Below are 542898 nucleotides of genomic sequence, written 5' to 3'. Positions count from 1 at the left end.
TACTGTACAATACAAGATTCACTTGTTTACTTACTGTTCAAGTTCTTTAGTAAATTGTAAATGCCATTTTGTATTGCATTTCAATTTAATTGAATGAGATGTGCGTAGAATGGATCAGATGCAATACGAATAATATTCACTTTATGAAAGTTTGTAAAACTGTTACTGTGAGAAAATGAGCAAACAAATGGGCAGAAATTGTAATAGCTGGGCTTTGGTTCTAGAGCAGGAAACACATACAGTTCACATTTACCCTCACTGTCTATACAATTTGTACCGCCATCCGCCTTGAGACCAGCAGCTCCTTATAAAAACTGTAATTACCACCAGAGGGCGCAACTTGATTGGAAAGATAGAATATCGCTCCTGTTTTGGAATTCACTATTCAGCTCAATTTAATTCAAATCATCCATCCATTTCCCAACCCACTTATCCTACTGGGGCACAGGGGGTCTAGAGCCTATACCGGAACAAATTCCACCCACATGTAACCCAGATGGAGACTTGAACCCAAGTTCCAGAGATGAGAGGCAACAGTGCTAACCACTTCACCACCATGTAATTCAAATCAGTTCAATTCAATTTATTTTTGTATAGCGCATTTTCACGACGGACAAACTCCCTCATAGGAAGAAAGACTCAAAGGGAAGAGTCCAAAGAAAGTCTAGCCCATTTCATCTGAATCACTTAATGATAAAATTTGACTTTTACTGTCCATGAGTAGATTCCTATGTGAGGGGTTCCTCCTCATTACGATGCCTCTGCTTGAACATCAATTTGTGTTTTTTCGGCCTTTCAGCCATTTATATTCCTATTACACTAATTGTGAGAATGCTACAAACCCCCTCCCCCCCAAAAAAAAGACACATACGAATCCGTCACGAAGCAGGGAACGCAGGCTTATGCAATGACACCAAGACACACCATTTATTCAAACACAGGGTAAATTCACAGGGTAGTTTAACTTTTATCTGCCCACATGCAGTCTCTGCATGGTATCATATATGCATAAGAACCCAAAAAATCAAATAAGACAAAAAGTCCAATGGACATTAGCGCTTAGTAGCATTAGCGCTAGCAGGTTTTCTCCCCAGAGCACAGAGAAGAGCACTGATATTTGTGATGGCAGCACTGCTGTCAAGGTGCTTGTACAGCTCATTCCGGACCTCCTGCAGCTTCTTCACGTTCTCCTTGTTGGACCGAGGCAGCGTGGCCTGAATGCAGAGGGGCAGGCCGGACCTGCAGGTCGGACGGCAGCGGCCTACACGGTATACATGTATCAAAGTGCTTTGCAGAATCTAAATATTCTACATGTATTGAAATGCTATTGAAAAGATCAGAGGCTAAATCAAGCTTCCCTGGGGCTTGACTCTGTTTTTTTTTCTTTTTTGAAAGAATACTGGACATTCCAGCTCAGGGCATTGTAGTGCGATGCCTTGGCCTGAAGATAGGTGGCGATCTGTGTGACTTGCTGCCCAGCGCAGGAGAAAATAGACAGCCCATCAGAGGCCGAGACACCATGACACGATTTAGTAACTATGGCCAAAAGAGGCTGCACCATCGTGGACGTGCCCCTGCGGACTCACCTTGGAGATTTTGACCGTCGAGACTGTGTGATGGGATACTTCACCATGTCCCATTGAAACCTTGATATGTAGGTTACCAAATCCGCTGGAATGAGAAGAGGTCACATTAAAACTGCACTCATTAACCTTACCTGAAAGTCCCTCGTTACACCAACGTGAAACTGAAAGTGAAACAATTAACACATATATACTGTATCAATTAGATTAAAATATTTGATCTAGTTAGTAAAATAAGTTTGTACTGGTTTAAATACTAATTTCAGACCCATGATCCCAACACAATCCCTTGTAGCCAAGAAGCCTGAGGATCTCCACTACTCTGTGGATGGTCACGCTCACCTCTACTGGTAAGCAGGTTCTCCTGGACGTTGTCCCAACAAGGCAATGTACTGGGCAACCTTCCTCACCACACTGCAGACAGATCAGCGTCGTCAGCACACAAGTACAGAGATACGTACTCAAAACCCACAATCAGCCCAGGACAAATGACGATGCTCTAAATGCACATGATGCTTCTTGAGAACATCTGCAGTGAAGTGTCATATACCACTGACAGTATGGAGCAGTGATGACTGTGTCCCTAGATAAAGTGAAAATGGATCAATCTGACTCGAAATCAAACTGCCGTGTTGGACAGTTAAGCCCCGAGGCCGCTTGCCCCCCCCCCTTGGAGACATACGCTCTAAATCACGACCTAGCGGGTGGATTGACACCAGCGTTTCACAAGTGACCTCTCAACGAAAGAGCCAGCTCATCCAAACCTCATCCAAACATCCAACAGGCCACCCGAGACATATAGGGATCTCTGGGTACACAGCAGCATCTCTCAAAAGGATTATTAATAAAATCATTATTAATATCAGTTAGTATTGCAATATTTTTTTTGTTTTATGTCATGGATACAGGCTTCCATTGTCAAGGTCGGTCCTACACGTGGTGTTCCTTTCTGGCCCACAGAGGGTCAGAGCCCAGCCTCATCCTTTGGTTTTATTTTTCTTTTTTGTTCAGCATTGTCTTCCATGTCTTTGCTTTGTATTCCTGTTTTTGGTTTTCCCTGTTCATGCCTTGTTTGATTATGTTCTGCTTGTACTTTATAGTCTTTTCCTGGTGCCGTTAGCCTTCTGTGTTTGTTCCCTACTTCCTGCTCTTGTCAACTGTGATTTATTCCACCTGTGGCTTGTTGTTTTGCTCCTTTTTCAATTGGATGATTTTTTCTGATGGTCCACACCTGCCCTTTGTTAGTCCTCTTTATCTGTGTATTTAACTGCCTGCTTTTGTGCAGTTCCCCAGTCCTTATAGTTTGTTTCTGTGTGTAGAGACTGTGGTATCTTAGCAGCTAACCAGCAGACCGCATGGCCTAATGGATAAGGTTTCTCACTTTGGATCAGTAGGTTGTGGGTTCAAGTCCCTTTGTGGTCATGTATTTTGAGCAGTGGTGGTCTAATGGTTAGGGAAGTGCACTTGTAATTTAAAGATTGCTGGTTTGAATCCCTGACCAGCAAAGTACCACTGAGGTACTTTGCCTGAGCAAGTACTGCTCCGTAGATGGTGAATTGCCTGCCCCGTGCTATGTCACGATGTCACATATGGGTTAAATGCAGAGGACATATTTTGTTGTTGTGGTGTGTGAGCAATGATTTTCTAATTCTAGTTTTGTTCCCTGTTTTTGTTTAGTCCCCTAATGATGTTTCTTTATGGTGTCTTTTAGTTTATTTTTCCTGTTTTTGTCTTTAACTCCTCGTGATCTTTTTCATGGTTTGCCGCTTTGTTTCCAGATTTTCTTTAATAAAACCCTTTCCATAGCCGTGCCCAGCCATAACATCCATAGATTACTGGCTTTGCCTTAGAGAAATGGTGCCTTTCTCCAGTTTTCGATTAATGTCTGCTTATACATCTTGTATCACGTACTGGGAAATTACCATCAGCTCTTGCCAGGCTGGTAGCAGTTTCAGGTTAATGACTCTTGTACTATCGTGTGTGTGTGTGTGTGTGTGTGTGTATATATATATAAACTTTTGATCGGGACTGTATATACAGACACACATACTACTGCTCAAAAGTTTGGGGTCTGTTAATGTTTTCCTTGAAAACATACATGAAATGGGTTTGAATATGAAATATAGCTAAATGCATATGAAATAGTCATTGACAGAATCATTTTTTAAATTAAAATATTTGTGTCCTTTAAACTTTGCTTTCATCAAAGAGTCCTCCATTTGCAGCAATTACAGCCATATAGACCCTGGATGTTCTACATGTCAGTTTGCTGAGGTAATCTGATGAGATGCTTCTGGAAGCATGTCCCACAGGTTGGATTGGCTCGTTAGCACTTCTTACATACCATTCTGTCAAGCTGCTCCCATAACAGCTCAATGGAGCTGAGATCCGGTGACTCTGCTGGTCTCTCCATTATACACAGGAAACCAGCTGGCTGCTTCTTCCCTAAGTAGTACTTGCATAGTTTGGAGCTGTGTTTGGGTCAATGTCCCGTTGTAGGACCAAATTGGCTGCACATAAACGGCTTCCACAGAGTAGGGCATAGCACGGCAAAATGGAGTGACAGCCTTCCTTCTTTAAAATCCCTTTGACCCAGTACAAATCTCCCACTTTGCCATCACCAATGCAACCCCAGACTCTCATTTTCCCTCCACCATGCTTGACAGATCCTGATTGTCATCCAGCATCTTTTCATTTGATCAGAAAATAATAAAATCCTCCAACAACGACAACACTATGCCAGATAGTTTCTGGTTATGACTAGATTAAGTGTGAATGTGTTATTCCACACACAGTCATTAACATGTGAGATCATGGACAGTCCTCTCATTAAGAAGAGAGACTTAAGATTATTCTTTACGGTCAAGAATGTAAGTGTTGCATTGCAGGGCCACGCCTGATAGGCTTTATGATAATGATGCAGATAATCATAAAAATACTAGATAGCTCCATAAAATAGGAATCCTATTTTGGCACGTTGCTCCTGGCTTAAACGCCTACCTAACGTAAGCTACTAGCAGCGTTGGGGTCTGTGCAGGGAGAGCGTTAACTGACTGGTTTATGGGATAGCAAACATAAAACACTGCACAATTGCAATAATGCACTCAGTAATTGAAATAAGTCAAATGTACATTAATAAATGGGTTGTCTTGCAGGCCGGGAACTGCTTAGTGTGTTAACTGCATTTCAGGTTCAGTAAAGTGGCCAGAAGTTCAGCAGGGACAATGAGGAGGATCATGAATATAAAATGAGGAGGTATAAATAATTGCGCCTGTCTTTCACAGACATCAGCAGTCCCACATTTTATACAGACCACAGCAGGCCTATCGTGGGCAGGAGAGCAACAAGTGGTGAAGATCATACAGGACACAAGCGGTTATTTTTTTAGTTAGGTTATACTTAGTTGTTAAACTTCACCCTAAATAGTGTTACTCTTATTTTAAATTATGCAATCATTATTATTTTAAAACTATTTCAAAGTCTTTCTTATATCGCATCCTTTGCCGATGTAACCATGCATGTTTGCCCATTATGATGTCGTGCGATACATCATGCACCCCTCCCTCCCCATATTAAACTCCGCCGGGGCAAATTTATCCCACCCCCACAATGTCAAGCTCTTTCCAACACCACTGTATGTGGCATACTTAACACCGTTCTCTGCATGTGATGAATGTATGCGTTGGCATGGATTTTGTGTGAGCGCTCCCTCGGTGTTAATGATGCCTAGCGGAATCCTTGACAGCATATATGTTTGTAATGTGCTATTTGCATGTGCTATTTGCAATGTGCTATTTGCATGTGCTATTTGCTTCACTAGTGCGTCGCTTTGGATGAACGCATCTGCTAAATATGTAACATCTATCTATGATGATTTTATAAGTTACTCAGTGTTGAATTAGACAAACAGATTTTGTTAATCCCAAGTGGGAAATTTTGGCACCATAGCAGCGCTTATTAGAATAGTGTATGAGTGCAAGAACAGTACAGGGAGGTCATTTGGAGAGTAAAAGTCCATGTCCTCCGGAAGTCTCTCCTGGGAACAAATCCTACATGGGAACAAAGCAAAGAATCACTAAAAAATCTTGCAGCAGCCTAGTGGTGTTTGACTTAGTACACTTAGGAGTACAGGTGCCTGGGGCAACCCATAAACATGCAACTGAAGACTACCACCTAGTGGATATAGAAGCGAACACAACAATTTTAGTTTCTACACGGCCCACTATTTTCAATGGCTCTCATCTTACAGTATTACAGAAGCACGCTCAAATCTAATTACTCACCTGAGTAGATACCAAATATATACTGAAATTCCTTTGGCATTAATTACGATAATATTTTTATCTTTGAAAATATGGACAGTATATAAAAATGGGTATTCGATGCTTAATTTCCTGACAAGGTTTTCAAGACCAATGATCATATTTTGCAAAGCATTTCTTTTATATCTGTTCAGTGCCATTTACTGTGGCAATATCTTTGGTTGTAAATAGTAAGATTAGATCGAGCAAGTCAGTGAAGTTAGCTGGCCAGAACATATAGAAAGCCTCAGAGTGAGCGGAGAGTGAGCACACACTAAAGCTGTGGCTTTAATGAGCAGACCTCATGCAGCATTGGCTGAACTCCGCCCATCAGGAAGCCATCTTAGGCAGAGGTAAAGAAACAGTGCTTATTCTGTAAAGCTTAAAAAAGCAATTTTTTCAGTTATTTCTTAATTTGTTCTTGCTATTGTATGCAAGTTCTATGCATGTATAATTAACTGCACACTTGCTGACAAAAAAAGAAAATAAAGAAATGAAATTCAAATTTACAATACTGAATACTCATGCTTATGCATAGGGTGGCTATTGGTAAACTGGGACAATATTTGAAATTTTACTTACTCTCTCACTTTAAAAGTATGATCCTGGTTACAAATATTAAAACGTGCAAGAATTATTGAAAGCTCAAGAACTGAGCTTAAGTTACTCGAGTACAGTGATATAAATGGGTGTGTGGCTCGGTAGGCTAAGCCTTTGTGCCTGTGATCAGAAGGTTGCTGGTTTGAGCCCCAGCCTTGGTAGAATATTCACATGTCAATGGACCCGTGAGCAAGGCCTTTAACCCCCAGCTGCATGGGCCCAATAGGTGACCACCTTTCACTGTGATCCCAGGCTTGCTCTTGTCTGGATGTGTCTCTTAGAGATCAGGATGGGGTAAGCAAAAGCAGAACTTCCCCAAAGGGATCAATACAGTATTATTCTATTCTAGATATAGTGTATCAGTGTTCCAGTTCACCCTTTGTCCTACTTAACCAATATTCACCCCGAATAATATTGCAACTTTGGGCCTTTGAAGAGACAAATTAGGAGAACAGTGTGACTTTCCGCACAGCTTTTCATGCTTATTGTCTAGTGGGGGGGCTGTTTATCAGGTGCTGCCAGCATTCAGCCCTTGGCCAAAGCTGTCAGTGTGAGCAGCGTGATCAGGCAGCAGCCAGCCATGGGGAGCAGGAGGCTGCCTTACTCAGTGACTGCTGTGCTGCAGCTGCTCTCTAAACCCATTTCACTTCCATCCATCCATCCATCTCCTGTAACTACTTATCAGTTATCTGAAGATTAAATAAGTTGATGCTGGGGGATTGCCATTTCTCCTGTTAAAAGCACTGTCTAAACTGAGGTTTAAGCTGGTAGCTCGTGGGAGTTCAACTTACTCATAAATGTTCTGAGGGCAGATGGAAAGATGATTGGTTCAGAGAGATAACCAATCAGATTGCAGAGGAAGTGGGTCCAAACAAGAAGCCTGCATCTGATTGGTTGGTCTCACCTCCTCTAGTTGCTTGGACCCACCTCCTCTACAGTGTGATTGAATATCTCCTTGAACCAATCATTTGTTTGTTCTGCCCTCAGAACATTTTTGTGTAAGAAAAACTCTCACGAGCAAGCTGGTGGCCCTCTGCTTCCAAACATGAGGCTGTAGATTAGTTTCAAAGACGTAGATTACTAAAACTGATCTCATTCTATTTTTTCTCTCCATATTGAACAGTACAACTTAAGAATTGATTTAAGAATTTTTACTCGCAAGTTTTGGCATCTGCCAAAATTTGGACTGGGATGTTTTTGTAATTATTATACAAACATACAAATTATACAAATTTGTATACAAATTAAAATCCTCTCATTTACAGAAGGATAGATAGATAGATAGATAGATAGATAGATAGATAGATAGATAGATAGATTCTCTGTAGTCTGGACATCGAAAATATTTATTTTGATATCTGAAATAAATATTTCACGTAATATAGGCCTCCATTACTGCGGATAATGAAAACTTCCTTATATAAGAGCAATCAACGCCAGATTCTCATTCTTTTATACAGCGCAAAAGTTAAAATATTACACAGATTATACACATAATTTATAACTGCGCAACATCTTTAAAAACTTTGCCCTATTTTATGAACGATGAGAAATGGGGGGATCTAAAACCACATGTAAATGATTACTGCGAGTCATAACTGTGTGGTTTATAGTCATGTTTAATTAGTTAAATATGACAAAGTCATACACACATTTGAGCCTTAATGCAACAGTACTATCTACCACGGATTCCTTTGATTGTCTTTATCTCTTTGGTCCAGTCACTTTCGCCGAGACATCTTTTTCCGTGATCGCTTACTAGCCAATCAGCGTCGAGCTTCTATCTGCACGAACGAGCACTCATCGGAGTGAACGGCAGCACTAAGATGGCGGAGTGTGGCTGAGGGGGCAGCACATTAATTCCCTGCTTTTCGCGTTTTAGTCGAAATATACGGATCCGCGCCGCATTGTAGGAGGGTGAAAACGACCGAAAGGTCGTAGTTGGAGCATATTTGGCTCGATTAGAGCAGAAGTCATGACGTCTATCCACTTCGTGGTTCACCCGTTGCCTGGGACGGAGGAGCAGCTGAATGACAGGTATGTGTTGCGGGAAAGCGCCGTGAGGCGCTCTGCTGCGGGGTGTGGTAACCCACTCCAGCGCCGGTCGCTCTGTTAGCTCTGGTGGCTGTGTTCACACCAACCCGACCCGGGCGGGGCGCGACGCCGAGGCCCGGTGGGGGGGGGGGAGCCGTTAGAGAGAGCGGCCGAGGCGGACAATGCGGTTTGGGGGATGGGGAGCTAAAGCGAGGGAAGCACCGCGGGGCCAGCCCAGGACGCGGGCCCGAACGGAACGCCGACAGCCTCCCCTGCGCTTGGTCAGGGCTATTCCGCCGAAATACGGCTGCTGTCGCACGTCCAGCCCGCCCGGGCTTCGGCCGAAAGAAAACGGGTCAGGCACTCGTTAGCCGGCTGAGGCCTTTAGCTGTGGCGCTCGGGGACCGGAAAAAGCCGAATTCGCTCCGAGAGATGCGGTAAACAAGGTCACTCAAGTAGGGGCTCTGCCGGCGGGTCGAGCTACCCTTCGGTGCTGCTTTGTTCGCGTTTGACACTGGCTGGGTGGCTGGCCGCGTTTGGATGGGCTGATCGGCCTGTCGCCATGGTGAACCCCCCTCTCAAAGCTCCATTTAGCGCATGGACGTCGGCTGGGGGTGTTCATGTCGGTAGTGATTTATGATACGCGCGTCCCTCGACACTGACGCATTTTACGGCGTTTTACTTCGTTTACGCAGCGTTTTTTGTCTTTAGGGTGTTTCAAGAGTGTGGGTAACAAGTGAAACGTCAGGACTAGCCGTGCCTTTTAATCCGGTCGCCCTCGTTGCCTTCACATAGATCGTGCTCCGGGTTTGAAATGGTACAGCAGAGGTCCATTGACGGGGATTTAAACAGGGGCTGAGCCCGAGCGCCAGAATGTGGCCACAAAGCTGAGTTCAGGCGAAACAGCGCGGGTTGGAATGGGTCAGCTGCATCCCTGTCTCTGCGCGTAGTTGGAAAAATAGTGTGCTACAAAAGTACGAGATGGATGCCCGGTAACAGTTGTTTTGATTACGTGTGGCAGGTGAATATGAACCGCCTTTTCATTTGCTTCCATTGTCACCAAGTGAAATAATTTATGTTCTGCATAGTTTGGTAGGTTTGTGTGTAAATGGATGACTTGTGGTTCTCTTATATTGCCTGTCACTCCGAGGGGATTCTTAAATAGAATAGCTTTGCATCGTGGCCCTGCCGAGCCTGTCACTGCCTCGATTGAATTGAAACGTTCCTAGAATAAGCAGGCATGAACCCAAAGACCTAAATAGCACTGTTTAGGTGATGTTGCTGAATGGAGTTTGGCCTTATTGTGTAAATTCTCTGATTTTGCTGCAGGGATGATTTTTATTCATGGTCTGTTTACCTTTCATAAGTCATTCATGCTATTTGTTAGGTGACAACTGGCCTGTAAGGAAGTGAAATTCAGTTGTTTGGCAGCAGGTTATAGAGTGTGTTATGCTTTGGTGTGGCTCTGTCCCCAGAGGTCCAGTGTTCTCAATTGGCACTGTAAGGGTTCCCCCTTTCTCACTGGTACCAGGCACTGTGTTTCTGTAAGGCCGCTGGTCGCTTAGCGTCAGCGAAACCTAATTTATCTCCTACTGCACACAGAGCAGTATCCCTGCAGGGCTGAGCAGTATGCTTTCATCCACACACCCGCAGTCGGTCATTTGTCCACAGCTGTAGATTCTTCTGTTGTTCAGGAAAATTGATCTGAACTTCAGCCAACACGGCTCAAGTGTGTGGTCTGTAAGTTTGCTGTCTAGCTTTGAAAGGAAACTCCCTTTAAAAGCAGTGTATTCTGATTTTTACTTTTGCTCCACACGCACAGCTGGGTACTGATGACAATCTCCAGCCGTGATTTTTAGATGTTAGTCATATTTGTCCTTAACCCTATTCCTTCTTTGTATTTGTTGCATTTGCTGTCAGATAACATCAGATTAAATAGGATAGTGAAAAGCAACATATGGCATCAAATATTCACCCAAAGTCCATATATCTCCGTACCCGTCTCGGGCCCAGTGTCCCTGGATTGTGGGCCTTTCCCTATGGGCTGCTTGTGCTCAGAACAGGGTCATCGTGTGTATGAAGACTGGAGTAAGTGCTAATCTCTTTATCTTTGATATGGAGACGGGGCAGCTGCTACCTCATGGTGGCCTCTTAAGTAACTTCTCTGATGTGGCCCCATAATGGTGTTGACAGCGTCGTTGTTGAAGCAGGCAGTATCAAGGCAGACACCGCTGATGCAAAATATAGCATAGGCTATCTTCTGTGCCCTGTATGAGAGTTCTGCTGATCTTTCCCTCATGCATGACCTATGTAGGTTTCTCCACATCATTTTCAGTCCCTTTTGAAACTAATTATAAATACATTAACTTTAGAAGTATGCCTAAAGACAATGGGTAATTTGACGAAAAGGTGAAGGTTAAAAATGACCCAACCTCCTGACTAAGCAGGGGTTGTTAACTAGAGATTGACTGATATGGGGTTTTCAATGGCCACTGCCTTTTTTGTTGTTGGTGGTGGGGGTGATAGCCAATATTGGGCTGATTTTTATTTTAGGTATCAGTGTTCCAAAAACAACAAATGAATAACATCTGCTTAACCTTAAATATTGACTTGACATTAATGACACAGAAAGACTCTGAATGTTAATTACACTGTAAACAAGACATGCGGCAAGTAATAAAATAAAACAACGATTTACCCACATCTCTTTGGCTTTTCATGATTTAGTTTCTGACAAAAGTAACAAAACACTGTTTCCAGATTGAGATCATTTCGGCTGTGTGGCAGTGTTTATCGTCAAGTAAAACTGATGTAAGCGGGAAGAATTAAGAAGAATTTGCCACGTAGGTTCCCTACTGTAGGTGCTGATAAACCACACTACAACTCTGACAACGTGAGTGCTCCGCCAGTCATGTGCGGCCGTCACTATCTCGGCAATGTAGTCTAATTAATTGGTAGATGCCGATTGCCATAAAATGCTTAAAAATCAAGCCTTTTTTTCTCTCTGGCTGGTCGATTGGTCAACCTGTAGTGTTAACATGACTGGCGGGCAGTAGGATACTTGCTCAGTGTTTGACTTTTTTTCCCAAAGCATCAGATTTGTATTCTGGTTATTCCACATTAAGGTCATAAAGGTCATTCTCATGCACTGTATTGCTTAAAACTTGTCCTGGTTAAGGTACTTTAACTCTGGTGAGTTTCACAGCCACTACTCTTAAGGTGTCTCTATTCTTGGGTAGAAATGTTGAACATACCATTCACTGGGGAAGGGTCCTCTCTTTCTTTGAATGTGTGAAATGGATCACTTTGGTCTTCCTCACCAGTGGGTGTATTTGGTGCGCCAGCTCTTTGTGTAGAAAATATCCCTTAGGTTGACCTTAACACCAGTTACTCTGTTGGAAACGGCTGCACATACTGTGGATTTGTGAAGATGCAGAAGCTCCTTTCTGCAAAAGTCACAGGCTTCGTGTTGCTGTATAGGGATTGTGATCTATCAGCTCACCACAGAGTTGCTGGAGACTAAATGCGAACACTGGAATGGCAGTGAACTTGGCAACCCAAATGCATCACTGCTAAATCACTGCTAAATGAGACGGTGGTGTTGAGAAAGTGAAATGGGGCGGCCTGTTCTTGTACAATTTATAGAAATATCCCCAAAATACTGTTAGCTGTGAGCTAGGCTTTAGCATATAAGAAGCAGGCGATGCAGCTGTGGCCCACATTACCTAGCTAGGTTCAGTGAGCAGTGCTGTTGCCTAGCAGCCACTCCTGTCCTGCTTAACAACTGCTACCCCCTCAAGCAAGGTGATTGCTAATCTGCTTACTGCTGTGTTTTCATTAATGTGCCATTAAAACGAAGTTAACAATTAGTTTTTGACTAGGACCACTGCTCTTGGCCAGTAGATGTATTTCTGATCATAAGTTTTATATGCTTTCAATTCCGTTTCCTTTAACACTTGTCAAACTTCATAAGCTTCTTTGTCCAGATGGCGGACAAGCCTAGACCTACACAGGGATCTGAGAGACCAACACTAAACCACAGACCTTTCGAATAATGTTGCTTATTCAGAGCAGAAGCTTTTCCACTATGTTGCAACTTTTGAAGTTCAGTGTGTGTGTGTGTGTGTGTGAGAGAGAGCTCTGAGCATGCGTCTTAATGTTGGAAGTACAGTAATTACACATAAAATTAATGAAATTGTCAGTCAGTATCTTAACCATAGGGATCAAAATGTCAGTTATGAAGCTGTTATGAGCTCAGAGCTGCATTAGTTTTTACGTTGGCTATATCGCATTTACAGCTGTGGTCGCAGTACTGACACGCACATTTGGTTGAAACATCCTCTCAGTTTCTTTCTGGTTTGGTTTGAGCTGAGAGAACCAGCAGTAGGTCTATTCCCAGAAACCTCTATGACTTTAACACATAATCTCTGTACTTTTATATGAAGCATTTATAAATGGATTTGTTACTTCCTCTCAGGGAACAGGCTGTGGTTTAACCTCTTAGTGTTGCATATCAAACTTGAGGCTATTTAGAAGTGTTTACTGGATAAGTGACCTGTTAGATTTGGCTAATAACAAAAGTAGATGGGTAAATTCATCACAACTTGCTATTCAGTATATGGATTTTGCCTGTTCCTCATGTTCTCTGGGTTCTTTGGTTTCCTTCCATGTATGTCCAGTGATGGACTGGCATCCCATCTAGGATGTACCCTGTGCTGCCTGTAACAGCCTCCAGGCCACCTTGTAACCCTGACCAGGATGAGCAGTTATAAGAGCGATGGGTACATTCATTAAGGTGGGCAAGTGTGGTACATGCCAAACCGTGGCCCATAAATTGCAATGCTGGATTTTGTTAATGAAGTGTAGAGTCAAGGCAGAAAGGGATCATCCAACCAGAGACTGGTGTGTTTTGACATCCCTTCATTCACTCACTCTCAGTACAGAAGGTTGGAAGACCAGAGCATCTGGTGCAAGCCCGGCAGAACATCCCCCCAGTCCTCCCCATCTCGACCTGTGCTCATGACTGGTGCCCGGAGGCAGCTCAGCACTGAGCAGTAATTGGAACAGATTAAAGCAATCCAGAACGGGGTCACATTCTCATTTCAGTGGGAGAGTGACCTGAAAGTTATAGCTGAAGTGCTTCCACTGCGAAAGTCGGCATCCTCTAGAGGCCCAGCCAGAGTCAGAACTTCAATCTGGCCAGATTTGTGCAGGGCTTATGGGTTGTTGTCCACCCCTGGTCAGCAGTGAACGTGTCTGCTGTGACAGTTTGACTTTGAGGCGTTTGTAAGAATGGGCGAGATTCCCACTGCTGAGCAAATCCACTGCTGGCCTGTAAAAAAGAATTACGCAGCTGGAGCTCCTGCCAAGGCACTGGCATTCGAGTGGAGCGGAGGTGGTAAGCAGCTTTGTTTCCGCTTGCCCTTACTGACACAGAGTGTTGGATGGGAGGGAGATGAGGCTTCCTATATATATAGGGGATTAATAGTATGTCACCGTTTCTTACAGAGATGGTTCAGACTAAGTAGGAAGTTGCTTGTCTTTTCCTCTAGTTTGACCATGCGACTCGGTTTGTATCTTTAGTTAAGTAATGTACTGTACATGATACATTTGTGACTGGTGGCTTAAGGGGCGAAACTCTGCGGTGATGCAGGTCCAGCTACCTCATCGCTGTGTGGCTTGCGTGTCATGTTGTGTGTAGTAATTGAGTTCCTCAGCTTCTCTTTTTTGTCTTTGACAGACTGCGGGAGGTGTCAGAGAAACTCAACAAGTACAACTACAGCAGGTGAGCCGAGCCGAGCCGCTCTGTTCCGGCCAGGGCCCCCGCATGTGAAGATGCTAACGTGTGTCCTCTCTTCCGCAGTCACCCCCCACTGAATGTGCTGGAACAGGCCACCATCAAGCAGTGCGTGGTGGGCCCGAGCCATGCAGCATTCCTCCTGGAGGTAAGTGGGCTCCGCTAACGCCCAAAGTCACGCACATTTCAGCTTGTTACTGCTGACTTATTGGTAACAGCAGTGATATTTCCATGGAATCTCTGGGTGCTTTTCTAGTGGCTTCACAGGGTCTGTGGGGGGGGAGGTGTTGATGAATGTACTTTTTGTAGGATGGCCGAGCTTGTAGGATTGGATTTGCAGTACAGCCAGATCGCCTGGAGCTGGGAAAACCGGACACCAGTGATGGGTGAGGACATGGACCCCTGCCTTGCATGTACACAAAGAGAAATCGTGCAAATCCTTCTGTGTATTCTAATAAGCTCCAGATATGTCGATTTATGAGGTGTGTGTGTGTGCGTGCATGTGTGCACACCCCCCCATCCAAATAAATATCGTTACCTTTAGTGTGCCAGCGCTCTGTGGTCTGTGACAGTTGCCTGGCGTCTGACTCATTATCCCTTTTTAAGAGGGTCATGCTGTGCGACAGACTGTATCCTGTCACTCAATCCGGTGATGTCCCCTGATGGAGGATGTAATGTGGCATTTGAGTGTGGGATTCCTGACCTACCAGCATAATCGTGGGCGAGCCTTTAGGTCTCCTGCCTATGAGCTTCCCTTTATGGGCAATCTTAAGCTCTGTGAGGACCAATTAGGAGCAGGAATTAGAGCAGAATGCAACAGGTGCAACAAGTAATGATCCAAGTCTGTACAGTTAGACGTTCAACTCCTCTGTTTATACGGCAATAATGCATTAATGTGTTTTGGCCTTAAAGACCAGGGGAGCCTTGCTGGTGTGTGTCTGACACGTCCTGCTCCGATAGGAGGCCTGACATGCGGGTCGCACCTGCAGATCAGTCTTACGAGGGTGCAGCTCTCTCTCGCTCCCTCTGGCCTGGCTTATGTGCTTATTATTTACTCGATTATTTCGGAATGGTTAGAGATGCGTCGGCACGCTTTCCCGGCAGCATGGACTGTTACGCAAAAGCAGGGAGGTCTATCTCCCCAAACGCCGTAGCTACTGAGACCTCAATGTCTCTCTGCAGTCCTGAGGGTGTTGCCTGAGCGAGTCTCCATGCCCCCCCAATTCATGCCAAGCTGCTCAGTGACATTTTGGGGGATTATAGGCTTGTAACTCATTTCCCATCTTTTATTTTCAGTTCAAAGCTGAGCAGTGGTTCAGGGACAGGAAGGAGCCCCAGGCCTGGCAGGACTAGTGATCCGCCCTGGTTCCTCTCTGGCTCTGACACACTGGGCAGACTGGCAGGCAACACCCTTGGGTAAGTTTTGGCAGGCCTGTGGCTAACAGCCTGAGCTGACAGCAGGCACATTCAGGTTTGGGGGGTCAGTGGTGTTGGTGTTGGACAGTCTTGACGCCGCTTGAATGCAAAGGACGGCCCCCTGTGGTCTGAGGGGGCTGGCAGTCCCCACCTGCCGACCTGTGTCTCACCTCTGGGCTTCGTCGCGACAGGAGCCGCTGGAGTTCTGGGGTGAATGGTGCAGCCACAGCAAGCGGAGGTGGGGCCGGGGGTGGCAGCAGCGGTGGCACTGGAGGTGGAGGAGGAGGAGGGGGCAGCAGCTCTGGCCGGTCGTCAGCGGCAGCGCGGGACTCCCGCAGGCAGACCAGGGTGATCCGCACGGGAAGGGAGCGCGGCTCCGGACTCCTGGGCAGCCAGCCGCAGCCTGTCATTCCAGCCTCCGTCATCCCGGATGAGCTCATCACCCAGGTCAACCCCAGCATCCTTGAGTGCTCCCCGGCATCCCTGGGCTTTCCTCCCCTCTCTCCAGAACCTGATGAGTTTTTGCTCTTACCTTCTACTTCCTCTAGGCCCAGGTAGTTCTCCAGGGGAAGTCCAGAAGCGTCATCATCCGGGAGCTCCAGCGTACGAACTTAGACGTGAACCTGGCTGTCAACAACTTGCTGAGCAGAGACGATGAAGATGGCGATGATGGCGATGACACTGCCAGCGAATCCTACTTACCAGGAGGTGTGTGAGCAGCTGACTGGGTTGAGCAGCCGGCCCCTTGGGTTCAGGTCACTGTGGTCTTCCTGTTTTATCATGTCGTGCTCTTCACTACAGCTCCTCTAGGTCTCATTCTCGGGTAGTCAGAGCAGCGCGTCGTTCAGCCGCTTGACAATGCATGCCTCTTCCCAGACACTTGTTTGAAATGTTTTCCTGTGTGATGGTCCCAGAAGACCTGATGTCCCTGCTGGACGCAGACATCCACTCAGCCCACCCCAGCGTCATCATCGATGCCGACGCCATGTTCTCTGAGGACATCAGCTACTTCGGATACCCCTCCTTCCGGCGCTCCTCGCTGTCCCGGCTGGGCTCCTCGCGAGGTACGTCGTGCTCCGGGGCCTCTGTGCATGGATTGAGCTTCTACTTCCTTACACTGAAGCAAACCGGAGAGCTTACAGCTCAGTTTAAGTCACAACTGTCGTTTTACCGGTGTGCTTGTGGAAGGTGCATAGACCTGTTTTATTTTGGGTGACTATACATTAGCCTGTTTGTAAAATGCTTGCCCTCGTGAGGCAACGCCTTAAGCCACACTGCTGGCTGCTGTGACCTCCATAAAGATGAGGGGCCACACGGTAGGTACAAGCTGCCTTCGGTGTGCTGGACATGATTGGCTGAGGTGAAGTAACATGCATGGGCAGGGTCCCAACCTGCAGTGAGCCCTCTGAGAAAGGCCCGCCAGGCACCACAGACCCCTCCCGCATTTCTGAGACTGGGACAGATTTTTACTTTATTTTTTTTTTTGCTGTCTTCTGATGCCCCAAATTGGTCTCTGCATGCCCGAACCTCGCAGTACCCCGTAATGCCGCAGTTCACCGTTACCTTTCACATCTTTATCTGTTGCAGTCTTTCATTATTCTGAAGGGTCTTTCCCAGAGAGTGGCTTATTTTTATCCCACTGGTGTGACCCCATTGCATACCAGTTCTCCTTCTTCCCTTAGAGCGAGACTCGGAGCTGTTGCGTGAGCGTGAGTCTGTGTTGAGGTTGCGTGAGCGGAGGTGGCTCGATGGCGCCTCTTTTGATACGGAGCGAGGCTCCACCAGCAGGGAGGGCGAGCCCGGCCTGGACAAGAAGAGCATCCCCTTGCAGAGCCCCGTCTCCCTGGGGGAAGACCTCCAGTGGTGGCCTGACAAGGTCAGCTCTTTGCACGTCTGTCTTGTCAGTTATATGCATTGTATCCATTGTCCTCATTGCTGTTATTGTGTCTGTTTTCAGTCTTGTCCCGTGTTTGTGTTTTTGTGATATTTCTACGCCTCCCTGAAGTGGATTTATTGTGTATAAGTCTTAGGCAGGTTATCCCTGCTCTGAGTTGACTGTAGTGGAACCTCACATTGTGTTTATCCTTCCTGTCCTCTCTCACTTTGCAGGACGGCACTCGGTTCGTCAGCATCGGCGCTCTGTACTCTGAGCTCATAGCGCTCAGCTCAAAAGGAGAGCTCTACCAGTGGCGATGGAGTGAACCTGAGCCCTACCGCAATCCACAGGTACTTTGGTCGTAAGCGCTGAGCCATTTAGGAACCTGGTTCATTGACCTGATGTAACAGAGGCTTTAGTGGAGCTGCAACAGATCCAGAGGGTGCAGCTGCTATGTATCTGAGGGTGCATCTGATCTTCTCTGACCTGCAGAACCCAGCAATTCACCATCCTCGCTCCACCTCCTTGGGCCTCGCCAACGAGAAGATCACTCTCTTGTCGGCCAACAGCATCAGGGCCACTGTGGCGACGGAAAGCAATAAGGTCTGTACCTCCCCTGCCATGTGTCAGCCTGCTTGTCAGCCCATTCCACCTGAATGAGATGTTAGTGCTGTTTTTGCTGTATATTCAGGTGGCCACCTGGGTGGACGAGACACTGAGCACGGTGGCGTCGAAGCTGGAGCACAGCGCGCAGGCCTTCCCCGAGCTGCTGGGCGAGCGCGTCATCTCCCTGCACTGCTGCGCCCTGTACACCTGCGCCCAGCTTGAGAGCTGCCTCTACTGGTGGTGAGTGCTCCTCTCTGGCTCCAGGCCGTGGGTCTCGGGACTGGGCCTTGTGGCACTCCCGACGCTAACGGCTAATCGCTACGCTTTTGTATCCCCAGGGGTGTCGTGCCTTTTAATCAAAGGAAGAAAATGCTTGAAAAGGCCAGAGCCAAGAATAAGAAGCCAAAGTCCAGCACCGGCATCTCCTCCATCCCCAACATCACGGTGGGAACTCAGGTGAGGTGACGGGGGGGCTTTTCAGTCCGAGGGCAGGCACAGTATGCTCAGCCTGATGTCTGATCCATGTTTGACTGGACCTCCTGCTCTCCAGGTGTGCCTGAGGAACAACCCCCTGTACCACGCGGGCGCCGTGGCCTTCTCCGTCAGCACGGGGGTCCCCAAGGTGGGCGTGCTCATGGAGTCTGTGTGGAACATGAACGACAGCTGCAGGTTCCAGCTGCGTTCTCCGGAGAGCCTCAAGAACATGGAAAAGACAAGCAAGAGCCAGGAAACTAAGTAAGAAGGCAGCCAGCGATCCATCCGCCCACCAAGCATATCGGTTGACCATGGGTGTGGGCCCTGATCTCTATCTTCGCTCATAGGACAGAGAGCAAGCAGGAGTGTGTAAAGACCGAGATGGGCCCCCCACCTTCGCCAGCCTCCACCTGCAGCGATGCGTCCTCCATCGCCAGCAGTGCCTCGCTCCCTTACAGTATGTCCTCAGTGGGCTGGGCAGGGCCGCCCACCCCACCCCACCGCCCTCACACGAGTGGGGGCCACTCCCTCCCATGTCCCTGCTTTGCCAGCAGGCTTGCGGGTGCTGGGGGCGTGGCCAGCTTGTAAACGTGTAAACATGACCAGTCCCTTAATCTCAGTATCTCTCTCTCTCCCAAGTTGTGTGTTACTGTTCACTAACCATGTGCCATGTGTCACAGAGCGACGGCGCTCCACCCCCGCCCCCAAAGAGGAGGAGAAAGTCAACGAGGAGCCTTGGCCTCTTAGAGAAGTGGTTTTTGTAGAGGATGTTAAAAACGTCCCTGTTGGAAAGGTGTGTGAGACGCTCTGTGGCTCGCGGCCGGCCGGGACAGCGGCAGCATCGATCGCTATCCACTCATTTTCTTTGATTTTTTTGTAAAGACTTCATTCCCGATTCGGAGGGCTAGCAGAGTACGACGTAGCCGAATATTTTAAGTGTACTTTAGCTATGTTACTGTTAAAATTTGAAATGGATTAGACTCGTGGTACATCCTGAAACGACCGGTTGCTTTTTCAGTCGTGTTCGTAAAGAGCTTTGTCTCTGAGATTATAAAGATGTGTATACCATGCTTTATGCTGTCTGCTCTTCTCTCTGTCCTGTCGTCACTGTGTGACGTGCTGTTTCGATGACCCAACATTTGCACCAGCTCTCCTCTTTTGAACTCAAGGTGCTAAAAGTCGATGGTGCGTATGTTGCTGTGAAATTTCCAGGGACGTCGAGCAGTGTGGGCAGCCAGAGCGCAGCTCCCTCTGACTCTGACCCGTCCTCACTGCTGCAGGACTGTAGGCTGCTCCGAATAGACGAGCTACAGGTACGCAAGCCGCCCACTAGAGATCTTTGCCCCGAAGCCTTGTCCTGACAGCTTACATCCTGCTCCTTGTCCCTGCAGGTAGTAAAAACTGGTGGAACTCCAAAAGTTCCTGATTGCTTTCAGCGCACACCTAAAAAACTATGTATACCTGATAAAGCTGAAATCTTGGCGGTCAACGTCGACTCCAAAGGTGCCACGCTCACTTTTCTGCATGCATTACCTTCTGAGAGGGTTCCCTCTTGATGATAGCGGTGCTGACTGTCATTTCCCCCCCCCACAGGAGTCCATGCAGTGCTCAAAACGGGCAGCTGGGTGCGCTACTGTGTGTTTGACCTGGCCACAGGCAAGGCAGAGCAGGAAAATAACTTCCCCACCAGCAGCCTGGCCTTTCTGGGGCAGAACGAGCGAAATGTGGCCATCTTCACGGCGGGACAGGTGAGCCCCATTGTTGCCATCTGCTGGCCGCGCCTATGGTGTCCACATAGTGGCTTTATGCTGTGATGTCGTGTTTCCTAGGAGGCCCCTGTCATCCTGCGTGATGGCAATGGGACGATTTACCCCCTGGCCAAAGACTGCATGGGGGGGATACGGGACCCAGACTGGCTGGATCTGCCCCCCATCTCCAGCCTTGGCATGGGGGTCCACTCCCTCACCAACATTCCCACAAACTCCACCATCAAGAAGAAGGCCGCTGTTGTTATCCTAGCGGTAGAGGTAAGTCTTGGAGGAATTTAAGTTTTGTGACTTCATTTTGCCCGAAAGTGAATACTTACAAATCCTAGCCCTCCCCACAGAGGCAGGCTCTGATGCAGCACGTCCTCCGCTGCGACTATGAAGCATGCCGTCAATACCTGGCCAGCCTGGAGCAGGCACTGTTACTGGAGCAGGGCCCCCCGGCCCTGGGCGCCGTGTTGGAGCACCGCTGTGACGGCAACCGCAACGTGCTGCACGCCTGCGTCTCCGCCTGCTTCCCCGTTAGCAACAAAGAGACCAAGGAGGAGGAGGGTGAGTAGTGTCACGGGTATAGGCTCAGGAGAACATCTGAAGGTCTCGGAGGGAGCAGCGTTTCTCGCTTTAGGCCACCCGCAATTGGTGCTGTAATGCATGCCTGATGTGGAGTCGCATCCCCTGTGAGATGGGCATGGCCGTCCATGACTGCTGCCTGAGTCCCTGTGACTTGGCCTCCCCTGTCTTTCAGAAGCGGAGCGCTCCGAGAGAAACACCTTCGCCGAGAGGCTGTCGGCGGTGGAGGCCATAGCCAACGCCATCTCGGTGGTCTCCAGCAACAGCTCCGGGAACAGGACGGGCTCATCCAGCAGCCGGGGGTGAGCGGCATTTTCGGAGAATGCCTCTGCCGTAGCTGGGGTACTGTAGCATGGCGTGAGGCACCATTGGCAGGGCTGGTGTGTGACTCAAGCGTGCCCCACTACCCCTCCCCCCAGGCTGCGGCTGCGTGAAATGATGCGGCGCTCCCTCCGAGCAGCCGGACTGGGCCGCCACGAGTCGGGCCCGTCTTCCAGCGAGCACCAGGACCCGGTGTCCCCACCCATCGCCCCTCCCAGCTGGGTACCGGACCCCCCTCCAATGGATCCAGGTGGGTGTGGCTGTCATCCCTCAAAGCCCTGCCCCCATGCCCTTTCTGCAGGGCACTGACCTGCCATGTTCTCATCCATGATAGATGGGGATATTGATTTCATCTTGGCACCGGCTGTAGGGTCGATCACGACCACTGCTTCCAGTACCGGTCAGGGGCCAAGCACGTCCACCATACCAGGTGAGCGCAGCGGTACCCTCTGGGGGGGCAGGCCCTCTTTACTGGCTCACTGTTGGACTCTTACTTTGCTGTTTTAAATAAAGCTCATTTTCTCTGTATTTTATAATGGGTGCACAATCTTATCTAGAAAGGGTCTTTCTATATGTGGGTTTTCACTGCAACCCCATAATTAAATTACTGATTAGAGGACTGATTGGCTGAGGAGTCCTCACACCTGGGTTTGAACAGCTGACCTAAAGGTTATCCCAAAAACCTGCATACACAGCGGCCCTTTGCGGATAAGATGGCCTAACCCTGCTTGATAATGTTAGCATGCAGGGTTGGTGGGGTGAGTAGCCAGTTGACCTTAGACCCCTGGGGTTTTTTTCCTCCTTACTTAGGAGCTAGCAGTACCTCTCCTGTATTGTCTTTCCTTTCTTCCTTTCCCTCTCCTCAGTCTCATGCATCATTTTGTATAAATGATATAGGAATCGATTTCCACACACTCTTGTTAAATGCCTTGGGGCAAGTCTCTGCCTCGAAGAAATGAATTGAATTTAATGTACTGTCACACGGTGCGTTTGCAGGACCCTCCTCCGAGCCCTCCATGGTGGACTCCAAGGACCGGAAGAGCAACGCCCACCTGATCCTGAAGCTGATGTGCAACAGCGTGGTGTTGCATCCGTACCTCCGCGAGCTGCTGTCAGCCAAGTAGGGGCCGCGGCCGTGGGAAGGGGCTCCCTGTAGCTGTGCTTATCTGCCCTCCATGCTTACGCTGGTGCTTTGACAGGGATGCCCGGGGCATGACCCCCTTCATGCTGGCTGTCAGTGGGAGGGCTTATCCAGCTGCCATCACCGTCCTGGAAGCAGCGCAGAAGATAGCCAAAGGTGAGAGGGCCGGTTCCCTACAGTGTCCACAAGGGGGCCTTGCACTCCTCTCGTACGCTCTGACTGCACAGCTCTCTGTGTGCTACAGGTGACCCCAGCCCTGGTGACAAGGAGGATGCGGACTCCGTGTTCATGGAAATGATCTGCCCGCCCGGTACCAACCCGGACGACTCCCCGCTCTACGTGCTCTGCTGCAATGACACATGCAGCTTCACCTGGACGGGGGCAGAGCACATCAACCAGGTATGTGAATCCAGCCCCACCCCCCCCCCCCCCCCCATGGCCCTTGTGACTCTTATGTCCGGTGGCTGATATCTATCTCTCTCTCAGGATATTTTTGAGTGCCGGACATGTGGCTTGCTGGAGAGTCTCTGCTGCTGCACCGAATGTGCCAGGGTCTGCCACAAGGGACACGACTGCAAGTCAGTTCAGCTCACCAACACCGGGTGGCGTAGCGGTTGAGGGACATGAGGGCTAGGGTGTTTGTAAAGTGTCCCATTTCCTTCCAGGCTCAAGAGGACCTCCCCCACTGCCTACTGTGACTGCTGGGAGAAGTGCAAGTGTAAGACCCTGATCGCGGGCCAGAAGTCTGCCCGATTGGACCTGCTCTACCGGCTGCTCACCACCACCAATCTGGTCACTATGCCCAACAGCAGGCGAGTGCCGGGCTGCGTCCGCATTGCGGCTTGTCCTACGTGATATTTACGTCAGATACATGCCTGGAGTGGGGCTCATGTCTGTACCGGTCCGTGCCACAGGGGGGAGCACATCCTGCTGTTCCTAGTCCAGACCGTCGCCAGGCAGAGCGTGGAACACTGTCAGTACCGTCCCCCGCGCATCAGGGAGGACAGGAACCGCAAGGCGGCGAGCGCTGAAGGTGCGTTGGGTAGGGGGGGGTTTGTTGGAGAATGACGGGCAGGGTGCGAGGCCACGGTTTTAAAGCACGGAGAGGGACGCTGATCCACGGGCCCTGTGCCATTCAGATTCGGACATGCCAGACCACGACCTGGAGCCCCCGCGCTTCTCACAGCTGGCCCTGGAGCGCGTCCTGCAGGACTGGAACGCCCTGCGCTCCATGGTGCTCTTCGGCTCCCAGGACAGCAAAGACCCGTGAGTACTGCAGCGCCGATTCAGCCCGGCCTGGTTGGCATGTCCAGGCGCTGAGCCCCTGCCCTCCCGTCCCTCCAGGCTGAGTGCCAGCAGCAGAGTGGGTCACCTCCTGCCCGAGGAGCAGGTCTACCTCAACCAGCAGAGCGGCACCATCCGGCTCGACTGCTTCACGCACTGCCTCATCGTGAAGTGTGCCCCGGACATCACGCTCAGCCGGGTACCGTCCCCTTCTGCCGGGCTCTCATCCCTCCCCCAGGCTGCTCCTGCCGCTGACCCCTCTCTCTCTCTCCCCTCACGTAGTTCATCGACACTCTGCTGGGTACCCTGGTGAAAGAACTGCAGAATAAATACACCCCGGGCCGGAGGGAGGAGGCCATCGACGTCACCATGCGGTTCCTGCGCTCGGTGGCTCGGGTCTTCGTCATCCTCAGTGTCGAAATGGCCTCGTCCAAGAAAAAAAAGTAGGTGCCACAGTCCCATGGCGCTTGTACGACCCTGTCTCACAGCTGGGGGCCCCCGCCTGTTGGAGCTCAATGTTCCCTGACACCCTCCTCCTCCCTCCCTCTCTCCCCGTCAGCAACTTCATCCCCCAGCCGATTGGAAAGTGCCGGCGCGTCTTCCAGGCCCTGCTGCCCTACGCCGTGGAGGAGCTGTGCAACGTGGCCGAGTCGCTCATCGTGCCAGTGCGCATGGGCGTGGCCCGGCCCACCGCGCCCTTCACCCTGGCCAGCACCAGCATTGACGCCGTGCAGGGCAGCGAAGAACTCTTCTCGGTGGAGCCGCTGCCACCACGGCCCTCACCGGACCAGCCCAGCAGGTACGGGGCGGCCCGGGGCGCGCGGCGGGCCACGATCCGGGGGACGCCGCCGGCTCACGCCCGTCTGTGCCGCAGCTCCGGTCAGCCGGCGTCCTCCTACATGATCCGCAACCCGCAGCCCCGCCGCAGCAGTCAGTCCCAGCCGGCAAGGGGCCGCGAGGAGGAGCACGACGACATGGTCTCGGCGGACGTGGAGGAGGTGCGTTGAGACCCCTTCGCTTACACCCCGCCCCGGCCTGCGGTGTGGATGGATGCTGTCATGCTGTGCTGTGTTCCTGTGCCAGGTGGAAGTGGTGGAGGGCGTGGCTGGGGAGGAGGATCACCATGATGACCAGGAGGAGCAGGGTGACGAGAACGCGGAGGTGGAGGGGCAGCAGGACGAGCACGACGAGGATGGTGAGGGCAGCCGCCTGACGACACCATTTGGGCACTGGTGGCTTGCTGCTGACACATGCTGATGGCGTCCTGCTCCCCCCCCCCAGGCAGTGACATGGAGCTGGACCTGTTGGCGGCCGCTGAGACTGAGAGCGACAGCGAGAGCAACCACAGCAACCAGGACAATGCCAGCGGGCGCCGAAGTGTCGTCACAGCTGCCACTGCGGGCTCAGAAGCAGGTACCCACCTAGTGTCCCAGTGATATGCAGCACATCCATGGACTCCCTTGTGTGGCTCTTCAAATGGCCTAGTTTGGGGGGGGGGGGGGGGGTCTCTCTTTTGGAAGGGACTCTTTCAATGCATGCAACTGATCACGCCCTTTCTGTGCCCCCACCGCCCTCAGTCTCAGCATGCTCTGTGGTCGATTCTCTTCAGCAACCGAACCTCAGCTCTGATTATAGGGGCAGTTCACCCCAAAACTGAAGAATACAGCATGTGTTACCGTGTTAATTGTACAATCATGTAGGCTGGAGGGTTCTTTCCCAAACAGCAGCCTGTCATCCTGGCGTACATGTGTGTGCGTGTGAAAGCTGCGATCCGGCTGCACGGCCACGGGAGGAGCGAGGCGTCGGAGCCCCAGGCCCGGCCCCCCTCCCCCCTGCCGCCGTGCCTGCCTCCCACACTGAACGCTGTCTGTTTTGAACCCCTCCTCCCTCCCTCCCGAAGGTGCCAGCAGTGTTCCTGCCTTCTTTTCAGAGGACGACTCGCAGTCCAATGACTCCAGCGACTCCGACAGCAGCAGCAGCCAGAGCGACGACGTGGACCAGGAGACGTACCTGGTGGATGAGCCGCTGGAACGTACCACGGGCGCCGCCCACGCCAACGGCGCTGCCCAGGCCCCGCGCTCCATGCAGTGGGCCGTGCGTAACGCGCCCAGCCAACGTACCACCGCCAACGCCCCCTCCGGCTCCTCCACTCCCGCAGGTGAGACCTCCTCCATCCCCGCGTCCCGGCTTGGTGGGTTCTCCTTGGTGTCACTAATGGGCTGACCCTGTTCCCACAGCAAGCTCCACTGGCCTTATCTACATCGACCCGTCGAACCTGCGCCGCAGCGGAGCCATCAGCACGAGTGCAGCGGCTGCCGCTGCCTTGGAGGCCGGCAGCTCCAGCAGCTACCTGACGTCGGCCAGCAGCCTGGCCAGGGCCTACAGCATCGTGATCCGGCAGATCTCTGACCTCATGGGACTCGTCCCAAAGTACAACCAGCTGGTCTACTCCCAGTACCCTGCTGCCGTCAAGCTCACCTTCCAGGACGCCGTCCATCTGCAGGTGCGTCAGGCTCTGTCCCTGGTCGGTCTGTTCTGCCAGGTTGTGTGGTGCCCCCACTCCATCAACCATACCTGTCACCTTGCAGAGCTATGTGGAAGAAAAACTGATTCCCACCTGGAACTGGATGGTGTCCATAATGGATTCGACGGAGGCACAGCTGCGTTACGGTTCGGCACTGGCCTCCGCCGGCGACCCAGGCCACCCCAGCCACCCACTGCACGCCTCACAGCACGCCGGCCGCCGGGAGCGTGTCACGGCTCGTGAAGAGGCCAGCATCCGGGCGCTGGAGGGCCGCAGGTGAGGAGGGGAGGAAGCCAGGCAGACTATAGTGCCTGGAGAACCTGCCGAAGGGGCCTCAGGCGTCTTTACAGGCCTGTTCGCTGCAAATATAAGTGGTGCAGTCATGGGTTAGGGTCCCATGGTTAGCGGAGTAATCATGTCACCCATAACTCCCGCTACTCCAGGAGCGCTGGTTCACCCTGCACTTTCCTCACTGGCATGTCATTTTGTACAGAAGCATCTTTTAAATAACGTGTGTGCCTGTTGCAGACGCACTGCCTCTCTGCTGAGTGCACGCCAGGGCATGATGTCGGCGAGGGGTGACTTCCTGAACTACGCCCTCTCTCTGATGCGCTCACACAACGACGAGCACTCGGACGTGCTGCCCGTCCTGGACGTCTGCTCGCTCAAGCACGTCGCATACGTCTTCCAGGCCCTCATTTACTGGATCAAGGCCATGAACCAGCAGACTACCCTGGACACCACGCAGCTGGACAGAAAGAGGTGAGACCCAAGCAAGCATTTTTTCCTACATGAACCACACCTTCCAGTGTGCTTTGAGGACATGGTGCCGATTTTGTGTTCTCTACAAATCACCTGTTCTTTCAGGACCCGTGAGATTCTGGAGCTGGGCCTGGACAATGAAGACTCTGAGCATGAGAACGATGAGGACACTAATCAGAGTGAGTTTCCACTGCGGTCATCATCCACCAAACGTTAAACCTTATGCCTGCAGCTCTGGCTCTAACTCTCCGTCTTCACAGGCTCCACCATCCATGAGAAGGATGACGACCCCCTGTCTGCAGAAACGGGTCAGAACCATCCCTTCTTCCGCCGCTCTGACTCTATGACCTTCCTGGGCTGCATTCCTCCAAATCCTTTTGAGGTGCCACTGGCTGAGGCCATCCCATTGGCGGACCAGCCCCACCTGTTACAGGTACGGATCCTGCCTCCTGAACCTTGTCTGACATGTCCAGCAAGGCCATACACCTCGTGGTACATTAAGTGAAATAGTGCACTGAGCTGTCGGGACCGGTGTTCATACAGCCAAATGCCAGGAAGGAGGATCTGTTTGGGAGGCCAAGCCAGGGCCTCTACTCGTCCACATACAGCACCAGCAAAGGCCTGATGGACATCAGCCTAGACCGCAGCTGCCTGGAGGTAAGAGCTGAATACTGAGGCACCAAGTCGGCTTCATCGCACGGTGCCACTGTTAGCTCACGTGTTGCTATGCTCACACTGCCACTGCACCTCGCCTTGGTAGTGGTGAGGCTGAATGTTGGCGTACAGGTGCCTTGACAGCGTACCGGCACTCCCCGTGGCTCTTCTGCAGGTCCTGCCCACGAAGATGTCGTACTCGGCCAACATGAGGAACGTGATGAACATGCAGGCTCGGCAGAAAGCTGGCGAGCAGCAAGCCCCTCCCGAGGACCACCTGGCACCCCCCAAGCCCGGGCCGTCCGCCCACGACCTGGCAGCCCAGCTGAAGAGCAGCCTGCTTGCGGAAATCGGCCTGACGGAGAGTGAGGGTCCACCTCTCACCTCTTTCAGGTATGCTGGCCCTTTATCTTTGCAGAGAAAGCCGGTCCTTCCATTTTGATTGTGTCACTAACAGCCAACCCTCCCGTTGCAGGCCGCGCTGCAGCTTCATGGGCATGGTCATCTCCCACGACATGCTACTAGGCCGCTGGCGTCTGTCCCTGGAGCTCTTTGGACGCGTCTTCATGGAGGACGTGGGCGCAGAGCCCGGATCGGTGAGTCGCAGACGCGTGGCGTCTCCGCTGCCAAGGCGGTCAGCAGAGAGCCTTCTGTCCGCACCGGCCACCCTGTGAAAGCATGCTTCCCTGCAGATCCTCACGGAGCTGGGGGGTTTCGAGGTCAAGGAGTCCAAGTTCCGCCGGGAGATGGAGAAGCTGCGCAACCAGCAGTCCCGTGACCTGGCATTGGAGGTGGACCGTGACCGTGAGCAGCTCATCCAGCAGACCATGCGGCAGCTGAACGCGCACTTCGGCCGGCGTTGTGCCGCCACACCCATGGCCGTGCACCGCGTCAAGGTCACCTTCAAGGACGAGCCCGGCGAGGGCAGCGGCGTGGCCAGGAGCTTCTACACGGCCGTGGCCCAGGCTGTCCTGTCCAGCGAGAAGCTGCCCAGCCTGGACTGTGTGCAAAGTGTCAGCAAGGGCATGCAGGCCAGCAGTGCGTCAATCTCCGTCACTCGTCTGCATAGGGGGGTGTGCATTTGTCGTGCCGAGCCACGTCTAAGACTGTGTGTTTATTGCCTCAGATCTGATGCAGAGGCTTCGGAACCGGGACCGAGAGAGAGAGCGCCGCAGCGGTGGACTGAGGGCTGGTTCCCGCCGGGACCGGGACAGGTGAGGGTGCCGACCACTGGCCTGTTGCACTCGCCTCTTCCATTTCGTGAAGACGCTCCAGCGTGACTGTGTCTCCTTCAGGGACTCGAGGAGGCAGCTGTCTGTTGATACGAGGCCCTTCAGACCGGCATCGGAGGGGAATCCCAGCGATGAGCCCGACCCGCTGCCGGCCCACAGGCAGGCTCTAGGGGAGAGGCTGTACCCCCGGGTCCACGCCATGCAGCCGGTACTTATGGCCTGAGAGAGGATCTGGCTTCTCCTGCCCATTGGAGTCTGTCACCTGGCCATTTTTACACGCTGACCTCTGTTCCTCTCCTGCAGGCTTTCGCCAGTAAGATCACGGGAATGCTGCTTGAGCTTTCTCCAGCCCAGCTGCTGCTGCTCCTGGCCAGTGAGGACTCGCTGAGGGCACGGGTGGAGGAAGCCATGGAGCTCATCATTGCACATGGACGGTACGGCCTGCAGCCCTGTCTTCTCCTCGCCTGGCCCTCTTACTATATTGCCCCCACCCTCACTCACGGTCTCCTCCTCTTCAGGGAAAATGGGGCAGACAGCATTCTGGACCTCGGCCTGCTGGACACGTCAGACAAGGCTCAGGTAGGAGTCACTCCTACGTGACTCGCCAGGTGGGACATCCTCCCGTCTGCCCGTCTGTGCTCACCCTCTGCTCGGCTCTCAGCCACAGGACAACCGCAAGCTGCATGGATCCAGCCGTAGTGTGGTGGACATGGAGTTGGATGACACAGATGACAGTGATGACAACACTCCGCTCTTCTACCAACCCGGCAAGAGGGGGTTCTACTCCCCCAGGCCTGGCAAGAACACGGAGGCCCGGCTGAACTGCTTCCGCAACATCGGAAGGTACGGCTGCTCCAGGGTTTGCTGGCGCCGGTGGAAGAGTGTTTTTGTATAACTGTGGTAAGATGGCTGTTCTTTTTCTTTCCCCAGAATACTTGGTTTGTGCCTCCTGCAGAATGAGCTGTGTCCGATAACCCTGAACAGACATGTCATCAAAGTGCTGCTAGGGAGAAAGGTGAGCAGGACCCCTCTGGAGAAGTGGGCGGGGCATGGGGCGGGAGCCACTCTGAAGTGGGCGGGGCATTGGGGCGGGAGCTGCTCAGGAGAAAAGTCGCCACGACAGCACCCTTGACATTGGCTCTCTGAACAGGTGAACTGGCACGACTTCGCCTTCTTTGACCCGGTGATGTACGAGAGCTTACGGCAGCTCATTCTGCACTCTCAGACGGGAGAGGCGCAGGCAGTGTTTGCTGCCATGGACCTGGCCTTCGCCATCGACCTCTGCAAGGAGGAGGGTTCTGGCCAGGTACACAGCGTGCATGTGTGAGAGTGCCTGGGGCCTGCAGGCCTTCCGTAGACACTGGGTGAAGACCAGAAGCTTATTTTGTGTGCAGCATGACTTGGGTTTCATTAAGAACAATGTGGTTTGTGTGGTCCTGAGGCAAGCCTGATGGACTGATGCTTTGTTTCAGGTGGAGCTCCTATCCGGTGGTGTAAACGTGCCGGTGACTCCACAGAATGTGTATGAATACGTGAGGAAATATGCCGAACACCGCATGCTGGTGGTGGCTGAGCAGCCGCTGCATGTGAGTATGGCCCTCCGGGTCAGACTGGCACTTCCAGGTTTTAGTTCTGTGGGTGTGGTTAGAGGGTCACTTGCTCGGCACCTACATTGCATCCTCTTATGGTTCATCTCTGAAGCAACGCTCCTTAAAGGACTGTTACTCTGGTCTGGCTCACAGGCGATGAGGAAGGGACTGCTGGACGTGCTGCCCAAGAATGCCCTGGAGGACCTGACAGCAGAGGACTTCAGGCTCCTCGTGAACGGCTGTGGAGAAGTCAACGTGCAGATGCTGATCAGCTTCACTTCTTTTAACGACGAGTCAGGTGCAGCATTCGTGCGGCTTCCGGCTGAGATCCTAGGGCATACCTCTGAGCACTGCTGTTAACATGCCGGCATCCTCTTCATCTCCGCAGGAGAGAATGCAGAGAAGCTTCTGCAGTTTAAACGTTGGTTCTGGTCCATTGTGGAGAAGATGAGCATGACAGAGAGACAAGACCTGGTATGGGTTCCTTCTGGGTTTGAAAGCATCACATGGAACCCATTTCCCCCAAACATGTTATGTATACCGGTGGCAGTGTGTCATTATCCCCCTCATCACCCTCTAGGTGTACTTCTGGACTTCCAGTCCGTCCCTGCCGGCCAGCGAGGAAGGCTTTCAGCCGATGCCCTCCATAACCATCCGGCCCCCAGACGACCAGCACCTGCCCACCGCCAACACGTGCATCTCACGCCTCTACGTGCCGCTGTATTCTTCCAAACAGATCCTCAAACAGAAACTGCTCCTGGCCATCAAGACAAAGAACTTCGGATTTGTGTAGAAGTTAACGAGCGCCTTCTCTACGGTTGTGTAATATTACTAGTTCCATTTTTGTAGAATTATTTTTTATTTGTCTATACTATTTTATGATATTTGAAATGCTGTCATCCCTGACGGTAACTCTTATTTTGCGTTGTTTTATTTCTGAAGAAATGTACATTCCTCCATTGAGTGTGTAAAGTTGAAGCCCACAGCACAGCCCGCTTAAACTCTTCCCCTTCATTTTGCCCTATAGGATGAACCCCAGCCAAAGACGACAGCAGACATCTTTAAAATAACATTTCACTGTGATTATGGTTTAATTTTCCCCACCCTAAAAAGAAATACTTAATCTCACTCAACGTTCACTGCTGCCTTTGTGAAAAGTCTGTTTTTCTTGTATAGGGGGAGTAGGGAATTTAAAAATAAACTTGACAATGCAAAATATTTAAATGTCTCGATGTATTGAAAAATCAATGGTGGGAAAACCACTGCTGTTTGGAAATCCCTTCCCATGGAATGAGCTGCTGAACCACATCTGGTCATCAGACTCACTTTCCATTTTCAAGAAACACCTCAAGACCCATCTCTTCCTCTTCCAATTCCTCCACTAGCCTGATGCCTCTTTGCATTCCCTGAATGTTCTTATGTGGTACTTCTGATGACTGAATAGTCTCATTAGGTTCTTGCTTTGTTGGATGACATGTAGCTTTTGCTCCGATACTGCTTCCACTTTTACCTGGACATTCACTGGAAGCTCAGCCTAGCTGCACTTATGCTTAGTCATCTCCTTGACAGCATGTGTTAGAAATGTGCTATTTGCCTCGCTTGTAGGTTGCTTTGGACAAAAGCATCTGCTAAACAAAAATAAATGTAAATATTCACAGTAAGTTAGTTTAACCAAGGATGTTAGGTCAGGTTGAGGAGCATGCACTAATGCAGCACGTTGTCACACAAATAAACACCTTGGGATCCTGATTGGCAGCCTCCCAGGCCAACACGTGGTCTAGTCCCGCCCTCCGGAAATGACCGTCTATCTGCCACAGCCAAGTGTTATGTGGGTGTCCCTTTGGCCTGGCCTAGCCGATCGGGTCCTCAGCAATGAGGATCCTGTGAGCCGGATCACCCTCAGGGAAATGCGCCACATGGCCGTAGTGCCTTAACTGAAGCTCCCTCACAATACAGGTAATGTGCCTCATTTGGGACTCCTCTAGCAACCGCTCGTTCTACACAAAGTCAAACCAGCAGTACCCAAGGATTCTCTGAAGAGAGACCGTACCAAAGGAGTCCATTCTTTGTGTCAGACCACTGGATAGCGTCCATGTCTTGCAGTCAGATTGCAAGACAGGGAGCACCAGGACACTAAAGACTTGGAACTTCATCCTCTTGCCGTGATAACAAAAGTGCCACACACCCCTTTCCAGTGACCTCTTGACCCCCCATGCTCTCCCAATCCATCTACTGACTTCATATGAAGACTCACCAGAGACAGGAATGTCGCTGCTGAGGTAAGTGAACCTCTTGAAGTCAAAATTCTCTCTGCAAACAGACTGCTGATGGCCTGTGTCCAGAAGGTCATTAAAGGCCTGAACCAAGGATGTGTTTGTTGGATGTGTTAATTGTCCTATTCGTAGTAAATCTCTATTCATGACTAATTGTACAAATGTTGGATGACTACGTTACTTGAATGGTATATATGTTATTTTCAGTAGTGCCAATCAACATAAGTGACCACCAGTCAATTTCACTTTCTCAAACTCTTTTGGCAGGGCCGCCCTAAAGCGGATATATATGTCCTGATTGCCCCAGCCATTCACACACATAGATCCCACTAGCTTGTATCTCAGTGAGAGGGATGTGTCTGTTTTCTTGCACACAGTTTATCAAAATCTTTGGATGCTACAAGCCTCTGAATTTTAAATATTTCTAATAGTTATAAGTTCCAAGTATATGTGTTCTCATCTCGAATGCCCCACAGTTCTCCGCTTTTTCCCTCATGTACGCCTTCCTTTAATTCCTTCGCGCCTCACAGTTTGAATACATTTGTCCTTAGAAGTACTTGCGCCCTCTGCAGTCCTAGCACAGAACAGCTAAGCAATGGTGCGGGGGGATGTCGCCGTTGAAGCTCACCTAGGGCTCTAGACTTCGACTGGCACTACATATCAAACTAAAATGTCGCTGCAGACATCTTTCTGTTACCTTTAGATGTCTTTTTATTTGCGTGCGTTTACGCGCTTAACGTATTTCCATATGAATGCGCAACATACGTACATTCTACGTATTTACGTACGCATGCGCACCTTACTTGAGTAATGTTTTTTTTTTTTTTGCGCTTGCGTGTTTGTACGCCTGCGTCCTTTTAAAAATACTTAACGCTCTCTTACTCAACCTCCCGGAAGCGGGGTGCAGATGGCAGTGGGGTTCGGCGGTTGCCGGGGTCACTGTCCTCCGCTCTCGCTATGGATTCCCAGAACTTAGCGTCGCAATCTCAGGTGAAAACCGGGGAGGGAGTCGCTCGGTCGTTTGTGGGACCAAGCTTATGGGAGAGAGACATCGCGGCCGTGGGAACCCGGCGTTCAGGGGGCACTGCGTCCATCCGGACGGTAACCCGCCGGGTCCGCGTTAGCAGCTCGACCTCCGCAAACCTTTCGGGCACAATAACGTAATACTGAATTCAGGAAGGAAAGGTGTTTATCTGGCAATATTTCATAGTCAAGTGGGAGAATTAACTTACGTATGTATAGGGCTTCAGAGGTGATGTTGATTTTCTTTTTGCATAACATAAATAGCCTTGCACCTGTTTTGGTATTAAATTTAAGATATCGAGGTATATTCCGATATTCTTAAGTTCGTTAAAAATGGTGTACCTTACGTTCACGTTTTAAAATATACTATTTAAATTTTCTAGTTATATTACAAATCTTATTTTCCTCTTAGGCAAATAATAGTAAATGTGAACGTTATAATTTGAATGTTTTTTCTTGAAAAATCACTTTCATTTTATGTTCGAGAAATTATCGATGTGGACATGTATAAAAAGTTGTGGTTTAACTGGTGGTCAGAATTTCTTATGTACCTCATGATGCGGCCTTTTCATTAAAAAAAAGAAGGAGAAAAAAAAAGTTTTACATTTATGCACTTAACCAGGAGGACTCGACATAGTGGTTTGACGATATGTATGAAAGGAGTTTTATGGGTAAATTTGCTGAGTGGACCTCTGTGAGGATACAGGGGCATCAGGCATGACTTTGGACTCCCTATGATGTTGCAGAACGGTTTCCAGGGGAACACAGAGGCAGAAGACGAGCCGCTGTTGAGGAATAACCCTCGGCGCTTTGTCATCTTCCCAATTCAGTACCCTGACATCTGGAAAATGTACAAGCAAGCCCAGGCCTCCTTCTGGACCGTTGAAGAGGTCTTTCATATCCTTCATGCTTTACTCCCCTCATTCTGCTTTCCCGCTTTTAATCTTTAACTTAGTCTGTCTAGTATTGAACTTATGTGTTCAATAACATGTTTAACGTTATTTATCGGTTGTGTTTAGTGGTGCACCGATGTGGAAATTTTGGCCGATACCGATAACCGGCTAACCTTTGAGCTTCTGCCGTATGCAGTTCCAGAAGCAGGTGCTTGTTGAAGGTATCTTATCACCTAAGACCGAGACCAAAACTGTGTCCTCTCGCTCTGCACAGGTGGACCTTTCCAAGGACCTGGCTCACTGGGACAGACTGAAGCCTGACGAGAAACACTTCATATCCCACATCTTGGCTTTCTTTGCAGCCAGTGATGGCATTGTCAACGAAAACTTGGTGAGTCTGCCCTGGGTGGTTTGTGGGGGAGTGTGCTGCTGACGGCCAATCAGAGTAGCTGGTGGAGAAATGCCCGTCTGTGTTTTAGCAGCAGACCACAAGTGCTTAGTCTGTAAGATTCTGACTGAACTGATCAATATATATATACAATATATTGATTGGGAAGTGTGGTTAGGGGTGTGAGGTGGTGTTTGTCCATGCTGCCAAACCAAACAGTTTGTGGTTCCCTATGTCGCGGGGTGTGAGGTGGTGTTTGTCCATGCTGCCAAACCAAACAGTCTGTGGTTCCCTATGTCGCAGTGACCCCTGTGTTCACCTCCTCCTCCTCCTCCTCTTCAGGTACAACGGTTCAGTCAGGAGGTGCAGATCCCAGAGGCCCGGTCATTCTATGGATTCCAGATCCTCATTGAGAACGTGCATTCAGAGATGTACAGCATGTTGATAAACACCTACATCAGAGACCTGAAGGAGAGGTTGGTGATGACATCGCTACTCTCTATCTCTGCGTGTTACAGTGTTCTTATGACCAGAGGTCACGGTAGTGCTTAAAGGACTGCACTCGTAACTGCAGGTTAGCCGGTTCATGTCCCGAATAGATCTGATGTCTCTCTGTAAAAAAAAATGCTTAAGCTGGTGCTTTCAGTCAAGTCAATGGATGTTATGTGATCTGTGTAGCTCTCTAGATAACAATGTCGATGACCCTGTGTAATCATAACAACATTCACCTCTTTAATGGCTGAACTAGCCACAGATAATCAATGCTCATTCCGGGTGTCCTGCAGAAGTTGCATGTGACGAGTTTAATTCACACTCCTAATCATGTACGGTTGAGCCTGACCATTTGGTACCCCCCCCCCCCCCCCCCACAGAGATTTCCTGTTTAATGCCATCCACACCATGCCCTGTGTGAAACGAAAGGCTGACTGGGCGCTGCAGTGGGTCTCCGATGCCTCATCCACCTTCGGTCTGGTTCACTCTCCCCTTTTCTGTCAAGCACGTTCTGCTCTGTTCAGTGGTCCTCTGGTGCTGACCCACATCCTCTTCGTTTTCAGGAGAGCGCATCGTAGCTTTTGCCGCGGTAGAGGGCATCTTCTTCTCTGGCTCCTTTGCGGCCATCTACTGGCTGAAGAAGAGGGGCCTCATGCCAGGGCTCACGTACTCCAACGAGCTCATCAGCCGGGACGAGGTGAGCCGGGCGGGTGGGACTGAGCTCCGTGTGGGAACATCTTCACATCGTCTCCACTTCGTGGCCAGCGTGTGGCTCGGTGGGTTAGGACACTGAGTGGAAGGACATCAGTTCAGGTCCTTGGGTTGTCAGCTTGATGTCACCATTGGACCCTTGAAGGCCCTTAAACTCCATTGCTGCAGGGACAGGCTGATCTTGCTTTCTCACTTGTATGTCGCTTTAGATGAAAGTCTCTGTTAAATAAGTTAATATATTATACATCCTCCCGTTTCTCCAGGGCCTGCACTGCAACTTCGCATGCCTCCTGTGCAGCTACCTGCAGAAGAAACCGTCAGAAGATCGAGTAAGAGATATCATCTGCGAAGCCGTCAAGATAGAGCAGGTCAGGAGAGCACTGAGCAGGAAGCCGCCGCCATCGTAACGGTCCAAACTTACCGGTGGGGCGGGAACCCAGCTTGGCGTGACACGTGCCGCTGTCACTGCTCCAAGAGCAACACCTGGACAGTCGCTCTGAATAAAAAGGCGTCGTTACTGCAGCTGAATGTCGCTTTGGAGAAAAGCATCTTGTAAAAAAAAAAAAATGTCACCCGTGTCTTTCAGGAGTTCCTGACAGAGGCCCTCCCCGTTAAGCTGATCGGGATGAACTGCTCGCTGATGAAGCAGTACATCGAGTTCGTCGCTGACCGCCTGCTCACAGACCTCAAATTATCCAAGGTTGGTGAACTCTGCTATCGGTCAGATGCATCTGCTCTCCCGTGGTGTCGTTGTACTCAGTGGCTGATCCCTTTACCAGGTGTTCCATGCGGAAAACCCCTTCGACTTCATGGAGTCCATCTCGCTGGAAGGGAAAACCAACTTCTTTGAAAAGCGGGTTGCAGAGTACCAGAGACTGGGTGTCATGTCAAACACCATGGACTGTGAATTCACGCTGGATGCGGACTTTTAACGTTTCCCGCCCCCGCCCCTGCCCAATACTTTTAATTTATTATGCTCAGACTTAAGATGTTTTATGAAGTTATTCTGACATTATTGGAACTCTAAGGTAAACCAAATGACATTGAAAAGCCAGTCAGTGTGTTTTATATTAGAAGAGAGCCAACTCTGTGGCTAGGGTGCCATGGAGGGGTGGGGGGGCAGGCAGGCAGGCCTCAGGCTGAGCAGAAGCCTCTTGACGGCTCCCATGGTAATAAGCTACTTCAGCATTTCTCTGGAAATTTGCATCATGGTACATTTTCAAAAAAATTTACCCTGAAAGCAAACTGTCCCCTTGTGGTTTTTTTTTCCATCTTTGACACGTACATTATGACATGTGACAGCTGCCGTTGTTTGCCGCCGAGTCCGTTAAAGTAATGGATAATTCTCTCTCAACACATGTCCAGGAATCTGATGTTTGTGTACGAGAGCATTCACATGAGTGTGTGTGTGGGAGAGAGAAACGGCATACTGATCTGCATAGCTTTCACATGAGTTTGTGTGTGTGTGAGAGAGAGATGGTATACTGTTCTGCACTTCGTGTGTTTAGGAATATATCTTGTGTATTTTAGGTGTGTTCCTTAAGTGTGGGTTCTTTCTGGTGCTTTCTATGCAATTTTTATTGCATTTGTTTACCGTGTAAAATTACAAACATCTTCATGGGGAAATGCTGTTTTGTTCTGCCATACACCTGTATGAAACAAAAGATAAAGGATCTCATTTCACATAGGTCATTGAAAGTCAGCGGTTCAAGTGGGGATTCTAAATTGCTTAAATTCACCTGTCTATGAGTACTCATGTCCGAGAAGAGTCACTGGAAGAACATGCCCAAGCAAGCAGCGACGTGGCTGGATAAACACTGCAGTGTTATTAACGGGTGGATGGTTACAGGGATGGAGCTGGCCTCACTTCTCATACAGTACACTAGTTTTTATATGACCATGTTTTCCTTGCTTCCCTGGCGTGATTTTTGTCCCTCCTGGGGTGCCGTAATTCTAGTATCCCAGCTGTTTGCAAACAGATCACAATGTCTTTATAAAGTCTCGATACCGTTTGCATGTTGACAATCGCTGAAGTGAGTAGGACTGTCGTCAAGCCACAGAAAGATGAGGCATCTGCACTTTCTGTTACATTCTTTGCCTCAGGTTCATAAACATTCAGTTCTTACAAACACCTGCACAGGAAAAGCGTCTCACCTGCCTCTGGCCAGTTTGTTAATTATAAGACGGCATCTGGGAAGGAAATCGCACCACAGACCATGGGCAGGATCTGCGCCCAAATACTTCACAGACCGTTAAACGGTCACCCAAAGGAAATGACTACATGCATCTTGAATGGGAGCATTTCTGTTGTTTTCAGAAATGTCTCACCCACTGTTGACACAAGGAGGAACCATTCAGTTTGCATTATAAAGCCTGTGCAGTGGTGTACCAGGATTATGCTGGGCCTGTCGTCTAGAGGCTGCTGGATCAAGACCTTCCTTTTCTAGGATGTTGTGACTCATTCTTTCTAGGGGGTTGGTGTGTGGTGTGGTGTTGATGGACTAATTTCACCACAGGGCCCTTCTGCATATACCCTTCATGACTAAGCTTGTTCTCCTGGAGAGAGGAAAAGAAAAATTCTTGATGGTGATTCATAAAGTATGCTTAGTATGTGTAGCGTAAACTATTACTATAAAGCATCCATCCATTATTTGCAACTACTTGTCCTATTTAGGGTCATGGGAGTCTGCATCCCATCGGTGCCATATATCTGCCTTCCACTCCTGACCAGCGTCGTTACCACCTGTCGAGCAGCAAGTGTGTGTTGACAATGCAAGTAAGTTGGGATACCTGTGGCCAGTACTACGAAGCGGGGTTACTGGCTTATCGGGGTAACTTGTCGGATTTAAGGTACCACAGTTTAAATGGACTTCATATTTGTTCACTTACATTTTGCCCAGACTTACCCCGATAAGCCAGTAACCCCGCTTCGTAGTACAGGCCCCTGGTGAGCAGGGAATATGAATGTATGGCTTACCGTTTACTTAATTTACTTCGATTATGGAGCAGAGATAAATGTTTTAAACCCTCTGATACTTTGCCCCTCTCTAGTGCAGATGAACTCAAAAACAGCAGCTTCTCAATGTTTGATGTCTAAAAGCTGTCAAGCTGGGGGGTGTTCCACAAAGCAAGATTTCTTGCTTAGCTGGATAACTTGCCGGATTTAAGGTGGTCTGGGCTAAATGTAAGTGAACAAAGATAAAGTCCATTTAGCCCAGACTACCTTAAATCCAACACGTTATCCGACTAAGCAAGAAATCCTGTTTTGTGGAATATCCCCCTGGCCACCAGGCTGAATCATCACATCCTGTAGGACCCCTGCCCACCCAAAGTCTTAAAACAGACAAGTTAATTCACATCTGTCCTTTGTTTATTAGAAACTGAGGTAACAATCTGTCTAAATTTAGAGCTATTGCTGTAGAATAAAACATTCTAAAATATGATGAGTTACACACATATACATGGTACAATATACAATAAATGTATTTGGACAGTCAGGAAAAGGGGCTGTTACTTCTCTACCTGCTGCTGATCTGGTTGGCTCCTGATGATGTCAGAGTCACGTGCAGGACGCAAGAGTGACATGTAAGCTGAGCACTCAGCGGAGAGGAGTTGGCAGAAGCACATGAGTCATCTTACACAACTTCACACATGGCAAAAAACTAACAGGGCATGCAGGAGAACACAAATACAGAGGTCTGCTGTCACCTACATTTACTGTCTCACAATTTTCTGGCCCTCCGGAGGGCACTGATAGATTTAACAGGCGAGATTTACAACAGCAGTCTCTCAGATACGTCAGTGGTGAAACGAGGACACAGATGCAGTACTGTGAAAAATATAAAATTAATAGGTTGTACAGGAGTGGTTCTCAAACTATTTAAACGGTTCGGAAGGTTGGAAAATATTAGGTTCTCCGCATGACTGATCGTTTAAATAAAACGATACCTCTGCTTACCAGTAGGGGGAAGTCGCGTACCACCAGTGGCAGCAGAATCAGAATCTGGTTTATTTGTTCAGGTACGTTCGCACATACAGGGAATTTCTGTCTGGTTGTCAAATGCTCATATAAATACAGCAGACATATGCACTAAGATCAGACAAGACATTTGTGAAATACAATCCAGTTGTTATATATAGTTTAATAGTTCTTATAGTTTAAGAACAAAGTCTGTAATGTTGGAAGCCAGCTAAACATTAAACAGCAACAACATGAAGTCTGGACTGGTAGATGCAGTGAAAATGACAACTGAAGACGTCTCCCTCGTAGAAACACCACAAGAGAACTGAGGTTCTGACGGGATGCTCACCAGGGTCGATGATCGCCAGCGTATGATCTCCACTGTAGTGATGAACACCAGTCTTTGCCAACATGGCATAGTACTCAATTTCTGATTTCCTGAAAAGGATGACATAACACCACCAGGTCAGCTCTCCTGCTCAGTGATATATCAAGGTGTTGCCGCTGTATGAGGTGTTACACATACCCATCAGAAAGACATGCAATCAAAATCACGATTCAATACCATATAGCAGGGTTATTCAAATCACGGTCCTCGAGGTCCGAGCACTGCTGGTTTTCCAGCCTTCCTTTACCTGTGAGCCAGGTGTGAAGCTTCTGACCAATCAGAATCAGTAATTATTAAACTAACTACCTGGGAGAACTGAAAACAAGGCCTGGATTTGGAATCGAGGTCCAGATTTTAAGTACCCTGGTATAAAGTGATAGTTTGAGGCCTAATCTCAGAAAGATGTGGGCCATGTTCCTCCATGTTAGCCATGGTTTGGTCACTTTCCCCACTTTTGCAACACAATTTGCTCGGGCTGAAACGCAGCAGCTACCTCAGTGCCAGGCAGTTGTTGGCCAGAATGACCAGCTTGGCTTTACCCTGACGGATCATCTTCAGCGTCTGTTTGTATCCCAGCACATATTTTCCGTTCTTCATCACCAGCTGGAGCCTGGAGTTGATGGACTCCAGAGACTTTTTCTGCATGACAGAGACAGTACATCACCCGGGGGTGGGGGGGGCGTGTGGGGGGAGGCTCACACCGTGCAACTGTCAGACAGGACACCAGATGACAAGAGGCCAGCGGATCTCAAACTGCACGGACACTTCAGTGACATTCTGTTCTGCAAATGTTCTGTAAACTCCCATTCTGATGCGCTGCTGAAGCTGGCTGGATAGCATGGGGTGGGGGGGGGGGTGGCTGCAGGGGCTCTCCCCGCACTTCACTCACCGTCTTCTTCGCTGGCACCATGGCTCCGGTTCAGTATTTTCTGCCCCCCCCCCCTCCAAAACACAAAACATCCACGACCATCAGAAGAACAGGAAAATAATTATGATGATGATGATGATGATGATGATGATGATGATGATGATGATTTCACGTCTTCACCACGTCCCCGTGACCCTGATCAGGTTCAGTGGTTGGATGATGGATGGATGTTTGCATCTTGTGCTAAGCACACAAGTGCTAACTATTTGTTATGTAATTCGATCCTGCAGGTGGCGCTGTTTCTAGCGCTAATGTGCCCATTTCAAGTTAAGATTAGATTTGTCATGTATAGCCGTAAAAAGTATAGTTGGCCTATTTCTAGACTGTGCACAAAAAATACAACGTATATAGCGATCTAAAAATACTTTATATGACCATATACACATGGTAAGTTTTGACAAATTAGAGATAAGTGTGTACAACTCAAAAAATGTTTTAAAATTAACCTGTACACAGCACTGTGGGACTGAAAACCGCCCAAAGGTACCACCGTTGCAAATGAATGGCTATATTTTTTATCCAGGGCGAATTTTAATAAGATATGTGGCCAAAGTCTTAGTATTCCAAAAGCCGTCATAATTATAATATGACACAGGGCAAGGACTCGTAACTTTGAGGTTGTCCAACTTAAAAAAAAACGACTTGTCCTGTCTATCATGTGAGTGCAGGGTTGCACATCTGCGACGTTTGAAACTATGATTAACATTTAAAAATGTTTGGACAGGATCCTGCACACATGGTCTGGATGGGCGAACGCTCCTCGGCAAAGGCTGGCTCCGGCACGCATGCTCCTGGACTGGTCCTCCTCAGCACCAACATCAGCATGAACATCAGCATAACCCGGACATCCTCACGGTCTCTCATTCACACCGTGCCGACGTTCCTCCGTAGCCCAGGGCGCCAGTCATGCGTAAAGACGCGTTTGGCGATATAAAGGCGTTAAGTGACTTCAAACAGTCACTCTGAACTTCATGCCACGGGAGTTATCGATATTTATGTTTTTTTATAAATACTTCGGGCTTTTAATTGTTCGTTTTGATTTTTCTTTCATATTCCCAGTCAGGATGGGATGTTCAAGCAGTACTCAGACTATAGCAAGAGAGAGGAGCAGATCAAGAGCGAAGCCGGAGACCAACGGAGCGAGTGTCGCTGGTGAGTCAAAATGCAGCTACATCCACTTTGTCAAAGCCCAGACAATACGGAATAGGATTTACAGAATCTTGTGCTTTGAGTACGACGTCTGTTTATTCCCGAAGGCATTGAGTTTAAGTTTTTACTTTTGCCAGATTAGTTGAAATCGTATTATCTACGTGTCTCCCGGGGAAACTTCAAGTCGGTGGTATTTTGAAACCGCAAACTTTCTTAGGGAAATCCAAGGAACAATTCAGATATTTAATACTTCAATTCCCGTGCCATCTAAAACCAAAGGATGCATGTATTTTATTATTAAAGAGTATTATTGTCGTATAGTCATTGTAGCTCTTCATCGATCTCTTTTATTAACGCCACTGGGACGCTTTTGGCAGCGCGGATCTCATACTGTGAAATTACCATACAGCATATGTTTACTCTGTGTTTGTCTCAACTTGATTTATCGATCTTAAAACTTTACATTTGAAACTACACTTTGCCAATTAAGCAAACCCCTTTAAAGTAATTTTAACTACCCGTGAAATTTAAATTGAGGAATGCCATTTATTTCTTAAATGCTAGTGGATAATAAATGTTATATATTATTAAAGGCAGAACGTGTGCGGCCTGATGCTTGCTTGTAAAAGACACACTCGCATTGTTTACCTGGCCCGTTTTGCGGGTCTTTCTTAGTTCTCAGACGATTTGTTTGTGTGACTGTACACAGGATTATGTGACATCTTTAATTTCAGGGAGAACCGAAGGTGGCCGCTTTGCTTCGGTCGCGTGCCCTTGCTACTTTCGGTGTACCGTTGCTAAACGACGGGGTTCAAGCTTTCATGATGTGCTTGTCACTAAACGTCCGCGTTTAAACCACACTTGACACGTAGACCCATGTTCTTTATTTAAGCTGCAGTGCGCTGCCTCTGGTTTACTTTTTAACACTGGTTGTCTGACAGTCTAGGTGATGTCTGGAAACATTAACGTGTACAGACTTGTCAGACGTTAATAAGTAACAGGTGTTTTTCTAGTGGCCTATAAAGTTATTCAGAGGATGAAGTGTCTCCCGTTTCCTTTCCTCTTCTATGTTATTGATAATTCGTCTTATCGGTCTTTTACATTCCTGACTCTGATAGGTCAGTTCATCTGTTTTGGTCACGTGGTACCTTGCTTATCTGATAGGATGATATTTTGTGGGCTACTTCATTTAGCACAGTGCCTGTAACTGGGCCCGCTGCCTTTCCTATGCGGTTCTTTCAGACTATTCACCAAACCGGTACCTTTCCCAGGTGGCTCTTTTATACAGTTACGCCAAACTAAACTGATGCTCAGTTGAGTGGGGCTCACTAGAGATTTATGAAAAGGGCGGCTAAGCCATTACTAGGGGGACTGATTTTAGTGAAACTGAATGAGAACACAGTAACACAACCCTAGGAATGCTCCTGCTGGTGCTATTATTGCTCAGTAGAAGTTCCAGCACCATTGTTTGGTCTCATAAGCCTCAGTACTGCTCCAGGATTTGTGCACAGAGGGGATGTTATTAAGCACACATGGCCGAGTCCAGCTTACAGTTAGACTCCTCCTGAGTTCCTCTATTATTGCCACCTAAAACATGTGGCACTCAAATGAGACAACATATGGTATTGGACTGAACTTAGACACTTCCCTGTCTCAGGACGATTTGCTGTATAGTTTTGTGGTGTATCTGTCACCCTCTCATTTGACAGATGCCCGCAGCGAAAATAGGAGCATCACTGAAGATACTGAGACCATCCCCGACCCGGGCCATCTGCACGCTGACGAGGCTCCTGCGCAAGGCCGCGATCAGGCTGCCGGCACAGAGGAGGAGACGGTGGCTGTTAAAGATCCTAATCAACAGGGATGCAGTGAACCACATTCCCTGGAGGAGGAAGCCTTAGATGAGGCCCTAGATGGGGGTAGGGTGAGCTCAGCCTGCAGCGCTGCCCCAGCTGAGTCACCGGAAGACCGGGGTATACCCATCATGCCGGTCCCCTCTTCCTGTCCCATTCATTCTCTCATGCACATATCCCACCATCCTATTCGAAGTAAATCTCATTCGAGAGATAAGCAGAACCTAAAGCTGAAATTTAACAGCAATAACATAGAACTGAGTAACATCTGAATCTGACACGATGCTCTTTCATTAGTAAGATTTGAGGCACTGCCATAGTTAATAGGAAGAGCTCATAATCAAACTCTATTACCACACTGATACTTAAAGTTATCTGAAAACATCTATACTGGATTTAGTATTAATTTAATACAACCCCTGCTATGACCCGTAAATGGGCCCAGTGATCCCCACTGTGTAAGGTATTGTACTGTATCTACCATGTAACCAGAAGCTGGGTGAGGTATCATTGGTGACTGATCCCTGCTTCATCTGTACACTCCCACTAGCTTGTTTTACCAAGAGGTATTCAGTGAGCAACATGCATTCAGGGGCTGAGGATGCATGACTGTGGGCCGCAACTCAGTGCTGAGTATAGCTGAGTATAGCTGAGTATAGCATAGCTGAGCATATGGCAGGAGTCGTTACCTAAATCTGAGGTGGGCAACTTCTGCCAGACGCTGAATGGCTCTTTCCTCCATTATGAGGACGCAGCCTCTGAGCGTCTCTGCAGCCTTTGTCCATCTTTCTGTGCATCCCTGCATTTTATTCAAATTTCTAGTGCCTGAGAGAACTGTGCTTGTCTGGAAAAAGAGGTCAGAACATTTAATATATCCCAGCACCTGGATGTTTCCTAAATGGTGCTTTAAGAGTCTGATTGGCATAAAATAACAACTTACAATGAAGCAGGTTCTATTACATCAGTTTAATTTGTTCAAAGTACCACTTATCGAAACCTCCTAATAGTAAAAGGATCTGCACAACAGAGTTGACATTTCCCTGCATGCACTGCTTCTGTTTGTGCTGCGTCATTAATACCTTCAGTGTCTGGGTGGCCAGATCATCCATGTCAGGGAGATTCTCTCCACGAAGCAGGATTCTTGCTTCCCCCAGGCACCAAAGTTTTGAGATGAAATATAAGAACTGAAAGATACTGTTTAGGACTAATGCAGCCTCACCCTAATCGAAACGCTAACTAACCAGCACTTGCTGTTTCCATGTGGTCTCTTCCTCCTCTCCGAATCAGAGGGGGCGGCTGAGTCGGTCCCAAATGAGCACAGCGATGCCACGGCCCCCAGCCACGAGGAAGCCCAGGGTGAGCAGTGCCTAAGCTTTAAAACCCACTTACCCGTTAACAGGTAAATATGGCTGCTAAAAACAGCAAACATAAATACGACTTTCAGCTGGTTAGTTCCGCTTTTTACTTTTTCAGCTCCCAGTGAAAATGAGTGAATCCGTCTATTCCTGTTCATGAAAATGGAGAAGTTTCCACAAACCCAAGCGAGAGGATGCAGGACAGATGCATGCTCTGGACTCATTTCCACTTTCCTGTTGCCAAGAATTAAGCAGCTAAGCGGTGGGAGCTTGGACTCTCGGACACGGTGCCTTTTGTGTAAATACTCCCTTTGTACATAGTGTAATAACACTGTAAAAACAGGTGACTTCAGAATGCTTTCAATGCTTAAAGCTGAGGCAGTAAATCAATGTGTGTATTATTCTGCTGTGATGCAGCAAGGTTTCTATGAACAGAGATTTAAAGAGCAGGAGGGTATTCCATGAAGGAGGATTTCTTGCTTAGCCAGATAACTTCTTAAATCTAAGGTAGTCTGGGTGAAATGGACTTTATTTTCGTTCCCTTGCATTTAGCCCAGACTACCTTAAATCCGACAAGTTATCCGGCTAAGCAAGAAATCTTGCTTCGTGGAACAGCCCTCAGATCTGTTATGTTAATGTTGTTGTATAAATAATCTATAACACTGTTTCCCAATCCAGTCCTCAGGGACTCACAGTCAGTCCACATTTTTGCTCCCTCCCAGCTCCTGGAGCAAAAATATGGACTGTCTGTGTGTCCCTAAGGACCAGATTGGGAAACACTGATCTATAACAGTCTGAAGATGCTCTTATTTTGAGCCCATGTACAATATTATATAAGTAATGTCGATCAATGCAATAAACACAGTTCAGGTGAGAAGTAATGAGTACATGTTGACACGCTGGTAGCTGCTTCAGGCTTCTGAATGAAGTTCATGTCAATGGCTAGATACAAGCGGGCTGCCGCCTGAGAAGTTGCATCACAATACCGCATTACATCAGTGTGGTCATGAGCCTGAACACGAAGAATGAGCAGAAACAAGTTTGTGATAAGCAGTTTATCAGCCTGTCCACCTCAGATCCTTACATTTCACTCAGAATGGGATCCTTTGGCACATGGGCCTCGCATTCAGAGACCAGTGTGTCACGGAACATCAGTGATGGGCCCCAAAACTGCAACGGCTTCAACCTCCACAAGTCCCCCCTTAGCAGAGAGAGAGAGATGTGACGTGATGTGATGTTGGAATGAATTCATAGCCCATCTCTGCAGGAAATGCGACAGTTTGAGAGGCGCTTACTCTGGGTAGGCCAGCGACCTGGTAGGCTGCTCTAGCCGGGAAGTTGCTGGTAAAAACTGAGAGGGGGGGGACACAACAGTTTTTTACTGGGTCCAGTTATACAGATGCACAAAGTCTTATAGTGCTAATTCATGTGTCAGACTGCTTGCATGCTGTGTGGCTGTGTGTGTGTGTAAGGCCATGGAAAGTTCCCTGTGAGGGGAGGTGGGGCCTGCAGACATTGTCTAGGGGAGCTCGGGTTGCACTGGGCTTCGCAGTGTCCCGTTTCCCTCGGCTACCAGGATACGGTTGCGTATTCAGTTATGTTTGGCAGGGGCCGGGGGGGGGGCTGTCTGCCCAAACAAATGTGCATAGAAGTGTAGTTCATTTTAGACCAGACATCTCATGAATCTCCATAAAAATAAAGGATATAAAGGATTGTGTGTTTCTAGATGAACACCATTGACATGATTATTGTTTAAAAATAAAATGAAGATTCATTCGTTCTACTTGTGCAGTGTAAACTTGCAAGAAACCTTGACTATCATGGCACAGCATTGGATAATGTACCTCATGCCTCAGCCATTTCTGAGTTTTGTCACATTCAGACTGGTACAGCTGTGAGTAGATCAATTATTAGTATGTTTTATGTCGGGCGATCATGAACTATTTAAGTTTATACGTTACTCTTTTTCTTCATCTATATTTGTTCTCGGGGAAACGGTGCCACCCTCTGGACACTTACGGAAGTACAGGATAATTGCATAACAGTGGATTGTAAGTTGAACTGCAGTTGTTCATCAATCAATGACTTCCCAAATAGGCACTTTACTTACATTGTTTATAAACATCGTTCACAAGGTTGAAATCGGTTATGTCAGCCAAGAGCACCGTGGTTTTGACAACTAGAAAAGGAAAACACTTTTGAAAAAAAGACATGCAAAACTGGTTGAACATAATTTCATATTATGTAAACATAATCCATCCATCTTCATAACTGCTTATCCAGTAAGGCCCGAAGCCTATCTTACAAAGCGGGTGACAACCTGTATGTGATGAACTACAGACTGTTCAGGGCCACCAGTTCACCCAGTCCTTCATATACATGCACACAGACAGGTGTGGGGGAGTGAACCCGCAGCCTGGGAGGTCTAAGGCTATAGTGTTACCACTGAGCCAACACCACCCCCTTGTTTATATACTAAATATATAGTTATACCACAGTAAAATCTTCTATAGCCTAATTCAGGGGTGGTCAACCTTATTCAGGAAAGACTGCTGTGTATGGAGGCTTCCACTGCAACTCCCTAACTAGATTACTAATTAGAGGACTGATTGGCTGAAGTGTTCTCATACCTGGCTGCATACACACCGGCCCTTTGTGGGTAAGATTGGCCACCACTGAATTGGGCTATAGAAGATTTTACTGTGGTGTAAACTATATAGCAAGTATAGTGGGTAACTGAGATACAGACATTTCGGCCGTCTGCGGAATGTGAGTGTAGTGTCTCACCATTGTTGTATCTGCAACCCGCTGCTTTCAGAATCTCCCCCATGTTAGTCAGAGCCTGTGGGGGGAGAATGATGTCAGAGAGGGAGGGAGAGAAAGATCACAACATATGGCTAAGAGTGGGCAAAGGTGGGGGTGCAAGACAAACTAAAGGGTGTCATTTAAAGAGTCGAACAAAGGGAAGAGCAAAACAATATTGGTCCTGTTTATTTCTGCCTCTTTTTCTGACCTGCTCCGAAAAACAACGCAGAAACCTCACCTGCTTGGCCTGGGCCTGCACCCCTCCAGTCACCAGCTGTCCCGACGTGGGGTCCAATCCGAGCTGCCCTGAGACATATACAGTCCGGCCCACCACAACTGCCTGGCTGCACACAAGGCAAATAACCTGAGCAGCCAGAAGCAGGACCCATCGTCTAAGACAATGTTGGTCTTCCCTTTGCCCAATTTTATGGACACAGGGCCACTGTAAAGTCCCCCCCCCCCCAAATCTGCCAGGGTATCCATGCCCATACTACACTCCTAAACATTGGCCTAGCGCCATGAGGCAGAACAGAACAGCCCTTGGTTTTTAAATGTACCTTTACTGCTGCCATCTCTTGTTCTGAACTTGAAATTGCAGGATGATGTAATTTCTCAACGAGTTTTACCCAAAAGTTACAATAGAATTAATTGCAAATACTTCGTATCTTTTCCTCTTTCAGTAACCGGGTTCCGTTTCAGCCACCAGGTCCTTAAGCGAAATGGTCGCTAAGTGACACTGACTGTTCTTACGACTTAAATTCAGCATTCCATACTCAATTTATTTTATACTTGATAAAGTGGACATTTTAATATTTTCTTTTAAAAATGTCTTTAATTCTAATATTTTTTACCATAAAAATGCACTGTAATGATTTATTACCTTATATGTCTTTGCATGTCATAATGACAGTTAAAACGTAAACTTTAAGCTTTGGTTTGCACGATATTTTTCCTTTTTCCTTCTCATAGATTGCAAGGTAGCATTAAAACGCATTTCTCGATCGAACTACCTTTACAAAACGTTCTAGGCCTATTTTTGGATCCATATTCTCCAATTCTGATCGATTTCATTAATAATGGAGAAAACAGTAGTTATATATAGTCTTTTAACACTGAATTTTTTTTTAGCTCAACTTTTATATTTTCTTCTTTCTCCCACAACTTTTCGCGCTTCTTCCAGTTTGATAAAATCTTCATTCGTATAAGCTCTCCATCGGTGTAGGCTATGAATTTTTTTACATCTTCAGCGCCAATCTCTAAATCAAGGGATTTTGTGAGAATCAATTTTATCTTATTTCATCCAACTGTTCGTTTTGGTCAAATCCTTCAAAGTCACTTACAAGAACAGCGGAACACTTTAAACCCCTTTCCCAAATCCCTCGCATGAAGTCATGCTGCTCCAATGTTTTTGATACAACGGAGGATACTGCAGCCTTTCCAAAACCGGCGCAATGTTACCGTATTATCCTCCTTTGTGGCTATAGCTTTGGCAAACGTTGCATTTAAATAGTTCGCCTTGAATGGTGAGATAGCTCCCTGGTCCATAGACTGTAGGAAAGGGGTGGTGTTTCTGGTAGATAAACAACCTTTACATTTGGGTGGATACCGTCGAGATCCACAGGATGTTCAGGTGCATTGCCGATCGGAGCAGCATAATTTTTAAAACAAATTCCCTTTTGCAAACAATATTCCTTTACTTGGGGCATGCAACAATTCAAAACCAATCATCCAAGAGACTTGCATCGTCCAAGCCTTCCGACTGTATCGGTGATACACGGGCAGTGTGTTTGCTTATGATTTGAATGTACAGGGGTTTATCTGATTTGTAGATCAGAAATAGCTTCAGCTTGAATCCAGCGACATTTTCGCTCAATAGTAATGTCACTCTATCCTCAAATAGGCCTACTTGAAATCCAGACATTTATTGTTTTCTTTAGAATTATTAAAAAAGAGTACCAGTTTGTACTTTTGCTTGTCATTGAGGCACTGTTATTGCACTGGAGATTTTGCACTGTAAAAATCTGATTATGAAATTAAATAACTATGAAGTCTTGTTAATGATGAAAATTAGGCCTACTGACACTTTGCATTTCATCTGAACATTGATCAATATAACCCCCCCCCCTCTTTCTGAGAACCTGCCAGCGATCCCTCAGTTTAAAGTACAAGTCAAAACTCCGCAGGCTAACTAGTTTCATAACAGTTCAAAACACTCATAACTACCGTAAAATGGAAAGGAAATACTTCAAGAAGTTAGGGTGGTATCTCTCTAAATAAGGGCAAACAGAAAAGCAGCTTTATTTATCTATTTATTTGCTATCGCGACATACTTGATCAAACTTTACGAAGCAATTACATTTTAAAGAAAAAAAATCAAAACGAGTTATAAATGCTTGATGATGCCCTTATACCCACCTGTAGATGCCCTGCCTCACCGGCGCTTTGTCAGTGTAGGGAATCGACCGCTTAATTGACGCCATCGTGTTCAAACTACACGGCTTCAAAGCGGACGGATGAATGGGGTTTAACCCAGTTTAATTTTTTAAGATGTCATGTTAGCGACGACACGCCTCTCGTCAAACGACCGTATATGGAAAGTATCCACAGCCTATTGCTTCACTATATACTGGCCAGTCTGCACGCTAATCTGTTTGTATATAACAAAGAATAACATATACAGATTATGGTTTAAAATCATTACCATTTCCTTCAATTTCTCTCGCTTATTGCGTAAATATAGTATCTTTCCAGCCAAATGGATCCCATACACTAATGCTTTTAAATCGTTTTCAGATGTTTCCATCGTGTGTGGACGCCGTTTAAGAATTGGCCATGGATATAATGCTTATTTTGTACACAAAACTATAAAATCTATCGGCATTCAAAAACGGAACTGAGATCATAACCATAATAGCAGTCAAAATCCCTTATAAACTGAATTGCCTCCATTTTACTCTATAAAATGGCAAACGTCAGAAGTAACTGGTTAGAGGATAGACGACAGATAATGACCAATGTGGGATGCATGTGGTCACATTCTGCAGCCCAAGGACAGAGTGTTTTCAATGACAGAAGAAAATGAAGGTTTTGAGGTTGCAGCAAGGTTGGATTTCCTGTTAAAGATCAAAATTAAAAACAGAACCACAACACAATAAGCAATGCCCATAAAAATAATCAGTTATTAAAGTTAATGCAGATAATCAGTCCATCACCAAAATGGGGACAAAACCACAGACAGACCAACACAGAGCGCTACACACAAGAGCCAGTATTTCCAAGTTCAAAGTACTTACAATTCCTAGGAAGAAAACAGGAGCTCTGAGCAAAGAGCAGAAATATAGTGTTTAATGATTAAACCAGACTCACAGCTGGCTGCTCATAAAAGCCCACCCAATTCATGGTGCTGTCCTCCTCTTCCTCCTCGTGGTTCCCTCTCTGCTCAACAGCACTATGCATACTGTGTCCGAGCACAGTCCCGGGCTGGTACCTGTGTGACCTGAGGCTGTCAACACCATGGAGTGTGTCTTTAACTCATTTGAGTTGAAGTTACACAAATCCCCTTACATGGTTGCCTTTGGCTTCATTTACCCCCCCAAAAAATAATAAATTAATAAATTGTGCCCCTCCCCCCATCAAACTCCCTCCTAAGGCATTGTCTATTTTGCTGAGTTCAGGAATTTCCATTCAAGTGTCTTTAAAATAAATATAAGCTATACCCTTATATCAGGTATTTAAATATGGACTGTACTCCTAAACCACGTCTTTAAATATGCCCTATACCCCTACAACAGGGGTGGGCATTCTTATCCGCAAAGGGCCGGTGTGTATGCGGGTTTTCGCTGCAACTCCCTAATTATATTACTAATTAGAGGACTGATTGGCTGAGGAGTCCTCACACCTGGGTTTGAACAGCTGACCTACAGGTTATCCCAAAAACCTGCATACATACCGGCCCTTTGAGGATAAGATTGCCCACCCCTGCCCTACAGTATAGACAACAGTAACTACTTGTTGTTGTAATAGCGTTCCGACGTCTATGTACTAAATACCTAAATCAACCACACGTGTAACTGAGAAATACTGTAACTTTTCTGGCCAATCGCGATAGACCTTTAAAAACCAATCAAAAGACGTTTTATTACGACGCGGACCGTGATAACACGCATGCGCGGGGGCGTACAGAAAACGCATGAGCAACTGTGATAGCTAGAAGTGGTAAGTTTGTTATTTTAGCGGGTATGAGCTTTTAGCTGAAATATGCATTTTAAGATATTTAACGGCAGATGAAAGCGGCGATTTTGAAACGTAAAGGGATAGTTTGCTGGCGCAGTGTATTTTTCTCAAAGGACCATCGGTGTGTTACTGTTACTGAGTTGTTAGGGAATTTAAGACAGCAGACATTTGAACCACAACCATCGGTCCTTTCTAACGCTGATCTGATGCTCTTTTTACAGCACACATGGACTCTCAGAAAGATCTCCAGCCGCCCAAACAGCAGCCTATGATTTACATCTGTGGAGGTAATTTTTCCGCGATGATCTGCTCCGGTTAACTGTTATTAATAACGCTGTCTGTGACTTTCGTTAGCTTAAACCGTACTGCTTATGGGCCAAGCATTTCGCTATAAAACTCGGTATGTGCCGAGTAACAGGCTTCCCTTAAATGAATGACGCTTTTGCAGAGTGCCACACAGAAAATGAGATCAAGGCCCGGGATCCCATCAGGTGTAGAGAGTGTGGCTACAGGATCATGTACAAGAAGAGGACGAAACGCCGTATCCTTTCATGCAGCAAGGGCCACGATTACAATGCAGAAATGTGCTGATGGTTTGGTGTAAATGTGACACATTCGGTGTTTAAAAAATGCCTAATGACTACATCTGTGCTGCTGCATTTAATCGGTTAAAATATGAAGATCTGAATGTTGAAATTTGCATTCAAATCTGCTCATGTTTTCCTTAACTTCCTTTTCCAGTGGTTGTGTTTGATGCTCGATGAACTCAAGTTCTTCTCTTCCTGGTTTCACATCAGTTGTATGTTGTTCTGTCATGTAAATAACTTGGAAAGTGAAGAAAGGGCGTTTTACATGTGATGCTGTACATGTAGAGGCTTAAAGACTGGACTCTGGCAGCCACCGATGTTCTGCTCCTGACTGCGGGCTGAGCCGACAAGACGGACTGCAGAACACACTGGGAGGCCAGGAAGCGGTTCTGCAGCAGTTTATTCTGAATGCTTGTTTGCAATAAATGTTTTGATTTCATACGTTGTGGTACTTACAACAGCTTTACCACTCTATATTCAACTGTGCTGGACTACACTGGCAATTTATATGGGAAGCATCTTATTCAGCATAAGCAATTCAAATTTGAGTTTGTTGTGTTACTGGCATTTTTGATAACTGCCTTTACCTTGGCCTTCAGCAGATTCTGTAAAAGTCCATATGACGCAATACGAATGAGCAGGATATTTGACGGATGTAAGCTGAACAGTGATTTTTATTTTTTATTTTTTTTTATTAGGACCCACGAAAAACTAAGAATCCCATCCTTAAAGGGACAATTCACCCCAAAATGGAAAAAAAGATCTGTTTCAGAGCGGCGTTAGTGCTGTCTATTCATTTAGGTTGTTCTGCTGGGAGTCGCCTAGTTTTGTAGATAGTGGCCTTAGGAATGTCGGGCTTCTCACGGATATAATGAGACTGAATGGCATTCTTTGTGTGGTAATTACAGCGCCAGAAAAATACATTTGAGAAATTCAACAGTGATGTTTCTTACCAAACATCATGACCCGGTTATTTAAGAGAATCCACAGACTTTGAACTGAGCAGTTTAATGTACGAACTATTTGAACTCCACACGCCAATCGAATCGCTTCGCATAAGATATCACCACAGAATGAATGCCATTCAGTTCCATCATATTCGTCAGAATCCCCAGCAGAACAACCTAGAGGGATGGCACCAAACCCCCTCAAACACTTTTTTAGTTTTGGGTGAACTGTCCCTTTGACTGCTTGGTCAGATGAGCTTTATTGACATATTTCTAATGCAAACGTTGTGATGCCAAATATTTGTGGTCAGGCCAGCTTTGTTCTGTGGGACGCGTGGGGGGTGGGGGGGTTGCTGTGCTTATGGTGTTTCCGCACCACTGGAACTTTTTTTGGAACCATAACCTTTTTCTGGAACCGGGGACTTCTGTCGTGTTCACATCGCAGGAACTCGGCCCAGTTGTAGTTCCTTGGAGGCAGTTCCCAAACCCTTTTTAGCACGTATTGCAGACTAGGTACTTTGCGTTGGAACACCAACTGCTGGGGAGGCACTTACAGCCATAGCTTGCTGACTGGTTGGCCACAAACTCCGATGCTAACTTGGAAGTTACGCGGAACTGCAGAAAGAGAGCTCCTAATTATAGTGATATAGCACAGGGGCAGAAGAATGCAGCTACTAAAAACAAGTGTTAAACCAGTTCTAAATGTCATACCAGTAGCCATCAGTGTAAATGGAAACAATGCCCAAAATTTCAATTCATTTTTAATATTTTTCGATAAGCATTTACACGCTTTTAAAGCAAGGTAGCAAACAAATATACAAATACATTAAGGTGTCGTGCGGAGGTGAACAGTGATGCTGGCACTAGTGTTGAGTGAGCTTCACAGGCCAAACGGCGCAGTGGCTCCGCCCCACGAGGGGGATGCGTGTGTGTCGGCCGTCTCCAGAGCAGATGCTGAAACAACAGCATTTAAAAGCTGGTCCTGGGGGGCCCACAATCTTTGGTAGGAAGAACGAGTAAGTGAAGGAGAAGCTGACGTGAGCTGTGTGAAGAGCGATTAGCTTAGCTGTTTGTGGAAAGGCACCGTGAGTCACAGGAATCGCGTAAGGAAGCCGGACCGGCCCGAGACCCCCCCCCACCACCACCCTGCTCCCTCACTTCCTCCATTTGGCTCGTGGCAATCCGATCCTCACATCTGCAATGCTACTTCCCGGGTGGGGGACCCCCCCATCGTGCCTGGACCTGGCACCCGTGACCCCTTCGGAGGGTTACAGCAGCTATCCTTCAACCATCCCCAGCTGGTGGGACGTCTGGCAGGAATCTGAGAACCCTTACTCTGCGCTGAGGTGCGTGTGGGCATGCCCGATCATCACACGGCGGCACAGGCCGATGCACTCGCAACCTAGACTACAACTCTCAGACCTGAAAAGGTGTCCACATCCCATCACAGAAACAGCAGGGGGCACCCTAAGACAGCGCCTCCCCTGAACTAACCCTAGCCACATCGCCCGTACACATTCAGCGTTTCCTCTTTAGCGACTTTACTTGACAATCTTGACTGGAAAAAATAATAAAACAGCCAAAGAGCCCTGAGCCAAAGAGTCTGAAAGCTGCACTATGGGCCGGCGCCACAGCACTTAAGGCGTCTCGTTTTGCTCTGAATGCGCTTGATCGGGGGGCTCGCAGGCGCCCTCGGGGGATGGGGGAGCCCGTGGGGGGTCGAGCTCCACCTCGGGCGGCTCGGAGCAGCGGCTGCAGTGCGACTCGGCCACGGAGGGCAGGCTGCCGCTCAGGGAGGGCGAGTCGCACTCACTGGAGGTGCCACTGCGTTGGCTTAGCAACTGGGCCTCCATGTCCTCACACATCTCCCCAGCTTTCCTGCGCAGCCTGGCCTTGCTCTTCCTTCCAGAGGAGGAGGACGAGTCCCTGGCCCACCTGGGCACCCCCGGGCCACGCCACCCGCTGCCAGCCTCGTCCACGCCGCTCCCACCGCTGTGGTGACGCAGTTTGCCGGTTCTGCACTCGACATCCACCTGCACCTCCATGCCGTTACTATCCCTGTGGACAGGTAAGACGGGCACCAGTGAGCTGACAGGGTGGGACAGAGGGCCCGATGCGAGAGAGAGAGAGGGAGCTGACCTGTCAAGGGGCGCATAGGTGCTCAGGACGGAGCCTGCCATGGCCCTGGTACTGGCGCAGTCGCTGGGCGTCCCCAGGCTGACGGTGCCGGACTCCCCGCTCAGGCTGTGTCGCTCCTTCTGAACATCCGCTTGTACCTCCAGCCTGAAACAGACGCACATCGTCATACTTCCCACCTTGCTGGATGCCCCAGAACGGCCAAGGAACCCAGCTCACCTGACCATGGCGCTGCCCGACAGGCTGCCGGTGATGCTACCCCCTGCCAGAGCCGTGGTGCTGGCCGTCTCGCTCAGGTTGTCCCGTATGGCCCCCACACGGTCCATGTGGCTCCCGCTGACGCTCAGGCTGCCCGTCAGGCCGCCCACGCTGCCCTCGCCAATGCTGGGGTTGTTCCGCGCCTCCGCTGCTGAGGTGGAGTCTGTGGGACGGAGCGATGCCGGCTCAAAGGGGGCAGGCCGGCTGGGGTGGGGTGGGTGATTCGTGGCACCCGTAAAGACAAGAATACCTGCGGGCGCCGTTCCGTTTGCTGCATTCATATCGTTCTCGTCGTCGAACTCGATGCGCACGCCCCTGCCGCTACGGGCCGACACGCCGCAGCCGCCGCTGCGGCACAGCGAGATGGGCACCACCCCGTAGACGTAGGCCAGCATTATGGGCACCCCGATGCCTGCGGGGAAACACTGGACGCTCAGTGCTGGCCAGACGCAGCATGCACCAATCCCGCAGAGGCAAGGCGGGGACCTACCGACTGTGACTGCAGCCACCACGGGGGAGACTATGACAGACAATGTGACACCGCCTGCAATCACCAGGTTCCTCTTGTGCTTTGAGACGTCCTTCCCTTCATAGCGACTGTGAATCTGGGGGGGGGAGGGAGAGAGCAGTCATTCACACCCAGAGCGCTCAGTGGGAAGTCTGCACCCTGGTGTTACCCAGCATCCAGAACAGAGGATCACCAGGGAAGGGCAGCAAGAAGTCATACAAGACTCAGATCTGAACTGACGGGTTTAACCAGCTCCGAACACCCTGCAGCTGCCCCATTTTCCTGGGGGTGTACGTCATCCACATTCACATTTACCTAATGCTGTTATCCAAAGCAACTTACAGTAGTAACTACTGTTAATCATGTGTGCCTCCTGGGATTTGAACCCACAACCTTCATATTGTCAGGGCAATGCTCCACATGTTGAGCTAAAGGAGTATAGTTCTGCTTGAACTAGCCTCACTCCCACACATACAGGTAGGGTATTGAGCATGGACCCAACCTCCTCTTGATGTTCCCTTCCCATGTTACCATTTCACCCTTAGGACTCCCTAGCAGTGCAAGTTTGGCCCTGCTACTCCCCACCCCTTCCCTGCACATGTTTACCCAAGATGCTAGAGGTCCTACAAGCACATGACCCACCTTCCTCCCCACGTACACGGGGATGCCAATGATCATGGCAGGGACAGCGATGCCTGCAATGAGCGCGATGCCCACTGGGGCGCCCACCAGCGTGCCCAGCTGCCACAGGATCTTCTTCTTGCGGCTCCAGGGCTTCTTGCCCCAGAAGGTGCATCCAGATGGGCTGCAGGCACGAGAGACAACGTTGGTCTCACTACCTGACCGGTCTCTCCCTCCACAGCCATCTGAGTGAGCTCTCCCCTCCCCCCCCCCCACCTGAGATAGTGCAGGTCGGAGATCTCCTTCATGCACAGCCAGCAGAACTCACACCCACACACGGCGCAGGTCATGTGGTTGCAGCTACCATCATTCATCTTGATGATGTAGGCGGCACAACGAGGACAGGGCTTGATGTCGTCCGCTGTGGAGAGTTGTGTTCACTGAGCTCCTGAATACATATGCAGGCCCCGCCCCCAGTCACACAGCCCCGCCCTGACATACCGCCGGCCCTCTCCCATCCCCACGCTGACGTACCAATAGCCCCACTCTCCTGACTGTAGCTGAGGGAGGAGGAGCGCAGGCTCCGCAGTTGCAGGCTCTGTGCCCTCTGCTGGCGTGCCGCATCGCATGTCTGGTTCGGATGCCACAGCTGCTTGCAGTGGTAGCAGAACTCCGTCCCACAGCCCTCCCTGCCGCATGTGATTTTGGGGCAGCTGGCGCAGCCAAAGGCTATGACTGCATACCTGCACCGTGTGAAGAAATGGGTTGCGTCAGCAAGCAAGCAAGCACAGCAAGAGCCAACCCCAGAAGCCAGGTTCTATCAATTTCAAGTAGAACATATAATGGAACCAGGGTAACACAGGTAAGAAGCTGAACCCCAGCTACTTCGCAGTGAAGAGGTCGTAGAACTCTCATTTCAGTAGTTTGAGAATAAACACGAAATATCTATACATTATGCAGGATACGTGGTTTTCCTGTTTACCTTTGAACTATCAATTCCTGTAAACATACAGATGTATACAAAGGATAGAATGTTCTTTTAGGTACACAAGTCACTAAGAATCAAAGCCCAAGAAAACATCCATCAATCCTTCCCCAAACACTTATCCTGTACAGCAGGGGTCTCAAACTACTAGCCTGCAACATGTTTTTATTTTACTATTTAATCTCGCCCTCAAATCAATCTTTATTTTGTAGTAGGGATGAAATGGTTACTGGTTTAACGGTAAAATTCCCAACAGTTAATATTACAGTTACAATTTTAATTATCATTAAAACCGTGGCTGAAACTTGTCCAGCATGAAACAAAAGTAACTACAATCTCGCGAACATGAGAGCCCAGGCACAGCATGCTACGTGGGTTTGTTGTGTCAGTACGAACATGGTGTAAGGCAGCATTCTGTAGATTTTACAGCCTTCTAAGGGGACTAAGTCTGGTGTACACCCACTACTTTATAGCTAATGCCAGGTAAGTTAACTTTTAGCTCAATGCATGATGTTGGAACTTCGGTATGGAGTGTGTTTTGTGACAATATTCAAATAAATAAATGTCATATAAATAACTTAGGAACTGTTAATTTGTAATGGTTTTTTCCTAAATCAGGTTCTAACCCTAGTTGATATTTAGATAGGATTTGCAAATTAGGAAGTTTCTGTAATGTGTCTCTAGGAAGGAACCGAAAGATTTGGTTATAAATGAGAATTTAAACCACTAGGTGAGATCAATCTGAACATTGCGACTTAGTTTGCAATGTAACAAATCAGATGTTATGTTTCATTTAGAGCCCGCCCACTGAGTTTGAGGGGTGACTGACAGATCTTTTGAAGGGTTGCTGGTATCATTTAAATGGTCGTTCAAACAATAATTTAAATAATTGAAATGTTCATTTAAATAACTATTTAAATCATAAATTTTAATAATCATTTAAAATGACATTTATTCAATGAATAGTCACAAAACACCCAACCTTCGGAATTGGGGAAAACGTCATGGTTTGTCAGTCTAATTTGCTAATAGTCGCAAACTGGAGCATAAGTGTTACCTGTTCTGAACAAACACTATACATTGTAGTGGGAAAAAAAGCTACCACTTATTTTGAGGCATAGCCTCTGAGCTACATGAATGTCCATTTGCCCAATGAATTCTGTGTACATTTGTATTTAAATATTTTTGAAACGGAACAGTTTTTGAAATTAGACCAGTCTCCTTCCTTCTTCTCTGTGGATTTTCCACCGTAACTATGATGTGACAGCCTTATTTGTGTCTGAAGTTCAGTAAATAGTGGAAGTCTTAGGAGATGATATGGTTTTCATATGTTTATTATTTTAATGTTTCTGCAAACAAAACATACATAGTGCTGGTAATTGTATTCATGGGTTTCAGTATAGAACTTGGTGAAATGATTGCAGTTTGTATATCAGTACTTTCTGAACATTTTCAGCACATTTTAATACTTTACTGCGATACTGATAACCGTGAATTTTGCTCACTATAATAAGATATAATATGATATTAAAATTTCACATTTCATCTCTACTTTGTACTATTGTATTTTCCCTTAATTGATCAGAGGCCCATGTTTTTTAATAGATAAAATTTTTTAATTTCAAGCTGAAAAAGATGGGACTTTTTTGTTCAGCGATTTCTCATGTAGCCCTCTTGGGGGAGCAGCACATAGCCAGTGGCCCCCAGGTAATTTGAGTTTGAGGCTCCTGCTGTACAGGGCTATGGTGAGCTTGGAGCCTATCCCAGGAGAGACAGAGGGCACAAGGTAGAGGACATCCTGAATGCGATGCCAATTTATCATACAACACTTGCATGCACACAGACAAACAGACACACAGAGACAATAGACGTATTTACTGTGAGAGGACACTGGAACACCTGGAGAAAACTCATCCGACAAGGAAGAACATCACACACAACCCTGGTGGTGTAAGGCTATAGCACTACCCACTGAACCACTGCGCCAACTGCTAATAAACAGCATCATTATTACATTCAACATTAACCAGACACAAAGGTTGAGAAGAGAGCTGGAATTACAGCAAAGACTTCTGGGGAATATGGAGTTTCTCAGACTAGAGATGTTTCTCAATACCAAGAATGTAAAGATCGTATTTGTGGTCTTAGCAAGAGTGGTCTTGCAAACTTGGGGCACAATGAATCATGGGATTGCTCTTGTTTGGCAAGGATGCAACCAGTGTATCCTTGATATTTGGGGCGGGGTAAGAACGACATCCAGGGATTTTTACTGTCCTCTATAATTCTGTTCTTAGTATTGGAAGTGGTCAGGACAGACCACCAAACAGCATGCCAGAGAGGGGCAGCATGGGTAATGGCCTCTTTCCCACAGACTGGCCAAGGCAGGGGAGTTCAGACTTACCCGCAGTCTGGCGCAGGGCACCAGCGGCAGTCGGGGTCAGCCACCAACCAGCGCCGCAGCATGAACTCCTCATACTTCTCCATAAGGGCGCGGTCGGCCAAGATGGTGCGGATGTCGTGTGGGTTGAGGCGCTCGGCACACTCGGGGCAGCTGATGTTGATGCGGCTCTCTGAGATCTCGATGCGCAGATACTGGCGCAGGCAGTCGGCACAGGAGCGGTGGGGGCAGGTCATGATGTCGGGGAAGCAGTCCCGTGCATGTCGCAGCAGGCACAGCGGGCACTCCAGGAGCTCTCCGGGGGGAGGCTGCGGAGAGGAGCGCGACGAACACGACGACGAGGAGCCGGAGTTCCCCCTCGCCCTATCCATGCACATCTCAGAGCGGATGCTCTCCACGCTGGCGATGCCATCTACGCCAAGGTCGCGGGAGCGGCGCTTGGGCTCACGCCGGAAGAAGGAGCGCAGTGAGAGCCGGCGCTTCCGTGGGGCCTTCCTGACGGAGGCCAGGCTGACCGACGAGGTCGCCGAGTGCAGGTCGCGATCGGATCCCATTGACCGCTGCTGCAGGTTCATATCTCCGGGAGAGGGTGGGGTAAAGGGGGCAGGACTCCCACAGGAGATGGAGGCTGTTAAGACATTGTGACTTCCTACTGCCGGACCACGTCCTCATGCAGTCCAGTCAGGCATGGGCAGCAAACTCTGGATCCAGGAAGCTGAAGGAACCTCTGGAATCTGGGCGAGTGAGAAGAGGAAGAGAGAAAACAGCTTATTAACAAAGGGCCATTGTAACAGCTCTATGGGTGCCTTGGCTTCCAACTCACAGTCTGAGAACATAGTAAAATGTGGGAGAGGAGCAGGACTGATCTTTTACTGTAGAACAGTGAGCAGAGGCATTGCTTGGGCACTTTCCCCACATGCTATTTCTTGATATTAGGAGGTGGAATTTGACAGAATGTACTCCTTTATAAAGCTGTAAATGAACCGATCTACCAAGCAGACCTGCATACCATCTGCACAAAGACCCTGTTCATTAATAAGCATAAGTACACTTACATTTTATGCAGATCTCAGAAAGCTAATGAAATATTTTAGCAGGGGAAACTTCTACAACCTGCTCACAAGCTCCCACCATTACAAAATTGTGGGTAGTGGTGGTTTAATGGTTAGGGAAGTACACTTGTAATGAAAAGACTGCAGGTTCGAATCCCCGACCAGCAAGGCACCCTGAGCAAGGTACCCCCCCCAAGCACTGCTCCCCAGCTGCTGAATTAGCTGCCCCCTGCTATGTCACAATGTCACATATGGGTTACATGCAGAGGACACATTTTGTTGTGGTGTGTCAACAATGACCACTAAAAAAAATAGAGCTTTTTGAGTTTTTTCAGGACCATGCTAATACTTAAAGAGACCAGTGTTTGTGGCATGTGCATGTCCATAAAAAGCAGCCCATGCACAACCTGTGCAGTAGCAGTCCTAGTGTGAAGATATAGATGTCAAACAGGGAATAACAGGACACAGGGGGCAGCTGAAATGCAAACAAGCTGTCAAGACGTTGTCTGTGAAGACTAAGACACCATTAAGATCAGGGTAACCCTAATCCCGTCAAAGCTATTAAAGGAAACCATAAATGGATATGTTCAGAAAAGAAAAATGTTTGCATCTAATCACAATATGACACAAACTGTCTATGCAAGTGGACCCGGACTGGCCATTTGCTAAACGCCAAGCTTAGCAAAAGCTGACCCCAAGGCACCTGTGGTAATTACAGAGCCTATGTGCGAATCTCTCACCACAGTGGGAGTTTCCGAGAATGTCTGTGACCTCCCTGTACAAATGCCATCTCCCCGACTACACTGGAAAGGCCAATGAAACTCACAAGTGGAGGAAGATGGAAACATGACCACTTTATCTCACTATAAAGTGATTCAAGCCCAAGAACTGTAAGCTTTTGAATACACCCAGAAACAAAGATAATGATGACAAGCAAAAGGGCAGTAATGATTTACCAGGAAAATCTCACCAGACATATATACACACACACACGTTTTTATTCATATCTGCGTGGGGAGCAACCATTCATTTCTATGGGAAAAACCCTAATCCTAACAATGACAACCTACCCAGCCCTAACCTTGACCTTAAGTAACCAAAGAAAACACAAGACTTTTTACATTTTTAGTTTTTTTTATTGCAGTCACAGATTTTTTTTCCCCACAATGTCAAAATAACAGGTTTGTATCACATCTTGGGGAAATTTGGTCCCCACAATGTAATATATACATAATATAACCCACACACACACACACACAAAATACCAGCCTAAGTCCCTCAGCACAGGAGAAAGGGCCACCCCACTACAGGACCAATACACAGGCTTTCCTGTGAGAGTGACGTTCCACAGTTGTACTAATGGCATGCAGCCAGCACAGCACTGTGCTGCTGTTGGAACCAATGCTAAGCATCAGTAGCAACAGCATCATTTGTGTAAATATGTGAGTAACGTACAGAAATGCAGCAAGTATATTGAAATTAACCTATCAAAATCAGTCCCTTATTACTGAAATAAGACACTATACCACAAATTAGAGTCCTTAGTTACCAAATTACCATTGCAGAATGTGCAATCCTTGCCTACAGACTAATTTAGAGAATGAATACTCACTATCAATATTGCTGGTTTCCAAGGAGACTGACAGCTGCCCAGCGCCAGGATGAAACCTGACACAGTTTACTGATAAATTAATTATTTCCATCACTGAGCTGCAAAATGACCATGAGAAACTATCCCTGCCCATTTCTGCTAGGATACTGTATGGTGACAATCAGCACAGTTCAAACGCTGTTCAGCATCGCTCTCTCAACCACCTCTTCCCTGAAATACAAAACCAGGTTTCCATCACAAATCTTAAACACTGGCAGTTCATCATACATTACTTCCACTGATTATTGATTCAGACATTAGAGTCTCCGTCTGAAAACATTACAGCTCCGAGCACAAAGAACGCAATATGAAAACCACAGCATCAATTGTATCATGAGACTACAAAGAAGCAGAAGCGAAAAGTCCATTCAGCAAACCTTAAGCTGGAGGACATAATAAACAAGAATCAGTCAACAATACAGCAAGCAGCTGCCTCCTTCCTCAAGTGCACAGATGAGGAAATGATGTCAGAAGACAGGCATTCCACAGCCTCCACTGTGCATGTGTGTGTTGTGTGCGTGTGTGTGTGTGCGTGTGCGTGTGCGTGAGAGAAAGAGAGAGAATGAGAGCAGCTGTGTGCTGTCCACAAACAGCGCCAATCCCATGGGAAATTCACTTATCAACCACAGGAGCACGTGCTCCACTCTGGCTCCCAAGAGCTCCAGTGCCAGGCAAAGCCACAGCAGGGTTGACTCCAGGGACGGGGACACACTGTCCTCACACCAGGTCCCATTCAGGCCCCTTAACCACAGCAGCACGTCCTTGGCCTCAACCCTGTATGACACACAGCTGTACTCTGCACATTCTCCTCCAATACAATGAAATATTTACACAAGCTAAAAGAAAGCTAGTGGAAGGAGCAAAATGGTTAAAAAGAAAAGCACTACTCTTCTTATAAACGGCTGAATGTTGCACTGCTCTTTCCTGCTACACTTCATGTTTCAAGTACCAAGCACCAAGCAGAGCTTTAAAGATCAACAGGGAGCTCATATGGGCACAGGACCATCTGGCTGCCGTTCAAACATCTCATGAAGGTGTTGCCAAATGGACCCTCTGAGCTGCTGTGAGACACCCAACATGTGAGAAACCCAACCAAGCACACTTCTGGGTACATGACCAAGGAGAGAAAACATGAAACAGAAGTCGGGAAAAGAAACGGGACAATCTCACAAAACCTTTGTCTCTGGGTCTCACGCACCAGCATTAAAAATGTTCCAGCCACCAATTTTCAACATAAAAAGAATTGCAGGATTAACTAACAACAGACTACTGCAAGTGAAAAGTTTAATACCTCAACATATAGAAGCAATAGATAAATCTAGCTACCATTAAAAGAAATATTTTCAGATGAAATAATTATCCCTTCTGCTTTACAGATCAAGTCCATAAACAATGCCCTAGAACAAGAGGAGAAATGTACAAGCTAACACAAACAAAACCCTCTGAACAAATACAGCACAGTATATCAATAAATAAATTCTTTAGTATTTGTCTGGTGGTTGCATATTTAAGGTTTAAAAAGATGATAGGGAGAAGTGAAGAACAAAAACATCCCCAAACGGATTGACATTCACTTTTTCACTACAGGGAGTTCTGATTTTAATTTAATGATTATTTTATAGAAATGGTTAACTCCACATATGTGGTATTAAGGCAGCTCCAAGTTCTGACACATTCTAATAAGTAAATCCAGGCTTCCTTTCACACCTACTCCTATCCTATGCAGCTGCATCGTTAAGCCCAAACACCATGCAAGGTCACATCCTCCAGTACTGGGTTGATAACCACTTGCCTCTGGTCATTACCTTCCAAAAACAGCAAAGTTTCAAAGACTTTGTGTAGCTAGTGTGTGGGGAGAGGTGCCTGTGATGTGTATCCCACGATAGCGGCAGCCATATGCTAAACTTGTATAGCCAAAGTGATTCACAATAACTGGCAGATTTTTCCCCAGCTCCAAAGCTGAATATTTTTTACTGAGGCTGTTTGGTCGAAGAAGCCACAAACAACAGTACAACGGAATTGTTGGTGTGCTGTGACGAGCACAACCAGAGAAAACATGCCAGTGGCCAATTATAACTAAACCAACAGCAGGCTATCAGATTCAGCTTTAAGTCTCTGCAAACATCACAAACACGGTGAGAATATGATCTCAGATCTCTTGAAACAGCCATCGTGTCTCTTCCCACATTCACATGGGCCTGATTGCTAAGTCAGATGTGGCAGTGATACCTTTATTTTCCATTTAAAAATAGCCCTAAATCTGTGGTTATTTAATCAACCACCAGTCTTTCCATGGAAGAATAAATGGAAACAGAACTGAGCTTAATTTTGCAGAATCATCCCCAGCTAAAAAAAGACAGTTTCCAAACTAATTCAGCAACCAGAGCTTTGTAGAATTTTACAGAGAATCAAATTTTTCCAGTTATGCAAAACTCCTGACAGTACATTTACAGGAAATGGGATGGCAGTGCTGGCAAATGGCAATAACACAGAAAAAATATCCTAGCCATGTGATACACCTTTGTATTGAAACACTGGCATTAGTAATATGTAAACTCCTACGACTCCTCCTGAGAAAAGCACTAAACAGGATGAGTTTCACATACACTAAAAGCTAAAGTATAGGTCAGTCAGCTCAGTGTGCCATAAACCTAAACACATGAAGTGTTACAAATACTGCTGATGAATCCCAAGGCGATCAATAGGAATTGCTGTCACTCAATGCTTGTTTACTTAAAAGGTACTTTGAAAAATGAAGAGTTTACATTTCATTTCAGTGGGGCTGATTTTAAAATTAAAACTGAACTACTCACTGACAAGTTGAACATATATGACTTACCATGATAAGTGTATGCAGTGTCCAAGTGAAAATGAAATTCCCTCATCAAATAAAATTGCCATGGTAAGGCTGGAATCCAGTAATAACTGAATTAGCGCCGCGGCACTAAGTTTCCCAGGTAAAAACAACCAACCTATTATACACACAACATATAGATCACTGCTATTAAGGACCGCATTTCTACTGTAACGTTAATGCAACCTTAGGACATCTACTCGTAAAAGCACCAAACAAGACCGCAAATTCACAACCTCTCAACCTTTTGTTCATCAGAAAGAATGAGTTCAGCTCTGATTTTAAGTGCAGGGGTGTCCTGCTGGCTCAAAGACCAGTAAATCAGCTGGAGATTAAGACCTGGATAAACAAACCCTGCAGGGAATTACGATTACAAGTAAGTACAGGCACCATTATAATTCTGTTAAGCAGTTTACAGGCTAACAGCCTGGGTCTCCAGAAGGAATAACCACCAAGTGAGTCCGGTTCAACCACCTTTATTCACTCATGCTGTTTGGTGCCACAGCCCTTTCAACACAAAGGCAAATAAAGTTAAGCTGGAATGTTGTGTTTTGATGTTTGTGCACTTTTTAATTGCCTGAGTCAGCACTATAATATTGACTTACAACATACAAACAGCAAATGCAAAATGAAAATGCCACAAGCTGATGATGAATATCATTACTAAATGGAATGCTCAAAGATTTTTGTTCACCGACCTCCATGAGCAACGCTATGAACTGTCCGGGAACGTGCAATCATAACAGAGCAGATTCATATTCAATTAAAGCTATTTTCTCAAATAAAGATACAAAGTTTAACTGGAGAGAAAATTGTTCTTGATGACCACTAAAACAAAGAGAATGCAGGGTCTAGAAATGCCATCCTGTAGCTGCATCCAGCAAACCACTGAGCTCTGAGCAAAGAAACATGGAGAGAAGTAGCACTAGCTATAGATAAGATAAATGCTTTATTGTCATTGTAAGTACAATGAGATTTAGTTTGGAACACGCCAGCAGATGCACAGTATATTTACAATTAAATAGATTCGAGGCATAAATGGGAGAGTATATACAGTCACTATATATGTACAAGATATATATAGTGCTGGTAAGTACGTTCGCAGAGGTAGAGTTTTCAAGTGGACTAAATGCACATAAATAAGGAAAATGCACGTGGGGTTTTGCTTGAGAATGTTTGAGATCAGTGCTGCGAGTTCATAAGTGTGATGGATGTGGGGTAAAAACTGTTCCTCAGCCGGGATGTGCGTGCGTACATATAGGACACCATCACATGTACACCATCACTGTTCTCAGGGGTGCAATGCAGAGCAACACTGCAGCCAAATTTAAGGTCACACTGAAGAACAGGATAACACAGTTTTCCTGAAGCAGGGCACACTAATGTCCCACTAAAGCACCAAGACAACTTCTGGGGTTTGTGAGAACTTTAAAGTAATTTAAATTAACTGTGTCCTATATTTTCTACTTGATCATTTCAAATATGGAAAAAAAGCTTAATAAGAAACTATGCAGAGTCACTGGTGTTTCTGAGATCTTGCATCATTCAGCCTGAAAAGCTTAACAGCCTTGGGCCACCTCGAGGCCAGCAGGTACATGGTGCGTGCAGAACTTTAATCATTCTGCCAGGTCATTGGCAGGACTGAGGGCCAACGACAGCTCTATCAAGCCCAGCAGGGCCATATTAGTGGACAGACGACGCTTACAGACATGGGGTGACTGCACCCCATGACCAAATTAAAAAAGCAAAAGACCGAAGCCGGAACCCTCCCTCGGACCAAGCCGGTCTATACTCTAAGAGAGCGAGACGGCTTCCTCCGGGACTTCCTAGGCTATGCTGGGCTCAGCTCTACGTGACTATTTTCTATAAGGGCCAGTTAACTGTATTTTTTACTATAGTGTATTTTTCAGTCTGTGCCTTAATGCCGTGTCTTATACATTTATATTTCTTGCACTACGATCAACGAGATGGAAATATCATCTCAGTGTATGACCCATGGATCATACAGCTGAAGATGACAAAGATACTTCGACCTAATGGCAACTTATCCGCTGTCCAAACCAGACAACATCAGGTCAGAGTCATTATCATCCTTATCATCATCATCATCATCAATATTTACCGGAATTCCGACCCAGACCAGCCCCCCCGAGTTACCGCCACCCGTACCAGCAGCACACGAAACTCTACGAACCGGCAGGGCTTTTACCAGCCCGCCGGTGGGTGGCTTGGCACACACATGGCATCGGGACAGCCGGTCCCTCGGGGCTTCTGTTACGGAGGAGAGCTCGGTCTGAAACACCAGCCCCGCAGCCGCTCACACAGCACGAAGCGCACGGACTGTACAACCAGAAGCGCGACTAATGACACGCTTAACCAGCTAGTTAACTGTGCACACAAAAGTCAAGGCGGGTTGTACTCGCAAACTTGGACAGGGACCGCTCTGAAGTCCAGCCTGGACCGAGCGACCGTTACCGGACCGGGACTCAACCGCTAAACGAAAGGAAAGCTCGCGAGCGACCCACCGTTAGGGGGCAGAGGGACACAAAGCCCCGCCGACGAGCGCCGTCCGGTGAAATACGTGACGGAAAAGTCCTCACGTACAGCTCGTTTCTCTACAGTTTCACTTCGGGCTGCCGGAATCCCATCGCAGCTTGTAACCGCTCCCTCTAACCAAGCCTGGCCAACGTCCGCCTCCCCTCCTCCTCCACCTCCCTCTCCGCGCTCTTGCCCACAGTGCCACTCCCGATATTCTCGCGAGAAGACGCTGATTCTTTCATCGCTGGTGTTTGTCTTCTCGCGAGATCGGGACAGCCGGGGAGGAGGGGGGATTTAAATGTCATATGTGAGAAAAACGTCGCCGGCTTTCCATGTTCGGTGGCCAGCTGGTGGTGCTGTATTCGCTGCCGTTTGATCTACCCAATACACACTATTTTCATGTAAATGTTGCAGTTCCTGCCTCAACGCCAAATTAATGTTAGTGAGATTACAGTACAAATGTATCCTGAGAAAATACCGTCCCGACTATGACCTTTGCTTTGAGTGCATAAAAAATAAACAATGCAGTCCATTTTTTGCTTTACTGAGGAATTTTGATACTCTGAGCCCGTTCACCAGATGTGCTTAGCCTTCACAAACGCTTCCCAAACGGCTCTCATTTCGCTTTCAAGTTAGAAGTTTATATCATCCATGTTATAGTTTGTGATTAAGAGAAATTCTCAAACAAATAAAATTGATGACTAATTTAACAAAACACATTGATCTACCAGTTGTAGGGAGATAACCACATATTTGCAGTACAGGCACATGTGCGTAAAGTAAATAAGTACAACAGAGATAAGAAAACAAGTGCACAGTGACAACAAAAAACAGTTTAGTTCAGGGTGTTTCCTTGCCTTGTGCGGTCTGATTCTTGTGAACATAGAGTAAACAGATATGGGAAATAAATAAATGTTATTTTGGTTTGTGGTTCGAATGATATGTAAATATATGCTCTTCAAATCTCCTGCTGTATTCAGGAATGGCCTTCAATAAATAAAAAGTAATTTAATCCATGTGCCAAACCTATTTACTATGAGTTCACAGACATGTAAGAAATGTAGGTTAGCATGAGAGAAGAGCCTGAGAAGTTTGGCTTTGCATATTATCAGTGTAAAATGTAGCTGTGGGATGCTAAGGGTGACATTGCGTTTTAAGGATCTTCATTATTCTGGCGTAAGTTCTGTTTCAACATTTTCTTAGATGGGAACAGTCAGCCAAGACTGGTAAGTTGCTCTAATACAAAGCATTGCATTTAACAGCAGTGCTTCTGGAAATATGTTTGCCAGCATTTTTCGAAAAGGTATAATAAAATAGTGGAGAATCTTCCATTGTTTGAGGAAAGCAAGGATGTCTAAAACCACAGTTTCTTCTTGTCAAAATACTACAACTCGTGACATAACTAACGTTGTAAGTGACTGGAGCAGCTGAATAATTGAAGGATTACAGGCTGTTCTAGTGCATATTAGCAGGACCAGCTGGAGAAAAGCAAGTTTTTTTTTTTAGAAAAGCACTGACTGATGCGTGACTTTGTGCCAGTCACTCCAATCTGTGCTCTGTCGTCCATCTGGACTGAGCATTCTACTTGTGACACATGAGTAATATCTGCAAATATAGTCAGTTTTGTCTCAGTAGAAGAAAATATAATTTCATCAATAACTCTATAATAAACCCTTGTAATAATAAATCTGGTACCTCCAAGGAAAATTTTGGTGGTGCTGATCTGTTTTGACTGAGTCTGACCCAAAAACACAGCAGGATGCTCTCTGTCTCTGCAATGGTTTGGCTTCTGAGACCCCAGAATAATAATTATTCCCATTGACATGTATGACTGCTGTCTCCCAGCACAGCATCTGAGTGGCTGAAACCTGGCATAGAGCTGGTTTTCCACAGTTTCAAAGTCACATTTCCTCATTGTTTCATTGCTATTCAAATTCTCAAATGAGGAAAGATATCAAGTTTCAGTCTTACAGATAAATTGTCTCATTTTCCATGCATTCCATGCAAACAAGGAGCAAATAGGAGTCATAAACATAAATAAAACAATGGAAAAACTCCTACAGTGTAATTAACATTAGTCTGGGATTATTCTACAGCTTTGTTATTACAGTTAGGATCAGCATGCACTTTGGATGTGCAGTGAAGCATGCTCGCCTTTGTTGACCTTAAAACTGCTTATCATTAGAGTGTGTTGTCTTTATTCAATTTCTAGGCAACGGTCTGAAGGGTACAAAAATGATGTATATTGTCTCTTTTTACTCTGCACATCAGTGTGAGTTGACATCAGTGCGAGTCTGGGTTGAGTGATTTGTCACATCAAGGGTTAACATTTGTACTAAATACAGAGACACCTAAAACTACACAGAGCTTCTCCAAATCCCTTGTTCTGATTTTTGTATATATATTTTAAAACCAATATTGTCACCTTTTGTATTTCTGTAAGTGTTTCATCAGTGTCAACCTGGTCAGTGTGATTACAAGAATATAATCTAATTTAAAAGAGCAGTGGACCTGATAGAATATGAGAATAGTGACAGCATTCTCCAGTGAGCTTGCACTCACTGTCCAGTTAGACTGTTATCTGCCCAAATGGAAACTCAATTTACTCCTATTACCGCTATAGACGTCAGAAGCTGGAAGTAACAGCACTGATGGAACCATGAGCAGATCACATGACTGAGGAGATCACATGACTGTGGAGATCACATGACTGCAGAAGCATAATCCTGAGTGTCTAAGTCAACACACCACCTGTTTTCCGTCCCAGCATGACCTGTCAACAATGGTGACAACCAGCCAAAACAGCCGAATTGTGGCCAGTCCTCATGGATGCTCTAGCCCATTGTCTCTCAATCCAGTCCACAGGGACCTATGGCCGGTCCACGGTTTTCCCTCACAGCTCCCTGCCATACAGTCCACATTTTTGCTCAAAAAACATGGACTGTCTGGGGGATCCCAAAGGACCAGTTTGAGAAATAGTGCTCTAGCCACCAAGCCATACCCAGTGTTGATTGTAGAATTATCGCCATCTCCTGGTCAAATGTAGAAACGCACCCCTTACATGTCACCGATAATTTAGCCAAAATTAAACGTTACAAATATGTTAATTGCATAACATCTGGCACTGTAGATGATTTTCCTTCATCGGTCACTGGAGGGATCATTATTTTAGCATCCTCTCGTTCAGGATAAAGTCAAGGATGTCAGGGCTTGTGTATTCATGTATTTATGGGGGAAGACAAGGCAGGATGGTGGAGTCCTGATAAGTGCCTAAATGGGTTTCCCTCATGTGCGGGGACTGAGATACATCCCAGAGAAGAAGCACAGCAATCTGCTTCCTGGGCAGACATTCTGCTTGTCAAGTAACACAGGGGACAGTGCGGCTTAGTAGGGTCGTGTCTGGGATGCTGTGCCTGTCACTGTAACGTCACTGGCCCAAATCACAAATGAGACCAACATGGACTCTGTTAGCTTAGTACTTTCCTATTTCAAAGGACATCAAAAGATACATTTGGAAAGACGTTTCTCTTCTGGATCGCAGTGTAAATTCTCTGCTTGACCAGTTTTGATCCAGAGTGATGGATTTGCAGTCTGTCTATGAATACTTTCCTCCACCGTTTCAGATCAAACTTTTCTTCATGCCAACACCTCCATGCACAGTCAAGCAGTGGTTTAAAAACTCGGATAGAACAACAACAGGAGAGCGCAGCAGTAGCAGCTGAGCGACACGCTGGCTGGGGAATTCACCTTGAAGTTTAGGCCATTTAAAAGGCATCAGATTTTCTATAGTGAAGCCGGTACCAAGGAGGGAACGAAGATGAGCCGAACTGACCTGGGCACAGTCAGTCTACTGAAAACACCAGATAAATAAAACTAGACAGCCTGTGCAGAATTACTACCTGCTGGTACTGAGAACCAAGGACCACACACGCAGACACACACATATATATTATTTCATTTATTTGCTGCTTTTTTCAGAGAATCAGCATGCATGAAAAATATCAGCCAACCACATAATAAACATGCATGCAGAAAAAAAGCAAGCAGTCAAACGCAGAGACAACATGTGCACCAATCATAGAGCTCAGAGGTCCTGTAATAAACAGGCTGTGTGACAGGACATGGTGGAGGGGAGCTATATCATTACATACATGCATGTAGGTCACAGACTGCTGTGTGTCTCCACTGAAAAACTGAAGAAACAAGCAGGACTGCAGAAAGACAACAGCACAAGATCTCCAAATGAATGTTTAATGGACCACGTCTCATAAACAATCTGATAAATATACAATAAAAACAGGAAACAGACACGGCGACCACACAGTCGATGCTGTACAGGGATACTTGAGAAACTTTATGCTTTCAGTAAGGATGCGGTGCTCAGATGAAACCGGTGCAAGAACAACATGCTAAAGTTTCCCAAAACCTTAAGACAACAAAAACATGCAAAGAAAATCCAAGCATCCTCTGGAAGTCCCCACTGGGGTGTGGTCTGTGTAATTCCTGAAATATGCTGAGGATACAGGCCAGCTTGAACTGAGCTGGGGCCGATTATGGGACAGTGGGGGCCTCCGACACACCAGGACAGCCTTGGTGTTTGGAGAAAACTACACTGAGGATTAAGACACCAGATGGAGAGGCTGTTAGGGTAGGGTAGGGGTAGGATACTTCCCCTCCAAAACCCCTAGTTTGGGGAAGAGGGATTTTAGGGGTGGGTCGGAGATGAGCTGATGGCCAGATGCTTGAGGGGAGGGCTTCAGCTACTAGGATTGATGACAGACCGCTAGTTACAGAGTGAAAAAGTCTGGCACGCCTGGTGATGGACAAAGAGGGACGTAACCCCTGAACGTTGCTGCGTGTTGCCTGGCAGACTTCCTGCGCCAGGGCTCCCTAATGTGGCCGACAATGAGCCAAGCTTCAGACTCAGGACCCTGTCCATCACCTTGTCACAGCACCTCCTCCTGATTGGTGTCGAACACGCCCCCATGCTTTCTGATTGGTTCACATGTGCTGGCCCAGGGCCATTGACCCACTGGGACGGGAAGTGGGGAAGCAATGGCTCTTACTGAAGAGGAAATGGAACATCCTGCATGTGCTGAGTTCAAAGCAGTGGTAGAAGAGTTCGGAAAGAGTTCAGAAGGTCAAGGATATCACCTCACACTCTCATTCAGTCTTTATATCATGCTTCTTACCAGCTTCGTTTGGACGAGAGTGTGTACTTGAATATCGCTGGAATATTTTAAGTGTTTAAAAAAAAGTGTGATGATTAAGATTTTTGTCTTACTATCTGTGGTTCTGAGGCACAGAGATGCTGCTGCTATCCATAGACACATTTCTGGAATTTCTTCAAACCAGGGTTGTTCTGGGTACTTTGGGGATGGGTATTATACTCTCCTACAAAATTTTATGCAGAAAGATTCAAAGGCTGTCCACTGGGCATGAGCAGATCCCTCCTACCTCTGACCCTGACCGTGACAGCCACACAGACAGGCCAAGGATGAAAAGGTTTCCCATGACGATGAGATCCCGGTTATTGCTAACGCTGATCCAGCGGCAAACATAAAGCCACTGGATTTACATACGCAATAGGTCACTACGGCCAGCATCAAGGAACAGAGATGGGATCTTATCTAATGCCACTTCTGGTTTATGTCCTCAGAGGAGCAGGAGAGAACCAAAGAGTATCACAGAGCTAAAGATCCCCTCCCCCCACCTGACTGAGCTGTGCCCATAGGAACTCCAAGGCAGAAGAGCTCTGCAACACAATGCCATCAGAGGCAGAGCCTGCAAAGCTAAAATAACAGAACCGTGTCGGAGGATTTATTCTGTCTGTCTTCTAACACCAGCCAAGGCCCACATCATTTGGACCATGAGCAAGATGTCTAGCATGCATGCATATTTCACAACGAATAGTGCGGCAGCTCCAGCCCCCTCTGACTTCCCACAATCCCACAGACCAAGTTCTGCATTTGCTCAGCTGTCTGTAGCTAAGCAGCAGTGTTGCCAGGCAGCGCTCTCATGTAAATCTATCTTTTGGCAACTGTATTAGTTCCCACTGGGTAAAGAGTGACGGGACCATGCAGTGTACTGCCACCCATTTTGGGACCTCAGGACTTGTCTATCGCATCTTAACTAAAACAGAAAACATTACAGCTTTTATAATGAACCATTTCCCCTTATTTATCAAATGCATAACAAACTCTGCCAACAAACGTTAACCTTCGCAGGTCCAGACAGATCAATGCACACAGATAACATGGAGCAATGGCAGAAACGTGCTGCTTTTGTCACATGGATTAAAGGAGCCAATTAAGACATCCCGTACTGGCTCTGTCCCTGGAACAAAGGGTGACCAGCCAAAGCATTCCACAGTTCTGCTGGAAAACCGCAAACAGGGGTTCAATGTGAGCAGCTCAAAGCTGAAGTCCAGCCAGACAAAAGACTAGGGAGTGACACTTAATAAACAGCCACTGGTGTGTCAGACAGACTTGGGCAATTCACACAGGCTTGGTGTTGGTCACCTTTCCCATGGGAAAAAAAACACTCAATGTATTACAGGTCAAAACAAATCCTTACAAGGATGACACATGTTTAAATTGCTCAGTGTTTTTGCTCACCCGTCAGATAAACAGCAGTGCTAATGAAACATTTACTTACATTTCATTGATTTGCTTTTATTCAAAGTAGCATGCATTTTTTTGAGAACAGCACAATGGGGATTAGTAGTCTTGATCAGGGGCCTAACAGTGAAATCATTCTGCCCACCCTGGGATTTGAACCAGTGACCTTCCGATCGCAGGCACACTGGCTCTGGTTCTTAATGGCCCCACAATCCATGAGAGAAAGATAAAAGAATGAGACCTGGAGAACCTGGGGCCATTAGGGGCCCGTAGCTGCAGAAGGGTTTGGTGCTGATGGGCCTCCGGTCTGACAGCAGGATGCGCTGGACCCCGCCCTGCGCCTCAATGCGGAAGGCGTCCTGGGGATACGGGTGTGGCAGACATAGCAGAAGGGAGGGTCAGAGCGCGAGAGCAGATCCACCCTGCACACTTCTGACTGCTACACACCAAACACCGCAGGGAACCAGAGCTACTTCTCATGCTTATGCACAAGAGGGCCTCTACTTTCCACACACAAAGTACCTGCTGCTCCAAATTTGAGTGGGAAGGAGAGAGCAAAAACGTGGACTGGTGGCCCCTGAAGACTGGGCTGAGAAACCCTGCTGTACACCCAAGGAACAGATCTGCATATGTAAACTGCTCTGTTGTCCATTAAACAGACATTTTAATGATGCGTTATGGGTTACTTGTGTTAATTGTTAATGTTATCGTCACATAATAGCCCCCCCCCCCAGCCTGTGGTGCCTCGTTTCTGGGGCAGGGGGGTCGAGGAGCATCGTGGATCCACTGAGTTCGTCTCCACCGCCGGCGTGGTTTCGTACCGCTGCTCTGCCCCTCAGGCTCTGGCCCCTCCTCCCTGAGCACGGCGCGGTCGTCACACCTTTTACACCATTTATTGTATTTATTTATTGAACATATAACATATTATTGTGTTTTTGTTGTTTACATACTTCATGTCTTGGCTTGTTTTCATGTGCAGCGCTCAGGGCGTAGCTAACTCAGTCCCAGTATGCTGTTGGGGTGTGAGACCTCTCTGCCTGTGATCAGACAGTGTCTGTTTTGAGCTCCGGCCTCATCGCTGGTGGGCCGTTGTGCAAGACCCATACACCCCGAGATGTGAACAGCGGGTAAACGCTGGATAAGTGGTCTGAGTGTGTGTTCAGATCCCAGGCCAGGCTTCACTCTCCACTGTGTGCGTGGGTGTGTGTGTGTGTATATATGTGAAAATATCCATTCTGATGTACTGGTGCAAATGGCAAATATAGGTTCATTATGATAAAGCAATAAGGAATTCAATCTTAAAGCCAATGACACAAAGTAGAGGAGCTGCCTGCTTCCTCACCCCCACGTTAGAGCTCTTGATCCGGACAAAAACCTCTCCTGGTTTCAGTGCCATGATGCATGCATGCGTGGAAGTCCGCACTGTGCGCTGATTAGTACTTTTTTTTTTTTGAAAGGTGAGTTGCAGAAAGAAATCATTTACTGAAAGGAAGGTAATCCTCACATTTAGGTAACAACCACTGAAACTCTTCATTAGAAGTAAACTTCCACCACACAAGCCGCTTGCGATTGCTTGTGGGCTCCTCCGAAGCATTAGCAACCTTCGGATCCTTGCTATGGGGCAGGGGCGGGGGGGGGGGGGGGGGGCTTCTGCTGTGGGAAAACAGCAGCTGCCACAAACTGAGACGTTAACATGTGAAAGACATTGATGGCGGCCCAGTTGGAGCAGGATGAGACACGCCCCCGGCGGGAAGGAATAACATTCTGGGCTGGAAGAGGAAACGTAATCAACCCTGAAATAATTAACAGGTGAGGAACGAAGGCAGTCTTCATTACGACAAACTAAATGACCCCCCCCCCTCCTCATTTGCATTGAATGGGCTCATATATCCATCAGAAGGAACCCCAGTCACATGGAGAGTCAAACCCCCCCACCAGCCTAAACTGGGTGCGACCAAGGGCAGTTAAATGCCAGGGGAACCCAGCCCAAGACAGGGGGAAAAAAAAAAACTGATGTACCCCACCATTTGGCAAGTTTTATCAACAGCCCCCCCACACCATATTTTATAGCCAGCACCCTGATTAGCAGAATATTTGTTGCGTTGTCATAAATTCCCCCACCTTAATCTATGACCTTAAAAAAAAAAAACAATAAAAGTGCCCCCCCCCCCCCGCACCACGTCAGCCTGAAATCCCCAGAAGAATTAATCCGCAAGTGAGCCAGGGAGCCCCGTAGCTGTTAGAGGCAGGACCAGCACTCAGCGTTCAGTGTTTAAGAGTTTTATTAAAGCAAGCAAATGCAGTTCAGGTACATTTCACAAGTGGGAGCTGACAGCGAGCCGTCGTCCCAAGCACTCACACGGTAAAAGGGATAAAAACAAGGGAAGGAATGACGGAAGGAATGACAGCGCGGACGGACGGACGGACGGACCGGCGTAAACCCCGGGCTCTGCATGTCTGTTCTCACTACGTTTCTTTTTTTCTCGTCTTTTTTTTAGTAACAAGGTCCAGCTCCTTCTCTAGACCTGGCAATCAGCTGTTTCCTTTCCTTTTTTTTTTTTTTTAAAAAGTGTGTTTTTGTGTTTTTTCAATGTTTTCTGTGTTTTGTGTTTAATTCCCCCCCGGGTGAAACAAGCTTCAAGGTTCCCCATTCCTAAAAGAACAAAAAAAAAAAAAAAAAGAAGTTTTAGCCATCAGGGTCACCGTTAAACCATGTAAATAAAGCAGATGACCCCCCCCGAAAGGCCGCCGACGGGGCCCTGACCACACCATGGATGTCCCACCTCGGCTTAAACACTTGGAACACCGGCCGAGTTGGTCACGGTCTTCTGGGCGGCCTCTTTGGCCTGGTGGGCCTGCAGCACAGCGACAGCCTCATCCACCTGCAAGAGAGGAGCGTTCAGGCACGGCCGAGACGCCCCTCGCCATCGAGGACCCCGGCGACAGCAATGTACCCCCCCCCTACCTTGGAGCGCAGGGACTCCGGGGATTCGAGCATGTGCAGCAGCTCTGAATTGTCGATCTCCAGCAGCATGCCGGTGATCTTGCCGGCCAGGCTGGGATGCATGTTCTGGATGAGCGGAAAGAGCCGTTCACCTGGGAGAGGAGGGGGGCTTAGTCAGAGAGCAGTGCATTGTGGGATGGTGTTAGTAGTTACGGCGGACTGGGGGACTCACCCAGCATCTGCTTCTGCTCCTGCGGCGGAGCAGCGGCCAGCATGGAAGCTGTCAGGGGCTCCTGTCCCTGCACATGGACTGCAGGCTGCGGGGACACAGGGACACTGTCAGAGACCTGGCTTTGGGGCGGGGGTGGGGGGCGGGGGGGGCACCCACTCACCTGCTGCATAGCCACTTGTGGCTGCGTGCCCATGTGCTGCTGGGGGTTCCGCACTCCGGCCGCGTACTTGTACTGGGGCACGCTGCGCACGGGGGCGGCGGCGGCGGTAGCAGCCGCAGTGGGGGGGCGGGGGCCCATGGTCTGCGCGGCTGCGCAGTCAGAGGAGAGGGGGGGGAAGAGGTTATACTGAGCCAACGGTGCTGCAAATGAGACTCCCCTCGGGGGGGGGGGGGGGGTTCACTCACCAACACGCTGGGTGGACATCAGACGGGGCATCTGGGAGGCGGGCCGCACGGCGCTGAAGGCCTGGGGTCGGGGGGCCGAGGGCCGCATGGCGCCGGGCATGTTCTGGAAATCTGATGGGGCAAGAGGACAGCGGAGGTAAGCAGATGGGGGCCGGGTGGGAACGCGAAGTGCTGCCTGTGGTGGTGGTGGGGGGGGGGGGACTCACGCTGGGGGCGGACTCCCTGTGTGGTCCAGCGTGGGCTGGGCCTCAGCTGGGCTATCTGGCTGGTGGGGTAGTAGGCAGCTCTATTCTGAGTCTGAGGACAGAAGGCCAATCACCGTTCAATACTTGAGAGTAGTAACTGAGTACTACTTAAATAGTTATTTGTGTTGTCCGACACCTCTGACCTGAGGAATGGCAGCCATGAAGTAGCCCGAGGGCGGGGCCGGCTGGTAGGGATTGATGACGGGGTTGGGCACGGCACGGACGCTGGCCATCCTCTGCATGTACTGGTTGGTGAGGTGGGCCTGCCGTTCCTCCTTTCTCTGGGCCAGCGCCACGTACAGCGGCTTAGTGGCCACGATGCGGCCGTTCATCTCCGTCACTGCCTTGGTGGCCTCCTCAGGGGACGAGAAGCAGACGAAGCCGAAGCCTTTACTGCGGCCTCCCTCCATCATGACCTTTGGGGAGAAACGACAGACCTGTGGTCACGGGGGGGTGGGGGGAAATGCCACGCCCCACGCCCCGAGTGGCCGAAGCCTCACCTTAGCACTGGTAATGGTCCCAAAAGGTGAGAACTCCTTCCTGAGACGCTCGTCATCAATGCCGTCATCCAAGTTCTTCACGTAGAGGTTCACTCCCTGTCACAGAGGGCAGTCAGATGACAATCTGCAGACATCACTTTGACAGATGCTAACCTGGACATTAAACAGGCATCTAGACTGATTCATTTAGCGAAGCTGCATCAACTGCACGCAAAGAAAACATCAACACATAGGTGATTCCAGCATTCAAGCTCACAAAGGTACTTCAAAGAATTCATCAGTGTTTCATATGGGGCCAAGACTGAGGCAGGAATAGGACGGCCATATTGGTCCGTACGACAGCCGTTGGGATGGACGGAGGGTCACACCTGGTAGCGGGTCATGCGGTCTTGCTTCATCTGCTCAAACTTCCTCTTGAGCTCCGTCTGGCGCTCCACCTTCTTCTGGGCACGGCCCACGTAGATCAGCTTGCCGTTCAGCTCCTTCCCGTTCATCTCATCCACGGCCTGAAAGGTGTGAGCGGTCAGCAGCCGCGTGGCACCTTCACGCGCTTCCCTGTGCTCTAAACGATGACCTCACCTTCTGGGCATCCTCGTGCCTCTCGAAGCTCACAAAACCAAAGCCCCTGGATTTCCCGTTCTCATCAGTCATGACGCGGATACTCATGGCCGTTCCTAGAAAGGGTGCATATGGAAAACTTAGCACTTACTACACAAAAAGCGCTCAATGGCTGAAGATCTCATGAGAGATACACACACACACCGTATTTGCTGAAGACCTCCTTTAACTTCTCATCGTCCATGTCTTCGCCGAAGTTCTTGATGTAAACGTTGGTGAACTCCTTGGCACGAGCGCCAAGCTCCGCTTCACGCTCTTTGCGGGACTTGAAACGGCCCACGAATCTGCAGATTAACGAATATTTTTATACATGTCCTCTGAGAAGCACTCTGTTCATTTTCATGGGTCTAATAAAATCTGAGAAGCTCACCAAGAAACTGCAACATGCCTATAAATTTTCTAAGGAAAACACATGACAAGTTGAACATCCTGCACGAGTGACGTGCAGCTTACACTTTTCGGTCGTTCAGCAGCATGCCGTTCATCTTCTCGATGGCTCTTTCAGCAGCTTCCTGAGTCTCGAAGTGCACAAATCCATACCCCTTCGATCCGTTCTCATCACAAACCACCTTGGGGGAGATGTGCAGGTAAGCCACTCTAAACTGGCCACCACAGTTGTGTGACATCACAGTAGCACGTCATGAGATTCACGCACCACTAGCTCCACCGCGTACCTTGCAGGAGAGGATGTTGCCGAAGGCAGAGAAGGTGTCATAGAGGGCTTTGTTGTCAATGGACTTGTCGAGGTTCTTGATGAAGATGTTGCCGACTCCACTCTTCCTCAGGGACGGGTCACGCTGGGACCACATGATGCGGACGGGCCGGCCCTTGATCACGTCGAAGTTCATGGTGTCCAAAGCACGCTCGGCTAGCAAGAGAATATATGACGGTTACTCAAGCACAGGGACAGAAACCAGAGCATGGAGACCAACAATCGTTTCCTCTCACTAACCGACACCCCCCATGGACCACAGCTCATACACAACCTGGGGCTGCCATTCGGACTCAAGTGGCTGTGGGCAAAGGGGAGGGGGAGTTGGGGGGTGCTGGCACGTGACAGATATGGGACTCACACCAAAGTAGTGAGATGTCCAGAATCAGTGTTTATCACCACTCAAACCAACGCATTCGCACGGGCCCCCGAAACTGCCAACCTATTGGGCACAATCACTACACTGAGGGGGGCGGGGGCCCTGAAATGACTTTTTGAGTGAAGCTTCAGAAAAACAAACACGCCCCTGGAAATGTCGCCCGGATCACTTGCTGTACGTTACGAATAACTATCGCTGATTAAAAGGCCAACCTTCAGGCCGTATTCAGCCCGTTGCCGTATGCGAGCCCGAATGGGCCTTTATTTCCTCCAAACCACACGCAGACCCCCCAACCAGCCCCCGTGCCGCCTACAGACACACTAAGAGTCTCGTTAGCAAAGCGATCGGGCTAGTTTCGCCGTTTAAAGCCCACAGGCCTCCCGCAGGGCCATAACCATCCTGCGGCCGATGCGCCTAGACACGCCTTCGCGGTACCGGGGAGAAAGGCTTACCGTCGGCTGGCTGCTGAAAGTTGACGTAGGCGTAACCGAGCGAACGCCGGGTGATCATGTCCCGGCACACACGGATGGACAGGATAGCCCCGGCTGGGCTGAACTTCTCATAGAGCATGGCCTCGGTCACGTCCTGATGCAGATCGCCCACGTAGAGCGACGCCATCGGATAGCTGGGAGCGCTAGGGTTCATCTCGGAGCGCGCCACGGACGACCAGGAAGTAACGGGAACCGGTTCAAAGCCCGGAGAACGTTAAAGAGCAGCCCACGGAAAGCTCTAAGAGGAGCGGGAGTGAAGTCCAGCACAGGCCCCCGAGAAACGGACCCCGACCGGCCAACGTGATCCAAACACTGTGCGTATAAACACCCTCCGGACGCCCCCACCGGCTCCCCCGCTGCGCGGATTTCACTATAAAAACGAACAAAAAATATTTTTAAGAGTTTTTTTTCTAATTTTTAATTTTTTTTTTTTTTTTTTTGATTTTTTTAATAAGGTGTGCCGAGGCTAGCTCCGGAGCACACACTCACTCACACCGCACTAACAGCCGGGGTTTAGGGGAAGGATCGCAGAGCAGCGCACTGCTACATATACCCTCGCATACGTCACCGGAACGAAGGACCCCGCTTTATGACGGTAGGGGGGGAAGCGGAAGAGGCGTTCCTTCTGCTGTCATCGCCACAGCTACTGGCTAAAACGATTGAATTCTGAAATTTGGACCAATAACATTTGCGAACAAAACATTCGACTAACCATCAATCAAACAGCAGAAGACAGAGGAGTGGAGCCAACGAGGATGTCTTGGACCTGTAGAGGCTCGCGCTGGGGGCGTATGCGAATAACAGGGATAGAAATGCTGTTCATACACATTGTCGTCTACCATGTCCAAACCTGACGCATTATTACCATAATAATCTTATTTTTTAATTGCTAACCTAGCTGCCATGCTATAAGCGAAATTTAATAAACGTCTATTGCGGTTACATTCATTATTTCAAATTTACCTCGCGATTCTACACTATTTTATGCCTGTAGTCAGCGGTTACAGATAGACTATTTAATAGAGGCCCCACTATTAGAGAAGCAGAAAGTATCTAATGTGTGCCCCTCAGTAAAACCATCCCTTATTAACAGCAGATCTCATTGACAAACATAATAATGTGGGAAGCGCCCTTCAGGCCCGAAGTTGTTATTTTAATATCACATATAAAAAAAAACAATAGGTCATGTCTCTGTAAATAAAAAGTCCAACGGTGTCAATGTACTGATTTAACTTAAAGCACTTAGGTTGGCAGACAAAGTTTATGTAAGGCTTGCATAAGCAGAATGGTGTCCGACGAGAAATGTAAATCACGTGGTTGTGGGCCGGGCCTGGGAGTGAAGTGCGAGATTAGCATCTCTAACCGCGTGTGTATTGTCGCAATATTAGGGTTGCCAACTGTGGTCAGATGGCTGGAGTAAGATTTTCAATTCGAGACAAGTCTGCACACACATGCACACGCATTTACATGTTTTATTACCTTGTAAACAGTCTGTAAGGCCTGCAAACTACCCCAGGTTAACTTTATAATGCAACAATACAAATACGATGGAAGATTTTTGCGTGAGCGTGAGAGTCTGAAAGCGTGAGTATCACGCCAGATGCGTGACAAATGACAACCCTGTAATTTAGACGTGACTCCATGTCTGAATACCACTGGAACCAGTTTCCCGTCTATATGCGATAGCTTCTCGTGGGGGGCACACACAGATGCTGTCAAAATGTTTGTTAATAAAGTTCCCATGCGTCATGGTCGTATGCATTATACGCATTTAGGTAGCTTTGAAACATACAGTGGACAAGCGGGTAGAGAAAATGGATGGCTGTAATGCAAACTTAAAATGTAGGCGGTATCTTTAACTGCAGGGGGCAGTATTGACAAACATGCACAAAAACTAATATATTAACATTTATTGAAATAGCCACATATTTAATCATCTATTTCATTTGTAAAGAGCAACATACATGTTAGTTTAGCATTTTATAAGAAAGGGAAATGTTACACAAGTGGGTGTGGATAGTGTGGTTTGTTTGCAAAGCCGGTTAAGCCCCTGTACCTGGGAATTGTCACATATCCGTTGGGCCCTTAAGTGAGGCCCTAAGCCCAAAAAAATGCTCCAGGGGTGTCAGATAAAAGCTTTGCTGTAACTTGTGTGTCTCAGAGGAAAGCAAGATGGGATTTGAGAAACCTACCAATGTACATGCGTGTGGACTGCAAAGAATAAAAGGTTTAATGTAACAATAATAGCGTCAAACATATTAAAAGTGGAACACTTAAACTAAACATTTATATAGTGGTGACCTTAAAAGTTAGTGGTTTGTAGGTATAACATGAATGGGAAGAAGGTCTCCAGTAACTGATTTTGAAGCTAAACTCCAGTGCAATGGCAAGATAAGCATTTGCATCCTTGTTAATTTACCAGCACACAAGCTCTGAATTCAGTATCCCCTGAATTCAGCAAGTTTTTTCCCCCCCACCATGTCATACTTACAAGGACAACATACACATGTTGGTCTAAATCTTCGTTGCCTCAGTGAAGAGTCCAGTTAATGAAAGCAGGACACAAAATGTGTCAGATGTAAGTTCTGCCAAACTGCCCGGATAAAGACTGATGTTTTTAGGGATGAGTGTGTTTCGTGGGAGTGAGTGAACAGTGAACCTTGTTAGTGTAAAATGTGGTCGAAATCCAGACTTGTGGTGTAGGGAAGAGGAAGACAGCTCTTAGGCACAAATAGTGCTGGGGAGTAAATGACATCATGTGCCAGGAAGCACATGATGTCACTTAGGCTATTTGCAGAGAGCAGCATCACCCTGGTGACGTAGATGGGCTTCAGAGTTAGGCTGGGATTTTGTGTTTAGGGCACAAGGAGAGAGCTTCCTGACCTAGACTTAGCCCACGTTGGCTCACTCAGAGGGACTTTCAAAGTGGTAAAGAACCCAAATACCGTCCTGTATGTCACCCAGGGAACCATATTCAGGAAGCAGGGTGACATTGCCAGTGTGACCTCCAAGTTAATCCAGTTTAGTTTATGGTGGAAACAGGATCAGAGAAAGAAGCGGGTCTGCAGTTAGTGGCCCAGTTTTAGCACAGCTGAAATGATGAATTTAAAAACTGTAATTCACTGCAACATAAAGACCAACTCCCTAGTACATTCTGTAGACTATGGTTTGACAAGGGCTGATTCTCACTCACTCACTTCTCCATATGATTCTGCCCCAGGAGGGGGGGGGGGCAGATATCCCTCCTGCAAACATTCCTCAGCTGTTAGTCTCCTGTCTCCTAGGTTATACACAGTGCTGGGGGCAAGGAGCTGTTGACACACCCAGTTGCAATGAAGGGGTCATTTCCTAAGATTCCAGGCCAGATTTCTCTAGTGTCACACTCTCTTGAGATTAAACTGTCTTCTTGAATAGTGCTGCACTTGAAAAATTATGCAAAAAGGACAAGTTTAGTCAGCTTTTCTGACAGGAGAGTTCAGTGACTCATCCAATAAAAAAACACCTTCAAAGGATTAGCTTTTAAGTCCAGGTATATAAACTGCACAATGATGTAGGACCTGATTGGGATGATTAATAACGCTGTGCGTGTACGTACATGTGAGGTGCATGCAAGGTGTGCTGCAGCCTTTCTGCGTCCTTGGTGTTGACTGACTTGCTGTGACCCTCAGCAATGTTGTCTACTTGGCTGTAGCACACTGAGTCATGGCTGTGATTCACTGGGCAGGTGGAACACATCGGGACGACAGGCAGACTTTCACTGTGCTCACCACGTCCAAACCCAAAACTGTCCTTCAAAACCTTTCGTCAGCAAGACTTTAAAGATGCACTTCTCAAGCAATCTCTTTTGTTTTAAAAAAAAAAAGCCAAAATCCAAAATCATATGATTTGTACATTTTCATTTGCAGAATAGTATAAAAAGAAACTGCTCAATTTAGCTTTAGTTCTGGGGCTGACCTAAAAGGCAGACTATTGTATAACTCCCTGTTTTCACTGCACACTGTGGCCTTCTTACACATACTGTTAGTGGTAAAAACAAATCTGCCGGCTGCAAGCACAGTCACACATGTGAAGCTTCACTCACCATAACAAGGTAGAGCAGCACTATAGGGCAGTGTTTCCCAATCCGGTCCTCGGGGACCCACAGACAGTTCACGTTTTTGCAAGGGAGCAAAAATGTAGACAGACTGGCAGGGAGCAAAAACATGGACCGACTGTGGGTCCCCAAGGAACGGATTGGGAAAACACTGCTATAGAGGACCTGTCTCCTGTGCTACAATGACCTCTCCAGCTTAGCACATCCTGTTCACCAGAGCCACCCTGAAGTGGAGCAGAGCCACGTGAGGCAGGTGCAGCGATGTGTCTCGTGACTGTGGAAGGACTTTCACATAACCGTCTGCTCATGATGCCATTACATAAAGTCACCGTGTCCCCAGGGATGCGCGATGACACCAGAGCCGCCGGATCCTACATCACAGGAAGCTGACAGACATTTTTAAGTATTTTATTCCACTTACATGAAATGACATTTTCCCCTCCAAACAACAATTATACTTGGGTGAAATTTCCAAAGACATGAAAGATAGCCACCCCCGACAGCAAGGTCCCTCTCCTCCCATGAAATTCTCTTGGTCACATGCGACAGGCAAGTATCAAAATAGGAGATAAAGGAGAATGCGATAAAACCCTAGTAGGAAAGAGGAGTTGCTATTTCACTGCTCTGCCCGATACACATTAAGATGCAGCATCAAAGCCCATTGACTGCTTGCTTTGTTATTTTTTTTAATCTCGCAAATCGTTACACAAATCTTAAAAAGTCACTTAAGGGTCACCTAAGAAGAGCAGACTTCAATAAAATGGAATGTCATTTTTTTCCTGCCTACAGCGTCCATCTCACTCGATGCTCTTCCTGCCTGCTTCCTATTTCCAGGCTCAACCCCATACCCTGGTTGCACCACGACCCACCCACTGAACTACACATGCCAGACACTCAGAATGTTTCACCTATACGGAACGTACATATACAGTAAGCTAGCTATGCCTGCTGCCCCCCCCCCCCTCCCCGGCCAGCCCTACACCCCCCCCCCCTTTATAACCCCTCAAGTACGCACAGGCCCAGCACACCAACCACCCTGCACACACAGAAAGTCGAGACAGAGGCTGGTGAGAGTGTGAAAGAAAGAAGCAGGTCATGGAGGTGGTCTCAGTGCTGAAGATGAGCTGGGATGATTGACAGGTAGAGCGGATTGGAGAGCTGGTCGCCAATCAGTTGTCCCGACGTTCCTCGTTATCGTCGCCGTCCCCATGGGTGTCTGAGGTCCACAGCTGAGGGAACACAGAACATACCTTCAGACCTGCTTCAGGACCATAGTGCAGTCATAGCTCGTCTACTCCTGGAAGCAACACTCACTGTCAAGTTGTCCCTCAGCAGCTGCATGATCAGAGTGCTATCTTTATACGAATCCTCATTCAGCGTGTCGAGCTCTGCTATTGCCTCGTCGAAAGCCTGCAAAGAGAGGCATGGAAAGAGCATCAAACAGCTGCATTTGGGGAGACCTCAGAACGCCCACCTCCACATCACCCCCCTGCCGTACCGATTTGGCCAGCTGACAGGCTCGCTCAGGAGAGTTGAGGATCTCATAGTAGAAGACTGAGAAGTTGAGGGCCAGGCCCAAACGGATGGGGTGTGTGGGCTGCATCTCGCTCTTGCTGATGTCAAACGCTGCCTGATAGGCCTCCTGGGAGCTGCCGATGATGGCTGGCAGAAGAGAAACAAGGCAGCAAAACAAGTGACACATCTGCATCACAGAGCAGCTCCTCCTGGAAATGAGGTACTATACTGTTGTATCCAAATGACCTTTAAAAGGCACATTGAAATAGAGGCATTCCCATTGACTGCTGCCACAGCTCTCAGCAGCCAAGCTTACAGTGACAGCAACACAGGTCACTAAGAGTAGGGGAAAATGGTCTAATAGATTTGCTCAGAGAGCATGCAATAGAAAAGCACTGGTATACAGGCCGTGGTGTTTTTCATTCTCTTGGATAGAAAAATCACAGTATATGCAAGATCAAGAACTGCTGTGAAAATTAAACCTGAATCAAAAGTACTGACTTGCTGTGAACCAGCACATATCAAAACACCACTGCTGCACATGCTGGTTAGCCTGAAAACCCTCTTTGAAGAGAACCTATGACTCTCGTGTAGCATGCCAGACATTCCCAGCTGATTTCACTTCCTGTCTGCTAACCTATCACAGCCTGTTCTAGGGAAGACGCCACTTCTTTTTATACACAACACAGAATCTGCCCAGTCCCCCACAAAGAGCTGGTGAACAAAAATAGATCCTTTTCAAAGGCTAGAATGACCCACCTATGAGTGGACGAAACCTGAAGGTACTGCAATACAAACCGGCGTCAGGATTAATACAGGAGGCAGTGAAGAGGCCGTCAAAATAGACATGCTGGATACTCATCACGGGAGTAGAGGAAGAGTGAGAAAACAGGCCCAACTGCAGGGAACTGCCAGCTCTTCTTCAGGATAATAGAAGCAGCTCATGATATCAGTTAATGTGCTAACAAGCCATTGAAACTGTTAGAAAAACATTTGGTTTCATTTATTAATAGGATCCATATTCAAACAAGAGCAGACTATAAGCCATTGTAGCATGTCTAGCATGGACTGTGTATGAAAAGAAATTACGGCAGCCCCCCCCCCCCCATGGAATAGAAGCAGCCCCCCCGTCACCCAGTGACACCCAGCTACTACGGGCACTTCCGTTCACTGTTAATGTCAGGCCAGATTGCTCTGAGGAAAACGTGTGCCAGTGCACGCAGACAGAGCAGTGCATGTCAGAGTAGCCATATGGGTTCTCTGTGAGTCACCGGCTTCATACTCTTATCCAGTTCTGACTAAGGAAACACAGTGAAACAGAAGGGAAACGTGGGAATATGTATTCTGAAGCCTACAAATGTGGGAACACACACACACACACACACACATATCACGGTTATGTACCTGGAGCTTCTGTCCAGGGAGTCATGGTTTGTACCACAACCACATCAGGGTGTTTCAGCTGAAGAAATGCAAGTACCTCAACTTTGGACATCAGAGTGGAACTCCTCCAGGGACCAAAACACAACTGGGGGCCTATGACTGCTGTGGGCTTAGGTGCTCAAACATGGACAACAATATGCCCAGTGACATAAAAGTGAATGATAGCGATGAGCGACACAGACACAAAGGGCTGACAAGTTCACAGTGAAGTGAAACGCCGCCATTTTGGCTCTGCACGCCGCATGATTCCCCCCTTCTCCGCCACGTCCAACCAGCCGCAGCATGTTCCCTGGCTCTGGCCGTCGGGCTTGTGGGGACTTGTCCCATACACTCCAAGCTGGGAGAAGTGAGCCACTGGAAGGCTCACCAGCTCCCGCCTCCACTCCACCCACCATGTGTTGAAGCATCACGGCGACAGTCCCCTCCCATCTCCAGCCATGTCTCAGGGACCCACCACGATTCCGTAATCAACTCCCCCAGTTCATCACATTTTTGCAGCACAGATTTTAAAGACCCTGTGATTACATTTATGCTAAAGAAAAAAAAAAACATTTAAAAAAAATGAAATACTGAAGAAAAAAAAAATGAAGGACATTTTAATAATAAAACCTTTAACAGCCCACGATGTTCAGGGTTGTTAAGATGTGTCAAAAGCGCACTGAATTTGAGCTGAAAACAGCGAGGACAAAGACCATCAGATGCGGAGATACAGAGCCCCCAGGAGGGGGGGGAGGGGAGGGGACTTTTAGAGTAAACACTACAACAGCTGTGATACATAGCAGGAACTGGAAAACAAACGAGCTCTCAAAGTGACTTTACTATAACATTACCCTCCAACAACAAACAAACTCATCTTCACTCACCGGGTGGAAAACAGGTCCCCCCTCCCATCAACCAGGCCCAATTCAAACAGACGCCTCATCACTTACTGGATTTCTCTTCTCCCAAGGCCACCTCTGCTAAGTAGCGGAAATAATCTCCCTTCATTTTCAAGTAGAAGACTTTGCTCTCAGCAGGGCTTGCTGTGGGGATGAGATATTTGTCCAGGAGAACCTTAAACATAAATACAAGAATAATCAAACAGCTTTCCATCATTATTAAGCTCTTTAAGCACATTGTACAATGTATCATCACAATATGGCAACAGTAGGAATACCGATCCTGGTGTTATGCACTGATACTTGTGATGTATGCAAGTACAGAATAAGTGTCGCAGAGAATTCACACTATACCGTTGGAGCAATTCAGAAAAAAGTGCTCCGGCACCCCACCAGCCCCCACAGCCGTTCAGGGGAATGGGGGGAGGGGCTGGCACGTTGAACTTTTGCTGGATTTTTAATACCAGCTAAAGTTTGCTCCAGAAACAAAAGCAAGCTTCTGATCATGCCGTCCTTCACTGCCACCAACAACTCCAGTCCTCAACAGTTTAATGCAGTTTGAGTGCCAAGTATCTTTTGGTGTTTCAGTGAGTGTCAGCGAAACACATCTTGTATGCTCTAGTAGTGCAGCCATTAAGGATTAAGGGTTGAATGCATTCCAGCAGCTGATCGGAAGGTTTATACAAGCAGCGCAATCCTTAACACTGCCAGGTGCTTGGACTGCATGCCTGCCTCTAGTGGGGACAAAGACTGAGGCTCAGATAACACAGATGCACCAGCCGGAGCCCAGGAACATACAGTGTCCCACTTAACCCTGGAAGAAATGTACAGACTGGCAGAACTGGCTCCATAAAATGGATCAAACCAACACTGCCAACAAGTTTCTGTGTAAGTTGACCTTCATCCTGTGGTTTGCTGAATAGTCATATTTATACAACCACATTATATAGTGCAGAAGTCTGAGGGCCAGACCCGCTCCACAAACGTGCTAGAAGCCAAATGGCTTATTCCGTAAGTGTCTCCTGCCCTGCATTGCTACAGAAAGGCGACTTAGCATCAGATATCCGATTTCTTACACCAAGAGAATAAATGCAAACACTACAGGAACCACAGGATACCATTAAGTGTCATTTGCAACCGTTACATTCTTCCTAATTAAGAGAGACGTTTCAGAAAGCCATCAAAAACAAGGCTGCAAAAAGAAAGCACAAACCGTACATTCCAGACAGAGCTAGAGTGAATGACACAAGTTAAGGAGTAAAGAGTCTGCTTCATATATCTGATCATTTCTCCTTCCTTGATCATTATACAGCAATGCTAGTATATATTAACACTGGCTACCCCAAGGCAATGAGGATGGGTACAGATCTAGGGCCTGTATCACGAAACTGGATTTTTGGGTTAGCAAGAACTTGTCCGATTTAAGGAACTCTGGACTAAATGTAAGGGGACGAAGATAAAGTCTATTTAAAGTGGAGTACTTTAAATCCGACAAGTTATCTAGGTAAGCAACAAATCTTGCTTCGTGATACAGGCCCCTAGTCACAGAACACCCTCACGTACTTGAATGCCAACTTTGACCTGAATCTGAGAGCAGTTAATTTGGATATGTGGTCTAAACCTCCACCTGAGATCCATCAAAGATTTCCCACCTCTACCAAACAAGAGCAAACCACACCTCTGATTTACAAACCAGCCATACCCGTGTTGACTTGCTTTGGCATTGAGGCACTGTGGTATACCTGTGCTCACTGCTCACTGGCTGAACCATATGGAAGGTTCCTTTTATCGCTTGCCTGAACACGCTTCATCTATTGCAAATATGCAGGTTCATTATACAAGAAAGAGAGACAAGGTAGCATGTGCAATCACCCTCCAGTGACTGTGTGGAAACCAATCAAATCCACTGGAGTTTCTACTCCATCTTGTGTAGGGGGCAGCCTACTGCAAACATCATGTCGCCGTTAGTGAGGAGAAAAACGGGAATACGGCACATTCCCATTCAGAGAGATTTTTGCGGCAAATGGAAGGAAAGGTGCCTCACCAGGACGTCGTCGCAAATATCCTTGAGCTCCTTTTCAATCTTTTCCCGGTACTCCTTGGTCATCTGCTGCTTCTTCTCGTTGGACTCAGTCTTCTGCTCGATGCTGGAGACGACCCTCCAGGAAGAGCGACGAGCTCCCACCACGTTCTTGTAGGCCACAGAGAGTAGGTTGCGCTCCTCGTTGGACAGCTCGCCCCCCTGTTCTGTGACCGCCTTCATGGCGGCCGCCATATCGTCATAGCGCTCCGCCTGCTCTGCCAGTTTGGCCTTCTGCACCAGCTCGCTCTTGTCCATGGCTGCTCAGTACTGTGGCCACAATGAGATTGACAGTAGTTCCAATTACAATCTCTAACTGTCAGCTTTGAAGTGTGCTAACGGACATATGATCCCCGAATGAACAGCCGGCACTACCTGTCTGCTGGTATTTTCTATGCCAGTGTGAAACCAGCAGGTGAAGGAAAATGTGACTTAGATGAGACGACATGTAAATGAGCCCAAGCACCTTTCGTCCTGTTTTCCAGACACTGAACTAGATGATTCTTTCAGGTTTGTCTGAACACCGCTTCATGTAAGGTAAAATACACTGTGAATTCTACAAACTGACATAAACACGTACCCATTGAGCAAAATTTAAACGATTTGGTACTTAATGTTTTAACACACACTCATTTTCTCCAGGGCAAAGGTCTTTGAACTATTAATACAGTCATTAAACTGTCACAATATACATGAAATGGCACACGAGTATTAGACATAAGAAGCCTTAATAAAGCATTTACATTGTAAATGTCTTTCATTTAAAACGCAAGACTTAGATAAACCATATACCAACACGTCGTTCAAGTTTGTGTTCTCTCTTCAGATAAAAATGACCGGGTAGCCCAGATGGGACATGAATGATTAATAGATTTGACCAAAATTAAAATTAAACAACTTTCAGCCTCATATCTCACACATTTCAAAATCACGTTAGAGAACAAAATGAGCTACAAGGTAACAGTTGCTGTGAACTACAAAAGTGACTGAGCGATAAATTCCTTTTTTTGGACATTTAGAAAGCAAGAAATCCTCATGAAAATTTTTGAATACAGGTTAATCTTTATCGTCTGTTGGATGCAAAGATTACTGAAAACCTCCTGGATGTATCACATCAGAGGGAGGTTGGGGATTTAAAGCCATTCCTCAGAAAATGTTTGTCTGAGGTCTGGGGTCTCAAAAAACTTTAGTCTAAATCTGGGTCATTGTTCAACCAATAGGTTAAACTGGATGGACAGGTTTATTCAAGTTAGAATTTTTAATCCTTCATAATGTATTACACAGGAAAAAAAATAAATGAGAAAAAAAATGCTATGGAACAAGGATGGGCCCTTCGTCTTCCAATGTACTGATGTATCTATGCTTTAAGTAAATCTGGGGACTGCAGCTCAATCTGTTACTCATGGGAGGGGGGGGGGGGGGGTGATTACATGCTGAGTTCTGCAAAATTCCCCTCCTGCACCTGGAGTCCCCAGACAGACACGCTGCTCACTGTCACCTTGTCCCCTGCGAAGGGCCTTCAGTTTTTAACTAAAATACACCCAAATATTTCCTTAAGAGATTGTTTTAACACATTCAGCATTTTAGAACTGCATCTACTTCTTTTCCCTCAGTAGTCGTCACAGATTATACCTTTAACACAAAAGATGTCTCCCTTTTAGCTAAGTAAATCAAACAACTAGTAGAATAAAAGAACATTAGCAACTTCAAATTATTAGCTGTCCTGTTTTAAAGCACACAGCAAACATTGTCCTACCAGCTTTAACTTAAACTACAGTTTCACTGCACATGTACAATGACAATAAAGATTATTCTCCTAACCAGTTAGTCTGTAGCACCTTCATAAGGCAATACGCAGCACCGACAACTACAGCCACACACGCACTACAGTAAGCCAGTAACACTTCCCTACTTGCATCATGCAGAAGAGCCTCGAGGCATCACCAGTAATGTTAATCAGCAATGCCCCGCCATGTACAATCAATCCTTATTCTCCATCACGATCAGTCGCCCAGAGCAGTTTTAACCTGGCAATACGCACATCCGTCAGTCCTAAAATCCCGCCATGGCTGTCTAACCCACATGGACACAATGCGGGCGATACGTTTGCTGTCGCCAGATGTGTCAAACCGAAACTTATTTTTTTCTAAATTTACCCGTGGGATCGTGTACTCGTCGTAACAAAAAGAGGACTACGTGCGAAAATTAAGTTTAGTGCCAATACATTGTAACCCAAGATCACATTATAATCGAACTCGCCTAAAGGGTCTGGAAAACTACAAAATACACTTTATAAAATTGATTTCCCCCACCCCAATCCTAAAAGTGTTAAAGCAGAAATTCGGTGAGCTGGCAGCGTCTGTACCTGCGCGGCCTCGGCCACACCCAGAGCCTGGCGCTACCTGACCCAACCTGTAGGCGGGGGGCCGCGCCTTGTCACGCCGCCCGGGGCAGAGTCGCGCGTCGGCGTCCAGCCCAGAGCCGACTCCCCTCGTGCGGACAGCGTTTGAGAAGTTAATTCGCTTTATACGAGGTCATTTCTAAAGTGCCGCTGGCCGGCTACAGGCTCGCATACAGCTACCCAGCCGCCCAGTGACCGCAGGTCGGGGAAACCCGCTGAGGTTAAACTGGCTTCTCGGGAAAACCGCGGCACCGGTTGCGGAGGCCAGCGCACAGCCGCCCAGCACGGTTCGGCCCTGCCCATTCCGGCCACAGCTTACGTGCCGCCCTGCTACAGTTCGGGCGGCGGCCCGCTGTCTGTAAACGCCCTAAAAGAGGGTCTGTCACACCGCCCACCCGTGGCTACCCGACCCCTGGAACCACTGCACCTTTTAAGGGCTCGGGATGCTAATCGAGCCGTCCCTGAATACCAGCTCCAGCTGAGTCAGTCAGAGCCAATATCGGACCGACGCCCAGTCGAAACGTTCCATACGGGAAGGAATCTCAAAAGCGGGATAAACCGACACCGAACCGGTGGAACGAGGCAACGGCGGACTGACGGGCTGCGGCACAGCCGAGCCACCGCCGCACACCTACTGCTCTACACCGAGCTCACCGAGAGGAAGAGCAAGCGAGGTGAGACATTACAGGAGGAAGAGGAGGACGGGATGAAGATAAGGAGGACATGATGAAGAGGCGGCGGCGGCGGGGACGCGCCTGCAGGCGACACGGGACCGGACCGCGTCCTACCTGTGCGTGCTACGGCAGGACTCCTCGCGCTGGCCACACAGCTGACTCCGGCTCTGTCAGTCTAGCTCCGCGATCCACGGGGTTTCCCTCAGATCATCAGCCCGACGAGCAGGGGCAGGGCAAGGGACACTTACGTCAAGCGCTACCAAGGCAACCGCTGATTGACGTTCGGCGCGCTGAAAACGCGACCCGCGGCGCGCTTTTCCCTCCGCCCGCCTTTCATTCACTCTCATCATGTATTCCCCCATTCACTTCCTTTGTTTAGCGGTGCCCGTGGCCGGCCGAGCAGGAGCTCTGTTTCACTGACCATAGTCACTAACCCAGCAAAGAAAGTGGCGATAGAGTGAGAGCGGTTCATATGCAAAACCTTTCGGGAGTGGCTGGCACAACAAACCTTCCCAGCCTGGTCATACGCCCCCTGTGAAATCTGTGATCTTGTCCGCTGTACCTTAGAGATGGAAATCCCCTTTAAATATTTTTAGTTCTGGGTGGGGGCTCCCCTTTAAAAACGTATTGTTAATTAAATGAATTATATTTCATGTTCATTCGATTTTATTCCCATTCGGAGTCTTTCATGCGTCCGTACATCATTACGCCACGAGGTGGCGATGGTGGGTGGTAAACGAACTACGATCATTAATTCATTGAAAAAAGGACTCTGAATAATGCTGTTTTACTTCTGAGTGAAACAGAACCTCATGAACCTCTGCTGTTGGTATGTTGCAGTTTTCCCATACTTATATGGCCAGTAATTTCCAAAATGCACATTCCCCAGTAAAAAGTACAACAGAAATACAATTAAAGTAAGACTGAAGGCCCATGAAGGAAACCGGTTTCACTGGTTTTAAAGGCCAGCAATGTGGACTGTAAATCTGATCAGTGGATGCACAGTTTGTGCTACAGCGGTACTATTTTTGTCCTTTTGGAGTCTGATCCACAGGGAGATTTTATTTCATGTTTTCTGTGCAGACCTATGCTAACCAGCTTCAATTTGCAGAGCTGTTAATTGTGTCCTAACTGCTCTGATCTAAGTGCGGATATGTAAAGGTAATTAAATATATATGAACTTGCTGTTATTTAATGAGGAAAGGTCACTGAGGAAGGAAAGGTTTCCATTCCTGTTGGCCGGCAGCCAGGGCCTGTTTGCTCCAACTGACTGACACGCCTAAAGAAACTCTAAGCATTTGCCAAACTACACAAGTATTCTTCAGTTTCTGCTCAAAGATTTATCGTTATAAGAACACAAAAACTTGGACATGGATGATGACTTTAAGAGTTACATAGGAATCCAGGGTTATTGCGTGGTGATAGATGGTGAAGAGAATTAATACTGAACCAAAGAGGCCTGAACATATCCAAAATATTTTTTCTGTATCATTCATGTTTAAATATTGCCCTACAAAAGTGGAGAAAGAAATCTAGTTCCACATCCTAGGCAGCCAATCCAATCTCCTCCCTCTGCTGCCGCCATTCCAGCGACCACCCATAGTAACCTCCTCCAAAACTTAATTCAAATATGTAAAATCTTACTGTAATCTGTAAGACTTGGGCCCTGAACATTGCACTGTTTGCCCTGAAGTTACAGACTCATTAATGTTGCTCCCCAGGGGGGGGGGGGAAGAGCTCCATAATTTGCAATTCACTCATTTGTCCATCCAATCAGGCTTGCAGCCGGTGGAAAACTACTCAGGACGGTACAAAGCACGTGGCAGGACAGACACAGCAAACTTCAAATGTCACACACCATCTCACAAAGACATGGTGAGATATAGGTGAACGATTACCCTGCTCCAAGTCTTTGGGCCACGGGATGAATCTTGTGTAAAGTGGGAGGGAATAAACAAAGTGGAGGACAGGACTGCATGCAAAGCCACCCGGCGGTCCGTTTGAAATGCTGCTATTATCCAAAGAAGCTCCATTCTGCCGGATAAATTAAGGAACATCAGGCACTAGCTGCAGGATGAGGTTACACTATGAATTCTTATCTCACTTTTCATAGCATCTGGTATGATACTGTTTTTCACCCTTTTCAGTGTTTCAAGACCCAAAATGCTTCTGCAGGTATGTGCTCCTAAAGAACAGGTTAAACTGGTTAAACTGGTAGGAGGTAAACTGCTTGTTTCACAGCTTACAATAGCGGAGCTCAGGCTGATGCACGGGCAGCCCACTGGTGGTATTGATGGATATTAACAGGTATTGGTCGTTAAATTGGGGAAATGAGACTCTGCCAGAGGCTGAGAATGACACCGAGGCCAGGAAACAATGAAACTCATTATTATGAAATGATGCACGTTTTTTTCCTGAAGTGTGAGTCCCAGCTTATCAAGCAAGAAAACCTGCAAGACTGCACAATGTGCTAGATTTGCTCCCCTCACCTGGGGATTACCCTGGTGACTAGGGATTACCCTCCGGACTGGGAATGACCCTCCAGACTGACGATGAACCTCAGGCCAGGCAGTGCTCCTCCCATGGTAGCCCTGTAGGGAGCACTGACTGAAACGTCTGTGCCTTGCACTGTAGTACCAGGGAAGGACCCTCTGCTTTTGACTGATGGTCCATCGGAGGAGTCACATGCAGCTGCACGGGGCATATCCCATGCAGCACATTAAATAAGACAACAAAAACACAGTATCAATACTGAAAGTGCAAACGCGTAGAAACCAGCAGATATGGAAAGCGGCCAGTGGTTAGGTTACATAACAGCCTCTCCTAAGCTGAATCACCTTCCTCTCACACTGGGGTTATGTTTCAAAAAAGACCACTAGATGGCGATGTCACACCAGGGTCGGAGAAGGAGCACCATGAGTGTCTGGAGGGTAGAGCCGGGGGAGCATCGAAAGGAGGGTGTGTCGAAATGTTTTCTATTAGCTGAAAATGCTGTCAATAAGCATTATCTCAGAAATAGACCGGTTAGGCAATGACTATGATTAATAGACATCTGTAATTAAATACCTGTTTCATATTTCTTCATATAGCATAAGAAAGGGCTTTTCAAATCTGGACCTCGAATCCAAATCCAGGCCTTGTTTTCAGTTCCCCCAGGTAGTTAGTTTAATAATTACTGATTCTGATTGGTCAGAGGCTTCACACCTGGCTGACAGGTAAAGGAAGGCTGGAAAACCAGTAGTGCTCGGACCTCGATTTGAATAACCCTGGCGTAAGACATTTCCTGCACTTGTTTACACTTATTGCCATACTTCCAGAAAAGGAAAATACTTGCCTGGTTTCACCCACTTTGCTACACTCTATTCCTGTTGACACGCCCACAAACCTTTCAACATGCCGACTAACCTTTCGATACACCTGCTACTACACCCTGCAAAGACATATGCTTGGAGAAATGGAATAGTCTCCCTACTACTGTAGCACAAGCTAAAACCCTGGGTTCCTTTAAATCAGAGCTAGATAAGATTTTAACAACTCTGAGCTATTAGTTAAGTTCTCCCCAAACGAGCTTGATGGGCCGAATGGCCTCCTCTCACTTGTAAATTTCTTATGTTCTTATGAAGGAAGTTGGTTTAATTCACACATACACGCACTATGAGCAGTTAAAAGTCATTCCTTTACATGCAATCTGCACACACCAGGGTTGGAATTTGAACCCTGAACCCAGGAGATTTGAGGCTATTGTGCTCCTTGCTGTTCAGATGTAAGAGATTTAATTTAGAGGTGAACATTTTAAGCCCAATAGAGACAGTCCTTGACTGACGTAAGCATTCCATAAACAGAAGTCAAATGTTACTTTGTATTTACCTTCCCATACCATTCAAGACACTTTATAGCAAAAAGCACATATGCCAAAAATATACTAGCAATTAGTATATAAAAAGTACACACATTAAATAAAAGACGAAATAAAGTGCAAATTTACCTAAAGGCAAATATTGCCTATTTGCGTTGGCACTTCCATTAACTTTACGTACCACGGATATTTTTTAGTGAGATAGTATTTACTTAATTCTGCTTTATGTAAGTCGAGAGCTGCCTGTGCATCTTTCAGAATTGGTATATTTTCACAATTGACTGTCATCCATCCAGAGGCGCAGCTAGAAATTCTGGGCCGCCTGACAAAATGCCACCTTCGCCCCCCCCCCTCTCAGCTTGCCACTGTCACATTGAGCAGTAATGGGTCCCCTGTACAGAGAAACTTCTGCTCAAGTCAATTTACCTTACACTGTCCCAGACTTACACAAACACATACCCGGCATACACATTATTTATGAATAGTGCTCACACAAAGCATCTGAAGTATGTTAAGTGCAAGTTGTCATTGCCAGACAAGGTGGGCAGCTGTAGCTTTTAAGTTCTTGTGTGTCTTGTGCCATGAACACATCTATTCTAATTAATGCAGTATTTTAATCAAATTAATTTCATTGACTTGGCCTATGTCTTATTACCAAATTTAATATGTCTGACATTTACTAGAAAATTACCGGTATGTTAAATGTGTAATTTCTTAAATGTCTATGTTTGCAACAAATGCCTAGGCTAGGCTAGGTTAGCCTAGGGTAGATGAGGCTGGGGTAGGTTAGGGTAGATGAGGCTGAGGTAGGTTAGGGTAGATGAGGCTGGGGTAGGTTAGGGTAGATGAGGCTGGGGTAGGTTAGGGTAGATGAGGCTGGGATAGGTTTTGGGATAGTACATTTTGACTTATGTAAGGGTTGAGGAACGGTCAAAATATATTATTTGCTGAGCAAGAGGGAGGGTTTCCTTCAGCAGAATTTGCCGAGCGGGCCCCCGATGGTAAATTTTCGAGTGCTGGGCCCCTTGAATCTGACAGGGTATCTATATCCTTCGATGCCTCTGCTTCCATCCATCCATTAATTCAATATAGAGTCATCAATTCTTCTAACCAGTTATTGATCCATGCATGCACTTTCTAAACATTTAACCTATTCAGGGCCATAGATCCATGAATATATATCAATATATATTAAAATGCATATTTATAATGTTATTACTAATATCCTTTGGGAGATTTACATACATTTCAGGTATGTGTGGCACAGTTTACATAGATGTAGCTGATCCCAGTAGTGAAAAAGAACACAGTCGCTAAATCTGTGCAGAGAATGAGCACGCCCCCTACTGGCTTGGAGTGCAGCAGCTGCACACCACAGAGCAAAACAACCCAATTCACGGCAACGGCCCAATTTATCCACCACTCCTGCCAAACAATGGGTGTGTCAGATATTTCAACTTCGACGTAAAAATCAGTTATCATTTTTATAAGACACTTCTGGCGGGAATACATTCGTTGTTCTTTGTAACGGCTGTCACATGCATAATAGATAAAATATCGCGAAGACGTCATGGAAACCTCAATAGTTGCTCTACAATAACTTTTTTGTGTTTTTAAGCACGGCTTCTGTGGATGAGTGAAATCCATATTTTAATTTCAGGACATTTATAATATAGTTGTGCCAACAAGAGTCTTAAAGTAACAATATTTTCAAATAACAGAATGCACATTTTCACTTAGGTTATAATTTTATACATTCTTCAGAGTATTTCTTTATCATATTTCCTATGAAGGTTTATCATGGTGCACTCTGTAGGAGGGCAGCCACACACCTCGGAGTTCCTGCCTCTGGTATCGCATTTGGGATGGCATGATCATTTTACTAGAACATCACATGGTAGTGTGACACCACATCACGTCACGGACGACATGAAACAGCCTCCATCCCCACGGCACTTAAAAAGCTTCTCGACCAGCCTCAGCATGCAGCCGCCCCCCCGGAGCCATCCTGCAGGGACAGTTGGGTATTAGCTGACTGTTTACATACCAATCACCAGATAAGCGGCAAATCTTTCACATTACAACACTGCCTGATAATGTTTTAGGGCTTGCAAATCATGCTACTGATCATAAACAATGTAAGATACTAAGAGAAGCTGGAGCAAAACGGAGGAGATTTGCCATCGTGGTAGTGAGGTAACACCCTCTTCAGGGTGACCCTCCCTGGGCTCAGAATGGTAGCTGCGTCACCTGCTTAATCACAGCACAGCAACAGCCAGTCAAGCCGAACAAATAAATACACAATATAAACAAAAACAACTATCGTTTGCTGTCACATATTTGAGTATAATTCTGAAAAATGGAAGAACAACGTAAATGTAAACAAAACCGTACCTGATCCGGCGGACTTTACTAGTCTTATCCAAAGGACCGCAGTTTGGGGGGCGGTGAGTCGCCTTGCCCAAGGGAGAGGGGACCGTATTCACCAATATCCCTAGTGTCTTGAACACAGTGCCTGCTCCATGCTACTCATTTTACAAAGCCGATCTCCCTTTACAAGGTCAAACTGTCCATCCTCAAAATCAGGACTATTAAACTTTCGCCAGCCCATCAAAGCATTTATTAGACCAGCTATAGTTGAAAATTCACACTTTAAATGTGGAAATGTCTCTACAGTGCCTATTTAAAAGCAAGTTTTTGTGACCAGCTGGTAGGTGCCCGGTGCCCCCCACTGTAGGCCTTGGTCCCTCACTACTGCGATAACCTTTGACCTCTGAGTAAAGTAAGCCACACCCTGCATTCTTAAGACCTACCTCTTACTTAATGACACCATTCACTCGGGAACAATGACTCAAAATGTCTTGAGGAAAGTCACACCCACCTAATCTGCGGACTCGCTTTCCCGAGAGGTGTCTCGTTCACCGTGGAGGTTTCTGAAAGTCAGGTCCCAACGGTAACCATCTCTGCACCTACATATTTCAAATGACAGAAACTGATAGTGAATATAGCTGCAGGATATGGGCTGTTTTCCATGGCTGTTTGCTGTACATAGACAGTTTGTAACTGACAAAAAATTCCAGAACATTCTGGAAAAAGAAGGCAGTCCGTGCCTCTCCATTCAGGCTGTTTTGTAAGAGCCAGTAAAACCAGTAAGGCTACAGGGCACTTGAGGCACTTAATTTGTTTTCATCATCCAACAGGTCAGTCCAAAATCAACTCCGAGGCAATCTTCATTTTTCTGTTAGGGGAGGTATCTGTCTTCAAGATGGTTATTTTGTTTGGGGATGTAGGGAACCTGGAACCTCAGAGGAAGAGCAAAGGCCTTTCCTCCCTTTGACATGACATTAGAACAAGCCGTTCCTTTCTGTGACGCCTGATGTCATCTGTTTCGTTCTGCCCGCCGTCGCACATTCTTGTGAAACAGGTTGAAAAAGTCACGGGGACGCGGCCGACGGCTCGAGCAAACCGCAAACCGCAAACCGCACTCAGACCGGAGCCTCACGGGCCGCCAGAGTGCGGTCTGACCGTCATTCACAAGGACGCTCACTGCCGTAGGAACTGTACTGACTTGTGGAGCTGTCCCCTGTCCCCTCCTGAAGGCTACTCCAATGGAATGCAGGGGGGGGGGGGGGGTTATGTACCTCTCTGCCCGTTCCACAGTGCCTGCCTGAGCCCCCAGCGCTCACACTGAACGAGTGTTGCCAGCCAAACAGGTTGCTGTGCCCAGACACGTACCTTCCCTCATGACGTGTCGGGCCTGCGGCGCCCTCTTCAGGTTTCCGATGACGAGCGGCGGGGGACGGAGCGGCAGAACCTGAACGGATGTTGCGGGGAGCTTTGCTGTGCATTTTTATATCTATATCGATGAAGGTTCCTATATCACTGGGGAAACACATGCAGCCAAATCATCACCTTATAGCCAAGAAGTGAAGCAATGCTCAGGTTGCCGACAGGGGAAACTGACTCACCCTTAAGCCAAAAGGGGCCCCGTCCGATTCCTGCATGACATGTAGGGGGTGACAAAGACACAGGGAGAAGAGAGGCAGGAAGGGACAGTGCAAACAAACGGATACAGATGGAGCAGATCGATGGAAACGGAACTGAAAAAATAACGAAAAATCCATCCATCTATGCAGCTTCCAATTGCTTATCCAGTACCAATGGTGTAAATTTTGGTATGGGTGTCTCTACCAATTAATTTGGTTCAGGACTGATTTGGTGTTGAAACCAAACCTACGCCCTTGTTCGGTACCAGGCCTGCAGACGAAAAAACAAACATTTTATTTGGAAATTGAATATTGAAGTCTGATTTTTATAATGTAATTTCTACAAAAATCACTTTAGGTGACTGTGTTTCTCCCAATTTATAATCTAATAATCTAGCTGCACAGATGACAGAGTAATACAACAGTCAACACTGTGCACTTTGGCTGAAGCTCCCAAACTGTTTTGTTTTTCCCTTACGTGAAACTGCTCTGGTTTTCTTCGTACCACCTCCTTCAGTCATGCTAACGCACACTCCTGCATGTTAAGTTCATGCGAACGTTTCGCGAACCCCATAAAGACCTCACGACAAAGAAAAGCTTGCTTTCCCATGATTGGACTCACACGAGCCGTGTGACTGGCTGCGGGGGCATTTCCGTTAGGCGTTTGGCACAAACTGTCAACACCTACGCGTTCACACGGGAAAAGACCGCAGATCTACCGTCACTCTTCAATGACGCTCCACGGTTACATTTATCTATTTAGCGGACCGTGTTGAACTGACTTTCAGGTCATCACATACTTATATGCTAACCTGAAAAATGCATATTTGCTGTTATATCAAGCATGAGTGTATATAGCTATTGAGGACAGACACCATTCAGCATTTGGCAGTTTGTCCAAAACTGAAAAATGGAGTATAAAGACCTTTAATATTTAGTGCCTTAAGCAGCCCAACAAAAGACTTGGAGCTGAGAGTTATAGTCTCCTGTTTAACGCGGTAATGATCCGCACTCTGAAGGGCGCTAACGATCCGGCCGTTTGCCCCGAAAACATCCCAAAACCCCGTTTGTTTGTGAGAAGGAACCACCTAAAGTCCGTACCTGCAGGTAAGGCGGGTCTCACCAGCGCTCCCACAGCCAATCAGTACTGCCGGTTCAACCAGTTTCAGCCAATCAAAGTTCAGCCCGTCTTTCCTATTATCTTAATTAATGCTCTGTGAAAGAATCCTGAGTCTGTTCGCGATCCGCCGGCGGGGTGCATGGGCGCCTGACCGGGACATTTTGGGTTAGTGTCTGGGTGTCGGTACCGCACATAAAACTGTACATTTCTATGGGGTGGGCGGCAAAGCCGTGCGGCTCGGGCTCTTTGCAAAGACTGGTCTGAGCTTAAAAAGCGGTATTACCTGTATCCCGGCTTCGCTGCGGCATCTCTGCGACAGCAACAGCATCTGCACCGACTTGAAAGTCCAGTTTCAGGGCGAAAATTGGAGACAGAGCGAGATATGTCACAGGAGCCGGACAGGTGAGTGATGGCGCATGGTTCTGGTGTAGGTGTGTACTCCGCCCTGGCATCCGTTTGTATTATCCTGAATACTGCCAATTGTTGATTAATAACGATAAAATATAGACCGTAAAATGTTTACAATAAAATTATAAGCACAAAAAAGTTTTTACAAATGTATATTAGTGTCCCACAATCCTTTTTCTTTTACAGAGTTTATTACATTAATTCAGAGGCGATGCGGGGAAAATCTTGCAATTAGCAATGCGGCCAAATATCCGTATTCACCCGATATGCGATCCTGTATGTAGATTCGATTTTACTACGTTTGCTCCCCCGGTTATGGTGGGTGTACATTTGTAGGCTATTTAATTTATTTGGCAGTGGAAAAAAGCAGTTTTTAAGCTTTTAATTCTTAAGATCGAAGCTTGTTAATATTAAAACATTCCGATGTGAATGAAAGTGTGACTTCTGTCAAATAAACATAGCATTTTATAATATATTGCTTAATTGTCGTTGTTATTTAACCTACTTTGCTTTGTGAAATGAATTATTTCACAACATAAAGTATAGCTTTAATAAATTCTAGTTAGATAATGAGCTGTTTGGTAAACATTGTGTTTATTACCTGCTTAATTGGTTTGTCTTTCAGTGCTTGAAGCTTAAATTTTAAAAAATTAGATTAGGCTCATATTTCGACTCAGCGATCTGAAGGTAGTTTTTAACTTTCTTTGTTATTTTTCCTTTATTTTTTATTTCAAAAACACCTACTGTTTTTCAGTTACAGCTTCAGGATTTAGATGATGTATTGCACATCAACACGGCTTCAGACACACCCGTAAATACATCTCACACGCGTGTCATGTGTTTGTACTGAAATATGAGTGATTCAGTCATCTTTTACACATACTCGCGCCAGTCAGCAAACGCATGCGCGTTAATGCGTCTCAATATTTGGGTCTGTTTCGGCCAACACCAGCAAGGCACTGACAACTCGGACTTTCCAAAACCTGTCGTCTCGAGTTGGTTTGGGTCGTTTGTATGTGAGGCTCTGTAGGATTCTGGGAGAGGCCTTATCACAGGGGTCCATTTAGACTTTGATCTTCACCCCCGGCCATGTATCCTGCAGGTGCAGATTCTGTAATGCCCTGGGTGAGGGTCTAGGGGTAACTTTAACAGGCAGGGCTTATCCTTCATTCCGATTTACGTTAGCCGCAGTGAGAAGAAGAACAACTGTTACTTTAGGTGTAAGGAATGAGCAGCAGAAGCGTGTGGCTCTGTAAGATCTGAAAAGGGGTTGTTGATAGATGGAGAGAGCGGATCCCACAGCACATGGGAGATGATGTAAGGATCGGCGCACACGCAGACACGGAGAGATATCATGTTGTATGCACACTGGCGAGAGCGCTGCTCTACAGGTGTTGACTTCTGCTTCTCAAGTTCCCGCTGCCCCTTTTGATGGCCAAGCTGGGAAACGGCCGCAGAGGTAAACACGCCACGCCTGACAGGTCACATGGCACCCGCATGGCCCTGCTCGACCCGCATGGTAGATGTGAGCGCAAACAGACCCCCCCACTTTGCTGGCGGGGCGGCTCGCGGTCATTGGTGTGAGCGTGAGTCACAGATCTTGTCTCAGTTTCTTGGGGAACAGATAAATTTAAGTGAGTGTTTACGGTGTTTTGTTATGACCCCTCGATAAAGGTTGTACCATTTTTTTTTTAAGCACGTGAACTTATTACATGTACATGAACTTATTTAGCAGAGTTTCATCTATAACACGACTTACAAGATTACACAGCTCAAGCATACAGCTGTCAGCTAGATTCAAGAGCTTCCAAAGAGACAGTAGGAATAATCTTTACAGCTGTACTAAAAGGTGGCCGTACAGACATGGCGTATGCTACGCTAACACTCAATACATGGAAGCTTGGATTGTGTGTTGTTGGGCGGGGGGGGGGTTAGTGCACACTGGTGTAACCGGGTCTATCTGTTTCTCAGCAGGCGGCTGGTGGTGGTGGTCCCAAATGAGGTGTCCCTGCACCCACAGAGGATCTACACCAGCGAGGATGAGGCCTGGAAGACCTATCTGGAGAACCCGCTGACAGCTGCCACCAAAGCCATGATGAGCATCAATGGTGATGAGGACAGCGTGGCGGCCCTCGGCCTGCTCTACGACTACTATAAGGTGAGTGGTCGCTCTGGGGGCGGGGCAGCTGTCCGGGTAAAGTCACGTGACTCTGTAGACTGACAGAGCTCACACCTCGGACTGGTTTCGCTGAAGCAGTCTTGCTTTAGCATCTTTGCTAATGGCTAGCATAGCACTGGCCTTCCATGGGTTTTCCCGTTATCTCAGTCTGATGCGGCAGTTAATCGCTGTAGAAGCCCCTAAACCATCCATGATGTCGCGGTGACTGGAGCAATACAGAGCAGGTCAAGGTCATGGTGGGGCCTGCGGGCATAGGGTGCAAGACTGGGAGACACCCTACTGGTCCATCGTTGGATACACACACAAACTTATCTGCATTCTGCATTGTGTGCATGTGATTCCCAGGTTCCTAAGGATAAGCGGCTACTTTCCAACAGTAAAGGGGCTGAGTCCCCAGAAGAGCATGAGAAAAGGTTAGTGCTTCCAGGGTGTTTATCTGCAGAGACATATAACGTTAGTGAAAGGTGCGATAGGCGTTGCTATGGGAACGACATCCTGCCTTTCAGCGCTGTTGTGCGTCCCTCGCAGGAGCGGACTGGACGCTGGCACCAGCCACATGGCTTTGGACGCGCCCAACAATCGCGTCCAGGTGCTGAAGACGGTTCCCGTCAACCTGTCGCTGAACTCTGAGCACCCGGACGTGAAGCGAGACCCCTACGCGGGGAGCTCCGGCGGCGCCGCGCCCGGACCCCTGCTGAAGACCGAGCCGTACGCCCCCTACAGGCTGCCGGGGGAGGGGCATGCCCGTGGGTATGACGTCAGCCCCTTCAGCGTGTCACCTGGGTATCAGGGAGCGTACTGCAAAGGTGAGCAGAGAGGCAGCCCAGACAGCACCTACGAGCAGGAGCGCAAGGTGAGGGGCTGCCTGGGGCTCGCGGTGGGAAGCGGGGGAGACCTGAGCGCCCGATAGGGGTGTCGAGGGATGGGGGTTGGGATTCAGGCACAATGACACCCTACCATTTCAGGTTTCTGTGCCCGGCCAGACGTCTGAGATGTTGTGCGTTAGATGTTGACAAGGGCGTAGGAGAGAATTTGATATTGAGAAGGACACTTAATAATTTAAATGTAAAGTTCTGTTTTTTGGGGGAGGGGAGTGAATGAAGCCAAATTAAATATTGGGTAGTACACACTCCCCCCGTCGTCCTGGTTCCTATGCCCCTGGACGCTGACATTAAATGTTTCCTGGTCATGTGACCGCTTAATATCTCGTTGTGTATCTCGCTGGTTGCTCCTTGGTTCACACGGCGCTTGTTATGTTTGCAAACAGAAGTTCTGCCCGTCATCAGTCCTGGGTGCTGATGCTTTTGTCCACGACCAGTCAGGCATGTAAGTCAACCGTCCGCGACCCCGTTCTGCCTCGCGACATGGACGGGGCTTCCCATGATGCCGAGCACCTCCAAAGAGGCCCATTTGCTCCCACGCCGAATTAAACATTTGTGGAACGCACCTCCATTTCAGAGACACCTTCCAGTACGTGCTGGATGCCACTAAGTCACTGCGACAGAAGCAGCGAGAGGCGCCCATGACCTATTTGAACAAGGGCCAGTTTTATGCAGTGACCCTGAGCGAGACCAGTGCCAACAAGGGCCTGCGTCACCCTATCAGCAAAGTCAGGGTGAGTGGTGCATTGTGGGAAGGCCAGTGCTGTGCGGTGCATTGTGGGAAGGGCATGTCAAAGTCTAATGACCATTTCAGAATAAATACTAAATAAAACCAAGTTGAGTCTTAGTTCTGCGCAAAATGACAAATTGTTAAATTGTTAATTAAATCTGTAAGTTGGTTGCTTTCACACTGTTCCTGAACTTTCCACCTACACCCGGCAATTCAGTGGAAGCAGAGAGAGATTTCGGGCCCCCATGAGAGTATATTACACGGAGCCCCTAGCCATACCAATCCAGTACATTCCAAATGTTTTACAGTCCCCGTCGCTCAGGGGCCCTTGGAATAGTCTTTTTATGATGCTCCTGAGTAGAAGAAATTAGTGTCCAGAAGAGTGAGGCCAAATACACATTGAGATCGATGTCAGTGCAAACAGACTCGCCCACTCTGCCCACCCGTTGTGATGACCGTATTGTAACATTCCCCCCCCCCCCCCCCCAGAGCGTGATCATGGTGGTGTTCAGTCCAGAGAAGAACCGGGATGAACAGCTGAAATACTGGAAATACTGGCACAGCCGGCAGCACACGGCCAAGCAGCGGGTCCTGGACATCGGTAAGACTGCTGGGTCTGGTCAGTGAGACACGCTGGATCTCCAGTTGCTGGCTCGGTGATTAATGGGTGTGTGTGTGTGTGTGTGTGTGTGTGGAAGCCCTGATGTCACAGTGTGTAGTAAAGAGCCGCAATGCCTCTAGGCGTAACAGGCAGGTTGTGGTTATATGAATGGTTAAGCATCTCCGATATGCACCATGTAACCTGTAACAGGGAACTACTCAGTTCATTTCTCACAAAGCAGAAATCACTATTGCTCAATCCCTTATAGTACAACCATTTTGCCTGATCTGAGGTCTGTCTCTCTCCCAATGATCACATTTTATTGTCCCTTCTAACTGGGTGGGGGACTGGCGTCCTATTTTCCCATCCGTCTCTTTTATGATGTTGATAATGATGGTAGTAAACTGTTTAGTAATCAGCAGTGAGGCTTGTGCTCCTTTTATTGCACGAGAGCGGCTTTGATCAGTGGACGGTGCATTCAAGCCCCTGGCTGTGACTCTGCGGGGGGGGTGTGGCCTGTGCGGAGCTCACAGGTTTGTCGTCGTCGTCGTTGTTGCAGTTCACTGACAGTTCTATGGCTGACAGAAAAAAAAAAAAAACGAAAGGGCAGCATTCAGGGTGTTTGTTTACTGATAATCGGTATTCAAAGGCGGTGTTCGTGAGTCAGGAAAGTATCTCTGAGATATTCGGTGTCCGACAAGTTGCTACTCGTGTGTTGCACAGATGCAGGTGGATGTGTGGGAACATGCTGGGGGGGGGGGGTGACTTGTATGGACAGAAAGAGGAATTTCCCAGAGTCCTTTGAGGCGCCAGTGAACAGCAGGAGTTCTAGTTCTTCGTAGCTTTTGGGCTTCTAAAGTTGTTTTGAAATAACTTTATTTAACTGTCAGTTCCCTCTCTCCCATGTGGACTCCAGACCCATGCAGGCCAGAATAGTTCTAAATGCACTCATGAGATTTCCTTTCTGCTTAAAAACCGTGAGGAGATCGCCACTCTTTGTTAGAGATGTGGACATATCATCGCGGCCCTTTGCAGGATGCCTCTGGCCTGGCTACCTGCTGCACAGCTTCAAAGTGAATTTTCTCAGAGTGCCCCCCCCCTCCCCGTAAGAGGTTTATGCCTTGAGGCCTGAGGTCCCCCCCGTCGAATCGTCTCTGAGATGGACTGAGCCACACCTTTGCCTTATAGTGTGACACCTGTCTACTCTATGGGAATAGATGAAGTGTAATCATAGCAGGGGGGAGACAGCTGCGGAGCCAGGCCATACTGGGGTGACCCAGAGGTGCAGAGGGGCTCGTCTTTGTGACACGGACCCTTGGAAAGCATATGGCGGCACAAAGCGGCTCAGACAGGCCTGCAGGAAGTGAAACCCGACACTCCAGCATTGATTTGAATAGCAGTTGAGCCCTGATTACACCGAACGCCTCAGGACATGTCATAGGATCCAGGATTTGAATAGGGCTGTTTAACACAGACCGAGAGCCAGCGGCCCACCCCCTCACCCCCCCCACGAAACGCCAGCCTGGCTGCGTCCCGGCCACCATGGCTGACATCACTGTTCCCGGCCTGCTTGGTGCTGCCATGTTGGACGGGGCGTCAGATCACCCCGAAAAGACTACAATGCCAACAATGCCTCATCCCAGAAGAGTCACATGGTGCTGTAAAATGAAACGCATGGTGTTGTGGATCTTGCAGTCTAGTCGATGACATGTTGTTAAGCACATGTTCAAAATATAAACCGATTAAAACGCGAACGGCAGAATTAATTAGCGTAGCTGTTTAAAATTTGCAAGAATTCTGCTGAAGATTCATGCTATCGATTTTTAACAATAGACAGAAGAGAGAGGTTCATTCACAATTCATAAGAACATAAGAACTATACAAACGAGTAATTCAAACGAGTAATTCAAAATTCTGCATAGTGGATTGATTTTCACTCTCTTACCATACAGATGTTTTGAAGGAGTCCTGTTTGTTTACCAAAACGCATTATCTTTAAGAGATTACATGTGTCTATTGCTTTTATGGGAACTCTTATCTAAGTCAATCTTATCTAACTTGATCACAAGGCACAAGAGGTTTATTTGACTTTTAAAACCCTTTAGTAGCTGGCTGTTGTTTTGTTGGATGCCTAAAAATAACGTTCCCTGATACCCCTGATGTTCACGAAGCAGAATCCTATGCAAACTTCATAGCAGCTTCACTCCATCAGCAGCACGTTTTATTAAGAGAAGCCGCCTGTTCCTCTCTGCTCTTCACAGCTGACTACAAAGAGAGCTTCAACACCATCGGCAACATCGAGGAGATCGCCTACAACGCCGTGTCCTTCACCTGGGACGTGAACGAAGACGCAAAGGTGAAAAGCAGCTCTCTGCGCCCCTCCCATCACACGTGCCCTCGGAGGCGCGGGCGGGGGGGGGGGGGTTTCTTTGCATTTCACCCGCTTCTACATGTTTCACCTGTGTTTGATAAAAGGCCGTGAATGAGCCTGGGTTTGCACTGAGCCTCGTGGGATTGTCATGCATGATGGACGCCTTCGCAAGCAGCCAAGTGCTTTTTCAAATTCGTTTGCCATCGGATCGTTCGTTTCTGTTCTGTACACAAATATCTGAATGTAAGAGACTGGGCGGCGTGGGTGGGGAGACCTGTGGTGTCGGCACTGTTCCGAGCCCTGAGGGGGGTGTATGTGTGTGTGTGTGTGTGTGTGTGTGTGTGTGTTTGTGCTGCCCCCCAACCCCAGCGGGATGGGCGTCTGCCTCTCAGCGCTGCCCCAGGGCCAGGCAGCAGTGACCTGTGACCGGCACGAGGTCCCCCCCCCCCACAGCCTGTTTGTTTTGCGCTCAGCTCCTTGTCGGCGGGACGGAGCTCGGATTTCACCGGTGCCAGGTGGAGGGCCGGTGCGCTGGCTTGAGTGACCCGCCCCAGGCTTCAAGCCCGGTTCTGCCCCCGTGTCAAATGTCTCTTTGTCTGTATTGTCTGGGGTGGGGGACCTGAGAAATCCTCTGTCTCATTTCTGTGAGTAAATATTTGGTCACAGGCCGGGCTGCTTTCCTGGAGCTTTGCTTGAATTAACTGATCACATCCCCCCACCTTCCGCTCCCCGGGGTGGAGCCTTCAGTCCAATTAAAACAGATCTTCACTGTGGTGCTGAGCACCATGCTCTCCAAGCTAAATTACTGATCCAGTCTGACTCTATTCATATCTTAATAGTGATGTGTTTCTGCGCTGCTCTTCATTATAATAGACACATTTTATGTGTTGCTATGACTTTAAAGCGCAAAACTTAACCTAAGATTGAAATATTCCCGTTGATATTAGGCAGCTGAATCGGATGATCTGATCATAGCCTCTTCTGTCTGAAGCCACCGGTCATTTTCTGATAACCATCTGTGCGCTCAATAAGGCCTAAAGCTATGTGACAATTCCAAGGTGCACTTTAGCCCTGAAGACATGCTAGCCTGATCCGGAGCGGCGGTGAGCATGCACCAGTTTCCTGGAAAGCCATTGATCTGCGGAGCGGGAACGGCGGCGGGGGGGGGGCTCGCTGCGTTCCAGATGGAGATCAGAGTGTTTCACAGGGGCTTTAATCCAGTGCACTTCCGGGTATCCGGTTGTAAAACGTTGCCTCAAATGAAGCGAGAGGTGAACCCTTCTGTCAGAACGGACCAGCCTTTAAAATGAAGCATTTCTGCTCTTCATGGGTAGAGAGTCATTGCGACGTCTCCAGCTTATTGCAGTGGTAATAGTAACTCAGACTTCAGTGCACCTTACTTGCTACATGCAAAGCAACTGTTATGTTGTGGTTAGATAAACTAAGTTGGTAGCAAGCAGATTAAACCCCTCTGCAGGCTGTTTCAAACCGGCACACCTAACCTGCACCAGCTGACCGAATTCATCAACAAAAGCAAACAAAACTTCAAAGGGACTGTGCTGAGCCACTTACGCTCGTCCACAGACTGATGACTATCCTGTGCTGAGCCACTTATGCTCATCTGCAGACTATCCTGTACTGAGCCACTTACGGTCGTCCGCAGACTGCTGACTATCCTGTGCTGAGCCACTTACGGTCGTCCGCAGACTGCTGACTATCCTGTGCTCAGCCACTTACGCTCGTCCGCAGACTGCTGACTATCCTATGCTGAGTCACTTACGCTCGTCCGCAGACTGCTGACTATCCTGTGCTGAGCCACTTACGCTCATCTGCAGACTATCCTGTACTGAGCCACTTACGGTCGTCCGCAGACTGCTGACTATCCTGTGCTCAGCCACTTACGCTCGTCCGCAGACTGCTGACTATCCTGTGCTGAGCCACTTACGCTCGTCCGCAGACTGCTGACTATCCTGTGCTCAGCCACTTACGCTCGTCCGCAGACTGCTGACTATCCTGTGCTCAGCCACTTACGCTCGTCCGCAGACTGCTGACTATCCTGTGCTGAGCCACTTACGCTCGTCCACAGACTGCTGACTATCCTGTGCTGAGCCACTTACGGTCGTCCGCAGACTGCTGACTATCCTGTGCTCAGCCACTTACGCTCGTCCGCAGACTGCTGACTATCCTGTGCTCAGCCACTTACGCTCGTCCGCAGACTGCTGACTATCCTGTGCTCAGCCACTTACGCTCGTCCGCAGACTGCTGACTATCCTGCTGTCTGACTCTCTGAGACTTCATATCACACCAGGGGCTGGTCTGCTCTCTGATTCTCTGAGACTCTGTATCACACCAGGGGCTGGTCTGCTCTTTCATTCACCTGAGTGTTAGACTGAAGGGTGAAACTGTGAAGCTGCTGTTGATCTGTTAAAATCTCTGTGCCAATCTGGAGGAAACATGAACAAATGTTATGAATGAAAGAACAAACAAGAGCAAAGCCTGATGGCCCCAGTCTGAACTGTGGGAGGCCATGAGGTCGCAGTGTTTTGGGGCAGTTCCTTCAACAACACAGGTGGTTGATTATTCTGACTGGCCAGTGATGGGTATTGTGGGTAACAGAGGTTCTTAAGAGGCAGACTGGTAACTAAAATACTGTGGTCACATTTCAGGAGTGGAACTATTGTTCTCTAAAGAAAGGTGCTTAATCTGTTTCATTATGCATGCAGCTATATAATCGCTATAATCTGGTTAAATACGCAGCTCAGCTTAGGCAAGAATTAAACTGGAATGTAGTGCCTGAGTGAATTCTAACACAGAGATCTGTGTGAGTGGAAATTCTCATAGGCCAGTTTTATTGGTCGATCTGCTGGTTATTGACCAATCAGATAACCGTCCTCCCTCTGATTGACAGATCTTCATCACAGTTAACTGCCTGAGCACGGACTTCTCCTCCCAGAAGGGTGTGAAAGGACTTCCTCTGACGATCCAGATCGACACCTACAGCTATAACAATCACAGCAACAAGCCACTTCATCGAGCGTACACCCAGATCAAGGTCTTCTGTGACAAGGTCAGCGTGGGCTGTGAACACCTTAGATCCCATTCCAAATTCCCTGCTGAAGGCTTCACAGTAATTAGCAGACGTGATTCATTCACAGACCCAGAGGTGTCAAAGTGCACAGAGGTTACCACAGTGGAAGTTCTCCCCCTAGTGGTTAGATTGGAAAGTGTCAGAATATTTCATTATGAATCCCCAAATCAACATACACGTTAGGATAATGCACAGAGCATATTTCTACAAAGGACTGGAGCAGAGCTTTTGACAGACAGTTTGTTTCTGGTCCAAGGGCGCGGAGAGGAAGATCCGGGATGAGGAGAGGAAGCAGATCCGAAAGAAATCCAAAGGTGAGATGTGCGCTGGTGCAGGATGTGAAGCCAGATCCCCCCACTTCTCTGAAGACCAGCCTCACCTTCAAGGGATTCTAGGTCAACCTTCAAATGTTTGGGCTTAAGCCATCAGACCAAACAGTCTTCAGGAAGTAGCCAAAGGAGAAGCCATAGCTCAGGAGAGATTTGGCTGCGTGTTTCACATATCTGACCCACGTTGCTGTCACATTGCTAGGATGGGGGGTGCAGTGTTTCACCAAAGTTACCTCTTTGTGTTGCACTAATGTAGCTCCTTGTTGGTCACCAGGGAAAGACGGTGGGCCGGGAGCCCTACCACTGCCCAAGAAGGTGGACTGCACCTACTTCAAGACCATGACGGACCTGAACTCGCAGCCCGTCCTCTTCATTCCCGATGTTCACTTTGGAAACCTGCAGAGGGCAGGGCAGGTGAGTGTACTGGGATTTGGGGGGGTAAGAGGAGCTTGTAGACTGTCACACAAAAGCTAAACTGGAAAAAAAAAGTGCAAGCCAACAGTTGAAGACATGGAATCGGGAGAGACGTTGAGTGGAAGTAATGAGCGCGAGGTTTTGGGGATCATATATGACCAGATATGCCTGTGTGCTTTTTTTCTGACCCCAGATCTATGCCATCAACACTGAGGAGGTTGAGAAGGATGGGTAAGTGTTTAGATTCCAAAGAACGGAAATTGACAGTCCATCTCTGCAGTGAATAGAACAAATTCCAAACACCTTGTGGAGGCTCCTCCCCCAAATGTTTTGATACAGTTTGATTGGTTGTTATTGGGAGGTGAGATCGGTGACTGTTCTTATGATGTATTGGTGATGGTGTACTGGGCTCTCTTCTGTTGGCCTTTACAGAAGCATGGTGGTAAAGAGTATATTCAGACCATCTCAGGATGAATACAGTGCCTCCCCATCCAAGCAGATGAAGGGGGACCTACAGAAGAAAGGTGTGTCCAGGCAGCATGACTGAGCACCATGACACGGTTGTAAAATCTCAGCTATGATTATAGCCACTTAAACAGCACTTTTAGAAGCCCATAAAACTGCAGCATAAAAGAAAATCAGAGGATTGAACACAGGCCAGCTTTCAGCAGTGATTATACCTATCTGCTCAAATGACTGTGGTTATAGACACATGGATGTAGACAATGACTCTGAGAAGACAGACAGATCGCGTGGGCTGTCTGTAACGGAAATGCCGTCTCTCCATCCCCCAGTGCTCCTGTACGTGAGGAATGAGTCTGATGAAGTCTTCGATGCTTTAGTGTTGAAGTCCCCAACATTACAGGGTCTCATGGACGCGGTGAGTCTGTCTCTGCATTTGGACCATTTCTGGTGTCATTATTATCTGTGCACAGATGCGCATCATGAGGTCCAGAATATCTAGATTTGATCATGATGGAACCGGTGAACTAACAACAAAGTTTTTTGTTTTCCCTCAGATTTCAGAAAAATATGGCATTCCTATTGAGAGGATGGCTAAAGTCTACAAGAGAAACAAAAAAGGGTAAAGAATGGGGTTTATGCCAACAAAAGACAATTATGAGATCCAACTATGGATATGTGTCACCTTAATGTGTTTGTAGGCACATGACATGAATGGTTGCTAATGATAAGCTTACATCGTCTCTCTTTCAGGATTCTGGTCAACATGGATGACAACATTATCGAGCACTACTCCAATGAGGATACATTCATTCTGAGCATCGACCATCTAGCAGATGCCTACAAAGTCACACTAACAGAGATTTGAGTGGCTTTTGAGGGACTGCAGTGTCTTTTGTAGCATCTGGGTCCATTTGAATCGTGGAGGTCAGTGTGGAGAAAGGCCTGGAGCACACCGAAGCCAGCATCCCCCTTAGACCAGTTCTCTTACACACCTTTTCCAAATGGACCGATCTTGTAAATATGGTTTTGCCCGATAGTTTGTCACATTACTGTGGATTTTCTGAGTTCTGAAGACCTTGAGCCGGGTTCTGTAAGCCATCTCTTCAGAGGGAAAACAATGTTATTTTTGGTTTCTGGCATTGCCGTCATCCAACGAAACGCACTGTTGAGCATGAAGTGAGGAGGCTTGGTGTTGGCCGGGTCCAATCCAACCCCAAAAAGACAGCAGAGACCGTGCTGTGGTCTGACGTCACACTTGTATGTGCTACCAGAGGAACCATCGGTAAGCGAACAGAATTTTGAACGGGTCCAGAAGACTGGGCCAACTGGCCACAGTGCATTAAGAGCGCTTACAGGGGACAGCACTGTATCCATCGTCTGAGCCCTCAGGAACGCAGGTGACCCTCTGTCCTAGTGCAGTGTGCATCACTGAACAAAGACATTTAAAGGACAATCATGTTTTCTACTTCTCTGTGAAAAAATGGAGGCAAATATTCAGTGTGTTGCTGTTCTATTGCCTTTGGCGTGGTGGATATCTCCCTGCAGCAGCTGTCTTGGAGACCAATCACATCTCTGCAGATCACCTGACCTTCACAGAGAAGCGAAACCCAACTCAGCTTGCTAACAGTGATCTTATACTCATAGGGTTGGACTAAAGAGTACACACCACTTTTGTACTTTTTTAAGGTTTCTTTTTTAAAAGACGTATTTATTTTATTGGTAATATAAAATCTGTAAATATGATGGATATGTCTACATTTGATGGAGGTACCAAGCAGAGCTGTTACATGCAGAAAACTCCAGCAGTCATACTGGTGAGTTTCATTGTTAACTGTGATTAATAACAGGGATGAGCAGTTATTAACTGAAACTCCTGATTGGACTGCAGTGTGTGTGTGTGAGTATAAGAGAGTGAGTGAGTGAGTGTCTGTCTGTCTTATTTCCATCAAAATATCAGTGTGGAGAACAGGCCATCTGACCCAACCCACACAGACACTCAAACATCTCATTCTGGCCAAGATCACGTGAAAATGTACCTTCAAAAACCTTAGAAAACTGCAGCAGGCATACTGTTATATACTGGAAAGTTTACACTTTGCATATTAAATTTCTCACCATTTCACAAAAAAAAACAGAGTATGAAAATAAACACACTGCCTGGCATCTCCTTAAGGTCTGGTCTGGTGAGTGTGCATGACCCCTTTTCCCATGACCTTTTGCTCCTGTGGCCCCCAGACATGGTTGTGGTCGTCTGAATGTTTAATTTGTTCTGGTTATTTCATGCTGCCCTAAAAACGGCAGCTATGAAGGGAGATTTTTTGAAGAAAACGCGCAAGGTGAGTTTCTTTGGAAAACATGCAGGCTTTATTGAATCCCGTGGCTGTGGATGATTGGCAGGTGATGGACACCTCCGCTGGTGAACAGAAGGATTCGATTCAGATGGTAAAAACAAGTGAGACTAAATGAGTCCCCAGTGCAAACAGGCAGGCCAGTACAACACGTGTACTGGTGACATACAGTGATGAGCTGCAGATTTGAACCTAGGATCGCCATCCTGCCGTGACAATTGTCACTGAGAAATGCGCATCCCCTCACTTCATCAACACGCCTAACACAAGCGTCCATTTACAGAACACACTTTCAACCTGACATACAAGACAATCACTCACTCAAAACTAAAAAAAATGGCAGCTGGGTCACCTCCTTCTACTGTAAGATAAGATGCCTGTTTTCTGACGTCAGTATATTCATAAATAAACACAAGCATTTTTTCCTCCCCAGGAGCTCTGAAAAGTTACATAAACAGAAAAGAAGAACTTTTTTTGGTTTGTTTTTTTGCTTAAGACTTCTACTTTTAAAATGTCACATTACACTGCACTGATGATCAGTAAATTCCCACAAGCTTTCCCTCAGCCTGACTTTCAATCCCCACGTCTCAGAAATGCAACTGCCCAAAAAGGAAACAGTTCAGGGAATTAAAAAAAGGATATTCAGTAATAACCTTGGCGCGGTCTAACTGGCAGAGAAATGCCTATTTGTGAAGCCGCAGCACGCACACACGCCATCTGGTAAATTCTCCAGTACATGCCCCACGAAGCCTTAAAAAACAGAAGCAAAAAGACAGCTTTCACATCAGAAGGTCAGAGGTCATCCTAGTCTACAGTTCAGAGGTCAGAAGTCATCCTTGTCCACTGCCAGCGACGTCCAGTGATGAGTCCTAATATGTTTCTCATGCTGGAGGAAGCATGGTGTCGTTTTCCGAGTGTCCCTATGAGTTGTATTTTGGGGGGGGTTTCAAAGTTCGATTTACAAATTAACATCAATTTTCTTCTCAGAAGTCCAGCTGTTCAGGGAGGGAAATCCTCAGAGTGAACAGGGCCATAGTTGAGAGGTGGCACATGTGTGTGTCTGTGTGTTTGCATGAGCGATGCACATGTGTGTGTCTGTGTGTTTGCATGAGCGATGCACATGTGTGTGTCTGTGTGTTTGCATGAGCGATGCACATGTGTGTGTCTGTGTGTTTGCATGAGCGATGCACATGTGTGTGTCTGTGTGTTTGCATGAGCGATGCACATGTGTGCCTGATTGTCAGTTTTTCTGTGAGTTTGTATGCATACACACATGTAGCCCCCACCAGTACAGTTACACAACATGCATTTGTATAACTGACTGTGACGCTACGTGTTCAGATAAAATGACGCTTAAAAAGTACAAAAGGAACAAAATAAAAATAAATATGGTGAGGTGAAATGCTGGCTCAGCCCAGACTGGTGCTGCTGGGGTCACACTGCAGCAGACGCACGATGGAGGGGTCGTTCTTCGCTCCCTCCACAAACTCCGCTAAGGACAGCTTGCCTGGAGAAAACAGGCACACCAGTAATAACCTCAGAAGCAATTTCTTTGTCTCTGCTGCAGTTCCACTGTACCACCAGTAGGTGGCAGTATATCTACATGTACAGTCTTTCCTTGTTGATTATAAACCAACTCTCATGCAGCTCCACCCCTATGCTGGTTCATGATCCAGGCTTTCACACCTCCTTGATATTCCAGCATTGCAATGTCAGCTAGTAGCCTATGAACCGGCAGTCTGCCACTCACCATCACCATTGGTGTCCATCAGCTTGAAAATCTTATCTGTCCGCTTCTCTGGCGTGGCCTCGTCCTCAGGCATCTTCATCACCGAGGACACCATTTTGTAGATTGCCTGAAGGAGACAGTACGGCGGCACACGTTAGGTGGGCAGAGCACTGCATTATGGGTAAACTGCAGGAACGTCGTCCACAGGACATTGCGGGCAAGCGGACTGATGGCTGTGGGCGGATTCTTTTCTGCAGGCTGTCTGGCGTCCCTCCTGTCATTCCTCAGGTCAGCCCACAACAAGCAAGTGAGCAGGCAAACCTTGAGGTCGGTCCAAGGCCACAATTTATGGAACATATGACATGCAAATATGACGGGTGAGACAGATGCAAAGCTTCTCCGGCTGCAGTAATAACCAGCAGCCACAGCTGTGTTCTGATGCATGCCTCGCTAGCCACTCCGGGCCTGCGGCAGAACCCAGGCGGCTACACCACTGCCAAGTGTCACGGGTTTGTGCAGAGCAGAGACATGTGCTGTCAGGTTGACTGTAATCAGCCCATGAGGGTCATATGGACCCCCCCCTCAAGGCAGCTCTCTGTGGACTCGGCTGAACTAACCGCGTGTGCTGATCGCCATCAGCAGTCAGATTATTCGCTGGTGTGTTTAGCCTTTCAGCTTTCCGGACTTTGCGGAGCTGACTGGTGAGGCATTCAGAGAAGCAAGCGGGTTTATCTGCCAGTGTGAGCTTCCTTCTGAATCACACCAGGTTCCTCCTGAAGCCACACTCTGGAAGGTAAGGGGCTTCAACACACCCTTGCTTCGTGTTATTAAGGGCATCTTTTCCTTCCAAACTTCCATCTGATCTGGCAGGCATGTAATTTTATCAGCTAGCATCACTCAACAACCATCATCATCATCATCATCATTCTGACAATGATGGGCATGGCTAAGAAATCAAGCACCAATGACAGACACTGATGGGCACAGCTAGGGTTCAGACCTCAAAGTCACTCCCCCACAACCAGGGCTAAGCCTGTGGGTTACAAATGCATGTACCAGAAAACACAATCTTAACAATGACTGACTGACCATGTCTCTGCTCTACATTTACACGTGCTTGGCATCAAGCATGCAGGCATGCAAGGAGTGGGTACGGTACCAACCTGCACGATCTCCAGCATCTCGGCCTTGCTGATGTAGCCATTGCCATCCAGGTCATACATGCTGAAGGCCCACTTGAGCTTCTGCTCCAGCCTGCCACGTGACGTCACACTTAACGCGATGATGAACTCCCGGAAGTCTATCGTGCCATCACCGTTGGCGTCAAAGGTACGGAAGACGTGCTCGGCGAACTTGGAGGCATCGCCGTAGGGGAAGAAGTTCCCATAGATCTTCTTGAACTCATCCATGGAGAGTGCCCCACTGGGGCAGTCACGCAGGAAACCCTTGTACCACTCCTGGATCTCGTACTCGCTGAAGTCCGTGCTCTCCAGCAGGTCCTGCATCAGCTCCGGGCGGATCTTGCTGTTCTGTTTGCCCATGTCGCACAGTCAGTTTTGGCTGAAGGGCCTGGAGTAGGGAGAAGCTGGAGGGAAGAGAGCCTGGCTTAGTTTGCGAGACTATACCTAGCGTGACGCCGTTTTGCTCCACCGCAACACACCAGGTCCTGACAGCTTCATTTTCCACTCGGCTGCATCATATTTCCTCACACTCTCCCTCACATCTAGCACACTGATTTTTCACAGCTAGAGCCCCATCCCGAAGCTACAAGCAGGGCAGTTCATCCCGGATCAGCATGCATGCACATTAAAGTTCTCAGCCATCGCCCACAATGACCTGATTCCAAAAGGAGCTTCTAGTGCTAAGTGTGACACAGGAATTCACAGTTAGACCACCTGTGAAAGACAACCTGTGACTTCCCATTGAAAGGAGAGAATTTAAGCATCGGTAATAATTTCAGGGAAATTTTATCAGTTCTTGAATTGTTTAATGGGCACATTTTGTCTCTAGTGGCAAATATACAATGGCGAATAAGACAGTAAGACCTTCAGAGCCATCTGCTTTTCTGTCATTCTTTGTACCCTGAGAACTTAGGGCCGTACAAAGAACAGGGAATAGTTTAGGGCTATTGTACACTCCTTAGAGTACACTGTTTGCAGAAAGAGATAATGTTTCTAAGTTCAGATGATTGAAAATGTGAATAGAACAAGACCTTGGATGCAAGTCTACAGCTGTGATTAAGGCTGATCAAGCTGACGCACTGGGCGTGGGCTGGAGAACCCGCTGGGTCCTGGTCCCCCACGTCCGTCAGAGCCCAGAATATCCAGCATGATGCGCAAGAAGAGACAGCTGCTTGTGAAAGCCTTCCGGCTCCATCCCATCATGGAGGGTGTCATCAAGCATCCTTCTCAGTCCTCCGGATGCCTTGACGACTGAGCCCAGAGGGGGGTTGAACCCAGGACTGATTATAAAAAGCGGTGCCTTCAAGAGCCATAACTACTGTGAACTGTTTCACATAAAGATGCAATGACTGGAGGCTTTCCTTGAGCGCCAAGGAAACAGATAGTATCCGACTCGTGCTGCCTTTTTGTATTTGTTGGCCTAACCACAGCTCTGAAGTCGGGAGAAGGAGGAGCAGTTCACTTCATCCCAGTGGAGCAGAGTGATTATGGGTGGTGAGAATCCAGAATCTGAACACCGTGACCTCCAGTGCAGATTCACAAGCCCGGAAATAGAAATGCAGACAAAAGGTTTTTCTAAGAAATGTCAGGATTTTTTCCTGCTGGTTCTTTAAGGTGCTGTAAACATTTTTCTGACAACACTATAAATAAGAATTACACATCTGCATCCTCATTCCATAATTCATTTATTTTGCGTAGTGTTTCATACAGTCGTCATTGTACCCATGTTTCATTACATCAGAAAAAGGAAGAAAAATAAGTCATCATAATAAGAGACATTTCCTGTATGGAGAATATATCATGACTCCTGGCCTCTGAATGCTATTTTTTATTATAAATATATATTTTTTTGCTTTTGATGGGGATTAATAGGGTTTTTACAGGTAAAGTGTAAGAAATTTGATATTTAACTTCAAACCAAACATGTAAATAATGATTTTTACATACATCGTGACATTTAGAGCAACTTCTCAGCTACTGAAATTCCTAAATGTGGTACATTTGCGAACAGTTTTCACATCGTTTTCTACCATGTAATGTTTAACTGGCACTCTTTTAATAACATAATCTCGATGTGATTCCGAACTCACGCATACCACCTGCCCCATTTGTATCTCACACGTCTTCGCATGCGCTGCATTACACGTCTCAGCAAATTTTACCATGGTGCCCGATGTGTACCACTTCGTTTCACAACACTTTCATAACCCAAAAGTTAAAAGTCAACAGAATCATTAACCCAAGTGGTCAGTGACATGTTTCACAAAGCCGGATTTCTTGCTTAGCCAGATAACTTGTCAGATGAATGGTTTATCTCTAGGCATTTAACGTCTTGTTTGTTAATGTCATATCAGGCCTCTATATTTTTTTGTTTACAAAGCCTAAAAGGGAAATGCAATTTATGTTAAAATATTCAGTTCTTAAGTTGTGTTGTAATATTAAACTATGATTAGGCTAACTCTAATCTGATAGTGTTATAAAATGAACAGAAAAAGACAATTAAATCGTTAATCGCAATTAGTTGTATGATAATTGTCAACTAAAATTTCATGATTGTGACAGCCCTGCCTGTAAGATATAATCACCATAGGCAGTATAAAAAAAATAAAAAACCATGGTTTAACCATCACAAACAGTATAAGAGTGAAACCCCCAGTATGTAACCATTATAAATGGAGTAATGTGAGAGGCTTGTTTGATTATGGAGATTTACTCATGGTCCAAACATCAAAAGGAAACTGCATCTGTCCGTTTTATTAGCTACAGCAGTTCCTGAGCTCAGCTCAAATCCTGTCGTGGGGAAAGGGAGACTAGATACTTCTGGGAGGGGTGAAAAATTCATCCCACCTCTTCTGGTACACAATCTTTGATGGGATAATTAGCCAGTGACCAGTAAGCCTGCCACTGTGCTGATTATTGTGTCTGTGTAACACTCTAGGAAGAAGCAGTTACTGACATTAACTTCTTCAGCATGGCTTGTGTGGAACAGCTCGAGGAAGTGACTGGGTAGCTGGAAGACTGCAGATGAAATCCTTGCTTTGTTCACTTCACTGATTTGGCCCCGGCTTTTGGCTACATGCTAACATTTCTCCAAGCTGGCTGTTATCACAAGGATAAATTGTAAACATTATGCAGATAAAACATTGTTCATCATGGTTCTGTGTAATGTTTACACAGAGAGGCATTAAATGTATAGGGGGAACAATGATTCAAAACAAAGAGTTCCATTAGACATCGTGCCCTAACTTTTAATAGACAGGATTTTAATTAATTCAAATGGAATTTGGTACTCCGTTGTGCAGAACATGGGCCAAGAGAGACCACTGGAAGCCAGGTGAAACCATAAGTCGATGGAGACCAGGAGCAATTAGAGACTCCAGGAGCCTGCAGGAACCATGAGCCGGGGGAGTGCTGGAGCCATCAACAACTGCCAGAACCCAACAGGAACCATGAACCAGTGGAGACCAGGGGTGAATCTCAATACCAAGAACGCAAAGATACTTGAGGTCTTGGCAAGACCAATCTTGCAAACTTGCCTTCCAAGAATGAACTTGGGGCACTATGAATCATGGGATTAGTCTCGTTTGGTAAGGGTGCAACCGATCTATCCTCGATATTTGGGGCAGAAAAAGACCAGCATCCGGGGATTTTTAATGTCCTTGTGTACTTGTATTCTTAGTATTAGAACAGGTCTTCGGCAATGGAAGATGACATAAAACAGGGACATGGGAAAACAAGTACACATATTGAGATTCACCCCAGGAGCCATCAGGGACTGTCGGAAGCCAGAAAAAACCAAGAACAATAATAGAAGAATAATAGAGTAATAGCAGAATAATCCTGCAGAGACGTGCACAATGCATACTGTACAAAAAGCAACATATAATGGTAACTCTTCTAAATCCTGGACACAAATGGCCGGATTATTTTTATTTTACAAAATTTCACATGCATGCTTCTCTTGCATCTCACTTCTTCAGTGAACATCATTTTGTAAGTCCAAAGAAGTCGTATGGAACTTCGGGAACTGTCCAGCTGCATCCACACACATAGTGGAGTACACCACAGTATCTTGGGCTAATGGATTCCTGGGATACTCAAGGGCTTACAGCAGGTACTACTAAGCTAACAGTAGCCGGCTGGGAAGGAGGATTGGGGGCTGGGTTATTTCTAGACCCCCCCTAGGAACTGTCCATTCTCTTCAATTAACCCTAAGGCTCTTACTGAAATGACTCTCAAAGCGATGATGCTGTTACGTAAGAAAGCGAGGAGTTGCTACATATGACCCTCTTCAGTGGGCAGAAGACTGCAACACCACCTCAGGAGATGTTGGTAGGTCAGTCAAGAACAGCGGCAGACAGTCAAATCCATAAAGGCACTTCAGCAGTTGCCTAACTAACCCATTGCTCCCTTATAGTAACGAACTATATACTGTTTAAGTAACTCTACTGCAATTACTGGGACTGACATGAGGGCGTTCAGAGTGACAGAAGATGGTATCTGCTCCCTAAGCTTTTCAGGCCGAGCTGATCCCACATTTATCAGAAGCAATGCCCTTGATGAGAGATACCATGATGAAAAAGCAGCAGCAACTGAATGCAATTTATGCTGTAGCTTCTCCTTTGAGTCTCTGTGTTAGCAAAGATCAGACAGAACATAGCAGCAGATCATGTAACTGTATATACAGGCAACTTTATGCCAACAAACTGAAAATAGAGGTGCACCAATCCCACGTTTTCAGTGCAGATGCAATCCCGATACCTGAATAGCGGGTATCGGCAGATATGAATACCAATCCGATACCAAAACCCTTTTTAAACTAGTAAATACAAATGAAAAAAAAGAAGCCAAAACACCTTTGCTAATTAGGCTACTAAAAGATACATAATGTACTGTTCCACCTCATTTGTATATCATGTTTTAAACGTTTTTGAGACATTTGCAGTTCAATTTGAATATCTTCCAAGTGAGTGTACACTAGGGACAAATGCTTAAAATGCCCCGCAATGTTTCTCCCACTGCCAACAGCGTCACTTACACTTAATTGCGATAGCAGCCCCTCGTGTTTCACAAGCTGTAGTGAGTGTGCAAAGCAGCCCAAGCTAGCAACTCCCAAATCATCCATTGCTTTTTTCAGATTACACACAATTTCATGCGCTTTGTTTAGTGGGATTTTCCTTTTTTTTTTTTTTTAAAACTTTTTTTTTACTTTTTTAGTGGGATTTTCCACTAAACTCTACTCCCACCTCTCAAAACTTTGTTTTTACAAAGACAAGTTGCTGTTTCAAGTGTAATATACTTCTAGGTTGCAAACATGTCTGACATACCAAATAGATTGACTGACAACATTAGCGTTCAGCTTGATTGCCACGAAAACACATCTAAAATGTGGAAGAGCCGCCGTGCGATTGATTGTGATTTAATAAGAAACAAGCTCTCTTTTTACAGACTGCTGAAAGCTACTTAACCATGGAACGGTCACATATGGCCGATACTCAATCCAGCTAATTAGGTATGGATCGGTGTCAATACTGATCCCAAATATCGGATTGGTGCACCTCTCAGCGAAATGACTGGAAATAAATCTTTCATCATTAGCTTACAAGCATTGCAGGAAACCTGAATAAAAGAATACAAAAACCTTTAAAATTCAGCAGTACCTGCTAAACCTCCTTGCCTAGATAGTAAACATAAGATAGCTGGGTTATGAAATGACATTCTCTAACTTCACACAGCGAGGATGTGCATGACAAAGAAGGACATCAATGCCTTGTGTACATCAATGTTTACACCTTTCGCACTTGTTAGCCCTTTAGCTTCTCAGGCTAAGGGGTCAGATTCCAGCTGCCACCTGAAGGTGGACTTATGCTCCTGGATACAGGATCAGTAGTTCCATGGCCTTAATCTTTACCGCACCAAACTCTATAGCTCCAAATATGAGATCAGTGGCTGTGTGATGAAGGACCTCAAATGGACCTTTAAGGGTTTGTAATGAGCTGTTGCCAAAACAGTTTTTTTCTTGCCATTTCCTGCCTCTTATCTAACCCAGGGTCCTGATTATCCCAGATCTTGACAGAAGCCAGTAGCTGCTTCATAAAACATTCACATGTGTTCAAGGACACAATTCAACTGGCCACATGTTCGACATACAGCTACAAGCCTATCTGTTAGTGACAGGCCGCACCTCTCTGCCGTGCTTCCATTGGCCATCTCAAGACACCATAAAATCTCATGGGAAATGGCTTCTATTTTAAAGTCTCATAGGTTTCACAGAACAAATAAATCGAAGTGGTTTTTAAGCAAAATAAAAAGATAACACTTGATTGCTAATGCATGTAATGCTGTTCAGAGACATAAGCTGCACTGTTGCTGTGCTCATGTCTGAGGTCACATACAGTCAAATGAATGCGGCTGGTTCTCCAGCAGCCTGAAGCCACTCTGGGATGATGTAGAAGCAAATGAGGGAGTTCATGGGGGTGACATCAACAAACATCTGGACTGCCTAAATCAGTTTCCCAGTTAGCTCAGAAACAGACGACATAAGAATAATAATAATAATTATTATTATTATTATAGTAATTGATACTTTACTGATCCCCATGGGGAAATTCTCTTCTTGCCTCTGTCATCTTGCTCTCTGTAGGTGAGAGCAAACTGGCCATGAAGGGCAGACGCCGCTTGCTGTGCCCAGGGAGCTGGTGGTTAAGGGCCTTGCTCAGGGACCCGCACATTTGCCGAGGCTGGGCTCCAATCGGCGACCTTCTGATCACAGGTACTGAGGCTCAGCCCACTAGCCACACAATACCACACTACAAGCGGCAATGCTGACAGAGGGAGAACTGTTTGGTATGGTTCTTCTTTTAATGTTTATCTGTAGAAATGAACTCTGTTGTGTTTTATGTCCACCAACTAAGGAGAATTCCCACTGTGAATTTAATAATAATAATAAGAAGAAGAAGAAGAAGAAGAAGAATTGACCTCTCCCAGCCTCTACCCTCTGGCAGGAGACTTGGAGCCATCACAGCCAAAACCAGCAGATACGGGGACAGTTTCTGTTCCACTGCAGTGTCCCTCACCGACAGTGACTGGTCTGCTAACAACAGACACTTTGCACTTCAGTCAGCTGACATCCTATAACTCTTCCTTGCATCACCCCTGCTCACTAATATTCTCTATGTAATCTAATGTAATCTATCATCTCTCTATTGCACACCGTTCCGCTTCTGACTGACTATACAGTCTAGTGTGAAAAGTACATGTAAAATTTCATGTGTGCATCCTTGTAAATTGGCTTGAAATTGTCTTGCATATTGTATTTCCTTACCAGAGAACACCCGCAAAACTGATATTTTATATATATAATATAATACGTTATTATGTTATATTAATATACTTGGCAAATAAAGATCTGTGAGATTCTGATTAAGGATCCAACCACTGGAACCCTGGAAAGTGGGTGGGAGATAAACCAGCCCTCCGGACAAACAAGAACAAAAACATGAGGTTCGGTTTAGAATAGCGAGCCTCATGGCCACTCCGTACGGTCTGTGTTTTAAAGAGTCCCAGTGGAAAGATCTCCCGCTTCTATACACGCCTAGTCTTTCTGGTGCAGGACGCGGCGTGACTTCACGGCTCATTACCCTCAAATGGCTCACCGCCTCTCGCCGGCGTATCTCGCCGGCGCATCTCACAAAGCCGGTAATCTGGAGATCAGGGCGGGTGTGAAAATCCAGCAGCATCATCAACATCAACATCCACATCGACAACTGCAAGAGTCACCGCTTCGCGGAGCTTCCGGTAAGATCTGCACAGCACGCTCGGGCAAACTAGCAGGCTTTATCAGATGGCAATCAAACCATTCGCTGTACACAGAGTGCTCCTTTTGTTATTTACGCACTGGGCGGGCACGACACGCGCGTGCTGAGATCTGAGATCACGTTTTATGCCTTTGGTTTGAGTCACACGCGATCACTCCAGAGCCCTCGTCTGTCCCACTGGATCCTGCACATGAGACCACTTTTAGGACACGGTCTCTCTATTTCGTGCAACTGTAGGACAGAAGTCAGCTGAAAGGCTCGGCATGTTTTCAGAGATTGTATGTTGCCCCCCACCTCCCGAATAAAAAACAAAACACAATCCTCAGCCCCGCCCAGGGTCCAGTGCAGTTCTGAGTTCTCCAAAGTGACGAGTGAGCAGGGTGGACTTTCAGATCAGCTCATTCTGCGAGCATCCCTACTTCCTGTTTCCTCAAAACTGCTGGTCATTCGCTTCCCTTGTTTCTGTCTTTATACCAAGTTTGAACTTTCCTCTCAGTCGGATACCTCAGCTTATCTGGCAAAATACCTCAATGACAGGTCTCATGTTAATCAGACTCAAACATCACATAAGGAGGACGTGGACATCTTAAAGTAAAAATTACCATTCACTTTAAACAGTTAAATAAACACTAACCATTAAGCTCCCACTTTTGCTGCCCCAGAGTGCGCAGATAATGAAAAATGACACATGTCGCCCGGGAATACGGCGCTGAACTGGATGAACAACTTCGGCAAGAGGTTGGAGCAGACAAGCGGGCAGCTTCTCACGACCCTGCTCGGGGTGTCCTTCGGCCAGGCCTGCCCTGCTGCTCCGCGGCTGCCGACACCCGCCTGTTGCTTCTGCTTGGTCTCACGGATCACATCTAATGGAACTCCCTGCGTGTGACAGTCCGAGGGGCGGCAAAGACGAGCCTCCGGCGGCTCTCACACCTCAAACTCATACACGGCGCCCCCCATCTCAGCCTGGTGCTCTGGCATCGGCTCCAAAGTCACGTTAAAACAAAAGCGTCGAAGTCTGAAGCCTCACCGAGCAGCGGTGCACCGTCCGACCCCCCCGGTCCCCGGTCACAGCGGCAGCGCAGCGTCCGACCCCTGGTCCCCTGTCAGGGCACCAATTGCAATCTCTCCATAAAGAAGATTTAAACTCCTCACCTTACTTATTGACTTGACAGCCAGCCGCTAACAGTCCATAACCGAGCACTTTCCCCAGCAAGTAGTGGTGGGAGCTACTCGGGGCGGCGGGCGACGCGGAGAGAGTGCGGACGGAGACAACTGAGAAGAAGCGGTAGACCCAACTCCAAACTTCACCAGGTTCCCCGGAGCCTTCAGCTCGGCGCCAAGACCCGCCCCCTTGCGTCACGACGCTGCGTCACGTGGGCGGGGCTAGTCCGCGTTGCTCCGGCAACAAGGGCACCGTGCTGAAATGATTTTGACCGGTCACGTATCAGGCTTTTTGACAGAATCTGAGCTTAAAGACACAGCATTGTTGTTTGTATCATTCCTATATCGATAATGCGAACAAATGTACGATTTATAACTGACTAAAAAAAATAATACACAGATAACATACTTTTATTTGTACAAGTACATTGAAATTCTTTGATTTTTATATGTTTCATATACTTCAGTATGACACACAAAGATACAGGTGACCAAAGTCTGGGGTCAGAGCACAGGACCAGCCATTTATTTCAGAGTCAGGGCTTTGCTCAAGAGCCTAACAGACGCAAGACTCAAACCAAGACACGTGTCCTGCAATGCATGAACTGTAGACAGACGTCTCATCTCGCACTGGGAGACATGCGCTCTTTTAAAGGATTAGACAAACGAGATCCCATCGTTAGCTCTAATTTAGCTAACCACCTTCAGAAACCATTCTTTTCACTCCAAAGTCAGCTGAATGTCTAATTTACCAATGTAACTGATTTAACTTGAAAATGTTGTGCTTAATGCAAGGTCCCAGTTAGACTGTAGTTCTTCTGAAGCAGGGGTACCCAATCTTATCCGCAAAGGGTCGGTGTGTATGCAGGTTTTTGGGATAACTTGTAGGTCAGCTGTTCAAACCCAGGTGTGAGTATTCTTTCAGCCAATCAGTCCTCTAATTAGTAATCCAATTAGGGAGTTGCAGCGAAAACCCGCATACACACCGGCCCTTTGCGGATAAGATTGGGTACCCTTGTTCTGAAGGACAGGACACATGCACATAACAGGTCCCATAACAGGTTCCATAATAGATCCTATGACAGAAACAGAAACAAGTATGACAAGTGTTGTTCACGGCAGGTATTGTTATTTTTCATAACTGACCATAAATATAACAAGGCAAACAGGAAGCAGGCGAGCCATGTTGAGAATAATACAGGTGTATGAAGTAACATGACAGTAAAACATGGTGCTGACATTTTCATACAAGATAGAAAAATGGGAAACATACCAAAGCATATTAGTATCCACACACTGCCCATCTTCCTCGTCCTGTGAACATGGGGTGGCTTCCTGGTGTTTTGTTGGGCCTCATTTGAGTACCATGTGGTGGGGGAAAGGGGGCCACCATCGGGGGGCAAGGAAAGTGGCATGCTGAAAGTGGCGGGGTGACCGGCACAGCCATGGGGACCTCATCCAGTAGTGAAGCATTGCAGGATTGTAAAGGGACCTCAGCTTTGTGAAAGCCACCTCGGGTTATGGTTAGCATTTAGTATTAGCCTTTAGAGTTTGGCTTAGCATATAGGGCTAGCATTTAGAGTTTGGGTTAGCATATAGGGTTTGGGTTAGCATACAGGGTTAGCATTCAGGGTTTGGGTTAGCATACAGGGTTAGCATTTAGGGTTTGGGTTAACATACAGGGTTAGCATTTAGGGTTTGGGTTAGCATATAGGGTCAGCATTTAGGGTTTGTGTTAGCATATAGGGTTAGCATTTAGGGTTTGTGTTAACATATAGGGTTAGCATTTAGGGTTTGGGTTAGCATACAGGGTTAGCATTTAGGGTTTGGGTTAGCATACAGGGTTAGCATTTAGGGTTTGGGTTAGCATATAGGGTCAGAATTTAGGGTTTGTGTTAGCATATAGGGTTAGCATTTAGGGTTTGTGTTAACATATAGTGTTAGCATTTAGGGTTTGGGTTAGCATACAGGGTTAGCATTTAGGGTTTGGGTTAGCATACAGGGTTAGCATTTAGGGTTTGGGTTAACATACAGGGTTAGCATTTTTGGTTTGGATTAGCATACAGGGTTAGGCATTTAGGGTTTGGGTTAGCATACAGGGTTAGCATTTAGGGTTTGGGTTAGCATACAAGGTTAGCATTTAGGGTTTGGGTTAGCATACAGGGTTAGCATTTAGGGTTTGGGTTAGCATACAAGGTTAGCATTTAGGGTTTGGGTTAACATACAGGGTTAGCATTTAGGGTTTGGATTAGCATACAGGGTTAGCATTTAGGGTTTGGGTTAGCATACAAGGTTAGCATTTAGGGTTTGGGTTAACATACAGGGTTAGCATTTAGGGTTTGGGTTAGCATATAGGGTCAGCATTTAGGGTTTGTGTTAGCATATAGGGTTAGCATTTAGGGTTTGTGTTAACATATAGGGTTAGCATTTAGGGTTTGGGTTAGCATACAGGGTTAGCATTTAGGGTTTGGGTTAGCATACAGGGTTAGCATTTAGGGTTTGGGTTAGCATATAGGGTCAGAATTTAGGGTTTGTGTTAGCATATAGGGTTAGCATTTAGGGTTTGTGTTAACATATAGTGTTAGCATTTAGGGTTTGGGTTAGCATACAGGGTTAGCATTTAGGGTTTGGGTTAGCATACAGGGTTAGCATTTAGGGTTTGGGTTAACATACAGGGTTAGCATTTTTGGTTTGGATTAGCATACAGGGTTAGGCATTTAGGGTTTGGGTTAGCATACAGGGTTAGCATTTAGGGTTTGGGTTAGCATACAAGGTTAGCATTTAGGGTTTGGGTTAGCATACAGGGTTAGCATTTAGGGTTTGGGTTAGCATACAAGGTTAGCATTTAGGGTTTGGGTTAACATACAGGGTTAGCATTTTTGGTTTGGATTAGCATACAGGGTTAGCATTTAGGGTTTGGGTTAGCATACAAGGTTAGCATTTAGGGTTTGGGTTAACATACAGGGTTAGCATTTTTGGTTTGGATTAGCAGACAGGGTTAGCATTTAGGGTTTGGGTTAGCATACAAGGTTAGCATTTAGGGTTTGGGTTAACATACAGGGTTAGCATTTTTGGTTTGGATTAGCATACAGGGTTAGGCATTTAGGGTTTGGGTTAGCATACAGGGTTAGCATTTAGGGTTTGGGTTAGCATACAGGGTTAGCATTTAGGGTTTGGGTTAGCATACAAGGTTAGCATTTAGGGTTTGGGTTAGCATACAAGGTTAGCATTTAGTGTTTGGGTTAGCATACAAGGTTAGCATTTAGGGTTTGGGTTAGCATTTATGAGTCACAGAAGTTCTTCAGCTGTTTCAGCAATTTTAAGGCGAGGCCTGTAAACAAAGGCACAACTTTCATCTTGTGGCTTGGGGACTGAACACTTTATGACTCCAGCTGCCCAGCTCTCTTCAACTTGTTCAACTCCTGAACCCTTTTTAAATAAACTGCTCTGTGCCTGGTCTCCTATCATTAGATAATGACAGCTTTACTGAGGATAGTTACTGGCATGGTTAGGGCAAAGGACAGCTAAAGGATCTTACAGATTATCTATTATCTAACTGCTCTGCCTCCATGTGGTTGTCAGGAGGCTATTTCCGTCACAGGTTATGGGTCCCTGCTAGCTCTGTAGCTCCATAGCTCTGCGCCCTGATGTCTACATGGGGCTGCATGTCCTTCACCACACCCATGGAGCTGCTGTCTCCTCTCTGCTTCACAGCTGTTGAGTTCCAACTTCAAAGTGTACAGAATGTTCTAGGAAATGGGCTAAAGACACCGGGTGGCCCAATCAAAGAGAAAAAAGCCAAAATAGCAACATAATAGCAGTGAGAAATACGTCTGGAGTAAATTTAAAATGTGGTGAACTTAAGCTTTCAGGAGAAAGTTTATTCATGTTTTATTTTTGGAAGCAAGTCTTTGGTCAGCAGGCATGTTGGGCCCCTGAAGGTGAGTTACTGAGGAACCTTCTAACTTGTTCCACACGTCCATTACCATGGTAAAAAAGCATGCAGCTTTATCTACAGTGTCCACCCCAGGAGGAATCTCACATCTGGGGGTGCAAAGCTTTCTCCGTATTGCTGCCCTATAAAATTTAAATGAGAGAGTAATTCAGTGTTATATTTTGATAAGTGGCTTCAGACATTTGTGCCACGATAATGGAAGTCCTGCTGACTGGACAGGAAAATGGCATCCTGCCCACACAGCTCCGTCTGTCCTTTGCAGGTCCTGGACCCTTGCCTGCGACTCCACATAGAAAGAAATGATCAGTTTTCCTTGATCTCTGCGATGGCGGGAAAGCTGGCGTGGAAAGCAGGCCAGCAAGCCATCAGGCATCGTGCTGACCGCAGGAGAATGCGTCGTGGGTGGGGTAATCCTGAAGGATTAGAGCCCAAGCAGGTGGAGTTGCTCAGACCTGAAGCATGCTGGGAATCTTGGAGGAGGAGCCTGCACTTAGAAGGGAGCTGATAGGCCCTGGGATGAGTCAGTTAAAACTTAACACCCATCATCGGGGGTCACATGGCACACTCTGTGGGCTCACTTTACCGCAGAGAAGCTGAGCTGTTGTCTGTGTCAGTTTACATTAGACTCCAGCTGAAATCTTATACATACAGTCATCATCAAAAAATGCTCTGCTGGGTTGTTCCACAGTGGCTCAGTGGGTGGCGCTGTCGTGTCCTGCCACATGGGCTGGGGCTTTGAAAGCTGTCTGAGGATTTCCACCTGCCTTCCAAAGGCATGCAGGAGGATTAGCCCTCATCTCTGATTTACATCACCTAGTGTGCAGCCCTGTCTTTTGCTGCCTGGGATGAGCTTCAGCCCCCCCTGTGACCAACCCTGATCAGGATAAGAGGATGGATGGATGGATGGATGGATGATAAAATGGTCCTGGTAGGGCATGTACGTTTCCTCAGATCTGTAGTCTCTTTGACACTCAATTGACCTGAGAGCAAGTGAAATGCACAGGACTCATCTGTCCGGCTAGACAGATGAGCGAAGTGGCAGCAAAATAAACTGGGGAGCATCATCCTGCACTGCTTTCTCATTCAAGGGGGCTCTGTTCCAGCCTCCAGTGAGCGGCTCAATCACTGCTTTCTCATTCAAGGGGGCTCTGTTCCAGCCTCCAGTGAGCTGCTCAATCACTGCTTTCTCATTCAAGGGGGCTCTGCTCCAACCTCCAGTGTGCTGCTCAATCACTGCTTATTTTCATTTACTCGAGTCCAGACAGAACTGACTCTGAAATTCCACCACTGGACCTTTAGCCCAAAGTGCTTTGAAAATGTGATCAACCTGATGATTGAGAAGACCATTTTCCTTCATAAGAAATCCCCGTGTTTGCCCCCGAGCCCGGTGAGCGTGCTCGGATTAACGTGTCTCAGAGCGTGAATCGGTGTTTACAAGGATCAAAGATGTTCCCTCTCAGGGTGTGTGAGCAGGGCCATGCTAATGAGCCCCGATTAGCGCTGCTCGTGGACCAGCTAATGCCGGCTAAGGACTGCGGGAGCCCTGGGAGGTGAGGCTTGCTGGGCATGGTGTCACATGACCCTCATCATGCCGTTTCTGCCCTTCGACGCTGCAACAAGGTGTATGTTTCACCTGATCCTCAATGTGCAAGCAGCTGTGCAAATCAGACTTACTACAGCCATGAATCATGAGTCAAAAGCTCCTTAGTGACTTTTCTTATATGCTCAGACAGAGAAAAGTGCACCTGAGAGTTTTCACAAAGGCTGTTCGAAACCTTTATTGCCTTTGGCGGCGAGAGGCTTTGCCCTCAAGTGCAGGAGGACATTTCAATTAGATTTGCACACAGAGCAATCCTGCAAACAAGGTGTTATGCTGACACTGCCAGTTAGGGTGCTGAACATACCCAGGAAAGGGTGTGATGGTGAAGTTCTGAGCCCAGGACAGTGTCCAGTCGCTTCTTATCTTTCCCAGTACATGTCTGGATAAACAAGTAATTCACAGTTCTGCTTTCTGTGAGTCACTGGGGCTTGAAACCTACATCCCAGAGGGCCCAGTTCACACCCAGGTCGGGGTTGGGACTCGTATGAGTAGCTGAAGGATGCAGATGTTGAATTTTTGAGATACTGCAGTGGAATTCCTTCTACTTATGTAACACATCTTAGCAGAGCTTTTTTGTTGGATGTTATAAAATACTAAAACGTGAAGAGACGTATTGGACATGGCAACGAGTGAATAACTGGACAGCAAAAAGCAGACTTAGTCATGTGTTAACGAGTTTTAACAGCATGGGAAGACAAATGTTTGGTTTTCACATGACACCCTTTGCATAATGGAAGTCAAATTATATACTTAAAATTCTGAAACATTTTAAGTGAAAGCTACATTTTATTTTAAAATGACTCAGTAATTATAATGTACATTTATTGTCATGTTAGTTGTGATACTCAAAAAGTCTTTCTTGGTGTCTGCAGAATCAAACCGCGAATGACCTCTCAGTCAATGGCAAGTATCTGGAAACCCACTCTGAAAGTTTTCCAAACAAAACACTACGTAATCGTTATGTATTCTGGCTCGAAATGCATAAAATTGCACTAATTTCAGATGTTTGGCACGTGGAGGGCATTTTTATAGACGAGACACTAAACAATGTAAAAATTCAGACAAAACAAAATTTGCCCCGTCTATCTGAAAAGTGAATGTTATTTACAAGACACGATTAATTCATTCCCCCGTCTTCCCGAGCTTGTCGTACTTATAAGAATGCACTGAATTGTTTTTTCAACAGATTTATACATACGAAGGAAAATTCTTCGACGAATATCTTTTACAAACATGCATTAATTTTTAGACAAAGCGGTGCTAAGACTAAACACAGCATTGCGAAGCAATTTAACCTTAACCCGTCTAAACAGAGCGTAAGACAAACCTGACCACCAAATGCTCTTTGTGTCCAGCAGGTGGCAGCAGAACACTGCTTTCTATAACCTCAAAATATTGCTTTATTAAAAACGGTATTCTGTAAATGGCCAATTGTGGGCATGCATATATGTCTGTGTCTTACTACACTAACTAAAGTATTTTTGTCTTTGAAATTCACATAAAGGAACTGTTCCTATTTTCTGAAGAGCACAGTCAGTCACACTGTCTCATTGTGATACAGAGTCACCGAAATTAATGGCTGTGCTTCCAAAGTGCAGGGTGGAAAATTACTGTAGAACTGAAGCCTCCAAAACTGTACGATGACGGCCTAGTTTTTATCCTTTCAGCCTGACATCTGCCTCATTTTACAGCCTGAATTAGCCCAGGGCAAATTGCTGGCCATTATTTTTCACAAGGTGCCGGAGCGTTCTGCTCTGCAGTGAGGATGCGATAATGTTAGTCAGAGCCTTGCCACCTGCTTGCCACCTCTGCTGCCTATTCTAAGTGCGGAGCTCAGCTGTTAAACTATCATGCCACCAGGAACAGAGGAGAAGAGCGAGATTTGGCCTGGAAGCAGATGGCCAACATGTCCAGTGTTTCTCTACCTTTTTAGTAAGTTAGAACTCAGAGAGTGCAGTAGATTCAGTCAGCAGTTCACCACAAAATGGAAGGCGGGGAGGCAGAGTGTCAAAAACAGGAAAGATGAGGGGTTGAGTTGAAAATCATGAGTAATCTCACTGAATTGCTGTTCCTTTGCACTAAATCTACATTTTGAATAACAATTTATCATTTTGCATAATAAATATGACTGAAACAATATTTGCAAACTAACTGATTAAACATCCTCTATATGTACTTCAGGAGACAAGGCTTCATCCTGGCCAATCAGACCTCACGTTTTCCGGGAGAAGCTCTCTGATTCGCTGCAGTGCACTTAAGTACCCTCCCTAAATACCCAGGCCCGCCTCTCGCTCTACACAGTGAAGTGTCCCTGCTCCTCAGTCCTCTCGCTGTCCCACAACACGCTCATGACCACCTGAAGCCCTGCTCTGACCTGTAACCAGAGACAGGAGGGTTACTGTCCCTTTGCTCTTTTGTTGAATGTTCGTGCGGCCTGAGGTGATGCAGGTGCCTCATATCTGTTACACTTCCAGGTCCCGCGGTGGTACAGGGGAGATGTGAGGGACACCATGACCTGGCTGCCGGGCTCTGCGGCCTGTCGACCTCACACCAGCCCCTCACCCCCATCCTGACGTGACCCTGATCTTCAGCAGCCGGTGAAATCAGGGATCTTTCTGCAGCCTGATGTGGCCTTGTGGTCGAGGTGATGAAAATCCTTTGTTTCCCGAGCTGGTGGGGACCCTGTGCGTCTGTCAGGTGGCTGTTGTCCTCGTCCTTGTAGAAAAGGGTGGGGGGGGGGAGTCTTAGCTACGGACCCCCCCAGCTATTACTCCAGCTCCTGCCCGTCGTTCTGGCGGCCAGGCCCAACCAGCTGGCGGGGATATTACAGCCTAATTGCTGTGTACACAGAGGCGGGCACCTGGCCTGACTGTTTACACTGTGCCATGCACCTACACCTGAGGCCCAGGGGGGCTGGCGTGGGGCAGGGGTGTAATTTCAGCCTCTGGACGGCCTCAAGGGGTTATTGTGCAGATGAAGGAGGCCCAGATTCAGGCACCCACACCTGTGCCACAGAAAACACTGCTAATTAATCACCGCAGCAGAAGCTAAAGGAGAATAACAGCAGCATAAAGGGATTTACTCTCAAGCCACACAGCTACACATCAGAAGGAAAACCTCCAGGAATGTTAACCTGGAATCCTTTATTGTGGGACAAAGCGGCCTGCTTGTGTTTAATCATCAGCGGAAAGTGATACAGGGTCTCCAACCTAAAACCAGTAAGGCCACAAGGGCCAAGGAGCGTCACTGAGATGAGATCTATTTGCATCCTATGTTCAGTCTTCATTAGAAGGGTGGGGAATGAATGGAAGGAAGGATGTCATGGTCGAAAGACACTCTGCCGCTTTTGTCAAACTAACAGGAAGCATCTAAAGGGCAATTGGACCTGCCGCTATTCGATTATGAAACAGCTAAACAGACCAAACTCTGCCAGCTGATAAGCTCATGAGCGCCCCCTGCTGGATCGGGCAATGTACAGATTCCAGACAAAGAGTCACTTTTCACTCATGTGGAGGTTTCTACCATCAAGCTGTGAAAGAATGGCATACACAGAAAGAGAGTAAACTTGACAGAGAGAAAGAGGGAAATAGAGAGAGAGAGAGAAAACACTGTATAGGGAGAGAAAAAACACCACTGCAGTAGCATTCAATCTTAGGAAAAGATGTCAGGAAATACTATAAAATGACTTTTAAATCATGAAGGAAAATGGAACTGCAAGTAGAGAAGCATCATCATCAACCATTTATTAATTCACTCATTCATTAATTTTCCACCACTTATCTAGATTGAGTCGCATAAATTAATTCACTTCTTGTCCGCATTTCTGCAGACATCAGCGTTTTCCAGACCACCCGGCAAGAAAACCCTGAGATAATGACCTGGCCAATAACAGAGCAGCGAGGCCGCCCGTGGTCTCCCCGTGACTGCCCGCTTCACTCTCCGCCCCTGCAGCTCTGCCTGGGCGACCCTAACAGCCATCGTAGCTCACTGCACAGCACACTGACCAACTGCACAGATAATGAGTCCACGGACCGCAGTTTGGGGCCAGCCCTACAGGGGGCGCCGGCGAGTAGCGTTAGAGACGAATATGGGACTGGTTCTAAGGCTGGATGTGCAGCTGGGGCCTGACACGTGGAGTATGAACGCAGTGTTAAGGTTACAGGATAAAGAGAGCAAGCGGATTTGCCTTCATCAGGGACGCGTCATCTGATAGGTGCCAAGCCACCATCTGGAGACGGGAAGCAGAACTGACACCTGTAAGACGCCACCGAGAGAAACAGCGTGACCAGAAGGTAGAAGCAGGTAGACAAAGGTTGCGGTTTATGTCTGAACCATGACCGTGGACCAGAAAGACCCTCAGCAGCATCTAGCAGCCAGGTCCTGCAGATTTGTCCGTACAAGCTGACAGTAGCTGTGCTATGTCACTCCAGGTGCTGAATGTATTAATGTATCTATGTTTAGGCCCATCGTCTTCACAAAAACTGGGAAACACGCGAATTCCACGAGTGAATGCCTTAACAGGTAAAATACTGAAATGTGTCTGTCAATAATGCCCACCGTGTTGGTGCATTTCTGACTTTACAACTGGAAGTTCCTGATTCGTTCAATTATCAAACGTCTTCCTGCTGGTTCCGCTCCCCCTCATCTCCCACCCCAGCCAGTCAACACGCGACCAGAGAGCGAACAAAGCCGCTGATCTGTAGGGGGTTTCTCTGTAAAAGTAAGTCAAATGAGCGGCGTGGCGACAGCAAAGCCCCAGAGATTAGTTCATTAACACGGATCCTAACATGCTTACAGCCTTAAGCGAAAACCTCCTCACTTACACAGACAGAAGACTACAAATCATCTGCTAAAAATATCCCAAGAAAACCAAACTGTGTTCTTTATAAATCATCTTTACAGATCCTCTAGAGGACCCGGTAGCACCCGAAAGTACCAAACGTCCTCTCCTTATTAATATCATTTGATATGCGCACTGGATTCATGTTGGAGTAAGCAAAGTAGAGAGGGACCAGCTTGGGCCTTAATCAAGGCTTCCTGTAAAGATGAAAGCATGACGTGTTTACGCACACCGCGGACAGCATTCTGCAAAGTGCACTGTTTAGGTTAAGGAGTCATCTTCATCCTCCTCTTCATCATCATCATCATCATCATCATACTGCAAGGTTAACAGGCAGACGCTTCCCTCCGATGAGATACGGACACTTTTTAAACCTGTCCCCTTTCCATGAATATCGCTGCTTAAAATGAACACAAACATGACTAATAAACACACATATAACACCACAATGAAGACAACATGGTTTTATTTGCAAAATATAGCAGAGTAATGAACAGAAAAAATGGCACAATATAGAGTATGTGAGCTTAACACGGCTATCAAAACGACAGCAGTCAGTTGAACATGTATGTACCGTAACATAAACAATATTAACATGTCGACTATATACAACTCGCTGTTAGAACTCACGGCAAACGTCACAGTGTGAAATAGCAAAAAACAGAGAGTAAAAACCCTGTAAAAGACACACATCCCTCCCAAAAATACAGGGGACAAAGATGTGCAGTAAGAATTGGAAACTTTGGACCAGGTGACATTTAAAGCTGATAGTTTGACCTGCTCTGAGAAAGCAGGCGATGCTCTTAAGATGCGCTTTTTTGGGTTCGATTTTTTTTGGACGATCCGTACTGAGACGTAAAATGGCGGGAAACCCACGGCAGCCATAAGGTAGTCTACGTCTCACGAGGGAACACAGTGAGCCTCACCTGTTTTAAACAAGTCAGCGAACGGTGTCCTTCGATAAAGCTGTCAGCGTTAACTTCGTCTCTTAAAGGGATCCTTTGTTATCGGTTAAATGCCCATGAAATTATCCAGCACATATTCAAAGTGGAGTCCCCCCCCACCCCCCCCGGCCCCGCGACTTAGGTTTTGGTCATATGTTTGGCTTGAGTCAAACTCGTCATCTGGTTCCATTTTACTTGCCCAGACCACCAGGCCGCACTCTGTCACCAAGTCTCGTGACATCTCAAAACTCCCGATCAGCTTTCAGGACACCTGTGACAGAGGAACGATCACATATAAACAGCTGATATAGACCAAAGAAACCCCCTCCCCTTAAAAGCCCGACGGGCCACTCAGGACTAGTGACCCGGGGCAAGTGAGAAGGGCGCCATCTGCTGACCGGGGCCAGCAAATGACACCCAGATAAAGCCCACCTTAAGAAAGGGTGAACATTACAGAGCAAAGTCCGAGTATACACGCTGTCTATTAGGATCAAAGGTGAAAAACCTCGTGACTTTTTCAGCGTGATGTTTTTAAGCATTTGAATGCGGCCCTCACCATTCTGCCGCGCTTGGGGTACATGAAGCTGCCTCTTCCTGCTTCTGGGCTATGGATGCAGCCGGAAACTGAAAACAGTAACATGGGAACATTAGTCCGGGGAAAACGGACGGAGGAGAATTAACAAAAAGCGAGAGAACCCCAGGCAGCAGCGGCGGCGGCGCCCCCAACAAGCGCCAGGGCTCCGTGCACACAGGACCCTGTACGGCTCTCACCACCTTGCACACTCAAGCACAGAAATGGCGCTTTTAAATAAAAAAAAAATGTGGGAATGCAGAGGAAGCCTTAACTGCTTAACAACGTGAAAACCCATTTTCCCATCTCATAAAGACATTTCCCCCGCAGCCAAAGACGAGGATAGCCGGTTAGACGGACGGAGGGATGCAGATACTGCACCTGTAACCCCGGTGCAGAGGCTCACCTGCCCGAGGTTGAGCGCCGTCAGCGGGGTCCGTGGGGTCGCGGGGGTCCCCCGGCGTCGGCGCAGCATCGCCCGGTGCGTCTCCAGCGCGCTCTGCAGCTCCAGGATGTAGTCGATGACGTGCTGCAGGATCTCCACGCGGCTGAGCCTCCTGTCCGGCGGGATGGTGGGCACCAGGCGCCGCAGCCGGCTATAGCAGCCGCTCATGTTGCCGCGGAGCCGGTGCGTCGCGTCCCCCCAAGCCGGGGGCAGCGCGTCGCAGGCGGCGGAGACGCCAGGGGGCCGCGCCGGAGTCAATGCCTTCATCGTAAAGACTGGACCGGGTCCGGTAACGGAGAGCCAGCGAGATCTAATGACACACAGCCTGTATATAAATATAAATATACCATCCAGCCTGTGCCTTAATCCCAACAACCACCGCTATCCGGCTATAAAACACCCAGCGCGAAGCACGACTCCCTCACAGCGCCCCGCACGGCGTCAGGTGCCGCATTAATACGGAGGGAGGCGCCGCGGCTCAGTGAGGCGGGTCTCCGGTGGGCTGCCGCTGCGGAGGAGGTCCGTCCTCCCGCAACACCTCGCCCAGGGCATAAGCGTAAGGTAAGGGACCCCGGGCGAGGGTGCACAGGGAAATATCTCATTCTGATTCCTTACACACGGGCCAAGCAATCAAGTTATTTAGGGGTAATTTATTTAAATGTATGTATCTGTAATATAGAATACAGATTATTTATTGTACTGCCAGCGTCAGTCCATTGTCCACAGAGCAGCAAACGTTTTATTACAAAAACATAAATATTTCTTCAGATATAATTACCAGATTCAGATTCAAAATTCAGAGTAAATTATATGAAGAAATATGGAACTCTGCAGATGGGTTATTGTGGAGCATCTGTTTTTGTTTGCTGATTACTGTAATTCCTGTAAATGTCCTGGATGAATCAGGCTTGCTGGTGTTTGTCCATAGAATGTGGGTTTTAGCAAACAGCAATCCCCAGAACCATTATCCTAATCATCCTCTACAGATGATGTAAAACACAGCAACGAGACATTAAACTGACAGCATAAGCTGCCGGATGCATTTCAGGGGCCTGATTTTTGGGACGGAAAAGAGGACCGGTGTCTTCACTGCTTCCCCATTCCCCTTTCACCTTTTTCTCGCAAGGGGCCGAGCGTCAGGGCGGCCGCGACCTCATGACCCACTGGCCTTGAAAGGAGGAGCCTGACTGATCTTGAGATCTGACCTTCCAGTCCAGCCCTGAAGACAGTGAGCCTTGTCTCGCCATCTCTGTCCGTGATCAGAGGCAGCTGAGTGACCGGCTGATCAATAGTAGGGTGACCAGATAATCCACGTCATCCCGGACACCTTGAGCTAGGACAGCATTTGTAACCTACCGTTTCAATTAAAAGGACCTGGATTTCACTTGAGCACTGAGTTCTTGCTGTGTGCTGATTGGTCAGTCTCCTGTAATCATGCACGTGTCACTAATGTTAATGTGAAACAGCTGGATGAGTCTTTCAGTCAAGGAAACAAACCAAAGCACAAGAAGAGCTGAACTATTTAGCCGAGCACAGGAGCTTTTCAGTTTGAAAGTCATTTGTAAAACCCGAAGTAGCTCAAGGTGTCCGGGATGAAATGGATTATCTGGTCACCCCAGTCAATAGGGAGAGACACAATGTCTGAGACGAGCAAACAACCTGATGCTCAGTTTCTCCATCTGATGTCATTTGACCAAAGTCTGCTGAGAGTCACATTCTGTTCGCTGTCTTTAGACTCGTACTGCGCTGTTGTGACTGTCACTACAAACGACCCTCTTCTGGCAGGGGCTCTGATTCAGGGCGAGAGGCATCACAGCAGATTGTCTCTCGCCGTCTTGTTTTCTTGCTCCGATGATGTGTTTGTTAGCCTAAAGTAACTGATTAGTGGGATCAGCTGGCTCTCAGTAACCTGACTGACCACAGTAGGATGCATCTCATGCTGACTATGACGGCCATATCTTGCTGTGATATTAATTCCTCTGGACAGGCTGATTATATCACATATTAAGCAGAGCGTAAACATACCTGAGTACAGTCAGATCCAATTTGAGGTGTTCGCAGGCTGGGCTACCCTCAGCCTTCACACCAGGGCCTGGGCCGGCAGTACTTAGTAAAGATGGACACTCTTGGGCGAGGTTTGCTGGTCATGTGACACTCGGGGCATGCTGGTCATGTGACCTAGTCCCCACTGGAATGAACGGGGAGGAGAATCAGACTGCGCACCAGGACAAACTAGACTGTCCAGTGTAAATAATCTGCTTGTGTGTCTGGTCAATGCAGTAAACTGCGAGGTAGCACGAGATTTCACATCGGTCTGCCATCCTGCTCAGGTGGGGTCCTGAGGCACACAAAGAGGGGCGGAACCCCGCCTCTAGGGGCTGTCCGTCCCCCCGCCTGCCAGGGGCTCCCCATCAACACACCTTCATTCAGTGTAATTAATGGCAGTACTGTGGCAGATGGCCTGTTAGCAATTCAGCCAATCATGTCCCCCTTACCAGCGGGGGGCTGAGGGGGCATGGAACCCATCATGCTCCGAGGTGGAACGCATGCTGCTGGGCAACGGGGGTCCTGAACCAAGATACACTATATTAGTGCGTATGGCACCATTACACAGTGTGGCAGTGTGTTTGGCCTTTATTATGTTCCAAATTAAACCCATAACACTGGCAGCATCTCTGTCTCTCTATCTCTGTTCCCGTTTCCGATGTCATTATGTGACGACGGGTCATTTATTTCCCAGAAACTGGGGTTGAGATTTTTCCTTTTCCTGACCTTTAAGATAAAAACTCCATGCTGACAAATAGTCGCCCACATATTTAAAGTTAGAGTTCATCATCCTTTTCCCAAACTTCTTTTTTATAATCACTCAACCTGCCTCTGCATCTCTGTGCTTTTAGGATGGTAGGAGCAATCTCTGCACCTCAGGAATGGCCATCAAATTAGCTAATTACACCAGTACAATTAGAAGTAATTATGTGACAGGAAGATATGTTTAGTTAATTAGTTTTTCCATGCTTACAGCAAATAACTGTTCCAAATGTTCCCTGGTGATTAAATATTTCAGATGCTTATCTGTTTGTGATGAACGGCTCGCGTGCTGCTGTTTGGCTTCTCTGCCGGCTCCTTTGCGTGATGAGCTCCTGCTTCCCATAAACGTGCTTTCAGTCTCCCATCACGTCTCCCATCACAGGTAGGAATTCCTGGTAATCATGGGAAGACGAGCTGTGGTTTGTGCAGTTCTTACTTGAGCAGTTAGAGGACAGAAACCTTGAAGCGGAATTAAAATCCTGAGAGTAATCGGTGGTGTTTGAACCCTGAGGTGTCCTGAGAATGTGCATCATTCTCTAGTCATCATATGGCCAGGTTTGGGGGGGGGGGGGGGGGGGTCCTTGCCCCTCCTCCACCTGCCCCATCTACCCCTGCCCTGCTGTCCTTAGACCTGTTTACCCCGGCTGTCATATTAGCTGTTTATCTACCCTGCAGTGACTGACTTTAAGATGCAGTGTTGCACCTCTGTGGACCCAAGGTCAGCTGTCACTCCCAGCCCCCACCTCGCACCTCCCTACTTCACACCTGCTCCCCTTATCCAGGTCAAAGTTCTCCTGTGTATGGAGGCTCGATAGACTGAGCCACGTACACAGGCAGAGTCAGTCGTGCACACAGAATTTACCCTAGCACAGTGCTTCCCAATCCGGTCCTTGGGAACTCAGATACAGTCCACATTTTTGCTCCCTCCTAGCTCCCTACCGGAAGCAAAAATGTGGACTAACAATGAGCTCGGAGGGAGCAAAAACGTGGACCGGCAGTAGGTTTTCGAGGACCGGATTGGGAAACACTGGCTTAGCATATACCTGAGCACATATCCGAGCATATATCTGAGCATATAATCGAACATATACTCGTGTATTAGGCCAATATGCTCACCCTCAAATCCAAGCAGCTTGTGTTACACAAACACACATGCTGAAACTCCCCAGGGTGCCCCTATGCTAATAAGCTAATGTGAGCTAGATGCAGTGTTAATTGAGATGGTTACAGCCCCTGGAAGGCTGGCAGACGTTTCCATGGCGTCGTGAGGGAAGCCCATGCAGAGTGATGCTGGGCCGGACGCCAGGGCGGCTGGCTGGCTGCCCCGATCCCACAGGTGCTGGGGAGTCCCGGACGCTCATTTCCACATTAAAGCGTATTTCCAGGAGACGGAGGTTTCGGCCCCTTAAAGGCTCTGCAGTTCATCTGTGAGATGAGCAGGGCTGAGTCCTCAAACCCGGTGCCAATATGGCCCCGGTTCCTATACGATCAGTACCTACTGGATCACACCGCAACGCAGATTTCGGCGCCACTTAAATGCCTGAGCCGTCGATCGAAATATTTGCCCTCTAGTGCTCCGGCAACGGAATAATCACCGCACCCCACGTTCCTTCGCGAGATAATATTACACTTGCTCTGATGTTAGCATCATTAGCTAGTAGCTACCTAAAACACTGTTAAAATTCCTGAATCTAAATGGTCTACAATGTGACTGTATTTCATTCGAAAGGATTCGAACACGGGGGGAAATGCTTAAAAACATTTGAGTGTCAAATTTATTTTATATTTATATATTTAAGGTGTCAAGTTAATGTATTCAATTTGAAATTAAATTTGCAATAGATAGATAAAAGACCTTCGCTTTGTGTTATTTTTTGTCCAGTACCAGTGCAGGTACCATGTAGACACCAGCGCCGTTTTAAGTAGCGTTTCTGCACCAGTATCGGAAAAAACCCCAACGATACCCAGCCGTAGGATGAGCCTGTGATCACCATCACAACCTGAGTAATTGCACCCAGTTCACCACATTTCCCTCCCTTTTGTCTGTCTCTGCCGTCACGTCTGCCAGTTCCACGGCGTCGACCCCATCGTCCCATTCCTGTAACCCAGGTACCCAAACTAAAACCCGTCCCTGTACCTGTCACTGGGTCACCAAATCAGGCTTATCCATTTTAAACACCTGTCCATGCGCTACCTGCAGCCTGCACCACAACCAGCATATATGGGCGGCAGATACACATCATGTCATGTTACAATAAAAGGGGGGGGGGGCTTTAATGCGGGAATGAGCCAGGCAGCATTCGGCGCATTTCCGTGCACGCTGGCTGAGCGTGAATCCCAAACGAGTGTGTAATCATCAGGGACATTCTGATTCTCTCACGAAGACCTGTCAAGGTGTCCTGACCTTCTTAGCTGTCACAGTTCAATCAGAGTCTATTCAGATGCAAATTGCTGTGGAACAAAGACACACGATTCGTTTTTTTTTTTTTTTTTTTTTTTTAAATCTCTGAAGGAGATTTAAAATAATACTCCGCTCCCCCACCACTAAGCTGGGGAGGAAATCTCTGTCAGAAATTGGATGAAATGATGAATGTGGGTGCTGGAGGAGTGGGCGTGGCCACGCCAATCCTGTTTCACACTGTGGCTGTGCTGTGATTGGCTGGAGGCCGTGAGGCGTCACACTCTGACTGTCCCGTCGCTCAGGGATACGGTCCTTTATATCAGGGGGTTAAAGTGTCTGTTGGGAGACTGGGAAACACCCAGACATGCTTAAATCATAGAAAGGTGAGACCGTCGGCGCTGCATCGCGTGGATCAGGACCCAAGACGCACAGCCTGCTCAGTCCCGGAACCAGAGGTTCAGTCAGCAGTGATAAACACTGAGTCTCCTAGGTGGGAAAAGCAGTCAAAGCTCTGAGAACAGATGTGTCAAGATCCTGGCCTTGTGTGCAATGGAGAAAGGGAGGTTAACTCTACCCCAGGTTATGACCTCTAAGCACATTTCTTCTTACGCTCCAAATGTAACCATACATGCAAAACAAGCAAATAAACAATCAGCATGGAGATAAAAGCAGGAAGGTGGAGGCTGTGCGGTGCGGCTCCATCACTCCCGCCGCATCCGCGTGTGGGAGGGCTTGGTGTGTGAACCCAAGGTCATTCCGAGGGCAGTGCCAGCGGTATGAGAGCTTGCCGCTCCATCTGGTATAATTATCGAACCCGGAGCCCCAGCCTGTGGAGCTGCGTCCCAGAGTGGCCCTTGTTATAAATGAAAGAGCCCTTCTTCAGACATAGCTCTGCTCCTCATGGAAGGACATTAATAATTCAAGCAGTACACAGGCCACGGGGCGACCTGGTAATAAAGCTGTGTATGTTAATAAAGTGGGTTAATAAAGCTTATCTCCCTTCTAAGGGGCACTTTCTTCATGAGCGCCGTGCAGTTATTTTTTGACTAATACCACGGTCTGTTCCAGCACACAGGGGAGGATATTTATTAAACTGTTCGAATTATTTTGCTTGCTTGGACGGCCCAGTCCGGGGACATGGACTGGTGAGCTTCAGGCAGAGTCACTGAATTATACAGTGACAGCCAGTGTATCTGGAAGACAGCTCTGTGCTGGCTGACCTGGGGGGGGGGGGGGGGGGGTTGAGCTGACAGAGCCATTCCACCCCCTCCTTGGAGAGGGATTCCCAATCTCTGCAGCCCGTGGAAACCATGGCGCGTTGCCAGGTTACAAGAGCTCTCTCTCTCTGTCGGCAAGAAGACAAGAAGAGCACAGATTAATTATTTAGAGGCAGGTCGCATGCGCACTGCCAGCCATGCACTGGCTCCTCATCCCGGTCTCACTGGCTCCTCATCCCGGTCTCACTGGCTCATCATCCTCGTCTGATTGACTCCCTCTCCTAGTCTCCCTAGGTCATCATTCCAGTCTCACTGGCTCCTCATCCCGATCTCAATGGTTTCTCATCCCAGTTTCACTGATTCCTCATCCCCATCACTGGTCCTCACTGGTCCCTCATCCCGGTCCCATTGGCTCCACATCCTGGTCTCAGTGGCTTCTCATCCCAGTCTCACTGATTCCCCACCCCAGTCTCACTGGCTCACAGTCTCACCGGGGGTATCTATCTCTTTCTCATCACCCTGGGGTATCTATCTCCATCCCGTCACCCTGGGGTATCTATCTCCCTCCCATGATCGGGGGTATCTATCTCCATCCCGTCACCCTGGGGTATCTATCTCCCTCCTGTCATCTGGGGTATCTATCTCCATCCTGTCACCCTGGGGTGTCTATCTCCCTCTCTTCACCCTGGGGTATCTATCTCCCTCTCTTCACCCAAGGGTATCGATCTCCATCCCATCACTGGGGGTATCTGTCTTCAGTGTTCCTCATCTCATTGTCCCTCCTGATGTTGCTGCTCCAGCTGTCCAAGGCTCATCACACAGCAGGGGCTCTTTGTTCATCTTCACAGACCTTTTTTTGTGAAGCTCTGGGTCTTCATTTGCATACTTTTACATAAATATTAAAGATTTATGGAGGCCACCCCATGTGGAGTTTCACTGGCCTGTGTTGATAGACGTATGTACACACCGATGCTCTGCTGCTCTCCTGGGTCTAGCTGGCTGATGTCCTCCAGAATCTCGCTGGGTTTTGTGCAGCTTTTGGACAGGGTACATGGCGGCACGTTCCTCAAATATTTTCACTGTTGTGTTCATTCTCGCTCTTATCCTCAAGGGAATATGTATGTGTATACAAATACAAACTGAAAAGAGGAGACAGACACATGCGAAGGTGAAGGACGTTTCAATGTCAGCTGATGATCAACTGACCTGCATGTGGAGGTCAGGCCCGTGTCAGCCGGGGGAGAGGGATCAGAGCGTCTTTGTCTATCAGCTCAGTGGCTCGTGTCATTTTCAATGTGTCAGTGAAGGTCTTCATATGTCTGCACAAGTGTGGAGTATAGAAAGTAGACTGAACATCACCAGTGCGCAGTACAGACAGCAGACTGAACATCACCAGTGCGCAGTACAGACAGCAGACTGAACATCACCAGTGCGCAGTACCCGACAGCAGACTGAACATCACCAGTGCGCAGTACCCAACAGCAGACTGAACATCACCAGTGCGCAGTACAGACAGCAGACTGAACATCACCAGTGCGCAGTACCCGACAGCAGATTGAACATCACCAGTGCGCAGTACCCAACAGCAGACTGAACATCACCAGTGCGCAGTACCCGACAGCAGACTGAACATCACCAGTGCGCAGTACCCGACAGCAGACTGAACATCACCAGTGCGCAGTACCCGACAGCAGACTGAACAGCACAAGTGCGCAGTACAGACAGCAGACTGAACAGCACAAGTGTGATTCCCAACAGCGTTTTAGCTCAAGTGGCTTTTAATTACTGATTTTTCTGCCAAATGAGGAAATTACCAGCAGCTTTAACCAACCTGAAGACAACTGGGCTTCCATCCAGGAAGCCGTGCCAGGTAAACACACACACACACAGACACACACACAGACACACACACACAGACAGACACACACACACACACACATGCACACGTTCACACACAGACATACACACACACAGATATGCACACAGACACACACACAGTGTTTGCTGTTGTTCTTAGATAGCTGCACAGATAGCTTGTGTTGTGTAACAACCTGTGAGCTTTAACTTTAACTGGTAGCAACGAGACAAATAAACATCCAGTTCTGTTTTCATTTTCATCTCACCTGGCTGGAGACCCCAAGGTCAGATCTACCGTCTGCCATCACTGTGCGTGCAGATGCTGTAACACAGGAATAAAACCAGAGAAAACTCAGGCCCCAAAGTCATGTGCAGATCTCATCATCCATCAATCTCTCCACCCATCTGCCATCAGCTTATCCCGCTCACCGGTTTCCTCATATCAGCCATCCTCAGATCTGAGTTCTGTAGCAATATCTGCAGCATCAAAAACCAAACTTCTTCAGAGAATTTGACAAGGTCTTTGTGATTTAGACGAACATCTACATCACATTATTTCCTTGATGTTCTAATATTAATATTCCATCCTGGTATTTAATTTTCCCAGCAGGGAGGGGAGCAGCTTCTATCTTGCCTAGAATCTATTCCACCGTACCTCCTCATTCTGTAACGGTGAATCTCCCCAGGTCCGAGAAGCATGTCCCTGTCCAGGTATCTGAATGGCGGCTCCCTGTGCCCATTAACTCCACCTCTCAGCAGTACATCACTAATGATGCTTCTCTTCACACAGCGAGGTCCCCTGTTGAGAGGCCTGTAGGTGTTTGCTGCCTGACCTCTCCAGCGTGGCCCCCGGAACAATTTACTCCTGGGGGAGCCCATCACAGCCCTGGCTGGGGGGCCACAACCTGTCCACAGAGTGTATCCAGCTGAGGCACGTATGCCAGAGGCGATATCAGGCCAAGGAGGGAAGAGTATTCTTCATGTTCAGAGAACGTGAACCAAGAGTTATATACTGTGTACAGCAGAGGTGGAGATTTCAGGTCCAGTGAGTACAAATCCAGACCGGGATTTTGTTTCACCCAACCAGTTGAGTACTCTGTGACTGTGACTCTTTATACTCAACTGGTTGGTTGAAACAAAATCCCGGTCTGGATTTGTACTCTCTGCACCTGAAATCTCCACCTCTGCTGTGCAGTATATATAATCCTACATAGTCCTACAGGCTCCAACATATTTAACAGCATATTTTAAAACGTTTTAGAATACCTTATGTTTGACCTTACCAGACAGGTTCATGTATTGGATTTATAGGAATGTATTTCAATTACATGCTGCCACTATCCTTCCCCTGGACCACCGTTCCAGATAGCAAGCATTCATCACTGAAAACCTTAGTGGAGCGGCGGCCCCCAGTGCCACCACAGGGGGGCAGCATAGAGTCCCAGTTGGAAACCCTTACAGGAGTCCAGCCTTCTTCACTGATGCTGGATGTTTAAACCCCTCCCTTAGTAAAGAAAGGATGTTGGGGTCAATAAAGCCAACACAGCATCGACCCTTCTACATTGCAACTTTCCCCATCAGTTTCGATATAGCCGGGGTCAGCATAAGAAAATAAATGGGAATTTTTGGGGAGTTTTTCAAAAGCCGCAGATGGCACACAAAAAACGTAGCACCTCGTAAATGCATAAAATATATGTACAGTGCTGGTTGGAATATGTCACTCACGCGATATCTTGCAGTGACCTTGCAGTGATCTTTGTACCTTGTGTACCTCGTACCTTTTGGCTTTGCTCCTCTCCAGTTGTATGTTCACTTCAGTCATGGTTTATAACACAAAACACTAATATTACACTTCTTAAAATATTTTAATTTTATTGATAAAATTTAATTTTAATGATAAACTAGTTGTTATATGACAGAAGTGCCAATATTGGAGGCTCCAGGCAAATAGTGTTAAGCGTCCATCCATCCATCCCTCCCTGCATCCATCCATCCATCCACCCCTCCCTCCATCCATCCATCCATCATACTTATCCACAGCAGGATTGCAGTGTGTTATGCAACATTTACCTAAAAGACACCACCAGACAGAAATTAACTATACAGAAAACCAAATCAAAGTTTATTTATCAAAAGTACCAAAAATACGACGTACAGCAGTAGATGGACTCCATGAAATAAGTGTCCTGGCACTAAAGAAAAACACACATGCACGCATTTTCTAACACATAAGCACCTGTGGCTCTGAGGTTACAGCACCTGTATACTGCGTTACATGGAGATCAGTGGTTAGTTAACTAATTACACCTGAGTACACAGTGTAAGCAGCTAGGGCTAAATTCATGGCAAAACCTGGGTTACATATAAAAGTTCATAATTATTAAAAAATAAAAATGTGAAATCATACATTTTTAAAACACAAGCAGCAATAATGAGATTATACAAACAAAAATAAATACTAAAATTTTGCTTATCCAGGATAGAGTCAGTGCCAAAGCCAGAACAAATCGGGTGGGTCCAGGATTTTCATGGAGGGGCTTGTTTTTTTAAAGGTGTATGCCTTTATTAAAAAATAAAATTGAGTAAAAGACAGTGGACTTGGGGGGTGGGTTTTGGGTGCCACATTGGCTCATATGGGGAAGGGGGGTGGCCCACGAATGACCCCCCATGGCGCCGAGCCTGAATAGTGCTGATCAGTAACATGTAAAATCTGTGGTACTTTCCAGTAATGCTCCTGAATATTACAGAGGTAAAACAGACCCACCTGGTGGCCTATGATGGTTACTGCAAAAAAATGAATTAAACCTTAGTTTCATAATTTAGTCCGTTGGGATGGACAATACTACTCATTGTCTTTCCGGTTGGTGTCCCGATACCAGTACCTATACTGATATTCAGCGCTAGCATAAGCTTGTCAATCTGTTTCATATACTGCAATCAAAAGGGAAATATGTCATTAAAAGAAAAATAGTATAAAATGAGAATGAAAATAACAATAAAATAACAATAAAATTAACAATAAAAAACAATGACATCTGTAACTGTATTTACACAAGGCAGTGATTAGGAAGATTCAAAATGAGGAGTTATTCTATAATTGACTGAAAGGCCCCAATCTCTCGAATGCCCATTTCCATTCTCAGATGCTATTACTCAGTCAGTATCGGCTCTCTGTGAAATGTAACTGTGATGTCAGTCCTTATGAAGACTGAGGACAGGATGGTGGGAAACTCTGAAAGAGTCAGAGCACTTCAGGTCTTTCGGAGGTGTTTGAGAAACATGGTGAAACTGGAGCCCTCCAGTGGCCTCACTGAGAATAGGACATCCCTTCAAAATTAATGTAAGACAAAAACTTCTCTCCCCTATTCTTTACATGTCTGGGCTGTGGGGTATGGTGAAAGATGGATTTCTCACCAAAAAAGAACATCCAAGCACATATTTGCTGAAACACACATCCAATCACCTAGAACGATGTGGCAAAACTTGTTATGGTCTCATGAGACCAAGGTGGAACTTTCTGACCATAATTTTAAAAAGTGTTTGACGCAAAGGCAAAACAGCTCATCATGCCTAAGTAGGGTAACATCAATACGCGTTACCTAGGGGGTTGCAAATCATCAAGCTTCCTAAGAACAAGTACTGCCATTCAGCATCGTATCGTAATTCAGTCTCCAAATTTGACTTTTATCCTACCCTCTGTATAAGTGACCTTGTTGGGCACCTTGGAAAGACAATACCTGACCACCATAGTCCTCGCAAAGAGCTACTGGCAGATTGCTTTGACTTGTCGGTCTCAAAAGTGGACGACATTGGGTGCCATGGGGCCTTTCCGATTTTACCGTTCTTCCTTTTGACTTGCATGGTGCCACTGCCACCTTTCAGGAATTGTTGGACCAGGTTTCACATGGGTTAATTTTTGACTGTCTACCTAGATGATATTGACATTTAGACTGATATGTGGGGCAACACCTGCAGCATCTCCAGGGGGCAAACCTAATGTGCAAGTGTGATTTGGCCTGGACCGAGACAGAACACCTGGGCTTTATCCCAGGCAATGGGGTGTTAAGGCCCCATGTGAGGGAGGGCCAGGCTGCTGAGGAGGTGCCCTTTGCCACAGACACATAAAGGAGCTTAGATCCTTTTTTGCCATAGCTGACTGTTACAGCCCATTTATCCCAAGCTTCTCTGCCACACTCACAGTTTTAACAGACATGATGAGTTCAAGACGTCCAAGCCAGCTCCAGCGGCTTCATCAGCTACACGCTCTTCCCCCGGGAGCAGAGGCGACTCCAGGCTTCTCTCTCCGGGGGTGAGAGAGCCCAACCAGGCAGACAACACCTAACTGAGCAAAGAGAACGTCAAGGGAGGCGACCTCCAACTCTGTAATGGCGAGACACCAAGGGGGGAGGGGGGCAAAAAGTAAGAGGGGAAAAGGGAGAACCTGCACCCTCTGTGAGCTCATCCCCCCCCCATAACACCGTATGTGACGTTCCTAGCGGTAAGACACGGGAACACGGGTTTTAGTATCAAAAACAGTGGTTTTTATTTCAGTCAAAACTACAAAAAAGCAGAAACTAAACGCAAATCAATACAATTAAAGTCATTAAACACTCCTAACCGACCCCCCACCCCCCACTAACACATAAAGCACATGTAATACAGCTGCTGAGCCCCTCACACCCCCACAAGGGGTGGTCACTTACAAAACATTTAATGCAAATACTTCCAAACAATAAAATCTATTGACTACCATGAAGTAAATAAAGTAAAGCAAACCTATAATTATAAAAAGCAACACATCTATAAAGTTAAATTATCAAACAAACATTCCCACATCTTCGATGTTTCATCTTTTTGATCACCTGTGTTTTATCAGCTGGTTGCTCTCGGTGCTGGCGTACTTGGTACCTGGTGCCAGAGTGTGATGGGAGCGCTTCGCTATTCTTTTCTATATGTAATTTTTCATCTGTGTATTAGTTTTATGTTGATTGTTAATGCTTTTTATCATTTGTTAGGTAGGTAAATGGGTTTAAATAAGCAAATCATTTGGGGGTCTGTAACAGATTAAATTCATTTACATTATTTCTTATGGGGAAATTCGACTTGGACCTCGACCAAATCGCAACTCAACCAGCCTTCTGGAACAAGTTAAGTTTATAGAACTTAATTAGAAAGCCATCAAGTTCTGGAACTTTATTTTTTGCTGTATAAAGTTCCTTAGATGTTAATGGTGTATCCAGTTCATCTGCTTCATAACTATATTACTTAAGAAGGAATCGATTTGTATTGGACCTGGCTCCTTGTCAGTGGTAATATAATCTACTGTAAAACTCCTGGAATACATCATTTATATCTTAGGGTGATCGAATGGCCTCCCCTGCTGTGTTCCTTATGACTGGTATAATTGATTTTTTTTGTTTGTCTTGAGTTGACTTGCCAGATATTTTCCTGATTTGTTATTTTGTTGAAATATTGTAATCTTTGTATCAGAAATTGGGTTTTATTGTGTGTGATTGTCACGCCCCGCTCCGTCCGCTCCCGATGTGTGCCACGCCCACCTCGTTACCTCGTGTGATTCCCTGATTGTCTCTTACCTGTGATTCGTTACCCTTGGCCTGTGTCTTGTATTTAGTCCGTGTCTAAGTCAGTGTACCCCAGATCTGTCATTGTATTGTCCGTACCTGTCAGTCTGCGTGGAATAAACCCCGTTACCCTGACTTCCTGGCTGCTTTCGCCTGTTTCCCTGCTCGCCTTAAGCCCGAACGTGACAGAATGACAGATCTCCGTAGCAACACGACGCGGGAGACCGAGCACCACCGGCTCGGTCTCCTGCAAGACTTCGTGTTTTGGCGCTCCCAACCAAAAGTACTGGAGGATCCTGTAGCCCTGGAGCTGGCCACCCGGGGCGCGGACCTCCTCGCGGAAGAGCGCCCGCCCGGACAGCAGTACCCGCTCGAGCGGGCACGCAACCTCCTACGCCGTCTCAGCAAGCGTCTCACACGGCTGAGAGGAGAACGCGTCGCCCGGAGCCCGGGCGAAGCGATCGCGGAGGCTCCGCTTCCCCAGGTAAGCGGCAAGAAGCGGCGGAACAGAGTCAGAGTGCAGCAGGAGGAGGCTCCGTCGCTCTTCCTGGGGGCTTGCACTCTGCTCCCCGCCTGGGAGTTAGCCAGGGAGCATGAGGGCTCACCGCTCCCCTGGGATGACTTCGCCGCTACCCGCCTGCTCAGCGTCCACGGTGAGATGCCACCGCCGCGGGAGGCATATCCGTACCGGCCGGAACGCCTGCACGGAAAAGGGATCAGCCCGGTGAGAGACGCGATTCCCCGGGTCTCTAGAGCCGGTCTGCCCGCGGCTGCGCTGCCTGCTGCTGTCGCCGCCGATCTGCCCGCGGCACCGCCTGTCCTGCCTGACCCGCCTGTCCTGCCTGACAAGCCTGCCCAGACAGCGGCTGCACCTGCTGCTGCGGCCGCCGCTTTGCCTGCAGCTCTGCTCGAGGTGGCCGCGGTTGCGCCCCCTGCTGGCCGCGTGATGGCGGCGCCCGCCGAGGCGCCCCCTGCTGGCCGCGTGATGGCGGCGCCCGCCGGGGCGCCCCCTGCTGGCCGCGTGATGGCGGCGCCCGTCCTGCCGGCACCGGAACTGCCCGTCTCGCCCGTCCTGCCGGCACCTGAACTGCCCGTCTCGCCCGTCCTGCCGGCACATGAACTGCCCGTCTCGCCCGTCCTGCCGGCACCTGAACTGCCCGTCTCGCCTGTCCTGCCGGCACCTGAACTGCCCGTCTTGCCTGTCCTGCCGGCACCTGAACTGCCCGTCTTGCCTGTCCTGCCGGCACCTGAACTGCCTGTATCGCCGGCTCCTGTCCTGCCTGTCTCGCCGGTCCTGCCGGCGCCTGACCCTCCTGAGGTTGCCACGGTTGCGCCCCCTGCTGCCCGCGTGCTGGCGGCGCTCGCTGAGGCGCCCCCTGCGGGCCGCACGCCTGAGGGGCCTGCTCTACCTGCGGCACCTCCTGCTGGCCGCACCTCCAAGCCCGTCTTACCGGACCTGCCCGTCTCGCCTGTCCAGCCGGCCCAGCCCTGCTCGCCTGTCCAGCCGGCCGCCGTTCCTGTCCTGCCCGCGGCCCTGCCTGAGGCCACCGTTCCTGTCCTGCCCGTGGCCCCGCCTGAGGCCGCCGCTCTGGCTGTCCTGCCCGCGGCTCTGACTGCCCCGCCTGCGGCCACGCCCGCGGCTCTGACTGCCCCGCCTGCGGCCACGCCCGCGGCTCTGACTGGCCCGCCTGCGGCCACGCCCGCGGCTCTGACTGTCCCGCCTGCGGCCACGCCCGCGGCTCTGACTGCCCTGCCTGTTGCCTCTTTGAAGGCCTTGACTCCCTCACCCTTACCCCGGCAAAGCCGACGCCCCCCGGGACCCCGCCTGTCAGTGTCCCGTAAGGGCAGAGGACACAGGCGTCGGGTCCGGGTCCCGCCCTCCCTGCCCCCTGGCTCGCCCTCGCTCGCCTTGGCTGGGGCTCCGGGGCCGCCTGCGGTTCCTCCGGCTCGGGGTCGCCTCCGGGTCCCCCCCTGGATCCTCGGTGCCGGTCCTCGGTCCCGCCTCCGGCTCCATGTCGGTCGCCTCCGGGCCCCCCTGCTCCGGCTGTGCGTCGGACAGCGCCTTCGCCGGCTCCGGCTGCGCCTCCGCCTGCCGCGGCTTCCCCCTCCTGCCCGCCTGCACTGGTGTTCCCTCCTGCTCCCTCCGTGTCCCCTCCGTCACTCCCTCGTCCCGTTCCCTTGGCCCCTGGGTGGTCCCCTTCAGCTCCCTTCTCCCTCCCGCCTGCGGCCCCTCCGGCCGCTGCCCGTCGCCCGCCTGGGCTCCCTCGTGCTCCCCTTGTTCCTCCTCCCTTTCCGTTTGTCCCGCCTGTATCTGCTCCTCGTCCCTTTGTTCCTCCTCCGTTCACTCCTGGCCCTTTTGTTCCGCCGGTCTCCCCTTCTGTGTCTCCCTTCCAGGTCTGTCTGTCCGCTTTCCCTGTTCTTTGTCGGGTTCTGTCTTTCTTTTCGTCCCTGTTCCTGTTTTGTGTCTCGGTCTTGTTCCCTGTTTTTGGTTGATGTTTTGCTTTGTCTTCCAGGTCCTGTTCCCCGGTTTCGTCCCGTCCGTCGCCTCCTCTCGGGCGCGCCCGGTGTGCGCGCCTTTGGGGGGGGGTTATGTCACGCCCCGCTCCGTCCGCTCCCGATGTGTGCCACGCCCACCTCGTTACCTCGTGTGATTCCCTGATTGTCTCTTACCTGTGATTCGTTACCCTTGGCCTGTGTCTTGTATTTAGTCCGTGTCTAAGTCAATGTACCCCAGATCTGTCATTGTATTGTCCGTACCTGTCAGTCTGCGTGGAATAAACCCCGTTACCCTGACTTCCTGGCTGCTTTCGCCTGTTTCCCTGCTCGCCTTAAGCCCGAACGTGACAGTGATATTGTTCAGCTGTAATTTATTTCCTATCAGTTCCTTCTGGATCTAACCCTAACCCCAACCCTGGTATGATATAATTTTTCCTACTAACGGTACTTTGGCCATTTCCAAAAGTGATGTGGATGATATTCCAGGAGATTCGTTTATTTCCATGAAGAATGTGCTCTCTTTTTTAATGAATGTGTTGAAATTAGGGTCTATAAGCAAAGAAGAGTTAAATCTCCATCTAAGGATGGGTTGTTGTCACCAAGACCAAAATCACTTATGCATTGTTTTAATACTTCAGTGGAATGCCAGTTTCTAAAATTAACGGTGGAGGAAGATCTGCGGAATGGTAGAATTAATAACTGTATTGAAGTCACCTCCAGTCATTGTTGCAGAATTTGATAAGTTTGATAGTCAATCAAAAATGTATGAAAGAATGCATTGTGGCCAGTATTGGGTCCATATATGTCTGCAATAGTGTTATTATGATTAATGGTACTGCTGATAACAACATTGCCCCTCCAGGTCTGCCCGTCGGTGTTTGGCTTATCCACAGTTAATGCTGCTCGTCTTCCCTTCCCCCGGAATCATTCAGGATCGGAAGTAGTTCTTTCTTCTCTCTGGTATTTATTTAGGGAGCTGGTCACTGAGGCCGCAGTCAGTTCCTCTCAGTTCCCTTCCTTTACTTTTAAGGAATTCTTTTGTTTGTAATGCTCAGATTTTGCTACAATTGCTCTCAGTCTTCCATTATTAGTGTTTTTTGTTCTGATGCGATGAACTCGGTGAACTGTTATTTTATTTATAGTGTCCGGTGGTAGTTTTAGGCCTGACTGCATGAATTGTTTGACTGCATTTTCTGGGTTGTCGGGCCTTTGTTCAGGTATGCCGGAGAAATTCAAATCTCATATACGTCGACATTGTAAGTCCAGGATTCTCTCTTTCATTATTTTATTTTTGTTAATGAGATTGGTGACTTGCACAGATAAAGTTTTGACTTCATTTTAGTCCGTTGTTTTCTTTCAGAAGCCTTTCGCTTTAGGATTTGGGGGAATTCAAGACTGGATTTCAGGTCTTTGAAGTCTGTGTGCAGTAATTCCACACCTGAGATTGTTGCTCCTCCTCTGTTTCAGTAGACCAGTCTCACCTTGGATGTTTTTTGCTGGGTTTGTCTGCCATTACGCGCAGATTGTAAAAGGAGTCGTCAACAAAAGTAAAATTTTCCAGAGTTGAAGAAGTATATAATCTGATACTGACAGTGATGGTGAAAGTATGGAAGATATCCGGGAAGTTTTCCAGGGAAAAGTTACGAAGCAGCGTCTGGATCGTCGCCCATAATCACAAGCTCCCGGAAATTCATTTCGTAGTACACCCTTCAGGTGCTGAAGTAGCCAGACTAGCAGGCCTTCATATACCCTTAACAAGGGACATCCTGGGTTCAAATCCAGACTTGGGCACGCAGACATAAACAATGTAATGTTTGTACTCATGATTCCTGCTGTCCCAGTGCCTGCATGCCCACGTCACCCTGCCAATCCAAACATATATTAGCGTTTTTTAAAAATAGCATGACTGGTTGTTCTGTGAAGGTGTCTCACAGCAGTAGCAAATCAAAGACGATTATGTAGCTCATGTATACCTGCTGTGGCCTTGATCTTCTTAGATTCCATGTATAGAAACTCAGAAGACAGAGTGCAGAAAGCAAGACGAAAATGGCTGCAATCAGGCCTCCATAGTAGCCTCGGGTATCATCTGTAAAAAGAAGAGCTTATTCCTGCTATTTGAAACATGAACTTGAACATTAGTGTGCAAAAGGCTGCCCTCTGCTGGCTGATAGCATCACTTTATTTATTAGCCTGAGCCTAAATTGTTATACAAATGATTATTTAAATAAAACCTAATATCTGATAAGCAATATGAAATACAGTAATAATAAATACACTGTGTATTATTGTACAGTACTGTACTCTCACTCTCGTACCTAAACAAAACCTAATATCTGATTCCCAAATACCAACTTCCCAAAATCCTAAGTAAGCTCCTAGCTGCAGGATAACAGCTAAGCTGTTCTAACTTTCACTGTGCACCATGCAGTGTTTTAGCTATAGCTAAACTTATTTAACCCTTGTCGCATATTATTTTTCCATTGCCCTGTCATCTCTTGAGAATTACATTTAAAAAGCCAGTATACCTTTTGTTAAACAATGTACTTTATTATGAGTAAGGTCTTACTGGGCGTAATTTGTCAATTAAACTTTACCATAAGTATGTACAACAAAATCACGTATATATATATATATATATATATATATATATATATATATATATATATATATATATATATATATATATATATATATATATATGGTCAGGGGATGTCCACGGATTTGACTGTCCATGAAAGGTCTGATAATGTATCACTTGCAGATACTGGGAAATTAGAGCAGTAAAACGTGGCTACAATAGGCCTATATATAATTTTTTATCGTCGTGAGCATGGTTGTTATCTTAAGTTAGGAGAGTTTAAGATTTTGTGGCGTTAGGAAGCTTGTGTGATACTCTTTTCCTGTGTTAAGTTAGAATAGGACCAATGATTTACTGAACTGTTCATCTGTAAATCAGGCCCTAATCCTAGTTGCTTTGGTCACCAAACAGTTCTGCAAGATCTGCAAGCCAGGAAGTTTCTGTAATACGGCCTCAGGATGGAACAAACAAAACATGGTTATAGATGAAAATTCAATTGAATAGGTGAGATTGATCTATTGTGACTTATTTTGCAATGTAACCAATCAGATGTTAAGTTTTGTTTAGAGCCCGCCCACTGAGTTTGATGGGTGACTTTGACAGTTAAATTCAATGGTTGCTGGTATCATTTAAATTATAATTTGAATAATCATTTAAATTACATATTTATAAACAATAATTTAAATGATCATTTAAAATAATTAAAATTGTTTAACTGGCATGTTAATTTATTGAATATTATCATAACACCCTCCACACTTGCACTGATCCTTACCTGTATATACAAAGAGGGTCCCAGTAACTCGGCCAAACTGGTTTGATGCCTCACATGCATACAGGCCATTCAGTCCAGGGTCCCTCTTTAAAAACACCAGTCTGCCTCCCTCCGGTCTGAGTGAAGGACCGAGTACTTCACTGTCCACTCTAAGTAAAGAGGTGAAAAACAGTGTCAATACTACATTACCCAGAAACACACAGGCCAAACACATAAAGAACTGACTGCTAAACACCAAAGATGTTTTACATGAGTGTAGTACTGGGACCACATGATGATAATTTTCCAAGTTATGTAAAATCACGAAGTAACAGCCATAAGCGACCCATTATCTGAAAGCTTCAGTATTAGTTTTGTATAACAGACACACCGTTAAGTACCCACAGGATGGAAGGCTAATGCACGCTTGCTATAAAATGCCTTCTGAAGTGTGGCAGTATTCTGAGAAATCTGGGGACCAAAAATTATTTGCAAGCAATGTCAGAAGATCTAGCTGTGCAACCAAATTGCGGATGGATTAGCCATTCAAGGAGCCATTCTTCCCTCGCCGCCTTGCAAGAGTGTACAGAGGAAGTGCTGTGGCCAGATCCAGCTAAGCAAAGAGATCATGCTTGGGATTTATTTAATTCATGATTTTAGGGCTGCAACAACTAATCGATTAAATCGATTAGAATCGACTATTAAAGTAGTTGCCAACTAATTTAATAATCGATTAGTTGGGTCTACGTTATTATACACATAAGTACAGTGGCTACCCCTTAATTTGGGAGCAGTAAGCTAACTAAAGCAGCGGTGGCAGTATGGCCGACCGCCATAAAAGAAAAAGGAGACGGGAACCAATGCCGTGCCTTGAGTAGCTTACGTGATGAATTCTGGAAGAATTGGAAAAAAACGTTTGAAAGATGGCGGGGGCGGACACAGCAGTCTTGTTTTAATTCTGCCAGAAACGGTAGTATTTGACGGTAATTAGCTGACATTAGGTCGGAGAGACACTGATGTATAATGTGACGTTGTGGAATTTTTGGATTATTTTATGCAATTATTCAGATTAATTAACGCAAATACTTCGTTCAGTGGTATAGTGAAGGGTAAATGCACATAAACGCCGTTTAAGCACCTTTTAAATTTACAAAACAGCGTTTACTCACCTTCTGCTTCATTATAGAAATTTATAGTAATATCAAATGCTGTAGTACTCAGGACCAGTTTTTGAAGGTCTCGATCTTGTCTTTGAATCAGCCGTATTTGTACTCGTTCTTGTCATGGACTCAGGATTTTATTTCGAGACCAGCCAAGACCACAACTCTGAGAATATTCCTATTAATGAGCCGTTTACTACGGTGCCCCTAAGGGGACAAAGGAGGAGAAAAAAAAATGGCAGAAAAAAAGTCATGTTTTGCGTTATAACCCAAAACTTATACATTATAACCCAAAACCTTTGCGAAATAACCCAAAACCTTTGCATTATAACCCAAAACTTTTGCGTTATAACCCAAAACTTTTGCGTTATAAACCAAAACTTTTGCGTTATAACCCAAAACTTTTGCGTTATAACCCAAAACTTTTGCGATAAAACCCAAAACTTTTGCGATAAAACCCAAAACTTTTGCGATAAAACCCAAAACTTTGCGTTATACCTCAAAACTTTTGCGACATAAGGAAAACTGTTGTGACTTTGAACTGGAAATATGAGTAATCAGTTGTGGAAGTAAAATTGGACATTAGTAGGCCCAGGAGGGGAGGCATATTGGGTCTGTTATGTTTTAGGCCTTAGGCCAGAAGAGATTGTTTTGAATACTATGTGACCTCGCTTTGTGATAGCTGCCTGCAGTTGGCTCCGCAGAAGCTCGGACCTTGGAGAGGCAGACAGTGGAGCAAAGGGGGGGAGAAACCACTTGCAGGAAGAGACTCGAAGCCGCCCCAACTGGTGCACAAAGAGTTATAGCTTATTAAAGTAGTTGTAGTAGTCAGTATAATATGTTACGCAATTGATTGCATCATGTTAATCATACTTATGTTAATCATACTAATCATATGTTAACCATGTATTTTCAGCAATTCAGGGACAATATGTCAATGTGTTAATCATTAATCAATGGAACACCCAAACATTAACAGTGATTCAATGTCATATAATTAATATCTATATACATAACTCAAGTAGAGTCTAGAAGCCAAGGCTGTCTCCAGTAAATTGCGTATAATGGGTGGACTTTACCTTGCTATCAAGGTGAACCAATGGAGCAGGAGAATTGTGTTTGTTATACGTTTCAGCTTAGTTTGTTGGTGTTTCATGACCAGTCAGGACTTAGAAGTCCTGGGAGTTATGGTTTATCTACTGGTTGCTCTGTGTGCCGGGTGTGACTTGGTACCAAGTGCCAGAGTGTGATGGGAGCGCTTTGCTGAACTTGCTGGAATAAAAGAGATTTTCTTTACTCACCAAACTAAGAGGTCCAGACTTTTATTCTAAGTGCTTGATTTATCATTTTTCTACCACACAGTCAGTGTAAGGAACATAATTGATAGAAAAACACGGAGTGTTTAATCGAATTTTACTTTGATCTTGGTCTACAATATATGGACATTCAGTTTGTTCTCGGATCTAGGCATGATGTTCACATAAGTCTGAGGCAGATTAAGAGGATTTTATGTGAAAGGGGATTATTCCAACGGAAAAACTACTCTGACTTGGGTGATGTAATTAACTTTATTCGCGAGCAGCTTTTGCACTCTGGGCAGCTTCATGGTTATCGATGGATGTATGCAAAATGCAGAATAAATGGACTTCATTTGAGAAAAGAGTGTCACGCCCCGCTCCGTCCGATCCCGATGTGTGCCACGCCCCCCTCATTACCTCGTGTTCAGCCCTGATTGTTCTCACCTGTTGCCTGTTCCGTTTACCTAGTCCTGTGTATATTAGTCCGCGTCTCCCCATGTATGCCAGATCCGGCATTGTATTGTTACGTGTCGTCCCTTCCTGTCTGCCCTGGTCGTCATTAAAGACCCAGTTTACCCGAAGTCCTGGCTTGCTCTCGTCTGCTTCCCGGCTCGCCCATCTCCGAACGTGACAGAATGCCGGATCTCCGACACAGCACAACGCGGGAGACCGAGCACCACCGGCTCGGTCTCCTGCAAGACTTTGTGTTTTGGCGCTCCCAACCAAAAGTACTAGAGGATCCTGTAGCCCTGGAGCTGGCCACCCGGGGCGCGGACCTCCTCACGGAAGAGCGCCTGCCAGGACAGCAGTACCCGCTCGAGCGGGCACGCAAACTCCTGCGCTGTCTCAGCGAGCGTCTCACACGGCGGAGAGGCGAACGCGTCGCCCGGAGCCCGGGCGAAGCGATCGCGGTGGCTCCGCTTTCCAAGGTGAGTGGCAAGAAGAGGCGGAACAGAAACAGAGTGCAGCAGGAGGAGGCTCCGTCTCTGCTCTGCCTGCAGTCCCTACAGCTGCCCCCACTCTGGCTGCGGCACCCCCTGCTGGCCGCGTGATGGCGGCACCCGCCGCGGCGCCCCCTGCTGGCCGCGTGATGGCGGCACCCGCGACGGCACTCCCTGCTGGCCGCAGGACGGAGGTGCACGCCGAGGCACCCCCTGCTGGCCACATGACGAAGGGGCATGCCGAGGTGGCCCTTGCTAGCCATGTGACGGCGGCGCCCATCCTGCCGGCACCTGAACTACCTGTCTCGCCTGTCCTGCCGGCTCCTGAACTGCCTGTCTTGCCGGTCCTGCCGGCGCCTGAACTGCCTGAGGTGGCTGCGGTTGCGCCCCCTGCTGGCCGTGTGATGGCGGCGCCCGCTGTGGCGCTCCCTGCTGGTCGCACGCCTGCAGCTGCCTCCACTCTGCCTGAGGAGTCCGCCGAGGCGCCTCCTGCTGGCCAGACGCCCGCGGCCCCGTCAGAGGCCGCCTCTCCCGTCCTGCCCGCGGCCCTGCCTGAGGCCGCCTCTCCCGTCCTGCCCGCGGCCCTGCCTGAGGCCGACCTCTCCCGTTCTGCCTCTGGCTGCTCCGCCTGCGGCCACACCCACGGCTCCGGCTGCCCCGCCTACGGCCACGCCCGCGGCTCCGGCTGCCCCGCCTGCGGCCACGCCCGCGGCTCCGGCTGCCCCGCCTGCGGCCACGCCCGCGGCTCCGGCTGCCCCGCCTGCGGCCACGCCCGCGGCTCTGGCTGCCCCGCTTGTTGCCTCCCTCCTGACTCCCTCGCCCTTACCCCGGCAAGGCCAACGCCCCCCAGGACCCCGCCTCTCAGTGTCCAGCAAAGGACGGGGACATAGGCATCGGGCCCTGGGCCCGCCCCGCCCCGCCCCGCCCTGCCCCGCCCCGCCCCGCCCTGCCCCGCCCCACGGCTCGCCCGTTCGGCCCCTGGCTGTGGCTCGCTGGCTGTCTGCGGGTCCTCCGGCTCGGGGTCGGCGGTCCCCTCCGGGTCCCCCCCTGGATCCTCGGTGCCGGTCCTCGGTCCCGCCTCCGGGTCCATGTCGGCCGCCTCCGGGCCCCCCTGCTCCGGCTGGACGTCAGACGGCGCCTTCCCCGGCTTCGGCTGCGCCTCCGCCTGCCGCGGCTTCCCCCTCCTGCCTGCCTTCACTGGTGTTCCCTCCTGCTCCCTCCGTGTCCCCTCCGTCACTCCCTTGTCCCGTTCCCTTGACCCCTGGGTGGTCCCCTCCTGCTCCCTCCTCCCTCTCGTCTGCGGCCCCTCCGGCCGCTGCCCGTCGCCCGCCTGGGTTCCTTCGGGTTCCCCTTGTTCCTCCTCCCTTTTCGTTTGTCCCTCCTGTCTCTGCTCCTCTGCCCTCTGTGTCTCCTCTGTTCACTCCTGGCCCCTGCATGTCGCCTGTGGGTGTTCCCTCTGTGTCCCCCTTCTCTGTTTGCCTGTCTGCGTTTCCTGTTCTTTGTTGTGTCTTGTCGTTCTTCTGGTCCCTGTTCCTGTTTTGTTCCTCTGTCCTGTTTCCGGTCCCCGCCTTTGGTTGATGTTTTGCTTTTTGTCTTTCAGGTCCTGTTCCCTCGTCCCGTCCGTCGCCTCCTCTCGGGCGCGCCCGGTGTGCGCGCCTTTGGGGGGGGGGGGGGGTTATGTCACGTCCTGTCTGCCCTGGTCGTCATTAAATACCCAGTTTACCCGAAGTCCTGGCTTGCTCTCGTCTGCTTCCCGGCTCGCCCGTCTCCGAACGTGACAAAGAGGATGTGCGTTTGATTTATATTAATTATATTAATTTATTATAAACATGAAACAACAAAAAATGAACAAATGCGGAGAAGGCTTTTTCTCTGCAATAAATGTTTACTTTGTCTGTAATAAATGCAAACTCGCTTGCATGCTCTCTCCCCCTGTCACATATGTGTTATGTGTATCAACATTAAATAAAATTAGAGAATTATTTAATAATATTTTATAAAAAAAGACTGTTTTTAATGACATTGATTCAGCTGCTACAAAACTTTTTTGTACTCTTAATGTAGCATACATTTATTTTTTAATGTGATGTAGGAATTAATAGCTCAAATAAATTTTAATATTCTCCACCAATATGTTTGAATTAATTAAAGTTTAATTAATTATTATTTAATGCTGATTATTAATCAATTGTTATGCCGAATGGTCGGCTCCTCCAAACTCAATTGCGGTATCCCTGTGAGTCTGTTAATGTGAGACTTAAATGGGATTCACTAATTACCAGTATCGCTTAGTAACCTGGGTTAGAAGGCTCGTCCAGCGAGCTGCATCACCAGGTAATGTACACGATTGGTAGCGAAGCTCCCCTCACGGCCAATGAGAGAGAGTCTCGCGATGTTTCAGGCGAGTTTGAGGTTCAGAGCGTGTAGCAAGATCGCACAATGGCAGGAACTTATTATGAGACACACAATGACGGAGGCTAAAGTTGTGTAAAAGACATGCATTTATTCCTAGCTAACACTATAACTAACATAAGACAGACATTACACCTAACACAAACAACAAACACGAAATAACGGAATAAAACAAACAATGTAATTATGAAAATGCAATGACCGGATTTAAATGAGTAACCTGAAATGGGAAATACTGTTCTGCAAAGCAAGCATAGTTTGTGGAAACACGACCCTAAAGTCTTATAGCAGGTTAAACAGAACAGCTTAAGTTGTTAGAATGAAAGGAAGTTGGTTTACTTGGTTGAAGAGTGGGGGGGGGGTCTTGGCAGTTGATGGCAGAGCTGCTGAGCTGAGGGCACTCAGGAAGGCGCGGCGTTTGGAGCAGTGGAGTGGAGTCCCTTTAGATTCTCTCTCCTGGTGAAGCTTTGTCTTGGGTGCTGTTCTCTGTTCAGCTGGGCCTTCACCGGAGGGCTTCTTGTGGGTTTCTCTTCTCCCGGGCTGATGTTCTCCTTCGGGCGGATGGTTTTCTCTGCGCCGGCTGGCGGTTGTTCTGCTCTGCTGCTGGTTGTTCTCTGCTCCCCTTTGTTCTGAGGTGCTAGATTTTTATGGTCTAAAGTTCATGAATAGGGATGACCAGGAATTCGACTCCTGGCCCAATGGCTGGCCATCCATTTGGCGGGCTTTCAGAAGGGGGTCTGTATCAGTCCTTTTGTGATTTATGGCCCGCCTGATTCTACCTTTACTGATGATTTTCATTAAGCTGTTATAACTTTTGATACATCCACTTTTATGGTAATCACTGACCAGATTTGGAATCAGGGGTGATTAACAATCAGTTTGATACCAAACATGCCATACCAGCTTCACAGGTACATACCTCATACCATCTGCATTAATTGATTAAACAATTAATTATTGTATCTATGTGACTGATTCACATCAGTATAGGATACAGGTGTTTTGGGTTGCACCTCAACAGATGTTACACTTTGTGCGGATATTACATCAAATATTCATATTACAAATAGCACATCTTATCCATAGATAGGCGTGGCCGTTAGTTTGTGGTAATATCAATATAAGTTGCACATCTGGAAAGAACATAATTTGTTTGGTGTGGCTTATGCCAATTCATCTTCTCCAGAATGGATAAAATACACCTTAATTCAGTTCTTTTAACATAGCATGGTAGAAACAAAGAAACTTGGTGAGGTCCACCGAGATCAGATAAGGACCACAAAGGAATGTTGGAAGAGAAAGGGGGGGGTTTCTAACACAGAAGACTCTCTAAAAGTTAGGACACATACAAACATAACGTATCTGTATATTGAGACTAGTAGTCGTGAGTAAATCAATATACAGGGTATACAAAAGCCAAACTTAAATGAAACTTCCTTTAGGGTGTTTGTCTGTTGGGTGAGTGAAATGTAAGGCAGAGTGTATGTGGAGGGGGTTGGGTGCCAAGTCGAGGGACCCCTGTCCGTGAATTCCACTCTGCTTGTCTGTAGGTCCCTTAATCTTTGGGCAATAAAAGTTGGAGTGCTAGCCTCCCTGGTTATCTGTGTGTGTGTGTTTGTGTGTGTAACCCCCCTTTGGTGCCTCTCGTACCAGGCTCGGCCTTGTCTCAGGCCACCTGGAATTTAGGCCCTGTGATATGTGCATGTGTGATCCTACATATCCCCCCTTTCGGCTGATGATGGCATTGCCATCATTCAGGCGACGGAAGTTGAAACAGGATCACCACCATGCAACGAGGCATTGTTGACATCCCATTGTTTGGCACTCTGGGTGGCACAGTGACAGGATGGACAGGGAGGAGGCGCAGGGGCTGGCGCCTGACTTCTGGGACCGCGAGGAGTGGTGAATCCTATGTCGAACAGGGTGCCAACGGCTGCTGCAGCTCCCAGCAGGGTGCTCAGGAGCCTCTTGGGCCATCGATTGGACTCAGCTTGGGTCACGGTCGTTGGGTTACTGCTCCAACCTGTGGGTAGTGTCAGCGGCAGCATGATGCAGGGCATCCTGAGTCCATCTGACACCTGTCCCACTAGTTTGGGGTCTCTCGTGCAGGTAATGGGCTCGGTTGACATCGTCAGACGAATACTCTTTCTGTGTGGGTACAACAGTTGGTTGTCACGAGACCGGGCTGTCCCCGGAAGATGGTGCCAGGTGGAGGCCCAGGGAACGCCGTGTCAGACTGGAGCCTCAGCCTCCTAGGCAGAGTAATGCTAATAGCGGGGGCAGCATCATCCTAGTAATAGGGGGTAGAAAATAAAGACCAAATTAGGATTGAGGGGGTGAGTCGAGACTCTGAATGTTTTGCACACCGGTGCAAAAGGAAACAGGAGAAAGAAATAGTGGGCAACAATTCTCGGCCAGAGAACAATTGCAAAGAAACAAACGGGACAAAGAAAATTGCAAAACCGGATCCTCTTCAGTAATTTCCCGGGCACGCGTGAGCCACCCCAGGTCCTTACCAAAAACAACAACCAAAATAAAATGAAAAGCTATCAAAAGAAAGAAACAGATAAGTACAGCAAAAACTGAAATGGTCACCCAGATATCAGTAGTCAGGCCCACCACCTTAATCTACCCTATCTGTGACCATCCTTCCTCCCCTTTCTCTTTGGTCTTTCTTGTTGAGGTTTTGGAGGAGATTTCAGACTGAAAATATGTCTTTCTTTTGGTTGGAATGTGGTTTATTCCAAGCTGCTGGCTTCGTCTTGAGAAGACTGGTTGGTGGGTGTTTCAGGCTTTCTCTGGGCTTGGTGTTTCTTGATTTGATTCCGATGAACCCACTTGAGGCATGTTTCATGGGTGCCTTTGTTGGTTCGGATTCGGTAAGCCACAGGTGACAGTTTGTCCACGATCTCATGTGGTCCCGACCAGCGTGGTAGAAGCTTCCTGGAAAGTCTTTGTACTGAGTTTGGTTGCACAAACCTATAGTACCAGATTTTGTCTCCCACTTGGAGTTCATCTTGTGAGGTTTTCTGGTCATAGTAGGCTTTCCTGCCCTCTGCAGTTCTTTGCAGGTTTTGTTGGGCGAATGCAAAGGAAGCTCTCAAATGCTGGTGCAGGCTGTCCAGATATTGTTGTGTGGTGTAGGCTGTGATGAGATTGTTGTCACCAGGTTGGTAGAGCAGGTGGAGAGGGAGTGTCATTTGTCGTCCTATCATCAGTTTGAAGGGGGACACTCCTGTGGACTTGTGGGGTGTGGCTCTGATTGCCATGAGCACCAGAGGCAATTTCACATCCCAACCTTTCTGATTGGATGCCACATATTTCTTGAGCATACCGACGACGGTTCGGTTGGTCCGTTCTACTTGGCCGGATGCCATAGGATGGTGGCTGATGTGGAACTGGGCTTTGATCCCCAACAGTTTCCAAATGTCCTGCATCACTTCGGCTGTGAAGTGGGTGCCTCGGTCTGAGTTGACTTTCAGTGGGAGGCCAAACCTGGAAAACACATGGTTCGTGAGCAGATATGCCGTTGTCCGGGCTGTGTCGTCGGGTGCCGGGAGGCATTCTACCCACTTAGTGAACTGACAGGTGACTGTGAGGAAGTATTTGTTTCCGCGAGCTGATCTCGTCAGGGGTCCTACCCAGTCAATCTGTAGATCTGACCATGGGAAATTGATACCCCGTCGCTGCAGAGGTGCCTTGTAGGTTGTTTTGGCATTGCGGTGTCCTGCACAGGGTGCGTCGTGGGCGTACAGTAGCATGACCCCCCTTTGTGCCTGAGGGACCACGAGCTGTGGTGAAGTGTGGGCATCAGGGACATCAAGAGGTACGCCCTCGACGAGATGAAGAAAGAGTAAAGCCATCATCAGGTGATGGAGGTCAGGAAGGGATGCCTGATCAGTTGTGGAGATCGAGTTAGCCGAGAGGTCGCGGAGGTGATCGCAGACCTTATTGAACACAGCATCAGTGGGCTGGAGAGAGACGATGCCAGAGTTGGAGACCTGAAGGGAAAGTTCTAGCAGTGAGGCCTCTGGCATCGAGGTAGGTGCTTGGCTGTGGCTGCAGGTGACGACCTGGACAGCATGGGTGGGTGGGAGGGGACAGTCACCATGCAGTGCTCCTGCTTTAGCGAGTGCATCAGTGTGGTCATTGTACGTCTTGTCCAGTTCTGGGAGTCTGGAATGACCACAAACCTTCTTCCAGTAAATCTGCGTGTTTCGTGCGGTAATCAGAGCATCGCACGTATGGAGGAGGTCTTTGTGTTTGACCGGCTTGTTCCCTGATGTCTTGAAGCCATTTCGTGTCCAGTGAGGGAGATGGCACATGAAGCTGAGACGTGCATAGCTGAAGTCTTTGCAGATCAGCAGGTCCTTTACTTCACGTTCGGAGGCCATCTCCAGGGTGATTAAGATTGCTGCCAGCTCTGCGTACTGTGACGTGTGAGGACCAAGCTTGAGCTGTTGTGGTGGGACAGGGTCGTCATTGAGCCACAGAATGCCAGCTCCAGCTTTCAGGGTCCCCTGATGTTTGAATGAGCACCCATCTACATAAATGGTGATCATGTCTTGACAGACATTTTCCTCAAAGTAGTGGTGTCGCGATAGTTCCATTGGTGTGGACATGTCCACAATGTTGGGTGCTGCTGGTCCCTCCTGAGAATAGCTGTGGCAGCTGGGTGCCTGTACTGCGTCAGGCTGGGCAGTTATGGCATGGATTGTCAGGTGCTGGTCATCAGCAAGCTCCACGTGACATACAGTCTCTTTTGTCACTGGTGACTCTTCTACCTCCATGGTCATGACCACATCTGTGACTTCCATTCCTTGGAGCCACATGCACTTCCTGATCTTGGGGCAGAACGATCCCGGGGTAGGGTCCTGCCTGCACAGGAAGGAGTCATGATGCTGGTATGGGTCTCTTGTGTCAAGACACTGATCTCCAGCTGCATTCTCTCCATGGTGTGGAGTGAGGTCCGAGGAGACAGCCAGGGTTTGACATTCCCATGTGGCTGTGTCAGGTGTCCACAGTGGCAGCGGTTCTCTAACTTGAGCCCAAATTTTCTGACGTTGGAAGTCTAACAATGGCTCGAACCGGTTCAGCAAATCTTTCCCAATGAGGAATGGAATGGACTCAAGCTGGGAAATGTATACAGGGTGCATTACATTCATGGGGCCGATGGACAAATCGAGGGGGATCATGTGATCCATCCTGGTGCCCACTGGTGAATATGCCTGCACGTCCAAAGAGCATTTCCTCGGCTGGAGGGTTTTGTTCTTCTGGGCGGCTAGGTGCTGCACCTGGTAGAAGAGACTGGCTGACATGAGGGTGATGTCTGCTGCAGTGTCGATGAGGGCCTCGAGGGTGAGAACATCTTCCAGGGTGATTGAGAGGTAGAATTTCTTGGCTACCCCCCTTTCCATCAGGTCACCCAGAAGCTGTGGCACAGGGGCCTGGCCAGGAAATGGTGAGGCGTCGCCGCAGTCAGATTGGTGCTCTGAGTCAAGGCACACAACCAGGACAGTGCTGCCGGGCACCGGCGGGGGCTCATCCCCTTGATCAAGCTCTGTGTTGGTGACGGCAACATCAGGTGCTCTTACTGGGCATGAGTCAGTAGCACTTTCTAATTGAGGTGGGACTTCTTCAGTTGTTCCAATATGTCTGGTAGGGAAGGCCGATGACTGTTGAGTGTCATTTGGGGCTGACCTCTGAGGGAGTTTGTAGGCATTGTCTGGTGTGGGTTCAGGTGAGGGTTGTGGGGTCCTGCGTGATTTGTGCTTCCGTCCTAGTCATTTTGGATCTTTCTTCTGAAAGTCCTCTTGACCCTTGAGGGGATGCTGAGTAAAGAAATCACGCAGCAACTGTAGTAGATTAGACTCCTCTTCTTCCTTGGTTCGTCCAGGCCTCGAGTCTGGATCGTAACCTCTCCTTCTGTTTTGCCAGTTCCGTGGTTGATTCCGTCGGGAACTTGGGGGAGAGCTTAGCTTAGGAAACTGGTTTCCCTGTCGGTCTCTCCACTTGTTCCATGGCTCCATTGGTCTTAGCTTACCCTTGTTAGGATAGCGCCGTGTCTCCCACCAGTCTGGCTGAGTCTTTGACTGCTGTGGGGGCGCACCAGGGTAACGCTCACTGTGGCTTGCTGCTCTCCAACCTCGGTCATGGATTGGTGGTTGATGAGGAGGGTGGCCACCTTCCAACGCTAGGTTGGGATCTGTAGTGCTAAGGTTCAGCACTGCCGGAGCCTTGGTTGCCTTCTCAGCTGCTGCTCTTTGTTTGTGGTACGCCTTGATCGCCAGGTCTCGCAGTTGTTGACTTGTCATGGTGCGGGGACAAGCCATGAGCCCCAGGTAGTGGTTAATGGTTGGGTGGAGGTTCCGAAGGAAGAGAGCCTTGAAGTTCGCATCTTCTTCCATGTCTGGCTCATTTCTGGACCCAAAATATGCCCGACGAAGGCGATTGTAGTAGGCTTGGGGAGCTTCTTGTCTGCTCTGTTTAACATCAAAGGCGACGGCAATACCTTGTTCTGACTCAGGATCAGCAAACTCCCGAGTCAGTGCTTCGTGTAGCAGCATGGCATTGGCTTTGATTCGACTAGGTTGTCGATCCAAGAAGCTGCGGACCTCCAGGCTAGATGTGATCCTGATGAGGTAGACTCTGTCCTCATTGGTCACATTGTCCAGTCTTTGGAGGTGGAAGTCAATGTCTTGGAGGTAGGCATGAATGTCGTGGCCTCCTCTGGGATTCGGGGTGAACGTGTTGATATTCCGAGCTACTTTATCAAGCTCCTTTGTGGTAGCCCGGTGCTGGTGTAACGTTCGCTTTGGTAGGCCTGTTCCATCCGTGGTGTGTTCTCTGAGAGAGACCTTCCAGGCGATTGGTTCCTCAAGGTCCGGTGTTGGGCAAGGCGGTACCTTGTCCCAACGAGAGGTCCCTTGAGCGCGGTCTGAGTGCCTTGGGGGAGACAGCATTGTTGGAGAGGAAGTCGGTGCCATCACTGAATCGTTGGATGTTCCAAATTCTGACTTCACCTCATATGCTTGCTTCAGTCCCCGTCTCAGCTGGTCAATCTCTTCTGTGTTAGCCCAATGTTTCGTTCTGGCATCGGTGAGCTGTTCTTGGGAACTGATCAGTTGGTGATTCAGCTTGTGCAGGCGTCTCTGTGCCTCGTCCAGATGGTTTTCCAGGGCCAGGATCCGACCATCCTTTTTCTTGAGCTCCGCGTGGGCTCTGTCCAGCAGGGTGTCGGCCTGGTCCAGTCTGGCTTTGAGGTTTTCTCTGGTGGCTCTGGCTTGCTGTTCTTGCTGGTCAGCTTCAGCTCTGAGCTCTTCCAGGGCGTGTTGAAGCTTTTTGCTGGTGTGAGGCATTTCGCCTTCTTCTGTCTCCTCCTCCTCATGGGGTGGAGAGCTTCTCTTTTGGAGTTCTTGCTCCAGATTCCCAATGTGATGCTGGGCCTGGGCAGCATCTCTCTGTGTCTCTGCCAGTAGTCGTTGGGTGTTTTCCTCCTGCTGTTGGAGTGCTTGCACCCTTTGCTGGAGACGGGACGTTCCCTCTTCATTCATCTTCAGCCTGGCTAGTAGTTTGTGTGCGAGGGAGCCGAGTATTTTGGTTAGCTCTTTACTCCCGCATTTCTGAGTGGGTGGCATGTCCATAAGTTCGGCAATGTCGTCCTCAATTTGGTCAGCTTCTTTGGACCATGTGAGATTGACATGACCGGGCGGCAAGTTGGGAGTCACATCTTCAGACCAGACACCAAAATCTTTCCAGTGGTCCAGTGGGCTTTCCATGTGGGTCATTGTGACTCGGTCAACAGGAGGGTGGCCGCAGAAATCTGTTACTCAGGCTGGGTGTTGCCTAGGTGGGAGGCCTAACACCTAAATCTGGGCGAACCAATTAAACCAACAAAATAAAATGGAGTAGAACTGGGGCCTGTCAATGGGTAACTGGAAGGGTGTAGTGAACCACGGGAATAGTTACCCACGACAAAATAAACAAACAAAAATTGTTCCCTGGGAGAAGTTGTTGCAGGTTAGAACAGTGTGAGTTACTCTAGGGCCTGAGAGATGCCCTAGTGAGGGGGAAAGGATAAAGCCTTATCCTGGAAATTGCAGATCTGTGGCTGCTGACAGTGTCAGAAGACCACAGGAGAAGTTAGGAACAGGAAATGAGAAATAACAGCTTCAAACCAATGGGACTGCATTCAAACGTAGCTTGCTGTTGCAGATCAGATTACCCCTGGGTTGGGCTCTGTTGTACAACTCCGCTTTGACCAGAAGGGGGACCACTAGCAGGTTCTGCTTTATTTGTCCCTATATGAGGTGTTGCGGTGTTAAGCTAGTCATGCAGTTAGAAAGGCTTGAACGCTGTCAGGTGTCCCTCCTGAGTAGGGCACGTCCCACAAGCTCAATCCCAGCCAAGCAGGCCCAAGTCCAGCTCCCACTCCCCCGATCCCCAGCACTGTCAACTTGGAAGGGGATGTTCTGTACGCACAACTGAAACAACCCAGGTGGGGCTCAGCTTATCGGGCGCACTTTTGGCCCTGACTCGAACAAGAGACGGCGCAACGGCACTCGGGTGTCACCCAACCGATTGAGAGTCCAAGCTAGGGCTGTTCTCCTGAACTTCGCCCTAGACGAGGTCCTGCTCAAACTTGTAATGACCTCCCGAGATACCTGCCAACCTTGCCCTTAATGAGTCAGCGGGTGCAGCCCAGCTGGCGCGCTTTTGGGCGTCCAATTGCTGAGAACTTCCCTTCGGTTCTGACAAACTGTACGATCGTAAGCAGTGACAGCAGAGCCACAGGCAAAGCTCAACCAACAGAGAGCGAATGGTAAGCACCCAGCACAGGAAAAGCTCAACTGATCACGTCCAAAACCTCAATGCCTCCCTGATGTGTAACTGGTTTACTGTTATTAATAATGGTTGAACTTCTATGCAAGTCTCCTTGTTGGGGGAGAGAGAGTGAATGAAAGCATAAAATGAAATAAAACCTAAAATAAATCAAAAAGGTAAAACAGAAATCAAACCAAATTAATTGGTTCTTATTGTTTAATTGTAAACATCAATTAGTTATGCAGCAATAACCTAATTAGATGTTAATGTGTTGTGATCTAATCGATTTGGTCTGTGAAGTTGATTCCTGCTTTCAGGCAAGAACCTGTGTGTCCAATTATGTGTGTTGGTATTACCGGTGTTGACCACTAGAGACCCAACTCAGATGTTGTTACACTACTATGGCTGACCACTAGAGGCGCACTTTTGAAATGGAGTGGTAATTCTATGCCTGACCACTAGAGGCGCAATTTCGAAATGGAGTGGTAGTCCAATGCCTGACCACTAGAGGCGCAATTTCGAAATGGAGTGGTAGTTCAATGCCTGACCACTAGAGGCGCAATTTCGAAATGGAGTGGTAGTTCAATGCCTGACCACTCGAGGCGCAATTTCGAAATGGAGTGGTAGTTCAATGCCTGACCACTAGAGGCGCAATTTCGAAATGGAGTGGTAGTTCAATGCCTGACCACTAGAGGCGCAATTTCGAAATGGAGTGGTAGTCCAATGCCTGACCACTAGAGGCGCAATTTCGAAATGGAGTGGTAGTTCTATGCCTGACCACTAGAGGCTCAATGGGACGTTGCTCCCTTTGTGGGGGGGGGGGTCCCAGGTACGTGAGCCTAAGGGGTGGGGTCACTGGTGACCCAGGAGAAAAAAAACAAATGACGTCAGGCAGGCCTTCAGGGCTCTGACCTTTAAGTGGTTAGAGTGGCGTTCGCTGACTGCCCTCGTAACCAAGACGGTTGCTAGGCGATTGCCGACGCTAGATGAGTGACATACACTTTTAACGTATGCACACGCCGCTTGCGGCTAACTTCTGCGTCTTGCACAGTTTAAAACCCCTTAAAATAATTGCTGAAGCGAGACAGCGCTCGCGTTACGGCGACGGATCTAAATAGCGAGTGCACTATATCTCGTCGCAAATGGTGCTTAACCACAGCGGGTCTCAAGCACTGGAGACTCCCAAATTCTAAATAACACACACACTTGGCTCACAGCGCAAAGTGTTGTTAAACTTGCTTTGTCTAAAGCAGGCACACACATACGAGAAAGATCCTGATAGGTAGCTAAGCTATCGGTCTTATCTCAGGGAGTCCTAGCAACAGAATTCAGGTTAGATCCTCTTAACAAGAATTCCTGTTCGCTAATAGAAAGAGAGATCTCTGCCAGGATTTATAGAAACGGAGAAACTCGTCCGAATCGTCCTGGAAACAACGCGCTATACCTGAGAATCTCGTCAGATATAGGGTTTAAATTTACTGCAGTTTAAAACGAATGAAACCTAAAATAAAATAACCGAAAATAAAACAAAAGAAAATAACTACTAATAATAGAAATAAAAAATAATAAGCCCGTACAATCCCGCTTAAATGCCTTCAGACTGCCGTGAGTGCAATTAATCCTCAACTTTGCAACCTGTTCACAGTAGCGCTTATTCAACTGCACGTTCGGTCATAAAAAGTTTAAATTGTGTGCTCACAAAAAGTTTGAACCTTGTGCCCGCGTTCTTCCACCATTAATGTAGGAATCAATAGCTCAAATAAATTTTAATATTCTCCACCAATATGTTTGAATTAATTAAAGTTTAATTAATTATTATTTAATGCTGATTATTAATCAATTGTTATGCCGAATGGTCGGCTCCTCCAAACTCAATTGCGGTATCCCTGTGAGTCTGTTAATGTGAGACTTAAATGGGATTCACTAATTACCAGTATCGCTTAGTAACCTGGGTTAGAAGGCTCGTCCAGCGAGCTGCATCACCAGGTAATGTACACGATTGGTAGCGAAGCTCCCCTCACGGCCAATGAGAGAGAGTCTCGCGATGTTTCAGGCGAGTTTGAGGTTCAGAGCGTGTAGCAAGATCGCACAATGGCAGGAACTTATTATGAGACACACAATGACGGAGGCTAAAGTTGTGTAAAAGACATGCATTTATTCCTAGCTAACACTATAACTAACATAAGACAGACATTACACCTAACACAAACAACAAACACGAAATAACGGAATAAAACAAACAATGTAATTATGAAAATGCAATGACCGGATTTAAATGAGTAACCTGAAATGGGAAATACTGTTCTGCAAAGCAAGCATAGTTTGTGGAAACACGACCCTAAAGTCTTATAGCAGGTTAAACAGAACAGCTTAAGTTGTTAGAATGAAAGGAAGTTGGTTTACTTGGTTGAAGAGTGGGGGGGGGGTCTTGGCAGTTGATGGCAGAGCTGCTGAGCTGAGGGCACTCAGGAAGGCGCGGCGTTTGGAGCAGTGGAGTGGAGTCCCTTTAGATTCTCTCTCCTGGTGAAGCTTTGTCTTGGGTGCTGTTCTCTGTTCAGCTGGGCCTTCACCGGAGGGCTTCTTGTGGGTTTCTCTTCTCCCGGGCTGATGTTCTCCTTCGGGCGGATGGTTTTCTCTGCGCCGGCTGGCGGTTGTTCTGCTCTGCTGCTGGTTGTTCTCTGCTCCCCTTTGTTCTGAGGTGCTAGATTTTTATGGTCTAAAGTTCATGAATAGGGATGACCAGGAATTCGACTCCTGGCCCAATGGCTGGCCATCCATTTGGCGGGCTTTCAGAAGGGGGTCTGTATCAGTCCTTTTGTGATTTATGGCCCGCCTGATTCTACCTTTACTGATGATTTTCATTAAGCTGTTATAACTTTTGATACATCCACTTTTATGGTAATCACTGACCAGATTTGGAATCAGGGGTGATTAACAATCAGTTTGATACCAAACATGCCATACCAGCTTCACAGGTACATACCTCATACCATCTGCATTAATTGATTAAACAATTAATTATTGTATCTATGTGACTGATTCACATCAGTATAGGATACAGGTGTTTTGGGTTGCACCTCAACAGATGTTACACTTTGTGCGGATATTACATCAAATATTCATATTACAAATAGCACATCTTATCCATAGATAGGCGTGGCCGTTAGTTTGTGGTAATATCAATATAAGTTGCACATCTGGAAAGAACATAATTTGTTTGGTGTGGCTTATGCCAATTCATCTTCTCCAGAATGGATAAAATACACCTTAATTCAGTTCTTTTAACATAGCATGGTAGAAACAAAGAAACTTGGTGAGGTCCACCGAGATCAGATAAGGACCACAAAGGAATGTTGGAAGAGAAAGGGGGGGGTTTCTAACACAGAAGACTCTCTAAAAGTTAGGACACATACAAACATAACGTATCTGTATATTGAGACTAGTAGTCGTGAGTAAATCAATATACAGGGTATACAAAAGCCAAACTTAAATGAAACTTCCTTTAGGGTGTTTGTCTGTTGGGTGAGTGAAATGTAAGGCAGAGTGTATGTGGAGGGGGTTGGGTGCCAAGTCGAGGGACCCCTGTCCGTGAATTCCACTCTGCTTGTCTGTAGGTCCCTTAATCTTTGGGCAATAAAAGTTGGAGTGCTAGCCTCCCTGGTTATCTGTGTGTGTGTGTTTGTGTGTGTAACCCCCCTTTGGTGCCTCTCGTACCAGGCTCGGCCTTGTCTCAGGCCACCTGGAATTTAGGCCCTGTGATATGTGCATGTGTGATCCTACAGTGAGTTGCTGGAAACAACCTTTGTATGATGACAAAGTCTGGGTTATTAAGACATGCTGGAAATCAAATTGGTCCCCTCCTCCGATTAATTGGAAAAATAATCGACAGATTAATTGATCACCAAAATAATCGTTAGTTGTAGCCCGAAATGATTTCTTTGTCTCCACAAATGTCTTTGCTGTGTTCTGTTCTAATTTTCAGTGCAAAATGCAACCTTTGGAAATACATGGGTACTGACTGATTTTCAGTGTGGAGAGAAATAAATATTTTCCTCAGTGCTGCTCTTGTGTTTTTTGTTTGGTTAATATATTTATGTATTTTACTCTCACCTTATCTCTGGAAAACAATCAAACCCAGAGAAGAACAGAACAGTAGAACTATTTAATTGAAAAATCAATTTTAAATTGATTATCACCCCAGCCCTACAAGACTTCTTGGAGTTAAAATTTCCCTACAATTTAAATGTGATCAACAGTCATTTCTCGTAAGTGGCTAAATACACTGTAGTTAAATACATAAAAACACATCAATGCAGACTTAATGAACAGTTAAACAAAACCACAAAATAAACAAAATACATCTATACCAAATGCCTGCTACATATTAATGCAACAATTAATCTTAAAGTTGTACAGACCTGTTACACAAACATCCCACACAGATCTCACTGAACATTAAGTCCTAGAAGCTGTGAAATGACATATAAGGTAACATTCTACCTGCTCCAGGTGTATCTTGTAGGTGCAGGATTGGCATCTACATCACACTGGAAGACTGGAGCCTCAGATGATGTTCCATTTAGAGAGATATTCCCAGACTGCGGGGCATCTTGAAGGAACATTGGTCCACTTGGTCAAATGGATTTTAACACCATGGAGCAAAGAATCACCCTCTGCGTTAATTTATTTTAAATGATTACTGTCTATGTCTGAAGTACATTCCACTGTAAACAGTGACTGACTTGCAGTGGGTTTGGCCTCCCAGCAGTACTCACAGTGCACTGAGATCCTGTACGGCACATTCTCCTCATGCTCCAGGGCTGTATGGTTCACCACACACTGCACCTCTCGGCCATTCATGGACCTGGTGGAGGTCACCAGCAGGTAGCTCCTGACGGTTGTGGTGCCGTTGGGGTTCTGTGTCGCGTTATTCTGGATCTCAGTCGGGCCATCCAGCTGGTCTGTGCGCCATGACACCACTGCTGCTGGGCGTCCATTGGCAGCAATGCAGGTCGCTAAGATGCCACTCTCTCCTCCGACCACCAGGGGCGCCGCAGGTGTTACTGTCACTACAGGACGAACTGTCACACAGACTGAGTCAACGAAACATCCCACACAGTGTGTTCGGCAAAGAGCTGAACCGGAGGCATTCCTACATAAGAGTACCAAGAAAACTGGAAAAGGCAAGACCTTTGCCTGTGTTTCTGCTTACCTGTGCAGGATAAATACTGAACTAATACATGAAAAACAGCACAAAACAGACACTGATATAGGCCAAAGACAGGCTGATAAGCCTTATTTAATAAAATACTGGATTGTTTGTTCAGAGACATGACAAATGCAGCATGTGAATCTTCCCCGAAATTGTTCAATGCTGCCATTTGTTCCAAACTGCACTGTTTGTTACTGAAGCCTGGTTTAGCACAATCGAATCAGCTTATCGTGAGGATTTGCTGAAAAGCATACAAAAGCACCATAGCTCAGCTCTGAATAGGGATCCTAACCTGCCAGACAAATTAAACGAGTTTCATGCAAGGTCTGAAACAGCTATTCCACCAGCCACCCCCCTGCTCCCACTCCACTGCCACCCTTCTGCCTCTTGGAGGATGAGGTGAGAGCTGCATTCAAGAAGCTGATCTTCAGGAAAGCAGCAGGTCCAGACAGGATCAGCACTGCCTTGCTGAGCCTCAGTGTAGCTCTGTCAGCGCTCGCGGGGAGGGCGAGCAGGAAAGCAGGTGAGCGAAGCCAGAACTTCGGGTAAACTGGATTTATTAACCAAAGACGGACAAGCACGGACAATATTCTGACACCACAATGACAAGTCTGGGGAAGACTGACTCAGACGAGGACTAAATACAAAAGACGGGCTAGACATAACAGGACACAGGTGATCACGATCAGAGCTGAACACGAGGTAACGAGGTGGGTGTGGCACACATCAGGAGCGGACGGAGCGGGGTGTGACAAGCTCAGTTGACCCCAGTATTTTCCACCAGATCTAAATAGATTGGGTGGGTGGAGTTTGTTTGGATGCTATTTTGTTTTTTCCTTCATATTACATATTTCCTTCAAGCACAATCCAGGAAGCAGGTGGAAGTACACAAACATACAATGTATGTGACGGTTTCGTGATACAGTCCCCTGGTCATCTTTCTGTTTGCTGTTATCGTCATTATGCACAAATACCGTTTCTTTACATTTATTTTTTCCAAACTTCATTAAGCAGGGTGTTTCTTAGTAACAAAGACTAACTTACCATGAACTGTCAGCCGAGTTTCTGTCTGGTGCGGCCCGCTTGGAAACAGCGTGAAGATGCAGGTATACACGCCTTCATCATGCAGCGATACATTCAAAATCTGAATTGATCCAGTTTTCATGGTTAAATTCCCAATAAATCGGACCCGATTCCCTAATCCGTTGACATTTCTTACATCCCGGGGGGGTAAGATGACAAAGAAGTTGTGATTGTCAGGAATTCCTCGCGTCCTTTTTTGCCATGTTACCTGCTCCAGATCTTCATCAGTCTCAGTCAGTCTGCAGGATAAATTAGCGCTGCCCCCTTCAGTGACGGATACCGGCCCGTTTACCACCCGAATAGCTGCAGAGAGAAGAAAGCGAGAGGTGAAGAGCGCACTGCTGTCCGATATTACGGGGATTACAGAATATGGGAATGGATGCGCAGCGCAGCTCATTACCCGACAAGTACCAGGGCTTCTCGGAGCTCTGAACATGGAAACCATTTTATATTCTTCAGCTGTTGATATAATGATGTATATTCTATAGTTCATTATGATTATTTTATTGCTATTTTACTGTTATTTAATTGTAATCTTTTTAAACTATTCTGTAGTCCTCTGTTTTGAGAAGTCCTACAAAGTGCACTTTAAATAGTGGACAATGGAGGACAATGCAAACCCCATGGATTTTTAGGTAATCTATATATCTTTATTAATAATTATACTGTATGCATACAGTGTGCAATAGGACAGCTGATAAATTGCGTAATAGCTCTAAAACTCATGTCCTGTCAGACATGTCCTGCAAAGTGTGCTTTGAACAGTGGACTATGGAGGGTAAGGCAAACTCCCTATGATATCATATAGCTTAAGCCATACAGCAAGACTGGGAGCCCCAGGACTCGGTAATGTCAGTAATGAGGTTAGTGAATCTCGCCGAAGTTGACATTCTCTGCACAGACAGACACACTACTGAGAACTGTGCCCAAGAAGTCATTAAAAGCCTGGATCTTGGGTTTGACCCAGGACACTCGCAAACCCAGACACTCAGACAATCGCAGAGATTCTCCCTCCACTCTGCACAGCACTCACAGTACCGGTGTACAGGCCGGCCATGACATCCAGCAACTTATGGGGGATCCCAAGAAGTCTCAGGATGTCCCATAAGGCACCACGTTGTTAACAAAGTCAAGGTCAGTAAATCTTTCCCCACTAGCAGATACCCCACAGCCACTGGACCCCACGACCCTGCAAAACATTCAGCCCATGCAAGCACTGAACAGAGGAGAAATTTATGTTGGTGAATGAGGTCCATTGTCTGTAAAATGTCCTTCATGGTTGCATATCACCTGGACATTTAGACCTAATGCCAAGAACAGTTTTTGTGTTGCAGATGGGATTCCAGTGCCTGCGAGTATGAACAGGGTTGAGGGTTCAGTCCACTGCACCTAAAATGCCAGGTATGCCTGCAATGGCATGGAAACCAGTGTTTTTCATGTCATGCAAGAGATCCCCTCCTACAGGAAACTATGTATTATGAGGGGATTTCTTGCATGACATGAAAAAAAATGGTTTTCATGCCATTAAAGGGATTTATTTTGGGTATGAACAGAATCAACACACACTCAAGCACACACAAACATTTACAGTGCTGACAGGTTTGAGCAAAATAATTGCTTATTCTACAGTTGTATAATATTATAGGATTTAAATTACAATAATATTTTCACCATTTATAATAAAAAATAATTTTAATAACCATAATTTTGATGATAATTGTTTAAAAATTATCATTTAAAAATAATAATTAAAATGAGTAATGTGTTACTTTATATCCATTACTAACACTTCTGAGTATGACAGCTGCTCACTGCCTGCAGCTTCAGCACTACAGTACTGATGTTTTACATTCTGAGTCTGATGCTCCACCATCTTTAGTTTCATTTGGGCGTTCCTGACTCCTCTCTCAACTTTTTTTCTTAATTTCTGTGTGTCATTTCTGTGCGCTCACAGCACTGCAGGCTCATGCCCTTTTATGGGGATTGGCGGGGCGATACCAACGTTAATTAGGAACTACTGGAACACGCTTTTAATGTACACTGACAACGGGATTCATCACAAAACATTTTGCAACAATTCTGTGGATTAAGAACGTGTCGGGAATCTGATGTAGACTTTTCTCAAAAGCATGATGATGATACTGGTGAATGAGGCCCATTTTGGCGAAGTGACTGGGAGGACATGATGCTTACAGTATATCTGATCCAGCTTTGGCGTGTCAGATGGCAAAGGAAGCTGCGTGTGCCGGTGGCTGTTACTGGGAGATAGCAGACATCCTCTTAGCAAATACTTGCTGAATGCAGTGTTGAATCCCCAAATCGTGGCTGAGTAGAGGTACATCACCACACACTGCTGTGTGCTCTGGGCACGTGGAATATGTGATTCTGGTACCTGCACAAGGTCTAACATTTCCCCCTGAATTCTGCTGTGCTGTTATTGTTGTTTGTGCTATGTTGCATAACATTGCAGTAGCTATTTTATTAAAATATGTTTTTTTATATCCTCAATAAGTTGTTTTATGGCTTTTTTTGAGAAGTGTTGCTTACTTTTCCTAAAGCTGCTCACCGTTGTTTGACCTCAGAATGTGATGTGATCTCGAAGTACCAAAAGTACGGCACCGGGTTCGGTGGAAAAGCGCCCAGTGTGTATGTAACTGGGTTATTATGTTTAATGTGCACAATTATACAACAGCTGTTTATTCTGAATGTGTTAATTCACTATCAGGACACAGCATCAGTTTGTTTGATCGAAAATTTACAAAACACAGATAAACCGGTTAATAACCTATATGTAGAAAGCTTTTCCATGCCAACAGGATTTAATTACAGAATGTAAAATTATTACAGATATCTACAATAGTAGTTCTTAAGTAAGAATTGAATTGTAGAGCTCTACAATATGACTAAAAATGTAATTTAGCATATTTGAGACAAAAATACAATGGAAGTCAGTGGGAATATATGCCTAGTAAAAATTGAATTCTAGAGCTCTATGATATTAATTTTTACTAGTAAAATTGCAATTCAAAATTAATCTCATTGAAAATTTCTAAAGAGAAAAGATTCCACAAAGAAAACACGTCTGAGACTTGCCGCTGAAACAAAGAAGCATGTCGTAGCCAAAACAAGCCAAGAGTTTTAATAATATATGTATCATCAATATCTAAATATCGCATGATTATATGTGACCCACGTCATTTCAGTATTGTTTTGGCATCATTTGCAGGTTTCTGTGATCTTTCATAAAGCATGAAAAACTTTCCTGATTAATTGTTCACCACCGACGTTAACGCGCGAAGAACAGAAACTACAAATGTAAAATTTGCGAATATGAAGGGGTTAAAAAGTTAAACATTACCTTCCGTCGTGAAGCGAAAATAGATGCAGAAGCAAACATGAATCACATTCATTTCATCAGACAGATACCAAAGAAGCTATTAACACCTCGCCTACAGCCGACATTACCCAAATCATTCACTATGAACTGAACTCTTCATACTTCAGGAAAGATACGACGCTGAAGTTGGCTCCTTACTCGGATTTTCCGGTCCACTTTAACTGCTTCGTAGCCCAATGCAATGACGCTATTGCGCCTGTAGGGGGGCATTTTTAGTACCTTAAACCTCTCTGGGCCAGGCAAATATCAACTTCTCAGTACACATCAGGTATCCTACTATACAGAAAAAGTGACATTGTCCTGGCCCAAACTGATTTAATGCTTTAAAAATCAGATGGAAAAAAGGCACGTCATACTATAGCGCACAATGGTGTTAATGGGAAGCCTGGTTTCCATGCCCATTTTAATGCCTTAAACCTCTCTGGGCCAGGCAAATATCAACTTCTCAGTACACATCAGGTATCCTACTATACAGAAAAAGTGACATTAAAATTAAAATAAGAATAAATTTGAAAAAATCTAAATTGTAAGATGTCTTATTTCCTCCAAAGACAAATAACCTACAATTGAATGACACTTTTTTCCTTGGGTCTCAGGAGGATATTCCCTCCACCACCACCCCCCTCTGTGGAGGTGTTATGTGCAGTACTGACACAGGAGGCAGACCCCGAAGTGCAGTAGCCAAAGGTTTTATTAATAGAACCTTGAACATCCAAAACCAGAAGGGGGATCCTAATAGAATAGTCGTGGTACGGGCAGAAATCGGAGGGCAGGTCAGGTGGGAGCAGGCAGGGCGGAGAGGGGCGAGGAGCAGGCAGGGCGGATGGAACAACAGAGCAGGATACGGCTGGCAGGACAAGCAGGGGAGACAGGACACAGGCAAATTCGGAAATGGCAACAATACTTCGCACAGGCTCTGGGATATGCCGGTTTAAATAGAAACACTACTAACTGCCAATTGTCTACCGGCGCTCGGCCCCGCCCTTGTTTTACAGCAGCAAAGAGGACAGTACAACAGAAATAAGCAGAATGCAGAAATGTCCTTGAGCAATAGCAGTAATATTAAACAATAGAAAACAAAAAATACAATATATACAATATGATAATCAAAAACGGTGCAATATGCCAAAAAAATAAAGTATAAATGTAATGTAGATTATATTGCCTGATAAATGAATATGTATATGTACTGTATATACATATGTGAACAGCAGCAAAAATGGAGTATTGTAACATTAAAAAACTGTCTCAATATACGTGTTGGAGTATATGAGCATGGGATTCGGTATGTGCTTATTGTTTGTTGTAAAGTTGTAAAACTGATGGCAGATGGAAGAAAAGACCTGTGGTATCTCTCTGTCACACACCTTGGGTGTAGCAGCCTGTCACTGATGGCGCTGCTCAGTACTGATAGTGTGTCCTGTAGTGGGTGAGAGATGTTCTCCAGCAGGGAACGTAGCTTAGCCAACGTTCTCCTCTCGCTCACCAGCTCCACTGAGTCGAGGGGACACCCCAAGACAAATGCTGCTGCCCCAACAGACCACACCATAGAGCAGGGGTGCCCAACTCCAGTCCTGGGGGGCCGGAGCCCTGCACATTTTTGGGTTTCCCCTCATTTAACACACCTGATTCAACTCCTTGTGCTAATTACCACACAGCTCTTGAGCTGAATCATTTATGGTGGAACAGGGAAAGAACTAAGCTACACAGGGCTCCGGCCCCCCAGGACTGGAGTTGGGTACCCGTGATAAAGAAGATGGCTGATGCCACCACAGAATCATATGAGGTCTGTATGTATAGACCTCATATGATGTATGTATTTATGCGTGTGTGCGAGTGTAACGATTTGTCCATGGATATGATACTTGGTGTGAGGGGCAGCAGCGACACCCCCCCACCCCGACCCCCAGCCAAAGCCACTGGGAACCAAGCCAAGAGGAACAAAGGGCCCTGGCCACATGACCAAGAGGCAACCACATGCCCAACCTGCTGAGGAGCATGTGAGGGAGCAGCAGGACAACAGCCCCCAGCGCAAGGGGCCCCACCAGTGGACACCGGACAGGGAGCCACCAGCCCAGCCTACAACTCCCAGCCCCAGCCCAGGCCCACAATGCACCAGAGAAGCCCTCCACAGTGACCTGGCACACCGCCTCCGGGGAGCAGAGGGAGGCCGCGGAGAGGCCCCACCCCACCCACCAGGGAGCTGACCCCAGGGCCACAGAAGAAGGCAGCCCCCCCCCCTCCCAGCCCAAGACCAAACCCCCAAAGCTGCCATTGACGCACAGAGCATCCCAGAGTACCTGGAACACCCGCCAGGGCCCTAGCCGGAACCACCCACAGCACCCCCAAGACCGCCCCACTCCACCCCACCCCCCAAAGAGGGGTTTGAAGGCCCTCCCTCAGGCCCCCATCGCCCCCCTGCTCGGTGTGTGTGTATAAGGTGTGTACATGTGAGTCTGTGTGAATGAGTGTGTGAACCAAAAAAAAAAGGATTCCCATTTCTGACCAATGAACATGAGTTAATAAAATCTCATAATGCACCAGGTCCATTTATCAAAAGATCCCAAGTATCACAATTTTCTATAAACTCAACAACATACCACTTGCATAAAACACATTCTAATATATAGGGCAAGGAGAACATTCATTCATGTCAGGATTAGGGCCTCAAACCCTTTGAGCTCACTCAAAAGTTTTTGCAGGGTCCTTTATGCCCAAACGAAAAGATTCTGAACATGAACAAAATGATTCTAAACCGGTACAAAAAGATTCTGAACCTAGGCAACTCGACACTATTATAGTTTATACATTCATTTACTTCTTTTACAGTGCTGATATTCTCTATGTCGAGGAATGAAAATTTGTGGGTCTGCATGCATATGTATACAATCACTAAAATCAAAGATTATAATAAAACTAAACATGGGCAACTGTGCAACAGTTTTAATAACTGAATAATAGTGTGCATGTCTGTGTGTGTATGTGTGATATGGTAGTCACTCCCATATCACACTTACAAAAGCAGACTTACGAAAGAAAGTCTGCTTTGCCAGAGTTTACAGACTGTAACACGTTTGCACATGGTGAGACCTGCTCTCTCTTTGACAATGGTCTGATTGCTCTGAGCAATTTGAATTTGCTTCTGAAGTCTGGAGTGAGGAGTGAAAGTTTATGTGCTGCCTACTTTTAGGACATGCCCGGAATATACACTCACCTAAAGGATTATTAGGAACACCTGTTCAATTTCTCATTAATGCAATTATCTAATCAATCAATCACATGGCAGTTGCTTCAATGCATTTTGGGGTGTGGTCCTGGTCAAGACAATCTCCTGAACTCCAAACTGAATGTCAGAATTGGAAAGAAAGGTGATTTAAGCAATTTTGAGCGTGACATGGTTGTTGGTGCCAGACGGGCCGGTCTGAGTATTTCACAATCTGCTCAGTTACTGGGATTTTCACGCACAACCATTTCTAGGGTTTACAAAGAATGGTGTGTAAAGGGAAAAACATCCAGTATGCGACAGTCCTGTGGGCGAAAATGCCTTGTTGATGCTAGAGGTCAGAGGAGAATGGGCTGACTGATTCAAGCTGATAGAAGAGCAACTTTGACTGAAATAACCACTCGTTATAACCGAGGTATGCAGCAAAGCATTTGTGAAGCCACAACACGCACAACCTTGAGGCGGATGGGCTACAACAGCAGAAGACCCCACCGGGTACCACTCATCTCCACTACAAATAGGAAAAAGAGGCTACAATTTGCACGAGCTCACCAAAATTGGACAGTTGAAGACTGGAAAAATGTTGCCTGGTCTGATGAGTCTCGATTTCTTTTTGAGACATTCAAATGGTAGAGTCAGAATTTGGCATAAACAGAATGAGAACATGGATCTATCATGCCTTGTTACCACTGTGCAGGCTGGTGGTGGTGGTGTAATGGTGTGGGGGATGTTTTCTTGGCACACTTTAGGCCCCTTAGTGCCAATTGGGCATCGTTTATATGCCATGGCCTACCTGAGCATTGTTTCTGACCATGTCCATCCCTTTATGACCACCATGTACCCATCCTCTGATGGCTACTTCCAGCAGGATAATGCACCATGTCACAAAGCTCGCACAAAGCCTCACTTCATTTCAAATTGGTTTCTTGAACATGACAAAGAGTTCACTGTACTACAATGGCCCCCGCAGTCACCAGATCTGAACCCAATAGAGCATCTTTGGAATGTGGTGGAACGGGAGCTTCGTGCCCTGGATGTGCATCCCACAAATCTCCATCAACTGCAAGATGCTATCCTATCAATATGGGCCAACATTTCTAAAGAATGCTTTCAGCACCTTGTTGAATCAATGCCACGTAGAATTAAGGCAGTTCTGAAGGCGAAAGGGGGTCAAACACCGTATTAGTATGGTGTTCCTAATAATCCTTTAGGTGAGTGTATATGCAGGTTTGAGTCCAATTGATGAATAGTTATGCAAAATAAAAAGAAGCTTTGGGAAAATATTTGGAGCCTTGTGGGAGCAGTGGCACAGAGTGAGTTTTTCCTCTAGGAAAAGACCAACTGGAACTGCCAGGGAGTTTGGGAAAACACTGTGACGACTAATCTCTAAAGGATATTCTTCTGTAGATGTACTGACTCAAGATTTATTAGTGCGTGACCATTTTATGGCTAATATGGGGAGTGGTGAACTAAGAATACAGTTAAGAAATGCTAAGCCACCCACCCTAGAGGAGGCCATTAGTGTTGCAACAGAACTAGAGTTGATTCATGATTTGGAGCGATCCGAAGTGAAAGTAGAATCTAAAGTCATGGGAGTGAGTGGTAGGTCTTCTGCAGATGAATCAAAATGGAGGCTTTATTAGGTGTAGTAGAGGAACTGAGACCAGAATTAAAAACCTTACAAGCTACAGTTGCTGAAATGAAACTCGCAGGGAAATTTACACCGAAATATAACCCATGGGAACCATCCTGACCCAGTAAATCCTGTTTGACCTGAACCTTCAGTAGATTGTAATGGTAGAGAACTGTGTCATCACAGTAAGATAAAGTCAATATTTCTAGCATTTTGGTTTTGATCTTTTGTCAGGTGAAAGTCTTTATGACCAGATATGTCTGTCAGAAATTTGGTGATTTAAGCTTTTTCACGTTAAGCGTTTTAGAATGTCCCGTATTTCTCTCAATCTTTGGCTTCAAAAATGCACAAACAATATAGATGCACACAAGCCATTGCAAAATCCAACTTTACAAACACATACATACGAGGGATTAACAAAGAAAATGGACACATAATAAATATGATGTAATTCATTCTAAAAATAAATCAAATACTGAGAAAAAAACACATAACGTCTAATTTCTCCAATTCTAAAGGATCTCCTAATTCTAACTAAAACATCTGTTTTACCTTTTTGCAATTTTTCAAATTGACAAGGGAGTTTGCAAAAAATGTCAAAACCAGGTAAAATTTGGCGTAGAAGTTGCAATATTGTAACATTTGGCAAGAAAGTGACACTGACAACAGAATATGTAAGGCAGTGGTTCTCAAACTTTTTCAGCAGGAGGCCCCCTTGTGTAGGGTGAATCCTTTTGTGGCCCCCCTCCTCAAAAAAAAAATCATGACGCAAAACATCCTCAAACTTACAATTTTACTTAATTTTAGATTCTATTTGTAGTCTTTATTTCTCTGGTTTGTTAAATTTACATTTCACAAAATATAACATTGTATTAAAACAGTTTTGACAGTAAAACTAACATTGTCTGAAAAGTGCAACAAAAGTAGGCTACTGAATACTGAACAGTAATTTATGATGTCCATAGCAGCGTAGTGTGCTACGTAAAATTTATATTTACATTTTTTTTATACTTCTATTTTTTTTAAAATACATTATATTTTACATAGGTTGACAAGCTTGATTTACATACAGTAGAGATGCGCGGATGGCGGTTATATCCGCGGGCGCTGCGGATAATCCGCGGGTTGGGTGGGTCGGGTAATAAAAAAATACATTTTAATTAATTGCGGGTGGGTCGCGGGTGGATGAGATCAATCATTAATGATGCAAATATCAACTACATTCTCTAAAATACGAACATGTTTTAAATGCATTTTTCATCAGGCAGACAGTCGCTAATTTGCGCTCTCGTCTTAAAAAAATATATGCGTGGCGGGAGGAGGGGGGTCCATTTCTTAAAGCAGAAATGGAGGCGAAACAGATCCGAGAGAGACTAAAGAAGGGAGAATTAAAAACAAAACAAAAGGAAGGAAAGAAAAGTGCTGTGTGGGAGTGGTTTAGCGAAGTGCCTATTGCCTGTAACCTATCGTCTGTATAAGTGCCTACGAGTTTTTTTTTGGGGAAAAAAGTTCTTAATTGTTCTCTCTTTTTTTTTTATATCTATTTGGAAAGCATAATATTCTGTATTATTTGAATAGATAGGGCTAATAAATTTGCCGTTATCCAGTCATTGTGTGTTTATGTGTTGCAGCGACAGAAACGGTGATATTCCCATTAAAGTCTGAATGGAGTAGGCTAAAGACTGTTTATTTTATTGAGAAAATGTTGGTTAATCTGGCCAAAGACAAAATTTGTTTTATGAATAAATGTTCATTTAAAGCAGCATACGATACGCGTATTATTTTACTATCAGAGATGCGCAGATTAGCTCTAAAGTCACTGAATCTGCTGTTAAAAACGAAGAAGCGGGTGCGGATATCTATATCAGAGAAAATTATAGGTGCGGGCGGGTGGCGGGTGGATGATTTGTTTAAAGCCGCGGATTCGGGTGACATTTTATCTCTAACATACAGGTAATTTTTTTTTTTAGATTCTACAATTTCGATGCGGCCCCCCTAGCGCCATCTGGTGGCCCCCAGTTTGAGAACCACTGATGTAAGGAATATGTTTTTATCTACTTAAACCAGACCTCATGTGCTTCCCATGTGCTTTACTGAGAGATAGAACAGTGGGTCATGTGGTTGCAACAGTTGAACTCATTTTCAACGGTCAAACTCCATGAAACCTCCAGTAGAGAAGTAAAAACATTGTGTTCTTTTCGCACTTACGTTAAATATACTCCTACATAGTAATTAATAATGTATTTATCATACAACTCCGTTTCAAAAAAGTTGGAACGCTATGGCAAATGTAAATAAAAACATTATACAATGATTTGCAAATTATATAAACCAATATTTAACTGAAAATACAACAAAGGCAAAATATCAAATGTTCCTCAATGTGATACTGCAAAGAATTTGGGAATTTTATCTATGGTACATAATATGATTAAAAGATTCAGAAAATCCAGAAAAATGTCTGTACGAAAGGAACAAGGTCCAAAACCAACACTGAATAGCCATGATCTTTGGGTCCTCAGGCAGCGCTGCAGTAAAAACAGACATGATTCTATAGTGGACATCATTTCATGGGCTCCGGAACACTTCTGAAAACCACTGTCTATCAATACAGCTCGTCACTGCATCCACAAATGCAGGATGAATTTCCACCATGTGAAGAAGAAACAATATCTAAACATGATCCAGAAATGCCACCAACTTCTCTGGGCCTGAGCTCATATAAGATGGACTGAGGCAAAATGGAAAACTGTCCTGTGGTCTGACAAATCAAAATTTCAAATCATTTTTGGAAATCATGGACGTCTCTTCCTGCGGGCTAAAGAGAAGGAGGACCATCCAGCTTGTTATCAGTGGACAGTTCAAAAGTCAGTATCCATGATGATATGGGGGTGCATTATGGCCCATGGCTTGGGTAGCCTGCACATCTGTGAAGACAGCATTAATGCTGAATGATACATACTTATGGGCTTTTGAGCAACACATGCTGCCATCCAGACAACGTCTTTTTCAGAGAAGACCTTGTATATTTCAGCATGACAATGCCAAACTGCATTCTGTGGGTATTACAACAGCATGTCACGGATACGGACAGATTGGGGGCGTGGATGAGGCATGGTGCAGACAGGAAAGAAGGTGGATGGCCCGCTTGCGGCTCACAGGACGAACGGGGTTTATTAAACTGAAAACACTAGAAGCACTTCAAAACGAAAACAGACCACAAGGGATCAAAAGTAAAAGGGGATAAACAAAAACTAATTACAAAGGGGTCTAGGCAGGTAGGGTACAAATAACACAACACTCATCAACATCATACAATGAACCACTAAGAAACTGAACTGAACTGAGGCAGGGACTTAAATACTGAGGGTTAACAAGACTAACACAGGGCAGGTGAGACTAATTAACGAGGGTTGGGAAAACAGGCCACAGACAAAACTAATAATTAAATCAAGGGACTGGGAGGGGAAAACTAAGACACTGACAGAAACAAGGAAACAGAATCTAACACTGAGAATGACAGACCAGTAAAAACACAATCATTGGCACAAAGGCAAAAAAAACAAAACAGAATACAAACCAAAACACAGGGACTAGAAAACTTTTACAATTGAAACACAAGGGAACAAAATCTACAAAAGCAGGAGGTGGGATTTGAACACGTGACAGAGGGATTTGTAGGCAGCTACATGCTCAACTTATATGTTATGGTTTAAACATTTTGTCAGGACTATACCATACTTAGCTATGAGGAATGCATGTTTGCCAAGCTCAGGGGTTGAAAATATTATAATTATGGGATGTTTTTTGTATATTTTTCTCCAGACGTTTTCCACCCTGTTAGGGACATGTACATGGTATAATCACAGAGTTTAAATAATGTACAAGTCAAACAATACTGAACTTTTCTGGGATACAATGTGTCCCTTTTGCTATGATAAAAGTTTAATTCTTGTAGCATTAACAGTTTTAATTTTATGAAGAGTACAAAATGTCAGAATAATGGAATCTGTGTGTTTTTTGCCCCCATTTTGTTGTCTTGTATGAGGAATTTTATTAATTAGAAATAAAAGTATATGTAGATGCATTATATGTACCTCATTTAACAAAACAATATACAAATATACCAAACCCTTACTGTTGTGATTAAAATATTTTTTAAATCATTGCCTAACAGGGTGGAATTTATTACCAATTTCTAATGTATAAACGATCTAAATAATGTCCCAGGAATGTACAAAGTTACTACTGTAAGCACTGGGAGCACCACGTTTTGGACCCATTATTAAAAATGCTAAATAAACGGCATATTGGCAATTTGAAAAGAGAATGAAGCTGGTTGCTGAAACAAAGACGCATGGCGCAGCCCACCCAAGCCAAGAGTTTTAATAAGAAATATTATGCATCACGAATATTTAAATATTGCGTGATTATGTCGTTTCAGTATTGTTTTTGGCATCATTCGCAGTTTTCTGTGATCTTCCATAAAGCATGGAAAACATTCCTGTTTAATTGTTCTCTACCAACGCACGAATAACAAATCACAGATGTAAAATTCGCAAAAATGAAGGGGATAAAAATTTCAACATTACCTTCCGTCGTGAAGCGAAAACAACTACAAAGGCAAACAACATCAATCACGTTCATTTTATCATGCCTTGAGGCTGTTACCGAAACCATAGGCTGAACTCGTGCTAGTGCTACTACTTGAGTCCACGCGGAATTCCTGACTGGGAAGAGTCCTGTGCGGAAATCCTGCCCCCTTTCGAGCGCACGCACCTGCTCAGTTTGGCGGTTATTTACAGTTTTTCTCCATTGGTTTGGCTCATTTCTTGAAACCGAGATGACATTCTCAAAATAACATGGACAAATCTCCAAACCACCTTGCAATTGTTCACAACAGAATGTCATTTCTCATTGGTTTTATCAAATTGCAAATGCTTTAGTACATGTCTCAAGTGACTCTGTGCTTTTTTTTCAAATGATTATGTACAAGTAGCTACAGTTAGCACAATGAGCCCACATTTAGCACATTTTCCAAATAAATAGATCTTGCTGATCTAAACTGATTAGTTGATTTTTCAGTGAAATGGTTACTCTCTCCAAAACATATCAGCATGGTTTCATTGTGTAAGTCATCATATGCACAATTGTCTGTTCAACTGTCAAAATTACAGTTTTTCTCATTTGCTAAGACACGCTCAGTGAAACTGGGATTCACTTGATCTTCATCATCACATTCTTAGCACAGGAGAAGTCTTCTCTTTCAAATGCCTTAACACTTTTTCATTTGTTTCACACATTTTTCACACCCTTTGTCAAAACAGTCACCACAGATCTCATTGAAAGATCCCAAACTCCATTGGATTCACTGTGTTGAACAAAAGGAAAACATCTATTAACAGCTGATAGAAAGTACTTGCATAATTATGAATTTCCAATGTACCTGTGTGAAACTTGTTTGCACAACTCTTCAATCAGCAATCAGTCTGTACACCTATAAATCAAGGTGTATATCAAGGTTTTTCACTGGGTGCAAGAGAGGATATTGAATGTGATGTGGATGAAGCCAGGTGGCCCCATCGTCAAGGCAGAAGAGACTGAGTATCAATAGTGGCTATTTCTTTTTATTTATACTTTATTGTAATAGATTTTATTTTTATTTTCTTAGCATCTGATAGATGTTATTTTGGTTTACATGTATTTTCTGTAATATTTACAGTATTTCAGGTTTTGGCCACAGTTTGAAAAAAAAGAATGTCATGGAATCAATAAAATTTGCATCAAAGCATTTCTGATTCTGGATCCAGTTCTTTGCAAGAAGTCAAATTTGACACAGCCTGTGTAGAAAGATAACAGTTGGCACTGGCATAACAGCTATGTAATAGGCTACAATGACAAGCAATGGTGCACTGATTCGCACTGAGCGCTGCATTTTGAATTTTGTTGTCCATTGTGTAATGATTGATTGGAAGAGCTCATACACTTGTTTGCAAGTTGTGCTGTTTGAAGGCAAAATTTGCTTTTGTTTCATATTGTAAATGTTTTGGCACGGTTAGAGCCTTTTGCAAACAAAACGTGCCACTTTGACCATGAGTGCCACTGTTTAGGCCTGTGTGTTAACTGATTTGAAAATGTGGAGTTTGAGTTGATTGCAGCATCAAAGCAATAGAGAAAAACTGTAGTCAAGGATATAATACCATGAAAGAATTTCTTGGAACATTTGATAAATTTATGACAGTAATTGACAATCAATCTGGTGAAATTAGAACTAACGAAGGAGCAGTTTCCCACATCTCAGATGACCAATCAAACAGAGAGCAGCGCGTCGATGGCCAGGAGGATGAGGATGGTGGCCAGGAAAGAGAGGGTGACAATGGCGACCACTGAAAATATTACTGTACTATAGTTCTGAAACTTTATTTACAGTATGGTAGGCTAGAGTTTTTTTTGTTTTTTTTGTTTTTTGTTTGTGTTTATAACTGTTCACATTTACAGAATCCTGTATACGTTTTCTTTTCACAGTATGTTCTCTAATGTTAACATTTCTTTGTACGAATAAAAATGTTTACAGTTTCCTTGAGTATGAGTGGTTTATTGGAGGCTGCTTTTACTGTAAAATCTTTTAGTTTTATTCATAGTTGTATTCTGTTGCTAGACCTGTGCCTCAGTGACAAAACGTCTAAGCATTTTGACTTGCAGTGCTTAAACAATGCCAAAGGTGTAATGCATTTTGGGGGCATTGACTATTTATATGAGAAGGATATTTAGTTTTGACACATGGATAAACTGTTTTGGGAGAGATATGAGCTTTTGCAGGGGATCCATGGTGTTGTGCTAAACCATCCAGGTTATTTTGACAAAAGCACTAAATGAATGCACATGTGCCAAGGCAATTGAGAAGGATCTGTGCTATTTTGACTGTACTGACCTTTTATATGGGAAAGGAATCTGCTTTTGAAGCATGGATGAAGAGTTTGGGGAAAGATATTTGATTTTGCTAGTGAGCTATAATGTTGAGCAAAACTAAGACTGTTTGGCCAAATTACCTTATGGTTTTGAGAATGTCATCTCGGTTTCAAGAAATGAGCCAAACCAATGGAGAAAAACTGTAATTGCATTTAATTCACAAGAACGGCCTATAAGGTTATCTGTACTGCAGCTGCTGTTCTCTGCAGTTCTCCTTCCTTATCTTTTCTGCCAAATTCCTTCTACTCCTAACCCTGAGCTGTACGCTCTACAGCTTCCCTTTTGTCCCCAGTAACAACAATGCCCAGTGTACATTACTGTTTTCCCCACAAGCACATCCAGACAATCTCACTATGTTTGGGTGTGTGTGGCGTAGAGATAGTGGTTAGCACTGTTGCCTCACACCTCTGGGACCTGGGTTCAAGTCTCCGCCTGGGTTACATGTGTGTGGAGTTTGCATGTTCTCGTCGTGTTGTCGTGGGGTTTCCTCAGAGTACTCTAGTTTCCCTCGACAGTCCAAAAACATGCTGAGGATATTTGGATGTGATGGGCTGGCCCCCCATCCTGGGTTGTTTCCCTGCCTTATGCCCATAGTTTCTGGGCTGAGCTCTGGACCCCCCCTGCAACCCAGAAGGATAAGCAGTTGGATGGATGGATGAACATGAGTTAATAAAATCTCATAATTCACCCGGTCCATTTATCAAACGATCCCAAGTATCACAATTTTCTATAAACTGAACTACATACCACATACATAAAACACATTCTAACATACAAGGCAAGGAGAACCAATATAATATTCATGTCAGGATTAGGGCCTCAAACCCTTTGAGCTCACTCAAAAGTTTTTGCAGGGTCCTTTATGCCCAAACGAAAAGATCCTAAACATGAACAAAATGATTCCAAAACAGTACAGAAAGATTCCGAACCTAGGCAACTCGACACTATTATAGTTTATACATTCATTTACTTATTTTACAGTGCTGCACTCTCCGTAGGGGACTTGAACCCCTACCACACTGGGACATTAACCCAGTAACTTGAACCCCCAGAGTATGTAGGGGAGCGACCCCTGATATTCTCTGTATCGAGGAAGGAAAATTTGTGGGTCTGCATGCATATGTGTACAATCACAACTATGTGGGTCTGCATGCATATGTGTACAATCACAACTAATATCAAAGATCATAATGAAACTAAACAATATGTGCAACTGTGCAACAGTTTTAATAACTGAATAATAGTGTGTATGTCTGTGTGTGTATGTGTGACATGTTAGTCACTATCAGAATCACACTGGTGACTGGTGTATCAAACTGGTGTACTGGCTTGATGGACCCACCTTGGACAGTCTATTACAGGGGTGGGGATGTGATCCATGGAGAGCCGCTGTGAATTTCTGGGATGATCTCTCAATCAGCCAATCATAAACAGTGGTTCTCAGCTGCAATCCTGGGGACCCGCTGTTATTGGCTGATTGAGAGGCCATCACCCAGTTTTCCTTTGACTTTGAAATGTTCCACACGAACACAATGCAGAAGTTTCTTGGGCTTGAGAAGTGGAGAAATACCAGTACAACTATCCCAGACTGGTACCCATGAACAAGTTTACCTTTTGGCTAAGAGCCACAGCATTAGCAATCACAATTTATATAAAAGATAAATACAAAGCTTACAGTGCTATCACAAAAATAAATGACTTACAGTAGTAAATTTGAGGTACGAAAGTAAGTCTGCTTTGCCAGAGTTTACAGACTGTGACACGTTTGCACATGGTGAGACCTGCTCTCTCTCTGACACGATAATATGATATTAAGGAATGTGGAGCTGCAGTACGGCTGCAGTTTTTACATCTATTTTGAACACACTCAATGGATTAGCCTCCTAATACATATCACATATGCTAATTCCATATTCTGCTCCTTAGTCACTCAGGTCACCCTCACATCTCCTCCATTCAGTCCCCCACTCTCGTCTCAGGACCAAAGGTGACCGGACTTTCTCTGCCGCTGCCCCCAGACTTTGGAATAGACTCCCATCCAACATTAAGTCCTGCTCTACTACTGACGAGTTTAAATCTAAATTAAAGACCCACCTTTTTTCTCTTCCTTTCAACTGAATTTGAGGTTCTCCCATGTCTTTGTCAAGTCCATTCTTAATTTATTCATTTTAACAATACTCTTAGTTTATTTTTATTTCCACTTGCTGCTTAATAATCTGTTGCTTGTATTAAATTTCTTTTATTCTTTTTCCTACCTAATTCTTATTTCCATGTGTTATGACGCCATCTAGGGGAAGGGCAGTAATAGGATGTTGCGAGTGAAAATGGAGAAGAGAAAAAAAGGAAGACAAGACAGATGGATGGTAAAAGGCAGTGATCATTTAGGTAATAGCAACATGGACAACGACAAACCAAGCTTAGACTTCAGAAGTGACCCGAGGCCAAAATAACAAACCGAACCGGACTAACTGTGACCGCCCCCCCCCTCCCCGACCCCCAGCTAGCTTCCGTAACCAAAAATAACGGTCAAATAAAAGACAAGCACTTCCCTGACTCCCTGACTAACCGAAACACACCAGAACAGTAAACAGTGGAAGTTCCTACAAATGCACACACACTACAGGCAATGGGCAAAATCATAATCTGACAATCCAAAACTAAGCGATTAGACAAATCTAGTGATGAAAGTCCAGGGTATGCTAGTGTAACAGATTTAAAAATATATACACTTGTGTATTGTAATATAATTGCACAAGAGCTCTAGCCTGTATTTTAGTTTTCTGGCACTCAGCACACCGCCTGCCGCGGTCCTAGTAGCTCCTCCTTCTCCCATTGCCTTATCTGTTTCCTTTTTAGAATTCTTCTGGAAAGAGGTAGGTTGGGTGACGTCAGCCAAAAGTTTAGTCTGTGAAATATTAACTTCCAGTTGTGCCATCCATAAGTTTATTTATCTATATTTGTCTCTTATACAGTATTAGTCGGTTATGTTTGTAATATTAATTATGTAAATGTATTTTTTTTTTGTTGTGTTTTGCTAACCCGCCACATGTGGTTACCATCACAGCGAAATTAGCTATGTTTGCGTGGGTTCGCTATCGAGTTGTAACCCTGTGTTTGTGGGCTGTTTTAGGAGATGGAGATGTGTGTATGGAAGACCAACGAATTATTTTAATATGCTTTGTGCAGAGAATAAAACTCCAACGCAGCAGTTCAGATGGCCTCGGGTCATCCTTAACACATAACACAACGCAGAAGTTATTACACCAGTTACACTGTCATATGTTGACTGTTAAAAACGAATAAATTGTTTTGTTTCAAGTAGAATAGATTACTGTAATTCACTCCTGTGTGGTACTTTCAAAACTAGGCTGAAAATGCATCCTTCCCACAACTGCATATACTAATCTACAATAATATGTATTTTTTAAACCAGATTCTATTTTTTATTTTTTGTAATTTTTTCGTAGTTCCTGGTCACTTTCGTGTGTCATTGTCCCATAGTACCCTCAGCTAGAATGACAAGGCTGCATATACCCCTTAGCCCAGAACATGTTAGGTTCAAATCTCAGCCGTGGCACACTGAGGAGAAGGATGTACTTGTCATTCCTTTTGTCACAGTTCCTGCATGCCCACGTTCTCCTGCCAGCATCCAAACAATTTTTTAATACTGTGACTGTTTCTGCGAAGGGGTCTCACAGCAGTAGCAAATCAAAGCTGGTTATAACATTTAGCTCATGTGTACCTGGTGTAACCTTGATCTTCTTGGATTCCTACAGAAACACAGACACCAGTCAGCTAAGAAATGTGCTTCACTCCAATTCAGAATCATGCTCATCTCAGCAAGATAATTCAAATGAAGTTACCTCCGCTGTAACACTGTCTTCCATGTGTAGAAGCTCAAGAGAATGAGTGCAGAAAACAAGACCACAATGGCTGCAATAGGACCTCCATAGTAGCATCGGGTAACATCTGTAAAAAGAGCTTATTCCTGCTATTTGAAATCCTCATCAGTGCATATTTTTCCCATGAAGAACTTGAATCATCATTAGTGTGCACAAGGCTGCCCTCTGCTGGCTCATGCTGACAGCGTCACATTATTATTAGTACTATTACTAATACAGTCTAAATGCCCCTTGCACTGATCCTAACCTGTATATACAAAGAGGGTCCCAGTAACTTGGCCATACTGGTTTGATGCCTCACAATACATACAGGCCATTCAGCTCAGGGTCCCTCTTTAAAAACACCAGTCTGCCTCCCTCTGGTCTGAGTGAAGGACCGAGTACTTCACTGTCCACTCTAAGCCAAGAGGTGAAAAACAGCATCAATACTACATTACCCAGAAACACACAGGCCAAAGACATAAAGAACTGACTACTAAACACCAAAGATGTTTTACATGAGTGTAGTACTGGGACCACATAATGATAATTTTTGAGTTATGTAAAATGAATAATTAACAGCCATAAGTGTTCTGTGCAGCAACCCGTTATCTGAAAGCTGCAGTCTTGGTTTTGTGTAACAGACACATCCACAGGGGGAGTGTTAAGGCACAATGGTTATATGCGTTCAGAAATGTGGCAGTATTTTGACTGGGGAACAGAAAATAACATGTTTTATGCAGAGTCTAAAGATACTTCCCTTAAGTAGAGGAGTAAGTAGTGGAGCATCTGTACTATAACACCCAATCCCCTATAAGGACCTCTAAGTCCTGATTGGTCACAAAATACCCACAAGCCAAGCTTCAAACATACAACAAACATTATCCTCCACCATTTTGGTATCAGGGTGTTCACCTTTCATCTAACCACCCAATTTGCTTGATACTCATAATATGCTATTTTCCCAGTGGGCCTCTACTATCAAGCTTATATAGTTTGGGTGCATGATGATTCATGCTTATGCACTTAAACGCTATCACATAACATATTGCAGCTACATTCTAGATGTACAGCTTTCTGCACACTCCCATTGCAGTTTCGAACCCCTTCTGCAGTCCCCCCCCCCGCTTCCTGCAGATGTTTCCATCTGTCCGTCTCTCCAACGTCTCTTGGCCTGTTCAGCTGACTACGTGCATGCGGCTGTGAGACAAGGACACACTGCGGCAGATTCAAAACAGCATCTTCGTGCCTAAGGCCTAAGACACAACAGCAATCCCACAATGCCCCCCTCCCCTGGCCTACCATTGCTTTTAATTTCAGAGGGGGGTGCTTTGCTGTACCTATAAAAGGTATATTTTGACTTAGCATGCCATTATAAAACATTGTACAATATTATTAATATTATTATTTATAATTCACTATTTAGATTGAAAAATAATTTTAAATTGATATAATGTTTTATATTTTTATAATGTTAATATTTTCAAATGATTTTTCCTTAAAATTCTACTTTCAGGATGTTTAATGTGAAAAGAGCAACTTCCAGCTCGCCAGAGAACCAGTGATAAAATTATTTTATAACGACAGAAAAAGGTCAATTTGTTTACAAACTGTTCTTGATATTCAGGGAAGAGTTATTCACTAAAACTTTATACAGTTACGGTTATATGTGACCTGATTTTTACATACACTGGATCATTAACACTCAAGCTATGTAATGGTGTTTCCTTGAAGTTCCATGTATACAAGGGTCCCTTGTGTCCTCAGAACAGGGTTCGCTAACTTCGGTCCTGGATGGCCAGTCTGCAACACCGTTTGCAGGTTTCCCTGCAAATGTCTCTCTGCTCCAGCAGATTGGGGAGAGTCTGATGGGACTCGTCGGACCCCCAGAAGGTGGTTGCGATCAAGGACGCCCTGCTTGATATGCAGCAGCTGAGTAAGGCATCCCTGAGGAAGGGACATTGCCTTCCAAGAAGGTCACGTCCCCTACTCATGAGAAGACCTGGAGACAGAAGAGGACCAAAAATCCAGTTCCCAATCCAGAAGAGCTTGTTCTCGATCCAGAGAAACTCACGTCTCCAGTTCCCAGGCTAGAGGAGCCTGTGTCTCCAGTTCCTACATCATTTTATATAATGTTTTCAAAAATATGTCTTGCTGCCATGAGGCTCTAAACATCTCATTTATCTATCTATCTATCTATCTATCTATCTATCTATCTATCTATCTATCTATCTATCTATCTATCTATCTATCTATCTATCTATCTATCTATCTATCTATCTATCTATCTATCTATCTATCTATCTATCTATCTAGCAGGAACATCAAATACCATACTATATTACAATCCTCTGGACAAAAGGAGGCTCTGAAGCCAGACCCAAAGGTAAGGTTGCTTTGTTGTCGTGGAAGTGGGATGGAGTGACCAAACAGACACAGCCTATGAGTGAACATAAGGATTTTTATACAAACACAAACACAACCAAGCAGAAACAAAAGAACTATGAGGGAAAGGCGAAGTGGCTAGAATGACTACGTTCGAGTTAAAATCCGGGCCCGGGCACGATGAGGGGAAGGATGTCACTGTGATTGCTGAGGAAGAGGATTAAACTGTGATTCTTGTTCTTCTTCTTCTTCTTCCTGTTGTTGTTCCTGCATGTGCACGTCCTCCTGTCAACATCCAAACATACATAATTTTAAATTGAGACTGTTTCTGTGAAGGAGTCTCACATCAGTAGCAAATTAAAGCTGGTTATAACATTTAGCTCATGTGTACCTGGTGTGACCTTGATCTTCTTGGATTCCTACAGAAACACAGACATCAGTCAGCTAAGAGATGTGCTTCAGTCCAAATCAGAATCATGCTCATCTCAGCAAGATAATTCAAGTGAAGTTACCTCCGCTGTAACACTGTCTTCCATGTGTAGAAGCTCAAGAGAATAAGTGCAGAAAATGAGACCAAAATAGCTGCAATCAGGCCTCCATAGTAGCCTCGGGTAACATCTGTAAAAAGAAGAGCTTATTCCTGCCATTTGAAATCCCCCTCAGTGAATATTTTTTCCATGAAGAACTTGAATCATCAGTAGTGTGCAAAAGGCTGCCTTCTGCTGGCTCATGCTGACAGCATCACATGATTATTAGTACTATTACTAATACAGTCTAAATGCCCCTTGCATTTAGGACCAAATACTTCACTGTCCACTCTAAGCCAAGAGGTGAAAGACAGTGTCTACACTGTCTACCCAGAAATACAGAGGCCAAAACCATAAAGAACTAGTTAGTTACTAAACACCAAGGATGTTTTGCATGAGTGTAGTACTGGGACCACATAATGATAATTTTCAAGTTATGTAAAATCAATAAGTAACATCCATAACTGTTCTCCACAGTGACCCATTATCTGAAAACTCTTGGTTCTTGGTTTTGTGTAACAGACACATCCGTATGGGGAGTGTTAAGGCACAGTGGCTGTAACATGCCAGGATTTCGATTGGGGACCGAAGGAGTCCGAAGATCCCTCCCTTTTCCAGCAACGCGGTTAACTTGAGGGATCATGTGAAAAGGCAGCTCCCTCCCATTCTCACCAGCAAAGCAGAACCATCAGTATCACATCTGCCACCATATTTTGGGAAAAAGGTTTACCCACATACCGATACAGCAGACCCACATGACGAGGGTAAAAAATGTCCTGCAGAGGAAGGTTGAGCCATATTAATAAATGATGTGACAGCTCTCTCTAAATGGATTTGCTGTCTTTATTAACAGCCACTATCATCTTAATACTAGCAGCAGCTTGACACTCAGGGATACACGCTAAACACACGCAGTGCCAAGGTTGTCAGGTTTCACACTTCTGCCGTGACACTACACACAAAATCTTACAGGAAATCTACACTCACCTAAAGGATTATTCGGAACACCTGTTCAATTTCTCATTAATGCAGTTATCTAATCAACCAATCACATGGCAGTTGCTTCAATGCATTTAGGGGTGTGGTCCTGGTCAAGACAATCTCCTGAACTCCAAACTGAATGTCAGAATGGGAAAGAAAGGTGATTTAAGCAATTTTGAGCGTGGCATGGTTGTTGGTGCCAGACGGGCCGGTCTGAGTATTTCACAATTTGCTCAGTTACTGGGATTTTCATGCACAACCATTTCTAGGGTTTACAAAGAATGGTGTGCAAAGGGAATAACATCCAGTATACGGCAGTCCTGTGGGCGAAAATGCCTTGTTGATGCTAGAGGTCAGAGGAGAATGTGCCGACTGATTCAAGCTGATAGAAGAGCAACTTTGACTGAAATAACCACTCGTTACAACCGAGGTATGCAGCAAAGCATTTGTGAAGCCACAACACGCACAACCTTGAGGTGGATGGGCTACAACAGCAGAAGACCCCACCGGGTACCACTCATCTCCACTACAAATAGGAAAAAGAGGCTACAATTTGCACGAGCTCACCAAAATTGGACAGTTGAAGACTGGAAAAATGTTGCCTGGTCTGATGAGTCTCGATTTCTGTTGAGACATTCAAATGGTAGAGTCAGAATTTGGCGTAAACAGAATGAGAACATGGATCCATCATGCCTTGTTACCACTGTGCAGGCTGGTGGTGGTGATGTAATGGTGTGGGGGATGTTTTCTTGGCACATTTAGGCCCCTTAGTGCCAATTGGGCATCGTTTAAATGCCACGGCCTACCTGAGCATTGTTTCTGACCATGTCCATCCTTTTATGACCACCATGTACCCATCCTCTGATGGCTACTTCCAGCAGGATAATGCACCATGTCACAAAGCTTGAATCATTTCAAATTGGTTTCTTGAACATGACAATGAGTTCACTGTACTAAAATGGCCCCCACAGTCACCAGATTTCAACCCAATAGAGCATCTTTGGGATGTGGTGGAACGGGAGCTTCGTGCCCTGGATGTGCATCCCACAAATCTCCATCAACTGCAAGATGCTATCCTATCAATATGGGCCAACATTTCTAAAGAATGCTTTCAGCACCTTGTTGAATCAATGCCACGTAGAATTAAGGCAGTTCTGAAGTCGAAAGGGGGTCAAACACCGTATTAGTATGGTGTTCCTAATAATCCTTTGGGTGAGTGTATATTACAGGAAGTCAAAATATTCGTTGCAACATATCTTATTTCACACTATTCCCTTTTTTGTAAAGACTCCAAATACAAGACGAACTCACTTATTCATACATATTCTGAGAAAAATATACCCGTCTTATACTTGGACCAACACGATCATTTTTTGTGGTTGCTGTTTTGTTTTAAGAAAGTAAAAGTTTTTTTTTTTTTTTTTTTTAAAAGCTATCCTATGAGTGGTAAGTTCACAAGTTTGGTATCTTACTGAGCTTGACCTTCATTTCAGTGTTTTGTTGTTGTTAATAAGGCTTTGGCACACAGAAACTGTCAATTAAAACACATTAAGTGAAATATTGACTTACAGTGTGAATTTGTGGCTTTGAGTAAAAGAACATAAGAATAATATTAACAATAATTTTTAGCAAATGCAGCAAAGACTCACCCTCTCGGTAAATTTATTGTAAAATGATTACTGTCTATGTCTGAAGTACATTCCACTGTAAACAGTGACTGACTTGCAGTGGGTTTGGCCTCCCAGCAGTACTCACAGTGCACTGAGATCCTGTACGGCACAATCTCCTCATGCTCCAGGGCTGTATGGTTCACCACACACTGCACCTCTCGGCCATTCATGGACCTGGTGGGGGTCACCAGCAGGTAGCTCCTGACGGTTGTGGTGCCGTTGGGGTTCTGTGTCGCGTTATTCTGGATCTCAGTCGGGCCATCCAGCTGGTCTGTGCGCCATGACACCCCTGCTGCTGGGCGTCCATTGGCAGCAATGCAGGTCGCTAAGATGCCACTCTCTCCTCCGACCACCAGGGGCGCCGCAGGTGTTACTGTCACTACAGGACGAACTGTCACACAGACTGAGTCAACGAAACATCCCACACAGTGTGTTCTGCAAAGAGCTGAATCTGAGGCATTCCAACATAAGAGGACCAAGAAAACTGGAAAAGGCAAGACCTTTGCCTGTGTTTCTGCTTACCTGTGCAGGATAAATACTGAACTAATACATGAAAAACAGCACAAAACAGACACCGATATAGGCCAAAGACAGGCTGATAAACCTTATTTAATAAAATACTGGATTGCTTGTTCAGAGACGTGACAAATACAGCATGTGAATCTTCCCCGAAATTGTTCAATGCTGCCATTTGTTCCACACTGCACTGTTTGTTAATAAGCCTGGTTCGGCACAATCGAATCAGCTTATCATGAGGATTTGCTGAAAAGCATACAAAAGCACCATAGCTCAGCTCTGAATAGGGATCCTAACCTGCCAGACAAATTAAACGAGTTTCATGCAAGGTCTGAAACAGCTATTCCACCAGCCACCCCCTGCTCCCCCTCCACTGCCACCCTTCTGCCTCCTGCAGGATGAGGTGAGTGCTGCATTCAAGAAGCTGATCTTCAGGAAAGCAGCAGGTCCAGACAGGATCAGCACTGCCTTGCTGAGCCTCAGTGTAGCTCAGTTGGCCCCAGTATTTTCCACCAGATTTAATATGTACATGTACAGAGCTTCAAACTCTCTACCATCATTCCAAAGCCAAAGTCCTCAAAGATCTGACTCAATGACTCCAGACCAGTTGCCCTTGTAACTGTGGATATGAAAGAATGAGTGCATCATTCTGCTATACTTGAAATCCTGTACTTCCCAACTGATGGACCCATATCAATTTGCTTATTAAGCCAGCCAGTCTGCTCAGGATTCAGTCAGCATAGCGCACAGCAAGCAAAGATGATCCTCTCTGACCACACATCCTGCTCACCACCTCTTACAGCTCCCTCCCTCAAGGAACTGCTGCAGGTCACTGCCCAAAAAGACTAAATATTTCACCAGCAGTTTTTTCCCCATAGCTATCAGGACTCGAATCTCCTTCCTTTACTCCCCTCCTCACACACTACTAACATAATATACAATTCATATAAATAGACTGTCTACTCTGTCACGTTTGTCTGAGTTGCGAGTCTGAGTCAGGTTGCAAGTCAGTGAGTCAAATCCCCACAACTACAATCAGAGAGAAAACGGTTTCTGAAACCAAGAAAGAAACTACACTACACTGTACTAACCCACTGCCACCACCACAGATGCATACAGTTGAGCTCTCATTACGTTACTAAAGTGACAAATTTCATTTTTAACTTCACAATTAACACTGGAACACATGAAAATCAAGAAATTATTCAAGTTCGGGCAAGCTGTATATTTGGTAAATATTACACATTTCAGTATAACCCCTTCACATTCGCGAGGGTTAGGGGCAGAAGATCATTGCGCAAGTGCCCCCTGAAAGTGAAAGGGCCCCCTCTCTGTAGCGATCATGAGTCTAAACATCTGGTACAGTGTTTATCAACGTATCGTACAGTGTTTTTTCTGTATTTAACCAAATAAACTTGTATTAATGTATTTACTTTTCAATTACTGATATTTAATCAGTTACAGTAATTATTTACTTATTTAGTAACAGTAGATATTTACTTATCGTATAATATTCATATTCAACTTGTGATATTTTCAACTTACAATGACTTCATCAAAATGTCACCCCATCGTAAGTCAAGGAGCACCTGTACTGGCCATACTGCAAATGACGAATGCATGGAATATAAATATCTAGGTATATGAATAACATAAATAATTTAAATGATTAACACGTACAAAATATTACAGTTATCCACCCAATTGGGGGGGGGGAGGGGGACTGTGCAAATATTAGTGGAACGTGCAATAAATGTGTAAGTGTAGTTTTAGACCTACGTGTCACAACAAGGACTCAGAGCATTCAGGTAAAAATACGTCAGTGAACTGACATTTACAGGTGATCCATCCAATACTTCTAGAAATTGTGCATGTGGGTGAGTGTGGGACGAGTACGGATTAGGATAGATTGGGTGGGTGGAGTTTGTTTGGGCGCTATTTTGTTTTTTCCTTCATATTACATATTTCCTTCAAGCACAGTCCAGGAAACAGGTGGAAGTAGACAAACATACAATGTATGTGACGGTTTCGTGATACAGTCCCCTGGTCATCTTTCCGTTTGCTGTTATCATCATTATGCACAAATACAGTTTCTTTACATTTAATTTTTCCAAACTTTATTAAGCAGGGTGTTTCTTAGTAACAAACACTAACTTACCATGAACTGTCAGCCGAGTTTCTGTCTGGTGCGGCCCGCTTGTGAACAGCGTGAAGATGCAGGTATACACGCCTTCATCATGCAGCGATACATTCAAAATCTGAATTGATCCAGTTTTCATGGTTAAGTTCCCAATAAATCGGACCCGATTCCCTAATCCGTTGACATTTCTTACATCCCGGGGGGGTAAGATGACCAAGAAGTTGTGATTGTCAGGAATTCCTCGCGTCCTTTTTTGCCATGTTACCTGCTCCAGATCTTCATCAGTCTCAGTCAGTCTGCAGGATAAATTAGCGCTGCCCCCTTCAGTGACGTATACCGGCCCGTTTACCACCCGAATAGCTGCAGAGAGAAGAAAGCGAGAGGTGAGGAGCGCGCTGCTGTCCGATATTACGGGGATTACAGAATATGGGAATGGATGAGCAGCGCGGCTCATTACCAGACAAGTACCAGGGCTTCTCGGAGCTCTGAACACGGAAACCGTTTATGTTCTTCAGCTGTTGATATAATGATGTATGTTCTGTAGTTCATTCAAGTGCTTCTTGAAAAAGGTTAGCATAGAGCCCTAAAACTGAGGGAGAAATGCGTTTTATAACATTATATCCTATAAGATGATGTTGTTTTAGTAGGAGCAAGTAGCCTATAGGTTGTCAGAAATAATTAACGCGGGAGGAGTCTTTGCGCAAGGTAAGGAAGAACGAGGGGATTAGCGGCCTTGGACCCCCGCTGGCCAGAGACGAGTCAATAAGACAGAATAAGGAACATCTGGTGATCCTGTGCGGGGATGTTACTCTCAGAACAGACATTGAACACTCACTAATCTCACTCGTCGATCTTTACCTGCGTCGTTCGTCATTAAGATTTATGGCAAGCCAAATTTCAATTAATAATATTGCGTTTAGTCGTCATAATGATTTTTACTAGTAAAAATAATCTAAATAGTAAAAAATAAAATTTTACTAGTATCCTACTAATAAAAATTCCATATAACAATGATTCATTTTTTTCAAGTATGAATTCTCATCTGTAATAGTAAGAACTGTATTTCGACTAGTAAAAAACAGTATTGCATATACACTATATCAGGGGTATTTAACTAAAATTTCAAGAGGTCCAGTTACAGAAAATTTCTTGAAGCAAAGCTCCGGAAGATCATATTATCTAACTATTTAGTGTGATATATATTTAAGTAGCCTATTAGTTGTATCAACACTGCATATAATCAGTACCTGACTGTCAAATCAAATTAATTCAGTACAATTCAAAATTCATTCATAATTTATTGTCACGTGAGACAGAACTTCGGCCAGCTGGCTGGAGTGAGATTTTCAATTCGAGATGTCTGCACACATATCTAACAGTTCTTACCTTGTAAATGGTCTGCTTTTGTATTTAACCGTGTAAATACACCTTTAACGTATCTAATTTTAGGTTTATAATGGAATAATATACATTTGCCGTATGATTTCCAGCGTGAGTCTGAAAGCGTGTCATGCCAGATGCTTGAGATTTGGCAGCCATGAAAACGTACATTTTTTGTTTCACCTGAGTTTATTTATATAACAGATAACATTACTTTATACATATTTTATAAAGCAGAAACTTCAACGTACATGAAATCAACAATAAACTACGTCTATTTATTCAACATGTATACATACTGTATTTGAAAACTTTTCAGCTGTATGATTTCAGGACAGAGCAGTCACTCTATTAGGAACATTACGGATTTTGGTTCCGGATGTTCGCATGGCACATTAGCGCAAACATATGGCTGCATAAGCCGATCGAACTACGTCTTGCTTGGTGGTTAAAGGCGTTTGACGTTCATTAGCTTGGGAAATAGCGGTTCTAATGCTAAACCGCTACCGAAAAGACTACAAACGCTGTGCCGGATAAAATAGAAGCGTCCCGTCAGGTTTTAAATAACAACTATCGGTCCGGTTCCGTATGGGACAGCTTCTGGGTCCGGACCTGGACCGCGGTCCGCCTGTTAGTGACCTCTGCACTATATGGACAAAAGTATTGGCACACACCTCTAGGATATCTATCTGAAATTCATATTTTGGATATTTACAATTACAATGTGGGTGATTCTTGTTTTGGACCACATATTTGACTGTCGGTTTTCTGAAAATTGGAATGATTGTATTTTATGGTTTAAACATTTTGTCAGGACTATACCATACTTAGCTATGAGGAATGCATGTTTGCCAAGCTCAGGGGTTGAAAATATTATAATTATGGGATGTTTTTTGTATATTTTTCTCCAGACGTTTTCCACCCTGTTAGGGACATGTACATGGTAATCACAGAGTTTAAATAATGTACAAGTCAAACAATACTGAACTTTTCTGGGATACAATGTGTCCCTTTTGCTATGATAAAAGTTTAATTCTTGTAGCATTAACAGTTTTAATTTTATGAAGAGTACAAAATGTCAGAATAATGGAATCTGTGTATTTTTTGCCCCCATTTTGTTGTCTTGTATGAGGAATTTTATTAATTAGAAATAAAAGTATATGTAGATGCATTATATGTACCTCATTTAACAAAACAATATACAAATATACCAAACCCTTACTGTTGTGATTAAAATATTTTTTAAATCATTGCCTAACAGGGTGGAATTTATTACCAATTTCTAATGTATAAACGATCTAAATAATGTCCCAGGAATGTACAAAGTTACTACTGTAAGCACTGGGAGCACCACGTTTTGGACCCATTATTAAAAATGCTAAATAAACGGCATATTGGCAATTTGAAAAGAGAATGAAGCTGGTTGCTGAAACAAAGACGCATGGCGCAGCCCACCCAAGCCAAGAGTTTTAATAAGAAATATTATGCATCACGAATATTTAAATATTGCGTGATTATGTCGTTTCAGTATTGTTTTTGGCATCATTCGCAGTTTTCTGTGATCTTCCATAAAGCATGGAAAACATTCCTGTTTAATTGTTCTCTACCAACGCACGAATAACAAATCACAGATGTAAAATTCGCAAAAATGAAGGGGATAAAAATTTCAACATTACCTTCCGTCGTGAAGCGAAAACAACTACAAAGGCAAACAACATCAATCACGTTCATTTTATCATGCCTTGAGGCTGTTACCGAAACCATAGGCTGAACTCGTGCTACTACTTGAGTCCACGCGGAATTCCTGACTGGGAAGAGTCCTGTGCGGAAATCCTGCCCCCTTTCGAGCGCACGCACCTGCTCAGTTTGGCGGTTATTTACAGTTTTTCTCCATTGGTTTGGCTCATTTCTTGAAACCGAGATGACATTCTCAAAATAACATGGACAAATCTCCAAACCACCTTGCAATTGTTCACAACAGAATGTCATTTCTCATTGGTTTTATCAAATTGCAAATGCTTTAGTACATGTCTCAAGTGACTCTGTGCTTTTTTTCAAATGATTATGTACAAGTAACTACAGTTAGCACAATGAGCCCACATTTAGCACATTTTCCAAATAAATAGATCTTGCTGATCTAAACTGATTAGTTGATTTTTCAGTGAAATGGTTACTCTCTCCAAAACATATCAGCATGGTTTCATTGTGTAAGTCATCATATGCACAATTGTCTGTTCAACTGTCAAAATTACAGTTTTTCTCATTTGCTAAGACACGCTCAGTGAAACTGGGATTCACTTGATCTTCATCATCACATTCTTAGCACAGGAGAAGTCTTCTCTTTCAAATGCCTTAACACTTTTTCATTTGTTTCACACATTTTTCACACCCTTTGTCAAAACAGTCACCACAGATCTCATTGAAAGATCCCAAACTCCATTGGATTCACTGTGTTGAACAAAAGGAAAACATCTATTAACAGCTGATAGAAAGTACTTGCATAATTATGAATTTCCAATGTACCTGTGTGAAACTTGTTTGCACAACTCTTCAATCAGCAATCAGTCTGTACACCTATAAATCAAGGTGTATATCAAGGTTTTTCACTGGGTGCAAGAGAGGATATTGAATGTGATGTGGATGAAGCCAGGTGGCCCCATCGTCAAGGCAGAAGAGACTGAGTATCAATAGTGGCTATTTCTTTTTATTTATACTTTATTGTAATAGATTTTATTTTTATTTTCTTAGCATCTGATAGATGTTATTTTGGTTTACATGTATTTTCTGTAATATTTACAGTATTTCAGGTTTTGGCCACAGTTTGAAAAAAAAGAATGTCATGGAATCAATAAAATTTGCATCAAAGCATTTCTGATTCTGGATCCAGTTCTTTGCAAGAAGTCAAATTTGACACAGCCTGTGTAGAAAGATAACAGTTGGCACTGGCATGACAGCTATGTAATAGGCTACAATGACAAGCAATGGTGCACTGATTCGCACTGAGCGCTGCATTTTGAATTTTGTTGTCCATTGTGTAATGATTGATTGGAAGAGCTCATACACTTGTTTGCAAGTTGTGCTGTTTGAAGGCAAAATTTGCTTTTGTTTCATATTGTAAATGTTTTGGCACGGTTAGAGCCTTTTGCAAACAAAACGTGCCACTTTGACCATGAGTGCCACTGTTTAGGCCTGTGTGTTAACTGATTTGAAAATGTGGAGTTTGAGTTGATTGCAGCATCAAAGCAATAGAGAAAAACTGTAGTCAAGGATATAATACCATGAAAGAATTTCTTGGAACATTTGATAAATTTATGACAGTAATTGACAATCAATCTGGTGAAATTAGAACTAACGAAAGAGCAGTTTCCCACATCTCAGATGACCAATCAAACAGAGAGCAGCGCGTCGATGGCCAGGAGGATGAGGATGGTGGCCAGGAAAGAGAGGGTGACAATGGCGACCACTGAAAATATTACTGTACTATAGTTCTGAAACTTTATTTACAGTATGGTAGGCTAGAGTTTTTTTTGTTTTTTTGGTTTTTTGTTTGTGTTTATAACTGTTCACATTTACAGAATCCTGTATACGTTTTCTTTTCACAGTATGTTCTCTAATGTTAACATTTCTTTGTACGAATAAAAATGTTTACAGTTTCCTTGAGTATGAGTGGTTTATTGGAGGCTGCTTTTACTGTAAAATCTTTTAGTTTTATTCATAGTTGTATTCTGTTGCTAGACCTGTGCCTCAGTGACAAAACGTCTAAGCATTTTGACTTGCAGTGCTTAAACAATGCCAAAGGTGTAATGCATTTTGGGGGCATTGACTATTTATATGAGAAGGATATTTAGTTTTGACATATGGATAAACTGTTTTGGGAGAGATATGAGCTTTTGCAGGGGATCCATGGTGTTGTGCTAAACCATCCAGGTATTTTGACTGTACTGACCTTTTATATGGGAAAGGAATCTGCTTTTGAAGCATGGATGAAGAGTTTGGGGAAAGATATTTGATTTTGCTAGTGAGCTATAATGTTGAGCAAAACTAAGACTGTTTGGCCAAATTACCTTATGGTTTTGAGAATGTCATCTCGGTTTCAAGAAATGAGCCAAACCAATGGAGAAAAACTGTAATTGCATTTAATTCACAAGAACGGCCTATAAGGTTATCTGTACTGCAGCTGCTGTTCTCTGCAGTTCTCCTTCCTTATCTTTTCTGCCAAATTCCTTCTACTCCTAACCCTGAGCTGTACGCTCTACAGCTTCCCTTTTGTCCCCAGTAACAACAATGCCCAGTGTACATTACTGTTTTCCCCACAAGCACATCCAGACAATCTCACTATGTTTGGGTGTGTGTGGCGTAGAGATAGTGGTTAGCACTGTTGCCTCACACCTCTGGGACCTGGGTTCAAGTCTCCGCCTGGATTACATGTGTGTGGAGTTTGCATGTTCTCGTCGTGTTGTCGTGGGGTTTCCTCAGAGTACTCTAGTTTCCCCCGACAGTCCAAAAACATGCTGAGGATATTTGGATGTGATGGGCTGGCCCCCCATCCTGGGTTGTTTCCCTGCCTTATGCCCATAGTTTCTGGGCTGAGCTCTGGACCCCCCCTGCAACCCAGAAGGATAAGCGGTTGGATGGATGGATGAACATGAGTTAATAAAATCTCATAATTCACCCGGTCCATTTATCAAAAGATCCCAAGTATCACAATTTTCTATAAACTGAACTACATACCACATACATAAAACACATTCTAACATACAAGGCAAGGAGAACCAATATAATATAATATAATATTCATGTCAGGATTAGGGCCTCAAACCCTTTGAGCTCACTCAAAAGTTTTTGCAGGGTCCTTTATGCCCAAACGAAAAGATCCTAAACATGAACAAAATGATTCCAAAACAGTACAGAAAGATTCCGAACCTAGGCAACTCAACACTATTATAGTTTATACATTCATTTACTTATTTTACAGTGTTGCACTCTCCGTAGGGGACTTTAACCCCTACCACACTGGGACATTAACCCAGTAACTTGAACCTCCAGAGTATGTAGGGGAGCGACCCCTGATATTCTCTGTATCGAGGAAGGAAATTTTGTGGGTCTGCATGCATATGTGTACAAGTAAGGGATAATGTACAGGCAGCCGGTAGTTATCGCAGAAATAAGCCCCGACAGTGTGATCAGGACCCGACGCGAAGCGGAGGGTCTTGTATCACACTGAAGGGGCTTTTTTCGCGATAACTACCGGCTGCCTGTACATTATCCCGCTTATTACACGGCTACTTGCCACATAAGGAAAATGACATGAATGACATGGACATGAATATGAATTTGAAACATTTTATTGGCATATTTGTTTTAAAATAATATTTTTATCTTTCCGCGAAACGATATAGTACCACGTGACTATGCGTTATTACTTTGGAGCGGTTATTATTTGAAAATAACGAACCTGCAAATGTCTCAACTGACCAATCAGAATCAAGCATTCCAGAGAGCCGTGTAATAATCACAACTAATATCAAAGATCATAATGAAACTAAACAATATGTGCAACTGTGCAACAGTTTTAATAACTGAATAATAGTGTGCATGTCTGTGTGTGTATGTGTGACATGTTAGTCACTATCAGAATCAAAGTGGTAACTGGTGTATCAAACTGGTGTACTGGCTTGATGGACACACCTTGGACAGTCTATTACAGGGGTGGGGATGTGATCCATGGAGAGCCGCTGTGAATTTCTGGGATGATCTCTCAATCAGCCAATTATAAACAGTGGTTCTCAGCTGCAATCCTGGGGACCCGCTGTTATTGGCTGATTGAGAGGCCATCACCCAGTTTTCCTTTGACTTTGAAATGTTCCACACACACACAATGCAGAAGTTTTTTGGGCTTGAGAAGTGGAGAAATACCAGTACAACTATCCCAGACTGGTACCCATGAACAAGTTTACCTTTTGGCTAAGAGCCACAGCATTAGCAATCACAATTTATATAAAAGATAAATACAAAGCTTACAGTGCTATCACAAAAATAAATGACTTACAGTAGTATATTTGAGGTACGAAAGTAAGTCTGCTTTGCCAGAGTTTACAGAGTATAACACGTTTGCACATGGTGAGACCTGCTCTCTCTCTGACACGGTAATATGATATTAAGGAATGTGGAGCTGCAGTACGGCTGCAGTTTTTACATTTATTTCGAACACACTCAATGGATTAGCCTCCTAATACATATCACATATGCTAATTCCATATTCTGCTCCTTAGTCACTCAGGTCACCCTCACATCTCCTCCATTCAGTCCCCCACTCTCATCTCAGGACCAAAGGTGACCGGATTTTCTCTGCCGCTGCCCCCAGACTTTGGAATAGACTCCCATCCAACATTAGTTCTTTGAATTCAGCACAAATAATCAAGCAAGATAATTCAAGTGAAGTTACCTCTGCTGTTACACTGTCTTCCATGTGTAGAAGCTCAAGAGACTGAGTGCAGAAAACAAGACCAAAATAGCTGTAATCAGACCTCCATAGTAGCATCGGGTAACATCTGTAAAAAGAAGAGCTTATTCCTGCTATTTGAAATCCCCCTCAGTGCATATTTTTTCCATGAAGAACTTGAATCATCATTAGTGTGCACAAGGCTGCCCTCTGCTGGCTCATGCTGACAGCGTCACATTATTATTAGTACTATTACTAATACAGTCTAAATGCCCCTTGCACTGATCCTTACCTGTATATACAAAGAGGGTCCCAGTAACTTGGCCATACTGGTTTGATGCCTCACAATACATACAGGCCATTCAGCTCAGGGTCCCTCTTTAAAAACACCAGCCTGGCTCCCTCTGGTCTGAGTGAAGGACCGAGTACTTCACTGTCCACTCTAAGCCAAGAAATGAAAAAAAAAAAAAAAGTGTCAATACTACACTACCCAGAAACACACAGGCCAAAATCATAAACAAGTGACTGCTAAACACCAAGGATGTTTCAAACGCACAGGCTGGGGTCTTGGCGGCTGCTGGATGGAGGGAAGTTTGATGATTGTTTTAATCTTGTTAAATGAATTGAGAAAAAGAGTGCATGGGGAATTTAGGGAGGGATACCTACTATGGTTTAGCGTGGAAAGTGTGTGGTTTGTTGGGGAATGTTTTATATGTATTGAGCATTTAAACCTAGTAATTACCCTTTTTAGACTGACGGTTTGCTGTCTTGAATTTGAGGTGGTGATTATTTCTGCATAATAATGAAGTGTGTTAAAGTCTAACCGATCCCTTTAGACCTTGTGGGGGTGTGTAATACTGCGTGATGGTGGGTGGCACTAGTTGCTGGCTTGGTGCTCAGTAGGTTAGAAAGCATACCCATATTCCTGCCTGCATTTACTTAAACCTGGCATTTTTCTGAACGTTATATTTTGTATAGAATAAGAGAAAGTATATTTGTTACCGTTTTTTTGTGTGCGGGTTTTTGTGTGGAATCTGGGGACGCCTACTGGACCGTACCGGTTTACAAAAGGTGGTGGCAGCTTAAATAGGAACATTGCTGTTACATTACACTGGCGGCAGTGGTGGGATCTACTTTAAAATGTCGTCTCCCGGTTCCGCATGAGTGACCAATGAATTTGGTCCAGGTCAGTCAGTTAACGTACCGAATCTGCAGCCTGCTGAACCTATACTTGTACAGCCATTACAACCATCTGTACAGAAACCAGTTTTTATGCCAGAGATTTTTACTGGGATGGGGAGTGTGAGAGAAAGTCACCAGAGGGGTGTTTTTGTAATCAGCGTTAGAGTGCATCTTTGCGCAACTAATGCAAGAGTGCCTGGGTGTTAGGCAGCTAATAATGTAAGCTTAAGAGAATTAAGAGTTAACCTTAGTGTAGTAATATGTGCTTGAACTTTGTGCTCATTAGACTGAGCAGAGAACAGGCTGGAGAACAGAAATGTAAGTTTAGAGTGCGTTTGGCAGACGGAACAGGAAAACCCCAAACCTGCAGTTGAGTGGGGGCTGCATGCAGGTGGCTAGACCCCTAAGATGAAGGCTGTATAAAGTATATATGCCTCCCCCAGCCGGTTTGATCCAATTCTGGGAGGGGACACAAGCTATCTGTGTACCACTATAAAGAAGATGTTAATTCCATGGTAACGCTCGTCAGAACGGTGGTTGCTCCCTGAGCTCGGCATTAAAGCGACGTCACAACCCAGAATACCGTGTGGGATTGAAATGTCTACGACAGGAGGGAATGGTCTGATTGCTCTGAGCAATTTGAATTTGCTTCTGAAGTCTGGAGTGAGGAGTGAAAGTTTATGTACTGCCTACTTTTAGGACGTGCCCGGGATATACACTCAGCTAAAGGATTATTAGGAACACCTGTTCAATTTCTCATTAATGCAATTATCTAATCAATCAATCACATGGCAGTTGCTTCAATGCATTTAGGTGTGTGGTCCTGGTCAAGACAATCTCCTGAACTCCAAACTGAATGTCAGAATGGGAAAGAAAGGTGATTTAAGCAATTTTGGGGGTGGCATGGTTGTTGGTGCCAGATTATTTCACAATCTGCTCAGTTACTGGGATTTTCATGCACAACCATTTCTAGGGTTTACAAAGAATGGTGTGCAAAGGGAAAAACATCCAGTATGCGGCAGTCCTGTGGGCGAAAATGCCTTGTTGATGCTAGAGGTCAGAGGAGAATGGGCTGACTGATTCAAGCTGATAGAAGAGCAACTTTGACTGAAATAACCACTCGTTATAACCGAGGCATGCAGCAAAGCATTTGTGAAGCCACAACACGCACAACCTTGAGGCGGATGGGCTACAACAGCAGAAGACCCCACTGGGTACCACTCATCTCCACTACAAATAGGAAAAAGAGGCTACAATTTGCACGAGCTCACCAAAATTGGACAGTTGAATACTGGAAAAATGTTGCCTGGTCTGATGAGTCTCGATTTCTTTTTGAGACATTCAAATGGTAGAGTCAGAATTTGGCATAAACAGAATGAGAACATGGATCTATCATGCCTTGTTACCACTGTGCAGGCTGGTGGTGGTGGTGTAATGGTGTGGGGGATGTTTTCTTGGCACACTTTAGGCCCCTTAGTGCCAATTGGGCATCGTTTATATGCCATGGCCTACCTGAGCATTGTTTCTGACCATGTCCATCCCTTTATGACCACCATGTACCCATCCTCTGATGGCTACTTCCAGCAGGATAATGCACCATGTCACAAAGCTCGCACAAAGCCTCACTTCATTTCAAATTGGTTTCTTGAACATGACAAAGAGTTCACTGTACTACAATGGCCCCCGCAGTCACCAGATCTGAACCCAATAGAGCATCTTTGGAATGTGGTGGAACGGGAGCTTCGTGCCCTGGATGTGCATCCCACAAATCTCCATCAACTGCAAGATGCTATCCTATCAATATGGGCCAACATTTCTAAAGAATGCCTAGGGCTCTCATCCCCTATTCTACCCCTTTCTCTCCTTGTATGGGTGTGTGTGTGTGTGAGAGTATGTGTGAAAGTCCCTCCTCTTAGATGCAGATACGGGTACGACAATATTTAGACAGTGTTCCTGGTGGTCTGCTTGTGCATATGTATGTATGCATATATATATGTGTGTGTGTGTATGTGTATGTATGTATGTGTGTATATATATATATATATATATATATTTTTTTTTTTTTCCGCTGATATTAACGTATTTAATTCCAGGAGCAGATACTGACACAAGCACATTCCCATGTCATAATAGTACCACTGGTTTCTTTGTGTGTATACTGTTTGTGTGTGTCCCTGGGTCTTATCTTTCAGATACAGCAGCTGGTGTGATGATAGTGTCCAGCAGTAAGATGCAGAAGCTGTCCTTTTATTACTCTTTCTTTTTTGTTCTACTGTTTATGTATATTTCTCTTTCCCTGTCTCTCTCTCTGACCCCCCTCCTTATTTTATTTTTATTATGCATTTATTTATTTTTCTACTTCCTCTGTCTCTCACCCCTTTCTCTCCTTTCTCACTTTCATCCCCCCTGTCAGCTCCGGCTTTGTGGCGCAGTGACATATAACCGATTAATAAAGAGTATACCTCAAGTAACAAGAGGAGCTTAAATCCGAAGCTCCACTTGGCAAAATAAAAGTGTTGGCACAATAAAGCACCCAGACTAACATCCTGCTTGCTAAACTGCCGGACATGACAGGGGGAAAAAGAAAAAAAAGAAGCTTTGGGAAAATATTTGGAGCCTTGTGGGAGGAGTGGCACAGAGTGAGTTTTTCCTCTAGGAAAAGACCAACTGGAACTGCCAGGGAGTTTGGGAAAACACTGTGACGACTACTCTCTAAAGGATATTCTTCTGTAGATGTACTGACTCAAGATTTATTAGTGCGTGACCATTTTATGGCTAATATGGGGAGTGGTGAACTAAGAATACAGTTAAGAAATGCTAAGCCACCCACCCTAGAGGAGGCCATTAGTGTTGCAACAGAACTAGAGTTGATTCATGATTTGGAGAGAACCGAAGTGAAAGTAGAATCTAAAGTCATGGGAGTGAGTTTCTAGGTCTTCTGCAGATGAATAAAAAATGGAGGCTTTATTAGGTGTAGTAGAGGAACTGAGACAAGAATTAAAAACCTTACAAGCTACAGTTGCTGAAATGAAACTCGCAGGGAAATTTACACCGAAATATAACCCAAGGGAACCATCCTGACCCAGTAAATCCTGTTTGACCTGAACCTTCAGTAGATTGTAATGGTAGAGAACTGGGGGATGGGTGTTGGCAATATGGCTGTAATAGACATCAGAAAGGACTGTCCTTATTTAAAATAGATGGGGCTGGTACAGAGGGCCTAGTGCCCACCCCTTATCATTGCTAGTCTGGCCTAAGGATGGAGCCCCAGGGATATGCATGTGGGGTGGGGATTTATGCATCTGCAGAAGTGGGTGGGGTTAATTGTTCCCTTTTGGTAGACACAGGAGCTCAGGTGTCAATTATATCTCATACTTTTTGGTTGAAGAAAAGGTCTGAAGAAGTGATCGGTTAGACTTTAACACACTTCATTATTTTGCATAAATAATCACCACCCCAAATTCAGTAAGAAAAGACACAGCAAACCATCACTTTGAAAAGGGTAATTAATGGGCTTAAAAGCTCAATACATATAAAACATTCCCCGATAAACCACCCACTTTCCATGCTAAACCATAATAGGTATCCCTCCCTAATTTCCACAAGTACTCTTTCTCTCACACACAATTCATTTAACAAGATTAAAACCCCCAAACTTCCCTCTGTCCAGCAGCCGACAAGACCCCACCCCCTCCCCCCCGTGTGTCTGTAGCTCAGTCTGTGGGCATCGGCGTCCCGAACGCCCACCAAAAAGACACACTAAAAAAAACAACACTTCACACACAAGGTCTTCTCAAATGTCCCTCGCCGGGTCACTCCATCCGAAAATTAATCCAACATGGACCCACACATCCTTCCCCCCCAACTGAGCGTCCAACAACACCCATGCCCCACGAAGCAACCCCACCGTCTCTCTCCCCTCTGAACAAAGTCCTCCATCCTTAAAACATCCTCCAGGTGTCCGTCATTCAACCAATATCAAGCCCCGCTAATCCCCCGAACTGCTAAACACCCAAATGATGACATTATCCCAGTCACATGTCATCACAGTAAGATAGAGTCAATATTCCTAGCATTTTGGTTTTGATCTTTTGTCAGGTGAAAGTCTTTATGACCAGATATGTCTGTCAGAAATTTGGTGATTTAAGCTTTTTCACGTTAAGCATTTTAGAATGTCCCGTATTTCTCTCAATCTTTGGCTTCAAAAATGTACAAACAATATAGATGCACACAAGCCATTGCAAAATCCAACTTTACAAACACATACATATGAGGGATTAACAAAGAAAATGGACACGTAATAAATATGATGTAATTCATTTTAAAAATAAATCAAATACTGAGAAAAAAACACATAATGTCTAATTTCTCCAATTCTAAATAATCTCATAATTCTAACTAAAACATCTGTTTTACCTTTTTGCAATTTTTCAAATTGACAAGGGAGTTTGCAAAAAATGTCAAAACCAGGTAAAATTTGGCGTAGAAGTTGCAATATTGTAACATTTGGCAAGAAAGTGACACTGACAACAGAATATGTAAGGAATATGTTTTTATCTACTTAAACCAGACCATATGTGCTTCCCATAGTGTTTAAGGAAGTAGAGGTTTACTGAGAGATAGAGCAGTGGGTCGTGTGGTTGCAACAGTTGAACTCATTTTCAACGGTCAAACTCCATGAAACCTCCAGTAGAGAAGTAAAAACATTGTGTTCTTTTCGCACTTACGTTAAATATACTCCTACATAGTAATTAATAATGTATTTATCATACAATTCCGTTTAAAAAAAGTTGGAACGCTATGCCAAATGTAAATAAAAACAGCATACAATAATTTGCAAATTATATAAACCAATATTTAACTGAAAATACAACAAAGGCAAAATATCAAATGTTCCTCAATGTGATACTGCAAAGAATTTGGGAATTTTATCTATGGTACATAATATGATTAACCCTCAATGGGTCCTTGTTAGAAAGTTACGTTCCAGGTCCTTGGGGTTCAGATTACACCCCTTTTTGTTGGCATATGTAATTCAATGGTACGAAGCTCAAATTCAATGAACTAAAGTTAAGATACGTTTATTAGTTAACTGCATGGTGCATGCACAGCTTATGCAGTGAGATAGTGCAGTTAAAGGGGTTGCGGCAGTGGGGGAGCAGCGGAGGGGACTGGTCATATAATGCACATTCTGTCTAGCCGACCCTTTCACTGCCGCGATGTAAGCGCCATTTTAATTCCAATGTCGTAATAAAATTGGAAAACATGCATTATCACACCTTTCAGATGCAAACATTGTTCAAGATTTCGGCAAATGACATGTCTAAATCATACAGTTATATGCATTTGTCACACAGTACATTTGATCTATTGACAGAGTGAGCTGGACTAGCAGGCCTAGAGCACTTATCACAGAATTTGCGTGTCTTCCTGTCAAACTCACGCGGGCACAGGTGACAACGTCCCTGTGTCCTCTTCACTTTAGCTGGTCACCTGTTGATCTTTCGTTTACAAGAGTAGATGCAGGCTAAATGATCCATGTTATCTACGCCGCTCTTAGTTGCATTATAATGAAGGATGATCTCTGGTTTTTGTTTCGGACCATCAACAGCCTTGTCGTGATGTTTAACTGATTCCACCTGAGGCCGAGCGTGAACGACTGTGGAACCGTCTGGGCAAAGTTGAAAGAACTGCATTGTAGGTGGGTGATAGGTTATGTCTATGGCCGCCACCTCTGTTCAATGATGGTCGTTCATTTGAACCAGTCGTCCTCCCAGTCCACCTACAATGCAGTTCTTTCAACTTTGCCCAGACGCTTCCACAGTCGTTCACGCTCGGCCTCAGGTGGTATTAGTGAAACACATGAAAGCCAGGGGGAACAACAACAACCCACAGGTGACCATCAAGTGCTAACAACTTGAGGACTCCACAGGGTTCATAAACCTGCTATGCCAACCAGTCAGAATTGAGAAAGCACTCCAGATGGAGTGCGAAACGTCTTCTACGAAAAACAAAGTCCAGTTGCTATTGCATAACCCTTTTTTAGGATAACCATGACCTGGATAACTGAGAATCTCCACAGACATCTGTCATAAATTAAGTCTTTTTTGGGGTGCATATTGCACCCCCGATGAAAATATGCCAACGATAATTGACGTCAACACTTTTTCTATCATTTTATGCATGACCGTATGTAAAACTGGTTCACTTACAATGTCCTAGAGGATAACTGCTGTAATTTTAATAACAACATATAGTAGCCATAGAAATGGCCAGGGGGTGCAGAACACACCTCAAGGAACCATTGAGGGTTAAACAGAAAAGAGTTGCAGCAACAAGGACATGTGCATTGCGTTTCGTGATAAATTGTCTCTTTTATTAAACATTTTAAACTGTATCCTGTCATTCTCATTTCAGATCAATTACTTCAGTCCCAACATGAGTACTTCTACTTACTGCTCTGATTCACTGTAGTCAGCTTTTAACACATTTTTATGCAAAATTACGTTCATTCAATAATGAAAATACTTTTCGTTCACCACCATTTACAGTTTATGCTTTCACTTCCACATAATGCAATGGGTCGTATTCAGGCATGATTATGTAGTTTGTTAAATGTGGATGGAGTTCAAATGAGAGTGGAGAATGGAGATGAATTTTCTGCCAGATAAGCCGTCAAAAACAGCCATCTTTTATGTTTAGATATTTCAGATCACTGTACCGGAACATTCTCTTCATTGTGTAGAAAAATAAATTACTAAATGTGTATAAGGAATGATACTGTGTAATTTTCTTTGGTTATTAAAGTCAATGACTTCCTTGTTCATGAACTAGTAAACTAATGACGAGACAAATAAATATGTTCTCGTTCGGGGCTCATCGTCTACATGTCACAGTTTATCAGTTTTATATGGATTAAATGCAGCTTTCGTGTAGTGCAACGGTGATAAATGTCTTCTAAATGTGCAAACGCAATTTAATATTTCTGCTGCACAATTACTTTGACGGAACTACGTCTTTTCCCCCTTCTAATCGAAGGAAAGAGCGGTGCGCGCTCCCAACAGGGCACAAAACCGGAATTAGTTCAGGTAGTAGCGATTTTCAGCCTGTGATTTCGGTAACAGCTATAGCTTCTCGGTATTTGTCTAAAATTGTCTGATAAAATGAAACTGATTCCTGTTGTTTGCCTTTGTATCTATTTTCGTTTCACGACGGAAGGTAATGTTAAACTTTTTATCTCCTTCATAGTTGCGAATTTTGCATTTGTGTTTTCTGTTATTCGGGCATGAAGGTTTTTCATGTTTTATGAAAGATCACAGAAGTCTACAAATAATGAAAACAATGCTGAAATTACTTGGGTCAGATAATCATGCAATATTTAAATATTAGTGACACATAATATTTGTTATAACAACTGTTGGCTTGGGTGAGCTACGCCATGCGTCTTTGTTTCAGGATGAGCCTCATCAACGTGATATCTTAGTTTTTAACGCTGTTAATTTAGTATTTTTAATAATGGGTCCAAAACGTGGTGCTCCCGGTGCATACAGTAGTAACTGAACATACCTGGGGCATGATTTAGATCGTTTGTATATTAAATATACATTACTGTAAATATACTTTTATGTTATTGTTTAAGGGTGCGATTCCTGATAATATTAATTCAAATTATCTACAGTGCAATTCTTATTAGTAAGAATGATCATTTTTACTAGTAAGAATTTGAACTTTACTAGTAAAAATTCATATTATAGAGCTCTAGAATTCAATTTTTACTAGTCATATATTCCCATTTGTTAGAGCCATTTCTAGAATAGACAAATTCCTATTTATGGTTTATGTTTTATTGTTTTATTTCTTATTCGCTAAGAATACCTGTCTCAACACTTTTATTTTGACAGGCTTATTTTGGACTAATAATTATTGCAGCCGGCTACGGCATTTGGTTGCAAATTCTATAGGCTGCTTGAACTGTATTTTGGTTAATTGAGTCGGAGCTTTTGGAGCGTAGAGAGCACATTCGTCTTAGACCGTGCTCGTGCTTGACTGTGTAATTGCCATGTAAAATAGTTTAATTAGTTTATATCATTTTCCTTTATACTTGAAGAAAGTCTCAGTAAAGCATTAAAATCGAAGAATGTGGCTTACGGAGTTTTTAATCGAAGCACGCGACTACATCTTCGACTCCATAGTTTAAGTGGGCGTTTAAGTAATAGACGAACCCGCGGTAACACCATTGACTTCCGTTGTACTTTTGCCTCACATATCCTAAATTCAGTTTTTACTAGTAAGAAGTCATATTGTAGAGCTCTGTAATTCATTTCTTACTAGTAAGAACTCATTGTAGATATTTGTAATAATTTTGACTTGTAAGAACTCCAGGCCCATATATCCATAATTGAGGTTTTACTAGTAAAATTCTAATTGTGAATTTAAAGGATTGTAATTGTAAATATCCAATATTTGAATTTCAGACTGCTATTTTTAATGAACATGATAGATTTCTGTAGAGGTGTATCCCAATATTTTTGTCCATATAGTGTACTGTATATGTATGTATGTAACTATTTTTTTTTGTAGAAATAGAATTCTTACTATTACAGACGATAATTCTTACTAGAAAAAAAATATATAGATATCTAGAATTCATATTAGTACTAGTAAAAATTGAATTATTACTAATTAAATTATTTTTACTAGTGAAAATCATTATGACGACTAAGCCAAATACTTTTAAATTAAATTTGGCTTGCCATAATCGATCTTAATAATGAACAACGCAGGTAAAGAACGAGTGAGATTAGTGAGTGTTTTATGTCTGTTCTGAGAGTGACATCCCCGCACAGGATCACCAGATATTCCTTATTCTGTCTTATTGACTCGTCTCTGGTCTGCGGGGGTGTCCTGTGTCCAAGGCCGCTCACCCGCCTCCCCCCGTTCTTTCTTACCTCGTGCAAAGACTCCTACCGCATTCATTATTTATGACAACCTACACTTACTTACAGTAAAACTATCTTCGCCTTCCCCTCATAGTTCTTTTGTTTCTGTTTGGTTGTGTTTGTGTTTGTAAATAAAATCCTCAGCTTCACTCTTAGGCTGTGTCTGTTTTGTCCCTCCTTCCTTTTGTGACCGAGCTCCTACAACAACCCAATGACCTTACTTTTAATGACTAAGTCTGTTGGAATTTACCATGCGCACTTGTAAAATAAAAAAATGAGTAATAGTAATTACATTATTTTATAAAATGGGCTCTATTTTTCACTAATTATTGTTAACAAATTTCAATAAGGGGCTCCATGTTTTCAAAATCAGTCTTGCTGCTGTGAGGCTCTAAACGCAGCTCGTTCATGTGACGTTATTGGACATGACATCAAGCCACTGTTCAGAGGAAGAGGGAGCCACTGACTTCCATTGTCTCACAATAATTCTACACCCTAAGCATGGCTAGTCAAACCCGTTATTTAATTTCTGTTGTATCTAAGTTTAATTTGTAAGAAAAACCCCTTGTTTGTCGGTAATCTGCCCCAGGATCGTCATTGACCGAGCCCCATCCTGACAACTTTCCCCTTCGTTTCTAAAAACATAACTACAACCCCGTTTCCAAAAAAGTTGGGATGCTGTCTAAAATGTGTATAAAACAGAATGCAATAATTTACAAATCACATAAACACACATTTAATTAAAAATAGAACAAAGACAATATATCAAATGTTGAAACTGAGAAATTTAATTGCTTTATAATAAATACATTCTCAGTTTGAATTTGATGGTAGCAACATGTTTCAAAAACTTTGGGACGGCATGTTTGCCACTGTGCTGCATCACCTCCTCTTTTAACAGCACTCTATGTTTGGGAACTGAGGAGTCCAGGTGCTGGAGTTTTGAAGGTGAAATGTCCCATTCTTGCCTGACACAGGATTTCACCTGCTCAACAGTTCAGGGTCTCCTTTTCATATTTTGTTCTTTTCATGATTATGCCAGATGGGATGGCATGGTGGTGTAGTGTTTAGTGCTGCTGTTTCACAAGAAGTTGGTCCTAGGTGTCACGTTTCGAGGGCAGGCAAACCGGAAAGTAGGCGAATCGAGCCGTGCTCATAGGTAAACGGGGTTTTATTGACGGACAACGGATGAGCAGAGACATCAACGGACAATACAATGACAAGTCTGGGGAAGACTGACTCAGATGAGGACTAAATACAAAAGACGGGCTAGACATAACAGGACACAGATGATCACAATCAGGGCTGAACACGAGGTAACGAGGTGGGCGTGGCACACATCAGGAGCGGACGGAGCGGATCATGACACTAGGTCCTTTCTGTGTGGAGTTTGCACGCTCTCCCTGTGTTTGTGTGAGTTTCTGCCGGGGGCTCCAGTTTTCTCCCACAGTCCAAAAACATGCAGGGCAGGTTGATTGGCGAGTCTGCATTGTGTTGGCAACTGGGTCTTCTCTGAAAAAGACGTTGTCTGGATGGCAGCATGTGTTGCTCAAAAACCTGCATATATCATTCAGCATTAATGCTGTCTTCACAGATGTGCAGGCTACCCAAGCCATGGGCCATAATGCACCCCCATATCATCATGGATACTGACTTTTGAACTGTCCACTGATAACAAGCTGGATGGTCCTCCTTCTCTTTAGCCCGCAGGAAGAGACGTCCATGATTTCCAAAAACAATTTGAAATTTTGATTTGTCAGACCACAGGACAGTTTTCCATTTTGCCTCAGTCCATCTTATATGAGCTCAGGCCCAGAGAAGTTGGTGGCATTTCTGGATCATGTTTAGATATTGTTCCTTCTTCACATGGTGGAAATTCATCCTGCATTTTTGGATGCAGTGACGAGCTGTATTCATAGACAATGGTTTTCAGGAGTGTTCCGGAGCCCATGAAATGATGTCCACTATAGAATCATGTCTGTTTTTACTGCAGCGCTGCCTGAGGACCCAAAGATCATGGCTATTCATTGTTGGTTTTGGACCTTGTTCCTTTCATACAGACATTTTTCTGGATTTTCTGAATCTTTTAATAAAAATGTTCATTGTCCCTAATAAAAACAAATACTTCTGAAAACCATTGTCTGTGAACACAGTTTGTCACTGAATCCACAAACGCAGGATGAAAATCTACCAAGCAAAGTAGAAACCGTATCTCAACATGATCCAGAAATGCCACCAACTTCTCTGGGCCTGAGCTCATATAAGATGGACTGAGGCAAAATGGAAATATGTCCTGTGGTCTGACAAATCAAAATTTCAAATCGTTTTTGGAAATCATGGACGCTACTTCCTGCGGGCTAAAGAGGAGGACCACCATCCAGCTTGTTATCAGTGGACAGTTCAAAAGTCAGTATCCATGATGATATGGGGGTGCATTAGTGCCCATGGCTTGGGTAGCTTGCACGTCTGTGAAGATACATACAGGTTTTTGAGCAACACATGCTGCCATCCAGACAACGTCTTTTTCAGAGAAGACCTTGTATATTTCAGCATGACAATGCCAAACTGCATTCTGTGGGTATTACAACAGCATGTCATGGATCCGGGCGGATTTGGGGCGTGGATGAGGCATGGTGCAGACTGGAAAGAAGGTGGATGGCCCGCTTGCGGCTCACAGGACGAACGGGGTTTATTAAACTGAAAACACTAGAAGCACTTCAAAACAAAAACAGACCACAAGGGGTCAAAAGTAAAAGGGGATAAACAAAAACTAATTACAAAGGGGTCTAGGCAGGTAGCTTACAAATAACACAACATTCATCAACATCATGCAATGAACCACTAAGGAACTGAACTGAGGCAGGGACTTAAATACTGAGGGGTAACAAGACTAACACAGGGCAGGTGAGACTAATTAATGAGGTTTGGGAAAACAGGCTACAGACAAAACTAATAATTAAATCAAGGGACTGGGAGGGGAAAACTAAGACACTGACAGAAACAAGGAAACAGAATCTAACACTGAGAATGACAGACCGGTAAAAACACAATCATTGGCACAAAGGCAAAAAAAAAACAAAACAGAATACAAACCAAAACACAGGGACTAGAAAACTGATACAATTGAAACACAAGGGAACAAAATCTACAAAAGCAGGAGGTGGGATTTGAACACGCGACAGAGGGATTTGTAGGCAGCCACATGCTCAACTTGTTGAGCCATGCGGCTGAAAGGGAGCAGGGGAAAACACTAAGACTGACAACACGAGGGACGGGATGGACAGCAACACCTGCTGGCCAAATGGGGAAAGGACACGAACGACTGGGACAACAGGAGCTGACCCTGACACAGCATGGCTCTGTAGTGGAAGAGTGCAGGAGCTATACTGGCCTGCCTGCAGTCCAGACCTGTCACACACTGAAACCTTTTGGCGCATCATGAAAAGGAAAAAAAAAAATGAAAAGGAGACCCCACACATGCTGCCATCCAGACAACGTCTTTTTCAGAGAAGACCCAGTTGCCAACACAATGCAGACTCGCCAACCTACCCGCCCTGCATGTTTTTGGATTGTGAGAGAATACTGGAGCCCCCGGCAGAAACTCACACAAACACAGGGAGAGCGTGCAAACTCCACACAGAAAGGACCTAGGACCAACTTCTTGTGAAACAGCAGCACTAAACACTACACCACCATGCCATCTGGCATAATCATGAAAAGAACAAAATATGAAAAGGAGACCCTGAACTGTTGAGAAGGTGAAATCCTGTATCAGGCAAGAATGGGACATTTTACCTTCAAAACTCCAGCACCTGGACTCCTCAGTTCCCAAACATAGAGTGCTGTTAAAAGAGGAGGTGATGCAGCACAGTAGAGAAGTAAAAACATTGTGTTCTTTTCGCACTTACGTTAAATATACTCCTACATAGTAATTAATAATGTATTTATCATACAACTCTGTTTCAAAAAAGTTGGAACGCTATGCCAAATGTAAATACAAACAGCATACAATGATTTGCAAATTATATAAACCAATATTTAACTGAAAATACAACAAAGGCAAAATATCAAATGTTCCTCAATGTGATACTGCAAAGAATTTGGGAATTTTATCTATGGTACATAATATGATTAAAAGATTCAGAAAATCCAGAAAAATGTCTGTACGGAAGGAACAAGGTCCAAAACCAACAATGAATAGCCATGATCTTTGGGTCCTCAGGCAGCGCTGCAGTAAAAACAGACATGATTCTATAGTGGACATCATTTCATGGGCTCCGGAACACTCCTGAAAACCATTGTCTATGAATACAGCTCGACACTGCATCCAAAAATGCAGGATGAATTTCCACCATGTGAAGAAGGAACAATATCTAAACATGATCCAGAAATGCCACCAACTTCTCTGGGCCTGAGCTCATATAAGATGGACTGAGGCAAAATGGAATTTGTCAAATTCAAACTGAGAATGTATTTATTATAAAGCAATTAAATTTCTCAGTTTCAACATTTGATATATTGTCTTTGTTCTATTTTTAATTAAATGTGTGTTTATGTGATTTGTAAATTATTGCATTCTGTTTTATACACATTTTAGACAGCATCCCAACTTTTTTGGAAACAAGGTTGTAGTTATGTTTTTAGAAACGAAGGGGAAAGTTGTCAGGATGGGGTTTGGTCAATGACGATCCTGCGGCAGATTACCGACAAACAAGGGGTTTTTATTACAAATTAAACTTAGATACAACAGAAATTTGTAGCTGGTTGAAACACAAAGTGACCAGGAGGAGCCTTAACAGGCTTAGCAGGAGAACGAAGAGACAACTTACACGACTTAAAGGATCTGCTGCTAACATCACAGACCCTGCTCTTTGTATGCTGGGTATCACATCACAGAACATAGTTAAACCAATGTAATAAACTACGGGTCTGACTAGCCATGTTTTAGAGTGCAAAATTATTCTGAGACGTCACAATGGAAGTCAGTGACTCCCTCTTCCTCTGAACAGTGGCTTGATCTCATGTCCAATAACGTCACAGCTATGAACGAACTGCGTTTAGAGCCTCACAGCGGCATGACTGATTTTGGAAACATGGAGCCCCGTATCAAAATTTATTAATAATAAGTAAGAAAAATAGAGCCCATTATATAAAATGATGTAATTACTATTACTCATTTTTTATTTTACAAGTGCGCATGGTAAATTCCAACAGACCTAGTCATTAATATACTTTAGTTCCTACTCACCCCATTTACGTATTACTGTCAGGCTTTTTTCCTGAAAGTCGTTTGCCAGTCTGTTACCTATTAATTTATTTACATATTTTTGTGTGAATTTATTTCTTTCTTTACATATATAAGGGTATGGGGGTATGCAGGCTGGGTTGGAGTCTTTAGTAATGTTTGTAAATTTTAACTTACTTTAAAAGGCTGTATTGGATATGCTTTATGGTTAAAACTTTGTAAATTCAATTAATAAAATATACATTTAAAAAATTCTACACTGTCACTATCAAAAGCATTATTTGCCATTTGTAGAAATATGAGTACTAGCCCACGGGAATTCTTTTCTCCTACCCCATCCTTCTTTCCATAGCTTGGGGATCACAGCACAGGGTCAGCCAGCCCCAGAGCTGGGGGTTAAGGACTTTGCTCAACAGCCCACAGACGTGTGACTGTCCTGCTGAGGCCAGGGCATGAATCGATGATCTTCTGACCACAGGCACAGAGACTTAGCCCAGTGAGACACCAAACCACACAGCTCCTTTGTCCCTAAACTGCAAGGTGTGAATGGGGCATTACATGGCTGTAGTTTTATCATGTCTGCCAATTTATCTTGTTTTTTGAATAAAGAACAATAATGGATTTTGATCACTGGACGCTAAAACCATGGAAGACAACAGTAATAATTCTATGATCCTATCACCCCCTCGGCTGAACTAGGAATCAGACTCTGGACCTCAAGATGTTGAGCACCGTTTTCACCTTTATTCAGCGATCCAGCACAGTGCTCCAGCCACAATTTCGTACCAAATACCCCGAGCACAAAAATCACCAAGTTGATATACTGTAACACCCAATCCCCTATAAGGACCCACAAGCCAAGCTTCAAACATACAACAAACATTATCCTCCACCATTTTGGTACCAGGGTGTTCACCTTTCATCTAACTGCCCAATATGCTATTTACCCAGTGGGCTTCTACTATCAAGCTTATATAGTTTGGGTGCATGATGATTCATGCTTATGCATTTAAACTCTCTTATTACACGGCTCTCTGGAATGCTTGATTCTGATTGGTCAGTTGAGACATTTGCAGGTTCGTTATTTTCAAATAATAACCGCTCCAAAGTAATAACGCATAGTCACGTGGTACTATATCGTTTCGCGGAAAGATAAAAATGTTATTTTAAAACAAATATGCCAATAAAATGTTTCAAATTCATATTCATGTCCAGTTTTTTTCCTTATGTGGCAAGTAGCCGTGTAATAAGCGGGATAATGTACAGGCAGCCGGTAGTTATCGCGAAATAAGCCCCTTCAGTGTGATACAAGACCCTCCGCTTCGCGTCGGGTCCTGATCACACTGTCGGGGCTTATTTCTGCGATAACTACCGGCTGCCTGTACATTATCCCTTACATATAACATATAGCAGCTACATTCTAGATGTACAGCTTTCTGCACACTCCCATTGCAGTTTCGAACCCCTTCTGCAGTCCCCCCCCCCCCACTTCCTGCAGATGTTTCCATCTGTCCGTCTCTCCAACGTCTCTTGGCCTGTTCAGCTGACTACGTGCATGTGGCTGTGAGACAAGGACACACTGCGCCAGATTCAAAACCACATCTTCGTGCCTAAGGCCTAAGACACAACAGCAATCCCACAATGCCCCCCTCCCCTGGCCTACCATTGCTTTTAATTTCAGAGGTGGGTGCTTTGCTGTACCTATGAAAGGTGTATTTCGCCTAGAAGCCATTATGAAACATTGAGTTATTCAGTAAAACTTTATACAGTTACGGTTATATGTGACCTGATTTTTACATACACTGGATCATTAACACCCAAGCTATGTAATGGTGTTTCCTTGAAGTCACATGTATACAAGGGTTAAAATATGGCATGGTATTTGACGTTCCTGCTTTTTGATAGATAGATAGATATACTTTATTAATTTCCAAGGAAATTTATGCATCTAGTACCTCAAAAAATACAATGATAGAGACAATAACACACACGGTAATAGAATAAAACACAAGTACTGCAGATGTAGAGGGTGAAGTTGCCGTACAGCTAAAAGTGACTCTGTGCGAGGATAATAAGAGCTACCATACATTATATATACAGTGGTACCTCAGTTCTCGAACTCATTAGAATTTGAATTTCTTAAAAGTCGAACTAATGAATTCTAAAAAAAATTACCTAGAACTCGATCTGAATCTCCCACAAGGGGAGGGGACATAGACGTCGGGCCGGGGTCCTGCCCGCCCTGCCCCCTGGCTCACCCTCGCTCGCTTTGGCTGGGGCTCGGGGCGTGCCTGCGGTTCCTCCTGCTCCGGGCCGGCAGTCGCCTGCGGGTCCCCCTCCGCGGCCTCGTCCCCCGGCCTCGGTCCGGCCTCCGACTCCACGTCGGTCGCCTGCGGGTCCCCCTGTGCCGGCGCCCGTCTGGGCTCCCTCGGGCTCCCTTTTGTCCCCCGTCCGTTCCTGTCAGGTCTCCCCTGTCTGCTCCTCCTCCCTTCGTCCCACCTGTATCTGCTCCTCGTCCCTCTGTTCCTCCTCTGTTCACTCCTGGCCCCTTCGTGTCGCCTGTGGGTGTTTCCTCTGCGTCTCCCTTCTCTGTCTGCCTGTCTGCGTTTCCTGTCTTGTGTCGGGTTTTATCCTGGCTTTTGCCCCTGTGCCTGTTTTGTGTCTCTGTCTTGTTCCCGGTCCCCCGTTAATGTTCTGCTTTTGTTTTTCAGCTCCATGCCCCTCGTCTCGTCCATCGCCTCCCCTCGGGTGTGCCCGGTGTGCGCACCTTGGGGGGGGGTTCTGTCACGTCCAGCTCCCTCCGATCCTCGTGTGTGCCACGCCCACCTCGTTACCTCCTGTTTCTGCCTGATTGTTCTCACCTGTTGCTCGTTACCCTCAGCTTGTCTTGTGTATTTAGTCCACGTCTCTGTTAGTTTCCACAGTTCTATCATTGATGTTGTCCTGCGTAGTGCCTGGGGGGGGGGTATTCCAGAAAGCAGGTTATGTGACATACCCGGGTAAGTTTAAGGGTAAGTTAGTGGATAACCTCAACTTTCGGTTCCAAAAACGGGGGTAATTTTCTGGGTATGTACATAACCATAGCAGCTTGTTCCAGGGTCAGTTTGTTTCAGAAGGTTACTGAGCATGGCGTGCCCTTTTGATGACGATCCTGTGGACGTGGAGGCACAAATTATACGAGGTTTTTTTCACCGGGAGACAGTTATAAAACCGCGTATTGATGTCTTTTCATTTCCTAATGATTATTGGAAAAAGCGTTATCAGTTTTCGAATGAATCGTTAATTTACTTAACATCTCTTGAAACCTCATAATGCAAATGTCACAAACCCAAACCGCGGGTCTGCGCTTAGCACAGAAAACATTCTGTGCATAGCACTTCGGTTTTTTGCGTCAGGGCATTTTTTGTACAATATGGGGGAAAGGCAACTGTGTGTAGAGCCGTTCGCACAGTATGTCTGGTACTTAACGCTTCTTGCACACGTTTGTACAGTTCCCTGTCCATAAAGCTCTGCGTGTTATTAAAGAGGAATTCCACAGAGTGGTAGGTTTGTCCTTTGTAGTAAAATCTATGACGCATATTTAATATGTATAGTCATACTATTTATATCTATACATGTATTCATCCTGCACACACACACTTGATATATGACTTTCTATTTCAGGGTTTCCAAATGTAATTTGGAATAAATGTAATACATGTATAGTGACAATAAAAGGCATTAATTCATTCATTTATAATTGGGTGCATTGATGGCACCTACATTCCTATTAAAGCTCCTTCAATAATGTTAATAGGAAATCTATTCATAGTATCAATGTACAGGTAACTTGATTTTGCATCCTTAATTTTTTGCCTTGTTAATCATCAAACTCATTACTTTTTTCCACTAACTATAGGTAATATGTGAGGCAACCCACATCATTACTAATGTTGAGGCAAAATGGCCAGGATCTGTGCAAAATGCCAGAATTTTCCGCGAATCATCATTATGGCAGACATTTCAGCAGGGTATGTTTTGCTTTATACAATGTGTTTTTTTTTTTTTCTTTTTACTATATTTGTATTGTACACTTGAATCATTACAGGACAGTACAATGGTTACTTGCTGGTTACCACTGGTTGCCCTTTATTAAGGGACAGAGCCAGCTCCTCAGATGGGGTGAGGGGAGGTGGTGGTGGGCCCCCGCCAGTTAGACTGGCTTCAGCCTTTTTTCTATTAGCTACATGACAGAAAGAATATACTAAATCATGTTTAATAAATAGTTCAGTGATCGTGTAATCAAAAATTACCTTTTTGCAGAATGTTTTTGTGTTTCATTTTGACTTTGCTCAAAGTTCTTCTGGCTCCAGAAGGATTACACCTTATTAAATAAGAAACCATATATTCCTAGTCGATACACATTGTTATTTTAACCTAAAGAAATGAATGGCAGGAAAAGTAAATGCTTTCATAGTGATTTAACAGTCAAAAGGATGCGGAAGGGGTGTTTAATTACTTTGCATTATAATAAAAGGGGAGGCGATGTCAAATTTGCAATTTAATACACACGCATTTACTCTGTCCGTTATTTTTTGCCAAGCCAACTCTTTCTTTAGCCGATGCAGCCGTATTGCTTTTTTTCATTATTATTGGCTTGAATTCCTCATATGCGTGCATTAAAACTTCCAACTCCGCCTCTGTGAAGTATGTCGCTCTCTTTTTTTCACTTTGATTTTCCATTTTGACTCGTGAAATCGGCGATCCATTGAAAACGTCTTTATGTATGCACGGTGCACGCGCATTAACTCTGGGTAACCAATAGGAGGTTGATTGAACTTACTCTTCTCAGGTGTTTTGGAACTGACATACTCATGCATGGTATGTGGGTTTGGGGTATATCAACCCAGAGGTTATGATTTACCAAATGGTAAGTTAACCAAGCTTTCTGGAATACCCCCCTGGTCTTGTCCTTGTCTGCCCGTCTGTGACCAATAAAACCACGTTTATTGGACTTCACGGCTCCGCTTGCCTGCTTCCCCGTTCGCCTGCACGCCATACGTGACAAAAGATTTCTTAGTAATTATTTTAATATTAATAATAAACCATTAATACATTTAATTATAATAATATTGTCGTGCCCAGCGGGGACTGAACAGAGACAAAGGCCCAGACGTCAGGGTACCGGGGAATACGGGGTGTAATTACAGGTAAGACAGGCAAAACGCAGACGGACAAGACAATGGCCGGACTGGGGCAAACTGAAACGTGGACGAAATACAGAGGACTAATGACAACAACCAGAAACAGCTTATCACATAGTGATTCGGGCCGGGTTAACGAGGGGGCGTGGCACACGGAAGGAGCGGACGATCGGGGCAGGACACATTGGTTTTTACACATTGTTTGAATACATTTATTTTCTTACTTAAATTACTGTTTTGATAAATGTGCTTAGATATGTTTAGTACAATATATGCTTTTCTTGTTTTGTCCGGTTCATTTTGCGATTAAATGCTAAAAAACAACATATTTCGGTGTAATTATATTCATCCATCCATCCATCATCTACCGCTTGTCCGGGGTTCGGGTCGCGGGGGTAGCAGCTTCAGTAGAGGCACCCAGACCTCCCTCTCCCCAGCCACCTCTACCAGCTCCTCGGGGAGGACACCGAGGCGTTCCCAGGCCAGCCGAGAGATATAATCCCTCCAGCGAGTCCTGGGTCTGCCCCGGGGCCTCCTCCCTGTAGGACATGCACGGAAAACCTCTCCGGGTAGCCGCCCAGGAGGCATCCGCACCAGATGTCCAAACCACCTCAACTGGCTCCTTTCGACGTGAAGAAGCAGCGGTTTTACTCTGAGGCCCTCCCGGATATCCGAACTTCTCACCCTATCCCTAAGGGAGAGCCCAGACACCCTGCGGAGAAACCTCATTTCGGCCGCCTGTATTCGCGATCTCATTCTTTCGGTCACTACCCATAGCTCATGACCATTGGTGAGGGTACGGACGAAGATGGACCAATAGATCGAGAGCTTTGCCTTTTGGCTCAGTTCTTTCTTAGCCACGACGGACCGGTTAAGCGCCTGCAAAACTGTAGACGCCGCTCCGATTCGTCTATCCAGCTCCCGATCTCGCCTACCCTCACTCGTGAACAAGACCCCGAGATACTTAAACTCCTCCACTTGAGGCAGTACGTCTTCCCCGGCCCGAAGAGGGCAAACCACCCGTTTCCGGCTGAGAACCATGGTCTCGGATTTGGAGGTGCTAATCCCCATCCCAGCCGCTTCGCACTCAGCTGCGAACCGCCCCAGAGCACGCTGGAGATCCCCAGCAGATGAAGCCAACAGGACGACATCGTCTGCAAAAAGCAGTGATGCAATCCTGAGGCCACCAAACTGGACACCCTCAACACCCTGGCTGCGCCTAGAAATCCTGTCCATAAATATTATAAACAGGACCGATGACAAAGGGCAGCCCTGGCGGAGCCCAACCCGCACTGGGAACACGTCCGACACATGTAGACTGGATAGGCAAACTCCCAGTACCCTTGCAAGGGTATAAAGCTGGCCCAGTGTTCCACGGCCAGGACGAAAACCGCATTGTTCCTCCTGAATCCGAGATTCGACTATCGATCTCACCCTCCTCTCCAGTACCCCGGAATAGACTTTCCCAGGGAGGCTGAGAAGTGTGATCCCCCTGTAGTTGGAACACACCCTCCGGTCCCCTTTCATAAGGGGACCACCACCCCGGTCTGCCAATCCAGCGGTCCGATCCCCGGCTGACACAACTGGCTCTCGGGACATGGAATTATGTCTTATGGGGGAAATTCTATCAGAACTCGAACTTTTTAGGATCCGGTCCGGAGTTCTGAACGGATCAATTTCGAGTTCTGAGGTACCACTGTGTGTGTGTGTGTGATAGAATAAATAATAAAATATAGAAAAAAAAGAAAATCTATATCTATATATCTATATCTATATCTATATATTAGTGCTGTCAAAATTAGCGCGTTAACGCATGCGATTAATTTGAAATATTTAACGAGTTAAAAAAAATTTAACGCAATTAACGCGGTTGCAGTTTTTTTTATTTCCTGTTGTGGCCGACGTGTGTTCAACGTGCAAAGAAGTATGGATAACACCAAGGAAGGACTTTTAGACGGAAAGTTTCAGTATAAAACTCTGCCGGATGGTTCTGTGGATAAAACTTTGCCCAAACAAAGCCGACAAGCGCCCCGCATAACTTTGCCCAAACAAAGCCGACAAGTACCGTACATAATGTTGCCCAAACAAAGCCGACAAGTACTGTACATAACTTTGCTCAAACAAGGCCGACAAGTGCCCCGCATAACTTTGCCCAAACAAAGCCCCACGTAACTAAGTGAAAGCCAAAAGCGCTGCATTACTTTGCACACTTCAAAGCTTGACAAAGGCGATGCGGAACTTTTCCCAATGTACCACAATACAAGTGTTACCAAAGCAAATGTTAATTGTAATTTGCTGAATCACGGAATTATAAAAATCTATAGAATAAAAAGAGTAAAATGTAAACTGTAAATAAATGTACTTATGTCGAGCGTTGCATCCTCTCCGCACAAAAAAGCGTCCTCCTCCATCGAATCAATGGATAAAAGCGACACTTTCTTCCCCCAAACCACTCTTCAAAATCATCTTCTGTGCTTTCTCAACAGTGAAAGTCATCCGAGCCATTTTTCTTCAGTCAAAAAAGTTGTTGTCCGAAAATAACTGGGTAAACTCATGGAGACTACGTGCGCAATGCGTACTCGAGACACTCCCACAAATACTGCACCTGCAGAGAATAAGTTGCGCATTCATGTCCCCAGCGCGAAAAACAATGCCCAATCAGCACATCCCATACCATTTTGCAAACCTTAGACACACCTCTATTGGATGAAGCAAATGACACTGTAATTTGATATTCATGTAAAAAGTTTATTATGGTGAAACATAACCATGGGCAAAGGTTCAGTGCGTAAAAAATAATGTGCTAGCAGGGAAGCAGAGCATATATCTGAAAAAATACTTGACAATGAAGGATTACAGTGATTGATTTATGTACATAAGAGATCAAGCTTTCAAACGAGGGTAACTTTGTCATTTTATTCATTGGTTTTCTTCTAAAACTCCGAAGATAAAAAACATTGCACGAATGTACAAAATGCCGACTGACATTTTTCCGCGATGAGTGAGCAAGCTATTTGAGAGCATTAGTCATATTTATGGAAAAATGCGTGTTTTGTCTTAATACTGTGACGGTTTATGAAGTATTGGCCGTGAAAGAAATAGTTTGAAGTGCTTAGTTTTCATTTTATTAACACTTATATTTTACTTCCTGACACTCGACCCGTTTAAAGATGGCTACCATGGTCATTTTATTTTTACTTGTTACAAAAAAACCATGGCACAAAAATTGCGCAACTTTCTACAGATATTATCTGAAAGGTTTTTTGTAGTGTAACAAGCCGTTTTTGGTTGATTTGATACATTTGTTTCTTTTATTGAACGTCTTTTTTTTTTGTTATTGAAAATTCGGACGTATGCGTCTGAACCACTAGGCGGCGACAGTGAAAGAGTTAAACAAAAATTCCAATAAACAATCATATTTGAATTTAAATAGCTTCATTGTCTTGAGTTTACATTAAGTATTTACATTTACATATCCAAAAAGTTTCAGTCTTTTAATTGTGATTAATCGCGATTAATTGCAAAAAAATTGTGCGATTAATTAGTTAATTTTTTTTAATCGATTGACAGCACTACTATATATCTATATCGCCATATAGTTTAACATAAAACAGTATATTAAAAAGTAAATATATTATTTTAACCTAGTGCCACACTGGGCAACAAGGCAAGCAGGAGAGCAAGCCAAACTTACGGGTAATCAGGCAAACGGGTACGGACATCAACGGACACTACAATGACTAATCTGGGGAAGACTGACTGAGACTCGGACTACAACAATACATAGAATGACATCGTTCGAGTTACAATCCGGCGCCCGCATGATGAGGGGAAGGATGTAACTGTGATTGCTGAGGAAGAGGATTAAACTGTGATTCTTGTTCTTGTGATTCCTCTTCTTGTTCTTCCTGTTGTTGTTCCTGCATGTGCACGTCCTCCTGTCAACATCCAAACATACATTTTTTTAAACTGACTGTTTCTGTGAAGGAGTCTCACAGCAGTAGCAAATTAAAGCTGGTTATAACATTTAGCTCATGTGTACCTGGTGTGACCTTGATCTTCTTGGATTCCTACAGAAACACAGACACCAGTCAGTTAAGAGATGTGCTTCACTCCAATTCAGAATCATGTTCATCTCAGCAAGATAATTCAAGTGAAGTTACCTCCGCTGTAACACTGTCTTCCATGTGTAGAAGCTCAAGAGAATGAGTGTAAAAAACAAGACAAAAATAGCTGCAATCAGGCCTCCATAGTAGCCTCGGGTAACATCTGTAAAAAGAAGAGCTTATTCCTGCTATTTGAAATCCCCCTCAGTGCATATTTTTTTTATGAAGAACTTGAATCATCATTAGTGTGCACAAGGCTGCCCTCTGCTGGCTCATGCTGACAGCATCACATTATTATTAGTACTATTACTAATACAGTCTAAATGCCCCTTGCACTGATCCTTACCTGTATATACAAAGAGGGTCCCACTAACTCGGCCATACTGGTTTGATGCCTCACATACATACAGGCCATTTAGTTCAGGGTCCCTCTTTAAAAACACCAGCCTGGCTCCCTCTGGTCTGAGTGAAGGACCGGGTACTTTACTGTCCACTCTAAGCCAAGGGGTGAAAAACAGCGTCAATACTACATTACCCAGAAACACACAGGCCAAACACATAAAGAACTAGTTACTAAACACTAAGGATGTTTTGCATGAGTGTAGTACTGGGACCAAATAATGATCATTTTTGAGTTATGTAAAATCAATAAGTAACATCCATAACCGTTCTACGCAGTGACCTGTTCTGTGAAAGCTACAGTTTTGTTTTTCTGTATCAGACACATTTGTGTGGAGAGGAATAAGGCACAGAATGCCTTCTGAAATGTGGTAGTAATTTGAGAAGTCACACTAAACGCACGCAGCGCCAAGTCTCTGTTACGGCCACGGAGCGGGCAAGCAGGAGAGCAGGAGCCAGGAAGCAGGGTAGAACGGGGATTTATTTAAGGGAACCAGGACCGGGGAAACACGACAGGATACAGCAGGTAACGTCAATGACCGGACTGGGGATACAAACGGAAAAGCGGACTAAATACACTGAACTAATGACAACAATCCGAAACAGCTGTAAAACACTGGGATTCCACATGAGGTTAACGAGGGGGCGTGGCACACAGTAGGATCGGACGGAGCGGGGCATGACAGTCTCATGCTTCTGCCGTGACACTAGACAAGAAATCTTACAGCAAATCTATATTACAGGAAGTCAAAACACTCGTTGCAACATGTCTTATTTGGCACCATCTATTCCATTTTTGTATAGACCCCAAACACAAGACGACACCACTTTTTCAGACATTTTGAGAAAAAAAAAGGTCTTATATTTGGGCCAACACAGTCATTCTTTGTGGTTGCTGTTTTGTTTTAAGAAAGTAAAAGTTTTTTTCTAAAAAAAAAAGTTTCCTATGAGTGGTGAGTTCAGAAGTTTGGTATCTTACTGAGCTTGGTCTTCATTTAAGTGTTTTGTTGTTGTTAATAAGGCTCTGGCACACAGAAACTGACAATTAAAACACGTTAAGAAAAATATTCACTTATGGTTGTCACGATCCGCTCCGAACGATCCTCATGTGTGCCACGCCCCCTCATTACCTCATGTTACTTCCTGATTTTTCCCACCTATGTCTAGTTAATTCCAACCTGTCCTGTGTATTTAGTCCGCGTCTAAGTTCCGTCTAGTCAGATCTGTCATTGTTGTCTAATGCCTGTGAGTACCCGTCCTGTCTGTTCTTCCGTAAATAAACCCCGTTCTTCTGTTAACCTGGCTGCTCTCGCCTCCACTGCCTGCTTGCCGATCATGACAATGGTGTGGATTTGTGGCTTTAAATAATAGAAAACAATAATAAAATTAACAAATTAATTTCCCTTGAAATTTCCATGTGACATCAACAGTCATTTCTCATAAGTATAAATCTATCAAGAGTAAAATCTATCAAAACATCTCAATTCAGTCTTACTGAACCCTTAAATAACACAAGAAAATAAACAAAATGCATCTATACCAAATGCCTGTTTAAGGTTAATTGTTGCATTAATATGTTAGTTACACAAACATCCCACACAGAGATTAAGTCCTAGAAGCTGTGAAATGACATACAAGGTAACATTCTACCTGCTCCAGGTGTATCTTGTAGGTGCAGGATTGGCATCTACATCACACTGGAAGACTGGAGCCTCAGATGATGTTCCATTTAGAGAGATATTCACAGACTGTGGGGCATCTTGAAGGAACATTGGTCTGCTTGGTCAAATGGATTTCAACAACATGGAGCAAAGACTCACCCTTTGGGTTCATTTATTGTAAAATGATTACTGTCTATGTCTGAAGTACATTCCACTGTAAACAGTGACTGACTTGCAGTGGGTTTGGCCTCCCAGCAGTACTCACAGTGCAGTGAGATCCTGTACGGCACAATCTCCTCATGCTCCAGGGCTGTATGGTTCACCACACACTGCACCTCTCGGCCATTCATGGACCTGGTGGGGGTCACCAGCAGGTAGCTCCTGACGGTTGTGGTGCCGTTGGGGTTCTGTGTCGCGTTATTCTGGATCTCAGTCGGGCCATCCAGCTGGTCTGTGCGCCATGACACCCCTGCTGCTGGGCGTCCATTGGCAGCAATGCAGGTCGCTAAGACGCCACTCTCTCCTCCGACCACCAGGGGCGCCGCAGGTGTTACTGTCACTACAGGACGACCTGTCACACAGACTGAGTCAACGAAACATCCCACACAGTGTGTTCTGCAAAGAGCTGAATCTGAGGCATTCCTTCATAAAAGAGGACCAAGAAAACTGGCAAATGCAAGACCATGTATGTGCTTCTTGCTCTGTAGTGTCTTCAGAACTTTTCATTTCTTGTTGCATTTGTTGCACTCAAGTAACACATGTTGAACTGATTCTAGCTGTTGCAGTGCATACAGAGCCCAGTTGAATGTTTGCTGTTTGAAAGTTCGCGAGAGAGACGACTTATAGTGCTTGAGAGAAGATGGTCCCTATTTTGCACCAGTGGAAGGTGCAAAGCAAAGTGCTCTTGCTAGTTTCATACCAGCACATTTCTTATTTTCATGTCACACGTGTACATCGTTAAAATAACAAATGATTTTGCGCCCATTTCCCGCTTGTAGGAGTGGTGTTTTTTAAATTAATTGTGTCTGGGCACACACTGCTGACGCATTGCTCTTTTAAGGCAGCGAAATGACACTGTGCTTTTGACAAGAAAACCATGTCTAAAGTCAGTGGCACATTATTACACGGTCATTTAAGAGATGCGTTTTAGAAACTTGTGGATTAGCGCATTTTAAGTGCACTAATGGTTTTATGTTATTTTATTTCATTTACATACACTATTCAAAAAAATTAAAGGAACACTTTGAAAACACATCAGATCTCAATGGGAAAAAAATCATGCTGGATATGTGTACTGATATGGACTGGGTAATGTGTTGGGAACGAAAGGATGCCACATTGTTTGATGGAAATTATCAACCTACAGAGGGCTGAATTCAAAATCAAAGGGAAAAAATGATGCAGCAGGCTACTGCATTTTGCCAAAATTTCATTGCAGCAACTCATAATCATATTCAATAGTTCATATGCCCCCCACGTGCTTGGACGTCGGGTCTGCTCCTAATGAGACGCCGGATGGTGCCCTGGGGGATCTCCTCCCAGATCTGGAGCAGAGCGTCATTGAGCTCCTGGACAGTCTGAGGTGCAACCTGGTGGCGTCGGAGAGGTGTCCCAGAGGTGTTCCATTGGATTTAGGTCTGGCGAGCATGGGGGCCAGTCAATGGTATCCATTCATTCATCCTCCAGGAACTGCCTGCATACTCTCGCCACATGAGGCCGGGCATTGTCGTGCACCAGGAGGAACCCAGGACCCACTGCACCAGAGTAGGGTCTGACAATGGGTCCAAGGATATCATCCCGATACCTAATGGCAGTCAAGGTGCTGTTGTCTAGCCTGTAGAGGTCTGTGCGTCCCTCCATGGATATGCCTCCCCAGACCATCACTGACCCACCTTCAAACTGGTCATGCTGAACAATGTTACAGGCAGCATAATGTTCTCCATGGCTTCTCCAGACCCTTTCACGATTGTCATATATGCTGAGGGTGAATCTGCTCTCATCTATGAAAAGCACAGAGCACCAGTGGCGGACCTGCCAATTCTGGTATTCTATGGTAAATGCCAATCGAGCTTCACGGTGCCGGGCAGTGAGCACAGGGCCCACTAGTGGACGTCGGGCCCTCAGGCCACCCTCGTGAATTTTGTTTCTGATTGTTTGTTCAGAGACATTATCATTAAAAAACCTTTCGAGTTCATTATCACAATTAAGCACATACTGTAATTGAAAGGACATTTGGATTGCTGAAAATGTGTTTCAGATGTTTAGGTAAGTCAGGTAGAACATTACAGTACAGCCCTGAGAAGGTGGCAGCATTCTTTATGGATGAGGACACATGAGAGGACTTGAGAAGGCGTGACGCTGAACATAATGTGCCAATGCCAACAAAGGAGTGCATGCCAGCAGCAGCATGGGCATGGAGGGTCAGCTGGCAGAAGAGCTGAATCATCAGTAGTCTGATAAGGAGTCTAAATTGTGAGAAAAATAACAGCCCTATTGCCTTTTAAAATACCTTAAAAACTGTAGGTTGTGTATAGTTTGAACAAAGATTTCACTATTATTTGAATTTTGCAAACTGCAGATCCAAAATTTAAAAAAAATAAATACACAAATTTAATGAAGTCTCTGTTCCCAGCAGCTGTGCTCATTCAGCAGTGAGTTTCTGTTTTCCCCGTCTTCTGATATCTTTATACCGCGTTCGTCACTGAGCGGGTGACCTGGTGATGCCAGAAAATGATAACAGACTTGTGGGCTACCTCATCCCACATTCGCTTCACTTCGAAAGGCTTAAATAGAACAGTGGCGCTTTCATAAATGATGTACACGCGCATTTTTGATTCACGCATGAGAACGTCCATTTACTGGGCCGAAAACTGATCTAGTTTGCTGAGCAAATGCACCATTAGTCATCAAACGCTCCACTTTCCGTTAACATGAGAAACACAAGCCTGAGCGCTATACGGCGATCACGTAAAGGCATAAACTAAGAGATATAACTCAGAAAAATAACAATACAGACAACTTTCAAACGGCACAAACTATTGCGATCGGTTTGGTCGAAATCAGACGCAAATGGGAGGGGGGACAACATTTCAAACATTAATATCTCAGAAACTAAAGCAGCACAAAAGACAGTTTTAACGGCACAAACCAGCACAAACGCAGTACATTCGATTGCGATCGGTTTGGTGGAAATCAGACACAAATGGGGGGCTAACGTCACGCTGGTGTCACGTGACCATGTAAACAAACATTAATATCTCGGAAACTAAAGCAGCACAAACAAAAATTTTAACGGCACAATCCGGCATAAACGATTAAGACCAGTTTGGTTGAAATCTGAAACATATGGGGGGGCAACTTCATGCAGGTTCTGCAACCAACTGCCAAGACCCCCCCCCCACACACACACACACACACACACACACACACACACTCGGCAACCAAGTAAACCAACTTCCTCTTATTCTAACAACCTAAGCTGTTCTGTTAACTTGCTATATGACTTTAGGGTCGTGTTTCCACAAACTCAAACTGTGCTTGCTTTGCAGAACAGCATTTCCTTTTTAAAGTTACTCATTTAAATCCGGTCATTGCATTTTCATAATTACATTGTTTGTTTCTATTCCGCTATTTCGGTTTTGTTGTTTGTGTTAGGTGTAATGTCTGTCTTATGTTAGTTGTAGTGTTAGTTAGGAATAAATGCATGTCTTTTACACAACTTCAGCCTCCGTTCATTGAGTGCTCACAACAGTACTAGTCCCTGCCTCTGTGCGAACTAGCTACAAACTCTGAAACCTCAAACTCGCCTGAAATATCGCGAGTCTCTCTCTCATCGGCCGTGAGGGGAGCTTCGCTACCAATCGTTTACATTACCTGGTGATGCAGATCGTTGGACGAGCTTTCAAACCCAGGTTACTAAGCGATACTGGTAATTAGTGAATCCCATTCAAGTCTCACATTAACAGACTCACGGGGATTCCGCAATTGAGTTTGGAGGAGCCGACCATTCAGCATAACAATTGGTTAATAATCAGAATTAAATACTAATTGATTAAACTTTAATTAATTTAAAACATATTGGTGGAGATATTAAAATGTACCTGAGCTAATAATTCCTTCATTGGTTTACTGTATGTTACGCCCAAGACACACCTCTGAATACCCTTTTTACGCCTTGCGCTGATGCAAACTACAGTTTTCCACCGTAAAAATAGCTAAAATGGATATGGACAGGCCCATAAATGGTAATTGTGTCTTGTGCTCTCCTCCTTGGATTGCCACCTTATCGTGGTGGAGGGGTTTGCGTGCCTCAGTGAACCTGGGGGCTATGTTGTTGGCCCTGGTAGGGTCAATAGCCCCTGGTAGGGTCTCCCAAGGCAAAAAGGTCCCAGGGGAGGGGCCAGACAAAGAGCAATCCAGAAGAACCCTATGAAAAAGTATAAAAACAAAGTCCCGTTTCCCTCGCCTGGACTAGGGTAACCGGGGCCCCACCCTGGAGCCAGGCCTGGGGGAGGGGCCCATTAGCGAGCGCCTGGTGGCCGGGCCTTGGACCGTGGGGCCCGGCCGGGCACAGCCCGAAAGAGGCACGCGGGACTGTCCACATGTGGGCCCACCACCCGCAGGGGGAATGTCAGGGGTTCGGTGCATTGTGGATCGGGTGGCGGCCAAGGGAGGCCCTGGCGGTCCGATCCCCGGCTGACAAAACTGGCTTTCGGGACATGGAATGTCACCTCTCTGGTGGGGAAGGAGCCTGAGCTTGTGCGTGAGGTTGAGAGGTATTGACTAGATATAGTCGGGCTCACCTCAACACATAGCTTGGGTTCTGGAACCAATCTCCTGGAGAGGGGCTGGACGCTCTTTTACTCTGGAGTTGCGGCGGGTGAGCGACGCCGGGCTGGGGTGGGGCTATTGGTGGCCCCACAACTCGGTGCATTAACAACGGAGTTTACCCCGGTGAACGAGAGGGCTGTTTCCCTGCGCCTTCGGGTCGGGGATAGGTCTCTGACTGTCATCTGCGCTTATGCACCGAATGTCAGTTCAGAGTACCCGGCCTTCTTGGATTCCCTTAGCGGTATGCTATTTGGCGTGCCGCGGGGGGATTCCATCGTTTTGCTGGGGGACTTCAACGCTCACGTGGGCAATGACAGTGTGACAGTGGGGTGATTGGGAGGAACAGCCTCCCTGATCTGAATCCGAGTGGTGTTCCGTTATTGGACTTCTGTGCAATGCATGGTTTGACCATAACGAACACCAAGTTCGAGCATTAGGGTGTCCATAAGTGGACATGGTACGAACATGCCCGGGGCTACAGGTCGATGATCGATTTCATAATCGTATCATCTGATTTGCAGCCTTCCGTCTTGGACACTCGGGTAAAGAGAGGGGCAGAGCTGTCAACTGATCACCACCTGGTGGTGGGTTGGCTCAGGTGGCGGGGGAGGAAGCCGGTCAGACCTGGTAGGCCCAAGCGCATAGTGAGGGTCTGCTGGGAACGTCTGGCAGAGGCTCCTGTTCGCTGGAGCTTTAACTCGTGCCTCCGGCAGAATTCCAACCGCATACCGGGGGAGGTTGGGGACATTGAGTCTGAATGGACACTGTTCCGGACCTCCATTGTGGAAGCGGCCGTACGGAGCTGTGGCTGCAGGGTGGTCGGTGCCAGTCGTGGCGGTAACCCCCGTACCCGATGGTGGACACCAGAGGTGAGGGTGGCCGTGAAGCTGAAGAAGGAGGCTTAAGGGAATTATTAGCCCGGGGGTCTCCGGAGGCAGCTGACGGGTACCGGCAGGCCAGGCGGAACGCAGCTCGGGCAGTCACAGATGCAAAAACCCGGGCGTGGGAGGAGTTCGGTGAGGCCATAGAAAGTGACTTTCGGTCGGCCTCAAAAAGGTTCTGGCAAACCATCCGGAGTATCAGGAGGGGGAAGCAGCTCCTGGTTCCTACTATTTATAGTGGGGGGGGGGTGCTGTTGACCTCACCTGGGGACATCACCCGGAGGTGGAAGGAATACTTTGAGGACCTCCTCAACCCTGCCTCAGATACATCTACGCACACTGCCTTTGAGACATCTGAGGGCACAGAGCCCGAGGGTGCTGGGGGGGGGGCTTGCACATCACTGGGGCTGAGGTGGCCAGGGTGGTTAAAGAGCTCCGTGGTGGCCGGGCCCCGGGGGTGGACGAGATCCGCCCGGACTACCTGAAGGCTCTGGATGTTGTGGGGCTGTCGTGGCTGACACGCCTTCTCAACAGTGCGTGGAGGTCAGGGACGGTGCCACTGGATTGGCAGACCGGGGTGGTGGTCCCCTTATTTAAGAAAGGGGACCGGAGGGTGTGTTCCAACTACAGGGGGATCACACTTCTCAGCCTCCCTGGGAAAGTCTATTCCGGGGTACTGGAGAGGAGGGTGAGATCGATAGTCGAATCTCGGATTCAGGAGGAACAATGCGGTTTTCGTCCTGCCCGTGGAACACTGGACCAGCTTTATACCCTTGCAAGGGTACTGGAGGGGGCCTGGGAGTTTGCCTATCCAGTCTACATGTGTTTTGTGGATTTGGAAAAGGCTTACGACCGGGTTCCCTGAGGTGCTCTGTGGGGGGTGCTTCGGGAGTATGGGGTCCAGGGCCCACTGTTGTGGGCGATTCGGTCCCTGTACGAACGGAGCAGAAGCTTGGTCCGCATTGCCGGTAATAAGTCGGATGTGTTCCCAGTGCGGGTTGGGCTCCGCCAGGGCTGCCCTTTGTCATCGGTCCTGTTTATAATATTTATGGACAGGATTTCTAGACGCAGCCAGGGTGTTGAGGGTGTCCAGTTTGGTGGCCTCAGGATTGCCTCGCTGCTTTTTGCAGACGATGTCATCCTGTTGGCTTCATCTGCTGGGGATCTCCAGCATGCACTGGGGCGGTTCGCAGCCGAGTGCGAAGCGGCAGGGATGAGGATTAGCACCTCCAAGTCCGAGACCATGGTTCTCAGCCGAAAACGGGTGGTTTGCCCTCTTCGGGTCAGGGAAGACGTACTGCCTCAAGTGGAGGAGTTTAAGTATCTCGGGGTCTTGTTCACGAGTGAGGGTAGGTGAGATCGGGAGCTGGATAGACGAATCGGAGCAGCGTCTACAGTTTTGCAGGTGCTTAACCGGTTCGTCGTGACTAAGAAAGAACTGAGCCAAAAAGCAAAGCTCTCGATCTATTGGTCCATCTTCGTAATTGATCACCTATGATCATGAGCGATGGGTAATGACCAAAAGAATGAGATCGCGAATACAGGCAGCCGAAATGAGGTTTCTCCGCAGGGTGTCTGGGCTCTCCCTTAGGGATAGGATGAGAAGTTTGGATATCTGGGAGGGCCTCAGAGTAGAACCGCTGCTTCTTCACGTCGAAAGGAGCCAGTTGAGGTGGTTTGGACATCTGGTGTGGATGCCTCCTGGGTGGCTACCCGGAGAGGTTTTCCGTGCCTGTCCTACAGGGAGGAGGCCCCGGGGCAGACCCAGGACTCGCTGGAGGGATTATATCTCTCGGCTAGCCTGGGAACGCCTCGGTGTCTGCCCCAAGGAGCTGGTAGAGGTAGCTGGGGAGAGGGAGGTCTGGGTGCCTCTCCTGAAGCTGCTACCCCAGCGACCCGAACCCCGGACAAGCGGCAGATGATGGATGGATGGATGGTGTCTTGTGCTTTATGCTTTGTGTTAGATCGTCAAAATAGAGCCCAATGAGTTCCACGCGAGAGATGTTGAAAGTGTGTGAGAAACAGAGAACCAGTCTGAGGACCCTAGCTTCAGTTGGCTTACCCCAACCCAAATTTGGGGACTGTTGGTAACACAACAAGAACTGCCTGAAATATGCTGCTAAGTCAGTCTAAACTGTGGTTTCCCATTATACGAGGCCCTGAACAATCAGAAAAATCAGTTCTTATGTCTGAAAAAGCCATAACCTTTCTAACAGCAAGCCTAGCTTCAGTTGGTCAACCCTAATTTGGTGACTTAGTCTGACACAACAAGCTGTTGGAAAGTATGAAATGTGCCATTAAAAAGGTTATGGCTTTTTCAGACATCAAAACATGAAACCATCCTGACTTGGCCATTCAATGCCAGGGGTCTCGTTTATAAAACTTTGCATAGAACTCATACTAAAAGTGTATGTGTGCTCAAAAGATGAAAATGACGTACTAAAAGAAAAAGTCAGATTTATAAAAACTTGCGAACGCACACCTGCAAGCAATATACACGAACAAGCAATTGTATGGACGTGACTTTGCCGCATATTCCGCCCTCTACACGCCCCCGTTCAACCATACATGGTAAATGCCAAATCACCTCATGTATATTTAAGCCTCCGATGTAAATCTGAAAAACTCATGGCATCATGGCAACCGAGGGGAAAAGTAAGAATAAAATTCTTTCTGAAACCGAGATAGATGTGCTTGTGGGTGAAGTGGAAAGCAGAAAACATATTTTGTTTGGTGGTCACAGTACTGGGGTGACAAACAAAAAGAAAGGCAGGGAGTGGCAACAGGTGACGAATGCTGTGAAAGAAGTAAGCGTTGCAAACAGGACGGCGCCCGAAATAAAAAAAAGTGGTCAGATCTGAAAGTGATTATAAAAAAAAGAATTGCAGCGCATTGAAAGAGCGCGTCCGCTAGCGGAGGCGGTGAGGGCACGTCGGAGCTGACACCTCTGCAAACCCGGACGGCTTCAATACTGTGAGAAACAAGTGTGTGTGGGGGGAGTGTCTGAGAAAGAGGGAGATGCAAACATGGCCGAGACGACACAACGGTGCGTGCACGAGCGTGAGCATCGTTATAGCGATTTTCCTGTGCGCTCCGGGGGTTTGAAAGGAAGGTGAGGAGCCAGCGCTTGAGAGGGAAGCTGCTGTCACCTGAATTTCATTCAATACATCAGGAGTGGCCAATCTTCTCTGCAAAGGGCCGGTGTGCATGCACGTTTTCGCTGTAACTCCCTAATTATATTACTAATTAGAGGACTGATTGGCTGAAGAGTCCTCACACCTGGGTTTGAACAGCTGACCTACAGGTTATCCCAAAAACCTGCATACACACCGGCCCTTTGCGGATCAGATTGGCCACCCCTGCAATACAATGAATAGTTATAAATTACACAATGTTTTTATCACCTTACCAAGAAGCCAGCCATCGCCCGCAGCTCCAGCCTGCTCCCTACACTGCTGCGTTCCAGGATAAACGAGTCATGTGTTGAACCAGGCCATCGTGCAACCACGTTTGTCAGGACCATATCAGCGTCACAAATAACTTGCACATTTACAGAACGCACATGTTTTCTATTCACGTAAATAAATTTGTTTTCATATGGAGCCCTTGTTGCAACGTGAGTGCAGTCAATTGCACCGATTACATTTGGGAAACCGGACATTGCTGCAAATTGCCTGTCGATGTTGGCCTGTTCTCCCACAGTGTAAGGGAACTTAGTGTATCTACTAGTCATTTTAATAATCCCATCCAAAACGACAGGTATTATTGAGCTTAGTGATGGTTCTGATATCCCAGACCTAGAATACAATTAAACACAATTAGATTATTATTGTATTTCCTAAACAAGCTTTAGAACAAATTCACAATTTTATTGTTAACTATAACATATACCTGTCGGCTAATTCCTGCTGGTAACAGCCAGTTGCAAGGAACCCCAGGGTCGTCAGTACCTGTAATAGTACCGGGTTTGCGCGGTTCCGTCGGGTTGGTCTCTCTAACATTGGGCCCAGTTCAGCACATAGCTCCAAACACACACATCTAGGTAATTTTTGTCATCCAAAAAAATCTTCATGGTCCCTGAACATTGGCATTGGCGCATCCATTATGTGATTTTGCGCACAAATGTGATAATAATAATAATAATAATAATAATAATGAACACTTTATTAATCCCCGTGGGGAAATTGTCTTTACACCTCCCTCAACTTGCTCTTTTGTAGAGCAAGTTGTCCGCGAAGGACAGCCACCCGTAGCAGCGCCCAGGGAGCTGGGGGTTTTATCGCGGTATTTATGTGTCTTCAGCAATGAGACTGATTGTTTCACACTGTGTCCAAATGATCGTGATAATCACAACCACAAGTTATACATTTACATTTCAACAGCTGCGGAGCATAGATTAAAAGTGTAGATTAAGTTAAGATTTGAGTCGGATTATATTTTTTTACATACATATATATATATATATATATATACACACACACACACACACACATATATATATATATATATATACATACACATATATATATATATATATATATATACATACACACATATATATATATATGTAAAAATATATAATCCGACTCAAATCTTAACTTAATCTACACTATATACCCCATCTTTTGGGTCCTGATTTGTGCGTATGCAACGGTTATAAATGAGACCCCAAGTCTGTTTTGAGTGCACACACTGGGACCTATTTGCAGAACAAGACATGGAGAAGTACACACCAAGTGTCCTGCTTTATATACAGAACTCTGTAGTTAGCGTCACTGTTTGCAAGAACATTCAATGTTTCCCAAACAGTAATCCATGGATGGTCAGAGACGTCAAGCTTCGACTAAAAGAAAGTAACACTTTAGGAATGGCAACGGTGAATTACAGTGTTGCATTATCCAACTTGAAAAGAGCAAGAATGCAAAAGCAGACTACAGGCAGAAGGTCGGAGGTTATTTGAATGATTGAACACTTCCAAAATAAAGGAGCTTATTATCAGCTTCAGAAAGCAGGAAGAGGAACCTGCTCCTCTATACATCAGAGGAAACATGCACACTAAGAAAATCGAATTACTGTGTTAGTCTGATTAGAGTCGATTTACTCCTGTATGCATGCGTTTAATCGGACTCAAACTGGCCTAGGCGCTCTGCGCATGCTCCACAGCGCCCCCAGCCCCCCACCCAGGTTTTGACCCAGAAGTAACACAAGAGGCCGGTCCACAGAATAAGTCTGGGGCATAGTGCCATATGGCGGTGCCATCTGCCTTTGGATATAACCACAAGGGATAGTGTGCATCTCGTTTGTTAAAAAAAATACAACATACAGAACGAATGAAATGTGCAGCGCTGTGAAGCTGCCCAGTTCACCTCTCAACTAAGGCCACTTAAAATTAATAAATTGTTTTACCTGCCTCAATTTTTTGGTGCCGCCTCGATTTTTTTAATATTTTATATTTTTCAAAAAATCCGTTTTTTTCACCTCAAAAACTGTCAGAGATCGTCAATGTGCCAAATCCTGATATCCTGTGCACTGTGAGCAAGTAGTCTCTTGTAGGGTTGTAACGGTATACCGGTATGGCGGTTTATTGTGATATTGACATGTACGATTATCATATCATGCACATTTGCCTATCCGCGGTTTGGAAAAGAAAAAGAAACCAGATCTCACCTGCGCTGCTGTGTATATGCAACTTCTTTCCGCTTTACTGCTTAGACTCCACCCATAAATGCACAGCGGCGAAAATGTCCGATAGTGGCTGCAAATTCTAATCTCTATTTCCTGCCGAAAAAAAAATAAAAAAATCTGCAGTATGGGAATATTTTGGGTATCCGAAAAATGATAGTGGGGTGGATATCCAGTTTGCAAGAAATGTGGACGAAGAGTGGCCGCAAAAGGAGGAAATACGTCGGACATGTTCTCCCATATTCGCGAACACCATCCCTCCGTGAAGATAAAGGTAAGTTCCATTTATAACTTAAAGCCGTATTATTTCTGTGATGCAGAGGGAATCCCGGAATCCAGTCATGTAATTGGAGTCAATTACAGTATAATTCAGATGCCACGTAAAATGTCCGATTTGATAGATAGATGGATGAATAAATCAAAATATAGCTGTGCAGCAAATTAAATCGCGATGTGCGTCTGTGAATATACAGCGCAAAAAGGCTGCCGCTTGCTCATTAACCAGCTACCCCCCCCCCCCACACACACACACACACACACACACACACACAGCGACACAGATGATTATTTTGTCCTCCAGGTTCGTGCGCCGCCCCCCATAGAATCCCTCCCGGCGCCCTCCCAACTTCATCCCTTATCGTCTCCGCTCGCCCATCCTCCAGAAAACCGCTTTATTTAGATTATTTTTGTTTTCCTCCTAGTTCGTGTGCCGCCCCCCACGTGACATGAAAACGTTCGCCCATGCCTAAAACCGCCACTGCATGATGGTCATGGTTTTTAAAGCGTCTGCTGTCTCACTCACTATGTGAAGACGTGAACACATGAACATATCCAGAGCTACTCTCAAGAGAACACTTAATGATCATTTTATAATTTTATTTAAAAGAATAATCATCAAATACACTAACTGAAAACTCATAGGTGTTTAGTACAAGTGGACACATTCTCTCACCTCAGCGGTCAAGATTGAGCCCTGAAAATCTCAACATGCTTACATTTCTTCATCATAACCTGACCCGAAAAAAAGCAAAGAAATGCATGCTGCTATGATAATCTCAGGAAAATATTAACAAACATGACCCTGCACATATTGCTCTCCCATATATGCTGTTAAAGAGGAAGGACAGTTTGATTTATTCTTGTCTAATATAAAGAGAAATAACTTATTCCTTATTTTGTTCAAATGGGAGATGCACAGCTTTATTTTATTTATTTTTCCCCCAAAAGTTACTCATACTTCCATAAGTTTTTTTTATTTTCATTAAAAAAAGTTTGTTACAATAAACCATGTTCAACCAAAAACCATATCTCTTTTTATTCATTTAAGGGTCATTGTAGCTAATGATTATACTAATAATAATGATAGTTTAATACCGTATACCACAAAACCGTGATATTTTCTGAGACGATTATCATACCGTGAAAATCTCATACCGTTACAACCCTAGTCTCTTGTAGGGTGGTCCAATAATAGTGACCCTCATTGAGGTCAAACAACAGCACTTCTATTGTTTGAAACAATGGAAGTGCTGTTGTTTTGCTATTGTCAGGAGGACGCTTTTATTGGGCCATTCTGTGGCAAGACCATAAACACTTTTTTTTTTTTTTTTTTTTATTGCCCACCACCACCCCCCCTCTTCGGAGGACAACTTTATTTTACATTACATTCATGAGCAAACAGTGTGGCCGCTCCAAACTCACCAGTACCGTGGAAAAGGAGAAAAACAGGGGGGATACAGAAACAACAAGCGTCACAATAACAGACTTCAATCAACATGGGGAGAGAGAAAAAAAAAAAAAAAAGGTATACAGAAATAATAACACTAATAATGTAGGTGGGATGGGAAAAAATGAAGTATAGGGGAATACAGAATACAAACAACCATAAGAAACATAACACTCATCAAACAACAAGAATTATAACAACATCAGTGATACTAATAATAATTAATACAAATCGGTATTATATATATGTAGCATACACACACGTGATCGTACCCTTATACATGTATATTTCAATTCCTAAATCTATAACATACCCTAAAAAGTCATAATAATAATGATATTGATCACTCAACCATTCTCGTATGCATGTGCAAGTGTAGGTGTGACCTGATTTGTCATTGGATGCCAGGGCCCCACCACGGCGCAGCAGAGCCAAGCACCACCCGGCCCGCGGCCCAAGAGAGGAGGTCGCCCATACCCGCCAGGGCCACCCAAGCCCCCCCATGATGGATCTTCCCCCCAGCGGGCCACCCCACCCGCACAGGGCCAGAGACAGAGAGTTAACACTTAGACTAGGCATTTGTTTTGAAGGTTTCTCTTTTCTTGTAATTGTTTGAACTGCTGAGAGTTTAAAATGTTGAGATACTGACAAATTAAAGTTTAATTTTCTAGTTTTAGTATATCTCTGTTGCCGATCGTCTTTTCGCTAAAAATATAAAATATAAAATTCCCTACTCACCAATATTTTAGAAGTTTGAGTCATGTAAAACAATTTATTAATTTTAAGTGGCCTAAAGGGCGCTTTTCCCCCGCACCGCTATCCTGATCTTGTTGTATCTCTTTTTCCGACCAGATTGCAATTAAAGCTTAATTGTGTCACTTCATTTGTCCACGCACCCATTATTATTAACTGACGTGATGGGTCAACTGAAAAAAGCCCAATACTGACAAGCTGAAAGCTGATCACACAGTATATGTTTCCCCAGTATGTTATGGTAGTTCAGTTATTTTCAGTATAAGTTGAGTTATGTTACGCCTTCATTTTGGTTTCATGCTATTTTGTTTACCTAATTTTATTGTATACAAATACAGTTTCTTTACATTTATTTTTCAAAACTTTATTAAGCAGGGTGTTTCTTAGCAACAAAGACTAACTTACCATGAACTGTCAGCCGAGTTTCTGCCTGGTGCGGCCCGCTTGGAAACACCGTGAAGATGCAGGTATACACGCCTTCATCATGCAGCGATACATTCAAAATCTGAATTGATCCAGTTTTCATGGTTAAATTCCCAATAAATCGGGCCCGATTCCCTAATCCGTTGATATTTCTTACATCCCGGGGGGGTAAGATGACCAAGAAGTTGTGATTCTCAGGAATTCCTCGCGTCCTTTTTTGCCATGTAACCTGCTCCAGATCTTCATCAGTCTCAGTCAGTCTGCAGGATAAATTAGCGCTGCCCCCTTCAGTGACGGATACCGGCCCGTTTACCACCCGAATAGCTGCAGAGAGAAGACAGCGAGAGGTGAGGAGCGCACTGCTTTCCGATATTACGGGGATTACAGAATATGGGAATGGATGAGCAGCGCAGCTCATTACCCGACAAGTACCAGGGCTTCTCGGAGCTCTGAACACGGAAACCGTTTTATATTCTTAACTGTTGATACATTGCTATTCTCTTCTATTTTGCAGTCTGCTTATCTTTGTCATCTTTAGTCTTGTTTTATTTTTTATCAGAAAAGCATTTCACTCGCCTACATATAGTATATAGTTAGTGTTGAGGAGTAACTAGTTACATTTAATGGTGTTATGTTATAAAATTATAAAAGAAATGTAATTTTAGTGTGGTAGACTTACTGAGAAAAAATATGTAATTACTCCTTTTGTAGATATCTGTAAATACACTAGTATGAATTCCATATTTAATTTTTCTGTATAGTATAGATACCTGCTGTTTATTGAGAAGAATATGACGTTTTATTCAGGTGTCATATTCCAAGAGAGGTTACAACAATAATACAACGTTATGAAATGCAGTTTCACGCCGGCCCCCACACGGTGCATTTCTACTGAATATCAAAATAAATCAATGAATAAATAGGCCTACATAAATAAATTCAATTATAAATAAAAACGTTAACGCGTGGACCGCGTATAGTTTTGGATGTATGTTTTGGATGCAGCTACAAAAAAACCTAACATATGGTAAAAGAAAAATTTTCATGAAAATCATTTTCATTATATGCACAAGTTCGAAGTTAACTTCAGTCGCAGAACAAGACGCCGTCGAATAAGCAGCCAAACGAATCGGAAGCTGCGAATAAGTAACCAGCTTCAGCCTCGTCTTTACTGTCCCGTTCAAAACATTTATTAACTTTGATGAAGTAATCAAAATAATTAAATTTATATTATTGTGTATGTGACAAAACTTGAAACTTTTGCGCTACCTACTAATTTCTGTAGAAAATGCATTTGTAAATTACTTTTGTTATTAGTTTGTAAACTAATTCGTTGTAGTCTTCGTTTACTTTTTGAAGAAATGTTCACATACAGAATAGGCCGTCTAACTGTTTTCACTGCAGCTTGGCGACATATAGGCCTATCTACAGAGACCATAAAGAAAACATTACCTTCCGGTATGAAGCGAAAATAGCCACAAAGAAAAATAACATGAATTGGTCTCATTTCCGAAAGGAAATATCAAACAATGGTCCGCCTAACATGGCACTATAGGCCAATACAATACTTAAAAAATATTCCCACAGAATACTCGTCCTCCGGAAGCGAAATGTCCATTTTACAGTGCTTTTACATGAACGTCACTTCACCGCGGTCATCACGTCCCACCCCCAGGGTCAGAGCGGATCTACCGGGCCGGCATCTAACTGACTATGCGGGGCACTATCGATCGTGAACTCTATATATTCATATGAGCGACACTAGAGGTTGACAACTTTTCGTGACTCCCGTGGGTCACGGGATTCCCACCGATGTTAACGTTAGTTGCCATCAACAACAAAAAAAAGACCCAGACAAGCGGTCAGTCATCATAACGGCCCCCTACACTGTAATGCAAACCCTAAGGTCACAGACCGCGGTTAAGTTAGCCTCATATTCGATATTCAGTATTCTAGCTTCAATAACTTTTCACGGAAGTAAGGTGGGGCGTTTTTAGTGATAAAATCGTGTTGTCCAGTCCACAGACAACGATGCACACCGGTTATTTTGTCGCTTCAAACCATTTCGTGATTTGTGCAAAATCGCGTTAATAGCTAATAAAATAGGTCCTGTCAGCTGTAATGACATGGTCGGTTAGCATTTTGGGCTCATGGCGACTGTTGCACACCCCTTTGTTTCCCAGATTGCTTTACGTACGATTTTTTATTAATTTTTGAATGTTCGAACGTATCCGTATAATGTGCAATGGGACAATACATGAATGGGTTAATAACTTTAAAACTAGACGAGACAGGCACATCTAGTGAAGTGTGCTTTTATCAGTGGACTACAGGGAACAATGCACACCCCTTAGATTTTCGGAATAACTTTCTCTCTAACAGCTATTAATTAATGCATTGCATGCATATTACATGGCATAGGGGCAATGCACTAAAGGGTTAATAGCTCTGGAACAAGATGGGACAGCCATGTCCCATGAAGTGTGCCTTGATCAGTGGACTCTGGGGGACAATGCACACCCCTTAGATTTTCAGAATAACTTTCACTCTAACAGCTATTAATTAATACATTGTATGCATATTACATGGCTTAGGGGCAATGCACTAAAGGGTTAATAGCTCAGGAACAAAATGGGACAGCCATGTCCTATGAAGTATACATGGATCAGTGGACTCTGGGGGACAATGCACACCCCTTAGATTTTCAGAATAACTTTCACTCTAACAGTTATTAATTAATGCATTGCATGCATATTACATGGCATAGGGGCAATGCACTAAAGGGTTAATAGCTCTGGAACAAGATGGGACAGCCATGTCCCATGAAGTGTGCCTTGATCAGTGGACTCTGGGGGACAATGCACACCCCTTAGATTTTCAGAATAACTTTCACTCTAACAGTTATTAATTAATACATTGTATGCATATTACATGGCATAGGGGCAATACACTAAAGGGTTAATAGCTCTGGAACAAAATGGGACAGCCATGTCCCATATATTGTGCATGGATCAGGGGAACCTGGGGGACAATGCACAGCCCTTGCATTTTCAGATTATTTTTGTCTGTAATAGTTATTTGTTAATATATTGCATCCACTTAAAGTGCAATGGGGCAACACACTAAAGGGGTAATAGCTCTGAAACAAAATGGGACAGCCATGTCCAATTGAGTGTGCTTTCATCAGTGGAGTCTGGAGGACAGTGCACACCCCTTGGATTTTCAAGATCACTTTCTGTCTAGCAGTTATTAATTATTACATCGCATCCATATTACATGCCATTGCTCCATTTCATACATATTGATAGTTAATTGATAACACAAATTTATCCATAAGTAAGTTGTAAAGTGTAAATTAGGCAGTGCACCGTGGGACAAAGCAAATGTATCGCAGCTGAATTGCTTGTTTCGTCACATTTAATACATTAGCATTAAGCATTTGTCCATTGAACAAAAAAGAAAACAATAATTAAGCCACCATTTGAATTCTGGCTTCTTATATACAAAATAATTACTCTCCTTATAAAAATTAACTTGGAATAATGAACACATCAAATTTAAAAATTAATACTTTTTTTACACAAAAGAGTAAATTCATTCTAAAAACATTCTATTAATCTCCCCTGCTGATCAATTGAGAGGGGCATTTGGTCACATAGTCTGATTTTTTAACTATATTTAGTGTTCCAATTTCTCCTTGAGAGTACTTTTGTTTTTAACACAATTTTTTTAGGTCTTCTTAAACTACTGCAAGATTGCAGCACACCTGACAGGATGCCAACATCTTGAAAAGATGTCACAATAAATGTTATTAACAAAAGATTAAAAGTGGAATAATAAATACACCCGAATCCTGATGCATAACGTTGCCACTTTGTGGTCCGAGTTCATTTGGAACATTGAAAATATCAATAGGAATATAGCCTGGACTATGAGTAACAAATATTGGATAAGTAAAAGTATTTATCCCTTTTAATTGTTATAATAATAATAATAATAAGTATAACAATAATAAGATGGACCAGGGCATCACTGAGCTCCTGGACAGTCTCAGGTGCAGACTGGAAGGACCGAAACATAATGTCCCAGAGGTGTCCTATTGGATTTAGGTCAGGTGAGCATGGGGGCCAGTCATTGGTATCAATTCCTTCATCCTCCAGGAACTGCCTGCATACTCTCGCCACATTAAGCTGGGCATCGTCGTGCACCAGGTTGAACCCAGGACCCACTGCACCAGCATAGGGTCTGACGATGGGTCCAAGGATTTCATCCCGATATCTAATGGCAGTCAAGGTGCCGTTGTCTAGCCTGTAGAGGTCTGTGTGTCCCTCCATGGATATGCCTCCCCAGACCATCACTGACCCACCACCAAACCGGTCATGCTGAATAATGTCACAGGCAGCATAACGTACTCCACGGCTTCTCCAGACCCTTTCACATCTGTCACATGTGCTCAGAGTGAATCTGCTCTCATCTGTGAAAAGCACAGGGTGCCAGTATTGGATCTGCCAATTCTGGTATTCTACGGCAAATGCCAATCGAGCTCCACGGTGCCGGGCAGTGAGCACAGGGCTCACCAGAGAACGTCGGGCCCTCAGGCCACCCTCATGAAATCTGTTTCTGATTGTTTGGCCAGAGACATTCACACCAGTGGCCTGCTGGAGGTAATTTTGTAGGGCTCTGGCAGTGCTCATCCTATTCCTCCTTGAACAAAGGAACAGATACCGGTCCTGCTGATGGGTTAAGGACCTTCTACGGCCCTGTCCAGCTCTCCTAGAGTAACTGCCTGTCTCCTGGAATCTCCTCCATGCCCTTGAGACTGTGCTGGGGGACACAGCAAACCTTCTGGCAATGGCACGTATTGATGCACCATCCTGGAGGAGTTGGACTACCTGTGCAACCTCTGTAGGGTCCAGGTATCACCTCATGCTTCCAGTAGTGACACTGACTGTAGCCAAATGCAAAACTAGTGAAAAAACAGTCAGAAAAGTTGAGGAGGGAAAAATGTCAGTGGCCCCCACCTGGTAAACCATTCCTGTTTTGGGGGTCGTCTCATTGTTGCCCCTCTAGTGCACCTGTTCTTAATTTCATTAACACCAAACTGATTAACAACCCCCTCTGCTACTTAACTGACCAGATGAATATCCAAGAATTTTAGTTTACTTGATGCTATGCTCTGATTAATAAGCGTTCCTTTAATTTTTTTGGGCAGTGTGTGTGTGTGTGTGTGTGTGTGTGTATATATATATATATATATATATATATATATATATATATATATATATATATATATATATATAATTTATTAAAAATGTCTTCTCAAATGTTGAAATTTAGTCATACACTGAGCTGTTTTACTAGTGAAGAGCAACTTCTAAACATGATAAAAATTGAAAGAAGAAAAAACAGATCATGAGGGAAAATTGTATATTTGGAAGTACATGCTGACATTTGCAGATGTGCCTAATTGTTAAGCATGTTTTTCAACCCTGCAACTGCTAGACAGAAAGTGATCTTGAAAATCCAAGGGGTGTGCACTGTCCCCCAGACTCCACTGATGAAAGCACACTCAATTGGACATGGCTGTCCCATTTTGTTTCAGAGCTATTACCCCTTTAGTGTGTTGCCCCATTGCACTTTAAGTGGATGCAATATATTAACAAATAACTATTACAGACAAAAATAATCTGAAAATGCAAGGGCTGTGCATTGTCCCCCAGGTTCCCCTGATCCATGCACAATATATGGGACATGGCTGTCCCATTTTGTTCCAGAGCTATTAACCCTTTAGTGTATTGCCCCTATGCCATGTAATATGCATACAATGTATTAATTAATAACTGTTAGAGTGAAAGTTATTCTGAAAATGCAAGGGGTGTGCATTGCCCCCCAGAGTCCTCTGATCCATGCACACTTCATAGGACATGGCTGTCCCATTTTGTTCCAGAGCTATTAACCCTTTAGTTCATTGCCCCTATGCCATGTAATTTGCATACAATGTATTAATTAATAGCTGTTAGAGAGAAAGTTATTCTGAAAATCCAAGGGGTGTGCATTGTCCCCCAGAGTCCACTGATCCATGCACACTTCATGGGACATGGCTGTCCCATTTTGTTCCAGAGCTATTAACCCTTTAGTGCATTGCCCCTAAGCCATGTAATATGCATACAATGTATTAATTAATAGCTGTTAGAGAGAAAGTTATTCTGAAAATCCAAGGGGTGTGCATCGTCCCCCAGAGTCCACTGACCCATGCACACTTCATGGGACATGGCTGTCCCATTTTGTTCCAGAGCTATTAACCCTTTAGTGCATTGCCCCTATGCCATGTAATTTGCATACAATGTATTAATTAATAGCTGATAGAGAGAAAGTTATTCTGAAAATCCAAGGGGTGTGCATTGTGCCCCAGAGTCCCCTGATCAAGGCACACTTCATGGGACATGGCTGTTCCATTTTGTTCCAGAGCTATTAACCCTTTAGTGCATTGCCCCTATGCCATGTAATATGGATACAATGTATTAATTAATAGCTGATAGAGAGAAAGTTATTCTGAAAATCCAAGGGGTGTGCATTGTGCCCCAGAGTCCCCTGATCAAGGCACACTTCATGGGATATGGCTGTCCCATTTTGTTCCTGAGCTATTAACCCTTTAGTGCATTGCCCCTAAGCCATGTAATATGCATACAATGTATTAATTAATAGCTGTTAGAGTGAAAGTTATTCTGAAAATCTAAGGGGTGTGCATTGTCCCCCAGAGTCCACTGATCAAGGCACACTTCATGGGACATGGCTGTCCCATCTTGTTCCAGAGCTATTAACCCTTTAGTGCATTGCCCCTATGCCATGTAATATGCATGCAATGCATTAATTAATAGCTGTTAGAGAGAAAGTTTTTCCTATATACCGATTGTTGAGGATTTCATCACATCATAGCTGTCAAGTCTCCCGTTTTGGCCGGGAAACTACCGTATTTTACCCCTCTTTCCCGCCGTCCTCCCGTATTAGTATTTTCCCGTAAATCTCCCGTATTACAATATAATTAAAAAAAAAATTCCTCTGCCTCTCCAAACTGAACTGTCAGTAGCCTCGTGAGAACTGCCACCTGCAGTAGACTGCAGGTCATTTACAACATTAACAGTCTGCAGGTCATTTACAACATTAACCAGGTCATAAATGCGGAGGTTAAAATGGCAATGCTGTGTGCCAACAACAACGTTATTTTCACCTTCTGTGACGGCTTCAACAAGGATACAAAGTCTGCAACAAATCTGTATAATAAGTCATTAGTGAATGCCAGAGAGCCACATGAGTGAACATGAGAAATTAAAAGAAAATGTGTAATGAAAATAAAATGTAAATGACAAGTGGTTATTTTAGATTTCTCGTACACCTGTCTTAAAATGTAAGGGATACTGGAGCTTGGTTGGGGTGGCTCGCGGTGGGTGCCGGAAAATTTCCCTTATTTTCAAATCCAAAACTTGACAGGTATGCACCCCATGCTGTCAGACTGGAAGACATAGGCCTATTCTCAATTACTTCTGATCCGAGCAAATTTGTTAACGAAGAGTGGAGTTTGGTTTAGGACGGTAGCGCCACCACGCTTTCTGGTGAAAGTGAAAATGACGTGCATAATGCATTTACAAATTTATAATATAATAATATATTTTCAACATACAAATAGGCCTAATAAATTTTCAACAAACAAAATCTATTGCTCATTACCATTGAATGAATCATTCAGGGACAGGATGGTCAGCAATGCCTTCAGGCCAAACGGGGAAGGGACACAGAGTGGGACAACAGGAGCTGACCCTGACACAATATCAGCCTAGTTTGGTCCTTATGGTCACTTTTTAGGTGTTTTGCTATTAGATCTCCTGCAATTACAATTGGCCATAGAGGTCAATGTGACCATAAGGAGAACATGCAAACTCCACATGCATGGACCATGGCAGAGACTTGAACCCTGGCCCCAGAGGTGTGAGGCAATAGCATCAACTACTGCATCACCCTTGCGAAGTTACATATTACGGGGAACACGCCCCCTGCCCTGTATCATGTACGGAGCCTGGTTGGACCAGTTTTTTGTGATTATTTTTTTTAATTATTCGCATTTGCAAATAAAAAGGCGAAGTATAATATCGGCAGATTTCAGGCTGGGGGACTGCAAAGTATGTTTACCGCGGTAGATGCACCGTGCTTCCGCGCTCACAGCTCTTCACCGCTCTCACTGTGTCTTTACTCGCGTGACTGGAAGTGAGCGTCTGCCTACCGGATTGTTAGTTGAGAATAAACCATTCTAACGGAGAGTATGGGGATCTCCAAATAAAAACTGTAAGAAAAAAAAACTTATAATTATTTAATGAGATATATTAATCATATGTGTTTTTTGTAAAGCACACATTATATGGATACACTGTATTGCCAAAAGTATTGGGACACCCCTCCAAATCATTGAATTCAGGTGTTCCAATCCCTTTCATAGCCACAGGTGTATAAAAGCAAGCCCTAGGCATGCAGAATGGGTCGCTCTCAGGAGCTAAGTGAATTCTAGCGCGGTACCGTGATAGGATGCCACCTGTGCAATAAGTCGTGAAATTTCCTTGCTACTAAATATTTCATGGTCAACTGTTAGTGATATTATAACAAAGTGGAAGCAATTGGGAACAACAGCAACTCAACCACGAAGTGGTAGGCCAGGTAAAATCACTGAGCGGGGACAACACATGCTGAGGCGCACAGTGTGCAGAAGTCGCCAACTGTCTGCGGAGGCAATAGCTACAGACCTCCAAAATTCATGAGGCCTTCAGAGTAGCTCAAGAGCATTGCATAGAGAACTTCATGGAATGGGTTTCCATGGCCGAGTAGCTGCATCCAAGCCTTACATCACCAAGTGTATTGCAAAGTGTTGGCTGTGGTGGCTTAATGGTTAGGGGAAATGCACTCATATTTGAAAGATTGCAGGTTTGAATCCCCAACTAGCAAGGCACCATTGAGGTACCCTGAGCAAGATACTGCTCCCTGGGTGCTGCATTAGCTGCCCCCTGCTATGTCACATTGTAACATATGGGTTAAATGTAGAGAACACATTTCGGTGTTGTGTGTCAACAATGATAATTAATCACTTAATTCTAAAAAAAAAAAGAACAAATTCTAATTGTAAAGCATGCTGCCACTGGACTCCAGAGCATTGGAGATGTGTTCTCTGGAATGACAAACCATGCTTCTCTGTCTGGCAATCTGATGGATTAATCTGGTTTTGGTGGTTGCCAGGAGAATGGTACTTACATTGTTCCAACTGTAAATTTTGGTGGAGGGGGGATTATGGTGTGGGGTTGTTTTTCAGGGGTTGGGCTTGGCCCCTTAGTTCCAGTAAAAGGAAGTCTTAATGCTGCAGCATTCAAAGCCATTTTGGACAATTTCATGCTCCCAGCGTTGTGGAAACAGTTTGGAGATGGCCCCTTCCTGTTCCAACATGACTGCACCAGTGCACAAAGCAAGATCCATAACGACATGGATAAGTGAGTCTGGTGTGGAGGAGTCTGAAAACCTGCGCACATTTGGCCAGCATGTGTTGCTGGTCATTCTGTTTTCCTCCTTCCCTCCCTCCCTCTTGTATACCTTAGCCCTTGTGTGTTGTCCTGTTGAGTGGGCTGCTGCATAGCTCACCGGGCTGAACATGTGGCTTCAGAGGCTGTACCATCCAGTTCTGGGTTTGAGAGCAATCTCCCCTGTTCTATGTTTATTAGGCTTTTTTGTTTCCTAGTGTTCTTGACTTGGTGTATTTTCCGAGTTTTAGGTTTTCCTCCCCTTCTGCTATGTTTTATTATTTCTGTGTAGTCTTATGGTCTCTCTGGCATTACCCTAGTGTTTGCTGTGTATTCTTATGGTACCCCCCATATTTACATAATTTCTTTAATACCTATTTCTTTGTGCTGGATAGATGGAGCTAATGATTTTTTTTCTTTAAAAGTATTATTACATTTTTTTGTCCAACAAATCCATTTTCATTTATAATGTGGATTCGGACATACTGCTCATTTCACATACTATATTTCACCGATTACATAGTAAATAAGTATGCTATTTCGGGCGCACGTTCATGACTTTATTAATTTCCTTACGGCACATCAGAAGGTGTCCCTAACGTATGACGTCATCGGCCAGCGCGAAGGACCCCTTCGAGGAATCGGCACGGTTGAAATGAAAGTGAAGTTGGACTCAGCTGTTGAATTTGTTACTGACTAGTTTACATGTAACATAGCTGGCAATAAATTTAATATTAAAACATGTTTATTGCAACTGAAAGCATACCGAGTTCTTTTCGAGGCTTCACCCTCATAATGGTAAATGCTGTTATTTTTTTTCGCTGTTCCTGTTTATTTTGAACCAAATGTCATCAGTGTACAGTTGTCATATTAGTCATATTTCTCAACAGCCAGCAGTCTCCGTCGGGAATGTGGGTCAGCTAGCCACGGACCTGATCATCTCGACCCTTGGGATGCCCCGAGTAGGTTATATCCATACCGACTGCTTGATTCCCATGGCTGGAAACGACCCATATCCGACATGTGCGGACGACGCGGCCGAACTGAGCACCAACGCGGAAGGTGCGTAGAGTTTCAATCCGAATCCGATGATGTGATCCAGACCCCATGCACATGTCCACACATGAGGTGTTTATTCTGCTTACGCAGTTTACTGTTTACCGGACGTGAAACTGGCTGTACTTCAGATACGGGCACCTTTCGTACAGGTGAGACATGCTACACAAACTCCCTGAGAATTATCTGTTTATTTAAAATCCTGGTTTGGAAACCTCAGATTTGACAAATTTTCTACATTTACAGAAAAATTGTAACATTTGGATTGCACAAATGAGAAATAATTGCGTTGTTTTCATGTTGTATAATTTTGGCATCTTGTGGTTTTTTCAGCTGTTTATAATTATGTTCGGCAAGTTCAGATTGACTATTCATTCTCTGTTTTAGAGAAAGTCCAGAAAGTTCCGGAAACTTATCTTGTCTTGGATCAAGTCTAGTGGTTTTGACAGGACTGTCGTGTTGTCCAGCAGCCATGCCTACCAGAGAGATGATCAGCAGCTTCTTGGGTACAGCGCAGTTTTGTCTGAAAACTTCGTACCATGCTGGTATTGAAGCTGATGATTACAGAAAGATATTTACAACTCAGTGGTCATCTTCCTTTGTGTTTAGCGCACCTTTGCGGTACCTGCTCAGCCCAGTCCTGGAACAGGAGGCTGGAACCCAGCTAAATACGCTTGAGTGGAAGGAGATAGAGCAGGTGTCTGCTTTCCCAGGGATCAATGACTCAGACAAGCGTCTTTACATCCCAGGAGGCGGGATCACTAAAGGCCTTTACACAGACGGGTATGACAGAGTACATGGTTACCACACTCTCACAGTGAGCTGATTGTAATAAGATTTGGTAGGATAGTAGGAATTTGAACTTAGATGGCAAAAAAATTTATTTGCAATAAATGTTTTTACAGTTGTTCAGAAGGCATCAAAATGGCAGTTCTTCTGATCTTCTGCTCTGAAGGTGACAACATCCCTGATGCATTTGCTCTGGTGAATTATCTTAATGACTGGCTCCATCTAGTGGACAAACCTGTAAGTGTTCCTCAAATGCTCTGCTTGTGTGATAGATTGATTTACCATGTCTTAACATCCATAATGTCCCGTGATGTGTAAGAGACCGGATCCCCTTTGGAGAATACACCAGTGAGAGAGAAAGTTTAAAGTAAATTTTAAATTGATATTCGATATCTTTGTTACAATGATTTCTGGGGTCAAGGGCATAAGAGAGTGTTTGATATTGGGGGGTGGTAATGAATGAATCCCAATGAAATCTATTTATTCATTTCCTGTACCCGCTTGTCATGGGGCTCCCGAGTCTATCCTGGAGCCTACAGATGCAAAGCAGGGAACAACTCAGGATGGGGTGCACACACCATTCACATACACACCTACGGACAATTTGATAACTCCAATTAACCTCACGTTTTTGAACTGGGGGGGGGGGGGGATGGAACAAGAATACCTGGGGAGAACATGCAAACTCCACATGCATGGCAGAGACTTGAACCCTGGTCCCAGAGGTGTGAGGCAATAGCGTCAACCACTGCATCACCCTTGCGAAGTTACATATTACGGGGAACACGCCCCCTGCCCTGTATCATGCACTTCCTGGGACAGGCTTACCCTGTTCTAGATGAGGTTGGGAGTTTGATGGTGCAATGGTGGAATGTGTTAGAGTTGTTAACTAGGCCAACTTGGGAATTCTGTTAACTGACTTGTAACCCCTCCCATCCCCAGAGCCAGATGTCAACCCAGTGGAGGGTCCCAGGGTCCTGGAGGCTGCTTTTCGGCAGTGGGATCCCCCCTGCGATCTTCTGAACTTGCTGAGCTGCGTATTGTGGCACATGGCTGAGGCTAGGATGCTGCCCACAGTGTGCTGACAGCTAGCCTGGGTCATGCAGAGCACCTTCATGTACAGCAGCTTTGGCTGTCGTGTGTCACCATGGAGCCCTGTGGTCACCCTGGTTTAAGACAAAGTAGCACTGCTTGCATTTTGGAAGCGCTTCAATAAAGTTTGTAGTAAAATTGCAACTGTGTTTAGAGAATCATTTTGGAGTTAAAGACGTGCATCCCCATGACCTGTAGGAATCAGCAGCCCTGAGAATCATTCTGAAACTGCGCATGTATGATTGCAACATATTCCTAAGCGAGGCTTGGTTCAATGGTAGAAACAGACATGACAGGAGTCAGGTATTCTTGAGCTAAATATTACAAAGTTTGTTTATTCTCCAAACAGTAGGTTTTATTCCAAGGAGAACATGGCCATTAACTCAATTTTCTTTAAAACCAGACAAGTCTGTCTTTCACACAATCAAAAATATGTTTCTTTCAAAAAGTATTCGAAAAGGTACAGTATGTACACTTGTGAAATCTGCTTCTAACAAACATTTTACAACTTAAACTGTAGGAAATGTAAGTTCTTACAAAAATAGTATATAATTCACCGTTTGAGGGGAAACTGTAAAAATATGGGTGTGGAAAGCATGGGAAAGAAGCAGACCTGAGAGTGAGCGTCGTGACCCATGTGGGCTGAGGCCCACTGAAAGTGTTCTTCGTCCGCAGATTGCTGAAGTTAACGCTGTAAACGCTTGGAGGGGTGTGTGCGGCTGGCCCCCCGGGATGGACTGGATTCCCGCTGGTGTCGTCTTACTGCCCGCTGGATTCACCATGCCCGTTAGGTGTTTGCTGTCCTGGCCCTGCCACGCATATATGCACCCACACACACACACACACACACACGGCAGAGGGAAGAGCAGCTTCAGCCGTGCCCCTTGGTGTCACAGGCAGAGTTTGCATGCTCTTCAGAGAACTGCAGTGTTTCCATGCAGTCAACAGAAAGCCCCATGATGGGTGGGGGTCACATTCTCCCTGTCAAATTGACAGTCAGAGGTATGACTTCTATTATCTAGACAGACAGCTTCTGCGCTGCTGTCTTTCTCCATGACGATATTTAATGCAGGGTCACCGAGGGCCAGCAGCCAGGAGCCCCGTCAGCAACACCAAGGGGAAAGGATGGGGAAAAACCTGCGGCTGTGTAGGCGTGAGTGTGTGATGGCAGCTTCCTTGCAGATGCATTGGGGTCTGTATCCCTGCCTCAGTCACTGCAGAGGACTGCAGCGAATTTTCAGTGTGAAAAAGCACAAACACGCATAGCACGCCACAAGCGTGTCAGTGTTTTTAATCTGCAGCATTAAGCCGTGAGGACACCCTGCCTGTAATCTACAATGGTAGTGCATGCTTTGGACACACAGAAGACTCAGGTCTGGACGGCAATGAGCCTCTCCCAGACCTTCATACCTGGGATACGACCTGCCGACCTGAGCAAAGTGGCCAGAGATCCACCACATTTGGACGACAGCCTCTCACAGCAACCTTCTGACACTTATGTGCCATGACCTGGCGTATCTGTTCATTTATGGGGCAGATAAAGCACATCCTCAACCGCGTGAGCAGACCGTCTGTGCATCATCCAATCACAAAACGGCGAAGCCCACCACAGCCAATCACAAAACGAAGCAGGCTGAAATTCAATTTAGAACATAAATTAAATTTGCCAGTAAAACAATCATCTAGAAAGCACCAGACTGACAGCCTGCTCAGCAGTCAGCCAACAAACAAGCTCCCTCAAAGGATGGCCTAAGTTTTATCATCTAATTAGGCAATTCACCCAGTAAAGATATAACTTATAGCAGAAACATAAACAGCTGGTTACCATAACGTTCTAACAATCCCATTATCAACCCTGGCCAGGGTATTTAACTGCTCATGACGCGTCATGCACCCTCACAGACACACCGTGATAACTGATCTCATTCATACATATAGTGCAATGGCTTTTCAAACCTTTATAAACAGATCTGCAAGGACTGCGTGAGTACGAGGCAGAGGGCAGTCCTGTTCTCACACAAAATAGAAGAAACGCAGAGAGTTCACAGTAATTGTAAACCCCTTCGGTGTGTTTACAAAGGGCATCTGAAACCCCCAGAGTACCATCATGTGGGTCTTGCTCTCAGGACCACCTCCTCGGGGTCTGAAGCGAATCAAAGCTGTGCTGGGGAAGGCTCCCCCTGCCCCTCGCCAGTATTCCCAGAAGAGATCATCAACAATGTCAGACAGGAAGGTGGCGGGTAGAACCACAGCCAACAGGATCTTTTCAAACGGTCCAACTCAACGGCTAATGAAAGCTGCCCCAATCACAGATTCTCAGCTGGAGGTTTAAAGGTCCCACCCCCATCCACAAATGGAGTTTTCCTGGAAAATACGCCGCTGTCATTACTGAGAATTCCCCATGGCTTCCCACCCCCCAGTCCAAACAAGCTATCAGTCCACAGTAGTGCTGATGGCTAAATCGAGTGACGCAGACCCCCTCGTATGAGCAGGCGACCCCTCCAACGGTGAAGAGCACAGCTTTCACAGAAAGGTTCTCCAGGAGCCAGACATCCTACCAGGCACAGAGCAGGATGGCTGATGCCTTTTAGTCTCACCGTTTCCTCTTCCTCTCAGGCTCACTCCTCAGCTTGTTGGGCTGGACCTTCATGCTCTTCTCTTCTTTCTTCCGCTTGCGAACGCTGTGAGATGCAGCCACATGTCAGTGCGGAGACCCTGCTCCCACAACCCTCTCCTTTCAGGAGGGCCGTACTCCCCCCCCCCCCCCCAAACCCTGGGCCCGGAGGGAACTTACTTGCCCGGGCTCACGTCAGCATCCTGTTGTCTGCAGGACACATCTGTGGAGGGTATTCTGTCTAGCTCCGGCTCCACCCCTTCCCCCAGGTAGGGCCCCCGAATGCCATTGAGCTTATCTGAGGGCCGCTTGGCTGGCTGAAGTGGGGGAGGGGGAGGAGAATGCGACGCAGGCTCCTGATCCTCTCTGGAGAGCTCCTGCCATCGTTTCTGAAGAAGAGAGGGACACCCTGGGGATTTTACCTTCTCATCCTGGGCCTCCATGCAGACGTGAGCGCTGGATAGAGCAGCCTGAAACCCTGTGGTGCTCGCTCACCTGGACGGACACGTCCCCCATGATGAACCTGGAGCCCTCGATCACAGCCAGGTAGGAGAAGCGCAGCTGGTCGGGGGTCTGGATCAGGCCCATGCGGTACTTCCTCATCTCCAGTAAGACCTTCTTCACGTCTACAGATGAGGGATCTTTCCTAAGTTCCATCTGGTCCCAGGTGTAACATTGTTAATAAAAGATGCACATTCCAGACAGAACACAGCTAAATTATATTAATGAAGCGTAATGCATTCTGCAGCATCTCAGGTAAAGCTGAGCGGTGCAAACAGCCCCGGCATGTTTAGGAAGCATTATGTTGTGGGGTCAAGCAGCGGAAAACGACGCACCAGGACGAGGCAGGTGTCGACCAGCGCGAACGTCCCAGAGCGGCCAATCCCGGCACTGCAGTGCACCAGCGCGGGTCCGTGCTCCGTCCCCAGTGAGCCTGATGCTCGGACCTTGAACAGGAAGTTGAGGAAGTAGGCGGGAGACTCCGGAACGCCGAAGTCAGGCCAGGTGGTGTAATGGTAGTGGTAAATATCCCTGCTCTCCCCGGTCTGAGCAGATTAATGAGAAGGAGGTCAGCAAACCCAGGACAAAGTTGCCGGTCACACAGGCACAGTAATATCCCTGCACCTCTGTCCGTACGTAAAGCAAGCACATGGAGGGACCATAAAGATGGACCCAGCGAAAAAGGGACGACGTTCTGCCCCACAACTCACATTCATGTTCTGAAGCTTCAGAACCCGCGCTGTGTAGTAGAACTTGACGTCTTCAGACTCCAGTACCACCAGGAAGCGTGTGTCCCTGAAGGACATCTTACGCTCATCACGTGTCGGCCAGTACTGTGCGCATTTTTCCTGGAGGGGACAGATAAATATCAGAACGAGAGCGAACATGAGTCGTCCGGCACAGTCAGCGCCCAAACACGCACAGCAGTGACACACCATTAATCAGATATACGGAGGAAGAATGAAACAAACACAGCAATTTACGACCCTGCAGTATGAGACCTAGCAGAAATAAGAACCAGAAAAAGGCGAGTGAATGCAGACTGAATGGCTCCAGGCTACAGACAGATGCGACATGTAGATAATATATCTATATGCTGTTCTTTCCACTTCCTTTAATCCAACCAACACAATTATGACAAGGGAAGTGAAAAAAAAACATAACTGGAACCTACAATTTATCAAAAATCATCTCTCCCTGTTGATTTCTGAAGTTCCTGTTAACTGCTGATGTGGTCCAGTGCTGTATTCTGCCTGCACCCCAAAATGGGATATGAGCACAATCTCTTCATCAAATCCTCCTTTGTCGCAGCTTCATGAAAACCAGAGCTTGGAAGACGTGTACTGACCGCCCTGTGTTTCCCGGTCATTTTAAGTATCTAAAAGGTTTTATCTGCATAGCTGGATCCGTTTCCAGGACAGGACAGTGCCTCATGTGCTTACTGGGGCTACAGCGGCCCTGACTGATCAAGACCCGTGACCAACACTCAGATCCAGATCTGAACACATGACCAGTGCTCAGAGCCACACATTTGTCCCAATGACCAGCGCTCAGCCTGATCCAAGCTGTACTTTCACTCTTCTGCAGTCAGTGACACGATAACTGCACTCTTCATCACTGCAGCTGCTATGGTCACTGTTATTGTGTACGCACTGTGATTTTGGTTTGGGTCATTCATAAAAGAAAAGCCCGGTACTCACTGATCCTTTCTCAATGACCCTGCTAAGCATGATCACAGCTTTGGTCTTCTGCTCCCAGATCATCTGCCAAAAGTGACCGCAGGTGTTTCTGAGTGGACCCTGGAGATTCAGAGAGACAGCATATGCTGAGATTTCCACAAGCCAGCCTGTCCTGTGACTCCCATTCACTGTGGTCATCCAGTGGCCAGCCTGATTTCAGCTACACTACAAGCTAAACTCAGACAATGTATATATATCCTGTTTTTTTAGACTGCAAAACAAACCTCAGAACCAGCCACCATCATTCTAAGCAAAGACGCAGGTCATGGTGGTGGACCACAGGCTGCCCCCCCACCTTAAAGGCCTTACAATTCTTCTTTTTGTTTACATGCCATCTTCAGCTGTCTGCCTTAAATATTATTTCTACCACACTGAAATATTCACTGCATATATTATCAGTTGACTGTTTCTTTAAAAAGTTGAGTTCAAAACTTTTGAACCTTACGTATTAATATCAAGACCATGATTTTTAGGATATATGCAATAAATGAGGAACTTAACTATTCTATTTTAAACCATTTCCTCCAAGTAAACATCTGTACCACATTTCGAATTATATTTGAATTTTTTTAAATACCTGTAAGTTATTGGTCAGTCAAATTGTGACTGTAGCCAATCAGGATCATCATTTTTAGCTTAATAACACACACAGCCAATCAAAATGGATGGATGGGCAGGACTGACCCATCACTACAATCAGCCTGAATGAGAGGCCCTGATTCAACTCTTACCTGAGTTAAAATATAACTTCTTTGAGCTTCCTCCATCACAACGAGACTTGCGTTGATGTAGTCATTTTCTGTATTTTCTAGTTTAACCCGACTGTGATCAACTAGGAGGGAAGAACAAGGGGTTTACTACAGGAATCATTAAAAAATGAAATGAAGATGAGTTTCTCACAAGCTACAGCTGCTAGTCCCAGCATAAAGATGCCCCATGCGACACACATCGCCCCCCGGCGCGGCCCCCCGCCTCACATGGGCTGACGTCTCTGTATCGGTTTCGGTTCCGGTTCTCTGGATACTTGGCCACCTTGTAGGGACATTCATGGGACTGGTTGCGAATTTCCTGAGGGACAAAAAAGATCAAATCTATCTTTAGTGTTATACAGGGACATTGTCTGGCCTATTTTAGGGGCCCTTTAGCCCCCACCACCAATAATGTGTATTAATTGGCTTAAGTCATGAATAGTTTGCCATCAGTACCTCCCCCCCCCCCAAGATTCAGCCCCTGATCCATTCATCTCTAACTACACACCTGCTGTTACATTTCCCTCTGTAACTGCTTTGTATGAAAGAGTTGGAAACCTTATTTTCATGAATCCTAAACAGAGTAACGTCAGACGCTACTAGTACTCGCCAGAAAATCCCATGTCTATAAACAATTCACGAATGACTTTACATTCATGGACTGACAGTATTGTTTTATGACAATAACCAGTTAAAACTGTTGTAATTATGCAGCGTGGAGCTCTTTATTACAGAAGGAAAGATGGACTTTACAGAAAACGCTAAGCGCGGTGTCTGGCAGCTGCGAAGAAGACCGGGCCACCCCGGTACTACCGGGCGCTCCGCTGGGGTCAAGGGCCCCACATGCCTGGGGTAAAAGCCCCGTTTAGGCGGCCGGAATCCTCATCATTTAGCAAACCTGCCTATCAGCAAGTGAGCGCGTACGGGCAGCGTGTGGTTCCCGACAGGATGGTTATTTCAAACATGACAACTCAGCGTCATCCACCAATTCCTGGTGCGCGTCCTCGCCACGCTCGCCACCGACCGCTCGATCTCTTGCGCTACGAATTCAAGTTGCGTCCTTACCTCATGCTGCGCGTTACCGATATAAGCTGAGGGCCTTCAACCTCGGCACGAAGAGTTTAAGTGTATCTAAACAAAACCGAAAGCACAACTGACTCCGATAAAGATTCACACACATTACTCACAAGGTACAGATTCTGCCACCGGCCCTCCGAATCCATGTCCTCAAACTCCTGCTCCATGTTATATTGTTGAATACAGCGGTGTTTTAGAAATACAGCTGTTATTATGATAATTACTGATGTTTTCTTTCACTGCTCATCATCCAGTCCAGCCATTTACCGGAACAGAAAGGAACAAACTGCGTACCAGTGATAACTGACATTGACAACGAAAGTGGTGCTGCTGCGCATGCGCGGTAGAATGTGCTTGGGCCTCCCGCCGCACAACAGAAACACGGGAGATCCTCGCGAGGCGCGAGAACAACACGTACTCGCGCTCTCATTCGGCGCCGGCAACTATCTGTTTTTTTAAAAAAACATTTTTAAGAGATACATTTAACATCGTAATCTTGGGGAAAAAATGCAATTTTTAACGTCACAAGTATGAAACGGTTAATAAAACAATTGTAATTGCAAGATACAACATTTGGGCTTTAGGCCGTTGTTTTTCAATATAAGCTTGTCAAAGGCCAATATTTCCGCAATAACTGTAGCGCTGCAGCTACTAAACAGTTTCATTGGTCAATTATCAAGAAGGTGGGCCTTTATATTTACAAATAACACAGAACATGCTGAATAGATAATAATTCCGATTCTTTCCAGGACGAAGTTCTGTTGAATATTTTGTTTCTTACATCATATATATTCTAAGGTGAATCTGATTCTGCATTATTCCACGCAACAACGGAACATATGGGACCCACTTTGCAACTAAATGTCGCAGTCGCCATAATGTTGTAGTTCCTTAGGAAGGCGCTATCAACATCCTTTTTTGTAGAGGGATATTTGCTTTCAAGGATGGAAACTGATCGGCGCTGTGGATCCCGCATCTAACCTTACAACTCTCCGGCACAGTAGGTGGCGCTGTCGAGCCCCACCAGGAAGTCGCTTACCTCTATAAACCTCGCCGAAGAAGAACTAGAAGTGGCGGCATTGGTCTCTATGCTTAACGCTGGATGACAAACCTCGTGTTTTAGAAATGTCAGCCAGTTTATAAAAAAAAGCCTGATTCACTGAGGGTTTTCCAAGAGAAAAAAAATATTCCGTGTCGTCTAAAAATGTTCGTAGCTCGAAGTATTGCGGCCGATCATAAAGATCTCATCCACGATGTTTCCTACGACTTCCATGGCCGGAGAATGGCGACTTGCTCCAGTGATCAAAGTGTGAAGGTACAATCCGATCCTTGTGTTTATGCACAGGCACTGTTGACATACACCGCAGCGCAGCACCGAGGCGCTGAAACATCCCCCATGACAAATGAGCGAAATAAGACGTGCAGTTTACTTCGGTGCCTATAAGAATTGTGGGCAGCCGTTTGTAAACTAATTGACTAAATAAATTACTCAGGATTTTACAAGTAGCATGCATAAAGTCCTGGTATAGAAAATGTCCTAATAGTGGCTGGTGGTACTGCATGTGGAAGCTAATTATATGATCACGTGGCTTTGTACGTATACCCAAACCTGAGGCTTTCAGTTTTGTACTATTATTCTGTTACACTACTGCAATAAACACTTTCACCTGTGAACGATCATTTAAACTTTTCGCTGGATTGTAAGCATGACACCTTACTAGTTTATTTATGCATTTATGTTATTTATATTCTTATTCTATTTTCTGTGGTGAAAGGAGGATGTCCAAAGTCAGAATTTCATTGCACAGCGAAACTTGTTTTCTGTGCATATGACAATAAAACTCTGTATATCTGTGTCTATAAGCTGCCACTGTTTTTGTTTTATGTTAGGTGTGGGACAAAACAGAGAGCGGGGAGTGGCACTGTACAGCCAGCTGGAAGGTAAGGGGGGTGGGGGTTGTGGTGTTCCTTTAGGGTCCTTTTAACAAGAAATCTCAGGGAAAGCAGCTGGAGTTAAGTTGTTTGAGGCTAGTCCGCTTCTGCCTGCTGGACTGCCTGATGCGTGAATGCCTGTGCAGACTCACAGCGGCTCGGTGTGGAGGGTGACGTGGGCCCACCCCGAATTCGGGCAGGTGTTGGCCTCCTGCTCCTTCGACCGGACAGCCGCCGTGTGGGAGGAGATCGTCGGCGAGTCCAATGACAAGCAGAGAGGCCAGAGCCATTGGGTAAGACCCAGGGACCCGGGGCGGGCTGCTTGTTTGCACCAGCAGGTCTCAGGAACGGCGCTTTCCGGCTCGTTTCTGTACAGATCAAACGCACCACGCTGGTGGACAGCCGCACCTCGGTGACAGACGTGAAGTTTGCCCCCAAGCACATGGGCCTGATGCTGACTACGTGCTCGGCTGACGGTGTGGTGCGCATTTACGAGGCGCCGGATGTCATGAACCTCAGCCAGTGGTCCCTGCAGCACGAGATCTCTTGCAAGCTCAGCTGCAGCTGCATCTCCTGGAACCCCTCCAGGTAGGGCTGTGCTCCTCCCGCTCTCCCTTTGGCCATCTTTGGGTTGGGGTGTGGTCTGGTTCTGAGTGCTGATCATATATAAGAATGCGTACAGTTTCAGGAAGGCTGAATGATTTTCTTTTTTTCCATTTAAGTTTCCAGCATTGATGTGCTTTGGTCGTTTACCTTGTGATCTATATAGATCCAGTATCTAGTTGTCTGTATAGACAAATACTTCGCTGATCCCAAGCTGGAAATTCAGCGCAAACTATTCCTTGTTAAAAGCTTGTCCTCAGCACTATTAGGGAGACTTTCCTGCTGAGACTGTGTTTGTGCGGCATGCAGCTCCCGCGCCCATCCCCCCATGATCGCGGTGGGCAGCGACGACAGCAGCGTGACGTACACCGGCAAGGTCCAGATCTACGAGTACAGCGAGAACACGCGGTCGGTGCCTCTCTCTCCTCTCCGCGTATCTCTCACTCCTGGTTTTTAACCGCGTGCTCCGGTCTGCTGATGTATCTGCTCTTTTGGTCGGGCAGGAAGTACGCGAAGGCGGAGACGCTGGTGACCGTGACGGACCCCGTGCACGACGTGGCGTTCGCCCCGAACCTGGGCCGCTCCTTCCACGTGCTGGCCATAGCCACCAAGGACGTGCGCATCTTCAAGCTCATCCCGCTGCGGTGAGGCCCTATTTCCTGCCGCTAAACCTGCCCCCCGACTTACCGTGTGGGGCCCGTAATTCTGGATTTGAGGGCTTAACCCGCATTCTCATGTGGGGGGGGGGGGGGGGGCTCTGCAGGAAGGAGATCTCCTCGTCCACCGGGCCCACGAAGTTCGAGGTGCAGATCGTGGCCCAGTTCGACAATCACAACTCGCAGGTGTGGCGAGTTAGCTGGAACATAACCAGCACCTTGCTGGCCTCCTCGGGGGACGACGGCTGCGTGCGTCTCTGGAAAGGTGGGGTCCGTTTCCGTGCTGCTTTCCTCCCCCAGTGCCGCACGTTTGACTCGCTATCCCATGCCTTTGGTTCCATGTTGTTTACATGTGACAGACTGGGCCCTCGGTTGCCGTGGAGATGTGAGGTGTCTTTTACTCTGCCCCTTCCCTGTCCATCCAGCGAACTACATGGACAACTGGAAATGCACAGGGATCTTGAAGGGGGACGGCAGCCCTGGGAACGGCTCCTCCGGGCAGCCCGGGGCCCTCGGCTCTGCGGGGGGCACTTTGGCTGCAGCCTCTCAGAATTCCCTTAACGGGACCTCGGTGGGAAGGTAGGTGTCCCATGGGGAATGTCGCTCCAAACCCCAGAACCATGTTCATATTGACACCGGAATATTCTGTGTTGTACCGGTAGTCTTGTCCTCTGACATGCAGTGTGCCCTGTAAAAAACCACGGTGAGTTTGTCAGGTGTGACCAGGCTACTACAACTGGCACTGGTAATGGGCATACAGCACCTTTTTCGATGGGGCGTCAATGTGGATTTTTAAGGATAATTACTGTTTCATTCTGTAACTTTAATATACCATTGTATGTGATATTAAGGGTTATGGATGTTAGCCAATTGGAATGATATGCCTATATTTCATGAAAAGAGTTACTAAGTCGATACAGTTCATTCTCCCTTGCTGGCATTAACTAGAAAAAATGACGAGGTAAGCAGGGGCAGGCTGCGCCGTTTCAGTGGTAACACTCCCCGGTTTGGCGATGATGATAAAACGACATTCATGACCCGTGTACCAGCTGGGCCGGGCCAGACGGCCTCGCTCATGGCAGAAGCCCTGTGTTCTAAACGCAGGGACCCCAGTACTGTTACCCCATGTTGAAAACGAGCTAAAACCACCAGGGCAAGAATCCTGCTCTAAACAGACTGTTTACAGTCTAATTTCTTCTATGAAGGGGTTTTTAACCTTTTTAAAGTTTCAGAACTTTTGTTCTCTTGGTCTTCAGAATTTGGCCTTGCATATGACGAGCTGTACAGAGCATGTTAATAAAGGCAGTGATGATTCATTTTTTTATGAGGCTATGACTTTAAAGTTGCCAGAATCCTTTTGCTGGATTATGTCATTCGCCCGGTCGCCATGGCCCGGCTGGTACCTGCAGTCGATGTCTCTGTGACCTTTGACCCTGTCTGCTGTGACCTCTCACCCCCTGGATACTGGCCAATGACCCGCCCTCCCTTCTCCTCCTGTCATGTCCCCTTTAACAGAAAGAAAGCTCAGCTGCTCCCAGGCTAAAGGGGTAATTTCCCATTTTGCTGCTTGTTGTATGCACACACAGGAACGGGAAGAGGGCCCCCTTTTCCCCCCCTCTGCGCAGACCGACCTCCCCAAAGCCATTCCACCAGCCCACGTATTACTAATGCAGGGTGGGGCGCGTCTGTCCGCTCACAAAACGCGGATCAAAGGTTTTTTTTCCACCCCCCCCCCCCCAGTTCTGTTCAGACAAGGGACCATTTCAAATTTACAGAAGACGTTCCACTTTCTTCCGGTTTAGCACCGACATTTTTATGGCTCTGATGACTTCAGAGCTAAATTAACAGTGTAATAGTTTAAATTCGGTACCAGACGACGGATGTTGAACCCCAGTGGGAATGAAGGCACCAGCCCTGAGCTGGATAATTGAAGAGTAACTCTTACTTGCTGTTTCTCCACATTTACCTGTGTGATGATCTTCTGTTCGCCGTCTTGTACATTGACAACAGTGTCAGGAAAGGGGAGGTCATCAGTGAACTCTCCTTGGTTAGCAACCTTGTGAGAAAGTGTCTTCAGAGGACTTTTTGAATAAAGATTTGGGGAAACAAAAGATTTAGTGTCCTAACAGATTCTTGGTGTTTTCTTTTGTATGTTTAAAATAAAGACCAGAACTGAATAGATTTATGCAATAAAAACTTCTCCGTGTTGTACTTGTTCCCTTTCTTGTTATTGTCACTGCGGTGTCTTAAGCTTCTTCTCTAGTCCTTTTCTACACTCATTCAGTCAGGTTTCCATCTCCACCATTACTCAGAATTTCAGTGAAGTATCTTAAGAGTGACTTTAGAGGGCTCTGCACAGTGTCGTTAATTTGTTTTGGATCTCGGAAGGATTGGGTTCTAATAGAGGAACCGGCTCAGCAGGCGTGTAATCCGGGAAGCCATCTTGGATCCTTTCAGATGCGACATGAACAAGCTCTTCCACGTTGGTTTAGAGATAATTACTTTGAATGGGAGCTGTATTTTTTTTAGGAATGTGTTGCTCGTTAGACTTTAAAGGGATGAAGGTGCTTCAGTACGATCCATCGTGTATAATGAGGAGTCAACAGGGAGACTCCATAGGCATGACTTACTGTGTTGGGATACGATGGCGGTTGAAAATCTCATTCCTCCCCTCCACTCCCTGCCCCCCCCCCATGCATGCTGGCAAAAGACCTCATTCTTCACCTCCTCCTCAGTTTCCCTCTCCAGCCATTGTTGTTTCATTAGCCTCCCTCATTTCTCCTTGTAATTTCAATCTCTCTCTTCATTTTTTTCCTTTGCTGTTGCCCTTATTTCCCTCGTCTCCGTTCTGTCTATTCCTGTCCTGTGTGTGTTCTCCGTGCTTTCAGGTATTTCTTTCCCCCTCTGGACCCCCCCTGGGCTGGTTCCAGGTACTCCCACCTCCTGCGTCCTCCCTCCCCGGTAGAGCACACTTGCGATGCTGATTCCTCCGGGTGCCTGCAGCCGCAGCTGCGCAGGCGATTCACTGGTCGCCCCCTAAACCCCCTGCCTGAACACGATGGGCTTTGATAGGAAGAACTATATTGCCCTGCTCTTCTCAGTTCCTCTGCTTTTATAAGGCTTTCTGAACAGCAGAATAAAATGATGCTCTGCAGAAACCACTGAAACAATCTACCTTTGTTTTTGTTTGACTGTAGTGCCTGTCGTCATCTAGATATTGGAATTCGTCTATTAATGTTTACAACACATATGTTACTGTATCAAGCTTTGTTTCCAAGGTTTTTTGTACAAAATAAACCCGCACGCTTATAATCCAATAACTGAAAGATACTTACTGTATGATCCACCATGTCCCTACAAATAATTGAATGACATGCTTAAGATCCGTTGTGTTCTTAAGAATAATGCTAGAGTACAGAGATATGATAGAAAATAATATAATGCTGTGGAGGACAAACAGTTGTTTAATTAAATGCTCTCAGATACTTCCATATGCCCTGTTAATTCCTCACCCATCCAGTCATATTCCTGTCATTGTCCCATCAAATCCTGTTCTCATGACCTCCCTGTGTACTATCAAGGTGGTGCAGTAAAAATCGAACATTCATCTCACATTGATCTACCGATCATCCCTCAGTAATTTTAAGATGCATGTGTGAATGGAACCTCACCCCTGCATCATTCCTGGACTCAGTCATTGTGAAAATGAACATGCCTGAAGAACCGGGTAGGGCGTTCCGAGGGAGTGCCGTGCATGTGTGGTGGAGAACTGGGAGGGAGCGAAAACCTGGACTGGGAGTCCCCAAGGACCGGATCGGGAAACAGCAGTGGAAGAAACGAGAGGGCGATTAATCTTCAAAAGGACATCCCCACATCACTCACTACAACAGCATATGAGGATATATAAATCAGAAGATGAGAATCATTGTCAATCATTGCAATAATGTTTTGTTTTGTTACAGATGGGGGATCTGAGAAATGCATATGGGGGGCAAATTTAGAGTAAACTCGTTTTCAGGATTGCGGTTTGATCACATGCAGCTATCAGCCTGACACCTTATCGCTTCTGAAAAATCACAAGCTCACAAGCTGTAACAAAAGATGCTATTGATTTCCATTGTGCCGACTTTGGGTCGTGAAATTCATATTTGAGAGCTCTAGTACTGTTAATGTTGTTTTATAATGGTAAATTATTTTGTATTATTATAAAATCCACGAAGAAGCCCAGTGTTCCCTCTATTGGAAGAACATAACTTTAAGTAAATAGGCTTGATGACATCTTAACCAGTATTCAGCTGAAGGTCCTTACTGTAAATATGTCCTTTATGTTGTGTTTTTTAGAGCAGATGTTCTACAGCAGTGTCATGGTTCCCTCAGTTTGCCATCTACTCTTCAATTTTCATGTCTTTCTCATATCAGGAAGGGGGCCCAAGTGTCACAGTGTGACAGCAGCCAGACAGTCATTCCCTCCATTTTAACAGCTTTCCCTGCCATAAATATCCTGCTTCGAGATGCACAAGTAGATGTGAGACTGCACTCACAGATTTCCATTTAATTCCACTTGGAGTTCCTCGTATGTGGAGTTCCTTCTGAATCTGCTGCCAGTTTCTATACACAGCGGATGCTATGAGCGTGACCCATGTCTCGGAGGAAAGAAATCCACCCTACTATGGAGATGGTGACCTGCAAACAGAGTTGGATAATTCAGGTCCAGAGGGTAAAAATCCAGACCACGATTTTGTTTCAACCAACCAGTTGAGTATAAAGAGTCACAGTCACAGAGTACTCAACTGGTTGGTTGAAACAAAATCCCGGTCTGGATTTATACTCTCTGGACCTGAATTACCCAAATCTGCTTGCAAAGACAGCCAGAACATCCCTGAGCAAAGGAAGGCTGCATGCAAAAGAAGCCTTTGTTTTCACTATTTATTTTTGTCTGCTTTTTAATTAAAGTTATGAATCACAAGTCTCTGGGGCTTCTTGAAAAATATTTATTAAAATAACTGCCTTTCTCTGGATTGTAATGAAATGGTCAGTGATACTGCCACTTATAACACAGCCCTACTCCTATCTGGAGAGGGTGACCCAGCAAAGAGACAGAGTGACCTGTTAAGTGCAGTAAGTGCCGACGACCAGCAGGGATCACTGTTCTCATGATGCAGCCACCTCAGGTAAACGCTGACCTGTAACTGAGCAGCCAGCGGGTCTCACACCAGTGATACCATCCAAACCATTCATCTCAGGGCTTCAGCTTATGTCTCCAGCACCGTAATTTAGCTGTTCAATGCTGTGTGCTCATTTCTAACATCTGACCGCATTTTGCTGTTCATTTCTATAACTAGACAGTATTTTGGTGTTCATTTCTATAATCAGACATCTTACTGCTCATTTTATAAGCTGACAGCGTTTCGCTATAAATTTTTATAAGCTGATACCATTTGCTGTTCATTTCTATAAGCTAACAGCATCTCCCTCAGGTTATCCAAGTTGATTCATCCTGAAGTTTCACCCGAGCCTCGACGGCTCCTTTTCCTTATTCCGACCTCCGCTTCCTAAACTGGGAGAAACCGCAGCCGTCAAAACTATTGAATATCGATTTTGTGCATATTAGGAAAATGAAAAATGAAACCACCAAATGAAAGTTGAGCATTTCACTTATCAATAGAGAAAACTCAGTAACTACATAGAGCAAGCACAGTAACATGTTCGGTTTACAAGTCCGCTTTCCGTCTCCCAGTAATAAAATAAAGGCGCTTTTCGCTCTCCATTTGCTTAGTACTCCTACTCTGCAGATGTCGCTACAGCTTTTCCCAAATTATTCGGATGGACCGCGGAGGGAAGCTGGACCCAAGCCCTACTGAGCAGGAGCCCGGTGTCCGCGTCTGGGCCGGGGAGGGGAGGGTGCCTGGGGCCGGGCGCCTGACAGCCGCATCGGAGCGAAGCGGGCTGGCTACACGGCTGCTAAGCGCGCCGGGGGAACCGAACCGTCCGGAGGTAAAGCACCGCTCCTCAGAAAGGGCAGGGAAGCGCTGGGAACCTGCCGGGCAGACCGGACCGCCTCGGTTCGGTTCGGTCCCTAGGCGGAGAGCATCTGCTGAACTGGGATCAGTGATGAGCAGCAGCGCAAGTTTGTGCTCCGCACCCCGGGAAGGGCTCGTTTGTACCGGCAGGTGACATTTCGGCACATTGAATCATGTAACTATCGCTTATTCGCTTGTGTTTAAAAGGCATCATTATTGTTATTGTTGTTATTATTATTATTATTATTATGTGCAACCGGGTGGAATTCGTGCTTCTCGGTCATATGTACAATTTAATGCGTAAGCAGTTTGATTTGTATGTGACACAGAAGTCGTGCTTTTCGCATTTTGAGATGTTTCCGAAATTGGGGCTGGCGATGGCTGTTTCTCATCCGAGCTGCCTTGAAAATTTGCCGACTTTTTAGGCGAGATTTCGTCGCCCCTTATGTGTTTCACGGGGTGCTGCTTTTAGGAGCGTTTTGCCATGTTAAATTTAAATTTAAAGGCGAGGTCATATTTGTATTGTCATTCATGGCTGTGTTCACCAGGACCTTGCAGATACGTGTACTGAGTTAATCTTTCACGTCCTGCTTCTCCAGCGCTCATCTCCATTTTACTCAGAAATGCAAGGATTTTACTCAACATTTTCATTACCTTAATTACTATTACAAGCAAAATTTGTGGAGTTTGCATGCTCCGCTTGCATTTATGTGGGTTTGAGTCCTGCCCCTGCTGTGTGTGCGTGGAGTTGGCATGGTCTTCTCCGTTTCTGTGGGCATCTTCTGGGTACTCATGTTTCCTGCAGGTGACTTTAAATCGTCTGTACCGCGCGCACGCGCGCGTGTGTGACTGCGTGTTCTGTTTTGGACTGGCATCCCATCCAGGGTGTCCCCTGCCCAGTACCCTGTACCTGCTGCAATAGCCTTATTCTGATACCTGGTTACTCTCTACTTGCCCAGTTGTTTCAGTGCAAAACTGGCCAGACAGACTGGTGTCTTCTGTGGTATTTATAGAGTGGTTGTTTAGCACAGTTTCACACATGCTTATGATTTGGGGTGAGGGAGTTTCTGGATTGAATGCTGAAGAATATGATGTCCAGTAAAAAAGAATTTATCACTGTGGCAATGAGCGTCCAATCAGAAACGTGGTCCGAGAGGTGCTCCTATTGGGGGATTATAGTTAATTGTGGTATTATAAACTGCAGATGGTGAATGTTCTCGCTGGGATTCCCGCATCGGCCAGCGTCCCATCCCCTGAAATGACGCCGTGGTGCTGAGGTAGGCGGCCAGACCTGGAGCATTTCTGGTTAAGATCGGACTCCCTGCAGCCAGGGCCAGGTTAGAATCTGCTTGGTACTGTTGCTGTCCCACTAGACATTCCTATTCGTGTTGGTATTAGCAGTGCAAATGATCAGTTAAAATGACCTCATCTGGAAATGAAATTGGATTTATTGCTACATATTATTTACCATGTGAGATTGTTCCTCAGCTCTGAGGTGGGTCTATGACCGTTCAGGACTGGGGTGTGTGGGGCTCACTCGGTTGGGATGCTTAGTGGTCTCACTGTTGGACCTTTGAGCTTGGTCATTAACCCCCAATTGTTCTAGGGACTGGCTGATCCTGCTCTATCAAAATGTATGGTGCTCTGGACAGAAGCGTCTGCTAAATAGCTAAAATGTGAGACAGCAGACTTGCTAAGTGGGTGGTTTTGTTTTTTTGGGATGTGGGTGTGGCTTTTAGGTTTGTCCGGCAGCTCTTCCAGTCCCAGCGGAGGCTGATATAATTTTATTCAAAGTTTCTGTCGTGGTTGGACTAAGGACTTCAGATTGCACTTTCCGCTATAAGCAAGGCGGCGTGGCGAGACAGTGGGGCTGACGTCACGTCCTCAACCCCACAAGGTCTCTGTCTCACAGTCTCTGTCTGTCCAACTCGGATGCAAACTGATGTTTAGAGGAGCTCTTAGCGCTCATCTTTAGGTTAAACTCAATGTGTGTGTGTGTGTGTTTGTGTGTGTGTGTGTTTGTGTGGCTATTCACATCACAAGTGTTAGATCGAGTGTCTTCTAACAAGTTTGCCTCGTTCCCAGAGCTGGCTCGTCTTTAATGAGTGTGTTAATCGTTAGTATGTGTCGCTCGTTAGCCTAGCATAGCCCATGGGACAGCAGTAGGGCTGCAGTCTTCCCCAGATCCCCCCCTCCCTTTGTTGTGGGTCCTACTCCCTCTCCTGTGACTGCACTCCCTCTTCTTCTTTCACAAGGGGGCCCTTTCATCCTCAGCCTCTCCCCGCTTTTGATGTGGAAATGATTTCATGTCTAGAGATGCAGCTCTGTTTATCTTTGGGTTTGGAAGTACTGTCCCGTCCTGTCCTGTTTTTTCGCAGCCATGTTTCTCCCAGTGGGACGTGGGGTTCATACGCAACGCTATGGTTTCAGGCCTGCCCTTGGCTGCTTACAGCCCGGCTTCTCATTCTTTCCTCTCTCTCTCTCTCTCGTCTGTCTCCTCGCTTCCTGTGCAGGCAGGAAGTTTATCCGTGGCTGAGAGCAACGGCGGCCCCAGGGGCCGGGGCCATGCAGGCTGGCGATGAGGCCGTGTGCTCTGCTGTCGGGCTGCCTGGATCCCGCAGCCTCTGCTGGTCAGCAATGTAGCTGGCCATCACTTGGATCTCAGAGGACCTGAAGCGAGAGACCCAAAGCCCCACCGGAAAGCCGCTCCCACTCGGTTGGCTAACGTCACTGTCAGAGGTCAGCTGGACAAGCAGCATGCAGGAAGGTGCCTCGCTGAACCATAATCATTCAACAGGTAACTTATCCTAACCAAGGCTCAGAATAAAGTGTGACTTCTTTGAAACCATGCTGTACTCAAACTCTTTTGGTGCTACTCATTTTCAGACCATGCTGTACTCAAACTCTTTTGGTGCTACTCATTTTCAGACCATGCTGTACTCAAACTCTTTTGGTGCTGCTCATTTTCAGACCATGCTGTACTCAAACTCTTTTGGTGCTGCTCATTTTCAGACCATGCTGTACTCAAACTCTTTTGGTGCTGCTCATTTTCAGACCATGCTGGACTCGAGCTCTTTTGTTGATGCTTGCTCTGAGATTCATACTTCTGCTGTGTGTTTTCTTGAACACGTATCCATGTTCTAGAGTAGAACCGGCCATTTTGGATGGGAGGTTTAAAATACAGCATATGACGTTTGAGGAAATTGGTTGGGATTGATATTCACCAATCAGAAGCCTTCGGCCGTGGCATGCGGGAGACTGGCCACGGTGCTTGTTTCTGTTTCCTATTTGGATTGGTGTGTTCATCCTCTGACGGCAGCGACCTTGACGTCTGCTCCAGTAACAGGGCTTCAGTGGGTGGCCCTTTATATTCCAGTCCCGCTCTTCCCTCCCAGAAAAGAATCTCGCCCTCTCTGATTTCTCTCCCTCTCTCACCATCTCTTTCTGTCTTCCTCCTGCTCTCTCTTCCTCTCAGCCTCTCTCCCCCACTCTCCCTACCGGAAATTCGCTGTCTCAGCACCGGCCCAGACAGCCGTAATTGTCCCGGTCGGCCCCCCCAGAGGACGACAGCCAGGGAAGACGTGCAGATGCCTCTGCGGCAGACGCTGGGGGGCGGGGGGAGGGAGCTCTGCTTAACAAGGCTGCAGCCCCCCCCCCCCCCACAGACAGAGAGAGAGGGTGTGAGGGGGCCAGCTGGGAATCTGGAGGCTGTGCTGCAGACATACTGCAAATTTTGCATATAAACGGCAGAATCAGCACGTTGGGGTCAGAAAGCACGTCGTCTGGCTGTGTCGAGCTGAACCAAAGACCCAAAGACACCCATGGGGTTCTTCACAAGCCGGTTCAGTCAGATCCAGAAGTCTCTGATTTATGCCTAAGGAACCCTGATTCCCAGAGGACCCTCAGTGACTGGGCGGTTCTGTGATGTGGGGGTCTCCGATGTGGAGTTGCCCCTCCCCCAGAGGACCCCCTGTCACCGGCTGAATGAGAGTGACAGCTATGTGGCCACAGTACAGGGAGTAGTGAATCATCTTGAGCTGCTTTAAAAGCTCCAGTACAGCACACATCCAGGGGGTTCTGGCTCCACCCTGGGATGCTATTGGGTCTCTAAGGAGGCGATGCAACCAATCACAGTACAGGTCAATGGGCCAGCGTTTTTGCAGCCTATTGTGATTAAACACCCTTATTAACAACACTGCTTATTCTGGTGCGGGCATGATTTGAACCCACAACCCTGGAGGTGTGAAGAAGCAGTGCTGCCACGTCTTTAAACAGCTTTGTATAATTATTCTCTGGGCATCAGGTTTCCTTTGTAAGCACCAGTAACAGATCCCTGTTTACCTTTCGGGTGAGTTTACGGTTGGCTGTGGTATGAAGGGTCGTGGTTCTCGGTCAGGTTTGCCCCGTGGCTGCAGAGCCTCCCCCAGAATCGCTGCCCCCCCCACGGGTCTAGCAGTGAGGTGGCGCCATGGGGGTGGGAACTCCTCCTCTTTGGGCCTCCGTGCTGAGCGTCTGGGTCAGTCCAGATCAGGCTGCGGTAGCAGCTCTTCACTCGAGTTACACAGAAGCGTCTGGCCAGTTTGCTCCCAAACCTGATCTGTGCGCTCTCTCGCCACCCCCCGTCCCTCGTCTAGACGGCATTGGTACAGCGTGCTCTCGCTCGGGGGTGTCACTTGGTCAGCTCGCTTGACCTGGGTCAGTCTGACCCGTGTCAGAGAGCGCGAGCGGGGATGAGGTGCTGGAATGACAAGAACCTGACAAGATCCTTGCAGAAGCTGGCCAGCTTTGGGCTGTGACCCCTCCGCCTTCCTGTGGCAGTGATGGCAGGCGTGCGGTACCTAACTGGGTCATTCCCGGACGCAGCAGACAGCCACACTGGCGTCATCGTGCTGTCGCGTGAAGCTGTGCTTTGCTGAGTGCTGTAACCCATCATCTAACGACACGGACGGGCACTCAGATGCCAGAAAACTGACCCGCTCCCATGAACCACGGCTCTTAGGGTTTGCTGCAGTGTCTGGATGTACTGAGTGTGTCTGGCTCCACAGTTTTGGACTTTTCTCTGGGGTTTTGAAGTGGGACCTTTCACAGAGTTAAACTAGTGTTTGAATTGAGCTGCAGCGACATTTTCTGTAATCTGATTCTGCAGTGGTTCTGACCCAGTGACCCAATCTGTGACAAGTGGAGCTGATGGCCCTGATCTGGCTGTACAGAGGTCTGTGCCTTGCCTGACAGGCCCTAAGCATTATAACCAGACCTAGTCTTGACCCAGCCTGTGCCTTGCATATTAAGCCTATCATCTTTCAAGGTGAAGTCTTGCCCCTGTCATGACTTTCCCATTAAACACGACACTTGGCTGCTGTACTCTGGTTTGTCCTGATTAAACATCTTATGTCTTGTTCAGAGGCCGTGAAGTTTCAGCATCGTGGTTCATGCATCATGTAAAGCAGTGTTTCTCAAACTATTCCTCGAGGGCCCCCAGACGGTCCAAATTTTTGCTCCCTCCCAGCTCCCGTCACACCTGTACCAGGTATTCGCTGTTCCTGATTGGCTGGGAGCAAAAATGTGGATAGACTTGGGGTCCCCATGGACTGGGTTGGGGAGAAAAACACTACTGTAAAGCATGTTCTCTTTCTGTTCCAGAGTGCAAGTTCCACTGTGCCAATGGCAACTGTTTGGGTTTCATCTCGTTAATCTGCAACCAGCTGAACAACTGTGGGGACAACAGTGACGAAGAGGACTGTCCAGCTGTCACCCAGCACCCCCCGTCCGGCCTCTTCCACTGTGAGTGTCCGGCGGGGCCATACCAGTTTGTCGCTTTCGTGTGGTCAGGATCGGCCCATCTGTACGTGGCTTCGTGGCAGCGGTCTCCGTCGTGAGGAGGGCACCAGTCACAGTCAGACCCTTAACAGCGAGCAAACCCAGCCGGGTGCTTGCAGGCTTCTACCTGCCCCCCACCCCCCCCCGTCTTGATTGTCTGCTCCAGTCGGCTTCATTTTCATCCGTCCTCCTCTTCTCCCTCTGGTGGATCTCATCCAGTGGTAGCACTTAAAATATTTAGCTGTCTGGAGTGAATGATAATGAAAGAGTGTGTCTGTGGTGGCTTGTGGGACGGCGCTGGAACGCAGGTTTGGGGGCGGGGGGCACAGAGGAGGGAAAACAAAGAGCAAAGGGGCTGCAGCAGACAGAGCGAGGAAGAGGGACAGAGAATGATCCTAATCGCGCCTGCCATCTTCCTGCCGAGCCAGACAGCCAGAGCATGAATAGCGTCTAGACGTGTCCCGTCTGAGAGCGGACATAGGGCAGCCTGGAATGAGCTGAGAAGCTTTGGCTGCATGGCCATTAACACCACACCCCCACAGAGCCCATAGTGGCTTGAACCGAGTCTGGTGAGCCCCCCCCCCCCCCCCCGCTGTCTGACGAAAAGCTACCCCCACACTCATGTTTGACCCAGCCAGTCCCGGTCTGATATTTGTAGACAAAAAAGTTCAAGGACAGCAGGTTAGGAAACCCAGAGGGGTACTATGGCCCAGGGTACAGAAGGGTAATCCGCTGGGGTCTGGTGCACGCTGTGCTCCATCAGGGCTGCCCGTTCCTGTGTGGGGCACGGCACAGTGGGGGCAGGGATCCTGCTCTCAGCCGGGATAGAGGTGGCGGTTTAAACGGGGTCACTGCAGATCTGGATTGTGGGGCTCCACTCGTGACAGCTGTGTGCCGCATTTCCCATGACCTGTAAGCCCCTGTTTTATTTCCTGTGACCTGTAAGCCCCTGTCAACTTTTTTCTGTGACCTGTAAGCCCCTGTCTTGTTTCCTGTGAGCCATAAAGTCCTGACTTCTCATGTCCTGTAAGTCCCCTTCTAATTTTCCCCGGCTTCTTTCCTCCCATGATCTGTACACCTTCGTCTGACTCCCGCACGTCTTTTCACATCCCTGTAACTGACCTGGTCTGTTTCGCCGAGACACGGATGAGGCCAGTCTGGCTGTTTTGAACGCAGAGCACTATAAGGCGAGCCAAGGTTTCGGGCTGTACCGGATGGGCCAAACGGCACAGGACAGGAGCTCCCACACCGTGGGTGCCGGAGACGTGGGAACACACTCCCGGGAGATGAGCAGATTCCGTCACACGCGTATGACAGCCCACTATACAGGATGAGTCCCCTTTTGTGATCATTGCCGCGAGAGGCTCCCTGTGCATTTCACACGGCATGCCGACGGCTCTTATTTCCGTTGACAAGATATATTTTCACATGCGGCGTGAGCCAATTGTGCAAAGCATATGGCAGGGCTAAGATCCACATCACTCATCATGCAGGTGGCTCAGCACTGGGCCGTGCTAACAGAGAATAATTCCGGAACTTTATTGCACATAAACATTCAACCTGAAAAGAAGCAACAGACTTATAAAACCTTGTACATTTCAAGAGTGAAAGAGGAATTAATTTCTGATGTTGATCTGACTTATTTATTATTATTATTATTATGTTTTACATACATGCATATTAGGATGATACATTTTGTTGTTAATGCTACTGTAACAAGAGAATTTCCCTCAAAGGGATCAATAAAGCTCTCTCTCTCTCCCTCTCTTAATAATTGTGTACATCCGGGTGGTGCTGGAGAAGCTTACTGGTTTGTTGTGCCCTCTGGGTTTTGAAGGACATCTGCCATGGTGACTGTCTGTGGTAGAGTCTGCCTGCATTTTTTTTTTTTTTTGAGCGATACAGATGGCATTAAGTGATATGAATGTTCATTTTAATATTTAGTGGTATCGCATTGCAGTTAGTCTTTGAGCTGAAATGTTGCCTTCCTCTGCATCCCCCCCCCCCCACCTCACTTATTTATAGACACAGACTGTTTGGGTCAGAGTGATCCCACACTGGGCTCCGGGGTCAGTCCAAGGTCAGACTCCTCTATGGCCGCCCCGATTGCTTCTGCTGGCTTCTAATGAGCCTGTGTAACCCTAGCTGCCCATACCGGGATGGGCTGGGCTGGGCTGGCCCTTCTTCCAGCGCTATCTCCTCTGAGCCTCTCCCCAACACTTCTCCTCGGAGCTGATCCCTCCTCGGAGAGCCGGTGGGGTGTGTGCGTGGTCGCGGGACTGTGCCGCTGCAGTCAGGCATTCCCCCAAGTCGGATTTGGATGCGGGTGAAGTGAAGGATGTTGACAGAAGGGCAGCTCCAGCCAGCGTTAGCGTAGCACCGGTGATGGGAACGGCATGACGGCACGGAGCCGGAGAGCGGCGGATCGCTGCCAATGTTCCCGCTCTGCCTGGGGCCTCTGCCAGCGGCTCTGCTCCGCTATCCTGGGTCTTCGGATCCCCATGCGAAACCCAAGCCCCTCAACTGGCTCCATCTCCGACCTCAATGCCTGCTGCTCCTGCAACTGCACAGGATCCCAGCACCTGGGGATGGACATATGTGAGTCCGGTGTGAGTCTAGTGCAAGACTGATGTGAGTCCGATGCAAATATAGTGCAATTCCAGTGTCAGTCTAGTGTGACTCCAGGTGCATGTCCGATGCAAGTCCGGAGTGTGTCTGGTACAAGTTTGGTGTGAGTCCAATGCGATTCTGATATGAATCCGGTGTATGTGTGTTTCAGCTCCGGGACAAGTCTGTTGTGTGTCCGGTGCAAAATCGACAACAGTTCAGTACGATTTTGAACTGAGTCTGGTGTAAATTTCATGTGAGTCCGACGCAATTCCGATGTGAATCTGTTGCAAGTCCAGTGCAATTCGAGTGTGAGTCCGATACATATCTGGTGCAGGTTCTGTGTGAATCTCTGCAGTGTGAGTCCAGTGCAATTCCAATGCAAGTTTTGTGTGAGTCTGGTGCAAGTCCTATTTGTGTCTGATGTGAGTCTGGTGCAAGTCCAGTTTGTATCTGGTGCAAGTCCAGTGTGTGTGTGTGTGATCGACAGTGGGAGCTGCTCTTTGACGTGCATTAAATTTGAATTTTATACTGGTACAGCAGTCACTGACCCAAGGTGCATTCTCATGGTTCACCGCTCGGGAACAGCAAGCAGTAGGGTGATACTGCCCTGATCCTCATTATTGACAGCTGTGTTCAATGCCACATTCAGGCCTCGCATCTCAATATTTGAACCATGTCACCCCAGGTGCACGGAACCTTTTCAGATTGTTTCTGCGGCTGTTTAAACGGCACTGCTCCATATATTCAGACCTCGTTCAGATCATGTCTTTTGCAGGTGTATACAACACGTTCTCTATTAATGTGAAATTGCACCGGGACACCGTGATGACTCCCGCAGTCTGTGCTGCAACCATAGTGGTTCACCATTCATACTGGGACTAAAGAGAGTCATAGTGACACAGGAGTAGGGTGTCAGACTGCGTCCCGGCTGTCCGCAGCCCCGGCGGGGTACCTCCCCCCCACCCCCCCGTGCTCTCTGTGTTTGCGGTCCGGCAGCCGGCTTCCCATCACGGGTGTTCTCGTCGTGTTCTGAGCTGGCGTCGCTAAGGGTACCGGCTCGTGTTTCGGGCCGGGCTTGGCCTGCGGCCCAAGCGGCAGAAAGATTTCCAATAATGTAGAGGGTGGAAATGGAGGTCGGCAGTTAACCCCCCCCCCCACCCCGGCTGTGGGAGCAGGAGTATGTGGGTGGTGCTCGCATTATCCCAGTATGATTTAGAGTGTGGCGAGACCATGGATTGGGGAAATCATGGAATTTAAGTGGTGGTAGAGAATTCCCAGAATGCTGGAGGTACGCTTTACAAATGTTGGGCACCAGGAAATAAACGGATTGTTTTTTTCTTGGGGCGGGGTGGGGGGGGGGGTCACTTTCAGGATCCCATTGTGGCCCAGCTGACATTTCCCGGGGTCAGCTGTGACATTGGCTGATGTCTACATATCACCCCCCCCCCCCCCCCCGGTTGACATGTCCGGGACATTGGAGACCGAGTGGGTTATCCTCGTGAGTCTCTTGAGCAAAGTCTCAGGTTTCCCGTAAGGAAACACAGCAGCTGTTGATCTCTGAGTTATGGTTGGATATCGTTACAATCAGATGAAGCGCCTCAATCTCCTGTTCTGCTGGATTAGACAATGGTTGTCACTCGTGCACTCGAGCCTCCAACATGGCCCACGGTGAATCACCATTTCTGAGGGGCATTGTTGGATATTCCAGCTGGCCAGGCGTATGTCAGCATGAGAGCACTGTCAATATCATCGCCGGTACTGGCTCGCTGTCCTCTGCTGCCGCGAACCCAGAAACAAGACTGAATCCTTAAAGCTTAAACCATTCAGGTACCTCTTTTTGTTAAAACTTATTCAGGGAACTGTGTTCAAAACCCTCTTAGAGTCTGAGTATTTCAGCTTATAAACATCTGGGTTCCTGCTAAGAGGGAGTGAGTCAGCCTTTGTCTGTGTTTGGAGGGCTGGTCCCCCCCCCTCTCTTTTGCTTTGACAGTGATCTTACTGTCTCCTCTGTGACCCCCACCTCCCCCGCCTCTCTGTCTCCTCAGCTGACCCCAGTCAGCGAGACGGGTCGATCTGTCGCGGAAGACCGGGAGCACAGACGCTGCTCCCTCTCATCCCGTCTGAGTCGGCTCTGAATGGGCCCTTTGAGAAATCTCCTCCTCTCTGGCACTCCAGTCTGAGCGAGGCACTCTCTTGTAGTGCAGTGTTAAGATGCTCATTTTATATCTGGTTTATGGGATTTTTTTTTTTTAGTTAGTTAGAGGATTATCCATTTGTTGTAACTTCAAGGGGCTGTACTTGTGAAAATGACCAGTGTGAGTAAACATTGGCTTGGCTCGCACCCGTGTCGGTGGCGGTTTGTGCTGTGTCGAAGGTGACTGGTCAGCGCTTGTTCTCCAGCTGCTGTGCAGAGAGGCACACGGCCTGCTTGCTCCTGCCACGTTCGAATGGGAGCTTGACGCTCTCCCGTCGCCCTCAACCTTTGCTGTAAGTCAACCGGTCTTGGAGATAGGCGGGGAGACCAGAACAGCACTTCCTGCAGAGTGACGGATCTGTGTTTGTCAGTGATGTGGTCACAAGTGCCCCCTGTGAGAGTCCTGATAGGCCAAGGCAGCCCTGCAGAGAGCTGGCAAAGGACCAATCATTTGTCTGCTTTAATCAAGGAAAGTAACTAATGAAAGCAATCCACTATAGGTTTGTATAATATTAGCTGCGGCTACCTAGTCTGTCGTGACGTATCAAGTAGAGAAGCTTTTCCATTTTGGCTCGTTGTTTGACCCGTTCATCTCAACTATAGAGCTTGTTACTTCAGGTAATCTTATCTGTGGTGACGTCTGAGCTCGGCAGATGTGTATTGTGTCCCTAGCTGCATGTGTCCCCTTCAGAGCCGTTTCATTCTTAGTCCTATGAGGAGATGCCCTGATCTTTAGAATCAGTTTGATGGAGTTGCTGTTTGGTGCCAGTTTGGGACAGTATCTCAGCTGAGCTTCTCCCTGACCTGCGGGGGGATGGGGCGCCGTATAATTTGCAACCCCCACCCCCCGGATGGAGCACAGTTTCCAAATGACACCTGAGACAGATTTCCGTCCAAATAGTTACATCCTTAAAGTATTTAAGAGCTGTGGAGGAGGGTGAGCCAACCCCCTCCCCCCGCCCCCCCCCCCCCCACCACCATGTGGATGTAGGCATCAAGCTTGGGAAACATCTGTGGGCCACACATAGAGGCAGCGTTCTGCTGGAGGCCGCTGCTTCCAGTCCTTTTGATTAACCAGCCATCTTGCACCATCCTCTCTCTCTCCCAGTGCAGGAGGGGTTTATTCACACTCAATTCTTCACTTAATCTTTTTTGTTGTTGTTGTTGTTGTTGTTGTTTGAATGTCTCTTCTCTAAGCAAACAACAGTGACACCACCCCGAGGCGTCTGCCCAAAACCATGGGGAGGCGCTGTTTCAAATGTGGGCCTGGCCCAGCAACTTGGGGCGCCAGGGACCGCTGTCCATTCTTTAGTAAGGAGCGAGTTAACTGCATAACCCAGATATGCCGCTGATAAACGAGGGCTTTCCCAAAAATAGATGCTGGTTATGTTAGGACGAGGGTGACACTGGGGCTGCAGAGGAACATCTGAAGAAAGGTGGTGCTCATCATGCTTTCCAGATGTTTACATTCTTCTGGGAAAGTGCTGCTGTCTCTGTCCCCGCCAGCTTTCCCCATGGCTGCTAAAGCATGTGTTTGACAGAGCTGGTGAAGTGCTCTCACGCAGGGGTGAGAAGTTTCGTTTCATGTTCGTTTGTACTGGAGGAGAGGTTAAGTCGTCATTTTGCCTGGCAGCAGACCACGATTCTTTGCTCTCACGCTCCTTCACTGGAACGGGAAGCCTTTTTTGGACATGTGTTTTCATCACATCAAGAGCAATACCTCATTTTAAGCCTGAATAGTGATTTCAGGAGTCAGGATGTGGCTGTTTGTCTGGTGTTTCAGTCCTTTCATCAGAAATTCTCCTTGGGATGGACATGGCTTGTGGCTGGAAACTTACAGCTGTCTTGTTCTGTAATCACCCTGTTTATAAAGGTTATTGTGTTATGTCTCTGTCTGGAATGGTTGCTCCAATTTGTGGTCTTCCTTTCTGGAAGAGTTAACCCTTCATGTGGTCTTCCTGTCTGGAAAGGTCACTCCAGTGTGCAGTTTTCCTGTCTGGAAGGGTTAGGGATAGGGTTTATGAGTGATTTTCTACCTATGATTCACCTATGATTGGAAGACCAGCTGTGCAAGAATGGCTTGGAGTCTCGATGCAGGCCGTCTAAGCTGCCCGAAGATTCAGTAAGTGATGATATTAAAGTGAAATTGCCACTGGAGATTTTGTGGAGACCATCAGTAGTACCTGGAGGTTACTTGATGAACTGGTCATGTCGCCTGCATGATTAAAGACCATGGACATTGCAGATGGAGCTGAATACCCTCTCAGTGTTTATGTGGTAGTGAGGCCTCTGAGTTTTTTAATTGGCCTGTGCCTCTTCGAAGCCGCCTCCCCTTTCTCTTGGCCAGGTGTCTGAAGTACATGAGCCACTCTGAGCTGCAGCATGTTCAGGCGGGATGATATGCATCAGTCCCCCTCATGTCTGTACCCTTCAGGAACCTTAAGAACAGGCGGACTATTGTTCTGGAGAGCTGGCTGGCCTTTCACCTCCTTCACACTTCCCTCATACCTCCTGTGACAGAACGTTTCGCTCAAATACAGGGTCTGGTAGGCTGGAGGTCAGTTGGCATCATATTCTAGAGCGGCTCTTCCCCAACACATCATCTCTGGTGTGTCGGTTTAACACAATGAGGTGTTACTTGTTTGTTGTGGCCGTTAACATGTGATGGTCCAAATTCTTGTCTTGTTTCTCAAGCTAGTTAGATACACTTATATATATAAACTGAAGTTTTCCTAATCTTGTAAGACACATTCCTTCATGTTGGGGAAAAAAATGACAGGCGGGTTTATCAGTGTTCTCTGCTGCCCCCTAATGGTGGCAAGTGGCTAATGAGCTTCTCTGTGTCTGTTGCAGCTGAACTGCAGTTTGTTCAGATCATCCTCATCATGGTGGTAATGGCTGTCATGGTGGTGCTGATCATCTGTTTGCTGAACCACTACAAGTTCTCCGGCTGCTCCGGCGTGACGCGGCAGAGCCAGGGCAGCAGGCAGGAGGAGATGCTACAGCAGGTGGGTCTGGGGTGTATGTCAGGCCAGACCAGTCTGGGACAGATAGCATGCGGCCCCTTCCTCACTCTTCTGTCTCCTTCATCTCAGGGACCATCTGCATGGCCACAGGATAGCACAGCACCAACACAAGGAGCTTCTGAGGTGAGTCTGGTTATAACCTTTCAGGCAAACAGTCCATTCCTGACTCCCCTTACGTGCAGCTCCACCCCCGATCCCTGCCAACCACAGGCTCCGCCCCTGATCCCTGCCAACCACAGGCTCCGCCCCTGATCCCTGCCAACCTCAGGCTCCACCCCTCCAATCCTGGTCGATGTCAGACCCCGCCATCGCATTCTGCTAAATGCACTTTTTCCTGTCTCTGCAGGCAGCTTACGCACAGCGTGAGAGGCTCACGGCTCCCGCCTTCATGCAGCGGGACCGGTTCTGCCGCTTCCAGCCCACCTACCCCCCCCAGCAGCACCAGATCGACCTGCCGCCCACCATCTGCCTGTCGGATGGGGAGGAGCCCCCTCCCTACCAGGGCCCCTGTACGCTGCAGCTGCGGGACCCTGACCAGCAGATGGAGCTCAGCAGGGAATCGGTGCGTGCCCCACCCAACCGCACCGTCTTCGACAGCGACCTGATCGCCGTGCTCCCGCCCAGCAGCAACTCAGGCATCAGCGCCTCCCGCTCTGCCAGCCACGGGCACATGGAGGGGCCCCCGCCCACATACAGTGAGGTCATGTGCAAACATCCAGGCTCTTCTTTTTTTCCTCACCAGCACGGCGATACCCCTCCCATCCAGCAGGGGGCAGCTGCTCAAACACTCCAGCACAGCAGCAGTGAAAGCACAACAGTACCCATTAAGACCAGGGACAGTCAGAGGGACAAACAGGTGTGAGGATAGGGGTGGGGCTGTGTTTTCTGCCCTGCCCCAAACACTGAAGGGGTGTGGTGTTCTGTGTTAGGCTCCACCCAGCCGAACATCCACCCTCATTGTAACAGCAATGAAAGATATTTGATATTTGACCCAAAGCAACCTGGATAACGGTTAGCAGAGCTGCCTAGTTTGTTTTCCATGTGGACTGTGCTTCTTGAGGGATTTTCATTAATTAAAAAAAACATGTATTTTATGAGGATTTGTGCACAAAAAAACAATCAAAATTAACATCTTTGTGCCAAGAACTGTGTGGGACTTGGGGGATTTTACTTGACAGAAGTCTGGTCGTTTGCACTACTCGCCGTTCAAAGGGATGGAGGGAGATGTCATTTTATTTGTGTGTTTTACTCCTTGGCTCAAGGAGAGCTTCAGCCAGCCGTTCCTCCCCGTCAGAATGATGCCGGAATATTCTATGTACATTTTTACCTTTTATTGCACTTAAAGGCATGTAAAAATGTCTCCGTGAGGTGTAGCGTGGACCTCGGGCCTCCGAATGGACGTGTCTCCCCAGGACGTGGAGCTGGTGAGCGTACGAGTCACACTCCTCCTCGGTGCTCTGCTCCCTTGCCCTCCCCCACTGCCTGCTTTCAGCTTCTTATCTACGTGTACCTTTGCAGATCCATTCGTAAACGAGGGTAGGTATGGTCATCTGGTTTTCTGAAGCTGAGCGACGTGAGGATCTCCTGTGTGTCGTTGAAGGGCTGCCCGTGTAGAGCTCGACCTTGAGAAGCCGCCAGCACGTTCCTCCCTGTCCCTCTACTATCCAAACATCCCCGTTTCCATCCAGATGGTCCATTCCACACAGTCAAAGTGCTTATAGACCCAATGAAAGGAAGCCCAGGCCCTTTGGTTTGGTACTCAGGACATAGCTGGTGGGGGGCTTTTCTTTGGAGATCTTCCAGAGCGGTGAGGAGGGAAGGGGGAGCTCCCCATGTCCCTGGGGCGTCCTCCCCACTGCAGTGAAAGCTTTACCTTCTTAGAAGGACTGAGGAGTGTCTTGGGTTGGTTGGGATCAGAGAATTTGCATATCTTATTGCTTGCCATTAATTTCTGCCGTATATATAATGTTTTTTTTTTTAATTTTGAGATGTGGCTCATGACTTTATTGAAATGATGCAAATACTGGACAGGCTACCAAAGTAACGATGTAGGTCAGGGGGAGACCTCTGGGTGGGGTGCTGGGGGTCGAAACCCCCCCCCCCCCCCAGCTTAGTTGCTCCAGAGAGTAATGCTAACATGCACCTATGCGCCATCGCTAACAGATCAGCCAACTGACCTGCTTCATTCACTGATAAAACATGTCACTGCAGTCTGACCCCCCCCCGCATCGTCTAAACCCCACCCACTGGGGTTTGTGCATCGGGGCAACAAATGTCATGGTAACTTCCTGTCGATTGTGCTGTACGCCGGGAAAAAAAGCACTTAACCAGTTTAATAAGGTAATTATTGTGATTAATATAATAATGGAATTAGATCCGGTTCTGGGCTCCATTCCCAGCTTCGTTAGAGGTGGGCGGGGGTGGGAATCTCCTCCAGAAGTGACTCGATTATGCCTCCATCTGTGGACAATCATGGCAAATCCATGTTTATAAATGCAGCTTTGGTCGCCATGTTGGCTTGGGAACAGTGTGGGTGGCAGAGAGGGTTATGTTCTGTAAAGGCCGTGGGGGAGGAGACAGGGGAAAACGTTTGGGGGGGGGGGGGGGGGGCGGTAAGGTTAGTGTGTGCACCCCCAATATTTAACTCTGCTTAATTTGTCTCCCCCTAATACACAGATATTTACATTTGAATTATGAAACTGCCCCTCAAATATCTAATTCTCTCGTCACATTTGGGTGGAGGCTCTTGCCGTCTCTTGTGATGTCCCCTCTAAACTCCACCCCCCCCTCGGCCGATGGTGCATGTGTATGTGACACAAACACAGCGCCCACATGCTGGACCCCCCCCCCGGTGCATCAGAGGATTAAGTGTTTCCACAGTGTAGATGTATGTACCCCCCAGTCATCTGCCACACGCTTGTTTATAAGGTGCTGAATATAAGAATTTGATGCACATACCCTACCCAATGGGTAGATCCTCCAGAAAACATTGTGAATAATGTAATATACTGTACAGATATTAAAATGAACTGGGCAGGTGTGTTTTTGTAAACAGAACAGTGAGACGCTTTAATACTGGTTATAGAACAAATACAGTGAACTGCCTGTTTTATTTTCCTATGAAAAATATAAGTAATGTATGGATGAAACAGGATGCCATCATCTCGGCCCCAAATAAGACGTCACAACTCACCTTTCCCCCCGCAACAGATAGTAGGTCACCGCCACCTCCACAGTCACCCTGGTACCATGAAAGGAAGAGATACGTGGAACCATGCATCTCAGGATCTGTCGCGTTCCCCGGACATGCGCTCGCTCCACACCAGTGGCAGGAACCTCCACTGGATCGAGCCTGGATCAGCAGAAAGCATGACCCCCCCAGGAAGTCCACGAAAGACATGCAGAACTAATAATCAGCTGCTGGATATTTGTTTGCTTTATTTAAAATAATAATGCACATGAAATGTGTGTAATTTTTGCCTCTTAACATTGGAGCCATATGATGTCATAGGTCTGTCACAGGAAGGATGGCAGGTGTTTAGTCGCGGTTGCCGAAAGCTGTAATGGTTGGACATACAGACTTTATGCTTGTACTTATGCTGTGGTGAAACTGCGGCGCCATTAAAACCCTTTAAAAACAAAACACCCTGGCCGCTGTCAATGCTTCTCTGCTTAACGTTGTAGGTGCCTCTCAGCTTCCGGAGTTAAACCCCCACTGAGATCAGCCCCCTGTTTATAGTCCTCGTGTTCCTTTCAGGACTCCCTGCCACAATTGCTTGTTAAAGGGTCTGAACCCAGTTCTACTCTGATTTAATCTGATTCTTGAGGGTTTCCTGAGCACAGCAATGCATCAGCAGGGGGCTGAACGCTTTGGGGAAGACAGCCAAGCCCTCCATTTTGACAGTCAAACCACAGAATACCTTAAATTCCAACATCCACCCATCCATCCATCTATCTTCTCTACTCGCTTGTCCTGTGCAGGGTTGTGAGGATCCAGAGCTATTCCTGAAGCTACAGGCACAAGGCAAGGACCAACCCATCACAGGGCACATATACAAAACACTAAGGCGTTCATAGCATATTTAGTCTGACATCCATCCATCCATTTTATGTAACAAATTGTCCTATTCAGGGTCACGGTGGTTCGGGAGCCTATGGGCACGAGGCAAGGACCAACCCATCACAGGGCACATATACAAAACACTAAGGCGTTCATAGCATATTTAGTCTGACATCCATCCATCCATTTTATGTAACAAATTGTCCTATTCAGGGTCACGGTGGTTCGGGAGCCTATGGGCACGAGGCAAGGAACAACCCATCACAGGGCACATATACAAAACACGGAGTTCACAGCATATTTAGACTTTTAACCAAAAAACTTGGGCTGGATGACTTAGCCAGTTGCAGAGTAGATTTAATTGAACCTTCATTCACGGTCAGCATATTAAGCATGCGTGTGCAAATGGACATGCCTGACACATATACTGCCTATCATGCAGGACAGTCACTGTTAAAGTCACTCCAGAATGCCAGCCTCAGCCACCAACAGGAGGGAGGTGCTGATCACTCTGCGAGAACACTGCTCTTACGGTAATGACATCACTTCACCGGGACAAGAGGTACTTGGTAGATTTCAAAGCACTCTAGTGCGACTCAAGTAAAAACAAAGACACCCTGGTATCCACTCCATGACGAACATGTTATCAGCGATGGATAGAAAATGACAACGATGTACACAGAACAACATTTAAAAGATGGACACAGAGAAATATGACTATTACCACGCAGCACAGTCTGACCCATGATCCCACCGATCTTTGAATTGATGTTCACATTTTTTTCCCCTTCTAATAACGCTGAGACCTATTATGTTTCTTTTACAATCACAGATGCTAAGAGCAGCTTTAATTGAGCTGCTAGGACTGAGATGTGAGCACAAGCAGGACACTGGGGTCACTGCCCCCCCCCCCCGCTGGAGACTCCTGTAGGGTGTAGTTACAGTTTAAAGTTTAGGGTCCCTGATCTTTCTTTCGGAAAGACACCTTGTCTTTGGTCTGCTGCAGCTTCTCTGAGAACTTGTCCTTCGTCTCCTCCATCCTTCCCGACAACCGATCCTTAGTCTCCTCCATTTTCCCGGAAATCCTCCCCTTGGTTTCCTCCATTTTCTCCGAAAATCGCTCCCGGGTCTCCTCCATCTTGTCCTGTATGTACTCCTTGACTGGGGGCGGGGTTGACATGTAGCCGTGCTTGCGGAGGTATTTCACAGAGAGGGAGGTCCCAGCCAGCGTGACGGTGTACCTGGCTGGAGTGGCGATCTCCAGGAGAATCAGGTGACATGTCAGTGACTGTCCACTCACACATGTCCTTGGAGACATAAACCCTCACTCAGAAGCTGGGGGCTGCTTGCGGACAGCCCCCGCATGCCGGGGCCTCACCTTGTACATGGCATAGGCGGTAATTGCGTATCCACTCTGAGATTTTTCCATGAGGTCAACGAGTTTGTCTGGGAGGCCGATGTACTCGAGAAACGGGACCACATTCACACCCCTGCGGATAAAGACACGTTTTATCCCTAGCGACATACATTTTTGAGAGGAAGCAGGGTCATACGGTCCCTAGAGCAACTGAGGGCTGAGGATGCTGTCAGGGGCCTAACGAGGAAATCACTCTAGGGATGTGAACCGGCGACTTGCTGCCCAGAGGCACAGCACCCGAACCTGCTGAGCCACACACACGCCCACGTACTAACTTTGTATTACAAACCACACAGCGTCCTGTGTGACACTAACGTCACGATACATTAACACGGTTTATTTTCTACGAGACGTCCTGCCTCCAGAACATAAAAACATTCCTATTTAGCAACACACCCCTGTCGTGCTTCTTTTCTTAAGGAACGACAGTAAGACCACAACCGGAAAGCCCCACCTTTCCCATTAACCCTAATGTAAACCTCTAATGCTAACCCTGACCTCTAACGCTAACTTCAAACGCGAACACTAAACTCTAATGCTAATGGTAACTTCTAATGCCAACTCTAACCCAAACCTCCAATGCCAATGCTAGCCGTAATGCTAACCCTAAGTCCTCCTCACCACCAGGGGCATCGTTAGGCCTCCTCACCACCAGGGGCCACCAGCCCTCCCCCCAAAATAAATGCACACTAATTGGTTTAAATAATGTGTGCCATTTTCATCAGACTCCCCCTTAATAAAGGCTCAGCCCACCCCACCCCCATAAATCTCTAGTGACACTCCTGCTCACCGCCAGGGTTCACTCACTTCATGGCTGTGTAGTAAAAAGCCCCAAACCACAGAGATGACGTCACCAGATGCACAGGGATCATCACTTTCCCATACTGCTTCAGCATTTTCTTGAAGCGCTGGACCAGCCCGATGGACTTGTCCTGGAGGGGATCGGAGTCGCCAGGCTGCTCTGGGTTGTTCATCCTCTCCTTCTGTGTTGGTGACGCTGCTCTAGCTACCTCTGATGTGCTCACGTAGCACAGGCTGGGACCCCTTTTCCCAGTCCAGGGCCTGGGGCCCACCGGGCTGTGGGACAGGCCCTGGACTGTCGGTTGCAGAGCGACCAGTCGCAGCCAAGCTCTGTGGCAAACGAGCTGCTGCATTTTCCTTTTGACACTCGCACCCAAGAGCCTGCGGGCACCATTAAGATGTTACGGTAGAAACCAGTGTCATCAATTAAAAAAGGATTACAGTAGCGTTATACCATACAGGATACTCAGGCGCGGCAGCTATAACACACGGACACAAACAGTCTTGAATCCAGATTCAAAAAGTGCCAACAACAGAATCGACAAACGTTAATTTATAATGTAATCCGCGTCATGACGGTTTAAAAGCACAACACTGTGTGAGCACCCACCTTCAGCAAGGAATGCTCCTCAGCATCAATACTGCGGCCTTGACTTAGCGATCTGGACAGGCAGAGAATAAAAAGGGTGTGCATGAAACGGTACCCAGCTTTTACCCCAGCACATGTAAAGTGATCGCGGACGGCGCCGTGTTGGTATTACTGCGACTACAGCATTGGCGCCAGAGGGTCAGGAGCAGCAATTCGCTCGTAAAAAAATGCCAAAAGAAGCCCCCTTTATGATCCTCATTATACCATTTATTAAATTCAACTTTATATAAAAATAACCCCTTTATATGCCTTATTTATGACCTGGGTACTCATCCTACAGAATCTCAACCTAGTTTCCCACAAATCTTTCTCACAAGTATCTTTCTAACAGAATAAGTGTAGATGTTTGGTGTGTACTTACGTGAATGAGATTTAGCATGGTATAAAGACGCTTAAACTTTTCATGAAAGACCATCCATGCCCCCTCTGTCATTCAGAAAATAGCTTTCGGGAAACGGCAAGTTATGCAGTGCAATTTGGGAAATGTAGTCTTTACGCCTTGAGAAATCACGCAGATAGGAGCGTTTGAACTTCATTGACCATAGTTCATATGGGCATTGGCCAAAACGGAAATAGGAACGGAAGCAGAAAGCTTATTCTTCAGCGTGATGGCGGAAAACTCAAGTGAGTGTGAACCGGGGGTAGCGTTTTTGTACACTTTATTATGTCCTCGACGACTTCTACTTACTTTTTAATGCTGTGACAGTTATTTATTTTTTTCTCTTAGTAATAACCGGTCTATGTCGGGTAAAATGGCAGTTATTAGGTGACTGTGTCAGGCATGTCGCGTCCCGCTAGCAAGGCTTGTTTATAACAATCAGTAGCTCAAGCATTGATGTTGACGCTCTTGAGGTATCGGCGTTTTGCTGTAACATTGCGTGAAAATAATTTTTTAAATCATACTAGTTTATCTTAACCTGATCTGTCCACTATAGTTTTTTGGTATGTGTTGATTCTTTTCAGCCATGTGCAAGTCGCACGTAGGTAAAGCTTGCTCCTTTTACCTCGTTTAACGTCTCCACACGCACCGCTCAACTTGCACAGTTTGCTGCTTTTTTGGCGGGGGGGGGGCGGTTCTTATTTTCTTACTCCCAATATCTTCTATCACGTTGGTTTGAGAGCTTTCTTTAATATCATTTAAGCTGGTGTCCCTTTAAATTGTTTCGTGAAGAAAGTGTAGAGAGAAGTCCAGAAATGATCTTGTAATAGTGCGGAATTGGCTGAGAAAGAGTCTGGTGTATTCAGGGCACCGGGAAGGAGAGAGTGGAGACAGACCCGATGTGCGTGGCAGTGGAGATGGTGGCTTGACCAAGAGGAAGCTGGAGGGGGAAGATTATGACCACAGTGGAGATGAGGCCCCCCCCAGTAAGAAGGTGGTAAGTGAACTGATTTAGTGGTGTGACTTGCCCTCCATGTGCCGGGTAAGCGGTGCTCTCAGTACTCCCATGTCCTGCGGTGCTCTCAGTACTCCCATGTCCTGCAGTGCTCTCCGCAGGGCCACGGCATGAAGGTAGCCAGCCATTACAACACCCTCCAGGAGTGCAGTCGCGAAGCCCGCACCAGGAGCAGGATCTTCTACATGCGCAACTTCAACAACTGGCTGAAGAGCGTTCTGATTGGTGAGTGGGCCTCCGGGAATTGAGGGTTCGGGTTACATAAGCGACTGGCTGCGTGTCTCTGATCTTGCTGTTATATTTGGATGGATGAATTTCCATGTTTACTAAATGCTTGAAAGAACGATTCCTTGTCTTTTTACCCAACTGCTGGGTGGGTCTGTTAGATGTGGGATGTAAACCTGACCCATTCCCCGTGCTGCAGGTGAGATCCTGGAAAAGGTAAAGCAGAGCCGAAAGGAGCTTTGCGTTCTGGACCTAGGCTGCGGCAAAGGTGGGGACCTTCTGAAGTGGAGGATGGGGAACATCCACAAGCTGGTGTGTGCAGGTCAGTGGAACCCAGGAGATGCTTCACGTCGCCAGCAGTGGGCAATGCCCTTCAGCTGGGCTCCATTCTGGCATTAGGGTCTGCTCAATCACCATGTTGCTCTTTTTCAGACGTTAGTACCAATGGAGCTTAGAGGGCCAGAGTGGGCGGGGCTGATAACCCTGTCACTCACCACTTTAGACTATTTCCTATTGGTTACAGTGATTCTGTCTGTGTTCGCCCCATATACTCTTTTTCAGACATTGCCAGTGTATCTGTCGAGCAGTGTGAGCAGCGCTACCTGGACATGAGGAAGAAGAACCACCGGCAGGACCGCCTCTTCAGCGCAGAGTTCATCACTGCTGACTGCACCAAGGTGCGCAGTGTGTCCACATGCCCATAAAGGGGCCCCTTAAGTGATCTTCTGGATGCTGGGCGAATGTGGTCCCTCCGGTGGTCACACGTTCTTCCTCTGTGTCCCTTCTCCTGTCCAGGAGCTCCTCTCGACCAAACTGAAGGATCCCAACATGACATTTGATGTCTGCAGCTGTCAGTTCGTCTATCACTACTCGTTTGAGTCTCTGCAGCAGGCTGAGATGATGCTCCGTAACGCCTGCGAGAGGCTGCGTCCGGGCGGCTTCTTCATCGGGACGACGCCGGACGCCTTCGAGCTCGTGTGAGAATGCCGCACTGTCCCCCCCCCCCAACCCTGCCGTAATGCCAGCTTCAGTGTACCAGTCCCCATGTCTCTTCTTCTGTTATGCTTTTGTTTCTCTTTTTACCACGGCTGTCCGTTTTTGATTTTATTTATTTATTTAATTTATATTCCTCCTTAATTCCATCCATCCACCCACAGTGGCTGCTATTATACAGGGTGTCCATAAAGTCTCTACAGTTTCAAAAATGTATTACAAAGGCAATTGATGAGATATCGTCATCAGATTTGTTCTATGTACTCAGTGGTTATCAAAGTTTTTAATCACTTTGCAAACAAAGGTGTGGGATGTCACTAATCTAAAGCAGGGGATCACTGATGCCTCCACTCAGAATGGTTTCTTCATATTCGTGTGAAGTTTGACCTTTTTCCTCCCCACTGATGCCTGCCCTAGTTCCCCTTTCGTCTCCTCTGCCCTCATACTGAGAAGGCTGGAATGTGTTGTTGACATTAACCCCCTGTTGAGTGGTCACCCTATTACAGGTTGGGTTTATATTGCTTGAAGAAAGTGCCTTAATCACCCAGGTGTCTGATGCCTTTTCTCAGAAAACGTCTGGAAGCCTCAGAGTCCAATTCCTTCGGCAACAACGTTTATCGCGTGACGTTTCAGAAGAAGGATGTTTACCCGCTGTTTGGCTGCCAGTACGACTTCAGCCTGGAAGGAGTCGTCAACGTGCCCGAGTTCCTCGTCTACTTCCCGCTCTTCCAAGAGTGAGTCTGCGCTCCGCAGCGTCAGCGTCGCTACTGACCAGCAGGTGGCTCCACTGATCTCCGCTGCACCTTTACAGGATGGCAAAAAAGTATAACATGAGGCTCGTTTCTAAGAAGACCTTCTCCGAGTTCTTCAAGGAGAAGATTGCGAACGAGCAGCACCGGACTCTGATGAAGAGGATGCAGGCTTTAGAGGTGCGTTTGCCCGCCCACCTGCCGGCTGATGAACGTTCAGTGCTGATTCGATGTTTTGCAGCCTTTCTTTGTAAAGGGCTTTGCCTTTTTTGTGTATTTGTATTACGTTTTTTTGATGGTATTATAAAAAACCCGACCTCTTTGCTGGGTACGGTGGTCACTGATGCACGCCGTTCCTTTCCTTTGCAGCCATATCCTGCCGACGACAGGAACCGCTTGACCTTCCAGGACGCCAGCGAGTATGAACACGCCAGGAGCAGAGCGGAGAGTCCCGACGCCAGAGTTCCCCTTGTGAGTGCTTGCGCTTCGTTGCCACGGAAACAAGCCGTCCACAGAGCTTCTCCACAGCAGACCCTGCCCCACAGCGCCTCCCACTGTTTCTGTTTATAAGTCTCAAATAGCCTTTTCTGGCATGTTCGGCCCGAAATGTTTCTCAGAGTCAGATGATGCGGACACGCCGCAGTGTGAATGAAGGGTGAATGAGAGCGGGAAGGTGACAGCCGTCTGTGCAGGACATGATGAGATTCTTTTTTAGTTCACTCCTCCACATGCTGCATAATGAAAAGCAATAGCACAGTAGATAAAACTAATAAAATATGCATATATATATATACACCATGGATAAAATACAAAATATACATATTGATACTAGAATAGAATGTGCAGCATTTCAAAAATAAAATGGCTGGACCAGTAAACATAAATTGTGCATGAGAATATGCATACATTTAATTACCATGTGACAGGGCTAATCAGATCAGTCCTCAAGATCCGAGCACTGCTGATTTTTTTTTTGGCTTTCCTTCACCTGTGAGCCAGCTGTGAAGCCTCCAGCCAATCAGAATCAGTAATTCTTTAACCTGGAATAACTGAAAGTACAGCCTGGATCTGCAGTTGAGGTGCAGATTTGAAGAGCCCTGCTATATTGGAAAGAGATGTGCAGCGCAAAGTAGCTGGACCAGTAACATAAGAGCAGTTTCTCTATTCAGCTATCCACAAACCAGTAACTCTCTCTCTCTCTCTCCCCCCTCCACTTCCCTCTCTTTCCCCCCCAGGGCACTTTAAGCAGATCGGAATGGGAGGCAGCCAGTAAGTCTGTGTGCTCCATATGTGCTGTTCCACAAATTCACACCCAGCTGTCTTCTGGAACTTGGGCATTTTTTGTGACCCTCATGTTTGAGGTCAGCTGGTCAGATGGGGGTCTATGGCTGTGGAGTCATGTGACATTCATCATTAAAGGCCTTTCATCGCAGTTTTGGAATGTGGAATAATTGGAATTGAATGCTGCTGCTGCTTCGTACCGTGTGTGTGTATGTAAATAACCTTTATTTATAGTCCTTCATCTTCCTGCTTCTTCTCGCATAGGTATCTACCTGGTGTTTGTGTTTGAAAAAATGTCCTGACCATCCCAAGAATATACCCGTGGACCCTGGCGGCCAGGTTTGGATAAGCGGCATCTGCGGTGGTGGAGGTTTTTCATCTGAGTCGCCCCTTGTGTGGTCTGCGGGAGAGATGAAGAGCCTCATTCCTCAGTAAGCTCCGCTTGTCAGGCTGTAGACGAGGACGCAAACATGCCTCCCTCACAGATCTGTGTGTAATATTGTTAAATGGATTTAGAGATCAGGTGATGACTTTTCTGACCTCGTGTGATGTCTGGCTCTTGTGTTGTTCCACAGCCAGGTTTTTGTTTCTCACCAGCTTTTGTTTTCATTCCCTGCTCTCCAAAGTGTACATTGACATTTCGAATAAAATCTTGTGGAAATGCTGCTTGCTCATCCTCGTCCTTCTTGAAGACTGGCTTGGGTTTAACGCCAATGATAATCTCAATAAGCGCATGTCTCACGGGTGCGATGCCTTCCTGTAACGCCCGGTGCTGTCGGCTGGTTCATTGGTTTTCTCTGGTTTTAGTTTGTTGGGGGTCTCGCTTCCGGATGTTAAGGCCTGGTTCGTACCCCTTGCAGACATGGCTGCGCCAAGCCCCGTAAGCCATAGTGCTGGACCGTCCGCGACCCTGAATGTTCATACGTCTTGTACCAATGTGCCAGGCAGCCTCATCTTACCCTGCCAGGCCTAGGGTGGCACTGTAAAGCAAATCTACTCTTAAGTCACATTTATGAAGTGTGGTATAGATGGAAAAAAAATGTATATACACCAAAGCCATATGTTATATGCTTCAAGTATGCAAAGCAGGATTATCAGTAACATTTTCGTAAACTGAAATAAAATGAGATGCAAAAATGTTGCTTCCGAAACAGACTGAAATGGCATAAAAACAAAGTCGGATACTTTTCCTTCCTGCTTTGAAATATTAAAGTAATGAATTGTTTATCTTTGGGGCTGTTGTGTGATGCACTTGAACCAGCCAATGGCACTGCATTGAGACTTTTTGTAGTAGCAAGTAAACGTGAAATGACTATAACTGAAACTGATAAAACATAAACACTAAATGTATATCTGTAATAAAACCACATCAAAAATGATCTCAAACTATATTGGATTTCAAAACTGCCCATTTGGGAATCTTCATAATCTCGTAGCAAGGAATCAAGAATGCCGGTATTTCTTGACTTCTTCAGCCAACCTTTCATCGAATCTGTTAGCCGTATTTGTTTTCAGTCTGATCTTTGGTCCGATCTCCTTTCAGGCTTTCTGCCTCTTTTCCCCTGGCCACTGAGCGATCGAGGTGCGTTTGCGTCACTGAACGGACTGTCCGCATTTCAGTTTCGTAGTGGTACGTGGACTTACGTGCTTGCCTCCCTACGGCATCTTTGCAACCGCACCCTGTGCCGAAAAATAAACACGGCTGTGTGTGTGATGACGCGTCTAATTGCAGTGCGGAGCAGCCTTAACTTGCCTGAACTTCACAAGACTCCCGCGATATCAATGCTCCTGTCCATTTACTGCACTGTCCCTCTGCCATCGCAGCAGGTTAATCGGCCGAGACGGGAGATAGCGAAGGTGCCACTTCCTGTGGCTCTGTATACTTAATTAAGGATTTGCATATTCTGTAGCTACTACTTTGCAATCAGTTAATTAGGCTGCCGTTTGGTTAATCAGCATTCAGTTTGCAGAGCAGAATAATGAATGCATTAAGATGAAAAGAAAAGCCGGGGCCTGTTTTCCTGAGACTTGGCTTTATTTCCCCTAGCTGACGTGAGTCGTCCGCCGTCTGTGTGGCATGCGATGAATATGAAGGCATCGTTTACTGGCCGACTTCATTGATGCTCTTATATTAAAAAGTGAGTTTTCTTTTGGACTCAGGGACATGACACAGGGAGCCTAAGGAACACGCTATGGGCAGGAAGCTGAGGAGAGAAATTTGCTCCACATCTTGTGTCTTAGCGTTGCTGTGTGTACAGGCCCTCCACTTTCACAGTTCACTGGAGTTCACTGTGCCAGCCAGCTGCCAGAGCTGGTTTTATTGTTAAAATATCCAGTGGGAAAGATGCCTCATTCTGTTCTGTGCTGTATGTGTGGCCAGCAAACATTCTCCAGCCGTTTTCCCTTCATAACCACTTATCTGGAATATAGTAGGATGAGATACTGACATTTCACTGGTCACAGGTGGTACGTTGGGATATAAACTGTCCTTTGTTGTCTGAAGGGTGACTTGGCAGCATAAACATGAAGCAGCCTCTCTTTTTGCTTAACACAGCAGAGATGTTACATGCTGTGTAGTCCACCTGTGGCAATGTCAATTGATTGAACATGATTTGGAAAAGCGCACAGCTATCTATATAATGGCCCTACAGTGGACAATGTTTATCAGAGGAAAAAGCGTGACGTGACATCGAAGCTACTGCCTGCATGCATCAGAGACAAGACTGTGTTGAGAGACAGATGTGGGCTACAGATGTTTTGTAGTCTTGAAGCATCTGAAGAGTGCAGTGGCTTCTGTGATGCTTAAATGAAAGAAAGAGAGGTGACCAAGAGCCTGATGGTCACCCTGGCTGAGCTCCAAGGGTCCTGTGTTGAGATGAGAGAAACCTCCAGATGGAGAACCATCCACTGATCCGGGATCAGTAAAACCCATGACAACCCACTTGCAGTTTGCAAATAGGCACCTAAAGGACTGTCAGACTCTCTGGTCTGATGAAACCAAGACTGAATTGTTCGGCCTTAATTCTAAGCATTATGTCTGAAGGAAATCAGGAACTGCTCATCTCTGGCACAGCACCATCCCAGCTGTGAAGCGTGATGCTGTCATCATCGTGCTATAGGGGCTTTTCTGTGGCAGGGACTAGAAGACTAGTCAAGGTAGAAATAAAGCTGAACGGAGCAAAGTATGGGGACGTCCTTAATGAAAACCTGTTGCAGAGCAGACCTCAGACTGGGATGAAAGTTTGTCTTGCAACAGGACAATGACCCCAAGCATGAAGCAAAGACAACGCAGGAGTAGTTTTGGGGCAACTCTGTGAAGTCGGTGGCTCAGCCAGACCCCGGACATGAACCCAGTCAGAAGTCTCTAGAAAGACCTTCCAACATGGCAGAACCTGTAGAGGATCTAGGGAGAAGAATGACAGAAAATCCACATATCCAGATGTGCAAAGCTGGTCAGTATATTCAAGAAGACTCAGGGCTGTAATCACTGCAAAAGGTGCTTTAATTACCTAAAGGATCTGAAATCTTATGTCAATGGGATGATATTTCTTTGAAATTCTAAAAATCTGTTTTTACTTTGTCATTATGGCATATTGAGAGTAGATTGATGAGAGATTTTTTGTAACAATTTAAACAAGGGATCAGAATGATTTTCAATGGACATTATATTCTGTAGGTACGATTCATCACAAAGCCTTTATCTGATGGCATAGTTATCAGTGCTATTATATTTTGATTTTTAAATGTACTTTTATGGTTTTTTTAAGTTTTATTTGAAATCCAGTTTAGTTTTAGATATTGTGGTTTTATTAGTTTTATTTAAAACATATTTCTATTTAGTTTTATATGTTTTAGTTGCTGTTTCATGATTTTTTTTCTAGGGATAGACTGAAATTTGATGAGCGATTTGATGTGTGATTTTTGAGGATCCTTCATGAAGACACAGTCCACATTATGTCGTAATGTCCTTAAAATGGTGTTATTAATGATCATTAAAGGTAAATAAATCATTACTTTTGCAAAATATTATTAAAAAATAGTAATGGAAAATGTTTAGTTTTTTATTTCAGATTAGTTTCAGAAGCAATATTTATAGTTTTCATTCATTTGTAGTTTATTTCATTTTACAAAATTGTTTTTCTTATTGTTTTTGTTAACGGTAATAAGCCTGGTTGTTGAATACAAATCTGATGAAATGTTTGTACCCTGGGGAAGGTTGTTAGAGAGGGTAAGACAAACCGCTCATTCCCGATTCAGCGGGGAACGGCATGATTGGATCTCTGCACTCGCCGTCTCCTGACGACGCCGCTGAACACATCTGTGTCTTGGCACTTGGAGTGGCTGGTTCTGGCAGGGTGATCAAGAGCCCTGTCCTGCACATCAGAGACTTCAGGCCGAGCGGAAACTTCACTGAATCCGAATCAAGGCCATTGATGTGGGTGCTGTGCCAGAGCAGCCGTCATGGAGTAGTTAAGCTGCTTTGCTCTGGAGGCCGACAGCAGCCGTGCCTGAAAATTGCGCTTAGAAGAGCCAGGAACCAGAAGCTTTGTGGAGGAATGACAGTGACTGAGGTCCAGGGGTTATCATACCAGTCCTGGAAGCTGCTGCTTATGCCTCTGTTTGGCCAAGAAGCAAACAAATGCTTTGTGTGGTGCTGTTAAACCAGTATGGGTGTGTCCTACCTCAGTAATTGCTTTTATCACTTCAGTAACCCAAGGAGGAGCTAAGCAGACCATGCTAGGGCTTATGCTGGATGCAAAATATAATTCAATTAAGCCGGGCTGCTGTGAAGTCCGTGGATGAGAGGAACATCTGCACTGGAGGGAGATGGAGGGCATTCCCCACAGCACGTCTGTTCGGCTGCTTTTGTGCCTGTCGACTGTCCAGGATCGTACTACTTGGTCACTGTGAGACATACTGCAGGACATACTGCAGGAATCGTCGGGCTGTGCTTAGTGAGCTCGCCGCTTCTGAACAGTGAAATCAGGCGGCGTGTGCGGAGGTCTGAGTCATCTGTCCGGTTAATCATGCATGTGTAGAGAACAGACGATGAGCCGTTATCGCAATTATGGCATCGGGTTTACATTGGACTGTCGTTCTGTATTACAGAGAACAACAAGCAACTGGTAAACAGTACTTAAAAATGAAATGATGCTTCATTTACACAAGTACAATGGATTTGTGGTCTGAATACAGGGCCTGCAGGGTCTGCCATTCATCCAGCCCCCGTCGAGCATTTCAGGGGGTCATGTGACTTTTCTGCAGATGATACGATTCAAAACGCCAAACCATCTGATCACTGGCAGAGCTGTAACCTGCTGGAGCACATGCTGCCCTGGCTCCAGACATCATAAGGGCAAGCTGACAAAGCCCATAATCTTCCTCATTAATAACTCATAACATCCATGTGAAGATGGCATGTTCCTCAGCAGATCTCTGTACAGGATCTTAGGAGGGGACCTCAGGTCAACTTGGGGTGGCACAGATGATGCCCTGATTCTGCTTAAAGCTGCAGTGTCTGCTTTACAAGCAAAATCTGAAACATATATTATTCTATCGAAGGACAAGGTTTAATCTTGCTGGGAATGATGCTTGCCTGGATTGGCTGAGGTCATGTATGTAAATACGGTTATTGAACATTTTTTTTTGTCCTGGTAAAACTCCTGGGAGGGAGGGAGAGAGGTAGGTAAGGTAGGTAAGGTAGGTTAGGTAGGTACCCCCTACAACATTTCACCAACACATACCCATTGCAGTCCACCACACAGTACAATGTTCCCATCACATAAACAATGATCCGTCGTCATACATATTACATGTCATGAATACAACGAAAAACCATTATGCACCATAATTTTATTTTGCATATAGAAACAACATTGTTTTACACAAACAATTATAACCCCCCCCCCCCAAGACAACTAGTGAATTGTGTATCCTATTTGCTGGATGACAGCCTGCAGTCGTCTCATAAACAGTCTCCATAACAATTCCATGTTTTACATTGTTGTTCTGTTGGAAGACAAAGTGTCGACTCAGATCCAGTTTTGCTGCAGACTGCTTGAGGTTTTCATTCAAAACCTTCTCATCATGGTTCCTTCCACCATGACAAGATTCCCAGTTCCACATGCACTGAAACATCCCCACAGCACAATACTGCCACCACCGTATTTAACTGTGCAGATGGTGTTCTTTGGGTTGTACGCCTCTCCCATCTTTCTCCAAACATAAGCAGCATCTTTATGGGCAAAAAGCTCTAGTTATGTCTTATCTGAGCAATGGATGCGCTTCCAGTATGCATAATCTTTTTTAAGGTTGTCCGTAGCATACTTCAATCTGGCTTGTAGGTGTCTCTTCTGCAGAAGTGGAGTTTCTCTTGGTCTGCAACCCTCCTGTGCAGGGTTCTAGTGATTGTCTTCTTTGAGACTACAGTTCCCGACTTGGCTAAGCCATTCACTAGTGTCTTGGCAGTTGTTCTGAGGTCTTTAGACACATCTCTCACTTGTTTTCTTTCCAGAATCTTTTAAATCTTTTGCTTCCTACCTCTGCCAGACTTCTTCAGTACTGTGTGTGTCTTTGAATTTCTTGATGATACTTTTCACTCCAGTTCTTGACACTTGGAAAAGCTGTGATAACTTTGTATATCCATCTCCTGTTTTGTGAGCACCAACAATTCTTTTTCTCAAGTCTAAGCTGGTTTCTTTCGTGTTTGGCATGATGCTTTCTCAAGCGACAGCTCAGCTCAGATGTAACTTGATTTTACAAGCTTTGAGCATTACAAAAGTTAAAGTACATCATGACACAGCAGTGGTTTGTGCTATGGTTCGATAAACAGGTCAGTTTTTCAGTGTGACCCTGGTATTTTATTCTCTGAAATAAATAATTCTGTTATTGTGTGCAAATAGAGATATTTATGCTTCCTAGAGAAAACTAGCATGTTTAGGAAATGTCGCTGTCGGAAATGCGTTGCTCTGTTAAAAAAGCACTTGGAAGAATTTAGAAAAAACTTTAAATTTCATAGGGGGGCTAATAATTCTGCTCTCATGTGTGTGTTTGTGTGTCTGTCTATATATATATATATATATATAAAATTATATATAATTATATATAATTGTATGGTTGATTTTCTATTAAGTACAGAAGTTATTTATAATGAGTCAGCAGCCTCAGTCAGTGGGACAGAGAGTTGAGAATGCGTACTTTGAATGACTGCTTTGTCAATTTTAAAGATTTTAATCCAAGACAGATATTTATAGCTACAAATGGTTGTATCAAACCGGTACATCTTCATGTTTGGAAATGCAATTTAAAAATAAGTGCTCTGTAACTTCCTTTTCACCATAAAAATGAGAAACAGACAGGAACCGAACCGCATCACGACTCATTTGGGTCACGACTCATTTGGACTAGGAAACCATATCAAAGAGGTTGCAGGGCATAAAACATGCATAAAATATTACACTGAGCTCCAAGGGTCTGCATGTACATTAACACAGTTGATGTATTTTTAAATAACACATTTCCCTCATGATGTGTTTGATTTTTCAGTTTTTTTTTAATCATGTTTCAAAGTTGCTCTACACCAATTTGGTTGTCACACAACCAAATTTCAACATTTGAAAAGCCATTACACATACACTACATAAATATTAAATTCATAAACATTGTACTACTATAATGTAATTTATTTAAAAATACATTTGTCACAGGACACATATTTTAACACAGTAGTTCTTTGCTGTCTGCTTATGTCAAGACTCATCATAGTAGAAGTATCTCATGGAGTGAGAAGGTGAGTCTATTGTGGTAGAAATTTATGACGCTTGGTCGGTGCTTTGGAGTATGATGTCGTTTTATTGTTGAGCTCAGGCAGCAACCACTTCCATGATATCTCTGTCGTAATGCTCAAAGAACTTTCTGGCCAACATAACTTTTATAGGGTTACACAGTTTGTGCCCCTTCCTGTGAACCAGATCAAACTGGTTAGGGTAGGCTGTGCACTTTATAACACATATGATTCATGCAGTTTTCATCTTGCAAGCATGTTTACTTCATACAATCTGCATGCTGCAGGTTGCATGTGATGGAGCGTCTACACTTTTGCATGGCCTCTGTCTTTGTGGTGTTCCTGCCATTTCTGCTAAGTGAGCTGGACGCTCACACCTTTGTCCCCTATAGTCTGCAGTTACTATGTTCCAAAACATAAGTGCAACACTTAGCTCAAACCTCAGTTCTCTTTTAGCCTGTCTCGTGCGTGTCAGCTGTCTGTCACCCAGGCGTTCTTGCAATATTAATCAATATTAATCTACATGAAATTAGCCCATTAAGTGGACGGGATGCCGGTCTACTGCAAAGAAAAATCGTTAACTTTCGACGAAAATAACGAGCGAGGTAAATGCCGGTGAACACGGTAAATAAGGGTGTATTAGCCAAAGAAGCGTTTTAGGATTAAAGAGCCAGGAGTGGGAGAAGTTTGGGGGGGGGGAGGGGGGGTTGGCCGTCAGGTTTATAGCGGGAGTATAAATGGTGGAGCTGCGCGTCCCGCCGGTGACGGGCTCAGTGACGGCAGCGCCAGACAGAGGATCCTGCAGCTGCCGGTCGCTCCAGAGGAAACGCGCTGCAAGTGGCGAGGGTAGGACTCCGAACTACAGTATGATGACAGGGTATTACTAATTAGCAAATAATGAAACGTTAAAATGCATTTTTAATAGCTTTATATAACTGAACCATAGAAGATTTGTATGAACCGTCGTAATGCGTTTGTGTGCTTAGTACCAGTTGCGCCTCATTATGTTAAGGGTCCGTCATCATAAACTCACTGACTTTTTAACCTCGTTAAATCGGGTCGCTAATTGGGCTCCTGTATTAGTTACACTGATTTTGCTACAAACTATGACAGACCTGCACCGAGCCGTTTCAGGATGTGCGCTGTCCGCCACTTTCGGGGGCATTCAAGTATCACGCTTGAGTTTTGTGCTTTTAGCATCAAACTGCTTTTTATGGACCACTCGTTCTCATACTGACGTGCAGTATAATGACAGGGTGAAGTTTATGAGTAAGCAGTGAAGGAGGTAACGGGAATCAGGGGGGGGGGTCGTGTCGTAATTGGATCAGTCATTTCGAAGGAGTAGAGGGACACATTGTCGTATTTGCATACTGCGTAATCAGTGTCGATGCTGTGTCAAAGCATCGGAACTAGGCAATCAAAGATTAATCGCACCCATTCTTTGGATGGATGACTGCAGTATAAGGAACAATTCTCGTGAAGACTTATTAAGAGTGTTAATATAGCCTGATTTTAGTACAAGTGGAGTTAGCGAGATGATATCCTAGGTGGGTGGGGGTGTGGGTGAGGACAGTAAAAGTTGTCGACCGGGGGGTGGCGTCAACGGTACAAGTTGTAATTTAATAACTTGGCAATTATATGAAATCACTAGGTAACAAGTTACTTCAGGGGGCACAAGTGACATAGTAACTTAGTTACGACTGAAGTGCAAATATTTAACAAATATAGTAACATTAAATTTTATGGTCAATTAATGAAGAACTAACATTGGATCAGTGCGTAACTAACACTTAGTTTCTGGTTAATTAATAGATTAAGTAAGGGTGTACTACTACATTATTTGTGCTCCCTCAAGTAAAGTGTTACCATCAGTACCAGTCCTTGCCAATGTGGTGTCCTAAGTGAGCATTACCGCTGGCAGCCCCCGTCCGAGGTGGAGGTAAGGAGCTTGTGCTGATGACGGCTCGTTGCTGCACCCACCACACGATAAACCACTTCAGGGATGAGAACCTGAGTGCAGCCATGCAGTGGGTGATACCTCAGCACCACACCAGTCCAAATGGAGCAGTGTGAGTTTTTCCCAGTGGCTGGAGTGCCAATCCTGCCACCAACCCCCAAGTTTTCCCTGTAAGTTGGAGGGCCTGCTTGCAGGGCTGGATGTAGATTAATGTCATACCCAAGACAAAGCAACTGCAGGTTAAGGGCCTTGCTCAAGGGCCCAACGGAGGAGGATCACTGCTTTCATTCAAACCAGCGACCTTACGATTGCTGGCACAGATCCCTAGCCTCAGAGCCACCATCCCACCCATCATGGGATATTCTTACCATTTACAAAGCAATCTCCATAAACTGTGGCACTGTTAAGACTTATTCACAAATTTTGGGAATCCTGAAGGATCGTTTAACTTTGTCACGAAAACTGCTGTTGCTGCAGCTGACAACAGCACACTCGGCTATGACAAACGCAGCAAAATATCGCAGATCGTATGTATATAATACCATGCACCAGACAGGAAACGAAACTATGCACCAACATGGCCGACGATGGCCTTTGCTTTAGCGGGAATGCTACAGTGTGATGTGACCTGCACACCTCCTTTTCTTGGTCAGGAGGCGGCGGCGTTTGCAACTTTTTGCCGAGGTCGCCCGATTGGCATTTGCCGGCCCAGGTGCCGCCCTCCCCCGTTACCCATTTGCCGGCTTCTTTCCCACAGACTATGCACCAAGCCGGGAGACATGGTGATGAAAGATGTGATCCAAGTGGATGAAAGACAGCAATTAGAACTAAACATCCTGCTAGACTACGTTCTGTAGAACCCACATATTCATGTATATTTCATCATATTTCAGTGGTATTTTGTCAAGGATGTAGCATATAATTAATTTAAAATATTATTGCAACCCGTGTCTAAATTAGCCATACGCATATAAACATCTGCCAAAATCATAGTGTAGGCAATAACATTCCATTACTTTAAAGCGAATAGACTGACTTTGATTTTTTTCAGTATCTAACAAAGCTCCCAACCTTTATGCAGAACCTCCAGTGATCATTGTTGGGTGAAGCATTATAAATATATGAATTCAGACAGCTGAAGGCGAGTTCCTCCTTCCATATCCTTTAAAGTGTGTGACGTTCAGTGTTTTAGGTCGGATTTATCCACCCCCACTGACTTTGTCTTCCTGGTTATTAAATGTCTGCTGTTTTAATCCTTTTTAAAATTGTTAAACAGAGCACAGCTGCTCTTCTGAAAACCGATAATGTGTTCCTATTGATTGTAGGCATTTAAGTGATGAAAATTATGCTCCCTAACTGCTCTAATACACTGTTAATTGTTCAGACCTTTCAAGAGAGAATGTTTTGGTTTCCTGGAAAATTTCTTCTTGAGGAGATTTGATTTAAGGCAATTTATCACTGTGAAACATAGACATGCTGTCCTGTTTCTCTTCATTGCTGGTGCAATCTGGTGCATCTGACGTTTTTTTTTTGTTCAGGGTCATGAGACGCTCCTTTCATTCCATGCTTTTCTGTTTCAGGCTTATGTACTGTTCTTGGGTGTTTGTTTTTTTCCTGATTTTTGTTGGTTCTGTCATGGTGATTTCCCCTATGCCGCCGTGTGTTCCCTCATGCATGGGCGTTACTGCACACTCTTTGCATGCTCATGTACAGCCGGTTGTCACGCTGCCACCGTCACCCATAACGCAGGACAGGAAGCACCCATAAGTGCATGAGAAACCATCCGCCAGTAATTGTTAGGATTTTTAGCAAAGGCATAAAATGCATTAATGTGATGTTTAAAAAAAAAAAAAAAAGGTTACATAATATCAATTAGTCATGGGAATCAGAAGTGATGATTGGCTCTTTCAGTTCCTAGCAAACGTACTAATAAAAACTAATAATTGTAGACAGTTATGCAATGATTAATGCATGAACATTGCTAAGTATCAATTTGTGCTTTTTCTAAGGTTTTTGAGGTAAAAAATCAGATCAGGTTGGTACAAGATCCAAAGAACATTGTGTCTTTGCAATGATTCAGATGATATGTATAGGGAAAAACAGTGCTTTTATTAAAAAAAATCTAATTTAATCTATATTTCTTTTCCATTTCATTGCTCAATCTACTGGTAATTCCCGGCAGAAGTTAAACCTGGACTGAGGAGCCCAGCATTAGCTAAACCACAGAAGGCTGACTGGGCAGGGCACTCTGGCTAAATGCTGTATGGACGCTGGCATAGCCAAATGTGTCTTTAATCTGATGGGTAAGTCCACGAGGTGTGAATGGGAGGCGGGATCATAGCCTATGGTCAGATACCTGTGTGAGTGCCATGACTTCTGTGATTACCTCGCAGACAGGAAGCCGGCAGGTGAAACAGGTCATGAGCACAGATGGGCATCCTTACCGTGCCCGCAGATTAGTGCCACAGTTCCACTGAAAAGTCAGTGAAATCCAAGTAGACTTTTTGAGCATCTTTCATGAAGGACCATTAAACTGTGGATTGCACTGCGGTGATTTGAAACGCATCACCCTCCGTTACCGCTGTCTTTTACCTTGCGATGTTTCCAGCAGCATCTATTCCATTCCATGGAAATTAAATTAGTAACTAATATACGGCAAAGTGCTTCTTAGAGTAACATTGTGTTGATAAGCAGGGTGCGTATTATTTTGGTGGTATTCGAATTCACATCACAATCATATTCTCCTCCTGCACAGGAATAGAGGTGTTTTTTGCTGGTTCAGAAGCAGCAGATACCACCCAAACCAAGGCATGATGAACGCTTCTGTGGGTCCATCAAGGCTGACTCTCATCCCCAATATTAGCTCAGCCTCCACCAATAATGCTGGCCCCCACAGTGGGGCCAAGCCCAAGGCCTGTGAGCAGCTTACCATCACCACGGAGGTGTTCCTCAGCTTGGGCCTCGTCAGCCTCCTGGCCAACATCCTGGTTATCTGCGCCGTCGTCAAGAACCAGAACCTGCACTCTCCCATGTACCTGTTCGTGTGCAGCCTGGCCGTGGCAGATATGCTGGTAAGTGTCTCCAACGCCTTGGAGACCATCATCATGTGCCTCCTCAACAGTGGTCAGCTGGTGGTGAGCGACCACTTCATCCGGCAGATGGACAACGTCTTCGACTCCATGATCTGCATCTCCGTCGTGGCCTCCATGTGCAGCCTGCTGGCCATCGCCGTGGATCGCTACGTCACCATCTTCTACGCCCTGCGCTACCACAACATCATGACCGTCCGGCGGGCGACCTTCATCATCACCGGCATCTGGACCTTCTGCACAGGCTGCGGCATCGTCTTCATCATCTACTCTGACAGCACGCCCGTCATCGTCTGCCTGGTGTCCATGTTCTTTGCCATGCTCCTCTTGATGGCCTCTCTCTACAGTCACATGTTCATGCTGGCACGATCCCACGTCAAGCGCATCGCCGCCATGCCTGGCCAGAATGCCGTCCACCAGCGGACCAGCATGAAAGGTGCCATCACGCTCACCATCCTCCTGGGCATCTTCATCGTCTGCTGGTCCCCCTTCTTCCTCCACCTGATCCTCATGATCTCCTGCCCCAGGAACCTCTACTGCATTTGCTACATGTCTCACTTCCACATGTACCTCATCCTGATCATGTGTAACTCCGTCATCGACCCGCTCATCTATGCTTTCCGTAGCCAGGAGATGAGGAAGACCTTCAAGGAGATCATCTGCTGCTACAGCATGCCCAACATCTGCAGGCTATCAAGGTAGTATTACCATGCCATAAAAACACGAGCCAGTGGATACAGATGAACCATCATACTGCCATTCAACCAAGGAAATACTTCACCACGTGTACTAGGTCTGGCTGAAACGTTCCTGTGCTTCCCAGACGTAATGAACTCAACACACTTAATGAGCTCAACATATTACCCAGTAATGTTTACAAAGGCGAAGACCTCTTATGTTATTGCATGCAATCTCTGCAGACCGCTAACCCCTACGAATGAAACCATCATGAATAATAAAAATACAGATGTTTGTGTCCATGTTTCAATTGTAACTCCTTCCCCTGTCGTGTGATAGGTTCGCACCCCCCCCCCCCCAAGGTTTTGTATGCTCGTGGAGTGTTATTTGTGAGATGTTTGGAATAATAGGATTTGTTACCTGCTGTGTAAGGGAGGTGGACAGCCAGAACTGCATACCAGTGCAAGACAGACAGAGAGACACTCACACACGCACAAACACACACAGACCTGTCCATTCATTTCTATGGGCAAAGCCCTTTTTTGAACAGTGACAACCTTAACCATAAGTAACCAAGCAAAATGCAACACTTTTTAGTTTTTTTTAATGCAGTCACAGATTTTTGTAAAATTTAATTTCCCTTTGTGGGGACTGAAAAATATGGTACCCACAATGTCAGAATAACAGGTTTTTATCACATTGTGGGGACATTTGATCCCCACAATGTAAGGTACACCTGGAACACACACACACACCCACACCCACCCTGGGCACAACCAATAGCTGTAATGAACAAATAATTACTCTAATTAAATTGTGCACTGGTGGGGAAAAAAGTGAATTTGAATTATTAAATTAATGACGGCATTTAAAAAACTGCTCATGTAATCTGGGTAGAAGGCAAGTGTTGAAATCCTCTCGACACGGAGCCTTGTTCTTTTTTTGCTGGCATATTTGCGTCGTGACTGACGAGGCACTTAGACATCACGGCGAGACACTCTCCTGTCTATGGCTCGGCCTCGGGGCTGGGATTCCCCATCCGCCTGCTTTCATGTCGCCTTTAGTCCAGCAGACCGGGCCGAGCTCCTCTCACGGTGGTAGGATGGTAATTGGGAGCAGCCGGGTCAGACTCTGAGGCCCGTCTGCTTGGATCACAGCTAAAGGGGCCGAGCCTGGCTGCACCAACGGGCTAATTGGACCCAGAGGGAAAGATGCGTGATGCTTTGGGGGGCTCAGAGCAGGACTCATAGTGGTGTTCTGAGGAATAACTCGGCATCTGCTGCTCAAAGACCTGCACGCCCACCTCCTCCTGCCTCATAAATATGTATTCATCATTAAAATGTTATGAATCACTTTCCTGCTTTTTTTCTGTCAGACCCCATCCTGCCTCAGACGAGTCTCCAGCCTCTGAACCAGACTTTGAACAGTCAGTTCTGCTCCGATTATGTTTCTAGATACTGAACTCAGAAGCGCTCATTACCCCCTGATTAAAGGAACAGAGGCATTGTCACGCAGCGGCCCTGTCCAGCCCGCTCTGTGTCTTGCTGACAGCCTGGGTGAGGATATGAAGGCCACAGCTGATTAGCAACCACTGGCGTGTTGCAGTAGACAGGCGGAAACCTCAGGAACACTTTTTAACGACACACATGTATGTGCGGGTTTGCCTGTGTTACCTTTCTCCAGACAATCTATCCAGATGGACACACAACGGACATTCAGCCATTTCACTGTAGTGCAGCTTTAATTATATATATAATAGAATAGAATAATTTAACAGTAAGACTGAGCCATGTCGGCTGAGGGTACTCCGTCTTCTCATACTGTCGTCTTGCATTCAGTTCGCTGAGTGATCACTTTAGCCTAGAAATGGAGAGCATCTGCTGCCACCTACTGGTCGTCATGCACATCTGCATCCACACAGGGGCCATAGTATCACATTCCCGACTCCCCAAATGCAGAATTGTGCATGTTCTCCTGAGCAATACGCAGCACAGATATGCAGGTCCCACATGGTCATTTTCACCACAACCCATAATAACATCACGCAGCCCTCAGAAGGGCCCTGATACCTTGTCCCTCAGGATCGTGCAAACTGCCATTTGCCCCTTAGGTGGGTGACTTATCAGTATGTCAACCACAGTCGGGATTTTCCATAAGGTGACCAGTACTTGTCTATGTACATGAGGTGCCTCAGTGCCCTGTAGTTCAAAGCCTAAAATATACTGCATTCCATCCTATTTTACACAAAGTTACTGAACAAAAGACACATGCCAGCTGCTGCCTGCGGATGGCGCCGGAAGAACATTTTAGTGCTTCAGGGTAGCTGAGAGTTTAGCCTCAGTGTGTCTTGCTTTAGGAGATCTTTCCAAGACAAACTCACACAATTTACAGCAGAATCGCAGCTCTCACGGCAGTGAGGAAGTGCAGGTTTACCTGCTAAAAAATACGAGAGACTAACGTTGTCTGAGCACCACAGAAGTGTTCAGGTTCTCAGCCGGGTTCAGTAACCACAGCAAGCAGGACCAGGGCGGTCAAGCAGTGCTTCAGATCTCACCTGTGCTTGTCCTGTATACCCACACGGGTCACCTGGTAGGGCGAATATTTTCTGCCGTGGCGATATATTCCCATGGACTCTGAGCAAAGGAAGAGTGAGGGGATTGTTTACAGGCGGTGGGGCCCTTAGGTGGCCTGTTACAGTGCCTGCATGGCCCCCACCTTAGAGATCGTGAAGCTCAGGAGAGGGCAGAACATGGTAATAAGCTTCCCGGCAGCCATGCCCACCAACGCTGCTCCTGAAAGCTTCTTTCTGCGTTTGTTAAATGCCCTCTTCATATGCTCCTCATATAATATAAACTGCAGTGCATCGTGGGAAGTGCTGAAGAGGCCCAGAATGAAGCCAGCACGGGCCCAAGTCAGCACACACCAAACATCTCACTCCTGGAAGGGTGCCTGTTTATGTGCCTGACTATTTTATCCTAAGCAACATAAAGAATGACACTTCCACCCATTATGCAAATTAACTCTGCCATTAAACAACTTAAATTTGTGAAGATCTGGTCACGGATTGGCTGGAAAAATGATTATGAAAAATCGGAGTCTCCATTCATCACGCTCTCATTTCTGTTAAATAAACAGAAGTTATCACTAACTGTCAGGCATGCTACACAGGCCAAGAAGGGATTTCAAAACGAATGTAAAGTTTCCATGGGGCTGTTCAAAATTGTGATTTGAAACTGCTGCCTAAAGGGAACTTAGATGAATATGAAAATGAGATGTGATGCAGACCCTACCATGTATAGACCAGGAAGACCCTCAGGACGGTATATATTCACAAGAGCATTTAGCATGTCCCTGTACTGCCCCCTGGAGGGAGTGGCATTATACTGCAGGACCAGGCATGTCTTCATGAATCCCAGCAGGTTTGTCGGACAAAGTGTTGTGAAGCCTGGAAAGAGGAATTGAGAAGAGTACACTGCAGATAGAGACAGTGGAGGTCTGTGTTCAAATACAATGTTTGCAAACAAGAAGTCCACTGGTGAAGCAATCCTCACCAAAGTACCAATACAGTGCATCAGTCAAATCACAAGTATAACAGCACAGCAAAGTCGTCTCTAACCTCTGCTTAAATGTCAGTTTATTTCCTGTACAGTTCCTATTCAGCTGATCTTCAAAGCATCTCCGGTCATCAGATCACCTGATCATCAGAGCAGCTCTGATCCAGCAGACCAGAGGCTAATTCCACAGTCCTGGTCTGCTGATATCTCACTGACCCAGTTCTTCTAAAAGTACCTCAAGGCGCTGTACTGAGGTAACTCCAACTCCAGCCTGTGAACTTTGGGGATCCTCTTTTAACATCTCATAGTTTCTAAAACCTCCCCCTGGCCTGTCATAATGTTATTTTCTCACTAAGTTATTTTCTGCACTAAATTTTGTCTTACATTGTACTTATTTGATTTTCCCTTTAAATTCTCACTTCTGCTGAAATTTGACCATTCCTGTTTTATAATAAATGAATGTTTAATAAATTGATGTTCCTTTCCATTTTTTCTAAGGCAGCTGTGCCTATTCTAGAAAACACCATGACAATGTTCGGCCTTGCTTCTGTGGCGTTTCAACACCAGTAGCAAAACTCTCGTAGAATGACGATGCCTAGTAATTAGATAAGCAATAAAAGCGCTGCTCTCAGTTACATGGTGGCTTATGGGTAGCGTTGATTTTCCCTTTAAATTCTCACTTCTGCTGAAATTTGACCATTCCTGTTTTATAATAAATGAATGTTTAATAAATTGATGTTCCTTTCCATTTTTTCTAAGGCAGCTGTGCCTATTCTAGAAAACACCATGACATTGAAAGTGATTCTTGTTCCTTACAGTGCTGCCTGGGTCCCATCTTTCTGAACGCCTCACCTTCTCCAACACGAGGAACCTGAATATGACACACATCCTGCTCCAATATATCAGTTGCTCTCAGATACTCCAGCAGCACTGCAAAAATGGCAATCATTTCTAAAAGATTTTAAAGGTCAAGTAATAGGTTAGAAAGCTGAGTGTGATTTTAATCCATGCTGTCTGTGTGAGTCCAGGAGTGACTCTGCCAATAAGATGATGGGCGAGCAGAAATATTACATTTATTTTACTGTGAAGTGTAAATTAATATCAACAAAGAGAATTTAATAAACACAAGACCTCTATTTATACTTTTGTGAAAAACAGAATACACAAATAAAGCAGATTTGTCATTGCAATGTACTACGCGGTCGGCCGTCCTGAGGGGCCCCTCCCCAGCTCAGGGCCCCTCCCAGCTCAGGGCCCCAGGCCATCGCCTGCTCTGCCGCTGTTTTTTCCCCATGAATGGAGCTGTCAGGAATGAGCAGGTATGTGGACTACAGACCTTGAAAGTACCCAGTTCTCAAAAAACTGCTTTATGTCTGTTAATAAAGGATATCAATAGTGATATGTGCTGTTATGTTAGGTGAAAAGATTGTTAGGAACATCGTTTTTTATTCCTACATACATAAAAAGCTCCCCATACAGAGTCTGCTGCTTGATAATATTGTTACATGAAAGCCCAGCCCAATCAGACGCCATTCATTAAGAGCCTGGAACACGTCCAGCACACAGGAAGCCAAATACCACAGTGATTGCTGTCCTTGATGCCTATCCCTCACTGGCTCAGGCAGTGTAGGAGACACCTGTACAGAACTTGCCCTGACATGTCACTCACAAGAGAAAACAGAGACCGCAGGATGCTCCAGCTCCCCTGATGTTGGAGGGGTCACACCTTGGTACAGCCCTCAGATTCCCTCCAGTCGCCAGATGCTTTTAAAGGATAATGCCATTGTACTGGGGTCTCAGCTCCAGTCCTCCACTCGCTGCAAACGTTACAAACCACATACATACTTTAGAAACACATAGGGCGCAGTGCGACTGAGCTACACTGAAGATAAGCGGGTTTCCCCGAGCCTTTAACAATAAACCTCTGGCAGATGGGTATTAATCTGAGTGCTTACAGCCAGCCATCTGTCACTTATGTACACCGTGTCATTGCAGCTGCACGGCAATGAAAACCACACACCTGCGAGTCTGATTCTGACAAGATCCAAAGAAAGTAGCAACCACTCCCCCCGCAGCCAGATTTTCGTGCCGCACATGGCTGAAGAAGCATCGGAGGTTGGAGAGGAAGAGAAACGCTGCTGGCACCGCGCTATTCTGCACCGAGGCACATATCGAGTGATCAGCTGTGGAACCGGCGCCGGTCAAACCCGAAACACTATGTACGCGGCGCTGCGCAGACCTACATATATCCCGCAAAGCCCAAGCCGCAGCTCCGCAAGCTTGACAGCGCGTCAGCAAGACGAAAACGTGCGACGTCATGCCAAGCTACATATCCCACAGTGCAGCGCGCAAGCTACCTTACCCATTATTATGAGATCAATTATAACTAGTATCACAATATCAAAGGGTCGAAATATTTGTGTTTTTTGATATATGATAGGGACGTAATAAACACTATATTTTGGTGTAATTATAGAAACCCATTTTTAAAAATACTTTTGCTTTTTACACGTAATTTTCCACCCTCTCGTCTTTTAATATTGCAATAGGCTACTATGAATTCACCACGCAAACTGGAGGTAAACAGAATATGAAATACATCCCCCAGTCTTTCATACCGTCTGACTGCAGTTACTCTTCCACACCGGTAGATGGTCATAGTAATCTAAATAAGAATCGACTGCGAAATCTAAAATAACTCTATGGTAATATTAATTTTTATCGTGTTATACGCCTATTATAACGCTGTGGAGTGAAATGTGTAGTAGAAAAGTCCATAGCTAAGGATGGCTGTACCCGGTTATGTTATGTTAGTCTTACAAATAATTTATTTAATTATACATAAAACTTTGTTTGAATACAGGATACATGAGATGTTTAGGAGGAGTTAAAACTAACCGCGCTTATAAAGAAATAATGGTTTACTGTAAGACATACTCACGGAAATAGATAAATGTAGATCATAATGAAAACACGATGTATTTTGAATGTAATGTCTTAACTACCCAATAGGTGGTGCCAACGAGCGGCAATTGGAATTATGAAATGCTGTTACACGACATATATTTTTAATTAACGTATATATTTTAATATGTGATAATGTGTATTTTCCCACGAGCTAATTAATATTTTTAAAAACACATATACACAACTACAGAGGAATATCTAGCTCTGTACATGGGAACAATTTAACACTTGTTTAGTATTAATTCATCAGCTAAATAAAAAAGTACGACATTATAGATATTATTTAAAGATATGCTATATGTAACCATTCAACATGAATGTATTAATTATTGTCTTTAGAGTGATAAATTGTCATGATTTTTTCAACTTCTTACTTAATTGGGTATTTAATAATCATTAATTTGGAACATATAGTGATATTTTGCAAATAGGAGATTATTTTGACGTACAGTTGTGTTGCCTTAAAAAGGTCCTAGTAAAGTTTCAGGGACGCGCTAACAACCTGATAACAGTCAGCAGCGGAAATGCGGGATGGACACAGTAAACTGGTAACGAGCATAATGGTAAATTAGTGCGAGCACAATGTTCGGCCTTGCTTCTGTGGCGTTTCAACACCAGTAGCAAAACTCTCGTAGAATGACGATGCCTAGTAATTAGATAAGCAATAAAAGCGCTGCTCTCAGTTACATGGTGGCTTATGGGTAGCGCTGTCCCCCCCCCCCCCACTGGGCTGGAAGTTTGAATCTCGCCCCTGCTCCGTGTGTATGGTGTACACATGTATTCCTCGTGTTGTGTGGTTTTCCTCTGGGTGCTCCTGTTTCTTCCCGTCTAAGTCGAGCTCAAACACATGCGGTTAGGAGAACTGGCATTTTAAAATCGCCAGTACTGTGTGTGTCTATGTCTATGTGTTTGTAATCATTACGTTGTGGGAACCTGATATCCCCACCATGTGATAAAAACATGTAACTAACCTCAATTTTATATTTTTTAAAAATTTGAACGTAATCAAAAAACTAAAAACGCATTGTATTTTGTTTGGTTACTTATGGTTAAGGTTAAGACTAGGTAGGGGTTAAGGTTTTCTTGGGATTAGATTTTTTTTTGGACGCTCCCCACAGACATATGAATACTAACGTGTGTGCGTGCGCGCGCGCGTGTGTAGTTGTCCTACGCTGCACCAGCGCTCTGTCAAGGCTGTAGCCTATCCCAACTTTATTGGACCTCATGCACCTTTACTGGATGCTTGGAAGATGGATGGATAAAAGTCTTTTGCATATGAAACAGAGTCGTATTTGTAAATGATAAGTTTATGTATTTATTTATTCGAAAAAGACATTTGCCTTCCGAAGCCAGGAGCATAAAAAACCCGCAGTCATTGTCGCCATCGTTAAACTTGGGATTTTGCACCGATCTCTGCGAGTAACTTTTTTTAACGAGTGCAAACTCTTGTTTTGTCAAGGGAAGCAGTCTGCTTCAACAAGATCAGCAACTATCTGCTTTTTCTTAAGCAAATTAAATTTAAAAATCATTGCTTTTAATTATAGTAAAAGCCCCGTGAGGCTTCTCGGACGGGCTCTTAAATCGTGCTCGTTTCCAGAATCGTTATTTGAATCATTTTGAAATTACTGTACACGTACACCATCGCTCGATTTCTGAATTCACATAACCAGACCTGGCTTGTTCATTTCGAAGAGGTTGCGCTCGATACCTCGAAATATACATGTATGAAGATCAATATCTACATGGGACCATGAAATATATTTCTTGGTATACTATATACGTGCAGTCAATGAGGTCATACAGCAGCCACGTGTGTATGCTAATTTTGCTGAATTACTACATACAGCTTAGCCGGAGTGCGAGGCTGTCAGTTGTATATATTTCTATCAATACTTATACTAATCTTTCTAATCGCAATTACTGAAGGCAAGAACGAGCAAACCGGCTGAACGCGTTAGAATAATCGCTTCTCAACCTTTTACTGCAGTCTTTATAATCAGTTGAACGATGTCGAGCAACATTTTCCTAAACTGAATGACTGAAATGCCCAGCTGGCTTTTGAGTGATGGTAGTAAGGGGAGGTATAGGCTATTAAGACAATCTATACCCATTTTGGCACCGGAGGATATTTCCAGCGCTGTTTGAATTTAGGCATCATACAGCTCTGTTCTCCTATACTGCACTGACAAAATGAATAATGTTTCTGAGACCCGTAAGAAGTACAACAGTGAGGCAGTGACGTAAATGGACAAAATTTGCTTTTCCCAGTTATGGTTTCACTCGTCTTTGCTCGGAAATGGAACAAAACATAAGGGGAATATAACACCGAGCTAGTAAAATAAAGAGGTTCAAGCGCAAACACATTCTGAATTGATTAGTCACGTCATGAAGATGATACGGTCCAGTAAGTGGAACCCCGAGCAGGCGGTGCTGCACGTCTTCTCGGTTAAATAGGGACAATGTGTCGGCTATTCGCGTCCTGATGAGCTTTTACGGTGGCCGGGTATATATAGGCCTATATGCATATGGCGCTTTGACAAAGCGGCAGTGGCCGCTTTACTCGCTGATATTTTCCCAGGCTTCTACATCTCCTCTACCTGGCTCGTCCAGTCCGCGTTTTCAGTGCGATCGCCCCGCCTGTCAATAAAGGAGCCGCGGCTCTGCTCTTCCGCTCGCCTCTCCGGGACCCGCTCAGCCCCCTCCGGCGTCTCTCCATCGCTCCGCCTACCTGCCTTGTCGGGATTTTTTTTTTCCTTTTTTTTTTGCATCCATTTTTGTGCGTTTAAGAAGTATCCAAGAATTAACGAGCGGGATAAGAGACAGCAGGAGGAAATCGGCGAGGAGGCGATGAAAAGGGACCAAAAGGCGACCGCCGCAGAGTGCAAATAGGCAGGACGGCGATGGGCTAGACGGGATTTACCATGAGTGGCAAATAAAAGGTAAGGGCTCGTTTTAAATGCCTGCATATGCAGCACCGAGCGGTTCTCCGGTGTTCACAGCTGCCAGCGACGTGCGTGTCCTTTTAAATGCTTTTTCACATAGGGGAAGCCGCGCTTTCCATGCAGATCATCTACAACGGGTTCTGTGCTCGCCTTTAATGCCATGTGGATGTGAATGAAATCCTGATTTTCTGCCATCATTTCGCTGGCTTCCAGTTACCTGGAAAGACACAGATTTGGTGTAAGGGGAGTGGGGGCGGCGTTAAGTGAGAGGTGCTTACCCCGACCGTGCGTATCCATGCTCCAGCTGATGTTACATTTTGCGTGCATTAATCATGCGTGTGATATGCTCACACATATGTCCGACTCAGTACGTGGGGGGAAAAAAAATCAATATTTGATAAACAAATGATAAACACGGCGATTGTTTCTTACAATCAGAGCTGTTTGAGAATTGTTTTTTGACAGCGGAACGTCGTGAAAATATGGGGATTATATTACATTTCATTATCAATTATTTAAAAAATGTTTTTTCTTGAATTCCATGTTTTAAATGGCTGATCATTTCGCAGTCCGATCTAAAGATGTCTTCTCCGCCCGGGCCCCGGGGCGGCCCCGCCGCTCCTCCTGCGGCTGCCGTCCTGCCGGAGATGCCGGACCTCAGCCACCTCACCGAGGAGGAGAGGAAGATCATTCTGGCCGTCATGGACCGGCAGAAGAAGGAGGAGGAGAAGGAGCAGTCCATGCTGAAGTAAGCCGTGTGCTGCCCGCACTGAACCCCGGCAGCTTTGCTGCAGTGATTGTCGGGTCGCCGCAGCTCCTCTGTCCGGGTCTCAAGGTCCAAGGAGCGTGTTCAATCCGGCATGGAAACGCGTCTGCGGTGCCAGCTCCGTGCTGATGCCCCAGCTTGGCAATGATGCCCGGCCACACAGCTGGGGACAGGCGGGGGGGGGGGGGGGGGGGGCGCACGGTTCTTAATTGGCACTGATGGCGCAGCCCCGCTGCATTTCAGTGTGCAGACGCGATGTGCTGCACCCATTCCTAGCGCACATACACTGGCTTTTCTGATGCCTTTGGGTTGGGGAAGCAACGGCCGCCATCTTCGCTTAGAAATCCTATCAAGCCCCCTTTTATTGCGGATGATAGCACGTTGATATGCTCTCGAAGGAGCTGCCCTGGGGTTAGGGGCATGAACGCTATGTATTATTATTATTATCATTATTGTTATGGTGATGAGGGTGTTGATGATGATGATGGCTGTGAGCGGCGCTCCTGCGCGTCTCCCGGTGCGCTTTCAGCACCACGGCGCTGTCCGCTCCGCTTTAAGGTGGAGCCGCTTTACTTATCTTAGCGGCGCTTTCTGGATAAAATTTCATCGGCTTTAATACCACGACTTCAGATGCGACCGACTGAATAACTCCTCATTTTGACCTGAACCATGCAAAAGGCTTTATTAGCGCTGATAGCTTCTGTTAAATTATGTCAGACAAGACGAAAATAATCAGATTTTAAAATGACTGGTTTAATTAATCAGCTTTTGATCAGAGTTATTTTTTTTGGTTGTAATTGAAAGACGTTAACAGCAATGTATTAATTACTTCGCATGTCATTATTAAAAATGTAATTATTAAAAATTAACGGCGATAAATGCTCAGTAGATGATATTTTTACTGCACTTGATCTTCGTTACACCTTAACGTTGCACAAGACGCGCGTATCCCACTGTATTGGTATATTCATTCATTTTTTTGCGTTTTGTTACGAGTCATTCATTACATCTGAACCTGTCAAGAAATGAGTAGATGGGACTTATGAACGGTGGACACTCGGTAGCCAGATTCTGTCATTCCAGTGGGTTTGTGCCTTTCGAAGTTTCACGGTTAGGATTTTTAGCTGAAAGGTCAGGACGTGTTTCCTGCCTGTACGGTTGAGAATTTACGCTGCACTCGTGATGTGTACTGAGTGAGTCAGGCTTGGTATCATAGTTCCTTATATGTTTATTAAGTTAACCTGGTCCGAACCTGCTCGGTCACTGGTAAAAAGCAGTTTCAAGTCTTAATAAAAATACCTGGCAGACATTCATGGCACCTTTGCTCCTGAGCTTCTTGGAGGTCTAAGCATTTAGACTGTAAAGACTTCTCGGTCATCATAGCAAATCCCAGGGGAGCAGCACGGTTGTATCTTAGAGTCAATTCTTGGTCTGACTTATTTCAGTCAACAATATCCATTTGAAAAAAGTAGCAGCACAACTGCCATTCACACTTTGCTTGATGCCTACTGGACAAATAATAACATTATTTTATATGTTTGATGGGCTCAGGATTGATGGGTTAGATGGGACCGGGTTTGAGGGGTTTGAGGGGACCGGGTTTGAGGGGTTTGAGGGGACAGGGTTTGAGGGATTTGATGGGTTAGATGGGACAGGGTTTGATGGGTTAGATGGGACCGGGTTTGATGGGTTAGATGGGACAGGGTTTGATGGGTTAGATGGGACCGGGTTTGATGGGTTAGATGGGACCGGGTTTGATGGGTTAGATGGGACAGGGTTTGAGGGATTTGATGGGTTAGATGGGACAGGGTTTGAGGGGTTAGATGGGACAGGGTTTGAGGGATTTGATGGGTTAGATGGGACAGGGTTTGAGGGGTTTGATGGGTTAGATGGGACCGGGTTTGATGGGTTAGATGGGACAGGGTTAAATGGGTTGCACTGGATGGCATTGTTTCATTTTGTTATTGTGACTGACACTTGCAGCTTCCTGAAATATCATTTAGCATCTTTGGTGTGTTTAAGGTGCTGCTTCGGTTACCTATGACACCAGAGAAACATCTCCCTCACTATCGTATGACCTTACACTGCTGGGAGAAAATGAGCTTCCCCTCGGCACCGGAGCGCAGCTACGACGCGTAGACCAGCCCCGGGTGCCTGCAGGCCTGGCTCTTCAACGCTGTCTCAGACATAACAAAGTGATGCCATGATGGTGGACTCTCATTACGAGAGCACATCTCTGCAAAAAACGAAAGCCAGCCAGCAGACTGTCCCTCTTTATCTTGCAGAATGACACACTTGCCATTAATTGCTGGGTTTTTGTTATTCTGTTGTTCATTTTTCAAAGGCTGCTTCACTCAGTGTGGTCGGAAACCACAAATGGACAGTTGGAATTGAATCAAAGGCATGTGAAAGAGTGAGACATAGACTGTCCAGACCCAGACCCGCGTTCCTCAATGCAGCAGAAGCACAAACATAGAAAGAGACAAACAGCGGTGCTTCTTCCAGAGAACCTGCTTTCACCTTGGAATTGAATCAAAGGCATGTGAAGGAGAGAGACATAGACTGTCCAGAACCAGACCTGCGTTCCTCAATGCAGCAGAAGCACAAACACAGAAAGAGACATACAGCAGTGCTTAGGCTGAGGAGCCGATGCTGAGTGAATATTTGCTCAGGCTCTTCTCAGTGCGGGCCAAGCAGCAAGAAGTAGTGGATGCTGAATACTGCTAGATGATTTTCAAGTTGTGAGTCAATATCTGGGTCCATGTTACTGTGTCAACGTGGCCACCTCAGCCAATCCTCTGTGAATCATCATGGGTGAAGTGGCTGCCTGGATCCTTCAACTCCAGCGGTGACCTTCTTTGATAGTGTTAAGGTTAACCCTAACCCCTAACCATAACCTCTAACCCGTTGACTCTAACCCTTCTTTGATGGGGCAGAGCAAGTATAGGCCTCGGCCTTAACGGGGACATTCGTACATCACAGAAGACACTGCTTCCATATTGTCTCATTCAGCATCAGGCTTTCTCTTTTATGAAGGAAAACCAAAAATCATTTTTGTACCAAAGGTGACAGTGTTCAATTTCTATAAAAGCATAAAAGCATAGTGTGCTGAAATGGTTGTTGTACAACCTCACAGAAATATGCAAAGCAAAGCTAACTGGACCACAGTTAGAGACAGCAGGTGCTCCATCCCTCACGGCTGACTGATCCGGAAGGTTCCGAGCCCATCTTGTGGCACCAGAGCCATCAAACATTCTGCTTTCTTGCCCCATGAGACTCTCCTACTGGACCTGCTGATTTTTTGTTTCAGCGTATACCTGCAGACATACATGGGAAGTTATAAACCCAAAGGCATTTGCGATGGTATACTGATGCAAAGGATCATGATTGCACCATTGGTCAGTTGCTTTATTTATTTAATATTTAGTGTAGTGACTGTTTATGGCCAACAGGGGGCCGGCAGAGATGCATGGTTTGAGTGCTGTCAAACATTACTGCTGCCTATACAGCCGTAATTGGTGGCAACAGCCATTGTCTCCTCACCTTCCTTCTCTGGCCGTCATGCGAAGCTGAGGTCCACCACCAGGTGATCTTCTCATCTTCGTATAGTGACATCCTGGAACATGGCTATGAGGCTTTGAGGGTGACTCGAAGGGCATCATTGAACCAATGGGCAGGTGCATGAACTGTCATTGGTGTCTCCTTGACTGCAGCGGGTGACGTTCTCAAAGCACAATCTCTAAAACCTTCGAGGGTGGCTCAGCGTGGTGGTTGTATGTGACGAGTGTGCAGGATTGCCCCATTTATCAGGGTGAACACGTGTGAGTGCACTACAGCGCCCCCTCCAGGGTGTGGGGCTGCATAGCACCCTGGGAGAGTTTCTAGAATCCATCCTTTTTGCCTGATTATTGATAGTGATTGGATGGAAGGGAGGAGTTGTTTTTTAGTACTTGTTTGGCAACCTTTATTTTTCAGGATCAATTCTCAGTTTTGCTTTTGTCAATATGCCCCTGGGGAAACCTGCCCTTTGTATGGCCTGAATTAATCTGAGGGTTAATTGTATACCAGCCTATTATTAGCAGGCAGTATTTGAAGCATTGGGTGCTGTGTTGTGTATGTGTCGGGGGACCTTGGCTGGCTTCCCGATGTTTGATTTAAGAAGCACAAAATGGCATCACCTTAGGTCTGAAAATGGCATTTTAGAACCAAGGTCTGCGATCAGAGCTCAGAGCTATGGCCTTCAGTCCTGTTGAGTCAGACTCTCATGATCCATCCTGACCTGGATAGATATGGATTCAGCTGGACCCTGTCTGATGGGCCTCGCGCATTTAGCATCTGCAGGAAGAGCAGTCCGGACCACAGTGCAAACTACAGTCCCGTATGCAGCACAGACCACAATTCCTCGGCTGATCAGTAGCTCTGCCTGTGGTCTGCTGCATCTACGGCATGATGTCCATCTGGTGTACAGGGCGTCTGGCCATGTGGAAGGGGAATTGACACAGAGGGTGTCTATGGATTTTGATATGTTGCCAGTGAAAGCAGGGACCAGACAGCGGCGTGTGCGGCTGGACGAGCTGCTCGAGTGATGGCGGGTCGGTCTTCGGTCCGCGTTTACATGCTGAGGCTGAGATTTCTGTCCGAGCAGCTTGTGTAGGTGTGAATATCATCACTACATGTCAGCTCCATCAAAATAGAGAGGAATAGCATATGATCATTTTGGGCACAGTCTGAATGTCAACTAGATGAAGCTGGAGGAGGTGTGAAAATATGATATCTGCTTATAAAGTAATTAAGTGACACGTCGCTTTTTTTTTTGTGATTTGTGTTGGTCATCTGAATCCCAGTATTCAGCCAAGACGGACCTGCTAATGGCAGTGTGGCTCCTCCCAGCTCCCCTGACCCCCCCCCCCCCCCCACCCCACCCCTCAGGCCTCCTACTCAGCTCCTCCCAACTCCCCTTGGTTCTCCCTGGGCTCCTCTCTGACCTCCCCTGCTCCCACCGGCTCCCCCTTGCGTCCTCCCCAATTTCCATGGTTCCCCCCAGCTCCCCTCTGCCTCCTCTTAAACTTCCCCAATCCCACCATCTCCCCCTGACCTTCTCTTCGATCCCCCAGCTCCCCCTGGCTCCTGCTGGCCTCTTCTCCGACCCCTCCAGCTCCCCCTGTCCTTCTCCCTGACCTCCGAGCATCTCCCCGTCCTCCCAATCAGCTCCCTCCGGCCCCCTATCTACCCCTGCCTCCAGTCAGCTCCCTCCAGCCCCGTGGGATCACTGTAAGTGTTAAATGGTGTCCGGGCCGTGCCAGTGTGCCAGCTGGCTGGCTCTCCACTCCGCCTGCCCTCTCCGCTCTGCCCGCCCTCCCCGCACTGCCCTCTTGCACGCCCGCTCGCACCAGGTGCGGCTCTGGGTGCCGGTCACCAGGAGCCGCTGCTAAATTAAAAGAGCATTTGTGTGTTTCCTTGGGAGCGAACGGCAGCTGGCTAATGGCTGCTTCCATGGCTTTTAGCGTCTCCTTTGACAGGTCAGGTGATCATGCGGGTGCCGGTGCGGGCGGCTCTCTTCCTGCCCTGCGACAGGGCTTTCCCATAAGCACTCACTCACTCATGCTACTCTCTGTCCTTGAAAAAGACCCGGAAATGACAACTTTTTTGGAGATAACTGTAATTTGAATAATATTGGTATTTACGGATTTCCTGTGAACGAACAGAGATGCTACATGCATTGTAATATGCAGTGATTAAAAAACAAATTTGTCATCAGTCATTAGGAAGGCTAAGCACTGGTATTTCCCATCATAGTGAGGTCACATGACCGGCTGTCCCCCACAGAGCTGCACATGCCCTCAGCTTCAAAGCAGCGCTTTATGGGCTGAGATCACCGCTTCTTGTCTGTGGTCAGTTCTATGGACCATCTGGGTCACTGCAGGTCCTCTCTGAGTGAGGATGGCTTCCTCGTAGTTTAGATTGGATATCTCTGAGGTATTAGTGGGATGGATACCTCACAGTTTGGATTGGATATCTCTGAGATATCAGTGGGATGGATACCTTGCACTTTGGATTGGATATCTATGATGCATATAACAGTCAAAGCCTGTAGTAAATGAGTAGTAAAGCCTGTAGTAAATTGACTCATTGACGTGGTGGCTGCCCCAGCTTCCTCTGGCTGGTCTTGTGATGCCCCAAGGGACACCTGCGTGCCTTTCCCCCCCCCCCCCCTCCACTTGATGTGAGTGCGTACTGCCTATGCTCCCCCACCCTGGGCAGGTTAAGTAGCTGCTGATCGCTTTCAGCAGCAAGCAGCTGTCAGCCTGTGCGATCTGGACACACATCCAGGTATTATAACCCTGGCTGTGAGCTGCAGGGGATGCAAGGACCAAGGCGTCCCGAAAAAGGCTAATTATTAATTGGCTAATTAAACTGCACATCAGGCTGTATGTTAGGAACAGAGCATGATGCACATTGTGTTATAGATGTTATATATTTGGTTAGTGAGTAATACACTTCATAAGTATATTAAATAATAATTGACATTTGTTTGGTAATAAGAATGAGTGTGAATCTGTTACCACAAACATTGAAAAATAAACACTGCCCACTGCTATGAGGCCTGATGTGGTCACTTCCTGCATTAACAGGAAGTTGCAGCTCCTGGAGTCGAAGCCAGCAGCCCCTGGGGCTCCAGGCTTGGCTCTGACCTTGACCTCGGAACGCGGTGTGCAGGGGGGGGGGGGGGCTGTTCCTCTAAGCTGCCAGATTAGGCTAATCTTACGATCAGATCAGATCATACCTTTGATGTACTGAAGCAGGTTGATGTTATGGTAGTACAGCAGTGTTTGGGGAACATGGTGCTCAGTCTTTGGGGGAACACGATTCGCAGCATTTGGGGAACGTGATGCTTGGTGTTGGGGGAACACAATTCGCAGTATTTGGGGAACGTGATGCTTGGTGTTGGGGGTCACGATTCGCAGTATTTGGGGAACGTGATGCTTGGTGTTGGGGGAACACGATTCGCAGCATTTGGGGAATGTGATGCTTGGTGTTGGGGGAACACGATTCGCAGCATTTGGGGAACGTAATGCTTGGTGTTGGGGCAACACGATTCGCAGCATTTGGGGAACGTGATGCTTGGTGTTGGGGGTCACAATTCGCAGCATTTGGGGAACATGATGCTTGGTGTTGGGGGAACACGATTCGCAGTATTTGGGGAACGTGATGCTTGGGGTTGGGGGAACACAATTCGCAGCATTTGGGGAACGTAATGCTTGGTGTTGGGGGAACACGATTCACAGCATTTGGGGAACGTGATGCTTGGTGTTGGGGATTGCAAATCCTCACGTTTGGGCGAGTCGATCCCTAACATTTGAGGAGTGAGATTCCTGCCGTTTCAGGAACACGATTCCTGGTGTTTGGGGAACGTGATGCCCAGTGTTCGAAGATCGAGAGTCCTGATGTTTGGGGGACACAATTCCCTGTGTTTGGGGAACGAGATTCCAGGTGTTTGGGGACGGTGATGCCGGGGGAATACGGCGTTTTGGGGAATACGATTCTTAGTGTTTGAGGTGATGCTCAGTGTGACCACACCAGTAACCTCTGAGCCTTTTAAGAACCTTCTATTCAGAGGCCTTCATCTCAGCGTCGTGCTGAGAGACATCGCTCCATAGTCTTCACATCTAGCGTGATGCCCTTCCTGAAGACAGGCTGGTTCACGGGTCTTCTTCACTGACCGCTGTCACTTTCCAGCAGTGTTTATTGGATGCTGTGACAGGTTTGATATACAGGATCATCAGAATGAGGTGTATAGGGCTTGATCCTCCAGTCAAATTACCAGTTGCTAAATCTAACTGGCTTGTTTGAAATGACGGAGTAGATGAATGTAAGCGCATAGGGCTGCCACAGAGCCGAAGAGGGTACACTTTATTGATGTGAAGAGAGAATTTTTGGTTTATTGCCACCTAGTGGATATAAACTGTCAGTCCAATATCCATGTGTGCTCTTAGATCTTGGATCAAGGTTCATAGAACTGGTGTTTTCCTCCTCTGTCCTTTGTTCTGAAAGAGATTTCATATCATGTATGGGAATGTTCTGGAAGGGGATCAGGGCCACTCCTGTGGATTGGAAAAAAATAGTGCTTGTAAGGCCCCCCCTCCAATCAGTTCCTAATACCCCCCATTCCTTGTGTGGACACAACTGACTGACACCCTGATCTTTGCTCTCAGAGATAAATTAAGAATTAGGATCAGAGATTTAAGTTGTGAAAGTCAGTCGGCTAGAACAGCGATTCTCAACCTGTGGGTTGCGACCCAACAGATTTGAAAGGGTCGCACGGCAGAGTTGGAAATGTAAGCATTTTAAAACCAGCAAACTTCTGTGCTGACCCACGATCAGATTTCCCAGCCCCAATCCTAGTATTAACCTATATAAATCGCTCTTGGGTCTGCAACTGCTTAGCACAAAACTACTGAATACTCAACCAATCTACGAAGCCAAATCTACGATCTACGATGCTTAATTTAAAATTCACTGACACATCCAATCAGATTTGTGTGATAGGTATTAATTGGCATTAATTGCAGAGTGCACTGTGTGCTTGATCAAAGCGTTAATTTAGACCTATACTCGATATAGGGTCGCGACTGAGCTGGTGTGGTAAAAATTGGGTCGCGGTGCAAAAAGGGTTGAGAACCACTGGGCTAGAAGGAACTTCCACGAGGTGACAGAACCTCAGTCCAGTGAGGCAGTGTGAGGTCAAAGCAGCAGGGGAGGGGGTGACCGGGTGGATTCGAACATGAAGTCATGCATGGTCACCAGGGGGACGGAATCCCAAACCATGATGGTGTCTCCTCATGGCCGGTAACCCTGAAACACGCTGGTCGTGACAGTCTGAATTGAAGCTGTCACCTCTGCCTACTGCCAAGGTGGCTTCTGCTCTCTTACACCGAATGGACGGTTAGGGGATGTTTCTGTCACTCCGGCTTCAGTGACAGTGGCTTCAGGCTGCTCCTGTACCAAGTGTATGTGACCGCAGTCTGATTGCTAAGGTTTCCCCCCAGTGGTAACTGGCGGCACCCGTTGCCATGGTGATCTTATTTTTTTCTTTTTTGTGATTGAAAAGCCTGCAGATTTCCATTTAAGGGCGTCAGAGTCCCGCCCAGTCATGACGCAGAACCGTCACAGTGCTGTGACGATATTCTTGGTTATGCCTTGTTATTCCTGGTTTTTCCCTGGTTTCGTGTCATTATTGTGCTCTTCAACCTTTCACCATGTGTATGTGTGTGTGCACTGAACCGTGCAAACTTCCCTTTCTAGGGACAAAGAAGAATCAAAGCAACAGTCAGCACAGTAAGTAACAGATTACCCAGAATGCTCTAGGCTCAGACACGCCTGTCTGCTGCTTTGTGCCCTGTCATTCCCGTGGCCTCCTCAGGTATGGGGGGTGGTCTCTCTTACCCCGATATCGCTGTGCATCATCTGCTGCCTGATTGGCTTGTAAGAGCTACACCTGGTCTCTTACAGCATCCACGTGTGAGCTGGTTACACTTTGCTTTCCTTTGTTTACCAACTGAAATTGGCCAAGAAAAACTAGTAGCAGTCCAGCAAACACATGAATCGCCCCCAGCCCCTGGCCCCCGGCCCCTTGGCCCCCCCGGCCCTCGCCTCACAGCTTCTGCTTCCCCCTCCTCCGCTGCCTCCGTTTCCGCTGTCGTTCCTGGCCTCCTGACTAACCCTACCCCCCTGCCATGTGACCTGGCCCGGCAGTGCTGGGGGAGGTGTGGGCGCGTCTCAGGACCTATCGTCTGCTTGTTTGGACAGGTGGCTCCCCCTTAGTGGGATCGCCGAGCTGGTAAATAACGTTCTTCAGCCCCAGCAAAAGTCCCCAGTCGAGAAGGAGCCCGAACTGTAAGTAAGACTGTCAAAGCACATCCGGTGTGTTGCCCGAGAGCTTTCACTTACAGCGCCCTCCACAAGGGGGCAGCACTTGTATGTCTGAACCCCGAAACTAGTTAGCTCCCCAGCCCTAGTACTCAGTGTACTACCTTCAGTTTTTATGATCCTAAGCCTCACACTCGCTCTCTCGTTATTATCATGCCACCATCCGATTTTTAGCAGCACCAATCACACTTTTATGCTTGGATGAGGTGTTTATGGGATTTCACAGTGTCATTACCACTTCGTGCTTTGCGTTTGGCACGAGCCATTTTCCTTCTGAAAGAGCTCAACTGTGCGATTGTCTTGCTGTCACATGGTACCAGATTCCTTACAAATGAATAACATCACGCTAAGTAATGTCCAGGTCAGATGTGGAGTCCCTAAACTGCTCTGCACATCCCACTTACTCACATTTACTCATCAGATCCTCCACATCCAGAAATGAACCACACAAGCCTTTGATCTTTGCCTGCATGACGTCATCATCGAGGCTGTCTTGCAGATGAGAGTGACGTCTCTCAGGAACTGTTAGGTTTGCTGTGTTCTGTCCACTCTCACCCAGCCAGGGCGGGTTCTGCTGGGTCGGTACCTCCGCAGGCTGTGAGAGGGCAGAGGGGGACACAGGCAGAGTGAGCTGTACCCTTCCGATGACTTACATGATGTATTTTCCATTCATACCAACTCCACTTTACATCATAGTGTAGGAGTGGGGGAGGGGTTGAATTATATATACCTACAAACTCCAGTGCAGCACAGAGACTGAAAACTGAAAATCTTTTGTGTTATCCTTCCAGGAAAAGGGTGTGTGACAAAAGAGTTATGGTGTTACTTATGTGTATGTTAGTTATGGTGTTTCCTCTGTCTGACGCTGTAAATAAGCAGGTTGAGATGACTTGTGTGTAAAAATGAGGTGAATGGGCAGGCGCTCATTCCCCTTTGCACAAGAGTAGATCTCTCCAGATCAGTATATCGGCAGCTGTTTGTCTTCTGTCTGTTTACAGATTTTTCTCCCATTGCGAGGGTGGATTTTGAAAAGCAAATCATGAGAAACAGACACTGTCTGGATGCTCTATCAAATCAAACACTCTTTTACACCAGTAATGGCTTAAAAAGCTTTTAATTTCACTTTTTGTCAGGTTTTGAGTTTTGCCGGAATGAGGTTTTGAAGCACTAGTGGCATTCAAATGAGACTCAAGAGGATGTCACTGTAACAATTGTGTGTGTGTGTGTGTGTGTATGTATGCGTGTGCCTGTGTTCGCGTGTGGGCGTCTTCCCCTTACAATGCTCCCCGGTGCCCCCTGCAGGAAGCTGCACCAGCAGTTTGAGATGTACAAGGACCAGGTGAAGAAGCTGGGGGAGGAGGCCCAGCTGAAGCCGGAGCAGAACGCCGACACGCCCACCTGCGGCATCTGCCACAAAACCAAGTTCGCCGATGGATGTGGCCACATCTGTTCTTATTGCCAAACTAAGTTCTGTGCACGATGTGGGGGTCGAGTGGCTCTGCGTTCGAACAAGGTAGGGAGGCCGCTCCACCCCATCCTACAGTGCTGAACATAGCTCCACCTCACCCCGCCCCCCTGCGCCATCCCACTCCATGCCCCTCCCACCTGCTCCCCTGACTCCACCCCCTCCCGGCTGCTCCGCCCCCTTGCATTCTCTGACTCCACTCCGCCTCAGAGCTGGACCTCACCATGCTCACCTTCCACCTGCCTCATTTTCCTTCTCAGCTTGAACCCATGATAAATGGCCTCTCTCTTAAGTCCATCTTCAATCTCCAGATTGGTAAAAAGCTGCCAGTAGACATTCCGAGTGATTTAGTTCAAGAAAACAACATCTTTAAATATCTCGTTGTGATTTACTGTACTGGAAACTTAATGTGTCGGTGCAGATGAGTGCATATGGTAATAACATCCGCCCACCCGGAAGTGACATCACAGACAAAGCTGTTTCTGATTGGAAGTGCTTCGCATGTTTCCTGTTCTTTGGCTTTGACTGAACATTCAACATAGAAATTTAAACCAATAGAGATGGTTTAAAAAGTAGGCTTTATTGTCGGAGTTTTTACAAAATGGACCTAAAAACTCGAACTTGACATTGTCATAAAATCTCAAGGGTTAATTATATCACCGTGTCTCTACTCACAATAAAATTACACAGACAATAAATTAGATTTAATTATCAACAACCTTTTTAACCCAGGTTGAAACACCTATTTTCCACTGCAAAAGTCCTCTTTAAATAATATTCTTTAAATATACAATTGGCCTATAAATAGTAATGATTGGCTGGGAGATTGGCCAGGGCTGACTCGACTGAGCTTTCTAGAATGAGTCGCTCGGCCAATTCTGCTCTGTGGACATTTTCATTTTGATTCCCGACCTGCACACATGTTCGGCCTTGTTATTTTGTCTGGGTTCATGCCTGATAGGCTGCGGCTTCCTGTCCCTTAGCATAATCCAAAAAAAGATCCCTTGATGTTTGAACTGTTTTACTTATACGGTGTACATTTCAGGATAAAGAAGAGAGAATATTTCCCCTCTGTGTCACCATTTGATTGATATACATTATTTAGATTTACATTATAAATAAAACAAATGTTTACTTAGTACTATCTGTGAGTGGCCACATGGGGGAGCCAGTCTCACAGAATGCATACATACCCAGAATGCCTTTCTGCTGCACTGTTGCAGGCCCTCTCTCTCCTCTTTATTCCCTTCTCAATACTGCGATCGTCATGTGACTGATTTCTGCTGAACCCAGCTTCTCCGCCGCTCGCTCTCTGCTGTGTCACAGAATGACGTGTCCAAACGTGCTGATTTCATTCACGCTGCTCCCTCTCTGCCCCCCCTCCCCCTTCTTCCGCTGCCTCCATGCCACCGGGGACCTAACAGGAGGACAAAGTGGTTAGCGACTCTCCTTTTCTCCTTTCAGTTTTGTTTATATCTTCCTGTCTATGTGTCTGTTTCCCTAATGAATGTATTTGTTTCACTTTCCCCTGCAATACAGACATACTGACAGTCAGCGTCATAATCCAGTTGAAATTAGCAAAACACACGGCAGCTAATGTTGCCTCTGGGCTGTCTGTGCATCCAGGCGCAAACTGAGCTGTGATTCATACCTGCACGTTGTTGGATCTGATCTCTGCCCAGTAATAATGTGTGCTTTAAGTGAACTGGCATCTGAATAGCCCCCTCTATCTGTCAGCCCTGTGGTGGCGTTTGATCTTTCATGAGTTTGTTAAAGATGCTGACAGATTGTCTCCCGAATGGATGTTGGGTCTGCAGTCACATCTCTGTGATAATGTGACCCCGAGGCTTAGATTTTATCAGAATCCGAAGCATAGCCAATTACAATTGTCTATAAAGATGCGAGTTGTGTTTCCTACGCTTTATAAGAGATAGATACACCTGTCTTACAAAACCAAAAAAAGGTACTAGCAGTCACCCCGCTGCTCTTGACTTTGGCGCCCCCTGGGGGCAGCACAAAGGAAAAGCGCTCACTCAGTCCGCGCAGGGTAACGTTACCCCTGTGTGATACAGAGGGCGCAGTGCGAGGCGTGAGACGGATCAGCCCTTGAAACCCATAAGTCTGCGCAATAATCATTCATGCTGAATGCATGATAGATGATCATCGTTTATCTCCTGAATTTTTAAAAGCATTTCTTTCGCTGCTGCCTGGGACGGCCGTAAATGCATTTTTAAAAGCCCTGCTGACTTGCTGGGACTCATTCCTGTCCCTTCCTGTCCCATGGAGCCCTGGCCGTGCGGCCGGATACCGAGTCGGTATCCGCCGACCAGATGGGCAAGATGGTGCTGAGCCATGTTACCGGTTGCCGGGCACGTGTCCCCGTGGTCCGATGGGCCGTGGATTGGGTTGCCCTGCAGCGGTGCTGAATGACACGATTCTCTTTCAGGCCCTAGTGGCTAATGTGTCTGTGTGTTTGCCCCTGTTCAGCACGCGGCAAGACGAACTTCAAGGACGTGGGACCGCTGTGTTCTGCACGTTTCAGGTGTTTTTTTCTAGAATGTTCTATAACTTCCTCCAATCATCTTCAGCACTCAGTGTTTCTATGGGGGAAGACTCTTCCACGCCAAACCCTAATACGACTTAATCTGACAGTGTCACTGCGCCCTTTGTGAGTTCAGAAAGTGACAGCGTGTTAATTGTCTTCGGGGGAAAATCTGGAAATCCAGACTAACGCACATCTATAAATGAACACAGTTGGTGTCGCTCCCTCTCGAAAGGAGCGCCGTTCGGTTCTGGCCCGTTTCACACTTGGTAAAGCAGTGCTTTCTGTCCATCCGGTGCTTAGAGACAGATCGTGTTCTTTGAACTGCCATAAATATTTCAGTCCTTAGTGTCAGTCACTGAATATTGCGCATACTGTAGGAATGCAGGATTCAAATGAGTGAATTTTAATTTGTGTTGTGCAGGAATCCTGGTACCTTCATGTATGGTCAGAAACAAAGCGTATTAGGTGGAAATGTAGAAGATAATTTATTGAATTATCCAGTTAAGCTTCCTCAGGATTCTGCGCTTGATTATAGTTGAGAGCAACATCCTGTCTCACCGCGCAATATAACTGTCTGTCTGGACAGCTGCATTAGCGCTGTTTGCGTCTGTCAAACGGGTAGATTATCTGTGGTTAGCGGTTATCAGTGTGCCAGTCCGACTTACATGGAAGAATTATGATCAGCCTATATATACAGTAAAAGAAGCAGGTTGTTTGATCAGGGATTAGGGAAAGGGGGCAGCTCTGTGATTCCAGGCCTGAGAAACGAGAAGGTGCTGTGGTCACCCTGCGTCAGGCTGCATCATCCAGAACTTACATCCCGGACTCATTTCATCTAGACTCGCTAGCTTTCATTTTCAATTTTATGTCATGTGCAATATAGGTGATTTTAGACCCCAGACCCTATTTTTGTCTCAGCCCGCAATGAAAAATTATTATTCTAAATCAATTTAGCGATTTCGTCCTGTATTTCTTAGGATCTGAGTCCCCATAAGGGTGAAATCCTAGAAAACGAAAGACAAACTTGCGTGTGTGGTTCAGAGAATCGCTGCTATAGCTTAGAAATAGATGGCACCCCCCCACCCCTCTTTCTCTCTCTCTCTCTGGGCGTAGTGAATGGTTTACAATCAATAAAATTTGATTACAGTGCACGTTAAAAACAGGTTGACCATATTTCTGCACAAAAATCAAACGAATCTAACAAAGACAAAAAGGAACTGGAACAGAAACACAATAAACGCTGTGGAAATGTGGAAGCGAGACGTCCACGCGTCCCCCCACCCCCCAGCTCTGATGGGCCGTGTTTCTTCCATCTTCTACGCGTGGATGTGGAGCGGAAACCTCGCTGTCCACAGGCGTTTTGTTGGGGGACCTGGATCGCTTGGCATTGCGAGGGACGCTCTGCAATCTTAATGAGCTGCACTTGGCTTCAGTGGCAGACTAGTAACGCCTCCATCTATTATAGATGAGGACATAACTAGTAATATACGAATAGAGAAAACATTACTACAGTCCCTCTTGCTTACAATATATTGCTTATCAGTAGGCAACAATGCGTAAAGTCTTGCAAGGTGCCTTCATCTGGATTATTTTCTAGTGTTAAAGTTTCGGTTTTAGTTGCTTATGAGCCTGAATTGTAGTCAGGGGTGATACAGACCTCCTTTGAGCCGGAGTGACTGTGCTTTGAGAGCCGTGAGAAGCGCCTGGAGCTGTCCGCGGTACTGAGCGTCTCCTAGCCCGCGGTGAAGCTCGGGGGTCCCTCCCGGGGGAGGCAGCATGGAGCCGCCGACATCATGTAAGGAGATGCAGTGAGAACGTGTCATCGTGCATGTATCGTGTTTTAAACTGGGCTTTAATGCTAAATATGTATCCTATAGAGACATCCATGCAGAATGTTTTATCCGATTACAATACTGATTTTTGTTGCGTAAATTATTTCGCTTTTTCTGGCTTATTTCATTCGTTCTCTTTATTATTGTCTTCAAATAAAACGTTGTGTAGCCTATTTAGTAGTATAAGAATAATTTGCAGTTTGATGCATATATTATTGGACACGATCGTACTATTGTATGTATTTGTATTGTTCCGACGGCCGAATAAGTGATCAAACAAATATAATTTGTTGACGCGTCGGAAAAGGGAAATTTAAGAGCGATCACATAAGTAAAAATGAAGCGTTTTTTCATGAAATGCACGCATTTGCAGACTCAGTGTAACCTACCCGGTGCCTTGACTTCAACCTGAATATAATCCTTTTAGAATATAATACAATAATGAGTTTCTGCTTTTTTTATTTCCACATTCGGGTTAAATCAAAATTAGATATGAAAATACAACTGGCCATTTCAGGCGAGAACACTGCGTTTACACGTAAACAACCACCTTCACAGTTTAATTTGATAAAGCTTCTATTTGCAATCACAGCTTCGAAATGTATCTTTAATAAAATGAATGTATGATTGTATAAATGGAAAATATGTTATTTTAAGTACAATTATAACTGCAAATTGAGCAATCTGATAATGATGTTGATTTATATTCATGAACAATGAGTGGATTCGTTCTTTAACAGTTCATTTAACAGGGCATTTACCAGTGACCTCTGTAAAGGCTCGGATGGGGTGCGTACCTACTTGGGTATAAGCATTAACTTCTTAATTATGGATGTCTTCGAACATGGATCTTAAACCCGGAGGTGTCTGTGGTCCATTCAGCTGCTCTCCTCTAAAATTAGCAGCTCATTAAATTTTCATGGACCACGTGTGGAGCGGGTGAGACGGCGTGAACATGGCCAGCCCGCCCGCCGTGACACCGCGGGGGTGATACCGTACGCACCTGGCTGATGGGTCCTGCTCTTCAGGCATCTAGCTGGGCACCTTCATCCTGGTCCTGAAGCCCAAATGAAAACCACAGTGTTCTCTGCTGCTGCACGTTCGGCTAATAGTAGAATGATTATTTTTAAATTATTATTTTTTGAGGCAGGGTTGGGGGGGGGGGTATTCTTGGTCCTTATATGAGACCTTCCCTCCTTTCACTTGCCCCAGAAGATTTAAAATATTTAGCAGATGCTTTTATCCAAGGCGAAATACATTTTGGGAAGGCAGGCTCAGCCAGTCCGTGGAGCAATTCAGGATTAAGGGTTTTGCTCAAGGGCTCATCAGTAAAACCACTCTGCTGACTCTGGGATTTGGACCAATGACTTTCTGATCACAGGCATGGCAGCCTGACTCACTGAGCCACACTCCGCCCCTAAACCTGCCCAGGCCTTCAAGTCTGGCCTCGGCCTCCGTTCTACTCTTTCGGTGATCAGATGCTTGCACCAGTTTTATTTTTGCCTCCACCCTGTGTTTGTTAAACCCATGTAGTCCCTAATTTACATTCCATGCCACCTGGTTTTTGTTCATCATCCAGCCCTGAGTGAGTTTCTCACTTTATTGTTGAGCTGAGATGGACGCATTTAATTGGTGAAAAGTGGTTATTACTAAAGCCCAATGCCTGTGAATTATTCCCTTATTTGTTCGGCCTGTTATCTGGCCCAAGCGCTGTGTGCATGAGAGAATGAGGCTGTCGTCTCCTGGGTGCACTCTGGCTGCTTCATGAGGGTCCTGACTTGACGAAGTTCTGCTGTCGGCTTGCAAACCCGGGAGAAGGTCCTTCGCGGTCATAGTCCCAGGAGCACAGATGCACTTGGACCAGCTGAGCTCTACTTGTTGTGGTGTTGGAGAAGGGAAGGGTTGATTTCTGCCCGGCGATTCTGTTCCCGCCTTATTGTGGGTTTAATGGGTTGACTGTCCCCAAAGGCGGAGAAAGGTGGCAATCTGTCACAGTGTCCACACCCTGTCAGAAAGCCATCAGTTTGCTGTCCATTCTGTTCTGGCTCTTTGCCCAAGGGCTGTGACCTTGTGTGTTAATGCCGATTCTCACGATACTGGGCAGTCGTGAATTCAACATGTGCTTATTTCTGGCTGCACGCCTGAGTGTGGCCTGTCGTACTGTCTGTTATCACTCACCTTGTTCTCCTTCGACTGACATCGTTGCTTTGTGGATGTGCTCAGTGTCCACAGATGCCATTTCCATGTATAAAAATGCTGAATACTGACACCCGTAGAGTCTGGTAGGCTGAAGCGCATTTAGAATGTTGTGGTTCGAGTCTATCATTTGGAGTATCGTTATTTTAGTATTGTAGGGAGTATTATAGTTTAGAGTATCCCTGGGATTGTTGTGGTTTGGAGGGTTATTTTGAGTAACGTGGTCTGGAGTATTGGTGGGACTATTGTGGTTTGAAGTATTTTTAGGAGGATCGTGGTTTGGAATATTGTTGGGAGTATTATGATTTGAAGCATTGTTACAAGTACCGTGGTTTGCAGTATCGTTAGGAGCATCGTGGTTTGAAGTATTGTTGGGAGTATCACAGTATCACAGCCAGGACTTCTTCTGTCTGCAGGCCTCAGCACTGACTTGTACACTGGTTAGGTAACATCCTGTTTGCTGTGAAAGCCACCACCTGCTCTGGTTTCAAACTCGACAGCCCTTCAGATTCCCTAAACACACATACGGTATAATAGAGGCAGGCAGGCCCTTGGGGGATGCTGGGATAAGATATAGTCCCTAATCTGTTTTCCTGGTTGTAGAGTCTTGATGTTTTATTCTAAATATATTTGCATGACTGCAGTGAATGATTACACGATGCAAGCAAGTTGTCCATTTTGGAGGCTAAACTCACCCCTTTGTATGCAGGTGATGTGGGTGTGCAACTTGTGCCGAAAGCAGCAGGAAATCCTCACCAAGTCGGGGGCCTGGTTCTACAGCAGGGTTTCCAGTGGGGCTCAGTTCCCGGGCTGCACTGAGGGGTCCCGGGGACAACGGCTCGAGGAGGTGCCACAGCAGAAGAAGGCCAAGCTGCAGGGCCAGCCAGGAGACGGGTCGGCGCCGGACAGAGGCCGGCCGTCCGGGCCGCACCGGCAGGAATCCCTCAAAAATGGTTCTGTGCTGAGACACACTGGTCTGGATGAATCTCCCCTTGAGAGGTAAGAAGCTGCAGGGGGGGCGAGGGCCCGGAATGGGTGCTTTAGTTGTTCAGGTTTGTGTCTAGGGTCTCCTCATGGTGAAACTTCAAAACATGTGACTCCTTCGATCGATGCCTTGGGTGGTTCTTCTCGATGGTCTCTAGACCAGCCTCTGGATGGCTGTGTCATTATTGCTCAGTGTGAATCTTCTCGATGATCAGCCTCAGAGCTGGTGAACGCTCAGGTGAATTCCATCAGCCAGCATCGTGACGCTAAATGACAAGGCGGATAGGTGTATGACTGTCATCTTGGCCAGATGATGCAGCTTCAACCCAGCAAACAGTATGGGATCACATGCGAGGGGGGAAGCTCTGATGTATATTTATCATCAGTGAAGCAAGTCATCAGTGAATAGCTGAGTTTGCTAGCCAGCATTCAAAATTGTAAATTAGTGAGTAAATGCAGGTTTTAAAGTGGGTCTACTGAACAGAGTGTGAGGGTGTAGATCACACGACCTCCCTGCGCATGTGGGTCTCCTCCTGCAGTCACATACACTGGTGACCCTAAATTGTATTAAATAAGTTGTCATGTGTTGGGGCCGGTCAGCAGGCTAAGCCTCGGAGCCTGTGCTCACGGCCGCCCGTTCCAGCCCTGCCTTGGCAGCGGTCTCGTGTCCGTGGGCCCATGAACAAGGCTCTTAACCCCCAGCTCCCTGGAAGTCACAAAGTGGCTGGACCTTCACTGTGACCCTAAGTCTGCTGCCCTTGCATATATGTGTCACCTGGAGAACAAGACTGGGAAACGAGAATTTCCACAGGGGGATTAATAAAGCATTGCTGCTCTACTCTGGTTTCCTATTTCTGTCCTGGTTGTTCTCTGGCGATGGGATCTGCTTAATGCCTTATTATTATATGTATGATAAATAACAATCACTATTTCTACGTCCAGGTTCGTGGGGCTGTGGTGTTTCACATAGATTGTGTACGGCGGCGTGAGCATATAAGCTGGAATAATCGTGGCGTTTTAAACCACGATCTCCTCCATGCGCCTCCAAGGCTCCGAGCAGGAGGGGTCTGGAGTGTCATCTGCAGCCTCTCACACCTTACATATTAGCATGTGAAGATGAGCCAGCCGTTTATGGAGGTGCTGTGTATGGGGGGGTGCTGGCTCCGTGAGCAGGGAGATACAGCTGATGTGTGGGAGGAATCTGAGGCCGCCTGACAGCTGGGGGGTGCCAATGTGTCACTGAGGGGGGATGGTTGCCACTTGGGACGGTCTCCCCATACAAGTGAAATATCATTATTAGATCATTATTTTTCTGTCTTTTCTACCACCCTGTATTGCATAAGCAGCTGGATGATGGATGGCTGGTAGGCTTTATCTGTCTTGTCAGTGAATCATATCATTGTAACTGGTTCTGCTGATTCAACAGGCAAATCAACTTGTCATCCAGTTGATTTGATAGTTCAAATAAACACTGGAAATCTGCAACACCATGCTTGTTCTCAGTTGTAAGCGCTCAGTTTGTCTTCTGACAAAAGCAAAAATTGTACCCCATTCTGATCATTCTTGGCTCTGGAGAATTATAAAAATGTAATTGCAGGGGTCAGCCTGCAGGTGGCGATGTGCTTAGTGGTGGATGATGCTGCTTGAAACATACGGTATTGCAGTGTCTCCTGTGGCTTCCATCTGGAATGCTCTTTGGACCAATGCCTGGGGTCCTGCGGCTGAACTCTGGGGCTGTCCCCTGTGCGCCTGCGTGTGTCTGACTAGTGAGATCACTGCTCTGCTGTGGCCTGTCTTCAGGTCCCATCCTCAGATTATAACTATTAACCTTCAGCACAATGAGGCTACTTCACAACAAGGGGGAAAAATGTGAAATCCCTTTATCAAGCTAAAATATACAGGGAAGAGAGAGAGAGAGAGAGAGAGAGAGAGAGAGAGAGAGAGAGAGAGAGCTGAATTAGCAGCCAAACAGATTGGATTTGATGGATTTTTCTGGAAGGGATCTGACAATCACTCGGCTGCTCTGGGTGGAGCTTTCTCTTCTGGGCAAATCCCTGCTGTGCCACTGACCATATGTGTCTCTAAGCTCCCCCCACCCTCTACTCTAGTCAACCAATGACAGACATGTGTCCTCTATTGGGCAGACTTCTGACTTCTTTTTCCCGTAAAGTCCCGCTCCCTGATTGGCCCTTCGTGTCGGGCAGAGAGCTGTGAGCACCCCCTTCTGGAATGGAGCCATCCCTTCTTAATCACATTTAATCAACGACTTTCTCCCTTTTCTGTGCTAATCTGGGCTGGCATAAATGCCTCACCCTCAAGCGCCCAGGTGGAGATCTCGCTGGCGCCGTCCGCTTGGCACCAGTTCTGTTCCTTTCTTATCGGAGGTTCCAGGATGCGGAGGTGCTACAGGACAGTGTCGGCTTCTTGGTTGTGCTCTTTGTGTTCGTGGGTCAGTTAGACGTGGCGACGGCAGGACGAGGGATAACGAGCCTTTAGTGTCCCAGTGCTGCTGCTGCATTTGCCACCTGGTAACTGGCAGCCAGTCGCTAATCAGCTAAGTCCCATAATCCTCCTTGCAGCCTAAAGTCTCGCCTGACCTCCAGCTAAATACGGCCCATGGTAACTGCATTATGGTGTGACCCTGCTCTGAGCTCCCAGCATGCTTTGAGGCGGCTCACCCTGTTTTGGAGGATCTCCGTGGCAGCCGGCCCGGTGCCATGCCAGTTAGAGCTCGACCTGCTGGCCCGTCCGGCTCACACTGCTGTGGACGTGACTCTCCCCAGGCGCTGGATGCGGCATCGGCCGCCTCTGAGATTCGATGCGTCGGCCTGCACAAGATGCCCAGCGATCCCCGGAAGTGCAGTGGCTGGTGTACAGGTACATCTCGGCCTGCAGGGAGCGCTGTGCTCCTCTGTGCTGAAGGCTGGTTCAGGCGAGCTTAGGGCACGCTTAGCATACGAGCTCCTGCGCTAATCTCTGAAAATCGCGTTTGAAGCCACCGCTACGTGCAGAGAAACGTGTGTAACGACACGTCGAAGGTCTTTTTGTGGGGCAGGTCGCCCCCTAGCTGTAGCTCAGGGATGCTGCAGGGCCATGGGGCACAGGCAAACAGAGCTTTTGTTTTTCAGTTTTCCGGTGTTTTTCTGTTTCATCCGAAACGATGTATTTAGCAGGTCAGAGCCTGGTTAAGAGGGAAATAGGGACAGCGGGAGAGAGTGTGAGTACATAAGGGGAGCAGAGGGGAGAAAGGGAGGGAGAGGGTGGTGGGGGGGAGGTCAGAGGCTGCAGGGGGGTAACTATACAGCGTCACGCGGAGAGGGGGACACATCGTCATGGACACATCCACCTCGGAGATGCTGGTGTCCTTTCTGCCTCGTGGACAGGCGGAAGTGCCTGTACTCTCAGAGTCTCACAGATTCACAGAGTCTAGTCACTTTAAATCAAAAATCTACCCATTTGCCAGGCAGAAGGTAAATGTGGGCAGTAAATGATGGTGGTCGGGTTACGTGCCTGGGACTAATTACTGATGTATCCTAACAAGGAGTCGACAGAAAGCGCTAAGCTAAGTTCAAAATGTAAATGTTACTCGCTAAGTCCCACTTGGGCAGGAGATGCGATGGCAGCTGAGGCTTGCAGGTTCAGACCCGTGACCCGGATCATGCTGTGGTCCGGCAGCAGGGGGGACGTAAAGGATGGCCACCTTGGATATTCTTGGAATGTGCCGGATGAAGAATGCAGTACCTTTTTAGGGTGAAAATGTGAGCTAATGTTAGACTTTGATGAATAATTGAAGATGTGATGAGGCACAACCCGGATTACGCAGTTTGAGACAGACCTTATCTTCACGAGAACCATCTTTTTAAATTCCCTTAGTTAAAATGCATGCAGGCTGGTACCTTGATCGTCCGCGAATCGCAGGTCAAACACAAAGAGCATTAATTGTGCTTTAAATCTTATAATCTGCACGGTGTCATTTTTTCTTTAGCCCTGCCAAGGCTGCTGTATAGCGCCAGAGAGCATAGAGCATATGGCTGTTACGTACACATCCTTCATCCTCCACGGAGGCTGTGAACTGTGTCACTGTCACCCAGGTCTGTGTGGGACACCTGCCAGTCACCAGGGCCCAGAGCCAGGCTACTTTGCTGTCTCCGCTGTGCTAGATATCGTGCTGACTCAGGTTGCAATCTGGATGCTGGACCTGTGCTGTACCTCTATAAAAGGCCAACAGGGGGCGCCGAGCCCAAGTGCGGTTTTCTTACATGTGTAATGACACTATGGCCACATGGCTAGATGTGATGTCGGTACTGTGGGTTAGATGACATTAGTGTCAGAGAGCACAGCAACTACTCAGAGATGTATTTAACTGTTAACGTACCAGGAATGGCTGTTTGTTTACTGTGAGGTAACAGATATCAGCCCACTCCCTCTCCTCACTGGCCGTCTCTCTTTGATTGACAGGAACAGAAGCCCGTCAGCATCCAGGGACCCAAACCAAAAATACGACCAAAGGGAGGGGAGGGCAGATACCTTGCAGTATGCCCCAGGGGAAGGGGGGCGGCCCAGGTCACCGTCCGACTACGGGGGTCGGGGTCCCTACCGGGGTTCTCGGGTGTACGAGGACGTGGACAGGGGGCGCAGGGAGTACCAGGACCGCTGGGGGCGCTGGCACTCACAGGATTCCCCCCTGGACGAGGAGTTAGGTGGGCCACAGAGCGACTACGAGGTACAGCGGCGGCGCCAGGAGGAGTACCAGGCACGTTACCGTAGCGACCCCAACTTGGCGCGCTACCCAGTGAAGCCACAGCCGTACGAGGAGCAGATGCGCATGCAGGCCGAGGTGTCGCGGGCGCGGCACGAGCGTCGCCATAGTGACGTGTCGCTAGCCTACACCGAGCTGGACGAGCCCCTGGTGCGGCGTCGCTCTGCCGAGAGAACATCGGAACGCAGCCCCCCCTCGCCACACCCCCCTGACCGCCGGCATCACCTGGACCCCGGTACGGCCCTGCGGCGACCCCGGGCTGACCACCCCGATGGTGTGCCGCGCAACGACTCCCTCAGCTCGGACCAGTCTGAGTCGGTACGTCCCCCTCCGCCCCGCCCGCACAGGGGCAGGAGGGGGGGCAGGATGAGGCAAACGTCCTTCAGCAGCTCGGAGGACGAGCTGGCCACCACCCCCGAGTACACCAGCTGCGACGACATCGAGTTCGAGAGCGAGTCCTACAGCGAGAAAGGTAGGCTCGCTTCCGTCGGCCAGACGCACCAATCAGAGTGAGCGTGTGCTGGATGGACACCTGGGGGGGGTTGGGCTTCAGGAGGGCTTGACCCTAGTGGGGCCCTCTGAGCCAGGGTTATTATCGTAAATGCAAACTAAAAGTATAATGGAAACTTAAATAAGGTAAGATACAAAAATGAAATCAAAAACTATAACTAAATGAAAACTATAAAAATTGCTTCCGGAACTTTTGCTGTACTGTTTTGATTGGAAGGTACCAGGTTCAAATCCTAGTATAGTGATTTCACTTTTGAGTAAGACCCTTGTCCTGCCACAATTGCTGACCCTGGTTTCTCAGCCGTGTGTCGCTTTGAACAAAAGCATCTTTGGTTGTGCTCATATGTCTCTCCTCTTAAAGGGTTAGCTGTAAGCACTTCACGTAGCTGAGTGCTGGGTTTGCCTTGCTCTGTGGCTCCGGCAGTGACTCTGCACTAGTGTTTTCCAACCCGGTCTTCGGGGACCCACAGACGATCCACGTTTTTGCTCCCTCTCAGCTCCCTGGCAGAAAGTCCACATTTTTGCTCCCTCCTTGCGGTAATCTGAGGATGCTCATATTAGAGGGACTGACATATTTCAAAGTGCCATATAAATATGCATGTGTTTCTGGATGATTGTGTTATTATTATGACTGGCGTATGACTGCATGATAAAATGCTGTCACAGTCTTCATGGTCTCTGACGCCCCCCACAGGAAGACATGGCAGGTGCCAGGTACGATGAACACAGCTGATCTGCCTGCATTAACAACTGTTGCCTTCATGTTGGTTTTGTTGCCAGTCCTATTAGAGATGCATGATACTTTGGGTAACTCAACTGTACATCGCTTTGGACAAAAGCGCCCGCTAAGTCAGTAAATGGTTAACATAACGGTATAGGTCAGTGTTCCTTAAAAATCAAGCCATCAACTGACGTGTCAGTCTTGGTCAATATTACTGGCTGATATTGAGACTTTATTCAATATCAAAAGCTAGCAGAGTACACAGCTAAAGACATAACTACTAAAATACTGGAGATGATCGCATTGGATCATCAGCCATTTTTCGTTGTGGAGGACGAGGGATTTTGTCGCCTCATTCACTTCTTAGAACCTTGTTACAGTCTCTCAAGTCGGTGCTATTTTGCTGATGTCTTCCTGCCTGCATTATATGATGTGGTTGCTGCATGCATTCACAGGATCTTAATAAAGGCACTTTTCCACTGGCGTACAGGAACCGACCCGTACCTGAGCCCTAGCAAAAAGAGAGACTAGTTAAAGCACAGTTCCGGCTCGCTTTGGTTTTCCACTGCAGAAGGGTAGGCTCAGTAAAGGCGGGGATTGGAACGCGAGAGTGATTTAAAACACTATAATTTATGATTTACTGTGATTACATTATGATTAACTATGTACAAATTCGTTTTTTTTTACTGTGCGCTAATTTCTGCTAGCATGTCTGTGAGAATCACCGCGTTATCAGGAATGCATCAATATATTGCGATGTGCGATACTAATAATAATGCATAATATATACAGGGCTGCACATAACTGGTACGCAAGTACGCATTCACCTTTAAGAACGATATGTGCGACAATCGATTGTTTGTAAAAGCGCAAATGCGTACTTATTTTATGTGCACTTGCGCTGACATGAAAATACCTTGCACTTTAACCCGTATACCGCAAATGAAGTCGAGTTAGCATATAAAGATTAAAATACATTATACTGTATTTTGTTTTCATAGCAGCGCAAATGCATGGTCAAGGTCAAAGCCAAAGTCCATCATTGAATCAGTTCTTCATGCCAACCTGTGATGGGTGTCAGATCGAAGGCTGCACCCACGATGATATAGTTCGTAAGTCACATCCACAGTGTCACCCTTCCATGGGACTGAACCAAGACTCCAGCTCAGATGGTGCCCACCCCAGGCACCATCCGGACATGTGGGAAGGACGGCAGAGAGCATGGAGGGTCAGAACATGCACAGACACATTAATGGACAAGCATAGCGGATAAAAATGGCGTGTACAGCAGCACCAGCAGCCATAGTTATGGTGTGTTATACGTTAAGATATAGTTGAGACTGTAATTCTGTTAGGTAGGCAGGTGCTAGACCTTTAAGTGCTTTATATGTAGTAGTAGGAGAACTTTGAAGTCAGCGCTGAACCTAACCGGATGCCAATGCAGGGTTCTAAGAGCAGATAATCCTTGCGCAGAACACTGGTATTGCCGTGCATTTCGACCAATCAGATGATGGTGATGCAACCAGCTCAATTTGGTCATGCCTACAGCTCTGCTAGTAAGCATAGCCGTGTTAGTGCGATTACGGCTCGGGTGCGGGTCACATACTTTACAATGGAAAAGTGCTAGTTTGTGGTATAGCTCCGGTACGGCTCGGTTCTTGGTGGCAGTGGAAAAGCGCCAGTTTGCAGTTCAGCTTGGGTACAGCTCGGTTCTTGGTGGCAGTGGAAAAGCACCACTTTGCGGTACAGCTCTGGTACAGCTCGGTTCTTGCTGGCAGTGGAAAAGTGCCATAAGTAATGACATCAATGTCAGTTTCGCTACAAATTTGTGGAGCTCAGAGGTTATTGTTAGAGAAAACTATATCGATTATTTGCCAAAATTTCCACGTCAGTGCGTCATTAAACCCTCTGATTCAGGGCTTCCGTTACCCTGGCGACCCTGGGTGGTGCTGCAAGGGAAGTGACCTCATTGCTCACAGCGGCTGCCTTTTAATTACTGTGGGAAATGCCTGCGATTGGGCGCCCCAGTGGGCAGCACTCTCGCCACTCCAGCAGGGGATTCGAATCCCGCCTCCGCTCCGTGTGTGTAGAGTTTCTCCCGTGCTGGGATGGGTTCCCCTACTTACTCCTGTTTCCTCCTGCAGGCCAAAAGGTCCTCCAGCGCTTAAAGGAACTGGTGTCTCTAAATTGCCCATATTGTGCATGTGCCCTGCAGTGGACTGGCATCCCATCCAGGGTGTCCTCAGCCGTGTGCTGCCTGTAACAGTCTCCAGGCCCCCCCGCCATGATCATTAGTTAGAGAACAGAGCAGAGTAAAATAGAGCGACTAGTTTTTCATAACAGCTGAATGGGAGCAGGCGAGACCTTTTGCCTTCCTGGGAGCAGTGTGTGGCTCAGCCACTTGAGAGCTGGGCCTGAAACACTCGGTGACCCCCCCCCCCACCCCCCGCCACCTTAATTGGGGTTAGGTCCTGTACTTACCCGTCCCCTTGCATGACACGAGATCAAGGTAATCTGCTGCTGTTGACTGTATCCCAGTGCCTCTCCACGCCTCTCCACTCCTCTCCTCTCCACTCCACTCCTGTCCTCTCCTCTCCACTCCTCTCCTCTCCCCTCCTCTCCTCTCCCCTCCTCTCCACTCCTCTCCCCTCCTCTCCACTCCACTCCTCTCCTCGCCGCTCTTTTCCTCAGCTCGCCTCGCTTCTCCTCCCTTCTCCTTGTCTTGCTGTTTATCTCCCCTCCTCTCCTCCCTTTTCTTCTCCTCTCCTCTCCTGTCCCCCTGCCGGCTCCTTCAATGATTTAAGCGGCCTTAATTATACAAGCGGGCGTGCAGCATGTGAATGCTCCCAGCTGAGTGCTCAAATGCAGCCTCACCTAATGAATCTGTCCTTAGCGCTCCTCAGTTTCCAGCTCTCTTGCTCCCCCTGCAGGATCGGGGCGGTGCGGCTCTTTGAAGTCCCTGGCCATTGAATACTTGGCCTTTCATTACCCGTATCTCCCCAGGGGCGCTTCCTCTAGATGTATGAATTGTTGCTGGAGACTGATGAATTTTGCAAGCAGCCCATGGCAGATTTTACCAAGCATGCATTTGCGTGGGTTAGGGTTAGGGTTAGGGTTAGGGTTTTCCCGCAAACAGTTGCCACACTAAATATTAAATAAACACGTTCCTTATTTAGGAGATGCTGAAGCAGCATGTTCTGCTGGCCAACTCGCCAGCTGCGATCATCTGACACTGTTCTCTAGCTATTTATTTCGTTTGTGAAACATCTGAGGAGAGAGTATGACCCTGACTTTCTCAGTGGGTCCCCAGGAACAGTAGACCCTCCTATGTAGATAGTCCCCTTGATGTAGAAAGGAGAGATGAGTGTGACCTTTGCTCTGTGTGTGTGTGTGTGTGTGTGTGTAAATAGCATTGAATATACTGTGGCTTAAGTTCTGCGGCTCAACGGCAACAAGGTGTCAGCTGACATCCGCAGTCTGTGTCCCCACAGGAGACATGGACGGCCACTGGGAGCACGTGCCCTGGCCCGGCAGTGACGCCTCCTCCATGACCCTGGTGAGGCAGCCATTTCACGTGTCACTGCTTTCTGTACACATGTGCATCTTCCTTTTTTTTTTTTTCCTTTTCGCTGCTCGTTTGAGCCTCTAGGGGGCAGTCAAAGGAGAAAAAGAGAATCTCTCAAGTAGGAATTTGGCATCCGGCTCAGCTTAAGCCTTCTGTGAGTTGAGAGTGCAGGGTGCGTTTCGGGGGCCTTCTGCTAAAGGCTAAAGGCTCTGCTGTGGGTACGTGCCCACAAACTCCCCCTTCATGGCCCCCCTCCCTCCATCTGTCCACTGAGACCGAGGGTGGCCCTTATCCAGCAAAGCTGTGTCTCTTTTTTTCCCCTTCGCTTGTGCCATTGTTCCTGCTTTTGGCACTTTCTGATGTTTCATTTTCTTGTTTGTCCCTCTTGGTTTTCATCTCCGCTTCAGGCCCTTTGCTAACAGACACACCAATCAGGCTCTAGTTAAATGGTACAGGAAATATGTGACGAGTAAGACGTTTGGGGTAATGATGGACAAATGAGGCTTCATGAACCAGTTGCTGTATTTTCTGAGCCCACTAGATGTTAAGAAGAGCCCCAAAAGCATGACCCAGGCTCAATTAATAAAAGCTTCATTTGACAATCACTAGTCTGGGGGACTTTTTACTGCAAGGCCAGCTTCATTTTGGTGTCGCCACCTTGTGGACATTTTTTTGCTAAGCATTGGAAAAGCACTTCTGTCTAAGGCGGTAGTAGTGGCTCCCTGGATCTTAAACGCATCACGTGTTACCCTGTTGACCCCACAGCATCCAGTAACATGGCAAACGTCCAAAGACGGAGAGAGGCTGATCGGACGGGTTTTACTGAACAAGCGGATGAAGGATGGGAGGGTACCCAGGGACACGGGGGCACTGCTGGGACTGAAGGTGAGGCTGCCTTCATCATCATCATCATCATCAAGCTGTGGTTTATACCTTCTACTTTACTGTAAATGTTTCACTGTTTATGACTCATATGAGAGTCAGGCAGTGGGTTTATCTGGACGACGGCAGAGTTTTGCAAAGAAATCAGTGCTTGTTGAAATTTCCTGATTGCCGCATTCATGGCCGTTGGCCTTTTGTCATTTGCTCTAGGTGGTTGGAGGGAAGATGACAGAATCTGGGCGACTGTGTGCCTTCATCACGAAGGTGAAGAGAGGAAGTCTGGCAGACACTGTGGGGCACCTGCGACCAGGTACCTGTGATCCCCCCTCCCAGGCTGATTCACACAATCCCAGAAGGTCTGTCCTTCTCTCTGTAATGTGTTCCCGTCGGTAAGCCTTAGAACGCATTATTCCACCGAATGGGAACAAAAACGGTGTGAGTTCATTGCGATAGACGGAACGGGCCCGAGGCTCACAGCTTTGGGCCAGGATGCTCTCCCTGATGAAAGACAGTTTTGCCATTTACCTTCATATGATCCACTGAGCAGGAGGAACGAGGAAGATCTCGTTGGTGTTTAAGTTTGGACCTTTGACGTCACCCACTTTCTTGGGCTGCAGGGGATCAGGTCCTCGAGTGGAATGGGAGGCTCCTGGAAGGAGCCACGTTTAAGGAAGTTTACAACATCATCTTAGAGTCCAAGCCCGAGCCACAGGTGGAGCTGGTGGTCTCACGGCCCATGGGGTAAGTCCTGCCTCCATCAGCTGGTTACGGAGACCCTTAGTGGGCTGTTTCTTAGGTGAAGGACCTCATGCTCTGTTTGGAGTGATGAAGGTGTGTGGCTCAGTGGCTTAGGAGGCTGTACCTATGGTCAGAAGGTTGCTGGGTTAAATTTGTGTGTTGGCAGAGAGATTCAGCTCCATGAGGTCATTTCTACAGGGAGTGTTTGATACTGCTTTTGCAAAAATAAAGAAATAAATGCATGGTGCATTGGATAAAAACATTGACTAAATTTTTTTTTTTGTATGTATGCAGTATACGTATGATGGGCTGAGCAGATCATTGATATGCGAGTTGAGGGTCTTTGTGAGTCAATAAAGCTCTGTGTTTTTGTCATTTATAGAGATGTTCCTCGAATAACAGATGGCACTCATGCACAACTGGAATCGAGTGAGTGTGACTGCATCACTGCAAAGCCTTTCTGGGATTTTCAAACAGCAGAACTGGATCCAGTGTCTGCTAGCTGCAGATTAGCCTTTTCTCTCAGTTCTTGCCTTATTGAAGGCGGCGTGATTTTATTGGTCCACCTGCTTGTCCCTGCAGGTTCCAGCTCCTTCGAGTCGCAGAAGATGGACCGCCCCTCCATCTCTGTCACGTCTCCCATGAGCCCCGGCATGTTGCGAGATGCCCCGCAACACCTGTCCGGGCAGCTCTCGGTGAGTACCCACAATGCACCTGTCCACGCTACAGAGGACGCTGACCCCGCTCTGGATGAGAATAGTTTAAAGTTAGGCTCCATCCTTGGTCATGTGCCTTCATGTTAAAAAAATTATGAAAAATTACCCTCTGACAAAGTATGTGAACCCTTTAGAATTGTCTATATTTCTGCATAGATATATAAATAAAATGTGATTAGATCCCTACGTAAGTCCTAACTAGATAAAGAAAACCCAATTAAACAAATGATACAAAAACATTTGTTTCTTTGTTTTTGGGAAAAATGATCCAGTGTTACATGTCTGTGATAATCTGATCACATTTTAGGTCATATTTATGCAGAAATAGAGAAAATTCAGATGGGTTCAGAAACTTTCTTCTGCCACTGTATCTGAGTGCTTCTAAAAATGATATGAATCGTTTTTGAAGAGGCACCGTGAGTGAGCAGGCCGATGTTCCCATGTGGGGAATTTGTTCTTTTCATGCTGAAAGCCACTTCGGAAGGCCGATGCACAGTGCCTGTATCCCGGTTGAGGGACACACCTCCTCTTGGTGGAATCCCAGCCCCATGCTGCTCAGGATTTGATACCGGCCTGGAAGCTGTCCCCCGCGGCATGAGGCCAGGCCAGCTGGAGGTGCTCCAGCATACGGCGGGGACGTGCATCGTGTTACCGTGTGCGGGATGCGGCAGGAATGCGCTTTTGGATCTGGCCCCGCGGCACTGCGGGTTATCCTAGCGGGCACTCCGGCGTCGTGGGCGTTAACGGGAAGCGGCATGCTGCTTTCAGTAATAGACTGTGGAAAGCAGCATGCATGTAGGAAGGTCTCTTATTCTGATGCTGCTGAATGTGTTTGTAACACAGGAAATAGGCTTTGCTGAGATACTGTCTCCAGATGACTGTGTTGCCTGGATACTGTCTCCAGCTGAGTATGTTGCTGAGATACTGTCTCCAGATGAGTCTGTTGCTGAGATAGTGTTTCCAGATGAGTGTGTTTGCTGAGATACTGTCTCTGGATGAGTCTGTTGCTGAGATAGTGTTTCCAGATGAGTGTGTTTGCTGAGATACTGTCTCTGGATGAGTGTGTTGCCTGGATACTGTCTCCAGCTGAGTATGTTGGTGAGATACTGTCTCCAGATGAGTCTGTTGCTGAGATAGTGTTTCCAGATGAGTGTGTTTGCTGAGATACTGTCTCTGGCTGAGTGTGTTGCCTGGATACTGTCTCCAGCTGAGTATGTTGGTGAGATACTGTCTCCAGATGAGTCTGTTGCTGAGATAGTGTTTCCAGATGAGTGTGTTTGCTGAGATACTGTCTCCAGATTAATCTGTTGGTTGTATACAATGGCAATAAAAATTCATGATTGTTGATTCTCACTGGAATACTGTCTCCGACTCAGTGTGGTGCTGAGATACTGTCTCTGACTGAGTATGTTGCTGAGATACTGTCTCTGAATGAGTGTGTTGCCTGGATACTGTCTCCAGCTGAGTATGTTGCTGAGATACTGTCTCCAGCTGAGTATGTTGGTGAGATACTGTCTCCAGCTGAGTATGTTGCTGAGATACTGTCTCCAGCTGAGTATGTTGGTGAGATACTGTCTCCAGCTGAGTATGTTGCTGAGATACTGTCTCCAGCTGAGTATGTTGCTGAGATACTGTCTCCAGCTGAGTATGTTGCTGAGATACTGTCTCCAGCTGAGTATGTTGCTGAGATACTGTCTCCATGTGTGTTGTGGTGCCCGTGATGGTGATGTAGGTAGTTCTGTATTCAGTACGTGAGACCTGCATTGAACTGGTCTCTTCCTCCATCAGTAACTGCTAGTTGAATTTATTTATTTATTGCTGCCCCCCCCATATGATGGTACATTCCAGCAGCTGTTCATGGCTGTTGTAAAAGGGAGGGGCAGGCCACTCCTGGGCTGCCTTATATTTGCCTGCCCCGGTCCCTTCCACTTTTGTTTTATTCTATGTTTCTTTTTTAATTTTGCTTACCCAGAGCCAAAGCCTTAGCAGAAGAGGCACGCCTTGTCTTCCTAGGGTTCAGGTAACAGCTTCTATCTGACTGACGGGAGTCTCTCCTCTCGTGCCTCTCCCCATTTCTGCCTCTGTCTATCTCTCTGTCTCTCTCTCTATCTCTCTTTCACCTTTGCATTTTTGGAAAATGCATAGTGGGGAAATGGCAGTAGCTGTTACCCTCCGAGTCTGAGTGTGGTACTGTCTGGTATTTGCTGTCGTCGCTGTTGTTAGAGTGATGTTTCACGCTGTTTTGCTTGGATGATCTGCATGACGGAACGGCCACCCGATCCGAAGACAGCAGTTTAGGGAGACAGCCGGCTGTGGCGGCAGGGACACCGGGACAGAGAGAGCTCTGATCTGGGGGTCCCGGGGTCAGCCGTCTCCTTAAACAGCCTGTGAAGTTGCCTGGGACGAATGCACTCACGCTCTTCCGTGTAACATGAAACGCCGGCCTGCCGGCCCCTTAATCTACTTCATCTCAGAATTTTAATTGCACCACCAGTCAAAAGTTTTTTCACACCACAGGTTTTTACCACGAACAATTACAAATGAAAATATAAGTCAAATAAAACAAGTTTCCTTTATATCATAGAAAGACAATGCAACAGTGCAAGTCTGGCATCCTTTTAACTGGTTGATGGCATCGTCAAATTCAAGGCTATATTTTAACTTTAAAATGCACTAGTTACCTGTTTCATCCCATGTTTCAATGTCCCTTGTAGAAAGAATGTGTCAAGTTTTCTCTGCTGGTTTAACTGCCAAGTTACTTTGATGAATCAAATATATGACATTTTCTTGCTAATCAAGGTACTCAGATGGTGAACATACTGTACATTTATTTGTTAGCAAAGAATATTGATTGCATTTTTAGTAAATGTTAAGTGAGTAACATGCAAATGTAACATGCAGAATCTCAGTGGGTGCTTTTGACTGGTAGTGTGGTGATTTTTTTAATGAATGCAAGACGGGATGTAAATACTCTGAATGGGATATTCTTGGATTTTCAAATCAATAGCTGGGTTCCATGTTACAGTGAAAAGGTATGTAGCGTTTACTGTCCCTCTTTTAAGGACTGCATTTTCCAGGAAAGTGAATCTAATCGTTTGTGCTCAGTAAACAAATTGTACCTCTTAATGTTATGGGCGACATGCTAGTGTTGGTAGTTAGTGATCTCCGGTTAATGGCTAATCCAGTGGGTTACTCACACCTTCTGGGGATCGGGGATCTGTGGAGGACCTGCCCCCACTGTTTACGAAGCAGGCATGCTCTCTGGGAATGAGATGCTGGTCCAAAACTCCCGAGCAGAACACCATGCAGATGCTAACAGCTGGAGGTGTCTGGGGATAATGTCACATGTCCTTTCCTATTTTAACAGAAGAAAGGCAACTCTTACACCCTCTGTGTTAACAGCAGAAACACGCAGACCCTTCGCCAGCAGGTGGGAGCAGGTGAAAGTCTGGATTTTCACTATGCTTTACATCGCATTACAAAGCAAAACACCAGGGCAGGAATCTATCAGATTCCATAAAACTGCTCCCATATTCCTTGATGGCACCTTCAAAACATAAGGCAGCTTCTGCAGGAGATCACCTGACATGGCCTCCCTGATCTTCTGCAGCAGCTCCCAGAGAAGTAGGGGGCTTGGGGCTTTGCTGCACTGTGACTCTGATGTCCAGTTCATCCCATACAAGCTGCACGGGATTGAAGTCTGGAAGCTGAGGTCATTAGCTCGAGTTCTTCTTCCTTCCTTCACTTTGCTTATTCAGCGGTTTTGTGGCGTCTTTTGGCTCATTATCTCTCCAAAGAGTGAAGGGCTGCCCAGTCAGCCGTAAAGCTGAAGGGGGCGGCGATGCCTTTGAAGAAACAAGTTATGGCAGAGAGCACCAGGGGAGCAGGTCCAGACCATGACGCAACGTCCATCACGATGGATGGGGGGAACCACACATGCAGATCCGGCACTCCCCATCTCTGTATCTGAAAAACAGAAAAGTTCATAACTCTACTCCTATTAACAGTGTGTGTGAAGTTAAAAGGAGAGGTGGATGTGGTTTCAGACAGGTGGCTGAAGCTTACTTTCCCTTTTCAGCATCGCAGCTCATTTGTAGAGCAATTAAGTGATTAACAAACACACACGCACACAGGGAACCCATCTCTATACACATTCCAGTCCACTGGGACCAAAACAAAGGTGTTATGGGTCAATTTTTCTTTTCACACAATGGTGTTGACCTCCAGCTACCCACTGCACCATGAGTCCAGTATGACAAGCACTGTGGTACAATTTGTTTGACCCTTGACCCCATCCCCTAAAGCGTGTGGCCCCGATTCGTACCCGGTCTGTTGCGGTTTGCTGCATGTTTTTAGACCTAGCAGAGTCTCTAATGTCCCTCACTATGCAGATGGCCTCAGAGCTGCTACTGTCTTGGGAGGTGTCCCATCTGCTGCGTCACATGTCTGTGAACTCGTCGTCACATGACCTGTGAGGTCACACTTACCCCTTCTTCCCCGTCAGTAGTCGTAGGAGCTTGAGGGTGTGGTGCTGTCGTGGAGGATGTGGTGAGGTTACTCCTGCTTGGTTTGCATCGTGTGTTTGCTTCCTGTGATTGTGACCTGACTGATTTTCATTTTGATCTTGTGTTAAGGTCTGACACTACAGATGGGGCCCTCTGTCTTGCATACACTGACTGTGGCAGCTGGGAGTTTTGGGGTCGGGGTAGAGATCTATTACATCTTACCAGTGATTTTGGCAATAAGATTCCTGCCATTGCTGCTCATTTATTTTGTCATAATTCTGTCACTGATGGACTGAAATTATGTGAGGCAGTGTATTATTGATGTTGAGTGGTTAGGGAACAGCCATAGCCCACCCCCACCCCCCCACCCCAGCTGACCATCAGGTGACCCTCTACCTCCTGCATCACGCCGTGACCCAGCGGGGATGCTTGTCTTGTCCTGCAGGTAAAACTGTGGTATGACAAGGTAGGCCATCAGCTCATCGTCACGATTCTGGGGGCCAAAGACCTGCCCTCGAGGGAGGACGGCAGGCCCAGAAACCCCTACGTGAAGATTTACTTCCTCCCTGACAGAAGGCAAGTGAGGAAGCTGGGGATGCCAATTCCAGAAAGTTCTATGACAAGCTGCACATCATCCATGGCATATTTGGGTTCATTGATTAGTGGTTGTCGTTCCTCTGGGATGTAGCCTACTGGAAAAGCTAAGCTGTCTTTCTGCCGGTGACACAGCTGTGACACAGGCCAATCACTCGCCCGCTTGCATCTAGGGGGACACTATCCACTCACCTGTAATCACTCCCGAGGCGAGCACACACCTATGCCTTGGAAATGTCACACTCAGTGGGGGGGGATTGATGTTTTGTTACCGATTCTCCAGTGATAAGAGCAAGAGGAGGACGAAAACGGTGAAGAAGTCGCAGGACCCGCGTTGGACCCAGACGTTCATGTACTCGCCGGTGCACCGGCGGGAATTCCGCGAGCGGATGCTGGAGGTCACCGTCTGGGACCAGGCGTGCGCTCGCGAGGAGGAGAGTGAGTTTCTGGGAGAGGTAGGGAATCCCCGCACTCGTCGCTGCTGTGCGTCACATGCATCTGTATACATACTCAGTTCCACCCCCCGCTAAACCCTCCTTCCCATTCCGTAGCCAAATGGTCTGCCCGTTTTTGTGTTTTTGTGGTGCATGTTAAATGCTTTTATCTCCTTTTAAGCTTTAGCTTTTGCAAAGTTCTGTCACAGTTACCCATGAGCCCTTGCAGAGCCGGCCCTCCTCCTCTGTCCGCAGATCCTGATCGAGCTGGAGACGGCGCTCCTGGACGACCAGCCGCACTGGTACAAGCTGCAGACGCACGACGTGTCGTCGATGCCGCTGCCCAACCCGTCACCGTACCTGCAGCGCAGGCTTACGCAGGGAGGCAGCCCCACCCGCAGGCTGCAGAGTACGTCGCAGCCCCGTCGCATTAACGGCCGCGCCCCCACTCCGGTGCCCGGCGCGCGTAGGGGACTCTGCGGGAGATCGAGTCTCTCACGGCGTGTCCTGCGGCAGACCTAGCGAGTCATGGCGACAGCTTCTTGCCCGCAGTTCCTTGCCAGTAACAGCATGAGTGCATTAAGTACTGCTGGGCGCCGCGCCGAGCATCCGTGCTGTGGCCCCTTCCGGAAAAAAGGACAAAGTGCTTTACCTGGAGAGACGGAGAATGGGAAACCATCGTTTGCGGTTTATGCTTTTAGGCCTCATGTTGAGTTTTTGCCGTTGAAAGAAGCAGAGCTTATCTGTGCCCCTCCCTCTTTTCTTACTTTCGCTACTCCTTTTATCTTTCCAGATAAGGCTCCTTATATGTACAACTCAGGTAACGTTCCGGGTCTTTGACAGCCCACCCCCCCCTCACATGTCTGCCCTCGTCCTCCCCAAATTCTAGCCCAGAGCTGCCTCTGCTTTGCATCCTGACCCACTGAAAAGATGGTATTTTAATACTGTGGCAGTACATGTCTGAAGTGCCCCCGACCCCCGACCCCCAACCAGTGTGGGTACACCATGCTCTTCCTGTACTCTGAGACTCTCTCTGTGCTTAAATAACCTGCACCTTCTCTGTGATGCTGCTTTTTATCTCGGTTTACATGCCGATGTACAGTAAGCCTCCATCAGAGTTAAAGGGACTGAGCACCTCTGATGAAGGCAGTTACATATGTGCATCACACAAAACCACACGTGTAACTTGTACATGTACAGCCGTGGTGAACAGCAGCTGACAGAGGTCCCTCCTGTTGCCGTGATGATTTTGTTGTGATTGGCTGTCGGTCTCAGCCCCTGTGTGCTGATTGGCTGTTTGCAGTGAGTGTCCCACCTTCGCCGCTCCTTGCTGACGGTATTGGATCTCCCCTCTGCCTGTCCCAGGGTCGCAGCGAGTCAGTGACAGTGAAATCTCTGACTACGATTGTGAGGATGGTATCGGCGTCGTGTTGGGTAAGATTCCCGTCGCACACTGTGTGAGACATTACTGACCTTACGCTGACATTTCAGCCCTAGTGGAGAATTCAGCCACTTGAAAGGAGAGCAAGCAGCTGTTTCCAGATCACCTCACTGAAAATCGAATGATCATTTGATGTAATCAACAAACCACTTATGTCAACCACTAATTTTCAAGAACTGCTAATCTAGTCAGTGATACAGTGAAGCAGAGTCTTTCATGGCAAGTATATGTCATGAGGGAAGGTGCAGCCTGAACACTGTCACTGATCTGTGATCGACTACAAATCCTAGTTTTCTCTCATGAGTGAAGTTAATACTCTTTATCTTTGTATAACTTTGCATGATGATGGACCTAGGAAAAAAAATCAAAAGCAATGGCGTATTTATAGGAACAAAGATGATTTCATATCTTTATTGATGTGAAATCTGGGCAGTGAAGAAGCAGAAAAGGCAGGTGATTGACGCTGTTGAACTATGATAGTAGCAAAGACTTTAAAGAAAACCTTGGATTCAAGGAAGTTAAACAAATGGATTCCTGAGCCTGAACTTTCTCTTGAAGCACAAATGGCTAGGTAGAAGTTGTCTTGCTCTGGGAATATTACGAGAAGACCAAGTTGAAGGTAAAAGAGGAATTTGTTGACCAGCAAGTAGGAGTAGCTGGGATATTCCACAACTATTTACCCAGCATTCCCTGCTGTCACAGCCAGTGCACATGGATTCACTTACCCAGCATTCCCTGCTGTCACAGCCAGTGTATATGGATTCACTTACCCAGCATTCCCTGCTGTCACAGTTGGCACACATGGACTCTCTTACCCAGCATTCCCTGCTCTCAGAGCTGGTGCACACATACTCCTTTACCCAGCATTCCCTGCCTCGTTTCTTTCCCCAGACAACAGACACAACGGAAGGGACCTCCGCAGTTCCACACTGTCCGTTCCCGAACAGGTGATGTCATCCAACCACTCCTCACGATCAGCGGAAATGAACAGGGTTCGGTCACGGTCGCCCAGCGTCCCACCACCCCACAGGTGAGCAGCCCTTGGGGGTGTCAGATTTTCCCGGTCTCTCCTGTGAGAGCAGGACCCCTCATCAGTAGCCGAGGTAACCGGCTTAATTCTTAAACTGGTCAGCTGAGTTTCTGAGCACCTGTAGCGTTGGTAAGACAGGACCAGTTAGTGAGATGAAAAGCACCGCTGTGGATGTGGTCCTGCGCCCCACAGCCGGAGTTTGGACCATGACTCCCGCAGTGGCCCATCGCAGTTTAACACCACGAGTCGTGTGGACCGGCACCGCCTGGCAGAGGACCGCTATTCCCCCGACAGGTAAAGCCCCCAGCATACCCGCTCACCCCAACAAACCGTAAAGACCTGTTTCAGCCGTTATTACTTTCTTCACGGGGAATTTGATGTCCTCATGGCAGCTGTAGCAGGATATGTCCGGAGTCAGAGGTCACTGACATGGCCGCTCTGACTCTGCACTAAGTTCCTACATGCCCTTGACAGGCTGATAACCACTCAGGTCTCCTTCCTTAAAGTCACCTGGATGTTCTTTTGACCATCACAGCTCCTCACCCCCAACATCTCTTCAAACATCACGCATTGATGTCACATGACCATATTAGATCATTGGTGAATGACCTGTGTGTCATGCTGTCAGAGAAGTTGCTCAGAGCCAGATTTTCCATCTCTCATATGTTCATCACCTTAACTCTGCTGCTTGAGAGAAGTGGCTTCACTCGGCCCCATACCTTGGCTGTGCCCCTTATGGCGGCAATGCCTCTTGCAGAATGTTGCCCTCACAGTGCTCTGGTGACCTCTTCTCAGGCAAAGAGGTTTGCTCCACCCCTAACGCTGGCCCCCAACTCTTACACTGACCAGCTGGCCCCACCCCTCATAATGGCCCCGCCCCTCACACTGGCCCCGCCCCTCTCACTGGCCCCGCCCCTCACAGTAACCAAGCCCCTCACACTGGCCATGTCCCACAGCTGGCCCCTTCCCTCATGCTGGCCCCGCCCCTCACACTGGCCCCGCCCCTCAGACTGGTCCCACCCCTCATGCTGGCCCCGCCCCTCACATTAACCACACCCCTCACACTGGCCCTGTCCCATAGCTGGCCCCACCCCTCCTGCTGGCCCCGCCCCTGGGGACCGCCCTCTCAGAACCCTGGTGCTTAACGCCTCTCCTCACCCATCTCTCTGTTGCAGCCACTATCTCACGCTCCCTCCTCGGTCCAGGCACAGACAGCCTGTCTGTCATCATCCGCAGGACCCCAGGTAGATGTCGCCCTGCAGTCAGTGTACGAGTGCTTGTCTGTGGCCCCCACCCCCCCAGGCCCATTTGAGCTCTCACACCAACCGGCCCCGCCCCTCTTGCGACTGCACTCAATGGCATTGACGCCTCCGAACCTGCGCCATCAGGGCAATTTGAACTTTTTGGGCTTTTCTCGAGAGGGGGGTCTAGAATGCTTTTACAAGCCCCCCTACTTTAATGAGTGTGGCAAATAAATCGTCCAGCATAAAGCCATACTCAAGCCTAACTACATAGCATGTAGTTCTCCAATCAAAGCACATGCTTTCCATTCTCATGAACATCACCTGGGCTGTGGCTACAACCCCACCCCATCCGTCTTTAACTCCAGCCTGAGCCCCCCAGTCTGCTGTCATTGCCATTGACATCCCAGTCCAATCGTCTGCTTTCTGGAAGTATTTGATTCTCTGCCGGAGGACAAATAACCACCAGAGTTTCTAACACACTCGTCTTTGTGTTCTCCGCGTCCCTCGGGGACCAGGTAAGGGGTGTTCGTGGTTTGCTTCTGTGATTTTGTGCTCCCTCGAACTGCGAGGGCTTGTGGAACATTCATTGCATCGTGTCGAAGTTCTCGACGCCACACCACTGCATGATTGGTGTCAAAAAGCCGTTAGTCTTAGTGGCTGCTGTGTCCTGTTGGACTCTCTCCTCGTTGCTTTTCAAAACAAAAGTAGCTGGTGATCCTCGAATGTGTTACGGAAGGTTCCGCCTCGCCCCGCAGTTTCAGGGTGCTGGTGCTTTGACTCTATTAGGCCTCTTACCCTTTTGTGTGTCCTTTGTATCCCCTGTTTTAAGCTGCTCTGACTTTTCTATTTCGGGGGGGGGGGGGGGGAGAGTAATGATTCTGCGACCCCTGAGGGTCCAGTGCCGGGTTCATCACCTGTCACACATTCATGCATATCATTCATTTCTCCATTAAAAACTGACCAGATCTGAAATATTTCTGGCAGCAGCAGCGGCGGCGGCGATGATGTCATGCGCCCCATCTATCGAGAGGATGCGGTCAGGCTACTGCGTTCCGCTAGGATGTCCCGCACCTACTCGGATGGGGCGTACGGTGACCTGCAGAGGTAGCAGTCCGGCCCGGCTGTCGCGGCACTCTGGTCTGAATCGTGCTGCTTTGTAGATCATCTAACATGGCTGGTGATGCAGTGTGGCGTCTCCTATTTGCTGGGTAACATCAGGTGTCAGCAACAGGTGTCCTTACCAATCTCCCATCTGGGCAATACAGACTCTAGTCTCTGGGGTCACTGTGGTGTTGGGTTAGTGGATTGCAGGTCTTCCCTCCCATTCACTGTGTAACCTACAGTACCAGTTTCCACTCTGTCCCACTCAGCCGCTCTTTGAGCAGTCAGGGGTGAGTTTCCCGAAGCCCCAGATCCCTATGCCACTGCAGGCCTTCAGGACTCATGGCAACTGGGAAGCTTTGGTTACTGGAGATAAATTCTGCTGATACCTGTTGATAGGAGCAAACCATTTGTCTTTGTGCCAAGGGACAGTAACAGGCATTGTAGGTGCTATGAGGCTGCTTGCATCCTGATTTTCAGCTCTGCAGGTTAAGGCTGGATTAGGAGTGAAGTAGAGTTCTGGTGGGAGTAGTATAGGATATTTAGTAATGGGTAGCATTTAGGGTTTTACTTAGAGGTGTAGATGATGGCAGCGGTGTCGCTGGATGGCTAAGATTGGGGTGTGCTTTCTGTCCCTTGATCAGGAGGATTATACGAGAGAGAAGACCTTCTGTCGTCTATGACGACGTGTATGATGCTCCTGAAAGGTACCTCATCCCAAGCAAGCCTTCTTTACAGGGTAGATTTTAGTGTAGTCTGCAGATACTGATTTAGATTAGCTGGAACCATCGTTGGGATTCTGGGCCAGGAAGGTAGGCGTGTAAATTCTGGACAACGAACAGCATCTCCATGTTGGTGCATTTAAGATGCCATCAGTGTCTGTGTCGTCTGTACAGTAGCATTACATTTTTTTGTGCTTAGTTTCGTCATGGAGAGAAGTTACATGCACCCATTTCCTCCTGTGATGTTCCTCTCTCTCTCTAAAGGTATCACAATGGTGCCAACCCTGTCCCAAATGGGACGTGTCAGGACTCCAGGTGAGCAGTAGTGTGGTTTGGTGGCAGTGGCCACGTTCTTTTCTTAGAGGACGGAGGTTGAGCATGGGTTACAGCAGGGGTGGCCAATCTTATCCGCAAAGGGCCAGTGTCTATGCAGGTTTTTGCTGCAGCTCCCATATTAGATTACTAATTAGAGGACTGATTGGCTGAGGAGTCCTCACACCTGGGTTTGAACATCTGACCTAAAGGTTACCCCAAAAGCCTGCATACACACCAGCCCTTTGCGGATAAGATTGGCCACCACTGGATTAGAGGCTTACCTTAGGTGATCTGTACTCTCAGTTAGAAGGGGTGTGAAGCATAGACCTTATGTCCACCTTGTTGGGATTAACATGGGTTATATAAAGGTTCAGGATTTTACTTGTGTTACGGTGGGGAATGGTGAAGGAGTAAAGGAAGATCCACATAGTGGCTGAAACCAGGGACTTTATTTTACCTCAAAAAAAACAAGAAACAAAAGGAACCACAGGGGGTCTAAGACAAAGCAGGTGATTGACAAAAATGAAGGCAGGGACCAATCATAGTAACAGCTGCAAAAACAATGACCAATTGAAGAGCAAGGGCAAGGACAGGCACATATATACACAGTGAACAAGGGCAAGGCGAGGGACAGGTGTGGGCCAATTACAAGCAAATAAACACTAAAGACTAGGGGCAATTAGAAGCAGGTGTGGGTCAATTCACAAATCACAAAAGACTCAAACACTAAGAAAGGGGTGAACAGTGACACCTGCTGGCAGGCATGGAAATGACAGGGCAGGATCCTGACAATTTGTCACATGCACAGTTATGCTGGTATAAATGGCAGGGAAATGGCAAACTAGCTCGCTCCTGAGACTTCGCAAAGGAGAATTTAAAAAAATAAATAAAGGGGGTAGGGTATTAGGCTAAAAAAAGAGCTAAACAGAAGATGATAAAAGGATATATATAAAGCAGCTCATCGATTTCTTACCCAGATGGCGCTCTGATGATGAATGGCGGACTCAGTGATCTGCATTTAGCACAGGAAGCAACTGTGAAATGCTGTGAACAGGCGTCTAAATGCCGGGCTTGGTTTATTTAGCAGGAAGTGCCCACGCATAGAGATACAGCCGTCCACGGACACGGAGAGGTACGCGGTGCTGAGCAGGTCTCTCCTAACTCTGCGTGATGGTAGACGTAGCGTCACATGGAGCTAGTGTGGACTGCGAGATGGTCCAACGAAGTATGACTCTGCAGTCACTGTGCTAATTACTCCTGCTTGTAGAGAGTATTGGATTAATGGTAACACTTTCAGGGGGCACAAATACTTAGTAGTTACTCAGTTACTACTGAAGTACCAATCATGAACAAATATTGTAGCTACTTGAGATAAAAGATGCATCATGATTCATTAATGATTAATGATGATCAGTATTTCACTTGTGTAATTCATTACTTGTTCCTTCAGTAGTTCACAAATGTTTACACTGTTAACAGATATAGTAACAAATATAGTAATATCTTAAGATAAAAAAAATGCCACAATTTATTAATGATGACTTAACATGAGATCACTATGTAACTAAGACCTAGTTTGTGGTTAATTAATACATAAGTACTGTGTTTGTGCTCCCTCAAGTGAAGTGTTACTGAATTAAACAACCTCACTCACTTAGACAAACAAATACTTACTCTTCAGCAGGTCGTCAAGCAGTAGAGCTATGTTAGCTGTTGGCTGTGTCACTGTAAAAAAAAAAAAGTAGTTTTTTTCTGAATCTTGCATTTTTATTCTTCAAAGAGAGGACCAAATACTAGCATTTCCATCTACGCCAGTGTCCCTGGAGGAGGAGAAGAGGTAATCAGTCAACACTCAGTAGAGTAGACCATGGGTAGACATCTCTGATCCTGGAGGGCCCGGTATCCAGCAGGTTTTCTATTCTACCTGATGAGTTACTATCTGCCTGAGATCAGATGTGGTTCATCAGAGAGCAGGTAGGATGGAAAACCTGCTGGATCCCGGCACTGCAGGATCAGGTCTGCCTACCCCTGGAGTAGATTATGTTGTGTAGTTCTCTAGTCAGAAGTCATCCTTTAATACATTATTGTTCTCCTGGTGCTTAGTAGTATTTTTGCTAAACATGTGATGAAATTCTATCTATAATCTATATCTACATTAGACAGTAAAAAAAAAACCTAGAAGGACCTTGTGTAGGAGCACATCAACGCTTCCCCTTTCTGCTAGTACAAGTATAGCTTTGTTGGTGTGACCACTGGAAGGGCACTGGATGGGCACTGGATGGCTGCTGAGGGGTTCTCTGTCACTCTGCATCATTAGAGACTCCTGTGAATCTTACTGTACTGGTTCCAGTGCTGATCAACCCATAGGCGGCCGCCTAGAGTACCATCTTCTGAGGGGTCGCTGACTTATCCAGCTGATTTCACTGTATCTTGGATGGGATGGTGGTCCTTGAAGCTGTGGGGGGCACCGATGGTGAAGCTTGCTGGGAGGGGGGAGGTCCTGGTGATGAGGCTTGCCTAAGGCTCCACATGGTTTTGGACCGGCAATGCCTGTCACTGCTGCATCTTTACTGATCTTTGAATAGTAAAAGGGCCAAGAAACACATCATCCACAAAAGTATGGAGACTCCATGCTGCTCCAGGATCATTCAGCCATGAATCATCATATGCTTTTCTCCTCCCTTCCGCGGCATGGCATTCTGGGACAGGGATGTCACAACAGAAACATCTCAGCTGCTATAAGATTCAGTGCAGTGGCCATCTAGCACAACTAACATGGAATTCAACTGTTTCCCGTTTGCGGAGAAAAGCTCTTTGTATCCTACAACTGTGTATTTCTTATTTCTTCTGCTAATCTGGTTGTTGTGAATCCAGAACAGCGCCACCCTGTGGACCAGTGCCATATTTTATCTTTCATGCTCACAGATCCGTAGGGCTCCTGGGACTCTGACAGACCCATCCAAAGCCTGGACGTCTCCATGTGCCAAAGCATGCTTCCTGTGTTGTCGCTCTTTCTCCGGTGTACTGAATGAATCCCCTGATGGCAGACTGTTCTGGAGATGCCTCGCAGTGACACCCCGTCCTGCAGATGTATGGATGGACTGATCCAAACTCTGTGTTGCGCAGTTTAACCAGTATATTCTCTCCTCTACAGGGACATTAAGTCTCTCCTGTGTCCGTACGAGTTGCAGGTGCCTTCATGTGTGCCATAATCCTAGCTAATGTCCCCCTTACCCACAATCCCCTGCCCCCGAGTCCACTTCCTGCTGCCGGGTGGCCATGCTGAGTGGCTTCTCTGACTAACATTGCAGGACGTACCGAGCGCTGGACAGGCATGAGTATCACAGGTCCAGGTCCGCGGACCAGAGGCCCACGCTGGAGCGGCCCGCCCCCCGCTCGCGGTCCACCGAGCGCTCCGACTGCAGCCTCATGAGGTCCATGCCATCCTTACCGTCCGGAAGATCCGCCCCTCCCTCACCTGCTTTACTGAGGTGACCCATCAGTCCAGCCTCATCCCTTTCTCCAGAGCTCCTCACTCACCTTCCAAATTTCTTCCCGGGGTGGGGGGGGGGGGGGGGTACCTTGGGTTCCATCTGTAGACAAGGGAGTGGATATTAACTGACTTTTGTTTTAGACACACTACTTATATTCTGCTGGGATATAATGGTGTGACGCCGCCTGCCATTGTTTTCCTTTAACTAACACGGTTGGTTTGAAGGTCTAACAGCATCCCCCCCTTTTGTTCTTTTCCCGTCTGTTGATTTGCACTGTTGTCCTTCATCTGCAGCTTTTCTGGTGTCTAATCTGTGCTCTGCCGTTGAGACCGCGGCGGCCGCTGACCCCCCCCCTCCCCATCACGCCCCCCCCCCCCCCATATCCTTTGCAGTGATTTACGTGTCATGGGGTGGGGGCGGCGGCGGTGAAGCGTGGCCGCTGTGTTTGAAAGCGGCGGGTGGCGCTCCGACCTCGGTCGCCGCTGGGCTGGGAGTGCGTCAGCAAATCTGCGAGATAAAAGCAGCTTCATCGCGCTGAAAGTGCTGTGAAGGGCCAGTGTGTCGTACCTTCATGGTTTTCTTCATTTCTCCATAAGCATCCATTGTTCACCAGCTGCATACGCTCACGTTTATAAGCTCACGGTGTGGAGCATCCCTGTGGCGTGTATGCATGCCGACGAGCCCTTCTACTCAGCCTGTTCTCCCTGTCAGGGTGTTTCTGTACACTGGCTGTTTCAGTGTGGATCTTAGAGCCAAGTGAGGAGGGAATGTTCTGTGCCGTTCCTCTGACAACCACACGCCTGTCGCGGCCGTTTTTGTGGGAGCCCCACGCATACATGCCTTCCGGCGATTATCCCAGAATGCCCCGGCAGCCCAGGGGCTCTTGGAGAGTCAGGATTGCACCCTGAGCCCCCGCTGCCCCGGTTTGTCAAAAGATGCCTCTGCCTTCCCCACGTCACCAACGTTAACTGCTCTGTGTCCCGCAGGGCTCAGCCTCGAGGCGGGGGGGTCCAAATCAGCCCCAGCGGCACCCCCGTGTCCACGCGGAGAGGACGGCAGCTGCCACAGCTCCCGTGCAAGGGCACGCTGGAGAGAAGTGAGTTGCACGTCCATCTTTGTGCACCGACGAGGTGGAGATGTGGAGATGTTTGCTCATGGTGGAGCGAGGGTCAGCGGCCTGCACTCGGAGTCCGCAAAGAGCGCGTCCAGGGTTATCAAATACTGCCAGAGTCCCAAGTCTCATACTCAGTACTGTGCTTGCTGTAATGTACTGTGCGGTTCCTGTTAGTCTGTCTCCTGTGAGCCTTGGACACAATGACATAGATCATACCTCTGTTAAGCCTGGTTGATTTCCTTTCCTTTTACATTGAGTAGACATGTGTATGTAGAGTCTCCCCATTTGGGCTATTACACGCTAATTAGGTGTTACGATCCGATCCTTAACTTTTTCATTTGACATTTTTTTGCTTTGGTTCCTTTTTCATTCTTTCCCAGAAGATGGAGAAGAAGGACTAGAGCCCTGCGAAGGTTTGTAGCCGACGGTCGGGGTTTTAGATTTGCTGAGGCTCCTGGAATGAGGCTCCATCTCCGTCGCTCTGTAGTCCACCTCTAAGTCGTGCAGTTTTTCATCGCTCCTTTCCAAACGTCTTTCTCACTAGTCTGCGGAGTGTAATGGTGCTCGGGCATCTTCGCAGACGTTCCCTGAGTGAGTGTGAATCTGCAGTCTGCGCACCTTTTGTTTGGCAGTCTGCTTTAGTTGCCTTATTACTTTCAGTTTGGTTCTTCTTTCTAATGTTTATCATTTTCTACATGTTTCAGCATTGACTATAAAGCCTTTAGGTGTTCGTGGGAAAGCCCAAATTGTGGTTTTGGGAAATAGCCAGATTTTATGGTATGTGAGCTAACGAGGATTAGGAATAAAAAAAAATTATAGCATAGATGACTTTAAAGATGCCATCTTCAGTATGTGATGGTGTAGTGCTGTATTTCAGGAATAATTCTCTTGTGATATTCTGGGGCTCTTGTAGAGGACAGGTAAACACTAAATCCGTGTGATTTTAGGAAGTTTATTGTAGTTGTAATATGTTTCCAAGGGGCATCCAAGGAGTAAAACATCTCAAGCTCTGTTACTTTGGGGCCAGTATTTCCATCCCTGGTTCAGAGAGCCCTCTGCCTCAGTTCACTCTTCCATTATCCTGTTCTGTCTAACCTGTCTGCTCTTATCTGTCCTGTCATTGTGTCCATTCTATGCCTCATTGCCTGCATGCGCAGTGGAGCCAGTGGTGGAGGTTGTGGGCCCCAAACCGCTCTTACGACAGGCATCTCATCCAGGTGTGCTCTATGAAATACCCCATCCCCCCACAACAGCCCCAGATCACCCAGCCACTCTGCTGGAAATCCCAAACTCCGCTGTTGGTCCTGAATAGACTGATCTCAGACCAGTCTCCAGGCCACATTGGCAAAGTCCAGGTTTTCATTGAGAACCTGCTCCTTGTTTCCCTTTCTGCCCCAGTCTCCTACAATGCCCACAGGTAGTAAATTTCATATTAGTGAAATTATGTTTAATTTCTGAATATTAGGAAAAACACAATAGTAAGGTACATCTGCCTAAATCATTGTCAGAGAATCTTAAAATGGACCTTGCTCGTTTACTGTCAGGTTATATCTGGTAGCTGCTGAAAAGAGGTTGGGACTCGAGTCACTGACTCGCAACTCGACTCAAGTTGCAAATTTGATGACTTGTGACTTGACTCGACAAAACCGATGGAAAGACTTGGACTCGACTTGGACTTGAGAGCAGGTGACTCAAGACTTGAACCCAACATGGACCCTATGACTCGAGAAGACTTGAGGTTATAGTTTCCCCTCTGGCTGACATAATGTTAATTTTATAATTTCAGTGTATATTAATTCTCTGCAGTCTCCATTTTCATTTGGCTGAATGCAGGTCTCTTGAGAGTTTGTTGGAAAAATGTATCACTCCCTGCATATACATGGACGTGAAAGCTGTATGGGGACAATCATGACAGAGTGGAGACTCTGCCTCACTCTTTCAAACTATCTTTGCCTATGAAAGTTTTACCTTACAACGTACTGTGGAGAGTGTTTGCTGAAGCAAGTTTTAGTCACTAAAGGTAATAAAAAACTGACACAGGTAGGGACTCAAGTTGCATGACTCAGAATTCGACTTGGACTCGATTCACAAATTAGATGAGTGACTTGTGACTCGACAACAAAAACGATGGAAAGACTTGGATCAACTTGGACTTGAGGACACATGACTTGAGACTTGCAATGTTTTTACTCAAGACTTAGACTCGCCAAGGAGTGACTCGTTCCCATCCCTGCCACTGAATGCAAAGAATGAGTATAGAGTACTGGGGATCTATTCCCAAAAAGTCAGACATCTCAAGCCCTGTTACTTGGAGCCAGTATTTTCATCCATGGTTCAGAGAGCCCTCTGCCTCGGTCCACTCTTCCATTATCCTGTTCTGTCTAACCTGTCTGCTCTTATCTGTCCTGTCTCTGTGTCCATTCTCTGCCTCATTGCCTGCATGCACAGTGGAGCCAGTGGTGGAGGTTGTGGGCCCCAAACCGCTCTTTCGACAGGCATCTCATCCAGGTGTGCTCTATGAAATACCCCATCCCCCCACAACAGCCCCAGATCACCCAGCCACTCTGCTGGAAATCCCAAACTCCGCTGTTGGTCCTGAATAGACTGATCTCAGACCAGTCTCCAGGCCACATTGGCAAAGTCCAGGTTTTCATTGAGAACCTGCTCCTTGTTTCCCTTTCTGCCCCAGTCTCCTACAATGCCCACAGGTAGTAAATTTCATATTAGTGAAATTATGTTTAATTTCTGAATATTAGGAAAAACACAATAGTAAGGTACATCTGCCTAAATCCTTGTCAGAGAATTTTAAAATGGACCTTGCTCGTTTACTGTCAGGTTATATCTGAACAGAGGTGGGGACTCGAGTCACTGACTCGCAACTCGACTCAAGTTGCAAATTTGATGACTTGTGACTTGACTCGACAAAACCGATGGAAAGACTTGGACTCGACTTGGACTTGAGAGCAGGTGACTCAAGACTTGAACCCAACTTGGACCCTATGACTCGAGAAGACTTGAGGTTATAGTTTCCCCTCTGGCTGACATAATGTTAACTTTATAATTTCAGTGTATATTAATTCTCTGCAGTCTCCATTTTCATTTGGCTGAATGCAGGTCTCTTGAGAGTTTGTTGGAAAAATGTATCACTCCCTGCATATACATGGACGTGAAAGCTGTATGGGGACAATCATGACAGAGTGGAGACTCTGCCTCACTCTTTCAAACTATCTTTGCCTCTGAAAGTTTTACCTTACAACGTACTGTGGAGTGTGTTTGCTGAAGCAAGTTTTAGTCACTAAAAGTAATAAAAAACTGACACAGGTAGGGACTCAAAGTTGCGTGACTCAGAATTCGACTTGGACTCAATTCACAAATTAGATGAGTGACTTGTGACTCGACAACAAAAACGATGGAAAGACTTGGATCAACTTGGACTTGAGGACACATGACTTGAGACTTGCAATGTTTTTACTCAAGACTTTGACTCGCCAAGGAGTGACTCGTTCCCATCCCTGCCACTGAATGCAAAGAATGAGTATAGAGTACTGGGGATCTATTCCCGAAAAGTCAGACATCTCAAGCCCTGTTACTTGGAGCCAGTATTTCCATCCCTGGTTCAGAGAGCCCTCTGCCTCAGTCCACTCTTCCATTATCCTGTTCTGTCTAACCTGTCTGCTCTTATCTGTCCTGTCTCTGTGTCCATTCTCTGCCTCATTGCCTGCATGCACAGTGGAGCCAGTGGTGGAGGTTGTGGGCCCCAAACCGCTCTTTCGACAGGCATCTCATCCAGGTGTGCTCTATGAAATACCCCATCCCCCCACAACAGCCCAGACAACTTGGCCACCCCAAACTCTGCTGTTGGTCTTGGATAGACTGATATCAGACCAGGTTTTAGGTTTGCTGGTGTTACAGTAAGATGCGATTTTCTGGTGGATTATGGTACACCTGTTTCCTTTTAAGTTTTATATCAATGCTTTGTTGTTTCTGTAACTTGTGGATGTATAATAAGCAGCTATTTCTGTGAGGAATAATCTGTTAAATCGTGACTCCTGATGATTTCCCAACCCAGTCCTTGGAGAACCCCAAACAATACACATTTTTGTTCCCTCCTAGCTCCCAGCCAATCAGGAACACAGAATACCTGGTACAGGTGTGCTGGGAGCTGAGAGAAAGCAAAAACGTGGACTGTCCGGGGTTCCCGTACTGGGTTGGGAAACCCTGATTTAGATCACAAATAGTGAAAGATTCCTGTAGCAATTCTACACCTGGCATTTAAGCTGACAGCCTTTTAGGTACAGCTGAGGTTGCACCGCGGCCACATCCTGCTGTGGAACCTTTAGAAAGAGTGATAAAGTGAGGTTCTTGCATTTGGATCGTTAACCCAGAAGAATAGACCTTGTGGAAGCATCTCCATGAGAGAATTTGTTTTTATTTAACTATCAAGTGTTTTTGAGTTATTTTGGGGTGTAAGGATTAGCTAAACAAACATGCAGTTGTGGATACGTGTGCTGTGTGAACATGTGCGCATTTATTCATTAGCCGTGCGATTGTTTGCCTGTGTACCCATCCACCCAGTAACATCCTGTCATTTCACTGATCCCAACGGCCCCAAAGACACTGTGGAGACGCCTCAGGCTCCCCCCGTTAATGGCAGAAAAGGCAAGTGAGCAAACTTACTGTAGGACCCCCGAATGTGCGTTAGCATTAGCGTGTGCTGCTGAAGAGTAAGGGTGTGAAGTGCACACTCGGGACCCCGCGTGTGCATTGGTGTGCGCTGCTGAAGAGTGACGGTGTGAAGTGCAAACTCCTGACCCCGTGTGTGCGTTAGCATGTCTTGCTGTGGACGGTGTGAAATGTAGACATGTGACCCTGTGTGAATCATTAGCATTAGCATGTGCTTGAGTGGAGCGACGGTTTGAAGTACAAACACGTGACCCCGCGTGTGCCTTAGCATGTGCTGCTGTGGAGTGACAGTGTGAGGTGCATTCTTTGACACAATGAAAATATTACAGTATAGAAAATGTGAGCTTTGCACTATACACATTCAGCTGTTGACCTGCAGATGGTGCAAGAGCTGTTTGCATTAAAACTGCACAAGGAATGAAACCTACAGATCTGACTGAAGAATCAGCTATCGGTCGGTTAGCTGGCTGCGGAAATGGCCTGTTAGCTTTATTATCTGTATCAGTATTTATACATTAGATCAACATTATTGCATTTGTTACTGTTTTGTTTCAGTTGTTCAGTCATACTGACCCTAAATAATTTGCCATATAGAAAGTTGTGAGATGCTTGATTAAAACATATTAATTGGAGAGTCGCACAATGATACCGTCATGTTGCAGTTGCAGATTATCTGGCAGTGCTTCTTTAATGCACATTTTAAAATGCGACCTTCGTATTGCGGTGTTACTCGGTACCTCAGTGTGCTGCTTGTGTGTGTGTGTGTGTGTGTGTGTGTGTGTCACCGTCGCACTTTTTCACTTTTTCCTCTGGTTTGCACTAGAAGTCACCTGGGAGGACCAGCAGAAAAAAGTGAACGGTAGGCTACCCTGGCAGGGGGGCCGACAAGCCCAGCTCCCCCCTCTGACCCGCTGTGTGCCACCCCCCCGAGTGTCCCCCTTCAGCTGTCCTCCCCCGTTCTGCTCACATGCCGACCTTCTTCCTCAGAGTTGTTCCTCCTCCTAATCCTTTCTTCTTTTGCATCGCTGGGTTCTCTGTCACATCCTTCTGATTAAACCTCCGCTGTTTTTATGCCATTGCTGTTGTCACTTCAGTGCTGCCCTTAATGGCCTGTTCATTAAAACATGACCCAGCTGTCATGTTACAGGCTGGTCGTTTCAGACTGATATTCACTTAACATGCCAGCAATCCTACTAGGAACTAGCATGAAACTCTTCTAATTAAAGTGGTTCATGCAAATGAACACCACGACATTGCAAAGGTGAATTTCAGTCCCAGCCAAACCTCTCCGCAGGTGTATGTTAGGCCTGCCGTCTGCCTGTAGGGGGCAGATTAGTTGCTCACCTGGGGGTGTCTTTGCAGCTGATATCAGAGCTGCTTCGGGGTCTTAATGCAGTGGAATGGGGGCTACATGAGTGGTATCAGGCACAGGGAAAACCTCGCGCTGGGTCAGGTGCTGTCGATCTCTACTTTAAAAACAGGGCTTTCTGCTGCAACGACCCTCTTACAGAAACAGTCTGTCCTGGCCACAGCGCTCTGCCTAACTGGGCATGTCGTGTTATTAAAGTGAGACGTAAACTCCCAGTGGCATTATGGACTCGCAAATGGGGAGGCGGTTTAATTAGAGGAGCGTGTGGGGAATGGATTAGCACAAGTGAGAAGTAGCACAGGGAAGCAGCCAGAAAGAATCGGTGTGGAAAACTGGGTGTGTGGTCACTGGCTTTTTTGTCGGTTTGTTCTAGGGCATGAACATATTTCATGGTTTTGTGGTAAACAGGTTGTTTGTCCGGTGCACTATTTTGCATTTCCACAGAAACTAGTAGCAGTTTTCCTCTTAGACCACCGGGTTTTCCCCTTCGGTTGCGCTCTGCTGTAGCGGTTTGCTGCCTTGCCCCATATCCTCATATTCCTCTGTCCTGTGCCATCGCTTCAGCAACATAGCAGGCAACTTAGTGGACAGACATTTATTCACTTCACAGCTCGCGAAATGGATTCATTGATACCTAATGAAAACCCTACTGAATTCCTGCCCTGTGTGCCCTGTTGATGCTGCCTTCAGGACACACTCAGATGTAATACAATACTGAATTCTGGATTCAGTTCCCCCGTTTAGAATGAAATTAAATTTAATGGTTCACTTTCTTTAAAGTATGAACTATATTTTAAACTTGCGCAGTTTCGCAGAAGATATCACTATCTTGAACATTAGGAATTTCAGTTAATTACACAGATAGAGGCGTTTTTGCCAAACTGACCATTGTGATATCTTGGTTTTCATTAAATAATTAGGAAAAAATGTGAAGGTAAAACCAGAGGACAAACTTTTGTAATGGTCCATCAGACAATTTTGAAAACTCCCTAGATCAATGTCTGTTTTTTGTTTTGTTTTCATTTAGCGTGGGTATAGGCCAGAATAGGACAGGAACTGATTGGTGTAGACCAGGAGAGGACAGGAACTGATAGGTGTAGGCCAGGAGAGGACTGGAACTGATGGGTGTAGACCAGAATAGGACAGGAACTGATGGGTGAAGACCAGGAGAGGACAGGAACTGATTGGTGTAGACCAGGAGAGGACAGGAACTGATTGGTGTAGGCCAGGAGAGGACTGGAACTGATGGGTGTAAACCAGGAGAGGACAGGAACTGATGGGTGTAGACCAGAATAGGACAGGAACTGATGGGTGAAAACCAGGATGGGATAGGAACTGATAGGTGTAGACCAGGAGAGGACAGGAACTGATTATGGTAGACCAGGAGAGGACAGGAACTGATTGGTGTAGACCAGGAGAGGACAGGAACTGATTGGTGTAGGCCAGGATGGGATAGGAACTGATGAGGGTAGCTGGCGTTACATGCTGTTCATGAGCTTTTTGGTTTTTCATTGCTGTGTTTTGATTTTTATCTCACTTTTCCTTCTCCCTCGTAAAACAAATAGAGAGAGAGGAGGTGGAGCCAGAGAATGGAGATGCAGGTAGGCCCTCCCGGGTCCCCCGGTAGTGAGTAGAGCGAGGTGGCGGGATGATAATAAGCCCCCAGTGTGATGCTCTGTCTCTGGCAGGTTGACACGGCCTGCAGGGCGACACCCAGTACAGTGTAGGTCTGGAGCTGGGCCTGGGGGAGCTCAAGGTAGCACAGCCGAGCTGATTAACCGACCCAATTTAGAACAGTAAACACGTCCAGCTGTGTCAATGTTTGCAAACGGGCTTCGGATAAAAATATCATCTAAGCAACTAAATGTACACAGGCGTTTTGTAAATTCCCCCGCAATCATTAAAATATAGTAAAATGAGGCTAAAGACAAAATACCAGAGAGCAGCCTCTTATAAAAAGGATTCTGTGTTTCTCTGTAGTTTTGAGGAAAATTAACAGGAATAATAGATTTTTTTTTGTGGTACAAACCGGGGTTGAGGCCATTCTGGAATGCATTAATCTAAATCAGGAAATGGAACAGGAGTTGGAATTTAAATCTCCCTGAAATTTGTATTAAATTCCAATTCGATTCCCCACAGTTTTTCTTCCAATTCCCACTCCAGTTCCATTTCCTGGTTTGGATTGGAATTGATAAGTGCATTCTAGAATGGCCCCGACCCTGGTACAAACAAACACAGCTTTATATCAGTCAGAAAGATTGGTGTAAGGGTACAGTTTGCTTGCTATGATAATATGGACCTCTTTGCTGGTAAACAGCACAAGCCACCATTTGTGGCCCAATGTGATGAATGTCCATAAACAGGTGGTCATTACTCTTTTGCTAACATTTCCTGTCTGTCATTCTGGTGTTGGTGATGTTTTCAGGATAGCTAGACATCTTTCTAGACTTGGACATTTACTAGCCCTTAGTTCTAGTCAGCGTCACAGGGTACTTTCATATCAAAAGTTGTTACTTTGGCAAAAGCACACAAAGTCCCTTTGTAACAGTGCGGGTGGGTTAAGTGTGTCGCTTGCTTAACTTTGCATTGGTCTAAAACATAAAAGAAAGGAAATTATTTCTGAGTTTCCTGTGGGAATGTCTTCTGTCCCCATTTTTGCAACAGTTTTGTGAAACGATCCTTCTTGGTGACTAAAAATTGCCGAAGCAGAAAGATACAGAGCGGCTGCTGACCCCGCTGGTCTGCTGCATGATTTCTCAATACCTTCACTCCGGAAAAGCTCTCAGCTCTGAGAGCCGGGCTGGACCCCTTCTCAGCTCATGTCTGGGTGGACTCTTTGATTTCCCTGTGATTATTATGTTTCTAACCATATAGAATCACCAGTGGCTTACATTGACCTGTGTTGACCTGTGTGCTGTGATGTCAGAGGTCAGAGATCAAATACTGACCATAGAGCTGTAATGCCTGTCAATCCAGGCCAGGGTGAGATCTTCAGAGTTTGGAGGTTGTTTCTCTTACCATTCAGACAGTGTGTTCCATACCCTCAACCTCAAGTGAGGTCAGATCTAAGTAGCAGATTCAGTTTGAGGGACTCTGTAGAAGGAAGGCCAGCTTTGGCTCCCACCTCGGGGGTCCGAGCACTCCGTCCCGACGTAGGTGGCCCCGCGGGCCCTATGTCACCATTCTCCTGTTTCTGACCCCCCTTCAGGTGCCATGGACGTGGAGGAGCGTGCTCGGCAGATGAAGATGAACAAGTACAAGCAGGTTGCCGGTTCTGATTCACGGCTGGAACAGGCAAGTCGGGGCCCCCACCTCGTTAAAGCTCGTGCGTTACGCATTGGCTCTGCACATCGCTGGATGGGGCCAGTGAGAGCAGGTCTTTGTTGGCACACAGGCAGACTGGGAAATTGCAGTGTATCACCCTCTAAGGGTTCGGTAGCCTCCCTGCCTCTTGGGGGCGCTCTCACACTGGACCTTCATTATCTACACTAAGCATTGCACCACCACATAATATCGTATTACATAAAAGTTAAATGCATTGCAAGAATAATGTGAGCACTGTGTGAACTGATGTCACGTACGTGTTTAATTCTTTAATTAAACTGTTTAATTGGAGGGGCAACTTTTCTGTCGGCTCTTTATTGTTGTCTTCCCAGTAATGTCATTATTTGCACTGTACTCTGGGGAGCCATCAGCCAAAGATGAATTTTTAAAGATCCTGCCCTTGGCATCTGCACCGGAAATCCAGAAATCCCGAATTTAAATGTATATTATCTAGCTGATGCATCCTTCTAAAGTGAATTAAGCAAAAGCTTACTCTGAGCATCAAATTTTTAAAACTTGTTCATCAGTTGCTGCAAAAAAAATGAGTACTTCGGTGCTGCGTATCAAAGTGGCGTGTATCTCGCAGAGGGCCGGACGCAATGGCCACCGGGGCTCGGATAACCTCTCCGCCAAGTCGTCGGACAGCGACGTCAGCGATGCCTCCGCCCTTTCAAGGACCAGCAGCGCCTCTCGCTTCAGCAGCGCCAGCTACATGTCCGTCCAGTCCGAGCGACCTCGGGGCAACCGCAAGATCAGGTGGGCGCCCGCATGCAGAGCTGCCACGCTAGTCACGGGCAAACCGGTGAGCGAGGGCCGGGTCAGACCTCGTCGCGGAGAGAGTGTTCGAACTGGGCCGTGTCATTTCTCATGCCCACAGAAGTTCAGGTTTGGCTCTGCTAAAACAACAAATGAAGTCTCAGTTTAACGAGCCCCAGCGGTTTGCCCGGGACTGGTACCAGCTTCTGAGCGTTATTTACAATGACACCTTCTCTCCTAGCATTTCAGCAGGTCTGTGGAGCTTCTGGAGATGTGTATCTACTCAGTTGCATCCCAGTTTTGCACGTTTGTTGCAATGTCACTTTTGTTTGTGGAAGATCATTCCATTCCTCTGTCAAGATGCTGTCTGTCTGTCTGTCTGTCTGTCTGTGATCCCCTTTCTTTCTCTGTCTTGCATGCCTCTCATTCACACACCCGTGTGTCTTCAGTCGATCCCAAGCCCTGCAGGACAAAAGCCAGTCGAAAGATGGAGATGAGGGTTTGGCCGAGGTGGTCGAGGAGGAAGGCGACAGGACCGATAAAGACAAGGGTGGCAAAGGGGCAGAGGCAGGGGAGGGGGGGCAGGAGGAACCTCAAGACGAGGAGGGTGAAGAAGGGCTTTTACAGAGGAGGTTCTCAGAGAACGACGTCAGGTAAAATCCAGCCCATACCTCCCCAGAACCCTCCCTGGGCACCTGTACACTGTGCCCTCATTTACTGAAGTCCTCACTTAGGAGCAGGGAGCCAGCAAAATGCAATATGCAGTTTGGTTTACACCATATTTAGTGTGCAGAACAACAATTATATACTGAAGGCCTCGTGTTTCCAGAGTCCCATAAATGCAACATAAAGGACATGATGTGGCAGTGAGTTTCCAACTCGAATCCTTGCTGCATTTCCTCATTTTTGGCAAAAAACTGTGACTGAAGGCCAGTTATGATTCATAAATTCTTCGCTCTGTCATTGGTGCATAGTTAGTCAGTCTTTATTCATGAAAACGATTGAGTTCAAATTGACATGTATGTTTTTGAAAATAATCCTTGACTTTTCATTGGACCCTGTAAATGAGTGATACTCAGAGACACTTTGTGCCTTGCAAACAAAACAGTCCAATGTGCCCTATCCTCCAAGCTGCCCTGCATAGTTCCTTACTCGCACGCTTCGCACTCCCTACTTGCATAAACTCGCCATCACCCATGCAACACTGATGTGCAATGCTGATGTGCCTCACTGGTCAGCATGTCGGTGGTCTGAGATTTTCATGTCTGAGGGCACCTCCTTTATTTTATCCATTTCATTAGGTACCCAACACCAAGCTAGTACCGGGTAGGGCCCACTTTATTAGGTACACCTAGCTAATGCTGGATATGACCCACTTTCACTTTTTTACCACTTTTTTTTTATCACTTTTTACTATTCAGTAATCTAGTTAGAACCATTTAGGACCTACTTTATTAGGTGCGCCTAGCTAGTACCGGGTAGGACCCACTTTATTACGTACACTTAGCTAGTACCGGGTAGGACCCACTTTATTAGGTACACTTAGCTAGTACCGGGTAGGACCCACTTTATTAGGTACACTTAGCTAGTACCGGGTAGGACCCACTTTATTAGGTACACCTAGCTAGTATCAGGTAGGACCCACTTTATTAGGTACACCTAGCTAGTATCAGGTAGGACCCACTTTATTACGTACACTTAGCTAGTATCAGGTAGGACCCACTTTATTAGGTACACCTAGCTAGTACCGGGTAGGACCCACTTTATTAGGTACACCTAGCTAGTACCGGGTAGGACCCACTTTATTAGGTGTGCCTAGCTAGTACCGGGTAGGACCCACTTTATTAGGTGCGCCTAGCTAGTACCGGGTAGGACCCACTTTATTAGGTACACCTAGCTAGTATCAGGTAGGACCCACTTTATTAGGTACACTTAGCTAGTACCGGGTAGGACCCACTTTATTAGGTACACCTAGCTAGTATCAGGTAGGACCCACTTTATTAGGTACACCTAGCTAGTACCGGGTAGGACCCACTTTATTAGGTACACCTAGCTAGTACCGGGTAGGACCCACTTTATTAGGTGTGCCTAGCTAGTACCGGGTAGGACCCACTTTATTAGGTACACCTAGCTAGTACCGGGTAGGACCCACTTTATTACATACACTTAGCTAGTACCGGGTAGGACCCACTTTATTAAGTGCACCTAGCTAGTACCGGATAGGACCCACTTTATTAGGTACACTTAGCTAGTACCGGGTAGGACCCACTTTATTACGTACACTTAGCTAGTACCGGGTAGGACCCACTTTATTACATACACTTAGCTAGTACCGGGTAGGACCCACTTTATTAGGTGTGCCTAGCTAGTACCAGGTAGGACCCACTTTATTAGGTACACCTAGCTAGTACCGGGTAGGACCCACTTTATTACATACACTTAGCTAGTACCGGGTAGGACCCACTTTATTAAGTGCACCTAGCTAGTACCGGATAGGACCCACTTTATTACGTACACTTAGCTAGTACCGGGTAGGACCCACTTTATTACATACACTTAGCTAGTACCGGGTAGGACCCACTTTATTACATACACTTAGCTAGTACCGGGTAGGACCCACTTTATTACGTACACTTAGCTAGTACCGGGTAGGACCCACTTTATTACATACACTTAGCTAGTACCGGATAGGACCCACTTTATTACGTACACTTAGCTAGTACCGGGTAGGACCCACTTTATTACATACACTTAGCTAGTACCGGGTAGGACCCACTTTATTAAGTGCACCTAGCTAGTACCGGATAGGACCCACTTTATTAGGTACACTTAGCTAGTACCGGGTAGGACCCACTTTATTACATACACTTAGCTAGTACCGGGTAGGACCCACTTTATTAGGTACACCTAGCTAGTATCAGGTAGGACCCACTTTATTAGGTACACCTAGCTAGTATCAGGTAGGACCCACTTTATTAGGTACACCTAGCTAGTACCGGGTAGGACCCACTTTATTAGGTACACCTAGCTAGTACCGGGTAGGACCCACTTTATTAGGTGTGCCTAGCTAGTACCGGGTAGGACCCACTTTATTAGGTGCGCCTAGCTAGTACCGGATAGGACCCACTTTATTACGTACACTTAGCTAGTACCGGGTAGGACCCACTTTATTACATACACTTAGCTAGTACCGGGTAGGACCCACTTTATTAAGTGCACCTAGCTAGTACCGGATAGGACCCACTTTATTACGTACACTTAGCTAGTACCGGGTAGGACCCACTTTATTACATACACTTAGCTAGTACCGGGTAGGACCCACTTTATTACGTACACTTAGCTAGTACCGGGTAGGACCCACTTTATTAGGTACACTTAGCTAGTACCGGGTAGGACCCACTTTATTACATACACTTAGCTAGTACCGGGTAGGACCCACTTTATTACGTACACTTAGCTAGTACCGGGTAGGACCCACTTTATTAGGTACACTTAGCTAGTACCGGGTAGGACCCACTTTATTACATACACTTAGCTAGTACCGGGTAGGACCCACTTTATTAAGTGCACCTAGCTAGTACCGGATAGGACCCACTTTATTAGGTACACTTAGCTAGTACCGGGTAGGACCCACTTTATTAGGTACACCTAGCTAGTATCAGGTAGGACCCACTTTATTAGGTACACCTAGCTAATACCGGGTAGGACCCACTTTATTACGTACACTTAGCTAGTATCAGGTAGGACCCACTTTATTAGGTACACCTAGCTAGTACCGGGTAGGACCCACTTTATTAGGTACACCTAGCTAGTACCGGGTAGGACCCACTTTATTAGGTGCGCCTAGCTAGTACCGGGTAGGACCCACTTTATTAGGTGCGCCTAGCTAGTACCGGGTAGGACCCACTTTATTACATACACTTAGCTAGTACCGGGTAGGACCCACTTTATTAAGTGCACCTAGCTAGTACCGGATAGGACCCACTTTATTAGGTACACTTAGCTAGTACCGGGTAGGACCCACTTTATTAAGTGCACCTAGCTAGTACCGGGCAGGACCCACTTTATTAGGTGCACCTAGCTAGTACCGGGTAAAACCAACTTTATTTTTGTGCCTAGCTAGTACCGGGTAGTAGGTACTTTATTAGGTAGCTAGCTAGTACCGGGTAGGACCCACTTTATTAGGTACACCTAGCTAGTACCGGGTAGGACCCACTTTATTAGGTGCACCTAGCTAGTACCGGGTAAAACCAACTTTATTTTTGCGCCTAGCTAGTACTGGGTAGTAGGTACTTTATTAGGTAGCTAGCTAGTACCGGGTAGGACCCACTTTATTAGGTACACCTAGCTAGTACCGGGTAGGACCCACTTTATTAGGTACACCTAGCTAGTACCGGGTAAAACCAACTTTATTTTTGCGCCTAGCTAGTACCGGGTAGTAGGTACTTTATTAGGTAGCTAGCTAGTACCGAATGTGACTCAATTTTTGCAAGTGCAAGTGCTGAAAGTGTCAATGCGGACCCGTGCTTGCAATTAACTGATTTGTGTTTGTCTTGATTTGTGGCCCGTTTTGAGAATCACGCTGTGTTCCCTCACGCCAGTGGAGGACTGATCTTCTGTCTGGAGGTTGGCGTCAGTGCCCTGCGGAGTGTCTGAAGGCCACCGGCTGTCGTAATGCTTTTTAGGTTAAGTGCAGTAATAGGAAATGAGGTGCATTGATCCATGAGGGAAGGCCAGGGCATCTTTTCTGCCTGTGGTGTGGAAGTTGTCAAACTGCTCCGACATCAGCGAGTTTGGCTTTTCTCCTCAGTGAGAGATTCTTCACCCCTACAGCTCTCATGGTCATGCTGCCTGTGAGGACAGTAGAAGATGATGCAGAAATGGCTCTTGCATTGATCTTCATCAATTGCAACCCAATTAGTTGATTTCGGTAAACTTCCAGTGACTTCTAATGTGAACTTTTAAGTTTTTAACGGTTTCAGATGTTTCTCTTTTCCTCGATGCCTAATTGTACTTTAGTGAATGTAGTCCGCTTGACAGAGACGTGTCCTCCTCATTGGAGATGGAAACCATGTTTCAAACATGAAATGGTCTTGTACTGTGGCTTTACTTGATGACTGCCTCTATGTGAGCTGAATTACTGAAGGGTTGTCTAGCTGCTGTGTAAGCAATGCGCTCAGGTGTTTATTGTGGTTCTCCTGGAAACGGACTGTTAACCTCATGGCTTTAACGCTTAATCTATATGAGCGCTTGCCATTCTGACGTCCAGCTGTTTCACTCTCTATTATGATATTACTGATGGAGCCGCAAGATAGCGGTGCCATAAAGAGGAATGTTTACCTTGCCCCATTCAGAGTCAGATGAACTTTTCCTCACCGTTCAGTGTTGCTGAAGAACAGCACAATGGTTTTTAATTCCCCAGATAAGCATCTTTTGCTTGGGACTCGTACCTAGACATACATAACAGTGCTCAGTCTTGCTTTTTTGTTTTCTTATCACTGTGGTTTGAGGCTAAAGACTCAGTTTTGATTAAGGCCACAGTTACCAGTTCTTCTGCTTCATCGGTGCTACAGAAAAAGCAGAATCACTGTCTTCTGCAGATCTTGGGTCCTGAGAACAAGGTCACAGTGACTGATGGAAGACGTACCAGGATGAGAGCAAATAATTCGCATGCTAATATACCATACATAATAAAACCTTTAGCTTAACAATGCCCTTTTCCCATGCTGTATATAGGCTGTTTAAATGTTGCACAACTTGACCTGAATAGTGGTTTGTAGGTGTCAAAGTGCTACCCTCATGCAAGCACAGCAATGCCAGAACGTCTAGACCTAGGTGCTTGGGTTAGCCGTGCTAGCCAGGCAGAGCTCAGCCACACGGATGCCTGCTCTCCACTCTGTCTAGCAGGAAATCTTTCTCGCCAATTGTGCCCAGCAGGTTGGCTCGAGTCCACCGAGGTGCTTGGCAGCAGAATAAAAATCTTTCCACAGATTCTCAGTAGGACTGGATCAGTATTTTTTACCATCCTTTCAAGGACATTTGGTTTGTTATTCCTAAGATCTTCCAGTGAAACTCTGCCCTTCAGATTGCTGGCAGAAACTCACATTTGATGGTGGGAGAGTGATACACATACAATTCTCCCTTATGTTGAGCTAGGAAATAAGTTTTCCAGCTGTGTTGGAGAACGAAACCCGTGACCTTCTGGTACCATTCAGAAGTGCGGCCCACTGTTATGTCTCTCAGACACAACTCCTCATGATGGTTATCAGAGGGCTCAGTCTCTCCCCACGTATCGGGAGTCCCATCTCCTGAAAAGCGTTGCCTGGCCCTTTAAGGGCAGCCATGCCGTTTCTGTCTGTTTTGTGTCGTGTACTTTCACTTAGGGTGAGTAGCATTCCAGTGTTTTGGGTTGGACCCAAGGATTGCATGTGGAGCTTGCATGTTCTCCCTGTGTTTGTGTAAACATCTTGAGGATATGGAACGCTGGCATGCATTAGGTGCTCTGTGTGGGGGCTGGCATCCTGTCCAGGGTGCAATTTCCCGTTAGATGACCCTGCACAGGAAAGGTGGATATGGATGTCTGTGTTTCTCAGCTGTGTTTCTCCCATATGAATGCGTTTTCTTGACAGCTGCGTCATCACCTCCCACCAATCTGGCATCTCTGCAGTAATGAGTGGGGTGTCAGAGTCACACCTGCCATCCTGAGCCCCCTAACAGGGACCTTATTTCTGTGCAAATGAATCAGTCAGCAGTCCTCCTTGTTAGAGGAGGTCTGTGACAGTAGAGGCCTTCAACTTGGAGGTGATCACAGCTACCTAACACCTTTTCTCCTGTGATTTAAAAATAATAAGTGGAACTTATTTTCACCCTGTCTGTCTCCTGGGCTTAAATTCTCATTAGAGTCCGTCTTAATGGTATGATGTGGGTTTCTACTTTGGCTTCACGTCAGCTGGTTTCACTCCTAGCTATATGTAAATACTGAGTACCTGGATGGTTTGGGGCCTTTCCCCTTCTTGCTATTGGGGTGGGGGGGGGCGCTGGACTGCTCAGTCATGGAGGTCCATGTTGAAAGGATGCACATTAGTCTGCATGTCCACAGAGTCTCACTGTCCCCCCTGCATCCCTGCATCCCTGCATCCCTGCAACCCTGCATCCCTGCAACCCTGCACCGTGACCAGCTTATCCTGTAGTCCACGCTCCTTCAGCTGAAATCTCGTATCTTTCCTGCCCCTATCCTCCCCCATCTGTCTCCATACCCCCGTCCTTCTCTTCCTCTGACCCCCCCTCCTTTATTTCTCCTTTATCCCGTCATTGCTGACAGTGACTTTGCATCCAAAATGAAAAACAGGCAGGCGGGTGCTTCTGGGGCCAACATGACGAAGAGCACTAGCATCGGTGGCGACATGTACCGCCTGGAGCGGCATGACGGCAGCCAGTCAGACACAGCCCTGGGCGGCGCAGATGAGGAGGAGAAGAAGAGACGCTCCAGCCTCGGTGCCAAAATCGGGGCGATGGTGGGCCTGTCGCGGAAGAGCCGGAGCACGTCACAGCTCAGCCAAACAGGTAGGGGGCAGCGCAGCTTGAGCTCAGGGTGCACATGCTACCTGAAAGCCATGCCGATGTGGAACCTGAAACTAAAGGCGCTGGAGAACCTGAGACCAACAGCAGTATAGAACCTGAGACCAATGGTGATGTGGAACATGAAACCATCAGCGATGTAGAACCTAAAACCAAAACTGGTGTGCGAACCTCAAAACAACAGCGGTGGAGAATCTGAAACCACTGATGTGGTAGAAAAAGAAAGCAAAAGTGGTGTCAAACATGAGAACAACCGTGGGTTAGAACGTGAAACCAGCAGTGGAGGAAAACCTCAGACCAACAGTCGTGTAGAAACTGAAACCAAAAAGTGATGTACAATGTGAGAACAATAGTGGGATAGAACTAGAAAGCAATGGTGGTGTAGAACCTGAAACCATCGGTTGTTTAGAAAATTAAACCTGTAGTGTAGAACATGACACGTCTCACATTGTAGGTGATGAAATCTGAAATCTCATGTAAAGAATGTCGGAATGGTTGAAAAGATGCCCACCGGTAAGCTGATCTAATTTAATCAGAGCTCTTAGTGTAAAATACATGGAAAAACAACCGGAATGAAAAACAGGGAACTATAATGTCAGGAAATGTGTTTTGAGGTTGAAGTTGTTGTATGCTAAATGATTATACACCTTAGACAGAGCAAATTTTGTTCTTGTTCTCGTTCATTATCTCTCCTTAAAATCTGATTGCAGTCTGATAGCGTGGCGATGCTGTCAGACACGTAAGTAGAAGCTGGGTCACCTCAGAAATGTCTGTCCCAGATAAAGTTCGAGCAGAGCCTGCATTGCGAGAACAGGCTGAGCCGTGGCCTAATTCAGCAGCTTCACCCAGAGGGCCCCGGCCAGCCGTCTGCGGAGAGCACAGATCCTCACGCTCAGTCTCATTTAATCGGATTATTCCAGACCTGGTATTCCTCTGGGAAAACGTCTCTTCAGGCAGTCTAGCTACCTTGAGCTGTAGTTACAAGTTTTCTTAGTGTATGAGTTTCTTTTAAAATATGATCAAAAACAAGCGAATAAAATGAGTGATATTGTTAATTAAAGAGGAGCACTTTGTTTGGATTAATGATGCTTGACCCCTTGGTGAGTCTGAAAAGCTCCAGAGAAGGACAGTTCAGATCTGGTGATACATCTTGCCCCCCCACCATGACAGCGCACAGACCCCCACGGCCCCACAGGTCAATGACTTCATCGCACCATGTCGTTCCAGGCTGGGATTGATGAAGGGCCCATTTTAACATTCACTGAGGGGCAAACAGTCATTCGCTCAGTCATGTGATTCAGATCCCATTTGTATAAATAACAGTGTATGAAGTTGCCACGTAACAGGTGTCCAGTTTTAGCGTGCAGTGTTTACTTAATGTTTGCATCACTTTTATCTCATGACGTAAACTGAGAGGTCGCTACAACATGGGCTATGACCGTTATGCAGTCTGCAGGCAGCCTTAGCCTAGATGTAGCATCAGGATCTGAGCAGGATCTATACATGGAAGACAGGAATTTCCATGGGTTGTATGAGAAATTGGGGGGAGAGAATGTAAGCACTGGTGAGTTGACTGTAAGGATCTGACATTTCGTAAACGGGACTTTTTCCCTGCTGAGAAACCCGCACAATAGCAAGAACTCCCACGATTTACAGAAAAACTATGTCATGGTTGTTTGAGAGTTAGGTTTGCTCCACTTCCAGGGTAACATTGCAACCTGAATATTAAATTTCTTCTGGAAAGATACGCGATTTCATGCTTAGATATTTGGCAGAACCTTTTCTCTAGAGAGAATAATAATAATAGTATAAGTAATAAGTTCATTAAGCAACCAAGAGCATCCATGGCCAATAACTTAGTAAGTCTTAGTAAGCCCTGTGTTGTTAATGAGCATCCATGGCCAATAACTTAGTAAGTCTGTGACACCCTGTGTTGTTAATGTTTGCTGCTCATTGTTTAAACTTAGCATTGGCATTAGAAGCTGATGTCCTAGATGTTCACCAGCCTGCTGCGTGTCCATATAGTCAGTTACTCTGAAAGATCCCATAGCGTTTTCTCCCTGGGGCTCTAACCAATCTTCAGGATGTCCATCTGACCCCTGGCCAACTACAGCAACGATGGATTTTGTGTCACTCACCGACCACCCGACAGCCTTGCATTTAATGTAAACCAGTACTGTTATTTTCTTGTGATATCTGTGATCTTCGGGTTGTCACCTTCAGTTTTGTCGAACTTTTGCATACGTGCTTGACGAGGTCCTCGGGATCTAGGTAATCTGAGCTTTTTTATGGCTTGTCAGAGAAAGGATACACCTGCACAATCAGCCGTGTTAATTAGACCTGCAGTAACTTGGATTTAGTCATGCTTGAGTAGGCAGTAAATATACCGGTGGAGTAATTCCTACTGAGCACAGTTTGGAAGCTGTCTGTGTCTTGCTGTGGATCTGAGGTGTTAATAAGCAACCGGCTTTATAAGTGACTTTGACCTGAGAATGACTCCGATCTTGGGGTTTGGAGATTGGCCACCATATCGTCTTATTTGGATGATTCGGTTCATCTTTTCTGCTGAAAGAAGCATATATTTCACCTGCACCTGCAGCTATTGAGTTTGAAGCGGACCTTCCTTTTGAATGCTGATAAAATGCCTTTCCTCATGGCCAGACCCGTCGGTTCCTAGGTGCGGAGTGACCGTGATTCTGGTGTGTGCTTAAGGTCGCTGGTTCATATCCCAGAGTCGGCAGAGTGATTTCACCAGAGGACCCCTGTACAAGACCCCTAACCCTCAGTTATTCCAAGGACTGGCTGACTCTGCTTTCGCAAACAAATGAATGTCGCTTTGGATAAAAACTGCTGCTAAATAAATGAAATGTAAAGGAAAGAAATTGCAATTTTTCAGGTGACAGATGTGTATATATGAAATTTGCCTGCAAAACATGGGGGCACTTTTGCGTGTTTCTCTCCATCGCATATTAATTATGTACGGTCAGTCTTTCCTGAGAAAGTGAAAGGCATGCTGTATCCCACTATGAAAGGAGAGATCAGTGCTGCCGTCGTTAAAAATGCATGGGCACCAAGCTTCCTCGAATTTCACCTTAACCTATCGCTTAATTACACAGAGCAACGTTCATATACACCCTGTGATGTCAAAGAGCTGTTCGTTAACTGAGTTTGTGCTTTTACTGTACAATCGGGTCCCATAACTGGGGCTGAACTGGGATTAAAAATTGGTCCTGGACTTTTGCCCTGCCTACCTATGATAAGATTTGCCAATTGGAGGGCGAGGTTCTTGCCAGCTTCCAACCCCAAAGACCCATATGCCAGATGGCCAGCCCAGCCCGACCCATAACCACTTATCCAGTACTGGGTCACGGTGCTCTGAATCCTCAGAAAGGTCTGTTAGAATTTCCAGTTATTAAAGGTGTTTTTGTTAGGGGAAGGTCCCTGTTCTGCCCCTAAAATATGTGTTTAAAGTGTTTAAACAGGTGAATTTTTCACGAAGTCTTTGGCTTGCGGCCTTTGTGAGTCTGTTTGTCAGCCTCCGTGTCTCCTGGACAACTTCGCTTAACACGGATTTTCTTGTCACTGGTATGTATGTACAAAAAGTGAACATTAAAGACTCACGCTTCTGGGAAACGGACTTCCTTAGTCCCAGGATGTCAAAAGAGCTTGATGGTGCAAGTATCTGTAAAACATTTGAAAGCAGTGTTTATACAGCCGGTGGCAGCGGACCTGCCTGAGGCCCGGCTGGAGTCTATCAGCATGACACTTTGGCTGAAGGACCTTCTCCGACGTTCTGGGGTGTGATGCTGGAATTCTTTGCATTGTTCTGCCAGCTGAGCCGAGACGGTCTTAACAACTATTGTATCAAGTTTATGTGTGTCAAAATGGGAGAGAGACACCTCTTAGATCAGTAGGTGTCCTTGATTCTGCATTGGCTGCGCAATAAGTGATAGCCAATGAACTTCCTTGCTCCTCGGCTTACCTGAGATGTATGTGAGCAGCACCTCTTTCTGAAAATCATCTGATTTGTAAGCACTTCAGACTGCTGTGTTGGTTGTTTCAAAATTGAGAAATGGGTCCTTCAAGGTCTTTTAAAGAGGAGAAGGTTCAAACGCTTTTTCATTTGATTGCGACTGGCTCTCTGAATACTTCCGCATAATATTATTCTTGCAAGGTGAAGTGGATCTCCTTTGAAAGACCCTGCAGCCTGGGGAATTGGACCTACTCCTCTTATATACACTTCTACGAAACTCAGAACTTTCTTTCATCCTAACTAGAGGGTGTAATTCATACTGTGCTGCTCCGTACTCATATTCCATTCATTACCCTTGTTCCAGGAATATGACTCCAAATGTTAGACTGATTAGCTGTAAGGTACTAGATTTACATATTCCTAGATGTTGTTTAATTTCGATGAGAGGCCATCGATGACCAACTCCAGCACTCTGCGTGAAGCACTGGCACCTACAAGACAGTACATGGCCCCAAAAGGTTCGGTCTGCCTCCTTCTTCTTGACTTCCTGTCTCCAGAGTACTCTGCACCATTAGCTAACAATGATAGACCTTTCACTTGAAGACCTTATTATTCATTTGCTTCCTTGGAGAATGAGCCCCCCCCCCCCCTTCTTCTGAAAGGATGTGGAACATCGTGCTCCTCTTGGCTGCCCAGTGATGGCAGCGATGGTGGGGTGATCTTTATGAGAGCGGGGGCCTCATTTCATACGGAATTGTGCCACGCGGTCACATATCATTTTCCCATCTGTGGCAGCTCCTCCCCCAGCTGTCAAACTCATCATTCACCTTGAACCATTTAACTTGCGCTGAAGATCATCATCGTCTCCCCTTTCTTATCATTATTTTTCAATTAATCCTCTTTGTATTGTCCTTGACACCCAGGATGTTTAATTTGTGTGCCCAGAAATAGCTTGCAGTCATCTAAAAAAGTCCATAATTACAAATGAGAGAGGAGCTGCTTGACCCATGAAGCCCAACAAAGGTGGGTCATCATACCAATGGCCACATTGTGGCCACGGAACGCACTGGTCTGCACACAGGTAAAAGCATGTAAAATACACTTTGATTGTCCTGTTTGATGATGTTATTTTTTTAGCTTCTAATACCCCACATAGATTCTTGTCCCACTTACACAAGTAACTTTTCAGCTTCGTTTCTTCTGATCTCAGAAGAGAGAGCAAACTCAGATGAAGCCTCTGTTTCTCCGCTTATCCGTATCCTCCTGTAAAATGCTTGCCTTGATTTCATTTCGATTTGTTCCATTGCACGATTCATTTTCATTCCGAAAATCAACACTCATCTTCTAAAAGTACCTAATCATTCTCTCCTTCTCTGTCATTCTTCAGCGAGACCTGATCAGTACTTTGTGGCTTTGTGGCTGCTGGGGGACGATAGCTGTGGCTGTTGGGACCGTTGCACAAACTGCCTGGCTGAAATGCCACATCCATATTTATCAAAGCCATTATGGCAGAAACCTCTGTTTCCCTGCGATTATTCATAGAAGCGTCAGATGTTCAATCACATCCATCCCAGGAACACAGTGGATCTGATTTGACCGCAGGTGATCCATCACATTGAGACTGGGGATACTATAAAATCAATTGCAGTGTTTTTGGTCAAACGGGATACTGGCTTTCTTTCAATCTCTGCTACACTGTTTGCTGTGGCATGAAAAAGAAGGTGGTAATGTGAAAGGGGGGGGGGGTTCACTGGTGACAGTGGAATGTAAACTTCTCCACCAGTGCAGGACTTGTTGAAGATATCTGGTTAGACAGCTGACTTCGTCACAGAAGCTAGAACTGATACATATCTCCAGGCAGACCACCTTGCGGTGGCTGATTCGTTACCAGTTGGCTAAGCACAGTGTGATTGGCTGCTGAGCAGGGAATCATCGGCCCCAAGAGCCCCACCTATAGCCAATCTCTGTGCTGAGGGGGAGGGGAGTGGGGCAGAGCATGGAGAGGCAGTAGTAAGCAGCGCGCGGTGGAGCCCGGCAGAGACACAGAGCGGTAAGACCGCCGGAGTTTGGGGCTGGCCTCTCAGTTGAGTTGACAGCGTTCCGACTCTGCAAGGCCCCCGGGAGGTTTGGAATGGGCAGGCAGGGACACGCTGGCACACGCATACATCGCACCCCGAGCCGACACAGCCTGTCTGCCTCTTTTGAGGCACTCGCCGTTTACATTCCCTGTATGAATTCCTTCGACGAGGAAGACGAAGGTAAGACCCCTCCTGTGACCTCCGTCCTCCCAGGGCTCTGGGTGGGGGTGCAGCTGTCTGCTGTGCTTTGTGGAGCTAATCTGGTTTGATGATCGAGGAAGACATGAGAACCCTGCGTTGTGTTGCTCTTGGCATGAAATGGTGATTAATAGAAAAACCAGGTGTTAATGTTTGATGCATAAATATGATCTTCATAGACACAAGACGTGATGTGTGTCTAATATGTGCTTATACATAGCAACATGTAACTGGCAGAGTTCACTGTATGGGACTATATGGGTGTTGTGTGGGGAGTATGTGACACCAGCAGAGTGTGCTTTGTGGTTAGTGTGTAACACTAGCAGTGTGTGCTATTTTGGCAGTGTGTAACAGTGGCGGAGTGTGTCGTGTGGTTAGTGTATAATGCTGATAGAGTGTGCTGTGTGCTTTGTGTGAAATAGTGGCAAGGTCTGCTGTGTGGGGAGTGTGTAGCACTGGCAGAGCGTACTGTGTGGTTTGTGTGTAACACTGGCAGAGCGTATTGTGTGGTTAGTGTGTAACACTGGCAGAGCGTGCTGTATGGTTAGTGTGTAACACTGGTGAGTGTACTGTGTGGTTAGTTTGTAACACTGGCAGAACGTGCTGTGTGGTTAGTGTGTAACACTGGCAGAGCGTGCTGTATGGTTAGTGTGTAACACTGGCAGAACGTGCTGTGTGGTTAGTGTGTAACACTGGCAGAGCGTGCTGTATGGTTAGTGTGTAACACTGGCAGAACGTGCTGTGTGGTTAGTGTGTAACACTATGAAATAAATAATTTAAATCTGTTTTTAAAAAGTCATGTTTAAGAAAATATACTGATGAACCAAATCATTATGACCACCCGCCTGGGAAGCAAATGATGTTGACTTTCGTAAAAGTGTTAACATATCAAGCCCTGGGATATATTAGATGGTAACCTAACAAGGTTCTGACAAGGGCCAAATCATTATGGCCAGACGACTGGGTCAGAGCATCTCTGAAACGGCAAGGCTTGCAGAGTGCTCACAGTCAGCTGTAGTGAGTTCCTATTGAGAGTGGTCTGAGGAGGGAAAAACTATGAATCCCTGACATCAATGTGACATCAATCCCCAACTCATCAATGCAAGATGTGAATAATGACTATCCCGCAACAGGGCTCGATGTGAATAACAACTATCCCGCAACAGGGCTCGATATGAATAACGACTATCCCGCAACAGGGCTCGATGTGAATAACGACTATCCCGCAACAGGGCTCGATGTGAATAACGACTATCCCGCAACAGGGCTCGATGTGAATAACGACTATCCCGCAACAGGGCTCGATGTGAATAACGACTATCCCGCAACAGGGCTCGACTCCCTGAGTGTCGTGACACATTACTTTTGTGATCATCAAAATTATCTGCCATTTATGGCACAGTAGCCCTTCTATTGGCTCGTACCAGACGGGATAGCCTTCCTTGTCGACTATGAGTACTGAAGCTTAGCTTACCATTGGATATTTTTTTACTAGATAATCAACATTATTCAATACACAGGGGTTGGTTGTAACGTTTTGGGTCATCAGTCTATATAAATCATAGGAGCTTCCAGACTACTAAATGTGGAGTGTGTTGACTGTGAGATTGAGAGTAATGACAGTGAACAACAGCAACTGCAGCTGCTGCAACCAGGTGGTATCCAGGTCCATTATCGGCTTTCATTAGAACATCGTTGTTGATTTCCTGTCATAACAGAGTAAAAGTTGCTCATTGTGGACCCCCTTCCAGAATGTGTTCATGTATTGTAGAAGCTAGTGGAACCAGTCTGCTTCCCAGGTATGAGCAGTAACTAGGAACCCAGTGAATCTCATCAATCAAATGCAAAGGTCACTCAGACCTTTTGATGAAAAATATCACGTTTAATCCCAGACATTTTATTCACTGTTCATTCTCAGTTGTCTGTTAATTATATGGGGATGGATTTTTAGATCTGGTTAAGCTTTTGCAGCTAAACCTCCCTCTGTGAGAGGGGGAATCTCAGTGATAGCTGAGACAAGTGATTTATCCAGCTGAATGTGGGTGGAGTCTCAGTGAGTGATCCAGCTGAATGTGGGTGGAGCCTCAGTGATTTATCCAGCTAAATGTGGGTGGAGCCTCAGTGATTTATCCAGCTGAATGTGGGTGGAGCCTCAGTGAGTGATCCAGCTGAATGTGGGTGGAGCTTCAGTGATTTATCCAGCTGAACGTAAGTGGAGACTCTGATTGATCAAGCTGAATGTGGGTGGAGACTTAGTGATTTATCTAGCTGAATGTGGGTGGAGACTCTCAGACGATTTCAGCCACCTCTCCTGTCCCTTGACAGAAGGTGGGAAGAAGTCGCACAGCAACGTGCAAAGGAGCGTGGAGACAGGGCTTGCGGTGGAGATGAGAAACCGCATGACCAGACAGGCCAGCCGTGAGTCCAACGACGGAAGCATGAACAGCTTCAGCTCTGAGGGAAAGTAAGCGCACCAGTCCATCTCCAACCTGCCGCACTACTCCTGGTGGTCTTCGTCCAAAGTACATTTTGTTCATTCTTCTCACTCACAGCCTCATCTTCCCCAACGTGAGGCTTTCATCCGACAGCCAGTTCAGCGACTTCCTGGATGGGTTAGGCCCCGCCCAGATTGTCGGGAGGCAGACACTGGCCACGCCCCCCATGGGTAAGTGCTGAAATTCATAGTTCATATGATGCAGAAGCTGAGCGCAAATGAAGACGAGACATCTGCCGGACACTGTTCCCCGCAGGAGACATCCAGATCGGCATTGTGGTGAAGAACGGCATGCTGGAGGTGGAGGTGATCCGGGCTCGGGGGCTCGTGGGGAAACCCGGGTCCAAGGCCCTGCCAGGTACCTTGTATATGCACTAAGGGATATATGCGTATTATGATGGAGTTATCGCCATATGTATGTAACGCATAAGAATTTGTCTTTGCTCGGAAGATGGGTACCTCCCCTCTAGGAATTTATTCCTGCTTAAGTCATGTGTACCACCTACTGAGTATGCATTTGTGTGTGTGTTTTTGTGTTTGTGCTGCTGATATATTGAGTCACTTGTGTGAAATTACTGAGGAAGTGATTTTTTGTAAACGGTGGAGCATGTGCTGCAGGGCTGTCCAGTGACAGCTAGTTCCTCAGCTGCTCCTCACCCATCTCTCTCCCAAACTCTCACCCCACCCCTCACTCATCTTACCCCCCAACCCTCGCTGATCTCTTCCCTGCCCCTCACTTGTATCTCACCCACCCACCGTCTCTGTGGTCGCTTTCCCCTCACAGCTCCCTACGTTAAAGTGTACCTGATGCTAAACGGAGCCTGTATTGCCAAAAAGAAGACGAAGACGGCGAGAAAAACCCTGGAGCCGCTCTACCAGCAGCCGCTGTCTTTTCAAGAAGGTCCATCAGGGAAGGTCCTGCAGGTACATCCAACGGGCCTGATCAGAACCTAAGAGAGCTGCTAATATAGCTATTTATATAAATCAATAAATAACCAATCACCTGAATATGATGACCACGCCATGCTGTATGTGTTATATATGTAAATACAACACCTTCCTCTGTTTTTCTTGACAGATAATTGTGTGGGGAGACTATGGACGCATGGACCATAAATCATTCATGGGAGCCGTCCAGATACTTCTAGATGATTTAGACCTGTCAAACATGGTGATTGGCTGGTTCAAACTCTTTCCCCCGTCGTCTTTGGTGGATTCGACGCTGGCGCCTTTAACTCGGGGTGCCTCCCAGACGTCCCTGGACAGCTCGTTGGTGCCGGTTGCCAGGTCATAGCAGTGCGAGGACGGGTAGCGCGTTAGCGGCTAGCAGCATGGGAGCGGGCGGCCCGCCGCTGTGTCACACTGCATGCTCCACGTCATGTCTTCTGAGCTTGTTTCTAGGGACACTGAGGTGTTTTCGGTGAACATGGAGCTCTGAGCATCCTTACAGCGAGTAGCAGGCTGCAGGGGGCCCGGACCAGGGTGAAGTTTCATCACAATCTCAAGCCATGGAGAAAAATAGCATAAAATACTGCTGAGCGACTCTACAGATGACCTTTTTTGAACAAAAGCAAGCAGTTGTTTGTGTTTTTAATTTTTTTTTTGTCTGTTTCCTTTATGTCCGCGTCCGCGCTGTACCCAGCGGGGGGAGGGGGGTGATTGTGTTTCTTACCAGATGCTTGGTGATGCCATGCCAATAAACGACCAACAGCGGGCCAACGGCAGACTGCCAAGTTAGGAAGGAGAGGCAGAGGCCCCATTACCTCCAGACACACGCACACGAGCTCAATCAAGAGCGCTGCTAGGCATCCGACCCGGCACTGAAGTGACCCTCTGATCTCTGTTTCTGTGTTCGAAAAGGACCCTTTTTTTGCATGGACACAAATTTACTGAAGCTGAAAAAAAAAATATTTTCTTGAAGCTGCAACTTGCAGAAAAAGGAAACAAAGAGATCAGCCATTTTCAACCGTTTATATTGTTTTTAAAGATGAATTTGACTAGTGCATGGTTTTCACAGTGAGCGAATGCAGCAGCGGGATGAGGGGCCGCATCAGTCGCCCTTGGGGCCGCGTCAGTCGCCCTTGGGGCAGCGTCATTTGCCCTTGGGGCCGCATCAGTCGCCCTTGGGGCCGCATCAGTCGCCCTTGGGGCAGTTCGTTAGTCTGTATTTTTACAGGCGATCCTCTAAGGGAATCTGCAGGAAAACTTCTTAGGTTCAATTCAAGAAAAAAAAGTACTTGTTCATGTGACAAAGAGAAGATGAAAATAAATGTAACGTATTTATTTCATTGTAAAGGTGCAAGCCTTATGACCACAAACATTATTGTGCAAATTGTACACCCTGCCCCAACCCTGGGTGTCCCCCCCCCCAGACTCTCTGGCTCCCTCTATCAATTTCCCCCAGATGCGCAGAGATCTGTCAAGGCTGTACGTTATATCACACCTCTCTGTTACATGACTTTCTTTAAACGGGCTTTGTTTTGTTTAACAAGCATGTTGAAATGTTTTCTGTTCTTTTCTTTAAAATGCGCCTTGGGCTCCCTAAGAGTAAACCCGCATGTTTTGATAGAGGGAATATTTTGCATTGTTACAGTTTGGTGTACAGTGCATGTAAACTACGTCACTCCTTCACCTTGAATTAAATTCTGCAGAAAATCAGTGGCTCATGGTTTGTGGGCAAACATTTCAGACACCCAAGGAAATTTTTTAACTCTATGTTTGATATCATGATATCATTTAGAGTGTGACATGTCATGATTTTATTTGACAATTATACGTCATAATTTCATTTCACCCCCATGTATCATGACTTTACAAACATGCATCATGATTTCATTTCACCTGCATGCAGCATGATTTACAATAATGTATCATGATTTAATTTTACCATAATGCATTATGATTTCAATTCAGTTCCATGTATAGTTATTTCTTCATAATGCAAAAGGATTTCATTTCACAAAAAGGCATCATGATTGCATTTCACATGTATGAGCACGATTTACAATAATGCATCATAATTTAATTTTACCTTCATGTATCATGATTTTACCATGCTTCATTATTTCAATTCACTTGCACATACGATTTCACCACAATGCATCACGAGTTCATTTCACCTGCATCTTTAATGATTTCCCCATAATGCATCATGATTTCATCTCCATACCTCTTGATTTCCCCATAATGCATCATGATTTCATCTCCATACCTCTTGATTTTCCCATAATGCATCATGATTTAATTTCACCTCCATGTATCATGATATCATTCTGGTCTAAAATGGATAAGTAAAGGAGAAGCGTTTTGTCCTTTTACCCAAGTCAGCCTGAAGAGCTGCGGCTTGCAGTCATGCTCAAACAGGTCTCGAAAGAGACATCAGCTCCATCTGGTGGCAGGTTGAGGTGAAACCCTCCATAACAGGAGGGAATGCAGTGTCTCGTGCAGCTCAGACTGACGCCATACATCTGACTTCAAAACAGGAAACTGCTACAAAACATTTACTTCAAGTTCCTTATTTTAAAAACAAATTTTATTTGCTCTATTTAGTTATTTTACAGAAGAACCACTACATGATGAAATGTATTTATTAAAGCTTTCCTTAAATGAGAAATACAAACACCGAAAAAGATAAAGCATTTTAAATAAAACAGAGACATTGTTTTACTTTATTGAAAAAGAAAATCAGTTATGGCTTGGGGAAGCACACTGCAAACTTTGTTCTTCTAAAAATAATGTTGTTGTCTGGAACTGTACACATCAACTGACGTTCTCAGTGTGATTTGGTGATGAACTGCATTTTTCCCTGTTGGGATATGAATCATGACTCAAGAGAAAATGGAAGTGTTATTTGCCATTTCAAACGCCTTTTTGTAGCACAAATGTGTTCCCGCCAAGGCCATGTCCTACAGTATGTCTGAATAAAAAAATATTCATGTACGTTATTTTTCAAATTCAAATAAAAATCGAAATATAACAGAAACTGCCTTCTGTCCCAAGCTACCTCGCCCTATCACCCTGTACTGGATAAACGATGGTTAATATTTGGTCAGCTGTCTGGCATGCGATTTTCAATTCGAGACAAGTCTGAGCACTCATTTACAGTGTGTAGGGTTTGCAATCTACCCCAACGCTTTTGATGTAATTATAGGCTTATAATGGAACAATGCATATTTGCCGTATTTCTTGTTTGAGAATCTGAAAGGATGTGTGTCACGCCAGGTGCGCGACAGGTAACAACACTGATATTGTCAAGCGTAAGTACGATTTATTTTGTTCTTATATGGTGACACACAAGTCAGAGGGTTTCCGGAAGACAAAAAAGAAGCTCGAAATACACATCTGTGTTATCTTGGGCTGGATTAATCTGCAGGTGAATTCGTTGACCTCGCTGACCACATGCCGACAGTCTCCTCATTGCCTGAAGGGCCACGCCCAGATGCCGTCGTACATAAACATTAATAAGGATTAAAGAATTAACTTCAGACAGTGTATGTGTGTGTGTTAGATACACATAATGCATAATTACTACATAACTACAATATAAATATCGCCAGGTACTGAATACTTAAAAGCCATATATTCACATTAAAATGGGAAAGACTTTCAATGTCGAGCATTATAGTTTGTGGACATTTGCATTATGTGTGCGAGTGCTGCCATCTAGTGTGACTTTCCTTAAAGACAAGTTTACTATCTTTTGTATACAGAAATCAATACAAATTCCCCACTAGCTACAGTATATACATCGTGAAGCAATAGAGGGAAGCCAGGTATGCTGTCATGCCGTTATCCATCCCTGCATCCCTGCCGGTCAGTATCATGCTGAGGAGGTCAGAGCAGACCACTTTTTCCAAGGTCCCACACTCTAACTCCTTCATGGGCTTCCAGGCCAGCTGGGAGATATAATCCTTCCATTATGTGCTGGGTCTGCCCCAGGGCCTCCACCCACTGGGCTAAGCCAGGAGCAGCTGCCTTGGACGCTGACCAAGTGGAATCCCTGCGAGCTCCAAGTTGATCCGAAGGAGCAGAGGCCCCTTTCTGAGGTGCCTCCCTGCCGCGGAAACCTGACACGGCATCAAAAAGCCTCATTTTGGCCACTTGTAATTGCGACCTTGTTCATCACCCACAGCTCCTGACTGCAGCTGTGGTTTGGGTCATAGAAGCATGAGCTGCCATTTTTTTCACTGTACCAGTGCAAACACGTACTTAGGGGGAGTAGGGAGTCTATTACTGCGTGCCCTGCAATGGACAGGTGTTCCCAGTTACATACCATATATCTCCCTTAAGCAGCTCTGTTCACAGACAGCCTGCTTGGCACTGCAGAAAAGTTACTCAGTGGTTGCCCTAGAGGGCAGCACTGAGCTAAACACCCATCATGCTGCAGCACTGAGCATGCTCAGAGCCAAGCCACACTAAGGCACTCAGTGTCCCCTACTGGAGAGAGAACAGCCAGTTATGGCAAATAAATGGATCCTGTCTTAGATCATCTGCCCTTAAACTAGTTTATAATTCTGTAAGCAAGAATTATAAGTATGGCTGTGTGTGATAGGCTGTGTTCCGGACAGATTAGCTGAGACACACTGAGCTGTAAAACAGGTCTTGTTAAAGTCCAACTGAAGGGTCTGGCAGCCACAATGCCAATCAGTCAGAACCATTTCCACTGGGGAAACGATCATGTCCCCAATTATCACAGATGTGTATATAATAATGATATAAAGCAGCCCGACTGATGGTAAATATCTGTACATTTATACACGTTTATGTGTTCAGTAGGAAGGACGTGTTGGGACAAACAGGCCATAAAAATATGCTTGTCTGTCTTCTGCTGATGGGGTGTCGTTTGAGAGTGTAAGGAGACCACCTCCATCACTCTGCTCTCCACCTGCTTCCTGTGCTGGGCTATTGTAACCATGGAGACCATGGCTCTCTGTCTCAGTAATGATCAGTTGCTTTAATGGGAGGCTGGCACTCTGGCTTCAGACCTCAAGGCTTTGGAGATCAAATCCTGCCTCCGTTGTGTGTTGTGAGCTTGCTTGTTTAGCCTTTGCTTTGTAGGTTCCCTCCTGCAGTCCAAAAACATGCAGTTAGGTTACTCAGAATTTATAAACTGCTTGCAGCATTAAATTTTGTGTTTGCATCTATGTGCCCAGCAATGTTCTATTCTCTGTGCTGCTTGGGATAGTTGCGTCCAGGTCGAGACCCTGACCAGGAGAGGCTTTTGGAAGATGGATGAATGGATGTTTTAATAGACTCATTCAGTGAAAAAGATACTGATGAATCTCTGGAAGCCTGGACTTGAGACAGGACTTTACTTGGCAAGGTGGGCGAGGCCTCAGCAAAGAGGTAAAACACAATTGGTCTGTTCTCCGTGTTCAGTCTTATTGGTCCCTTATCTGCTGAGCCCTTTCTCCGCATATTAATGAAGTATAAGAGGTGCCCACGCAGCAGCCTTGACCTACCTGTGTCCGCGCTGCTGCGGACGAGCGGTGCAGCGTGCCTGTTCACAGCCCAGCACATGGCCTGGAACACGTGGTGCCCTCCACACACCTATCCTACAGCCGTGTGACCGGGACACAGAGCGAGCAGAGACACGTGTCCCTCGTGATACACCACAGCATGAGAGAGAGAGAGAATCCAGAAAAGGCTCATAACAGTGTAGAATATGCTCTCATGATATTTTACTGCTAAAGGAAATAAATCATTGCTGTAAACTCATTACCTCATTGGCTGTTATCAGCCACCTTACAGCGAAGCTTGGTTTTAGGAATTTAGTTACGTTTACTCTACATATATATATAAATAAACACACACTTTGTTTATAGACTTCATGAATAGGTTCAGGTGTTTCACGAGCGTAAAGGGAGTCTCTGGTACCTGTGAGCAAACCCTGGCCGCACAGGTCAGTCCCCATCACACCTGACATCCCACATAACATTTCATAAGCTCTTAATCCGATTAGTGCACCTTGCTGGATGTTTTCCTGGATGAGATCAAAATGTACCCATCATACAGACTGGATGTGACAAGTGCTGGTCCAAGTCCAGGTCCAAGTCGAAGGCTGCTGTCCGAAGCACTTGAGCTCAGAAAATACCATAGTGCAGGGAGTGTAAAACCCTGTTTCTTACTGCCCCTCTCTGGCTCAGCTACTCAACTGGAAGTTAAACAGGCCATCTGTACCTCTGACGCAAGACAGTGCTTATTAAAAGTCAGGGGCAGAAACCTGCAATCTGATGCATTCCGTTCTTTACATGGCAGAGGAAGAGCTGGGGGGGAGGGGGGTGTGGCTGCTGTCCCAGAGTGACTGCCCCCCTGCCTCAGCACACACTCCAAGCCCTGAATCCACACCACCACCGCTACAGTTAAATGCTACAGTTCCTTCTTCCACCTCCAGAGGGCAAAAGCTTGCCTTCTCGGAAAGAAGGAACAGTGAGAATACGCAGCTTGAGGAAAAGTCAGGGGGAAAAAAATAGACGCAGCGATGAGGAGGGTTATGCTCACAGTGACGCACGCGTGCGTCCGGCCTGATAACGTCACGCGCGAACAAAGAAAGGCGCCGTGAGGCACGCGGGCAGAGTACGTTTTATTATAGCTGTTTTTAGTGCAGTAAACAGTCACATATATATTTGTTCAATATATCACTTAACGAAAATGCACAAGACAATTTAACATGCTTCCCAAATAACAGCTACCAAAATGAAAACAAATAAATACGCACACAAATAATTTCCGTACCAAAACATCAAGGTTACCAAAGCTTTCAGTAACAAAACAATAAATACAATAAAGGTCAGTGAACGTCACACGTTGCGAGGGTTTCCCCAATTATCCCTCGGACCCCTTTCGCTGGCAACTCTCCAAACAATAATGGGGAAGAAATAAAAGCCATGAATCAACTGAATAAAGGTGAGAAATTGGGGGATCTGCTTTCGCCTGACATTATCTGCGTGGCACATTTCTCGGCCGGTCGATGACCGCTTAGTGACCAGGTGTGTGTGACCGTACAGGCAGTGGGCCCTCTGCAAGGGTGGGGGCATCTCAGGACAGGAACGTACCGGCATGTGATGTGTACCGTTCGCGTTAGGGACCGCTGGCTATTTTTGTGAAGAACGTTGCACGTAAAATTTCAAAAGGCAGAAACCGTGATGCCTCCCTGACGGCAGGGGACTTCGGGGGCGACGGGGGTGCCCTAGCACAGCAGCAGCGCCTCATCATCGCTTGTCTCAGTCTTGGGGATGGCCTGCAGGCAGGCATCCGGGATACGTGCGGTGTGGACCATGCCACAGTGTTCGCAGGGCCCGTCACGACCGGGCGGCCTTACCCTCTGCATGCCAGCGGCAGCGGGGGGGACCAGGGGGGCCGACAGGGCCCCGGGCTCCAGCAGCGGCCGGGAGCTCTCACTCAAGTCACTGTCAGAGGTGCCGTCTGACACGGGGATGAGCATCTCCACGTCGTCCTCCTCTTCGTGGCCGGCGCCAGCACCACTGCCGTGGTCCAGGTGGTGCAGTGGGCTGCGGTTCTGGCTACCGCCTCCGGAACGACCCAAGGAGAAGCGGACCCAGCGCAAGCTGCGCGTGACCCGGCTTAGTGCACTGCTGAGCTGGCTCCTCCCAGGGATACCAGAAGGGGGCTCTGCGGGCCCACTCTCCACTGCAGCCTCCCCCGGGCCGGCCACCCTCGGGGGGTCAGCGGTGCTCGCCGACACAGACACGATGGCCTCCACAGCAGATACAGGTGGTGTCTTATGGGGCAGAGGAGCCACGAGGCCGCCCACAGCGCCGGGAGCATCCCGCCGGTCGCTCTCTGTGTCTGTGTCATCTGAGTCAAGGGGCAGCAGGCTCCGTAGGGGCCCGGTCCGCTCCGGCTCACGGGCCGAGCTCCCGGTGGCCTCCTCTGCGTCGGCCGAAACCAATGCCAGAGAGCCGGAGCGAGGCGAACGGGTGAAGTTGAACAGACGCCTCCAGAGGTTGCCATGGCGACCAGAGGTGGGGAGTCTGATGGAGGTGAAGCCCAGCTGAGAACGAACAGCCAGCCTCAGGTTCTCCAAGACGGAAGCCTGGAAGAGACGAGACATTTAGGGGCAGCCCCAGACACATTCTCAGCAGAAGTAGGAAGGCCCACACAGACAGCTCACCTGGTTACCAGAGCACACCGGGAAGTCCTCCACAGGAGGGATGAGGCCCTGGGCGATCAGCTGGCCGTAAGACGGTGGAGCCTCCCTTCTCAGAAGTTCCGCCTCCACCCGGGACAGCTGGGTCTCAAAAGACCTGAGCAGACGGCCAGATAGTCACAGAATCAGCTGACTTGGTCTACAGCTAGCTTCCATTAAATCGAAACCAGGCAAGAAAAGTACAATAGGCTCAATCCAGATAAATAAGGAGATGAGCGGCAGGCTGGAGGCTTGGTGCGTCTTAGAGCGGAGCAGAGAAACAAACAGCGAATCCCCAGGACAGACATGCGGAGGATGGCAGGGATCATTTAACCCGGAGTGACGCGTTACATAAACCCCGTATTTCTATTTCAGGGGCCTGTCTATGGTGTAGACACCTGCTGCCTGAGGGCCCCGTGTGCATGCGTGTGTGCACGCCTGCGCATACCTTCTCTCAAACATACGGAGTGAGTAGAGCTTGCAGGTGCAGCCCAGGGCGATGACCAGCAACAGGCCGCAGATGAGGCTCCCGATAACAGCGGCAGTGATGACGCGCGTGGGCACGATGACAGGGCAGCTCTCCTCGTCGCTGCCGTCGCCGCAGTCATCCTGCGCGTCGCACACCCAGCTCTCGAACACACATCGATGATTTTTGCAGTGGAAGTTGCCCGGTTGGCAAAAGAAGCAGTTCTTCTCATCCGAGCCATTGGGGCAGCGGTTCTGATAGTTGCAGCGGTCAGAGCGGGGGTAGCAGGCCCCGTTACGCGAGCAGGGGAACTCGTCCTCCCGGCAGGAGCTGCAGTTGAGCTCGTCGCGGCCATTGGGGCAGTGCCAAAAGCCATCGCAGCGCTGCTGCTCCGTGTAGCATCCCCAGTCGCCTCCGCAGGGAATCTCCCAGGGCAGGCAAAAGCCGTCCACCTGGTAGGTGACGTTGAAGCCCCGCGCTGCATTGATCTTGTCCGCGTAGAAGTGGATGCGTAGCTGTCCGGAGGATGACACCACGGCGACAGGCGCGCGTGAATCGAAGGCGGTCAGCACCCGCAGAAGACGACGCGGGTTGTCCTCCAGCCCATCGTAGATCTTGACAAAGTCGCCGTAGCCCGTTCCGTCCAGTTTGAAGTCGGTGAAGCGCAGCAGAACCTTGCGGTGATCGCCCGTGTCGATGAGCCAGGTGCAGTTGCTGCCCGGGGGGTAGAAGTCAGGGTAGTTGGGCGAGCTGAAGGTGCCGTAGAAGTTACGCAGCCACTCGCCGCATGTGGGCACGTCGCAGTCAATCTCGTCACCCAGGTCCTGGCAGTCGATGCTGCCGTCGCACTTGAGCGACTCTGGCAGGCAGGTGTAGACGCGGGTGTAGCGGGAAAGGCACGGGAACTGGTTGTAGGCGCAGGGCTGGAAGGAGAAGGTGGCTGACGGGTCGGTGGGGGCGCAGAGCTCCTCGTCTGAGTCGTCGCCACACTCATCCATGGTGTTACACTTCCAGCTCTGCGGGATGCACTTCCCGTTGGCGCAGTGGAACTGATCCGAGTCGCAGCTGACCTCCTCCGGGCGGCCTGGAAGGACAGCAAGTACGTTACTGTACACAAGCAGGGGAAGCACGTGTGCTGACAGAGCCGGTTCTCCCCGGATGACTGGTAAGCGAGTGCCTGCTTAAGGACAGGTCAGAGCACAGCTCACAGCTGGCTGAGGCTACAGGAGTCGGAGATATTTACTCTGCTCTCAGGTGGAGCTGTGAGGAGGGGGAGGGGGGAGACCATTAGCACAGTATTATCAAATAAGGAAGGAAAATGCCCTTATTTAAGCCTAATAAATTCCGCGAAGAAACAGAGAACGACACCAACAGTAAATCTGTGGTGCTAATGATATTTCAGCAGGAAAAGGGGCCACAAACTGCCAAGCAGATGAAGGATTCTCTGCCTCCTCAGCAGCCCAGGCCAGGAATAGATTAAACGGCCTTGCAGCTGTAAAATTCTCCGTCTTACTTTTCCCACCTCAGAAGAATAATGGCCTTTTCTCTTGTCTGACTCACAAATGAAGTAAACTTCCCACAAATGCCGTATGAAATAATGTGCTGTTCTTCTGTAACCATGAGGCCTAGTCCGAGTACAGGAGTACGGAGGACGTGACTATCATCCACTTGTCATAGAACGATGCCACCCCGCTGACACTAAGCGGTCCCCCCCACCTGTTACGTAAGCCAGCCGGAAACCCTTTCCGGTCAGGCTGTCATCGGAGTGGAACTTGATCCACACGTGGTCCTGGGAGGAGATGTATGGGGCCGGGATGGAGGAGCCACAAGCTCGGTAGCCGTCCAGGTTCTTGTATGTGCCGATGGAGACCCAGTCAGACCCGCAGCGGCGAGAACTCTGGACCTCGAAGTCCTGGAAGCTGTGGAAGGAATCAAAACGCAAGCGTGAGCATGTCCGCCAGTAGGTGACGCATGTTCTGTCCTCGAGTACAGCAGCCAGACGCACGTCACACTCATATTACACTCAACGAAAATATACTTAGTGCACGTCGCAGATGACTTTATTAAATAAATCCATCCTCTACTGCTGCACTTACATCACGCTTTCAATTACACTTTCAATGCCAAAAAAAAAATCACATCCTGCGACGCAAAGGCACTATTTCTGTGGCGGTAACCATGGACACCACATAGGGATAACGAAGCATATCAGTGACGGGTAGCGTCGATACGCAGCCCAGATGATATGTAACAGACGCCTTGGTCATAGTGCAGTGTCCAGAGGACATTGTGAGGACACCAGACGCTGAGCAAGCGGGCGAGACGACTGGCTGACCGGGACGGTCCACCGATAGCACACCTGATGGTGATGATCTCCCCAGGGTTGGCTCGGATGTTCCAGCTGCAGTTAATTCTGGATGGGTACTCGAAGGGCCAGCCTGGACTCGTGATCACCCCACTTGAAGCCCTTATCTGCTCGGCCACATCTCCGCAGGCTGCAGACAGACACACAGCACCAGGGTGACACATAAGGCTCAAGGGGTACCTCCATCTCCAGTGAGCTACTGCTGTACTTAAGCCTAGGCTACAAGGTGAACTAGGCTGGGCCTGATTCAGCTAGCAGCACCAGAGGAAAAAGCTTGATGCAAACAAAATTCTGTGAAATCTTAAAGTCCACGCCAATGAAAATGCCTGTACACATCAGCCAAAACATGGCATCATGTCCACATGCCTGTTGGGACTGGTGTTTCGTCATGTAACACTCAATTAGCCTGACAGACACTGTGAGTCTCACTTACCACTGGAGAGGCCTGACACGTACACGTTGTCATTGTGCTGAGCACAAATGGCATTCCCTGGGGGGGGGGGGAGAAAGAAACGACATCTAAACAAAGTACGTCCAGGCTTCATTTTCAGTTAAAATACCAGCACATCTGGCATGCGAGACACAGAGGCATGAGATCGCATGCGGTTACATGTGACAGAACACCTGTGTTTGCTCCCTTTGGGCTCAGACATGGCACAGAACTGAGCTGTAAATGAAACCACACATGCGCTCCAGAACTGCATCTGTATCACTGGCGATACCAAAAAATTCAGACAGATGCATTTTTGATAAATTCTGGACAGCAATGAAGCCCTTCCGATGTGTCAGTTACTGTGAATTTATTAGGTGTCTGATATTTCTGACACCTGTTTTAGTGCTGGACTGGCGGGGCGCTGAAGCCGCAGTACGTTGGTCAGGGACACTCCAACAATACTGCCCCCCCCCCCCCACAGGGAGTCTGACCTCAGAGTCTTCCACATGTGACAGCAGATGGCAATCCTCAAAGCAGGCCTGAGACTGCAGCCTGCTCCTTTAAGCTCACTTTTCATACTTATCATAAAGCCAGCTCTGCTTGCCAAAACCCTTTATTACTGGGCCTTTTTATTCAGCCAAATAGGAGAGGCTGGTTTAAGGTACACCACGGGTTTGAGTATCTGAGAAACTGCCAACCAAGTGCCACCAAAACTACTACAAATTAGCGTGGTCACGTGCTGACAGCAAGACAATTAATTGTGGCAGAGACCACAGGGGGTGGAGCTGTTTCAGTTGTTAATAAGTACTGTGGTGTGATGTTTTGTTACATGATGGTCTCTTTTTTCTGCTCTTCCTACATATAAGGGAATGAGTTTTTCTCCCCAGGCTAGTTTGCGAGTCAGAGTGGGCAGCAGCTGCAGCCTGTCCCCTAATGCTCGCTTTCCATTGGGCCCTCAATTATGCATGATGGGTGGCTGTCGGGGCGAGCTGTCTCATCAGTGGGGAGGCTTTCTGTACTGCACAGAAGCTGCGCAACTTTCTGTGCCCCAAAAGCCATTGCCTTACAGGGATCAACGCAGTGCTGACACACTTTTTTTTTTAATTCAGGACTCCCTGCCTCCACCTAAAACTTGTGTGGGACCAAAATACTCCAGACTAGGAGCACAGAGGATCACACTGTAACCGCTGGCTGAATGCAGTCTTCTGGACAGGAAACGTCTCCTTAAATCAGGTCACTGGTAATATCACTTACAAATATATGACCAGAAAACCACAAGAACAGCCAAGCCAGATGCAAAACTTCACAACGTAAAACTAAATCTCATCTGAGAAAACTGAAGTTGTCTTAATTTTATAAAGATAACCACTGTAAGAGACATCTTCCCATACCTACTATGTACGGAGCACTTGAACTGTGTTAATCACAGCAACCAGATCACAACAGCATAACTATCAGTAGAGAATCGGTACATTACTTGCTGTATTGTTCTAATGAACCAAAACCGAATATCTAACCGAAATTTGAAGCTTATTTCTATCCTAACATTTTCCTCACACACCTACACAATGCGACTTCCCTACGCACCGAGAAAAGAGTGAGACCCGCTTACCGGCGAAGGTGGTGGCGGCGATCAGGAGCCAGAGGAGCCCAGTACAGCCCCGAACGGGACTCCGCTCGAAGGCCATGACAGCAACAGATGGGGGGGGTCTGCTCGGAGACCTGAACTTCCAGGCGAACCGATAAGCACGCAGGGAGTGAGACCGCACTAAGCCCAAACCCGTAGTGCTAAGGGCAGGGGGAGAGCGACGCTGCGCAGGACCCACTTCTGGACCTAGTATAAAAACTGAGTCCTACGCACCGTGCACGGGTACCCACTAGCTGGGCTAATGCTAGTGTTTTTGAGCTACTGTGAGACGATGAATATTTCTGTGAAGAAACACGACAATTTTGTAACGTGTTTCCTGACCTAACATGTACCCAGTAAGAGTGTCTATGTGGAAAAGAGCGTATTTATCCGGAGCAATGCTCTATTAGCCCCGCCAGCTGGCAAATACGCAGCTGTTCACACAAAGACCCCCGCAGACTGCCAGCTAGCCGAGCACAAACTACCGTAACGCCGATAAAACTGACCGGAGCGAATACGACGATATTAACGGCATCGAGACAATCTGCGGACCTTACGAACCGGCAAACAAATTCAGGTTTACAGTCCTCCAACCGCGGCCAGCTTGAAGTGAGGAGGGACAAAGGCTCCGCAGAGTCTTTGTGTTAGCCGGCTGGCTACTCGCTGCTCCCTCACTCGGTCTGAGCTACCATGACGGGTAGCGGCTACCCGGCTGTACCTTTAAACACAGAGCAGCATGCTAACGGACTGGCTGCAACTAAACCCCCACTCCGCAACCGCCAACCACGAAATAGCTCTCTCTCTTTTCTTCGTTTTTCGGACACCGTCCACACGGCTTGCCGGCTACGCGGCTAGCTAGCTAGCCGTTCGGTTAGCCAGTTAGCCGCTTAGCAGTCTACCAGCCCTGTCCGGCGACGGGAGAGAAGCGGTAGTGCGGCTCGCGACCGGAACGCGCCAGCTGTGCGGCTCGCGGCGGCGAGGATTCAGCCCGCTTCGGCTCGCGCTTCAGAACCCGGGCGCGGGACCGAGAGCCATGGTAACCGGGGCCGCGCGGCTGCGTGTTGTTACAGCCGGGTACCTGAAGCCCGACTGCTTCTCAGCCCCCTCCGCACTCCGGGGGCGGCGGGTCATCCGACGTCAGACATGCGCCCCCCAATCTTCGGGCCCATGGGGCTCCAGGCACGCAGGCACGACGCATGAAGGAAAAGCCCGTTTTATTATTCTTTCAGTGTCTGATTTCTGTTATGCAAGATTTAAAAGAGAGTAAAATATCCAAAAATGTGTCTTTTGTAGATAATATTTTTCCTAAACAAACAAACAAACAAGCACACATATGCACACTGAAGGGTTATGTAATCTTTTACATAAGAAATGATAGGAAATCAATGGAAATTGGTTTAAGTACACGTCAGTCGTGGGATTAAGAATGATCTTTCGTATTTTCCTTTCACTTTAATGGTAAGTGATGTTCTGATTACGTATGTTGGGCAGAAACAAAGTTAAGAAAACCTGCTACTAAACTTACAAATAGTGAAGCCATTAATATGAACGCAGAAATTGTACCGTATTCTATATATATGTATCTTTTCCACTAATAATAGTTTCAATGACGTTTTGAAACAATCAAGTAGCATTTAAGCAACTCAAGGTGTACCTGTGTCTATAACGGTCTATAATAATTTCTCACTGCCTGACGTCAGGCAGATAAAAATGTGCAATATTTTGCGACAACACGTTTTTCTTTCAATAAATGAATTTACACATCTATAATAATGCTCTTTTTTGTTCTGACAGATGTTGTTTCCTTTCACCATGACATACAGAACTTATGTTAATGGCATGGAGCAGACAATAATTTTAGCAATGAAAACTAATTAATATTGTATAATTTATTTATGTGAGGTGCAGGCGTTGTGTGATTATTTTCAAACGTATCCCTTTCGATGAACATGAAAGTAAAATGAGTTTTCCCAGCTAGAGCCACAGGTCTTCAGAAGCAAGTATAAGCTTTTTGACGGGGTAGCAACATTTAACCTTACTGTGTATTAAATGTTGTATATAGCGTAATGTTTGTTAATGGAAACACGAACATTATAACTTGAGTCGCGTTGTAACTGAAATTATCCATATTTTAACTGAGAAATTTTACCTCTTGAAAAACGTTGCCCATAATTAAGTTCTCAAATATGAAATTTAAATAAAAGCAAGAAGATTCAAATGTCTTATTATATTTAAATTATTTTATTAAGCATTTTTTAGAACAAAGGAAATATAGCTAGTGAATAGTTTGAATACCGCTGATGATGTACCGCTGCGTAACTATATCAAACTAATCACGTATTACAATCTATAGATACACATCACCCTAGTACATAGACAATATATGCACGTCATCAGAAAAATCAGCTACAATGAAAAGCCCGGTGGGGGTGTTGTGAAGAAGAATGTAGTGCGGATGAGATTTTCCGAGGCATGCGGAGAAACGGCACTTAATTAGTTGTGTGTGCTCGGCTCCAGTGATGATGCATTTATCAGAAAAAAAAAAGAATTATTTGTGGCAATTCTGGTATTGTCACAACACCTTTAGGACAACGTGAAACAAGAACCAGCACGGAAGAGACATTTTAATGAAAGGTGTATATTAAGCATCGTTTTTAATGGCACGCCTATTTAATGAAAGATAGTCGGAAGGCTTTATCCGCACTACGGAGTAATTAAGAGCGCAGTAAGTGTTTACATTAGGGGTAATAGCCCTCTGTATGATTAAAACTGCATCCCTGTCTTCTGCAGATGCTGAGAATGTTCCTGCTGTCGTTTACTTTTTATCCAAAGTATCTTACACTTGTAGTAATTTGTCGAAGTATATTGAGATGTATTTGTACTTATTTAATAAAGCGCTGGATTAACTGTTGCATCTTTCATGAAGCAGTTACTTTTCGTACACGGAGAGGGTTGGCGTTTCCTCTTATGGCTTCAGTATGCATAAATGGTTAGGCTGATACAGTACTTACGTTATTTAGGGACAGCAGGTTATTGACTAGATGTGGCCAGCAAATACGTGACAAATCCAGGATGTGAGTGTGACGAAAAGCCCTTAGCGGCACAAATAGCCGGTTGTCTTGGAGACAGTAAGGAGGTGAGTGGGATGCGTACATCTCGCCATTCACACTGCGGACCATGCAGCAGTTTAAATACTGAAAAGCATCATGCTATTCACACCGCTTTTACCGACAGATTCAGCTAATAATTTAACTTCGATCGGCAAAGTGTGCATAAAACTTGGGGAAATTATTTGTTTTCCATAAACAAGGAAAAGAAAAGAGCAACATATCAGTGACCCACAATGAGAACCGTTTAATGATATAACACCAGTTGCGAAATAATAGCACCAAACATCTGTCATGCTTTTTTAAATGTGTATTTTCTGTCAAATCTTTTTTTTTCCCCCAAAAACAGTAATTAATTTGCTCGCATGGCACTACGCATTTCCAGGCAAAACACTGACACCTAGTGGATTGTATTTCACAAAACAATATGCTAATATTTTTCGCCAAAGCAATTTCAACGGTTTGATCAATTTCAACAGCTATTTTACCGGACCAGTTGAAGTTAAATCCAGCTCACAATAGACCAGATCATAAGGTAGGTTCCCCACCGAAGCTCCCCGCAGATCATAGATCCTAATTTCTATAAAGGGTAATGGTGGTGTTTGGAACTCAAATGACACCTTTTTAACAATATGTTCTGCCCTTTCAAAGATAACTAATTTACATCAGTCGATCCATATGCCATAGACACTTATCCGGTACAGGGTTACAGTGAGCCTGGAGCCTATCATAGAAAGCAGAGGGGGAAATGAAGGGGATACTCTGTACAGGATGGTGGTCCTTCGTAGGGCTAAAAACAAGCATACATATAATCACTCACTACAGGCAATTTAAAGATATTAATTAGCATTTAGATTGCAGGCGAAAACAGAGTACTGATCTACGTTTCAGAATAATAGAAGCCTATGGAATATCAGTAATAATTAAGCAGTGAGCATTGCTTGTGTTTAAAATGATTTATTATGTTGCAGCGGCAAACCTAGGCTACGTGTCCAAGATGGGCAGCTTTTTAAGCCTCTTTAAACCTCACAAAGAAAGGGTCAGTCTAGACCTCCAGGGTGCCTGTTTTTGTTAGTGTCTGGAGTAACTCATCCTCTCCCAGTGGTGACTTCTTTTACGTCACATTCTCTCAGCATCTGTATGTCCTCCTTTCTGAAGGAGGAAGTGCCCTGAATGCACGAGGACGGGAACCGTATTACAAAGGTAAAACGCCTTCCCTGTATCTTGAAGAAAGTTTCATTTCAGGTTGTATAGGCTACTTTAAAAATAAGACCATTGCCTGCCTCTTCCAGGTTTGGTAAACATGATAAATACTGTCCCAATAACTTGTGAAGATGAAGTATTCAGGGCTCTAAACGAACAAACTCACTGTTGTAAAGGGTTTCTCATGTCACGTTATTTCACGTTCATGACTAACGCTTTTCTGATGATATTCTTTGCGTTCTACAAACTAAATTTATAATGGAATTATTTTGTATCACCACTAGATGGCATTATTGAAAAGGAACTCAAGTTTCAGTTCAAGCTGTGAAATTCCAAATACGGAAGACATTCTTATTCATTTTTATTTACTGAATCAGCCAATTATTACAATTACAAATAAAAAAAATACATATGTACAGAAACAAATACATTTTCAAAATCGTATCACAAATCTGGCATCTGTAGGAACTGGAGAGTGTTAAATCTGTATATCTGAAGAAAAAACAAGAACTCCTGGACAATACTGCAGCCTGTTCTACATAACAAGTAACAAAATAATCACGGTGACATATCCTTGGAGCTCATTGTCCAAATAAAATGTGGAAGAATAAAAGGTTTTATTAATTTATTTTGCAGTAACATTCCAATCTAACTGTAACTTATGCAAAATAAATGGCAAGACTCTTGCCAAGAAATAGATACACATTACAAGTACTGTTACTTCAACAAGATTTCTGTAGGAGGACTCGCGACTAAGGAAGGATTTTTGTTTGGATTTTAATATTACTGCCAAAATCTTGAGACACAGACACCAGAAGGTCTCAGCTATAAAACTGTATGTATTGAAAATATTAAAATTGCTTACAGCTACAGTATTATTCTGATGATAAAAACAACAAGACGAGGATAAGGATCCAAAATGATTTAATTAATCTGTTCCACAACACAAATATTAGTCTGAAACAGTAATGAAGATGATCTGGAGAGTAATTCCTGCTTGGTAGCTCAGCATCACGCTGTGTTACAGAGTCCACAGACTCAGTCGTCCTGGTTCCGTAGGGTTTTTAGGAAGAAAGGAAAAATGCACATTTTTTGTCCTCGCTCATTGGAACAGCATGTTTCACACCCTCATACCGACTCGACATCCCCAGAGGAATGTGTCAGTCCAACTAATTAGTAAGACTGATAAGTTAATGCATGGCACCGAAGACAGCAGATTCCCAGCTAGACAGACACTCTCTGAGGAAATGGACTCTGATCTTCAGTCCCGCCACCGGCTTCTTAAGCGGGCTTTATTTAAACTCCTGCGTCGTTTTGCTGCGATCTACATTGTGCTGAAAATTTGGACAACGGCGAAGCCTTCATCTTTCCAGACGCTGTTTGTGTTGCACGTATTTTTGGAAGCTTTTACTTACTCCTTTCCCTTGAAGACACGCAGAATTTCAGGATAGTTATTCACTGTATTCATTAGCAGATGAGGCACAGTCATCAAGACAGACCTGCAGGCTGTATGTTCTTACTGGATTCATTCACATGTATATATGCGACTGCTGTAAAAACCACAGGCTGATGCAAGAGCAAAATTCCAAAGATTTAACATAAACTGTGTTCAAATTTTACACTACACTATACAATTAATTCAGTAACTCGATTTAAATCTATATATACATTCTCATTTGATGCTGTAAATCGTTTCCCACGGTCAAAATTCTGTCCCTTTGTGGGGGTTTTTTCAATGTAACGTGCCAGCAGTCTTAAGATATCACGTAGTTCTAATGGACTGCTGGCAACCTGGGCTCAGAGAGATCAATAAAGGTGTTTCATTGGTCCATAGTTTGAGAAGGCACAGAAGCAAAGCCCTCCCCAGACCAAACTGACACACCCACGCTGCCAGGATTCTGCCCCACAGTCCCCGAGTCCATTGGACAGGACAGTGCAGGAAACATGTGACCTCTGGGATTTCGGGCTGCTGACTGGCCGGGAGCTTCCAGAACCAAGTACGCAGGAAGAGGATTCGAGTGTCAATAACTGGCAGTTGTGGAGTGTTGGGAGGGGAATCAAGAAACAGGGACCAGGAGAACAGCACTAGAAGACAAAACTGTGCAAATTTATTACAGAACCAAGACTACAAATAGAAAATTTACTTTGACAGACCGAACTAGGCCCGAAGCCTCTACCAAACCACAGGGACTTCCGGTGTTTAAGTCCTGAGGACCACTCCTATCATCCCCGGATAGAACGAGAGTGGACATGGGTGCAACAGGACTTAAATATATTTCTGGATAATGTCATTGTACCACACTGGGCTGTTTACATGCTGTTGGGGCCCCTTTCATTCGCAAACCACCCATCCAGTCTTTTGCACCGTGCAGAAGTGCATCAACGGACTGTAGCTTCATACAGTAACGGGGCTTAAAGGCAGAACCATTTAAACCCAAATATACCCAGTCCGTGCCCCCAAGCCGGAAATCATACATTAACGCTGTCCTTAAACTGCCTGTCTTGTGGGACAACTCAGTGTGTATTTACTCTGTAGCGCATGTTACGTTCTACACAATAAGATAAACGTGTTATGATGTATCAGACCAGCGGCATGTATTTTTATTGAAGGCCAGACAGGTTGCAGGGAAGCCCGGCTCGTCGCGTCCTCCACGCCCTGCTCCTTCGGTCATTACCGCTTTATCGTCAGCCTGCCTTCTCTCCCCACAAACAGTGCTTTTTTTCCTCGGGTTTATCGTTGTTTTTTCCGAGTCTTAATTAGCGATTAGTTGGAATGATTCTCAAACTGCCTCTTTCTTCTCGTCTGGCGGATGATAATGTTTTATTTCAATTAAGCTAGGGTCAAACGTATTAACGCAGCGGGGGACGCGCGCCGGGAGCTTTGGATGCGGCCGTCAAGCAGCAGGACGGGCGCTTTGCGCTGCGCTCCTCCGCCCCCTCAAACAGCTTTCGGGGAAACATCTCACCGGGCGTCCGCCGCCTTCCAGCGGCTCGCCGCACGGCGCGGTACGCGGATCTGCCGTCCGGTGACCGGGGCTCTGGAGCCGCTCCACTCAGGAAGCGTGATGGAGGAGAGCAGCTTGCAGCCCGATCCCGCAGAGGGATGCGCGCGAGTCATTCATCAAAACGTCTCCGCATCATCTCGGTCCACTTGTTCTGACTGTAACGTCAACTCGCCGAAATAGCGTCCAGATCCGCGTCGATCTGCGCTTTATGGGTTCCTGTATTTGTAATCCGCACAAATAATAATAAAAAAAATCAAGCAAAATACAAGGGGGGGCATTCCCTATCCCTGGCAGGAATACCTCGGAATAATGGATAAAAACCCAGGAACCCTCCCCACCTGTTCACCTTGACACTCAATGCGGCTGTTACACACACCCGCCACTAGGGGCGCACGTTGGACAGACTCCATCTGGCATTCAGCAGAATAAGTGCTTTGAACATTTTCAACTCAAACTGATTTACTCTAGATATCCTAATATTCAACATTTCAGGAAATTAACTACCCTTTCAGCTCTATTTAGGCTATAGGCATAACTAGAGGAATGTAGTAGGAAAATGTGTCAATTAATGAGGCAAGCAATTTGGCAGCTATGATGCTGAACAGCTAGAGCTTTTGAACCAAACTCTGGCCAAACAGACACAATGGCATCATTCACCTGTCATCTACAGAGTAACAAATTGTCGCCATTAGCAACGTGTGTTACAGAATGCAAAGGCGAAGGCAGATTCATGAATGCTGATGTATCCTGTCTGCTAGCTTGATGAAAGTTGTATTTCTGTCCTGCAGAAACGTGTCTCAGTGACAGCTACGTTTTAGGGCTGACTGACACACTTTGTCTGCAGGACGCCTCCCATTCTTCTGATCTAGCATGGATTCTCCTCTCAGTTTCTCCGGTAATGATACATTCTCAAAGCATGCTGATAACATTTAAAGCTACTGTCCTTTATCCCAAAGTGCTCTTTTCTCCTTCTCTTTTCATTTTTCTAAAAGAAATTGTCATTGTTTTGATGAATCTGTCACGTTTAATCGGTGTGTTCTAAAAAGTGAACATTCTCTTCCCTCTGAGGCTCCGTATGTAAAAGCCCAATGAGCAAGGAATCACAGTGCAGCACCGAACTGGAAGCAGACGGACTTCGCTCGGCAGTGAGGCATCACCGTGTGTCACTGCGCCAGTTCAGGGCTGCCGATCCACTGCATTGGCAAGAAAGAAAGAGACGCCAATTAAGAAAACAGCAATCATGAAACTGGGGTAGCCCTCTTCGCACACAGAAAACACAAAAGACATATTAAGAAAGCAAAAACTTAAAGAGTCATATTTAAAAGAACTGTGCGCCCCAGCTGGCACTATTTAACCCTAATAAATGCTTTATTTCAAACTTGTAGAGACTGAGGGGAGACTGCTTGACTGCTTACCAATCTCTCAATGGCTGGACAAACATGAACCCTCTATCCCGAGCGAGTGAGCCTTCCTGTGGATGGAGGCCATACTATTAATGTAGCCTATAAGGCACCTTGACCTCACTTCCTGTGTGTGGCAGCTGGACTTCCTGTTTTACGCCAAGGTATTCTTCATGTAAAACAGAAAATTACAGAAATGCTGTTACTATTGTACAGGTGATTATTTTGATTACAGAGCTCAATGATCTGCCACCCCCCCCCCCCCCCCCTTGTCCCCCCCCCAGTTTGCAGGGCTGCTTAATGGAGGTAGCTTTCTATAATCCACTGACAGCCATCTGCAGGCTCTCCTCTCTCTGCTCACTAACAAGCCCAGGCTTCAGAAAGGCAGGCCGCCATTCCCCTCGCCCCCCAGGCCCTCGGCGGTGCCCCCCCCTCCTTGAATGCCACCGATCCTACATAGTTGGGGACTCATGGATCACCCTGGTCTTCATATGCACACCTGATTAAAGACAGAACATCTAAACAATGTGATTGTGGTGTCAGCGAGTCCAACGAGGGCTCCCCATGTTCTAGAACAAAGTGTTTATACGTCAAGAGCCCCGCTGGGACATATGCTAAATAATTAAATCTACCTTCTGTGTTTCTACATGCCCGCATTTGTGTGTCTCACTTTCAGCCCTGTTTAGTTTGTTAATTGCGTCCATCTCGTTTGTCTTAACATTTTTTCTGCGTAAGCGCACGTTTCATGAGTAACACAACCTCCTATCCTATCGCCGAGTATAACAGAGAAAAGGTACATGCTTTGATTTAATTTATTTTTCATTATTTTACATTAGTAAGGTCTGCTCGGGGTAGGATGCCAGACAGAAGCACAGAGCACAGGGGTGGGAAGGGGAATCAGAAGCTTCACTGGGAATCAGGAGTGGAGACTGGTATACAGGCACAAACAGGACATCAGGAAGTCGGGGATCTTTTGCCAGTGTGTTGGTCTTGTAAGAACCAACCAATTAATTAATGCATTATATATTTTATTATATGTTATATATTAATTTATATTATATAGGCAACTGGTTGATCCTGATAAGCAAAATGCCCCCCCCCAGTCAGCAGCAAATTCCCCGGCTGCTTTTTATTGCTAGTCTGCCCCTGTTGGTGTATTGGATCCATTTGGGGAAGCCAACCCTAAGACTGCGGAGTTGAGCTCGGCCAGAGCGAGCGGAATCAGACGTGAAAATATAGCCGGATTTTCCCTGGAAGTCACAGGGTTTGGGGTCCAGCATCAGAATATGAGTGAACGATCTGGGGAATCGAATAACACAATATGAATGGGAGGGTAGTGTGTGACTCTGCCTGTAGTTGGAAGGTTGCTGGTTCAAATCCCAGGGTAGGCTGAGTGCTTTCACTGTTGGGTCCTTGAGCAAAATCCTTAACCCACAATTGCTCCAGGAACCGGTCGACCCTGCGTTCTCAATCGTATGTCACTATGGATAAAACCATCTCATAATTAAATAAAATGTAATGCAAAATAAATGAATCAAATGACCTCGCCTTCAGTCACACCCTCATCCAATGACATTGAAGCATGGATCACAGTCTAGTCTGCAATGGTATATGCTTGGTGAGTCTTTGAAGACCTGCACTGATTGTTATCTTTATGATCTTCAGTTTGGGATTTTTTTTTATGTTAGGGAAATATTAGGGGGGAAATGAAGACAAACCCCCTGCGGCTATTGCGTATTAGTGGGTTTCCGTGGTGTGGCATTTATTTGTAGACGCAGCCTGTTAATGATCACTGTGGCTGTTTAGGAATTCAGTGCGTTTCAATCTAATCACAGAATCAAAATATTCATGACACACAATGATATCTCCCTGAAGCAGGCGGGTAGCCATTAGCTGTGAAATTCGGGTAATTTATTAACACTTATCAGAAGGCAGACGCGTCTAACCCCTGTATTGGTAAAGTGCTCAAACGCACAGGCACTTTTGTTAAAGTGATACTGAATGATTTATAATGGTCCAGGTGCTGCATGATCCAGCCATTCAATTAAAATGTGTCTCTAATTTTCTTTCAAGATCTTAAGTTAAAATTCAATTAAAACATTATTATTGGGCCTGTTCAGCATGTGTTAGAAAAGCTTGCAGTGTAAATGTTAAATATTTTTTCATATTAGCTAAAGTTTTGGGCTTATTAAAATTTCTGAGGGTTAAATATCGGGATCACTTACTGATTATATGGAGTTTGGCACAAACATCTCCCTTATTAATGTCACCTTTGTTTAAAATCATCACACCCATCGGCTAAATGTGTAGCGGCTCAGATCGCACTGGGACACAATCAGTCAGTTTTGCTCTGGGAGGCCTGGATGGTTGTCAAAGCTTCACGGAGGTTTTCTCACGAGAGGAACACATCGACAAAGAAAAATCATTCTTTTATAATTAAATTATTATTCCAATGCCTTTTTTTTTTAAAGCAATCACTCTACAAGCTTATGTTTAGTAAACACTGTAGTGTTTATTGCTCTTAATCCACTCCAGCATCCAGTGTTATCTCAGACCTCCAGTGCTTGGAGCAGATCTTATCTGTGGATGTCTTTACACCTTTTACTTAAAAATGTACTGCATTTGTTTGGGAAGAAAAGCCGATCAGAGTGAGGAGAGACCTGGATCACGCAGAGATCGCGGGCATGTCAGACAGACCACATAGGAGCTGGATAGGCGCACCTTGGATCATCGAGGCGTGCAGCGTGGGGTGTGTACAGAGACTCGCTGTGCGGCGTCCTGCTGCTGTATCGCTGTGAGCCACCGAATACTCCTGTGGATGACGAATCGGGTGGGTTTGGAAAGTCCTGCCAGCTCAGTTCTCCATACTCTAAGGACCTGTAAGATGCAACATGATGAAATCCTGCGGCAGAGGGAAGTCACACTGGGCGTCCTGAAGCAGGATGTCTCTGCTGGAAAACCTTCAGGTAATATGGCGCAGTATAAACGCTAATTCACTCTGGATCACCAAAGAGGGACGTGCAGGATCATGTGATCTGAGATTCCTCCAGTGAGTGGAGTTACTAAAGCGGTGAGGCTACAGCTCTGCCCCGCTGAAATCCCGCGAGACCCCTGTGCTGGAGCTGAATTCCACTGTGAAATAAACGGCACCTTCTGGAACCTTCCCGGTTTGGTCCAAAGACATGGGACGTTTCAGTCATACAGGAAAATCTATATCTATCTTTACAGGACTGCAATGAAATAAGGTGCGTGAGAAGCTTTGGAGGTAAAGAGTCTCTGCTCTGAAGGTTTGTCGAGTTGATGCGGGACTCAAATACGCATGACCCCGTATCCACCTCCAACTCCCACCGCTATGTCTTTCAAAGGAGTGTCATGCATATTACATGCCACTGTGTTCATCTCCAGCTCTGACTGTTTTAGGCACAGAGGTATCAGAGTAGAAATGGGGCTGCTTGATGGAATTATGAAGGATGTTACGCTGTCCTGTTGTTGCGTGTTTAGATAGCCAGGCCTGAACGCCAGCCGCACTGTGAGTTACGACCTGCTCTGTTTACGCAGCGTGCCGTAGTGAGGTGAGACCACACAAACGTGCCCCAACACTGACAGAGATGCCGGCAGCTGGCAGCCGGTGCAGCCTGTCACTTGTCCTCTCTCCCTGCTTCACCGGCAGGTCGGACCGCGGGTCGTTTGCTGTCTGCTTTGTGTCACGGGAAATGCACGCTTGAGCAGATTTTCTTCACATGTGAAAAATGTAGCTTGAAGACACACGACAGCGAAGCTCTTTCTCTCTCAGCCACACCTGCGTTTATCGAACGATGATGACGGCATCTGTCTCCCGCAGTCTGCACCGGGTCGGTCTCTCATGGGCTTCGACCAGTCCTGGTTCTACATGCCCGTTTACCTAGAGACGCTGGTCAGGGACACTCTTATGGTGTCTGATGGGGGGAGTTGATTGAGATATCCTGTGGCTCCTAGCCATACAGCAGAGCTGCACTGGCAGGCTGGCCGCTCTTACTAAGGTTTATTTGTCTGAAAGTACAGCGAATCAAACGCATCTCGGCACAGAAGGACGAACACATTATCCGCTCCTTTGAAATCAGTTGGCAGATTTCAGTCAGCAAACTGTAGTAATTCCCTGGTGGATTAAGAATGTACCTTCTTTCAGATGAAAGTATAAAGACACGTCACATTGTAATGACCCTTCGCCTCTGCCGGCAGGCGGCATCAAGAGACCCGCTCCTGCGTCCATTGTTTTTCGTTTGTGTCTCGCTCACCTTATCAGAGCTGCCCTTTAATTAATACATGCATCTAATAAGTAGGTTGCATGCTAATTAATGGATTGAGATGCAATTAAATTACTCATGCCTGCTCCAAGACGGCTAAACTTTATTTAATCCTGCATAATTTCAAGGGGATTTCAAGCAACAAAAAAAACCATCTCTGCATAATTGCTAGGTGCTAATTAAGCAATTACGTGAGGGTGCATTGAGTGAGAATATGAGGAGGACAAGGGCGTTTTTACAGACTCACTTATTTACAGTTTCGCATCCTCGGTGTAGCCGGAAACGCCAACGTCTTTTACATGGTCTCAAGGGTGAGAGGATTGTCTCACTCAAGGGAAACTCCCAGAATTCAGCAGCAAATGATGTTTGTAAATAATAGAACATTATTACTAGTGAGTGTGTTTACAGTCGGGCCCTCCAGGGGGCGCCGTGCCTTATTTCCTATGTTTACCTGAACCTTCATGATTTCTACTAGAAAATCAGTTACACAAAATGGATGGATCAGTTAGTAAGAAAGGCTGTAAAAGGGCACACAAAGTTACCCCTGTGCTCATAGCTGTGTTCCCGACTTCTTAAAAACGTGCTCAAATGCACATCGTCTGCGTGATTAGCCGCTCGTCTTCACTAGCGTTTTGTTTCCTTGAAACGCGAAGCGGGGATCCTCGTACACAAGCTGTCCTCCGCAAACACAAAGCATAAACACTGACGCTGTTTTCAAACCTCATGCTGATCCTCCTAGAATTGCTATCGGTAGCAACCCCTCCAAAGACCGCCACCTCGGCAATTAGTGCAAATTAACAGACATTTTCAGAAGAGCTCTCGTGTATAAAATGGCTGCTTTGTAGTTCGAAAATCCTACACTGGCCCCAGGGTGGGCAGTTTCCCAGCAAATTGCCTAAATCCTATAAAATGTGCTGCAATCTTCTGGCACAGACACAGGGTAATGCTTTAAAAACAATTTAGCAACTGTCATTGCTGTAATTACGTTAACTAATTACCATCCTGGGTAAACAAATAGCTTCATATAATACAAGGGCTCAATCAGTTTTCAAGAAATACGAGAAGGAGCAGCGACGAGGCGGCATTTTGTGGAGTCCGGGGGGTGTATGCGGGGGACAGCACCCCTGCCCGAGTTCCGTGACACACCCAGGCTGCCTGTCATACACAGAACTGCTCCCACTGAGGTGCTATCAGCCAATCAGAGGGCGCCGACCAAAATGGACGACCGAAACTAGTCAAACTGGCATCTGCAAATCCTCTCTGCACGGGACCTGTACGTCTTCATGTCTCCGCGTGTGCAAGAGCGCCCTCCGATGTCCGTGCGCCCAGCGCCGCCTGGGACCGGCTCCAGCCTCATCACGGCTCTCATATGGATGAGCGGTTCTAGCAAATGAAAGAATGGATGCATTTATGTCCACGCTGGCGCTTATCCATGTGATACGTGTGTGTCCACACGGGCGGCCCGCATACATGAATATTCACGCCGACGTGGGACCAGCTTCTCGTCATGGCTGACTCAGACGGGCTCCTCAATCAGCCACGCTGCCCACGCTGGGCCTGGCGCCAGGAGCTCGCCTCACCCATCCCAGGAAGCTGAGGATCTGGGACCTCACTGTACAGTATTTGGCTCATGGGGGGAGGGGGGGGTCTGTTTTTCATTAGCTTCAAGAACCCTTAGCTGATTCCTGGTTCGATCGGTCGCTTCGGGGCTGACAGGCAGCCTTTGGAGCGCCGAAAGCTTGTAGCTGCAGCTCAGATGGTGAGTTTATCTTCCCCGTGTCATGACAGTCAGCCGGGGTGTGTCAGTTGGCTTGAGTGCTGGCCAGTGATGCTGGGAGGGTGGCTCGTCCAATTGGGGAGATGCTCTGGCACCATGTGATTTGCAGCATGTAAGGAAAGCGGATGGGTGGGGTGATGAACCAGACCAGCAGATCACCTGACCTTCATCTTCAGAGAGAAATCTGACAGAAAATGTAAAATGCGCACAAAGGCCATTTTCCACTTAAGTCTCTTTTTACTATCTAGTGATGTCACGTGTTTTGGGGCAGTGCATTCCAGTGCAGAAATGAAACCGGCAGTCGGGCAATAGTGGGAAGGGGGGGGGCAGGTTGGCTGATGGCGCGGCTGAAGGGAAAGGTTATTTTGTACTCAATTCTGGTACCTCTGCATTCAGAAAAGACATGAAATGGAGGGTAGGGGGATGAAATTCCTGAAATTCCTCCCCCTCCTGTTCCTCATCCTCTCATTTCCTCACCTGAATTTTTCTTGGAGTCGGTCCACTGCCCTCGCTTCAGTGGGCATGATATGTTCAATGCGCATGAACTGCGTGCAAGGGAACGGCTCAGAGATGCGCATTTACTGCGCTGCTGGTCCGTTAGCCTTCGCCCCGTCACTGTGGTCATGCCCCCATCCTGCCTCTCTGGGTCGGACTTTATAATCTTTTAAACACTTCCCGACACTACACGGCCTAGGCTGATCGATGCTTTCCGGCTGCGTGTACGCACTGGACCGCGCTCTTCTCAGGCCACCGGGCCTCGGTTACAGTGACCGGTGTTCCTCTCTGACCGATCCTCCTGCTAGGAGCCCCTTTGATCCGCTGAGAGGCAGCCTGCTCTGGCACTGATGCCAAGTCCGTCACTGGGACAGGATGGGGCCTGAAACTGACGCCAGGCCTGAGACCTGCTCTGCTCCTGACAGACGGCACTAAGCAAGAGAGCTGCCTTCCCACATCCCACGTAACCCAAACCGGGTACTACAGTGTAACCCGATCCAGCTATTACAGCATACTACAGTGAAACCCGATCCAGCTATTACAGCATACTACAGTGAAACCCGATCTAGCTATTACAGCATATTACAGGTATTACAGCATATTACAGTCTAACACGACCGGGTATTACAGTATAGTACAGCATAACCTGACCAGGTATAACAGCATATTACAGCGTAACCGGATTGGATATTACAGCGTATTACAGTGTAACCAAATTGGATATTACAGCGTATTACAGCATATTACAGTGTAATCCGACTAGGTATTACTGCATATTACAGTGTAGCCAGATCGGGCATTACAGCATATTACAGTCTAACATGACCGGGTATTACAGTATATTACAGCATAACCTGACCAGGTATAACAGCATATTACAGCGTAACCGGATTGGATATTACAGCGTATTACAGTGTAACCAAATTGGATATTACAGCACATTACAGTATATTACAGTGTAATCTGACCAGGTATAACAGCACATTACAGTGTAACCAGATTGGATATTACAGCATATTACAGTATATTACAGTGTAATCTGACCAGGTATAACAGCACATTACAGTGTAACCAGATTGGATATTACAGCATATTACAGTATATTACAGTGTAATCTGACCAGGTATAACAGCACATTACAGTGTAACCAGATTGGATATTACAGCATATTACAGTATATTACAGTGTAATCTGACCAGGTATAACAGCACATTACAGTGTAACCAGATTGGATATTACAGCATATTACAGTATATTACAGCATAACCTGACCAGGTATAACAGCACATTACAGTGTTACCGGATTGGATATTACAGCATATTACAGTATATTACAGTGTAATCTGACCAGGTATAACAGCACATTACAGTGTAACCAGATTGGATATTACAGCATATTACAGTATATTACAATGTAATCTGACCAGGTATAACAGCACATTACAGTGTAACCAGATTGGATATTACAGCATATTACAGTATATTACAGTGTAATCTGACCAGGTATAACAGCACATTACAGTGTTACCGGATTGGATATTACAGCATATTACAGTATATTACAGTGTAATCTGACCAGGTATAACAGCACATTACAGTGTAACCAGATTGGATATTACAGCATATTACAGTATATTACAATGTAATCTGACCAGGTATAACAGCACATTACAGTGTAACCAGATTGGATATTACAGCATATTACAGTATATTACAGTGTAATCTGACCAGGTATAACAGCACATTACAGTGTAACCAGATTGGATATTACAGCATATTACAGTATATTACAGTGTAATCTGACCAGGTATAACAGCACATTACAGTGTAACCAGATTGGATATTACAGCATATTACAGTATATTACAATGTAATCTGACCAGGTATAACAGCACATTACAGTGTAACCAGATTGGATATTACAGCATATTACAGTATATTACAGTGTAATCTGACCAGGTATAACAGCACATTACAGTGTAACCAGATTGGATATTACAGCATATTACAGCATATTACAGTATATTACAGTGTAATCTGACCAGGTATAACAGCACATTACAGTGTAACCAGATTGGATATTACAGCATATTACAGTATATTACAGTGTAATCTGACCAGGTATAACAGCACATTACAGTGTAACCAGATTGGATATTACAGCATATTACAGTATATTACAGTGTAATCTGACCAGGTATAACAGCACATTACAGTGTTACCGGATTGGATATTACAGCATATTACAGTATATTACAGCATAATCTGACCAGGTATAACAGCATATTACAGTGTAACCAGATTGGATATTACAGCATATTACAGTATATTACAGCATAACCTGACCAGGTATAACAGCATATTACAGTATATTACAGTGTAATCTGACCAGGTATAACAGCACATTACAGTGTAACCAGATTGGATATTACAGCATATTACAGTATATTACAATGTAATCTGACCAGGTATAACAGCACATTACAGTGTAACCAGATTGGATATTACAGCATATTACAGTATATTACAGTGTAATCTGACCAGGTATAACAGCACATTACAGTGTAACCAGATTGGATATTACAGCATATTACAGTATATTACAGTGTAATCTGACCAGGTATAACAGCACATTACAGTGTAACCAGATTGGATATTACAGCATATTACAGTATATTACAGTGTAATCTGACCAGGTATAACAGCACATTACAGTGTAACCAGATTGGATATTACAGCATATTACAGTATATTACAGTGTAATCTGACCAGGTATAACAGCACATTACAGTGTTACCGGATTGGATATTACAGCATATTACAGTATATTACAGCATAATCTGACCAGGTATAACAGCATATTACAGTGTAACCAGATTGGATATTACAGCATATTACAGTATATTACAGCATAACCTGACCAGGTATAACAGCATATTACAGTATATTACAGTGTAATCTGACCAGGTATAACAGCACATTACAGTGTTACCGGATTGGAAATTACAACATATTACAGTGTAATCGGGCCAGGTGTTACAGCATATTACAGTGTTACCGGATTGGAAATTACAACATATTACAATGTAATCGGGCCAGGTGTTACAGCATATTACAGCATAACCCAAAAGGCCATTACAGCATATTACAGTGTATCCCGACCAGGTAATACAACATATTACAGTGTAACTGGATTGGGTATTACAGCATACTACAGTACAACCAGCCCGGGTATTACAGCATATTATAACATAACCCGACCAGGTATTATACCATATCACAGGATAACTGGACTGGGTATTACAATATATTACAATATAACTCGACAGGGCATTACAGCATATTACAGTGTAATCTGGCCAGGTATTACAGCATATTACAGTGTGACCCAACCAATTATTATAGCATTTTACAAAGTAACTCAGTCAGGTATTACTGCATATTACAGTGTAATCCAACTGAGTATTACAGCATAACCTGAACCGGGTATTACAGCATAACCAAACTGGGTATTACAGAGTAACCTGGCTGGGTATTATAACATAATCCAAATGGGTATTATAGCGTAACCTCCCTGAGTATTACACTGTAACCGGACTGGGTATTACACTGTAACCGGACTGGGTATTACACTGTAACCGGACTGGGTATTAGAGCTGAGCCACAGCAAATCCCATACGCTTATTTACGTCCATTTTCCTGTTTCTCCACGGCATGACCTGTGAATAGATCATGTCCTTTGTCTTATGTGTTTTTGGGAAAGTGTATCTACATCACCCAGCAAGCAGGTTAAGAGGGGTGAGGAGGGCCAGCGGCTTTAATACTGACTTAATTAGCCACTTTGGAGCTTCTGAGTAATCAACGTGACTAGTGAAAGTCATTAGAGTCAACATGAATGACCCTGGCGTGTGCCGACATACTAAGAGGATACTCCCAATTCAGCAACAGGAAGCTGAAATGTAGTCATCTGCAGCTGATGTCCGGCCTGCCGTCTACGGTCACGTGCCGCCTTGGATCATCGAGGCTGTCAGGAGGAGAGCGGGAAGCGGCAGATAAAGCGAGAGGGAGTCCTCATGCAGATCTGCGAACCCGCACGCCCCCTCCTGCCAGCTGCCTGCCCGTCCTTTAGCAGAGATCCCGTTATCATGACAGCTTTTCGAAAAGGATACGTCGGCCAAGGCGGCGCCCCCATCTGACTTTGATAGAAACTGTACAGTTCTTCATTAGGAAGTGGAGATAATGCTCACTGCGTGCCAGTGGGAGCTTGCTGGAGACGCTCAGGAACGCGGCTCCACCCGGCGCCATGGCACCGTGCCGTGGCCCCACCCCCCCGAGGGCCCCCCGTTCTCTGGAGACCGTCACCTGAAATGTCACTGTGTGTGGCGGGAGCTTCCACTGAGGCTCAGTGGAAAGTGAAGCAAGTTGACCACTGGGGGGCGCTTCAACTGCCACTGTCACATGTAAAACGCGCGCGATAAAGACGCGCGACCTCTCTATTCCCTTATATACCCAAAACACAAACATAAATCACAATTTGCTCATTAGTGCAAAAAATAACCCATTCTCAAGAAAAATACATCTTTAGGAATTCTAATCATCAGTGTTGTGGGGGAGAGAAAAAAAAAAAAAACAGAAGCACCTTCAAATAAAAATGTGAGGCGTTTTTTAAGATGAGGCGTGTAACAGGCGACAGACACGTTTCACACGCTGGAGCGATGGCTCCCAGGACGACCTCTGGCCTCTGAATTAACACATCAGACAGAGCAGAGTCCAAATGATCACAGTCGTCCAAATGATCATATCAGGCACAGATGGAGGCGATCGCAGCGGCTCCAGGACACAGAAAAAGACATTAGGAAATGTCACTGTGAAGCCACGTTATCCCTGGCCAGAGAGGAGCCTCTTCTGCCTGTTTAAAAAAAGCATTTTAAAAAAGCTATTGTTTGTACCTCATCACATGTGCAGAATCTTTGTTTCAGATTCCTCTGGGGGCTTTGGCCAACTTCTCGATATTAACATGATCACAGACACGCAGAAATGTGTTACAGATGTTAAACTCCAAAAACCTGTTAAGAAATAACACAAAATAAAACATAAAAAGCGCGTGGCGACATTATTAGCCAAGTTAAAGTGCAATGATAAATGTTTCGGTCTCCAAAAGGAGCCCACAGTGTCCCCCCCCCGGCCCCCTCCCACCGGCTCAGTTTAATCTGCGAATCTGGCACGGTGAACCTGATCTTAATCACGTTCCTTGAACACGGCGTCTCCACGCCGTTAATTTATTAGCACATGCTATTTAGCCATGAACGCAGCCTCCACAGTCACAGTGCACTTAATTCAGAAAACAGCAACGCTTCACACCTCGCTCTCTCTCCTTGGCAGTCCATTGTTGTTATGTTCCCTCTATCTTGCCAGGGTACATCGCAGGCTGGAATAGAGGTGACTGTGTCCCCAGGACGCGCCGTTGGCGAGCGGCTCTGCTCTCACACCATGGAGCAGGCCGCCACAAATGCATTATTACAAACAGCAGACACGCTGAGAGGTGCTGCGCACGGTGACTCCCCCCCCCCCCCCCACAGATACGCACCCGGCGCTTTACATCCACGTGACGCCCCGACGGACGGCATCCTCCCAGCAGAAGGGAAGGTGTCCCTGAACCTTGCCGCTACCTTCGCTCTCCCTCTCACAACAATCCAGCCGTCCCCATCTCATTATTACATCACCGTCCCTTTATCATGTCACTGTCCCATTATTACATCACCGTCCCATTATTACATCACCGTCCCTTTATCATGTCACTGTCCCATTATTACATCACCGTCCCTTTATCATGTCACTGTCCCATTATTACATCACCGTCCCTTTATCATGTCACTGCCTCTCTATTACATCACTGTCCCTTCATCATGTCACTGTCCCATTATCATGTCACTGTCTCATTATTACATCACCGTCCCTTTATCATGTCACTGTCCCATTATTACATCACCGTCCCTTTATCATGTCACTGTCCCATTATTACATCACCGTCCCATTATTACATCACCGTCCCATTATTACATCACTGTCCCTTTATCATGTCACTGTCTCATTATTACATCACCGACCCTTTATCATGTCACTGTCCCATTATTACATCACCGTCCCTTTATCATGTCACTGTCCCATTATTACATCACCGTCCCTTTATCATGTCACTGTCTCATTATTACATCACCGTCCCTTTATCATGTCACTGTCCCATTATTATATCACTGTCCCTCTCTTCCAACACTGTTCCTTCATCATGTCACTGCTTCACTATTACATCACCAGCCCTTCATCATGTCACTGCCTCTCTATTACATCACTGTCCCTTCATCATGTCACTGTCCCATTATTACATCACTGTCCCATTTTTGTATCACTATCCCTCTATTACATCACTGTCCCTTTATTACATCATTGTCCCTTTATTATGTCACCGTCCCTTTATCACGTCACCATGCTTTATTTTAGCACTGTCCCTTTATTTTGTCATCACCCCTTAATTACATCACCATCCCTTTATTACATCATAAATATTAGGAGTCCTTTGATTGGTGAATCTGTCGTCTGTGATCTCCTCTGGTAGCTCTTTTAAGGGTATTAGTGTCCCTATCGGTGTCGAGAACAGAAGTGACCCATCCCAGACCAGACCGAGCCAGACTGGGCCAGGTCCAGGGCTTTGAAGTGTGACTCCCTATGTCTGCTGTCTCTCCTTTATACTGTGTTATGTAGATATGTAACACCTCATAAAAGCAGCATTTACACAAAAAATATCTTGGGACTGCACAGAAGAGGGCATGCTATGTCCCAGTATGACGAGGCTAAAATTTAGACTTAATTAGTCTGACATTCTAAAATTCTGCTGCTATTACTCATGCTGTTTCCATCTGTCTAACTGTGTTATTATTGTTACAGTGAACCTGGACCAGCCAGAAACTTCCAGTACAGCCTATGGATGCAAACAGCCTGAGCTGCTAACCCTGGGTGGTGAGACACTGTCCAGTCCCAGCTGCCCGTAGCTGGGAGTCCTGCATACCGAGTCACATAAGGACAGTGTGGGGAGCGGGGGGGCGGGGGGCACCTAACACGTGAGGGCCGAGCCGGTGATAATTACGCAGCGGTGAGGGACACGCACTAATGAGCGCGGTGAAAGCCCTCATCGGGAAGCGGTGGGCTCTGTCGCCACAGTATGAATCCAAAAGACACGGAGCACATTATTTAGTCGTTCAAAACGGGCGTCGGTTCATTGCAGAGACTGATGTGACGCCTCTTTTCCCCAGTGAGTAATTGCTCTGTCACTCATCAATCACCTTCAGCACGACGGAGCCGTGCAGAGAGGATTCCGTAGCCTGTCTCTCAAATTATTAGCATTTATTAGACCCCCCGCAGCTCGTATTAATGAGCCACTCGGCGCCGTCCGCTAAATCATGCCTCGAACTCATTCCGTATTCATTTCCACTGATCCCAGACTTCTTCATTCCCGGCTCGACCCGACGACGGTGTTTATACTCCCTCTCAGAGCTGCGCGCATTTAAAAGCAATTAACACATTAACAGCGCGATCAACAGACCCAATTAGCGCGTCCATTAGCGATGACAGGTGACGTCTCTGGCCGACCCCGGGCTTGAGGAAGCATTACTCAGCCCGTAAAGAAGCTGGGATCCATACGGATCGACCGACTTTCCGCAGCCTTAATGAAGTTGCGTCCCCAAACTGAGACAGCCACCTGCTCTGTGCCGGTCTCATTCTCTTGCTTTGGGGGAGCAGGTTTAATGCTTGTTTCAGCATGTGAGCTCTGCTCTGTAATGTCCTTTGGGTTGCACCTCTGTCCTCACACTCCGGAGGAGAATAGCAGAGTGAGGTCTGCAGGAGAGTGAGGTCTGCAGCAGAGTGAGGTCTGCAGCAGGGCTCACCCGCGATTCACACACCGGGCTTTAGGTGCAGACCCCAGCTCCCCACCTCCCTGGCTTCCGCTTACCTGCCTCCCCAGCCCCCACCTCCTCACCGCTCTGACCCCTGCCTACCTGGCTCCCTGTACATACTGGATCCCCACCTCCATGGCCACCTGCATTACCTCCTCCCTGGCTCCCACACCTCCTTAGCCCCCTGCATGCCCTCCTCCCTGGCTCCCACCTCCTTGCCCTCCTGCATGCCCTCCTCCCTGGCTCCCACCTCCCTGGCCACCTGCATGCCCTCCTTCCTGGCTCCCACCTCCCTGGCCACCTGCATGCCCTCCTCCCTGGCTCCCACCTCCTTGCCCTCCTGCATGCCCTCCTCCCTGGCTCCCACCTCCCTGGCCACCTGCATGCCCTCCTTCCTGGCTCCCACCTCCCTGGCCACCTGCATGCCCTCCTCCCTGGCTCCCACCTCCCTGGCCCCCTGCATGCCCTCCTCCCTGGCTCCCACCTCCCTGGCCACCTGCATGCCCTCCTCCCTGGCTCCCACCTCCCTGGCCCCCTGCATACCCTCCTCCCTGGCTCCCACCTCCCTGGCCACCTGCATGCCCTCCTCCCTGGCTCCCACCTCCTTGCCCTCCTGCATGCCCTCCTCCCTGGCTCCCACCTCCCTGGCCACCTGCATGCCCTCCTTCCTGGCTCCCACCTCCCTGGCCCCCTGCATGCCCTCCTTCCTGGCCCTGGCCTGGCCACCTCCCTGTCCCTCAGCTCCCCACCTTCCTGGCCCCCGGCCCCTTGCCTCCCTGGCCCCCTGCCCGCCCGCGGGACCTTGGGCCCCTCCCGCTTTCATTAGCTGCTGCTTTCAGCAGCATGCAGCAATTTCACGGCTCATTGCAGGTGCTGAAAACCTCTGAAAGTACAAATGTTAACTTTTGCTGCCCGCAGCCCCCCCCAGGAGGCGATTACCTCTGCAAACAGCAGTGAGTCACCCCGTCCCTGCAGCCGCCGTGTCTCTGCTGGCTTATAACCATACTTGTGTTGCAGTGAACAGTGTAATAACGGGTTTCCGGGTTCGAGGCAGGGTGTGTCCCCCCCCCCAAAGAACAGAAGGCCGCAGCATTTAAAGCTTCTGACCGTAGCTTTGTGACAGTTTTACAGGCTTCCACTTTCAAAATGTCAGACTCTTTCAGGAATGGAATATTTATTTGATATTAATGATTTAATGATAATAATGATTAATAATATTATTCGATATTAATGACTTCATGTGATACCACACCCATTCACCCCCCCCCCCCCATTTTTGTATCATGTACTCTGTGTCCCGCCATTTTCACACAGTGGGCCCAGATGATGAAGATGGACTCAATGTGCTGTACTCAGTCACATCAAGAGCTGCTCCTGACGGGCCACGCCTTTCAGGTCAGATGGCGGGGAGATCTGTGGGAACCCCCTGCTGAACACTGTGTGTCTCACACCGTTTGCTAAGCATGCTGGGAGGGGAGGACCCCAGTGTTAATGAGACTGAGGCTGCTGCATGGGGCCGCAGTGCATCCTGGAATGTAAAGACCCCAGTGTTACTGGGGCTGAAGTTCCTGTGTGGGTCCACAGTGCATGCTGGGAGGTGAGGATCCCAATGTCACTGAGGCTGATGTTCCTGCGTGGGTCCACAGTGCATGCTGGGAGGTGAGGATCTCCGTTTCACTGAGGCTGAGGTTCCTGTGTGTGTCCACAGTGCATGCTGGGAGGTGAGGATCCCCGTGTCACTGAAGCTGAGATTCCTGCATGGGGCCATGGTGCATGCTGGGAGGTGAGGACTCCAGCATTGGTGAAGCTGAGGCTGCCGCATTGGGTCGCGGCGCATCTCGGGATATGAGGACCTCAGTGTCGCCAAAGCTTACGCTGCCACACAGGGCTACAGTGCATATCAATACATTTTCTGCTACTTCATAGGATGAGTGTGTCCAGGCCGCACCCCACAGCATTTCCGAGTTGGCAGGACTGGGGCAGAATGTGACCAATCACATGACGATCCTCCCAGCTTCATTGCTCTCTTAACAGCTTGAGTAGATGCTGTGAAATCCAGCCATTATGTGCTATTCTGATGTCTGAAGCATGTGCTCTCTTCCACAAATAAATTGTATAAATTCGTTAAATTCTCAATGTATTATATTATCCAAAAATGTATCTAGTGGAGGGTCATGAGGGGGCCTGGAGCCTATCCCAGGGAGGGGGGCACCCTGGAGAAAAAAACCAGCCTATCACAGGGCAGATACTCATCCACATGCATAGGAGGTGCACAGAGGCAACACGCGTCGGGTCTCTGCAGTCAGCACACCAAGCACCAGCCACCGCGTTTCCGACGCTTTTGACATGACACGGAAATCACAAGCTTCACCGCAGACCTGACCGGCTGACGCTGAGGGTTAAACCAGTTAACATTTAGCGTCACGCCGAGTGACAGGACCTGGTACTTCCATCGGGGTTCTGACTCTGGGATGCGGATCTGCAGCAGGATCCTCAGGGAACACCTGAGCCAGCATGTCTCCCCACGGAGAGATCATCAGCTGCTTACGAGTTCACACGAGCGACAAATCCCCAGTGTGACGAGCCGATCTGAGGTCTGAAACTATCACTGCAACAGAGGCATGAAAAAGGCCAAACTTCTGGCTGTAAGAGAACATAAAAACAATGGCAGAATCATTATTCAAATTCCCAGAACATAATCTGCTCTAACATGGGGCACTCATATTAAAACATCTAATATGGGCCACATGAGTTCTGTTCATGAATAACACTAAATACATTTTAATAAATAAACATACCATTAAATATACCATTTTATTTATACATTTATACACACACACACACACACACACATTTGCATTCATATCTTTGTGGGGACCATCCATTCATTTCAATGGGAAAAACCCTAATCCCAACAATGGCAACCTTAACCCCTACCCAGTCTTAACCTTAACCGTAAGTAACCAAACAAAATATAACACTTTTGGCATTTTTAGTTTTTTGATTGCAGTGGCAGATTTTTATAAAACTGAGTTTCCCTTTGTGGGAACTGAGGAAATGGTCCCCACAATGTCAAATTAACAGGTTTTTGTAATATATACATATCCCCCCCCACACACACACACACGCAAATAATGCACTGCAAAATATCAGAAAACAAATAGCAGAAGCATCACTGAGACAGATATCTATTCGCCTTCATCCCAAAGTGCGAGCTTTTCCATATGAAGCTCCCATTCTCTCTCTCAGCGGTTCAGAATTCCAAATTTCCGAGAATTCCTTTGTTGTTCTGCAGCTATAGGCGCGTGTGTGGCTGGGCTTCCGCCTCACAGAAGGATGGATTGGCTGGCTGTCCTCCCCCACAGCTGTCTCCAGCTCCAATCTGCCAAGCCGGCGCTCCAGCAGAACACGGGGCCACATTCTCAAGCTTTTTCCGCAATTAATTCCCCTTCACCGAGACTCGCACTGTTTTGACAGCATAACATACAACAGGCTGTGTGTGAAAATCTGGATGTGTAAGAAAAAGCAGGAAAAAAACCAAGAAAACAAGCTGCAGGCCGCCTCTTCCTGAAAAGGAGACTCACTTTCCTGCTGAGCACTTTGTGACTTTTCAGCGTTTTTTCAAAGAACAGAAAAGAGAAGGATGAGAGATGTTTACAAAATATTAACTGTGACATTTTTTACTGCGCCACTATGTGCACCACAAGTTGTTTAAATCAGTGTAAATTCAACAGTGGAAAAAGCCAGAATTTACACGACTTTCCTTGAATGAAATGGCAAGCGTGATAGATGTGACTGCATGTGATTTATATGCATGCTTTACGTATGATCTCTCCGAGATTCCTTCTCTGTGTTGATGCGGACATTGTTGGGCTGGTCGTCCTGGCGGGGGAGGGAACTTGTCGGGACTCAGGGTGGGGAGGGGGGGGGGGTGACTGTGCTGTTTGTCTGCGAGGTCTCTGCCAGGGCCCCTCGTGCAGGACGCTTTCCGCTCTCACTGTGTTTTTGGGGAAGTCGCTGCTTCCTCTCCTGGACGCCCCAGGAGTAAATTTACTTCCTCTTTTAGTCTTTGCTGAAAAATGCTGGATGTGTGTGTCAAAGGTGTCCCTGCATTTGCCCCACATGTCCTGTTAGCATCCCTAAACAAAGGAGACTGGCTGTGTGTTTATCAAACCTATCAAATGATGGCATACAGCATCCAAGCAGATATGATTTCACTTTGGCTTTGGGGGCGGGGGGGGGGGGGGGGGGGGCTGGCCTGAGCACCAGTCTAGAAGTGCGATTTTGGTAAAGGTGCTTTCGTAATTAATGGTGGTATCTTCATAAAAGAAGAGTGTTTTAACGGGCCATCCCTAACCCTGATCCTAACCCTAACCCTGACCCTAACCCTAACCCTAACCTCAACCCCAACCGAAATGAAGCAGATAAATTCAAAGGGGGTTACAGAAAGAGGGTGAGAGAAAAGATGAGGGCACATTGGGGAGGGGGGCAGTCGAGAGGATTACTACACACTACTTCCTTTCTCTACTTGGCCACAACCACTGTGTACAGAGGGCACATTGGACACCCTCGGGGGTGGGGGGGGGGGGGGGCTTTCAAGCAACTGACAATCACAGCACACAGATGCCTCTCCTTCCATGTCCCAGCTCCTCTGATGCATAACGAGCTTGCTAATTGACCACATTTCCCCAGCCCAGCGCACACTGTGAAATTCCTCCCCTTGCCTGTGTATTTATCAATCCATTCTTACCGCCAAATTATTTATTAGAGGCCATAAACACTGATTCTCAAGAAGAGGCTCTACATTCATTCATGCAGGCTTCACCGCGGAGAAAATATAATGAGTGACACCGCGGTCCCTCAAAACCATGACACAGATACGTCAACCGGTTGACCCTCATTAAAAACACGTGGCCCGTCTCCCAGGACCAAACACCTCTGACACTTTTGGAATGAAGCCTTTTTAAAAACCGGTGTCCTCAGTAAGAAAAGACGATGCCGGACTGCAATGCCGAGGCAGTCCATGAGGTCACGGCGTTTTTGTGCCGTCAGATCTGGGTATGCAGGCAGCAAAACGTCTTTTCAGCCTCGACACAATCACCTTCCTGAGCCCATGCTCCGTGCTGACTTCAAACCTCACTATTCATTCACTTTAATTAAGAGGGAATTTGTGTGGGATGAAGCTGTTTAACACAGAAGACCTCCGGTGGTGTTTGAAGTCTTCTTTTGCTCTCTGAAGCCATTCTTTTGCATTTTTGACGGCTTGCTAAACAGTTTGAGGATGAAGATCATCTTGCTGCTGGCAGGATGATTCCTGCAGCTGGCCACTGTAATTAAAGGATGTGGGATAATTAATAAAATACCCAACACTTGATTAGAACTGTAAGCTATTAATATGCAGTCTCGTTTTTATCCTTAATACTCCTTGGTCCTCTTTACAAGCGTCACATCCTGCATCTGGCATCGATGGAATCTGATTTGTGCTCTAAAGACTAAACGGGGACTTAATTATGGGGGAATCATGACTGTCCTGGTTCATCTTCATCTGATGCTGTCCAGGTCTAAACTACTGAACAATCACATGCTTTAACTCCAGCTGTTGTGGAGGACAATGATGTGAGATCCCACCTTGAGGACTGGGCATTGCACATGCAAACTCTCTGGTCATCAGATGAATTATTTCCCAGCATACTTATGGTCACCAGTATCCCTGATTGGACTGATGAGGTGAATATTGTCTCACTGTGGTCCTGTTTTAAAGACCCTTGAGTTAGTGGGTCATTTTCTGTTGGCTACCTAACGATACTGAGTGATTGTTACCATGTCAACACTTCACATGGGCAAAGTGGGCGGATGAAGGTAGCCTCAACTTGTGAACCTTCTTAGAAGAAGGCCTTGACCTTCTTAGAAACCCTGTAAACACGAAGCACAAAGCCCAATTCTCCTAAATCCAGACTAAAAAAGCTAATGAACAGGAGATTTGAAGATGATAGATCAATTAATCACATGAGATATTGTTGAGGTCTATGTAGGCAGTCCCTGGGGATGTGGCAGATGCGATAACATAATAATCTAATAATCTCAAATAACCATAAATAATGGAAGTGGAGATAAAGTAAGAGTTCTTCCAAACCCAGGAGCGATCTGAGCCTTTTGTGGGACAATTTCTCATAAGAACAATGTGAGGAAAAGCTATACACTTTTTCTCCGGGACAGATCGGAACTTAGCAGAGCCCGTGTGCCCAATCTTGGACCGGCGTTCTGCATTCCCATGCGGAACAGCATGAACTCCACACGCTGGATATACGGCCTGAGAGACGTTCACTGGTGCTCACTTTTTGGAGAGTAACATGTGAAAGTACAACCAGATAGTACTGTACTGGTACTACAGTATAGTAAATACTATAGTACTATAGACTGTATGAGTATGGAGGACAGGCAACACCATTGAGGGTAGTCCTACAATAAGCAAATCCACGCAGCAGAAATAGTAGTGAGAAAAAAGAAAAGAGACACTCGATAAATAAGGGCAGGGATACCATATTCTACTCATCGTCTCCTCTGGACAGGGAACAGATTTCGAATCACAGCAGAAACATGAATACAGAATCAGTCACTTAGAAGCACATTCACCCCCTTGTGCCAAGATTTTGATACTGAGTTCACTTGCTGTGCCAGTAAACTGCAGGCTGGACAAGCGGCTCTGTGGGTACTGCTGTGAGGAATCTCCTGTCTCTGACCAGATAAAACACTCAATATGTACAAAACCGAAAAAAAAACAAAATCTCTGACTCATAAACTCGACATTTCACCCGCTGGGACATAGCTGCTCTCTATTGCTGTGCTGTGTGGGATTCTCTAAATGACTCCTATTATTTAATTATGTCACAGGATTCGTTGTTGCGACTCCGTCTTAATTTGGCTGGTAGTTTGGGAGTTCGTCATGATGGCACATAGACATCGCCATCCGTCATCGCCAGTCAAAGCCACGTCAGGAGCGGAAAAAGACTGCGTCTCCCAGGTGCGGGAGACCATGATAATAAAGCAAGAGAACAAATAAACTGAAAACATAAGTGCTACCGATGCAGAGCGAGCAGCTGTTCAGCTGCATGCGTTCGTCCCACATTTAAAAAAAGCAGAGAGACAGCTTGTCTCCTCGCTCTCCTGTGTCCTCGTGCGGCACGACGGCTCCCGTGGCAGGAGTCCAAGACCACTGGGCCCTGGAGGACGCAGATGGAGCTCCTCCGAGCCGCCGGCCAACGTATCCTGCGCCGCCTGCCATTTTGTGCACAAGTGGCTCTGATATTCGGGGCAGGGCGTGGGCGGGGTTACCTGCGACGGCGGTGCTGCTGCTGTGACCGTATCCAGATTCAGCGTGTGTCACGGATCACCCGCAGATCCACCTAAAGACAAAAGACTCGGGTTCCATCTGTCGTTGCTGTTTAGAAATGCGGCAGGCCCGTCCAGGACAGAGAAGTGCTAGTGGTCTCTCCTAGTGACTTACAGATGTCAGACCTTCATCTGTTAGCAGAGCCATTCGATTTCCCATTTTCAGCTCATACTTACTTCTATGATTTTTCTCATTCATGGTGGTGAATGTGGGCATCATAATTTACCTGTGAAATGTCTCATTCAATCTTGAGGTGATGCTGATAGAGACAGTGATACAGATACAGACAGTGATGCTGAAAGAGACGGTGATACTGATGGAGATAATGATGCTGATGGAGATGGTGATGCTGATGTAGATGGTGATGCTGATGAATTGTGATACTGATGGACATCGAGATGGAGATGGTGATGCTGATGGAGATGGTGATGCTGATGAATTGTGATACTGATTTGATGGTGATGTTGAAGGACACAGAGATGCTGAAGGAGATGGTGATACCGATGGAGATGGTGATGCTGATGTAGACAGTGATGCTGATGAATTGTGATACTGATGGACATAGAGATGGAGATGGTGATGCTGATGGAGATGGTGATGCTGATGGACATAGAGATGGAGATGGTGATGCTGATGGACATAGAGATGGAGATGGTGATGCTGATGGAGATGGTGATGCTGATGGAGATGGTGATGCTGATGGAGATGGTGATGCTGATGGACATAGAGATGGAGATGGTGATGCTGATGGACATAGAGATGGAGATGGTGATGCTGATGGAGATGGTGATGCTGATGAATTGTGATGCTGATGGATGCTTATGGACTGTAAGCAGTTGTATCCCCTGTCTTAGGAACAATCACCATCTCACCTCTGAAGGATCCTACAAATGATTATATTATTATATAATATTCTTATATTATGTTATGGCATTATTATATTATTTCCTGCATTCCACTGTGTTAAATGGATTCCAGGAAGATCCTGTGTCAATGGAAAAAAAACCTAGCTTCCCAATTACAGATGCACTATTAAACCACCCTGCAGTTGGAGGGCCGTAGTCACTGAGGAGCTATGATGAAAATCAGAACCTCCCAGAAGGTGATCATCTCTCCAAAGCCAATGAGGCTTTCCCCTTTTAAATCATGTGACCAAGCAAGCCACCAGAGGTAAGAGGCTGGGTGCAACCTGAACATTCAGTCCCCAGCCTGCAGCTACAGCTGAGGACGGGCAGAGAGCTGTAATGATTTAGCGTCCATAGGCTGTTTCTTTGGGGTGGGGTCAGATTTGTGTGGATCACATACAGCATGCACAGTGTGTGCCTACGTGGGGAATTCGAGCTACTTAAAGGACGATGCTATTTATTTTATTTCATTAATTTGTGTGTGTGTGTGTGTGTGTGTGTGTGTAGAGCCGTGGAAAAAAATGAAGAGACCACAGCACAATTTTTGTTTCACTCATTTCTCAATTTATAGGTGGGCGTCTGTGAATAATATATATTTTTTGCAATCTGCAGCCTGGTTCTTCACTGTTTCTCATTAATGAAGGGCTTCTTCCTTGCTTTATATGACTTCAGTCCTGCTTCTAGGAGTCTGATATGAACTGTCCTAGCAGTGCACTTCACACCACTTAATGTTATCCATTCCTTTTGAAGGTCACTTGATGTCATATTACGATTCATGGGAAATTGGCGGAGATGTTAACGGTCATCTCTGGCATTAGAATGTTGCTTCTGCCCTTTACCTGGCTGGATTCTGGTCATTCCCAGTGTCTCCTGCTTCACCTTATTCTTGTGAACTGCTGTCTTAGAAATGTTGAACCTGGAATCAGCCTGCCTCGCAGCGTAGCCTTCTGCCAGCAGAACCAGGATTAAACCAAGATTTAAAAATGCAGATTTGTTTAAATATATAGCATGATCTCTTATTTTTTTCCATGGCTGTGTGTGTGTGTATATATATATAGGTTCTGTTATTATTTATTTGTCTATTGTCTCATTTTTATTGCTCTTTTGCAGTGCTTCAACCTGTTGTATTATTGTCTATTGTATCTAGTGTGTCATTATCGTACGCTTGTATAGTGTTGTTTTTTTTTTTTATTCTTGTGACTGCACTGACATACCATGCCAAATTCCCTGTACACGCAAATATTCTTGGCGATAATAAAAATGAGTCCGATTCTGAATGTCCAGACTTCCGTGTCCCACAAGCACATGACCTACGTGCTAAAAACACCGCGTCTGCATGGGGTGCCCCCCCCCCCCCCCCCGCCAGCGGCATGCTCTTCACAGTGCATTTCAGGACAAGCCTGTTTTCTATATCTTGTTGCCTGTACTCTTATATCAGAAAAGATACTCTTTCATAATATACCTTCATTCCAATATGGTTTCTGTTTTTAATTCTTGTTTTTGGCCAAACCTTATATCCCTATGCAATTATTCAATATACACCCACTCATAGCCTATATGAGATATGAACATAATTGTATGTTACTTTTTAATTACAGAAAAAATCTAACTTGTAAGATGATGAGCTGGAAGGTGCCATCCCATTGTTAATTTTTATCCCCATTTTCTGATTATGTGAGCTTGGCTCCTTTGCTAAGCGATGATAAGCTAAATTTCCATGTTCCCTGCATAATTAATCCATCTTTGCCTCTCCCCGTGCCAAGTCTGCCGTTATCACCCGCACATGCCTGAATGGCAAAGGAATCCTCTCTACGGTTGGAACTTATTGATATTCTTAAAAAAAAAAAAATCCTTACATTGAAGGCACAGATTTTCAAATGGATTAATTTTGCATCTGAGAATCTAATGTGGAAAGACAGCCAGAGTGGAAGGCGGCAGCATCCCTGTGTGTGGAAGTCCAGCTCCGGCAGGGGGGTGCTGTTGTGTTCCACCGCCTCTGTGGTCAGAAATCCCCCCTCCCCCCGTTCATGCTGCATAAGCGCCTCTCTGCCGGGATTTGGGGTGTCTCTTCTGCAGCCTCCCACATCTGGGCTCCTTTGATACGCTCTCTACTGCTGGGATATTTCACATTTCCCTCTGTGTGTCTCTGTCTTTCACACGGTAGCTGCCAGATGTTGTCAGCTGGATGGACACATCTTTTGAGTGTGGGATACACGCGTTCTCCGTCCCCTGTGACGTTTGGGATACACACGTTCTCCATCCCCTTCTGCATTTGGGACACACATGTTCTCCGTCCCCTGTGATGTTTGGGATACACACGTTCTCAGTCCCGTGTGACGTTTGGGATACACACGTTCTCCGTCCCCTGTGACGTTTGGGATACACACGTTCTCCGTCCCCCTCTGCATTTGGGATACACGTTCTCTCTGTCTTCTGGGGCATTTGGGATACACATGTTCTCCTTTACCCCACGGTACCTGGGATTCATACGTTCTCTGTCTCCTGTGATATTTGGCATGCACACATTCTCCATCCCCCACGGTGATTGGGATATACATGTTAAGAGACAAAAAGCATGATGCAAAGTGAAAACTTAATATTGGAAATTAGAAACAATAATTCTGTAGTAAAATGTGTGATAGCTGTGGTCATTTCATTTGCACACCCCGGAACCACACCTTAAATCTCACTCCAGGACCTCACCTCAGACCCTCACTCCAGAACTGTGTGTTCACAGAGACTGACTCTGCATGCTTTGGGGCTGCTGTCTCAGCTCTCCTGTTGATCATCTTTACACAGATATTTACCGTTTTAACTGATCCTCAGAGACCCAGGTGAACAGATTGAACACAGCTGGTCATTAACGAAAGAGGGGACCTCAGGGAGCAGCCTGTGCTAAGCCTGAGCTGAGCCTGAGCTGTATTAATGCAGCCTGTGATAAGCCTGAGCTATTGTAAGGCAGCCTGTGCTAAACCTGAGCTGTGTCAATGCAGCCTGTGCTAAACTTGAGCTATTGTAAAGCAGCCAGTGCTAGGCCTGAGCTGTGTTAATGCAGTCTGTGTTAAGCCTGAGCTATTGTAACACAGCCTGCGTTACGTCTGAGCTATTATAAGGCAGCCTGTGCTAAACCTCAGCTGAGCTTGAGCTGTTGTAAGGCAGCCTGTGCTAAGCCTGAGCTGTTGTAAGGCAGCCTGTGCTAAGCCTGAGCTATTGTAAGGCAGCCTGTGCTAAGCCTGAGCTGTTGTAAGGCAGCCTGTGCTAAGCCTGAGCTATTGTAAGGCTGCCTGAGCTAAGTTAACACAGCCTGAATTCCTATACAAAAGATTGACAGTACAAAGATAATTATTTTTAGTACTGTGTTGTTTTTACTTGAAATGTCCAGCCATCCATCACCCATCATCCGTCATCAATCAAGGGGGCTTTAATAGTAAAATGTGTTTCTTGCACAACTTTTTGTCATTGCCTCCTTTGTAAAAAGCAATTGTTTGGTCGCCGGACTTCAAATTACCAGCACATACGGTTCCAACACTAAACTGATATTTTGTGAAAAACACAGTCTGTTTCCAACAATGCCCCACAGAGCCGCCTCCCCGCACTGTCCCCCCTTCCACTTTCCACAGAGATGTAGACCCATTTAAATCGACTCCATCTCACAGGAAAAGGCCTGTTTTCGTAAATATAAATTCTCCTTTCAAAGCCTTGCCTGTGTATAATCTGTTTATTCTTCGGGGGGTTTGCATTTTGCGAGTTAAACATAAATACCACGGAAAAGGGGGTGAGATCAGTGGGGAACTGTAGTCACTCTGGAAACGTGTTGGGGGGGGGGGGGTAGGGCTGGAGACCTATTTACCTCAGTGGGACAGGGATGCTCCTCCTGCCCCTGGGGTGGTAGAAAACGAAAAGAGTGTAAAGGTGAGATTAGTGTAGCGACTCCATGCTTTCCGGCGTATATTTACAGCATGGTCCTGTGGCCAAAAGTCACTCTGCACAAATTACCACTTTGGCCTTTGTGTCCACATCCCCCTCAGGTCCACAGCAGCCTTTCCCCGGAGCCAAAAGGGGAGGCAGGCTAGTCATAACCTTGGCCACTCCCCTGGCTGTTTCTCCTGACCATACGCCTCACATCCTCTGGATGCCAGCCAACTGCATCCCTCCCAAACCATCATGATGACAAATTGGTGACTGTCAAGCCCAGCCCTTGATGTCACACCGCTGGCCGGACTGCTATATCCCATCTGACGGCGACTGTGAAGGAAACTGCTCTGGCATGTGTAGCAGTGGAGTTACAATGAAACTTAAAGAGGGAAACGGGAGCAGGGAACTCATGGGAAGGTCACCATGGAGGGACCGAACCTGAAGAACATCTCTCAAATGCCGCATTTCTGCCAGACCCGAACGTTTACAAATCGCATTCAAAAACTGTGTTAAGATGACACACTGTGGATCTGTGGCCCGGCTGCATTTACACACCCCCACACTCTAAACAGCACAGCTGTCCGCCTCCTTCTGAGGTCCTCACCCCCGTCGGGCCCCAGCAAAGGCAGCAGGAAGCTCGCCTCTCCTTGTCCGCCAAAATTTACGCAGTAGATGAATATCGTCACGCCGATTCTGCAGCACTTCTGAACCCTCGCTGGCGGTGCACTGTTTTATGCAGTGAGAATTACACGTTAGCACAAGCAGTGGCCGTGTGCGCCTGCGTCTGCCAGGCTTGTCTCGCTACGTCCAGGGGTCCGGTCCCGTCTTCCTGTGGGACGCTGCTGACCCCAAGTGCCATTCATTCAGGGGCGTCTCTAACTCCGAACGGAATACTGTTATGGCGCCAGAGCGCCAGCGACACGTTAACACCCGGGGAGGATGCTGAGGCTCCCGCCACCCCATCCCAAAGCCTGAAACTGGGCTGCGAGATGCTGCAATTTCACAGGCCACTTGCTTGTTTTACTTGGCAGTTCAACTGGCTAATTGAAGAAGGCGATTCCCAGTCTCTGTGACCGTGTAAGTAATGACACTTAAAGTATGAGCGGTGAGGACGGCAAAGTCGAATGAAATAAATAAATCCAACATGCTGCTTTTTTCATACTTTGTAATGAACTTCCGGAAGTTTCAAGTAGTGCCGCTGCTTGGGGTTTTGGTCTGATGGCACCGTTGCATCTCTGCCGCCTCATGGGTGATACACAGACACCAGGACATGTGAACCAAGCGCATCTCAAAATATCATCCGCACATTATTATAAATGATAACAAACATATTCAACTCTGCCTTCACTGCCTCAGCCACGTTCACTGCATCCATCCACATTTATATTTAGCTGATGGTTTTAATCAAAATCATCTCATGCTGCATTTCTACCAGAGCAGATATGCTCCTGTCTTAAGGGTACAAGAGCTGCACCCTTTATGGTCACAGATACAACCTTGTAACAACACAAAATGTCTCTGGAATAAATTATGGTCAGAATACACAACCACAACTTAACTGCAATGGGCCAAGAAAACAGAGTATTTCTCCTAACATGATCCTTGATTTTTACAGATTTTTCTGTATAAGAAATATAAAGAATTATGATAAAAATATTAACAAAAATGTAACTCTGTGCTGGGTAAGTAGTAACTGAAGATAGAAGTTTGACAAAATAATAACAACAACAATAATGATGATGATGATGATGATGATTATGAAGATGAAGATGATGATAAAATACACAGCATGTGTCTTGTTTCAAACCTCTAAAAATAAAAATTAAAAGTAGCAGTATAAGAGCCTAAATACTTGCACCTGGTCTGCACTGATCCTATACTCATATACTTCTCCAGATACGTATTTTCCTATATGAGGTCGCCGAGCAAAGGGCACTTACACGAAGGGCACTTACACAAACAGCAAGACAAATTATAAGTAGATTATGCAAGTTTAATCTCCCATGTCATCTACAATAGAGAAATTATTGCTGAAAAAATTATTGTAATTAATTACTGTAATCTATTCTGCATTATTTATGCTGAACTACAAGGTGCAAGACAGTCAAACCCACTGTACCTTGTCATTAGTGGCATATTACTTTTTTATATCCAATATTTCAGAAATAAAGTTCTGAAATTACAATTTGCATTTTGAGAAGTTCATTAAAACAGTTTTACCCAACCCTCTCCACTGTAATAGGTTATATTCCATATAAACCGATAAAATAGCAGCTGTAATGTGCAAAAATACTTTCAATGAATAAAAAAATGTTTCAAAATCACTGCAAATCACATATTGAGTTTACAAGGCAAGGCGTTAAGACACAAACGTGTTCCTCCAAAAAGGATTAATTTCTTCAGACGCAATGAAACCACATTCCGGCTGCGCAGGTCCGAGCGGCGGCTTCATACCGTCAGATCCAGGAAAGCGCACGGAAAGAGCCGGAAAGCAGCGAAAGGTGTGGGCATGTTCAGGTACACCACCGCATCCGTTAAAATGAACCTAACAAGAAGAAGGCTCAAGGGATTTCAGTTTGTGTACATGAATCGCAATGTTTAAAGCTTCAGATCACTTCCATTCAAAAATCTGGAGACAAATCAGAAAAATACACCAGCAGAACCGGCTACGAAACCTGGCATGAGAGAACTCATCAACTAATCGGCTACTTCATATGTGATAAATGACCAAACATCACACACGGACGTGTAGGTAATATACTGTACTGGCTGTTCAATTATGTATCACACGTCTAAATGCGTTATATAGTACTTTTCTATATAAATATCATAAAAGAAATAACATAAATGACATGGATAAATATGAATAGGCGACCCATATTGAAACAAATATTATTATTCATATGAAACATACATTTAAAAAAAAAAATCATTCATGAATAACACGTTTCCGTTTTTAGGCAGAAAGTTAAGAATATATACAGAAATACATACATGCATTCACATACAGTATGTAATCACCGTAGACTTTAAGAAAACATTTTTTAAAAGTTTGTTTTAAATTACATTTATATGATTTTAGACGGTGTTAACAAAATTTTGCACTGTTATTGTGTATTAGGTCTAATAAATACATTCATTTGTCAGACTTATTATTAAACCTTTACCCCATGACCTGTGCTCCTCCAGAGACACTCGTGTTTTGCAGTTTTTAAAGAGTATTGTTTTCAATCTATATATACATATATTTTACCATTTGTTTTTCTAAATGTCGGCACAATAACGCTAATATAAGATTAGCTGTCATATTTGACAGTCACATTGCGATCATTATTTCTATTCTATTGACGCCCCTATAATTCTTCAGTACATTTAACATATTTCTGGAGAGGAATTGTGTAATTATATATTTCACCCCTATCAGCAGATCCATAATTCGTGAAATTCACCTCTGGGAAGTACTTAATAGTCCAGCTGCAAAATGAATTACTGTGTGTGTTTTACGTATAAAAAGCTGGGAGCGACCCCGAAAAGGTGACGGCTGTGCGCGTCCCCGTGAAACACGGCGCCGCTGCGATGCTGGTACAAGTGGACGCGCAGCTCACAGCCTTCAAGCTGTGCGGCACTCACTACGGCAACCGGCAAGGCCCAAGTCTCATGTTCAAACAAAAGCGCGAAACGCTTTCGTCCCTCCAGTCAGTGCGTGTGGATCGCAGCGCAGCACAGCTCCGAGAGCGCCGCAGATAAAGGCATAACCGAGCGGGCAGGAGGGAGCAAGGCAAAGGGAACCCAGCAAGGGGCACTGAAAACCACATTTCTGACAAAAGCGCCCCCCTTGCCATTTCACTGAATCAGAAATTTTAGGCATTGACTGACGCCTGGATGCACCGACATCAGTGAACCGCTCACTTGGGTCCGCGGAGCAGATCGCAGCATGTCCCGAAGGAAGCAAAGCAACCCCAGGCAAATCAAACGTAAGTTTGCCGCTTTCTTACGCTGTCACTCATGTTAAAATGTACAGTAGTAAATCCTGGGAAAGTTCGGATCATGTTCCGAGTGCTATAATCTCATGCTCCGAATTTGAACATTTGGCAGTTTTATTCATAATTTGATTCGAGGTGCGTGACAATATAAAAAGTGTTAAACCGTATACTACCTGTGAAATAATTCCGAGTGAAATGTTCTGAAAGGCCAGTTTTCTTAGATGTCAATGTAGCTCCCCTGCAAAGTTGGACTATAGGACTATAGGAATGCTCTGAATTTTGTTCTACCGTTTACTGAAGTGTGTAGTTTTAATTCAGGAAAACATTTTGAACAAAAGAAGATAATATATCATCAGGAGTCATGTAATATAACTGAATATAATTTAGAATATATACAAATTTTAATAATATGAATGGCATCGATATTTTGTGTTTTCGGTAAAGGTGCGATTTCAGCGCGGCTGGCATATGCTGAATCTAGTAAAAGTATATCTGGGATTTTCTTGATTTTTTTTATATAGGCCTGTATGTTTATACACGAAAATACATATAGTGGTAATACTGCTGCCGTTTATAATACAATTACACGTGTGACAATGTAAAGGTGCGTAACACCTGACATGCGGGAGTCTGTATTTCTTAACCGGTGTTATGACAGACTTTTTCCATCTTTTGTTTTTGTATGTTAGTAGGCTATTATTTTAAAGAATATATTTAGCTAGATGACCGTGCAAGTAACAGAATATTTTAGGGAAACGAAATACAGACGAGCTATGAAGTTTTCAGATTCTGCAGCAGCGTTTTTTTATGGGAAAACAGCAGTGTAGTAAAAACATCCCTTATAACACCTGATAAAGGTAAAGCATCCATCAAAGGGACAGGCAAAGCAGAACAATTATGCGCATAGCCTCATACGTACAATTTCAACACTGCCCTAGTTTTCTGTACCCGCCTTGCGGCTGACATTTCCCCGCTATCATATGATACGCCGCACCGGGGGTGTCCGCCGAAGTGATCCGCCGTGTCGGGTGTTAGTGCGGCGGTCCGCTGCATCACTGTCTGAGAAACGCCGGTCCTCCCAAAGCCAGATCCACTGACCCGAACCAAGTGAGCCGCTGTGGGGGTCTTGTCCTAAATCCACCACCGTGCGAGTCTTTCGGGGCTTCAATTTTAAATCTTTACAATTAATTTTCTTTCTTTTTAAAATACTAAACAGACGTGTGTAGCTAGCCTATGTTCTGATTAAATTCACCCAGCTGCCACCTCTTACCTGTTAGTTTTATGTTTTAGAAGCGTAATAATTATAGTCGATATCTGATACAGTTATTACATTGTTTATACAATATTATGTATATAAATAAGGTCAAATGATTTAAAATTTGTTTATCTTAAAATATCTGGAATTTAAATAATCTTCAGATCTATTTTTCCATTTTAAGTAGAAGTATTTATTAACCTAATTTTGCGTTTAAATGATATGTAATAATGTAAATAAGATTAACAGGTAGTGCAATGTGTTCAGTTTATTAATTTGCCAAATTCTGCGTGCTGTTGGAACTTGAGGTTTGTTAAAGGCATACAGGGCAGAAAGGAGTGTTTTAAATATATAACCGAGTTCATTTTTTACACTGATGGAGTATTCGTACAGTATCCACTTGTACTGCAGTCCTATTCAGTATATACTGTAAATACAGACATGAAGACGCATCTCTTTGTTCATTTTGAGATCTCTGTCAGAGTGTAAATCCGGTTTCAAACCAGGATGGCCGCTTTTAAAACCACTGCATTTCTTTGGGTTTCACACTGTTTCTGTCCGTAGGAATGTCATATTCATTAACACTTAAAGTGATAGAACCATGAGGTTTAACCCATCAGCTTTTTAGTGTTTTTTTTTTGCGCATTTTGTGCATTCGGTACGGCAGCCCGGATCTGTCTTTAGCTCCTCTAATGCGGTGTCAGTCAGCCGCAGGGGGCTTTAAGGCACCGGGTCTCAGTGCGGCCATGAAATATTAACGATGCGCCGGACACTTCATGGGAGACCGTGAATCCCCAGGAGCACACGGCCCTAAAAGTCACTACAGGCACTCGCTGGACAGGGAAAAGTCCCCGGGCCCATCCGTCCATGCCTCCCACAGCACCTCGTTATCTAAAATGATTTATGCCGTATTTTCATATTTTGCTTATTCGTTCCCCCGGGCCACTCAGTGGGTAGCGATAGGTGTTAGGTGCTGAAAGAACGCCATTAATTTGCACCGATGACCGGACAGATAAGGGCCGATATTGGGAGCGATACGCAGGGGAGTTGTAACACCAGAAGGTCCATTATTACCATTCAAATTCCAGCCCAGCAATCTGCAGAAGTCTGATAATCCCGCCACCGTTTCCACCACTTCGGACGATAAGGCGAAAAATAGTCTTTCAGGTCGTCTTGATTAGCCTGGCTGGATATTACGATAATGTGGTGATAAATTATAAATTTGTCTCCTTGTTTCCCCCTTAAAACACAACCATGTATATTTCCATTCTCTAAGTAATACTCTGCAGACTGTCTTGCCCCCCCCCCCCCCCCCAGTGCACTACAGCCCACCCCAAAGAAAACAGGAGTACTTTATCTCTCTATTCTAATAGGAGTTAGATTAGAAGCCCAGATAAAGGAGGAGGGTTTTGAATAGCTGTCCTGAACAATGTAATCTCGCCATCTCTGAGGCGCTGACAAGCCGCTGTTGTTCTTCGCTCTTATCAACTGTCGCCAATATACCAATAAACATCCCCAGCAGCAAGCCGCTCGCCAAATTTATGACATACATGATCTGATTGCGATTAGCCAGCCAATGAGATAGGCGTGTTCCCCGGCGACACCCCGCCCCTTCGGCCCTCCCCAGCAGTCTGGTAGCAGGAGTGACACCCTTGGGTGGCAGAGCGTTTGCCTAACGTCACAGCCACCTAGTCCAGATGCTTATGGACCCATGAGAAGCAGCGCGCGGCCCGAGATCTGCGGTGCCTTAACTGTTCTACCGACACCTCGCCGCGTTCCCCGCGTCACCTTCTCAGTTTAATACCTCTGCTGCTGATCATTTTCACACACAATAACACCCACCGTCACGCGCCATGGGCAATTTAGTGACCAAATCGCCCAACTGAAGGAGTGTGGAAGGAGATGGAAGGAAAGCCACGGGAGACGGGGAGCACATGCAGAATGCACGGCATGAGGAGAACATGCGCGACATGCAGAATGCACAATGCAGAGGGAACATGCACAATGCAGAACACGAGGAGAAAATGCAGAATGCATGACATGCGGAGAACATGTAGAATGTACAACACAGGAGGAACATGTACCCATATATTATATTATATTATATTATATTAATTTGCCCCCATAACCTGTACAGGCCAAGTGATTGAAAGGTGGATGGATTGATGGATGGATGGATGGATGGATGGAGGGAGGGAGGGAGGGAGGGATGGAGATAAATATGCAGTTATATTATTTGCAGTTATGTATGCTGCCTTCCTAAAAGAGTTATGGTATTTTCTCACATTTTATTATTTGTGATTTTGATTTAAGCAGCCACCAGCCATCCAAATTTTGCATAATAAATACACACAATTTTCACAGCCTTACAGTTTTCTTGCTTTGAACATAAATATCCATCAAATAACAGCAGCTCCTGTTTTCCTATTAAATGCAAGCTGGAGGTGAGATCATAGGGTTTTATTGTGGGTATGAACTTAGGGTCCCCACTTTTGCTACGTTCGTTCGTACGGTGCGTTTTTAGGTCTGAGAAGTGGTTACAGCAGTTGATGCAGTTAATGCAGTTATTGCAGGTAATGCAGTTATTGCACTCATTGCAGTTACAGTCCCTAAAATCTGCTAGGAACTTGTGGCTCACTGGTCCAAGGTGAGTTAGTGCTTTTCATGCATGATTTTCCTTACTGTAACAGTACAGCTTGATGTGGCCTGACACTGTGAGTTTTCCCTATTTAACTAAAATTGTGACGCGTCTCGCTTACAGTGCCTCACTTTCTCTTGTCTTCTGACATTACCCCTTTCCCTGTTTCATGCACCATTTTGTATAAATGATGTAGTAATGGATTGCCACATACTCTTGTCAAGTGCCTTGGGGCAAATGTGTTGTGAAAGCAAATTGAAGTGAATATGAATTCTGTTCAATGCTTGAATTCATCCATAATCATTGAAATCTCTGATTTATACAAGAATGTGTATTTTCTTGCGGTTTTGTGAGGTCATGTTATAAATGTTTCGAGACAATTTTTTGAAATCACACATCGATAAAATGAGCTTATTAAACACAGACTGTTTACTACTGATTGGCATTATTTTCTGCGGAACCTCATCAGCAGTGTGATTGTGGTGCCTTTGAAACATTTCATAAAGATTATACTAGTGTTAAATTTAAACTGAAATGAAATTATTGTTAAGTTCAATCCACCCATCTTCTGACTGCTATTGTGATCAGATTTAGAAGCTTGGTATCTAGCTGGTGGTAAAATTTTTTTTTCCAGAATGTTTAAACTGCCTTAATGTTTACATGTTTGCCTTTGCTATCTTCTGTCAGAGACTCTTGTCAATACATGGGAAACCCTGGAATATTCAGACTTTCTTCCTTGCAGTAGATTGATGCTGGTATGTTCGCTGTAACGTGTGCACATTAGAAGGAAAAAGGTGGCTGGTCAGGGAGAACTCATCCTTTATGTCAGTGAGGTTTATCTAGCAAACAGGGGCCTGGCCTTTGATAACTGCGGGAATAAAACAGTGCAGGAGGTCCATTCCAGTCGCCGTATGAATGTAAAGATTCAAATGCTGATGTCAGTAATTGAACCTCCTTTTTATTCCTAATGAAATGTTTACTTGTCTCTGAGCTGTCAGAACACATCTGCCAATAAATACCAATTTGAAATAAAAACGGAATCATTAATTTGCATCTCTGTGGATTCAGCTTTCAGTTTTCCACATTTCCGATGAACAGTACGGTTCTGTATACTGGCAGGTCTCTTTAGCTGGAGTCATTTTAAGAATAACTCTGGTGAAAATGTACGTCCCGCTTGGCCATTTCTGAGCACGACTAAAATGAGCCGCGCTGTGTCTGAGGCCTTGAGAGAATGATGTTTTCCTATTTTCCTCTCTGAAGACGTTTTTCTGGCCGTGTCCATTGTTTGGCTGTAACACAGGTACAAATCCCAGCTCTAAGGAGGCCTTTGGGAGGAGAATGTATGTGTTGGATGTGAGAGAAGGAGAGAACGAGGGACAGAGTGAGAAGGACCTGCTTGGGCTGCACAAAACCGCCTTTTTCATTCTCCATGGTCCTGTTTACTCTCCGACGCCTTTCGATATAAAGCAGCTTCAATGCGACCAAAACCTAACACACTGGAAACACTGGTATACGCTTCCCGGTACTGTGGGGAACAGGCGACCCAGTGGTCAAGATAAATGCGGGGTATCTGAACACAAATGACCAGCGGCGTCAGAATTTTTGACTGGTCAATGTACGCGGGACAGAAAGGCAGAAAGAGACACAGAGCTGCACAATGAATTGACCAGCATAGCTATCGTCTCGTCATGGAACGTCCCGTAATAAAAGCAATGCACTGTGATGATGCCTGCATGCTGATCTGAGGGTCTGCGGGTGGTGAACTGGTCAGCGGTGCCCCATAAGGACCAAAGCCACCTTATCTGGTTGTCCTGCTGGTGGATTCTAAAAACTCTGCTGAAACTGTTTGACGGCTCGGTCAGGCAGCATTGGCCGGAGAAGCGAGCAGAACTGAAGCAAACGGGGCCTGATTGATGCCCGTCACCATGACCATCACCAGCGGGCAGCAGCTGGCAGGGAGGACCTGCTGATCTCCGCTGCTCATGTCGAAGCAAGTCGCTGCTTACAAAAGTGAAGGTCAAAACCTCTCACTCTTTCACCTTATCTTTCTGCTTTCTTCCAATTTATCACATAGGTGAAAGCAGAATAGATTAGGTCCAAGTGGTGAAGGAAGGGCAGTAGTATCAAAAAACAGGTTGATGGTGAAAATCTTGCCCACTCAGTTCCTCACAAACATTGTATAGAGGATTGTATGCGTTCACGGAAACTAAAGACAAAGGACAGATGTGATGGAGTGAAGGAATGTTTCAAACACAGCCTGGACACACGACTGCCGGATCAAAGTGAAGCGCCAGCCCAAAATGTCTTCCACCCATTCACTGATCCATTTTTCAGAGCCGATCTGTTCCTTCCATGTAAAACATTTCGGTATTGTCGCCACCCACTGCTACTGTCGCGTTTCCATTTTCTGACAGGGGAGCATTTTATCGTGTTAATCCTGATCATCTTTCAGCCACACAATGTCTGTTGCTACTGTTTAAGAGCGGCGACACATTTGAAGACATCCTGTGGAATTAAATGGACTTAAACACGGGTAGTGTGGGTCATGTAGACTGCCGTTCGGTTTACCATCAGCCCCGAACTGTCGCCACATGGTTCCCCCTGGCAGGAGGGACACTCGCATCTGAGAAGGACACTCTCTAGTTCTCTGCAGGCCAACTGGAGCAGTCCTCTGCCTTGGCCTGGTCTCAGGGGAACCTGCTCCCTGCCAGCAGATCCAAATCCCATTCCACGCCAGCCGGGGAGGAGGCAGCTGCGGGGCTCTGCCGAGTCTCCTGCCATATCTGTGAAGATAAGATTGGAATTCAAGCTGAGCTGCCCTGCAATCCTTTGTGGGATGTGCAGAAGCTATATCTGTCCCATTATGAGGCTGAGGACCAGCACCATTACGGTTTTTATTGAAAGGAACGTGTTGGGATAAATAGATTTATTTACTACAGATCAGGACCCCCAACGTGACTGTAAATCCTCAGCTTGACAGAGGATTGCAGGTCCTCAGGGGACCAGAGAACCTTTAAAAAAATCTTCAGCTCGACATAGGATCAGAGGTCCTTACAGGACCGGAGAACCTTTAAAAGACACTCAGCTCAACACGACTCCACGACTTGTTGGGTCTTTCTTAGCCAGTTGCTGCGTTTCAGTAGCAGAACCATTAGCTATATGTAGCAGTCCGCAGTGGAGAGGGGCGACAAAGAAAATCACGGCTAGAAAAAAGCCTATATCTAATACACAAGCAGCCACATTTGGCCTGGATGATGTGCCAGACAGACCTTCTCTGTTATAAACATTTATCCTTTTGATGAATGGCGCCGCTTGCTTGGTCTGTGTCGTCTAACTTGTGATAATTGGCTGGGAGCAAAGTGACTCTCTTTGGCTGTATTATGGCAACACCTGCATGACGGGCGTTACGCTGAGCCCCGGCGTTCCCAGAGCCCTCAACGACGGATTCCGCCACAATAACGACAAAATGAGACAGATCATGTTTAAATTAGTTAGGCGCTGAGGAATAGGCAAGAGGCGTCTGGGAAGATCAGCACAAATTAAGTGAACAGCATCCCTTCGCGTCCGTGAATTTCTATGAATCTGCATCCCGCAAAGAAAGAGAAAGTCACTTATGGTTTCTGTGCAATGGTAATGAGAAATGCCTAAAGATGTCTGCAAAATTCACACATGTATTACCTAGAGAAAAATGTTTGTGAGTCACTTATAAAAATTATACATTACATGAATTAAAGTGGACAGAATAATTAATGGAAATCACCGCAAAATATTATCCAAACCCTTGTAGGATTATTAGTTGGGCTGTACCAGCATGTTTCCATCTGGGTAACAGGTAATATTTACAAACGTGGCAGGGAAATGCTGACCTTAGTAACACGCGGTGTGAGACTGTGATGTCACCACTGGTGAAACGCGGTACGCAGAATGGAGGCGCCCCACTGAGGCTCTGTAGACGCACGAGACGGCAGCCCAGGGGAACACAACAGGGGGGCAGTTTGCTGAGCCGCGGAGATCGCTCGGCGCGGGCCTCGAGCCGCGGCTCCTCGCGGTAAAGGGAGCTAGGCTCCCGAATGTCCATTCTCCGGATGAACTTCACCGAACATCGTCCGAGATAAGGGTCGTAATCCCTGCGGTGGGACGATGAGCGCAGGATACGGCCTCCTTACTTTAAAATCAATAACCGCACACGCGAGCTGGTAGAGCGCAACGGTAATAATCCGGCTGCTGTGATCAATCGGACGAAGAAGCCCTGGGGAATAAACAGCATGTGGTGATACTTTCTCTCGTAATAGGAAATGAGAATCGGAAGTCAGATCTCGGCGGGGACTGTGTGTTCGGGACACTTTTGTTTATAACAAACAGTTATATTGTGAGGGAAGCAGATAAGTGCTTACATTAAAGATGCTGATAATGCATCAGTCATGAAATTATTCATACAACACTAGATACTCTCAGGGTAGGTTTTTAGCTACGCACTGTAGTGCTTTCTGCAAAAAAATTATAATAAAAAAATAATGAAATAAATGGAAAAAAAAGGAAAAACTATCCAGTAATGCGGAGATTAGCAGCAACTTTAGATGAGATAAATATGTTTCCCATAAATATTTTCATTTTTTGTAATATTTTCTAGATAAACCTTCCTGCGGCCTCGTTGACCCACATAAAGATTTGCCTGCTCCGGGGTTAAGATGAGCTCAGGGGAAGACTCGAAAAAACACAGAGCAATTTAATCATCTCTGAAAAGTCTGAATTTGCATATGAAATAAGAAGCGTCCCTGCAGAAGGCGGCTGATAGGGGGCGCTGTGGTCCTTCCTCATGATTAGATGAGTGATCAAACCCACGTCTGAGTACACAGTGTGTCTGTCTCTCCCATCCATCCTTCCTGATTTATTTCTTGTTTCAGTGTCTTGAGGTCACTCTTAAGTAAGTCAAAGGCTTGGACTGGAACTGGGAAATGATATTGTTCTTCCGACGGGATGTTTTCAGACCTTAATGAAATGGGGACATTTAGAGCCCTTTAGTCAAACATGCTGCTCTCAGTATAAATCATATTTAAAGCTCCCAGCTTGTGGGTTAGCCGCCCGCAAGGTGAAAGATGGGGGTCAGGTCTATGAGACGTATCAGACCTTGATGAAGGACACTGGCTTTGGGGACATGGAACCTCTCTAGCGGGAAGGAGCCTGAGTTAGTGGCAAGAGATGGAGAGGTAGCTAGGGGTTAGCTGTCTTACCTGAGGCCCAGCTTGCTGCGGTGGTCAGGGGACTGAGCACTGGATGTTAATGGGGTGATGTGGTTGACGTACCTCTTCGATGCTGCATGGAACGGGGGTAAAGTACCTCTGGACAAGCGAAACTAGGGAAGTGGTCCTTCTATAGCAGGGGTCATCAACCTTTTTGAAACTGAGAGCTGCTTCACGGGTACTGAGCCATACGAAGGGCTACCAGTTTGAAACGGCCTCCTAAACTTATCTAAACCTCATGTACGATAAACATGTTGTAAATGCTTTTTTTTTAGATATTGTCATTTTCAAATCTATATAAATGCAAATGTGATTAAAGAAGAATAGCAACAGGAAACAATAAAATTTTAGACGCTGCTCACTGGTGAGTTGTGCTATTTTTAGAACAGGTCCACGGGCGACTCATGTGCTCCTTGGGTACGTCCTGGTGCCCGTGGGCACCATGTTGGTGACCCCTGCTCTATAGGATTATCACATCTTCAGCTGTCAACTCCACCAGTTGGTGCAGCCTATGATCCAGGAGGAACAATGCTGATCCAGGTTGTGTCCATGGTGTTTGGCCCTTGGCAAGGGTGCTTATCATCTCCATTTCTGTTTGAGATTTTCATGGACAGGATGTCTAGGTGTAGCCGTGGCTGGAAAGGATACCGCTACGGGGGGTAGAGGTGACATCCCTGCTATTTGCAGATGACATTGTGCTTTTGGCCCAATCTGGACCTGGACCTCCAGCACGTACTTGAGCAGGTTGATGCCGAGTGTGAAGCAGCAGGGATGAGAAGCAGCACCTCCAAAGCTGCCCTTTGTGGAGATGCCTAAGCACCTCGGGTTGCGTGCACCGCGTTCACCGTTACCGCCGGTTCCGGAAGTCGAAGCTGTAATTGCGAGCACATTCCGAGTGTGCGCGGGTGTCCTGTGGAGAGCGTGTCCTGCGGGGTCCCGTAGCAGGACGTGGGCGTGCTGCCTGAACGGCGACACTTCTGACCCGTGAAGAGAGGCGCCAGATTGCCGCGATTCAGGAACACCGCTGCCCCACTTTCACGGTCCCGCCGGACCGCCAAGCTGCCAGAGCCAGAACCCTTCGCGGAAGCCGCACCGCCAGCCTGCCTGTTCGGGTCACGGGCTTGCGATCCGGCCAGGCACGGCTCCTTTCTGAAATCAAGGGGACGGAGGGAATTATGGGAGTGGCGCCCCTCCTGCTTCTCCCGCGACGGTGCTGGAGATTCGTGCCCGAGGGAGATATTAGCTAAACGCTGGGCAGGGTGAAGCGGAGAGAGGTGCGCAGCTACACTCGCACGAAGCCCATGCTGGTAAAGAGGAGCTCATTAAACCTCCTGCCGTCATCCCACCCAAGGTGCCGCAGGGCCTCTCTCTATGGCCTGGGGGAGGTGTGGGGGCTGTGTGGAAGACCCCCCCGTGTCTGCTGCAGATGCCCATCCACCAGCACAAGACGCGGGTCAGGCTTAAAGAGAGGTTAAATTAATGAGGCCCGTTAACGATTACTGGGCGCGTAATTAGGGAGAGGCAGCAGAGAATCCGTCTGCGGACCGTGTGACAAAGACAGGCAGCAGGTGGGCCATCAGCACTGCACACTGCGTCTGACCTGGTTCTGACCCATTTCTGACCCGTGTATACCCAGGACATCCAGCTGTACCATTCCCACCGTTAGCATGAACACGACTACCTATCTCACCCCTGTGAAATATACGCATTCATTTAGATCGGAAACATGGCTGATCTAATTTAACCATTTAGACTTATGAAGGAGCTTCTGAAAGCAGTCATTGTCGCCTTATTGGCTTTTTAAGGCAGTGAAAGGTGAATCTCGGGGGTTTGATTTAGCTGTACAAAAACCTACGACAGAAAGCAATCGAGCTCTGTGCCCAGGATGCGGTCTGTGTGTGACGGACCCTAACACAGTATGACTGGCTGCGTCACCGGGTGTTCAGTAAATGGAGATAAGCGTCGTGTGAGCGCTTGCAGTTTGCAAATGCTACGTAAAGCAGCATGCCCCCCCCCCACCCCGCCTGTGCAAGCACTGCACATTAGAAAGCCACATTAGTTCTGCATACCTGATCCATAAATGCCCCAATTTCATTGGATGGCCGGGACCTGGCTGGTGAGGCGGCACTCTCTGATTGGACGGCCTGGGGCACGGTGCCATCACTGCTGGGCTGTGACTGGGCTAGCTTACACGTCCGCCGAGACAGAATCACCACATCTGAAGGGAGGCGTGCTGGGTGTTGCCATGGCGGAGAGGCCCGGAAGCTTCTATGGCATGGATGGCTGAGTGCTGCCGTGGTCCTCTTCATTCCTGGCACCAAAATGCCTTTTCCTTTCAGCTAAAGTTCTAGTAGAACCTTCAGCTCAGAGTAAGAAGCACGGCTCATGGGATCCAGTCATAGAACCGGGACCTCTCCCTAAACATGCCACCATTCCCTGAGCAGAGACCCTCACGGTGGATCCTGCACATGTTCTGCCTCACCTGGAGATGTGTTGGGGACACTACTGTTTCGGTGGAGACCCATGGTGTAGTTACTAACTGTGCATGACACAGAGGACAGGGAAAGTGTGATTTTTAATGATTGGGAAGATCAGGGGGTAACAGACCAGAGTCATGTGACCCTGATGTTGTGTGATGCGTCCTTGTTTATCACGGTAAAAATCCAGCCCTGTACAACAATCAGATAAAGGACCCTTCTCAAGAGGAAAGGGCATCTGCTCTCCGATTCAATCAGGCCGTCGGTAACCCTTAAATTAACTCAAAATTGACTAAATGCCCCTGGAAAAACTAGGGCAGGAAACAGGGTGCCAGCACCATCATTATGGGCGAGGCCATTTGCATATTGTCTTCAAGTAAATGAGATGGACAGAATGTTTTCATTTGCATGCATTAACCATTAACATAATAGGTAGGATCGCCACTGGGCCTGGACAGCGAGTCTGTTCCCATTGATAACCTTGGCACATCCGCAGATCGGCCCTGAAAAAAAGGGAAAAGCGAAACTCGGGCCAGCGATTCAGTCCCTGCTCTAATGTGGGATTGTTTCCATGGGGTCTGCACAGCCCCAGTGTTCAGAGTCCTGTTGCTGTTGGGTGAGAGCTGCCATTCCCCAAGTATCCGAGTGTTTCAGAGTCACTATCTCAGGGAGGGGGGTGAGCCGGAGGGGCGGCCGCGGCTGGCTCCTCCAGCTCAGCCCGACCCGTCTGTCTATCTCCCTCAAACACGCCTGCGTCATTTCAGAAACCCACCCGCTTGCGGCTTTGTTCCACGAACATGTGCCGGACTGCGCCAGTTCCGGGCTAACCGCAAGCGTGCAATTCGACACCGCCGGTAGCGGCCCAGCATCACGCCACATCGGGAACATCGGCAGACTCGCACACATCAATCCTTACTCCCCAAAGACCCACCATCCCCGTTGGGCTGGGGGGAGGAGTCACCCCGAGGCTGGGGGACGGGGTGCGTTTGCCTCTGTGCCGTCACGCGTGCGGTAAGCGACAGAAGCTCCAGTTAGGGACGACTGGCTAGGAGGACAGGGTGGGGGGGGGGATGGGGGGGGCATCCCAGAGGGGGGGTAACACAGCCGCAACGGCAAACCAGGGTGGGGGTGCTGTCCTCTTTTGGTCAGTCGACGGCACACGACTCTGTCACGGTTAAAGTGGAGAGAGGTGGCCGCGGTGAATTTGTCACCGATTTCCCTGTCCTTCATCTCCCGACCGAGTCGCTAACGAGTCTCTTAATGAGGCTGCGTCAGAGCTGGGCATTAAACGGAGACTCGTAGCCGTCTGAAAATGCACATTTGCATGGATCACATCTCCTGAGCGGGGAAGGGGTCTGGGCTGGCGGTGGGTGGGGGGGGGGACAAAAACACACATACAGGTTTCCGATGATATATTCAGACTTGACCCAGTTTAAATCGGCGCCAACGGGCTCTGGTGCTGGACATGTGCTAAATCAGTGCAAACTGCATTGGCAGGTGGAGGGGTTAGGGTTAGGGTTAGGGTTAGGGTTAGGGTGGGGAGTGAGGCGGGATCAGTAAATGTAATAATTCACTAAAGTTCATGTGAATGGTGTTTTGATGCCGGGGGCCGTGCGGGGGGGGGGGAGCTCTCGTGAACGCAGACGGTATAATTCAGGCAGTGTAACACTGCCCTTCCATGCTGCCGCATGCTACACACCCTCATCCAAACCAGGCTCCTGCGGGGGAGGGGGGGTAATCACTGTAACATTCATAATTATATAACCTTAATCTTATATAACCTATAATCTTTAATTCTGTTTCAGATATTAATTTTTCTGGCCAGTTATATGCATCCTCCCCTGCCTCCCTGCCCCCCAACCTGCTGGGAGTCAAAAAGAAAGAAAGTTAAAGCTCAGGGTTAGGGTGAGATGGGGGGCAGGGGGGGTTGCTGATGCCTGAAGCACAGAGCACAAGGCAGCAGACAACTGGTGCATCAGAGAATTTCAGGTTAAGATTCACTGAAGACTTTCGGTTTATAAATCATTAAAGATTTATGGCTATAATTTCAGAGGGAGGCTACCTGCAGTATGTGGTGTTTATGTTAAATGCTGGGGGCCTCAGTCCATAGTTTACCTGTTTTTAGAACAATGAAATTATCATCCATCCATCTTCTAACCGCTTGTCCTGGTCAGGGTTGCAGGCAGTCAGGAGCTTATCCCAGAATGCACCGGGCAGAATGCTAGGGTACCAGTCTGTCACATGACCAGCAGGAACGACCTGGTGACAGTTTGCCTTTATGTTATTTATGTACAAATTTGGGAACCAAAGAAAGGTCGTGTGGTGTGAAGCTTTCTTTCTTTTTTTCTTTCTTTCTTTCTTTCTTTCTTCAGAGAAATCCTTAGAATAAACTCTTAGATTCTGAAAATTGAGCTTGGATTTCTTCAGAATTACTGATCATACAATCCCTTATAGGATTTTTTCCGGTTGGTTGCGGAGTTTTGTAAAAGTTACAAGAATTACCGCTTAATTCTTCTGCTGCCCCCTTCTGCAGTGATGCCCCAGGTTTAGCACTCAGGTTACGCACATCCATCCACTCATCCTGCTGAAGGTTATCTTACCTTCTGGTTTCTGGCACTCAGTATGTGGTGATCAGGTTTAGGGAATGGGGGACCGGAATCTGATGAAATTCCAGGCTTTTGTGCACGGCTGGATTAGGAGTCCAAAATGGAGGGAGGGGGGGGCACATCTGAATGTCACTTGACAATCCTTTTAATGAGAACTCATTTTCAGAAAAATGCCCAGCAGCTAATCTTTATGGGATAATTAGCTTCCATTTTCTTTACTTTTAATTACAAAAAGTATAAAAGATTTAACTGATCCATAAATAATTATTCTTTTGAAATGCTCATCTGACTTTACACTATTTTTTCAATTTGTAATAGCTGGATGCAATCTGTCATGTCCCCCCCTACATTAATCCTTTTAATTCACAGTGTTTATAAGGATGGATATAATTTCAAAAGCAACTTTTAAAGCAAATATTCATTATGTTCATTCTTATAGGAATAAAAAAATATTTGAATGTAAGATTGATTGCAGCCATGATTTCTTATAGGATTTAAAATTTAATTTTTTATGTAGTTTTGATAACACTCATATTTTGATATTTGCGTTTTTGTATTTAATCAGTAATTCTTTAGTTTTTGTTTTTGCCTTTTAAAAATTATTTCCATGGTGTAGTTTGGTGTGACAAAGTCCCCGCAGGATATTTTGCTATTCTGGGTTCAAGGACGCAAAGGTTCAAAAGCTTATGTTGTCATTTGTACAAGTACAATGAAAGACCTGCTTCAGTACCTCCCTTCAGACAACATATATCAATAAATAATGAATAGCAAATATATTTACATTATTTGTCCTCACCATTTGCTATTATTTGCTATTTATTAGGCTAGTAGGTCTTAATAGGCTTTAGGGTTTCTTCTTCCTCTCTGTCTTCTCTGACTTTGGGTCAAATAAGTCTACAGAGCTTGTAAACTTCTGTTATAGTTGGAGTCAGAGTTTGCAAGCTGTGGATTTAATCCAAGTTTAGGTCAGCTGCAGTTAAGATCCATCTGACTGAGGATTTAATAGCACTGACCAGACGAGATACGGATAGTTAAACCCCATGCTGTTCAGGAACAGCAGGGATCAGGCAGAGAGCTGCTCTGGGCACTGGGACGACCCTTCACCTTCTCATCCATGGCAGAGCTGGTTTCAGCGTAGGAACAGTGTTCTGTGTGTCTCGTGATGGACGAGCCGCCCCTAGAGTGCATGCAAATGGGGGGATTTTCCAGTCCAAAGGGGGGGGGGTTGAATGAAAAAAAACAGAATGAAATCTGTGCAGTAACAACTATACGAAAGCTACCATGAACCACGCATGACATATTACATAGAATGTTGTAATGCCACATTCGTGTATATTTTTACCGTAAATCCCCTATTTAACAGGTTACCTGGAAAATCAGTAATGAAGCGTTTTTAAAAACCACAAAAACATTGCAATATTAAAAGAGTGTTTATGCACTGAAAAGATAATTTGCACTAGAAATGTACCGTTAAATAGGAATGCACATTATTTACGGAAATACAGAAGATATTGGAATTTGGTGGCTCCTGCTTACGCTCGGTGAAGCGTAGGAAAAAGCCGTGAATGATTGGGTACATAAGGCTTATATAAGGGTTCACAGTAAATTACGCTTCCATCTTAAACTGCTAAATTTAGAAACGTTTGCTCAAGGTAGAGCAAAATTTAGGAAAAAAGTATAGAAATAAAGGTCACATTTTTTCCACTTGAGTGCACAGATGGGGACTTCAGAGAGCCAGTACGGTACCACTGGGTCTGTCACACCTGGTCCATTACTGTGGTTCTGTTACCCTAGGTCCGGTACATATTTCGTTACATGATGTAGGCCAAATGAAAGATGTCTAGTGTTGCTAATTTAGCAGATAAAGATGCTCGTACCCAGCACCCTGGCTGGTGCTGTGCGCGGTGAGGCATGTGCGGCTCTGCCCTCGAACCGTGGGCGAAGGCGGCGGCCTTCACGTCGTCCACCGGGGACGCCGGTCGCGCTGAGGCGGGGATGAGTTGAGTCAGCACTGGATTAACTCAGTCTTTTCACAGTCATTACAGCAAGCCTTTTGGATTATGGCTGGGAGCTTTGAAGCCGTTTGTTGACTGTTTACTGTAAATGGCTGAGTTTAGGAGGGCTGCCATCACTGATCACCGGACTTACATCGCTAAGCAACCGGAATATCAAGTTAAACAGTAGCTGGTTATTCTTCGCTATAGCGGCTGTGAGCTCATGTCGGCCGTTTCACCAAGTCGCCACTCTCTCGCTCACTTCCTACCTCTCTCCCTGATCATCCGCACGCCCGCTAACTTGCTAGGCTGCGGTCCGTCTTATCACCAAGCTCCTTCTCAGTCACTCTCATCCAGCATTCCCATCGGCCGGGCCGGATTCGCAAGATCCAGGAATCTGGGATCGACGTGCCGTCATCCCCTTCGTCTGTGGCAGTACTGGTAAGCTGCCAGTGTTCTCCTCTCCCAATTTGGAGACTCCAGAGCAGTCTCTAGGGGATGGAGCATCTGGCTTCTCTGAAAAGGCCTGGTCGTTTTCATCTGGCGTCTTGGATCCTCAGAATGACGGCTGGGGATTGAGGTCCCAGCCCAAGACCGCTGATCTGGTGACCAGCAGTAAGAGTACCAGTGCTGTCCACCTTTTACATAAAGAGATGCTACTCTGTGCCGACTCTGATGAAGCTCCAGATGCCGCAGTGGGTCAGGAGGTTTTCTCCACAGGGCTGCTAAGCCCACAGGACCCCTACAGTGACCTGGACTGGTAATGATACCTTAAGGCAGTCTGGGAAAAAATCAGTGATTAAACAGCAGCGAAATACCATGTGTTTTAGGCTCATGTCAACATCAGCCCAGCATCGTTAAAGGCATGATTCCAGGCGGCCCAGGACAAGTTCTCACATCCATGAGCCAGAGAAGTTCTGAAGAGCCAGATGCTCGAACCGTGGGAGCAGAACCTCTCTGCTATTGGAAAACGCATTAGCGGCACTCTGTCACTCATCCGGGGAGCCGTTTTTCTGATCATCACTCTGTTTGAAATGACCGCAGGCCACCTGTGTCAGAAATACTGTGTGAAAAGTTTCACATTTCCACAGATGAACTCCAGAAACTATAGTGAAATCTTGAAAGGAGTTTAAAAAACCTTGCAGAACACATCACTAAAGTTTCTTCGGTTCCTGGTAGGACCTGTGAGGGTTATTGGATGCTGTTGTCAGCCAGTACATTATATCTATGGTCACAGCTTCCAAGTCTGCTTTGCCGGCCTGTATTTATGTGTACTTTGTGTGATTATGATCAAATGTAATGATATACATTAACAGGCTGGGCGGCCCTTGTGTGTCTCCATTAGCCATCGCTAATGTGTGTAGCACGATGATATAATTGTATTAGCCGTCGCTAATGTGTGTAGCATTCAGTGATACAGATTTAATTAACACACAATGGCACATTAGATGCTTGTCTAGTGTAGTCATGTGTGATCTGGAGGAGTATGTGAAATTTCCCTCTCAAAAAAACCCTGCTATCCTCTGATTCTGCGATTAGAAGAAGGTTTAGCTGCAGCTCAGTATCCTGGCCCGATCCTAATCGCGTTTAGCCAGAGCGGCCGCGCGGTAGAGCTCTTGCCGCTGGTTCCTTGCTGTTCCATGGCACGAGGCGTCAGATAAACATCATAAAACCGTATCTTAATTTACAGCATCCGTCTCGCTCGACGGGGCCTATCGGAAAAGTCGCGCGCAAATTGTTTTCATGTGCCGGGTTCCCGCTAACGCGATCCGCTACAAAGGAGTCGTTCGTAAGACTAATGAAAGGAACAGGTCGCTTGTGCAGATTCGGGGGGGGGGGGGGGGGTGCTTTTATGAGTCCCTGCACAAGAATAAAGGCGAGGGGGGGAGGACGTCGGCTGTTTGAACTGAACTTACCACTTTATTGAGCTGAGGGGGCTTGTTAAAGTAACAATAGCAGCCGCTTACTACACAATATTCAGGCTCGGTGTAAGATAAAACCTGCTCACTACTGCTAGCGTGGCCCATGGGGCCAAAGGCCATGCCTGCAAAGCAGCCAGGCTGCAAAAATAATTCATTTCCTGCTTTAAAGGGAAAGCGTAGCCCCATGAAATTTAGCAAATGATTGGAATTGTAGGGTAACACGAATGGGCTGCTTTGCGCGATGTGTGTTTTATTTGGGTGTGTGCAAGTCTTTTGAATTATACACTACAGACTGTAACAGGGCAGTTAATAGTAGGGCTGCATTTCACGATTTATGCTCTCAGTCTCGAGGTACTGCGTCCACTGTTGCTTTTGATTGACTATCTGCAGTTAAATGTTATGATTTTGTACTCTGAGGATACAGCTACAGTATGGATGATATGACAGGCAACAGTGCGTTACGATTCTTTTTCCAGTGAATGGCAACGGGAATCAGACAAATAGTTGGCAAATTTGTTGTTCGGCATTTCAAGAACTCACTTTTCAAGAATTTCTCCGCCAGTTTCATAACTGTTCACTGGTTAGTGAGCTTTCAGATGTTTAATTTCAAACGCCACAGAAAATATTCCATATTTACTATACAGGTTAAATTTACAGCTACATATTGTAACATATAAATGTCAGAATGACACGGAATATAGAAGCCATGGATTTTCTGAAGCCATGGTATTTATTAAAACGGAACGTACCATTTATCGGAAAAACAGAACGTACCATTTATCGGAAAATGGAGAGGTGTATGCATGTTGTTATAACCATCTGGGTGATTCGGGATTTTTCATCCTCTCTTTTGCAGAATATAGGTGATAATGCTTTTTTGGTTGATAATGTAGACCCGCAGCAGGCTGATGGAGAGAGACGAGAGCGCCACGCTTTCCGTTGCGCGTTAAACTGATACAATGCAGGTGATGCTAATTCCACCATGGACCGGGAAATAGCAATATGTAAATGTTGAAATATATGTATATAAATAAATAAACTGCACAGCTACAAGCAAAAAGCAGAATAATATAGATATAGTGGAATAATACTGCACTAAGGGGGTGAAATTAATCAAATGGAAAAAAAAAAAATCTACTTTGATTGTATTAGTGTACCACCTGAAGGCAAGAAATATAAATGAAAAATCAACAACTGTTCCCAGGGATAAGGCCAAGAAATTAATAAACGCCCGACGTCACCTGTGTGTCCCCCAGGGGCCGTCGGTGACACGGAGAGCGAAGCCGCTGTTTTCCGGTCCGTGGGCCGCAGGCTGCGGTCTACTCCAGCACTGAGCCCAGTGTGTGGCTCTTACTCCTGCAGAATCACATAGTGGGAGACACTTTTGTACCATTAAAATGCTTCTGTGGCACAGCTGGGTGTACAGAGCCCAGGGCTGCAGTCCGTCAGTCTTGCCATCTGACCAGCTCGTAGATTTATGCAGTGGGCTTTTTCACTGGAGTGCTCTAACTTAGGGTACAACAGCAGGCCACTCTTGAGCCTCAATCAGCCTCAGTCCACTTTCACACCGATCCTTCTAAAATGCCGGTAAATAAAACACACAGATGTCCTTCAGAAGACAGAATGTGCGAAGGGGGGACACTGAACACAGGCTCTTCTTTGATGCACTGGTGTATTTTCCACGATCCAGCCATGTTTCGCAGTGAAACGTGCGGCCTTGCAGAGGACCGTCTCACCCTCGGCCGCCCCTTCCTCCCCTCAGGGCCGCTGGATGACAGCCTGGAGGACGAAGAGGGGGAGTGCGCCCTCGATGAAAATGAGCTTCCCGTGCAGAGAAACTTCTCGGCTGAGATGGACCCCGACGGTGAAGACATGGACTACTCCTGCGGCAAAGGTGACCCTGGGCCGTGTCCGTCACCCAGCCGGGGTGCTTCTCCACGTGGTTTATTTAGCTGAGGGCACACCTTCAGCTTCAGGCGGAAGCTGATGCACCAAGACAAGCACGGCTAAGACGCTTAGTCACACAAATAGCGCATAGTTACCAGAAAGTAGACAGCCATTTTTCCCATTTTTAGTGGAAAATGTGACCTGTTCCAGTCTTCTAAAGACCTGCTAAGTTTGTGCGTGAGTGCGTTTGTCCTGCCGTGGATGGGCTTCGTGCCCTCTGCTTCTTGGAATGTGCTCCAGACTCATCCGGATAAGCATTTGGAAGATGGATGCGTGGATTCTATCTCATATCTAATATAAGCGTTGCAGATCTAGACATTCACAAATAAACAGAAAACTAATTAATCAGAATGGTGAGCAGTGGTGTGTGATTTTAACGGATCGGCGAGATTGTAATCCTAAGTCTTGCATAACAATTACTCAAATCATGATTCCCGTGTGATTCAGGTGAGGTGATTAATCGTTAGGTAAAAGTGTGTCAACCTAACTGGACCACATCTGTATGACTGGAAAGCGAATGCTACTTTGAGGGACTGTGACAGTGGGAATTTCGGGTCCGGCTTTTAAGCTGTTTAAGGGAGCCGAGTCCAGGTGCTTCCGCATAGGAAGTCGAGCGTGATGGATTTGCAGATATTGTATCCTGTGTGTCATCCTGTGAAGCCACATTGCTGCTCCAAAAGGACCGGGGAATTCCCTTCAGAAACACGCATCCGTGCAACTAGGGAAGAGGCGGTGTGCACACAGGAAGCTGCATTGTTTGTGTGACTCCTCTCTAATTCATGTGCACGTGGGAGAAGTCAAACAAGCAGGCAGAGCCAAGGTCTTCAGTTCTGCGTGGATGAAGGACAGAAACGCCGCAGCTCCACTGCGCATTCACACACACCACTGAACACATCACTGCTCCCTCATACTGACATATGTATGTCGATCCACTCCTTTGCAATACAGTATTTGCATATTTGCGTACTTGCAGATCATTTTGATAATTGTCATTGGAGTAACGTATCATGACACAGTGCATTGAGCCCTCTTGCATATGGGGCTACATAGCTGTCGATCCAACTTGTCAGTCCGACGGCCCCCACAGATGCTCGATACGTCCACTCGATGCAACAGTAAACGAGATTCATTGGACCAGGCAACCTTCTTCCATTGCAAGGTCAAGTTCCAATACTTATATGATCATTGTAGGCATTTTTGACGGTGAATAGGAGATAGCATGGGCACTATGACTGGCCTGCGGCTATGCAGCCCCATACGCAGCGGGGCCTGATGTACTGTGTGTCATGTCACATTACTCCCGTGATCATCATCAAAATTTTCTGCTATTTGTGCCACAATCGCCCTTCTGTTAGTTTGTACCAGATGGGATAGCCCTCATTCACATCTCGCATCAACGAGTCCAGGCCGCCCAGCACCCTGTCAGCAGTTTGCGGTTTTTCCCTATTCTGACCACTCTCAGTAGGTACTTACTATGGCTGACCATCAGCGCCACACAAGTCTTGCCTTTTCATCGATTCCCTGACCGAGTTGACCATAATGATTTGTGAAAGTCACTCAGATTTTTACCCCTGTCCATTTCATTTGAACATGCCAACTACGAGAAACAAATGTTAGCCTACTGTGTAATATATCCCAGACCTTAACATACACCACTTTTATGAGATAGTCAACATTATTTGCTTCAAATGGGGATGGTCACATTGTTTTGGTTCACCGGTGTACGGTGCACCATGTTTACATATTTTTTCTCATATTTCTATTTATTGACTTATTGAAGCACCTTATTTTATATCTGTGTTCTGTGTTAAACTGTTTCCAGTGGCCAGAAGGACATTAAGAGTAAGACTTTCAGCACATAGTGTAACCGATCGTCTACTGTGCTTGTAGAAAACTTTGCATCTGTACGGACAGCATCGTTGATGCAACAGCCATGGAGACAGGAGCCATATCATGTGCGAGAGTGTAATCGATCTAAAGACCGACCTCCCACTGTCTTGTCTTCCAGATGAGGATGGAGGTGTCCAGGAGACTGGAGACCGGAACAGCGAGGGACGGAAAAGCAGAAGCCCACCAGACCCTGAGAACTGGGACGGACCAAGTAAGAGGACGAGCCATATTACTTATTAGGGGATCTCTCCTAACGAATTAATAACCGACCGGGAGTGTTTAACAAGACCGGTTCTTGACAAACCATAGAAGGAAACTCGATGAGCAGATTCGTTGGGATTAAAAGTGCTCATTATCGCCATCGAGTTTCCTTTCCAGGGCTGAATAAAACTAATTAAATGACTTTGTTATCACGCTTCCACAGTGGCTTGGGTATGCGCTTATCCAGAAGCTTATGACAAACATCATTATTTCTCCACTTGAAGGATCTATTTTTTGCCTCCTCTGAGGGTTTAGAAACACTTGTGCCTTGATTTTTTTTGTCCTTCTGGAATTTTCCTTGGGACGGCCAACGCTCTTACTGAGGAGTAGCGCAGCGGGCGCTGGGTTTTAGCGACCCGTCTCTGGGATCGCACAGCGACGCCCCTCCTGGTCCTGCCAGCTGCTGCCTGATCGGGGCCGGCGCTCACAGAGCATGCTGTCTCGCGCGCTGACAGTCTTCATGGTGCCTTCGCGGGACGTGTTTATCATTACTGCTCAAATTAGCATTTCAGTTCAGGGGACCGGGGATTGCCGGCAGAAGATAAGGGCTCTCAGACAACTGTAATGGATAATCTCTGTGATCGACTGGACAAAGGGGGCAGCGGAGTGATGACAGGAAGATGCATTACATCCACGGGGACAGGTCGCAGGGGGGACGGCACAGCTAACTGAGACAGCCTCACTCCATCAGGCTGTCAGAATATTACGGGCAGTGCATGCCTGTCTCACAAACATGTTTAGACATTAAGACGTTAAAGTAGCTGTCAGACTCAGGGGATGCTGCCATATGGAGGAAACCTGGGGGATAGAGGGAATGGGAGTGACTGAAAGGATGGGCAGTGGAGGAGGAATGGAGGAGATAGAGGCGGTGCTGGAGATCAGGGTGAGAGAGCTGGAGGGAAAAGGAAACTGCGGCGTTGGTAAGACAGGGAGGTGTTAAGGTGATAGAGAACGCTGGGGGAATGGAGGAGACTGGGGGATGGGTGAGATGGGGGAACTGAAGGGACAAGGAAGATGGAGACTGGGGGATGGGTGAGACGGGGGAACTGAAGGGACAAGGAAGATGGAGATGGGGGATGGGTGAGATGGGGGAACTGAAGGGACAAGGAAGATGGAGACTGGGGGATGGGTGAGACGGGGGAACTGAAGGGACAAGGAAGATGGAGACTGGGGGATGGGTGAGATGGGGGAACTGAAGGGAGAAGGAAGATGGAGACTGGGGGATGGGTGAGACGGGGGAACTGAAGGGACAAGGAAGATGGAGACTGGGGGATGGGTGAGATGGGGGAACTGAAGGGACAAGGAAGATGGAGACTGGGGGATGGGTGAGATGGGGGAACTGAAGGGACAAGGAAGATGGAGACTGGGGGATGGGTGAGATGGGGGAACTGAAGGGACAAGGAAGATGGAGACTGGGGGATGGGTGAGACGGGGGAACTGAAGGGAGAAGGAAGATGGAGACTGGGGGATGGGTGAGACGGGGGAACTGTAGGGACAAGGAAGATGGAGACTGGGGGATGGGTGAGATGGGGGAACTGAAGAGACAAGGAAGATGGAGACTGGGGGATGGGTGAGACGGGGGAACTGAAGGGACAAGGAAGATGGAGATGGGGGATGGGTGAGATGGGGGAACTGAAGGGACAAGGAAGATGGAGACTGGGGGATGGGTGAGATGGGGGAACTGAAGGGACAAGGAAGATGGAGACTGGGGGATGGGTGAGACGGGGGAACTGAAGGGACAAGGAAGATGGAGATGGGGGATGGGTGAGACGGGGGAGCTGAAGGGACAAGGAAGATGGAGACTGGGGGATGGGTGAGACGGGGGAGCTGAAGGGACAAGGAAGATGGAGACTGGGGGATGGGTGAGACAGGGGAGCTGAAGGGACAAGGAAGATGGAGACTGGGGGATGGGTGAGACAGGGGAGCTGAAGGGACAAGGAAGATGGAGACTGGGGGATGGGTGAGACGAGGGAACTGAAGGGACAAGGAAGATGGAGACTGGGAGATGGGTGAGACGGGGGAACTGAAGGGACAAGGAAGATGGAGACTGGGGGATGGGTGAGATGGGGGAACTGAAGGGACAAGGAAGATGGAGAATGGGGGATGGGTGAGACGGGAGGAACTGAACGGACAAGGAAGATGGAGACTGGGGGATGGGTGAGACGGGAGGAACTGATAGAAGAGATTGAGGAGATGGGGTTGAGGGGATGGAGGGGACTGAGGGATCAGTGAGACAGGAGACACAGAAGACAGAGGAAACTGGGGGATGTGTGAGACGGGGCACGGGGACAGATAACATGGAGGGGATGGAGGAGATGGGGGATGGAGGGGGATGGAGGAGACTGGGGGATGGAGGAGACTGGGGGATGGAGGGGATGGAGGAGACTGGGGGATGGAGGGGATGGAGGAGACTGGGGGATGGAGGATACTGGGGGACAGTGACAGGACAGGGGAGATGGAGGGGATGGAGGAGACTGGGGGACAGTGACAGGACAGGGGAGATGGAGGGGATGGAGGAGACTGGGGGATAGAGGGGATGGAGGAGACTGGGGGATGGAGGGGATGGAGGAGACTGGGGGATGGAGGAGACTGGGGGATGGAGGGGATGGAGGAGACTGGCAAAACGGGCGAGGAGACAGATGCAGATTAGGCCCCGGAAGATGAGGGTGTAAAAGGGATTTAATGGTCGCATGGATTCGGGAAATCCTTGTAACAATGTTAAATAATTACAGTTCCAGCTGAGATCAAAGAGCCATTGATTGAACCCCTGAAGCATTTAGCACAGGGAGTCGTGGAAAGTGAAGATAAACCAGTAACTGGTAAACTAGTACTGAGCCACACTCTGGCCACGCAAATTAAACTGGATGGGGAATATTAGAAAGTTTGATGAACTCCTCGGAGCTGCTTTCAAAGCTTCTGTTTCTGGGACTGTTACCCCAGAAGCATTTCCAAACGTTTAATGACGACGTCTCAGCAAACTGATTAGTGAGCATGTCACACCAACAGAGCTGTGTTAACGAGAGGCTCTTAATGTTATGTACGTGTTCAAAGACGCTGTTTTTTTATTTGTGAAAAAGCTCTGATTGACAGCAGAGTTGTTGACCTCAGGCATAGTCTGAGGTTCATGGCACAAAGATCAACTGTATCCTGACAAAAGGCAAAAAACATTCCTCTAGATACCCCTAGACAGCAATGCAACCTGGGTGGATCTCAGTCATTCAGGGATACACAGCTGAACACAGAATCACCTTTGAATCTGAAGCTTGATTTAAAAACACAGTCCAAAACACGTTGAAAAAAATCAAAAAACGGAAATGTGGTAAACATGATCAATACTCATTTGTACAGTATCCACGAAAATTAATTGAGCCTCAGAACTGAATGGCTTTATAAGTGTGCTTGCTGGCACTTGGAGGGTATGAATTTCCCGATTCATATCAACACCAGCGCAGCAAGTGACGCATGACATCGACCCCTATAAACATACTCTATTCTGACAGCTTCAGACGGATCTGTGGTAGTGCTTCAGTGTAGTTTTTACACAAAGGACACTAATTAATAGTCCATTAGTAGCTAGATAGCAACCAATTATACCTCAGTAAGGGTTATTTTGAAAGTGTGTTTTAATCATGCTTAGTATGAAAGGTTTTCATAGATTATTTTTTTTTCATTGGATTTTTCAGTAAATCTGTTATGATGAGAGTAGCTTTTCTAACTCTGGGGTTCTGAAGATACGTATGATAAAATGATTCAGAGCTCCGTGGATAAATCTGACCTATAGACGGAGGAGGTGGGAGTACAGGACACTGGGGGTAGGGGCTGGGGGGGGGGGGAGCTGCAGATGGCTGTGCCGCCATGGGGCCTCCTCCCTCCCCATGAGCCCAATACAGGGCACAGAAATGCATCTGCACCCTGAGCCGTACAACAACCCCCCCAACCAACCGTACTGCAGAGTTCCTACAGTATGTTTGACCTGGGTGCTCCTCCCTCCCCAGCCAGGCGAGTTATGAATATGTTTTCAGGTGGGGGGGGGGGGGGTTTAGTTGTTAACCAAATTAAAATACCAAATAATAATGATAATGGTAAAAGGAATAATCAAAATGCAGAAGCATGGTGTCGCCGATTGTGTGAGTACCGCGGTATTCAATTATCCCGTTTTCATTGGCATATTAATCATCTTTTCAACAAACAAGTCGGCGTTAATTAAAGCGAGGCACGGACGTGTTACAGGATCATCACTCGGTTTATCACCACCAACAGGCCCGCAGTTAAGGAAATCTGTGCTGTGAGATGAATTTCAATGCTCTCTTTGCGTCTTTTATCTTAGTGTGTGTGTGTGTGTGTGTGTGTGTGTATGGTGGGGGGGAGCGCAGGGCCTTCAATGCACTTTAAATACAACCATTCAGAATTTTTTTTAAATCCCAGTGCTCCTGCACGGGGGGAGGAAGATTATCTGTATTTTCTGCGTGAAACCTGAGTGAGGTCTTGTTACACCATAAAAGGTGACCACTTTCTGGAACGTTCCAGCAGCTCTCATATAGAGCCCTCGGACTGGTTAGCGCGCTTGGTGCAGCAGACCAATCAAGAGAATCACTCAGCTGCCGGCCAGAGCAGGGAAGACATTAATTAAGAAAATAGCTGCTGTTGTTCATATGATAATTTTGCCATTTGCTTTCGACGTGGCCTCTTGCACTTCGCCTGCCTCCGTCCCGCCTGGCCTGTGTTTCACCACAGTCTTACCTTAATTGTTTATTTGTGGAGAGAGAGTCTCAGTGGACTTCTGTGAAGGTTTTCCCTGTTTGTCAGGAACACTAATAATCGCTTGGGTTTATTTTGTGTATTTATTTATTTTTTTACCATTTAGATGCTGGATCACGAGCGTGTAAAGGAGATTAATTAGGGTCCTGTTGGATACACACGAGATGGTATATTACTCCATGGATTAGAATGCTGTGCTTGTGATCGGAAGGTCACTGGTTCAAGTCCCAGGGGTGGGAGAGTGGTTTCACCAGTGGGCCCTTGAGTTAGGCCCTTAACCAACAACCATTTCATCCAGGAACTGGCTGACCCTGCAATGTCAATAAAAACAATAAAAGTGCTACATAAAATGTAGATATACTGGAATACTCTGTCTACAGTTAGATCTGTACAGGCAGGCTGAGTGTGAGCATGATGTGGGATGGGGCTGAGTGGGGCCCCGTCGTTGCAGGGCGATCACGTGGGCGTCGGAGCTGATGGGCGACTCCCCACCGGGCTTAAACGGTCGGAGGCATCCGGCTGCACTGTAATCGCCGAGGAGCCGAATCCGGCACCGCGGCCCCGCCGTGCCGTCGTGCCACAGTCAGCCTGAATCCGAAAGCACTCGGACAGATGGCTGCATCGGAGTGTGAGTGAGATAGGAAAGTCAGAAAGCCGCGCGCCACAATGGCGGAGAAAGACCGGAACACTCTCCAGCCCAAGATGGAGCTGGTCCAAATCCACGGGCCCTATCAGACAAATTAAAGTAAATCAAGCATGAAATGAAGCAGAAGAGCCTGAAGATAAGGCCCCTTTAAGTCGTTTACAGATTAGGACGGAGAGTGAGGTGCCTGTGCTCTCTGACGGCGACGGAGGCTGGTTTCCTATTTCACATCGGCGGGCCGTGTGTCCGATCTCATTTAGCGACGGCCAGAAGGTTCCCAGATCGGTCCAGAAATGTCAAGACCGAGTCCCAGATGGGCGGTCGCATGTGCGAGGAGGCTGCTTTTCCACGCAGAGGGTCCTTGTCATATCTCTCAAGTGATGGAGACGTTAGACGGACCTTTTCTGGGGCAGCAAATCCCTCAGTGTTTGTCCGGCGGTGGTCGCTTTGAAGCTCTGAAGCAGCTGTATCAGAAGGAGCCCGTCGTAACTTCAGTGTTTCTGGAAAACACAGGAGCATACATCAACGCTCACAAAGTCACCGCAGGGCGTCACACCTGTGTGATGTAAGAGGATTAAATTAAAGGCCGTAAGGATGAAACTGGAGTTTGTCGATGAGCCTCCAAACTCCTGGTGCGCTTCTATACCAAACCTAATGCTTATTCCTTTCTGATTTTTTTTTTCTGCCTCATTTGGAATGACTCCAGCCCGAACTAGCGAGCACCGTAGGCCGACACGTGAGAAATGCCAGCGTCCACACATCTCGTACATCAGTGCCTGATCCTCTGCTTAAACCCTCTCGAGTGCATCTCAAAAAGTGCCCCCAGAAATGAATGATCTATCTCACTTTTTCCACTTATGGGATTCACATTAACACCGGTTGTGGGTGGAGAAAAGCGTTAACCTTCTTATCTTATGCCCCTCAAACTGCTCAGAGTAGAGCCTACTTATGAAGGATTGGCCAGGAAATCGCAGTTCTGGCGGATATGGGGGTCTGGTAATGAACTGTAGGATCTAGAGGAGAGACACGGTGATACTGACGACAGCTGCAGGCAGTGGGACGGCAGTCACGTCCTCTGATGTAATCCCAAACGCGCTGGAAGTCACAGTGTAAGAGCGTTAAACTAGTGAACCCTAAAGACAAGCACTACGGGTGTGATAAATCCAGGTTTGGAGCCACCAGGATGCGGTATCTCTTCAAGCAAAGTTCCTCCTTGACTCAGTCTCCTTTTTTTGGTCCTTAATCGCATTTAGATGACTAATTTAGCGAGCCTCACTCCAAAAATGACCCCTCTGAAAAGATCAGTCTCACACAATCTGTTCTACTACCTTTGGTATCTGTGCATAAATTATGCTCTAGGGATAAACTGTAGATCCTCAAATTAAAAAAAAATATTTATTTGAAGCCTGTCCAGCAGTAAGGAGTAGAGAGTGGCCTCTGATGTTGCTGGACGCTGGCCGTGGACGTGTCCACATCCTCTTTAGATGTTTCTTCCAGGTCTGTTTCCTGCCTGTGTGGCGTGTGTGTCAGTATCTCGGTGAAATGGATCACCTGACCACTGAGACACGCCTCCTTGTCTTCCTACACTCACGGCTAGAGAATTACAGTTTATCTGCACATTAGTCCACAGCTTGAGGTCAAACTGCAATTTTTTGTTCATTGGCAAAGCCAAAGAGCTCTGCTTTATCAGGTCATCTACTGAAATCTTCTTGCTTTTTATCGTTATTAATAGCTCATCACATCGCACAATCCCCTTACCATCCCTGGACTGGTGGTCTGCCTTAGCTCCTCCAGGTCTCCACGAACCTCTTCCCATCTCCATGAAGTTTTCATGAGGCTTTCATGTTTTAAAAAAGGTCACGATGCCTCCGATGTGGTGCACTCTGCAGTCATAGAGCCAGCTGTCTTATCTAAACGTGACGCCATGTCTCCTGCAGCCTTGAGAATCTAAGGCATATTTTGTGGACGGATTTCAAAAAGTTCCCCCTAGGGATGTACAATATGTAATACGCACCTTGCCTGGCTTCCTGTGCAGCTGTCAATAGCCCTCCCACTGCTACTTAATCAAAATCATTTACAGAGATCTAGAGTAGGGATTTGCGTTTATTTATTTATAAAACGCTTTTGTCCAAAGCGACGTATGAATAAGGAAAGCGCAGGGTCAGGGAGCAGGGTCGGCCGACATCCAGCGTGAAGTCTGTGGGAATGAAGCCCATGTGCTGAGATTTCCCAGCTGAAGATAAAGCATGATGGCCATGGTTGTGTGGAGCTAGCACTGTGCACCTGGGCTCTTTTTGGGCACTTTTGGGGATTTCGTTTGTGCCCGCAGCTACATTTATCTTCAGATCATGTGCTTTTGGCCATTAGCCATGTCTGCTTTGATAATTCCCCTGCCGCTTTAATGAAAGTTCAAAAAAAGATTCTCATAGATGAGGATCTGGAAAATCTGCATATGGATTAGACCAGGGGTAGACATCTCTGATCCAGGAGTGTCGGAATCCAGCAGGTTTTCTATCCTACCTGATGAGTTACTATCTGCCTGAGATCAGGTGAGGTTCATCAGAGAGCAGGTAGGATAGAAAACCTGCTGGATCCCGGCACTCTAGGATCAGGTCTGCCTACCCCTGGATTAGACACAGCTTTTAAAGGTGCCAGTAACTTTACCCAAACTGTGTTTTGCTGCCATTCCCTTGGTGTTAGACACTTACGTGTGACACAGTTGTTAGAAAACAGCAGTCGTGATCCAAGCCACGTTGCCGCCATGCCTTTGCATAAAGAACCAGAGTCGTACCGGTCCACAACGTTGCTCAACATTACCGGAAAAGTATGAGGTGAAACCATCCCGTATCTCTGCTAGTTTGGATGAGAGCATCAGCTACTGCGTGAAGATGAGTAACCTAAATAAAATATGATGCCATTAGCTCACTGCCATCCAGCAGAGGCACAGAAGTGGCGAAGGTGCCCTGTTCCTGGTTTGAGGCCCTTATCCTGCAAAGCCTTAGGCCTTTAACAATAAAAGCACTCTGTTGTCTAGGCAACAGAGACTGTGGAGGTCCACAGTGCTAAGGTGCTTTCCTGTAATGCGGTTCATTAACCGAAGTTCAGCTTGGACTTTACTGGAACACAGGATGGAGTCTTGTACTCACTGACCAAGGCTACGACACCCCATAATTGCATGAACTCCTCCAAGGAAACTGGCAATTTTGATAGCATCGGTTTCTTGGACCGAGATCATTTCGCCTGTACCGATAAACATTGGATGACACGTACAGATAAAGAGTAACTTCAAAAAAGAAACTAAATGCGTTAAGTTGCTAGAATCGCTCTGGAATGACGCCAACGAGTAGCAATTAGCGATTAGCAGTTAGCAATTAGCTTTGGTTTGCCCCACACCAACACTCTGTGTCTCTGTTCCAGGAGAGCTCCAGGTTGTCATTAAAGATGGAGAACGGCAGATCCAGAGTCGGCAGTCGCTTCCGGTGGGCACGACGTGGGGACCATACGAGGGGAAGCTCGAGGCGAGCCCAGACGGCAGCCTGGTAGGTCTCTCCATTAGCAGAACCCTCTCCGTTTTGTTCCTTTGTTATTGTCTTCCGAATTTCTCTTACCAGATGGTTGAGATCATTAAATTTTCATGCTGCTCAACTTTCCTCAACGTGTTTCCACTTCCCACTTCGGCGTTCATCACTAGAGAGTTGCTGCTTGAACAGAGTCAAAAAAAGCCAATTTAATGGGAGGGAGGCAAAATTCCCATGATGCCTTGTGACAAACGTAGCTCCGGTAGTTGACTGTTCTGGGATCAAACTGGCCTTAGCAAAAGGCTTTGAAGTTCATTTATTTTAACTCTTTAATCTGCACATTTTATGACAAAATTATATAAATGCTGGATTCAGAGTCTGGTCCAGACTGTGATTCACTCAGGTTGCCATTTTCAACACTTGATGTTATTCTCAACAGACTCTACAGTTTGTGCTGTATGTTTAAAACTCTTATAACTACTTAAAAATGGTGCGACCTTGCTGCTCTGTTGGGAGGAGATCCTTCTGTTTTTGATGTCTATTTTTGTTTCATTAAAAAATATTAACAAAAATACAACTCATCCATTAAAAATACAGGCAGTTTGTCTTTGAGGACTTTGGCCTATTTTACCCTAACCCTATATATCAACTAATTTTTTTCCAAATACAATCCCAAATATGTCAGTTTCTTAATTCTTTTTTCAAGCAACTGGGACACCATTTGTCTTTTAGTGACATTTTAGTCACTGAAACAATATTATGCGTTATTTTACGATGGTGGTTTTTCTCCAAAATTTGACCTGATGAATAACAAGCCAAGGGGGCTGTAAGGTCGTATGTGGAGCTGGAAGCTCCTTGGACATCCTTCAGCATGACACAGCACATCACAAGAAGGTACCTACTGTAAGAAGTCAGGGCCAAGCCTGTAAGCCTTAACAAAGCCACTAAATGCCTTTTCTACACTACGGCCCCAAACAAGGTTGAATATGACATTTAGAAGAGAGAGTGCCCATGATAAGAGACGGGATAAATGAATGACCTAAGCTGGTCTGTAAGCTTGGACAGAAAGCTGCCTGTCTTTTGATACATGTCAGGATAATGTGGTGCTTCTCCACGGGTCAGTACACCTGCGAGTGGTACCGCCGCAGATCCGATCAGCTCTCCTCACCCTTCAAGTAATGTAATTCAGCGCTTTTTATGAAATACAACCACACACGTCTTATTAATCTACATATAACACTTTTATTTATCCTAGAATTCCTTTATAGAACACTGTACGGATCTGTAAGACCTTGGAATATCGGGGTTTGGAAATGATCTGCTCAGTCGGGGTTACTCTGACGCTATACAGTAAGTTAATCATTTGAAGTTATTTTTGAAGGATAAAGCATTGAAAATGATTTAAAAATATAAGGAACACTGTGCATCACTCTATTTTTTTTCAGCCTGATGAATCTTATGATGATCGTTGTCCATTCAACCACAACCTTGGAAGGCTTTAATTGGTGTGGACTTTTGATGAGGGTTTGGGTTAGAGAGACTCTGATTTGGGTTATCGAGACTTTTTAATGAGGCCTAAGTTATTAAGGCGTAGGATCTGCAGAGTACAGGGATAACGGGGTAATGTCCTATGGATAGGAGGGAGATGTCACTCTAACCATATAAGGGATCGAGGGAATCAGCGATTTCTAAACATGTTGCACTGCTGGACTTCTCCAGACCACTTGCACCAGCCATCAAATCAGGAAGGCATGTTTGGCCATGTGGTACCTCTTATCCAATCAGGAGTAAAGGTGATATTTAAGGATGTTTGTAAAAACTCACCCTTTTATGGAGATTATTCCCTCTGTCCCTGATAGGACAGGGAGAGCCTGCCACCATAAAATTAGCACATCAATCTGCAATCGGCTGAACTGTCAGTGCCGTGCTCCCATTGGCTATGCACACCATCACATGGTATCACACTGTATCACTATGACTACAGCAGGCTCTCTCGCAGGGGACGGCCATCCGTGAACCTTCAGTTAGAAAGAGGCAGTGAACTTGGATAAGTTCATTTTTCATAACTTCAAACCTTAATATGCAAATCTGACCCATTTCTTCGCACGCGTAAGTGGAATAACCGTGCATGCTAAAACATCATTAGCCGCAGTAATATTAGCATATGCTCTGCAGCATCTTTTCAGTCAAACCAATTTCCTCGGAAAGGTCTAGTGTTTTGGCTCATTTTAAAATCAAACATTTGTGCTGATGGCCACCTCCTTTGTGAAAAAGCCGTAAAACATTTGCCTCATATTTATTTCTCATCTAGATTAAACTCATAGACATCATAGTTTTATTAGAAATCGCAGTTCTCCTGCTGACTTTCTGACTGGGAGAAAATGCAGTGTGTAGACTGGCTGGACACGCTGTTTATCCAGTTTGCCCAGTCTGCCCCTAGCAAATAGGGTGGCACTTCCCAGCTTGGACTGTGGACTGTGTCTGGAGAGAAGCGTCTGTTCCGCTCTAAGACAGAGCAGTCGCCGCCTGCGAGCGCTGTAGCACCCTGACGGTCCCTAATGCTCCCAAAGTTTCCCCAAATGCCCCCCTCCAGCCCATTTTCCCCCCACACCTGTGTCAGCATTGCAGCTGAGGACCCTCCCTGGTGATAAGAATGTGGCCCTCACCCCTTCCCCACTAAAGAAATAAAGCTTTCAACCTGCAAATAGAAAGAAAAGCTTTCATCCCCGCAGATTTTTTTGCTCTGAAATGATATTTTTCTTCTTGTCATCCCTTCATTAATCAGGAGGAGGGGCGGCCTGTTTTGTTGTGGAGCGGGCAGTGTGTGTCACTGTGTGTGTGCGTGTGTCCCCGGGCGCTAATCTGTGCCTGTGGCAGGCCTCCCCTCCGAAACCCGGCGCTAAGCACCAGCATCGCTGCCCTATTGTTGTAGCGGCTGTCAGAGCACAGAGACTTGGGTGCCAGCCTGTGCCGCTCTGATAAGGGGAAGAAGCCGCGGTGATGGCCGGGGAGGGGAATCCGCGAGACGGCTGGGGGCCACGCGGGCACATACGCATACAGTACGCAAACAAGTCTACACACACGCATGTGTGTGTCTCTGCAAAGGGCTCACATCAGCTATTAACTTAACCTGCCACTTTGAGTCACATGACTTAATTATGTAAAAATAATGGTAAACATGTGATCATATGTACAAAACGATCACATGTTCCAGTGCTTCCTGTGCTATTTGTTCCTTATATGATTCTTCTATGTCATTTTGACCAGCTGACTCCTGTATCAGATCACGTTGAATTCAGATCTCCAATGTAAGAGAGAAACCTAAGTTTCTCTGTCCCTAACCTTCCCACCTGTTTCGACGGAGATCCAATCGCCTCCGATTCATTCTGATTTCAGGAAATTATCCTCATGTTTGGGCCTTCCCCTTTTCGCTTGTGTTGAGGCACCCCCCCCCCCCCCCCCCCCCCCCCTTTCTGAGGAGTTGAGTCCCTTGCTGCCCTGACAGCTCCCAGGTTGAGGGCTATTACCGCGGCAAGTGCAGCAGGTTTGCAGTTTTGGACTGTTACATCATACGGTGATGCCCTTTCCAGAACACTCCACAGATATCCTCACTCGCAGTCACTAACGAAGAGCCCTCGCCGGCTGCCTCTCCGTACATGCGACAGACATGCAGCACCCGCGTTATTCCTCCACGATGCAGTAAACGAATCAGCTTTCCCTGACTGAATGGCTGCAGTGTTTCATGCCTCCTGGCAGTGCATTTGTGCACTTTCAGAGGCTCCGCACACTTCAGCTTGACGTGAGTCTGCCTGCAAGAGGAGAAACAAACTTCAGAGCGGATCTGCAGCTCCTCCAAATGAAATGCTAATGCCGCGTGCATTTCACTGCAGGCCAGGCTCTCGTCTACATCGCTCCCCCCGCTTTTCAGGGGTCACTCCCAACATGACCTTTTTCTCTGACTTCCTTTTTAGCCTAACCTCGGTCGATGAGGTTTTCCAGCTCAAAAAAGCTAAGCGGAATTGAATCAAATGTGTCGCATACACAGTTATGCTTTGTTGCCAAGACTGTGTTAACATGACCGTAGTATAGTAGAGATAAAACATCAAACACAGGCAACAGTCATAAATATCCATCAATATTGTGCAACTGGCAGTTGGAATGCACTGTAATCGAAGATCCCCTTTTAAAAGTCAAAGTGGCTGCAGTTCCCTGTATCACTCTTGCATTTCCAGTGTGAAAAAAGAGTAGCAGTAGGGGTAGAATCACCCTTTTTTTTTAACTAACTGCAACTCGACTTTCTTTAACGAGCCAGCTTCCCCCAGAGAGCGCTGAGATTGTCACCTTGTCTCCAACCAAATGGCCACCTCCCCCCAGAGCTGGAGGGGAGATGGCTGGCCAACTGTGAAGCTGGGACCAAGCAGAGCTCCAGAGATGGCCCCAGGGGAGCCTGCGGGTGTCAGCAGGCAGCGAATTGCAAGTAGTTTCAGTGACGCGGAAGTATCCATTGAAGCAGCTCCAGCCCTGAAGTCAAGAGACAGTGTTTTCTGGAGAGCATCTCGAAGCTGCTTTAGGAGAGTCACTAATATACAGTACTTCTGGAGAACATTGCTAACATGTTACTGGACGGCATCCCTGACATGCTTCTGGAGAACGTTGCTAACATGTTACTAGACAACATCACTGACATTTTTCTGCAGAACATAGTTGACATGTTACTAAACACTTCAGAATAGACTGTAATGTAAAATATAACCAACTTAGCATATACAAGGCAGGATATCACAGCACTGGCATAAGGGTTCAACAGAAGACCCCTCCTGAATCCTGCGCCTTTTTGGTCACATTTAACTGGCAGCTGTTTTTTGCAGTCATTTGGCAGAAACATTTATCACAAGTGATTTATCAGATTACGCAGAATGCCCCAGCTCTTGAGTGCATTTCTTGTGTGTTTCTTGGAGAATAATCCGCCATATCAGGACTTAGGACTGGTGTCTGGGTCTGGTCAGGTTCACTGGGTTCAAGAAGCAACTGAAGTGATTGATTTGAGTAGTTAGAGAGAGGGAAAGGGGGAGTCAGTCAACTTGAACATGTGACTCACCCTCCTTAGACATCACAGAACTGCCCCCCAGAGAATCTGTACACATTTAGGCAGACAGGCATACAAAGCATCTGGTTCTGCTCAGTCTCCTCCCATGGCCCCTGAGGTCTTCCTCAATGGAGTCACTGCTACTTCATCAGATCCAAAAAAATCCTTCACCCCAGCGTCAGGGGTGAAGGTGCGCTTAGAAATGGTTAGGGTTAGGGGACGGTGGTAGGATTAGGCTTAGGTTGAGGGTTGAGTAGCAGTTTCATGCTCTACTGCACCCGAGATCAGGTCACATGGAGGTTCTCCACACTGTCCTTGGCTGCCCGGATCAGGAAATCGGTTCCTTAGGCTGAAGTACGATGCTGCACATTCACCAGCAAACCACCAGGATGAAGTTAAACGGTAAATATGGATACCTCAAGTCTTCCTGACTTTTAACTTTAGTTCAGAGTTTGTTTTTTTTCCATTCTGCAGATATTCTATGTTGAGTACAGTGACGGACTGTTTGTTGATTAACCGACGATTCTCACGCTGTCGCATGTGCCTGGGAACAGCCTCAAAATGCCCACACTGAAATACTCTAAGGTTCACGTTGTGCCGTTTAAGCCATCGGACACAAGTGTTTGTGGGAAGTCAGTGAGGTGACAGCGAGGGCAGGATGTCAGAAGAAGAGGCATCACTCCTACCCTTCTCGCCGGCTCGGTCTTCCAGCCCCTGCCAATTTATCAGCTCTGTGTGAATGTTCCAGAAACAATGCATGGCTGTCTGTAGATTGTGTTGAGATTCTGTTTGTATGGCTCCCCTCTGAGGGACAGCTTTCGTATGTCAGCATAGCCTGTGACTCTGCAGGTGCAGTGCTGTGTGTTGCTCTGTGGGAACAGTATTGCGCATGAATCTGGAGATGCAGCATAGCATGTGACTCTGGGGTGCAGTGTTGTGTTTTATTCTGGAGATGCAGCATTACTACATGTTACTGTACAGGTGCACAGCTGCATGTGACTCTGCAGGCGCAGCATCCTGTGTGATTCTATAGGTGCAGTGAAGTGTGTGACTCTGCGGGTGCAGCTTTGTGTGTGACTCCAAGTGCAGTGTTGCATGCGAGTCTGGAGGTGCAACGTAGTATGTGACTGTGGGTGCAGAGCAGCGTGTAACTCTTGAGGAGCTGCCGTTTCTGTGACTCTGGAGGTGCAGTGTCGTGAGTGACTCTGTGGGAGTAGTATTGCATGTGACTGCAGGTGCAACATTGCGTGTCACTCTGTAGATGCAGTGTAGCATGTGACCCTGGAGGTGCAGCATCCCATGTGTCTTTGCAGGTGCAGCCTTGTCTGTAGCTCTAGAGGTGCAACGTAGCGCGTGACTCTGCCGGTGCAGCTTTATGTGTGACCCTGCAGGTGCAGTGTAGTGTGTGACTCTGCAGGTGCAGCTTTAGGTGTGACTCTGCGGGTGCAGTGTAGTGTGTGACTCTGCAGGTGCAGCTTTATGTGTGACTCTGCGGGTGCAGTGTAGTGTGTGACTCTGCAGGTGCAGCTTTATGTGTGACTGCGGGTGCAGTGCAGTGTGTGACTCTGCAGGTGCAGCTTTACATGTGACTCTGTGGGTGCAGTGCAGTGTGTGACTCTGCAGGTGCAGCTTTAGGTGTGACTCTGCGGGTGCAGTGTAGTGTGTGACTCTGCGGGTGCAGTGTAGTGTGTGACTCTGCAGGTGCTGCCTTGCATGTTACTCTGAAATCTAAAAATCACACAGGAAACACATGTCATGTGAGGGGTGAGAGGCTTCAGGACGTACATGTTTTTCCATGACATCCAGCATGAAGGGGAGTCACATCGTGGCAGATCAGCAGGCCACAACTGAGGCTTACAGGAGCCAATCGAGACGCGGCTCTCTTGAGCTGCTAACATGACATCACCCACATCACTGTCTTACAGGAGAATTGGGTCTCAGCTGACATGATTCAGAGCATTTGAATAACAAAAAACAACAGCGCCTCATCCTGCGACCCTGACCAAGACTGATGGATGGATGGATGGATGGATGGAATACTGGCTCATGTTGTGATCCACATCAATTTAAGCATGCAGAAACTGGATCCTTGTAAAAGTAGACTTCTAAGTAGATTCTGTGTGAACAGTGTTGGATAAAATCCTAAGCTCAGCAACTGAAATAATAATGAAGAATGATTCTCACACAGGGGAGGGTACAGAGAGCGCTGACTGACAGCCGGGGAGTGACTCTGACTCTGTGGAGTGTAGATCCCACTGCAATTCGGTCCCGTTTATATGATTCTAGTTGACAGGTTTCTTCAGGTCATACTGGAGCAGGGATCTTAACCAGCAGGGCTGCGTCCTTTAACCACTCTGCCACCTGCTGCCTTTTTGAGGGACTTCCACAGCATTGTAATATACTGAGGACCCGTTTAAGAGGACGCTTGCTGTGTTTTCCCATCCTTTTTCACGACTGCTGAAGGTTTTTTTTTTTATTTTTTATGAACCTTCCTATCGGGACACTAATGAATGTCTGTAGGTCCAGATCTCTGCTGGGTTTCCGGGGCACTGAAACTCAAAGGACACAGACGCAATCCTCCGCTTCATGCATCTGAAAGAAAATGACATCCCTTCGGTGTTTCAAAGAGAATGATTTGGACCAGGAGGGAAAAAAAGAGCCGTTTAGCGAGCTCTGTCACAGAACGCCTTCCCTCCAAATTATCTCGCACCTCACATTTGCTCTCAGGAAGGCGGTTTAAACAGGCCATGATTGAGCCAGTGATCCAATTTGAAATGCAGGAATGATTAGAGCCGCGTGGCCCGTTTGGTACGGGAGCGTTCGGATTTGTGACGGGGCGGCCGCCAGGATGCGTCTCTAAAGGGAATTAGGGTGCTGTCTCCCCGCCCCCCCCTCCCCCCACAGCAGATGCGGGCTTCATGGAGAAGCGACTCCCGGCTCTGACAGATGAGTCCGGTTCCGTTCCAAAAAGCCCAGAATCCTGCTCGGAAATAAAATTTAACGGAGCGGAGTGCAAATGCTTCTCTGTCTCCGACTCGCCACCCGGCACGTCGCTTAATAAAACGGCACCTCTGTGTCATGCAGACGCGACATTCCGCGGAGCACGGAACTCAATCCGTGTAAATAAAATAGTTAAAAAGAAACCAGCGTCTCTGGCCCCTAACACCGCCGCTCGCTTAGCTGAATTATGACGTTCATCGTTTCATCGTAGAGTATGGAATAGTCTTCCTGCTAGTGTAGCGGAAGCTAAAACCCTGGGGTCCTTTAAATCAGAGCTAGATAAGATTTTAACGACTCTGAGCTATTAGTTAGGTTCTCCCCAAACGAGCTTGATGGGCCGAATGGCCTCCTCTCCTTTGTAAATTTCTTATGTTCTTTTGACAGCCTTTTCAGAAATTATTTGCATGCATCACTGCTATTGTTTTCTCTTCTCTGCAAGCAGCTTATTTTGTAACAAGATCTAATTGCTCATACTAGTAGTTTATTCCGTTATGGATTAAAGGGTAGGAACAGGAAGGTGTGTGAAAGAGAAGATGGAAAAATCAGAAGAGAGCGGAGCTTCTCAAGGGGCCAGTGCCCCGCCTAACCCTCAACCCCCCCCCCCCGCAAGGGGTTACGGACGGCCGGGATATCTGACTAGTGCGCTATCATTAGCACATTAGCACATTGTTTAAGTGGCACCCAGAGGCCTGGGGGCCGCCTGACACCTCCTGCCCGTCAGAGGATCGGCGTATCAGGGAGGGATTAGCGCCGAGTTGGGATTTGTGTGATTGGTTAATTTATTGTGATGACGGCGGCTCTTTCATCTGTGGCGGCATTTAATCACCGCAGTCACACGGGCGATTACAGGTAGGCGCCCCCGTCATGCGGAGCTGCGGCTCTGTCACACGCCGCTCGCGAAATTCCCAAATCAGCCGGAACAGACCTGAAGTCCTCTGTCATAAAAATGAGAGCAGATTCCTCATGGACACCTCGGGTGGCTCCGGTCTTGTTATTAATATTACCGCCTCTCTCAGGGGACACTGGGGGGACAGTGAGAGGCCTTATCAGCTGACCCTGTAGGGGCCGTGATCCAAATCACCTGCTCTGTAATGAATATCATTTTTATTTCCCTGAGCTTCACAGCTGCAGAAATCAATGCAGGTTATCTTTTGTCGCCGGAATTTGTAGACCCATAGATTTTAATTTTTATGCCGAATATGGGGCAGATTTAGTAGTTTGTGACCCTGTTCCTGACGCTTAACAGGGACGGAGAGCTCAGGAGTTTATCAAACGATGAAAACGTAACCAAAATCGGGCAATGGTACCTTCCGAGCTCACGTAACCCCTCAGATCTTTCAACGCTGTTCTTCAGTTTTTTCATTTCATTGGTTGCTGTGAAATCACATGATTCCACATACTTCCACATCAGCTACACGGGACAAGCATGTAGCTTTTATTATCACACCACATTGTTGTAGCGAATGAACGGTTCTGTTGGGGCATTTGTTATGCCTGGTGGTATACATTTTATTCATTATTGTCATGTTATATATTTCGCATTCCAAATGATTTGCAACTGATGAGCGATTTACGTTATGTAAAAACAAAGGAAAAGAGCCTCTTGTTTTATGTAGTAATTACTCAGCTCAGATTAACCGAGCCCACAAACGACTGTTTTATTTGTACAGACTGGAGATAAACACAGTGATGTGATGTAATCGACAAAGGAGCATCTTTGAGACACTCTGCTGGGGCGGCACTGATATGACTTTTAATTATACAATATATGAATTGAGAGTAAATTGTTACAGACTGTCGCTCTTATCTCACAGACTCTAAACACAGAATCAGCGGCAAACATGAGAGAGAGGACTTCCCGCTGTCACTGCTGTTTTTGTGGTCTTCACCGCAATATGCAGACTGTAACCTTCCGCGTCAGCGTTTCCTCCACGTTTCATTACGAGAGGAGACCCTCACTCTGTCGCTCTGTCCCAAATGGGGGATCAGTGAGTCTGTGCCCAGAGCTCGTCCAAACGCTCAGCATTGCAGCCAATCTCCGCGGCCCCCTAATGACGAGGGGGCCTGGGGTTAAATTACCATGGGTTAGAAACACCCACTTTGGGCCCAGAAGCCATGGAGGTCCTGCAGATGTTTCCCTGAATTTCCCAAACTGGGTCAATAAAAGCGCAATTAAACTCACCATTAAGCTTCTATAAAAAGGTCATTTAAATACAAAATGAAAAGTAAGGGAAGAGCCAGATTTCTTGTGGCTGTTTGGCACATGGCGCCGAACCTCGTCCACCTGTTTCGGGATTTATAGGGGAGGACTGGTGGCTTTACATATTCTGGATTATTTGCCGCTGAACCGTCAAACTCATACCGGTCGTCCAATGGAACAGATGTTGATTGGTTAAATTCCATGCAGTTTGTTCCGGGAAGCAATTTTAAGTAGCCATTTTTTTTTTTTTTTCCAGAAACGTTTAAAAAAATGCCTTTTAGCACCTCCTGACCTCATCAGCTAAGTCGTGTCTCTCTGACTCCCGCAGAAGACGAAGTGTCCCACCCACATGTGGCTTCTGGACATCACCTGGCCAGGTCTGGACGACAGCAAGACCAACTGCATCATCTACAGCAAGAGTAAGTACCTGAAAGGCAGCAGTAACCGCAGATTCATACGTTTTCTTTTTACTTGGGGGTTAATTAAATGTATGGAGGTGATTGTTTAACCGTCTCATTTCATCTGAAACGTTCACGCTTCTTAATTCAGACCGATTCTGCGTACGTCGTATTCGCCGAAATTTGCACACAACAACAAAACTGCAATTTAATTTCGTTAAAAGCGTTTTTCTTTTGCCGGAATGATTTGTCATTTGAAGCCAATTCCCTCATCTCCAGGCTAAATTAGGCTTGTTCTCTTCATACCGTTTGAAGACCAAGTCTTAAATCTCAAATTGGTTTTCCCTTAAATGAAGTCAACAAACAGCTTTTTTAAGAAGCAAGTTTTCAGTTAACGTTTAACTAGATTTACTCTTGAGTGAGAACTTAGACAGAACTAAAACAGATACTGGAATATGGCATCCAAAACGACTGGGCAATGGGTAAATCTCTTGGACACTGGGCAGTGCCGTGCTCCTTGTCCTCTGTAGGGAGTGCAGTCAAAACCATAGCGCACTGGAATGTCACGGGTAACCTAAATATTCACAGTCAATTATAGAGACTTACTGTAGGCATCAGCTGACCACAGGGGGCACTGACGGCAGACTCCGGTCCAGCTCGTGCAGAGCACACGGTCGGCGGTAGATTCTGCACCAATGCAAACAGAAGCCCGACTTGTCAGCCCCCGGTATTGTTCGAGCCCTCGCACGGGGTGGCAGATGGGACGGACAGATGATCGGCCACGCAGGAGTGCGGGGACGGGCCAGAGGGTGCGGAGAGGCAGGGATTCTCAGGCACATAAAAGCAGCATGAAGGATGGAGGGCTCTGACATCACGGCCGCCCGGTCAGGAACGCCGGGCCGCACCCAATCCGGACGCCGCATCTGGTACATCCAGTCCGAGTCTGGCCTTTCCGACCCCCGGTCTGGGCCAGTTTTCCATTGGCCGGCAGAACTCTGGGGGAGGGGTTGGTTAATTTCCTGTCATTTCCAAGCCATGTCGTTCTTTTATAACCCCTGATGTTCCATCGATTCACCACCAGCAGATACTCCCAAGACTTACTGCTCCGCATCTTTTTGCACGGCATAAACCCGAAAGATTGGGAACCCCAGTCTCTGATTCCCAGCTGTAATAGATTTCTCACCATGTGCGCGAATCTGTTGAATAACTGCATTTTAATTTCCCGCTATTCAGCATTAATCACTCGGCTGCACTAAGGAGAGATCCTCTTAACAGACTGCTTAACTTAGTGTTTTCTATCAGCAAATCATTAAAGTTTGGATAAGCTCTCAAAGAAGATTAGAGTGTCTTCAACAAAGTCTAATCTCTTAACTGGAGCAGATGATATAGTGCAATAAAAAGGGAGAATAGTGGGTTTTCACAGCGCTGTCATTTGAGCCTGTAATTTTCATCCTCTGGCAGTTTGATCTCAATGGCAGACGGCTGCATCTCCCCTCCAGCCGCATAGGGGGCGCTAGAAGCCAAGGCGTTTTTATCATCTTGTAACGTTTTACTCACACGTTTTTGTTTTTCACAAAACGTTGAAAAACCGCTGCCTCATATCACTGTTCGCTTCAATACACGTAGAGGTACGATGAGATTTGACATAGAGGATTTTGGAGACACTTTGCAAGTCTCATTCATACTGTATCAGTCTCTATGTAACGGTCGTCTCATTGACGAAGAGCTTCTCCCTTGCTGTATGGGTCTTCAGTCCTGCTTCTAGAGCTTGTTATGAAATGTCCTAGCAGTGCACTTCATACCACTTGATACCACTTGATGTTTCCTGTTCTTTTTGAAGTCGACTTGAGGTCATCCTCCGATTTATGAGGCACTACTGGATAAGTTGACCGTCATCTCCGGCATTGGACAGTTGCTTCTGCCCTCTACCCGGCTGGTTTTTTTAATCATTCCCAGTGTCTCCTGCTTCAGCTTGGTCTTGTATATTGCTGTCTCAGACAGTTTGAGCCTGGAAGCTGCCTGCTTCGCAGTGTAGCCTTCTAGTATAGTCAGCAGAATCAGGATTAAATCAGGAAAATGCAGATTTTTTTAAAAAATATAGAGCGGTCTCTTAATTTCTTCCGGAGCTGTACATCTTGGGAATGTGGTGGTGGGGGGGGAGTCAGGGATTGTCCACCTGTTCATGGACAAACTTGTCTGTGGTGAAATGTTTTGACAGAGAGGAAAAAAAAAACATGTAGTTACTCGTTTTCCAGTACCTGGTCTGTGGTAAAAATTGCTTTTTGATCAGAATGTCTGGCATGGTGTTGACCCCTGGGGGGGATGCAGATTGGTGAGTTTAGCAGAAATTCATTCCTTCGCTGTGCATGAGACACCTGCAGCAAGAGTTTTCGACGTCCTTCACTTCAGCCTCCACGCCGAATCACGGCAGCTTCGGGCGTTTCGAAAAACCTCTTCGCTACAGTTTGAAACCCTTTTCCTGGCCAGGTGACGGCCTTGACCCTTCCGTTGTGTTGGTCCCGGACCGGAGGCTAGTCTTTTCTTACTGCACTGTCGTCTGAAACACTCCCGCTGGCTCTGAGCTGCCAGAAACCTTGAAGGCCTTAATTGCTGCTTCTTTGGTCTCAAAGCCCAGAAAAGAGTTCTGTCAACCTGGCAGGTGCCCTGGTCAGCCACTCATAAGAGAGTGAACAATAATCCAGGAGAAGAGAACATCTGAAAAGGCAACAGGGGGAGTGTAAACTAACTTAAATGCAGAGTGTCACTTCTGCACTTTACATGGCTGGTGGCAAACGAGTTCATTACTCACATTACAGCCCCTCCTCAGCCTACAGTGGGGATACGTTCCGATGAACCCACCATAAATTGAAAATATCGTAAGTCGAATATGAACATGATATGAGAAATCGCACCGGAAAAACCCTCTACGGTACGTTATTAAACACTGCATGAGATGTTAACGCTCGCGATCACTACAGAGACTGGAGGCATAGCTGGGTGGACGCTGCCATCGCCCGGCATTAGTCGAAAGCCTCGTACGACATGCCGCTAACCCGACTTGATGACTACTAAATGCGCATCGCTATCGCACCATCGTAAAGTCGAAATATCGGAAGTCGAACCATCATACAGCAAGGAGCAGGGCTATCTCCGGGGTGGGGGTATGTTTTTTCCCTCTGTAGGGAGCCCAAAGTCTATACCAAGGGACACCCCCCCACACACACCCCCCAGTCGACAAAGTTTCAGGGTTCGCACAGCTTAAGACAGCCAAGAGAATCGAACTTGAGGTAAAGGCTGTGAAGAAAAGAGAATTAAAGTGAGGCCTCCTTTTGAAGGGACTGGAGGCTGTGTTATCAGCGATCTGGCACAGAAGAGGAGCGACCGTGTAATAACCAAACAAGTAGCACGATGCGTAATTAAATTATCAGTGTGTTCAAACTGAAGTGCACCCTAAAGGAGTCTGTCGTTAAGCAGTGGTGTAATTATGTTCAATTAAAATACAACACTGACGAACCGAATCATTTTCATTAGGAAATTAATGATTGCGCCATGGTAATAATTGACTGTGCAGAGTCGCATGATAACTCTTGGCGGAGTCAGGCTGGAGTGGGAGGATTCTCAGCTTGGGGGGGGTGCATCCCGTATGGGACCCACAGCTCAGGCCCCCATTCCGCAGGGCACACAGGCTCCTTTCTCTCTTTCTGTCCCCAGATTATTGTGGGACGTCGCTCTTCTTGGTCCAAGGAAATGCTTTTGTAAAATAGCTGATCCGGTCATACAATCAAGGAATATTTACGAGTGCCACAGACAGACTTGCAGTTGGCTAAGATTTAAAAGATTTAATTAATTAAAGCTTTTAATTCAGTACAGGGCACCTTTGTACCCGACAGTGAAGGAACCAAACATAGGTCACGCCGTCACTAACAATGCTAACGATGCGTCTGAGTGTGGCCAGTTAGGTATCCCTGTGGCAACAAGGTGATATGTGGTTTGGTCTGTGGGTATATTATACTGTGCTGTTTTCTTAAAGCACCAAATGAGAACCACTGTTAACTAACAAGACTGGTCAGCGTGTTGTTTATAACTAAAATCCACACCTAGCTCAGTGGAGCAAATTAGCTATGTTAGAAGAGTGTGAAAGGCTTTTGGAAGCACATGACCTTACAGTAAACGTGTAGAGATACATGGGCTGAGAAACATACACTGACCTCTCAAGGAAACACATCCACTAACTAATGAATAAACACCAAGTAATCTCTCTATCAACAACTTCCAGCACCACCCCCCTCCCAAAAAAAACAAAAAAACACCCAGTAACCTCTCTGTGAAGGGAAACCCTTTTCCGCAGTTTCCGACAGGCAGTTGGATAGACGACGCTCTGATTAGGGCCCGATGGTCTTTCACATCCCATGTCTTCCCGGGACGCTGCGTTGTCAGGTGTGCACACCTGCGGCTCCGGAGCTATCCCACAGCACCCAGCATCGTAGCCCTCCCCCCGGTGTTAATCCCTCTGACCCCCCGGCCCACCGCCTGTCTCTCAATCAGCCGCTCCCAGAGATTACATCCCTGTCCCCTGTAGGCTACCTGTGTGACGGACTCCACGGTACCAGATGGCGGGTGTAGTACCTGGGGTTTGCTCTTTGGAAACCACCGGCTCGGTGCCACGCTCCCGAGCACCGTTACATTTCACAGTGGTCCTCTGCTTTGTTTATTTCGTTTGGCAGGAGGACGGGGGGGTGTTATCGTAAAGAGATGTGCATTATTTATGGATCTCCCCCCCCCCCCCCTCCCAAAGTGCTTGGCTCCTCGTCCTCGCCTGCACTTTACGGGAGGAGATTTAGACAAAACGAGAGCCGACTCATGAGGTTAGGACCGGCAGGCGCCCCAGCGCAGATGCACACGCCGCCGCGGCGATAACCGTGACCACGGCGGCGATAACCGTGACCACAGTGGCTTCCTTGGATATATTTGCCGCAGCTGTGGCCTCTTTATGCAAAGCGACGAACTTGGTTAATTTGTTGCTTGTTTGTCAGGGTGCACACAGACTAAATGGGGGGGGGCTTGTACCATACTGAGCAGGATACTTTAAATCGTTTTTTAAACCCCTCCATACCAGACTGCTTGAAATTTTATATATACACACACACACACACACATATATATATATATATAGAGAGAGTTTATCCTGTCAGAAGCTACTGGCTTATCTTGGGCGGCTGTCAAGCCCTAGAATATCAAGGACTGGAAGGAAATATATAAAATTAATCAGTGACTGTATGTTGTTGGGAGTTATGATGCTCCATAAATCCTGGTCGGATCATGGTGGACAAGATTTAAATGCGCAGCCTGCTAACGCTCGGGACGGCATTTGAGATAGAAGCCCTTCGCTGGCAACCTGCGATTTACCATCTACGCCCTTTTCCACCAATGACGCATTCCGCAGAGTCTGAGGGCAGTTGGCAGCAGTTAGCACATTGTGGATGGGAAAAAAACACCGCAAGGTGAAACCAGGGCCAAATGGACAAGAATACTGGCTGGAAGGGGAGAAGGACCAGGAACTGGCTGATCTTTTGTGTTCCTCACTCAGGCGAGAGTTCACAAAGCTTCTGCTTGACGATTTGTACACGAAAAACCTTCGAACTTGTCCTTAGCTCCTAAGGTAATGATGCTGTTGGGCAGTGGAATGTTTTTCCTGCCAAATGCTTTTTGGTTTTGTCCGCATACAGCATGGGCACACGACTTTGGCAGCCATATGGCAACACATGATGCCTGAGATTATAAGACAGCGGGTAGCATAGCGGTGATGGACGTGCGCGTGTAACCTGAAGGTGACAGGTTTGGGTCACAGGAAGACATGTGCTGTAGGACCCCGGAGCGAGGTGCCCGGGCAGACCTGCCCGAATAAAATGCCCAGCTGTGTAAATGCGTTAGAAAGGCTGCTTTGGGCATCAGATAAACACCTAAATGTAGGACAGCTTGTCCAGATGGGCTTGTGTGTAATGAATCAGTACCAGCCAGAACCAGAATTTTTGTGCACAGTAGTCTTATTCTTAACAGCTGTGGAAAGACAGCTCAGGATGTATAGGTCCTGTTTTAGATTTCCCGGAGTTTCCTCACATTATCGCTGAAATGAATGTTTTTGAAGTTGTAGGTACTTGCTTTGGTATATGCCCCTGTGATATGGCAAACACATTAAATAAAAAAATTAAATCAATCTTTCTTCTGTAGACTTCCATACGGACGTATGTGTTATTCATGTCTTCACTTGCTGATGCACAGTAGAGCTAAACTTCACTCGGACCCATTATATAACCTTTGAGCGTGTTCTCATGTCGCCGAGGCACAAAACTGTGAATGAAACATTGCTGTAGCTTTTTTCCCCCGTGAACACAACCTTCAGCTTGCAGAATCTCCTGGCACTTTGTAGCCTCTCCCCTCCCTCTCCCCACCACCCTGGCGCAGGGTTTGACATCAGGGAGGAAGTTTCTGAGACAGAGGGAGTAATGTTGGTCTAGAGCCGAGCCCAGAGGTCTGAGGATGGGAACAGCACAGGGTACAGATGAACCCCCACACTTGTCTAATCTCCGGGAGACAGCGGAAGGGTTAGCCTTCACTGACAGGGACCCTGCCCTGTACACAATGGTACTGGGGGCCCCCTCACCCCCAGGATAGATAACTTCAGCGCCAATCCAGCATTCCTGGCAAAAAAAGGAGGATCTGATAGCCCCAGTGGATGTAATTGGCAAGATAGACCCTCCCAGTTCCTCGCCGTCTGTAGAGCCTGAAGCGCAATTTGGCGCAGAGACGGATGATAGGCAGACAGGAAGCCACGCCTCCTCCCAGATGTGACACGCGTGAGGAGAGCCTTCGCACAGATAGCGGGAACATGTGGCTCCTTCTGTGGACACTCCTGATTCTTGGCTCGCAGTAGTTCATAGCAGCATGAGACCCCCACAGTAAATTTTTAAATATTCTCAAGGCAGCGTTTTGTTGTATTCACAACATGCGTTAAAAATATTGAATAAGCTTTCATTTCAAAGGCTACCGATTTACATTAGTGAATATATGGTGCAGGGTCACTTCAGTTTGGTGCAAATTGTGTAAATCACATAAAATTCACATTTAAGTTTAGAAATGTTTAGGGCCCCATTTTGTTTCCGATTACAGCTAATAATATGATCCAGAGGCCCCAAGGGAATGAAAACTGCCCTCAAAGAATCTCTAACGCTAATACTGACACTTTGCAATTGCGCCTGAAAAGCTCTGGTTTAATGTACTTTAATGTGGAATTCACTGGGGATGGGTTTAATTGAGTTTCTCTGGGAACCAGCTGGGAGTTGCACTGGCTGGCAGGTGACAGTGAGGTCGTTTAATCTGGCTCTCTGGAGAGGCAGGTTGGCAAAGTTCTTCTTCATCTTTATCAATAAAAATGGGGGAGGCTAATGGACGGAGCCTTCTTCTGGTAATACCAACCGCTCGCTAACTAACGCTCACTGGGGAGGCAATAAAGTGTACGTGTAATGGAGACAGTGTGTGGCTATTGTCGATTGTAGATGAGGGGGGCCCAAGCAGCAATAGGAGGTGGGACCAACCAATCAGATGTCTCTACAATCTGATTGGGTACCTCTCTGAACTAATAATTTTCCCTTCTGCCCTCAGAACATTCTTGTGTAAGTAAAACTCCCATGAGCGCCCTTTGTTGTATCAAGAAAGACTCAACTGGTTAAAAATATGAGGTACATAGGGGTCTGTGATGTGCTGTAGTTACAGTGTGCTCTCTTGGGGGGCCTGAAGAGGCGATACACTCAGAAGCTGTCAGGTGTGATGGGATGGGATGTGATGTGAGTGCTTCATTCCCCTTGTGAAAGCCCCAAAATGCTTATACTGACTATTATAATGCATTATAAATGTATCTATAGTACATTATAGATGAGCTACATAGAGCATTCATAATGCATAATACACATGGCTATAATGTATTACATCTTTTGATAAATATTTATAGCCATGTTTATAATGCTTTATGAATGCATTACTATTTGTTATGAATGTGTTTATAAATTACTACTAACATGGCCTTAAGTGTTACCAACATATACTTGCATACATACTTACCTGTATATGCTTATAACCCATTCCCTTGCAATGATGTCATCCCAAATAATGCTTATCGTACACAAGTGCATGTCTTAAGGTCACAGAGATGCTAGAGTCTCTGCAGATTTGCGGACGGCACAGTGCAGCTCCCGCAGGGGTGGAAATGTCTGATGTCAGCTTCACTGGCACCCGTGCGAGCGACGGGTCAGTGCCATCTCACAAGCTGTGCACCTCCACTGTCATAGCGGGATGGACGGGCAGGGGCGTAGCCAGACCTCGCACGACGGGGCGTCCAGACTAGACCCACTGATTTTACTGGGGTGGCAATGGGATAAAAGACAAACCCAACATCCAACGAAACTGGCAATGTGGCGAAAATGACAGATATCGCAATATGCACACAGAATTAACAAATATGGGTTTTATTGCCCCTCAACCCAAGAAAAAAAAAATATATATACATCAGTGTATGTTGTTGTACAGTAGAACCTTGGAACTTGGCCAACGTGGATGTCAAACGGATCAGTCGAGAAAAATCTAGCCGAAATGTCGGAACATAGCAAAGCAAACCAGAGCTGCTAAAACTTGCACGGATCGAGACGCGTATGTAAAAAGATAGATTTTTTTAACCTAGTAATTTAAATGTTTATATTATTATGGGGGGAGAAAGGGGAAGACTTTGAGGGGCCCTGACTCTAGGGAAATGTAAATTGTAATGTATATTCGATCCCCCCCCCCCCCAGCCAGCAAATTTCAGCATCTCCCACCTTCTTATCGTCAGGTCCGGCACCCAATACCAGTATCGGCAAAACCATCTTCTGCATTGAATCACATCAGATCGAGAAAAAAATCAGTGGTGTCGTCCATCCTTACTGGTAATCATCTCTGTGTCCTACTGCGATGCTGCATGTAGAGGCCCTTCTTTCATTAAACTTGCCGTTCATGTCAGAAATATACCAAGATGTTCAGTTAGGTATTATATGACAATGGGCAACATGATGCAACGACTCCGAGGTATAAAATTTAAATAGTTACAAAAAAATAACAATTATGTACTAATAACCAATATAAGCTCTTGTCCAGATGTAACAGTAATAATAACGGGGGGGCAGTGGGGTGATTTCGCTTCAGGTTAGAGTCAGACTGGCCAGCCCTGAATACTCTTTAGCTCCGCCCTTGTGGACAGAAAACTGGGTAAGTGGGTAAATCTTATCAGGAAGCATCGACTCGCAAAACCAGCATACTTCTTCAATCCCAGAGTGCCTTCTGACATTTTCTCTCCCACATTTCAGAAAGTGTCGCTATGTCCTTTTGCTAGATCTTTGTTTAATGTTTTGGGTCAACTGTGGTGAGAAAGGCGCTATAAAAGGCGGAGTCTGCATGGTGGCTCGGTGCTAAACACTGAAGCCTGACATTTCCAGGGGATGTGAGTCTGCGTATGTGGAGTTTGCATGTTGTGCTTGTGTTTCCGTAGGTTTTCCTCTGGTGGGTAAGGTGAATCGGCATGTTTAATTGTCCTTTTGTTTGTGCCCAGCAATGGAATGGCAACCCGCCCAGGGTGTCCCCTGCCTTGTACCCTATGCTGCCTGGGATCGACTCCAGGCTCACAAACCTGTACTAGATAAGCCATATTGAACCCGTACAGTATATCAACGCGTGTTTTTTTGTTTTCAGACTCGTTGGAAAGGCAATTTGAAAAAAGTGGATGCTCCATAAATCCAAAAACGGGCATATCATTGCTGTCCAATGAAAAACCACATCTCTCCAAAAATCCGTCATTTCAGCATGAAAAAAAGCACTCTTTTTGCACCACAAATGGAAACCTGTCTTTACACAGCCCTCAGTGAACAGTTTAATTTTTTAAAGGGACTTACATGAATTGTTATCAGTGGGGCAAATATGGCAGTGTCAACAAGATAAAACTAATCTCACTTTATATTCACAATTAACAATTATGTTAGCTAACTAGATATCTAGCTATTAGTGTTAAAACTAGTGATGCAAGGTAATCCATACATGCGACTATCGAGAACAGAATTGTTAACTAATAAAAATATAAATACTAGTTAGATAGATGACTTCATAAACCATATTGTCATTGGTCAATTAATGTCAAGCTGTAGACAGGAGTATGGGTGTACTCCATCTGTAGTAAAAAGTCACAATCGTCAAAAAGTGGACATATTTGGATTTATGTGGATCGGATGGTAACGATATTGTGATAATTTAAGATAGTTTAAGAAGATTTGCTGCTGTTACGGCTGTCTCTGCTGCCTCTGAGCACTTTTCGATAGACAACTGAAAATACCACATTTGAGGTTTTTTTCCAGAAAAACTCAGATACTAACATAATATTATATTTAAGTTGTGAATTTTGAGGAGCCCTTGTGAGGAGAAATTCCCTTTTGAGATAAAAAGTGTTGTCATGGCACGTAACACGTCAGTGTAAATATGTAAAGAACGTAAATACATCCTGATAAAGGAAGCATTTCCCGTAAGTGTGCTCCCAGAAGGTCCTTCACCCCGAGTAAGCAGGAAAGGTTATCTCAGCCTGCTCCTACTCCTAGATCCCAGCCTCCCTCAAACATACAAATGTCTGCTCTCACCAACCAGCCCCATGTCGCCGCGTCCCAAAGCCAGGACACAGGCTGCGAGCCCCTCTTCTAAACAACCCTGGGGGGGGCTGCTGTTTATCCCAGGATGTGGCCCTGCAGATATTGTCTGGGTACACGCCGAACCCCAATCAGCCTGCAGCACCGGCCACAACCAGGATGGTGCTGGACATCTCTCAGAAGACGAGTCACCATCAGAGGACCTCCGATGCCGAGAGCCCTCTTTGTCCTCTGGCCACCACAGGCACGTGTGATCACAGCTTGGGGGGGGGCGGGGGGGCGGATTTACGCTGACCTGCCCTCATATCATTACAGGGATCTTTGTGTATTGAGTGGTCGCTGTTTGAATACTGAGCCCCGGGTATTAGCATATTGATCCGGGGATGTCCATGTATCGAGCAGCTGATGTCCATGTCTCACCTCCTTATCTCCTCCTCCTCCTCCTCCTGGAGCCCCCTTCCTAGAGCGCGCTGTGCCCTCCGCATCGCGTTGGGTTCAGCTGCTCCTCTCTTGGCAGTGCCACGCGTGCGGGGCAGATTGGTAGCGATCTAATGAGGGGGTTGGCAAATCCAGCCCCCTTTCCTGGCACGCCTCGCTGCCACACAGATACACGGCATTTGCTTGGTTGGCGGTTTTTTAATCTTTCAGCTCCCCCCATTTATTTTCCTTAGATAATAGACGCAGCTTTGCGTGCATTTTCCTTAGCGCATAACACTGTGCAGTTTTACAAACGTGAAGTGACTTTAACGACATCATTGTGAATTTTATCGTAACCCGCGGCAGAGCTTAGCAGCTGAGGACAGGCCTTTTGGTTATAGGCAAATAAACAAAACAAATAATTTCAGTACAAGGCACTAGTGCATTTCTGCGAAGCTGATAGTCTCTAAATGATGACTGGGAATGAACTGAAGATCTTCTCCACTTTTGAGATGAACATCTCAGATTTTTACATTTACAGTTTAAAGCTAATAACATAAGGTTTTCTAGACATTCGACCTAGATAAGCATCCTTCCCATGGTCTGTCCAGGACAGTGTCTGGTCTTTCTCCTGTCATTCGCTGCCCGTCTCTGTCCACATCAGACAGAGTTTGAAATCTCCTAATTGTGACACCACTTTTACTTTAATTTTATTTGTGAAAAGTACATGTTTACCTTGGAAGACTAAGTCTCACCCCAGGTAACTACAGATTTAAGATGGAGGAAGCATCATCTTTATCATGCAGTGATGTTCTGGGCAATGACTCTTGAAATCCGGTGACTTCCAGTGGGACACAAAGCGAGATGTCTACCCCCAGAACAGCGACTGATGAAAACTTATGCGACCAAATCAATCTAAATTCTACTAACTTTTTGGCTGGCTATTTTTGCAGGGAATGACGTATGTGTGGCGGGGGGGGGGGGGGTGTTTTTGGACAGGGGCTGAAGCTCACTGCACTGTAGGAGTGAGAAGCCCCCTGAGAAACTTATGGACCCCCCCACCCCCGGTCCCTCCCCCCCCCAAGTCGCTAGCCAGCTCTGAGGAGAGGCACAGTGGCGGCCCCAGAGAGCTCATTAGTAACCTGGGCGCCGGAACCCTGGCGCGGGGGTGCCACGGGGCAGTGGTGTAGCAGACAGGACGCACTGCGCCTGGGAGATAATAAGGGCCGTTTGCATAGGCTGCTGGCGCGGGCAACGCCGTTACCGCGCTGGGACCTCTCCTCGTTACGGAGGAGGGCTGCCGGGGGGGCTGGGCCACTCTCATTTCCACATGCATGAGCGCGACCTGCCGAAACGGGCCCTGCTTCTGTCCTGTGCTTAAAAATACACGCTAGTTATCGTGCTTAAAACCAGCTGAACGGGACCCCCGATCAGGCATCAATAACAGCTTCTTCTTTTTTTATCAGAATCTTTATTGCCATGTGACCAAGTTTGGTGGGATTTTTTTTTATACACACAGCCTGCTTCTACTGGATTCATCATGACAATAGACGACTAGCTACAAGACACACAACAGAGAGGAGTAAACGCAAGGCATGTGATACATACATTAGTTTTGCGCATATTGTGCAGATGAATGTGTTTCTTTGGCCGCATGCAGCTTGTGACGCTGGTGGTTTAATTATTCACCGTGATTCGCTCTGGCTGGGCCGTGGCAGTGCCGTGAGGCTGGGCGGAGATCTCGGATAACGGCGGCCGGAGTCGCTCTGCCTTCAGGAACGCGAGGCTCCCTTTGTCTGAGTTGTATTTGTCATGGTGTCCAGGCGCGTACAAAAGGCACCCAGTGGACACGGAAACTGTTGCGTGGTGTTTCCCGCCTCTGAAGAATAAAAATAAATTGCCCGTCTTGGGGAGGAGGATAAAGAGGCCGAAGCTTTTCGGAACTGTGAACGACGGCCTACTTTTTTAAAGATGTGAAATAAGCTCATGCTGGAAGTGCAGGGACTGGTGTGGGTTTGGGGAGCTGACAGGAGAGTGGCGGATAAGGGGCCCCCACGTCCGGGTTCGAGGGAGGGACACGGGGTCGATGCCTCTCGGGTACTTACTTAGGTTCTGGTCGGTAACTTAGCGGGTGCGCAAAAATGCTCTTCAAAATCAGCAGCGGAACGATCCTATTTTTAAACTGCAAAACAATGGAAGCCGGTATTTGTTTATGTTTAACGTACAATGTATATGGGGCAAACGGGGGTGTGAGGCACAAGGCAGGGTGTTCTGGAAACTGCTGTCGCTGTTGTTGTTCTTTTTACGGTAGTTACTGAATAGTTAGGGACTGTCGGAGCCGGGAAGATATTGTCCAGATTGTCTTTCTCCATCAGTCCTGGATGCAGTCCCACCGTGAAGCCAGGTGCTATGATGTCACTGTGAGGTCACGGTAATTACATACTGCACACCTGTGACATGGATGTAGGTGGTCCTGCAGCTGTGCGGGAGGATGCTGAGAGGGCCCTCTCCGCCCTGCCCCCAAGCCGGGGTTGGTGGGGGGGGGGGGTGGTGGTGGTGTCCTCTCTGTGTCTTGCTCACGTTCATTTTGTGGAGGGAGGGGGGAGCATTGGGGAACGTGAACAAACACGGGATTCCTGAAGTGAATGTTCTGCCTACTTTCCGGTCTTTCATTAAACTTCTGAAGCTGATTGTAATCCACCGAAATCAGCAGTCAACAATTAATTTGGGAGGGTGGGGGGTGCGGTGGCTACATATTCATATTTCTGTGCAGCTGTTATCACTTAAAAGGCATTCTAATTACAACGACAAGACAAAACCCCCTTGGACGGAGTCCAGACCCGCTAAGTGATAAAATAAGGCCGTGCTCTCTTCTTCTTAATCTCCTCCGAGCACCTTGCAGCCGCGTCTCCCAAACACATGCCAATGAATGTGAAAATGCCATTTAGAGATGCAGGTGTGACATTTGATAAGAAACTTCTGGATTAAATGCGTTCTGCTAATGAGGACTCCAGCTACCCCATCAGGGCCGAACTACAGGTTGTATGGTGTCTTTAGCTGATAACATTCTGCACACAAACATCTAAATCCAGTATTAATAAACAGCCGTCTCCATCATAGGGAACGTTGGGATCCTTGAGTTGGGAGCGATGGCGGTTCTCATTAAGGGCGGAGTTCGGGTGGAGGACAGGAAGTTGGTGTCAGTCTCATATCGTCACGCTGGGCCCTTTGCGGTTCCTCATCATTTTCAAGGGAAATTGAGCCTTGCCTGGGCGTCTGCTGGCGGCGGGGGGTCAATTACAGGTACCTCTGAAGAAGGGGTGAATCGCGGGATTAAAACTTTTACTTGGGATTTCATCTGTGGAGATTAAAGGCACAGCGATGCCAGTCGTCATCCACGCCAGAAGAGTGTCGGGCCGTTCGTCAGTGTGTGTGTGTGAGTGGTGCATTCTGGGGGTTTATATCCACAGGCCAGGGGTCTGTCACCAGAGGTGGCCCTCAGGGTGCCTGAAAACACAAACCGAAGCGGCTTAGTTCAGGCAGCAGAGTGACCTGCCAGTCAAACCAGTAACTGACAAGACAAGTTTGACTTTCACACTGGTGTGACACGTTCACATGCAGCTGTCTTCTGATTTCTTCTTTTCCCCTGCTACAGATCGGTGTGTGTGTGTGTGTGTGTGTATGTGTGTGTATATATATATATATTCAGGGTTGCCAATTTTGGCTGCCTGGCTGTAGTGAGATTTTCAATTTGAAAGACGTCTGCACACACATGCAAACATGTTTAGATGTATGTAAGAGTTTCATTACCTTGTAAATTGTCTGTAGGTTTTGCAAACTACCCAAACACTTTTAATGTATTTTAGGATTATAATAGAATAACATAAATTGCCCCAAGATTTCTTGTGTGAGCGTGAGAGTCTGAAAGCGTGTGATATCAGATGTGTGACAGCTGGCAGCCCTATATTTTCTATGTTTAAGAGCATTGTTTCGTCATACCCAGTGTATATAGTACTGTATATGCTGCTTATGAAAGGCAGATACATGGCGAGTTCTTATCCATTTGTTATGTTTGTAATTCTGAGCATTATGATTTTTGTCTCATTAATAGCAGATTTCTGAGGTACCGGCTCTGAAAGCTGTTAAATGAAAGTGTGTTTTAGTGTGTTTGAGGCTCAATGCGCTGACTTCCCCATTCAGACACTCTTTATGATGCTAATGAGCCTTCGGTGTGGCATACGGGCTACGCAGACGCCAGCCGCGAGACGGTGAGAGAGACGCTGCCGGATCTCAGCCGACGCTGAGGTGTGAGCGCTAGGGCTGGTGCAGTGGGGGCGCTCAGGGGCCCCCGGCATCGGCGACAGTCACACGGAGACGGACGGCGTACAGGCCCACACGGCCTGCGATAAAGCTGCCACATGTCAGCCGCAGTTTAGAGCCCGATTCCGTTTTATGTGAGCGATATAAGCTTTTAGCGTCCGTCAGGAGAACGGGAGACCCCAGCAAGAAAGTGAGGGGAACTGAAGCAATTTTAGTCTTTGCTTTTTCATTTTTTCCTTATTTATTAATAGCACTTCTAAGTTGCAGTTAGAACATCAGACAAAGGTTGAGACAAGTGTATTAATGGTTTTATTTCGAACCATCTTCAAAACTGCAAAATTGTCACTGTTGGAAAAAAAACATGATTATTGAGACTTTGTAAATCTGAGGCTAATAACTCATCCATTTTCCAGCATATTGTACTTCTTCTTCATTCCTTCAATAATAATAATTATAATACCAATAATAATAATGATAATGTAGCAAGCATGTAGTTTTTATATAGTTACTGTCGCCTGCCTTTATTAGCCCCTACATGGTGTTCATTCACTTCTCCATCCCATAATGCAATTTGGCAATTAGTGAAAGCTGTCCTGAATCAGGACTGGATTCACATATAATTAAAGGGAGGCTGAAAGCAGGATACCATGATTACTGATGAACTGTTTCCCATCCCAGGCTGTCCGTCGCCCTGACATGGGTTAGACACGATAAATCCAAAGTGATCACTTTGCACCTCATATAAATAAGTAGCATAGTTATCAGATGCATGTCTGACATTATGCCAAAAACCGCTTATTCGTGAGTATGAGGGACCAAATGAGCGAAGCCGTGAGCTGGAGCATCGAGCGGCTCTTATTGTCATTGTCGCCGTCACTTTAGAGGGACAGTAACAATAATGGCAGATGGTTTGAGCCGTGCGATCCGTCTGTGTGGTGCATAAGGATCTGCAGATACTCAGAATTATGGGAAATGTCGCAGTGTAAGGTGATGTGGTGCAGGTGGCGCCTAATTCCCTCCTTGTGAGGAAGCTCGTCGTTGGGAGTGTCCAGACCGCACCCCCGTCCACGATGCCGCCACCGTCCCGCCGGCCATTCTCCGGCTCAGCCCGGCAACCGCGATCTCCCAGCCTGGGCTGTGCGATCAAATGCGAAACCCTCGCGATCGGCAGGGAGACAGATGCCATGTCCAGATGGCCGCACGGCGACACCTTGGGCAGATCCCATGTTTGCCAGCACAACAGAACGGCATCAAGCGAAGCCTTTCCACCAGGTGGTCCCAAACAGAGCCGTAGAGGGACCGCCAATCTTAGCTGAGAGGCCCGAGTCCCCCTACTGACGGGGCCTTTCAGAAACAGCGGCGTCATGCATGCTTCAGGAGGCTGATCTGCTTCGCACACGTGTGATGTATGATGGTTGTCTTGCTTTCCGGTTCAGTTGTCAGACATGTGACCTTGGACAGTGGGTACACAGTTCAGTCGTCTTTCTTTCCAGTCCGGTTGATATGCGTGTGGCATGCGACCATATTCAGCGGGTACACGGTTTGGTCACTCTGTTTTCCAGTGTGGCTGACACGCATGTAACCTGTGATCATATGCAGTGAATACACGGTTTGGTCATCGTGTTTTCTGGTCTGGCTGACATGCATTGGCCTGGGAATGTGTACAGCGGGTATATGGTTTGGTTGTCCTGCTGTCTGGTCTGACTAACATATATGTGGCCTGTGACCGTATACAAGAGGTCTATACTTTAGTCATTCTGCTTTCCAGTCTGACTGGAACAAAGAGGGTTTTGGACAGGAAGCCTTTTAGCAACTTCTGGAGGATTATGGGAAGGGAAATATAGGGAACTGGGGAGGGGGTGGTTGTTACTGCGCTCCCATCCCAAAAATACAGCGAATTGATTGCGCAGCTTCAAGCACTGGCTGCCCATAGCTGAAAAACACCAAAAACACTTCATTCTTATAGACTGAGGGACAGACATGTGCATAGCCATGTGAAATACTGAACATTTAATTTTGTGGCGTAATTCAGTCTGTATATGACTCATAGAACTCTCAGCGGAGATCTGGTTTACGTGTGACACGCCGTGCGACATGTGACACAGCAGTACGAGGTCACCATCACTTTGCGGCTTCGTGCAGGCCTGCTGACAGACGCTACTCTTCCAGAAACTGCTGCTGGTCTCCTTATACGTGGAAAGAGTGACATCTAGTGGTTTCAGATGGTCCGGGGACAAGGCGAGCCAGTCACTCCGAGTGGATTTCAGGGGCAGTGTGCAGTCATTCTGTATTGATGCTGTCTGTACAGGAGCAGGAGCTATTAAAAAGGATCAATCTGTGTGTAAAACGTGAGGCATGTAACATAGGCCTGAAAGGCGGAGCCTAAGCTGTTGTAACATAGGCCTGAAAGGCGGAGCCTAAGCTGTTGTAACATAGGCCTGAAAGGCGGAGCCTAAGCAGTGAGGCGTGCTCCAAGGGGCTGGAAGCTGCCGACTGCCCTGATTCTCTGGGGTCGTCATGGTGACCTCCAGCTACTTCATGTTCATGTTTGATGTTGGGGTTTGGAATCTGAAGCTGGATTTTTCACTTTGACTCCAGTGAGTCAGAAACCCATCGATGATCCAAATGTTTGCGGCTCACAGCCCGAGCGACGAGCAAACACGCATTTTGTTTACGGTGGTTTTTTTCCTGTGCTCTTAATGTCATACCTCAGCAAAGTAATGTGTTTGTGTGGGTGTTTATCTGCTGGGAAACAGCCAGCGGGAAAATAATTCCGGGACGGGGACTGGGTGCCGGTGACTTTAATTGCCTTTTAACGCGAGGAAACGTTCTGGATTAAATGTAACACGAAGAAGCCGGCCATGTTCTTCGCTTCCCTTTTCGATGAGTGGGATCCACCTCTCCTGTGCCCCCCAGACCGATGGTCAGGTCGCCGGCTGGTGTACGTAAACGTGCATAACCCTACGCACGTGTGGTGTTTACACACTGACGCAGGAACTCTGACAGTCTCTGTTCCCGGAGTATTGACCCAGCCAGCTTATTTAGCTGTGGGGGGGGGGGGACTTTTTTCCCTCAGTTTTAATTTGAGAATCACCTTATGCTTCTCTGAGAGAGAGTTCTGGGCAAATGCCTTTTTACCACATATTTTAGTGCATTTTTCAGGTGGTTTCTTAAATTTCTGTACAAGTGCATTTTAAATAAGCATTCATCACCAGTGCCAAAGGACGTAAGCCCCACTGAGGCCTCGTGTGATGAATTTTTTATTGCGGTAACGCAGGGAGGAGGAGCGGTGTTTAATTACCAGGGCCGTGCGCGGGGTGCTGCGCTGATGGCTTCCTGCAAGTGCCCGGGCCCCAGTCTCCTCTTATTATTCTCCTTAATTCCTCCTTTGTTTTAGGAGCAGGCCGCCATCCTCCCTGCGTTTATCAGGTGCTCCGCAGCTCCGGGCCGCACAATGGCAGCGCCGTCCCCGAATCGCTGGCTGGCGCACAAAGGAAGCTCGGTGTGAATCCGACGCGAGCGGCCGGGCGGCCGCAGAGCACGTGTGAATGCACGGCAGCCTCGGAAATCAGGGAAGCCAAGCTCTGAGATGATAAAGAGCAACAGCTAGTGTGAACCAAGGAGCGTCCTAAAATACACCTAGAAATGGGAAGGCAGTCGTGAAATCTAGCAGCCTTTCCTTACACCCAGAAGAAGAGGGCGTAAAACTGAACATCCAACACTGCAGAATATTATTATTATTATTATTATTATTATTATTATTATTACATATCTGTGTATATGATCACTGTTTTGTACTCTGGATAATAAACATTTGTTCAAAGTGGGTGACCTTGCCCTTGCAATCTGCGTGGTTTTGTTTAAAACATGGTAATTCACGTCAACAATAAAAGCTTGAAACCACGGAAAACACCCCACAGTACGACACAGTCAGGACGGGGTTTCAGTCTTAAGTGGGTCTCTGGAATTTTCCACCGTCGTCGTTCATTTCGTGCGGCATTCATCTCGGGCTCTTATTCAGTGTTTACATGTTTATCCCATGATAGTTTTTACTCTGAAAGCTGCAAACAAACAGCAGAAAAAAAGGTTTTTTTTTTCCCTCCACCCTCATGTTGCCAGGTGGACAGCTTTGGTGCACGACCACCAAGCCCGTGGTTCCGGGTGACGACGTGGTGGCTTTCGCCGTGGATCTGGACTCCCAGGTCCGAGCGGTGAGCCAGGTGCCCCCAGCGGAGGGGATGTACCCGGCGCGCTTGCTGGACTCCATACAGCTCCTGCCACAGCAGGCCGCCATGGCGTCAATCCTGCCCACCGCCGTCGTCAACAGTGAGCACATTTCCTTAACCCTTTCCTCGCATCTCCGGGTCTCTCGGGATCGCATCTCAGTTCAGCGGAAAAGGCCGGAAGCTGAGGTCATCCCACTCTGGGTCACTTTTGGTACTTAAAGGACTTCCGTTACCCAGAAACAGAGCTGGATATATGAGACGTATGTCACTCAGGTGGCCTGCCGTATTACGCGCGTGTCTCCAGCCCACGCATTGCTGTACACCAGCTCCTTTTGGTCCATTTGGAAAGTATTAAAAGCAGCGCAGTGCTCCCACAGCTCCCACTACAGGCTTTACATGGTGCCACATGACAGACTGGACCGGCCTGTTAAGATACTGCCTTATTAGGATCGTCACCCAACCGTAAACTCCTCACTCTGCCAGGTCGCGTAATCTCAGAATGTAACAGCAGCCCGTTTACACAGCAACTGAAAGCTCAGTAGATTTTGGGATTTGGTAAATTACTTAATAACAGCGATTCCAGGCTTTTGGTGGGGGTGGGGGGTGGGGGGAGGGGTTATGCTCAAACTGCTGGATAATTGTAGGTTTAGGATTCACTTAATCGCAGAGAATTCTTAACCGTGCTCGAGCTTAGCAACACCTTTATGGGCTTGGCTACGTCTCTTTCTGCTTGCTAATTCGACACCATGGCTGTGCCGTGACACTGTGCCCTTTGACCCCTGACCCCACAGAGGACATCTTCCCTTGCAAGGCGTGTGGCATCTGGTATCGGAGCGAGAGGAACCTGCAGGCTCACCTGATGTACTACTGCAGCGGCCGGCAGAGGGAGGGTGCGGGAGCAGCCGGGGAGGGGGAGGGCAGCCCGCTCCATGTGGCTAGCATGGCTAACGTGGCTAACATCTGCCCCTTCCCACAATGCAACAAGAGGTGTTCGGGGACTCAGGCCCTGGAGATGCACCTGTCCACACACAGCGGTGAGAGACAGTCTGAAAGACGACCCTCAGACCTGCATCTTACACTGTCCATCTAACCAAGTTACTCTTAAAAAGTTGTGACATGCGGTTATATAAAACTGATTTTAGTTCTTTATATACCCTGTGTTTTTGCACATTTATGCAGCACTATGGGGACTATTCCACCATAAATCAAGAGCTCTTTACTCGTATATATAATCTTGAACTGAAAAATAAACCCATCTTTCATTTGTTCACAGGTGTCAAACTGGATGAGCCGGCCCCCCTTGGCACCACCCTAAGATGCACAATCTGTAGATACACCGCGGACTCTGCCGTCGCTCTCCAGCACCACATCCTCTCTCACCTGTCGCAGGCGGCCTTCCGCTGCTCCCACTGCCATATCAGCTTCCAGAACCACGGGGAGTTCCTGCAGCATCAGGACGCGCACCGGCTCGGCGCAGCCAAGCTTCACGGGGGGAGCGAGGGCCAGCACTCCCCCGGCTCCCGCGAGGAGAGCCAGAAGCAGGCGGGCGCCGAGCCGGCGGGCAAGCACGACGCCCTCCAGAGTCCCAGGAGCGTACAGAATGAGGACGCGGGGGCCGGCGCCGAGCTGGAGAGGCCCGAGAAGAAGGCCGCGATCTCCGGCTCAAAGGGGGACGCAGGCACAGGCAGCAAGGCGAGCTTTTCCTACACCCGGATCAAATCAGAGCCCTCAAGCCCTCGGCTGGCCTCCTCGCCGGTCCAGCCCAACATGGGGCCCACATTCCCCATGGGGCCTTTCCTCTCCCAGTTTGCGTTTTCGCAAGACCTTTCCATGGCGCCACAGGCCTCAGAGATCTTGGCAAAGATGTCGGAGCTGGTACACCGGAGGTTACGGCATGGGAGGAACAGCTACCCGCCGATGGTCTACAGCCCCCTGATGCCCAAAGGAGCCACGTGCTTCGAGTGCAATATCACTTTCAACAATCTGGACAATTACCTGGTCCACAAAAAACATTACTGCAACAGTCGTTGGCAGCAGTTAACAAAGTCGCATGACTATTCCAGTGTCCCAGACAAGGCGGTGGAGACACTGAGCCCAAACAGCAAGATGGGCCCTGGCCACCCATCCGAATCTGACGGCCACCTGATGCAATCAGCCTGTCTGAACGCCTCCGTGTTGGACCTGATCAGTGCCGGCAGCAAAGTGCCTGAAAAGGAATTCTCAGGGCAACTGAAAAAGGCCTCCACACCCCCCGGGGCTGAAGACAGTCCGAACAGCCAGCAGACAGACTTGAGGAGTCCGAACCCCTCCCTGGTGGAGAACGAAAACGACCCTTCGAGGACGACGTGCGAGGCCTGTAAGATCACCTTCAGCCGCCATGAAACCTACATGGTCCACAAGCAGTACTACTGTGCCACTCGACACGACCCGCCTACGAAGCGGGCTTGCGCAAGCAAGGTGCCGCCCGTGCCGAGGACCATGAGGTCACGCAAGCGGAGGAAGATGACTGAGCTCAGCCCCCCCGATCAAGACTCCAAGCCTCCTGGGGCTCACTCTGGTCTGTTGGGCCTGCCCGCTTTGGGAAACCCCTGCACCTCCCAAGAGGTGATAGACAATCTCGGTGAACGGTTTTACCCACGATGCAACATGTTCCCAGGAATGGTCCCAAAACATCTGGAAGCTTCTCTCACAAAACTGGTTCTTGCATCCAAGTGCAACACAGTCAACCAGCAGGAAACAGACACTCCCATAGATCTCAGCAAAAAGTGTCTGGAGAAAACAGGCAGCTCCCCCAAGAGACTCTTAGACTATCACGAATGCACAGTGTGTAAGATTAGTTTTAACAAAGTAGAGAGCTACCTTGCTCACAAGCAGAATTTCTGCCCTGTCACATCTGTACAGCCTGATGACATTAGTGGGTTGGATAAGGCGATGTTTCCAGATGTGAAAAATGGAAGCAGTGGTTTTGACAATATCTTCAGCAAGAGCCCCGCAAAGTGTGATAAAACCACAAGTGGACGACTGCTCTCCCAAAACGGCACCTTCTTTCACTCCAATTTAGGGACCCTGTCAGGGCTCCAGACCCCTGCTGATCTCCAGCTACTTCACGCTAAAGACGACGGCAAAAACTTATTCCTGCCCCATTGCTTCTATCCCCGAGAAACCAAGAAAGCCAACACACCGGAGAGAATCTCCCCATTTTATGGCGTTAAACCCACTGACTACATCAATGGGACTCTGGTCGGGGCGGGTGAGCCGAAAGAGCAGAAGCAGAGTCCCAACGAAGGGAGCGAGGGAGGGAAGGAGCAGCCGGCCCCCAACGGCTTCGCCCACCCCGGAGAGGAGCCGCTGTCCCTGCTACCCAAGAGCAGAGACACAGCCGCAAGCGTCAACGGCAGCACGAAGCTGGAGGATGCCGCCTCGCCAAACGAGGACCAGCCCGATGACTCCCAAGCCACGGACAGCCGCTGCTCTCCCTCTTGGACGTCCGAGACCCCCACGGACACGGAGAGCTCGCCCTCGCGGAAGACGCGGACGGAGAAGACGTCCCCGAAAACGCCGAACAGCACGGCATCCGCTGGCGGCGGAGGAGGGAAGTACTGTCACCTCTGTAACATTCAGTTCAACAGCCTGTCAAACTTCATCACGCATAAGAAGTTCTACTGCTCATCACGGCCAGCAGAACACGTGAAGTAAATCATGCCCCCCCCCCACCCCACCCCCCAACGGGCTGCACCTCTGTCCCGTTTGCTGCTGATGGACAATCAACAGAAACCTGTCTTAAGACTTAATGCACGGCACTGGGAAAATCCTGTAACATAGATGGCACTTCCGCATTTATTTATTTAAAAGAAAACAAGTACCAATCAATCGATGTAGTGATCCTAATTTAAAGCAGGATGGAGTCTGTATCATAACCGTTTGTAATGTTCTTGTGCAGTTAACATTGTTTACATTGTAATATAGGTTCGATTAGGCACACAGAATGAGATGCATTTAGATGAAATTAGCACTTGTACAGACCAGTTTGCTGTTTCCCTGTCCTCTTCTGATTTTTATATATGCTGAAGTAATATTTGAATTGAATTCCTATTTTCCCAGGCCTCTATTGATGGAGCAAATCAAACACTGGCCCATCTGTTACCAGTCAGCTGGCCTGTATGTATGTATGTATGTATGTACTGTGAATGTTTGTTCCTGTCCCTGTTCATTAACTCAGAGGAGTCTGTTTTTATGCAAACAGCTACACACTTGTACAGTATGTGAATTCCTGTTAGCTAAATTTTTTAGAGCCGTGCTTCAAACAAACAATAGAGACAGTATTACCTAAGCACTCGGCGGGGGCAGGAGTTGGGGGAACATTAATTTTATTCAAATTTTCACGATGAATTGCTACGTTGTGGTTCAGGGCTTGGGAGGGACTGAACGACACTGAGTCATTCCAATTCCCCAAATACGAAGGAAAATCTTTGTTGAAATATCATTGCTATGCATGTAAATGGAAGGAATAATACTTCAGAATTGTTGGACATTTTAATTTGGTTGTGATGTCATGATTAAACTTCAGTCCTCAGGTCAATGGTGTGCTGTGTTTTCATTTTCCGGAGTAGCATAAGTTTCAAGTGTCGATTTATTTGCCATGTGTATGTGAACACAGGGTCAACTTTACAATGAAAATGTGTTGGACTGTAACTTTGATGTTGCAGAATGCTGTGGAGTTGTGGGTTTATACGGTCAAAATGTTCACAGAATATCTACAGAGGATTGAAAAGGATAAGAAGGTTTGTGGTCTCTGCAATCATCATGCCCAAGAATCTCAAATTTCAAAGCTTATATTTAGAATCATAAATATCAAGTTAAGAAATGAATCGTTGCTAATAAAATGAACTTCAAGAACGGCTCCCTTGGTTGTCAAAAGCTGAAATGAACCTAGGGGCGACTGAAGGGAAACTGTGTCCTTGGCAATGACATCACTGCCCCGGTTTCGGCCTAGGAGAGGGGATTATGGGATGTCATCCATGACCCTGGGAATTTACAGTAGCAGGTGAGGGAGGATGGGGAGCAGTGGGATGAATTAGCAGATAAAGATGGCAGTGAGTCACCGTGTCCACAAGAGCGTCCACCCCATTTCAAAACCAAATTTTATTTCAGTGAAGTGAAAAGGCTCAAATTAAGGAAGTGATTAAATGAATTTAGGCTGCAGGCCTTTCTACACTCTGACTTTCTGGCTGGATTAGTTAAAGCCGGCTGGCTTCTCCATTAATTTGCTCCCAATTCTCTGACTTGGCGGAGGGAACTTTCTCCCTGTTAATTCAAGTCACTGTCACACATTTTATTTAATTTTATTATACTTCCAGAGTCTTAAGACCATCAAGGTCACTGATACTAACAGCAGAACACACCAAAACTTGTGTGAGTAATTTTTTTATCTCATTCTAAGAGATGCTCTTTTCCATTTCAACAGTATAAAACCGCATTAATCAGTTATATCTGTATTAAATTTCTGCCCTGAAAAGGTTTTGTTTTTCTGCAACAGATATGCTTATTATATATATATTCTCTATTTTATATTGAATACAATGTTATATCAAATATATACACATGTAATAATATAAAAATATATATGTATAGATGTGAACAAATATTTTATTTGCTTATGCTGAGAGGTTTCGAGATTAAGGAAATCAGTGTCTGAATACATTGCGTGTATGTAGGTATTTAAAATGACTGTGCTACCTGTGACCACTAGGTGGCAGCCGAAGACTGTTCCCTTTTACGTATACTAGATGAACACAGACTTTAAAAATCCTTCATTAAAGAAAGCAGAAATTAATAAAGGTATTTCTGAGAACATGCATTATTCACATCACATTCTCTGACTGGACAGTTAATTCATGAATGACACAGGGTTGCGTCGCTCGTAGTGCTGTCGTTCGCCGCTGATGTGGGCGTGGCCACTACAGATGGAGATCCAGGCTTCATCAGTGCTGCGGGGGAGCTCATTGGCCAAAGCCCTGCAAACCAAGCGCACTTATAATGTTCTTATAAGTATTACTTGCATTCAGGGTAAAGGCCTTACCCAAAACATTTGCTCTAATCTCCCTGTTAACATTCCACATCTAAAACCCGTTGTGTCGTTATGGACAGTGCTTTGAGAGACACGATTATTAAATTAATGAAACATTTTAAGCAATGAAGGTCTGGTCAAACAGATTTCTCTGGTTTCGCACTGTTGATCGTGTTGCATAGTGTAACGCTGGTCTCAACATCAAATTAAGTCACGTGTGCTTATTACACAACACGAGGAGAATGTGCAAACTTCACAAGATTCGAAGCTTGAACCCCAGCAGTGCGAGGTGGCAGTAGGACCCCCAGGGCTTTTTTATTGCCCTAATACAGACTCACAACCTCCCCCCCCCCCAAAAAAAAAAAAAAAAGTTGCTTGAGAACGCTGGATTCACTTATCACTGATGAGTGCTTTCATCCTCAGTATTAAGCGATCTGTCTATTGTGATGTGTTTGCTAGTAAAAATAATGATGTCTGTGGGAGTGGAGAGCCACGTGACGCCTCTACATCATGGTTAGAGGTTCTGAGGTCCCTTTCTTTTGATCTGTAATGGTACTGAAGACTCACCGGCAGTGCAGCTGGGATGTCCCTTTCCTGTCACCTTCCCTATACCTGTCAGCCGCGAGATTCACCTGTCACACGGAGACGGCGATGAAGAAAAGTGCTAAAGCCAGGTAACGAGGCCCTGTGAGGCGTTCAGCCTCCCATCATCTCTCTCCACGCTCAGTGCTGAGCGCAAATCCTGTCATGCGTGTGCTTCCCAGAAGATAAAACTGCCATTAGAATTCCTTCAGAGGGCCTGGAGGGGGGATCAAAGGACCGAATGAAGAGGGGAACAGGAGCTACAGTGAGGTGAAGAAGCACTGCAGGCCAACCACACTAGGGGAGCTGGATTACACGTAGAGCTGGGTTACACGTAAAGCTCAAGGTTCAAATTCAAGCTTTATTTGTCACATACATAGTCATGCACTGTACATCCATGCAGTGAAATGCTTTAAACCCCCTGGAGTGTGAGATGTGGAACAGAGACCTTCTGATCATGAGCACAGCTTCCTAACCTGCTGAGCCACACACACACACACACAGCCCAATGTGTTTTTTATCTAGAACTGGACTACACATTGACCTGGATTACACATAGAGTTCGATTACACGTAGAAGTGGGAGTTTTACTTACACAAAAATATTCTGAGGGCAGAATAAAAAAGGATTTGTTTTAGAGAGATAGGCAACTAGAGGAGATGGGATGAACCAATCAGATATCTTGCTACTTGTTGGACCCACCTCCTCTACAATCTGATTCGATATCTGTTTGAACCAGGCATTTTTGGGTTACGCATGTATTACATGTAGATTTGGGTTACGCATAGACCTGAATTACATGTAGAGTTTTTTTTTTTTTTTTTTTAATTTGTCTGTATAATGTTCACTGCTGGACTTGGTCTGCAAAGGTGGAAACGAGACGTGTCTACAAACCCAATGTAGTTCATGCCATTTCCAGGCAGGGCGCCTTATCTGCACGCGTGCTTTACTGCGGCGATTTCGGGAAACAGGAACGCCGGCGTAGCAGTTTGTGCTCCCGCAGGTAAATCGTTCCTCTTCACTTTTAAGTCCCCATAAAATTCTCCCCTGAGACATGAGAAACTGATTTTGTAGGATGTAACAATTAATTTGTGGCTGAGCCAAAGCTTAATGAGATGTTCTTTGAAGTGTAAATCCCTTCAACATGAAGAGATATGCCCAGCAAGACGAGCTACCTCTAGGTGAAGCTGCACTTCGCGGCTGCTCCTCCCCCAGCGTCTGCAGAAGGTACGAATCATTTTGTGTTGCTCTACATTCTGTGACACACAGCTATTGTTAAACATTTAAAATGAAACTCAATGGGAAGCATTTGTTTTTCGGTACAAATAAACAATATTAATAAACAGTTTTAACAAGCACAACTCATTTTTCAGAATTTCATGGTACAAATATTCTTTGCATTATGGAATGAAATTCAGGGGAATTCATTAGGGATTTTCAATGTCTGAACTTAAAATGTGGCTCCTTCATAAATATTACATAGGACACCACACAGCACTTAGTGAGACAGACAGCCTGCTTTACACATTCTGACTTAATAAAATTATAATTATGAATGTATTATCATTTACAGGCCTCTGAAAAATAATCTGTCAAAATAAAGCCCATCTTCCCTCTTAAAAAGCATTTTTAAGATGATTTAATGAGTGGGTATCTGAAGCTAATCTGTTTGCCATTAAAGTGTAATCACTGCGAATGTGAATTTGCTATGCTAATGGATGCACGGCTGTGATTTGGATGTCGCTGTGTCGCACTCCACATGGTGCGGTCAGCTGTCGCTCCGCCCCGTCCTGCCCGCGCACCAGACATCAGCGTTGGGTCTGCTTCTTAGTTGCTTGTGAAGACCTAAATAACCAATAGTATCTATTACCTGCAATAGAAGGTGTGTCGGTACAACAGTGGGGGACACCAGAGTGTAGGAATCTAATTCCTGTGCACAGATGGGTCTCCGTACTGTAGAGTAAACCAGAATAAACCAAACCACTAGAGAAAACCAGAGTAAACCAAGATCCCAGCTTTCTTTGGTCAGCAGAAGACTGCATGGCACTGAAATGCAGAAGGTGGTGGCGTTAATATTGTAGAAAATTGAGTCACGAATTCATCCAACAACGGGAAAAAGTAATTATGACTTCTACAACTGGCAGGGTGAGCTGTTCCCTGAGAGTCTGCGATAGCACACTTCATTGTGGGGACTCTCAACCATACATGGCAGTAAATTGCCTTTTTAGCCGAAGCTTCCAAGGAAAAATGGACCAATGACCAGCTTCATAAAATGCCACCAGTCTATGAGAAGGGTGAGGATCCCCATAACGCTGCATGTTTCAAAACGCGGCACTGCTGTTACAAACCGCACAAGTGCCGCTCTCTAACTGAGTACTTAGGGGATTCATCACAATGTGCTAGAAACATCTCATTCTCCTTATTTTATGGGGATTCCAATGCGGCATACAACTTAAATTGTTACATTCTTCTTTGTTTTCGGGACGGGCCAGTGTGCGGCTCAGTGAATGGCATTTTATGCCTGTAAATGGAAGGTTGCTGATTGAAACCCATGGATCAGTCAATGGGGTGATTTCATCCCTGAGCTCTTAACCCCCCCAATAGCTCCACAGACTGGCTGGTCCTGCTTTCTCAAAAAAAGGTGTGTTGCTTTAAATAAAGCTGCCTGCTACATATATGTAAACATTTTTTATACTGCCAGGAAGAATTTTTAATCGGGTGTATATTGATTGAATGATCATCTCAGTTGTTCATTCAGTTAATAAATAATGTTTCATTTGAAACATAGAGGTCAGAGAGGTGATGTCATATCGAATCTGATACTTTCGACACCAACTTGCAACTAATCTATCTGACAGAAATTCATTATAGGAAACAGATTTCACTGAGACTGGGCAAAATATCAGCAGAGAGCACTGGTTTTACTTGTTTTTAATTCATATGCTTTTACTTTGTGACGCATTTCTGTGTCTGAGACAGCATAGAGAACCACCACTTACTTATGGTATGAGTTGGACAGAAAAGCGTAAGTGGGTGCCTAACTATAACCCTAATTGGTCTACAGGCTGCCAGAAACATCCCCCAGATCTGTGACAGATGTAGTTGCGCTTTTATTAATTGAGGCATTGAGATCTGGTCATAAATAATGTAATTCTTCATCTGTGAAGAATTCCATTTACATGGACCAGCCAATGGTAATGAGCGCTGATTGGTATTACGTTGGATTAAGTATCTAGTAAATGTCTGCGTCTGTGTTTGTGAAGGTCCTTCCGTTTCATTATTCCACACAGTGTTAACGGAAACATGGCTTTCAGGTGTCTAACTAGAGATTTCTGCACTTCATATTGCAGGAGTGTAAGGAAACGTCTTTGCTGTCACCTTTGCTCAGTCTTTTGTTCTCGCCTGTTTTTCCACACACCTAGAACGGCATCATTAGTGAGATGTTCACTGCGAACTGGAACACCTCTCCGAGTCTTTATGGAGTCATTTGTGGGTCTGGGTCATGTGCGTGTTTGCCTGGGTGTAGGGTCCCAGCGGTCTCTGTCATGTGACTGTAACAGTGTGTTCTACTGGGGCCAGTGATCCTGATTTTTTTCTGGATATGTACTGTATTTGTGCCAGATTGTCCCAATCTGACCATGGAAAAGTAAATAAGGAAATATAAGTGTAGTCTGAACCGGAAGGCGCAGCAGAACATACCCGTTTATAAGTCTGTGTGTGTGTGTAGTTCATATTATATTACAGTTTTTGTTGCCGGTACTTCGGTGTTGCAATCTTCTAACTGCTGCCATCTAGCGGTGAACAAAAAACCCTTAAAAAGGACTTAGGCCTATCATACACTTAATCCGTTTAAGCTTGCGTTTTTCCCTGTAAATTATTTTTGGAACATTTAGAAAATGGATGGATGTTTCTGAAGGACAAAACAGAATCTCAAATACAATGATTCTGGGAAATGCTTATGTCTTCGAAATTTCGTAATCAGGTAAACAGCTCTGATCTTAACTGCATTACGTCTGCTTGAGTAAAACTGATATTTTTTTCCACATTTTGAACGAGATTAAATGACTACTTTATCACGCAGTTCAGTTGTTCTTGACATTGTCTAGGCAGGTCAACACTGATTTTGACATTTTCTGAGAAAGACAATTTTCTGAAAAGTTTCAAAATAACCATATAACTATATAAATCTATAGCATTTTGAACGGTAAGACATGAGATTAGTTTTTTTATTATTATTATAAAGTTACCATTACCCTATGAATATTGCAGGTTGACACATCATTAGCAATGATTTATCACCATTGAGATAGAGTGCTTGTGTTTTTGACATGAATAAACAGTGCTTTCCCATATATAAGCGGTCAATATAGTCAATTAAACTAAAATGCAAGAAATCTTAATGTTATAAAAAAGATGTAACTGACAAGAAAGTAATATATCTTAATGATCTGAGTATCAGCTCATGGACAAACTTGGAGTGGAACAATATTTCAATATTTCAGTTTAATTTCAATGCAATTGAACCAATGCTTATGAGAAACACTATGGAATCAGAGAGTTGTGGGAGCCGCCAAAAGCCTTCCCTTCGCCATCCCATCATTCTGCCGCAATAGGGAATGTGCCCCGAGCATCCCATCAGCAACAGGAACACGGGGTCTCCAGCCAACCTGCAGCCCTGCAGACTAGCGGCTATGCTAATCAGCCACTGACATGCTGCTGCCTTTTCCATTGTCCAGTTTTAGGGTTTTCAGTAGAAACAGGTTCACAGCTAACACAGTAAATGTAAGGCCCACCAGGGTCGCAGGAGAGATTTTTGAAGTGGTGGGGGGCAAACAGTTAGCAAATGGTCTCATCTTATCCAGCCATGCGTGATTTGGGCTTATGGTTTCATACACTAAACATTTTGATTGTCACTGGTCGACATACGTACAATATTACTTTGTCTGGTATGGAGTTGCCAATCACCCACAAATGGCCTATTGGACAGTAGCAAAAACAACAGATAGCCTTCTGTACAGTAATGTGAGGACACATTTATAGATGTATTGCTTTATTCTAATAGACATAATTTCACATTAGGTCAGATTTTAAGTCATTATCTTTGTTGCAGTAACATAAATTAATCTTTCAGAGATATGGGAAAATTTATATTGACAGTTGCATCTAACATAGGCTTGGTATAGATTATTTAGAATTTATGTCTACTTACATTGCTTGCTCTTTGAAAGAACGCTGTGATCGATTTTTTTTTCTGGACTGCTTTTTGACCAGAACTGCATCCGGCACAATTTAAGGCAACTCTCAACCCTCAACGGCAGAATACAAACAGAATGCGCAAAGTCACAAATGGGACAAGTATAGATGTGTATGAATAAAATGTTTTAGAAAGTCACATGTAGGCTAATAGGAAAGTGTGCACTTTGTCTACCTACAAATGGGAACGCACTTGTGCTCTCCTACCTGCAGCAACCACATGCTGTGTGTAGTTTGTGATGGTCGACAGTTTAATGAGATCAGATATATAGGGAACAAGCCTATTTAGGCAAGTTATTGATCAAAGTTTTGTGTGTTTTCCCTGAAAAGTGGCGATGATGGGGTCAGGGTCCCTATATAACTGGGGGGGGACACGCCCCCCTCATCCCACCTGCCGTCTGCACCCCTGGGTCCAACAGTTTATTTTGATTTCAGTTAATACAGCTGAATCATAAGGACTGTGCTTTAGGCTTTAAAATACATTTTAAAGTGTTTGTTTCTTTACTTTTTTTAGGGCATTATGGGATTTATAGAGGAAGTTAAGCTTCCTTGCCTTACCATCATAGAAGGCTCTTTTAGTAATTTGCATATTCATGCTTAAACTTTAAATGAGTCACGCATCACCTTAGGTTCACCGCTGAAGGCCCTCAGGAAAATCTACCACACCTCTCTGAGGTTCTGACCCGCAGTTTTGCCCCGCATGTTACCTCATTTTGAGATTTCCGCATTTTTGTAAGCACTTTATATGGGTCCAGCTTTCGTACAGCTCTGTTAAGGAAGACTAATGACTGTAAAAGAGAGTGGATCATAAAATCAATAAGGACCAGTGTGTACAGGAATCAAAATCAGGGTGCACTTTATGGCCCAGGTACACCTACATGTACTAGAAATTTGTCTTGGCAGTACTGGTGCATCCATTCAAAAACGACATAGAACATAAAGTAAAAACATAATAAGAGTAATAACTCGGAATGACAGCATACAATTTACATCTAATCCCGACTCCTCCGACATCCCCAACCTCTGTCTCTAGCCCACTAATACTCTCTCCTCAGCAGTTGCTCTTTGAGACAAAATTTAAACTTAGTGACAACAAAGCAATAAGTTTCAGTTTTGGTGCGATTTGTCTCGAAATGAAACACATCTATCACCCATACAATGTTCTTGGGAAGTTTAAAAAACATCCACGGAATACTTATAGAGTTACTGTGTTCACAAGTTTGAGTGTCTTCTGCAGCCTCCCTTTCCATCCTTAGCTGTGACTTAGTGCTGCTGCTTTGGTTCTGGTGCAATTTGTCTCAAAATGAAATCAGGTGTAGATCCTCATGCAGTGTTTTTGTGACGTGACAAGAAGATCCATCAAATACTTTTGGTGTTATCACATTCACAATCTTGAATATCTTCTGCCATCACCATTCCCTTTGATGCCACTAAGCAGCAGAGGTAGACTGGTTGCAAAACCATATGTATTCCTGGTCCAGAAAATACAATAACTAACCATTTCAGTTTTTGAGTTGGATATTTGAGATTTCTACATCAACCACTTAGCACTCTTACTAAGACACCAGACCAAATAAAAAAAACACCTGTATGGAGCATCTGCATATGTACATCTTTAATTGTCTGACAGATCAGTATTATTTAAGGTGACTGGTGTGAAAGAAGGCTCAATGTGTTCCATCATCAACCAATCTGCTGGCTTGTGCCTGAGGCATCAGCGAATCACATTGCAGCAGTTTGTCAGCGAATAGATTGGGAGAGTCACATAAACCCCTTTCAGACATGCACTCCCACCCTGAATCTTTTTAGACATTTCCGAATCAGTTGCACCGGACATTAAATGGACTTTACTCTGCTAGCTCCCTAGTCCAAACTCCAGCTGACCCCCACGTGTAAATGGAGCAAGAAATTATGCAGAGAATTCACTGTGAGTGAGTCATGTGACTGGTACAAAAAGGGAACAGCCAGAAAATTCTGTCAGTAAATGCTGACACCAAAATCGTCTGACAGACTCAAGGAACAGCAAGAGAGTCAGTTGTGTATGAACAAATAAAAAATCTGTTACATGATCCACACTAAGTTGCAGGTGAACAGCAAACGTCCCCGATGTGCTGTAAACAAGACACTGTGACTCCTGCAATGTGCCGTTTGCATTGGGTCCTGCCTCCTACCTGCTCTACTCAAGCTCCACCCCTCATCTAAAGCAACCAGAGTATTTCTAGCAGGTGTGAAGACGAGAATCTCCTGTTGTGTGCCACACACATGGTGAAACAGTGTCACCTCCACAGACCAGAGGGTGGGGGGTGGCAGCTAAGTATTGGCTCATCAGAAACCACTCATGGGGGGAGCGGAGTCCTCTGTCCCTGAAACACATAGATATAACATAGTGAATTACTCACAAATTCTTCGATACAGCTGCTTTTTTTTTTTTTTTTACTGAAATGAATCTTCAAAACCCTCCCCCTTTTCTGTCCTGCATTCTATATTGCTTCAGTTTTGGTGCGATCTCTCTCAACATTTGACCAGTTCTAAATCTTCATCCTAGTTACAATGCATCTGCAAAATTTGAAAAACATGTCAAGTACTTTTTAAATTATTGCGCTAATGAGAAAGCGTCTCCGGTAGACCTAATACCATAAATCTTCCCTCGAAGGGGAATACAATCATTAAAATCATTTAAAAATATAGATAAAAAATATAAGACCAGTACAGCAGGGCTATTCAAATCAGCACACAAGGGCCCAGCACTGCTGGTTTTCCAACCTTCCTTTACCTGTGAGCCGGGTGTGGAGCTTCTGTGGCCAATCAGAATCAGTAATTATTAAATAAGTACCTTTGAGAACTGAAAACAAGGCTCGCGTTTGGAATTGAGGGTCCGATTTGAAGAGCCCTGCAGTACAGAATGCAGTCAGTAAGTTGGAATTTACATGTGTAAAGTTCCAGCTTGTACATTATCAGCACGTCCAGTGATGGTCCAGCAGTGAATCGACATGTAAAACAGTGGAGACTCCAGCCAGCACAGACACTGCAGCTACTCCCTGTGGACTGTGTGTCAGGGAGTCGCCCTGGGGCTCGCAGTTACATGGTGCTGAATCAGCGGATCCATGCTGCTAGTCAGTGGGGCAGCTGTAATCCCTGGAAAATGTGTGCCCTTGTGGGAGCATGTGAGAGGGATACTGACCTCAGCGCCAGATCTGCTGCCTCCCTCGTTCCTCGCTCATCTGTCTGCACAGTCCCCGTGTTTCTTCTGGGTGTTGGGGATGGTATGGAAAGTGCAAATGAGCAGAGGAGCCAGGAAGCACGGAGCCCATCGGGCTCAGGTGGGTCCCAGCCCTCTGTCACCTTCCACAAACTGGCGACTTTGAACATACGTTTATGGTCCCTCATAGGCGGGTGAACAGAAGAGTGACGGTCATTTGGAAACTCAAGATGGAGTCGGCTTAGCAGATAGACAGATGGCAGTGAGCCCCAGGTGGAGAAATATTGAGTGAGAAACTTACCCTGAATTACTCCAGTTAAACATCCATCCATAAAAAGGTTAAGGAGCACAATGTGATGTAATCGGTCAGAGTAAGTGACAGAGCCGATCATCAACATGGAGGACTTCGACGTCACCTCAGGGTCTGCTGTATCAGCCGTATCGCTCTTTGCGTCACATTTAGGCCACACAGCAGTGTCTCTGGAGCTCATAATGAAGCCGCTGCAGGTGATCGATTGACGACAGCATCTGTTCATCATTCATCGCCCCGTCCTTGGGGTGTCGATCTGCAGCCATCCCTCTCCGGGGTGGTCGAGCGTCCGGTGGCAGCTGGGATCTGCTAGCTTAGAACTTCGGGACCTCATGGGCACAAGGTGATTATGTGAAATATAATGTGAGATATGGTGACAGGCATGAACTCTGATGATTCAAGGTAAGGTAAGGCAAGATAAGATAAGATAATGTGGACTTTGTCGATCCCAGGAGGAAATAATTGTTTTATTTTTTATTTTTTTCAAATCTACTATGGTAATGTACTGCAGTAATTAACCTGGAGGACAGTATTCAGAGGAATAGGATAGTGGTGTTCATGTTGAAGGCCCTTCCAGCTGCCTCAGTGGAGCCTGGGGGTGACGTTCCTCCTTGCTCTGTATGTATATGTAAGAAGACAACAAACACGGAAGATCTACACCCCGTAATGCTGTGAGCTTATTTAAGAGGATGAGTTTCAAAGTCCCCAAACGCATGTTGCTTTTAACTATGTTGCTTTTATCTATGCTTTTAAAATGTCCTTGTTAGTAAGCAGTATTATGCAATTGCCCATATGATAGCAGAAAAGTGTCTCTCAGGGGGAAGGTGACATTAAACATGCTATTTCTGTCACAGGAGCCATTTAGGAGAAACACCATGTTAGAGAGTCTTCTATGCATTACAGTGTGTATCTGGCTAAAAGGGGATTACCACGGTATGTCTGTGTGCCGGACACCATTTAGGTAAAACAGGGTAAAGCTCAGGCTGAAGCATGGTAGTAGCTTGTGGTTTTGAGAGATGTGTGCTGTGTTTTTCTGCCCCCTGGGGTGACCCTGACGTTTGACACGGGTGTCCGCGGCTCCAGCCGCAGTCGTTCACGTCTGCACGCTGTCCCAGTAAAAGGGCCAGCCCCCACTAGCTGTCAGCGACAGCTGATTTAATATCAAGGAAATTTCATTTGCTGAAGGAAGGTCATTTATTTCCATAAATTAATCTGCTCTTTGGCTAATTGCTGAACCTGATCCCTGCAGAGGCCTATAGCTGATTGGTGCTTGTTGTGGGGGGTGTGCTCTGTTTGTGTCTAAGGTCTGAAGTCGTGTATTTCCATGTGCCAGCGTGTACTGAAGTGTAACACGCGTACATTTGCTTTAATTAACTGCTCAAAGTTAAAGGTGCCTCACGGATCTCAGATCTACACCCTGTGACGTTGCACCGTATCTCGCACCATTAAGGCTACAGGAAAGCTGCCCCCCCGCCAAAGATTCTGAGTGAAAATGGCCCTGCAGAGAGACACAATCACAGGTGGGGGAACTGCCGTGACGATGACGACAGAAAACAAAGCGAGACATTTGTCTGGTGAGTGACCAGCTGCTCCAGCAGAGTCGCAGAGACCCCATGCCGGGAGGGGGGGGGGGGGGCCTTTGGGAAGGGCGCCGTCAGCCCTAATGCTCCCATAATCCCTCAGCCTTGCCTGGGCCGCTCCAGGATGGATTGTCCCATCATGTCTGATAAAGCTGAAAGCAAACTCAACTTCCTGTCGCCCTTCATGCTACGAGACACTTCAGAAACAGCCCTGGGTCATTTTCTAACCCTCTACATGTTGTTGTAAACTCCTTTGTACTGGTCTGCTCATGTTGTAGTCGCTGCCATTAAATCTGAGGGGGACGTGTCCACAGACCCCCTACCAGTGTGCCCCCCCCCCACATTCAAAATGCTTCTGACGCCCCTGAGTTATCTTACCTGTTTCTGATTTTCTCCAGAACTCTGAACTATACTCACTTTAGAATGAGTTCAATTCTTCTTCTTCTTCTTCTTATTATTATTATTATTATTATAACAACAACAATAATCGTGACATCAATCCTTTTTTTTTACCAATATAACACACGAATGTTATACAGATAAGCATGACTTTAGCACTGTAAACATATATAAGTTTTGAGAAACGCTATAAACAATGTAAACAATAAAGAAAAAATCATGGTGCTGCAGATTGTCCCGTATTTGTCCTCCTGAACTTCAGAGGTAACTCCCAGCCTGACGCCTAATCTGTATGTGGGCTAATCCGATTACCCTTGGGATGTTGTTTTTTTCAAGGGAGAAGCTGATAATGTGTCATATTTATCGGTGATACAGACAAAAAATCTTAGGAA

General features: G+C 46.4%; 23 protein-coding genes and 5 long non-coding RNA genes across 63 annotated transcripts; 13 read left to right on the top strand and 15 right to left on the bottom strand.

Annotated features, from left to right (window-relative positions):
- Nucleotides 1-1526: 1526 nt before the first annotated feature.
- LOC111848240 (uncharacterized) lies at nt 1527-2738 on the bottom strand. The gene is made up of 3 exons (XR_002839259.2): nt 2518-2738; nt 1926-1997; nt 1527-1671 (listed from the first exon to the last, which is right to left on the bottom strand). It is a non-coding gene; the product is annotated as an uncharacterized lncRNA (long non-coding RNA).
- A 5522-nt stretch (nt 2739-8260) lies between these two features.
- On the top strand, nt 8261-31748 carry LOC111848267 (E3 ubiquitin-protein ligase UBR5). Of its 7 annotated transcripts, none has more exons than XM_072705951.1 (58): nt 8261-8521; nt 14259-14303; nt 14382-14463; nt 14625-14701; nt 15612-15731; nt 15923-16178; nt 16280-16439; nt 16649-16795; nt 17396-17607; nt 17841-17957; nt 18100-18210; nt 18299-18453; nt 18552-18669; nt 18764-18948; nt 19035-19144; nt 19368-19480; nt 19857-20000; nt 20079-20190; nt 20281-20435; nt 20517-20714; nt 20783-21005; nt 21199-21325; nt 21443-21594; nt 21679-21774; nt 22341-22464; nt 22544-22641; nt 22730-22884; nt 22972-23063; nt 23151-23297; nt 23400-23518; nt 23625-23751; nt 23830-23968; nt 24052-24212; nt 24329-24568; nt 24644-24767; nt 24853-24964; nt 25051-25182; nt 25670-25927; nt 26007-26272; nt 26358-26569; nt 26822-27055; nt 27161-27234; nt 27316-27488; nt 27599-27712; nt 27885-28102; nt 28185-28305; nt 28402-28747; nt 28836-28923; nt 29005-29149; nt 29245-29375; nt 29460-29520; nt 29603-29784; nt 29872-29956; nt 30092-30247; nt 30414-30527; nt 30684-30828; nt 30919-31004; nt 31111-31748. In XM_072705951.1, exons 1-58 carry the CDS (start codon nt 8460-8462, stop codon nt 31321-31323), a joined length of 8469 nt encoding a protein of 2822 aa, XP_072562052.1. In that variant the 5' UTR covers nt 8261-8459; the 3' UTR covers nt 31324-31748. The 7 variants fall into 7 exon arrangements, with proteins under 7 accessions (XP_072562052.1, XP_072562055.1, XP_072562056.1 ...); XM_072705954.1 differs by having other exon boundaries at nt 16646-16795; nt 25700-25927; XM_072705953.1 differs by having other exon boundaries at nt 8262-8521; nt 16646-16795; nt 17414-17607; nt 20795-21005.
- A 1881-nt stretch (nt 31749-33629) lies between these two features.
- rrm2b (ribonucleotide reductase M2 b) lies at nt 33630-37555 on the top strand. Of its 3 annotated transcripts, none has more exons than XM_072705958.1 (9): nt 33630-33793; nt 34657-34716; nt 34994-35110; nt 35450-35583; nt 35980-36074; nt 36163-36296; nt 36574-36678; nt 36897-37010; nt 37090-37555. In XM_072705958.1, the coding sequence occupies exons 1-9, from the start codon at nt 33761-33763 to the stop codon at nt 37240-37242; spliced, it is 945 nt and encodes a 314-aa protein (XP_072562059.1). In that variant the 5' UTR covers nt 33630-33760; the 3' UTR covers nt 37243-37555. The 3 variants fall into 3 exon arrangements, with proteins under 3 accessions (XP_072562059.1, XP_023675874.1, XP_072562060.1); XM_023820106.2 differs by having other exon boundaries at nt 33631-33793; nt 34573-34716; XM_072705959.1 differs by lacking the exon at nt 33630-33793 and adding an exon at nt 34023-34055.
- Nucleotides 37556-39820: 2265 nt separating this feature from the next.
- Nucleotides 39821-41569, bottom strand: LOC140581924 (large ribosomal subunit protein eL30-like). Its single transcript, XM_072705800.1, has 4 exons — nt 41549-41569; nt 41153-41298; nt 40621-40709; nt 39821-39873 (listed from the first exon to the last, which is right to left on the bottom strand). The coding sequence occupies exons 1-4, from the start codon at nt 41567-41569 to the stop codon at nt 39821-39823; spliced, it is 309 nt and encodes a 102-aa protein (XP_072561901.1).
- Nucleotides 41570-42448: 879 nt separating this feature from the next.
- Nucleotides 42449-46825, top strand: LOC140581929 (uncharacterized). Of its 2 annotated transcripts, none has more exons than XR_011984976.1 (4): nt 42449-42739; nt 44446-44709; nt 45877-45945; nt 46063-46825. It is a non-coding gene; the product is annotated as an uncharacterized lncRNA (long non-coding RNA). The 2 variants fall into 2 exon arrangements; XR_011984977.1 differs by having other exon boundaries at nt 45877-45988.
- A 159-nt stretch (nt 46826-46984) lies between these two features.
- On the bottom strand, nt 46985-52622 carry LOC111848249 (2-iminobutanoate/2-iminopropanoate deaminase-like). 2 transcript variants are annotated; one of them, XM_023820088.2, is made up of 6 exons: nt 51165-51641; nt 48988-49093; nt 48732-48786; nt 48055-48123; nt 47240-47295; nt 46985-47145 (listed from the first exon to the last, which is right to left on the bottom strand). In XM_023820088.2, exons 1-6 carry the CDS (start codon nt 51227-51229, stop codon nt 47086-47088), a joined length of 411 nt encoding a protein of 136 aa, XP_023675856.1. In that variant the 5' UTR covers nt 51230-51641; the 3' UTR covers nt 46985-47085. The 2 variants fall into 2 exon arrangements, with proteins under 2 accessions (XP_023675856.1, XP_072561915.1); XM_072705814.1 differs by lacking the exons at nt 48988-49093; nt 51165-51641 and adding an exon at nt 52116-52622.
- A 235-nt stretch (nt 52623-52857) lies between these two features.
- polr2k (RNA polymerase II, I and III subunit K) lies at nt 52858-54008 on the top strand. 2 transcript variants are annotated; one of them, XM_023820161.2, is made up of 4 exons: nt 52858-52964; nt 53204-53269; nt 53431-53523; nt 53724-54008. In XM_023820161.2, the coding sequence occupies exons 2-4, from the start codon at nt 53209-53211 to the stop codon at nt 53744-53746; spliced, it is 177 nt and encodes a 58-aa protein (XP_023675929.1). In that variant the 5' UTR covers nt 52858-52964; nt 53204-53208; the 3' UTR covers nt 53747-54008. The 2 variants fall into 2 exon arrangements, with proteins under 2 accessions (XP_023675929.1, XP_023675931.1); XM_023820163.2 differs by having other exon boundaries at nt 52964-53103.
- A 1253-nt stretch (nt 54009-55261) lies between these two features.
- LOC111848281 (E3 ubiquitin-protein ligase RNF19A-like) lies at nt 55262-69763 on the bottom strand. The gene is made up of 10 exons (XM_023820160.2): nt 69505-69763; nt 61426-62156; nt 58574-58782; nt 58316-58460; nt 58061-58223; nt 57401-57515; nt 57161-57322; nt 56872-57073; nt 56656-56799; nt 55262-56574 (listed from the first exon to the last, which is right to left on the bottom strand). The coding sequence occupies exons 2-10, from the start codon at nt 61995-61997 to the stop codon at nt 56154-56156; spliced, it is 2133 nt and encodes a 710-aa protein (XP_023675928.2). The 5' UTR covers nt 61998-62156; nt 69505-69763; the 3' UTR covers nt 55262-56153.
- An 8638-nt stretch (nt 69764-78401) lies between these two features.
- On the bottom strand, nt 78402-83196 carry pabpc1b (poly A binding protein, cytoplasmic 1 b). Its single transcript, XM_023820164.2, has 15 exons — nt 82625-83196; nt 81756-81949; nt 81535-81650; nt 81226-81365; nt 81043-81137; nt 80832-80969; nt 80464-80559; nt 80107-80379; nt 79925-80015; nt 79719-79829; nt 79474-79622; nt 79314-79398; nt 79103-79233; nt 78921-79019; nt 78402-78790 (listed from the first exon to the last, which is right to left on the bottom strand). Exons 1-14 carry the CDS (start codon nt 82815-82817, stop codon nt 78927-78929), a joined length of 1905 nt encoding a protein of 634 aa, XP_023675932.2. The 5' UTR covers nt 82818-83196; the 3' UTR covers nt 78402-78790; nt 78921-78926.
- Nucleotides 83197-87148: 3952 nt separating this feature from the next.
- ywhaz (tyrosine 3-monooxygenase/tryptophan 5-monooxygenase activation protein, zeta polypeptide) lies at nt 87149-96020 on the bottom strand. The gene is made up of 6 exons (XM_023820159.2): nt 95862-96020; nt 92637-92942; nt 90644-90767; nt 88255-88418; nt 88071-88166; nt 87149-87985 (listed from the first exon to the last, which is right to left on the bottom strand). Exons 2-6 carry the CDS (start codon nt 92928-92930, stop codon nt 87926-87928), a joined length of 738 nt encoding a protein of 245 aa, XP_023675927.1. The 5' UTR covers nt 92931-92942; nt 95862-96020; the 3' UTR covers nt 87149-87925.
- Nucleotides 96021-101245: 5225 nt separating this feature from the next.
- On the bottom strand, nt 101246-104672 carry LOC111848272 (uncharacterized). Of its 3 annotated transcripts, none has more exons than XR_002839272.2 (4): nt 103572-104672; nt 103339-103485; nt 102485-102572; nt 101246-101611 (listed from the first exon to the last, which is right to left on the bottom strand). It is a non-coding gene; the product is annotated as an uncharacterized lncRNA (long non-coding RNA). The 3 variants fall into 3 exon arrangements; XR_002839271.2 differs by having other exon boundaries at nt 101246-102572; nt 103572-103860; nt 104068-104672; XR_011984870.1 differs by having other exon boundaries at nt 101246-102572.
- A 125-nt stretch (nt 104673-104797) lies between these two features.
- Nucleotides 104798-118347, top strand: grhl2b (grainyhead-like transcription factor 2b). Of its 4 annotated transcripts, none has more exons than XM_023820129.2 (16): nt 104798-105111; nt 107092-107275; nt 107642-107709; nt 107825-108149; nt 108564-108622; nt 108755-108911; nt 109397-109508; nt 111770-111864; nt 114788-114946; nt 115224-115281; nt 115571-115710; nt 115904-115941; nt 116143-116234; nt 116505-116590; nt 116730-116794; nt 116926-118347. In XM_023820129.2, the coding sequence occupies exons 1-16, from the start codon at nt 105092-105094 to the stop codon at nt 117038-117040; spliced, it is 1773 nt and encodes a 590-aa protein (XP_023675897.2). In that variant the 5' UTR covers nt 104798-105091; the 3' UTR covers nt 117041-118347. The 4 variants fall into 4 exon arrangements, with proteins under 4 accessions (XP_023675897.2, XP_023675896.2, XP_072561506.1 ...); XM_023820128.2 differs by having other exon boundaries at nt 107089-107275; XM_072705405.1 differs by lacking the exon at nt 104798-105111 and adding an exon at nt 105120-105140.
- Nucleotides 118348-118516: 169 nt separating this feature from the next.
- On the bottom strand, nt 118517-130607 carry LOC111848271 (neurocalcin-delta B-like). The gene is made up of 4 exons (XM_023820131.2): nt 130403-130607; nt 121416-121837; nt 120274-120379; nt 118517-120030 (listed from the first exon to the last, which is right to left on the bottom strand). The coding sequence occupies exons 2-4, from the start codon at nt 121791-121793 to the stop codon at nt 119933-119935; spliced, it is 582 nt and encodes a 193-aa protein (XP_023675899.1). The 5' UTR covers nt 121794-121837; nt 130403-130607; the 3' UTR covers nt 118517-119932.
- Nucleotides 130608-141255: 10648 nt separating this feature from the next.
- LOC111848287 (DNA-binding protein inhibitor ID-4-like) lies at nt 141256-143239 on the bottom strand. 2 transcript variants are annotated; one of them, XM_023820170.2, is made up of 3 exons: nt 142703-143239; nt 142307-142374; nt 141256-142021 (listed from the first exon to the last, which is right to left on the bottom strand). In XM_023820170.2, exons 1-3 carry the CDS (start codon nt 143031-143033, stop codon nt 142013-142015), a joined length of 408 nt encoding a protein of 135 aa, XP_023675938.2. In that variant the 5' UTR covers nt 143034-143239; the 3' UTR covers nt 141256-142012. The 2 variants fall into 2 exon arrangements, with proteins under 2 accessions (XP_023675938.2, XP_023675940.1); XM_023820172.2 differs by having other exon boundaries at nt 142728-143232.
- Nucleotides 143240-159224: 15985 nt separating this feature from the next.
- LOC111848293 (nectin-3-like) lies at nt 159225-196370 on the bottom strand. 2 transcript variants are annotated; one of them, XM_072705861.1, is made up of 7 exons: nt 196234-196370; nt 183350-183691; nt 181869-182174; nt 181594-181702; nt 162481-162629; nt 161101-161213; nt 159225-160989 (listed from the first exon to the last, which is right to left on the bottom strand). In XM_072705861.1, the coding sequence occupies exons 1-7, from the start codon at nt 196319-196321 to the stop codon at nt 160948-160950; spliced, it is 1149 nt and encodes a 382-aa protein (XP_072561962.1). In that variant the 5' UTR covers nt 196322-196370; the 3' UTR covers nt 159225-160947. The 2 variants fall into 2 exon arrangements, with proteins under 2 accessions (XP_072561962.1, XP_072561963.1); XM_072705862.1 differs by lacking the exon at nt 196234-196370 and adding an exon at nt 186747-186936.
- A 6428-nt stretch (nt 196371-202798) lies between these two features.
- LOC111852495 (nectin-3-like) lies at nt 202799-261197 on the bottom strand. 5 transcript variants are annotated; one of them, XM_023828496.2, is made up of 8 exons: nt 260995-261189; nt 259525-259866; nt 245513-245818; nt 245237-245345; nt 243534-243682; nt 243245-243350; nt 243124-243151; nt 241809-243019 (listed from the first exon to the last, which is right to left on the bottom strand). In XM_023828496.2, exons 1-8 carry the CDS (start codon nt 261047-261049, stop codon nt 242885-242887), a joined length of 1230 nt encoding a protein of 409 aa, XP_023684264.1. In that variant the 5' UTR covers nt 261050-261189; the 3' UTR covers nt 241809-242884. The 5 variants fall into 5 exon arrangements, 4 of the variants coding, with proteins under 4 accessions (XP_072561966.1, XP_072561965.1, XP_023684264.1 ...); XM_072705864.1 differs by lacking the exons at nt 241809-243019; nt 243124-243151; nt 243245-243350; ... (1 more) ...; nt 245237-245345; nt 245513-245818 and adding exons at nt 205181-205295; nt 205389-205494; nt 208140-208445; nt 210729-211070 and having other exon boundaries at nt 260995-261197; XR_011984995.1 differs by lacking the exons at nt 241809-243019; nt 243124-243151; nt 243245-243350; ... (1 more) ...; nt 245237-245345; nt 245513-245818 and adding exons at nt 205258-205295; nt 205389-206179; nt 208140-208445; nt 210729-211070 and having other exon boundaries at nt 260995-261196.
- Nucleotides 261198-269689: 8492 nt separating this feature from the next.
- On the top strand, nt 269690-272174 carry psmg2 (proteasome (prosome, macropain) assembly chaperone 2). The gene is made up of 7 exons (XM_023828595.2): nt 269690-269891; nt 269984-270155; nt 270243-270301; nt 270537-270655; nt 270759-270932; nt 271055-271175; nt 271881-272174. Exons 1-7 carry the CDS (start codon nt 269835-269837, stop codon nt 271959-271961), a joined length of 783 nt encoding a protein of 260 aa, XP_023684363.1. The 5' UTR covers nt 269690-269834; the 3' UTR covers nt 271962-272174.
- A 162-nt stretch (nt 272175-272336) lies between these two features.
- Nucleotides 272337-279831, bottom strand: ptpn2b (protein tyrosine phosphatase non-receptor type 2b). 4 transcript variants are annotated; one of them, XR_011984898.1, is made up of 11 exons: nt 278821-279068; nt 277862-277952; nt 277616-277716; nt 276846-276944; nt 275856-275993; nt 275481-275690; nt 275140-275301; nt 274825-275033; nt 274628-274711; nt 273441-273548; nt 272337-272839 (listed from the first exon to the last, which is right to left on the bottom strand). XR_011984898.1 is itself a non-coding variant. In XM_072705464.1 (10 exons), the coding sequence occupies exons 3-10, from the start codon at nt 277649-277651 to the stop codon at nt 273506-273508; spliced, it is 981 nt and encodes a 326-aa protein (XP_072561565.1). In that variant the 5' UTR covers nt 277652-277716; nt 277862-277952; nt 279750-279831; the 3' UTR covers nt 272337-273505. The 4 variants fall into 4 exon arrangements, 3 of the variants coding, with proteins under 3 accessions (XP_072561565.1, XP_072561564.1, XP_023684342.1); XM_072705464.1 differs by lacking the exon at nt 278821-279068 and adding an exon at nt 279750-279831 and having other exon boundaries at nt 272337-273548; XM_072705463.1 differs by having other exon boundaries at nt 272337-273548.
- Nucleotides 279832-279846: 15 nt separating this feature from the next.
- On the top strand, nt 279847-285386 carry seh1l (SEH1-like (S. cerevisiae)). Of its 3 annotated transcripts, none has more exons than XM_023828471.2 (9): nt 279847-280025; nt 280601-280651; nt 280789-280935; nt 281019-281230; nt 281555-281653; nt 281749-281889; nt 282009-282166; nt 282327-282480; nt 284790-285386. In XM_023828471.2, the coding sequence occupies exons 1-9, from the start codon at nt 279915-279917 to the stop codon at nt 284968-284970; spliced, it is 1254 nt and encodes a 417-aa protein (XP_023684239.2). In that variant the 5' UTR covers nt 279847-279914; the 3' UTR covers nt 284971-285386. The 3 variants fall into 3 exon arrangements, with proteins under 3 accessions (XP_023684239.2, XP_023684246.2, XP_023684255.2); XM_023828478.2 differs by lacking the exon at nt 284790-285386 and adding an exon at nt 283488-284109; XM_023828487.2 differs by lacking the exon at nt 284790-285386 and adding an exon at nt 283417-284109.
- A 2381-nt stretch (nt 285387-287767) lies between these two features.
- ldlrad4a (low density lipoprotein receptor class A domain containing 4a) lies at nt 287768-305211 on the top strand. Of its 4 annotated transcripts, none has more exons than XM_072705346.1 (6): nt 287768-287895; nt 290435-290718; nt 293562-293702; nt 301396-301550; nt 301638-301691; nt 301915-305211. In XM_072705346.1, the coding sequence occupies exons 2-6, from the start codon at nt 290679-290681 to the stop codon at nt 302428-302430; spliced, it is 906 nt and encodes a 301-aa protein (XP_072561447.1). In that variant the 5' UTR covers nt 287768-287895; nt 290435-290678; the 3' UTR covers nt 302431-305211. The 4 variants fall into 4 exon arrangements, 3 of the variants coding, with proteins under 3 accessions (XP_072561447.1, XP_072561448.1, XP_072561446.1); XM_072705347.1 differs by lacking the exon at nt 287768-287895 and adding an exon at nt 287966-288096; XR_011984847.1 differs by lacking the exons at nt 287768-287895; nt 290435-290718; nt 293562-293702 and adding an exon at nt 295795-296336 and having other exon boundaries at nt 301915-302992; nt 303087-305211.
- A 758-nt stretch (nt 305212-305969) lies between these two features.
- Nucleotides 305970-308967, bottom strand: fam210aa (family with sequence similarity 210 member Aa). The gene is made up of 5 exons (XM_023828139.2): nt 308857-308967; nt 308457-308508; nt 307853-308227; nt 307007-307118; nt 305970-306886 (listed from the first exon to the last, which is right to left on the bottom strand). Exons 3-5 carry the CDS (start codon nt 308197-308199, stop codon nt 306581-306583), a joined length of 765 nt encoding a protein of 254 aa, XP_023683907.1. The 5' UTR covers nt 308200-308227; nt 308457-308508; nt 308857-308967; the 3' UTR covers nt 305970-306580.
- A 3-nt stretch (nt 308968-308970) lies between these two features.
- On the top strand, nt 308971-313802 carry rnmt (RNA (guanine-7-) methyltransferase). The gene is made up of 11 exons (XM_023828124.2): nt 308971-309119; nt 309741-309871; nt 309979-310114; nt 310314-310436; nt 310676-310791; nt 310910-311091; nt 311677-311841; nt 311919-312036; nt 312226-312327; nt 313092-313125; nt 313402-313802. The coding sequence occupies exons 1-11, from the start codon at nt 309104-309106 to the stop codon at nt 313437-313439; spliced, it is 1161 nt and encodes a 386-aa protein (XP_023683892.1). The 5' UTR covers nt 308971-309103; the 3' UTR covers nt 313440-313802.
- Nucleotides 313803-321691: 7889 nt separating this feature from the next.
- On the top strand, nt 321692-326942 carry LOC111852454 (melanocortin receptor 5-like). 4 transcript variants are annotated; one of them, XM_023828407.1, is made up of 4 exons: nt 321692-321766; nt 325060-325180; nt 325633-325948; nt 326036-326942. In XM_023828407.1, the coding sequence occupies exons 3-4, from the start codon at nt 325688-325690 to the stop codon at nt 326666-326668; spliced, it is 894 nt and encodes a 297-aa protein (XP_023684175.1). In that variant the 5' UTR covers nt 321692-321766; nt 325060-325180; nt 325633-325687; the 3' UTR covers nt 326669-326942. The 4 variants fall into 4 exon arrangements, with proteins under 4 accessions (XP_023684175.1, XP_023684167.1, XP_072562021.1 ...); XM_023828399.1 differs by having other exon boundaries at nt 325633-326942; XM_072705920.1 differs by having other exon boundaries at nt 321705-321784; nt 325633-326942.
- Nucleotides 326943-331246: 4304 nt separating this feature from the next.
- On the bottom strand, nt 331247-332517 carry LOC140581905 (uncharacterized). Its single transcript, XR_011984950.1, has 2 exons — nt 332219-332517; nt 331247-332015 (listed from the first exon to the last, which is right to left on the bottom strand). It is a non-coding gene; the product is annotated as an uncharacterized lncRNA (long non-coding RNA).
- Nucleotides 332518-335720: 3203 nt separating this feature from the next.
- On the top strand, nt 335721-414142 carry rims2b (regulating synaptic membrane exocytosis 2b). 3 transcript variants are annotated; one of them, XM_072705396.1, is made up of 32 exons: nt 335721-336104; nt 336677-336855; nt 348103-348313; nt 355548-355837; nt 360281-361053; nt 365304-365368; nt 366143-366262; nt 366470-366569; nt 366877-367000; nt 367380-367426; nt 367580-367692; nt 369686-369733; nt 372664-372794; nt 373096-373267; nt 373502-373655; nt 374040-374066; nt 374612-374680; nt 375579-375717; nt 375910-376011; nt 376893-376961; nt 382411-382590; nt 383580-383689; nt 384088-384120; nt 392968-393053; nt 393670-393839; nt 394289-394492; nt 401188-401402; nt 409992-410130; nt 410219-410331; nt 410417-410518; nt 410945-411084; nt 411239-414142. In XM_072705396.1, the coding sequence occupies exons 2-32, from the start codon at nt 336689-336691 to the stop codon at nt 411452-411454; spliced, it is 4629 nt and encodes a 1542-aa protein (XP_072561497.1). In that variant the 5' UTR covers nt 335721-336104; nt 336677-336688; the 3' UTR covers nt 411455-414142. The 3 variants fall into 3 exon arrangements, with proteins under 3 accessions (XP_072561497.1, XP_072561498.1, XP_023683868.1); XM_072705397.1 differs by lacking the exons at nt 374040-374066; nt 376893-376961; nt 394289-394492 and having other exon boundaries at nt 401161-401402; XM_023828100.2 differs by lacking the exons at nt 335721-336104; nt 336677-336855; nt 348103-348313; ... (22 more) ...; nt 394289-394492; nt 401188-401402 and adding an exon at nt 406164-407648.
- A 3587-nt stretch (nt 414143-417729) lies between these two features.
- On the bottom strand, nt 417730-425335 carry lrp12 (low density lipoprotein receptor-related protein 12). The gene is made up of 7 exons (XM_023828713.2): nt 424185-425335; nt 422573-422629; nt 422134-422269; nt 421491-421693; nt 419757-420858; nt 419294-419426; nt 417730-419215 (listed from the first exon to the last, which is right to left on the bottom strand). The coding sequence occupies exons 1-7, from the start codon at nt 424258-424260 to the stop codon at nt 418349-418351; spliced, it is 2574 nt and encodes an 857-aa protein (XP_023684481.1). The 5' UTR covers nt 424261-425335; the 3' UTR covers nt 417730-418348.
- A 2401-nt stretch (nt 425336-427736) lies between these two features.
- On the top strand, nt 427737-433043 carry LOC111852644 (uncharacterized). Its single transcript, XR_002840276.2, has 4 exons — nt 427737-427841; nt 428465-428509; nt 432303-432409; nt 432583-433043. It is a non-coding gene; the product is annotated as an uncharacterized lncRNA (long non-coding RNA).
- Nucleotides 433044-463324: 30281 nt separating this feature from the next.
- On the top strand, nt 463325-529695 carry zfpm2b (zinc finger protein, FOG family member 2b). Its single transcript, XM_023827570.2, has 8 exons — nt 463325-463602; nt 483506-483637; nt 485699-485791; nt 494660-494781; nt 505375-505465; nt 525010-525216; nt 525908-526150; nt 526390-529695. The coding sequence occupies exons 1-8, from the start codon at nt 463563-463565 to the stop codon at nt 528810-528812; spliced, it is 3351 nt and encodes a 1116-aa protein (XP_023683338.1). The 5' UTR covers nt 463325-463562; the 3' UTR covers nt 528813-529695.
- The last annotated feature ends 13203 nt before the right edge of the window (nt 529696-542898 follow it).

The sequence above is a fragment of the Paramormyrops kingsleyae genome, chromosome 23 (genome assembly GCF_048594095.1).
Source record: "Paramormyrops kingsleyae isolate MSU_618 chromosome 23, PKINGS_0.4, whole genome shotgun sequence".
In the NCBI taxonomy this organism is placed as follows: Eukaryota; Metazoa; Chordata; class Actinopteri; order Osteoglossiformes; family Mormyridae; genus Paramormyrops; species Paramormyrops kingsleyae.
The sequence above is the reverse complement of the archived record's forward strand: the minus strand, read 5'-3'. Positions and strand labels throughout refer to the sequence as shown.

Bases quoted from the DNA above. Each gene is read 5' to 3' on its own strand.
- LOC111848293 (XM_072705861.1), bottom strand. From the start codon at position 196,321: ATGGTTTCGGTAACAGCCTCAAGGCATGATAAAATGAACGTGATTGAT. The intron at 181,703-181,868 runs GTGAGTACTGCT...TGTTCCTTCAAG, and splicing joins GTACAGGATCTCAGTGCACT to ATGCCCCGCAGTCTGGGAAT. The intron at 162,630-181,593 runs GTAGAATGTTAC...CTCTTTACTTAG, and splicing joins ACAAGATACACCTGGAGCAG to AGTGGACAGTGAAGTACTCG.
- zfpm2b (XM_023827570.2), top strand. From the start codon at position 463,563: ATGTCCCGAAGGAAGCAAAGCAACCCCAGGCAAATCAAAC. The intron at 494,782-505,374 runs GTAGGTCTCTCC...TGACTCCCGCAG, and splicing joins CGAGCCCAGACGGCAGCCTG to AAGACGAAGTGTCCCACCCA. The intron at 505,466-525,009 runs GTAAGTACCTGA...TCATGTTGCCAG, and splicing joins CTGCATCATCTACAGCAAGA to GTGGACAGCTTTGGTGCACG.
- rims2b (XM_072705396.1), top strand. From the start codon at position 336,689: ATGTCTTCTCCGCCCGGGCCCCGGGGCGGCCCCGCCGCTCCTCCTGCG. The intron at 348,314-355,547 runs GTAGGGAGGCCG...CTTTGTATGCAG, and splicing joins TGGCTCTGCGTTCGAACAAG to GTGATGTGGGTGTGCAACTT. The intron at 401,403-409,991 runs GTAGGGGGCAGC...GTCCCTTGACAG, and splicing joins GTCACAGCTCAGCCAAACAG to AAGGTGGGAAGAAGTCGCAC.
- LOC111848287 (XM_023820170.2), bottom strand. From the start codon at position 143,033: ATGAAGGCATTGACTCCGGCGCGGCCCCCTGGCGTCTCCGCCGCCTGC. The intron at 142,375-142,702 runs GTGCAGTATCTG...TACTGTTTTCAG, and splicing joins CCTCTGCACCGGGGTTACAG to TTTCCGGCTGCATCCATAGC.
- pabpc1b (XM_023820164.2), bottom strand. From the start codon at position 82,817: ATGAACCCTAGCGCTCCCAGCTATCCGATGGCGTCGCTCTACGTGGGC. The intron at 80,970-81,042 runs GTGAGGTCATCG...CACACCTTTCAG, and splicing joins GGCACGAGGATGCCCAGAAG to GCCGTGGATGAGATGAACGG. The intron at 79,623-79,718 runs GTGAGTGAACCC...CTGACTGCGCAG, and splicing joins GATGTCCACCCAGCGTGTTG to CCGCGCAGACCATGGGCCCC.
- lrp12 (XM_023828713.2), bottom strand. From the start codon at position 424,260: ATGGCCTTCGAGCGGAGTCCCGTTCGGGGCTGTACTGGGCTCCTCTGG. The intron at 422,630-424,184 runs GTAAGCGGGTCT...CCCCCCCCCCAG, and splicing joins CGCCGCCACCACCTTCGCCG to GGAATGCCATTTGTGCTCAG. The intron at 421,694-422,133 runs GTGTGCTATCGG...TTCCTTCCACAG, and splicing joins GGGGAGATCATCACCATCAG to CTTCCAGGACTTCGAGGTCC.
- psmg2 (XM_023828595.2), top strand. From the start codon at position 269,835: ATGTTTATTGCAACTGAAAGCATACCGAGTTCTTTTCGAGGCTTCACC. The intron at 269,892-269,983 runs GTAAATGCTGTT...ATTTCTCAACAG, and splicing joins GAGGCTTCACCCTCATAATG to CCAGCAGTCTCCGTCGGGAA. The intron at 271,176-271,880 runs GTAAGTGTTCCT...TCCCATCCCCAG, and splicing joins TCCATCTAGTGGACAAACCT to AGCCAGATGTCAACCCAGTG.
- LOC111852495 (XM_023828496.2), bottom strand. From the start codon at position 261,049: ATGAGACCAATTCATGTTATTTTTCTTTGTGGCTATTTTCGCTTCATA. The intron at 245,819-259,524 runs GTAAGTTAGTCT...TCTGTGTGACAG, and splicing joins AACTCGGCTGACAGTTCATG to GTCGTCCTGTAGTGACAGTA. The intron at 243,152-243,244 runs GTAACTTCACTT...GTGTTTCTGTAG, and splicing joins AAGACAGTGTTACAGCGGAG to GAATCCAAGAAGATCAAGGT.
- LOC111848271 (XM_023820131.2), bottom strand. From the start codon at position 121,793: ATGGGCAAACAGAACAGCAAGATCCGCCCGGAGCTGATGCAGGACCTG. The intron at 120,380-121,415 runs GTTGGTACCGTA...TGTCTCCTTCAG, and splicing joins AGATGCTGGAGATCGTGCAG to GCAATCTACAAAATGGTGTC. The intron at 120,031-120,273 runs GTGAGTGGCAGA...TGTTTTCTCCAG, and splicing joins GATGGACACCAATGGTGATG to GCAAGCTGTCCTTAGCGGAG.
- rnmt (XM_023828124.2), top strand. The intron at 310,437-310,675 runs GTCAGTGGAACC...ACTCTTTTTCAG, and splicing joins CCACAAGCTGGTGTGTGCAG to ACATTGCCAGTGTATCTGTC. The intron at 311,842-311,918 runs GTGAGTCTGCGC...GCACCTTTACAG, and splicing joins TACTTCCCGCTCTTCCAAGA to GATGGCAAAAAAGTATAACA.
- ldlrad4a (XM_072705345.1), top strand. From the start codon at position 296,135: ATGACGGCACGGAGCCGGAGAGCGGCGGATCGCTGCCAATGTTCCCGC. The intron at 296,337-301,395 runs GTGAGTCCGGTG...TGTCTGTTGCAG, and splicing joins GCACCTGGGGATGGACATAT to CTGAACTGCAGTTTGTTCAG. The intron at 301,551-301,637 runs GTGGGTCTGGGG...CCTTCATCTCAG, and splicing joins AGGAGGAGATGCTACAGCAG to GGACCATCTGCATGGCCACA.
- LOC111848281 (XM_023820160.2), bottom strand. From the start codon at position 61,997: ATGAACCTGCAGCAGCGGTCAATGGGATCCGATCGCGACCTGCACTCG. The intron at 58,783-61,425 runs GTAAGTCTGAAC...CACACGGTGCAG, and splicing joins TGCCCTGCGCCAGACTGCGG to GTATGCAGTCATAGCCTTTG. The intron at 56,575-56,655 runs GTCAGCTCCCTC...ACCTGTCCACAG, and splicing joins ACCTATGCGCCCCTTGACAG to GGATAGTAACGGCATGGAGG.
- LOC111848267 (XM_072705950.1), top strand. From the start codon at position 8,460: ATGACGTCTATCCACTTCGTGGTTCACCCGTTGCCTGGGACGGAGGAG. The intron at 21,006-21,198 runs GTGAGTAGTGTC...CCTGTCTTTCAG, and splicing joins AGAGACCAAGGAGGAGGAGG to AAGCGGAGCGCTCCGAGAGA. The intron at 24,965-25,050 runs GTGAGGGCAGCC...CCCCCCCCCCAG, and splicing joins GGACGAGCACGACGAGGATG to GCAGTGACATGGAGCTGGAC.
- rrm2b (XM_023820106.2), top strand. From the start codon at position 33,761: ATGGATTCCCAGAACTTAGCGTCGCAATCTCAG. The intron at 35,111-35,449 runs GTGAGTCTGCCC...CCTCCTCTTCAG, and splicing joins GCATTGTCAACGAAAACTTG to GTACAACGGTTCAGTCAGGA. The intron at 36,679-36,896 runs GTCAGGAGAGCA...CGTGTCTTTCAG, and splicing joins AAGCCGTCAAGATAGAGCAG to GAGTTCCTGACAGAGGCCCT.
- grhl2b (XM_023820127.2), top strand. From the start codon at position 106,479: ATGCACACTGGCGAGAGCGCTGCTCTACAGGTGTTGACTTCTGCTTCT. The intron at 107,710-107,824 runs GTTAGTGCTTCC...CGTCCCTCGCAG, and splicing joins CCAGAAGAGCATGAGAAAAG to GAGCGGACTGGACGCTGGCA. The intron at 108,623-108,754 runs GTAAGTCAACCG...CCTCCATTTCAG, and splicing joins GTCCACGACCAGTCAGGCAT to AGACACCTTCCAGTACGTGC.
- ptpn2b (XM_072705463.1), bottom strand. From the start codon at position 278,877: ATGGAGCAGGAGTTTGAGGACATGGATTCGGAGGGCCGGTGGCAGAAT. The intron at 275,034-275,139 runs GTGAGCGAGCAC...TCTCTTCTTCAG, and splicing joins TGGGGGACGTGTCCGTCCAG to AAACGATGGCAGGAGCTCTC. The intron at 273,549-274,627 runs GTGAGACTAAAA...ATAAATGAACAG, and splicing joins CCTGAGAGGAAGAGGAAACG to ATACGCCAGGTCATGGCACA.
- ywhaz (XM_023820159.2), bottom strand. From the start codon at position 92,930: ATGGACAAGAGCGAGCTGGTGCAGAAGGCCAAACTGGCAGAGCAGGCG. The intron at 88,419-90,643 runs GTAAGTGATGAG...CTCTTCTGCCAG, and splicing joins CTTGGGAGAAGAGAAATCCA to CCATCATCGGCAGCTCCCAG. The intron at 88,167-88,254 runs GTACGGCAGGGG...CTCTCTTTGCAG, and splicing joins CCTGTCAGCTGGCCAAATCG to GCTTTCGACGAGGCAATAGC.
- LOC111852454 (XM_023828399.1), top strand. From the start codon at position 325,688: ATGATGAACGCTTCTGTGGGTCCATCAAGGCTGACTCTCATCCCCAAT.
- fam210aa (XM_023828139.2), bottom strand. From the start codon at position 308,199: ATGCAGCAGCTCGTTTGCCACAGAGCTTGGCTGCGACTGGTCGCTCTG. The intron at 307,119-307,852 runs GTGAGTGAACCC...CTTTATCCGCAG, and splicing joins TTTTACTACACAGCCATGAA to GGGTGTGAATGTGGTCCCGT. The intron at 306,887-307,006 runs GTGAGGCCCCGG...ATTCTCCTGGAG, and splicing joins CCGCCTATGCCATGTACAAG to ATCGCCACTCCAGCCAGGTA.
- LOC111848249 (XM_023820088.2), bottom strand. From the start codon at position 51,229: ATGGCGTCAATTAAGCGGTCGATTCCCTACACTGACAAAGCGCCGGTG. The intron at 49,094-51,164 runs GTGGGTATAAGG...CCTTGTGTGCAG, and splicing joins GTGAGGCAGGGCATCTACAG to CCAGGCAGTTGTGGTGGGCC. The intron at 47,146-47,239 runs GTAAGCGCCTCT...CTCTCTGCTAAG, and splicing joins AGGTCGCTGGCCTACCCAGA to GGGGGACTTGTGGAGGTTGA.
- LOC140581924 (XM_072705800.1), bottom strand. From the start codon at position 41,569: ATGGTGCCAGCGAAGAAGACG. The intron at 41,299-41,548 runs GTGAGTGAAGTG...TCTGTCATGCAG, and splicing joins TGGTGCCAGCGAAGAAGACG to AAAAAGTCTCTGGAGTCCAT. The intron at 39,874-40,620 runs GTGAGCATCCCG...TGCGTCCTGCAC, and splicing joins GCTGGCGATCATCGACCCTG to GTGACTCTGACATCATCAGG.
- seh1l (XM_023828471.2), top strand. From the start codon at position 279,915: ATGTTCGTAGCTCGAAGTATTGCGGCCGATCATAAAGATCTCATCCAC. The intron at 282,167-282,326 runs GTGGGGTCCGTT...CTGTCCATCCAG, and splicing joins CTGCGTGCGTCTCTGGAAAG to CGAACTACATGGACAACTGG. The intron at 282,481-284,789 runs GTAGGTGTCCCA...CCGTGCTTTCAG, and splicing joins AACGGGACCTCGGTGGGAAG to GTATTTCTTTCCCCCTCTGG.
- polr2k (XM_023820161.2), top strand. From the start codon at position 53,209: ATGGACTCTCAGAAAGATCTCCAGCCGCCCAAACAGCAGCCTATGATT. The intron at 53,270-53,430 runs GTAATTTTTCCG...ACGCTTTTGCAG, and splicing joins TATGATTTACATCTGTGGAG to AGTGCCACACAGAAAATGAG. The intron at 53,524-53,723 runs GTATCCTTTCAT...TTCCTTTTCCAG, and splicing joins CAAGAAGAGGACGAAACGCC to TGGTTGTGTTTGATGCTCGA.